The sequence below is a fragment of the Lemur catta genome, chromosome 22, assembly GCF_020740605.2.
Source record: "Lemur catta isolate mLemCat1 chromosome 22, mLemCat1.pri, whole genome shotgun sequence".
Classification (NCBI taxonomy): Eukaryota; Metazoa; Chordata; class Mammalia; order Primates; family Lemuridae; genus Lemur; species Lemur catta.
This window is the reverse complement of record NC_059149.1, coordinates 22580056-23150420: the sequence shown is the minus strand read 5'-3', so window position 1 is coordinate 23150420 and position 570365 is coordinate 22580056. Positions and strand designations below refer to the sequence as shown.

Genomic DNA, 570365 nt, shown 5'->3' with positions numbered 1-570365 from the left:
CAGATCTAATTTCAGACACTATCCAAATCAAACCATAGGACCTGAAAGGGGAAACCAAGGGAATTCTGCAATGATGTTCAGTCCTGCCTGGGAGATTTTAGCTTAAGTGTTCCCATGACTCCACAGAGACACGCCTAAGGTCTACGTTGGATGAGAACCTGTGACATTGAGACATCATAAGAAATATATATTTGGTCTCTGCCCCCTGGTTTCTAACACAGATCTCTGAAAACCTTTGGAATTTCCTGAGAGATGGGGAGAAAGGAGTATCTTGTGTGATTCATCATAAGCCCCTTTCAACCATACCTGAGTTTATGCTAATGAGGTGATTCCTGGAGGATGCGGGCTAGACGCCAAAGGAGCCAATCATGTGATTACAGGGTCTAAACTTTCACCCCCACCCTGGACCCCTGGAGAGGGGAGAAGGTGGGAGTTCAAGTTCAATCACCAGTGGCCAGAAATTTAATCAATAATGCTTACATAATGTAGCCTCCATAAAACCCTAAACTATGGGATTCGGGGAGCTTCCGGGTTGGTGAACACATGGAGGTGAAACCAGAGCGAGCACAGAAGCCCCGCGCCCCTTCCCCACTCCTGCCTCTCTTCCATTTGGCCTCTCTGAGTCATAGCTTTTATAATAAACTAGTAATAGTAACCAAAATGTTTCCCTGAGTTCTCTGAGCCATTATTGAACCTAAGGAGGGATTGTGGGCATTCTAGATTTATACCAACTCAGAGAGAAGTACAGGCATTAGCCTGGGACTTGCGATTGGCATCTGCAGTGGGGGCAGTCGTGTTGGAACAAGCCTGTGACCTGTGGGGTCTGCAGTAACTCCAGATAGATGTGTCAGAATTGAATTGAATTACTGGACACCCAGTTTGTGTCCTGAGAGACTCAGAGAATTTCTTGGTGTGGGAAAACCCATATACTTGGTTTCAAAAGTGCTCTGTGTGCGTGTAAAATAGTTTTTCTTTTTTTAGAGCCCACGAGGACTCAGATTTGGGAATCTTTTGGATAGAAGTAAAGGGGAACTGGAAAAACAAACGTCTTGGAGGCTTATAGTCTGTTTGCTGAAAACACAAGTATTGCAATAACTCTCACTTTTCCTGCGGAGAAGCTGCCGACACAGGAAAGCCCTCAGATCTAGAACAAGAAAATTGCAAAGCCTCAGACTCTTGGAGGAGAGGGTTCCACCTCCGCTCCTTATCAGCTTCTTGGGAAGGTCAGCACAGAGATAAATAATCTCTAAAGTCACTAGCCAGAAAACTGGTCTTCAAAACCACTCTCTATTAGCGTCAGTTGTTATTTATAATCCTCCCTCAAGACTTTACGTGCGGCAGCCAAAGTAATGTTGCCAGTGTGAGTGTTTTGTGGAGATGGTGTCTCTTTAGTGCATTGCCACATATTGGGAGTGAAGAATACATAATCCAAATTTCAGAGATGAACTCTACCCTGGAATGGAGTTTGGGGTCTTGTATCCACTCTATGTGACATTCTTACCCTTAAGCTCTTCATCTAACACCTGCGCAACTGGCTTAGTTCAGTTTCAAGTCCAACCCAAGTTAACTACTGAACTTTCCATCTACACCAACAGACAAAATCCCTGAGCTCTGTTTTTCTGAACTTTTAAGGAACTAACATAAATATTGAGTGCCTACTCTTTTTAAGGCATTAATTCTTATTACTTGAGCTACAAATAATACCAAAGTAGTCTGATGATAATAATTGGAATTTATAAAATAATGCTACATATATATATATATGTGTATATATATATATATATTTTTTTTTTTTTTTTTTTTTTTTTGAGACAGAGTCTCACTCTGCTGCCCGGGCTAGAGTGCCGTGGCGTCAGCCTAGCTCACAGAAACCTCAAACTCCTGGGCTCAAGCGATCCTCCTGCCTCAGCCTCCTGGGTAGCTGGGACTACAGGCATGCGCCACCGTGCCCAGCTAATTTTGTATATTTTTAGTTGTTTGGCTAATTTCTTTCTATTTTTAGTAGAGATGGGGTCTTGCTCTTGCTCAGGCTGGTCTCGAACTCCTGAGCTCAAGCAATCCTCCCGCCTCAGCCTCCCACAGTGCCAGGATTACAGGCGTGAGCCACCGCACCCAGCCTTATATTTTTAATTATCTTTATATAAACTATCTATGTGAGCTTTTCAATATCTGTGAAGACGCTAGGACAGATAATATCAATAAGCTATCATTATTATTATTGCCATTTAACACAGAAGGTCACTGGGGCTAGAAATTGGCCATGTTTACATGGCTGGCAAATCAGGATTAAAACTCTGGGTTCTTCACCCTTAGTCTAACAAATAACTAAAAACAGAAAATCTAGTCTGTGTCTCTGTGAAAAATGATACAGAAACTTTACAAGTGTCCCTGCTCCTTTTCTGAAAGGCCTGCTTTAATTCCCAAGAGTGAATTCCAAGTTCATGACCACCTATTGTGGATACCGTGGAGGGGGTTCCTGCATCGGGCAGAAGACTAGAACCTTAAACAATTAAGCCTCGTCTACTGCTAGGATTCTATAACACCATGGAAACTGACATAAGAGGCCATTTCACAGAGTAAAGCAGTGAGCACTGCATGTTATGCAGGCGGCAAGTTGCTAGACCAATGGTTCTGAACTTGAGGTGTCCAGTATCATTTCAGAATAATCAAGAATCCCATTACAAATCAAGCAATCTGAATAATGAATGAATAATATTTCTTGAGCATGCAGGTGTCATTGTATTAATAATTAATAACACAATTTTCTTAAAGTGAATGAAAAACAAAAATTATATAATCAGCTCAGTAAGTGCAGAAAAAGCATTTGAGAAAAGTCTACACTCTTTCATGATTAAAAAAAAAACACTAAATAAATAGGAACAGAAGGAAATTCTTGACCCAATAAAAGGCATCTATGAAAAATCCACAGCTAACACCATACTTAATGGTGAAGAATTAATGGATAAGGAAGAAGATAAGATGAGGAGGAAGACAAGTGTGTCTGTTCTAGACAGGGTAATTATAATAGACAAGAAAAAGCAATAAAAGGCATCAGATTGGAAAGGAAGTACAACTACCTCTATTTGCAGATGACATGATCCTATACATAGACAATCCGAAAGAATCCACTAAAAAAAAGAAATGATTAGAGCTAATAAACAAGGTCAGCATGTTTGGAGGATACAAGATCAATGTACAAAAATCAACTGTATTTCCATATACTTGCAATGAACAGCCTGAAAATGAAATTAATAACAATTCCATTTCTGATAGCATCAAAAAGAATAAAATGCTTATGAATAATTAACAAAAGACGTGCAAAATTATGCTCCAAAAACTATAAAACATTGTTGAAAAAAATTAAAGACAACATAAATAAATGAATAAACATCCCATGTTCACGAAGTGGAAGACTTAACGTGTTAAGATGTCAATACTTCCTAAATTGATCTACAGATTCAACACAATCCCTATTAAAATCCCAGCTGAGTTCTTTGTAAAAAGTCACAGGCTGATTGTAAAATTCATATGGAGGCTAGAGGTGGGGGCAGGATTGATTGGGAAGAAACATGACGGGGCTTTATGGGGTGATAGAAATGTCCTATATCTTGTTTGTGGAGGTGGTTACATGACTAGATGATTGTTAATACTTACTGAACTGCACATTTAAAATGGGTACATTGTATACAAAGTACACCTCAATGCAGTTGACTTTTACAGTGTTTCTCTTACTCAGAAATACTGACTTCCATTACCTTAGACCAGAGTTCAACAAACTGTGGACCCCAGGGCAAACCCAGCCCGCCACCTGCATGTGTATGGTCTGCGAGCGAAGAATGGTTTTGACATTTTTAAATGGCAGAAAAATATCAAAAGAAGAATACTATTTTCATGACACATGTAATGGACGTGAAGTTCAAATAATAAAGTTTTATTGGAACACAGTCACACTCACAGCTTCAGGCTCTAACAGCATGAGCCTAGATGGCCTTCAAAGCCTAAAATATTTACGACCTGGCCCTTTCCAAAAAATGTCTCCCTATCCCTGCTCCATAATCTCTTCTCCATGACACCATCCCTTTGCAGGCTACAAGGAAGAAAGGAGTGTTCATGTTTATACTTTTGAAACAAAAAAGAGGAAACATTTAGTGAGAAAAGCAACCAAGGCAAACCAACAGGGAATTTTTTTTGCCAAGGGCTTGGCTATTGGAAATTATGGGTGTTCCCTGGAGTTCTTTCGCCTTTGTGAGAAAGCGTGGACAGGCTTTGAGCTGAGTTTCACAGACGACACATTCCTCTGGCCCCTAGGCGACATCAGCCTGATGACGCAGCCAGCTGCTGGCCTGAGGGAATGAAGACTATGGAAGTTTTTACGGCTCCTCTCCAGGCCCAAAAGTTTCCCTGACACATTTTTTTTTTTTAAGAGATGGGATCTTGCTATATTGCCCAGGCTGGTCCCAAACTCCCGGGGGGGGGCGCTCAAGCGATCCTCCTGCCTCAGCCTCCTGAGTAGCTGGGACTACAGGCATGCGCCACCACATTCAGGTAATTTTTTTTTTTTTTTTAGAGATGGGGTCAGTTGGTCAGGCTAGTCTCAAATTTCTGGGCTCAAGGGATCCTCCTGCTTCAGCCTCCCAAGTAACTGGGACTACAAGTATAAGCCACCATGCCCACTCAGCACTTCCCTCTTCCTTTGGACTACTATTCTCATGACTCAAATACTCACTTCAGAAACAACCAGCCACAAGACATCTTAGCATAAGTCTTCTATGTTGGCACCTACCTTCAGAAGAGACTCCACCTTTCCCCATTGGCTCTGATAACCCCAGGGGCAGGGAGCCAGCGCAGGTATCTGCCTGGATATTCGTCCCAAGAGACTCCAAGGTCAGAAATCAATCATGTCCTACTGTCTGATTCTCCATAACATTTTTATTTAAGGGAAACCATGTTCCATGAGCTTGCAGAGAAGTTTCAAGCAGAAAAATAATCAAACAGCTCAAGAGGAGTCTATGGAAATGGGAAAAGACAGACCTTTCACTTTACCTCATTGATACATTTGGTTGGTTACAAGTTCATTATCTACATTGAAGCCTGATATATTTTTTTTTCCTCCTGGTGGTGACTTTGTCGCCTCAGCAGCTACCTGTGTGTGTCAGGGTCAAAGGCATTTTACTCCGCAGGAGCACGTCTGTAAGTTTACCCAGTTTTAGAGTCCAAGAAATGCTGCCTGCTCTGGTTGACAAGGTTAAAACCAGAAGCCCCAGCCTAGAAATGTTCTTGTTAAGCAAACGCCACATCTTCTCCTGCTTACAACGTTCTGCCTCCCACAAATCCACATGAGGAACAACTCGGTGGAGTGAGTGGGTCATTTCCTTTGGCAAAGGAGGAGAAATGACAAAAGGCTGAACATCTTTGCATTTATTCTGATGAAAAGGTGACTTATTGCTTTATTTACCTAATAAAATCTTTCTCCAGGTGAACACACTGCGATGGAGTGTCTTATTTGCACAGCAGTCCCAGGGCATTGAAAGCACAGCCACTGTGCATATAAACCCCTTTTCAAAGGAACACAGGAGAGGAGGACTTTAAGTAGAATGAAAACAAACCCAAACTGAGAGATAATAATGAATAGTATGTTATTGGCTGGAACCGTGACTTGGAACCCATACACTGCAATAAAAACTGCTCTTTTATTATTTCTTAAGGGGCACACCTTCCCCTGAGCACTTCATTGTCCGTAAGAGGATGAGAATGGTACCTATCTCTGGGTCTTGGAAGACCTACCCGAGCAGACTAATCATCTGAAGGGAGTCCCCGCTCCATCTGGAAACTCAATCTGTCTAGCTCGCGCGAAGATGACAATGGAAGATCAGATGTGCGTGAATCACTGTCATCTTCCTGACTTTCTTCCAACACGCTGAAGTACAGGGGTACAAGCAGGCCACGCACATATCAACATACGAATTTGCTCACTTAGGAGGCTGCCTACAACAAACGTTTGAGGTTGTGATCCCCTTAGAATCAAAATCAGCTCAGGGCATTATGGCTTAGTCCCTCCATTGGTTGGGACTGCCTCATACTGATTTAAAGAAAATCAGTGTGGCCAGGTGGGATGTGCCTTAGCCCAGGAGTCAGACGACCCACCCCACGGGAGCTCTATTCCCTCACTGTGCAGTGTCCTACCCTTCTCTCTGGGGCCTGGGAGGACCAGTCGAAAAAGAGGACAAAAACATTTCATAGATGATCAAGGCAGAATTAATCTGTTCAAGCTTATGAGGACACAGATCCAAAATTGAGAAGGGAAGCAAATCCAGCTTTGGGCTCCTACCATATTAGCGGCAAGAATTAGCCCTCACTACAGATTATACAAGGGATTTGAGTAAATGAATGATACATTAGTTTTCTATTACTGCTGTAACTTAGCAGCTTTAAAAAATATTCAGACTTATTATCCTACAGTTCTAGAGATCAGATATCCAAAATCAGTCTCTCTGGGCTAAAGTTAATTTGTCAGAGGTGGCTCCTTCTGGAGGCTGGAGAGGAGGATCTATTTCCTCGCCTTTCTACCTCCCAGGGGCAGTCCCCGTTCCTTGGTCCTTCCTCCATCTTCAAAGCCAGCTGTGTAGCATCTTTAGATGAGTCTTCTCTGAGTCTCTCTCTACTGTTTCCCTCTTAAAAGGACCCCTTGTGATCACAGTGGGCCCATCGAGACACATCCCCATCTCGAGATCACATCTGAAAAGTCCCTTTTGCCATGTAAGGAACATATTCACAGGTTCCAGGGATTAGGATGCAGACTTTTTTGAGGGGGCATTATTCAGCCTATCACAAGGCATATAACTGAATTTTTTTATAAGGGATTTTTGTGAGGGTAGAAGTAAGAAAAGCAATTAGGGAGCTATTCTAACCATTCAGTTGCGTTTATGGTGACTCACACCAGGCCCGTAGCAGTGGGGTGGTAAGAAGGGTAAGACATTGGATATATTTCTTAGATGGTGCCAATATCTCATTACGGGTAGGATGTGGACCATGAGGGAAAGAGAGAAGTCAAGGATAAATCTAAGGCTTTTCCCCTGAACAACCAGAAAGCTCAAATTCCCATCAATTCAGATGGGGAAGACCATAGACTGAGCATATTTTTAGGGGGAAAGTTAGCAGTTAAGTTTTGTACATTGAGGAAGATCTCAGAAAAAATAAAGGTCACATTTTTTCTCCCCATCCCTGTAGCCGTGCCTCTTTGCAGTGTGACTTTGCTGCTCAGGCCATCAAGAGGTGAAGGCTATTTCTCCATCTTTTAAATCTGGAAAAGCCTCGTGACTTGCTTTAACCGACAGAATGCAGCACAGCAGACACTCTGCAACTTTCAAGGCTAAGTCTCCAGAGACCTTCAGCTTCTAATCCCACCCCCTTGGAACAGGTGCCATACGAAGAATCTAGTCTGACCCACTCAAGGATGAGAGACCACATGGAGCAGAGATGAGTCTTCCCAGGGAGACCCTCCAGACCAACCAGCCAACAGCCAGCAACGACCACCAGATACATGAATGATCCATCTTAAACCAGCCAGCCCCAGCTGGGTTTCCAGTGGGATCACAGTGTCCGTCCCCTTTTGCAATCTCTCTTTCCCTCATTCGAAACTATGTTTTTAAGATATATCTGTAAATAACAGGATCTACTTTGGTGATTTTAACTACCCTATAGAATCCCACTATGTTGCATATTCACTCTGCCAAAGGGATGACCATCCTCACATATGTGCACATTTGTGAGTTTCTTAGAGATTCCAAGAGACGTCATTGCTGAGTCAGAGGAAATGCTCATTAGTCAGCTATATCAGGTGTTGCCAAATTGTTCTCCAAGATGGTTCTTTCCGTTTACCCACTCACCAGCAAGGAATAAAAGCTCCTTTTTCCATACACCCTCCTTTAATGCTTTATCAGACTTTCAAAATCTTCACATCTTACAGCTATAGAATAGATCTCGCTGTTATTTTAATTTTCTCTTTCCAGATTATTATAAAGTTGAGAATAATTTTATAAGTTTATTAGCCATTAGAGTTTCCTCTTCTGAGAACTGCCTCTCAGTATCATTTGTCCATTTTTCTATTCAATTTTTTTTTTTTTTGCTATGCCTTGTTGAGTTTTAGAAGGTCTCTTTATATCCTAGTGATATGGATTACAAATTTCTTCTCCTGATCTATGGATTTTCTTTGTACTTTATTTATGCTGTCTTTTGTTGAATAGACATTTTAAATTTTAATATAGCCTAATTTATTAATTTCATCATTATAATTGTTTTTATTTATTCAATATTTGCCTATCTGAAGTTAAAGATATTCTTCTCTATTTTCTTCTACATAGTTCACAGTTTTGCTTTTCACATTTAAATATTTAATCCATACAGAGTTGTCTTTTGTGTGTGATTTAAGGATCTAATTTTATAGACCCATTTATAACCAATGTTTCAGCACCATTGACTAATTCATCATTTTCTGTTAATTTTAACGCCTCCTCTGTCATATTTCAAGGCTCTACATATTCGTAAGTCTGTTTTCTAAGTCATTCATCCTAGAAACCATGTCAACACCAATATCCCTGTATCAACATCAAAACTGCTTCAATAACCATAGCTTTACAGCAAGTCTTGACATTCAGTAGAGCAAACACTCCTCCTCTTCCTCCCTCTTGTTTATTTTTGGTCTTTTATTCCTCAATAGGATTTTATGATCAGCTTGTCAAGCTTGCAGAAAACAGAGTTGGAACCTATGTTAGTTCCCTAGGACTGCCGTAACAAAAGTATTACAAACTGGGTGACTTAAAACTACAGAAATTTGTTCTCTCACATTTCAGGAGGCTGCAGCCAGCTCTTGGCAACCCAGTAGAGAGGGGGCCAGGGAAAGTAATACCCCAACCTTCTGTCCCTCTGTCCCTCTGCACTTCAAACTCTCAAGAGTCACAATTATGCCAGAAAGAGTTCTTTGAATCATAACCCTCCTTCCTCCCCAAGTCCCCATTGAGAGGTCAGAAAATACATTTTTGAAAGACCAACACAATGACAGTGCTGGAAAAATTTTTAAATGGGATCATATAGGTCAGAGAAAGCAGAGCAGGAAAGTCATGGAACAAAATGCCAGAAGCAAGTGCAATCCTTTCCCAGAGAGTATCAGAGAAGCTCCAAGCTTGGGGCAAACAGGAAGAGACATTGTGAGCCATTGGGCAGTTACTGGGGTCCGTAATGAAAGAGAATTAACTGTTTTTTTATTTCAATTGACCCAGAAAGCTCACAGTTTCCTTGTAATTTATTTCCCCTTATTTCCATCAATGATATATATTTTTCTTGCTAAATCTCTGCTCTCTTTTGAATAGCAAATCTAGCTCTGGAATTCTTTCTGGAATAACTGTGTCAGTTAAGCTCTTCCCACCCACAGCCCCACGTCCATCACCTCTGGGCATCCTCTGTGTCTAGGATGTAATTGTCCTCTAAAAGCAATGGAGGGAGAGACTAAGGGAGTAGCAGGGTGGCATTTCAAGGGGTTCTAGTCTATACCACCCATCACGGCAGATGTGGAGGAAAAATGAAAGGTCTCCTTTGAAGATGGAAATGTACAAATGTCCATCACACCAGAGAACAGCCTTCCTCATTTTGCCTGCATTGCACCTACACTGGGAAAAAAACACTGGCAGATGACATGTGCCACTCTCAGCAAGAAGCCCAAAGAGAAGACAGATGTATGTAACTGAAGGGAAAAAACCCATGCCAAGTATTTATATTAATACAAACCAAACAACGATGTGCTATACACACCATTCTGTACCTTGCTTTTTTACGCTATATTTTACCCTAGTTCTAAAAATTTTTTCATCTTGGTACATAGAAAAACATTTGTATTCTTCAGGTGTTTTTTGGTTTCTTTTTGTTTTTTGTTTATATCTATATATTATTTCATTTTATTGATGTGCCATAATTTTAAACAATTCCTATTGATAGATAATTTAGGTTGTATTATCAAACCTGCTGATCCTTGCTAACCTTATAGGTGATAAATGGTGATTCAGGATAGTTTTATTTTGCACTTAGCTTATAAGTGAAATCAAACATCTCATGTGTTCAAGAACCATTTGTATGTTTATTTCTGCGAGCAGTGTGTTTACATCCTATTTCTATTGGGTTCCTGGTCTTTTTATTATAGGAATGCAACATCTAAATTTGGGGACTAACTGGCAACAGAATTAAGACTTGTTAAAGTCCCAAACTCATTGTTTCTGAACTAAAATACAATGTAATTAACTTTTACAAAGATGCCCTGTGTTAAATAAATTAGATTACAAAGTTCACTGTTTTAACATGAAGGGTTTTTTTTTTTTCATTTAACTCCATAAACTTGGCTTAATGGAAAAGAAAATACATTGTTAAAGCCACCAAATTTCAGAGTCCTACAATTTTAAAGCTGGAAGGAGTTTTCCAAATTATTTAATTCTATTGCTTCATTTTATAGCTATAAGTGAGAGCAATCAAGGCAGATAGCCTTAGTTAATAGACCCTAAATATTCAGATTACTAGCACAGCAATCTGCCTATGATACTTTGTTGTTCCTTTTAATCTGCTACTTAGAGAAACCAGAATTTTCTGTCCTTGGCCGAAGGTTTCTTTTCAGGAGATATGCGAACAGCCAGCACCAAACCCTTCGAAGAAAGCCCAGGATAGCTGACCTCAAAGTTTTGCTGTGGGTGCTTGTCCTAACTGGGTCCATTGTTCTCCAAACCTTGACCTTAAGCTCCTATAAAGGAAAGAATTCACCAACACTGGGTAGACAAACAAATATTTTGGATTTCTCCCCAGTGATAGGACAGAACAGGGCAGCCCGGAGAAGAGGTGTGGCTAAGAAAACTTTTCAGAGTCGGACACTGTGCTGAACGCTGCCATCCAAAGTAAACACACAGCTTAGCGAAATTTCAGGCACTTGGCTATTTTGCCTTTGTGTCTGATCTCCCATAAAGGAGGAGTCATATTTGATTAGAAGCAAAAGATTTGAGAAAACTACATAATAATCACGTACTGAGACTGGATATAGGAGCCTAATTGTTTAGATCCTGGATTAATAAATGTGAGGTATAAAACTCCAAAGCAAGGACTCTAGGAAAAGAGCAGAGAGGAAAAGCCAGGCAGCCCCTTCACAGAGCTCAAGGCTGAGAAGGGGGATGTTGGAGGGTGAGGAACCCGGGGCCAAGCTCTCTTCTTTAAGTAAAGAAGAAATGAGCTCACACCTACATGTCATTCTGGCAGTTTCAGAAAAATAAATTAATAAACAAATAAAATGGGGAAAAAAAAACCCAGGTATGCCTATGGAAGAAGGAAAGCTAGAAAGAATGCCTTCATGGGCTTGGTTGAGTAGTGCAGTGAAGGAGGGAGAGTAGCAGAACATCTCTGATGGAGACAGCTGCCTATGTGATCAAGACTGTCCCGTACAGTTGGGCAGCTTGTGCACTGCTCAGAGGCACTGTCTGAAGGTGTGCAGGGGCCAAGATTCATCCTGCACATCACTAGCCAAACTGTGTGGGGAATGTATTTCTTTTACAACGGCTCCTGCAGGGCTGCACCTGGGGGTAGGGGTAGGGAGCCTTTTTCTAATTCAGGCAAACGTGTTATGTAGGCAACTGGCAGCCTAGGATCTTATTACAAATGTAGGTTCTCAAGGCCCATCCCAGGATACCGAATCAGAATCTCCCCATTTACAACATCCCAGATGACTTGTATGCCCATTACAGTTTGAGAAGCTCTGGCCAAAAGCACAGGAGAATATTTTGCACTTTGCAGAAGGGGAAACTGACACATGAACGTGCTTTGCTTAGAGGAGAGGCGGGGGTTGCACTTAGGCCTCCTGAGGTCCAGCCCTTTACTGGCTTTTCCAGACAAATAACCTTTTATTACCACTAATCTATTTGATCATAGCAGCACAAGGACACATGCCTTGACTCTTGTGTTGCTTTTGGAGTCCTAAGCCTCCTGGAATCCTCAAGATTTGTGATGTATTTTTTCAAGACCTCCTGTTCACTTTTGAGTGGGGATCCTTGGATTATATCTGACCCAGAGCAGTGGAGTTGCCCCTGCCCTGAGTTCTAGTCCTTAGATTCTAGCTGAACCCCAGGTCTAGGGCTCTTAGAGAAGCCTGGAGAGAGAGAGAGAGAGAGAGAGAGAGAGAGAGAGAGAGAGAGAGAGAGAGAGAGTGTGTGTGTGTGTGTGTGTGTGTGTGTCACAGGGACTGCACACACATGAGGAGAGGCCATATGTAGGACAGATAGAAATACACCACATCCAAGTCTCATGTTTCTTCTACCTGTCTTTTCACTTAGGGTTTTAGCACTCTTCTTAGCCCAGACCACCAGCTTAGCTTGTCATAAAGTCCCAAAGAATCTGCCCCCAAATTTTCCTTGCACTCCTCATTTATGCAAACAGATTGTACTTCTAGACTTGGAGTGCTTTTCAACTTAAGTTGTTCCACTAATATCAATACCAGCTCTCTCTCTCAAATCATTCAGTCACCTTAATAGTCACTGCTAGGTAACGCTCAGCCTGTAGGAATAGAGAGAAAGTCTAGAGACTCTCAAGGAGAGAATTCAGAGTCCGAGAGCCTGGTTACAATGCATCCATCTGCAGTAGCAGGTGTTGCCTCACACTGTAACTGTCAGCTTATCACTGTTCACACAAAACTAGTAAGTTTTCCTCCTTAGTATTATCTCTCTTTCATTCTGTGCATTCTCTCTCTCTCCACCCCCCAGTCTCAATCTCCCTCTCTCCCCTCCCTCTTCCACCAGGGAGGGCGTCTTTTATCTTCTCCAAACTAATTATGATATTCCAAGCTCTTCTTTATGAATCTCAGGAAAGAAAGAAAGATAGTGAAAACAAACCGTACAAAAGCAATTCATGTAACCAAAACATTTGTAGCCCTGTAATATTCTGAAATTTAAAAAATAAGAATGTCGTTCAACAATTTTTAAAAAACATAGTGGAAAGAGGTGTTCACAGCACGTCGCAGTATGAGAGCCCCTTCTCAAACCAGGGCTCCTCCTCCTGCCACCTTTCTGCTCAAAGCAGGCTGCCTCTGTCCCCTCCTGGGGCTGGGGACCTTCAGTGCTTGTGCGTGACGAGGCTGCACAATCTCTCCAGCTGATGCAGCCCTGGTCAGGAAGCCACTGAATTCTCTCCCTGCTCACACTCATCCCTTTCCCCTCCCCGCCTTCTGTCAGGTAGGTAGAAGGGTGCTGAAAGACTCTCTTCCAGATACTTTTCATGGAAACAAAAAGCAAACTAGGAGCAGCCATCTTCTTAGACCGAGGGAGTAGGTGATGGGGCTGGAAGCTTAAGAAAAGTCAAGGTTTTCCATTGTTCTACTGGAGGAACTGACCAAGGGAAAGGGAGGGCTGGGAGGTTTTGTGACTTTCTTCCTGCCTGCTCGTGCTCCTAGGAAAGGCAGACTTTGCACTCATACCCATTTTCCTCTCTGCCCTCCCATTCACTTTGCCTTGAGAGTAAGAAAGGTTTTTTGTTTTCTTTTCCCAGAAGGACTCTTGGCTCATTAATAATCAAGTTATAAGGAACGAGGGGAGGAAGGAGAAATTTTTCAATCAAAGGCAGTGGGACGAGCCCAAGCCACCTGTCTCAGTATTTTGGCATGTCACTTCACCCCTCTGAATCTTAATTCCCTTTGCTGTAAAATTAGATGATGCCAGCAATCCAATTTACCACACGGGGATATGGAAAGAAGCACGTCAGATAATGCACGTGAAAGAATTTTAAAAAGTACAAAACTGCTCTGAAAATAGATTGATATCAAATCACGGTTTCATGAGAAATAAGCTTGAATTCTTTACCAATCAAAGAGTTTATAATAAAATTAGGGAGGCCAGACATAGAGCACACAATAATAGATGATGAGACGACATATGGTGTGGGCCACATGAGTGGTCCAGGCACAGAGGCTTGGCTAGAGACCTACAGACTATACAAACGTAGACCAAAGAGTAATTTGGGAAGGTTGCCCCGAAGAGACAGCAGCTGTTATAGGTTGGATTGTGTCTCCCAAAAAGTTATGTTAGAGACCTAACCCCCAGTTCTGCAGAATGTGACCTTATTTGGAAATAGGGCCCTTGCAAATGTCGTTAGTTAAGATAAGGCCATACTAGATGAAGGTAGGTGTTTAGTCCAATGTAACTGGTGTAGGGTAGAGAGAAACACAGGGAAGAGAATGCCACGTGAAGACATGCCCACAGAGAACACCATGTGATGGCGGAGGCAGAGATTCCAATGCTACAGCTGCAAGCTGAGGAAAGCCAAGGATTGCCAGCAAACCACCAGAAGTTAGAGGAGTTAGGGAAGGATGCTTCACTCCAGGTTTCAGAGGGAGCATGGATGGCCCTGTGACACCTTGATTCCAGACTCCTGGCTTCCAGAACTGTAAGAGGATAAATTTCTGTTGTTTTAAGCCACCTGGTTTGTGACACTTTGTTATAGCAGCCCCAGGAATCTAACACGGGAGGTGAAAGGTGTGCTGCGGGAATATCCCCCGGGCACAGCAGAGGAGAGGTGACTCTTCAGGTGATGTTCTGTCCTCGTGAGAGGTAAGCTTCGCCAGTCAAGTTAATCATTTCTCAATATGCCATAATCTATTGGAATAATATCTGTGTTCTCTCCCGATAAGATCAGTGATTTCTACTTTACTATATAGTCGACCAATATCATCATAGCTTTGCTGCCTGGCATATTTGGTTTGGCTGCACAAACTCTTCTTAAATTACTTCTCCTTGCCTATTATCTGTTTATTGCCCATGAAGAATCATGCTGACCCCGTTCTCATTTTTAAAACATCAATGTTTGGCTTTCACGTTTATGGACATTCATATCTTAGTGGTACCCGAATGTCCTAGTAATTTTTGACTTGGAGTTCTGAGTAGTTTGAAATGATCTCATAAGCAGCTCCTAAAGCACTGTGAGCCCTGTTGGATACTCCACAGATTCAGCTACAAGGAAATCCTGTTCTCTGAAGAAGCGGTTATGGTCTATTGGACCAGTATCATACTTTAAGAAAGATCTAAGAGCCATATTTACACGTACAGCTGTCAAAGATCCAAAGCAGCCATTAGTGATGATTAGGTAAATAGAACAATTTCAAATGTTCTTAAATACATATTTGCAGGATAATAGGCAATTGGGTGAGGTGTTTCTCTTTTAAATAGGCCCAGCTTTTAAAAATGAAACTCTAGTTAGGTTATAAGCCCCCTAAATAGCTCTGCCCCAGTTTCTGTGTTGCCAATTAACATATCGCAGTTGTATCAGATAAAGTATTAGCATTCTTTGGGCTCTCTAATGAGTATGTGACATTTGTTTGATACAAGGCTCAGGATACTCATCAGTATTCTAGTTTTAGAGCAGAGCCTTCTGCTTAGGTGGCCCCAAAGGTAGTACTAAGGTCTGTGTGCTATTTTCTTTGTTTCAGAAAGTATAACAGAAATCATTCATTTTTGCACTCGGGTAACCACACGGTCTAATTCAAGTGTCAGTTATGCATTATTAAGGTTTAGAGTTTAGAGTCTGGAGCCAGGCTGTCTGAATTTCAATTTGGCATCACAGCTCACTAGTTGTGAAACCTTGTCCAGTTTACTCAACCTCTCTGAACCTCGGTTTCCTCATCGGTAAAATAGGGATGATAATAGTACCTGTCTCATAGGATGGTTGTGAGGCTTACCTGATTCAATGCAGGGAAGGCACTTGGGGCAGTGCCTGGCAGACTGAGTTTTAGCTACATTGTATTCTTGGGTGCTGTCCTTTTTCTCCAAACAATTTACTAATCTTTCTCTCTACATAAATGGAATAATCTCTCAAATCTCGCAAACTCCCAAAGATTTTTGTGATTGTCCTGAAAAGGTCTGATGGCTTCTCCTCAATCCCACAAAGGGCAGATTGCAAACTCCCGCAGCCTTTGTCCCCACTCTCCTCTCAAAATGCCCTTGTTCCTCACTCACAAAACTTCTCTGAGCTCTGACTCATGTTTGACATGAATCATTCACAGATTGGGAATAATATTTACATTTTCTCTTTTCTTCTTCTATGTTCCCATCCATATGGTTGTCTTAAACTATATATTTTTAGTGTCTTGGTAGAACATGTCTTTGTAATTTTTTTCTTTATTTTTAGTTTCCTATAGGCAATTAGGTGCTTAAAAATATGTTAAGAAATGTGAATTAGGATTCAAGGATTCAAATGCTTCCAAAGGAATGTTTTCATTGGGTGCTTTCCAACAACAAAACATGTCAAAGTGGGAAAAGGAGAGTATTAATTCGTGGTTAATTCCTCCTGAATATTGTGGAAAAGGCCAAGAAGTCCGTTGGGTACCTCTTATGCAGCTAACATGGGGCCATGTGAGCGAGGGGTGCCAGAGTGACAGATTCAATAGCACAACAAAAGCATTGCATATACTTAGTTTGTCTTAGTATAAATATAATAATATAACACATTTTTAATCTTGGAAAATAAATAAGAAAAAATTACCCATATTTCCACCACCCTGACAAGACCATTTGTGTATACTTTAGAAGTGCTAACTGGGTACCATGCCTGGGTAGAAAACACAGTCTGTGTCCTGAAGGTTTTTTAAATCCCGGTGGGAGGAGGCAAGAGCCACACACTCGATGCCCTTAGAAAACCAGGTGAGACGATGTGTAACCAAGTGCTAAGCAGAGCATTTACAATGAAAATAGAGCCCACAGAATGTTTGCCTTCAAAAGGGCCTCAAGATATTATCCCCAAAGTATGAGAAAATGACCAAAAAACAAAACCCTCTCTTCCAGTGACCTGCTGGTTGAATGACAAGCATTGAGGAAATGTTCCTGGTCCCAGTCACAGTCACTGACCAGGTGGGAGACAAGGATTCTTAGCCCATCAACAGTGATGCAACTTAACCTTCAAGCAAGCTAGGTTATGGGGGGTTTTTGTGCAGCTTTAATCCCATTACGCCCCTGCTTAGATACCGCCCGACACTGGTGCAAAGTCATGGCCAGAACAAACTCGATGTCGGATCTGAACACGTGGGCAGAGACCAACACACTCCAGCCAGTCAAGTCCTCATCGTTCTCCCAGAACAAGCGATGGGCTGAGAAAAGCAAGCAGTCATGCATTATTTGTGCTGGGAAATTCTGCAAATATGCATTTTATTTGTACAGCACAAATCTCCACCGTGAATGAAAACTGTTCCCACCCAGATGCTATGCTGCATTCTCTCTTTGTGAAATGGTGTGGGGACTGCTTTTTGTTCCAGGCACAAGAATTTGTCATGGTCGAGATCTTTCCATATACACCTGTGGTCTCCAGTTCTGGGAAAATCAAATTCCATGCAATTTAAATATTATTTTAATCATTCAAAATTAAGTTAAAAATTAATAAACAAGTTAACAAATTTCCACTCTAATGTTGCTAATTTACTAGCCTATTCATAAATCTAAGATTCTTTCCAAATCACACATATGACTTACCCTGGAATTCTAGAAAATTCAGTAAAAAGTGGTTTTCTCTATACCTACAGTAGGATAGAGTCATAGAATTTCAGAGTTGTACACAAGTCTTGGAGATTATTCAGTCCCGTTTCTTCATTTCACAGTTGAGATTCTGAGAGATTAAGGGATTATCAAGACAACATAATTAGCGGAAAAATCCCTACAGCACACCTCCACCTTAATGGGCATTCAACTAACATTTGTTGAGTGTATTGGCTATATAGAAACTTGCGTGTTCTTGCCTCTGGATTTACCAAAATGGAAAACCTAGCAAGGAGCTTAAGTTCAATCGGGTACAGATCACTAATAGTTAGATCTTAGAAAAATATTAAATATTTAGCATTCAATACGTTTTTGACTTTGAAAAAAACAAAAATAAGATTTGCTCTCCATACAACTCCCACTTTGTCTTAACCAACTCAATTTAACACATTGACTGCCACAGCAGAAAAAAAAATTTTTTTCTCTGGGGCCATGGCGTTTTATTAAAACAAACGATCCTTTCTAATTTGTTATTTTTTATTGTTTTCTGTGAGTTATATGTAACACAATCCATGTTTTTAGAGTTAAATTGTCAATATTAATTGTAACAATGAGAACATCAACCAGTTGGATTTTCACGAACCAACTGCAGGGTTTTGCTTCACGAGACCACGAGGTCAACACTAGCCTGAGTTAAATACAACTCAGGTGGCAGCCGATGCGTTAATAAAGAGTATGGCTGTGATGTGCTTCAAATCCTAAGACCTAGAATGGAAGAACTAGAAAGCACTGCAGGTTTTCTTCAGTCCACCCGCTAAAAAAGATCCTCATTATCCAGGCATCCAAGCTATGAGGCTATGTAAAGAAGCCAAAGTGCTTTCAATAAGAAAATGTTCACTAAGTGAATTTTAAAATTAGTGCCCTCTCAAATACCCCGCCTCACTCAGATCTGGTGTTTAGCTTCACCCTTTGGGTCAACAGCGTCGTTGGTCAGTCCTTCCCTGATTATTAGACGCATCAATACAAAGCCAACTGGTTTCAAAGTAAAATTGAAAATTTTACTATAAGAATTCATAAGGTCAATCACATTGACTTTGAAGCACCATTCAATGACAGGCAAAGCTGGTCATAGATGAAGAGCTAGAATTAAAATAATCAATGGAAGAAGAGTAAGTTGCAAGGATTGTGGCATAAGCTGCTTCAAAAAAGAATTGTCTGATATCCTAGAAATAAAAGAGGCCTTTGAGAAAATCAATAAAGTTCTTGAATATTTTTCTAAAAATGATTATCTTTGCTGTATGAAACTCAAACAAGAAGTGGAGGCCATTGTACAATGCTAGCATATACTTTTGCCAGAAAAATCACACCCCCCCCCCAAAAGAATGAATATTTATGCCATTCTTTGTTCATTCTAAGACTAAAACAGAGTTTTAGTTTAAATGCATACATTTTATATTTAAAATAAGAAAAATTTATTTTAAGATTCTTCAAGGTATAGTCTCCATTGCTTTTTAATTTGGACATGTGTTCCCAAATTCAAGTAGATTTTTTTTTTGTACTCAACAGTGAAGATCACCTGTAATTGCAGAGCTGCAGGCCTGAGACCCAGAGAGGACAGCAACTTTTCTAATAGCTGTGGCAGAGCTCAGTCGCTTAATACTCTCATCAGCCAGAGATTGTTAATCTCTGTGCAAAGAGGTAAAGAATTTGCCTTGCACTTAACATGGCTTTTCGGTCAAGGTAAGAATTTGATGGCAGGAGAAGAACTAAGACACTGAGGAAAGATCTTACGAAGATCAAATGAAATTTGTTTTCCCTTCACTTTAGCCAGAGAAATGACATGTCTAAAACTGATCCTAATCCAAAACGTACATTCCACGGATAAGACTTGCCCATTTTAAAGTGCGTTCTGGTACCATTAAGAGGCACGCTTAAGATGGGGATTAATTTTAATTATTCTGTTTAGGGTTCTTTTTAAAAGAGGAGGGAGCACACAGGGAAAACCACAACACTCCCAGAAACATCACCCCTGCTGCCTGGCTCCCTCCAGCAAGTGACGCTGTAAGGCTAAAAGGAGTTCCAAGGTGTTACGGACTGAATCTCTGTGTCCCCCTTAAAATTCATATGTTGAAGGCTTACCCCCTAGTGTGATGGTGTTAGGAAGTGGGGCCTTTGGGAAGGGATTAGGTTTAGATGAGGTTATGAGGATGGGGCCCTGTGTTCCTCTGAAAAATACCTGAGACTGGGTAATTTATAAAGAACAGAAATTCATTGCTCACAGTTCTGGGGGCTGGGAAGTCCAAGATCAAGGTGTTAGTAGGTTTGTTGTCTGGTGAGGGCCTAGTCTCTCCTTCCAAGATGGTGCCTTGAATGGCCTGTCCTCCAAAGAGAAGGAACGCCGTGTCCTCACATGGCAGAAGGTGGAAGGGCAAAAGGGAAGAACACGCTGTCAAGCCCTTTTATAAGAGCTCCTAATCCCATTCATAAGGAATAAGCCCTCATGGCCTAATTATCTCTTAAAGGCCCCACCTCTTAATACTATCACATTGGCAATACCTAATTTTGGAGAACACAGACCATAGCAGGCCCCATGAAAGGATTACTGATTAGTGTCCTTAGAAGAAGAGGAAGAGAGACTACAATTTCTCTCTCTCTCGCTCTCTCTCTCGCTCTACCCCACATGTTAGAACACAGTGAGAAGCAGCTCTCTACAAGCCAGAGGAAGGAACAAAATCTGCCAGCACCTCTGTCTTGAATTTCCTAGCCTCCAGAACTTTAAGAATTAAATGTCTGTGGTTTAAGCCACCTGGCCTATGGTATTTTGCTATGGCAGACTGAGCTAAGACAAAAGATCTCTGTGTTAGCGTTCTCCAGAGAAACAGAACCAATAGGCTATATAGACATATACAGAAAGAGATGTATTATGAGGACTGGGCTCACATAATCATGGAGACCAAGAAGTCCCATGATCTGTCATCTGTAAGCTGGAGGCCCAGGAAAGTGGTTGGTGGAGTTTCAATCCAAGGTCAAAGGCCTGGAACCCTGGGGAGCCAATAATGTGAGTCCCAGGTCAAACCCCAAGGCCTGAGAAGTGGGTGGGGGAGGGGGCAATGGATGAAGTAAGTCCTGGTCAGAGTCCAAAGGCCTGAGAGTCAGGAGCACTGATGTCTGAGAGCAGGAGAGGATGGATGTCCCAGCTCAAGAAGAGAGAGCAAATTCAAACTTCCTCCACTTTTTGTTCTATTCAGCCAGTACATGCTCAGTATTATTTGATTAAAGTGAAGTTTAGTTGTACCTCAAAAAATTAGTATGATATAAATAGGCAGAGAATCGAGACAATAACAGAAATGATTATAGTGATATTAGGGATCAGACATTCCACTGCAGAAGATACTAGGTAATTCCAACATCCCAGACTTGACAAGTGGATTTCCTGGATCCGCTGAGCACAGAGCCCATAGGAGGCTTCCAAATGTGGATTCAAGGCTGCGGCTGCAGCTGTTCCCCAGATGGAAGGCTGATTGATATGCACGAGTCACCCAAAGCCATGCCTGATAAGGCTGAGTAGACTCAGGGTGACTTGGAGGCTATGAGGCAGCACTTTCAGACCACTCTTACCGCAGACTGAATCCATCAAGCAGTGAGCCTCATTGGACTGGATTTCCTTTCGGCATGAATGCTTGAAAAGTTGCACGGGAAATAATGCCCCTAAACCAGCTGTCCTCAACTGAGGATGGCTCTGGAGGGCCACCCTAGCTCAGAACTCCCCACGGGCCTGGTGACTGCTTCTGTTGGAACTACGTCACAGCTCAGTGTTTCCCCCTGCCCCATCGTGTTTCCTTCTCCCTTCTGTTGACACTCAAACCTCCACACATTAACCATTGCAGCATTGCTTCCAGGGAACTCAACCTGCAACCCTGCCCAAAGGAACAAAAGATGAGAGCTATGATTTCAAGGCTGAATTTGGGTAGAAAGATCAAATGTACTCACAGAAATAACTGCAATATAACACACATTATAGATTATAAACCTCTTGAAGGTAGATGTGCTGCCTCCTTTATTTGAGTGTCTTCAGAGCCCAGCAGCAATCCTGGTTCTTGGAGCTGTCCGTGCAATGGATAGACAGGTGGAAAATGGACTACAGAGTTATCACCTATGAGGAGGGCAGAGGAGTTCAGAGCAAGACAAGGTCACCGTGGCTCTGGATTCCCAGGAAAGTCATCCGTTACCAAGGAAGTTGCACTTTAGTAAGGTTGTGATGCACAGCATGGAGAGGGAAACACATGTGCCACGTAGGAGAGTCATCCCAAAGAACCAAGACCAGATTAAGAGGAAGGAAATATGGCCAGCTGCCTAGACTGGCCATCTATAAGATCCACTAAGTATCAACAGAAATATAACCATGCGAGTAACTGTGTGATTGTGTGTGCCCATAATTCTCTCAAGGATGGTATTAGTTGTGATTGGAAGTAAAACTCTGACAAGCCTATTGGGGTGAGGGGGAACCCCCAAAGGCATGTGCTCAAATATTAATAACAACACATGGCCACTAGGCTTTCTTCTGAAGAGGCAGGGCTGGGGAAATGCAGGTTTGGGGTGAGAGCTGGATTGTTGAGGCTATTAAGCAGGCTGGGGAGCTACCCCTGCCATTGCTATCCTTCTTTTTGGATTCTCTGAGTTTTCCCCCAACTATGCAACTATCAGCCACTCCCCTAAATAAACGTTGAAAAACCATTTACAGAATATTAGTTTCAATGGATGTCAATTCATTAGTCCACTCTGGGTGCCTACATGTTTCAAATCAGTGCTAAATCTAGAGATAAACAATAAGGAAGAAAAAATAAGAAAGATATTCTAGATGTCAGGGATGTATCACCCCATTAGTGCAACTAAAACTGTCCAAAAATGTTTGCATTTTTCCAAGTTCTGTTAAGTGTACAACTGTTGCATGCTTGTGTGTGCGTGCGTGCGTGTGCTTGTGTGTGTGTGTGTACTGCAACATCAGAAAGAAGGCCTATGTCATGTTCTCACTATAAATCCAGTGGTGTCCACACACCCCAGGAAGCTGCTCAATGTCTCCTCCAGTCTTAATCCCAGCTCCTAGGACCAAAACTCTTAACCCTTCTATAACAAGAACCTCCCCTTTGCTCACCTGAAAGGCAAATGGATAAAAAAGGAACTTATGGGGGCAGGGGCGAGGTGAAACTGAGATCACAGCGCTGTCTGGGGAAATGGCTGGGATGGGGCTGAGGTCATTTCAAATACAGCAAGGCGTGCATTTGGTTGTTCTCTCCCAGTCTCCAGTGATTCCTGCTGGAGGCCTAGGGTGGCTCAGAGTGTTAGTGCTCACTTGGCATGCAAAGCTTTGTAGTCTTGCTGCAACTGAAGGTTGCAAAGGTAGAAGGCAGTTTCCATACTTTTGCATTCCCCTGGCAGAGCACAGAATGGAGGTATAATGAGGCCACCAGACTGCAGAGACCATCAGCAACACTTCACGACCGGGGGACCAAGCATCCTTGCAGGGCCCTGGAGGGAGGATTACTGCGGAGACCAGGAAAGCTGCTTGCTGAGGTCAGGACCACAGAGGAGCAGTACAACATGGGCAAATCTGGATGGCCACTCTTGAGCCCGTATGAGCCCAGGAAGTCCAAAGGAACAGAGGAAAGAGCAAGGGGTTGGAATGCCCCTTGCTCTAAAGGAGAAGATTAAGTCAAAGAAACACTGTTTTGTTGGAAATATTATGACTCTGCTGTATATCCCAACACCAGATGGTTATTCTTGGGAAATGAGGGTGTGTGTGCGGATGACTGGATTGACTGAGTTCACCAAGAGGACATAGCCACATCTGGACAGCTGGAAACCCCACTGCTCACTACTTATATTGTGGGTGGTTTCCTAGGCAGTGGAGAGAGAAGTAGCCAATTGGCTCATCCCGGGAGCAACACTTAGAGAGGAATTTCACTGATTTTCCCATCCTGGGGTTTTCAGTCTTAATGGCATCTGGAATAACCAGCCTGATCCAGAAGGGAAAACCAGAGCTCTCAGGAAGGCTGAGTAAACGGGCGTTGACATGATCAGGGGTTCTGAGTGCAAGGGAAAGTCTCAGGACTTAAAATAATGTCTCCCACGCATGCCCCCGACAGATAGATGCCTGCAATCCTGCCACGTGGGCTCACTCTGCTGGCCCGTGACGCTGTTCGTGGCATCTTGGAGTATTTATTCTGCTGGGTGGACGGTTGTTTCTAGATACATTTGACTTTAATTTTCAATCTGATGATTGAAATAGACACTGTATTCACAGGGTTCAAAAGTCATAGACCTAACCTCATAGTTCGGTTATAGACACGCAAAGTCTCCCTTCCACGCCCAACCTCCACTCCCCCGGTCACTGCCTGTACCCCCAAGGCCATCGCTGTGCACACTCTGTGTGTCCTTCGAGAGTTTCTTTTTGCACAGACGAGCAATATTAACAAGTGCTCTCATCCTCCTTTACCCAAAGGTAACATATAATGAATGACACTTCATTTATTGTTTTTTGTTTGTTTCATTTTTGTGTGGGCTTTTTTTAATTTAATTTTTTTACTTAAAAAAAACAGGTGTCTTTGGCACCCTTCCCTATCAGAAGCTTTCCTACTATTTAAACTAGCTGGATGGTTTTCCATTATATGAATATACCATAATTTTTTAAATCAGTCCTTTATAATTGTCATTTGCATTGTATACAGTGTTTGCTGTTACAAATAACCAGGCAAGGGTGGAGCCTGGAGAAGCTGCCACATGCTCATTTTGCACATGTGGAAGTGTATCTGGAAGATGATACATTTTGTAATTTTTGTAGGTATTGTGTGTGTGTGTGTGTGTGTGTGTGTGTGTACACATGTGTGTATGACTTTGTTTTGGAATAGTTTAGATTTACAGAAAAGTTGCAAATATAATGTAGAGTTCCTACATACCCATTTTGATAGTGTATGCTTTTTGATATACAGACATCAAAAATTTTTATGTAGTCAACACTATACATTTTTGCTTTGCAGTTTCTACCTTTGCAGAAAAAGTCCATTATTTTTGTTTAGTTATTGTTTTGGTTTTATGTTTTACATTTAGTTATTTAATTCATTTGAATTGACTTGGATACATGGTGTGAGGTGTGAAGTAAGGATATAATTTAATTTAAAAATTTTTTAATGAAAATTTCCAATTATTCTAGTGTCTGTCATTAAATAATTCTTCCCTTCTCTCCTGGTATGCCTTTACTATACACTGAATTTATATTCATACTGGGGTCTCTTTGTGGGCTCACTATTCTGTTAAATTGATCTGGCTTCGAGCTATTGGTGTTTGGGGGACAATTTAATAATTTAATGAACTCATTATATGTCTGCAGCTTTTTCAGCTGATTCTCTTGGATTTCTAGGTAAATCATTACATTTGCATTATGTTTTCTAACAAGGGTAATTTTGTTTCCTCTTAAAATATTTGTTGCTCTTGTTTTAGGTCCTTACTTTGTTGCATTGGCTAAAACTGAGGAGGTGGGTGAAGAGGGGCCTCACTCTAGAAAGGGAAAGCAACTCCTCTTTCCACTGGTGCAAGAAGGAAGGGCCAAGGTTGGCGCAGAGAAGCAGGATGTGGGGTTGTAGGAAGCAGAAGGCATCCCCGTGTGATGCCTCATGGGAGTAGGGGAGATGAATGAATGAGCAGCCTCTTCTTCGGAGGACTGTAGATGAATAAGTGCCCTCCGGATTAAGAACCAGGTTTTAATTAAGCGAAGGAGGTAAAAGGCACATTGTAAGAAGAGGCCAGAGACATAGAGGCTAGAGATGTTCTAAGAGGGCACAACGGGACTGCAAATGATTAGAGCAGCTTTGTTTATAATCACCAAAAACTAGAAACAATTCAAATGCCCTTTGATTGCTGAATGGAGAAACAGCTGTGGTATATCCATATAATAAACAATAGTCTACAACTTCTATGGCATCCTGGAAAAGGCAAAATCTGTAGAGATGGAGAGCAATTTGTCAAAGGGTAGGGAGAGGGAGGAGTTACAAAAGGGCAGCAAAAGGAAATTTGCATGGTGATGGAAGCATTCTGTATCTTGACTGTTCTAGTGATTACTTGACTCTATGCATTTCTCAAGACTGAACCCCCCCCCAAATTGAGTTGTTCTTCATGTAAGTTTATAAATTCTTAAAACTTTAGCCGTCTGTTAAATTTTCAATTTCATGCGTCCCTCCCTTAAGTCAATATATACAATACCTAAAAGCTGAAGGTACATTGAACTCTTACGAATTTAAATATTTGAAAATTCACCAAGGGAGCTTGATTTCAAAAAGAATCTTCGTGTGAACTCTTTTGCAAAGTAAACTCGGTTAGTGCATCTGATACTTGCTATTACCTATGGGAGCTGGCGTTTGGGATTTCATCATTTGTTTAAAATGAGATGCCACGACTGGAAGAAAAAGAACTGGAGCACCGCAGGGCACTTCAAGTCCCCCAGAACCTGCCACTGGAGAAACCCAACATCTTCTGACTTAGGGGAAAGGATACCGGGAGATGGGGCTTGGAAGCCCAGGTATGCTGCGACTTGTCCTTTTTCAGACTGTGCTCACAAGTGAAGTGAGCCCCAGCGAGCCGGATCCTAGCCACATCCCTCTCTCACCCTGCTGGCCACAGAATGCCCCCATGTCAAGTGCAAACAGCAACACCATGAGAAGGAGGAAGTCGCCTTTGTCTCAGCTTCGTGCTTAGTGATGTATGTCAGAGATGACACCTGTTCAATAAGCCAGGTAAACTTTACGCTCCTTGTTCTTGGCTTCTTTCGAGCCCCACAGTTAGCTCAGGTGCTCCCTTCGGCTAGTTTGCACATCCTGGTCACATTTCCTTAGGCCTCACTTTCCCAAGCTGTGTTTCAGGTTCAGTAGTCTTTCAAAAAATCACAGACAACTCTGCCTGTGCCCCTCCTAGGAAAGTGTTCCTCACTTTGCTCAGTAACTTCCTGAAAAAACAATGGATGCAGATCTCATTGTTATCAATCACAGGACCATAATGAATGCCTAAGGAAGTTCCTTCTAAAGCAAGACCAGTGTGGCTCCTTTTACAAATTGAAGTCTCCTTTTGTAAAGGAGTGAAGCCCACCCCTCTCCTGAGCCACACGTATATGCGCCCCCCCCCCCCCCCACACACACACACTTGCTGATTTCTCTAGCTACTAAATCCACATAGGCATACAGCAGTTGTTTTGTCTGGTGGGCATTATAGCAGTCACTCTCCTGGGTCCCTTAAAATTACCCATGCTTTAATACCGTGATTCTAAGAGATATAAGTTTGAACTTAATTGCTGCATATCAAAACCACTTTTGGGAGCCCCAAGCTCTTGACATAAGCATTTCCTCTTTCTTCTATACCCGGGGGTGCTGTGGTTTCTTTCCTACCTGGCTCCATCCACACTCCCCACACACAGGTTGCACCTTTCACAGAAGGAGAAGGTGATGCTGTGACTCAACACAAGAGGATGATATACTTCAATAAAGTATGATTTAGTAAATAAGAAAGATTAAGTGATAATACGGACGTCCTCTCATATTGCCAAACTACCACTAGAGTTCATTTTCTAGAGCTCTCACTGCAATTGGAAAAGATCAGTGAATACTGCTACATTTTAAAAATAAAGTTAAGCATAAGTCAGATTGAAATCATTAATTGCCTTACTATTGAGAAGCCGAGGAGTTTCCACCAACACGTGCCCTACCCTCGGTGCTTACCTTACCAAACACCACAGGTGCAAACACAGATGCCTGTACACAATGAAGGCACTTTGCCAAACTCTTTTCTTAAAGCCCCACGTTGTCAAGGTGAAGAAATCATCAGGGTAGGATGAGCTAAGGCACAGTAAAAACTTCTGGAGGAAGCTGAGGCTGGGAAGAGACCGAGAGGGAAGGAGGCTCCAAGCTCAGGAGGAAGGGGCAGGAGGGAAACATCAATGCTTCCACTAGTGAATCTGGGTTGGACAATTCACTGGGAAAATGTCTGCTAGGGAAATGGAATTCCTCCCACAGCTTGGCTCGAAATAGAAACAAAGCCACCACCTATAACAGAACCCCAAGCAAGAGAGACACCTGAGCTCTCAAGACCCAAATCCAAACCCTACTCCCCATCCCCTAAGAGAACACTCACTCTGGCCAGCAGGCCTCTTCATTCTCTCAGCTCTTTCCAACCCCTGCCCCCCGCCACACACACACATAACATCCTTTGCACACAACAGTTCACTTTCCGGGAATGGCCTCCCTTGGACTGCCCGTTCAAAGCCAGTGTGTCTGCACTTGACCGTTGCGCCAGTCTCTCCTCCCGCACAAAGCCTGCTCCGCCCGCCCCGGCACCCTGGAATGCCCCACTTCTCTGCGATCACAGAGGGGCTGACGCATGCATCGCTTGTAGAGCGAGCTTTTCTAGAAGCACGAGTGAGCAAATGTGTGCGTGTTTTCAGTTTGAGTTTCCCCCAGGAACAGAGCCTGAGTCAAGGACTCGAGTGCAGGTAGTCTGCTTGGAAGACGATGGCAGAAAGCACACGATGTGAGACAGGAAGGAAGGAGAGCTGGTCAGGGATGCAGTGCACACTGGTTATACCTTGAGCATCTGGGCCTCAACCCCACTGGGCTCCTCCGAGGAACCATGTAGACTGTGCGGGGGATCATCCTAACTGAAGACCAAAGGCTGGGACATACGGCCATGGAGCCCTGCCCTATGGTTAGGGTCACCTGACACACTGAGTGTGTCACCTCTTCAGTGTGACACACCTTCAGCTTCAGAGAAAGCCCCTTGGCAGCAAACCTGAGGGGACTGGCTTGATGCCACTGAAAGCCACCCCAAGATCTGCTACAGCGAGCACACATATGCTTTCTCTTTGCAACCAGACCATAAGCTCCTGGAGTGCAAAGACCATAAAAGGAGAAAGAAAACGAGCCTGTAGATTATTAACATGAGTTGGGCTAAAACCTTGAGATAGTTTGCTTTTTGTTGTTTTAACTTGATGGTGTTTTATCAATCCTTTACATTTATGCTCTCATTAAAAAATAAGACCGTCACATTATTATATGGCAAAAACATCATATGAGGAAATAATACAAGAAAAACTGCCTGGGGTTCACTGTAGTAGCGGCTGTGTCTATCTGTCTTTGGGCTGTAATAATATGCAGAAAGACAAGACAGGAAACTCCTATTTGCCTATCACATCCTTTGCCAAGCCCCGTTGCGCCTGTCCTTTAAGAAGCAGGGTCAGACGAGAATGGCCAGACTGCCCTTGGTCTAGCCAAGTCATTTAACCTCTCTGAGCCTCAACTTGCCATCTGCAAAGCAGAGATAGGAGCTGTGCTGACACCATAAGGATATTGCGAGCCTTAAATAAGCTAGTGTTTGAAAAGGCTTCGTAAACTGCCAAAGGCCACTCAAATATCCGCCATTATTACAGCAGGCCTGGTCAGGGGCCACCTCGCCCTGCAGCAAGCCCTGGTGGGCCATGCCAGATGGATGGCTTCCTTCTCTGAAAGACCCGGATCAAGTTTTATGCCACCTAAGGGCACATGTCCCAAAATTCCTCCAACTGGTATTTCCGTAGGCACCTTGTGTGTTTTTTTGGTGTCTCCTGACCACCGGCCTCCCACTTTGTGTTTTTACAGTCCCTAAGAATGGTTCTCAGCTTCTCCCTGGAGACAGTGCACCTGAGCATGACCCCAGGGCCCTGCACAGGTGGAGACCTGGCTACGCAGCACAGGCCTGGCTGCTCTCCTCTCCTGTGCTCTGCCCTCCTCACACTGCTCCTCATCTCTCCAAGTCGCAACACCTCCCCGCTTGACTTTTTCCATCCAATTCGCACCCATCGTTTTAGAGTCAGCTTCGCCCCAATCTCCCCTGAAACCTCTTCACCCATGCATTCCGTAAGTATTTTTTTGAGCACCTACTGTGTGCCAGTACTGTGCAAGGTGCTGGGGAGCACAATGGTAAGCCCTCATGGATCTAGAGACCTTACTGATAATACTTCTGGGACTTAGACAATATGCCTTGTGAGTTTTTCCTTTATGGCTATTTTATGCATGTAGCTTGTGTATTCCCAGCTTGAAAGCTAGATCTTTGATAAGGCTCCTTTGTACCTTCCCACTCATAAGTAAAGCAATGTGGGGCATATGATAGGCACAAGTAAAAATAGTACCTTCCTGTACTCATTTTTAAAAAAGAATTATATATATGAAGAGGGGTATGAGGAGGAATTTCAATTTCCTTGGTTTTTGTTTGTTTGTTTGTTTGTTTGTTTTTGAGACAAAGTCTCACTCTGTCACCCTGGGTGGAGTGCAGTGGTGTCATCATAGTTCACTGCAACCTCAAACTCCAGGGCTCAAGCAATTCCCCTGCCTCAGCCTCCTGAGCCAGCTGGGCCTAACAGGTGGGCATGCCACAATGCCCAGCTAATTTTTCTATTTTTAGTAGAGACGGGGGTCTCACTCTTGCTCAGGCTGGTCTCGAACTCCTGACCTCAAGCAATCCTCTCACCTCAGCCTCCCAGAGTGCTAGGATAACAGCCACCATGCCTGGCGTATGTCTCCACTCTTGGCTATGTGACAAAGAAATACATGGGAGGAGTTGACTATGATAGGTGTTCAACACAATGATGATTCAAAAACATTAAAAATGTATGAGCATGTCTTGACACAAATATTAACCAGATACAAGAAAGTTTAGTTCAAGGATCCCACGCAAATATAATTGAATGCAATTTCCTTTACAATGCTGCCATTAGGGGAAAAAAATCTGAGACAGCTTGAGAGATTAAGTTGTGTGACTTCTGTATTAATGAAAATCAGATGCCACCGTGTGGCCAGAAATAGAAATTCAGGGGTTTAGATGGGCAAAAGAATTGATTGCTGTGAGAATCAAATATAATATTACATTACACAAGTAACACATTCCATCCCAGTGAGGACAGCATATTCCCACATTAACCCTCAAAACACTTCTTCGCTCTACTCTATGACCTCCTTACAACCATAATCCTTCATTTGCACACATAGGACATTTACAAGCCTCCTAAAGCCCTGCTCTAATCTGTAGGACTTGTCACCTCAGTTTAAATCTAGTGTTTATTTACCTCTGACAAACTCTCAGGGAAATTTTGATCTATGAAGAGCACAGATGACATTGCAGATATTTTCAAGAAAACTAGATGAAACACAATTTGATTTCATGAGCAAATAAAATCTCAGTGGCAAGGGAATTAGTATTTTCCAAAAGGTTGACTATACAAAGTAATTTTTAACCAATATTTTATTTTATTTTAATCTTATTATTTATGCATGTATTTATTTATTTATTTATTTTTGAGACAGGGTCTTTCTCTGTAGCCCAGGCTAGAATGCAGTGGCACTAATGTAGCTCACTGCAACTTCAACCTTCCAGACCCCAGCAATCCTCCTGCCTCAGCCTCCCAAGTAGCCGGGACTCTAGGAAAATGCCACCACACCTGGCTAATTTTTAAATTATTTTTTGTAGAGATGGGGTCTCACTATGTTGCCCAGGCTGGCCTCAAACTCCTGGGTTCAAGCCATCCTCCTGCCTCGACCTCGCAAAGTTCTGGGATTACATGTGTTGGGCATGGTGTCCAGTCACAAATATCTTATAGTCACATGTAAATGACCAATTTTGACAGTACTGAAAAGTTCAGGATTTCTCTCAAACTAAGAGTTATTCAATAGAAAAGGCCAATATAAACATAATCATGCCTTACTGCAGATATTATTTAGATGGATGCTTTTTTTAAAAGTTTAGGTATGCACCAACTCAAAGATAAAGATTGTCAGAGTAAAACAAAACACAGGACCCAATTATGTTTGCTACAAGAAACCTACTTTCAATACATATACACATATACATAAATAGTAAAGGGGTGGAGAAAGATATACCATGCTAACAATAATCAAAAGAAAGAAGCAGCAATATTAATCTCAGAGCAGACTTCAGAACAAGGTGGAAAGTATACACCTCTTTATCAGAAATGGACCAATCCAACAGGCAGAAAATCAATAAGGACATAGTTGAACTCAACGCCACCACTGCTCAACTAGCTATAATAGACATCTATAGACTACTTCACTGAACAACAGCAGAATACACATTTTTATCAAGCCCACAAGAAATATTCACCAAGAAAGGTCACAACCAAGTGGATTTATTCCAGGTATGCAAGGCTGGTTCAACTTTCAAAAATCAATTAATATACTCGATCTTATCGGGGTCTGAAGAAGAAAAAGCACATGACCGTAGCACAGAAACTATCTGACAAAATTACAACCATTCATGATAAAAATTCTCGGTGAACTAGGAATGGAGGAAAACGTTCTCAACTTGATGAAGAAAACCATCAGCTAACACCATATTTTTTCGGGGTTCGTGGGTGTATTCCGTGCCCCCACGGGATGGCCTTTGGAGAGCTCCAAGCCAAGAGAGCTCTTCCAAGGCTCCCAGCCCGCCCCGCCCCTCCCGGCTCCCCAAGGAGATGAGACTGTCACTCACTCGTTTCTGGGCCAACTGTCACCTTCAGGGTTCCGCAGTAACCGGTCGCCAGATGGGAAAGGCCGCGGCCTCGCTGGCCACTGGGGGCGCTGTAGTGGTGCGGTGGCGCCGCAGGTCGTCCAGGATTCAGCGCGTGGCTCTGGCCTTGCTGTCGGGGCCTCGTGCGGCACCGGGGCAGCAGCGGGGGTGGGACGCGGTGGTGGCGGTCCCGGCTGCCGCCGTCGCCCGCGTCCCCGCCGGCGGCCCGCTCGGGGTGGCCTGGCTATGCGTGGAGCTGCCCGCCCGCGCCGCGCGCCCCTCGCCCCGCGGCGGCACCAGCTCCTGAAGCGCCACGTTGCGGCGCAGCAAGGCCTCCTGGCGCGCCCCGGGTTCGCGAAGCTTCCGCTGCGTGCGGGCCACCTCGTGCCGCGCGGCCCGCGCCAAGCGCTGCCACTCGGGCGCCAGCTCTCGGTCCTTCCGCCCGTCGTGGTTGTCGTCGTCGCTCAGGAAGCAGCAGGGCTCGCTCAGCTCCTAGTTGTCGTCCCGCAGCCGCTGGGTCAAGTCCTCTTCTCCGGCAGGCGCATCAGGCCTCTGTGCGACAGCGGGAGGCCCACCTCGTCGCCCTCGCCCGGCCCGTGCGCGGTGGGGGGCGGGGGGCGCGCGGAGAAGCCGCCAGGGCTGCCTGGAGCCCCCGCGGCCCCGGGCTCAGCGAGCTGGGGCGGCCTCAGGGCTGGGGACAGGCTCGGGCCTAGCTGCATATTTAAAGGTAACAAACTAGCAGCTTTCCCAATAAGATCAGGACCGAGGCGAGAATGCCCCCTCTCGGAGGGGGGATGGGTATACACACACCTAATGGGTGCGGTGCGCACCGTCTGGGGGATGGACACGCTTGGAGCTCTGACTCGGGTGGGGCAAAGGCAATATATGCAACCTAAACATTTGTACCCCCGTAAGATGCTGAAATTTAAAAAATTTAAAAAAAGAAAAGAAAAAAAGAATGCCCCCTCTCACCACGCCTTTTCAACAGTATACTGGAAGTCCTACCTAATGCAATAAGACAAGAAAAGAAAACAAAAGCTATATTGATTTGGAAGGAAGACATACAGATCACATAATTGCTGATGTAAAAAATCCAAAAGAATTGACCAAAAACTGGAACAAATAAGTGATCATAGCAAGTTTGCAAGACAGAAGGCTAATATACAAAAGTAAAGCATATTCCTATATACTGGCAATAAACAAGTGGAATTTGAAACTAAAAACACAATACCATTTACATTAGCCCACGTACACACACACACACACACACATGCCCAAAATGAAACACATTGGTATAAATCTAATAAAATACACACAAGGTCTATCTGAGGAGAACTATAAAACTGTGATAAAAGAAATCAAAAAAGAATTAAATAAATGGAGAGAGAGTCCATGTTCACAGATAGGAAGATTTAATATTATCAGGATGTCAGTTCTTCACAAATTGATCTATAGAGTCAATGCAACTCCAGGCAAAATCTCAGAAAGTTGTTTTGTGGATATTAGCAAACTGATTCTAAAGTTTATACGGAGAGGCAAAAGATCCAGGATAGCCAACTCAATATTAAAGAAAACGCCAGAGTCAAAGGACTAATACTACCTGAATTCAAGACTTACTATAAAGCCACAGTAATCAAGACAGTGTGGTATTGGTGAAAGAATAAACAAATAGATCAATGGGACAGAATAGAGAGCCCAAAGGAGAGCCCCATAGATACGGGAATACCTCATGTTATTGCACTGCACTTTATTACACCTCACAGATGTTGTGGGGTTTTTTTTAATAAATTGAAGGTTTGTAGCAACCCTGCATCAAGCAAGTCTATTGGTGCCATTTTTCCAACAGCATGTGCACCTTTCGTGCTCTAACATGAAACCCACATGCCCCAGCTGCCCTCATCCTTGTCCTCACCCAGCCTGTGCTCCCTGTGCGGGGATTATTATGCTGGGGGTATGTATGCCTGTATAGTCAACTAATCGTGGACAAAGGAGCAAAGGCAATACAATGGAAAAAAATAGTCTTCTCAACAAATGGTGCTGGAACAACTGGACATCCACATGCAAAAAACTAAATCGAGACACTGACTTTACTCCCTTCACAAAAATTAATTCAGAATGGATTACAGTCTTAAATGTAATGTGAAAAACTATAAAATGCCTATAAGATAACATAGAAAAAAATCTAGATGACCTTGGATACAAACCAAAGGCATGATTCAAGAAAGAAAGAAATGATAAGCTGAACTTCATTAAAATTAAGATTTTTCTGCCTGGGCATGGTGGCTCACACCTGTAATCCTAGCACTCTGGGAGGCCGAGGCAGGAGAATCACTTGAAGTCAGGAGACCAGCCTGAGCAAGAGTGAGACCCTGTCTCTACTAAAAATAGAAAAATTAGCCAGGTATGGTGTCGCAGGCCTGTAGCCCCAGCTACTTGGGAGGCTGAGGCAGGAGGATTGCTTGAGCTCAGGAGTTTGAGATTGCTGTGAGCTAGGCTGATGCCACGGCACTCTAGCACGGGTGACACAGTGAGACTCTGTCTCAAAAAAAATAAAAATATCAAAATAAAAAAATAAAAATAGAATTTTCTTTTCTGCAAAAGACACTGTCAAGAGAATGAAAAGCCACAGACTAGGAGAAAATACTTGCAAAAACATACCTGATAAAGGACTGTTATCCAAAATATACAAAGAACCTTTAAAATTCAGCAATAAGAAAACAAACAACCCAATTAAAAAACTGGCCAAAGATCTTAATAGACACCTCAGCAAGAAGATACAAATAAGCATATGAAAAGATGCTCCACATCAAATTAAACAGCAATGAGATACCTCTCCATACCTATTAGAATGGCCACCGTCCAGAACACTGGTGACATCAGATGCTGATGAGGATGTGAAGCAACCGGAACTCTCATTCGTTGTTGATGAGGATGCAAAATGGTACAGCCATTTTGGAAAACAGACTTTCTCACCAAACTAAACACACTCTTAATGATATGATCCAACAGTTGTACTCCTTGATATTTCCCAAAGAAGCTGAAAACGTATGACCTACACACAGATGTTTATAGCAGCTTTATTTATAATTGCAAAACTTGGAAGCAACCAAGGTATTCTTCAGTAGGTGAATGGATAAATGAACTATAGTATATCCAGACCACACAATATTATTCAGCACTAAAAAGAAATGAGCTATCAAGACATAAAGAAGCGTGGAGAAATTTTAAATGCTTATTGCTAAGTGAAAGAAGCCAATCTGAGAAGGCTACATCCTGTATGATTCCAACTATATGACGATGGAAAAGGCAAAATTATAGAGTCATTAAAATGATCAGTGATTGATGGGGCTTAGCAGAGAGGGAGGGAGGAACAGGCAGAGCACAGAGGATCTTTAGGACAGTGAAACTACTCTATGTGACACTATAATGGTGGATACATGTCATTGTACTTTTGTCCAGACCCATAAAATGTAAAGCACCAAGATTGGACCCTAGTGTAAATCATGGACTTTGAGTGACAATGATGTGTCAATGTAGGTTCATTGATTGCAACAAATGCACCACTCTGGTGGGGATGTTGATATGGCTGCACATATGTGGGACAGGGGATAAATAGAAAAAAAAAAATCTCTGTACCTTTGCCTCAATTTTGCTGTGAACCTAAAGCTGCTCTAAAAAATAAAGTCTATTTAAAAAAAACAGTTTAGACATATAGACTCTATAATAAAAAATGACATGGGAAAACCAACTTGTGTCTTCCTATAGTAATGGGCTATATGCAAATGAGGGTATCACATCCCCCGAGTGGCAGGCCCTCCACATGTCCTATTTTGTTTCAGGCGCTGTGCTAGAGGGTTTGGAGTTCACCAGAGATCAACAGTCCTCACTCAGAGTTTAGAAAGGCAAGTAAATTATTTAATCACAATTGCACAGAAATGTCGCAGTTAAAAACATATTTAAGAAAAGGGTATGCAATTTTAAAAACTGAGGCAAAATTGTTTATAATGAATGTATTTTAATAAACTATATCTGGTTGTTTCCAAAAAAAAAAAAGAAAGAGAGAAAAGGATATGAAATACATCCATTGTTCTCCAAGTTCCTGGATTTTTATGATATTTGTCAAGTAGTTTAGGCAGGGCGAAGTAAGAAGTAAAGCAAAATGATAATGAATGATTCCTCATGGTAGGTAGGCTAAAAGGCCTGTGAGATTTTCCTTGTAATCTCGTATGGAAAATATGTAATCATATTTTAATTACAAACTTAGAGACTGGACAGAGCCTGTTTTTATGGCATTATCACAGGCTAGAGCCACCGGAGGAGCTATTACATGTCATCTGGCCAGATCCTTTCATTTTGCAGTTGAGGAAACTGTGGACCAGAGAGATTAAGTGATAAACCCAAAGTCACCCAAGATGGCCCAACCAGTTTAGTGACCTACCAGACTAGCGTCTGGGCCTCTGGACACACTGCCCCATCTGGTACATGCTCAATGGTTAAAATGGACCAGAACAAATAAATTACTTCATTGTATCAACAAACAATTATCCTCACGTTAGAATTCACTCTAAGGTAATTGTATGCTTTTCAAATGTGGCTTTCAGAAACTTGCTGATCTTAAAAAACAAAAGAGTTGTAGAGGCCAAGGTGGAAATTCAAGATGGCATCAATAAACAAAGATTGTGATCCAAGTCAAAAGGAGCCAAAATTATCTCTTCAGAATAGGAAGCTGGGTCAGATGAAGCGTGGCGGTGGGAATCTAAGAACATTTGTTGAATGAGCACTCCTGGCAACCTGCGCTCACCGGAACACCGGGAGGCTGAGCTTGTTCTCGTCCATGCGAAGTAAGTTCTTCTACCATGATAAATAACAGGCTCAGGGTTTGGTTCACTCTTTCCGTCTAGAACATTCTTTTCTCCTAGCCGCCCTTCCCAGTGTGACTGTCTCTCAGTCCCATTAATCATGACCCCCTTAGTGTGTAATTTATCCAGATTCCACTCATATCATGAGCTTGAGGGGAAATGGGAGAGGGAGGCCTGCCTGACAATTTACCCTAAGACGCTGGACCCTGCCTAAAGATTGTGAAATGACCCTAGAGGTTCATTGTTACGGACACATACGCTAAACCCTGGACAGATCACGGTAAGTGCCAGAGAATGAGCAAGAACCAAAGGAACTTCCTAGACTTGTGTATTACCCGTTTCCAGGCTGCTAATGTTCTTTTAGTCTTAGATCAAGGCAGCTGAAGCTTGGGCATTGGCCTTGAGCACTCAGGCTATTTCTGTTGTTGTCAAAAACTCTCCATGTCAAAAGTGCTTATAGAAGCAGCACCTGCTAAAAACCTCATGAAGCCCAGAGCCACAGACAGAAGGCATCACGGCCATCCATAATCATTTACATTAAAATCTGCACCCGATTTTATTCCAAACTTCACACAGATGCAGTCTGGGAAGGGGAGAGGAGACGCTGCAATCTTGCATGAGCTCGAGGCAGGCCAAGTACTAAGAGGGACAGCACGAAAGGGGCCCCCCAGGTTGAAGATCAGCTCTACCTACCGTATCTCTTCCTCTCAGTAAAACTTCACTGAACACCAAGCATTCCCAGCCCTGTGCTACGTGCCAGCGATGGTGTGCTGGTAAGCCGGCTCTTGCAAAAGCAAAAGCCCTGATTTGTAGCCCTTTTGCCTATTGCTGTGGTGTAAATGTTCCCACCGTTGCCAATTTCAAGCTACCAACATGGTATTAGTAAGCTGGGAAGAAATGTGCGCCGTACCCCCCAGAGAGCTGGGGGAGGGCCAGCCCCACACACCATTGGCTGGGGGTAAAGCAGGGACAGAGACGGGCAAGGCCACTATCTCATGCTTGGTTGAAGGAGCATGATGTGACTCTTTTGCTTCCATGGCAGCCTTCACTACCATCCCAGTGGATCACCATTTAATTGTCTTAAGGAGACCATGTCTCCCTGTATTGTTCTAGTAGGTGGTAAGGCCTGCGAGGGCAGGGACCATATCTCACCCTTTACTCTGCCCCAACCTCCAGCACCCGCATGAGGCTCCGTCCACAGGAACCACTGCAGGTGTGTGCGGATTGATTTCACGGGGCAGGGAGAGGGGGAAAAACAGGCCATCCCTGCCACCCACCCCCCAGGGGAGTGGAAGCAACTACAAGCCACAGGCGAATTTTGAGTAGTACAGGGTTGGCCACTGGTAAAACTACAAAGCAGGAAGTTTATCGCAATCCCTCTAACCAGCACCCCCATCCCACCTCCTGGCACCCTGGCTGCTGGCTGGGTCTCAGGCCTGACCTCAATTCTGACCCTGCACATTGCTAAGGGCTTCAGTGGTCATGCAGAAAGCCGGTGCTCCGACCTTCAAAACTGTGGGAAGAGTCAAGAGTTGCCCCTAGCTTCTCAAAGGGGTCCAACACCTCCCCTCCACCCCACTATCTCCAGAGAAAATTACGGTCTCTGACTTAAGCTGTGGCCTTTAGGGAGTGTGGACTCTGGTCACCCACGGGGCTGACCCTCTGTAAAGGGACGGGCATGAGAGAAAAGAGGCGTGTTCCAAGGAACAACTTGCAGCCTGCCACACTCACGATCCCACGCTAACAAAGAAAAGCTGCCACTGTCCCCAGCGTGGTGAGCCAACCCGGCAGGATTCCAGTTCCTGCCCTGGCTGGACAATGCAAATGCTACAATCTGCTTCCATTTGGGGGATAGGGCTTCGGGGACAGTTCCTATCACAGCCGTAGACCCTGGTCCTTAACACCCGAGACTAGAACAGGTACGGCCCCATGAAGGAGCTCCCTCCAGCCATCCACTCTCCTCTTGGTTCAGTATTTCCAGCACAGAGCCCACACCACCACTTCAAAGATCAATGCTTTATTTTCTCTGGCTCCAGTGTTACAACTGTAGCAGCATATCAGAAACATCCCCACGCGTAAACACACATTTCTCCCCTTCTTCAAAGAGCTGGCAACAATTGAGAGGCAGAAACAATATTGACTACAAGCATTTGAGAAATTGAAGAAATAACACTTGCTCACCCATATACCATACATTGTGCATCTTGTAGGTAGGAAGAAGCAGTACATTTGCAGTTCACAGACACAATCATCCTTAAATAAAATTAAATAAAACCTTATTGGCATAACAATGGGTTGGAGATGCAGCCTTAGGGGCACTTTGGAGAATGTTGCTTGGAATAAGACATCAGCATTTTAAAAAAAAAAGAAAAAAACCACACACAGAATATAGGCAAGTAAATAGCTAGATTCAATTGAAAGTTAAGAAGAAAGTCATAGGGTGCAGGGGTGCACACCTGTAATCCCAGGTACTTGGGAGGCTGAGGTGGGAGGATCACTTGAGCCTTGGAGTTGGAGACCAGCCTGGGCAACATAGTGAGACCCCACCACTTAAAAAAAATTAATAAATAAGTAAACAAAAGTTAAAAAAATAGTCATGGATTGAAGATTTCACTCATTTGGAAAAAATCAACTTTTTAATCTAAATGAAAGGTAAAACTCTGATCTACAAGTGGTTGAACATCAAATCATGATTTGAGCAGAAGAGCTAACTCGCACCAACACCCCATATGAAAGTACGAGTATTGTATTCCAGTGGCATTGCCTAGCCACGGATGTCACCCCAAAGACACCAATGACCCAGTATGTGCCATGATTAAGAAGGTCACTAGGCCAGGCGCGGTGGCTCACGCCTGTAATCCTAGCACTCTGGGAGGCCGAGGCAGGTGGATCGCTCGAGGTCAGGAGTTTGAGACCAACCTGAGCGAGACCCCATCTCTACTAAAAATAGAAATAAATTATCTGGACAACTAAAAATATATATAGAAAAAATTAGCCGGGCATGGTGGCGCATGCCTGTAGTCCCAGCTACTCGGGAGGCTGAGGCAGTAGGATCAGCTTAAGCCCAGCAGTTTGAGGTTGCTGTGAGCTAGGCTGACGCCACGGCACTCACTCTAGCCTGGGCCACAAAGCAAGACTCTGTCTCAAAAAAGAAAAAAAAGAGCGTCACTAGAGTAGGGGTGAAGGGTGGGGAGACATTTTCCTATTTAGCACTTTGCAGTGTCAAAGTCACAATCGAAAACCGATTGCAGTCCGCAAAGGATAACAATACCAACCTTGGAGATAAAGGCCAAAAGAGAAAATTAATTCCTACAAAATTAACAAACATTCTCATTTGTTCAGTGCTTCATGACTCTCAATGCTTTACTCGACCTCTTGACGACCAGGTTGGGCAGGCAGGACGGTGGCTGCCCCCAGCCCATCTGTCCCTCATCACACCCACGGGGCTCTCAGATCCGGTCCCCACCTCTCCTTCTGGCATCCCCCTCACCAAAGGAGCGTTCCCAGAGAAGCCAACAGTTTCTTTTCTAAAGACCCCCAAAAGCAAATCCTACAGGAAGTAAGAAATATCTTGCAGCTGTGTGGCCTATCTTAAGTGGACAAAAAGGGGTGGGTAGGCTAAGTCATTTTAGAATTTGATTTCAATTCTACTTTGGAATTTGATTTTTTTTCCTCCATTCGCAGAACTGAACACTTTAACACGAACCCAAGGCCGGTTTAGAGAGCAGGTGTAAACATTCTCCGCAGCAGCACAGCCTCCGTGGCTCTCCGCATCTCCGCGAGGGACGGAAGCTGGCTGCAACCAGTGCTGTGGGTGGGGCAGGGAGAGACACCCCCAGCACCCCAGCCCTGCCAAGGTGGGACGGCTGGCAGCAGGGGGCTTCTCAAGGGGCACACGTGGGGGGGCACCCGACGTGGCTCTTTCCTACCCTCATCTGAAGAAAGAAGTCAATGGACTGGTTTATTATAAAACATCTTATAGCTATTAAGACAAAAACGGTTCCCAGAGGCACCGTGTGCGTGATCCCAAGATGAAAATGCTCCACGTGCAGCTCGAGTCCTTCCCAGGCAGCAACCCCGTCCAGAGGGGCCGGGGCCTACGCCTCCCCAGTGGGATGCGCCGCGGTGGCCACTGTGTGCGGCAGGAAGAGGCCAGGACCGGGTGCACCAAAACGAGCGCACACACTCGCTTCCTGCTCTCTGGCAGAGACGGGCTCAGGAAAGGAAACTGGGAACCCCGTCGGTCTTCCTCGGCACATCGCATGGCGCAGCTAGTGGACCCAGGCTTGTGTTTTCTCCCAGCCACGCTCTGACTCAGTAATGCACCATTTCCAAAAACAAGGCTTCGAGGCCTTGTGTTCTCAGGTGACACAGACCCAACAAGGGTGCAGAATGGCTCCGGAGAAGCGGCTCCTGACTCGGGGGAAGAGGGGCGGAGGTAAATGGTTGGGACAGGGCAGCGGGGACAGACAAATGCCGCAGGCATGCTTGCTGGGTTTTCAAGAATCCCTACGCTGCACCAGGAAACACAGGAGGAGATCAGGAGATTCAGTCAAAACACACATAGACCAAGTTACCAGAAGTGCCTGAGTTAAAAGGTTGATTCGGAAAAAAATCCTAGGACAAAGGCAGGATTTACCCCAGTGACCGGCCCCACAAGTAGCCAAGGGTTGGCGTATCCAGGGCTGCTAAGTGCTCGCCTGGGGAGGCACAGTCACGCCACGACAGGGGAGGAAACGGTCTCAGTAGGTTAAGACAAGTCACCCTAGTTCTACTGGCCTCCACCATCCTATGGGGCGAGACCTCCGGCCACACAGCATGTGTGCGTGTGTGTACACAGCAGGAGAAAGCGTGCCAGGGCCGGACTTTGGTCCTGGAACTTTCAGGAAAGACAATGGGAAAAAAGGCACATGAAGGTGACTGATTGAATTGAATTTAAAAAAAAAAAAAAAGCAGCTGCAAGTAATATATCATTATTCTGATTTTTCAGCGTACCTTTCTTCCCCCATAAAAAGAGAAATTCAAAATATAAACTTAATATTTATTATTTTACATTCAAGTGAGACTTCCATCCGGAGGGGGCTAAACGGGTGTAGGCCACGTTCGGCCGAGCTTTAGTACTTTGGTGCCTTTTTAGCTCACCTGATGGAAGAATTCAAACCCTCTCATTTTTTTAAAAACAGCCTGAGAGTCCCAGCTGTAATACTATATGTAGACACGAACAACTACACACACAAATTCAAAAACTTCTCCATAGAAAAATAAAGGATAAACATTATCCATCTATTTTATACTGTGTAATGGAACTTTTATATACATAAAATGTTTTGTTTTGTTTTGTTTTTCTTTCACGGTTTCAGTCACTGTATATTTTCTTCCCTCCTGTGTGATCTAAGGATCTAGGGAGGAGATTGCCACAGTGAAGCAGAAAAGCTACATTCCGCCCGGGGAGGAAGAGAAACAGCAATTTCTCGCTCCCCTTCCCAAGTCCTGCCCGTCCACCGCCACCTGGGATGTCCCTGCGGACGGCCTCCCGGTGGGCGGCCATCCCGCCCGCTCCTCTCTCTAAGGCAGCAGGGGGCACCGGGCCCGCAGGCGGCACCCTGCAAAAAATGACCTAAGTGTGGGGGCGAGAGAGCAGAAGCAGGCACAGAAAGCCTGTTAAGAATAAAAGATTTCGGAATTGCTTCCCATAGCCTGTTCCTTTAGTATGGAGTTCGATTCTCCAGCTGGTGCTTCGTGAGGAAATACTTGAAGAACTCATAGACAGACCAGGAGATGGCCGTGGAGGGCATCTGGTAGATGACGCGGGCCTGGATGCCCTTGAAGTAGCCGGCCAGGCCGTTGAGTTGGTACACCGTCCGGAAAGCATTGGCCATGCCCGACAGCCGGCCGCTGACGTTGGCCAGGGACAGGGCCATGTTCTCCTGAGTGTTGAGCAGGGTCTTGCAGACGTCCAGTGGGGTCGTGGCGGCCGCGGCGAGGGCCCCGGCCAGCCCGCCTGAGATGATGTGGGACTGCGGGTTGTAGCCCCGGTGCGGGTTGACCTGCTCCTGCAGGAACTCGTAGGTGATGAAGTGGATGGACTGGAAGGGAACGTTCATGGTCAGCTGTGTGGTGTAACTCCGGTAGAAGGCCCCCAAACCCTCGGTCCTCCACACCGTGCGGATGCAGCTGAGGGCTGACCGGTGCTGCGAGTTGTACATCTGCAATCGCTGCTTCACAACTGTTGTCGGGGCCGCGGGGCAGGCCGGGTGGGCAGCGGGCAGTGGGTTGGGTTTGGCCCCACCCCAGGTCGGAGTGAGGTGGGAAGCCGAGCCGTAAAGGAAAACAAGCAAGTTAGACATGCTGGTCACAGGCCACAAGGAACGAGCACACACAGCCCCAGCCCGAGAAGCCACGGGGGGCCAGCTCCAGCCAGTCCCATGTTAAAATTCCATTTTATCTCCGGGACCCAGTGCCAGGAAGGTGGCTATTTCCTTAAGTTTCTCCTGCCTGAATCTCGCAGACGGGCCCCCAAGCCAGGCAGCCACTTTGAGCTAGATTAGCTGATCTGATCTCCCGGCTCCTGGCTGCCCCTGGCAGGAAGCTTCGACACCCACCACAAATCTGAACCCTGTCCCCTGCCCTGCTGCCCCCAGCACATCTACTGGAAGCCAGTCTCCTCTCTGTGCTCAGGGTCTATGCCTCTGACAGTGATTCTAGCTCCTGTGTCACGGTACAACTGGAACAGACACTAGAATTACGTCTGCCCAAGTTCAACAACAATCTCCCATGCAGACCCTGGCTCTGTTAATGCCAAAGTAACTGGGGTTCACAGGAAAAGAGGCAAGTGAGGCTCACTGTGGTTCCCAAGGCCCAGAGCTTTAATGGCCCCCACATATCGTCAAATGAAGACACACAATGTGCGTTACTTTTAGAGAAACGAGGGCCTTAAATCAACAGTAACGAACAGGAGAGAGAGGGGAGTTAAGCCTCATGTTTCTCTCTTTGAAAATTATAAACAAAACCTTGCTTGGTTAACAGGGTTAATGAACTAGTCACTGACCAGGTCCCTGTATGAACTGCCAAAAAAAATTTTAAGAAAAATAAAAAAAGAAGCCCAAGATATGTAATATTATGTAAGTGAATATTTATTTAGGGATTTCAAGTTTTTCACTGAACCACTTCCTAGAAGTGTTTCTCTCCCCTCTCCCTGACCACCTAAGAACCTCTCTTCCCTGCCCCAAAGCACTCTGTCCAGGACACATACAGTGTCCTTGTTCACGACAGAACAAGCCATGAAGACAGGTAAGTTTACTTAGGACATCACATCTCTTGAGAAGGATAATGTGTGTAAAATAAAACAGGACATAGGTTGTCTTTCTGAGCTCTCTGCTTTCTAAATAAAAAGTAGAAAAGGTGCAAGTCCCCCAGTGTGTCCCCGCTACACACAATAAGGGAACCCAAATGGGTGGGGCCGAGTGCCTGGCTCCACCTGTCCATCTGGGAGACCTCAGCACCCAGGTGACAGACACTCCCTCCCCACCTCCCATGGGACCCATCAGGGCCCTGAAGGCCAGAACAGGTCCCCTGTCTGCTAGGACAGGGGAGGTAGCTGAGAGCAAACAAGAGGGTTTAGCCTTCAAAGGCAAAAATAGACAAACTTACATAACACAAGACTTAAAATGTTGAAACTTTTCTCTCCAATTCCTCCTTCTGGCAAGGGACCATTTTTAGACAGGGGAAAGAGGCACACAGAGATCCACACCTCACCGAAGGCCCCTGCCAGGTATCGAAGAGCCCATCTGAAGGCATGCCTGGCATCAGGCCCAAAAGGGCTCACTAGTTACCTCCAAGTTGGCTAAGGATGCTGGGATATACAGAAAGCTAACAGAACTCGTCTGCACAGCCGAGGTTTGCTTTCTAATACTCCCAAAATTCAAAAGAAAAAAAAAGATAACGTGGGGAGAGACAGCTAAAACAAAATGGCCCAATGTTAATTTCTGAAGCACAATGATGGATACACAAGGGTTCATAATACTACTCTCTCTACCTCTGCAAATGTTTGGAGTTTTCCATGATCTTCCAAATATTTTTTTAAAAAGCAAATTGAACACAAGCCCTAGCCTTGGATGGGTTCCCCCAAAATTTGTCTAGAGTTGTTAAAGGTTAACAAGAGCCAGGGTGTGTGTGTGTGTGTGTGTGTGTGTGTGTGTGTGTGTGTGTGTACATGCGTGTGTGTGTGTGTGTGTGTGTGTGTGTGTGTGTACATGCCCACGTGCACACACAGGTTTTAGAGTAGTGCAAAAGCATGCAAAAGAATCCCCAGGAAAGCTTGTTAAAACAGATTCCTGGTCCCTACCCCCAGGATTCTGACCCAGCAGGCCTGCGGTGGGGCCTGAGAATTAGCATTTCTAACACCTCCCAGGAGATGCCGCTGCTGGTCTGTGGACCACACTTCCCAAAGCTCTGTTTACGAGAACAGAAATACCATAAAGCTCAGAGGTTCATGTCCCTTCTTGAGGCCTTACATAACATAGTAAAGAATTCAATACTCCTGTTTGCTCTGATGAGGGGCCAGCAGTCGCCCTGTCCCCCCACTGTGTTTCTGCCCCTCTGCCCATCCCCTACTGCCCCTCCCTGGGACCATGAAACGTTACCTTCTGCTGGATTCATTACTGCATCGTGGAGCAGGGTGGCCATACTCCCAGCTATCCCTGCAAAACAAACTCCAGAAAATTACCCTCTGAAACCAGGTGTTCTCAGGAAGTTCCTGGAACCTAAAATCAGATGGGATCTAGGACTTAGCTTTCTAAGAAGCAAAATGTACTACCAGCTCCACCCAGCTGAACGTGGACTCAAAACCCTAAAGCGATCAGGGAACTACAGGGTAAAAATGGGGAATATGAACAAAGGCACTGTCATCCACATCTTAATCTTGCAGAAACCTCCTTTCCTTTCTTGTAGTCCACCCCGGGGAAAAGCTAGACTTGCGAACCCTGGGTGGTTCCCAGAAACCACACTTCGTGGCTTTTTCCACTGTCTAGATTTTTTACTCTCTCCTCCTTTGCCATTGTCTACACATTAACTCACTCTGACCTTAAGCTGGGGCAACCGAAGGAGATAATAGCATATATACAGCTGGGATGGGGGAAGAAAGAAATCTTTAAGAAAATTCCTTGGTTCAAATCCAGGCATTTTTAAGAAAATGGGCAAGAGAAGAGGCAGTCAGGAAGATCTGAATCTGGTAGATTTCCAGGGTCAGTTTGCAAAGCTATGACTCGACTGGGGGATGACTGACCCCGTCTGGGGGTCTCGTCAGGCCTGGCTTCAAGAACCAGGAACTTCAAAAGCCAGAATTGGGCCTGGAATCTTGCTTTTGGCTTTGGCATTCCTCCCTCTGCGGTGACACTGCCCAGTAATTAAAAATGCCACTGGGAGGTGGGAACACCAGGGTAACTCTTCGGAAATGCATACACTATCCCCCTCCCCCTGCACAGACACATATAATTATTCCCAGAAAGATCAAAACGGAACCACAGTATATACCGCAACGCTGCTGAAACGGCGCTGGGCAGAGCTTGGCATAAAATGGGCTCCAGCAACCCCCCTTCGAGGGGCTAAACCGTTACATGAGACAGTTTCAGCAAAAGGAGAGCCCTAGCGCGGAGGACTCAGGGGCAGCATCGGGGTGTGGCTCTTACTGTCTCCATAAATGCCACTCATGGACAATTTTTAAAAAGCAAAACAAATGTCTGCACGCCAGCTGGGCGCACTTATTTACCGAGATTTGCTGATGGGAAGGATGCTTTTTGAGTAGAACCAAAAGAGAAGGGAAAAAGTTATAGATGATCACATCTAACCTCTCCAATGCTGAAAACTGAATTTTGCCAAAATAAGTACGCTTTCCCACTCCGTACCCAAACAAAAAGCAACAAAAGCCAACCCCACCCGAGAGGACAGAAGCGCTCGGCCCTGGCTCAGTAGAACATGCCTTACGTAAGAGCTGTTGGCCAACTTGCACCCCCCACCCGCCTCTCTCCCTCAAAACAACCAAACAAAACATGATTCCAGCCCTTGCTCGCAGAGAGATGCAACTCAGACAAACGCAAGACAGCAGGGGTAAAACTCCCAAATCCCCCGAAGCTTAAGGTGGGAAGGGCCTTCTGCGCTGGTGCGAGTCCTTTGTCAGCCATAAAACTTCTTGACCTTTTAAAGCTTAGTTAGATCTTGGCGTTGCAGAGACCTGTTGTACCAGTTTTTAAATAGTCTCAAAGAAGCTGTCCAGATAACTTTTTTTTTTTTTTTTGCAATCCAACATTCAAAAGTTGTCTTTCTATTCAGGGTTTTTCCTATGTCTGATCGTTAATTGCTTTTGAAAGTCTAAAAACGAAAAAGCAAAAGAAAACCCAACCAAAACACCTCTGTCACCGGATGTGTCCCCAGGCTTCGGAAAGCGTAGGGGGAACGGAAAAAAAAGCAAGCATGTGTGTGAGCCCGTGTGCGTGTCTGGGTGTGTGTGTGCACACACGACTCTAGAGTCCTTTATTCGTGAGCGTGTCGAAGACGAGGCGTAAGGCCGCTGGGTCACAGGGGGGAACACCCCGGGGAAAGACGTGTTGAAGAAGAGAACTTTCTAACTGCAGACAAACGCTTTCGAAATACCGTTGGCTAGGTGGCTGTTTCCCTGGTGGTTGAAAACGTCATTTAAAGTCCTTTTCATGTTTTCGTAGCAGGCAAAATACATGGCGTGGGCCGGGCCCGCCCCCATCATCATCACGTTGAGGCCCCGCAGAGGCCTCCAGGCGCCTTCGGTCCGCATGATCTTTCTGAGCGCTCCGTAGATGCTGGTGTACTGGGCTTTGGGGTCGGGGTTCAAGCTCTGCATCCGCGTCTGCGGGCAGGTGAGAAGAGAAAACAAAACATGGCAGTTAATGGGGAAAGTAAAGAGGGAAGAGATCCAGAAAGGGAGAGAGAGAGTGAGAGAAAATGGTCGATTTTCACAATTTCACACCATCTCCTGGTAAAAAAAAAACAAAAACATATTTCTTCTCTTCTTCCTGGAGTAAAGCCCCAGCCCCTCACTGTCCCCTCCCACCCAGGCACACACGTTCACATATTCATCATCATGCCCAGGAAAGGGAGAAAGGGGGTAGGAAGCCCCTGCCCTGCCACCGGCAAGCTGTGTGGCCCCTGACAAATCCCTTAACCTCTCTGGGCCTCGGGACCTTCAGCTCAGAAACAAACGAGGTTGTTGCAAGCAGCAAACAAAACGATCCAGGTGAATGAAACCCTTTATAAACTCAGAGTCCTGGATAAATAGACACAGAATTATCCTGCGGTTCCCACTCAGGTTCTGGAGCCTTCTGTGTCCTCACTTACCTGAAACCTGTGTGTTCTGAAAGCGCCCGTTCAGTCCCTACCATGAAATCTCCCCAAATCCTCCAGCCCTCACCCGCCCTATCACCGCTAAATGTTTTACGTTTTGTTTTTGTAAGTTGGTGCTTAAATATAAACAGTCTCGCTCCCGATTTCTTCCCCTGCGCAGTCTGGTCTCCTGGAGGCAGAGGCCCGGCTGCCCCTGCGGTGACTCCAGGTGCAACAGGCACTGGAGCAGCGAGACGGTTGTTTTTATGAGTCCATCTGGCTGGTCCACAGTCCTGGTAGTTGATCAAAAACCAGTCTGGATGGTTCTATGAAGGTATTTTTTTTTAGATGAGATGAACATTTAAATCAGCAGACTTTGAGGAAAGCACATTGTTCCAATAAACATTGAGTGGGTGGGACGGGCGTCTCATCAGTTGAAGACCACAGAAGAAAAAAACCCTGAGGTCCCCCAGGGAAGGAATTGTTTCCAGACTGCCTTGGACTGGAACTGCGACACCAGCTCTTCCCCAGGTCTCCAGCCTGCCCGCCTGGCCTTGACCCCCACGATCATGTGGGCCGACTCCTCAAAGTCTCTCACTCTCTCGAAAGACGCATAGACTTAGATATAGCCATCTCTTTAATTAGAGCTTGAGATTTCTCTCTCTCCCTCTCTCTCTCTCCACACACACATCACCCTACTGGCTCTAATTCTCTGGAGAACCCTGAGTAGTACAGCACACAAGAAATACTTGCCCAGTAGAAAACCCACATTGGCTCAGTCCTACCAAAGCAGCAGCCAGCCTGCCTGTCTTCCTCCCTCCCTCTCCTTCCTCCCTCCCTTCCTTCCTCCCCCCTTCCTTCCTCCCTCTTCTTCCTCCCTCCCTTCCTGCCTTTCTCCCTGCCTCCCGTGGTCATTTCTCCCTCCCTTCCTCCCTCTTCTTCCTCCCTCCCTTCCTCCCTCTTCTTCCTCCCTCCCTTCCTCCCCCCTTCCTTCCTCCCTCCCTTCCTCCCCCTTTCCTTCCTCCCTCTTCTTCCTCCCTCCCTTCCTCCCCCTTTCCTTCCTCCCTCCCTTTCTCCCTCCCTTCCTCCCTCTTCTTCCTCCCTCGCCCCCTCCCTCCCTTCCTTCTACTCCCCTGCCCCCCCACACACAGTATGGAGGACAGGCTCTCTCCAACTTCTGGCAAGGAAATCCTTTCATCTCCAAACAAAATCATACGGAAAACCTAACACTGTGACTAAAAAGGGCGAAGGGCTTCTCTGATTGAAAATGGATGAAGAGGCCTCCTCCCCCGACCCACGGGGCTCCCCCTCACTCCCCAGGGCAGAGACCCCCAGGCACCCAGGGCTCGGAGGAACAGTGTGAGACCAATGACCTGAATTTGTGGTCATTTTCAGATTTCAGATTTCACCAGCTCTTAAAACCACACAGAAAATGGGCACACTGTTGCCAACTTTTTATTTTGCCAAGAAAGGACACAAAAACAATAACAGTACAAGCAATAATCACCACCGCCCTCTCTTACAATCATTTCCTAAAAGAAAGGGCATTTTTAATGTTTAAAATAAAAGACTACCTCTGATTACAGAACTGTTCTTTAAGTTAGATTTAGCTTCCTTAATAAACTCACCACTTTCCCCCCTTTTTCCTACCCAGGCTGGTGACAACATCCTCTGGCCTAATCCAAGGCAGCCGCCGGACACCTAGGTTCCAGGGTCCTGGGAGGGGGTGACCTCTGGGAATGGACAGGGTCAGTGTCCCTGCACCTTTTTGTCTTTTTCATTGATTGCTATTCTAACACTTTTCAAAAGGGATTTGATGCAATTTAATGAGAGGATACATTATAAGCAAACAAGACCAAGGACAAAGAAGCAAGTGAATACACCAACCAAGAGGGCACCTGAATCAAGAGGGCACCTGAATCGTGGTCACGACACCACCACTTAGCTCCCGAGTGGCCCGCTGGCCAGGCCAAATGAAGAAGGGTACACAACACACGGTGCTCATGGTGGGGAGGAGGCGGCGAAACGGCTCTTTCAGGATATTTGAAATCACTTAAGTTTTAGAGCAAATACAGTTTCGTGTTTCACCCGGCTTTTTTCTTATCACTGCCCCTGACACAAAGCAAGGGCGTGATGCAGCTGGTGGTACGACCTGGTGGTCAAAATCCCAGGCCCGGGAATCCGAGAGAGCCGGGACTGAATTCAGACTCCATCACTCACAGGGGGACACTGGGCAAGTGAGTTATTCATCTAAGCTTGAGTTTCCTCATTTGAGAGATGGCTGAGAACATTAAATGAGACAATTTGTGTCTAAAACCATCATTATTGAGTGAACGCTTCACCGAGGAGCTACAGGAAGGTGACTCATTGAGAGGCCAAGTAGCACGGTTCTAGTATCTGAACTTCCAGGGTCTAAGCCCCGCGGAGGCGGGTCATGTCTCTTACTCACGGCAGATCTCCAATGCCGCGCACGATGCACTCATCCTGGGGCCCAGGGCGTATCTGTTGAAGGAATGAATGGATTGAACACACGCAACTTAGGATACCAACTGAGTGACGGGGCAGAGTGTCTCTCAGCCCACCTCCCCTAAATGTGGACTTTCTCAGACTTCGCTGTCCTTGCCATCCCCCTGATGTAGATCTTCCCTGTCAGTAAGAAGTCAAGTTCAAGTCCACGTGTCACTCCCTTTCTCAAGCCTGGGTGTGATCTGCTGGGCAGAGCCGGGCAGGCCCTAGGTGTGAATTCCTTAACCTTGGGGTGTAGCCATCCTCAGCTGCAACAGCCCCCAGGGAGCTATTGGGAAGCACCTGGCAGGGCTGGTGTCAACAAGGACTGTCCCCACCCCACCCCCTTTCTATATGTGATGTCATCAGGTGGGTCTCTCCTTTACGTACCTGCTCACGTGAGCCACCTGGAAACTGGCATCACACCAAGACTGAAAGTGAAATGTGGGATTGATTTCTCACCCACCACCATTTTAATTAGGGATGGGGCAGCTGGAATACAAATTACTGAACCAAGTGCACCACCCTCTATGGAAATGACAAGGACAACTGGGCACTTTCACACCCTCAGTGGATTCCCTGTCCTCCAGGCCCATTTAATGATGCACACCTGGGACAGGGAAGCCAGAGAGGCCAAGTTTTGGGCCCGGGCCTCAGTTGTCCTGCGGTGCCTTCACTTCCTCTACCTGCCTGCGCGGAGCACCCACTTGAGGTGGGCACCAGCACACAGGGGGGGAAAGACAATGGGGAAACAGGAAAGTGTGCGGTGAGAGGAGGGTGGCATGGACCACCCAGGGCACCAAAACAGAGTGCAGAGAAGAGACCAGGAGGGATCGGCCGGCAGCAGCCTCGGAGGAGAAGCAACAGAGCAGAAGGTACACAGCTAAGAAGCGAGGCAGAAGTGGCCAGAGCCGGAGCGTCCAGAATCAATTTAGTCTCTTTTTTTAAATTTTTGGTGACTCTTCCGGTAACATGTAAAAATGAGGGCTGGGCATTTTCTGTCCACCTGGTGGATCAGTGGGGCTGGGGGGGGGAGTCGGGGTGAGTGGAAGCAACCCGAGTGTCCATCACCAAGTGACGACATACACACAATGTGGTCTATCCGCACAGGGGACTATTATGCAGCCTTTAAAAAGGAAGGGAAATTCTGACACAGGCTACAGCACGGATGAACCTTGGGGACCCTGTGCCAAGAGAAATGAGCCAGCCACAAAAGACAAATGCTGTGTGATCCCACTGCCGTGGGGCCCCTGGGGGGACGCAGGGTGGGATGAGCGTTGTCAGGGGCTGGGCAAGGAGGGAACGGATGGAGGGTTAGCGTTTAATGGGAATGGGAGTTTGGGTTTTGTGAAAGGCGTTCTGTGGACGGATGGTGGTCACAGCTGCAGTAACAGTAAGAATGTACTTCATGACCCTGAACTGTACACTTAAAAATGTTTAAGACGGCAAATTTTGTTACGTATACTTTACTACAATTTGTAACATACCAAAAAAAGGAAGTGAGGGTGGGAAGGTAGAAAAACGAAATGAATAAATCAGGATGCACAGAGTGGGGACAAAGATTAAAAATAAACACACACACACACACACACACACACACACACATGCACACACGGAAGAAAACAGAGACAGAATTTCACAAATCACTTTTCCTGTCTGGGTTTCAGTTCCTGCCCAGGGCTGAGCTGTACCACTCTCCCCGTTTCCTTACAATCAGTTTCCCTGTTTGCATTTCACCTGGAAATTCATAACACACATTAGCATATTAAAGGCTCTGGGAAGTCCTTCAGGAAAGAAACCTCTTTAACATGGTTTTACAGGGCACTTCTTCGACCTCTGCAGTTTGTGTTGGATGCGAGCCTTTTTTCACTTTAACCATCAGTTACACCTTGCAGGACACACTTGTGAAAACACAGCTGTAGTCAGTGGGCACCTGGGCCCTTGAAGCAGGAAGTGCAGAGAACATCCCGGTGTCAGGGAGACCCCTCCAGCTCCACGCAGAGACCTGTCAGCAGGGAGCAGCTCGAGGCAAGCCAGGAGCAGACAGGTGTCCTCCGTGCCTACCTACAGGTGGTAGAAAGTGTTCTCTCCCAGAACCCGGGAGACTTGGGTCTCTGGACTGGCCATGCCACTTGCTTCGGGACCTGGGCACATTCCCTCCAGCTCTAGAGCTACCACTCTGTAGGGGGACTCCGGGGCAGGGACGCTCCACAAACTCCCAGCAAGGCCAGATGGAGCGAGGGCTCAGCCCCTTACTCAGATTCTCCATGAAGATGACAGAACAGGGAAGGCCTGCCTTGCTGGCCAGTTCTCTCAGGGCGGGGAGGAGGGAGGAGGGACAGTGGAAAATGTGTGCTCTGTCCCAGGTGAGCTGGCCCAGGATCATGTAACGGCTACCAGGCCCCGGGGAGAGAGTGCGCCCAGCCCAGCCCCTGCCTTTTCACATGGGGAACTGAGGCCCCGGCAGGAGCCTGGGACCCAGGCCTCGGGCCAGAAAAGCAGAGAGAAGGGGGCAGGCGGGCCTAGTGGGGAGCCTGCAGGGGACATGCCAGCAGCCCTGTAGCACCTGTCACTCGGCCACCAACCCCCTGCCTGATGTGGGGGCCGCTGGCGATTTGTCAACCATCCTTTGTTGATTTCTTGAAAACAAAAAACTTCCCATGTTCAAAGTACATGTGGCAGTTTTAGGAATCAGAAGATCATGCGGATTCTACTCCTTTGTTCATTCCAAAGCGTTTGCTGTACGTCCCCTCTGCACCTGGTGCATCGGGGACCCAGGCAGCAGACAAACAGCACAGGGGACCAGGGCTGAGCTCCAGAGGCTGCCCAGCAATCTCCGTTCCAGACTTTCTCCCAGACAAAGGAATATGGTTCAGGCACCTAGAAGGTGCTAGAAAAATGCCAAATGATGTTAGCTTCTGCTACCAGTGTCTGCCTCACAACTAGAAACCAAATTGGTAAGTTTTTTTTACCAATTGTCTGCCAATTGTGCCCAAGCTAAATCGAACCACAGTAGAATGCCTCGGCCAGACTGTGGGGCCAAGCCCAGCACCCCGCTGCCCATTTTCCAAGCCTCATCCTACAACCATCTCTCTGGCCGGCAGCTCTCCCACTGCCCCATCCGCCACTGCAGCCCTTTGCTGGTGACCCTCTCGAGACACAAGGCCAACTGCCGTCCACAGCCAGGAGCTCGTTCCTACAGAGTCCTTCCCCACTGAAACGCCACGGCAAGGAGACCAGGAGGAAGAGGCTTTTTGGCACAGTGCTTTGTGGAAAGAATTGTCTTCCAGAGTAAAGCCACAAACCCCATCCAGGCCTTGGAAAGCCCTGTCTCACCTTCCAGAATCCTCGGAGGCACACGCCACAAGTGCAGAAACCCAGACCACATCAAGGAGCACCACGCACAGTAAAACTTTCCCCACTCCCAGCGTTCCTGACTCGGAACCTGCTCCCTGCCTGTGCTCCTCTGCGGAAGACGGACTCATAATCAGGCTTGCGATGATCACACCCTGGGCCTCTAAAAACCTGTGTGAAGACATCGCCCAGCAATATTCCCACTCACCATGAGCCAAGAGTGGAGCAGGGCCAATAGTCCTACAGGGCAACCGCGACATTCGCAGGGCTCTGAAGCATGAGAAGTTGATTCACAAGTTCAAAATCCCACATCATCTCTTTTTTTTTACATCTCCCAACTGGCAAAAATATATACACAGAGAATATATATACATCTACACAAATTCATATATATGTATATTTTATCAAAAGGAAAATTTTGTCCTCTGAAAGTTCAGAAACCAGCAAGAGAAAAATGATTCCTCCGAAAGTGGTCATTGCCCGCCCTTAAAATACAGGGGGGTAGGACGGGAGCATGATCACATATCCGAGTCCAACAGAGGAGTGGTGCAAGGGAGCTCCAGGCATATATGTACATTCTGAGAAAAGCTCCGCAGCTTATTCTAAAAAGCCCCCACTTAAGAACCCCTATTTTGAAGCAAGCGAGGGGCTGGCTCACTGGGAAATCAGTCAGAAAAGGCGCACCAAGTCAAAACAGAGAGCTGAAACCTGGCAGGAAACACTCGTCCAGCTAGAGCAAGTCTACACGGACTTCCCTGCCTCACCTAGAGGAAGGCCAGGCTTCCTGCAGCACTCTGGGCACCTTGATGGGGGGAGTGGATTCACACATGTGAGAACAACCACAAAAGTTCTTCTGCCCTTTCACTTACATCCCACGGGGGTCCCAATTTTTGAAGGTCACATTTGTCCTGAACAGACCAGTCAATCTCCTGGTTAACTGCCAACTCTGAAGTGCAGAGCCTGGACCACAAAGGATTCCTGCCACCTGTCACTCATGCTCTCCAGACATATCCTGGAACCTTCAGGATCCACTGAGGCATGCATCAGGGGGCACGGCTATTTCTAGGGACAAAAGACTCTGTGAAGAGTTTCCATCATGCATTGGGTGGAAAATACCAATTCCACCAAGACAGAGATAACCAAGTCCCTCAGCCTCCACGGGAAGAAGCCACGGCACCAAACCCAGCTTCCCCTTGGGACAGGCCGCAGGAGGGCATGCTGCAGCGTGAAGGTCCAGACCCCAGATCACATCCAGCCTGAAGAGGGGCCAACTGAGTGGCACCTAGAAAGAGGGATCAGATGTCAAGCTGCAAGAAATAGAGCTGTCACTACGATCCCTTCTGTACTATTTGATTTTGTGACTATGCGCATATGTTACTTTGACTGGAAAAGAAAAAGACAATAGCAAGATATGGGCGGAGAGACAGCTCCGGCCTTAGGAGAGCAGCTGCAACATTAGATGATCCTCAAATGTTTGCTGGAAGAAAGGCAGGTCGGGGCTACAGAAGGCTCTTAGCACCTTGCTAAAGAGTTTGCAATTTACTTTATACTCAGGTGTCCTGCACACACCAGTGATTGAACAGGAGCTCTGCAAAGCCTCACAGTAAGCAAGACAGATGGGCTCCCCCAGATGCAGAAGGCAGCAGGCCTCTGCAACAGAAGCCCTCCCCACTGGGCACCTGGACAGGCTGGCTGCTCTCTCCGAAGCTGCGGTCACTTGCAAGGCCACCATAACATTACACACCACTTCGGTTTCCCTCTCTGTCCCCGGGCAGCAGCTCACCACCTTACCAGTGGCTCGAAGGATGCCAGTCCCACATTGCTTGACCCTAGGAGCCAAACCTGGCCTTCTCCCCTTCTTCTAGACAGTCATACACCAGAAGGAGGGAGGGCTGAAAGGATCCATGCCTGGACAGGCGAGATGTACCCAGCACGCACTCAGAACATCCACTTTGTGGCCCGCCCAAAAGGATTAAATTCTCTCTGCCATACAGGTGGGGCAAATTCCCAAGATGCCAGGTAACAGGGCTGGGATTTCATGGGTATAATGAGTGACCTCGCTGGGAGACAGACAGGGAGGGGAGAGCGCTGGGCTGGAGGGGCAGAGGCTGAGTCACACTTCTTTCTAGTCCCACATCCCGCACTAATCAACTGTGTGGGCCTCGGGTAAATCACCTTGCTTCTCTGAGCCCCCAGTGCCTCTATCTACAAAATAATAATAATAATAATAATAATAAAAACAGTAATAGTTGCAGCTATTAAGCCTCATTTTACAAGCAGGGAAACTGAGGCACAGAGGGCACAGCAACTTTCCTCAAGGTCTCAAAGTCAAAAGCAGGATTGGAAGCCAGGTAGTCGGGCTCCACAAGCTCTCCCGTAGTGTAGGTACGCTAAGGGCTCACGGGTGAGCTCCAACTTCCCTTCTGTCCCCGGTACCTCTGCTTCCACGACCACACTAAGTCGCATGTATGCCACCTCCTATGTGCCCGTCCTTGGGGAAAAAGGAGCAGCCTTGACTATGTCGAAGGCACCTAAATCCTCCCTTGTTAATTAACGTGCACACAGCCGCAGGGGGCTCTGTCTGTGCCAGGCTGCCAGCAGCACACTTGCCGGCACAGTCAACAGCCCAGCCCCACAGAGGGACACGACTTCACTCTGGTCCACAACCCCGGCCATCGGCTCGGCCACTGGCCCCATCAGGACTGGGCAATAGTGGCTGGCTCCATACAAACCCATTCTCTGTCCTGGAACAGAGCTTGAAGCACCCACCAGCTGAGGTCACAGGCAGGGAGGCATCTTGACAGACAACAGCCTGGCGCTTGTCAGTATTCAGAGGGTCACGCTGAAATATTCCAATAGTCAGGCTGCTTTCAGGAGGGAGTTTAACCACTGCTAGTCCGCTGGTCTACCCAGGGCCTCCCGCGACCCAGCCAGCCCCATCCATATGGGGTGGCTTAGAAACACCCCACTGAGAATTAAGGGCAGGACATCAGAGGTAGACTCAAGAAACGCCTCTTCCTCAAAGGGTTTTCTTTTCCTGGCATATATGTAAAGTAGCTGAAGCATCAAAAGGCCACATGGGAGAACGAATTTAACATCTGAGTCCACATCGAGGTGCTGCAGAAGCACATCAACCCACCCCAGAACAGGACAGGCACTGTGTGCGGGGAGAGGGAGGGACAGAATCCAGGCACCTGTCTCGTGCTCACAAATTACCCTCCCCCCGACTTTCCACTGCAGCCTGGCAGCACCAGGGTCCCAGCCTCAGTGAGCTTTCCCTTGATTTCAGAGCTCTGCCACCCCTCCAGCGCCCCCCCACTTTGTTTTGCTAATGAGGAAACAGTTAAAACTCACCCAGGCTCCAGCCCCCAATTCCCACACTCTGCCCCTCTGACCAGCCTTCCACCGCATTTTGCAAAATATCCCAATCACAGAATCTCAAGGAAACCTAGTTCAACACTCCCCACCAAATGCTCACTTACATTCTGGTTGAGGAAACTAGACTAATGAGAGGGCCAAGGGCCACCACAGGGAGGGCAGGGTTTGGGTTGGGCTGGGGGAGGTCAAACCAGGAGAGACCTCCCAGCAAGGGGGGGCAGCCACCCTTCTGGGCACGTGCCCTGGGGCAGCAGGGAAGCCAGCAGGATCCCTCTGAAGTTTATGCATCCACTCACACACCTGATGACACAAAGATGGCCCTGTCCTTACCCACCTCCCCATCGAAAGCCTATTGTATTTTATTTACCACTGCATGAACCTGGATGAGTCACTTCACTTCCCTAAACTTTAGTCCCCTCATCCGTAAAATCCTCCTCCTCACCTGCTTCCTGAGGTGAATAAAGGAGCAAGCTTAAGTGCATCAATCACCTAGTGCAGCACAGTAAGTAGGTGCTCAACAGATGTTTATCTTCACTGTAAATATTTTTAGAAAGGCTGCAGTGTGTTCCCTACCTGGCAGGAAGAAAACCACCACCTACGTTAATGCAAACGGCTTGCCTTCTCATTAAGAACTACTGTAGCCAAAAAGCTTAGTCTTGCTGGAAGGTATGGGTGGTTTTTTCTGCTTGCTGATAAATGGCTGTTTGGCACAAAGGACTTCATTGCAGGTTTGAATTGAATCCCATTAGACCAGCAGTCTCCAATCTTTTTGGCACTAGGGACCTGTTTCATGGAAGAGAATTTTTCCACCGATGGGGGAGGGGCCTGGGGGGGTCATGGGGGTGGGCAGAGCTCAGGTCATGATGCGACACCTGCTTCCTAGCAGGCCACGGACTGGCCTGGTACAAGCCTGTGGCCTGGGGATTGGGGACCGCAGCATTAGACTACAGAATAAAATGATCATAAACCACACAATAGACCCAGGGTCCCTGAAGGGAACTACCAGCCACAGAGCACTGGTGTTGGGAACCCCCGGCCACAGTCCCTGCACCCTCCCAGTGAAGGGACAGAAATGAAACCCTACCTGATCCCTTCTGACCAGCACAGCTTGACAAACGTGAGGCAGCCTCTGGAATGAATACACAGCCCCAGGAAGGCCCAAGGCCGGCAGAACAGGCTCTGCCCACCCCCCCCCCCCATCTAAATCCCCCCTCTGCATGCAGCCTCCTCCCAGACGCCTGTGTCTTTGGGCAAGTTACTGCTTCTAGGAGCCTGGTTCCCTGTCTGCCAGTAGGGCTCGTGATGGCCCCAACCTCCTCAAGTCTCCGTGAGCATTACAGCAAACAATGAAAAGCCCTTGGCATGCGGTCTGGAGTGCATCTGCCTGGTGTTTTTATTTCTGTCTTTTTGGATAAACAGCAAATTCCTAGAAAGACGTCATTTTTGCTGATGCCGTCAGAAGATTCCGGTTGCGTAGGAGGAGGATGCCCTCCAGGATCAGCCCTGGTGGGGCAGACTCACCCGTAATCACCACACTCGGACACCAGAGTGCGGCATGACCACTCGAGCGGCCCTTCCCTCCCCAGGCCCCTCTTAACAGAAGGGAAACCAAGGCCCGGCAGGGCAAGGGGACTTATCCATGGCAGCCCTGTAAGGGGCTCTGAGCCCCACAAGTGCACGTTTCTTCACTAACCATTTCTAAATGAACAGACCAGCCTGCTTAAATGAATCCCGATTACGTAGCAAAGAAGACTTGGATAGCTGGCTGGGGAGGGGGCAGGGAGAATCACTAGTATCAGTTTGCACAGGCCTAGCGAGTCCCAAACAAAAGTGCTCACTCACCTAGCCTGGCTGCTCAGAGCCAAGGGCAAGGTCTAGGGGCCTTTGACCAGTGCTAAAGTCTGGGGCCAGGGCTGGGCGGGGCAAAGGCCCTCCCCCTGCTCAAGTTTCGCTACCCTCTGAACTGTGGGTGACTAGCTCCAGGGCAATGCCCAGATGCCAGCCAAGTTCAGCTGCTGGACTGGGTGCAGGGAAGCCCTTGGTGGGTTCTGCCCCCTCTCCCATGCTACACGGTTGCCCCAGGGGACTCGGGCCTCCCCAGCCCATGGGTGAGGGCAGGCTCTCTGGTCCCTCCGATTCTGGGTGCCACAGGGCACCGATGTTCACACCGAGTGGTGTGTCTCACCTTACCAAACAGGGGCGATCCTCCAAACTGTGCAACTAAGTGTGAGCATGATAAAACGGACAGAGCCCTGCTCGAAGAGTTAGAAGACCTAAATTCCTGTCCAGCTCTGCCACCAAATCCCTAAGGACCTCTGCGCAGTCATTTCACCTATCTGGACATCAACTATCCAGGCTGGACAGTTCAGGGAGCTGAGCACCCGAGAAGCCCCATGTTCCTCTCCCAAGTCGGATGTGGCCCTGCCAGCTCCTACAAGTCCAGCTTCCACGCCCTTCATGGCGACCGCACCCTCCAAAGCACGCCCCACAATTAGCCTATCATGCACAGAAGAAAGGATTTTTATAGCAGCCCTGTCGCCAGCCTTCTCTTGCTCATTCCTCCACTTACAATGACATCAGGTGGTGCATCTGTGTGTCCGACTCCCAGGAAAGCTGGAGAGAAGCGTAAAGAAAGGGCAGTGCCGTTCACGGATGTCATCTCGGCACCCAGCACCGTACTCACCAAAACCCATGCTCAGTAAACAACCGCCAACGATTCAGAGCTGAACTAAATTTCACCCACAGCCAGGTACAAAGCATGTTTTTGAAGCCCCAAATTCTTCTCTTTGCTGTGGATCTGGGTCCCCCAGTGCAATGCACCTGGCCTGGGGTCTGGGGCCCACTGCGCAGGGTACCAGCTGAGGGTATGAGACCCACCAGGGCTGGCTGCAGCACCCAGAGATGCTACAGACCAAAGCAGGGGTGCAGGGTAAATTCCCCAGATGTTACGCAAACACTATCAAATTATCTCTGTGACACGGGATGATTTACATGCAGTTGGCACCAGGCTGGTGCCAAGTCACAGCTGGAGGGGATGTTCTCCTTTCTTCACACACCTTTCACCTCTCATAGGAGGAAGATGGCAGGATGCACGAAACACCAGGCTTGCTGCTCCAAGGGTCTCGGGGAAAGACCCCAGAGGAAAGAACTCACAGACGCAACTTTCAGCCTCTGGGACCCACCGGCTAACTCTAAGCTAGACAATACGTACAAATTATTTCCTAAGCTTTTGGAAGTTTTATTGGATGCTGAAGGGAACGGCAGAAACCCTCAATCACGGATGAGATTTTATGCTGACTGAAACCCTCCCTGGAAACAAGGAGCTCAGGTGTATAATTTAAACCAGCATCATCTGATGAGCCGGGATTCCAGAAGTGAGAGGAGGACATTGCCACCACGGATGAGTGAGACCCCAGACTGCAGAAGTCTTAGCCGGTAAAACCCCAGGATCATCCTACCAGAAAGTTCTACCCACCACCTAAATGGCCGCCATTTAGGGGCTGCTGGATGAGGAAGTAGGCGTCTCCTGGCCTTCGAGGAGTTTACAGTCTAGTTGGGGAAGGAAAAAGTAAACTAAAAAGCCTACAGCTAAAAAATTCCAAGCTCTGAATGTCATGCAGCAAAAGCAGAAGGTGCCATGAGGACAAATGCAGGGGAGCTGATTTCGATTTGGGGAGGGGTCCTGGGAGTGACTACTAAAGGCTTGAGGGGGGTCAGATAGGTGAAGCTCAGGCAAGAGGGACTTCAGGCACAGGTAGGGCCGGTGGGATGGGGACAGAGGCCCTGAGGAGGCTGGTGTCACCTGAAGCCTGCTGCACCCCAGGAAGCAAGGCATAGGGACACAGAGCCCCTGCTGAGCCCTGAACACCGGTGTAAAGAGGGCATTTTACCCGTCTGTTCAGTCCTGATCTCCTGCCTTGGACTCAGGAAGGAAAGAGAAGAACAGGAGGGAAGAAATGAAGTGAAGGAAACAAGACCAGGTTTTTCACTGTGACACCTACAGGGAGTGCGAACCCCCGTGCCGGGGCAATGCAGGGAGACTCCCCAGCTCCCGGACCCTGCTGGTCCCGCAGACGCTCCCCCGGAATGAACAGTCTGGGCTCACCCCGTCTGTGCCTCTGGCAGTGCCGGGCGACCTTGGCCAGGCCAGCTGACCCCTGGATGACTCAGCTTCCTGGTAGTGAACTTGTGAAAGGTCCCGGCAGGAAGAAGTCAGAGAGCTATAAACAGGGCCTTCCAGAAGCATCTGCCACACTTCTCTCCTTGAACCCCGGGCGGGGCTGTGGCCATTCAGCATTTCTGGAATTGCCTGGGTGAACAGTTTGCAGTCTTGAAGTGTTGTCACTGGAGGTTTCAAGTAGATTAAATCAACTATCATCTCTAGGCGGGCACACTGGAATGTGGAGAAGAGCAGGGCCCTGAAATGGTACGTGGGCAGCTGGCTCCTCACCGCCCCTCGGTCCTCTGGCCGAATTCCAACACAGGGTCTTCCCGGATTCCTCTTCAAAGCAACAGTGCTTGTGACTCTACATTTTACAAGCAAAGCCAAAATAGGGAGCCACAAGTTGTACTGCCCCATGTAAATAAGGAGTGGAAATTTTAGAACTGGAAACTGCCCAAGAGACCATTTAGTTTTAGCTCAATCTTGCCATTTCACGGACGAAGAAACCGAGACTCAGATGAGTTAGATGTTTTTCCCAGGGTTGCTTGGTTGGTGGGAGGCTGGTCATTTCAAGCTAAGCACAATTCACTCTAAAGCGCAAATGTTAATATAAACATTCTATGTGTGTCGATACGGGAAGATGTGCCTTTGCCTTCCTTCTCTTATCCCCGTTTTCCACGTCAGCCAAACCAACCGCGAATGGCCAGTTCCAGTAGGACAAACGCCCCTGGGGTTCTCCCTGCCCCTTAAACTTTGGCTGCTCAGAGATCAGAAATCTGTTTCCAATTTAAAGCAGCTTCTAGTAGAAGCCCAGTTTTGGAGTAACATTTGGTTTTTAGGGTCTGAAAGAGAATTTCAGAAACTTTCTTATGATTGGATGATCAGAAAATGCAAAAGATCCTTGGAAGAGACAGACACTCAACGGAAGCTGAAAAAAAATTCTTACCCAAGGTCAGGCAAAGCGTCACCAGCCGGCCCACTCTCAGAAGCCGGTGGGGAGAAAAGCACTAATTCCAAGGGTAAACGGAGCCTGCTGCCACCCACGGTTGTGCTAACATGCATCCCATAATGGCAAACTGCTGTTTCAACTCCTTCTCCACCTCCTTCTGAAACTTGACTTTGGGGGGAAGAAAATAAGTAGCCGAGAGTTCAACTTGTAAATATATTCTTTATTGTTACATTGTTTTTACAATTTATAAGTTTCTGAGCTGATATTTTTGAAGCTCTAAGTACTAAATGTAAATCTTCAGTAATTTTCTAAGTAAGTGAATTTAACACTACACTCTTCTTGGCCTACATAAATACACGTACGTTAAAATTCAGTTATTGCCTGAAAAGCCAGATTCAGGGGGAAAAACCCCATTAACAGAGACACATCCAGTCTCACACCCACTTTAGGGTTTTAACCCTTCTGCAGACAACCCTTCTCCCCCACAGGGCGTTTTCTAAGGCTCCACAGCAACCCCATCCAATCTTTGAGATCCTTTCTTCTGGGTGACAGGTCTGCATTGTCTAAGGACACGGAAAACGGCCCCCACACGTCCTCCTTCAAAACACCCGGCAAACGATCTAGCAACAAAGACTTCCTATGTCGAGGCATCCGCGGACACAGAAACAGAGGTGGCCCTGGGTTAGCAGGTTGGTGCCTGTGGGCCTCTTAGAGAAACAGGACTCGGCTTCCAGAAGCTGCGAGATCCGAGAACTTCTGTCTACACCCTGGACTATTATAAACAGTAGGAGAAAAGTCCTCCAGCTGTGTCCCAGGCCCTTTATCAAACCCAGCTAACTGAGCACTTGGCATTTTATATGAGGATCCACCTCTAAGAGAGGACTGCTAAAAGGGAAGAGAGAGGACAGGAAAAAATCTCCAGCTATCCAGTTACATTCATTCATTTATTTATTTTAGAGACAGGGTCTCCCTCTGTCGCCTGAGCTGGAGTGGCTTGATCACAGCTCGCTGCAACCTCTGACTCCTGGGCTCAAGCGATTCTCCTGCCTCAGCCTCCCGAGCGCCTGGGACTACAGGCAGATGCCACCACACCCGGCCTCCAGTTACCTTTAAAAAGTGAAAAGGAATGACACACAAACCTGAGTCTCTAGAGCAAGCCCCAGGGCTGCGAGGCTCCTTGTCACCTACACTGACAAGTCTCTCTTCACCTTACAAGTTGTGACCTGGCCGGGAAAGGCCACCCAGGCAAACCCTAAACCTTCACAGAACACATGACTGTATTTAACCTTTAGCCACTTATCTGGTTGCCGCTCCACTGGCCCCGACTGCCACCCATTAATTATGAACCAATTTTGAGCAGAAATGCCTTTGATAGGACCGCTCGTCCTCCCTTCCTCCTCCTGCTTCCGCCCTTCTCGGGCCTTTAGCTCGGCAGTGAAACTTCCCACCCAGGGAGGAGGCTGGGCTGCCCTTGGGGGAACCAAAATTTCAGAACAGGGAGGAAAAGAGGAGCCGCCGAAACTGTTCCTGCCTGGCAGCTCCCCGGCCTGGCGACCCCACACCTTGGACACTTTCTCAGCTGATTCTGTGGTCGCAAGGCCCAAATCGGAGTGTCAGTGGGGTGCAGGCGTCCTGGAGATGGCCAGGCACCTTGGGAACAGGCTGTGACGTTCTAGGGGACAGAGTGAATAGCTTTGTTGTAACATCCAGGTCTAGATATAGGTAGTGAGCTATGACATCTTCAGGGGGCCGTTCCTGACGCCTCTCCATGAGGTTCAGGATCGCTGAGGACAGTTCGCCACCCCTTAGAGGAATGAGTCACTGGACCTCTGTCCTCCCTGCCAGATGGGGACTCAGGTGGGGAGAGACCTGGGCTGCCTCGAGCCTCCTGCCTCCCGCCCACACACGGTTTTACCCCACAGGCACCCTTAATTATAGCCCTACGTTGCTTAACGACAGGGAAGCATTCTGAGGAACACGTCATTAGGCGATTATGTCATTGTCGTGTGAACACAGAGTGCACTTACACAAGCCTAGATGGTGCAGCTTACTGCACACCTAAGCTCCGTGGCAGAGCACATCGCTCCTAGGCTGCACACCTGCACAGCACGCTACTGTAGGCAACTACAGTGCAACGGCATTTGTGCACCTAGAGGAATCTAAGTATAGAAAAAGCACAATGGAAATACTGTATAAAAGACAACATTTTTAAATGGCACACGTGTCTAGGGCACTGACTATGAATGCAGCTTGCAGGACTGGAAGTTGCTCTGGGTGAGTCAGTGAGTGGTGAGTGAACGTGAAGGCCTAGGACGTTGCTGTGCACCACTGTAGACTTTATAAACAAAGTACACTTGCTACTCTAAATTTACAAAACAATTTCTTTCTTCAATATTAAATTATCCTTAGGTTACAGTAACTTTTTCACTTTGTAAGCTTTTTATTTTTTTTTTAACTTTTTGACTCTTTTGTAATAACACGGAGCTTAAAACACACACACATTATACAGCTATACAAAAATATTTTCTTTCTTTATATCCTTATTCTAATAAGCTTTCTTCCATTTAAAAAAAATTTTTTTTTTATTTTTAAACTTTTTTGTTAAAAATCAAGACACAAACACATGCATTAGCCTAGGCCTTACACACGGTCAGGATCATCGATGTCACTGTCTGCCACCTCCACATCTTATCCCACTGGAAAGTCTATTGGGGGCAGTAACGTGCACGGAGCTGTCATCCCCATGCCTTCTGGATTCTTCTGTAATACCTCCTGAAGGACCTGCCTGAGTCTGTTTCACAGTTAACTGTTTTTTAAGAAGCAGAAGGAGTACACTCTAAACTAATGATAAAAGGTATAGAGTAGTAAATGCATAAAACAGTATCACAGTGATTTATTATCATTTTCAAGTATTATATACTGTGCATAATTGCATGTGTTAGACTTTTATACGACTGGCAGCGCAGTAGGTTTGTTTACATCAGCATCACCACAAACATGAGAGTAATGTGTGGCTGTGACATTACACACTGCTAGGACACCACTAGGCAACAGGAATTTTTCGGCTCCATTATGATCTTATAGGGCCACTGTCATATATCGGGCCCATTGTTGAGCAAAACATCATTATGCAGCGCTTACTGTAATCTAGCAGGGGATGAAGTTACACTTTCACAAATGCCTTTTCAATCTTCCGAGGTAGCAACATGAATAGGAATCAGCCTAAGGCAAGCCAACATTTAGCAAACCAACCACAGAGTCAGTGACTAAGGAAAGGAACTTTCTTGATTCTTCAGTTCAAGACACACCCTCAGTTCACCCCTTCCACTCTCATACGCGTATACACACACCGGCCACATCTTCTTTCCTTTGAGGGCTTCCCTGCCTCTCTGGTCTGACCCCTCGGATCTAATTATCCACCAGCCACCCAGGACCTTTAACCCAGGCTCCTGACAGCCCTGGGACACCGTGATCCACATTAGGGCAGAGAAGGCAGGGGAGGGGAGGACGAAGCATGAGTCAGAGGCAGTGCCCGGCGGGTCCCGCTGCCCGGCAAGCCTGGCTGGCCAGCTTCCCACAGGCTGCAACCCTCCACGTTCCGCTTCTAAAGCCAGGCCCTGCACAAGGGAAGGCAAGGCGCCTGCAGAACCCTCAACGTGGGCTCCGTGGGGACCCTGAGACAAAGGCACCTGTGTGTTCCCTCCTTTTCCTCTTGAGCAAGCAAGGAAAACAGAGACGGGAAGGACCAAGGTGGGAAAGAACCCAGGCATCGGCAAACACACACAGCCGTGCTTCAGGGTGATTAGTCACCTTCCCGCCCCTCCCCACCATGTCCCCAGACTCTTCTGCCTGGTGCTCAGAGAGACAGACTCCCCTGAAAAACAAGAGTGGGCATATGAAGTGAGAATCCCTACGCCCTGGGCATGCCACTGCCCTCCCTGAAGGTGGCCTCGTCCTTCTCTAGCCTGCTGGTTACTGCTGCTATCATTGCCCATCCTGCATTACCAATTTAAAACGTACGTCTGAGCACACTGGGTAGGACTTGGCTCTTCCTCGCTAAGCCAGCCAAAGAGGCGGCAGCAGACGGCCTCCCCATCTTTGCTCAACAGATGGGAGACACCGTGTAAGGAGAGAGGTTAAGTGCCCAAGGCCACGCAGCTGCAGTGAATCCTCGGTCGTGCTGGAATGAGAGCCTGGATTTTCCATTCCAACGAGCTAACTCTACCCCTCTAACAGGATCCCAGTTTGATAATAAATACCATGACCTGGCACCTGCAGAGAGCTTTATACTTTCTAAACTGTGTTCCCTGCAAACCTAGCTATATGTTCTTACTAGATGCAGTAAGTGGGCCTAAAAGGGAGGCAGGGCAATCACTGTTACTCTTCCCTTTGTCAGAAAAGAAAACTGCAGCCCTAGTGGACCAAGGAACTATGATGTACTGCTCTTCCCACTAGGTCACTTTCACACAGTGATCTGGAAAGGAAATGCTCAGACCAGTCTGCATTCAAATCACTATGCTGAGTGCACCTCCAACTCCCTGCCGAAAGGAGAAGGTGCCAGAGCAGCTGCAATTTGTTCCAGAGAGGGAAACCAGACAGAGCCGAAAATATCCTGTGGCAATAACCATTTGTCATCATCTCCTCCTTACTGACGTATGTGCTTGAAGAACTCCTAACTATACGCTAGCACCCTGCATTCTGTGCCATATTTTCAGGGTGCCGCAATTTCCTGCTGGTGCTCCCTGGACTCCAGTTCCTCCCTCCCAAGAGTGCAGCTGGGCCTCACCCCCAATCCCAGCCCTTTCTCTTCCATCTCCCAGAACCTGGCTCAAGCACTCAGCTGCCACGAACAACCACTTACTTGCTCCTACCTCGTTCCCTCCCTCACTTCTCCCACCCCAGCTCTGTAGCAGAAGAAGGCCTGAGTCCCGGGGCATGATATTTCTCTGAAGCTCAGTGTTCTCAAATATGAAATGAGAAGCAACACGTGCCTTTTCTCGCCTTCAAAGGAAAGCTAGGAGGATCAAATGACCAAATAAAAGTTAAAATAATACAAAAATACCGCAATACACAATTGCAATGGCAATATACAAACATATCCAGGCATTCAAGTAATAACACTTTTACAAATAATAATAGAAACTAATATTAACTGAGTGCTTACCAAGTGCCTGGCACTATTCTTAACGCTCTAGGTGTATCATCTCAATTAATTCTCATAGTAACACTCTGAGGTGGATACTGTTATTATCCCCATTTTACAGATGAGAAAAATAAGGTACAGAAAGCTTTCAGTAACTTGACCAGGTGCCACTCCAGGCAGGCTGGTCCCAGGGCCTGTGCTATTAACCTGAACAGCCCTAATCAGTAAGCATATTGCCTCTGATACAAGCTGTCATTAGCTTAGCATGTTAAGGTTTACAAAAGCCATTTGCAAATGTGATCTCACCTAAGCTTCCCAACAGCCCTGTCAAAAAGGTAAAGTAGATGATATTAGTCTAGTTTCATGAGGAGAAAACCAGCCCAGAGAAATGATTTGCCCAAGATTTCCGAGCTGGTTACTGGCAGGGACCAGGACTTAAATTCATAGGGCCTGCCCCCTAGTTTGGTGGCCTCTCCAGGGGCTTCAACACCGGCATAATTCTGACACGCACACACTCCTCCCAAGCCCCCACCCACAGCAGCATCTCAAATGCACCTTTCTGGCCATGCCAGGGAACAAAAGCTGTCGGTACAAGAAGAGACAGGCGGGGTTAGGGGCTTTCACCAGCAGAAGGTACCATAGACCACGCGGCCAGCCAGACCTGAGGGTCCTAGAGCTTTCTGAGTCTCTCACTGGATCCATGTGATGGATCCAGAGGCTCAGTGGACCCAGAGGAAGTCCTCCTGGTGACACAAAGCTGCAGCCACTCAACTTGATCCACAACGGCCGGACATTTCCTAAACCTGTTATGCAACTCTTGCTTTAACCACACTGCTGCTGGGATTTCTCCCTATTTCAACATGTGTTGTTTTCTCTTCAGAGAGAAAGCATGAATGTGAAACCTTAACACCTCTTAGTGACCACACAACGGCCCCTCTGGACTGTCCGGGCTTACGAGCAGGGTGGGGGATGTTTCCAAAGGTACCTTGCATGAGCCAACTTGAGTTTCCAGAATGACTAACAGCCACAGGAGTGAGGAAGAGGACGGGAGGGGGGTAGTACAACTGAGGACCACTGTCTCCTACAGCAGAAGGAACCAATTCAAGAGTGCCCGCCAAAGAAACTGGAAGGATGCACTCCTGCAGGCTTTAGACCTTCAAGATGGCAGCAGCTGAAGCAGCCCAGAGCCCAGACAACCCAGACCGTGTTTTTAGCCCATTTGAAAGTACACATCAAGACAGTGATCCTTCTCTCCAAAGGGAGTCGGTTCTGTCACCTAGGCTCAGGCCTAATTATAGAGAGCATGCTTGCTGCAGGAGCAGGAGCCAGGCATTCTTATGTTTGTAGCCCAGTGTCTACCACAGTGCCTGGCAAAGAGGATACCCAGGAAATGCAGAATGAAACAAGTGGCCAAAGGCACAGCCTCATGGGGTGTAGCTGCTGCTTGCCGGGTTCTACTGCAGAAAAAGAGGACAAGACAAAACAAAAACGGGTGTTTATTTAATAGCAGGTTTTAAAGCTTTCTTCTTTTTTTTTGGCATCTCTTTAAAACAGCCACACCTTCCTTGATTCAACCAATATTCACAGAATACCTCTACTTGTTATGCTCTGGTGGGCCAGTAGGAGGAAGATTGCAGGGGAAAGAGTATCAGTCTCCGTGCATGTTATTTGCAAGGCAACCGGGACAGCTGAAGGACTACAAGGTGGGGAGAGACGCCAGATGGGAACTGCACAGAGATGTGGCTGCTCCTTAGCCCCTGGCAGGCTCTGCTGCACCATGGAGCATGGGCTGGATTTTCCACTCCCACCAGCTCACCCTGCCTTACACAGAATCCCAGACTGAGAATGCATACCATGACCTAGCACTGCAGACAGCTCTATCCTTCTCAAACTGTGTTCCCTGCACACCTAGCTGTATTTTCTAACTAAACGCAGTATGCGGACCTGCAAGGGAGGCAGGACAGGCCCATCACTCTTTCCTACTTCAGATGAGAAAACTGCAGCCCAGCAGGAAGCTGGAGTGAGCAGGACCAGCTATGCCTCATCTGCACAATGAACGCAGCAACTCATCCACCAAGCGCTTACTGCGCACCTACTGTGTGCCAGGTGCTGCTGCTGGCAATGAGAACACACCAGAGAAAAAAGCAAAAATCCCTGCCCATCTGGAGCTGACATTCTAGTGAGGGGAGAGAGATCATAAACATTATAAATAATATGATAAATAAAACATGTTCACAATATAAATAAGTAAACAATAGGATGTGTTAGAAGGTGAGAAATGCCATGGAGAAGAACAAGGCAGGGTTGGGCAGTCGGGAAGTGTGGGGATCCTCAAAGGAGGGGAGGCCACCGAGTCCCCTGAACCAAAGCAGTGAGGAGCAGAGGGGAGGAGAAGGAAACAAATTCCAGGGGTATTACGGACGAATACAAGCAGGTCTCCCATGCACATGGGGCAGCAGCTGGAGAGAAGCCAGAGATGGTCCCCAGGAGACCGAGGGAGGGACGCAGGTGGAAGGGCCAGCCCAAGGGGAGGCCAGGACGTACAGTTTGGACACGCTGAGGCTGAAGAGGCCGCAAGGCAACTGGAGATTCAACTCCCAAGAGCCTGGGCCCGAGATAGTGATCTGGGAGCTATCAGGGCCCAGGCAGAAACTGAGCCACATGTGCTGGGGGCAGATGAGGGTGGAGGGCAGGAGCCAGACCCAAGGAGGGAAACGAGGGCTGCAAGGTGCACTGGGGTCATGGCAGAGCCCCTCTCGGGGTGCCCGGGAACAGCAGGCGGGCCAGGGAGATGACGACTGACCAGCAGTCTCCGTGGGGCTTAGGCCAAGTGGAGGACATAAAGGCCAGGGGGCAGGGTGAGAGGTGAGTACACAGAGACCAACTGTCAACAGTCCTTTCATAACATTTGTTATTTTAAGGAGAAAAAAGGGCAACAGAGTTTGTTTATGGGAAGAAAGTGTTAGGGTGGTACTCGGCACGTGGGGTCAAGGCGAGAAGTCTGGGTTCGTCTGTTTTGGATGGGCCGGGCTTGCACCTGTAGAACGCTCCTGGGAAGGACTCAACAGAGAGGGCAGACTGGGGGTCCTGTTCACTCAAGAGCCAAGGGACAAAAATGACTACCACCATCACCATTTCCTGTGGCGACAGCCTCACATAAACTGCCCCATTTCACACCTTCCACAACCCTATGAAACAGATCTTGGTATTAATATCCCCATTTTGCAGAGGAGGAACTCTGAGCTTACAGAGGTCAGGTGATGTGCCCAGGTAGAGAGCCAGGATACAAACCCAGGTGTGTCTGTGTGGGCCGTACACATCACCCTTCCCTGCCGCTGTGGATTCAACCTAGAGGAGCGAAGGACACCTCTTACCTTGTGGGGGGTGGGCGGGCAGATGGCAAGAGCATTTGGAGGGGCAGGGACAGGAAGACACGTTTGACTGGGGCCCTGGTTTCTCTATGATGTAGGATGTGAGAGGCCACGCTGAGGCCGAAAGTGGTGGAGCAGGAGGACACAGGCAGTTGCCCAGAACACGTGGAAGGCCGGACTGCGGCACTGAGGGCCCGGGAGGTCGGGGAGCACACATACACACACGCAGGACACCACGGAGGTGGGAGGGTTCGGCCACACAACGGACAAACGGGCTGTTAGGACCAGGGTGGGGCAGGCCAGGGCTGGAAGAACCACAGGCAGAGAAACTGAGGGCCCAAGAGCAGCTGCAGCGATGAAGCTTGGGGTCCAGGCTATGAGTCATCTGGATTTAAGACTGCAGCAGCAGGGAGTTCTAAGCTAGGTCAAGGCCCAATGGAGGCAAAGGCCATTGACCTCAGAGGCACAGAGAATGGAGAGACTTGGAGGTGAGTCGGGCGGTGACTGAGGGGCTGTCCTCAGGTTGATGACGTGGTCTGGAGTGGAGGAGCAGTCTGCGCGTCAGAGGCCACAGTCCTCAGAGAACGAGGGACCGTCACTGCAGTCGTGTTGGTAATGATGACAATGAAGATGGGCGCTAACACCAAGAGAGCGTCCGCCATGCTGTCTGTATCGGGCACTGCGCAAAGTGCCTTAGGGCTTAACCCTCACAACCCCCCCACCAGGAGATTAGAGTCATCCTTCCCCTTTTTACAGAGAGATTAAGAAACGGGCCCAAGGTCACACCTAAGTGGGAACTGGAACCCAGTCCCAGGCAGTCTGGCTCAAGGGTCCACTTCCTAAGGGTTAGGAAGAGGAGCTGGTTTCCACAAGAACTGGGAGGTGGAAGGAAGTACGGTGAAGAGGGGAAAGTGTAAGGGCGCTTGTTAACAAGGAACGTCCCCAGGGCCCAGTGGAAAAATAAGGGGAGAAAGAAGGAAAGCAGTAAGGGGAAGTTGAGCCCAGAAAGAGAAAGCAAGAAGAAAATTAGCATCTTCATGTCAGGAAACAAAACTCAGAGATGCTAAGTGTCCTGCCCAACCAGTAAGTCAAAGCCAGTGCTCTGAGGGTGAGAAACCCAGCTCAGTAGGAGCTTGAGGGAAGGTTTACAGCTCCAAAAAGAGAAAGTGAGTGGATACATCCATCCTGTGAAAAATGTCAGCAGCGAACACTCCAGGTGGGTGGGGCAGCAGGCCCTGGGCAGAGCATGTTTTCTGGGATGGCCCAGCCACCATGTCCTGCAGGGTGTGTCTGCAGCCAACACTAAAGGGGCTCAAAAGCTTCAGATTGAAAACAAACAAAAACAAAAACAGGAATTCTTTGAGAAGGCAAGGTTCAGTACTAGCACAGACAGGAAAGAGCCAGAAGCTCTGGGGTTCAAGAGAGAATGACAAAGGCTTTGACACGAGCAAATGAGTTCCCCCAATGAGTCAGGGAAGGGCAACCCCCGAAGTCAGAAGAGATCACGAGCCCAAGACTGTAAAACAAGGAAAGCAAGACAGAAGCCCTGAGATCGGTCACCGCCCCAAAAAGCAGATGGGACAAAAGCCCTCTTTGATGAGACGGCCACAGGGAGCAGAAACGTGTCCTCATGGAAGCCAGGAAAAGGTTTGGGAAGCACACCCTTCCCTTCCAGGGGGCACACGTGTCCCCAACCCACATATGCACCATCCTGTGTGGTTTCAGCAGACACTAAATCCTGCCATTCGACCCCAAATGCCTCTCCCCACTAAAAAGCCAAGGCCCCCTTTGCTGCCCACCATACTCCCGGGCACCCGTGCAACCCACGCCCCAGCCTGCCCCTCCCCCATTCCGGGGCAGAGGAAAGTGGCTGTGTGGGAGCCCCAGGGCCACTTGCCCCTTCCTCTGCGGCAGGCCTGAGGGGTGCAGATCTGGGCTGCAGGTGTCAGCACGCAGCCTGGGAGCTCCGGAAACAAGGAACAGGACCTCGGCTCAAGAGTACCCCTCTTCTGACTCGCCCCTCCAAACTCACCTTTTACAAAAGCACCTCTCCTTGAGGAAGGACAGAAAAGATGCAGGGGGAGGTGGATGTGAAGGACAGAAAATGGGAAGGGAGAGAGAAAAATCACTATAATTTTGTTCCAGGAACTAGAGCAATTTGGGATTTCACGCCCTTTTGAAGCTCAGTGGCATCTACTGCACGACACTTTGTTTCCAACGCACTGGAGTGGGTGGGAGGAGACTCTGGCAGCTGCCTGCTCCCCCTCCCCACCCACCAGCACCCTCCCCACCAACCCAGCCAGCCTGCACGGAGGAGGCCACGAGGAGCAAACTCAGAAGTCGAGGGGCACTGGACCGCCCCAGCCGGGCACCTGGCTCACTCAGTGCTGTGCCAGGCGGGGCAGGGCTGGCTGTGGACGTCCCTGAGGCCAGGCCGAGGACAGCACCAACCGGCTCCTACAGCACATGCCTCACTGCGCTCACTGGGAAGGAGGGTTCACCCCAACAGAGTCAAAGGCAGGGCTTCCCTGACAAGCAAAGCAAAAGAAGGGCCGTGAAAGGGTCAGCGGAAGTCCCACGGCTTCAAATCTTTCCTGTTTCCTTTTGCCCCTGCTTTCACCATGGCGGGACCCAGCGTGGTCTCCAAGCGGTGTGCCTAATCTACTTGGAATTTCCTCCTCCACCCACCTGGCATGCTCCCCACAGTCTTCAGCACTCCTGACCAGACCAGGGGTTCTCACAGCCACCCCAAGTGCCACTTGTCACTTCGGGACTCCAGGAAGAGGTTCATGGGAAACCTGCTGCCAAACCCCAAATGGAAAGAAGCAAGTTGTTGCTACCATTTGGCGAGAGCCGTGCGGAGACCCTGTGCTCCCTGCCTTTGTACACCTTCGCTGGCCACTCTAAGCCTGGGGACAGCCAGAGGTTCCAGTGGTCTGGCCCTTTACAGATGAAGGAGCACCCATCCCACAGTGGGACTAAGCGAAAGAGAAAGATGCAGGAAGGAGCAGGAAAATTGCCAAAGATCTTCCAAATAACCATTTAATAATCTCAGGCCTTTGCCTGCCAGAGCTCCAGAGACACTGGGGAGCCTCAGGTGCAGTGGTTTTTCATACTTTTTTGACCATAACCTCCAGCCAGTGCACGTCACACTGCCAGCTGGGGTACACACGTATAACTCAGAGTTTCAATCAGCAACAGTTCTCCTGCTGCATGCTGGGCACACTCATATTTTGTACTCTCACCAATACTTTTTAAAATGCTGACTCTACTAAATGGGTCATGACCCACAGTTTAAAAAACACCAGTCATTAAAGTGACACTGGGGGGATGGAACTTCATGAACACGCAAATTTAATATTATTATATAATTGTAAGCATTAGTGAGGCTGGCTTTCTGCACTTAGTACCACAAAACAAGCAGCACCAGGCTCAGAGTGGAAAGTGACCGGCCCTGATAGAAAAACTGGGGGAAAACTAGCCAACTTGACACTCTCACTTAACATTTCAAGAAAGATAAAAATACATGTCTTTCAAAATTCAAAGAAAACTTTTTTTCTTTCAAGATATAACTTACATGGATTTGGTTTCAGTGGTAATAATAATTTTGAAATTTCGAGGAGCATAAAAGAGGGCAGTGAGTATCCTGTGTTCAGAGACATGGGACATGAAATGTGGAGAAACACTGAACAGCCCCCATTTTATGGCCCCCATGTTACAAGGGACGAAAGTAAGGCACAGAACAGTGCCTGGGGAGTGAAGCAAGTTAGGGGTAGGGCTTGAAACCCAACCCAGGTCTCCTGATTCAATTATTCATGGGTTCCTCGTCACTCAAAATATTTAAGAGGAACACAGCTGTGGTCTCCCCAAGTGAAGCATTTCCATGACTGAGGCACAGATGCATCCCGACCCTCTGCTGGGCACACACAACTGTGCTGGTCTTGGCAGATCTCAGCACTCTGTGACAGTCTCCCCAGGTCATGCAACCTGGGCTGGAGCTACTCCACTCTGCGCTTTTCATCTCAGCTGAAAATTGAACAGACTAATCCTTGCTACCCCTTCCAAGAAAGTTGTAGGAAAAACGAAAGATGCTTTAAAACTAATCCTGCACACTTAAGAACAGAAGAGCCCCTAAGGGTCATCATTTGGGGTCAGAATTTCAATCCTATAACCTAGAAGACCTCACTGATTCGCCACCCCAAGCCTCATTTTACAGACAAGCCAAGGAAAGCCAGACCGTACACACCATGTTAACCTGTCCACCGGTGAAAACTGCTACAGAAAGTAATACTAAGTACACAGGTGACGTCTCAGTCAAAACATACCAAGACCGCAGGAGGAACAGGGAACTAAACACAGATCACACACTTGGAACGGCTGAGACAAATGCTTCTTCAGAGTGTCAAAGGGAGCTCAAAAGACATGACTAATTATCTCTAATCCTAAAAATAAGCTAAAATGATTTCCTGAACCAAACTCACAGCAAAGAGGCCCAGGGCCTCAGAAGTCCTGGGGTTCCTTGAGGGGACATTCATCTGGAGACACCAGTGGCTCTGGAGCCTGCTGCTCACAGAACATCTCCCTGCTCCCAACTTTTCCACACTCTGCCCAGAGCACTTGAGACAACAGCTTCAACTATGAGGAATTTTCTTACATTTGAGGGTTTCTCTCTTATACACATGCTGCCTGGTATCTGTCAAGGGTCTTTCCTGGAGGAGCTTTGAAAACCTAAGAGACAGGATCTCCCTGATCCCGGCAGGAACAGTGGCAGGCAAGGACCATTCCTCTGATTCCCCACTGGGACTCTGGAGGGACAGCCGAGTGATGGCTCAGACCCAGGGGCACACTGGAAGCCCAGGCCTTTTCTCACTGGACTTGTGCCTGTCCAGCCGCTGACTGCCAGCTCCAAGAGAGCTGCCCAGAGCCGGGAAAACCCTCTGAGTTAGACATTCTGGCCTGCACACCTGCTCACGTGGGGCCAGCACCAGCAACAAGAGACAGCTGCTGGTGGGTGGCTCTGTGGGCCCGGCCCTGGGAGACAACTGCCACCTAGGGAGGCCTCAGAATTCCCCAAAGCACACTGGAGCTGCAGCCAGAGGATTCAGGTGGCTAGGAGCCTGCTCAGGTTAATCATTTCACCTGTCTGTGCCTCAGTTTCTTCATCTGTTAACCCCCGGGGTTGCTACATGAATTAGATGAGTTATACCTATCAAAGCGAAGCGTGTAACACTCTATACTAGTATCACTTCCTGTACCACTCTGTCCCCCTGGCCATCGGTGTCCTGGGCAGGCTGACAGAGGGCAGCTCTCTACCAGGCAAAACCCGCCTGCTAAAGCTGCCTCTTTACAGAAATGCATTTAAAACTACCTGGGCAAGAAAGGGACAGGACCAGGTTTAAAGAACAAACTGAGTGCCCATTGCACAACCCATAGTAAGGGCTCCATAGGACAAGCTCTCCCTGGCTGCCCACCGGCCTGCCTCCCCGAAAGCAAAAGGAGAAGACAAACGTCACTGTGGGTCTCACTGTCTCCCAGCGGCTCGGCTGCCCGAACTCCGGGGAAGAGGTGCAGGAACCCTGAGAAAAGGGGATCACACAGGACGTCGCCGAACCGGTACCACGGAAAGAGCTGCCAAGAGCCGAAAGCTCTCCAGACAACCTGGGGGGCCGCAGCCACACGCCAGGGCCGGAGGGCGCGCGGCCGGGCCGGGGCCACGTTTCCCAGCGCCAGCGTGTGAGCGCTTCCCCGCGGGGAGCGCCGCGGAAACCGCGCACGTGAGGGCAGCCCGCACGCCCGGCGCGGAGGGACTGTGCAAAGCCGCAGCGATCGCCTCCCGGGGAGCCCCGCCGCCGCCCCCGGGGCCAGCAGCGCTGGCCCCTTCGCCTCCCCCGCCGCAGCGCCGCCAGCACCCGGGGTCCGGCACCCTCGCGGGGTCGGCGGAAGGAGCGGCGCGGCGCGCTCCCCGGAGCCCGGGCTGCGCGCGCCTGCTCCCGGGGAGACCCCGGCCGGCCGCGGCCCCGGGGACAGCGTGGTTTCGGGGCGCTGACGCGCGCGGGATGCAAACGCGCGCGCGCGCCCCTGCTCGGCTCGCTCGGATCCCGGCGTCTCCCCGCGCCTCACCTTCACCGAGTCCACCGGGTACATGACCGAGTGCTCCAGGATCCCGGCCATCGCTCCGGCTGTCATGTGGGTGGATACGGAGGCGCTGGTCGGCAGGTTCTCATAGTCCTCCGGCCCGGCGGCGTCCTTGCCGCCGCCGCCATCTCGGCCGTCCCCATCCATCCTGCGCCCCACAGCCTGGCTCCCCACGCCGCCGCTGCGGAGCTCCATCCGCCGGCTCCGCGGGGCGCGGGAGGCTGCAGGAGGTGGGCAGGGAGGGGGAGGGGGCGAAAAACTTCACTTCTTAAAGTGGGAACCACCTCCCCGGGGCTGCGGCGCCTGACGCCATGGCGGGCTGGGGTGGAGCGGAGCGGCCCGCGCCTCCAATCGCTGGAAAAGAAGCGGCCCGCCGCCGCCGCGCCATTGGTGTGCGGGACGCGGGGGCCCGCCTCCCTGTGTGACGTCACTGTCCAGTGCACATTTCCCAGCAACCGGACGGGGGCGAGGGGAGACGTTGGGGTGTCCGGGGAAGTTGTCCTACCTTGAGGATGGTGCGGGTCCGCGAGGGGCAGGCGCGGGAGGTCACCGGGGAGGTTCGGCCTGGCCGCAGGGGGATGTGCCCAGAGCTGGAGGAGAGCTGTGGCTCAGGGCCGGTGGCTTTGCAAACCGTTTTGCTCAGCAAGCTTTGGCATTCCTAAGGCCTGCAGTTAAAATTCAACGTCCCGTTCTAGACTGCTTTGTTCAAAATTTATTCTTTTACTGAAAACACATAATACATAGCTAAATTTGTTCCTCCTCTTGTTCTCACAAAGAGGCCAAATCCACTCTGCCTAGGTTGAACGAGACTGGGAGTAGTAACCAGGATGCAGCCCCGCTAAGTAGGCACTTCCAGCAAATTGTCTTGGGGTTTGAGATGCCCGGGTCTTTAGAGGCCTGGTCTCACAGTAGGAGTACCAAGTGGCTGAGAGTAAAGTCTTACAGCCTTGCCTCTGCCTGTCTTATAATTTCTGCTCTACTAGTTCTTAACGTCATCCTTATCTGGCTTCTTCAATAAATTGTAATCCAGGCTGTTTCATTTTAACTTAACATTGTCTTGCTCCATCTGGGGGAAGGGGATAGAAGTCAAAAAATAGAGTAAGGACCTGTCTGCTTATGGAATGTCTGCCACCGAAATGTGCGTGTTCCAAGGCTCAAGATGACTGGGGTTGATCCATCTGCTTCTTTGGCAGCAGGGCCTCCCTGCCTCATTTGGACGAGGCTTCTGGTCAGGGAGGCTGGGCCTTGAGATACGAAAGAATGGAGGGGACCCTAAAGATCCCACACCTGCTCTCTGCCTTCATGCTGGTCCCAAGGTTCAGGTCACAGAATGCCAGGCAGCTTTTAGGGATGTGAGTGTCGGTAGAGGCGTGAGGACCAAGGGCAATGTTTCCTCATATTTGGTAGCTTCAGATAGTAGCTCCCAAAATGGGTCCTAAGAATATATGACAGGTAGAGACAGGTTCTGTTTAGTAATAGCTAGAGAAAAACTTCTCTACTTTTGTCAAAGGTGGTTTTTTAAAGAAATGTTGATTAAAAGCTGCTGATACTCATTTAAAAAATGGATGCCCTTTAACCAGTATGTAAGAACCCACTGTCCCACTTCTGAGTATGTGACACGAAAACCTGAATGTGCATGAAGCTCTTTTTCAAACCATTGTTTATAGTAGTAAACAATTGGAAACAACCTACATGTTCAACCAGAAGGGAATGGCTAAGGAAATTATGACGCATGCATTAGTGAAATATTATGCAGCCATTAAAAATCGTGGCTATATTATGCAACAACATGGGAAGTGATTATAATGTAATGTTAGATGAAAAAGCAAAACAAAATTCTATGACCATTACTCTCACAAAGATGTAAATATTCACAGGAAAAGAGTGAAGTGGTTATTATAGTGATAGAGGATTGATTATAGGCAACTATTTCGCTATTTTTCAGAACTTAAATAATACTTATAGTATGTCTATAGTTTAAAAATTAAAAGAATGAATCATTTTTAGAATATATATCCCATATATACTATATATATGGCATATAGTATATATATACCATACACTATATATATACTATATATCCTACATAGATGTGCATGTGTTATATACACCTCCTAATGGATTACAATGGCGACACTGGTGGAAAGAAATGACATTTTGGATATTTTAGAGGATTCTTGGAAAATATGAATATGTTGTAATCTTCAGAGACATGATTTTTTAAAATTTTATTACATAAATGTAAAATCAGAATCAATTAAAATTATTTGGAATATTTATTATAAGTATTCAATATTTTTTCCCCATATCTGGCAAACACAGTGGTTTGGCACTGAGCATCCATCTTATGTTCCTTTTTGGACTGCAGTGGCCAGAACATTTAAAGCCACATTTCCCAGACTCCCTTGCAGCCAGGGATCTAGCTGTGAATTATATTCTGCCAACAGATGAACTATCAAGATCTGGAAGGTGGAAGGGACATGAGGCTCCCTTCCTTCTGCTTTGATGTTTTCTGCTGCCTAGCAAGGTCAGAGGCACTTGAGGTAGGAACATTTGGGGTGGGCAGTGGCTTCCCTGCTGCATCAGCATTGCAGTGTCTGGTCACCAGATTCGTGGGTGTTGAGAGTCATCTGTGGCAGTGGGGTGACAGTAATGATGGCGGCCTCCTGGTCCCCATGCCATGGCTTCAGTTGGTGGCCTTCTGATTCCTAACCTTTGAGGCCATGGCAGAGGTAGCCACTCCCTCGGGAAGCCAGTGTGGCAGTGTGGATCTGCTCCTCCACCCCTCCCCACAATATTGTGTGTAGCGGGCAAAGGGCATAGTGATGAAGGCGCCAGATGTCAGGGATGTCAGAATGCAATGGCCAACTCTGCTCCTAGCCCTCTGGGGAAGCCCTGCTGGGAGAGGGCAGCATTCCAAACACCATACCCCAGTGCTTGGGCCCCACCCCCAGCAAAAAGGGAGCAGCTCTGTCTTTGAAAGGCAAGAACATGAGGACCCAGGAGCAGAGGAGTGGCAGCTAACTTGATTCTCTCCCATGGGGCAGGCCAGGAGACTCAAGATGACTTACTGCTTCTACCAGGGTCTTATGTAAAGTTTCCGAACGTTGAAATTCTGAAGATGTCATCATGCTGCCCTCGCCCAACTGGGAGCCGAGCTCAACTTAGAAAGGGGAAATTACAGAGCGTGTTGGGTGCAGAACACCTGGCTTGGAGTCACAGACCTGTGCAAGCCCTGGTCCCACCACTGACTAGCTGCGCTGGGGTATGGTGTCTGGGATGCTGCTCTCTCCCAGCAGGTCTTCCCCTATATAGTTGGCACGCTTCCTCCTCTGCAGACTGTGGTCATTGCTACTTACCCCACGGCAAACAAAATATAGAAAAATAGAATGAAAGCTCATGGTGAAGGAGACATAATTTGGGGGTGTTGGAAGGAAAGAGGACAGAAAGTCGGGGGTGCAGAGGGAAGAGCCCCAGGCTTTCTCCAAAATCCTGCTTCTTTCATAATAATTACTGTAACCCTGACATCTGCCTGCCCACCCATGGGACACACAGATACAATACCACCCTACCCAGAATTTAACCAATGCTGGGTCTGCCCCTGGGGTCCCAGCACTCCTCTGCCATGCACCAGAGAGAAGGCCCCTTGCCACTGCAAAGCAACTGCAGGCACCAGGTCGCGTGGTACCAGGGTGATCCGCTCTACCTCCCGACAGCCTGCCTGTGCACTGGCGTCCTCTGACGCTCCTACTTGAGTCCATTAGTAATCGTGCCGTGTGACGTGGCTGGGCCACCACAAGAGCTCATATCTGTCCTTCCCTCTGTCTCCTCACCTATTTCCACAAATATACTCAGCGCCTCCATCGCCTAATTAAAACCTCCCTTCCCCGCCCCACACCTTAAGCTCCTGCCCTAGGTCCCTCCTCCATCCTAAAGCCCGCGGAAGAGTAATCTCCGCCGCCCTCTCTCCTTGCAGTGCACTCAGTCGTTAACCCTTTGCGTGATGGTTTCTAGCTCCGGCGATTTTCTACAGGAACTCTGCACAGGTCACCAGTGACCTCAATGCCCAATCACTGCTCCTCCCAGCGAACCTCTCCACCTCCGCCTCCTCTGGAATTCCTTTCTCACTTCCGCTCTCTTTCTTCCTGCCCTTCTGCCTCCGCTCCCTCTCCTTCCTCTCTTCCCATTGGTCATCTCCCCATTCCCATGCCCCAGTTACCAAGCCGGCGCCGTGTGCATGTGCCTCCCAGACAGCTCTACCCCATTGTTCTGCAGACCTGAAGCTCAGGAAGTGTACGGTACCCATGTCCTGGGGCTGCTGTAACAAAGTACTAATACCACAAACTGCGTGGCTTAACACAACAGAAATGTATTGTCTCACAGTTCTGGGGTGGACATGAATTTGGGGGGCACACTGTTCAGCTCAGTACAGTGAGATAGAGGCAAGAGCTCTAAGAGGCCTGGGTTCCAGTCCCAATATTTCTTGCCCTCATTCCTTTATCTGTGAAATGATGGTCTGGTTTGGACTCCGCGGTATGCAGAGCTCCCTCCAGCTTTGTCTTTCTTTTTTTTTTTTTTTTTGAGACAGAGTCTCACTTTGTTGCCCTGGCTAGAGTGAGTGCCGTGGCATCAGCCTAGCTCACAGCAACCTCAAACTCCTGGGCTTAAGCGATCCTACTGCCTCAGCCTCCCAGGGAGCTGGGACTACAGGCACATGCCACCACGCTATTTTTTTCTATTTTTGTTAGAGACGGGGTCTCACTCTTGCTCAGGCTGGTCTTGAACTCCTGAGCTTAAGTGATCCTCCCACCTCGGCCTCCCAGAGTGCTAGTACCCATAATAATTAAAAATAAAAATACATTCATAATCTTTCCTTGCAATTACCAACTCTTTCTAATGTCATTTCCCACCCCCTTGCATTGTACCTTCTTTTTAGCACCCAACCCGCTGGCAAGCTTACAGTCATTTCTGACTCTCTTTTTCTACCTCTTGGATCCTATTAGCCACGTGTAGATTTGGCCTCTGGCACAGCATCACTTATACCTACAGTGACTAAATAACATATCTTTCAAACTGGGACACTTTTTGAGAGTGAAAAGGGTCACTGTTAATAATTACACCAGGGCAGAATATATAAACTGAGACAGTTCTGGGAAACCAGGACATATAGTCACCCTAATTATAGCCAGCTCCTATTTGTCATCCCTAAAACCATGTCCCTAAATCTATGGCCCTTTTCTCTCCTTACATCCTCTTAAAGAGAAGACCCTCCATGTCTCCACTGTTGAAATGGGGCTCAACATCCACTTCTCAGGTCAGATGTGTCACTGTCCATGAACCCTTCTCTGACCCCTAAAAAGTGAGATGGACCCTGGAGCTCTCATGACCTTTCCCTTGACATTACAGTTCCAGAAACCATGGTTTACCACCCCCATTACATCCAAGTTCCTTGAGGACATACATTGAGTAGACACTCAGTACGTATTATTAAATGAGTAAGAGTTTCTTTGGAAAAGAGCGCTATATTCTTATATATGCTATTGAAGTATTGCAGATATGTATGATTTCTAGGGAATTAAAAAATATGTTGCACCTCAGATCCAGATGTTCTGAACATAGTTCGTGGAAAAGAGAGGAAAAAAGTGCCATTTTCTTTTCTTCCAAAGTATATATCCCAAATTAGGGTACTTTCTTAGCATAACATGGAGTTCCAAAGCTGGGGACCTGGAAGAGACCTACAATATGATATAGTCTATAAGTCCTTTCTCACAGGTGAGCAAAAGAGATCCACGGTAAAGTAACTTGCCCAACTACGTTTGAGCAGTTAGAACCACATTCTAACTGTCCATGTCACATCCAGAAAGGTTATTTCAAGGACATCAGCAGTCTCTTGAAACTGATCAGTTTGGTGGAAGTAAACCAAATTTCTCTTAAAAGACTTGTGCACTTTTCCAGGAACAAGAACATTACAAACGTAGTTGGTGGCACAGCTAGGCTAAAATTGCAGGTGTGTCATTCGGTACTCTTTCACTCACCCACCTTTGAAATAAACTCTGAGGCTGATAAGACTCCTTCTTTGCTGTCATTAGTCATATCTCAGATACCTGCTCTGTAAAAATCAATAGTCATCAATTCTCCATTCTGGCCAGGTTCACCTGACACAGCATATTACAGGCAGCCACATTTGCCAGGTTCCCAGGGTGAGTTCTGCACCAAGCTCTCAGCGTGGTAAATAAGACAGTTCATTGATCACCATCCTCCAGGCAGCAGAGTTGCTGCATTTCCAGTGCTTCCATAGACTACTAAGCAGAGAAGAGGCATTCTGAAGGAGAATGGAGGTGATATAGCACAAAAACAAAGAGCATATGCTTTGTAGACAGACTAGGATTAAATAAATAAATACCCACTGCTTCTAAGAATTGCCTTTGTGAGCAGTATTAATAGCTCGTTTGCAATTTGAAGCACCAACCATTGTGATTTTCCATTTGAGTTTCATGTTTGTTTTCTCTTTCCACAGCATCCAGTTATTCATGGCATGTCTCTCCTGACTTTAGTCACCTGTGTCTTTCAAGTGTGGACCTACTTGCTGTTGGGAGCCCATTGCAGAGCAATTGTGAATTTGCAGGTGGAAGACACACGAAGGTGACTGGGTTACCACCTAACAAAGCCGGGGCCAAGTTAGCAGCAGGAGTGTCCCAAATGAGAGAAAAGTGTTAACCAAAGATAAGCACTTGACTAACCATGTCCACTGTCTCCTTCAGAAATGTAGGGTTGGCCAGGTGCAATAGCTCATGCCATAATTCCAGAACTTTGAGAGGCTGAGGTGGGAGGATCACTTGAGCCCAGGAGTTTAAGACCAGCCTGGGCAACATAGTGAGACCCCATCTCTAACACACACACACAAAAAAAAGTTGTAATTAAGTGGGCATGGTGGTGCATGCCTGTAGTCCCAGTTGCTTGGGAGGCTGAGTTAGGAGAATTGGTTGAGCCCAGGACTTCAAGGCTGCAGTGAGCCATGATCACACCATTGCAACAAAACAAGACCCTGAATCAAGAAAAAAAGAAAAGAAAAAAGGAAGGAAGGAAGGAGAGAGAGAGAGAGAGAGAAAGAAAGAAACAAACAAACATATATTAGGGTAGCAGGGCTGTAAGTGGCCACAGAGAACAGCCCGCCAGAACTTCCTTCTCTCCGGCTCCCAGATCAAACCTCTCAGCTAATGTGTTGGTAGATGGGGCACCAGTATCTGAGGCTCCCAACCTGGCTGTGCTAGAATGAGCAGAATGGTACATTTTGCCTACATATAAGCTCCAGGCTACAGGGAAATCCAGCCACACACAAAATGTGAAGTTCTTAATTTTGCTTTGTAATTACGAGAGTCCCACTTGATATAATAAATACATCCTTCCCAGTTGAGCCCAAATATGGTCATTCACAAAATCTGTCTATGTATCTATGCTGTGTAGCAGTTTTTCCCAAGAAATCTGCCTACCCAGAACAGATTACCAATAATCATGGCATTTGGTGAACATGAGGAGTATTTTTAGTCTGGTTTTTAAAACTAACCCATGATGATACAACCAATTTGGAAAACTATGTGGTAGTATCTACTAAAGCTGAACATACACATGACCTATGACTCAGCAATTCTACTTCTAATTATACCCAGCAAAAATGCATACCTTGTGTGCCAAGAGACATGGACAAAAATGCTCATAACAGCACAATTCACAATAGCCCTAAGCTGGAAACAACCCAATGTCCATCAGTAGCTGAATGGATAAATGAACCCTAGTATGTTCACACAATGAGATGATATACAGCAATAAAAATGAATGATGCTCACCTTTGGACAGCATGGATCAACATCACAAACACAAGGTTGAGCAAAAGAAGCCAGACACAAAATAGTAGACAACATGATTCTCTTTATGGAAAGTTCACAACCACAGAGAACTAACTGATGGTGTTAGACATCAGGATAGTAATGACCTTTGTAGCTGCAAGGAACCTCCTGGAATTCTGGTTGTATTCTGTTTCTTTACCTGAGTACTGCTTACACAGGGTGTTCACTTGGAGGAAATTCATTGACATTTATGATTTCTACACTTTTTACAATATATAACTATACATGTAGAAAATATATATTTTGGAGGGAAAATTAATAAACATTTGTTTTATCAATTGAGGATGAAGCAGAGAATAGTAGAAAACTCTGAAGTCAGAACTTCTGACTTACTACCTACTACCTAGCTGTATGTCCTTAGAAAAATTACTTTTCATCCCTGAGTCTATTATCTCAATTATAAAATGGGCACAGGGATTCCTACACTGCAGAATTAAAAGAGAAGTTACATAAAGCACCTGGTATATATTAGTGCTATTATACATACCTTATATATATTATATATATAGATGCTACATGTATTAAACATAATACATATATTAGCAATACGTTTGACAAATATTTTTCAGTCCTTACTTTAGCCATAGTCATTTTTCATAGGATGCTCATGTTTATCAAAGATCTATCTCTTAATCGGCAGTTAATTATGCTTTTTAAGTGTCCTAGTTTTTTCCCAAAAATTAAGATGTTTTTGATAAATGCAAGTATGTAAAATCAAGGCGTGAACATGAATTGCTAAATTTAATAGACTTAATTTTAATATGTAGACCAATTCAGCTTCTAACCATCTGTGTCACATCCAGAAAAGTTACTTCAAGGACATCAGCAGTCTCTCAAAACTGATCAGTTTGGTGCAAGTAAACCAAATTTCTCTTTAAAGACTTGTGCACTTTTCCAGGAACAAGGACGTTACAATCTAGCGCGTGTATACAGGTGGAGATACAGAGTGCCTTCTTGCAGGGTCGCTGTATTTCCCTCTGTCCTTTAGTCATCTGTCCTAGGACAGCAGTGAACTCAGTCCCCATGTCTCTCTGTTCCCAGAAGCTGGTGGCCAAGTCACACTAAATAATGGCAACTTGATAACTTTCAAGCACTTTCACTTATCTTATCTCATTTGCTCCTTAGAGCTGGTATTAAGGAGTATGCTGGAGAAATCCAGGCCGTGTAATTTTATATGATGGTTGGGTCCATTTGTAGCTGCACCCTAAGAGGGTTGATTAATGGTGACAATATCAGCAGGAAGGAGGTGTGACACAGGACTCTGTCCTTGACCAGGTTCAGTTCAACTATTTTTTTATAAGCTACTAGAAAAAGTCATGGAATGCAGATGTATCAACCTCTTAGATGACACGTGCTAGGAAAAGTGGTTTCTTGGAATGTTAAAAATCAAGTTTTTTAAATCTTTAAAACTGTAAAATTTTACCCTTAAATCCCAAACATTAGGGATACAGTAGGCAGAAGAGAGAATTCCAGAAATAGTAAGATTTCACATGACACCCTCCTTGCCCGAGAGCTTCATACAAGCTCCAGCTCCTAGAATGTTTTTCCCGGCTCTCTTCACCTGGATAGCTGCTAATTTCCCTACCAGTCCCCATTCTGATGCATGTCACCTTCTCTGCGAAGCTGTCCTGACCTCACAGGTTGGCTTCTAGCTGCTCAAGCCAAAAACCCTGGAATCACCCTAAATCTTCATTGTCATTCACAACAGAATGACAAGCTTCATCTATTATCTATCAAGAATCATGCCAGCTCTACCTCCAAAGTATTGCTTTCCAAATACAATATATTCTTTCTTAATGTGTAATTTGATTATAGTTTTATTTATTGTGCTCGTTTATGTCTATTGTTCATTGTCTCTCTTGCCCCAATTAAATGTAAGCTTCTCAGGAGAGAGAAATTTGATTTGTTCACTGATACTTCACAGAATCTGCGATAGTATCTATCACATGATAGGAACCTCATAAGTATTTATTTTTAATAAACCAATAAGTGAATAAATCAGAGTAAGTTTGGTGCCCCACTTTTGTGCTCCTACATTACCCTGTAATTCTCTCATCGTAAGATCTTATACATTGTGCTGTAATTGACTGAGGTTTGTTTCTACATAAAAACCTAGCTTTTAATTATACGTTTGCCCATGAATAAATTCTAGTTGTCATGTAATGGTTTACTGGTCTGACCATTTCACTAGACTGCAAACCACAAAGAGCCCATAGCTGGTCAGCCCAGCCAACTGCTGTGCCCCCAGCACCTTGGGGCAGTGCCCTGCACAGAGAAAGAGTACATTTATTGAGTAGTACCAGGCACTCTTCTATGTTTTATACACACCAATTCATTTAATCCTCACCAAAACCCAATAAGGTGGATACTATTATTATCCCCATTTTACAGATAAGGAAACTGAGGCCCTGGAAAGTTAGGAAATGTGCACAATGGCACATAGCAAGGGGTGCATCTTGGATTCTGACATAGGAAGTCTGGCCCCAGAGCTCAAGTTCTAAACTACTGCACTGAATTGCCTCACCTTCACGAGACACTCAATAAAAAGTGTTCAATGAATGAATCAATGAGATATGGATGCTAAAAAAAAAAAAAGGAAATGCATTTTTAAGCTGTATTGATTAGTGAAGTGTCAAGATAAGAGAGGTTGCAGGCCCAGAGTGGGGTGTAGGTCAGCTCAGTTTAGGACAATTCCTTTTCAAAAAGAGACGTCAGTGGAAGTGGGTTTAAACCTAAACCACAATGGCAATGGGTCTAGAATTTAGGAAATGGTTAATGAAACTTCTCAGCCTTTGAAGGGTTTGTGTGGCAATTCAGGACAGCTCTTTAAACCCAGGGATTCCTGTGAGAAGAAAACTTGTCTGATGCTGTAGGGCCCGGAGGGCAGAGCTAAAGGGTGGCGGTAAAGTCACAGGAAGGCAGATTTCAATTCACTATGGGAAGGAACTAGTGGTGAGAAATACTTAAAAACGAAGAGTCCATCAACAGATGAATGGATAAGCAGAATGTGGTCTGCACATACAATAGAATGTTATTCAGCCTTAAAAAGGAAGGAAATTCTGGCCCATGCCACAGCATGGATGACCTTTGAGGCCATTATGCTAAGTGAAATGAGGCAGTCACAAAAGAACAAATATTGTGTGATTGCACTTATGCGGGGTACCTAGAGAAGTCTGATTCACAGAGACAGAAAATAGAATGGAGGTTGCCAGGGGCTGGAGGGAGGGGGAAATGGGGAGTTAGTGTTTAAGGGATACAGAGTTTCAGTTGGAAAAGATGAAAATTTCTGGAGATGGATGGTGGTGATGGTTGGGGCTGCCTGGGGACCCCCAGTGACTCCGGGCTGCCTCCCACTCTTTCCTCCTCCCCCCTGGGCATCCACTGCTCCATGTGGACATTCCTGCTCAGTCACAGCTCTCATCTGTCCTCAGGAGGGCACAGACCCAGCTTCCGAGGACATTACTATGGCCAGGATGTCTTAGGAGAGACATAAAGCCTGAGCCAACATTGGCAGCATCTTACTGTCCTTTCCGGGTCAATTTTCCTAGTTAACAAGCAAGTTACCTTGTTATTTCCATCAAGATATCCATGTCAAAATCTCCATATTCCCTCATTTAAAAAGCAGCAATGCTCATTTTAATCTTACGAGCACTATACTTTGTATGTCTGTAAGTACTTTGAAGCGGAGTCTAGACAACAGAAATAGCGTGCAAGCCACATGTGCCATTTTAAAGTTTCCAGTAGCCACATTAAAAAGGTGCAAGGCAACAGGCGAAATGAATGTTAATAATATATTTTTTATTTATCCCAATGCATCCAAAATAATAATCAGTGAGATGCTTTGCATTTTTTCATACTGTCTTTGAAAGCGGTGCTCTCAGTTCAGCCCAGCCACTTTTCCAGTGCTCAGTAGCCACAGGGAGCCAGTGACTACCGTGTGGAACAATGCAGGTCTAGACTGTTTTTCTAAAGGAGTCTGATGGTGACACATCAAAGAGAAAATAAGATTGCGTTTTGCAGGGAGCTAGATCTAGTGAAAGATTTACTTAGTATGAGATGCTGATCATACATGTGGACTAAGGGGCTAAAGACAGAAAAGGAAGGAAATAAATAAAACGGCGCCTCCGCCAGGAAGAAGCTTGAGGGGGTGTGGGGGCAGAAAGCGTGCAGGGCCTGCTATCAAGGACCAAGACAAGGGCAAGCTCCGGGGCTGGTTAGGTTCTTCTTCTCTAACCACTTAACAATCATATTACTCTTTTATGACTCGTAGTGTTCACCTATTCCTTTCTCTCCACCTGCCCTCCTCCATATATCCAGTTGCCATCATGGTGAAATCACACCAAAGAGCCGGGACTCAAGTCACCTACAAGCCCATCCCAGGTGCCACTGTGCGACCGTGGGATTCGGGGCAGATCAAGTTCCCCCTATGGCTCCAGCTTCCTTTTTGTAAAATGAGGTGGTCAGACTATTCGGGCATTCATTCGTTCATTCCATCATTCCTTCATTCCATCATTCCTTCAGTCGGTCATTCTATAAATATTAAGTGCTTAATATGCACAACACACTGTTCTAGGTGCTATCTGATTGTCACTTCCTTCTTATTCTAATGTTTTGTGTTCCTCGTGACTTCCAGGTGACACTTTCTCTGCTGCCATAGGCTGGATCTCACAGGCTGAAATTTTCCGTTCCCAAATGAAACCAGAGGCTGCTCAGGCAGGCCAAAGAGTCCCTGCTAGTGACAGAGAAAGGGAGGAGAGGGAATGATCATTAACAGGATGGGCCAAAGCTGTGCCCGAGACACTTTTCTGCTCAGCAATGTGCTCGGTACAGTGGCGTCCTCGGCTCACGTTTGGGGGTCCTGGCCAACATCCGTCTGAGCCCTGTGTACCGTACACCACAACACTGAGGGTGCAGGGGCGAAAAAGGTAAACACGACAAAGACCCCTAAACCAGCCTTCATCCCTGGAAGCCTGATTTGTGGGTGCACCTCACAACTTTGGCAAGGAGGGAAAGGTGGCTCTCCTCTGAGCGTCGAAGTGGACGGTCTACACACAGCACATCAGAGCTGCGCAGCCACCTGGAAGAGAGGGCAGGATGTCCGGGCCCGTAAAGTCCAACTGATAATGGATCGCAAGTAGCAATCTTTCAATCAGTCAGAGAAAAAAGAATGAGTTAGCGGGGAAGGGTTCTGAAGTCTGGGAGTAAAAGGAGAGTCACACCTAGAGGCCTCGGCAGTGCTGTCCACGCAGGGACAGGGAAAGAGGCAGCCTCCGCAAGGCCTTGACGTCCCATCTTCTGACAGCCTCCCCAGGGCCGAGACACACGGGATTCATGAGTGCCGGTGGCACATCAGTGTTGCTGAGGGCCTTTGGCTGGACGGTATATGACGTCCTGCTGTGTATCCCTCTGCCCTGGAACGTTTGATTCATCTAGTTCCCCTCGTTCTGGCTTTAGGCTCACCAGTAACCATCCAGGTCACCCTTTGGTTTCTACGAGGACTGCCCTACAGAAAGGGAATACGTCAAGGCTCTGGACTTTGGTCATTCATTTCTCACTGTAAATTCACGGATAGTTTAGCATTCTCATTCCACATATTAATCTTGTGAATTTGATAAACATGAACCAGCCCCTGGGAAATCAGAGTACTCTCAGGCCACCAAAAAGAGCAGGTTTCTGAGTCTGGAAGTCTTGAGCTCACACCCTGGACTGTCCTGTGCAGCCACTAACGGTGTTCACGGATGCTGCCCAGCAGGAAGCAGCCAGGCCCCCAGGGGCTACACCCACCGAGCAGCTGATGCATTTGACAAATGATATTTTGGCACCTTTTAAGTGGTAGACACTGGGCCGGGTATGGGGGTCACTCCTTTGTGTCTCTGGTTTTGTTTTCTACTGCAACTTTCAGAGAAATTGGAATAGCCCTCCCCTACCCCTTCTCAAGCTTGAGGATTTGCTGGCAGGAAGGTTGTCTTTAAATGACTGGTTTCTCCAATAGGGCCCTTCTTAAAATCCTCCCTGTCTTTGCTGCGAGCTACCTGGACACAGGAGCAAGACAGAGTGTCAAAAGCTCTAACTCAGAGGGACCCTCCCGAGTCACGTGAGGACAGGCTGGGAGGCAGGTGGGAGCTGTCAGGTGCATGGGCACCCAAGAGACAAATCCTCCCACAGGGTCTGGCCATTACAGAGTAGCAGGAATGCATCTGGGTTCAGAGGGTTTATTTGTCAGTTCAGTTCTGTCTGGGAGTGTCCAGCACAATTGCACACTAACCCAGTTGTGCAAATGGCCTTCAAGGGGCATTAGGAGGAAGGTGCTGACCTGTCACTTGTTCACATGCCATATTTAACCTCCCTAGAGGCTCCTCTGGGGAGAACTCAGCTATGTTTATCTCCCAAAGACTCGCTGAGTCCTTTTTGGTTGATTAGGGAAAGGGTGGGTTCAGTCCTGTATCAGAAGCCATCTGCTCTCAGGCCAGAGACACATGTACAGAGCGAGATGTCTCAGAGAGGTGGCGGGCACAGTAGGATAAGCTGGGAGTGACTCATCCCAGGAGCACGCCCTTGCTAGAACCCAGGGGAAGAGAGGCTCTTAAAGGAGCAACATTGGCATGGTTGTTTCTCAAGCTTGCTTTGGTTGTTCAGGACATTCGACTGTACGATTTTGGCTTAAAGGACATTAAGCTAATTGTCATACACTATAGCTGATTGAGAGCATGGTGTTGGAACTACTAATATCATATGTTCTTCCCATGTTCTGCAGTAGACATGTTCTCCATGGTAGCTACTCTACATAGATCATTTGTAAGCAAACACTTCCAGGTGCTGTTAAAATAAAGCAGAAGTGCATAAGACCTATTCTATGCTAAAATACAGATCCACGGGGACCACTCCCAAAGATTCTGATTCAGTAGGTCCGGGGTAGGACTCAGGAATCTAAATGTTAGCAACTCTCCTCACCACTACCACCGTCTCCCCCTCACCCTCACACACACACTGGCTGATTCCAAAGTGAATATCAGAGGACTCCACTTTGAGAAAGTCGGTGGAGGGGGCGCTGGGCTTTTGGTCTGAAGGCCTGGATTTGGGAGTAGCTGTGTGACCTTGGATCTGTCCCTCCACCTCTCTGGGCCTCCATTTCTCTGTCTATAAAATGAGGACATTGATCCTTAAGGCCCTTCCCAGAACCAACATCACAGGAGTTCAGGCACATTCACGATGCCCTCTCAAAGCTGAGGGTGTTCCTCATTTCCTGCTGTGGCAGCCAACCCCAGATTGGACCAAAGAGGGTGAGTCAGGCTGACCTGACTCCCTTATTCAGAATTAGGCCTTTCAGGAGAGACAATGCATCCTCCAATCTAACACAATTCCCTTCCTCCCCAAGTAACTCCACATACTTCCGCAGACGTAGTAATTTATTTTTGCCTTCAGGCAGAGCTAAGGGTCAAGCTCCCCATTTGTTGAAGGGACACTGAGGCACAGAGAGACAGAAAAGCTCAGCGACACAGGCAGCCCATCTCCCTGACTCCCGCCCTTTGTCCCGAAATCTCCTTCCTCGCCGTATTTTCACAACAAAAACGCTGAGTCACTGCGAGCTGTCATCTGCCAGAGACAAATGGCAGAGCCCCTGGCTTACTATAAACAGGGCAACCATCTTTCCCTTAGCATTTTGCGCTGAGTTTTTGTTGCATGTACACATTGTGGGGGCAATTTGCACAGGCCCTGCGCTCTTTAGGATGAGAGCTCTCCTTCTAAAAGGATTCGGGCTTTCATCCTATGTTTTTTCATTAGATCTTGTCACCACCACTCCAACTTACTGGTAATATCTACTGAGCAGTAACTTCCTGGACTCAGAGGCTTGGAATTCAGTTGTGAATCACCACCCCTTGGAGTCACTGCCTGGCTGCTGTAATATGAAGAACAGCAAAGAACAGGGCACACAAAGGAGAAAAGTCTTTATTTGTCAGTCTTGAGCTTTGCTGCCAATTTCATACTATCCCTTCCCTCCCCACTTCTGATTTCGAAAACAGTAGTCCTACAACTACCAGCCCTAGCTCTGCCCACACCTCCCTGGGCTCCTACTGTCTAGGGTCACCACGGGCAGAGGCTATTAATAATCACTTGCTCTATCTTGGGAAATTCTTGTATAAAACCACAAAATCTTGTAGCAGAGACGTCATGACTCCAGTTTCTGTCTCAATATGGGGATATTCACACATTTCATCTATTGGCAACTCATTTCTGTGGCAAGAGCCCTGTGCCTGTGGCAAAGCCCTTGACCTTACACAGTTCACAGTCAGCAAGCAGTGAAGCTCTACCTTGTACCACCTCCCAGACTTGTAGCCAGCACTGAAAACCAGAAAGCAATAAAACAAACACGCAAACAAAAAAGGCTGTGAAACAGTCAAGATAGGTTCCATAAAGTTTGTGTGTCCTTTTATCTTAGGGAATCCTCTCAGCCTAATCCGTCACAGTGAGTATTGTACTAACAATTTCAAAAAGTTAACTTCTAAACCTAGGTGGATTCGAAGGGCACTACAGGCAGGTACTGATGGTGTGAACACCCGACAGCCTTTAGAAATGGCAAAGCTGGGAAAGCTAGAACATCTGTAGATCCTCTGTGTGCTGTTTAAGATGGCAGGAAAGCAGGCAAAATATTCTAGAAATATTTCTGCTCCAAATCATTATAATGTAAAAATGTTTTAAGAGGTTAAAAGGATAAACCCTCAGCTATCCAGAAGACTCGTTCCCAGAAAGTAGCTGAGTTTAACCTGAGTTAAATATTTACTGTAAGTCGGTAAGTCAAATCCCTACAATGTGCTGGTTAGTAGGACGTTTGTGACTAGAGTGGAAGAGCCACTTACCTAGAACCTCCCAACCAGCCTTGGGACTAAGTGAATCTTGGGACTTTTTTTTATACTCCCAAACTTTGGGGAGTTATCTAATTTTTCAGTAAAATCTGCCACCCCTCCCAAACACAGTTCTGTCTAATCTAGGTGGTGGGTGAGGGAGTGGTAGTACATTTAAGGTGGCCTAAAACTCACTTTTTGAGAATTTTTGAAACTTTTTGCAATCCTTTAAAAATAACTTTTCGTATTACGAATGTGGTAGACCAACCTTGTAATTTGAAATTTTAGAAAATTGAAATTTTAGAAAATACAGATAAGAAAAAAGAATAAACTAAAAATCACTGATCATTTCATTCCCCATAAATAGGACTGTGAACATGCAAGGCATCCTTCCAATCTTTTATAGTTTAACTTATTTTTAATTGAGCAAGAGATACACAAATGCACGTACCTTTTAAACAAAATTAGACATCGTATATACAACTAAATTACCCACTGACTACTTCCAATAATCCCAAACCCTTGCTCCTATCCAAGTGACTAACCATTTTTGTGAGTTTGGTGTATTTCTTTCCAGAATTTTATTTATATGTATAGTATACAATTTCACATACGAATAATTACATATATGTATTTTGCGTGTTGACTAGCATTCCACTGTGTGGATACACCATATGTTACTTCACCTTGCCCCTTTCAATGGACACTTGGGATCACTAACAATTTTTCACCACCACAATTAATGCTGCAATAAACATCTTATATGTGTTTTCCCATGTCTCTCTATTCTAAATTCCTACCAGAGGAAACTGTGGGTCAGAGGTATGGCCAAATTGTCCTCATCATTTTAAATGTGAAAGCAGAGTATGAAGGTATGACAACTCTTCACCTGCCAGACCTTTCAATGTGGCCGATGCAGTAAGTGTAAAACAGTATCTCATCATTGGTTTAATTAGTATTTGCCTGATAAAAATGTGCTTGAGCATCTTCTTATATGTTTGTGGCCATTTGTATTTTCCCTTTTGTGAATTGCCTATTCATATCCTTAGCTTATTTTTATTTTCTAGAGACAGGGTCTTGCTATGTTGCCCAGGCTAGAGTGCAGTGGCTATTCACAGGCATGAATATAGCACACTACAGCCTCAAACCCCTGGGCTCCAGTGATCCTCCCACCTCAGCCTCCCGAGTAGTGGAGTAGCCAGGACTGCAGGCCCTAACCACCTCTCCTGGCCTTAGCTCATTTTTCTAAAAAGCATTTGTTTTTTTCTTATATATCTGTTATGCTCATTCTTTGTTACATATGTTGCAACATTTCCTCCCAGTCTTCAGCTTGTCTTTAACATTGTGGCATCTTGTCATACAGTTCCTTTTTTGCAATTTAAATGACATTTAGTCAATGACTTAATTAAACTTTTCAGCCTTTCACTGTATAAGTTTTACTTTCTGTGATTTATGTAAGTTCTCCACTTCCCTGGGAGCCTAATAATATTTTCTTATACTGTTTTTTATCTAATAATTTAAAATCTTTATGTTGAGGGGCTAGATTTTTTTATTCATCTAGAGCATAATTTTGTGCATCACATAAGGTAGAAACTTAGTTTTATTTATTTTGTCTACATATAGCTGATTCCCTCAATACCATTTATTAAACAGTCCATTTTCCCCACTGATTTGAAATGTTGCCTACATCATATTCCAATGTACTAGTAACGTTTCTGCATTTTTTAAAAATCATGTTTTATTGACCTAGTTCCTATTCTGGTCTTACAATAAAATGAGACTAATTTAACTGCTCTGCAGTAGGGTGCGTGTGTATGTTTACAACCTACTGTTGTTTTACAACCTGCTGTTTTTATTGAAGACTGCAACAGGAGAATAGATAAATCCTGGCAGTCACACAATGGAATACTATATAGCGATTAAAAGAAACTAAATCTACATCTGTCAACATGGATAAATTTCCCAAATAAAATGTTGAATGAAAAAAACAAGTTGCGTAAAAATGTCATGGAGAGTACCATTTATCTAGAGCTTAAAAATATGTTAAATAATATTTAATATAGTTTGGGAACATATATGTAAAAAAAAAAAACTAAAAGGAAAGTCATGCAAATGATGGAAACCAAATTCAGGATTAAAGGTAGATTTACTGCAAAGCGTTATGAAGCTTAAACTCAGACCCCCTCACTTACATGACCCCTTTCCCAGTCCTGTACTTAAACTTGACTTCTTAAATTTTTTTTTCTTAAAAGAGGCTTTCCTCTCAAAAATTGTGTAAGGTTCAGGCCTATATGTAGGTGGGGAGGAGAGGGGAGGGGAGGAAAACAAGGAGGGGGAGAAGAGAAGAAAATAAAGCGTCTGTTCCAAAAGACTGCTAGCCTCTTCTCAACGCCTGCATGGCATCACTGGCCAGCTCCTGGGCACTTGTGCCTGGAACGTATGTTCACTGTGAACTCAAGGGTGGGACAGCAATCGTACTTGACTTGATTGCAGTTCAGTACCTTGCACAGCGCCAGACCTGCAGGAGATGGAACAGAAGCCACCTGCCAGTGACCAGTTCCCAGGAGTGCCACTGCCACACTGCACACACCTCAGCCAACCCTTCCAGGCCTGGTGGGACATTAACGCACAGTCTGCAAAGCCCAGAGCTTGTCCAGGAGAAGTTCCCCAGGCCAAAGGCTGCGTGCTTTGGGGCTAAGTCAAGAAGTCCCAAAGTACACCAGAGCCCCAATTTTGCTCCCGTTCTTTAACCTTCCAGACTAAGTCTCACTTCTTTTACTCAAAGCTTACACCATTTTTTTAAAAAAACAAGCCAACCAGGACAAAATAAATAAATGACAGTTATTCCAATAACAACAACAGAAATACATACCATGGACACCTTTGTATGTGATGAAATATTTTTCCACACCATTTTTAATGGCTACAGAGTACTACATTGTATGGACATGCCAAAATTGATTGAAGCCACCACTGTTGTTAGACATTTAGATTGGTTCCAGTTTCTACTCATTATAAGCAACGCTGTAGCAAACATTGTTATGGCTAAACCTGACACACAGCCCTAATTATTCATTTCTTTGGGAAAAATTTTCCCATAAGTGGACTTCCCCTGTCAAAGAGTCTGAATGTTTTCAAGGTTTCTGAGATATATTGCCAAATGTGCCTCCAAATAGGTTGCATCAATTTACACATACACATCAGCCCATGAGAGTGTCTGCTTCCTCAAACTGACGCCAATACTAAATGTTTACATTAAACAAAAATATGCTGCTCATTGTACAGACCAAAGACAGTATCTTGTAACTGTAATTTTCCATCAATCATAAGGCTAAATTGCTATATGCTAATTGAGCACTTGTATTTCTTCTTGGTTGATTTACTATTTATGTGCTTTGGTCTGTCTTCTATGAGGCATTCCCCTGTCTGTTATGAGTACTAACAGCTTCTTATATATTATATTAACTCTTCTTTCATGTACATTGTTAAATTTTTTTTTGGTTTTGCTCGTTGAGTTTACATTTATTGTGGTTTTGACATAGACACTTTTTAAGTTAAATATATCAATGTTTTTCATTTCAGATTCTGTTTTCAGGGTTTTTTTAAAAGTCTTTCCCCCAAAGATTACATAAATGTTCACCTATACTTTGCCCCAATACTTCCATGGTTTTGTTTTTGAAATTTATTCTAGTCTGGAGGCTTAGGTGGGCTTCTAACCCTTTTTTTTTGACAAAAAGTTCACTATTTCATGAATAGTCATCTTTTTTCTTACTGATTTTAAGTGGGACTTTAATTATGTACTGAATTACATCTGTTTCTGGGCTTTCTTCTTTTTAATTGATATATATTCTTTTGCCAGCATCATGTTAATTATGATAATTATGATATATGTCATTTCTAGCATCATGGAAAGTTCTCATTATTTCTTTTCTTCCCTTTTTTTAAAATTTGGTTTCAACATTAGTTTGATTGTACTTGCACGTTCATTCCTCTAGAATCATTCTGGAAAATCTACTTTTTTTTTTTTAACTTTTAATATTATGAGAATTTTCCATATCATTAACATTTTTTCTTAAATGCAAACGTGGTCAAGCCAAACTTGACCAGAAGGTGATGGTTGGAGAAGAGAGAAGAGTATAAATAAATACATACCCGACTAGATAAGATATTATAGATTTTTTGACTCTACCCATTTTACAAATATCTCCTCCACTGTGTTCCAAAGCCCTACCACCCAAGGCGCAAATGAAAACCCCCTGTGCGAAAGTAGGGGCAGTGGGCAGGTAGGATATAATGACGTATTCTTAGAAGTAAAAGAACGAACACAGGGTCTGAAATTAAGAGGAACACGAAGACACATAAAATTAAAATGGCTGAAGTAGGGCGGAGGGGTGGGATAGGAAAAAAAAAAAAGGAATAAAATGCCTGAAGTAACCTAGAAAACCAACCATGGTTCTCATTCATTTTTTATTTTCATTCATTTTTATAAACGTATGTTTCTAAGAAGCCACTGGAAATGTTTAGTATATCCCCTTGTCTAATTTATGCTATGTAGAGCTTGCATTTCCGAGATTTGCGGAATAACAGAATTTTAGAGTTCATCTCTTGCCCAATGCAGGAATCCCCCTGCAGCAGTTCTCCTTGGGGTGGCTCTGCTTGGCACTGCCTGAGAAGGCCTGACTCACCACCTCATTGCATTCTTTTCATGTTCAAAGACGCTCTTACAAAGTTCTTGCTACTATAAAGTCAAAATCTTCCTCCCGGTATCTGTCCCCCTGGCCCTTAGCCCTGGTTCTACCTTTCAGAACCATTATAGGCCTTCACTGATTTGAAGGTGACTCTTACCACCCCATTCACTTTCATCTTTAACAGGTTTATTGCTCCTGAATCCTTTTAAGACATAGCTCTAGACTTCTCAACATCCTGGTCTCTTTTCTGGAAATTGTGCAAAATAAGCCAATATTTCTTTTAAAGGTGAAACCCAGAAGGTAACATAATTCTCCAGGTTCTATCTGACCTGTGCAGTAAATTGGAAAAATCTCATTCCTTCTTTTTTTTTTAATGAATAATGCATCTAAGGTTACATTTGCTTTTGAGATAACAGATGTAGGCTTTAGCTACTATTTAGCTTTGTCATAAACAAAATAGCTTAGGCCCTTTTCACATGAACAGAGGATGAATTTCACAGGTGAAAATGAACTCCTAACTTGCTTTGGTGAAGAAACCATTTGGGAGAAGTCTTCAAAGCCAAGGCTAGGAAAGCAAAAGCTCTTCTTCCATGTAAAACTGAAGAATCCAGGTTATGGATTTACGGGCGCTGTGAAAGTTTCCTGTGCCCAGGGAAGGCGGGTGCCTGCCCGTCAGTGAAGAAACGTGTGGATGTGTCCCTCTGAGGGTGCCCTGCTGCAGTTCCTGGTCTCTGCATGGGCAGAGGCATTTGATATAAACACCTCTGCCCTTTTCAGTCTTGCTTCCTCTTTCGCAGGATTAGTTGGGAGCAGTGAGAGCTTAAACTGCTTAAATTTCTGTCTTGCCTGTGCAAGTGTGTGTGCCCAACCATGCAAACTGGAAATTAACACTCAGAACCCCGATTGCTCTTATCCTCGGGTTCTCTCTGGCAGCTTCTCTCTAATCCACAGAACAGAGAGCCTAACTCCTCCCCCACGGAGCAAATGCCACATGCACCCAGGCCAGGCTACGCATGTGCAAGCAGATCAAGAAATTGGCAGCCTTGGGCCTCTCCTGCTGCCTCCAGGCCAGAAAGATCGGGAATATTAGCAAATAGGCCCTACTTGAAATCCAGAAGAAGGCCTACTTACAGAGCTATCTCAGTTTTTTTTTACCCTACGTCCAGACATAGGGGGCTAAGACATCACAGGGGGCTGAGTCAGGAACTAAACACTGGTTTTAACAGGAGGGAGGAGGCAGGGTGGGAGGGGAAGGGTGGAAGCTCATGGAGCCTCTATTGGTAGGAGAGGAGCACGTGATCCTCACAGTGCCAGGCTATTCCACAGGAACATACAAGTTTCTTCAACTAGCTCATTGTCATCGGGCTCAGCACACTGCCCCCACAACCTTTTCTGGTGGAGGGACTTGCTTTCTCTTAACCTCTCTCTTAGAATGTAAAAACCATTTTGGAGTAGATTGCCTACCTCTCCTTACACTGTTGTTCTTCCTGGCAAAATCAGTCCCGGAAGAAATACAAAATGCCCTGGTTTGTCTTAACTTTTGCTACCAAATAAAGCAGAGAGAGGGTTGGAAAGGTGCTTTCTCTCCCTTTGGTTCAGCAGGGGAAAATGGCAGCACGCTGTGTCCAGCTTGCCACTCAGGCTGGGCGGTAGTGAGCCCAGATGCAAAGCATGTGGCTGGGGGGAAGAGACCCGCTCTGGGTACCCTGCTCCCTCCTTCCTCCCTTTGGAACTAACTCTGCGGAACTCTGGAGAGGGGGCAGAGTGGGAACCAGACACAGCCCAACCCCTCTGTCCCCCCTTAGCTTCTGCTAAGGTTTGGGACAGCTGTGAACTACTACCTTATTGTTAGTTCGCTTTTCACCTGTTTATCTTCCCTCCCAAAACTCAGCTGTGTCTCTCACGGCTCATCCCTAGGCTCAAGATGAAAAATACACAATCCCTCATGTTCTTTTTTTCCAACTTGGGCTGGCAACACAGCTCCTGCAAAAAGAATGGTGCCGAGAAGAAGGGGTGTTCTGCCATCCACAGGTGGTGACCCCAGCATACACCACCCAGCATTGACAAGCATAACCATGGAGTGGGCTTCAAGAAGTGTGCCCCTCCAGCACTCAAAGAGCTCGGGAAATTTGCCATGAAGGACTTGGGGACTCCAGATATGCCTGTTGACACCGGGCTCAGTGATGCCATTTCGGCAAACAGAATAAGGCACTTCCCGTGCCGTATCCGCATTCGGTTAAAACGTAATGTGGGTGAAGATTCACCAAACAAACTCCATACTTTGGTTACCTATGTACCTGTCACCACTTTCAAAAATCCACAGACAGGCCAGGCACGGTGGCTCATGCCTGTAATCCTAGCACTCTGGGAGGCCGAGGCAGGAGGATGGCTTGAGCCCAGGAGTTTGAAGTTGCTGTGAGCTACAGTGATGTGACTGCACTCTACCCAGGGCCACAGAGTGAGACTCTGTCTCAAAAAAAACTACAGTCAATGTGAATGACAACTAACCCCAAATCATCAAATAAAGTTATAAAACCACAAAAAAAGGGGAGGGGAATAATCATTCTTGAATGAATGAGCAAACCTATACCAATCTCTCTACAGCTTCCTTAGGAGGAGCTAACTGAAACTAGCAAAGCTTTGTAGAAAGCTGCAATAGAGTTTCATTTGTCTTTCTGACCTACACTCTGGGTTGGAATAGCCCCACAAAGGGTGTTCATAAACTATCCAATGATTTAAGATGTCTTGTCCCACTTTTCTTTTCTTTCTTTTTTTTTTTTTTTAACATTTTAGCATGGAAAATTTCAGACGAATACAAGAGAAGAGAAAGCCTCCATCCATCCACCACCCAGCTTCAACAAATGCAACTGGTGGCTGATTTTGTATCAGTTTTACTCCATTCATTACTGCTCCCCCACCAATGATTATGTGGAAGCAAACAAAACACATCGTGGCATTTTATCCCTAAATATACAGTGTGTATCTTTAAAATATTACAACTTTTGCTTTAAATAATCACCTCCATGCCATTATCAGAGTACTCTGGCCTTTGACGCAGAGCCTCAAGGCAGAGATGCCTTCTAGAGATGCCTACAGAAGTCTTGTGGGGTGGGGTGGGGGTCCAGCCACGGAATCATGTTTAAGTGTAAAACTCAAAGGGGGAAATTACACAGATCAATAATGGTCCTTTGTTGGCCAGCTGCAGTCTTTGCATGAAGAAGCAGTTAGAGGAAAAGGTGAGATAGATTTTCGAGTTACTGGGATTGGTTATTTTGCAACACTAGGGATCAGTAGAAAAAGAATTATTTACCATAATGAGGGAGACTATTACTGGCCATTCCACACTGACTCAGTATGTGACCTGGGGTCATTTCTTACCTATCTAGTCTGGGGATTTCTCACCTGCACAAAATGTACACCTGTTGGGCAGAAACCACAGAAACCTGAGTTCCTTTCTTTCCATGTCTTGTGAAATAAATTCTTCTTTTCATTCTTTTCAGAAAAAGGTGATACAGTAGTAGCAATATAAACATATATTTTTAAAAACATGTAACCATCATAACTAACAAAACTTCTTTATTTTTGCTTGCAACCTCCCAACATGCATGGTTCAAATATAGTTGCACTTATAGTGTATGTGAGTTTTGTGCAGAAATATTTAATGCAAATAAATCCACCCATTTGAACAACAACAAAAATGATATGCCTGTCAGCCCTCTGTCACTACGTTCACTTCCCGGACACTGGAAACCTTGCTTCACACCCTACTGCTCCCTGCCTCCTAATGTCCCAGTACCCTGCCCTCAGGGCCACTGGCTTCTTAATAGAGGCATAAACTCTGAAGACAGACTGGTTTAGAATCCGAGCTCCACCACTTCCTGGTTCTGTGACCTTGAGCGAGACGCTTAGCCTCTCCATGCTCTAGTTTCCTCATCTAAATGCTAAGTCAATTCATAGTACTTACTCACTGGGTTGTTACAGGATTAAAATACATTACTATGAAGCAGTAGAACATCCAGGCATGAGCTAAAAAGAAATGAGCTACCAAGCCATGAAAAAAATATGAAGGAAACTTAAGTGCATGTTACTAAGTGAAAGAAGCCAACCCCAAAAGGCTACAGACTGTATGATTCCAACTATATGGCATTCTGGAAAAGACCAAACATTAGAGACAGTAAAAAGATCAGGGGTTGCCAGGGGTTGGGGGAGGGAGGGATGACTGGGTGGAGCACAGAGGATTTTTAGGGCAGTGGAGCTACTCTGTATGAGCCTACACTAGTGGATACAAGTCATTACACATTTGTCCAAACCCACAGAATGTACAACACCGAGAGTGAACCTTAATGTAAACTACAGATTTGGGGTGATAACGATGTGTTGATGTAGGTTCATCAATTTTAACAAATGGACCACTGCGGGGGGATGGGGGGGATGTTGATAGTGGGAGAAGCTGTGCCTGTGGGGGGGGCAGAGGTAGATGGGAACTTTCTCTACCTTCTGCTCAATTTTGCTGTGAACCTAAAACTGTCTAATAAAAAATAAAGTCTATTAAAAATAATAATAATAATATGAAGCAGTTAGAACACTACCAGGCACATAAGAAGTACCATGTAGTGTTTGTTTTTATTATTATTATTAGCTTAATATTAATACATACTTCATTTCTACCGATACCACCAAGTCCCTGAATTAGCTGACAAACAAGCATAACCCCTCATATATGCACAGCAATGTGCATGTATTTCTCAAAGCACTTTCATGCACAGTCTCTGGCACAATCTGGCCATAATCTATGAGGGGTTAGCCCCAGGGCATTCACAAGCAGAACAAGAGAAATGCAAAGATTTAACTGCAATTAGCCCTGCTAGGATGGGGAGAAATTAGAATCAAAGGTCTAGTGATAGGAGATTGGTTGAATAATATATAGCACATCTATCTTGTTGCTGTCATCATAATTGAGGCAAAAGAACACTTAATGACATAAAAATTGTTCATGCTGAGTCCTGTGAAAAAGGAAAGTTGCAAGAAAGTAAGTGAAGTAGGAATCTACCGTGCTTTTTCTTTGTTTTGGTATATTATGCTTGTTAAAAAGACTAGCAAAATATGCATCAAAATGTTAATGTTTGTTATGTCTTAACGGAGCAATATGAAGTCATTTTTCTTTACTTCCTTATGTTTGAATTTTCTTGATGTTGCATAGTGGACATGTATTACTTTAAAATAAGGAAAGGTTATTGTTTAAAAATAGGATACACAATTGTATATGCAGTGTGATTCAGTTACACAAAAAATACGAAAACAGCAAAATGTTAACAGTAGAAATGTGAGTAATTTTTTTCTTTGTATTTTTCAGGTGTTTCCAGATTTCCTACTCTGAGAGCCGTAAGTTGTTTTTATAAAGATGGTTCAGATGGGGAAACTGAGGCACAGTAGGTGGGCAGGAAGGCTCTCTGGCTGCAGACACACACCTCTGCCTACCCTGTCTTGAAAGAACCAGGACATCATCCCCAGAGACACCCCACCTTCGGGTTCATCCCTGATGTGACTTAAGGCCCAGGACTGTGACTGGCACATAACAACATAATCTGCCTCTGCAGACTGTGGCGCACCAGCCATCTCCCGGCTCCAGAGGCCAGCTGTTAGGGAGGACACCTGGAGGCAGATGTGTCCGTAAGTGATAGCAGCCCACCCAGTCCACACCTCTTGGGCCTCCCTGATCTACTTCCCTGGCAAGGGTGTCTGGAACAAAATAAATAGAAACAAAAACAGAAGTGAGGGAAGAAAAGGAAAAAAAAGGAGAATAAAAGTATTTTCTAGGTAAGGCAGTTGGATTTGATGGGTAACCCAGGAGACAGGCACAGGGAGGGTGGGTGGTCCAATGCACAAAGCTATGGCTTAGACGTCATGGGTCAAGGGTCCCTGTTGCATCCACGGTCCATGACTTTATGACCCAAGGCGTGACCTCTTCCTGGGGCAATGCCCCTCTGTGAGAGGCAAATGTGATGAGAAGTGTAAGGAGGGCTCCTTGCTCCTGGGAGGGGAGCTACCAGCACCCCTGCCCAATGACCACAGGAAAGAGTCATTGGTCAGGCCTTCCTTCCCATTTGGATCTGATGGCAGGGCAGACTGGTGCTGTCGTCAGACTCACTGCATCCAGATCTGTAGGTGAGGAAAGAGCCTCCAGCCCAGCAATGTCACACAGCAAGGCTCCAGGCTGGGTCAGCTGCCCCTGTCCTGTCCCCTGTGCATGGGAATAGACCAGGCCTGGACTTGGATGCAGTTGGCTCTGAGTGGCTCAGTCACTCATAACTAGCCCTTCCACAGGCCCCCACCACCAGGGGGACATTCATAGACCTTGGAGTAAAAGCGACTTTGGGGCTCTTTTTTTCCTTAGGTGGGATGGAACCAAAAAAAAAGTAACAGTGGCTTATTGCAATTAAAATTTTACATATAGCCCTGGAAGCTCTAAAACTTTCCAGAGTCTGTTTGAAGGTAATTACCTGTCTATGGATAAGAGTAGTCTCTAGTAGTGATTTCAAGGCAAGAATATGGAATGAGAACAGTACTGAAAATTTTGACAGTAGGAAAGACTAATTCGCCCTTATTCACTGTCTTCTACAGTTTTCCTTTGTAGGTCACTATTAAAATCCCACCAAGCCCTTCCACTGGCATTCATTGGGCTTTGTGGGTTGATTCAGATTTAGGGTGCACCCCTCTGGGCCTAGCTCTGGAGAAGGAAACAACAGAAAAATAAGACATGGTCTTGTTCCCGAATCCAGAGGGGGTGACAGAACAAGTCAGGCAACAGATTCTGAACTAAATTACGTGACACAGTCCATTAGTACATTTATTTCAAATTAACACCAACCCCAAACCATATAAACTGAATCCTAAAATGCACTCGTGTCTGTTCTTACCAGCTGGGCTGATAATAAACGTGTTGCAGGAGTGGCCCTTGGCTAAGAATGCAGGACCTATAGGGTGACCACCTTGTACCACGCCTGGGCACTCTGAGAGTGCATTAATATTGACCTATAAGCAACAGCACATAAACCTTTTAAAAATGTATCTGGCAGTGTCTGTATGTGTCCTACTCAGAGGATAATAAAGAGGAGAGAAGATATTTACTAGGACTCAAACTTAACATCAATGGCATCCAAGCTGCATCTGGCAGGGCCCAACAGCAGCCTCAGATTGACCTGTGGGTCCACCCCTCATTTTGGGAGTGTTATCTTAATTGACTTAAGGTTTCTTTCTCTCTTTTAAATGTCCAGTTCAAGCCTCACAGTTTCTACTTCCCCATTACTGATGTCGCTAATAGCTCCTCCAACTCAAGCAAGTGTTATTAAATGAAAGCTCATTAATGATTTATATTCTATGTTTTATGTTTATATTTCCATGCCGTATATGTCGTAGTTGCAGGGGGTGTGGCAGCCCATGCTTCTTTAAGTCCCACCACGGAGCGTGACAAAGCTTGACAACCCTGTCACCAGCAAACTAATGGTAAACAGCATTCTTACTATCTGGGGATTGCGATCCATTGCTTAACCCACTTTTATTAATTATTAATAAGTGAACTCCAGTGAACAGTTTTATAGCTGCTTTGGAAAGCAGGTGGATCAATACCTAATGATAGCCATGACTTGTACCTTAGTCTGTGCCAATTAGATTTTTGGAGTATGTTCATCATCAAAAGGATTATAATCAAAACAATCATTACAAATAATAACTTGTATAGTCAGTGGTCATTTCAATAAGATAATGTGTAATAAACATCATCTTTGTGAATAAAAATTACACAAAAAGCACAAATATATCCAAGAAATATTTCAGGTCTGAAATCCACATGCTAGTTCCTTCTGGGAAAAGAATAATAAGCAAAGCATAAATTTTCTTCCCATTTACATACCCTGTCATAAAGCTAACAGTTGATATGTTTGCCTTATTACAAAATTTAGAATTATAAGCTATATCATATGTATGAAGTTGATAAATTATATTATGTGCCAAAAAGATATATATTTCTACATAGACATCTCCATCCAAGACAGAAATATATCACCAAGTAAATAATTCTTCATCAAAAGGGAAGTGAACACGAAGGTAATACCAATTAATTTACAAATTCTTTCCACCTTGCTAAAAATATTAGTCTTTGTTGTATGGACTAAATATATAATACTTCCTTCATAATATGTTGAGTATTAGAAGTCTGATATACAGATTTGCAAATGTACTTTCAAATACTATACATGAACAAAAGTTCCATATCTCCAAGACAAAATTAGGCTTGCGAAGCTTTGCAAAGCAAAATTAGGTCTAGCATAGTTTTGGTTTTAATGAGTAACTTAAAATGGTTTTTAATTCAGATATCCAAGAGCCAGCCTGAGCAATCACGATCTCTGTTTACAGTGAATTGCTGGAGATTATTTACACATAAAAGGGTATCTTTAAATGCTTTAAATAGTTTATTCTCTTAAGTAGGTAAACAGTACTTATATTAGTTTCCTGTGGCTGCTCTAACAAATTGCCGCAAATTGGTGGCTTAAAACAACACAAATTGTTTGGCTGCAGTTCTGGAGGCCAGACGTTTGAAGTCAGTTTCACTGGGCTAAAGTCAAGGTGTCGGTCAGGTGATGGCTTCTGAAGGGTGTGGGGACAGTCATTTCCTCTCCTGCCTCACCTCACTCCAGCCTCTTGCTTCTGTTCTCACATCTCTTATTTCCTCCTTCATCTTCTTCTTATAAGGACCCTCGTGATTACCTTTCTGGCTCATCCAGATCATCCAGGGTAGCCCCCCTATCTCAAGATGTTTTAATTTAATCATACCCGTGGGTCTCAATTGCCATATAAAGTAACATTCACAGGTTCCAGGGATTCGGACGAGCACATCTTTGGGAGGAGGCATTATTCAGCCTACCCCAGTACTCATCGGGTCTTATTTACCCTGCCCGTTGACAAGGGCCTTCTTTTAGAGATGGCGCAAAGGTAAACTTCAGACTGGGGGCCCGAGGGTAGAAGAAGGTGTTGGATGGACGACAAGGAGGTGTGAGTTCGAGCCCTGCTCTGCTGCCACGGCAGCAAGGTGTAGTGGTTAGGAGTAAATGGACCTGTCCTGAAATCCTAGTTCTGACATATTAACTGAGCGACCTTAGGGAAGTTGCTTAACTCATCTAGAGAGTAATAACACCTGCCAGGGTTACTTTATGGAAAGTGTCTGGCAGTGTAGGTGGCCACCCCCCACCCACGCACCCCTCCATACTCTGTTTTCCCTTCCTACCCCACCTCCTAGGGATGAAATGACGCTTGTGACGTTTTTCAACTTTCTAGGAAAGACGTGCTAAAGCCCTCAAAAACCAGTCCCTTGCTGCAGCCCCTGAGATTGTGGAGCACTGCGGGACTGCAGTAAGTTGGAGTGGTTCTGGAGAAGGAGGGTGGAGGAGGGGAAATGACGCAACAGAGACCTCAGGCTCATACACCTGTAGTTAGCTTGTGAGCCCCACCCCGCCACCCAGGTGAAATGGGTGGGGCTGCCTCTCCTTGTTTCCACAGGCATCCTCCGGCAGCACGTCACCCTTTCAGACAACTCCAAGGTAGTACTCAGTGTTCATGTTGACCTGGCTTCACTTGTGTCCCTCTATATGCACCTTCCTGAGCCACATACCCCTCCTAGAAACATGCTCTCTGGCACCAGCCCCTCCAGCATGCCCAGCCTGTGCCTCCCCACCAGCCCCAGCACGAGGCACGCCAGGGTTCAGCTGGGCCACGGAGATAAGAAGGGCCATGTGAACAGCTGGGAGGGTGGACTCCAAGCCGAACGGACGTTGACAAGCTATGGGGGCAGAATTCCCCTCTCACCATTGGAAAAAAATAATGGCAGGGAGATAGATTGGTTGCAAGGTACTTTTAGGAAATCTCTTCCCAGGGGTCAAAAACGGAAACACTAAACTCTAAGTTAGGTTGGAAAGTTTCTGGCCCTGTGGCCCTGGCTGCCAGGGGAGGTTTGGCAGGTGGTCTTCCAACTCCTGAAGCAGCTGCCAGACATCGCTTCCCCGAAGGAAGCTGGGTCCGGGTCTGACCAAGTTTTGCAGGGTCTTGAAGCTCAACTCGGAGCACTGGCCTCGGGGGAGTGGAGTTGCTGGCTGGTTTCCCCTGCTCTGTGGCTCCCCGAGGGGCTGGCCTGGGATTGCCCAAGGACAGGGAATACTGCCAACCCTCAGCAGGGTCCACTTGCCTGTGGACTTTGCACATGGGACTCTGCAACAAGGTGGCACATAATATAATCCATTTCACCAATTTAATGCCAAAATGTCCTTCTCTGAGAAATGTGTAGGGAATGTTCTAGGCCTTGCTTCTCCCATTCTCAGACCTCTCCTGGGAGTTTAGGGGTATTCACTTTCACCAGCTGGCCTTGAGTGAGTATATCCTACCTACCAAGCAATGTTCTAGGTGCTAGGACTGCGACAATAAACAGTGCAATTCCCCCTCTTAAGGAGAATATAATCATATCTATTTTACAGAGGAAGAAACCAAAGCTTTAAGGTTGTGATATCATTAAAACATTCATTTGTCTTTTATTTTATTCATTTATTCCAAAAATGTTTGAGTCCACAGGATGGGCCAGGCACTGTGCCACTGTATGAGGTGCCTTAAGCTGGCATGGGGAAAGTCAGGCACAATCCGCCCCACCATGGAACACCTACATAGACAACACCAAACCCATGGAACACTTTGAGAGTTTGTATTTTATGTACTGGACCTTGTGACTTTTATCTACGTAGCTTCGGTTTCATCATGTAAATGCCATTCAGTGGGTAATGGGAAGCTATGGTTCGTGTGTGTACGTGTGTGTGTATGTATGGTATGTATGTATGGTATGTATGGGTGTACATGCACACATGGCACTGAAACTGCTGCCCCAGATTTCAGGGGATGGAGAGAGAAGGGTGGCTGGGGAATGACATAAGAAAGCCATGGCCAGTTGAAATAATGGACTGGAAACTGCAGGAGGAGGAGAAAGCATTACAGCCTGGAGCGTGGGCTGAGCATTCAACCTACATCAAGACCATGGTTAAGTGTGAGGACTCGGGGCTAGTCAGTTGGATGTGCCATTAACTAGCTCTGTGATCTTGACGAAATCACTGAATCTCTAAATCTCAGCTTCCTCCTCTATAGAATGAGGATAACCACAGAGATCTTCTAAGGTGTGTACCGACCTCCTGTTGTGAAGTTTCATGGAAATGCTCTCTGTAGTGTGACTGGCCTGTCATAGGAGCTCAGTAGGCCATTATCATCCATCATCATCATCATCACTGTCGGAAGTGCTGCTGACAAAGGCACCCATGGGGGAGGAGTGGAAGAAGTCAGCAATGAATGTAACAAGGGAGTTTCGTGCTCAGGGCAGGCTGGGGAGAACGTGCTGATAGAAGCCCCTCCCTGTTTCTCTGGAGAGCTCCAGCACCCCTGGGAGAGACCTGCGTGCTGAGCTGCATCTGGCTGGAAGGGCGTGTGTTCTCCCTGACAAGGCGGGTGGGAGCCCCTGCTCTGGGGGTGGGGCCCTGAGGCCCTGGAATAAGGACAGCAGTTTATCAGTTTTGTCTCCACTCAACCCCAGAAAGGTCTCCAGAAAGAGATAAGTTCAACTCATCAGTCTCTCTCCCATAGAGCAGGTACTTGTTATTTTAAAATAATTATACATGTTTTTCCTATTTATGCACATAAATGATTATATTGACAAAATGTAGAAAAGTCAAAATAACATCTTATCATTACCTTAAGTCTCACTACCCAAAACAATCAACTTTTTGTATTCCAGATTATTTTTAATGTATTCTTTTTTGCCTGTTTAAAATAATATACTTGTAATCAGAATGTAATTTTATTCTATGTTTCTCACTTAACATTACTTCATGAGCTTTCTTTGTTGTTACAGACTTTATATACACAATTTTAAAAGTCTGCCTTTGATTTTAATTAGATGATGTATTCTTCTGTAATCATTCTCTTCTCTAATTATTTCTACTTTGTTAGACTGTTTCCAATTTTACCCTATCATATATAACATCACATTAACATCTTTGTGTTACAGCATGTTCTATAACTTGAATGATTTCCTTAAAGTAAATCCCCAAAATGGAATTCATATAGTTAAAGGGCTTGAACATTCATAAAGCATATAATTTATAATACATATATCAGGCATCTCAAAATGTTTTCCAGTTTTTTTATATATGTACATATATATGTAACATAACATTGTAAAATGTTAAAACATAGAGACAAGTAAAAGGAATGGAAAAAATGATTAAAAATCTTACCAGCCCCAAATAATCACTTTGATACTGTCATATATTCCCTTTCTTCCATACTGTTCTGGCATCATTGTTTATATAAAAATTATAATTTTCACTTATTTTAACTTATTTTTCTACATCATTAAGAATCCTGGAACATTTTTAATTACTGAAAAATGACCCACTGTGTGTGCATATCATCATTTTTCTCTAATTGATGGTTATTGGGATTTTTTCCCAATTTTTCACTATTATAAATAATGCTAAAGCAGATGCTAAAAAGCCACTACATTTATGACAAGGACCTGTCTTAATGGGAGTCACAGAATTATAGATCTTGAGCACTCGTGTACCTCAAGAGATTCACTCATCCAGCACCCTGCAACTAACTTCAAGGGTGATTATATACTCATTTTACAGATGAGGTATCATGCACATAAGAGAATTTGAGTGGCTTATGCAAGTTCATAGGTCTGGAAGTATCAAAGTTAAGAACTGAAATGTGTTGGGTCCAATCCTCCTTCCCCACATGATTCAATGAGATCATTTTTATTCTGAAACATGCCTGGGTTTTTTGAGTATTTTGAGAGCTAGGAGTGCAGGAGATGATAATATGGTAAGGGCAGCTACAGAGGATGGATCCTTTATTGAGTATCAGGCTGAGGGAAGGGAAGGTCTTTATTGGTGTGTCCTAGGTCTCTAGCCTTGACTCTGTCCTGTCCAGCATTTTGATGACAATGGATAAGGCAGGAAAGCCATGGACTTCGACTCTGGCTAAATTAAACAACAAATCTTTTGGAAGAATGGAGAGTGGTTCACGTGGTCACAGAAAAAGCTGAAGGAGCAGAGATCTCAGCAGCAGGAACTCATGGACAGCAGGCAGAGACTGCAGCTAGTGGGATGAATGAGTTCCATCCCTCCACACGCAGATTCCAAGGAGAGAGCATCTTCTTGGCCAGATCGAGCCAAATGAGGATAATGATTTGATGGAAAGTCTCACCGAGACTGTGTTCAGTGAGGTATGGACACTTCATCCCCATCAGCAAAATTGCGATGCTATTACTCAAAGGAGAGGAAAAATATTCTGGAAAGACAAAATCAGATGACTACCATGTAGTCATGAATTAAAGTGTAATCAGTGAGTAGGGTTGTGTTTTCCCCCGCAATATTAAGCCTCTCCTGGGCAAGCTTAAAGAAAGTGTATCACTAAGATTGAACTAGGTGAGTACCGTGTAATAAGGAGCTTTTTCTAGTAAGTAGACCTTACATAATCGTAGCAGGAGCTGGGGAGGTAAAAGTCCAAACGTGGAGAGGAAGGATCAGAGAAAAGCCACCAACCAGCCCCACACCAGAGAACGAATGGGCATCTGTTGTACTTTGCCTCCCAAATCTTGCACAACTTCTGCTTTTGGCCAAGGCTAACCCTGAACCATTCAGACAAATGGATCTGGGAAGCGTAGTTCCCAGGGTAAATAAGTCATCAATAGGAAAACATGGCATGGTGAGTATTATATAATGGAGGAAAAGACAGACAAAAGGAATTTAGGGTATTTTCAGGGGAGTGATTTTAATGAGGGGCCATAGGATGCAGAATGTAGAGATCACATACATTGGCAATCTCAAGGTCAAAGAACTACTGCTCTTGGGGTAGTAGAGCAGGCAAGCCACCAGGATAAAGATGATGGTCAGAAAGTGGGATGCCTGCACTCGAGATCTTGCATGTGATGCAGTGACCCATGATAAGGAGGAGTGAAAGCAGCTGAGGTGATGGAAACCAGGGCATTGGAGGAATTATCCCTGTGGATGTTGAAGCAGCTGAGAACAGTGGCTAGGACTGGGCACAGAGCAAGTCAATGAGCCTTGTGCTGAAGATGTCCATATCAGGCACACACAGAACAGGGCAGGGATGAGGGTCTGAGGGGTTCTGAATAGCTCCAGAGGCTGGATTTGGACTTCTGGTGGTCACTAAGGAAAACAGGGATATGAGGCATGATGAGGGTGGCACTGACAGCTTCTGATGGGCCATGGGGGGATCGTCAAGTTAGTGCCGAGTACCTGGAGCACCAGAATGGGGCCGTGGCCACAGCGCCATCTAGCGCCGAGTCATGACACAGCCGGGAGGCGGAGGCACAGGGCACCTGCCCTGATACTCACTCCTTTGGCTCCAGCCTGGTTGGTGGCCTAAGAGAGGCAAGGAGTCATTTGGCAAATGTTTGAAGGTAGTGGGGCAGTTTGGGGAGAAAAAGTTAAGGAAGATATGAAATCAGCTCTTGGAAATTTGAAGAACTGAGCTCTGAAAAGAGGATCAAACTCACAGAACCAACTCCAACGTGTAGAAGGTAGAAGAAACTTCTGGGTTAATAATTACAATTAGAACAGTCTCATGTAGAAGTGGGCTTTCTTCCAAGGTAGTGTGTTCCTGTCCCTAAAAGTCTTTAAAAGCTGTGATTTGGACACCTCCAATTGGAGATATTTTATAAAGATTCCCATGTTGGGTGTGAGGTCACGCGAGAACACGTTTAAGGTAGTTTTAAATTCTGTGTCTTTATTCACACCCTGGAGGAGGAATAAATCATCAGCCAATTGGTGCAGTAGCTAAATGTCATCTGCGATGTCCTCTCACTTCCCTTTTTGACTTCTTTTTTTTGTTCCAGGTGCTTCCATCCTATCCCTGGGAGCTCAATGCTTCATGACGCCTACTGGGTCCCAGGTCTACCTTCCAGACATAATATCCCTGCTGCAAAATTAGTCCTCTTCTTCCCCATGAAGGGGAAGATCTGACAAACAGGATCTGACAAACAGCCTACTATCAACAAACAATCCAGATGTAAACTCACACCTTGAATGTCAGAATTTGAGAAGCTGATCCTTCTTTGAGGAACTATACACTTAATTATAGTCTGTATCATACATTTTTAATCATTCTTTATTAGTTTCTATGTTCACTCTTTTTTTTTTGACAGAGTCTTGCTGTTGGCCTGGCTAGAGTGCAGTGGCATCATCATAGCTCGCTGCAACCTCACGCTCCTGGGCTCAAGTGATCCTCCAGCCTTAGCCTTCCAAGTAGCACCACCACACCTGGCTAACATGTTTGCTATTACTTGTAGAGACAGGGTTTGTTCTTGCTCAGACTGGCTATGTTCACTCTTAAATGTATTTTAATTAAACTCATCTCCTTCAATCAGACTGTTAAAATCCCCGGCCGGAGTTTTAGGATATATTTTTTTGTTTCCTTTACAAAACTAGTATTTCCGTAATAGGAGAATAGTTGATTAAGATCAATGTGCACAATGCTACTTGAGAGCTACTTTGTTCCATGTAGAAAGGATGTCTGCGTGCCAGGTGCTATGACAGCCGACAGGGCACGAAAGTGAATAAACAGAGCCCCGATCCATGTGGAGTAGAAGTGAGACAGAAAGTGCCTACTAAGGGCCAGAAACTGTGCTACACATGTTACATCATTATTGCATTTTACTTTCAGACAATCCTATAAGGTAGGGATTACTAGTTTCATTTTATAAGAAAACTTAGGCCCAGAGAGGACTTTGCCTAGAAAATAAAAGCCAAGACTCAAACCCAAGTCTTTCTGCCTCCATTTTGCCTATAAACAAGTAAACAAAATACAATTACAAAACAAATCAGTTTTCATTGGAGAAGATACACTTTTCCTTTTGGGAGTCCCCAGGAACAGAAGGACGACGTTTTCCCTTATGATTAATCCAGAGAATAGAGCAAAAACTCTCTAGTTTAGTCCTGATGGATACCACAATGTAATTAGGCAAAACCGAGGCAGGAATGGCTGTGTCTTATCAGGTAGAACTCTGTCTAAGTCACATTCCTGCCCAGATGTGAGATAGGACCAACCCCACAGAGGGGACTCTAGCTTGTGGCCCACTTTGCTGTGCCTCGGTGGAGAGCCACAAGCTTGGACGCCACCTAGTGGCGTGTCCCAAGCTTCACAGCAGGATTCAGAAAGGATCTGGTGGCAGCATGCCCTCACGATCCACAGAGCACCAGGATTCAGAGTCAGATGCAGTGCGTCCTGAATCCCAGGCCAGAACCATCATAGCATCCCAAAAGATGTTCACTCGCTGCCCATGTTGCCCTCAGCTCCCTATCCCTGGGCTCAGTGGCCTCTCAGCCCATGTCCTCACCTTCCGGATTTCCAAGAGAGATACTTGAATGCCCCTCCTCACTCTCCTTTGTGTTTCCATTCATGTTATTCATCTTACTAACAAGTGGGGGAAAAAAACTCAGCGAATCAAGTCTTGCAGCTCCAAAACACACACACACACACACACACACACACACACACACACACACACATCTATTGGTAGGGCCATTCATCACAGAGCCTCTCCAGGGAAACTTTTCCTAAATACAAGATCTCGGTGGGCAAAATCCAACATCCTAGGAAGGCAAGTGGTGAGGACCACCAAGGAGGAAAATGCTGTCCTTGCAAAAGGAAGTCCTACAAACGGAGCCTAGGACACGGGGGCGTCCTCAGCAGTCTCAGGGGGTTCAAGGTCCACCTTTAGGGCCTCCCTTTGGTTCTCTGCCCTCTTTCTTTGCCTGGTGCCATGGCTTGTCACACCTCTGCCCTGTCCCTACCTTCCAACAGCAGCAGGCAGTTGTGCAGAGCTGGAAGAAGGGAAGCAGGTGGCTTCCATGGTCCAGAGATGCAGGCTGGGCCTTGGGGTCAGAGGTGACGGAAAGCCTACATGGCATCCCAGAGAACCTTCTCTGAATACACCTGCAGGCTGAAGAGTTCTCTGAGCTCATACTGACTTTTTGTACCTGACTCACCCAATTAAGTCATTCATTATATAAGTCATTCATTATCTATTCTGTGGATGCACATATTTTTAATTTAAAAATGTATTTCCATTTTAGGGTTTGTTGTAGCCAGAATAATCCTTCTCTCCACCCCCAAAGATGTCCATGTCCTTATCCCTGGAACCTGTGAATATGTTACCTTACATAGCAAAAGGGATTTTACAGATGGGATTAAGGTTAAGGACCCTGAGATGGGCAGATTAGCTTGGATTATCCAGGTGGGCCCGATGTAATCACATTAGTCCTTTAACATCAGACTCTGGTCAGAGAGAGATTTGACATTGCTGGCTTTGAGGAGGGGGGCTATGCATGAACCAAGGAATGTGGGTAGACTCTGAAAGCTAAAAGTGGCAAGGAAACAGATACCCCCACCCCCAGAGCTTTTAGAAAAAAATGCAGCCCTATTTCTGGTGAGACCAAGGTAGGCCCATGTCTACAGAACTGGAAGATAACAGACTTGCATTGCTTTCAGGCACTAAGTCTGTGACAGTTCGTTAGAGATGCAATAAAAGCTATTAATAGAGGTCTCCCTTAGGCTTTGAGATCACAAAGTCTTATTTAACATCAAAACAAGAACTGCCTAGAGTTATACTGCCCTTCAGAGACTGCGTTCTGATAGGGGTCATGTTTTTGTATTTTGTTTCAGGACCTGGGGGAAAGGCATCATTTCTGTTAACAATTTATTTTATTTGTTTTTTCCAAAAAATGTAGGGGGTGCAAGTATTTTTTGTTAGTGCATAAATTGTGTCGTACTGAAGTCAGGGCTTTCAGTGTGCTGATCACCAGAATAGGGGACATCAGAAACCAAGAGACCTGCTCTGTTGATCTAATGGGGTTAATTGCTAGTGCTCTGGCCACCAATGCGTGTCTTTAGGCTGTTCAAAGAGTTCTGAGTTAAGGGCTTTTGGAGACAGCCACTGTGCCCCTCATGGTTAATGTGGACACACTGAAGAGAGCTATGCATGAATATGTTGTGCAGAGAGGACACACCCCAAAGAAATACACACTGAACCATGAAGTTATCCACACCTCCTTAATGCAGTAATTCCATTCCTGGGAAGTTATTCTAAGAAACTAATTGCAAAGGAGCTAAATGACATATGCATGAACATTTTTATGATAATATTATCTACAACAATAAAAACAACAAAGGAACAGTCAAAATCCAACTAAAGGAAACTTTTAACAAACTATGATTCCATGATTTTATGGAAACATTAAAAATTACAGTTGTTTACCCTATAGAAACATAGAGAAATGTTCCCATTATGCTAAAAGAAAACAGCAAATTATAAACTAGCACTCACTTGATAATCATTTATTGACCATGTGCTACACATCAGGTATTGTGCTGAGCACCAAGTGATGGAAGTATGCCAAAATAGATAGACGCGCTGTGTGTGATTGCAAAAATGTAAAGCGATCTATTCATGACGTAGGTGATGTACCAGAAAAAGAAGCAAGTTGTTTTGTTCGGGCATGGTGAATATTCCACTTAACCTTCTTACGTTTTCACTTAGAAAGTACAGAGCAGGAAGAAACATAAACCTCCTGATCCAAGTCATGTTACAAAACAGGTGGCAGCAGACTCCTTGCTAAGGAAGCAGGGACTGCATGTATGGTTTAGAAACACAACAAGCAACAGCCACTTCCCCAGCAGGGAGCAGGAAGCCAGCTGTATGCACAGGTCACTCCCGGGTAGGGTCAGCTTTCAGAGGCCACTTTTGAGCCTAAACTGACACCCTCTGTGTATTTGGGAAACTTTCACCAGGCTAAACATGGCCCTGAGGGACAACACCTGTCTCTACCTGTCCCCCCAGCCACTGAGAGGTTAACTGTGAAAGTTGATGCACTTTGCTCATTGTTTTGATGCCAATGCCTGTGTGCGGCAAGCCACATACACTGGGCCTCCATTTTCCTGTGTGAACAAGGAAAGTCTGAGTTTGCTAGTTCCTGAAGTGTTCTGTCCTTAAGCCACGCTCTCCACCACCACCACCTCACCTCTAGCCTTTTCTACTGAGCACTAGGGCCAGCCCACACCCTTGGGCAACAGCAGAGGCTTCCACAGGTCAAGGCCTGCATTCCTGCAGCAGCTACACAGCTGCTTCAAGGGCACGGGACCTGCGTAGTCCGTCACAGAGGGCTGGCATTTAGGAAAGCTCCGTGCTTGGTTTAGTGCTCTGCTGTTATTGCCTTGAAATTCTTAATAGTTTTTGAACTTGAGCCTCAAGTTTTCATTTTGCACTGAGCCGGCAAGTTGTGTAGCTGGTCCTAGGTAGCCACGTACTCTTGGGAGAGGTGTGAGTCTCAGGCTGGAGGTGGGGGGCAGGGTGGGGTTGGGGGATGCTCTCCTGGTCCTCAGTCCCTTCAGGTTCCTTCTCCCCAACCCTGGGGTAGTAGCTGCTTTTCTGCACCTGTTTCTTCTAAACCCGTTAGTGAAACCCCTTCTTTTACTGCTGTTACTTCCACTTGTTAACAAGTCTTCATATTAAATTTTTCCCTGTTCAAATAACCTATAGGCTTTTTGCCTCCCAACTGATGTGTCAATGCACACAGGCATGAAAATAATGCACAGTCTTGGAACAAACAGTAAACTAACTAAATAAGCAAAATACACAGTATGTCAGATGGTGATGTGCGATACAGAGAAAAAAACAAAGCATAGAACTGGGCCCAGACCCAGACAATGTGCCTATGGTTTGGGATCGAAGGGGGACAGCTTGCAATTTTAAACAATTGGGGATCAGAGAAGATATCACAGAGACAGAGGTTGTGTTGAGAAGCCATGTTGCACTCCCCTTCCCCAATTCTAACTGAAATGATGAGAAAATGCAAAAATAAGGTTCAATCTGCAGTATCCAAGTGGAAAACATGCCAGCCAAGTTGGAAAACTGTAAAGAATTTCCTGCTCGGCACACAGTCCCTTGGGATCAGAATATTGTGAGGAAAGATAAAGCTTACCTCTGGATCTCCCACTGCCTTCTCTCCCTTTTTGGTCCCAAATTTTCAGTGTCTTTGAAGGGTGGTAAGCCAGGAAATGACTTCTCTCACCAAGCTCCATCAACCTTCATAGAAATCTTCCTTGATCCAAAAAGAAAGTAATATCATTCATTCATTCATTCACCAATCACTTAACAAACATGCTCTGAGTACCTCCTACATGCCAACTTCTGTGCTAAGCACTGTGGAGGGTACAGAGTTGAAGACACAGTCCCTGTTTCAAAGAGAGAACTTAGAGTCTAAAGGGAGAGATAATAAGGGAGGTAAGATGTATGACAATAACTCTTATTCAAAGCTAAGAAGGATAATGAGTTTGCTGGATGATGAAATATAAATTCCAAAGACTCTGACAGATGAGGCTGTTAGCCTGACTTGAACAAGATGAAATATAATTCAATTCAGTTCAAGTAGACATTATTGAGCCTCTACGCTAAAAAATACAACATGGATTTCAAGCAGGGGAGAGTTTGGAGACAGGGCAAAAGCAGTAGGATCTCTGCAGGAGAAGGGTGAAACCTATTCCTGCCTGTGCAGGGTGAGGGAGCTAGAGTCTTCTGCGTTCTGCAGGGCATGGAAGCAACACGGCCTGGGCCCACAAAACATGTTTGTTGAACTCATGTTTGCTCCAGGTTAGAGGTAGTGATAGAGACAGACTTTCTTGCCTGCGGAGGTTAGGGACAACTGCAGATAGTGCAGCTTCTAAGGGGCAATTGAAGGATGAGGAGGAGTTTTCTAGACAGCCAGAGGAGGGAAATTTATTCCAGTCATGGGAAACATGTGTAAATGCACAGAGTCACGAAAGTAATGCACAATCTGGGAACAAGCGTGACATTAGGCATGTTAGAACACAGGCAATGAACATGGGGCTTGAAAGTGGCTTGGTCATGGCCTTGGGGTGTCATGCTAAGGAGGTGAGTGTGAGCCTATCCTGTTGTAATAGAGAAAATGGCCTAAAAAGGGTGAAAAAGATTTTTTGTCTCTTTAAAACCCACTCACTGTTTTTGAGAACTAAAACCTATATCCTTCCTTTAGGCCAGTGGTCGGAAAGGGTGGGGGAGTGTCCTTTGTTCTCGGTGCCAGAGGAGATGGGCCAAGGGAATTGGCCAGGTGGAGGTCATGAGATTGTCTTAGCCCAAGATGGAATTAGTCAGAATCTTCCCCTTTAAAAGCTCTGCACTTCTGCTCAGAAGCAGAACATCCACCTAGGGACATAAAATTCTGTTACCAAAAGTTCGGCACTTGTCCCTCTGGCCACATTAGGAGAACAAGGACAAATGGTTTGAGGAGAAGGAAAGAGGAGTTTATTAATTTGCTGGCAAATGAGGAGGTTGGCAGACTCCTGTCTCAAAGTACCAACATCCTGCCTCTGAGCAGAAATACATAGCTTTTAAAGGTTCTGATTAATCGCATAAGAATGTTTAATGTTAATAATTCATGTTTCATGTGATTCCTTTATGGGTCAGCTTGATCACTTTGCTCTGATGAGAAAAGGTTGAAGAAAACCCTGGATTTTCATGTCGCTTTGAACAAGTCACTTTCTCTTTTTGGATCTCAAAGTACTTTCTTTCCACAACAAAACAGCATAAAATAAGAAAAATTCTCTTGGCCATTCCCTGCCTTAGGAATGCTGGGCTCATAAATGAGATCACATCCATAAAATGCTATGATCTCCCTAAAGACAAATGCTGTATAAATATATAGGATTATGAGCCAAGCCACTCAAAACTAGAGGCTTCCTTAAGACATACTACCATCATCCAAACCAGTATCTCAAATGGTGAGAATTTTGAAGGACACATAATTTTGAGGGAGCCTGGTCCCCAAATCACAGCATGTCAATGGCCAATTATGCTTCTCAATGCTGGCCTTGGGTCACAGGGTTTTTTAATGTGTAAATTATCCAAACTGGTAGTTTTTTGTAGCAATCGATTTCCAAAACAGAGTGCTGATGTACAAGTCAGAAACTTTGGTTCTGCTTCTCCCTCTGTCTCCAGAGGGTCTTGAGCAGGTCACTCAGCCTCGCCTGGTTCCAGGCTCCCTAACTGTAAAAGCGGGTTACTGGGACGAGACAGTTTCTACCATCTCTTTGGCTCTAACCTTCCGTGGCTTCATGATTTCTTGCATGACCCGTGGCTGAATCCAGGGATGAAGCAGTACCAGGAGGAGGAGGTGAAGTTGGTGCCGGACCAAGAAGGATTCTGCCTTAAAATGTAGAACTGCCAGTTCTATCCGAGCTTGATTCACTTGGCAGATGGAACGGAGTAGATGTTTCTAGGGCTCTTGTTTTAAGAAGGAGCTGGTCACTTCCTATCTCTGGGCCACAATGTACTCACCTATACAAAAGAGAGAAGGATGGAATGTGTGATTCCCAAGGTCTCTTCCAGCTGTCTGGCGTACAAAGCTGTGACTACAAGGCTGTTCATTGCCAAGCTAGAGAGAGGGGCCTGGAGCTCAGCACAGGTCATGGGGCAATCTGGGGACCTGGGCTCCTCACGTTATTTCTTCTCATAACTGTCGCGTGTGTGTCTGGGGGCAGGGATGATGCTGTTTTCCTCAGAATAGTCTCTAATACATGCAATTTGGAGGCAAGAAGGAAATCCTGTCTTTCTCTCGCGAATTATGTTGACCTCAACAGAGTCACTGTATAAGTTTGAGCCTCCCTTTCCTCATCTGTGAAATAGGGACAGTTGCAACTTTGCAACCTGTCAAGAGCTGAGCAACAATGCCTAGTCCTCGCCAGGTCTTCAGGTGTTATTCTCTATACCCTTAGGCGCACTACGGAAGATAAACTGAGGTAGCGTACGCACGCTGAGGCTCGCTACCAGCCAGACGGGCTGGGGCCGGCGGGAAGCACGCCACGGTGCGGGGGACTCTGGCGACACCCCTCGCACAGTTCGCGCCCCTGCAGCAGAGCGCCGCTCTTGCGGGCCGGAGGAGGAGCCCACCCGTCGGACGCCAATCACTCCGGCGAGGCCCCGCCCCTCGCCGTGCGCGCTCCCGACACCAGCGTGCGCGCTCCCGGCGGAGACGCGAGGCCGGCGGGGGCCGGGTGGGGGTGCGGCTCCCGGAAAGGAGCGGAACCTCCAGGAAGCCGGGGGGCACCCCTCGCCGCCGTGGCCGCAATGCCGCCCGCTCGCGGCGCCCCGCTCCCGGGAGCCCCGGTCTGCCGCGCAGGTGAGGCCGCCTTCCGTCGCGGGCGAGGGGTGGCGGGCGGCCGGGGCGCCGGCGGGGACGGTTGGAGCGTGGGGGTCCGGGGGGCGGCAAGCGGGCCGCAGATCGGCGCCTCTGCCCCGGCGCCCGCGGCCTGGCCCGGGGACTCTCCCCGCGACCCGGTCTCCGCCGCTGCCCGCTCGGCCCCGCGCGCGGACGTCCCTGCCGCCCGGGCCTCGCGGCGACATCCGGACGCCCCGTGGGCGGCCCCTGTGACCCGGGGTGGCAGGTGCTCGCCCCTGTGACCCGGGGTGGCAAGTGCTTGCCCCCGGCAGGAGAAACCTGACTGTCCTGCTGTCGCGCCTCATGCGGTGACCGCGCTGGGTTTTTCCCAGCCGCGCGTGGTGTGGGCGGAACCGGGCGGCGGAGCAGGGCTGCTGCACCAGGACCCCGCTGGGCCTGCTGCCGCTTTAAATTATGACACTTACACGTTCAGCATCATCTTTGCATCGCTCTGCTTCCCCCAAGTTTCATGGTAGGTTTCTCCTTGGAAAAATGGAGCTAATTGGGCGATAAAGTGATGATCCCAGCAGTGTTTCTCAACTTGAGTAATGCACGGTGTCCTTCTAAAGGGACAGTTCTCTTATTTTTTAGAATATGCCCCAGAATGTGCAAGGGTCCCCAGACCCCATTTAGATGAACATTGGTGCAGAACATTTTGAATGAACATTTGTCATGAAGGAGGCAGAAGAGATGCTTTATAACTCGGCCACTTTCATGCCAGAAGGTAAACTAGAGGTTACCAAAGACTTCTAAATTAGAGACTCAAATCCCAGTTTAATTTCACACTGCAGTTTTTATTGTCTTCTGCTTTGTGTGATAAAAATACCTAACTGTCCAGCGTTGGAGAGACCTAGAATTTAGAATCATATTCTTTGTATTATCTTACATTTGATGTTATCCTGTCTTTGTATTGGATTTGTTATTAATAACTGTGTTTGACACTAGCAGAATTGTAAAGTGGAATACTAATTTGTACAAGTAGTTTAATTATTTCTCTACTTACCTTAACATCGATTTGTCACTTGTATTTGTTGCCTATTGAATTACATTTTTCTAGCCTTAATGGGAAATGTATGATCTCACCCCTTGAGTGTACAATCTAGGAAGGAGAGACAAAATGACAAAATGAAAGTTGACCTTAGGATTTATATTCTCTACATTATTTATTCAGCATGTTTATTTTAATAAAGACTACCCATGAAACAATGGAAGGTTCCAACATTAGGTTGTACAACAGGTTAAACTTGACAAAAAAATATTGAAAAATACTGACCAGTGCCTTGAAAGAAGTGTACTATTGAGAGCAGGATGTCCTAGTTAGGAGGAGGTGACATTGGTAAAGGGATGAGGACAGCTTGCGTGGGAGAGAAGAAGGAGACCCACTGCACTAGAGTGGAAAGATGTTATCTGGGACTGACGAGAGAACAGGTTGTTGAGATCAGGTGGCACCAGTTGGTGGATGTAAGGTTTCAGATGCCACACAGGAAAGTTGGTTTTGAGCTGTAGGCGTCCAGAAGGCTCTTCAGCTGGTCGTATTTTAAAGGCAGTGTTTTACAAAGAGGTGTTTGCAAAGAGTGATGTGCACAGGGAAGGCAGGAGGTGGGTGAGCCATCAAGAGATCTGTTTTGAGCTGGTTAATGTCTGCTGTGGTCATCTTAGATGCATGGGATATTTGGGGAAGCATTGACAGGACTTGATGAGTGAGAGAATATGTCAGCACACGAGGAAGTGGGAATCAAAGCTGAGAACCCAGTAATTCTCATCAATGGTGATTGGTGACACCCCTCTGAGACCTGGAGAATTTGGAAGGTGCTGTTAGTTTACATCAAAAGATTGTGACCCCAGACTTGCATTAACTGAGTGTGTGGTAACAGGGGTTTGATAAGCTCAGAATGTGGAACTGGAACTTGAGGAAAGTCAGAGTTGTAGATTTGGGAGACTACATAGGTGATGCAGAAAAAAACTATTTAAAATGGGGACCAGAATTTTGCAAATGAATAGTGAGAGGTAGGAAAAAGATTGATTTCAAAAATTAAATCAAAAATTTTAAAATAAATAGTAAAGAAAATGTAGATCATAAATGCAACTATATGCATCCTTCTTAAAACAAAGAAAGGATCAAGTTATTTTGATGTGTCTTGCCACAGCTGAATGAGAGACGGTGCCACGTAGCAGCCTTCACCTTCGCCTTTCCCTCTCAGAACAGTTATTTCTTACAAAACTCTGCCAGAGTGGTTGAGGGCATCTTTAATTTTTTCAGATCCTCTTGTAGTCCTTTGAAATTCAAATCATTCTTTTCTGAAGCGTCCTTTAGGTCATTTTACTTTTTCTTATTCAGAGGCCTCATTTGTCTGTGATTTTTGTCTGCATGTGATTCTCCAGTTCACTAATGTCTGTTTGCTTGAATCCTGCGTTTTTCGCCAGAGGAACCATTTCCCTTTGTGGTTGATTTGCATGGTTTTCACTGTTGTCCTTAGGACTGTCAGTGAGAGACTGACAAAGGCATTGACCCATGACCACATGGGCTTTTACTCCACTAAAGAATGTTCTGCCAAGGGGGGCCCTGCTAGCTGAAATCAGCAGAGTTAATGCATCTCTCTGGTGATAGATCTAATACAATTTAGGCCTTTTAAAAACATGGCAGTTTTATATAGTACTGAATTTGCCTCCCAGAGCTCTGGTGCCAAGAGTCTTAGCTGCAAAGACAATTGGAGTTTACATTTTAAGATCAAATTACCATATCGTTGACTGCTGGGCAGTAATTGGCCATACTTTCATCTTAAGTAAAAATAATTACAATGCTTCAGCGATTTATATGCTCTCCTATTTTTCTCTCTGCTTTTAAACACAAGTTTTTTCACTTATAATAATATTTATTTATCTTTTTGTTCAAAATCCTCACAGATCTCAAAAAACAGTCCTGAAACAAACACCAGATGAAGTAAAGTTTACCAAGTGTGCTGTGATGATTCTCACCTTCTTTCTCACCCCTGTCCTGAAGTCCACCTCCCACTTCTAGGAATCTTTTCCTGTTAATGCCAGCCCTCACTGTGCTCTTCTCTGAGCTCTTACAGCACTGAGTCCGTGTAATTTAACATTGTCTTTATTCTCTTGATTATTTCCTGGGTGTTAGTATTAATATTTTCTCTCTAGCAATTGGAAAACTCTGTGACATTTGGAGTTGGGCTTGTTATTCCTTCTGTCATCTTCGTAGTACTGATCATTGAATCATTCTAAAAGCCTTTCTTCCCCAAGGACCAGTTTGCCTTTAACAATGACTTTAAGCGGTTAACTAAAACTGTCCTTTTCTTTGGTGATAGTTCAACTATAACTTAACTATCATTGATTCTTTTAGATGTTCAGATTGGAATTCCTGGGTCATAAGTTTTTAAGTTAGGCTTTCTCAATGTGTCTATCTAGAAAAGGATTTGATGCTGGAAACTGAAGATATCATCAATCAAAGGTAGCTTGTTAAAAATAGTTCTGATTCTTTCTTCTGACAATAAAATTAATAAATGCCCTTGGAAAAATATAGGCATGTCTAGGCAAGAAAGTAAAGATGATCCATGACCTCATTACTCAGAAATAACGAATCACTGTTAACATTTTGATTTCTCTCCTTCTGTTTTTCCCCTATGTATGGTGACATTTTTTCACTTAGTATATCATAGACATAGTGCCATGTCAGTACGTATAGATCTGTATCATCATCAATAATAGTCACATTGTTTTCCATTGCATAAATGTGCCCTGTTTAATTTTACCCATCCCCATAGTGGGCATTAGTGTTTTGCTATTATACACAATACTATGATGAACATCCTATAGATATTTATTTCCTAAGGATGAGTTTCCGGAAGTATGATGGGTAAAGCAGAGGGTAAGCATGTATAAAATGTTCATGTGTGTTGCCCAAATGCCCCTGAAAGGTTAGTAGTATACCTGTTTAGATTCTCACCAACACGACTCGTAGACCTTGTTAGCAAAGTATCGTCAGACTTTAATTTCTGCCAATCTGAGAGCTCTTTTTATTTCTATTTATCTGAATACTGATAATAAACTTATATTAGCCATTTGTATTTCTTACTTGGCTAATTTCCAATTATCTTTGCCCATTTTCCTGTTCCAGTGTTTCTTTCATTTCTTTATAAGAACTTTTTGTACATAAAGGATATTTATCCTTTATCATGCGTGGTATAAGTACTTTTCCCAAGCTGTGTGTACTTAGGGATTTTTTTTTAAGCACACAGAAGTTTTAGACTCATGTGTAGACAGATTTTCTTTCATTTATGATTTGAGACATTGATGTCATTTATAGAAAGACCTTACCCATTGTAATATTGTGTAAATATTTACATAATCTTACATTTTCATCCTACTTTTTTATGGATTTTTTAATATTTAAATCTTTAAGCCATTGGAATCTTAATAAAAGGTGTGATGTAATCTTGCCATATTCAGATGTAAAAGGCAGCTATTTTAGAGAAACACATTAAGATTCATTTAAACATCTAGGTAATAAACTTTTTTTACTTTTTGTGTATACTTTTAAATCACAAATATTATTTGTCCTAAATTTTGGGTACGTGGTACAATATGGACACCATATTAAAACTTGAACTAATTAAAGTGATTTTCCCCCTTTTTCAGGTAGACATTATCATTAATAATACTTTTTACAATGTAGTATCTTTGTGTGTGTGTTTTATTCCCTCTACTGGATTATCAATTCTTTAAGGGCTGGGTCCATATCTGGCTCATCTTCATATCACCCATTTCCAGCCATCTGAGAAACAAACAATGGTTGCTCATCACTTTTGTGGCAGGCACTGGTCGCTAGGGAGACAGAAGGATAAGAGGCTGTCCCTGCCCTTGTGAGGCTGGCCATGTAATGGAAAAGTGAACCATAGTTATATCCTGCAGCCCACTGCTGTGATAAGCAAATGCTCTGGGGATGTGAGGATTGGGGAAGCTCTCACTGAGGACTCATGCTTCGTCTTCGTCATGAGGGATACTTGGGAATGTAACCAGTGGACCCCTCAGAGGGAGGTTCATTCTGCAAATGCTGAGGAATGCAAGGCATTTCAGTAATCTGCCTTTTGTGTTTAGTATGTCTGGAGCTTAGGGTACATATATGGCTCTGTCATGGGATGAGACTAGAAGAATAGGCACTAGATCAGTGCTGTCCAAAGAACTTTCTGTGATGATGTTGGTGTTATATGTCTGCACTGGTTAATGCAGAAGCTACATTTGGTAGTTGAATACTTGAAATGTGGCTAGTGCAACCAAGGAATTCAGTGTTTAATTTGATTGATTTGTTTATTTTTTGAGACAGGGTCTCTTTCTGTTGCCCAGGCTGGAGTGCAGTGGTGTGATCACAGCTCACTGCAGCCTCAAACTCCTGGGCTCAAGCAATCCTCCTCCCTCAGTCTCCTGAGTAGCTGGGACTACAGGTGCACACCACCACACCTGGAAAATTTTTTATTTTTGATAGAGATAGGGTCTCACTGTGTTGTCCAGGCTGGTCTCGAACTCCTGGCTGCAAGCAATCCTCCTGCCTTGACCTCCCAAAGTGCCAGGATTACAGGTGTGAGCCACTGTGCCCAGCCTAATTGTATTTAATTTTAACTACTTTAAATAGCCACATGTGGCAGATGGCTGCCACACTGGACAGCTCAGGACTGGATCACAGGGACCTCTTTTACATCCTAAGGAGTTAGAGCTTTTTCCTGAGTGAAAGGGGAAGGTTGGGGGTGGAGAGTTGCCATGACTCCTGTATGTTTTGGGCAGATCACTCTAGGGTCGAGGTTCTTAACCTTTGGGGTCCCAGAACTCTGAAACTTGACTCTTTGCCAGCCCCTTTCCTGGGTCTGCAATGCCCAGTGGCCCTCTTGAAGCTCATGTTCTGGAGGAGACACACTAGTGAAATGCAAACACACCTAGTATGTTAGAAGACAAGGATAAGACTGTGGATTCTCGTGTTTGAATCCCACCTTTACGCTTTATTCGCTGTGTGACCTTAGATGAGTTGCTTAGCCTCTCTGCCTCATCTGTAAAGTGTTATGATAATATTAATAGTACCTACATAGTAGGTTGTTAGGAGAACTAAATATTTGTAAAGCATTTAGGGGCCTGGCATATAATGAGCACTCTGTAAGTATTTAATTTAAAAAAGTAAATGCCAAGGAGAAAAAATAAATTAGGGAAGGATGTTATAGGAGGGAGATCTTTGCAATTGACTGGGTGGCCAGAGAAGGTGACATTTGAGTAAAGACCTGAAGGGAATGAAAAAGCGAGCCATCCAGATTACTTCCAGGCAGAGGGAGCAGCAAGCTCAGAGACCCTGAGACCAGAGAGTACCTGGCATGTTTGAGGACCACGAGGGATGGCAGTGTGGCTGGGTGGAGTGACAGTGGAGGGTAGCCGGTGAGGTTGGAGCCTTAACAGGTGCCAGATCCTGTAGGACTGCGTAGGTCAGAGTGGAGCCTTTGAAGGGTTTTACTTGCAGGAGTAATGCAGTCAGGGTCCTGAGCAGGGAGGTGGTGGATGGCAACTTCCCAGGAAGAGTCTGTGCCTGTGGGTGTCGGAGGGAGCATTGGGTTGAGACTGCAGGAAGAAGACTGGTTAGGCTGCTGTTTGGATAGAGCAGGCAGGAGATAAGAACCTGACCTTAGGCAAAGATGAGAAAGAAAGGGACAGATTTTAGATAAGTAAGCTGAGGTTTAACAAATGGAAGAAATCATAAGAAATCGGCTGTGGAAGATGAAAGGAGGGATCAGGCATGACTCTCTAGTTTCTGATCTGAGCAGCTTTGTGGAATCCAGACTGGGACTGCAGGGGAGCAGGCTGGGAGGAGAGCGGGTGAGGATTGCAGCTGAGGAGTTCGGTTTTAGAAATGTTTCTCATGGTCCTACGCAACATTCAGATGGAGAAGATCTCACAGGCGGCTGAAGATACATATGGTGGCTCAGAAGCCTGGGGTGGGGAAAGAATTTTTTGAATCATCTGTTAATGGACACAGTAATGAGGCTGACCAGAAACAGCAGTTGCACTTAGAAGAGAATGAGCCTCGACAGAGAGAACGTAAGAGCAATCGGGGTTGGCAGAGAGCGAGGCGTCTCAAAGGATTCTGAGAGGAGTCATTCCAGAGCGAAAAAGCAGTCTTGAGGGGTAAAGCAGTTCCCGAGACCTGGGAAAGAGAGAGACCATTCATCCTTTGACTCTGGCAGGTCAGAAGCAGTTCCAGGCTGTAGAGCCTCTGTCTTCTCCAAGATTTGAGGTCTGGGGACTGGAAGAGGAGCGATAATGGTGAAGGGTACAGAGAACTAACTAGAGACATAGTGCTTTGCATGGCATTTTATACTTAAAAGGGAATTCTAATAGGCTTTTGTCAGATAGATAGATATTTAAAATTCCCAATCAGCTAATCCTTCGGTCTGCCTCTTACCTCTGCCCTAAATCTTCCCTGTACCATAATGTATTTAAGGCCTGTTCGACATCCTGATATTTTGGGGTCACTGAGATGCCTTTGAGTAGAGAGCACTAACTAGTGCCAGACTATTGTCATCTCTTTGGATTTAGGTCTATATCTCTGACAGCATGAAGTTAACTTACAAGTGTGTTGCTCAAAATAAACTCTTCAACAGTTTCAGCTCAAGGATTATGTACCAGATTATGTGTGGGTGGGTTTAAGCACACATTTGATAACATTGGCCAGGCACGGTGGCGGTGGCTCATGCATATAATCCTAGCACTTTGGGAGGCTGAGACAGGAGGATTGCTTGAGGCCAGGAGTTTGAGACAAACCTGGGAACACAGACCCCATCTGTACAAAAGATACAACAATTGGCCAGGTGCAGTGGCTCACGCCTGTAATACCAGCACTGTGGGAGGCCGAGGCAGGAGGATTGCTTGAGCTCAGGAGTTCGAGACCAGCCTGAGCAAGAGTGAGGCCCCATCTCTACTGAAAATAGAAAAATTAGCTGGGCTTCATGGCACACACCTGTAGTCCCAGCTACTCCGGAGGCTGAGGTAGGAGGATTGCTTGAACCCAGGAGTTGGAGGTTGCAGTGAGCTATGATGACACCACTGCACTCCATCCTGGGTAAAATCCTGTCTCACCAAAAAAAAAAAAAAGAAGGTAGACATTTTCTTTGATTGTGCTATCTTTGTGATTTTTCTCACCGAAACAGGAGGGCTCTAACTCCTTGAGGACCCCAGCATTGTTCCTGTAATTGTGTGTGAGAAGGACTGACTCCCGGAACGTTGCTTGGTTGCTGATCTTTCAGTATGGGGAGGTAAGTGAAGGGCCCAGTCACTGGCATGGTAAAACCTGAGATTTTGGTGCTGCAAAAACAGATCTTGGGGGGAAAAAATATCTGACTCCCAAGGGAAAAGTGTTTGAAGTTGTTCTGCACTTCTGTTTAACACCTTTATTCTGCCAGGGCCCAGGGGGTTCTTCAGGGGTTAGTGTAGTTTATAGTCAAGGCATGCGTGCTGGGATGTGCAGGGTGGTCATATTAAGCACAGAATAATGGTAGCCTCTGAGGTGTGGGGAGGAGGAGGATAAATGCCTAAATGCCATGTGGAGTGGTTTAAGAACCCCTATGGAGACTAGAAACTACAAGTGGAACTTTCCATTGAGTCAGCAAGATGCCTCCACCTTTGGTGAGGTATTTTAGTCCAGGAAGCCCAGTTCAAGGCAAAGAGTAGAAGTTAACTGTAAAACAATAAAATTCATCCCAAAGGCATTAAGGTTTTTTTTAAAGCCTAATCATAGTTCTAGAATGAGCCTCCCATTCCTGACATAAACAGAGGAGAAACATTTCTGTTATTTGCAAAAATATCTCATAGGAATAGTTCTAAAAACAGAACATACTAATACTAAATGCATTTATTGACTTTGTTATGGGGATGTTGTTAAAGATACGATTTTCTCCTGTTAGTCGTCTTGGAGAAATTTGCCTTGGAATTCAGTGTTAGGAAGATTTACTCATCCTGAGCTCTTCATAGGTTTCTAATGTGACGGACAGTATTTTGGCCTCTGAGGTGCTCAGTGATATTTGCAAGCCTACCTCTCAGCATGCATTTCCACATACCAAGTTTTCCTTCGGTTTTGTCATTCTTAAACCTGATTTTATTATCAATTTATGTATTTATCTTACTGAACTTATAAGTTGTCTCTAATTCTTTTTGGAACAAAGCAGGGTAAAATAAAAATCTACATAATGCTCTCAAGAAAACCGGAAAACACAGGAGTGTCATAGCCGTCAGAGCCTAATTCTCATTCATATAACTTTATAATAATGGGTTCTGTAGCAAAATAAGTAGTGTAATATGAAAGATGCTGGTGTACAGATACTTACGGGGGGGAATAGGTGTAGCTCAAGCTGAGTATCTTATTATAGGATCAGTTTAGGTGAGGGGAGACCTCTTTGGAACAGATTGTTTTAAAAATCTGTTTTTTTGGAATTTCAGGATCAGCATCTCGTGTCTTATTCCTGCTTCTTGGCATTTTAGCATCTCGCCAGTGGGGTGTCCTCGAATTCTGAATACCAATTTACGCCAAATTATTGTCATTAGTGTCCTGGCTGCTGCTGTTTCACTGTTATACTTTTCTGTTGTCATAATCCGAAATAAGTATGGGCGGCTATCCAGAGACAAGAAATTTCAAAGGTAAGAAATAAAAACATTTCTTTTCTAGATAGGATGCCATACCTTCTGTTTCATCTGATTCAGGCTGCTATAACAGAATACCATAGACTGAGTGGCTTATAAACAGCAGAAATTTATTTCTCACAGTTCTGGAGGTTGGGAAGTCAAGTGCTGGCAAGATTTTGTGTCTGGCGAGGACCTGTTTCCTGGTTCGTAGATGGCATCTTCTAACTGTGTCCTCACATGATGGAAAGGGGCAAGGAAGCTCTCTGAAGTCTCTGTCCTCATGATCTAATCACCCCCAGAGTCCTTACCTCCTAATAGCATCACATTGGTGATTACGTCTTCAACAATGAATTTTAGAGGGACACAAACTTTCAAACCATAGCACCTTCATTTGATGGCTTTAAAACGTGTGGGGCCAAGTTGGAATTTAAGGAGCATGTGACTGTAGGAACTGGATTCTGTGCTATGTGCAACATGGCATGAAAAATTTAACTGTTTGAAACTGGTTAACTGCTGACCACCAAATTCATATCCTAAGGGGCTCTGGAATAATTATTTACACATAAGCTTCTCCTGTAATGTTTTAAGCTGATTTTTGAGTTAATGTTGGTAGTTTGGAAATAGAGGTTTGGTTTTTGGAACTTGTCTGAACTTATGTAAATGAATAATGAGTGTGTATCTGAAGATGATCTTTATCCCATCATCCGTTTTGTGTTCTTTTGCCTCTTTATTCATTTGCCAGTTATAAAAATGTTATAGTGGTGCTACTACACAGCTTAGAAATCACTGACTTGTTATTTGTTTATTGAATTTTCTCTGTTAGGTTTAATAAATTTATTTATCTAAATAAAAGCATATATGTTTTTCCACACCAGGTACTTGGCACGAGTTACTGACATCGAAGCTACAGACACCAATAACCCCAATGTGAACTACGGTATCGTGGTGGACTGTGGTAGCAGTGGGTCTCGAATATTTGTGTACTGCTGGCCGAGGCATAACGGCAACCCACACGATCTGCTGGACATCCGGCAAATGAGGGATAAAAACCGAAAGCCAGTGGTCATGAAAATAAAACCCGGTATGTAAACGAGAACATCTGCCTGTGGCCAGGCTCTGTCCTGCCACTCTCTGTGGTGCCCTACATACCCTTCCCTTATCACTGTCATCGCTGTCCTTCAGGCTCAGGCCAGGACCTGTCAGGGTCTCCTTGTGTCACTTTCTTTTCCCTTTTCTGCCTATGTGGCATGGGATGACTAACACCTTGATAAAACATCCAAAAACCTTGTCTTTTTGTCTCCCGTAGCATTTGTCATAGTGCCTTACTCAAGTACACTCACAGTGTTTGCCGGGTGACCCTCAGCAGGGAGAGATTTTCCTGTTTAGTAGCCACTGGTCTCTATCCTTAATGCCGAGGTAATGTCAGATAACTCCCGAAAATCTGTCCTTTAGTATATTGGGATATATTTGTCATTTTTAAAAATTGCTGCCCAAATATATTTCTAATCATATAGATTATTTAATAAGGGTGATTGTAGAGCTTATAGCTAATATAATTATTCCAGTTTATAAAGCTGTTACAATTTCTAAGTCAGTGTGTAATGTACAAATTGAGATTTGGCTTCCCCATGAGATAATTTAAAGTAGTGGTTCTCAGCCTCTCTCTGTGTCATCACCGTTGGCGCAGGCAGCACCCCTGTCAGGAGCATTGGGAATAGAAGATACCAGGAACACCTTGACAAGCTTCGTACATCTTGATAGCTGGTAATCGCTGATTTTGATCAGTGTACCATAGACCATAATAGAGATATAGCACTTTAATTTCATTTTACTCATGTATTAAATATTGAAGTATTAAATCTAAATAATGTAAGAAATTTATCTTTTAAAATATTAAATAATATTGATAAATAATAATTCTCATAGCTTATTACCCCCATTTCAGAAACATGAGAGAAAAGGATATTCAGTTTAACATGATCAAATAAATGTCCTCATAAAACAACACAGACTGGGACTCCTTGAGCCTACTCATTCTTCCCTGAATAGTTCGGACCCAGCCTCCTTCTTCAGGCAACTCTCAACAAGTTGATTGATTGTTCTTTGATGTTTGCAGCTGAGTACTAGCATATCTCTAAAAAAACTCAAAATCTGCACCTTATTTTTCAGTTTAAAGAGAGAGAACCTAATCTGAGTCTATGTTACTAGCATTATTTTGTTATCAGAGTACATTTCCATACATGAAGGTTAATTTTTCTTTAAATCCTAGTGAATGCCTTTTAAATTTTAGTTTTCTATTTTCCTACTTGTTAAATTTTTATGTATCCCTAATTTTAGAAACATTTTCATGGTTAAAGTAATATTGATCAAATAAAAAATTCACAAGAAGGCTACAAAATAAAAGAATAAAGCACTTTACATTTTGTCTGGCTTAACATATACCAGGTTCTGTCAGTGATTAAGCAGGTCTCTTGGAATAACATGAAAACTGTCATACCTTAGAGTTGTCCTTTGAGAATGAAGAGACAGCTACAACATCATCCCACGGTATATACCAGAATCTTATTAAAATCAGGTTTAACATGTTTCTCTCTCACTCTGTACTGTTTGAAATGGAAATCAAAATACCTTTTTGTAGCACTTCTCTTAAAGCATGGTCTCCCATGTGTAGCATACAGGAAGGCTCTAGAAATTTCTTTAATAGATTATGGCTAGTTTGGGGCTTGGTGACCATTGAAATAGCATTGCATATGGAGTTCAAAACACCTGTAGATGAGTCTGCTTTCTGCTGATTGCTTTGATAAATCACTTAATCTTTCTAGGTTCACAATTTCCTAATCTTGTGAAATAAGGAATTTTTGGACTTTGAAAGTTCCCCTCATTTTTAATGTTGTAGGCTAAATGACAGCTGTAAACCATTCATTCATTTATGTACTCATTCAATAAATATTTGTTGGGCATCCACTATTTGCTAGGCACTGTATTAGACGCTGGGAATATAAATTTGAACAAGATGTATTTTGTGCCCTGAGGAGCTTCCAGTTGCAATGAGACAGGCAAGTGAATGGGAAGTTTTGCTAAGGCGTAATGAGTGTACAGCTAGCAGTGGGGAAAGCACAGAATGTAATGAGAGCTCATCTTCAGGGTTCTGCTAGGGGAGATTTCCACGGAGGAAGGAGCTGGGTGGTTGTGCAGGAGTTAGCCAGGTGGAAAGGGAAGGGGAGTGGGTAGGGAGGCAGACAGAGAGGGCTCTTCCGGTGGAGGTGCACAGGCCCTATGATCACAGTATGGTGCATCGTTGACATGTTAGCCCAGCGTAGCCGAAGGCTAGTGGAAGGAACACAGGAAGAGGAGCGTGGGTGAGTATGCAGAGCAGGGCCTGCTGTTCTAGAGTGGAGCTTTGTTCGGAGGCCATTGAGGAGCCACAAAAGGATTTGAAGTTAGGAAGAGGCATTCTTGGGGGCATGAGGGCGGTGTCCAGGCCAGAGGTGGGATGTCTTACAGCAGAATGGCAAAGGGTGGTGGTATCCGAAGAGACAAAAAGTAAAGTAACGTGATAGTAATCAAGGAGAGGTGATCTTTGAAACCAGGATGCACGAAACCAGCGTGAGGGAAAGGGATTTAATCCAGGATACTGGCTTGGGCCGCTGGCTGTCCAGTGCCGATGGTCACCAAGGGAGGTAACAGGCATTAGGGACAGGCTGGTAGTGACAGTGGAGTTCAGATTTGGACCTCTGCTGCATTTGGGGTGGCCAAAGACAAGCAAGGGCAGTGTCCAGGTGACAGTCACCACACGCTGACCTGGAGGCTGGGGCAAGCTGGGGTGGCTGCTGATACGATGTGGGGCTCCGTGATGTGTTGATGGTGATGGCAGCTGTGGGAGTACGTGAGCTGGCCTGAGCAAGGGGGGCCGCGTTTCTCGAGGGCAGGGATGAGCCCGTGTGTGTGGCGCTGGCACACAGCAGATGCTCCGCAGGTCTGTGTGCTTTGATTGTGGAGAAGAGGGCACAGAACTGAATATTTAGTGCCACCAACATGTAAGGAAGAGAGACAGGAGTAGTTACTAGAGGGGTAGGGAAGACTAAACAGTATAGTTTGTAGCTTGGATTTCTCTAAAATTAGCTACATGAAGGAAACATGTTACCTAAAGTATCCACTTGTTAACTGGAGTGTCCTGTTTCTCTAGGCATTTCAGAATTTGCTACCTCTCCAGAGAAAGTCAGTGATTATATTTCTCCGCTTTTGAACTTTGCTGCAGAGCATGTGCCACGGGCAAAACACAAAGAGACACCGCTCTACATTCTCTGCACAGCCGGAATGAGAATCCTTCCGGAAAGGTGGTCCTCCCCTGGGCGGGTGGAGGGGGTTCGTGGAGGGGGGTGGTTCTCCTTCCTCCCTGCTTCCTCCTCCTCCATCATCATCGTCATCAAAAGGAAGACATTCAAAATTCTTCAAATCTGGAATAATATCAGAACTATTCCCTTAGCCAGAACCCACCAAGTATCTTTTAATTTACTTGTTTATGACTATAAATAGTAAACTATAAAACTGTCATTTTAAAAAAAAAACTAATCTATTTAATTTAGTTTGTTCACAATGGTGGTTTTACATCTAGGAATCACATAATTCACGTAACTTGTTCATTTTGAGAAAACTTTCCTAAAATAAACAGTCTTTTCAACAAATTGCTTTGGTTTTAAAATTGTTTCATATAGGATATGCCAGAGCCATAGGGTTTTTTGGGTTGTTTTTTTGTTTCAAAACAGAAAAATTCAGGCTGTAATATTTTGATAATGTAAATGTTTGGGTTACCTTATAGCCAGCAGAAGGCCATTCTGGAAGATCTTCTGACCGACATCCCCGTGCACTTTGACTTCCTGTTTTCTGACTCTCATGCAGAAGTAATTTCGGGGAAACAAGAAGGTTAGTACATTGGTCTTCAACTTAAAATTTCAAAGCTGTTCATTTAAGTCCTCCCCATTTTGCCCAGTGTATTAAATTACTCCTAATTACTTTATTAAATTACTCCTAATATCTTCAAATTTGGGAAATCATAGCCTTGAAATATTATAATTTTTAAATGACTAAATTTAAGTTTCCTACATGACTGGTCTTTATTACCCAAACATGAAGCCATTAAAAAATATCTCAGTTTCTCTTCACCACATTTAGGAAACATATTTGGAATTCATTTTCATAGAAAAGGTTTGTGTTCCTTGCCTGGGATTACGGGAATTATTGAGCTGTTGGCACCTCCTAATTTACTTGCTAGGAAGGGGAAATTCTTCTTGACTTTGATACACTTAAGAAAGTATTAGTTATATTTTCAAAGAAATGATTCTAGTTGAGAATGAAATGACAAGTCAGTGAAACAATTTGGGGAATAGCTGGTGAGAAACAGAGACCAAAAAAAGTTATTTATTTCAAAGTCACCTATCATTTCAGCTTATACTTGCTTATGTGAAAGGCGCTGTAGAGTACAAAACGGGGTGAAACTCACATGTTGCCACTGAGCTGCTTATGGACAAGTGAGATGCACAGTTTGCTGCTATATGAGGTAGTTTGGGATGCCAGAGAAAGACAAGGAAAAAATGTCACAGGCGTTCAAAAGAAGGAGGCACTTTTTTTTCCAGCTAGGGCTATCATGGGGCAAGTAACGTTCGTACTGTGCCTCAAATGATAGTTCTAAATAGAACACGCTGGAGCACGGTAAGGGGAGTGCTCCGAGGCAGGGATACGAAGCACATTCCAGCCAGAAGAAAGGATTTGAGTCAAGACGGGTTGGAAAGGACGCACTGTGGACAGAACAAAAATGTTTTAATTTGGTTGCATTATGGCTCATTTGAAAGGTGGTAGTAACGTTAAAAGTTGGATGGGTCTTGAGTTGTCGGTCCAAGGGTGTGGACTGTGTTCTGTAATTGAGAGCAGTAGCAGAGGATAGAGCAGGTTGCAGGGGAGGAGCAGGGGCAGGAAGATGGGGTGGATGGGCCGTCACCACCACCCTCTGTAGTGGCTTAAATTTAAGTGGCGATGAAACTGGGTAAAGATAGGGGTGGGAAATGATTAGAAAAATAGACTCAGTCTTGGCAACTGAGTGAATGAGGGGAATAAATGAAAAAGAAGAGTAGAAGATGCCTTGAATTTTTAAAACCTTACGGTCAATAGGTTTAACTTTATAAAAAGTTAACTCTAGTATTTTGAAATAACCCATAAATTTCGAAGGAAAACTAGCACCTGGGGAATTATATTTTCAACCTATATAAATAATATAAAACTATGTCAAAAGTTGAGAGTTTTTGGTAAAACATTAAGAAAAGATAAAAAACATCAATAGAAATGTGTTAAGATGTTTCATAGAGGAGTAAAATAAATGAGATGTTTGCACACAGTGCATTAATAAGAGTTATACAAAATATCTTAAAACTTTATTCTCCTTCTCTTCACCCTGTGAAATGCCTGTAGGTGTCTATGCTTGGATTGGCATTAATTTTGTACTTGGACGATTTGAGCATATTGAAGATGGTAAGTGTCATGTTTCCAACTAATGTGTCTAACTGGAAATTAGGGCTTTTCTGTTTAACCCCAGGGCTGAAAAAGGAGCTAAGTTTTGTGCCATTGCTAAGCATGTGGGAGTAGAATGAGAGATGCTGCAGTTCAACACAGTTAAACTTGGTTTCAGTTGGGAGGAACAGGCTGGGTTTGCATAAAAATGCCTGAAATGTACCATGAAAACACGGTGACTCTTCAGAAGATCCCAGTTCTCTGGCTTTGTTCTATCCCAGTGAACATTCTCTGTTCTTTCCAGATGATGAGGCAGTTGTGGAAGTTAACATTCCTGGTAGCGAAAGCAGCGAAGCCATTGTCCGTAAAAGAACAGCAGGCATTCTTGACATGGGAGGCGTGTCAACTCAGATAGCATATGAAGTCCCCAAAACTGTAAGCTTTGCCTCCTCACAGCAGGTCATTATCTGTACAAATTTCCTTCTGTTTGGTTTGGTTTTCGTTTAACATGTCTCCATCCGTTTTTGTTTTGTTTTCTGAGTCCGAACACACCTTTCCTGTGCTTGCTGAGGCTCCACCTTCTCAGCCCAGGAGAAAGACAGGAGGAACAAGGCAGACCTCAGCTGAGCTGTTGTATTTGTTCATTGAGATCAGCTGGTTTGTTTGCTGTACTTAGAGGTTTCCTTTGGTATATATTCAGTCGCATGCTTGGGTTTCTGTTTATATTTTCCTTTGAATCACTTCTTTTCTCAACAGGTTTAATAAAACGTAATATAATAGCATCAGATTTCTGAAGTTATAATTGGGGACAATCCTTTATTTAAAGGCTCAGACGGCTTTTGAACTTTCCTGGGGAGGACTAAGTTTTTGTATCCACTCCCTCCACGTTTCTGAACTTGTGGTTCACTCGATCTTTTCTCCACCCCTTCACTGCTCTCTCAGTCGCTGCCTGGAAGTTTCTCAGTAGGTTGGGCGGCCCTGTCCAGAGATCCACAGCACAGTGTCCAGATGGGTTCCTGCACTGCCACGTGTCTGTATTACTCTGTTTCTGTTCAGCCGTAAATTAACACCAATGCCTGGCTCCCTGCATTTTCCCCGGAAGTTGGGGAGGCAGTGTGGTGTGATGGTTACAAGTGAGGCCCTAGACCCGGACAAGCCTAGGTTGCCTCATTATCCTGTCCTTGCTAGTTGTGGGGCCTTATGCAAGTCACGGAACTTCTGTGAGCCAGTTGCTTCATCTGTAAATGTGAATGAATATACCTACAACATGGGGTTATTATAAGGTTTAAGTGAGGTGATGCATATGCTATATCTAATGTGCTGGTAGGCATCTAGTCTGTGCTCAGTAAATGTTATTGATGCCTTTATTAAGCTTCTTGGAAAAATGCTTTGTAAATTCAAGTATTACAGTTCGTGTTTCCTACTTCCCGTTCCAGACATGCCTCTAGAAACTGTTATACTCTTTGTAAAACATTATGTTTTCCCCTTCAATATAAAATAAAAATAAATATATAAAAGACGTTTGGGAAAGATACCAAAATAGCCAAATTAAAAATCTCCCATAGACTCATCATCCATAAAAACCATTGTTAGCATTTTGGTGAATTTCTTTTTGTTCTTTTTTTTTAATTATAGTTTTTTAAAATATAGTTATAATTTTACTGTTTATATGATTTTGTGTCCTTTATTTAATAGTGCATGAGCATGTTCCTTAATGATTACCATAATTAACTTAACCTTCCTTTGGTATTGTATATTTACATGACATCCAGGTTTTTATGTCATAGAATTACAAAGGACATCTTTGTGTACAGAGCCTTTTCTGTGTTTAGGTTTGTGTCCATAGCATAAGAGTCCGTAAATAGATTTACTGGGTCAAATGTTATGAACTATATTGCTGAATTCCTTTTCAAAAAGTCATAGCAGTGTTACAAATGTGCAGGACATCCAAAATTTCCTAAGTCTGAATTGTCATATTGTTATAAAAGTTGCTTAGAAGGATCCTTGGAAAATGCAGAAGTAGAAATTTTTGCCCCTCTTAGATGAGACTCTTTTTAGACCCCTCTTTATAACAAGACGTTTAAAGTTGCTTAAAATATTAAAGTTTGTTATCCATATGTCTGCAGGAGGAAGTAGCTAAGAACTTGCTAGCTGAATTTAACTTGGGATGTGATGTTCACCAAACCGAGCATGTGTACCGAGTCTATGTGGCCACATTCCTTGGGTTTGGTGGCAATGCTGCTCGACAGAGATACGAAGACAGAATATTTGCCAACACAGTTCAAAAGAACAGGTAAAGCACCTTGCACTGCTCGACAGTCACTTGCAAACCTAGATCTCTCCTCATAAAAACAGATCCAGGCACAGCAGGGAGAACTCAATCTTCAAACAGGCATTGGCACAGTTAGCTTTTTATTCCCCACTGGCTGAGCAGGGAGAAGGAATGAGAGCACACCAGGGTCCTGCCTCCAATGCTCCGTCCTGCCATGCTCCAGAGGCGGCTTGCTCTCTCTGGCTCTTTCTCTCAGACGTGCATCTTACCTGATGAATTAGGAATTTCACCATCAGGCTATAGAATAGTTTTGAGCCCTGGGTAATGCTGTTCGTGATTGCAGAGTCCTTGGGAGACTCAGCACGTGGGGCACTCCTGGTGTCATGCAGCTAGTGTGTGCCCTTGTCATTGCTGAGAAGACTGAAATATGTCATGTTCTGGAGACTCCACAGATAACCAGCCCGTGCAGCTATATAGCAGATAAGAACCATTGTAAGGGAGTTACAAGAGCAAGAAGTCAGATTTAGTGGTTTTTAAATATTTTTAGAAGTGAAACTTTAAGAAACAAGCATATACAGAATTCTGGGATAAAAAATATGTAAAACAAGAGCAACACTATCATTTTAAATTTATTTTATACATTTAAGTATATAGCAATTATTTATTTGTGATTAGTCCATAAGAATAGAAAAGCTATTTGGATGAATAAAAGAATCTGAATCTAGGGTTGTGTAAGATAATCCTATGCATTACTGTGTTTTATGTGTTTTGATGAAACAATTTTGAGGAGAAAAGTCCTAATTCATAGAGTTAAATGATAGTATATTTCCTTGATCAGTATAATCTTAATAAACCCATGAAGGCCTGAACTTTAAAAAAGACCAAGTTGGAGCTATTCAGTACCATACTTACCAGAAATTCATGCATTTAGATAGGAAAATCAATAAAAACCTTTTCCTATGTCTGTTCCAAAAGTTAATTGAAGAGTGTTAATTATGAGATTGATAGTCCCATGTTTTTTTTTAAATTAGTATCTAGCACGTTTTGGTGTAATTATTTTTTATAATAGTCATAAAATAGAGATATTTTATAAATGACATTTTAATCATTTTTTCAGATTCATGGAACACCTTCTTTTGAACCCCTAATTTTTACTGATTGGTTTTAATGTCAAAAAGCTTTGTATAGGCCGGGTGCAGTGGCTCACGCCTGTAATCCTAGCACTCTGGGAGGCTGAGGTGGGTGGATTGTTTGAGCTCAGGAGTTCAAGACCAGCCTGAGCAAGAGCGAGACCCCATCTCTACTAAAAATAGAAAGAAATTATCTGGCCAACTAAATATATATATATATAGAAAAAATTAGCTGGGCATGGTGGCGCATGCCTGTAGTCCCAGCTACTCGGGAGGCTGAGGCAGTAGGATCGCTGAAGCCCAGGAGTTTGAGGTTGCTGTGAGCTAGGCTGACACCACGGCACTCACTCTAGCCCGGGCAACAAAGCGAGACTCTGTCTCAAAAAAAAAAAAAAAAAAAGGCTTTGTATAATGAATAGTTCAGTGGTACTTCTTAATTTAGATGTAAGATAACTAAAAATAGTCGCATGAGGTATATATTTGACTACTCTTGGACTTTTATAATAATTATAAATATTTCATATGTCACGAATCAACCCTTGAAATCCACATTTATTTCTTTGCCATTCATAGTGATGATTGATTTTTTTTTTAAGTTAACTAAACGTTTTTATGGTAAAGACCTTAATTTATTACATCAAAGTGCATTATGAGTAACCCTGAGGAATATACAACTTGTCAGTTGAGTGGAAAGTAAAAACTTGACTTACTGTCGATGATGCATCTTGAATTCTGGCAATATTTAACTCTGGCAGTTAAACACCTGTTAGGCCCATGTAATTTCATGGTGTCCAACACCAACATCATTTCAGTTTTTGTAAGCTCTTTTCTGTTTCTCAGTTGCTTGAAGGTATGTACACACAGTTGGATGACAGATGTTAATTCCCAGAAATTTCACTGGGAAGTAATAAACCCAGTGAATTTCGGTGAACAAGGTTAATGTTTCTTTTCTACATGACTTCTTGGAGCCACTAGTACATGCAGTAGCATGTACTACAATGGAAACTTCTGTCTGCTGGAGTTAGGACCAATAGTCGATCAATTAAAAAAAAAAGTTGAAACAGAGGATCATAAAAATAGACTGAGGCCCTGAGCATTCTAACTTCTGTCTTCATCTGCTGGCTTTCTGCTCTGAACTGAGGTCTTTTCTTAGCCTCCACCCATCATTTGTTGGGAACACACTGTACCCATTGTCCAGATGTCAGTTTGACTTGCTTCGAAGAATACCAGGACTTATATTTGTGAAGCAATTTGATACTAAATCCTTCTAGATTTTTACAAATTTTTCCCCGTTTTTCAAATCTTTCCCACACCTAGTTTGACAGCAGTTTTCTAGCAGCTTGTCCTTATCTTGTTTTTCTAAAGCCTCTAACCTGGTTTTCGCAGGACCAGCCACTTCTTTTCACAGTCGCATTTCACCCACCTATGTACAGTTAAAATCACAAGCACTAGCAGCAAAAATGGAGATGAGAGCAACACGGTCACTAGACACTCCAGCAGCGTGAGCATCAGTCTGTGTTGCCAGGAGTCGTCCGGGAACAGGGCGGTTGTCTAACCGGACTCTGTTAACCTGTCTGCTGCATGCACATGTGTATCATGAGTCTCCAGGAAGGGCTCAAGTGTGTATTTTCCTAACTTAATTACCCTGGAATGCTCGTGTGTTCCCTGCAGGACTTGTGATCCGCAGAACAAACTTTGAGAAACACTGGCTTGCAGCCACTTCTTTGGAACAGTTTCCTGTAGGATTCATGATGAAGTGTCTCTTTGTGCCATAGGCTCCTGGGTAAACAGACCGGTCTGACGCCTGATGCTCCCTACCTGGACCCCTGCCTACCCCTAGACATTAAAGATGAAATCCAGCAAAATGGACAGACCATATACCTACGAGGGACTGGAGACTTTGACCTTTGTCGAGAGACCGTCCAGCCGTTCATGAATAAAACAAATGAGACACAGACTTCCCTCAATGGGGTCTACCAGCCCCCAATTCACTTCCAGAACAGTGAATTCTATGGCTTCTCTGAATTCTACTACTGCACTGAGGACGTGCTACGCATGGGGGGAGACTACAATGCTGCTAAATTTACTAAAGCTGCAAAGGTAACCTTCAAAGAAACCATCTGCTACTGCATGCTTTTGAGGTACCAGTGTGGGCGGTGACAGCTATGTCCTCCGCATTCAGAGCATGTTCCCTTTGGTTGAGGGGAGGCTAAATAGTCTTAGCAGAAGTGAAAAATGTATTGTCAGCTGTCTTGCGCCCACCACTGCCTTAGTTACCCTGGTCACCGGTGACCTCCAGATTACAGTCTTTTCTGTTGGCGTTCTGCTTTGCTGCATCTGACAGCACCTGCACACCCTGAGCTGCAGGGACACTCCTATTCTCTTATTCTCTCTGCCTTCCTGATACCCCTTAAACCTTGCGGATGCCAGACTCCCACCTTTGGCCCCTGATCTTCGGGTTCTTGGGTGGTGTTACCCATGCTCGTGCTTTGCCACTGCCTCTCAAGAAGCAGCTCCAGGCCTCACCCTGCCCAGTTGTCTGCTGGATTTCATGCTCCAAGCAAACCCCCCGTCTCTCCCCATTCTGTTCCCATTGTGCTGTCTTGGTTAATGGCATCACCAACCATTCAGTCCCCCTGCCTGAAACCTAGGAGTTATGTATGCGCTTCTCCCTGTCTCTTACTCTTCCCTCCCTACACACCCCCATATAATCCATCCTCCAGTGTGATATTTTATCTCACAAGTATGTCTCAAACCCACCTCAGAGTTTGGAGCACTTTATACTCCAATCATATCAAGCAGCTGTTAGTTTCCTTCACACTCTTTGCTACGTCTCATCTGTGCCTTGGTTCATGGTGTCTCCTCTTCCTGAAATGCCTGTGCTGACCCCTAACCCCAGCTGAGCCATGTTCCCTTGTGTCCTTGTCACACACCCACACACCTGGGCGAGTTTCACTACTCTTTGAGCCTTAGTTTCTTCATCCTTTAACTAGAGGTCAGGACGGTAGCCATGCCGAGGAGTTTGGTATTACATTCAGAAGCACTTACACAGTGCTCAGTAAATGGTAGCTATTAATATTATTGCAGATACCTTCAGGAAAAGGTGGTACATCTTCCCCTTCTCTTAAAGACAAAGCCTTTCGTAATCATCATTGTCTTCCCAGTACCTTGCACCGTGTCCTCCACAGACATAGGTACTTAGCTTCAACTAGCTAAAATACTGCTTCGCTTTTCCAAAAGTTCATGCCTGTACCATGCAATCACGGAGGGAGAAACTAAACAGTTTCCGAGAGGTTGGTTGTGGGCAGTGAAGTGCTCTTTAACAATACTAAGGTAAAGAACAGCATTGTATTTGCTAATCAGTAAGTATTCACTGAGAGTATCTCTTTGTCTTGCATTCATTATATAAGTTAAGCCTATGTGCTTCTGAATTGTAAGGATGTGCTTGTTATGAATATGAATTTGGTAAACTGTTTTTAATAAGCCTTTACTAATGATGTATTTTGGGTTTGGAAATTCTTTCAGGATTATTGTGCAACAAAGTGGTCAATCTTGCGGGAACGCTTTGACCGAGGACTGTATGCCTCTCACGCTGACCTCCATAGGCTTAAGTAAGTACTAGAAGGCCATGCCCAGGGTGTTCCTAAGAAAACATTAATTCACTGTTGGCTTGCCACGCCCTGGCCTCAGTCTACCTGCTCATCCTCCTCTGTCACTGTTCCATCTCATGTACCTTTGCTCCTTTCCAGTGGGACAAATACTTATGCCCAGACACAATCTTTTTTTTTTTCCTCACTTTTGCTGTTCCTTCCCCCTGGAATTGATGAGTTGATACCTTTGCTTTTTCAAGTCCTGCCCAGACACCCCGACATGAGTCGGATCAGCCTGGCCCTTTCCAGTCTTCCTCTGCCCAGGCAACCAGACTCCATCCCTCTCTCTCTGAGTCTCTAGAACACCCATACCCCTCTCTCCTGCATTGATCATGTTCTGCTTTTTAAAAATCCCTGTCATTGTAAGTCACTTAAGTGCAGAGACTATATCGTGTAAATTATTGTATTTATTATTCGCTTAGCACAATGCTTTGTAAAAAATAAGCCCCTAATAAATATTTAGAATCATAGAAGATCAGAGCTGAAAAGGACCTCCGTACCTTCTCATTTTATATAATAAAGAAACTGCAGTGCAAAGAGGTTGGGACTTGCTTAGTATTTATTCAGTGAATGAATGATGGAATGCCTGAGGGGAAAAGTCCATCATGGTAACATATTAAATTATACCGAGACCAAGTTTCGTGAGCTAACTGGTTTAGACAGGTGCACTGTTTGGTGCGGTGGGATGGAGTGAAGCACACACGGTTGGTGCGGCTGCCCGTGAAGCTGGCCTGAGGAAGCTTGTGCTCCAGCGCCGGCCACAGGGGGAAGAGCCGTCTCCGTGGTGCCTTTTGGACACGTGACACCCTGACGTGTGTCTGTGCTTGCTGTCCGCAGGTATCAGTGCTTCAAATCCGCCTGGATGTTCGAGGTGTTCCATAGGGGCTTTTCGTTTCCTGTTAACTATAAAAACTTAAAGACCGCCTTGCAAGTTTACGACAAGGAGGTTCAGTGGACCCTGGGAGCAATCCTTTACAGGACCCGCTTTTTACCCTTAAGGTAGGGCTGTGACTTTGGTAATGGGAATCAAAAAGCTGCTTTTCTGCAGTGACATCTGCCTCACGGTAACAGGGGCTTGCGGGTGTTCGGGGCCTTGCTGTGAGAGCTGCCTCAGCAGAATGGAGGCGTCAGCAGAGCTTGCCTGTGGTCTCCGCATTTTCCCACGAGCACTTCCTTCCTCCCCACCCTGCCCATCCCATAATACGTAGCACTTTTGTGCTGCTGTCCTGTGTTTGATTATTCTCAACGGTCTGCTTCCCAATCCTGCATAAGGGTTAATTCAGGGGTCCTTAACCTTTGTGCCTTTGGACCCCTTCTCAAAATACTGTTTTTAAATGCGTAAGAGGAGTACGTAGGATTACAGAAGAAACATTGTGTCGAGATGCATTTATCAAAGTACTACAGAAAACTAATGTGTGGTACGGTCATATATGTTCTTCTTTATTAACACATTAAGTAGCAAGATCTGGCAGCAGAACTAGCACTCTTGGTGAGTTCAGTGTAGTAACAAGTGTCAGTGACACATGGAGGTTTTGACGACACCATGTGTGATGTGAACGATCTGTGGTTTTCATTAGGAACTGAGTCACATGTCCTGCCAGTACTTCAGTGCCTACGTTCACTATCAAATAAAATGCTGGATTTCAGTCATATATTGGTTAAATAAAGACCATTCAAGTTTGCAGACCTGGCTGTCAGTTGACCCTGTGCCAAAGACCCTGGTTAACTGATAAATGCAATATTAGCTCTTCTCCAGCCGGGCTAACTGTAAAAATTGTGAGAGTGGGTATTACAGATCACAGATCTGTGGTCTGATTCTGCATTGACTTCTGTGTGTTAGAAACCCGCACAGTGCTTCTAGATTTCTCTGGGTTTTGCTAACCAGATTATAATGATGGCACCTGCTGTGGACTTCTGAGTACAGTTCACGTGTGATCGCGTTAATAGTTATGGGCACCCGCCATCGGGCCGTACTGTCCTCCACTTCACAAGTGAGGAAACTGAGTCTCAGCTGCCAGGGTCAGGTTTCGGGCCCCAGAGCCAGGGCCCACACACCAGGCCCTCCCACCCCATCCCCTGCACACTGTTTCCGCCACCCCCTCACTCACCTGTCCCGTTTGTTTCTGTTGTTTGGTCTCCACGTGGGCAGAGACATCCAGCAGGAGGTTTTCCGGGCCAGTCACGCTCACTGGCGGGGCGTCTCCTTTGTCTACAATCACTACCTGTTCTCTGGCTGCTTCCTGGTGGTCCTGCTGGCCATCCTGCTCTACTTGCTGCGGCTCCGGCGCATCCACAGGCGCACTCTGCGCCCCGGCTCGGCCAAGGCTGCAGCGCTCTGGATGGAGGAAGGGCTCCCCTCCCAGAAGGCCGCGGGCGCCTTGTGAACCACAGCTAGACGCTCCAGGAAGACTCTCAAGGAAAAGCCATTTTTGCCTCAGGGTTTCTCCTCTTTATTTTCCTATGGTTTTGTTTTTCCTTTCCCTTTTTGTTCCTTACAACAAAAGCAAAATCCAATGTTTGTAAGCCTTGCTGTCCATTTAGCTGTTTGATTACAGCTTTAAATTGAGGAACAGGGAAAAGAGAAATTCACTTGATTTTTGCTGCGTGGGACATCTGCCAAAAACTAACATGATTTTTAAGGTATGTTAAATTTTAAGTAATGCACTTTGATATTGGAGGGACGTGGAAATGGTGTGTTCTGTCTGTGGCAACAGGACAGAAGAGTGATTCTTTTAAGAGAACCAAAAAACATATTGACTGAAATTACTATCTTTTTCCTCTATCTTGTAAGCTCTAAACTAAAGAGGGTGATGTTTAATTTTTATTTATTGTTCATGTCTATCACTGTACATGTTTTCTTTGCAGTTTTAAAATTTTAAAACCATTTATTTCCAAAATAAAGAAATACAGACACCCAGAGGTAACCATTTTTAAAATGTATAGTGAAGAGATGTGAAAAATGTGAACTATTGACTAGAGCTTTGTGTGTGTGCGAAAAATGCTAACGAACTGGAACTAGGGAACACAGTGCTGGTTCCTTTAAAAACACGCTTCAGAATTTACTGTTTCATTGCATTTAGAAAAATCCTCGTTACTGTCATCTTTTCCCGACCGCAGGTAATTACTTTTTTATCCCATATTTCAGTGGCCTTAGAATACTTTGTTTTTGAAAGAATTGGAAAATTCATCAAGTCTCACTGGTTTTAATTTTATTAGAACTAGAGCTAGTTGGTACTCACTTGCAGTCACTTCACTGTTTCTTAGAAGTACATTCTTGGGTGTTTAATTGTGCTCCAATCTCTCCCAACTTCCAGTTGGTATTCCCGTCTCCCCCAGCCTCTTAATTAACAGTTGTGTCAACAGTTTCTTTTGGGAGACCCCATGCGTAGCTTGGCAAGTTCTCTTTATTGCTGCTATAGCTGAGGCGTGGCTGGCAATGCCAGTCTTAATCCAGACTAAGGGAAGAGTCTAAATCTAATACAAGAAATAAATTCACATTTTGAAGAAAACAAATCTGACATTTTCATCAAAAAACTAAAAAGGACAACTGTATTGGCATATGTGAGATTGGTTGTTTTTCGCCTGTTCATTTAGTTTAGAAGTTTTGGTGATTCTTGTACATAGTTTTTTTTAGATGAAGTTCTTTTTGTGTGTATATGCACATGTGTGTACACATGTGCTATTTCTTAACTCCAGAACAGTTAAATTCACATATTTAGTCGCAAATTGGTACCCAGAAGTGGGGTCACTGCTATAACAGATACCTGGAAACTGTGGAAGCAGCTTTGAAACTGGGTAACGGGCAGATACTTAGTGGAAGAGTGTGGACGAGCAGGCTGGGAAAACCTGTGTTGCTGTGAACTGATCGTTAAGGGTGATTCCGGTGAGGGCTCAGAAGGAAAGACGAGGGAAAGTCTGCCCCAGGTGCGGCTTGACCTGCCACTCCAGAAGGTACAAGTCCTAAAGCTTGGTGGTGTCCAGGGCTTCTGCTTCTGCAGACGAGCTGTAGGGGCATGGCTCCCTCCACCTAGGCTTCAGAGGACGTTGTGAACAGCCACGGGGCTCAGGCAGAGACTTGTCACAGGCAAAGTAGTCCAGCCAGAGCCAGTTCTTCTCAAGTAGTGCCTCAAGGAGCCACAGGACCTTGTGGTCCTACAGGTTATCAGTCTCCTTGAGGGGTTCTGCCTGTCTGACTGATCTCATTTGCATTGTATTTGCACCTCATGGTTGAAGTCCTAAGAAAGAGAGTGAGCTTCTGGCTCTGTAACAAGTTGATCTTGGCCTCCCAACTCCCCCTTCCCAGCTGGAGCCATGGCTCTTTGGTGGAGACTGCAGGGAGCTGGGGACCAAACCACGAGCGGCCAGCAGCAGGGTAGGAGGAGGGAAAGGAAGAGGCTGCAAAGGGGCAGAGAGGGCGGATGGGGACCCAAAGGAATTGGGGGGCAACCCCTCTTCTGGGTCTGGGCATAAAGAAGTCTCAAGGCACGTACATTAGGGTCCCAAAACAAGGGCTGAGAAAAACCTCACTGCTTCAGCTGAGAGGGAGTGGTAGATGTTCCATTTTTAAAGAAAAGTTGAAGAATTTGCAAGAAACACCATATATGGCCTGTAAAGCCTAAAATATTTACAGAAAAAGTTCACTGTCCCCTGCAAGAACGATCCAGTTCAAGAAAGGATATAGACAATAGCATCCTCTTAATTCAAGAACTCAGTTACCATTTGTGGACATAAAAACATGGGCAAGAAAAGTAACCAAACTTCAACCTTAAAATATTTTTTTATACAGCAGAATTTCACTTCTTATTTTTGATTCTAGATTATCTTCAAGATGAGTTTTCTAACAAACCAGGAGACCTGGCCTCCCCAAAATAAAATTTTAAAAGTGCTATCGAAGGGAGCTCATTATGCTGTGTTGAGATGTCTGCAGTCACACACATCACGTTCCAGAGAAGATCTCAGGTAGTTTCTCAGAGCTCTGTACGTGCCACACGGGGGAAGGCGGCCAGGTGCTGTCTCTGAGTGATGCAGGGGTGGGTGAGAGGCAGGCAGGGAGGAGCTTAATTCAAGAGGAGAAGGATTCATCTCTAGAGCTGACCAGAGAGGCAGTAAACTCTGTGTGCTTATAATAAAAAGCAAGCGAAATTGGACTGGGAACTTGCTAAAAGCTTTGTTGAAGAAAAACATTCTTTGTTAAATCTCAGTAGAAATAATCTAATAGTACATTCTTATGTTCCATAGGCATGTCATGTATGTCTCTCTCTCTCTCTTTTTTTTTTTTTTTGGAGATAGAGTCTCATTCTGTTGCCCGGGCTAGAGTGCCGTGGCATCAGCCTAGCTCACAGCAACCTCAAACTCCTGGGCTTAAGCAATCCTCCTGCCTCAGCCTCCCGAGTAGCTGGGACTACAGGCATGCGCCACCATGCCCGGCTAACTTTTTTTTTATATATATTTTTAGCTGTTCAAATCATTTCTTTCTATTTTTAGTAGAGATGGGGTCTCGCTCTTGCTCAGGCTGGTCTCGAACTCCTGATCTTGAGCGATCCTCCCACCTCAGCCTCCCAGAGTGCTAGGATTACAGGCGTGAGCCGCCACACCCGGCCGTATATCTCCTTTTTAAACCTCCAAGAAATGTTCTCAAAGATATCACAGTTCCTTTATGGACATCACAGGGAAGGACAGACACCTACATTTGTACCAGTGGCTTTTGCCTGTTTTCACCCCTACACTGCTCGTGTTTAGGCAGTGCTTCCCGGCCTGGGGGTAGAGTGAGGATGCTGTGGTGGCCACGGCCAGTGACTTGGGGCTCTGCCTGGCCAACCTGAAGGCCAGCACTCTTTCACCACACCTGTGCACTCTAGAGTGACAAACTCTCAATGCACAGATATTTACATCTTAAACTCAGGCCGACATGGAACAGTTGTCCTTATGAGGAGCATGTGTCACTTAGCACGAAACTAGAAAAGGCAGATGGGTTTTCCAAGCTTTAAAAAACCATCAGCTTTAGAATTCTGTGCAGTAATGTGCAATGCAGCAAAATTAACCTTGAAGTAAATTATTTATTTATTTCAGTGTTTTGCTTCTTATGACATTAAGTTTCCCTTTGAATAATGAATGATGTGAACAACCAAGGAGAATTCTTCATTCTGTTGCTAAAATTGTATTTTACAGTTAGGAATGACAACTAAGGGAACATTGAAAAATTTTTTTTGTTTGTTTAAGTGATGTTTCCCATTCGAAGTAAGAATGATTCTCTTGGAAGGTCATTGTGGTGTCCTGTCACTTGCTGTATGTGGCAGCCTTACATTGCTACAGGTGCCCACAGATGGGTGTTGAAAATCAATAAAATGAAAGTTCATCTGATGGCCTGTGGACGTGTGAGCTTGCTTGCTTGTGATTTAGATAGATTTCTCTCTGGTGTTTGGATCTTCTTACTCATTAGAATGATTAGTTGAACTTGAGTCTAAATTCAGTAAAATAAATTGAGTCTGACCACCCACTCTGTTTGCATTTGTTGCACTGGGTGTGCACACCCTGAAGCACAGCTGTGCGGGCTGTCGAGGGAGGAGTCTGTGCACTCTGCAGCACAGGAACCAAATATTTCACAAGGAGAAATACCGGTCAGCCTGTGACATTCACCAACAATTGCCAAACCGAGACAGCTGTTTATAGGGTCATTTTAAAGTACGTATTTATGTGCAGACAAGAATAAGAAAATTAGCCAACTTTTGTGTATTTACTCTTATAGTTAATAACAGCAAATGCTGACTTTACACCACTTTTGGTTCAATCTAAGGTTAAAGCCTTTGACTTATTTCCAGAGAATTACGAATCTCCTTACGAATGTTACTAGAAACGGATGGAGAAGACTGAATTAGAAGCGAGGCATCTTTTCTGCTGTTCGAGACTGTATATAGCGGTTGTCCTGGAGAGGAAGGTAGGCCTGAGCCATACCTAAAAGTAGATGACAGATGGAAATGGAAGGGGACAAGCTGTTAGGAACAACAAAAATAAGCCCAAAAGTGGGGTACTTAAGCCATTGCCCGCCAGAAGAACAGGTTAATAATTTTAACCTAGAACTTTCTTAAATGATTCTTGAGGCAGTCCAATAAATACAGGTCTTTTTGCCTGAGGACAAGTACATTAAGATATCTAAGATGGCACAAGACATCTAAATGTTTATTCCACTTGGTGGAAGAGAAGTGCGTCCCTGTTTCCAACAGCAGATCTGAAAGGCCTGGTTCTGGTTTTGTGTTTGTTTTAGTTTGTTTCCATTTGTCTCACGAATTTGGAATGCACTCTGGGTGTTTTTTCTTTTTTCCCTTTGAGATCCTGAAATGCTAATGGATTACACAGAGGGGGTTGTTGTACGCTACCCCACACTGGCCTGGGGGCAGAGAAGTGCAGGTCACCTCTGTTAGCATCAGACTGTCTTCTTTTGGAAAGGTCGTCAAGACACAAAGGGGTGCCTGCTAACCCCAAACACATCTTGGCAGACTGGGCCCCGCCTCGTCTGGGAGCCTGTTGACCTCAGCCCCTGACCCCAGCTCCTCTTAACAGGAGAAGAGTTTATCTGTTGATGTGTTTTCTTTTGCTTTTAGCAAGGTTAGTTCTCCTCCCCTGTGCAGTCGTGCCTCTTTCTATTAATGCATCCATTAAGGTTGAGAAAGACCCGCCGCAGGGGAAACCAGTGGGCACTTTGGCCTTCGATCTTTGCCCTTCACCCTTGATCCTGTTTGGCATATGAATGACGTTTGGCATATGAATGACGTCTTCACAGCCACTTAAACGTTTCTGTCGACAGCCTGAGTCTGTTGTGTGTACGAGACCCAGACCAGAAGACCAGGCCTTAGGATGTCTGCCCTGAGAAGAGTGCTGACAGCTCCTCACAGGACAAAACGGGGATAGGCACATAGACAGGCTTCTGTTTACACATAACCTCAGTGAATGGAGGCAAAAGGAGATTTTTTTTTTCCTGCTGTTCGATCATCAAATAAACATCTCAGGCATCTTGTGTTTTGTCTGGGGTGAGGAGCGGGGGGACTGGGATTTCAGTGGCCCCCGTTTGACTGGAAGGGGAGAAGTCAGTCTGTGGCAAGGTCCCCAGAGACAAAGGAGCACCTTTCTCCTTCCAGCCTGAGACTAATTTTGATTGTGTCGTTTCCAGAAAGTACCTGTGTGGGCTCTTGCTGTCCTCTCAGGTTCATTACTGGTAGTGTGAATACCACCTCTCACCCTTTGTGGCCTTCATGCTAACCACCGTTCCAAGTGGGCAGTTCTGGAAAGAGTGACCATCCTGTTCTTGCCTGTGATGACACAGGACTGAAACTCCAGGAACCACACACAGCATTTGGTCCTCTCGAGATTTCACCTTCTCCATCTGGCACAGGCTCTGCTGCCGAGATTGTAGATTTCAAAACGTTGAGACACTCAAACGTTTTAGCAGATTCTGCTCAGCCTTGTAAAGTACTTTTATTCTGGTCATGGCAGCACAAGAGAATTTTCTGGAACTTCCTGGTTCTCCATAGGGTTTTAATTACTTTAAAAAATTCTCTTCAGCCTTCCATGATGCCGTTGTTCATCAGTGCATTCATTTCATCCTTCAACTTCCTCAAACAAGGGTCATGATGGGTCCTGTGTCTACTTTCTTCATTTCTGTATTTATAACTAAATAAAACAACTTGTACATAGTGTTTCATAAATATTTGTAATCTAATCAAAATCTGGTTTCTCAGCCTGGCCGCGGTGAGTTATGCTTGTAATCCTAGCTAGCACTGTGGGAGGCCAGGGTCGGGGATCGCTTGAGGTCAGGAGTTCGAGACCACCCTCAGCAAGAGCAAGACCCTGTCTCTACTAAAAATAGAAAGAAATTAGCTGGACAACTAAAAATATATAGAAAAAATTAGCCGGGCATGGTGGCACATGCCTGTAGTCCCAGCTACTCGGGAGGTTGAGGCAAAAGGATCGCTTGAGCCCAGGAGTTTGAGGTTGCTGTGAGCTAGGCTGATGCCACGGCACTGTAGCCTGGGCAACAGAATGAGACTCTGTCTCAAAAAAAAAAAAAATCTGGTTTCTTGGTCAAATCACCCCTTTAGGTTTCTAGAGTCTGTGAAACAAATCTTTTAAAGATCTTTTATTTTCCATCTTTGCTGTTTTTTCCAGATTGCAGAGTTTGGTATGGTTTTAAAACCATGTGCAACGTGCTGTGGAGGGTGAGATGGAACCGCGGGCTTTCTTAGCCATCTGTTCCTGTCTTCCCTCCACCACAAAGTTTGTTAAGGGAGTGTGGCATTGTAAAGCTGTATTTAGAAAAACTTAGGCGAACCAGATTTACTTCAAGTGATTTCCTTTCTTCTTACCTGTCTGGGCTTGCAAAAAGGAAAAAGAAACCCCAGAATTAGGTAGTGTTAATTTAAATAGTAAGTGACTAAAAAAAAAAAAAAAAAAAAACGAGAGTCACACTCAATTGAAGTTTATGAAGCCAAGATTTGAGGACAGGCCCGGAAAAAGCACAGCCCACAAAGAGACTGTTGTGGCCTGGGATCTCTGCAGAAGGGTTTAAGGATTTCACATTTAAAGGAAAAAAAGAATACAGAAAAAAAGTGGGATGGATGAAGGAGGCAAGCAGTGAGGCAGCTGGTGGCAATCTTGTGAAGTTCAATTCCGTGCTCAGTAGATCTACACAGAAGAACAAGCAGAAAGGGGTAGAGGAAATGGTCAATGTTGTGATCTCTCAGGGTGGGTGGAAGAGTGATTGATCTTATCCTGTCCTTGGTTTGCATCTGTGGAGATAAACTCCTAATTGACATTTAAGAGTTTATTTGGGCCACAGTCCTACAGTTATGATTGACATGTACTTGTTTTATAGGGGCTGTATATCTTGAAGGGGTTTTTTTTAAGGCTGAAAGAAATCAGAAATATTTTACCCCAAAATACATTTCTTTGACATATTTAGAGATGGCTGTGGGCAAACAGGAATAATCCTACATTATTTTGGGGTTTAGGGTGGGGGGTGCTGTTTAAATGCAGCAAGGCCATGCCTGTTAGATCTGGGAAAGATTTGCTAAGAGTCTGACACCCATAAAGGTCTGAATAAAAACACTGACCACCTGCTCTCCCCGAGGACTGTTACCGTGACACTCACCTGCATAACAAGAACACCTTGCCAAGCCAGCTTCCTTTCTCCAAGCCCTTCCATTTCTTAAAAGAGAGCCCCTGCACCTCACTGGGGACAGGATGGCAGTGCTTGCATGACTTAGTTCTCAGGCTCAGTTCTCGCTTTTGGCATAATGATTTTGGGGCGGGGGAGGGGGTGGTCCTGAGATTTTTTTTTTTTTTTTTTTGATACAGGGTCTCTCTCTGTTGCCCAGGCTAGAGTGCTATGGCAGCCTAGCTCACAGCAACCTCAAACTCCTGGGCTCCACCAATCCTTCTGCCTTAGCCTCCCGAGTAGCTGGGATTATAGGCACGTGCCACCACGCCCAGCTAATTTTTTTCTATTTTTTAGTAGAGATTGGGTCTCGCTCTCTTGCTGAGGCTGGTCTCGAACTCCTGACCTCAAGCGATCCTCCTGCCTCTGCCTCCCAGAGTGCTAGGATTACAGGCATGAGCCACCAAGCCTGACCTGAGATTTTTTATTTTTCCTTGACAGTCACAATAATAGAGGCATAGTAAGATTGATGTTTTCTGAAGCCCAGCTTAGAGGAAATAATTCCTGTATATTTATCTTATTCTAAGCATAGCTCCAGATTTTTTGCGTTCTAAATTGTCCTTAAAAGTTAGTCACTTTTTAAATCCCACCAAAAGCCCCAAATATAAGGGGGAAAGGATAGATTTGACTACTATCTAAGGATTTCTGTTCAACAGACATCATTGTCAAAGCCAACAGATGGCAGACTGAGAAGATATTTGCAGTGACTAAAAGTGAATGGGATTAAACTACATTATACAAAGTTTCTTGCAAATCAACAAGAAAAAGGAAAACCAGCCGTGGATATTAATGAGTGACTCACAGAAGGGGAAGCCCAAATGGTTAACAAGAGATACTCTAAGAGAACTGGAGAAATGCAGATGGAAATCTAGAGCCACTACCTTCTGCCCCTCGGAATCGCCAAACTCAGTGCTGGTAGTGACGTGGGGACGGTACTTGTGCAGTGCTGATGGGGGTGTAAACCCTAGTAACCGTTCCACAAAGCAAGCCGGCAGCACTTTAAAGTTAGCTCCTGTCCATGTGCCCTCTGATTCAGGGAGCCATTCATGCGTAATTCCCCAGAGAAATTTCTACTTGGGTCCATAAATGGACTTACAGAAGGATGCTCTGGGCAGTGTTTTTGAGTTACTGTGGTGTTGGAGGCAAGCAAGGTCTGAGACACGTAGGTGGCAGATGTGTACCGTGGAATACCGTGTGGCCATTAGAAACAGAGAACTAGGGGTATGAACTGCAGAATGCATGGGTGGCTCTTAAAAATAGTGTTCACCACTTAAAGCAAGACAGGGGATTTGTAGCATAATGCCATTGTGTAAATGTAGGGCAGACCACACTCATGTCTTATATGAGGTTGTGTATATCTCGCTCAGACACACCCAAATGGATGTTATGGGGGACGCAGATTGGTTAGCCCTCCTGTCTGGACACTTCCCCTCAGAGTCTGGCCAGGGCCCGAGCCTGGCTGGAGGGCAGCCTGCCGCCCGCCACAGAGAGACATGTCGCCACCTGGTGGCCCCTCCCCGCCTCCCTGCCTCCCTGAGACCGTGAACTGCCCATGCATCCTTTGCGCCGTAGTCACAAGCTAAAGGTACGCATTTTGTAGCTGGAAGTCTAGATATGTTGGGTGAACTGTACAAAGTGATGGAAACTATAAATGTGAAGCTTCCTGCCACCTCTCACTTCACCTCACCTCTTTGAGAGTAGCTGCAGGGAGGTGGTGATACGACCAGTCATTCCTCTGGCAACCCCTGTGCCTGCCCTGCAGGGCTCCGCCTCTGGTCAGTTTCAAAATACCCATGAGAAAATAAACTCAACTAGACAAACCACCGTGGTCAGCAGCCCTGGGCTTTGTTCTAGGTTTTGATTCATAGACTTAGTATGTCTAAACTAGAAGGACCTTAGATCTATCCAACCTCCTTGGTTCCTCAACCTGATGAGGAAATGGAAGTGCAGGGTCACAAGAAGGATGCCACGTCACCCAAGGAATGCATGAACTGGATGAATCACTCAAGGTGCTTGCAGCAGTGCCAGGCAGGGTGCCCTTTTGGCTTGTCCTTCACATCTTCCCATTCCCCTTCTTCTGGGCCACAGGTTGGGCATATGTTGAGTCTGGCCAATCAGAGAATCCTGTTTCTTGGCCGCAATGGCTAGCTCAGGGATAGGGCTGCAACTCAAGCCAGGCCAATTCTAATCAGCCCTGGAGTTGACGAGGATGCTGGGGAAAGAGGTGCTGTTTCAGTTGGATTCGCTGAGCTGGGATCACGTCATGGAACTTCCAAGAGCTATCTTCCCTAGACTCATGCAGAGGTCTCTTGCTGGAAGAGAAACGAAGCCAACCCAGAGGAAGCAGAGTTGATAAGGTATTCTATGTCAGTAGCACCCCCAAGGCTGTGCAGCGGGCAGCCCTGCCTGGCCACGTCATTTGAGTCCCTAGATCCATCCATTCTTCAAGTCAGTCTACCCCGGGCCTCCCCCATTTCATGAGCCAGGATGCTCTCTTTTGCACCTGAGGTAGCTCAAGTTGGTGAGCTTGTAATTTCCACTTTCAGTTGAAAGAACGCTGATGACTGCAGAGGTCCCCCCTCACACCCCTCCTGCAATGCAATTCTGGCACCAATTCCCTAGAGTTAGGCCACACTTTGTAGGTGAAGGGCACAGTGTCCCCTCCCAACCTCATGACTGCCCTACTTTAGACACCAGCTGCAAGCTCAGGGTTTCCCAGGCCACCAGAAGAGTGACATGATCCAACAGCTATTTTAAAAGAATTACTCAGTTGCGGTCCTGAAAATGACTGTTGGGGCCGAGGAAGAAGCAACATGGTCAGTTGGGCTATTTCAATCATCCAGGTGAGAGAGGATGAGCCAGGAGGTGAGGAGCAGTGGGATTCTGATTCCGGAGATCCTATGAAGGCAGAGCCAACAGGATGTGGAGTGGATCTGAGGGGTTAAAAGTCAAGAAATCAAACAGCAGGAAGGATGCCTTCGCCTTCCCCCACAGGGAGAGTGCGGTGAGGCAGATTGGGGCAGAGGATCTGGTGTGTAGTTTCAGACATAACACAACCAAGGTGATTTAAGCCTCGAGTTGGATACAGGAGTCTGAAGGCTTTTGGAGAGGCCCAGGCTGGAGATATACATTTGGGAATTGGCAGCATTTAGGAAGTATTTAGAGCCAGGAGCCAGGATGAGATCACCCAGTCCTGAGCCCTGGAGCCCCAGACATTAAGAGGTCAGGGAGAGAAAAAGCAAGAAATTCATTACCATTAAAAAAAAAAAAAGTAGAGTGTTTACCTTCAGGGCAGGGAGGCAATTTTCGGTAGGAGAATGTGGTTGTGAGGGTGTCTCTGGCATGCCTGTAATATTCTAGTTCTTGAGCTGGTTGGTAATTATGTGGGTATTTGATATTAGTCCATGATGCTCATATTTATGTTTTATTTGCTTTTTGTGTATGTAGGTTATATTTCCTAATTTTGAAGGGAGGCAACTAGGAGAATGAGACTGAATGGCCAGAAACTATTTATGTTGGGCCATAGGAAGCTGCATTGTAATTGCTTTACTTTTATATTAATATATTTTTTAACTACAGCTCAGGGCCCTTCAGGGGTTCTTTAAGGGAAAATGATCCCAATTCCCAACATGGAAGGTGCATGGAAGAGGGGGACCGTGTTCAAAGACTGATGCTTCATTGGATCGAGGATCCCTTAATGGTCTCCTAGCAACAGAGGGAGGAGTAGCGAGGGACGGTCCCTGACTAGACTCGGTGCCAACTGCTGATTTTTCCTTTCTTAACAATCATACGTTGTCATAACCAAGGAGCAGTTTCCCCTCTTTAGAACACATTGACGTTTAATTCATTTTGACATTCTTATAATAGCTCTGTGAGGTATGTCAGGGAGAGAAAATGATTTTTCAATCTACAGAAAAGAAAACCAGGATTCAGAGAAAATAGAACAATGCCATTTCCATAGCTAGGGGAAACTTTGTTATCAAAATCAACTCCTTGTTTCCTCAGGGGAAACCCTGGGACTGGAATCCAAGTTGCCTAATATCCCTGGAGCCCTTCCCAGGGAGGACACCGTCCGTCCGGTCCATCAGTCTGGAGGAAGTGGCTCTGGCTGCTCCTGACACGTGGCCATCTCCAGAGAAGGAGAATAAAAAGGCATATAAGATCTTAGTTTTATTATGAAAATAGTTTGACCCAGTGGACCCCCCTGAAAGGGTCTTGGTGACTCCCGGTGGTCCTGGACCACACGTTGGGATCACCCATTAGCACAAAAGCAGGGAGGCAAGGTAAACTGTCGAGGGTGGTGGGCAAAGAAGCAAAGTTCCTAGGGCCACAATATTGTCCACAGCCATCTGTGGCTAGAGGTTGGGAAGGGAGCATCACTCATGTGTCTGTGTCAGCTCAGCTGTGTAGCAAAACACTCCACACTGAGTGGCTCAAACAGCAGACATTGATTTCTCATGGTTCTGGAGGCTGGGAAGTAAGACCAAGGTCAAGGTGCTGGCTGATTCGTTTCCTGGTGAGGACCCACATCTTTGTTCATAGACGGCAGTATTTTCACTGTGTCCCTCTCCTTGTGATGAAGCCCCTAATCCCATTACAAGGACCCCCTCCTCATGACCCGTCTAACCCTAATCACCTCCTTGAAGCCCCATCACCAAATAGCGTCACATTGCCATTTAGTCCATAGCAGTGTTCCTACTATTTTGGTGACCAATGCTGTTGATATTTGGGGGCCTTTCCCCTTCCTTTGAACCTCCCATCCTTTCCAGCTGAGAGTGCATTTCTAGAGCCTTCTTCCCCATCCCCAGCAGGAAGCTGGAGGGCAGAGCAGGCTCTGCCCCGCCCCTACCTATTGTGCAGACCTGGGCTCCCGGGAGCCTCATAAATACCAGTGGCTGGAATGGAAGAGAGTCAGGCTGTGTCCTCAGCCAACCCTGAGCGACCTGGGCAGGCAGCTGGGATGCTTTCTCCAAGACCTGTGAGGTTTTTGGTGGACTGCAGCCCAGAGCATGGGCCTCGCCAAGTACCAGCCTATCTCTCTGCAGCAAGGCCGCTGTTTGTGTCTGGCCCTCACCCTCCCCTGTTTCAGCTGCATCTTCAAGACAAGGTGGTCAGAGTTGGCAGAAGCCAGGTGTCTGGGAGTGAGCCTTTTTTTTTTTTTTTTCACTTTTTTCCCTCTCAATGACTGTGCTAGGTGACAGTCTCCCTCTTCTCCTAGCAGGAAACTTTCTTCATAGAGGGGGCAAGTGGTAAGTTAGGTGGAGGAGAGAAATTATGATGTTGGCCACACTTGTCTTCAGAACCCGTCACCCCATGTTCTCTGCCTTTTCCAAAGAGAGTGCCATAATTTAAAGAGGTTTATTCTGAGCCAAAGCAGTTCAACAATGGCCTGGAGAGGGCCACGCCCAAGAAGCCTAGAGCAAGTGGTCTCACCATAGTTGGGTGACAGTTTGGTTTTATACATTTTAGGGAGACAAGAATTATACGCAAAGTCATAAATCAGTACATGGAAGGCGTACCTTTGTTTGGCCCAAAACGGCAGGACATCTAGACTCGGGGCCTTACAGGTTATAGGTGGTTTTAAAGATTCTTTGATTTGCAATTGGTTAAAGAAATAAAGCTTTGTCTAAAGGCTTGGAATGTTTTAAGTTAAGGTAAGGAAGTCTGTTAATCAGAGACAAGCCACCGAGACTCAAGTGATCTGTTAAGTAAATTGATAAGCTGCTGGTGTGGATTAACCTTTGTCTTACATGACCTCAAGCCTGTTAATGATTTTGTATCTTATTGTTACAAAGAATAACTCTAAATGGCACAGGGCACAACTAGGCATGTCTGACATCCCTTCTCCTCATGGCCGGCAACTCAGCTTTAAAAGGTTTCTTTTTAAAGTCCCCTTGGCCAAGAGGGGGCCCATTCAGTCTGCTGGGGGGCTTAAGATTTTATTTTAGTTTACAGGACTCTGGCTACTGTGCCCTTAACTACACTTTACCATGTTGCTCTTCCCCAGACTTTTCATTTTAAAAAAAAATATACAGCGGGGGTTGGGGGGGAACAGCATGCAAAGAGACTAATTCTTTAAAAATCAACTTTACTATGGAATAATTTACCTAAAATAAAATCACCCATTTTGAGTGTTCAGTTCCATGAGTTTTGGACAAACACATCTACTAATATAAACACCACCACAGTCAAGAAACAGATATTTCTGTCACCCCAGATAGTTCCCTCCTGCTCCTTCCCAAGCCACCCCCCTTCCATCCCCAGGTCAGGCCACCACAGATCTGCTTTAACTCACTACAGTTTAGTTTTGGCTTTTCTAGAGCTTCTTATGAATGGAATCATATAATAGGTCACTGTTTTGTGGCTGGCCTTTTTTGGAGGGGCAGAAGGGCTCAGCCTAATGTTTTTGAGATTCATCCATCCTATTTGCTATGTGTCCTGGTTTGAATGTGTCCCTCAAAGTTCATGAGTTGGAACCTTAATCCCCAGTGCAGCGGTGTTGGGAGATGAGGCCCAACAGGAGGAGACTGGTCATGAGGGATTTGCCCTCATGAATGGATTAATGTCATTATCCTGGGAGTGGGTTAGTTAGTTATCCTGGGAGTGACAAAGGCCCTCATCAGATGCCATCGCCATGCTCCTGGACTTCCCAGCCTCCAAAACCACAGCCAAATACATTTCTAGACATGGTAAATTACGCAGTGGTTGGTATTCTCTTATAGCAACACAAAATGGACTAAGACACTGTCGCATGTATCAGTTCACTCAAAGGAACTAATTTCTGATTGGCAGGATTTCAGATGTGATGATCCCCAGGAGAGGAAGACACACCTTTATTTAGGAGTGGGACCTTCCCAGGCCGATTGAATTGTACTTACCCTGGTCTATCTTCAGAGCAGGGGAGGCACTGGGCCACATCAGACTGAACTGGACCCCAGATGGGCTCCAAGCACAGGGAGTTATCGGAGGGGCTGAGTTCCTGCCAGCCCAAGCTCGGGATGGAAGGGGCAGGCTAGTCATGGAACTTGAACTCATGGAAGCCTTCTCTTTCCCTGACTTAATTGTTTTCCTTGCTAAATATGAAGGATTGGCCTGCCCTGCTTTCTTCATTAGAGAAGGCTTTGCAAAGCTTGGAGCCCTCGAAGTCAACTCTTTCATACTCTCAAACATGCTGTGAATGATGATGGTTCATAATCAACTAAGCAAAGGAAAGAGATGGAGGAAGTTTGGTCTACAGTGTGTGACAAAGAATGATCTCACATCCTAGAAAACAGGATTATTATATACATGAAATTACACTTTTCAATGTAAAAACATCGTATTTCCTGGAGAAAAGGTGGATACATCATAGCCACTCGTGAGTACACACACGGTGCAGTTTACAATTGTGCTTTTTGAGATTTGGGACTCCCTGGGGCTTAGCTGACCTGGGTCTGGCTCTGGTCTCAGTGCTGCTGCTAAAATAAACTCTCCCCTGGGACCATGCTCGGGTTGACAGCGCTCTGGGCCTCTGGCTTCATGTCTGTACACAAGATCCTTTAACCATAAGTTCTCTTAAGTTTCCTGGTGGCGCTAAAACCCTGTAGTTTTATAACTTGGCCCTGAAGAGAGCAGGCACTCCTTGCTGTGTGAGATGTAGTAACACTCAGGGAGCTGTCATGTCCTGTGATGACAATGCCTTCTTCTGGAAGACCTCCTGAAGGAACTGCCTGAGGCTGTTTTACAGTTAAAAAAAGTAGAAGGAATACACTCTAAAGTAACAATAAAAAGCATAGTAAAGACATAAACCAGTAATATAGTTGTGTACTACCGTTATCAATTATTATGTGCTGTACATAATTGGATGTGCTATTCTTTTAAGTGACTGGCGGCACAGTAGGTTTGTTTATACCAGTGTCACCACAAATATGAGTAATTCCCCTCACTAAGACATCACAACGGCTATGACATCAATATGCGATAGCAATTTTTCAGCTCCATTATAATCTCATGAGACCACGTCATATATGCGGCCAGTCATTCACCCAAACTGTCATTATATAGCACGAGACCGTATGTCTAAATCGTTTTCCCAAATGGCTGGACCAGTGTTTGGTTGGTTGGTTGATTGGTTCCTCTTTTAATTTAACAGGTAGACCATATGAAGTCTCTTCTTCAGTTCTATACATTTAAACTACTGGTTAGTCTGAGTAATCACTAATAATACCAACCTAAATTATTTCTGCACTCCCACCTCATCAGACTGGTCACCCCAAATGGACTAACACCTCCAGCTTCCCTCACCTTCTGTTCCCTTCCTTTAGCTTTAGTTTTCTCCCTAGCACTTTATGTCTGTTTGTTTGTGGCTTGTCAGTCCCCTGCTGTGTTGTATAAGTGTCCCTAGAGCAAAGGCTGGCTGCAACATTCTCTGGGGCCTCCACCAAAGCTGTGTTGACTGGAACATGCCAAGCGTCTTGCAATCTAAGTCGATCCAGGCTGTTAGGAAAGCGATTTGACATTAGAGTTCAAAAACCAGGAGAAAATAGTCCACAGCCTTTGACTCAGAAATCTCATCCTGGGAATGGGTAAAGCAGTAATTCACATGGCCCATACTGGAGTAGGTCATGCTGCCTTTCCTCTCCCTGTGTGGGGTCTGAAGCCCTAAGGGACATGGAGGGACAGGGAGTTAGCAGCAGTACTGTTCCCTTCTCCCTAACTCCCCTCTTCCCTGCATCCTTGCAGCACCTCAGGAGCAGATGTGATGACAGCAAGTGTTTATTGTGCAAGTACCACATGCCAAGTCCTGTACTAAGCTCCTATGTGCTCCTCTAGGAGGATTTTTAGCGAGGTGCTTCTTACAGATGGAGCAAGTGAGGAAAAAGAGAGTCACTTGTTCATACCAGTGAATGTGGTTCTGCCACATTGTTGTTATAGACGTGAAAGCCCAGGCTTCACACGGTAAATGATGGAGCCAGGATTTGAACCCACGTCCTCTGACTGCACAAACATGCCCCGAATCCATTGTATAGCTCTGCCTCTGCAGCCCTACAGGACCTGTGGGTTGTGGGTGCGGGCAGGGTGGTACACCCAGACTGACAGACAGAAGGCATTGGTCATCATTTTGTTACACTGAGAACAAGGGTCTACTGCCGCCCGGAAGCGGTCTCCAAGGTCTTGATTTTGATTCAACAGAAGTGCATCAATGAACTACTCTGTGAGTGCTTCAAATACTCATTTTCTCTTGGGCATGGCAGCATGGCAAGGTAGAGATGGACTTACTGCCCCCAGCGTGGGCCACTTAGTACTCACAGGAAGGGTCAGGCACCCTGTAATTCTCCTAGCTCACTGGCTGCGTGCCTGTGGGAAAGTAACTTTCTGAGTCTGGGCATTCACATCTGTGACAATTAGCAGGAACCACATTGCAGCTGCTCAATAAATACAACTTTCATAAAGATAATTTCATAGGATCATTTATACCAGCGCAAAGCTGTAAACAACTTAATGTCCGATAATGGAGAAATGGCTCCACAACATGATAGTTTTAGACACAGGAATTGTCTAAAGCCATTAAAAATTACCTTGAAAAATTAACACAAAATAATATAGTAAAAAAAAAAAATCAGGATACAAAAACTGAATCTACAATGTGGTTGAAAAAATATCCTGAAGGAAATACTCCAAAATATTAAATGTTTATCTATGGGTGTTAGGACACCAGGGTGACAATTTCTTCATTATACTTTTTCATACTTTCTGAATGTTCAAGAATTTTGCTTTTCTTCATAACCAAAGAAAACATTGTTTTCAAAGTTGGTTTCCTTTTATTTTATACCTTATTGCTAATGCTGTAGCAAGAGTGGCTGGGACTAGAAGCAGGGAAACAGGAGGGGGAGGGGAGAGAAGGAAGAGGAGGGCTCAGTTTCCCCCCCGAGTTTATTGAACATCTATGTCCAGGCACCGTATAGGGTGCTGACTGTGACGGCTGAGATCTCAAAGAACTAGGTATTACAGGGCAGATAAGGCAAAGGAATAGCTTGTTCAAAGATTCTGGGCATGTAGGAAAAGGGCAAGGGAGGCCTACAGAGGAGAGGAGAATGAGCAGCTGGGAGATGGGCAGGCTGGATGCCCCTGCGGGGCCCTGTCAGCTACATCAAGGGGTTCAGAGTACATTCTGAGGGCCCTGGGGCCACTTCAGGATTTTTCAATTGAATTTTTTGGGAGTGTCTTAAGTTCTACACAATTCTGTCACCTGTGTAGTTTCTTGTACCCACCACCACACTCAGGATATGGAATGGTTCCAACACCACAAGGATCTCTCCCCTTGGCCTTTTATCACCACACCCACCTCCCCTTTTCCCTTTGGCACCACTGCCCACCAGAGCCAGTAATTGATCCAGTGGGGAGGGTTGGGGCAGGGCTGAGAAGACCCTATTTCTGCCTGGGCGAGCTCACAGGGGTTCGGGGTGGGCTGTGAGATGGGTTCTTAAATTTGGGGCTTGCTAGGTTAGCTGCAGCCATGGGACTGTCCAGAGGCCAAGGAGGAAGTGTCCTGGAGGCCAATGGACTGACTAAGGAGAAAAGTCTGAGCTGGAGGTGAGATTTGGGGGTTCCCACCTATCCCTGCTGGTGGGGAGAGTGTGCTGGGGGGTGGAGCAGAGTAAGAGGAAAGGCCTGAGGAAGGAGCCCCAGGAGCATCCCTGCCCTTCTTGTGATGGTGTCTGCCCAAGAGGAGTTGACAGTCCGCTTCTGCAGAGGGCTCTCCCACCTCGCCCTGCCGGGCCACTTCGTTTTACACACACACACACACACACACACACACACACACACACACACACACACACACACACACACACACACACACACAAACACACACGCACGAACCTCAGAGCCAGATCAGAGCCAGACAGGGGAAGTCCTGCACAGTGCCTACGCCTTTGCAGGGATTCAGGGCTTGTTAATCCCAGAGGGACCCCAGAGGTCATGGAATGCAAAGCATTTAATTTACAAAGGAGATAACTGGTCCTCACGGCGGGGTGGGGCGGTGCCAGGGAGGCTTGGCCAAGGGGAAAGAGGGCTGTGTTTGTTCTCCGGTTCGAGATCTGCTTGGCCCCCACAGGAGAAGGGAGGCGAAACCCAGGCGACATGGATGCATGTTTCTGAACTCTTTCGTTTGTCAATTTTTATTGAGCGTCTACTATGCGCCAGTCAGGGCTAGGGTTTTCGGGATACGGAGATGGACTTGGCATGGGCCCTAGGGCTGGTGGCTAAGGACACCGAAGGGTTAAATTCTGGGAGCGCTGCGGGGAGCGGGTAGAGGAGTCTCCGGGAAGCAAAGTCCCCTCCCCTGCTTCGCCGGCCTCCAGCGGTTTCCGGAGCCCGGGAGGGGCTGCCCCGCCGGCCGCCTCCCCGCGGAGCCCCTCTGCCCGGCGAGGGAGCGGCAGCTCTCCAATTACAACAAAAGGGGGCCGGAGGCTCAGGGAAGGGGTGGGTCTGGGGAGGAGTTTGCCGTCCGACTCTCTTAAAAGTAAGGAGAAAAGAGTGAACCGGCCACTCCGGTGCGCGACTTCCTAAACTTGGGGCTGGCTTTCTCGAACGATCGGAAAACTCGGCCGCCCCTTCTGCTCCGGAAAGGAGCGGCGACAGGCGTGGAGAGGGGCGACCTCGGAGAGCCGGGTCCCAGCCCAGACACTGCGGACCCCTGCTGCCAAGTAAGAGCGCCATCTCCCCGCAGCGGGTCGCGGGAAAGCGGGAGAGTGCCCTTGGGGGCTGCAGGCTTCGCCCTCGGCGGGGCGGCCTCGGGGCGGTGCTGGAGGTTTCCCGAGGCTTCCCGCCGGGCGCGGGGCAGGGACGTGCAGGCTGACGGGTCCCCCTGCAGCCGCGGGCGGCCCAGCTCAGCTCCACCTCGTCCCGGCCGGGCGAGGCGCTGCAGCTGGCGCACGCGGGGAGTCCCTTGGTCCCTTACTCGCTCGGAGCGCCCGTGGCCAGGCGGGACAGAGCCAGTGGAGCCTCAGTGCGCGCTGTGTCCTGGAGGGTGCAGCGAGGCACCGAGGACATGCGGGCTGTGCCTGCGGCCGGAGTTCTGGCTTTTAAGGAGTGGGGCGCGCGGACACAAGGGAGTGCCCTCGGAACTGTGGCTTGGGGATGTGGAGCGCACGGGGCTGGGGACCACTGGGGCTGCGCCCAGACCTCCAGCGCCCACTGCGTGGAATTGGGTTCTCTTCCGAGCCTGCCAGAAAGGCTCGGGGGAGCGCGGGAGCGCCCTGAGCCCACTTGGAGGAGAGGTGCGGTCCCACGCCAGGTATTCACTCCCAAGTCACCGTGGTTCTCCGGGACCGGGAGCCTCTCCCCCCGTTATCAACGAGAGACCCTGGAGTAGGAAAGACCCGGCACCGCCAACCCGCGGGTAGAGCTGATCCCAATCTTGCGCGTTTAGGCCCGCGCAGTCCTCGGTGCCTACAACTTTTAGCAGGCGCTTTGCCCGCGGCGCTCCCCACTTCCCCCAGCCGAAATCTGGGAGCCCTACGGGTGTAGCTGCCTGCCCGAGATGTCGCTGTAGTCAGCGCCAGAATAGAAGTGATCGGAAGAAACAAGCGAGGTTCCTTCCTCTCCATCACTCCCACCTCGCCCAGGGAAAGACCGCCAAAAAACAGCAGGAGTTCGGGTGGGGCACGCAGCGGGGGAGGGGACTCCAAGTCCTGATGAGAGGAAAGATCTGCGTGACAGTCAGAAACATGCCCGCATTAGTTCCGTCCCCTAAAATCTTGGAACTGTGGAGACCTTAAAAACGGTACAATCGTTCCTATTTTCAAAAGAGGAGACGTGCTGAACTCAAGGCCACTGGGTTAGTCAGTTTGGGGACTGAAACCCATGCCCCTTACTCCAGGCCCCTCCCCTACACCGCCGCTGGCCTGTCTGCCCTGGAAACCCAAAAGCCCATTTGTCCTCTTTGGTGGAATTACTTAGTTATTTATAGTGTATTGTGTACTCAGTGGGCAGGGATGGGGCTCGGCATGGAAGAGGAAAGAGTTAATTTTCCTGGTCAGTTTCCAGATAAATGACTGACTCGCTGGAACGGTCCCCAACGTTTTTGGCACCAGGGACCGGTTTCATGGAAGACAATTTTTCCAAGGATGGGAGTGGGGGTCTGGTGGGGGAGGGGGGAGGTGGAACTGGAGGGGGGAGGTGGAGGGGAGGCGGAGCTCTGCGGCCTGTTGGGGACCGCAGCACCGGACCCTGCCTTGTCTAAATTAATAATCTCCCTCTTCACCTTTGTCCTGCTCCTCTTCCTGGTCCCTAGTATCTGCCCCTTAAATGACCATCAAACCGTGGCTTTCAGGGCTCCCCCTAAGGGAACTGGGTCTCAGTGATCTGCGTATGGGAGTGTGTGTGCATCTGTTTGTTTCCCCTGGACTTTGTGTTAAAAAGTGACTTGGTTTAAGGTCACTTGGCCATTGAGTAGCAAAGCTGAGTATGAAACTCCAGTCTGAAGACAAAACTTGCAGTTGACATTACACATTGGCTGGCTGACATTTTGGCATCAGACAGATTCTGCAGAGATACTTCTTATGACCTCATTTCCAGCTGCTCTCCTTGCCTGGCCTCCCTTGGCCTCTTCCCAAGTCCTTGTCCTCTGACCTCTGGATGTGGAAGGGCCTTGTAAAGGAAGCAGATTTTCTGTGTTCTGAACATAACCATCAGCGAAGCTGTCGAATGTCCCAGAAAATTCTGCATTGTTTATTTAAAATGTTTTTATTCTAAGAAGTATGCACAAAAGTAGAGAGAAGGGTATATTGAAGACTCATATGCTTCTCACTGAGCTCTGACAGTTGCCAACATCTTGCCACACATACTTCCTCTGTCCCTTTCTCCTTTTTTTATTGAAGTATTTTAAAGCACATCCCAGACATTATGCCATTTTATCCTTCCATATTTCAGTGTGATCTCTAAAGATATTAAATAACTATGATGCCATCGTTAACACCTAACAAAACTAACAAAAATTCTTTGGCATCATCTAATACCCAGTCTATCTTAAAGCATTTCCCAATTTTCCCCAGAATGTTTTTTTTTTATAGTTGATCTGAGTTCTGTTGATTTGTATAACTTGTTACATTCCTGTTGTATGTTATTCCTTTCAAACCACTTTTCTATCCACCATGTCATTTGATTCTTACAAAGTCCCTCTAAAGAGTGGGGTGGGTATTTTACGATTCATTTTGTGGCTGAGGAAACTGGCAAACAGATGAGCTGTCCAGATGGCACAACTGGAAGTGGGTGGAGCCAGGGTCTAACCCAGGCTCGTCATTGCTGGGCCCCATGGTCCTGGTTCCCCCCTGCTGCTCGTGGCATATCAGCTGCTCTCTGAGGGGGTCATGATGGCTCAGGCTTCATCCTGGACCGATCACTTCCTATACACCTGCTGTATATATTTAGTAATTGGCCACTTGGTGCTTGACTGAGATGAATGAAGTTCAGAGTCAGGAAGCCTGCGTTTGTTTCCTAGCTTATTGTAAAACTGTCAGAAAGCAACTTACCTCGCAAGGGCTCAGGGCTGCCCTCGCTGATCTAAAGAGCATTACACTTCCTCATTCAGTGGTTACTAGGTCTAAAAGTAGAATGAGTGAAATGAATGTAGCTGGAATTCCTGAAAGAAACAGTGCCCAGAAGGAAATCTGGTAGGGAACAGCCACCTGTCTTTGATTATCACCTGAGTAATTGGCAGCTGGCACCTTCACGCTGGACCCCTAAATCTTCTAGCAGAGAAGAGGAGCAGGGGTACGTACATAGGCTTCCCACTGAAGTCCTTCGTTACGGACGCTTTCTTTTATTCTGCCTTTATCTGATGAGGATCTACAATAGCAGAGATTTTTGGCTATTAGCATTTTCATTACTTTTAATTATTTGCTTTTGAAATGGGGTGATGAAGAAATGTTCACACCTTATTAATGAGACTCACGCATTCTCCTTCCTAGGTAGGTCATGGGGGGAAAAGGAATCTCTTGTTGCTGGACTCCGAGGTTTTCTGCTGTTGTGTTCATCGCTGTGACATAGACAGGGAATAAACAGACCTTCCATAAAACAGCCAGTTAGGGGCAGAGAAACCGGTCGACCCAATCCCATTATTGAACTGGGGGAACTCAAAAGGGGCAAAACATTAAGCTTAAACTACACAGTCTTCTGGCAGCCACAAATTCTTCCTCTTTAGCTAATAGGCTATCTCCACGGGGCTAGCATTTCTAGGTGATTCCTCGGCAGCAGATGCAGTTGCAAGGCATGATTACTTCCTTCATTTACAGTTTGGGGAGACTTAGGAGCTACCTTAGTCCATTTTCTGTTACTTATAACACCATCTCTGAAACTGGGTAATTTATAAAGAAAAGGAATTTATTTCTTACAGTTGTGAAGGCTGAGAAGTCCACGGTTGAGGGGCTACGCATCTGGTGAAAGCCTTCTTGCTAGTGGGGACTCTCTGCAGAGTCCCCAGGTAGCACAGGGCATGACATGGCAAGAGGGCTGATTGTGCTAGCTCAGGTCTCTGTTCCTCTTCTTATAAACCCAGGAGTTCCCCTCCCATGAATGGATTAATCCACTTATGAGGGCAGGGCCCCCAAGGCTTAATCACCTCTTAAAGGCCCCACCTCTCAATACTGCCTTTACCGTGGGGATTAAATTTCAGCATGAGTTTTGGAGGGGACATATACTCATGCCGCAGCAAGTGACATCATTCCCCATTCCCCATTCCCAGGGGCTGCCTGGCTTTAGAAGAGCAGCTTGAGGTTACCATTGTTCATTTCCCTCTGGAGAAAGGCCTTCGTGGTCAGTCTGCCTGGCAGTCACACCCTGGGTGGGCCATGAGGCCTCAGATGAAGTGGCCGGAGCCTACCCTGCTCCAGGCCCACAGAACCAGCAAAACTAGCAGTCATGGGCTAGAAAAGGAAGAGCCACGCAGCCAGCCATGGAGATGCAGGGGCTGCAATACACAGCTGGATCTTCTAAGTCTTCAGCCTTGTCCGGGCAGACTCATCCAAGTACTTCCACTGATGCTGTGGAAGTACAGCACGTGTTCTGCAGGGACTATGACCTGGCCAAGCGTGTGGGCTGCCCTTTTCCCGAGACCTGTGTCAGAGAAGCCTCTAGGCAGCAGGACCCCTTTTTCAGCATAGCCACTTGTGTGAGAGTGTTAGAGCATGATAGGGCCAGGTTAGGTAAGATTTCCATCCAGAGGTTTAAAAAATCTGTTGCACTTTCCTTGGCAGAAAAAGTATTACCAGGCAAGTGGTGTGTGTAGGAGATGAGGACGTTAGAGCAAGAACTTGGCAGATAATGAGGATGTGATCAGTAAATGCTTCTTGTTCAGGTCCTTTTGATCCCATCACTTGGGATACTTTTAGTATTAGATTTAATTATTATATGCAAGTGGCAATAGCTTCTTTTTCTTCTTCTTTGTAGAGATGGGGGCGGATCTCACTATGTTGCCCAGGCTGGTCTTGAACTCCTGGCCTCAAGTGATCTTCCCACCTCTTCAGCCTTCCAAAGTACTGGGATTATAGGCATGAGCCACTGCACCCGGCTGATGTTTTCTTTTTAGTTTTTTCGTTGCTATAGTCTGTGTCAGACAAGCAGACTCAGCAGGCCCTGTGGATGTCCTGTGGCAACGGTTCTCATATGTCCCCTTGAAGTCAACATAATGCTAAGAGGATTTCCTGCAAAAATAATGCTGCTAGCCAATAAAATATACACTTTGTGGCAAGATAACTTACGTTGATGACTCGTGAACAGCTTCATTTGCAAGTTCTTCGTAATATTCTTCTTGAACTTGGATCCACGAACTTCTTCCACCCCTAGCCTTGTCCTGATATACCGTTGGTGTACCAGGATAAACACAGCACAGGTTTTCAGAGTTCTTGCATGACGCAAAGATCTAGTAAGAAAGATATTTTTCTAAATATCTTTCTAAAACAAATGTAAACTTGAGTAAAGCACATTTTTAAAGTAAGCTTTTTTCTCAAGAGTAGCATACATAGGGATGGGTGTGGTGCCTGTAATCACAGGAGGATTTTGGGAGGATTTGGTGGCATGTACCTGTAGTCCTGTCTACTTGGGAGGCTAAGGTGGGAGGATCACTTGAGCCCAGGCGTTTGAGGTTATAGCAAGCTTTGATCATGCCACTGTTCTCCAGCCTGGGGGACAAAGCGAGACCCTGTCTCAAAAAAAAAAAAAGCATACATAAGTAAAATGACACCAATCCTAAGCATATACCTGGATGAACTTCTTCTTGTCTTTGTGTTTACTGTAAAATATACATAATATAAATTCACTATTTTAACCATTTTTGAGTGTGCAATTCAGTGGCATTAAGTATATTTACAATGTTGTGCTACCATCACCACCATCCATCTCCAGAACATTTTCAATGTCGAAAATGGAAATCCTGTACCCATTAAACACCAGCTGCCTGTTTCCCCCTCTCACCACTCCCTAGCAACTGCCATTCTACTTTCTCTCTCTGTGAATATGACTACTCTTGGGTACCTCATATAAGTGGAATTATACAGTACTTGTTCATTTGTTTCTGACTTAATTGACTTAGCATAATGTCCTCAAAGTTCATCCATGTTGTAGCATGTATCTGAATTTCATTCATGTTTTAAGGCTGAATAATATTCCATTGTATGGATAGACCATATGTTGTTTATCCATTCATCCATCAATGGACAATGGTTTCCACCTTTTGGTTATTGAGAATAATGCTGCTGTGAACAGAAGTGTACAAATACCTGTTATGAATGAACTTTTACAAAGTGAGCATGTCCTTGTAACTATCACCAAGATCAAAAATAGGACTTTACCAAGAGTGCATGAATTTAAAGGCAAAGCAAGAGATTTCACATCGTTTCATGCTCTAATACAGCTGCTTCAACTAAACCTCAAGATCTTGGTATTGTATGTTAATTTTCTCTACCATGAGGGGATTTGCAAGAGATGTTTGAAAAACAGTTTTTAATCTAGAAGGCCACCAGATTAGTTATGAGATTTAAGCAGCTTCTTTCCTTGGAACGTCTAGGAAAGGGAGTTCACCCTGTTTGAGGGATGCGGTTTTAGCTGTGTCAGGGCATCACCACTGGGCATCATTCTAGACTGCTCCTCGGCCAGAGGGGTTTGAATCCACCTGGAGAACTCCTGAGTTTCTGGCAGCTTCTGCAAGAACATGAGTCTTACTCCCTGAGGGAAATATTCCTTGGCCATGTCCTGTCTTCTTACCTCATTCCTTTCCTTCCTTCTCCCCTTCCCGCCTGGTCTTCTCTCTCTCTCTTTGTAACTAAAATGATTTATTAGTGACTTTCTATGTGCTAGACACCCTGCCAGTCCCTGTGGGAGACACAAGAATGAATAAGACATGATATTTCATGTTTACTTCAAAATAAATCTCCGGTCAAGAGTAATATTCTGATGCCTGGAAACCAACCCCATGGTGCCTGCCTGGTGCCAACAGCAGCCGTAGAGTGCAGCCCAAGACTGTGTGCAGTCTGGGCCTGTTGCCACACAGATGAGGCGAGGAAGACCATCCGTAAGCTTACCTGGAATTGGTGTGCTGCAGCACGCCCATGCCGAATCGTAAGATTGGTTCTTTAAAACTGCAGTCCCCAACCTCCGGGCTGAGACATGATACCGGTCTGCAGCCTGTTAGGAACCAGGCTGTGCATAACCAGGTGTCCGCAAGGTGGATATGTGGTGTTCTAGAATAGGGAGTGGCAAGTCCAAAGGCAGGGAGGTGTGAAAGCAGTGGAACCACGTGCACACAGTCAGTGTGGCTAGAACTCAGGGTAGCAGGTTGAAGCTAGTTTGTGTCGTGCTAAAGAGAATGGCGGCCTCTCGTAGTGGGAGCCGCATCTGCAGGTGCAGTGAGAATATTAGAATCATTCTTAGGAGGAGGCCCAGAAGAGGCTTGTGATCAGCACCAATAGCACTGATCAGCTCCAAAGATAGCTAAGAAAGTCTGTGCCCCTCAGTAAGAGCAAGAACTTGCAGGTCTCTGTGTATATGGCACTACGCTGTGGATGCCGTTACCTTGATGCATGCTCACTGGTGACCCAGGGCCAGCTGGCACTGTGCAGCCGAGCCTGGCCAGCCTCCAAGATGTGGCAGTTGGTGCCTAGGGCTATGCTCACTGGGCTCCTGGATGGGAGCCAGTGCCGGACGGGCCGAGAAGTCCCAGATCACGAGCTCTTAATGAACTTTAGAACGGCACTCCCACCTGACTCCCCTGAGTTGCCAGGCATTTACAGACAACCTGAAGATGTGGCTGTGGTCTCTGCACCGGCTGCTGCCTCCATCACTGGGCTCCCTGGGCTTGGTTCTCATGGGACAGGCACAGGCCTGGAGCATTGACTGTTGGCCCAGGTTGCATTGCTTGGATGAGCTTGGCCTGGCAGCTTCTGGAAATACACAAGGTGCACAAAGCCAAGGGCGAGGGCTGCCTCGAGGAGCCCCACCTGAGGAGCCCACAGCCAGCTAAACAGGGAGGGTTTGGGGAGGAGGTCACTTAGGGACTGAGCTCAGGAAGCGCCTCCCAGACCACTTTTGATGGGTCATCTCTGAGAAAAACTGGTTTGCGCACTCCCTCCAGCCCGGGGCTCCCAACATCTTTCATCCAGAACACTCATCTTATCCCCAACAGTCTGGGCCCCTCCTGATCTCAGCGCCTGTGCCTGGACCAACCCTCCGCACTCCCCCCTGGGAATGTGCATACAGTGGACTCCATCCCTGGAAACCCCCGGACTCGTTTGCGGGATTGGATTGCTTACCAAGGTCGCCTGCCATTCTGGATCTGCTTTCTGTTCTCCTCCCCTGCCTGCCTTCTGTGGACTTTAATATCTTCCTCAAAGTGGCAGGGAAATGACCAATTTGGCTACAGACCAATTTGGCTATAGATCGTTAGCTCTGGTGTCTGAGAGTGTGAGGGTGAGGGGAGGATGGTGACAGCCTGTTACCCAAGAGGCATTTTAAGAGTGGGTGATGGGTACGGTGATACCCCTCTTGGATTTTGTCCAGATTGTTGCTAATTTTATGGTTGTAATCACTGAGCATTGACTATGAACCAGTCACTGCACTGGGCACTTTTTACTTCTTATGTGTCCCATCAAGATCCTAAGACTTTTCTCCATTGGCAGAAGCCACGTTTGAATCCAGGACCACTCGGGTACTGGCACCATGTTCTTCCAATTATTACGTGTATCCTGTAGTCAAACCATGTCTGCATTTTTTTTAGCAGGTAGAAGTTGGATCATTTGAACCCAATGGGTACCCCTATCTCAATCACTTTCCGAATTGCCTTTAATCAGAATCACTAATTTCGCATTTTCCCTGCTCCTTTTTTACTGGCTACGTGCTATAGAGATGACATGTGCCTCATATAGATACCATATATTTGCCTTTTACTGTCCGATCCAATCTGAGAGTCTCCAGTAGGCACATTTGAAAGTGTTTGAAATTGTGCCTTCAACCTCCCCAGGAAACAGCCTAGTCAAAATGAATTCCACCTGGAGCCAGTGGTGAACTGTGGGGGACCCCGATTGGTCACAACAAATTATGCCGACAAAGGCTTCTTTTGGGAGGCTGGAAAAAATTCAGTTTTGTATGCTTACCTTCTCCCCATCTCGCTGTGCCCTCAACATTCCTGCTCCATAGCCAGAAATAGCATCTTTGGCCAAGAGCCAAATGGACCAGCCAGCCCTGGCCAAGCCTGGTGTCAAAGTCTCCTTTCTTTTCTGAGGTGGTTCAAAAGGGCTTCCTGGTCCCCCACCCGCTTCCCTCATTCTTCAAGCACACCCCATTCCCAAGATAGCCTCTTTGCACAAAGGAATGTGTTCCATGTGGGGCCAGAAGCAGCACCCCGACCACAGCTGGGACCGCAGCTGGGATCACCACCCTGCAGGCGCTCTGGGCCATGAATGAGGACCATTCATCACTCCTGTTGGTCCCAGCGGGAATCCCAGGCTGGAAAGGCAGGGAGGGGGAGTCCAATGGAGGAGAGAGCCCCTACCCCACTCCCTGACCCCAATGCAGACATCTGGCAAAGATGTTGAGCGGAGCATTCTGTCTGGGCTGTCTGGGCGAAAGAATTCAGCCAAGTGCTGGGCTGCACTGCCGGAAGCAAGTGCCCTTGGCAATGTGGGCCACTGCTTGTGGCTGGGAAGGGTATGGTTGTTTGTGTGATGCTTCACATTTGGGGCAGGCACGGCTGTTGCTGGGAGCTCCAGGGCATAAGATGTGGAGCAAGTGCCGGGAGGGGATGAATCATTTCCCCCCCTACCAGGGGCCTTGGCAGCAGCTGGGCCAGTCATGCAAAGTGGGCCCCATGGAAGCCCGACGGAGAGTCCTCTGCCCCAGATGTTCATGCTGGGGGAGGGAACAGTTATGAGGATCCCGTTGTGTAGGGCAGTTTGAAGAACTAAGAGCACGATGTCCAAATGCAGTGTATAATTCTCCCAGTGTGTTTCGCCCCTTAGCTGTGTGTGACTAGGAATTATTATTGCTATTGACTAGGAATCATTTGTTCACATGGGGCATTATTGGACTGAGTGGCACAGTGTCAGGTGTCAGTGGTCAGAGGCCATGGTTCGGGTTTGTCCTGTTGTTTAGGAATGCGCTAGGGAAGCCCATGGCCACTTCAGAAAGTGTCAGTGGGCAGGTGCGTTCTACAGCACAGAATGCCTTGTTCAGGGAGTTAATGAAGCGATTCAGAAGGGACTGCTTTTGGAGGAAGAAAGAAATTTGAGTTGCCTCCAGGAAGACCTTGATACTCAGAGCATTGTATGGAGTAGGACTTTCACGTTCCTTCCTGGGCACACTGACTGACACCCTGTCGAGATGGTGGCCTAAGGAAAGGACCCTGGAAATTCCAGTTTTGTATTTTATCCTCTTCCTCCTGTAGCTCTGTTGGGGCAAAATTAAGTAATCATCATAAAATATTTTCAAATACTTATCCACTATCAGTACAAGCCTCTCCTAGAATCATAAAAATCAGGGATTCTGGAATGTGCTGGAAAGTTTCTAGGGTGACAGATGGTTCAGGGCTTAAAGAGGTCCTCCAACGAGTGATGTGTGTCAGACAACAGAAACAGCACTGTTCATGATCAACTAAGAACCTTGAGCAAGATCAAGGTTTAGAACCTCTTCCTGTCCCTGTGACCAGACCCTGCTCCCCAGCTCCTAGCAAAGACCAGCAAGCGTTGGTTGACGTGAGCCCTACTTGAAAGTCTTATTTACAGACTTAGCACAATTTTGTACCTACCTAGTTTATGCAGCACATGTGAAAATATCTTTTTATTTAGATAGTTAAGTTTTTTGCCGATACTGTGTATTCTTTGGAGCAAATGTACATTTCTAGTTTTTAAGTACGTTGTTGCAAGGAGAAGAATCCAGAAAGAACTACCTAGGCTGAGCCTAGGTAGCGCCCAGTTCCCCAAATAACAGTTGGGGAGGTTGAAGATCAAAATTGAATCCAACCAACTGCAGTATGCAGCTTAGTATCAATTGAAACTGTAGTTGGTGCTTGAATAACTTGATCCAAATCTAGCAGGCAGCGTCTATTTGAACAAAGATACATTAGCTGATATTTTTTTGACCACCTGCGATGGGCCAGGAACTTAAGAAACATGATCTTTGAGTTTTATAACAGTCCTGAAAAGTAGATGTTCCCTGTTTTTCCTTAAAAGCATTGTTTTTAAAGTTTTCTATTTTATAGATGAAATACTGAGGCTTAGAAAATCTCAATGGGCCTGAGATCACAGAGATACTAAGTGGTAGAAATGAGACTGAATCCAGTTCTGCGTGACTTGAAGCCACTAGTCCATGCTGCTTACTTCAGTGGCAAGATGGCAGAGCATTGAGCCTGTTCTTGGACGAAGGGTGTGTGGCGGTCTGCCTGGGTCACTGCTCAAGGCCCTGGGCAAGGTGAGCTGATCCCAGCTGGTGTTTGTCAGGAATACCTTGGACCCTGAGTCCCAGTGATGCCAAGTTTCTTTCCTCATATGTCTCAGACACCCGGGGCTACAGTACCTCTTGTTAGCAAAGCTTATACTAGTATCAACCGTGTGAACATTGTATCCTTAAATGGATTGAATTGAATGTAAGAATGTCCTCAGCCACTTAGTCAAGAGCCCAGTGAGAAAATATTGGGAAAATAATTTCCGTCTTTGTGATGAGCCAGTCACAGCCAACTTCTTTCTGGCACTCACTGGCTCTCCTTTGTGTCAGTCAAATAGGCATCTTGCCCTGAGTTATAACCCACTCCTGGGCTCAACTGCGTGAATAATTAAGACCATCTGCTACAACAGTTCCCAGACTTCACTCGGATGAGATTTGAACAGAATACTCTCCAAGGTGAGCCTTCCTCTTGCAGACCATACCCCTAGTGCCTGTGAAACCTGAGCCTGGTTTGGTATGTGTGACATGGGCTGTTGAAATTCTCGGCATATGTCTCCTTTGTTCCCGCTGATCTAGCTAGCAGACTGCTTTCTGCCTGGATTCAGCGTAGAGGATGTTCCCGAAATTTCCATGTGTGCTGATGCAACCTTGCTGGTTTAGACTCTTCTTGGGCTGTCGATGTTGTGACACCCTTGAAGGTCTTCCAAGGTGAATGCCAAGAATAGATCTTCCTGTCATCATCTAAAAACTCTCCCAACTATGGGATCAGAGAGGTGTCTTACCGGCCTTTTTGATTCCTTTTCTGAAATAAAGATCTCTGACTGAGCGTAGATAGAGCAGGTGTGAAAAAGAGAAATGTGTCTTCCATCACTCTAAATGTCTTCAAATGTCTAGAAGGGTAGATAGAGAACTTATCTCTAACATTGGTTGCTGGGCAATGCCGGATGCACCAGAGTGTGCTTGTCTCAGGGACAGGGATAATAATGATTAGTGAATAAAGGTGTCTGCTCTGTTGGCTGGCTGGCCTGGGTGCACACTTTGTAGCAGTGTGACCATTGGAAAATCATGTAGCCCTTCTGTCCCTGGCTTTTTCCTCAGGGAATTAGGGATGCTGATGGTTCTGTGCTCAGAGGGCTGTCTGAAGCTGTGTTGTGCAACATGGCAGCCACCACCACGTGGGGCTACCGGGCACTTGCAATGTGCTAGTCAAAGACTTTGTACAAAAAAATGCAGAATTTCTCATTAGTAATTTTTATATTGATTGCATATTGAAACGATAATATTGGGGATATACTGCATCAAATAACATGTATCATTAACATCAATTTCATCCATTTTATTCTACTTTTCATATGTGGCTATTAGAAAATTAAAAATCACACATGTGCTTCCCACCATGTTTCTATCGGGCAGCGCTCGTCTTGACTGGAGGAGGAAATGAATTAATACCTGTCAAACACTTTTCACATGGGGATTGATACTGACCAAACACAGATTGATATTGATGGGTAATCAGTAAATATTGGTTTTGTTTTCTTGTTAGAAATCCAACTTTCTTTTTAAGAGAATCCCACCTTCAACACCAGCCCATGTGGTGTCCAGGTTGCTGTATAGAAGTAGATGTCATCTTTTTAGAATAGCGGGCAGTAAATAAATACACAAAACAGGCAGAGAATAAGAAAGTCTTTATGTTTATAGCTGGGGGAAACTACTGTGGGAGTGCTCCGTCCAATCTTTGCCTGATAAAATTACCAGACCTCTAAAGGTTAAATGTAACACATTGCCTCTCAGCACCTTCTAATATACTGTTCATCATGAAAACTGGAGCCTGTTCTGTTACTCCTTCCTGAGACCCCTGTTTGGGAATGGAGTATGCTTGAGGTGCCTGCTACTCTTGAAGCAGGAGATAATGCCTGACCCCCTAAAGCTTCCTGAGCCCAGCCACAGGCCTTGTTGGAGGTAACCCTAGCGGGCTTCTTGGAGGAGGTGGCACTTAAGGAATTGCTGTTCTCCATGGGCCCTGCAGAAGCAATCACAGGCTCCCAGTTCTCTCCTCAATGTCAGCAGCGCTCACTGTCTCTGGCCTTGACAGCCTCTTTAGAGATGTCAGTGCCCAGCACGTGTTTAAGGGCGGGTTCCCTTCAGGGTCAACAGGTGTGTGCAGCCGAGTTGGCACGTTTCCTTGGAAATCAGCGGTGCTTTGCTCTGCCTCTATGATTCTTGTCCGGAGACAAACCTAGATTATCTGCTGGGGAGAGATTCTCTGATCCAGGAGATCTTGGTTTCCCACAAATTACGCCAACATCCCCTTACCACCTTTGCTACTTAGAGTGATTTTCCGAGGCAAGCAGACACCTAGGCGAGCTGCCTTGGAAAGTTCTGCCTACTCAGGAAAAATCCCGTCATCCTTACTCCTGGCATTTCACAGTAGTTCCAATTCTACCAGTAGAAATTCCTATCTGGGAGTTCCTTGTTAAAAAATGTAAAAGTCCCCTCTCCTTAAAAATAACTAATTTATTCCTTAATGCCTTAAATTTCTTAATAAATTCACTTGGAATGGATTTATCAGCTTGCTTTCCAATTAGGTCAGAGTAAAAAGGCAGTTTTAATAGGATGTGAAGATTTGAATAGAAATTTATATTTCTCCACTGAGTAAATATTTACAGGGTACAAAGCACAGAGCTCCCCCCAGTCAGAGGTTCTGGGTTCCAAGGAAGGAAAGAAGGAAACTATTAATAACGTGAATGAGTCTGTGCAGTATGCTGCGGATTTTCATGTTATCTCATTTAATCATCACACACACCCCAGTAAGGAAGGTTATTTCCATATTCAGAGGATGAAATCAAGGCTCTCACAGGAAATTGCCCCCAGATGAATAGAGCTAAAAAGTGGGGAAGGCGGGATTCAGACGCCGTGTTCTGTTTCTGAGACACCCAACATCACCTGTCCATGGAAGCAGGGGTGCCAATAATTACCAAGAGGGTCTCGGGAGGCAGGAGGGTCCACACAGTGGAAGATGAGGGAGCCGAAGGTCCCTCTCCACTGGCTTTCCTGGGAGGCTAAATCCACAGAGGGAGCTTTTATCGTAGGGGCGACCAAAATCTGGTCAACAACCCTGCAATTGTTCAATGAAAAAAATGCCATCTTTCACTCTCTTTAGATCATCTTATCCTGGAAAAAGCAGTGTATAAAACAACGCGTTATTTATTGTTATGGCAAAAGCAGAGGGAGTTTCTCTCTTGTTTGAGCTCTGGCGACAGATCATCGCTCCTTCTCCTTTCTGAATTCTCACAACTGAGAGTTGACACAAGGCCCCCACCGCAGGTCCAGGTGATCGCTCTCTGTGATGAAGCTGGGATTGGAGAAGTCAGCACGGGCCAAGGTGGGACTCCCCATAGGGTCATAAAGTTTCTCCCCGGCTTTGTTTTCATTCGCTGATTACATTTAACACAGGTCAGAATGGAGGTGTCTATTTCATGAGACAAAAACCAAAGAAGGGGAAAATGATTTTCTGGGTGTGATAGAGCCCACTCATTGTGCCAGCCGAACTATAACCTCAGAACTTCTGCCTGGTGCTCCATTCTGGTGCCTCTGTGAGCTCTCAGTTGTTTATAAATGATACTGTGGCTCTACCCACCATCAATGGGGCCTCTCCCAGGAATGAGGAGTCTTCTCTGACCCTGTTATTATCCTACCTGTTTTAAATAAGTGCCTAACATGTGCCAGGCACTGTGCTAGACTTGGGAGCCCAGTTGGGTGCCCATTCACCAACAGCATCCCTCTCTGTGTCAGCAACGTGAGCAGGGCAGAGAGGGGACTTCAGCTGCCGTGGAGCCTGGCACAGCCTCTCCAGCCCCTTCCTGACCTTCGGGCTGGGGCCAGGCAGGGAAACGAGGGCCAACAAGGCAGTGGTGTCCCTGGTCACCCGGAATGCCTGGCAGTTTTTCCCTCCTGAGGTTGAGTGGATACCAATGTGAACAATGCATCTTCCAAAGCAATATGGAAAAACCTTAATAGAAAAAGGGGTAAAAGGCAGGAAGTCATAATCTCCAAAAAAAGTAATACCGTGGCCAGTAAGCATGGGGGAGGGAAGGAGCTTGACGTCTCTCGTAGCAAAAGGACTGTTCATTCAAACAAAATACGCTTTTTTGCTTATCAGTTGGAGGAAAGCTTAAAAACATGGTCACAGCCAGAGTTTTTGAGGTTTGGGGGAAACCTACATACTGCTGGCAGAGGTACAAATTGGTTCCGTCTTTCTAGAAGGCAGTTAATACAGTTTTGCAAAAGTGTTGACTTTTTATATAGCCTTTGGCCCAGCAATTTCACAATTATCCCAACATTGTGCAAAATCTCAGCTGCAAGAGGATTCATTTTAACAGTGTTTATAGCAGTCAAAAATTCAGAAATGTGATTATTGTTTATCTATAAGATTGAATACTAAGTAGTAAAAATCTTATAAAAGAATATTCAATGAGGCATAATGTTTGCAATATACTGTTCAATGTGAAAAGCAGTTTATAAAACAATATGTAGAAAACGATTTTATTTTTTAAAAGAAAATACGTGCAGAGAAAAGATGGCAGGGATATACAACACGATTTTGATAATGGTTACCCGGGATGATGGTATTGCAAGTTATTTTCTTCCTTTTATTTGTTTGCATTTTCCAGACTTTTGTCATCTGCTTGCATAGCTTTCACTATAAGGGACATAAAAACCTTAAAAGTTATTTTTAAAAAAAGAGAGAAGCAGCTGAGTTTGATATGTTACAATCCCCCAGAGGAGAGAGTAGAAGGCCCCACAAAAGAAGCAAAAAAATTCGGGAGCTCTTCTCTAAGAAAGATTTAAGAGTTGAACGCTGGCCATTCCCACAGTTTGGAGAATCCAGGAAGATGGGTGGAATAGTTTATAGATATACAAATCCAGAGATTAAGATTTCTTTTAAAAAATATTTCAAGACTGCATTTTTTTTTCTTTCTTTCTGGGACAAGATTAGAAGCTCTAGAAGACTCTGAAGCCCTTGTTTGGGGGGGTTGGGGAGGGACGGAAGGGCAGGCAAGTGCCGGGCTGGAGCAGGACAGCATTGTGGTGGGGGACACAGCAGAGCATCAGGTGCCACCCACAGCCAGATCCTGGCTTGCACGTACCATCCGTGCAACCTTAGGCAACTTACCGAACCTCTCTGTGCCTCAGTTTCCTCCTGAGGATAGTAACAGTGTCTACCGCATCAAGGGAATTAAAACACTAGAGCACCATATTGGGAACAGTGCCCGCACACGGGGGGTGCTTTATAATGTTAGCAGTTTGTGAATCACTGTGTGTGACCTTTGGCAAGTCATTGACTTTCTTTCTGTCTTTAATTTCTGTAAGATGAGCACAAAGAGGTGGCGTAGAAGAGGAACACCTTCCTGAATCCAAAGCCAGGTCACCCAGACGCAGGTAGTTCCATCCATGACGTCCAGTAGGCGAACCCCAGCTAGACTGTCAGGTTCACGTCAGTGCGAGGGAAAGAACACTCCTGTTCCACTCACAGCAGGGCCTGATGGGTAGTAGCATCTCAACGAACGCTTGTTGAATGAGTAAATCAGTTTGGTACTGTGAGCTGGATGAAGATTAACCGTATCATTTCCAAATATTTGCAGATGTTCTAGCCGTTCTTTTATTGTTGGTTTGCAGCTCTTAGTGCTACTGTGGACAGACAACACGTTCTGTATGATGTCACTGAATATGTTGAGACTAGATTTATAACCCAATTTAGGGTCCATGTGTCCTCGAAGCAAACCTGTCTTCTACAGTAGTTGAGGATAGTTTATGGAAACTTGTGAATTGGGTCAAGTTTGTTAATCATGTCATTGACATCTTCGGGGCCGGGATTTTTTTGTTTCTTTCTTCTGTTAGTTACTGCCAGAGGCATATAAAATCTCCCACTATGGTTATGGATTTGTGTATTTTTTTCCTTGTAGTTCTGTCAGTATTTTATTTTATACATTGAGGCTCTGCGTACAAATTTAGAAGAGTTACATCTTCCTGGTGGGTTGACACTTTCATTATCATAAACAGTCCCTTTCTGTCTCTAGTAATGTTTCTTGTCCTAGGTCAACATTATCTGACTTTGTACCAGTTTTCTTGTAATGAGTGTACAGTGTATCTTTTCCCATCCTTTTACATTAAACCTTTGCATCTCTTGTAAGAAACGTAAAGCTGGATGGTTTTGTTAAATCCATTCTGATGATGTCTGCCTTTCTATTAGAGTATTTATTTCCTATAATGTAATTACTGATAGAATTTAAATCCACCCTCTTTCTGCTATTTCTATTTGTGACAAATTGTTCCATGTTGCTTTATTGCTTTAGTTTTGGATGAATCACATATTTTTATAACTCTATCATTTCCCCCCTTTATTAACCTGTTGGTTGTACTATTTTTCATTATTTATTGTTTGAATAGTGATTACTGTAAATTAAGCGACAACATGCATCTATGAGACTTTCTAAAGTCTAACAGAAGATAGTATATGATACTCTCACCACTTCCCGGACAACACAAGATCCATAAAACACTTTAACTCCATTTAATTCCCTCTTGCCCTCTGTGCCTTTGTGCCTTGCATTTTAATAATACATGTATTTGAAAGCCCACAAGACACTCTTACTGTTTTACACAGTTGGTCTTCATTTAGATTTACCTACAGCTTCCTGTTCTATGCCCTCATTCCTTCCTAAACCTCCACGCTCACATCTGGGATTATTTTTCCTTTAGCCTGAAGAACTCCCTTTAGTATTTCCATCCTGTGGATCTTCTGGGGACAAACTCTCTCCGTTTTTGTTTGTGTGAATTGTCCCCATTTCACCTTCACTGTGTTCAGTGGGTACAGATTCTAGGCTGACTGTTGTTTTTTTCAGCCCTCTGAAATGTTACGCCTGTTGCATCCTCCCCTCTCCTTATGGTTGTTGCAAAGCCAGCTGTTCGTCTTTCTGGTGCTTTCGAAGGCAATGCACTTTTTATGTTTTGGCTGCATTTGAGATTTTCTCTTTTTCTTGGATTCTCCGCAGTTGGATTTCGATGTGCCCAGATGTGGTTTTCTTTGTAAACTACACTGCTTGGGCTTGCTATCTTTTTCAATTCTGGAAAATTCTTGGCCATTATTTCTTCAAATATTCCTTCTGCACATCCTCTCTTGGGATTCCAGTTATGTGGATGTCAGACCTTTCTAACAACTCCCTGCCCTGACTTCTGGACTGTAGCCCTTCGGGGACCCACCGTTAGCGCTCAGCCTGCCGGCCGCTGACTGCCGTGGAATCGGCACATGCCTTCCAGGGAGCAGCAGAGACAAGTGTGAGCCCTCCCCCTACCCATGCCCTGTGGGTCTCTCCAGAGTCTTGGCTCCCTGAGTCCCTGCTGCCTCAGACGTTCCCTACGTGTTCAAACATGTTTCTAGTATTTTATCTACCTTTCCTAGTTGTTCTTGGCAGGAAGCTTACGTAATACAAACTAGTCGGCCATACCCAGAAACAGATGTGTTGCTGTGCAGAAATGACAAAGAGATGATTTCTGTCCCTTGGGGCTGGGGGTCTGGTGGCAGAGCCAGACATGACAACAGTGTGAAGCACAAGCAGAATGCAATTTGAAAGGGAATCACAAAGACATTCGATCTGATTTGGAGGACCTGGGAAGGACTGTGACAAACGCCGTTTGGAGGGAGGAACTGCGCTGTAGGTGGCGAAACTGGAGCCCAACAAAGGCTGATAGGATTGGACGTGTGCCATGGGAGGGCTGGGGTGAGGGAAGAGAGACACCGTCATTGGGACTGAAGCCAACGATGTAGGGGTGTGTGTGACATATTGCAAAGGCTTGTGTATCCCAGACTGAACATGCACAGTTTTCACACGTGATAGTTGTTGGGAGTGACCCGTTCTGGCGCCGCCTGCACTAACTGTGCAACTCTAGCAAAGTCCCTAATCCTCTCTGGGTCGTGATTTTCTCCCTTGTAAATTAAGAATCCTAATCATACCTGCCTCCTCTACCCGCCAGGGCTCCCGTGAGACATAGCTGAGTTTGTGGATGCGTGTGTGCTTTGATGGGAGTGAATGTGGCCGGGACACTGTTTCCTGCAGAGCCATGTTGCTAGTTGGTCAGGCTGTGGTCTGCAGGGGGCTACGGCTGGACTCCCCCCTGCTTTCTGGCCTTGCTGGTGAGTCACAGGGTGAGGATGGCCGGCTCTCCGGTGATGGGCCTTCCAAAGTCCTGGGTTCCCAGTGTCCCCCGAGCACTGGCATCTCCACCCCAGCATCCACCTTGGGGCACTGGGCGCTGCTGACCACCCGCAGACATGGGACTGCCCTCGTCCGAGGCAGATCATCCCTCCACGGGCAGCCCAGGACAGCTCTGACTATGGGAAAGTTAGCCAGTCTCCCTCCACGGTAGCATGCCGTGAGCGAGGAACGTGATGAGCCGACCCCGCCACACGATGTGAAAATACCTTTTGCCCCGTCAGCTTCCACCTGCTCATCCTGGTTTAGCCCTTTGGGGCCCCACATCCCAACCTACTTCCTCTTCCACGAGACACACCTGCAACCCTGTTAAGACAGTCTCTCTCTCTCTCTCTCTCTCTCTCTGAATGACAGAGGACCAAGGTACACAAGGTCTCTTGCTATGTGACCTCACTCTGGAATTCTTAGAGGTAGGCCCCACTGAGTATGGTGAGCAAAACCTTGAGGATTTTAAAGTTCAGTTAGCAAATACTCCTTTAGAATTTTCTAGGTGCTGTTCATTTAATCTTCATAACAATTCTGTGAGCTAAATAGGATTATTATCCCCATTTTATACACGAGGAATCACAAGCACAGAGATATTACGTAGTTGCCCAGAGGTGCACAGCTAGTGCACAGAATGAGGAACCAAACTCAGACTGTCCTGGCCCACCCTCCATGGCTGCTTGGCCCCTCTCGTGTTGGCCTCAAAGAGCTTAATGCCTCTGCTTTGAGCTAACAGCAGGCTGGTCGCAGCCCCTGGCACCCCTCAGGGACAGACACCACGAGAAGGAAGAGAATTGTCGCCAGGGCATCCTTGGCTTCTCTGAGGGTGAGACATGGCTGGCTCTCCGAGGCTGCCGGCTGCAGAAACACAGTTCCACTAAAGACGAGCCCTGTCCGAGAGCCGTATAAGAAGGGGTCTCTGCCGCTGACCTGAGCCCCTTGTCCTGTGCCCACCCCTTCAGACCTGCTGCCCTCCCCCGCCGGCCCCTGTGCCCCAGGAGGCTGGCCCACGTGGGTCCCTCAGCTTGGGTCCTCTCACCTGTGGCTTCAGGCTGGGTGTGGTTGGGTTTGCCCAGTAGGAGGCACCAGGAAGAAATTCAAGGCCAGGAGGAGAGTGAGTCAGGCACTTACTCTGCCTCCCTTTCCCCGAGGTTGCTGTGGGTTGGTGCTGAGACCCTCAGGTGAAGGCCACAGCCCCTAAGAGGTGGCCCCGGAAGCTGGTTCGGGTACCCACTCCCTCCCCTGGGGGGCCCTTCAAGCCTAGGGAGGCACCAGGTCCCCTGTGTTGCCAGCCCTGGGGTGTGACACTGGCCTTTGTTAGATGCCCTGAACTCTGCTTGCATCTCCGTGGTCTTTCTAAAACCTCTTCTAGTTGAGGGTGAGCGTGCCCGGCTCCCTGCCAGGAGCCCCACTGAGCGCGGCATTCCAGAGAGACGGGAAGGCGGGTGGGCAAGGCGGGTGGGAGGTGCTGGACGTGCACGGTGGAAACATGAGGTGGGAGCCGAGCTGGGCTGGCGTCCAGAACGGAAGAGCTTTTGGTATTAAGCCAAGGACTGGGAGATGACGGGGTGTTTCACAGGTCCCCGTAGCCCTACGTCTGATCCTCCCGCTTCTCTCCTCTCTTCCAGGACGCTCCTGCCACCTCCGCCTCGCCTGGCCTTCCTCACTGCCCCGGTGGCATCCTCGGCTGAGACAGGATGGAGAAGCTTCTGGGCTCCAGCCTGTGCCTGTGCGTGGCTGTGCTGGCCCTCCTGCCCTCCCCGAGCCTGGCACAGTATGACAGCTGGCCCTACTACCCCGAGTACTTCCAGCAGCCGGCCCCCGAGTACCACCAGCCTCAGGTGCCCGCCGACGTGGTGAAGATCCAGCTGCGCCTGGCGGGGCAGAAGAGGAAGCACAACGAGGGCCGCGTGGAGGTGTACTACGACGGCCAGTGGGGCACCGTGTGCGACGACGACTTCTCCATCCACGCCGCCCACGTCGTGTGCCGGGAGCTGGGCTACGTGGAGGCCAAGTCCTGGACCGCCAGCTCCTCCTATGGCAAGGGGGAAGGTGAGCCGCTCTGTGCTTTGGAACCGAGTGCTGTGTCACCCGGCACGGCCCGGGAACCGGCTTCGGTGAGGTCAGCCTGGTGAAGGGGCCGTGAGCACCAGGAAGCATAAATGCCACCTGGGGTGCCATCCTCCTGTGCCCACACAGCTGTGCCCTGCGGGAAGGTGGAGGGTGTGGGGACAGGTGGAGTGACCATCCTGATTGGCCTGGGACTGTCCTGGTTTGAGCATGGAAAGTCTCACATCTTAACCTCTCTGTCCCAGGCAAACCAGGATGATGGGTGGCCCGAGACAGGGGGTGAAACCAGCCTGTGCTTCTCTCTCCAAGGCACAGGCCCTGCCGGGAGAGGTTGTGTCTCACTCCAAGGAGTAAAATGAAATTCGGCCTCTGATTGAAATGGCCTCTGTGTCCAAAGTTCGAGTCTCACCTTGCGTCTCAAGGACTGCTTTCTTGGTAGCTCTGAGGTGGCATCTATTGGACTGTGTCTAGAAGCACCCTGCATTCCAGCTGGCAGACCCAGAAGCTGGTTGCACTGGAATCAGGGCAGTCTAGTCAGTGGGCGCTAAGCATAAAGGGGTCAGAAACCAAAACATTGTCATGAAATCAGACTAAATGAGTAGACCATGCATGGTGATGCTCTCCTGGGCTAAGTGCAGATTTACTTATCTGCCATGTAAGAAAAAAATCCTTGACCAAGCACGTGCAGAGGGTAGAGTATTGGGGGTCCACTGAAGGTGCATAAGAGAGCAGCTGTTTGGGGCAGGCCCCGTGGTATCTCTAACTGTGTGCCGGCCGCTTCCTGGCGCTTAGCGAGGGGGATCTCTCACTGCAGAGGGAGCAGGGTACCGCTGTCTCTCACCGTCTCTGTGGCTTCAGGAACTTAACTGCAGAATGTTCCAAGGAAGAGGCCCTGCTTAAAAATGCAGAGGGTCTTTTCCGTTGCTAGTACTTAGCAAAACAAACATTGGTTTGTTGTTGAGACAGCAATCGATTAGGGAGCATATGTTTCAGTGGAGCCTGACGGCGTGGAAACCCGGCCAAACTGAGAAACCAGTTGGAAAACCTCAGCCCAGATGTTTTCAATCAGCTCTTTGTTCCTCACAAAGCGTCCGAGGAGTTCTCGTTTGAGCCCCGACCGGCAGCCGTCAGAGTAGACACGTTTCAGCAGGACCTGGCTGTCAGGATAGTGGACGTGTGTCCTCCCTGACCTCGAAGAGCCTCGGCTTCTCTCCTTGGTTTTCTAATCTCTGCAATGGGAGTGTTTTTATCTGCTTTTTCCTTATGCCCTGGAAGCAGAATTCATTGCTTTTCTGGAAAAAGGAAGGGGACAGGGAGGTTGAAGGTGTGCTGGGCACATACATTACTTCACTGAGTCTCCATGGCAACCTGTTTGTTGGCCATCATGGTTGGAAATGGGAAGCACCCTTGGTTAAGCAGATGGAATCTGAGCCCAGGTCTGTTGGATTCTGCTAGTCTGTAGACTCCTAACAGGAGCTGCGAAAAGAATGAGAGGTTTGGTTTTGTTTTCTTTCATTTTGGAATGGCACTTATAACGAAATCATGACTTGAAAACCCTCTAGCACTTTATAAAATTTTTATTTTTAATTGTTGTAAAATACACATAACAACATTTACCACCTTAAGCATTTTCAAGTGCACAGTTGAACAGGGTTAAGTACACTTACACTTACATTGTTGTACAGCCGTCACCACCATCCATCTCCAGAACTTTTCCATCTTGCAAAACTGAAACTCTGGTCCCCATTAAGCAACCCCTCCCCATTTCCCTCTCACCCCAGGCCCTGGCGGCACCATTCTAACTTTTGCCTCTGTGATTTGATTAATACAGTATTTACCTTTTGTGACTGGCTTATTTCACTTAGCATAATGTCTTTACACTTCATCCCTGCTGTAGTATGTGTCAGAGTTTTTCTTCCTTTTTAAGGCTGAATAATATTCCATTGCATGCGTAGAACAGTTTGTCCACGGATACTTGAGTTGCTTCCACCTCTTGGCTATTGTGAATAATGCTGCTATGAACATGGGTGTGCAAATATCTCTCAGAGACCCTGTTTTCAATTCTTTTGGGTATGTATATCCAGAAGTGGAATTTCCGGATCATGTGGTGATTTGAGTTTTAATTTTTTTGAGGAAGCACCATACTGTTTTCCATAGCAGCTGTGCCATTTTACATTCCCACCAGCAGTGCACAAGGGTTCTAGTTTCTCCACATCTTTGCCAGCACTGTTATTTTCTGTTTTCTTGATATAGCCATCCTAAGGGTATGAGTTGGTATCTCATTGTGGTTAATCCTCTGGTCTTTGCACACTGAATTCCCTGCTTCGTGCAAGTGAGTAAAAGAACAGGAAGTGAGTAGAGTTGCATGGTGGCCTCTGGGAACATGAAGCAGTGGCTATGTGGGTCAGTCCAGCTAGGCTGTCTCTGAATCAGGGCTGGGAAACGTCAGGCAGTGAGAAGAGCACTGGATGGGGAGCCAAGGTCCAGCTTCTGGGCTCGGTGGGGAGATGGGAATAATCACGCCACCTTGTCCTCTTCCCTGACAGATGGGAAGATCAAGGAGGCAGCACGTGAAAATGCCTTCGTAACTTCCAACTCTGAATTGCAAGATAGCTTAACTTTTTCCTGAGGGGTCAGAGTTTGGCCTCTGCTGCAGGTGGGAGGTGAGGCTGGCTTGTGCCATAGTCAGCATCACTAAGTCATCATCATCATCATCATCATCATCGTCGTTACCATGTTTGAGTAATTATGGCCAGCAATAAGCTAGACACGTGGTATGTATCATCTGTAACCTGCACACACCTCTGCTGTTCAAGTGTCTTTGTGAACCCCGCTTTGCTGAGGAGAAAAAGGGCTTTGACCAAGGCCATACAGCTGAGTGGTAGAACCAGAATTCAAACCAAGCTTAGTACCCAAAGCCAAAGCTCTTTCCACTGTGCTGTGTGACTTCCAGGCTTAAGTCTGATTCCTGTCCTAATCGTGTTCAATCTACCACATCCTCAAATCACATCAGCTGCCTACTCTGGCAGGGGAATCCAGATGGTCTAGAACTATATGCGATATCTTAACATAATAAAAATCAGTTGAAGGCCACACATAGCTGCCTAAATTAGAAAAGAATTCTCTTTCCACGTAAGAACCTGGTGCCCCCAAAGACTCAAACCTGCACTGATGTGACGCTTGGTTCTCTCTTCTCTGCTTCCTTCAGGGCCCATCTGGTTGGACAACATCTACTGCACTGGCAAAGAGGCGACCCTCGCGGCCTGCTCGTCCAACGGCTGGGGCGTCACCGACTGCAAGCACACGGAGGATGTCGGTGTGGTGTGCAGTGAGAAAAGGATTCCTGGGTTCAAATTTGACAATTCGTTGATCAACCAGATAGAGGCAAGTCATATTCTCTTGATGACTTCTTCATATGAGCATTTTTCTTCTTCCGTGGAATGCACTTCTTGCCTCCTGATTGCAAGAAGTGTGTGTGAGCACTAAGGAGGGGGACCGAATTCAACGGGATTTGGTGGAAGGGCAGTTCAGGGAAGGGTTTCTGGAGAATGCGATGCCATTGGTAGGGAAAGGGCGTTCCAGGCATGGAGAACAGCTTGGGCAAAGGCACACAGATGCCAGGGTGCAGACCAGGGTTAAGCAGACAGTAGCACGCAAGAGTACCATGTGCATCTGGGAGCAGTGGGAACTGAAGCTAGAAAGATGGGCATGAAACACCTTCTGTTCCATGTGCAGGAGCTTGCCCTTTGGGTTGGGAAAATGTAGCAGTTATCAATTGCTGCGTAACAAATCTCCCCCCCAGATTTTGTAGCTTAAAACAGTGAGCATTTATAATGGCACATAGTTTCTGAAGATCGGGAACCAAGGAGCAGCTGAGCTACTTGATTCTGCTCAGAGTCTCTCATGCAGTTGCAGTCAGGTCATCGTGAGGGCTTGAGGCATCTCTCCCACGCCGATTCATCAGGTTTTAGTTTTGCTGGTTGTAGACTGGAGCCCCCTGCCCCTGTCTGTGTGGCCCCTCTCTAGGCTGCCTGAGTGGCCTCAGGTCACTGCAGTTGTCTTCCCCCAGAGCGAGTGGTCCAAAGGAGAATGAGAGAAAGAACATGAGACAGAAGCCACAGTGTTTCGTAACCTAAGCTTGGAAGCGATACACCCTCGTTTCTGCCGTATTCTGCTGATCACACAGACAAGCCCTGCTATGAGGTGGGAGGAGATTACTCAAGGGTGTGAATATAGAACATGGAGTCCCTGGAGGTCATCTTGGAAGCTAGCTACAACTGGACCATTTCCAAATCTAGCTGGGGATCAGAATCACTTTAAAAATGCAGGTTCTGGGGGCTCACCCTTGACCTGCTGACTCAGAATTTTCCGTTATGGGACCAGATTATTTTTCTTAAACTTTCCCAGATGATCCCAATCTGATGACCCTCCTTCTACATTTATGGCTAAATCTGAGGTTGAGCTTTTCTTTGCCCAAACAACTACATTAATAAGCACTTCTTGCACTACTCGTATGTGCAAAACATGTGGGGCTTAGGACTGGAGGACTTGGCAGACAAGACTCCTATCCCCAAGGAGCATGCTGGGTGTCACCCCAAGGGACTATGGGATTTGCCAAGAAGCCAGGCCCAGGAGCTATCACTGTGCTTTGGCCTCCAGCTGACCCCAGCTCTGAGGGAGGAAAGGTGACTTGAAATTGCCCTACTTGGGCTGCAGAGGAGGTTCTGCCCAGACTGTGGGCTTCACTCTCGTGACTCACGCTGTCCTGCTCTTTTCTCATATGTTCCCAGAGCATATCGAGCACACTGGGAACTCGTCCACGCCTGCATTATAGCACGGAAAGGCTTTCCAGCCTTAGCTCAGCTGGAAGGATGAGACCACTTCTAGCTGAAATGTTCAAATCTGCTATTTTATTGGTGATCACTATAGAGATTGTTATAGAGTCAATGGACTTCATTTAGTGTTCCAATCACTGATGACAACTTTGCTTGACCACAAAATTTATGATTTAGAGGGTGGGCTCGTCCAACCCAGTTTCACAAAACTTTCTATCTCCGCTCTTTTTAACCTCATATAATAGAATAATTAGTACCCTCTTATATGTTTCTGTTCTCTCCCACGAGATTGGAAACTCCTGGAGAGTGGTCAGGGACTATACCTTATTCATCATTGTATCCAATAGATAAACTGTAGGCACCTAGTAGGAACAACCAGCTCTAAGATTTTCTTCTCCCCAGAAATGCAAACCAGAGGTCATTAACCCCTTAGGTGGAGAATCTCCCAGGATAAAATATTAAACTAAATAGCAGTGCAGAGCACATAGGAGCAAATCATTCCTTCATAGCATTGCCCTGCGTCGTAGGACAATGAGCTTAATTACAACATCTTTCGTGGGCCTCTGTTCAACCTAGAACCTCAGGGTAATCCACGTGGAGTATCAAGTAAAGACCCCGGCTTCTTGGCACAAGAGAGTCATTGATGGCTTGAGTAAAAGGAAGGAGGGCCAAAATGCCACTGGGTTTTAGGCTGAGAAAGCAAGTAGACTCATTTGCCACTAGAAAAAAAAAAGATTTTGGAAAAAGGACTCTGGGAGCGGGACTTCACTGGATAAATGTTTATTGAGGACCTACTATGCGCCAGTTCCAACGCTTCACATTTGAAGGGGATATAAAACAGGTCATATCAAGAGCAGGACCTTAAGCGGGTGAAATAAGCATAGAAAAGGCTGAAAAAACTATGTTGGAGAGAACTGTCTTACCTAGAAAGGCTGGGATTCCGTGATAGGAAAGCTTAGCATCTACCTTTACTCTGGACGTTTGTTGAGGACCTGCTGCTCATGCACTGTGGCCTGGGACATCAGGAGAGAAAGCAAACATGGCCCTTGTTCTCCAGACCTTAGAACCCGCAAAGACAAGATGTTTGCCTTGGGGAAAGTGGGGGTGAGGGGGAGATCAGGCCGAGGCAAGGAGCATGGACCCTGGAGAATTTACAGAAACCCAAAGAGGGCAGCGTGGGGGACGTCTGGTTTAAAGGCCCTTCCATGCTCCGCATTTTCCTAGAAGGCCTCCCTCTTGCTGCCCCACAGATCAACTGGCTCCCACAAGCCAGGGTGGAGCCTTCTTCCCCAACCACAGACATTGAGGGAACTTTCATTGATGATTGGTGCCCTGTCACTTCTTCCCTTTGGTAGCTGCTGAAAGTAGGTCATGAAAGGGCCTAGACCTCAGAATGTCTGAGGAGAACCTTTGTGAGTTGCCAGAAGGTTCTTGCATTCAGGGCTCTGTGGCTAAGACTCATGCTTCCTGGCAGTGCTGGGCTGATGGGCAGGGAGCTGCCCAGACCACCTACAAGGGCTGTTTGTGGGATATGGAGACATTTCTCCGAAATACCTCATGGTGTCAGTAGCTGAAGTCATGGAATCATTCCTCTCAGCTCGAGAAATGCTGCCTATTAAATTTTTGTGGACAAGAGGAAGAGACGCAGCTTTGGTGGACGTGCAGTTAGGTGGAGTCATAGCATGCTGAGTAGTGACACCACAGGGCAAACTGGTGACTCATAAGTGTGAACACAGTGGATGGCCCCTGACAGTGGGCCCTGGGGCCCTGCTCCTGATTCCCCATGTATCGGGAATTTTCATGGAGATTAAAATGCGTGCTGATAAAATATATAGGAGATACAAAACCAGGAGGAATTGCTGGAATAAAAAATCATAGAATGAAGATTTGGAAAAACTACAGTAGGCTGAAATAATAGGCCCAAGCTGTAACATATTAGGGATGAATATAAGGTCCTAGATCAATGTTCATGGAAAAAAAAAATCAGCCACAGAGTCCAGGCTTTATGGAAAGTGACTAAAAAAATCATTGATTATTGAAAAAGAAAAACAAAAACAAATCTCTGAGTGGGCAATGACTGACTAAAAGCTCAGTATAAGCCAAGAGTATGGTATGGCTGCTAAGAAAGTGAATACAACTGCTTTCGTGGTAGAATTCGTTCCCTACACTCTGCTTTTTGGACTAATACCTGAGACCGAGTGCAGGAGTCAGTTCTGGGTCCAGCTTTTAACCACGTCACCCAGAGGAGGGGCCGGCGAGATGGAGGCATGTCTGGAAACCACATCATATGAGGAACTAAAGACTTTTTGTCAAGAAAAGAGATACGGGGGGAGACATGGTGGTTCTCTTCAACTATTTGAAGTACTATTGTGCAGAAGAGTGTTTATAATTTATTCCAACTCCCGGAGCTAAGATGGAGGGGAAGGTAACAGGAGGTAGATCTCAGCTCAGTGGAAGCCCACAGGGGGTGGTGAGCTCCTCATCACTGGAGGAGTTCAAGAAGGAACTGGACAACCTCCTGCCAGGAATATTGTGGTCTGGTGCCTACAAGGGAAAGGAAGTGGGATTAAAGTGATTGCCAAATTCCAAGATCCCTTGTGCCTATGAAAATGCATCATCCCTGTAGCGGGTGAGCCTTGTTTGGATATTGGCAGCGTGCACCACTTAGTAAAGTGGTGTCACACATGTGTTGCACGTGTGCACACACACACAGAGAAGGGGTGACTGCTGGCGTGTGTGTTGTGTGCTCAGGCTCTCTCCCTGCCTCTTCTCTGGCCCCTCACGACCTTGGCCTTGAAACCAGGTGCAGGCTTTGCGCCCTCCACTCTTCCACACCAAAGCGTGAGAGTTAAAGCCCTCCCTCGACTTCCCCCAGTCTAGGTCCTCGAGTTCAAAAGGAGCCAGAAATGAAGTGTCAGTGAATGCTTTCTCCGTGCCCTGTGACCCCAGCTGTAAACCACCGTGCTGATAAATGGGATGAAGACATTGCCGCCCCTTCCCATGCCTGCTCTGCAGGGCAGTGGCTGGGCTGTATAACATTCACCCTTGTTGACTCCTGGAGATTAGGGACAGATCACAGACCACTGCAGATGGCCCTCCCAGGCTTGTGCCTCCTCCAGAGCACACTGGAATTCTCCAAGCAGAGAGGGGAAGAAAATGGCATCGATCTAGACCAAGTTCATCCTACTCTGGGATGCCAGAGGCGTGAGTCACTAAGCCCTGGAGCCTGGCTGATGGAATTTCACTTAATGAGCTAACTGTGCTCCCTGGATGCCTTCTACATCTGCTCAGGGCATCCTTGGGGGGCTCCTTGGCACTTTGTAAATTCCCCTCTAGAGGAGGGAAAAATCACACCTTCTTCACAAAAACCAAGGGAAGTTCGCAGGGTTGGACCCTAAGCTCCCTATAGAGCAGCAGCCAGAATACTGGGCAAGTGTTGAATTCAACTGGGCAAGAGCTGAGCGGGTTGAATTCAATCCTTTCCAGCTGTGATGGTCTGTAATCCGATGTAGCGATGGTTTCTCCATCAGAATGACACAACCTGCACTCGTCATTTATAAGGTCGTCTTATAAATTCTGTAGGGGGAAAAACAGATGATTTCTATAAAAGTGCTTTAAAAAAATCAGATGATTCCTGTAAAAGTCTTCACATACTATAAAGCGTTGTGCTAGGTTGGCCCTAGCACTGATTCACCAACCCTGGTTCATTTCACCCGGCAGGGTCTCAGCTCTCCCCTTTTCCGTACACGGGCTGTCCCGGACATCTTGCTGTGTATTCTCAGTTTTGGACCCCAGAGTTGAAGGCAGGGCCCCTGTGTTCTAGTCCTACCGGACACTGGAACTTGCAGCTATGTGTGTGCAGTGACTGACCCTTCTTGGGTTGCTGGACACTGTGCTGTAAAACAGAAGTTTGGCTGCATAGAAAGCAAATGAGGTCAGTCCTCAAAACTTTCTTAAAAGGAGGTAAGGAGGAGCAAATAATGAAATATGAAATATCGTTGGTTCCAAATGAACAAATAAATCTCTTTTAAACCCAGAAAACAGAGCCCCAAACAAACCTCCCGGGATTTCAGAGGCTCTTAAATCGAGAGGCTGTGTTTCCTGTCTGTGCCGGTGGACAAGTTGGAAAAAGCATTCGATAAGACTAGATGACAAACCCAGATGCCCTGCTTGGCAAAGCTCTGCTCCCGGCAGCTCCGCACGTTGCTCTGTCACGCGCTCGTAGGAGGCTCGTGGCCGGGGCCACGTGTTGTTAGATCAGGGAACATTCGGGTCTCTTTTCTTCACCCACCCTCAGCCTCATCTTCTTCCCTACTCGTTTTTAAACGCTCTTTTGCAAAAAGCAGTTGAGCTACCAGACTTGATTAGAAATCCCCAGGCTGTGAGATTTCGGTGCTATCTGTCCCCTGGGGGACCTCGGAGGGACCAACAGAGGATGACAAGGACAGAGCCAGGAGGCAGCCATTCATTTTCAGCAGAGGGTAGAGTCTGGTCCCCTGCCCTCGGCTGGCTCATTTTCCTGCCAGGACACTGAGACCTGAAAAAGCCCTTTTTTCTCCTCTTAACCAACGGGGACTGTGGCTGCTGTGAATTTTTTAAATTCCAGGAGTCCAGGTTTTTTTTTATTAGTGACGGTCAGCTGCCAAATGTTTCAGCCGTTGCCTCCTAGCAACAGCTTTATCTGTGTCATCTGGGGGCTCCAGGGGTGGAAGCCTGGAGCCCAAAAGGGAAAGGTCTCTAGAAAGACTTCCAGAAAAGTCTGAGCACTTCCTAGCCAGGAGTCTTGTGCCTCCCCCCACCACGCTCCCCCTCAGTAGAGAGTAGATGGGACAGGTCGCACTGGGTGGCTTAGGAAAGAAAGGGAGTCTGTTTTCATCTCTGTGTAGCTTAGAAGGTAGGTGATGGTCCCTCCAAGCCTAAATATAGACCCCATTTCTCTGGAAAAGGGCCTCCCTCTGTGGTAGGAAGTGAAATGGTAGCAGGCGGGCAGTTTGTACCAGACTTTTCAGCAAGGGAGGGAAGAGGCAGCCTGCAACCTCTGATCCCGGTCCTGCTGAACTGTCTAGCTGGGCAGGCAGATGTAGCCCTCTTGGATTTTGTCTCTCCCCCGGAGGATGTGTAAGATGCTGTCAGTGTTCACATTCCGCGATTCTGTTTACTGAGAGCCTGTGCGTGACCAGGGCTTGCCAGCCACCACGAGGGACACAAGAGAAGTAGCTCTAAGATGACCTATTTTTCCCAACTAAAAATAGGTCATCTGAAATGCAAAAGAGCGCTTTATGTGGATAACAGAACAAAATATTAGAACTTGTGCACATTCCGGCAAATCTAGGAACCTGGTTTCTAGCCAGAGTGTTACACTCACAACCCTTTGAAAAATATAAATACTGCTGTAATTATTAGTGAGATGCAATAAACAAGTAACATTATGCTTATTTGTTAGATTATACAAATGAATGAGGAGCCTTATAATTTGTTTTAGATGAAATAAATGGATGAACAGTGTGTACTCAAACTTGGGACAGTGTGGATTGGATGGGAAATTGTGTGGCAGTTTGGAGAAGAGAAAGATGAATGAGGAGAGACCAGTGCAAGAATTGCTGCATGGAGGAGTTGGACGCTCGAGCCGGGCGAGAGGAAGCCTCTCCCTGCCCGGGTTGATCCACTGTGCAGGGCAGTCTGGTGACATGACTAGGGCGGGGTGGGCAGTGTCCAGCCTGGCTCTGCAATGGGCTCATTTGAGTCAGCTCAGCCAGGCTGGGTGGTCCACACCAAGGAATCCTCCACCCCATCCCCGGGAGGCTGGTGCCAAGGATGTGTCTGATCATTCACTCGATAAACACTTTAATTCAGCACCAGACCCTGCACTGAGCATGAGAATAAAGGGGTTGATGAAATGGACAGTCTTGCCTGCTCTGAGCTTACCGTCTAGCAGTGGAGAAAGGCAATGTCGAGCATCACTACTGTGTTACCATGGTGGTGGTGCTGAGAGGAGAACCACCAGGTTCAGGTGTGAGGTGGATGGTGGTCTGGCACGGCCCGGGATTGCCTGGTTTGTGGCCTGTCAGCCCCCCTCCCCTCTCCAGCTGGCGCCAAAGGAACTGCGCGGGCCGAGGGGCTGGCTGCTGGGGCAGACATCCCGCAGGAAGCTGGGCAGCAGCGCTTGCCCGTTCTCCAAAAAAGCAGCCTCTGTTACTCACCCAAGTGCTTCCAGCTTGGAAAATGAAGCCGAGAACGTTCAATTTTCCAGCAGCGTTGATTTATAGGAGGACGGCCCTAACAGACTTCAGGCTTTTTGCTCTGCTGGCGTCAGCATGACCTCAGCTCTCCTCGCCGCCCCCACCCTGTCCCCTGCCCCACCCCCACCGGCCTCCAGCGCCCAGAGCTGAGGAACAGAAATCGCTGAGATGCCTTCCCTCCAGTCGGAAGTCACCAGCTAGAGAATGTTTTGGCAGCTCCTTAAACTAAGAATTCCTGATTGGATCATCAAAGGGGATAATTACAGTGTAGCCAGACTCCGCTAATACAGCATGGCTCATGCCGTGTACATGAGCTAAGCCTGCTAACCGTGTGCCGAGGATTAGATATGCTTTTAGTTCAGTTCGATAACTATTTGTGGTGTCAGACCTCGAGGGAGAAGAACTCAGGTGACAAGAGAGAGCCCGGACAAAATGCAGATGTTCTCCACGTCTATCCATGAGTCACACCAGTACTGTTTACATAAGAGAGGCAAGGACAGACTAGCTATTTATTTTGCATTAAACAAGGGATAAAGGAGTCTTTAATAAAATTTTTTGGCTTGAGCACCAAGCATGTCTAGCTAAGCTGAACTCCTGTTGTTGGATTTTTTGAAAGTTATTATTGGCTCATTCCAAAAATGTTTGAGGACCCACTATGTGTCTGGCACTGGGAGCCGTGGGTGATACAGAAATGAACATGGCACAATTTTGCTCTTGGCAGGTGGGAAAGGATTCACAGTCCAATTGGGTGGCAGAAATGTCCAGAAAGAAATACTAGTAGGAGCCAAGAACTAAATTAGTCACTCAGAAAGCAAATGTTAAAGGAATAAAGAAGAAATCAAATGTATGTGGATGAGATATTTAGGGGCAGGAGTGAGGGCTTCATGGAGACAGTAGTGCTGTCTCTTCCCCTCTGGAGTAGGGACCTCGTGACAGCAAGGAACTGGCCTATCTGGTGGACCTGTGTGTCCTAGGGTCTCACGCAGTGCTCTGCAGGGACATACTAGCACTTGACAATTTTTTTTTTTTTTTTTTGAGACAGAGTCTCGCTCTGTTGCCCGGGCTAGAGTGCCATGGCGTCAGCCTAGCTCACAGCAACCTCCAACTCCTGGGCTCAAGGGATCCCACTGCCTCAGCCTCCCGAGTAGCTGGGACTACAGGCATGCGCCACCATGCCCAGCTAATTTTTTCTATATATTTTTAGTTTTCCAGCTAATTTCTCTCTATTTTTAGTAGAGACGGGGTCCCGCTCTTGCTCAGGCTAGTCTCGAACTCCTGACCTCAAACAGTCCTCCCGCCTTAGCCTCCCAGAGTGCTAGGATTACAGGTATGAGCCACCGCACCCCACCTAATATTTCTGAATGAATGAATGAATAACATTGTCCCTGAGGGTTGGCAGGAATCTGACCGGTAGAGGGAAAGGACAGAGAGTGGCCGGGAGTGGCTCCAGCCTACGGCGATGAAACCAGAGCTGAGGACAGTGCACAGTGCCTGAGTGAGATGACAGAATTATAAAGCCCTTCTTTTGTTTGCACGATTCTCATTGCACACCTGACTGGGAAATAGAGGTAGAAATGGAAGGCAGAAAAGGTATTGCTGCAGCCCAGTGGGCTTCGAGAGCGAGGAAGAGAGGGGGTGATGAAGGCTTTCAGTCTGCAAAGCTGGAGGGCAGGAGCCCCCTCAATGGCTCCATGAAAGGTGGAAGAGTTGAGGGCATCTTGGGCATGTTTGGTTTTGTGTGCTGAGGAAGGTGCCAAGCTGGCAGTTGAAAACTGGGTCTGTTATCTGGAGGGCCATTTTTTTGTTTGTTTGTTTGTTTGTTTGTTTGTTTTTAAATAGCCAAATAAAGAAAGCTGAGGGCCGTGAGAGCAAGATGCAGGAGCTGGTTAGTGGGAGCGGGAGGCAGCATGCTCGGAGAGCAGAGCTTGCGTAGAGCTGACCAGTTGTGCATTCTAGTTGGGATGTTGGCATGATTGTGTGTCTCCCCAACATGGCGCTCCTGCCCAACGCCACCCCAGAGATGACTGCTCAGGTGGGAAGGCCTGGGCTAATATTAAACTACGACTTCTAGAAGAGAGGGGAGGAAGGAGCTAATTGGGCTAAGATCTGGCCTTGCCACCGTGCCTCCCGGGGGGCAGTAGGCCTAGTGCAGCTGGTGAGAGAGTGGGAGGCAGATTCCTGCAGGCTCGCCTGCCTCGTGTGTCTTTGCATCCTTCCTGATGCAATCTCCAGCTGGACTTTCCAAACGGGTGGTTTTTTTCCTCATTGGCCACAGCCCCAGACTATCACATTCTGGGATTTACAAGTCATTGGTAGATGCTGCAGATATTAAATGTCATTCAGGCAAAAGCCTGGGAGTCCGAGCACCGTGCTCTGTCCCCTAGCAACCTATGGGCTGAAGTGGGCAAGCCCTTGCCTGGCTGGGCCCTTTTGTTTTCCCTTGTAGAAGCGGGTGGCAGTCACTCCCACGACCTCAGGCCCTCCCTGAGGGTGTGATGAGTTCTGAGGGGACCACACGTCCAGGAGTCTCTATGACTCCCTTGGAGGGAAGCCCTTTGAAGGCTTGGGTGCACTGTTGTCTCCGGCGAGAGGGACAACATTCAGGTTTGAGTGTGAATTTTAAAATGTACAGGATGCTTGGCCAGCTTCTGGGATATTGGGCTTCATCTTAAACTAGCAAGCCTAGAGAGCCCTTTGTTAAAAAAGAAGAACGTGTATATTTTAGTGAGAACGTGTATATTTTAGTGTTTCGAACCTTCTCTTTCTGGACTAAACTCCTGGGAAAAAATTCCTAACCCTTGTGGTTGTGGAAGGGATTCCACAGCAGTGAAGTAAGGGAGGAGTTATGCCTGCATGCATGTGTTCTCTGAGAGGTCTCCGGGCAGCCTCTGGGCTGGTTAGCTAGCGTGAGCGCTGGACGAGTGCCACAGAAGGCTTCCCTGCCTGCGCCAGCTGGCCCGAGGACAAGAGCGCTGGGAGCCCGGCTCCCCCTCACGTACACAGTCCATCTGACTCACGGCTGCTTGGGGTGGGGCCCTGGACGTCCAGTGTGCACAGCACCAGGCGGGCCCCAAAGGGGCCGCCCAAGTCTGAGCCCTGGCCCGTGTGGGTCACCCTCAGTACCAGGCAACGTATGGGGCACAGTGTGAGGGCAAGAGCTGCTTGCAGGCCAGTGACCACTGTGAGCCTGGAGCACAGGCTGGGAGTCGGAACCCAGTTTTCATCCTTCCTTAGCTACTCATTGGCTGTGTGAATAAGTTGCAAAAGCTCGCCAAGCTGTCTCGTGCTTTCACCATAAATGGTATAGCATTTGCCGTCGTGAAGGTTGTCGTGGAAATCGAGTGAGGGAATGGATGTGGTGCTCTGTGCACGGAACCAAGCGTGCAGTGAATTGGTATTTGGTGAGTGACACCCATCGTGGTTGTTATTCAGAGGAGACAAGCGCTGTGGTTGGGGTGTGGGGAGGAAGCCAGCAGGGTCCACGGAAGCTGTATTTTGTTGAATGAATGAATGCATGAGGTGGATTCAAGCCTTACAGACTGGAAAGGAGCTGGTTCCTTGGAGCGAGAAGAGGAGACGTTCCAGTTTGACGGAACAAGAGCAAAGCCCTTCCTGACAGCTTTCTTAAGGCGTTGGAGGAAACAAGACCCTTTTGATGTTTCCTCCACCACACAGACACACACTGTCACAGACACTCCACTCATACCCACAGGACGTAGAGACACACTCAGACACACATGCCACCATGCACAAACATACAGACACATACACAGAGACCCACATGACACACATGCACGCACACACAGCCCTGCCATGTGCACATCGTCATGCACACAAGTACATGCAAGACACACAATCCCAGAGACACACAAACGGAGGTTCATATGACACATGGACACAAACACACACCGTCATGCACACATTACCATGCACACATCCAGAAACAGAGATGCACGTACACACGCCATCACACACACACACACACGCACACACACACACACACACACACACGCACACACACACACACACACACACACACACACACACAGTCAATCGGTGGAGGAATGCAGACAATGGCACCTGGCTCTAGCCCTTTCTCTTTTCCTGGCTGCATTGCTCCCACCCTGGAGCCCCCCTGGCTGTCCCTCCAGTCATATTTCTGCTGAGGGGCCTGTCCCGCATCAGGGCAGGAGCAAGCGCAGGCTTCTTTGGCCATCGGGTTGGTGCGTGCTGGCCTCAGGCCCTGTGGTCAGCGTGGCCCTTCTCTGCAGGGTCTGCTGAGCCTCCCTAGCTGGGCCTTCCCACTTCTGTGGCCCCAGGAGCTGAGGGCCACCTCTCCTCTTCAGCGAGCCTGCACTGCCGCCCCACAGCAGGGGAAGGGTCCACAAATGAACAAGGTCGGCAAACCTGCTCACCCGCAAAGCCGCGTGGCTGGTGCTGTGGTGGCGACATTCCTCTGGCGTTACAGTCTCCGGCTGGAACCCAGCCCGGCTCCCGAGGTGGAGAGGGGCAGAAGGGGGCTGGCCGTGGGCCGGGTTGCGGCCTCAGGCCCTTTCTTGGCTCGTCCCTGTCCACGTGTCTTGGTGGCACGAGTCCTGCGGCCTGAATGAGGGCTGTCAAGGCTCCAGGATCCAGGCTGGAGGACATAATCCTGCCATTGGCAGCTTTCCTTTCACCCTGCGTGGAAAGGAAGTGGAGCCAGATGCCAGCCCTCCAGGCCCACATAGTTTCCACCGCCCGGCAGGGCTTCTGAGGCGGCACCTGGCTTGGGACCCTGAAGCCGGTGGCGAGGAGGTGTGAATCCCTGGGCTCCCAAAGAATGGCTCTGTTCAACATAGGGATTTATTTGCATCCTGGCTGGACAGGGACAGCCACTCGGGTCGCTGGGCTCCTCCCTCCAGCCCTGCTGGGACGGGCTCAGAGTGCGTGTCTCCCACTGCACCGCACAGTGGTCCCCGGGAGGACACCAGAGTCAACTGGTTTTCTCATCTGTAAAATGGGGATGACAGTAGCCATAAACCACCGCAGCAGAGAGTTTGAAGATTGAGTAAGAGATGCACAGAAAGCACTTTGCACAGCCTCAGCGCCTGGTGAGCGCTCCGCGGTAGCTGTCACTGTCATACTCTGCAGCGCGTGGTATCAGAGGGTCCACTTGAAGCTGGGACAGCGAGGGGGTGGGGGCACAGGTGGAATCAGTCCTGCAGGGTGGCAGCATCTCGCTAAGTATCGGCTGTTACACAGGCAGCAAGGAAGCAGTCAAGGGACAGGTTAGAAATGTGTTGTAGAAAGAGCTCTCTGGTGGCTGGCCCTGTGGCTGACAGCTGGAGGCAGGGACTCAGTCTGGGACTGTTGCAAGAGCTGGTAATGGCCCCACTCGGGCAGGGACAGGGGTAGAAAGAGGAAGGGCTGGCATGAGAGATTCCGGAGGGAGAATCCAGAGTATTTGGAGACTGCTGTGGCGTTCCCTAGGAAAGCACAGAAGGTGTCACTGTAACTCCAGGGAACCCCCCCATCGCCTGTTCCTCTTACCCAGCTTGGCCTCTTGAGGCCCCCTCTCCTGCCAAACCCCTGGGACTCAGGGGCATTCCAGCCCCTGCAGAGGGAGGAGGAGCGCCCACATGGCAGGGGGGCAGGCGCCTTCCTCCCTTCCACCAGCGCCCCCAGCCTTCCTGCACCTCCTCCCGAGGGTCCCGCCGGTGAGTCCTTCCAACACTCACACCTCCTTCCCTCACTGCCACAGAAAGAGGGGTGGGGTGGGCGTGAGAAGGGGGCTGTGCAAGAGGCTCAAGGTGTTTGGAAACTTTTCTTTCCTTGCCCCAGCCACATACTTGTCCCCCTCCCTCTCTCCCTGGTCCCCAAGCCACCGTCAACTGCTAGGCAGGCACGTGTCCCTGCACACATGCTCGACACTGGGGGCCTCCGCCTCCTTTCTCTCCAAGCCCTGCCCCTTCTCTCGGGCCTCTCTGGGGACTTTTGAGTGGACGAATGCCAACTCCTCGGGTATGAACTAGTATGCAAGGTGGCACTGCCTGCTTCAGAATATCTGGGGCCCATCTGCCTGAAACTCCAGTTTTACTGAACAATTAGTGGGGGAGACACAGAGACACACTCAGGCACGCACACACATGCTCGGAAGTCAGATGCAAACTCTGAATTCAAAGAACACTTTCTCTCTCATGCTTTTGTTTTGAGCCCTGTGTGGGAGGAGGCTGCTGCCCCCTGTTCTCTGGGCCCTTCTGCAGGCTGTGGGAGGGGCTCCCAGGGCCCTCCAAGTTTTCTCTGACTCCTCTAGGTCACCCTGCTCCCACCTCGGGCCACTGCAGCCTCACTTCCTCCCACGCATAGCGCTTTGTAACTGTGGCCGGGCCCTGAGCTCCCAGGGAGCACCCTTAGCCCGTGGCAGGGCCTGGGGCGGAGGCGGGACAGCAGGGTGCCTGGCCTGCAGTCCCCCAAGGAGGACTGGTTGCCCTGCGCCTCCCCAAGGCCAGCCCAGGAAGGTAACCCTCTCCTTCCGTGCCTCCCCCTCCCCAGAACCTGAACATCCAGGTGGAGGACATCCGCATCCGAGCCATCCTCTCGGCCTACCGCAACCGCGCCCCGGTGACGGAGGGCTACGTGGAGGTGAAGGACGGCAAGCACTGGAAGCAGCTCTGTGACAAGCACTGGACAGCGAAGAACTCCCGCGTGGTCTGCGGCATGTTTGGCTTCCCCGCCGAGAAGACATACAACGCCAAAGTGTACAAGTAAGGGCACCGCGCCACGCGGGTGGCTTCCCGGGCACCTGCCCTCACTGCCTTGTCAAAAGAGTCAGCCCTGGCGGTGGCCTTTCTGCGTGCGGCCGGTTAGCAAGCCCACGCGGAGCCCCTGTGCTGGGCCAGGCCTGAGTTCAAGGCCCCATGTGCCATCCTCACCTTTGAGGAGACAGACCCTAAACCCTGGGGCACGCCCTGGGGTGGGTGCAGCAGAAATGAGGTGTGAAGTGCTCCCTGCCCAGGAAACCCCACCTCAAGTGCTGACACCCAGCTCAGGGACCGCATGGGCTGAACAAGGGTGGGCAACACCCAGGCCGGGCAGGGCAGAGACAGCACCAACTCAAGAAGACGTGTTTACTTGCCCTCAGCAAATGATTAGTCTGAGAAATCTGCAAACTGCAGCAACTGTTAGATAATTGAGAAACTGATTCATTCAGTTAACTTCATCCAATCCCAGTTAAATCTGATGATGCTTTTATGGTCTCCAAGGTTAATATCTCCCGGGGAAAAGAAGGAGACAGTGAGGGGGGGACTTCAAGACATCTGGCCTGAGGGGTGTCCAGTGAAAGGATTCCGGCACCCTGAAAGCTGGTGGCTGGGGTGTGCTTGGCAGTGGGGTCTTCCTGTGTCCCCTTCATCATGGTGGGAACACCAGCTTCTGTTTCCTGAGTGCTTGCTGTCTGCCGGACACTGTTCTCGGTCATTTAATCTTCGCAACACCACTGGGAAGTCGAGGTCTGTTTTTGAGTTGAGGACGCTCTTGAAGAAAGGTGATAAACTGGGAAGGAGCAGGTCCAGGCCTCCAGCACAGTGTCTAGCCACACGGTCCACACTCCTGCAGAGTGTAGACGCATGCACTGCCTTGTTCCTTCCAAATCAGAGAAAGGAGAGAGGGGGCTTCTGAGTCAGGAGGCTGGCTGCAAGCCCCAGCCCTGTGTCCTCCCTGGGCCTGGCCTGGCCACGGTGGGCCATACTTAGGTCCAAGCCTTCAGCCCACCCGGGGCGGGGAGTGAGTATGGCCACAGAGCTGCCCAGCTGGTGGGCTCACAACACCTCTGGGGTGACCTCGATGATAAGTGTCACCCCACCGCCCCTAGACATGGCACAGACTTGACCTCTCTGCTGGCACCAGGAGTCCCTGCCCACTGAATCCCACCAACTAACTCCGTCCCTGGTGACACCTTGTTAGCTTTTCCTACCAGTTAGAGCCAAGAGAAACAAAGCCCTCCCCTGTCAGCCTTCCCAGCGGGCTGGCGCCATCAGTGTCCCCTACCTGGCTGCAGGCCTGAGCCAGGCACCACACGCCATATTCAGATGGCATTTGAAAGCCATCGTGGCTTCCAGTAGCATTGGCCCATCCAGAGTCCTTCTCTGCTTTTAGGAGGGTGGTCTCAGGCCAGTTTTGGCAGCTGGGCCCTGGCTAATCCTCTCTCCCACTGGATTTGAAACTCCCTCCCTGCTCCCCCCACCCCCGCATCTGTGGTTTTGCCTGTTGACACGGGGGAGGAAAAGGCTCCCATGGATGGGAGGCAGCCACAGTGCTGGATGTGGGTGGGGCTCTCTACAAGATGGGAGAGGATCGGCAGAAGCTGCTAGAAACCAGCCCCTCCTGCAGACCTCTAGCTGGAGACGAAGGGCTACCTGCCCGGCGCAGGGGCAAGAGGTGCGAAGCCTCCTTGCCTTGTCCCTGTTGTTTTGGGGTAGTCTCTGCGACCCCGTTGACAATTGGGCCTACGTGTGTCCCAAAGAGAAAGGTGCTGGGAAGAGATTCTTGCCTTGGTGGTGCTGCCAGGAGCTGAGGTGGCAGCGAGCTGGAGGGATCTGCCAGCAAAGAGCCAGGACTCCCAGGGTGTGACCGGGCCCAGAGGCCACCAGCCCAGGCCCTGGGGCTGCACAGGAGGAGATGAGACCTGGAGGGCTGTGGGCTCAGGGATGGCACAGCCCACGCGTGTCAGGGCCTGCATGACAGCCAGGCCTGCTCCAGGGAGGGCTCCCCACTGCTGTCCCCACCCGAGGGCCCCACTGCAGCTCTGATCCTCCTCAGACAGCACTGGCCAGTCCGGGGGCTGGGGCTGGGCTGGGCTGGCCTGGGGACTGAGCTATCTGTGGGCCCTGCTCAAGGGCTGGGGACCAGTTTACAGATCCGCAATCTCTTGACTAGAGGGAACGCTGGGTCAGCTCGAGGAAAAACCTTGGTGCACAGCCAAAACTTGATCCTGTTGCTCTTCCTCCCAGCTTTCTCCAAAGGGACATTTTGCCAAGTTGACTGTGCTCTGGGGAAAAGGAAATGATCAGATCTTCAGAGACACTGGACACTGGTTCTGAACTGACACTAATTCCAGGAGACGCAAAACATCACTGTAGCCCACCGTCAGGGCAGGGACGTGTGGAGTTTTAGCTCACATCCATCTCACAGTGGGCCCAGTGGGGCCCCAGACCCATCCCGTGGTGATTTTCCCAGTTGGGGAAAGCGTCATCGGAATAGACGTACTCAGCAGCTGGCAGCATCCCGCAAAATCTGGCCTTGGCTGGGGGAGAGCCAGCAGGACTTTGCATTCTCCGTTGAATCAGTCCAGCCCAGCGTTCTTGCTGCTGCCCAGCCGCAGGCCCTGACACCTCTAGCAAGCAGGCGTCTCGCTCGGCAGAAGGCCACCCCCCAGCTCGGGTCATCCTGCTGATGTCCGGGTCTGGAGTGGGCGGTAGACAGCCCTGGATCGGGCCTCAGTCTGCAGCCCTGGGTCTCTCTGGGATGGGGGTGGGTGGGCTGCGGCACATTCCTGGGGACTGATGTAAGGGAGGTCCCGGCTGCCTGGGGACCTGGGGACGGCAGGCCCAGAGCCTGTGTTTGCTGTGTTTGTTTGCTGTGGGCGCTGCGCTTTCTATTCAGAGTGCAGTGCGTCTGTTCCTGGAGAGGGTGGCATTCATTGACAGCTGGAAGCAGAAGGGTTTTCCTGAGCCAAGGCAGGCGCGGAGGTCTGACCAATCCTGGTGCAGCCGATGTTCCCCCAGTGTGTTCTCCCGATCAATGTGGGGACATCCCGGGGAACAAGCTGTAGGCTTCCGAGTTCAGGGGCCTTGCAAGAAGTGGGGAGGGCTGGCAGCGGTTCCTGGAGTTGTCAATAGTCCTCCTGTGCAGTTCTCTGCTCCAGGCCACCGCTACTGCGGGGAACATGCACCGCCTGCAATCACAGTACACAAGAATGCTTATCAGTCTCCAATTTTGGCTAAGGAAAGGTGATGATGGCGTCTGTAGGATTTCTCTCTTCTCTGTGTTCACATCCCATCGGCTCTGAGACAAGGCGGGTGTTCGCAGGGCTGCCCGAGCAGCAGGGATGCAACACTGCGCCTGCCCGTCTGGGGTCGGGGTCACCTCACCAAGGAGACACTGTTACTGCCTCTGATTTGCACACGAGGAAACTGAGGCACAGTAACCTTTCCGTTAACCGATGTATTACTTATTGGTTGGTTATTGTTTTAGAAAAATACTTTGCATTACCTTGATCTATATTCTGCCTTGAGAAAAAAAAAAACATCAAAAGCAATGCTTTGCAAGTGTCAGAAATGCAGGCTACGAGCTTCCCTAGGATGTGCTGTGGCGACAACCCCAACCTCATTGATTTCCCAGGTGCCAGGGTCTGTGGCAGAGTTTCGTTACTGTGATAGTTCCCTTCACTCAGCAAACTGTACTTTGATTCAGCAGATGGAGTCATTTCCGACTGTTCTCATGGCTTCTTGTTGGATTTGCACCTTTAATCTTGTGTATATCTCACTGGGAGAGCTTAGACATCAGCTTATCCTGCTCATGGACAAAGGAAATGGAGCTACGGGATGACAGCAACCCGTGTTGAAATTATCTGAAGGTCGGGGTGACCAACCGTTCTGGTTTGCCTGGGACTGACAGGTTTTCTGGGACCAGAGATCCCTTTTTGCATTTTGTATTTATAGGCGTCATTGTGATGATTGTCATTATTTCGCGACACTGAGGTCGTCTTTCCTCTTCTGGAATGGAAGCTGCCTGAAGGCAGGAGGCCATGGCCACGCTGAGGGTCCTTCTGCAGTGCCCGGCGTGGTGCCCAGAAGGGGCCTCGCCTGTGAGGCAGGGCTGAGCTCCAGGAGCAGGGACAGTCCGTCCTGCTCTGCCTCGCTGCAGAAGGAATCAGGGGTGGGTGCCAGGATGCCCTGGTCAGCTGTCCCCTCCCGCCCTCTGCAGGATGTATGCCTCGCGGAAGAAGCAGCGCTACTGGCGCTACTCCATGGACTGCACAGGCACGGAGGCCCACATCTCCAGCTGCAAGCTGGGCCCCCCAGTGTCGCTGGGCCCCAGGAAGAACGGCACCTGTGTGAATGGGCTGCCAGCTGTGGTGAGTTGTGTGCCTGGCCAGGTCTTCAGCCAGGATGGACCATCGAGATTCCGGAAAGCCTACAAGCCAGAGGTGAGGACGGGGCAGGAGGTATGGCCACTTGGCATCTGTTGGGGGCGACGGGGTATTGAGTGAGCAGGCAGGGACCCCCCCGGAGAGAGTGAAGAGAGCCAGCCCCAGCTGAGGCCACCATCACTGCTTCACTCTGACACCGAGTCCCCTCTGTGGAGGAGGAACGCCTGGGGGAGAGGGGCACCCCGTTATCGGTCATCACGGGGTCTTCATGCACTGTCTGCTGACCCTGTACAAACAGACGAGTTGGGGGTGGTGGGACAGGGCCCTTGTGCCCCTGCACAATTCCCAAAGGACACTTGGAAATACAATGTAACAGTCAAAAGCGCAGGACATCAGCTACAAAAGTCTTCAAATACGTTTGGGTTTGTTTTGCAACAGAAGGACAATTTTAAAAACCTTTCACCGATGTAGAAAACCTACCATTATCATGTCTAAGTCTTTGGTACATTAGTCACATTATACTTACGTAAACCAGCACCCCTGTGTGTGTGCGGGTGTGGGTGTGGGTGTGAGAGTGTGTGTGTGCAGAGATGTAGATGTACATTTCAACCGACTGATTTCTTAGGACAAGTGAATTATCCCAACCAGAGCAGGCTTGGCCCACCCTCTGAAGAAGAGAAAGTGCCCTATTCTGTCCTCCCTCACTTAGCTTTTCTTTTTCTATATACTCCTCTTTTTTCACATAGCCTCCAAAGGGTCTCTGGGATCTCTATGTTCTGGAAACTGCTAACATCCGGCCCGTGGGTGGGAACAGCTTGTGGGAAGAGGAGGGGGTTAGGAGAGGTAGCCCACCATTATGCAGGGGCTGCTGCCCGGTGCCAGATAAAACCGTGGTACTTAGTAACCGGCACCTTGGCAGGGGAGCGTTCCAAGTTGGGTCTGACCAAGTCAGGGGCGAGGGAGCGGAGGAGGGAGAACGGCAGGTGGTGTGCCAGCCAGGTGTGCCGGCCAGGTGTGCCGGCCAGGTCCAGGCAGTGGGGCAGAAGTAGCAGGGGCTGAGCTGACCGTCCCCCCCAGCCACCCCTTGTGTCCCCCTCCCTTCCTCCCCTCCCATCTTAACCCTCTGCCCTCTCCAATCTCCCCTCCCACCAACCTGCAGACCTGCTCTTGGGCAGGGTGTCATCACAGTCCTCCCACGGGGAAATGGAGCTAGGGCAAGAACCAGACAAGCCACACTGCGTGCCCCTTCCGAGGCTGGGGGTGTATTTGTACTAAAGTCGGAGCCTTGAGGGAGTGAAATGGATGCCTGGAGCCCAGCCCTCCTCAACCAGAGGGGGAGGGAACTATTTGGAGTGGCTTCCTGGCAAGGCCGACCCCTGCTCAGTCCCCTCAGGGAACCACACTGTCATACCTGTGCACACAGGGCGTGCCTGGCCAGCGCCACTTCCCAGCCCTCTGTTAACCAGCCCCCTGCCCAGCCAGCACACCCTCACTTGCCCCCTGCCACGTGATCCGATGGCCACATCCTCTGTGCAGCCTAGCCTGGGCCTCTGAGCTTCCCTCGTGTGTCATCCAGAATACCAGACCCTACTGTTTTGGAATTCCTCTACTGTGCGGTTTAAAGCAGAGGAATCAAGTTCATACCAAACCAGTTAGAAAAGAGTGAGCCGGCCTTACGTCACATTTTCCTTTGGTTTCTGTCTTCCCTCCGGGGCCAGCTGACTCTGCCTGGCCACTACCGGGCTGGGGCGGGGTGATTTGACACTCCGCCTACGTTAAGCTTGGGTCAGGGATGGTCACCTCCATGGGAAGGGGCCCCTGGTATCAGCTAGACAGCTTGGGGAGGGAGGTCACAGTTCGACAAAAATAGAGGTTGGAGCCAACAGTTTTACTCATTTTGTTTTTAAGCTAGAATAAAAGTTCCTGCAGCCACTGAGTGTTTTGCTCCCACTGCTCTTCCTAGCGCCAGGGTCGGAGCAGTCCCTGGGATCTGTGCATCTGGGTGCTGTCCCAGCACCTCGCCCTGCCATGGCCTTCCCAGAGTGCAGGTGGGGGGGGGAGAGAGATGTGACTGAGGGTGGAGAGACAGGCTCTCGTTTGATGCCTTGTGTGGCCAGTGGACATGAGTGCTTGAAAACACCGCCTTGTCCTGGCCGTCATTGCTGGGGTGAAGGGAGCCACAGGCTAAGGGCAGCAAGGCCAGGGGAGGCAGTGACTCTGACACACGTAGAACAGCTGCACCGTCGCCCTCACTCCTCGGTGTGGAGTTGAATGAGGGTCGGCAACAACTCAAAGCCTTGCAAGCTTCTGGACCTCCACCAACACACACACACACACACACACACACACACAGATGCATGCATGCAGCCTGCACACACACGTACACACACGTGCACACATGCATGCAGACATACACGGAAAATGATGCAAACCTGGGAATGTGGAAGGTGGAGTCAAGTGATCCAGCTCCCATCTTGCAAGACACGATCCACTGGGGTCTTAACTCCTGTGGACTTCAGTGCACCCCATAAGGAGATTAAGGGTTCCAGGCTGTGCGTGAGCATTAGGGGTATCGAAACTGTAATCCTCCACCCTCTCTGCACATCTGGTGGGGCTGCATCTTCTGAAGAGTCAGCCCATTTGGACTTGGAGTAGAATCCGAGGGTGGCTAGGCGTGCACCTACCTCTGGGACAGACCAGAGTGAGGCTCCCCTCCCTACGGCGTCTGTCCTCTGAGTCACGGCCGCGTTAGGGCTGGCTATCCAGCTCCCCGGCCTCCCGTTCTCCTGTCCGCTCGCTGCTCCTCTCTTTGCTGTGTCCCGCAGAACCACCGCAGTGTGGTCTGCTTAGCACTGTGGGGTCTCCCTGCAGCGCTAGACTGCAGCACTCTGCGTACACAAGGGAGAGTTATGAGCCATTTGGAATCTGCAGGCTTTTGGGGGAAGGAGCTTCTTTCTACAGCTCTAACGCTGGAAGCTCTGGAGTGAGGGGTGGAGGGAAGCGCTGTGGTGGGATCCTTGAGCCAAGCATGGGTTGGGGTGACGAGTGATGAGGGTCCCTGATGGGCTCCCCAGTGGTCGAGGACAGAATCTCCACGTGGGGGCTGCAAAGGGAGCTTGCACCAGAGCTGACTCAGGAGAGCCCTCCTCCCCGACCCCACAAACATGTGCCAGTCAAGCACAGCTCAGCTCCCAGACCGAGTGCCTGGCCTGCGGTGGGGCGGTGAGGAGGGGACGGGGGCACAGTGACAATGCCAGCTGAATGTGCATCAGCTTCTGCACTCAGCAGGACCGTGTGTCTCTTCAGCAACCCCTGGTGCGACTGCGAGGTGGCGCCAGCATCGGGGAGGGCCGCGTGGAGGTGCTCAAGAACGGAGAATGGGGAACCGTCTGCGACGACAAGTGGGACCTGGTGACAGCCAGTGTGGTCTGCAGAGAGCTGGGCTTTGGGAGCGCCAAAGAGGCCATCACTGGCTCCCGGCTGGGGCAAGGTAAGGAGCAGGGAGGCTGTTGGGGGCCTCTCTTCACGGGGAGCTCAGCCCCACGAGCCCAGGCCTGGTGGGCGGCCATGAGCACTCAGGGCCTCCTCCCTTCAGCAGCTGCTGCCTGGGCGAGAATCCCAGGCCTCTCGCCAATCGGAGCTGGAAGGGGCCTTAGAAAACACTGAATCCTCATTTTATGGATTTGGAAGCTGAGGCCCAGAGAAGGGAGAAAATGGCCAAGGTGGGCCGACATAGCAGCAGCCAATGAATAGGCCAACATAGGTGTCCCAGCTCCCAACCCCGTGCCGTCTGCTGCCCCAGGGAAAGCCAGGAGTCTCAGGCCCTTTCTCCAGGGGAGGAGCTCAGAGTCCATGAGGCTGAACCACCCTGGACACAGAACCAAATACCATCTTACTTTTCCATCCTGGTGCAACCCCGCAAACATCCGGGAACAGGATGTCATCAGACACTAATTGAGAAAGGGCCTGGTTTTCATCAAGTGTCCCGAACAAATCTCTCATGTGCACAAAGAGCAGAAGCACAGGGAGCTTTCAAGTGGGTCACTTTGTTGAAAGCAGGGTTGTAGCCATGAGACACAGGACAGATTGCTTCCCTTCCCCATAAGCCCGGCGAAGACCACTCCCGCTTGCAAGCCCTGCAGGAGGAGGAGTCTCCGCCCCAGACAGACTCTGCAACACAGTGAGAGAGCCCAGCCCTCCCTGGAGAACTGTGGTTTGGGCAAGGGAAGCCAAGTCATTTCCTGGAATCTTTTCAGCACAGACCAGCAGGGAGGCCACTGCGGACATGGGAGCGTGGGCTGTGGCTGGGAGCGGGTGGGGAGGAAAATGGGCTGCGGACAGGGTGGGTGTGTATCCTGTGAGGAGGGGAGGTTTCCACACTGTCAGACATGGGGCCATCACCCCACGGAAAGGAATTTGTGGTGAGGTCACCGATCACGGCCTGGAGGAGGTAATAGTCCTCAATCGCCCAGGGCCTGATACCCCGTGCAGTGGTTTCCTTGTGCGAGACTCCAGGATCCTGTGTTGAACTGAACCCCCAGCTCGACTGAAGAGCACAGAGCTCTCACGCATCTAGAAGTGGAGCTCGTCTGTGTAGTGCCATTGGTTGGCTCTTTCTCTCACATGCCCATGCCGCAGCCCGCAGCAGGGCAGCTCTTAAATGGCTCTCACGATTGGAAGGAGGGCAGCTTTCCAGTGGCCTGGAGAGAGTTCTGGAATCCTAGATGGTACTCCCAGGGAGGACTTCAGGTTCTTAGTCCAACAGATGAAGAATTTGAGGTTCAGGAGAACAAGTCTGAGGTCACCCCCATAGTTGGTGGCAGTGTAAGACTGAAACCTGTCTTCCAACTCTTAGATTTGGGCTTCTTCCTTGAACCCACTTTGGCCCTGTTCTGTTGACACCAGAATATCTCTCTGCCTCTGTTCTCTAATCCGTGAAAGCTTCCTGGGTGTGCACTGATGTGTGGGGGTCCGCAGTGGACAATAGCGTCACATAGTGCCATCTGGCAGCCTCCATTGTGCCACATGACAGTCTTCCTCCCCTAGTCACCAAGCTCCTCAGGGTCCCCAAATCCATTTTACTGATCAACCGACGTGTCAGTGTGTTCTCTCAAGGCCTGCAGGACAAAGACCACTCACTCTGAGGGATAAACAAGCCCTCGATGACATAGACATTCCATGTATCATGGGTGTGTGCTGTGTGACCTAATTATTTCACTGCCCACAGTAGCCAAAGGTTTCCAAGGGCCCGCAGAATGCTGGGAGAAAATGCATTTGGCATTTTTGATGCTGTCCTTGAAAGAACCGTGGATGATTTATCACCTTCTGCCATACTGGGCAGGACCAACTCCAGTGGGCAGGAAGGGAAAAGTACCACATTCACTGTCGGGTCACAGAGCAGGCAGGGTCAGGCCTTCCGTCCAGGCTCCTGCTGACAGACCAAGTGACCACGCTCACAGCCAGGGAGAGGGAAGGGCAAGGGCTGGGCGGCGAGCAATCTGAGTCCTTGGCCCGATGGGGCCACCTACTTGCCTGGTGACCTTGAACAACCTTCTGGGCCTCAGTTCTTCACTGTGAAATGAGGTGGCTGGATTAACGGTGCCCGAGGCTCTGTCTGGCTGCAGCCTCACCAGGACTGAGCTGCCTGTTGGCACATCGCTTGCCCCCAAGACTGAAAGCCATCGTGTCTTTTAGCTCTGTGTCCTCAGTGCCGAGTCTGTGCCCAGCACGTGGTGCTCCAGAGATGTTCATATTGTAAAGAAGGAAGAAATGAATGAATGAATGAATGGATGGATGCATCCCAGTGGAATAGGCAGGGTCAGCTGAATGAGCACTTGGTGAAGAAGTTCAGTGCTAGACCAGCGCTGTCCAATAGAAAGATTGCATGAGCCACATGTGTCATTTTGCATTTTCTAGTAGCCGCATTAAAAAAAAGACACAGGTGAAATTAATTTTAATAATACATTTTCCCAGTATATCCAAAATATTATGATTTCAACATGTAATCAATACAAATGCTATTAATGGGAATGTTTGCATTTGTGTGTGTGTGTGCTCAATCTTTGAAATCCAGCGTGTATTTTACACTTGCAGACATCTCGGTTTGGACTGGCTGCATTTCGAGGCTCGCTAGACACATGTGGCCGGTGGCTATTGTATTGGACAGAGCAGCTCCTTTAAAACCCTTTTGCACGAGATCTGCAGTCGGAAATACACGTGCAAGGTTATGCCACACACGTAAACTGAAGCACAGATTCCTTGAAGCAAGGCTTACCTTTACGACACGTGAAGCCCGTGATGTGTCCTATTCTGTTCTCTTGCGCTTTCTAAAATCTGATTGTGACCAGCTTAGTTGCCCGTTCAGCCCACTCAGAGGCCATGACGCTGCTCCTCGAGGTTACACGTGGCTCTTCCACAGCGCCCTGGTTCTGCTCTACGCCCCGTGGTCACCCGGGCCAGGGTTTGTGCGTGGGGGAGCAGAGCCGAGGTGGGGTGGGGAAGGCACGGTGAGGAAGAGGGATTCGGGAGGCCGTCCAGAACCCAGGAGCAGGTAACAGCTGGAGGTCAAGGGTGCAAAATGTGAAACCCAGTCTGCAGAAGGAACTGGGAGCCCACGGACATCATGGGCAGGCCACAGGTGGCATCTGGTCCAGCGTCCTTCAGCGGCCCTCTCACCCTGCCCTACAGACCCCGGAACTGGGTGAGGCAGGGAAGTGATGAAACACTGGGTCTCCCCTCTCTGTGCCCTGCTCTGATTCACCATGGGAGCGCCTGCTTCCAGGGAGTGGCCCGAACACCCCAGGGCCTCGTGCCCGGGTAGCCTAGAGAGCCACACAGGTTTATACAGAAGTCGGGCTGGAAGGAGACTGACTGATTGTGGAGTCTAGAGCACGTTAGGTGCTTGAATTAGCCTGTCCTGTCCTGCCCTGCGCTGTGATCTCACAATCCACAAACACTGATTGAGTGCTTTTGGGGGATCCGAGAATGGAAGAATTCATTGATTTTGCAAGCGTGGATACTTCTGGTTTCTGCACTGCAGGAGCTCACTTCGAGTGGGAGAAACAAGCAGTACCCTGGATCGGGGGTAACGTACACGAACACGTAGGTGACGAGGGATAGGAAATAATGCTGATAAAAATACCTGCCCCTTACTGGGTCTGTGGTCACCTGACACTCAGTGTGTATTCCTCATAATCCCAGCCCTGCAAAACAGATATTACAGTTTCCCTCTGGATGAGGAAAGCGGATTTCAGAAAGGTGTCATCACTTCCTAAGGACGCATCACCCGCAGTCTCCAGCCCTGAGGCCGACTCCAATCTCAGGCTGACTGCCCGGCTCGGTGCCCGCTGAGCGAGAGGTGTGAAAAGTAAATGCCGGGGAGGTTTGGACAGGAGTGAGGTCATTCAGACCGCACCTCGGAGGACAGGTTTGAGGTTTTCCTTGAAGCCAAGCTTCTTAGACAGGAGGCGGGAGACAGGAAGAGCTTCCCCAGAGGAGGGGGAGAGCACGGGCGTTTGGACCAGGTCAGCCCAGCTCTTTCCCAAGCAAAACCTTCTTTTCCAACATGCAGTTTTCTCTCCTGAATGAGCTTCAGAAACTTAGCAAGGTCACGTGCTGGGTCAGACTGCCTGGTTTCAATCCTGGCTCCCCCATTGGGCCACTTAATCCTTGGTGCCTCAATTTTGGGGGGTTGCTATGAGGATTAAATGAAGTTAATATAAGCAAGTGCTTAGGATAGAATCCAGCACATAGTAAGTGCTCAATTAAATGAGACTTACTACCATCCTCCTCCTCACAGTCACCAGACAAGCTCCTGATCTGGCTGGGTCCCAGGTTGCTGCCTGGCTCTGTGACCCAAGAGTGGTGGCACTGGCTGGCTTCCAGGGCCCTGTTTAGGATCTGGACTTTGTCACAGCCTTTCCACTCTTAGTCCTTGGTTTTTTTCAGCCATCGTCACCGATGTGTTTTTATCATTTTACAAAATCCCAAGGAATTGGAAGCTTCAGCATTTATGAATTTCCAAGGAAATAGAAACTTGGCTCTTAACCTACTCGTATGGGTTGATCTAGAGGTTAGTTTTTGGTCCTCAGTAAGCTGACATATTGGCTGTCTCCAGAACCCTCAACAGGACTGAGGGCCCCTCCTCTGGGCTCCAGAGCACCTGCTGTGACCATCACCTTTATTAGTGACAAGTCTTTGTGTAAGTTCTGCCTCCCCAGGGCCTGGGAGCTCTTCAGGGCAGGGCCTGCCTTGCCCATGCTGGGTCCCCAGCACCTAGCACAGAGGCTGACAGGCAACAGGTGCTCGGGGAAGTTGACAGCATCACTGTAGGCCCCACACGGGCATTTCCTGTCTGCCACGTGCTGGCTGGGAAAATATAAAGGGAAACAGACAGGGTCCCTGCCCTCGTGGGTCCTCCACCTAGTGGGGGAGACAGACATTCCACAAATAGCTCCCTCCATGAGGGAGCCCAACATAGACTGGGGAGGGGTCCCTGCAGGGTGCACGGGGAGCAGGGAGGGAGAGAGTCCAGGCAGAGGGGCCGGTGTGGCTCAATGGAGGAGCCAAAGGAGCCCTGTGTGGCTGAGGGGAGGAGTGGGCAGGGCCGGACAGAGACAGGGGCCCTAGGGCCCTGGGGCCATCTGGCAACAGTGGATCCCGTGCACTTTTCCCGGCGTGCAGTGAGAAGCCCCCAGAGGGTTTTCAGACAGGCAGTGACGTGATTCAACAGGCATTACAGATCTCCTGGGCTGTTGTGGGGTGAATAGATTGGCACACACACAAGGGCTGATAGGGTAGTGTTGTGGAGGCAGAAATTGGGGGAAAGCACCCAGATTTCGGGGGAGTGAGCAGAACGTGGGAAAAGGCTGGTTGTCGGGGGGTAGGGGAGGTGGTCCCAGGGATGACCTCTGGATTTGAGTAAAAACAAGGGGCGGGGGTCAGAGGTGCCCTTTCCCCAGACAGGGTGGGCTGGCGGAGAACAGACTGGGGAGATCCTAATGCCAGCCCTGGAAGGAACGAGAACAAAAACAGGTGCTCCTTCCAACAAGCTCACCCTGAAAGGGAAAGGGGGGTGGTCAAGTGTGGGACACGGTAAAGGTGGGAGGTTTTGGAGCGTGTTGGGGTGTGGAGGGTCAGGACCCAGCAGGAGAAGGACAGGGGGAAGAGGCTTGGGTCGCTGAGCTGATTACAAGAGGCAGTTGGGAGAGTTTTGTTATTGGGAGAGGTATGTTCTTATTGTCCGGGACTTTCTTTCCAATTCAAGAAAAAACCTTCAGAAGCTTTCATAGCACGTGTCTGTGTTCCCTCTCCAGGGATTGGACCCATCCACCTGAATGAGATCGAGTGCACGGGGAACGAGAAGTCCCTCATAGACTGCAAGTTCAACGCTGAGTCCCAGGGCTGCAACCACGAGGAAGATGCCGGCGTGAGATGTAACATCCCTGCCATGGGCTTTCAGAAAAAGGTGAGTCCAGACGCCTGGAGGGGACTGACGCTGAGGGCCCAGGAAGTGTGCACCAGCCGGCCTCACTCCCAAGGAGTCTAGAGGGGGTATTAGGGTGCTCTGAGATGGACTCAGAGAGTGTGCGGGTGCTGTCACCAATGATAGCATTTGCAAATGTGCCCAGTGAGGACACATCCATGTAAGTGCCACCCTCCTCAGTGGCAGATGTTGGGCACCTGCTGTGTGCTATGCCCTGCTCTGGGACTGGACATACGGTGTGATGGCAACTCGGTCATTTCTGCGGGGGATGCTAAGTCCATAGCTCCTGTGACATGAGGGACCCCAACTCAGACGGGGTCGGGCATGTGCGGACCCTTTCCCAGAGGAACGCAGATGTAAGCACAATACAGGAGTGCTGGGTAACCAGAGGGAAGGAGAAGGAAATCTTAGCAGCATTCAGACCAGAGACACACCCCTCCCTTCCTGCGACAGGGCCCCTAAAAACCCACACCATGTGCCCTGGCTGGAGTGACCTTGCCCACAGGGGGAGCCAACAAGATGAAGTCTTCCTTGCCGTGCATGAGGTCTGTCCAGTCCTACACACGGGCCCAATAAATGCTTAAAGCTCCTACTGAATGCTCTTCCCTGTGCCATGAATCTGGTCAAATCTGTGCGACACCCAGCACAGGGCTGACATGCTGTGTGCTTGTTTTTAAAATGAGCAAATGAGGACACAACCAGGTTCAGGGTGGTTCCCCAGCCGGGCCCCTGCCCTGACAGCAGTTCTTGAACATGGCAGCGGCAAGCCGAAGGCACCACTGAACCACCTGGCCACACTATGTGTCGTGCGATTCGCCCCCCAGCAGAGCTCGGCTAAGCCGTGCGTTCGCTGGTGGGTGAACAGGTGACGCCACGAGCCCTGGTATGCTGGGGACTCTTCACTTCAGACAGATTGAAGTTGGACAGAATGAAGTACCTCGGCCAAAGGAAGTGACGTTTCCCCGAACTGTTTAATGGTCAGTAGAGCTGAGCCAGGCCAGGCACCTGGTCGTGCCGCAGAAGTTCCCCCCTCCCAACACAAACCGCCTTCCCCGGGGCCCCAGGCTCCAGGAGGTGTTCCAGGCGCTCAAGCATAGGGTGGAGAGTTTTACACCTGGACTTGTGGACTCTATTCCCTGGGAAGGAAACGGGGAAAGTGACCCATGAAAGACACTCCTGAGGGGCTGCCCCAGCCGTCCTGCCGCGGTGGTGGCCAGCTGCTGTGTGGTGCACGGGGCTGCAGAGGGTGTTGGCAGCAGCACCAAGACTTGGTGCCTTAGCTACGTACCACAGCCTGGGCGGCTTCCGCAGCAGAAATTTGTCTCCTCGAGGTTCCAGAGGCTGGAAGTCCAAGATGAAGGTGTCGGCAGGGTTGGTTTCTCCCGAGGCGTCTCTCCCAGGCTTGCGGCAGCCACTGCTTCCTGCTGTGTCCTCACATGGCCTTTCCTCTGTCCACGCGTGTCCCTGGTGTCCTCTATTCAGAGGACACCAAGATCAGACTGGATTAGGGCCCCCCCATCTGATCTCGTCTGACCTGGATCACCTCCTTGAGGCCTTAGCTCCAAATACAGTGGCATCGGGGTTGGGCTTCAACTTACGAATTGGGGAGGGGGACACAGTCAGTCCATGACAGTCACTCGCTAGTTGATTACCTAACCAATCTCCCGAAGGAGTCTTCAGTCTCCGCTGAAACAGGTGAGGGTCGCCCCTGCCCTGGTCATTAGGAGCCGGGCTTTGCTCCTGAGCGGCCCGTAAAGGCGGCAGGCTTGGAACTGAGTAGTCTCGCTCTCCCAGCAGCGGCCAAGCCGCCTTTCCTTCCTCGCCGGGAGAGGTGCCGAGGCGGGAGGCCCGGGAGTGGCAGGTGGGTTTGCGGTGAGCTAATCCCTCCAGGGCCGCACCCTCGATGGCCTCCAGTCCACCTCTGAACCTCGGCCCGCGGCAGGCCCGAGCCCTGTGTGGAATGTGAGTCGGAAAGGCCCCTGCCCCCTTCCGTGCCAACATCTGGGTCGTGTTACCTCCCCTCTGCCCCTCCCGCTCCAGAAATAGGTGCGGGCAGCCAGCCACAGCATTATCACAACACCCGCACCCTCGCCGCCCTGCCCTGGCTGGAGGTGCTGTTTTGTCTGTTTGTCTGTTCGTGCTCAGAAAAATTGAGCTGCCTGCACACTTCCCTCACCTCTTTAAACCCCCACACTGCTGCCACCGAGGACCAAAGAAACAGGAAAAGGGAAACGCCAGGCTATTTTAAGAGACTTTAATTATTGACCTTCCTGGGAACCCTCATTGGGTGGCGCGGTCGGAGGGTGAGGCCAGAGGCTCCCGGCTGACCCCAGGCCTCTCGGGATTCCATTGTCGCTGGCGAGGTCAGACCACCTTCGTCAGCAAGCTGGGTGACTTCCAAGATGCCGGTGGCTGGGTTGGGCATCTGGGAATGGTGAGACGTGTCTTGGGCCAAGTTTGAACCTCACGGCCAGCCACTCTGTACACTCCGGTCTTCTCTGGAAAAGGAGAAAAGCCCCCACCCCACCCCGCCATGCACGGAATGCCCAGATTCCTTCTAGAACAATTGAAGCCTGCTCCCTGTCACACAGGCCTCTCCAGGCCTGGTCAACCCTGGAGAACCACGGCAACATCTTGGAGCCTTGGGAAGTGCCCTTGGTGACCATGTTTTCCTGGCCCCAGAGTCAGTGTGGCAGCCAGCCACGTTCTGCACACAGCCAGAGCATCTGGGACTCGCCTTGGCTTCAGGACCCCGGACAAGGACACTGCTCCCCGGCCAGCCACCTGGGGGTAGGACCACACAGGTGGCAGCGGGCTGCAACATGAAATGTGTCGCTTACCGTGTGACGCAGCCGGGAAAGTCAGGCAGCCACGGGACGGAAAGGCTGGAGGGCCTGGAGGTCAGAGCGTACGGCGAGGGCGACATGCACTAAGGCTGGAGAGGGGAGCGGCACCGCAAGGGGAAGCCACGCGCGGGTCTAAGCGGGAGGATGGCATGAGCAGGTGTCTCCAAACATGACTCTGGCCTCTGAGTCGAGAATGGATCTGTGACAGCAAGAGGTCCAGGAAAGAGGCGAGGGAGCGTGGGGAGGACTGGAGGGAAGAGGACAGGGTGTCAGGGGTCGTTCCTCCATTTCTGGCTTGAATAACAGGATAGATTCAGGACCCCAGCAAGCCACAGCCTACAGGCCAAGCCTGTCCCTTAGGCCTGTTTTTGTAAATAAAGTTTTATTGGAACAAACACGCCCAGTCATTTATGGGGAGAGGGAAAAGATGACAAGTTCGGATTTGGGATCTCCTCCGAGACGCCAAGTAGAATTGTCAAACAGGCTGGGAGGGTCTCAGCAGGGATCCGCAGGACAAGCTGAGAGCAGGAGCTGGACCAGGCCAGGCAGGCGCTGTGGTGAGGAGAAAGGGCGCGGGGAAGGGTCTCAGAGAACTGTGACACTTCAAGGCTACTTGGGCACATCCTTCCAGCTGCCTGGTTGGAAGAGCAGCCCCCACTAATAGGCTCCTGGGAGCAGCATTAGTGTCTGCCGTGGTGCTCCATGGGGGTCAGTGGGCCCCCCAGCTGCTGAGGCCTCTAGGGCCCCGGGAAGCCTGGGATGGGGACCTCGCTGAAGACCAAGCTGGCCCCGCCGCCGCCACACAGGGGACTCTCGAGGACGCTGCTAAGTCTGAGCATGTCCTGGGCAGGACCGCCTGGCTTCAGGGTTGGGAAAACTGGGGCTGATGGCACTATGGTGGGGGAGCTCCCCTCTGTCCCCATTGGTGACCGTGCCTTGTCTCCACAGGTGCGCCTGAGTGGAGGCCGCAATCCCTACGAGGGCCGGGTGGAGGTGCTGGTGGAGAGGAACGGGTCCCTCGTCTGGGGGACGGTGTGCGGCGAGAACTGGGGCATCGTGGAGGCCATGGTGGTGTGCCGGCAGCTGGGCCTGGGCTTCGCCAGCAACGCCTTCCAGGTGAGAAGCCCTGGCTGCAGACCCGCACCTGCCCTCCCTGCAGTCAGCACCCCTCTGCCTCGAACCTTCCCCACCAGTGTGGGAGGGACGGGGCACAGGGCCGTGGACCCGGAGGCAGGAAACCACGCCCTGCCCCTTACAGCCCTAAGTCCTTGGGCAGGTCACCCTCCACCCCTGGCCCCTGTCTCCCGGCTGCAGAACGAGGGCTGGACTCTGTTTCTCTGGTCGGCTCTCGCTCTGCAGGCTGCGGTTCACCCTGGGCTGACAGCTGGTCCTGGGGAGGGTCCTGATGTGTGTTTCACAGAAGGAGACAACTCAGTCCCTCAGGGCGGTGACAACCCTCTCAGCCCAAGGCCCAACCTCCCAATTCCCCTCGATTGCTCTCTTGAAAGCCCACTCTGGCCGAAACATTTCCCAGCTGGTGTCTGAGCCTCCCACATTCTCGCAGCGATACGAATGGTCTGTGGCAAAGCGGCCCCCCTTCCATGCCCCAGTGTCCTGCCTGTGGCGTGGAATGACTAATCCCAAGTCCTCAGCAGCCTGGCTCTAAACATTTTCATGAAGCAGTTTACACGACAGGAAAACGCTTTGAGATCCTCATCCTGTTTTGCTAACTGTGACTCCAGCTCTTCTTCCCAAGTGGCCCTTCTTGGGGCCTAAGAAAGGGGTTTCTTAGGGAGGGAAGAGGAGGACGCCGGCGTCCTGGCTGAGCCTGTCCCCCAGGGGCTGGCCGGGGCCCAGGTGGCTCTGACAGGAGGTGCTGAGTCCTGAGTAGCTGCCCCGGTCCCTGCTCTGGGGGCTCGGCTTCCCGGGGCAACGCCGTGTTTCTGCTGATAATATTTCCGACAAGCCAGGGCACGGAAACTGGCAGTTCTCCAGGGAGAGTGGAAAAACAGCCACGTTTCAACAGAGCCGCTGTCCAGCTACCGTTGTTTCCTGTCAGCTCATTCCTCAGATACCTAGGCCTCAGCTGGGGTCGTGACACAGGCCTGGGCCTGACCTCAGTCCCAAATCCGCCACCCATTCCAAGCCCTGTCTCTTGTCAAGGACCCAGTTTTCTCATCTGGAGAATGAAGGGGTTATTGGTTAGGTTCTCTGGAGAAACAGAACCAATAGAACGTATGAGCGTGTGTGTGCGTGTATGTGTGTGTAGAGAGAGAGAGAGAGGGAGGCTTCTTTTAAGGAATTGGTTCACATGGTTATGGAGTCCGGCAAGTCTGAAATCTGTAGAGCAGACCAGCAGGCCGGAGACCCAGGGAAGCGCTAGTGTGTAACTCGCATCTGAGGCCGTCTGCAGTCAGAATTCCCTCTTCCTTGGGGGCCTCAGCCTTTTGACCTCTGAAGATCTTTGGCTGACTGGATGAGGCCCACCCACATCATAGAGGGTAATCTGCTTTGCTCAAATTTAAATGTTAATCTCATCTAAAACTATTTCACAGAAATATCTAGAATAGTATTTGACCAAACATCCGGGTACCGTGGCCAAGCCAGGTGGACATATAAAATTAGCCATCACAGGAGGGTTCGGACGCGGTACTTCCAAGGCCCTTCCTGTCTTGGTGGTCTCTCTCTCTCTCTCTGAGGATCCGGGGAAGACTGCCCTGAACCCTAACCCTGCTTCAGACCTCAAGCCCAAGAGACCTCAGGAACACAGGTCCCTGTGTCCCCATCCCAGCTCTGCGCCTGACTGTCCCCTTCGGTTCCTCATTTTTCTCTGCTGGGAACTTGTCTGAAATGTGAGAATAGATCCTAACAGTGCTTTAAAGCCCCAGAGAGCAATGGGGCCCAGTAAATCTCAGCGTCGTGAACCTGGGGTCTCCTCAGCCTCTTTGCAGAACTACTCCATTAATTGTTCTTTCAGCCAGGGAAAATTCTAAATCCAGAAGTTAGTCTTTATGACATATCTAACTAATTATTGACATTTGCCGATTCCCATCAATTGGTCTTGTCTTCTGAGATCACATTCCAGCTTAGAGGAGAGAGTGCTGTGACTGATTAGCAATGTCTGCCCTGGCTCGAGGAGGGAGTGGGCACCGGGCGTTGCAGGCACCTGCCATTCCTGACGTGCATCACTGCACAAATGTTTTACTGCAACCTTAGCTCTACTCTCCCGAGGGGGAGAGTGACAGAACCCAAGTGCTAGGATCAGGACACCTGGACCCTCACTCGCTCTGCCACCAACTAACTGCGTGGCTTGGGTAAGTGGCTCTCTGTGCCTCCGCTGTCTCCCTGTGAAAAATGAGATTGTAAAACCCTGGGGCTGTTGTGAGGCTGCAAGTCAGTAGAATATGAGAAAGTGAAATTCGAGGTGACGCACTGGCCGTTTCTTTTGTCGATTCATCCAGGAGACCTGGTATTGGCACGGAAATGTCTTCGACAACAAAGTGGTCATGAGTGGAGTAAAGTGCTCGGGAACGGAGCTGTCCCTGGCACACTGCCACCACGATGACGAGGAGTACGTGACCTGCCCCCAGGGCGGGGTGCAGTACGGGGCAGGAGTCGCCTGCTCAGAAAGTGAGAGCTCCTGGGGGTTGCACCCCAACTGCATATCCCTGCCCATGACGTAGAGGAAAGGAACGCTGGAGGGAGGGACTTGGGAGTCTGGTGGCCGTGGGTTCAAGTCGCAGGGCCACTGCCGACTATTTCAGTGACCTCGGGCAGATCACTGACTGGGGGCTCCCGTTCGTTAGGGTTAAATGAGGACAATAACATCTTCCCTCCTTCCGCCTCCTCCGTAGGTCATTTCATGTTTCAGACCCTGGAGGTAACTTAGCTGCCTGGTGACTCCCTGGGAGTCCTAGAGAGATTAGGCCGTGTGTCCACAACCATCTTGCACACCGCATCACTGCAAAGGCTGCTTACTGGGGTCGCCACAGGGACATGTGCCCCCACAATGGCTTCCCTTCCCCAGGCCAGAGCCAAAGCCACCTCCCACTCCCACCTCTGCTGCTCAAATCCCGCCCAAGACTCCCACCGCACTCTCAAGAACCAAGGGGCTGGCTCAGGGCTTGCGTTGTCCAGCCTCCTTTCAGGCCACCCCCGCCCATCCACAGGGTCTCTGGATGGGCTGCTTATTTTGGCTGAAGGCTCTGCCCACCCTTGGCCTTAGAGCTATTTCCTCAAATCTCTGCTTATCCTTCAGAGAACTGCTAAATGGTAACTTCTGCCAAAGAAGTCTTTCCTGGCCATCCACCCTTCAGGCTCCCTGTATTACAATTCCCATTGCACCTCATATTTCTCCAGCAAGCTCATCGCAGTTGTCATTAAGTAATTAATATGTCTGTCTCCTGCTAGAGTATAAGGTGTCTCTACCTGTCCCCTGCTCGGCTCTGCCCAGAGAGCCTAGCACAGGGTTCATTGTAGCATCCCAGAGATGGGTGGGCAGAGGAAGGCCTCAGTTGAGCTCTGAGGGCTGATGGACAGTGGTCAAGTCCCCATCCCATGACAGGGCCATGGCAGGAGAGCGCAGGTCTCAGGCTGCCAGCCAGGCACGAGCCACAGTACCTAACCAGATCCCACTCCTCACTCCCACGCTGGAAGGAGGCCAGCCTCCCTCAGCAACAGCACAGCTCGAGATCAGCTCACAGGGCTGCAGAGGGGCTGTCCATTGGGTGCCAACAACTAGTAAGAGACTCATGCAACACCATTATAAAAGTAAGTGTGCCCAGAACACTCAGGGCTGAGGAATGCTGCATCCCGGCATGCCCTCCAAGAGGAAACACTCATCAGGGAACGGGAGCCTCCTGATTTCTGCCTTCCATCCTCTACCCACCCCCATCCCATCTTCCTGCACCTTTTGCCGCCCTTCAGTTCCACACCCAATGCTTGTGGGCGGATCTGCTCTCTAGAGGGCGCCAGTGAGTTCCGTGTTTACTGAGAACCTGCAGCCTTAGCCTGGGGGCAGTGCAGGGAGAGGGAGAAACAAGACACAGCCCCTCCCCCCACCCCAGGTGTAGGTGAACTTGAGGGACACAAGGCTCACAGACTACACTCGCTTGAGAAATTTACAAGCAACTTGTCAAAATAAAAGATAGCAGGTTCTCATAAATAATTTATATGTGACATTTTTCTGAATTGAAGTGTACTTAGAAATGCCGCCGGAAAGCTCACTTTTAAGGGGAAGCCGACAGTGAATCCCTTTGCAAAGAAGCTAGGCTTCCTAATACAATTGTTTAGCTAACTAGATTGTGGCCATCGGTCATTCTTTTAACACTTGCTATGTGCAGTGCACTAATTTGAGTAAATTAAGCTTTTTTTAGAAGATAGGCACCTGGGGACAACAGTGTAGATGGCTGGGAACTGGAAGGGCCTGTTGAGAAGGCAGTTTGGTGATACACATGATGTTTAGCACAGCTTTTTAGCTAAAAAACTCAAAACTAAAAATATGGGATAGATAGGATTATGACTTAAATATTGTGTGGCCATGAAATGAATGTTGCAATGGATATATATTAACATGGAAATATGTCAAGATGTATTTTAAAGGGAAGAGTATTAGCAGACTATAAATCTACACATAATATTATACACGTTGGAAAATACGTCATTCCCAAAAGAATCAAACCAAGCGATTAGCAGCTTTTGCTCTCACTGGGTAGCACAATCACATCGTTATTGTTTTTTGCTTTTTATTATGGAAAATTTAAAGCCACTTGGAAGTAGAATAATATATAATGAACCCTCATGTGCCCATCACCCAGATTCAACACTCGTCAACATCTTGCCTGTGTGCCCTGATAACCAAAGGGGTGTCAAAGAGATCTCTTAGCAAAGGGCAGGAATAATCTGGGGTCTTAAGCAAGGCAGGTAACCTTGGGGAGTCCTTGTGCCCATTCCAGAAGGCGGTGGCAGGTGGGGGTAGGGGTTTGTCCCAGCTTGGGAGTCAGAAGTGGAACCCTCGGGGAGGGGTCTCTTGCCTTGGTGACCACCGTGTCCTCCTCCCCAGCCGCGCCCGACCTGGTCCTCAGTGCTGAGATAGTGCAGCAGACCACCTACCTGGAGGACCGGCCCATGTTCATGCTCCAGTGCGCCATGGAGGAGAACTGCCTCTCGGCCTCGGCCGCCAAGACCGACCCCACCACGGGCTACCGCCGGCTCCTGCGCTTCTCCTCCCAGATCCACAACAACGGCCAGGCCGACTTCCGGCCCAAGAAGGGCCGCCACGCGTGGATCTGGCACGACTGCCACAGGTGGGCTCCCCGCTCCGCCCCTGCCAAGCTGCTCGGCTGACATCTGCGGGATGCAGATGTGTGGGCACCCCCATCCTTGGCCGTCAGTCCGGGGTTTCCACGTGTGCCCACGGCAGGCCTGTGCGCTGCAGGGTACTCTGGGGCTCTGCGTTGTTGGACTCTGAGCTCATCTAGAAATGTATTTCACATACCGGTGGATATTTTTACTATCTTAGGAAGACAGTGGGTGTGGAGGCGAGAGTTCTAGGCCCGGGAGTCACTAGACCTGGTCTCTAAACCCAGCCAAGCCTCCGACCGGCTGCAGGATGTCGGGCCACCTGGGCCATATTGCCTGAGATGTCCCTTCCAGCTCTGTTCATCTGCAGTGCTATAAACCCCGGGCGAGACAGAAGGATGGGGTGAAAGCCTACAGCCAGCCCTAGCCGGAGCCCACAGCAGCCACCTGTTCTTCCTCCTGCCTTGCCTTTGTTTCTTTCCTTCTTTTTTCACGTTGACTCTCCATCTACTTCAGAACCTGCTCGTCCAGGGATTTCCCTGCTCAGATAGGAGCTGGGCAGGTAGAGGGAACAGGAGCAAGCGCACTACTGACAAGGGAGGGAGGGAGGCCTCTGCCACCCAACACAGCAGGAAGCCCTTGAGGGCTTCAGACTTTGGCTTTGTCATTGCGCTTCTCGATGCCCAGACATCTCGCCTACAAAACGAAGCCTTTGCACTAGAGCCCTGCTTCTCAAGGGGAGGTCCCTGGACCACTGGTATCTGCCGCCACCTGAGGGCCTGGGAAGTACTGAGTCCCAGGGCCCACTGCAGACCCATGTGTCAGAGTCTGCATTTAACGCGACTCCCAGGTGACTGCGCACATCAGGGAACGGGAAGGCCTCGTCTACGTGATGCCGAGGCACCTCCTAGCTCTGTGTGGTGATCAATGATGGGGGACAAGGACTAGCATGTACGATCCCCTTCTAAGGGCAAGGCCCCCCCCCATTCCTCATTTTCATAGGTAAGAAAACAGAGGCTTGGAGTTATGTCTCTTGCCCAAGACGATCCAGAGAGCAGGGGTCCCAGCCCGGGCTGTCTGACTCCAAAGCGTGCACTCTTTCTCCTACCCCCGCTGAATCTTCAATAGAAATCTATCTTTGGCATCTCTTTCATGTCACAACTGATGGCCTAGTCACACTCAAATCAGTTTTGGGATAGAGCTGTTCAACCCGTTTCCAAAGAAAAGACTGTGATAGAATTTAGGGGTGTTGATTTTCTTTTAACATGATTATCTGAATGTTCTGAACTTCTTAATTAGCCAAAGAATTTCTGGTCTCTGTACAGAAGCACGTCAGTCTTCTCCAGGGTGGAAGTGAAAAGGGAGAGCTAAAGTCATGACGGTCTCGGGGCCTGGTCTCCAGGGAGCATGTGGGTGGGAGGCCTGGGCAGCGGGGGTCTGTAAGCAGAGGGTGATTGCATCCCAGCCCTGCATATGGCGGCCCACCCAGAGATCACACGGCAGGAGCCTCTGTGTGCCACATACTTACTCTCCAAGGAATCGGTCTCTAAGAATAGTCCCATGGTGACATCCTGGAAGTGTTCTTCTGATCTGGTGCCCTGGGAACTCAGACTGCCCCCATTTGCCTGTGGTCTGTTTTATGTCTTGGCTTGCAGATGTTCCAGCCAATGGCTTGGGAGGGCAGAAGAGGGAAGGACGTGCTGGCTATGTTCCTCCAGCACATCCACCAGCCCTCCGAGTGACGGGTGGCTTTGCTGCAAAGGGGACACTTCTGTTCACTGCGCCCGGCCTCCCCCACAGGGAGAACAGCCCCCACGGAGGGTCAAAACCCTCAGAGGTGATGTGGCCTCTGGGAGCGAGTCTCAGGCCCCCATCACACCTGTGGGGCTACGTGGCACGTGGGGATGGCAGGGCAGGGCGAGCAGGAGGGCCCTGCCTTTGTGGCAGCAGCCCTGGGGACTGGGACGCACCCTCCACGTTCTGTGAGAGGACAGGAGCACTGCCCCAGCCGTGGGAGGGAACCACCAGGACCATCCATTCCGGAGGTGCCAAGGGCACGTGGCTGGCCTGGGAAGAGACGCCGAGTGCGAACATCTGCACCGAGGCTCTGATAGAGTTTTCCCGGGGCCACCAACGACCTAGAATGGCAAAGGACAGAGCCAAACCTCCCGTCTTTCTCTGAACCAGCTTCACCTGTCATCCATGTATTCATCCAACACCTCCTGCCCCAACTGGTTCCACGTCTTACAACACTGAGCTCTGGAGTGCCACGGGGAAGGCTGCCCTTCCTTTTGCCCAGATTGCGGTCACCTCCACCAAGCACCGGGCTGTTCTGTCACCTGGAGTTCTGGAATTTCCTTCCAAGTTTGCGTTTCCCTATCTCCACCGGAGGGATCAGGCCCCGCCTAGATGTCCAAGGGTCTTGACAGCTTGGCCTGGAGAGAGGAAGGGAGCCTTCCTCGCCCCGCACCTGCCCCGCATCCCGCTCTGTGTTTCCTGGGAGCAGGGCGGAATAGTGGGGAGTGTTCTAGACTGTACCTCCGGGCAGCTGGCAGGGTGACGTGGCCCTGGGGGTCACCCACGGACGCCGACAGGTAAAGCACGGAGCCAGCCCACACCGGGAGGCTCTGGAACCAGTGCTCCCTGCCCGGCATCTGCAGGGGAAGAACTGCGGCTGGGGAAGCCTCTTAAATCAAGTCTGCAGGAAGCCGCGGAGCGGGACGGCGGGGTCAGCCTCACAAGAGTCCGTCTGTGGACTCTGTCTGAATTCTGTTTAGACGACGGAACATAAACTCCTTCTCTTCAGTCTTTCCAGCCCGGTAAACACGGGCACATAAGCCCCTCTCTGAGCGACGCAGACATTTTTTAGGCAGTGAGTCAGACCTCATGTCTCATCCTGCCCCTGCAGGAAGCCAAAATAGAGTCAAAGTCATCGCTCCAGCCGCCACAGAATGCGTCCTTGTGCATGTTCTCCGCGGGCCCCCGGCTCAGCATCGCCTTGCCCGGGAGCGTGAGTGACCAGGGAAGACCGACTTAGCAACTCCGGCATTATTTTTAGCACAAGCAAACACAGGAGGAAGGGAAAAAGAGCCTCTCATTTCCTCTCAGAAAACCCACCCTTTTCATTCCCCTCTGCCCTCCTCTGTCCCTGCACGGCAGAGGGAACCTGAGGCCAGCCACGGTTGGCCTGCAGTGACAGGAGTGACGGAGTAACGGGGTGGTAATGGCGACGCGGCCACAGCAGGAGGAACCGAGAAGCTGACAGGTGCTGAGCGCTCACCTGTTACCGGCCTCGTGTTGGGTATTTTACGACATTTACCTCATTCAGTCCCGATGCCAGCCCTGAGGGCGGGTAAGGTCATCCTCCCTCGGGTCATGCACAGATGAAACGGGGGACTCTGCTCCCCGTGCCTTGGCCCCTTGTTCCTTAGTTTCCCCATTTTCCAAATGTCCCTGTAATGGCAGAGACAAGCGTATAGGCATAGTTGCAGGTGCTTGTGACGACGACGCACCAGTGTGTGTTGGGATCGGGATGGTGACAGCCGGGCAGCGAGAGCCTCCTTCAGCCCCGGCCTGGGCAGCACGCGGCAGCCACGTTCCCCTTGTTTCTTCTGAACCAAGCGCATCAGTTTCCGACACGCCGCATCTGTTCTCGATCCCTCCCAAGTGGAGAGAGGGAAGTCGTCATGTAAACTGGCGGCCCAGGGGACAAGCTCTGTCCCTGCCCCCTTCCCACGGGGCCCCCACAGCTGTCTTCCTTCCCCTCCTCGTTCCATTTGCTCGACTCGAGGAGCACAGGTCGCTGCAGCTCGCCTCCCCGGGGCCCCAGGCACAGCCGCAGGCCCTCCCACTCCTGGCCTGACGCACACACGTCCCTGGCACGAGCGTGTCCCACGCAGGACACACGCCCGACTTCTTAGCGCCTGTTCTTTGCCGCCTCTCCTCTGGCTCACTACCCTCCCCACTTTTGTTCTTTCCCTCCCTATCGTATTCCCACTTTTAAAGTTTTCAAAACACATCAAAGTGGGATGTTTTTCTCAGTCTAGGGAAAGCGCACCGAAAAGGAATGGGCTGTGAGGGCCAGTTGAGCGCTCAGGAGGGTCCCTGCTTGTTAAAACCAATAGTGTGTGTGACGGAGCGCAAGCCACACACTGCGACCCCCCTTAGTGACCAGAGGACCGAGGCTCTGCAAGGCCAGTGGGTTGTCGGCTCCAGAGCCTGAGGCCCTCCCTGAAGCACCACAATTCCTGGCTCACTCTTCTGTCTTCCTTCCTGTGGACCGTGCTGCGGGGCTGTTCCCAGAGCCCGGTCGCCAGCTGGGCCTCTGCTTGCAGGCAGCGGCTGCCCCAGAAACTGACCTCTGGCCCTCTCTCGCGCTCGCAGGCACTACCACAGCATGGAGGTGTTCACCCACTATGACCTGCTGAACCTCAATGGCACCAAGGTGGCGGAGGGCCACAAGGCCAGCTTCTGCTTGGAGGACACAGAATGCGAAGGAGGTACCTTTGTGTTGGGGGAGCTGAGGGTTTCTGGGGGACTTGAATGCTCCCATCCCCACAGCCACCCGGCTAGAGCCCAGGCCGGACGCTGGACCCTGTGTCACCCTCAGCCCTGCTGCCTTTCTCCACCCTGGGCCTTTGGCTTAAGATTTCCCCGAGGAACATGCAGTCCATTGCCAGGCTGAGGGTTTCACAGAAAGGCCAGAGTGAACCAGAGTGGCCAGGGAGGGCTTCGTGGAGGAGGGGATCTTGAGCCCGGCCTGAAGGGAGGGTTGGGGTGTGGGGAGGGAATTGAGTGGGAGGTTCCGCTGAAATGAGAACAGATCAGAAACCTATAGAGTGGGGTGGGGACGCTGAGCCCAGATGGTGGGGGACAGGGGCAGGAAGAGAGATGCGGCCACAGGCCATGTGTGCCTGGTGACGGTTCCCCTCCGTCCGGCGCCCAGACATCCAGAAGAGCTACGAGTGTGCCAACTTTGGCGAGCAGGGCATCACCATGGGCTGCTGGGACATGTACCGCCACGACATCGACTGCCAGTGGATCGACATTACCGACGTACCCCCTGGAGATTACCTGTTCCAGGTGAGGAAGGGAGGCTGCGTGGAGGCCAGGCTGTCTAAAGTGCAGGGTGCTACACCCAGAGGCCGCCATAGTCCTTGGGTAACCCAAGCATGTGAAGCCCGAGGGCTTGGGAAAGAGGGCGCGTGCAGGGCCTGGGGGAACAGAGATGCCGAGACATTCACAGCAGATGTCGTCAACACCTGGTGCCAATCAAAACGCGTCTGCAGGCCGGGATCTGTCCCTACTCTAACCCTCACCTCCTGCTGAGATACCCTCCCCTCCATCCCAGTGCCTTACCCTGCCACGGCCCATGCTGTCCAGGCTGAAAGCAATCTCTCATATGACTTCCCTCTCCCAGAAACATCTGCCTCATAAAAGATCTGCAGAGGGGGCCATTTTCAATGCAAAGAAATGAATCTATAATGGTACATTGTCAAACACTGGAGAGAGCCCAGCCAGGGCACTGTTTTTTGGGGACTCTGCCCAGGTGGAAGGCCAGCCCTGAGGAGGAACCAGGGGGCCTTGGCCCCCCACTTCCCTGCAAATAGCTGCATGCTCTGACCAGGCCCCTCGCTGGTGGGGGAGACGGGGTACCTTCTGGTGCGGGCCGCCTGCAGAAGCTTCCTTCCACCCTCTCATTCCCTCCCACGACTCCTCCCGTCTCGCGTTCCAGCCGGCCCTGTGGGGCGGCAAAGCGGATGACCAGAAATGTGTCATTCTGCCTTGAAAGCGTTCCCGAGGGGGCATTCAGCCAGCCCAGGGCCGGGCCTGCAGCCCCGCCGACAGACGGCCCTCTGCAGAAACAACACCTGCAGAGAGGTGACCACAGAGGACTTTGAGAGATTTCCAGGCAGTTTCAGAGGCTGGAAATCAGACAGCCAAGCACTTTCCGCCCACGAGCCCAGAGCCGCAGGCGTGGAGAGGCCCGGCCAAAGAGCAGAGTGCTGTTTACTTAAAATATGAATATTCGTGGCTACGTGCACGTACCCAGTGCGGTGCCTGTCGGTTTGGCTTTGAGTTTTGCTGTCACTCTGCCGGGTGGGTGTGCACCGTCATGTATTCTGACAAATGCCATCTTTTTGCTAACTACTATTCATTGCCCGAACCTGGCGCATGACTTGCCTCATTTCATCACCAAGGAGGGGGCATCGCCACTGTGCTCATTTCACAGCCAGGCAAACCCGGGTCACGTCAACTCTGTGTTTAGTGTTGTCAATCCCCAAACTATGCACTTAGCAAATGGACTCGTTAGGGGCATGGTAATACTGATTCATCAAAAAGAATACGTCCCTTGGGACCGACACGGAGCATGAGGCATGGAAAGCCCTGGCCTGGGGAGCAGCTGGACGGAGGATGGAGCGGGCGAGGAGGGGACCCCCAGAAAGGCCCCTGCACTGGGTCAGGACACGGGCGGGCGCTGTGCTGGCCTTGGTTTCCACCACATCTCTTTGGGCAGGCCCAGCGGCCTCCTAAGGGTCGAGCCCTGGCCCTTCTGGGGCCCCAAACCTAGAGAATGTTCCTTAGTGAGCAGCCTACCTGCCGGTGTCTCAGCCCCCCAATGTGGCAGGACTCTCGAGGTCCTGTGCACCTTCATCCACCGTGCCAGGCACGGCTGTTGTCCCGTTACCCTCCACCTCCCTCCTCTTTCTCTTTTCCCCTCAGTTCCTCATCCCAAATCTCCCCTTTTCTGGCCTGTCACAGCCCCCTCTTGGAATAACAGCCCTTCCTATTCCTGCTCCCTAGGCGACGTCCGCTGAGCTGGGGAGACAAGGAGGGAAGGGGGGCCAGTCTCCACCAGCAGCCCCGGCACAGGCCCTGGATCTGCAGAGCAGGCAGGGGCTCGATGGCCCTGTCCAGCCCACTGCTCTACAGAGCCGGCCAAGGCCCAGAGAGAGGAAGGGACGTGTCTGCAGTCACACAGCTGGGACGAGTCCCATCTTCCTGCTCCCCACCCATCTGGGCACCTGCATCCTTCTCACCTCTCCAGCGTCTTGCTCTGGGGACTCTCCCAGAGCTCCAGGAGCGGGTGACCCCTTTCTGAAGGCCTATCCTTGGCAGAGGGGTGTGTGTGTGACTCAACACTGAGGACAGAGGGACGCAAGGTCTCTCCTCCAGGCCACACTCCCTCTGCCTCCCCGAGCTCATCTCTGCCCCATGGGCTCTGCCGGAACCCACAAGACCCCTCTGGGGAGTCTCGCCCTCGGCCCTTGGATCCCAGCACCTGCCCTTCCCTGGGGTCACCGGCTACGGCAGCCGGGCTGGTCTCACGGAGTCCCAGGCCTGGGGTGGAGGTGGCCAAGGGGGGACCAACGGCTTCCTCTGCCTTGCTTCTCCCCCAGGTTGTCATTAACCCCAACTTCGAGGTTGCAGAGTCCGATTACTCCAACAACATCATGAAGTGCAGGAGCCGATACGACGGCCACCGCATCTGGATGTACAACTGCCACATAGGTAAGGCCCCGGGCTGTCCCCTCCCTGCCCGGGGCTGTCGGCCCACCCTCCGGGAAACAGGCCAGCGCTGCCCTACTTTCTCGAGGAACCAGCGGCAGCTTCCTAATTTGGGCAAAGAGCTTGGGGAGCGGAGCCAGTGTCGCATCGCCACGCTCAGGAAGGAAGCCGCACACACACAAGGCCGGGTGGAGACTGGGCTTTTACAGCCAGCTCCGGCCACAGAGGGAGGGTGGTACCGAACCGGGCCGGCCCGGGACAGACCCCAAGGCTATTTAAGGGCTAGAGCCGAGGCCACTAACTCGTTATGCACGTGGCCTCAAAAATGTGGGTGTAGCAATTTGTGGGCTCTGCGTATCAGGTTTCCCTGTCACAAACTAGAAGCCAGTAAACCACTGTCACTTCTGGTCTCCAGTAAAGACAGTTTCCCTGGATCATGAGCCTTGGGGAACAAGAGGGAAAGAGCTTTCTCCTCTGCAGGAAAAGTGACAGCCCTCACTCTTGTGAAGGGAAAAATTAAAGACACTATGTACATTCACTCAGCCTGACACAGCACCCGCTACGTGCCTGTTCCTGGAGATGGCCAGCACCTAGTCCCTGCCCCCGTGGGGTCACAGAGGTGGCCCCAGCAGAGCCCCAGGGCCAACCCCCTGCTCAGGAGAGGGCCGAGCTTCTGATTTGCCCAACTCTTTCTCCAATTCCTACTCTGCAGGCGGCTCCTTCAGCGAAGAGACAGAAAAAAAGTTTGAGCACTTCAGCGGACTCATAAATAACCAGCTCTCCCCGCAGTAAAGACGCCTCCGTGGGCTGGGTGCTGGCTCACGCCCATAATCCCAGCACTTTGGGAGGTCGAGACGGGAGGATCACTTGAGGCCAAGAGTTCAAGACCAGCCTGGGCAACAGTGAGACCTCGTCTCTACAAAAATCTTTTTTTAAAAAACTAGCAGGGTGTGGTCTCAGCTGCTTAGGAGGCTGAGGCAGGAGGATCACTTGACCCCCAAGCCAGACCCTGTCCCAAAAAAAAAAAGAGAGAGAGAGAGAAGAAAAGCAGCCTCCGTGGTCACCTCCTGTCTTCGGGCCACGCCACATCTTCCCTGGGACTTCCCCCAACAACTAAGTCTGACCAGTCACCCCAGCCAGACCCCGCGGTGGCTGTGTCCAAGCTCAGGAAGAAGAGGACGGTCCCATCATCCACCGGGGCTGCTGCCTGACCTTTAAGGCCTGGGGAGGCTGCTGGGGGGTGGGGCTCGTCCACAGGCTGTGGGAGCAGCACCAAGAGCCAGCCTTGCCTGGGACCCCAGGCCCGCACACAGACGGTCACCAGCCTGTCCCAGCACAGCCACCCAGCTCACCACAGGTAACCCGGGGCCGTTCTCAAGTAACCTGTGGGAAGGTGTGAGCTTATCGACCCCAGAGGTGAACAGGCTGAACTCCTTGTCTCCTAAGTTATTTCCAGCAAACTTGAATATCTGGACCTCTCTTCCAACTAAACCAATTGCCTCTACTTAGCCTGTTACTATATACACACATATATACGTGACGCTGCCACACTTGCTGATTGACACCTTGACTGCCGTACTAGAAAAAAATTTTTTTCCCCTGGAGCCACGGTGTTTTATTAAAACAAAACAATCCTTTCTGGTTTGTTATTTTTTATTGTTTTCTGTGCATGAGTTATTATGCAATGCAATCCATGTTTTTAGAATTAAAATTACAATATTATTTGTAACATTCATTGTTACAATATTATTTGTAACATAGTAATTGTAATGTACCGTTATAATATTATTTGCAACATATTAATTGTTACAATGTTAATTGTAACAATAACATCAATAAGTAAGGTTTTCAAGAACCAGCTGTAGGGTTTTGTTTCATGGGCCCCAGTGAAAACTAGCCTGAGTTAAATACAACTCACATGGCAGTCAATGTGTTAAATGAGCTCGGAGCTGGTGCTTTCCTCGCCTTGTCACATATATAAACCGTGCTGCCATGCTTTCTGATTACATGAGCTCGTTGTTGATGCTTTTCTCTCCACCACCTTATATTTTTCAAGGTACCATTATTATATTTTCACAGACTCTGAAACACAAAGAAATTTAGTGGCATTTAATAGTAGGCATCTGGACTTTCGGAAATATAGCTGAGAAGAAAATCCAGCCCACCTGTGTAAGTGACTCCTGTTCCAGTTCTGTTGGTTGTGGATTCAACGGTGCTATCCCCAGGGTGCTGGGTGACAGGGATGCTCACCAGACACCATCCGTCATCAAAGACGCTTACACATACTTGAAAATTGCAATAAAAAATATATGATAGATAGGCTGTGTGTGGTGGCTCATGCCTATAATCCTAGCACTCTGGGAGGCCGAGGTGGGTGGATCGCTTGAGGTTAGGAGTTTGAGACCAGCCTGAGCAAGAGTGAGACCCCGTCTCTACTAAAAATAGAAAAATTAGCCAGGCATGGTGGTGTATGCATATAGCCCTAGCTACTCGGGAGGCTGAGGCAGGAGGATCACTTGAGCCCAGGAGTTTGATTACGCCACGGCACTCTAGCCCGGGGGACAGAGTGAGACTCTGTCTCCAAAAAGAAAAAGATGTATATTTTATTTGAACCACTGCACCGGGGCCCTGATTAGCAGAATTTCTGTGTTCGCTCTCCCAAAACGGAGCTTCGGATACACTTCCTGTGTCCCTCCTGTGGAGATGGGCTCCCATGTGCCCTGCGGTCCCGTGTGGCTGCCAGGCCTCCTTCGGTAGATAAGGTGCAGCCTCTGGGAGCAGCAGTCTAAGGCGATCACAGAAATCAATAAGAACACGAGTCCTAACCTTTCTTGAACTCTGCTGTTTGTACTGGAAATTGCCGGGAGGTCCAGTAGTGTCAGCAGCAGACGGGACACGGAAACTGCAGCATCACAGGACAGCGTCCCAGAGGAGGGTGCACGTCAGCACGGCAGGGGCTCCAAGATCTTCCCGGCCGGCCCTCTCACCCGGATGCCAGGCTCCCGCTTGTGTCGCAAGCACGCTGGGGCCCAGCGAGTCAGAGCATCCACAGTGACCTCAGAGCTCCAGGTAGGGGCACCCTGGCACCAACTCCACCCAAACCGGAAGAAGTGAGGGCGCCACCCCCACAAAGATGCCTCACACCTGTTCCCAGTAGGGAAGCAAACTCAGCATGCGTACATCTCGGCTCTTGGCTTAGTGTTTATTTCTGCAAGCACCTGGTGTAACCCACAGCGACAGGCACCACTGGGACCAGCCCGAGTGTCCTAGAGCTGCCCTGCAGCACACGCCAGCAGGCTGGGACACATGAATCGCTGGAGGATCTGGGCAGGTATCACAGAGCAGGTACAAGCCACCCCGTAAACAGGCCAACCGGCACAATGGCCCTCGAGGCCAGCTGGGATCCTCGGGGCCAAGTTCCTGAGTGGCCTCTTCTTTTAGCAGCCACGGCCTGCAGTGGGAAGTGGGACAGCACCCCCTAGTGTCACACCGCGGACCATTACATTTGGAAGCAACTGCGTTAGAACAACTTAAGTTTTTATTTTTTCTCAATTTCTGGGACTAGACCAAGCTAAAGCCCACCACGCCCCACGGGGAGGCCCCACGGTGGCGCTGGGCTGCTCTGGTGTCTGTAAAGGCTTGTGGTGTTGGGGCAGAATCCAGGCCGGCTGGGCCTCGGGGGCTCAGGGCGACAGGAGAGTCTGCGCAGCAGGCCGCTCCCTCTTCCTGTGTTGGAGCCCCAGGGCCCGGGCCACCAGCCTCCGGGCCACGGCGGTGTTGGTCTGCGGCCTCTCCTTCGCCAGACGCAGGAGCTCTAGAAGGGAAGCCCCACGGTGGGGATTCAAACTCAAGGCGACAGCAGCCTGAGGCCGTCTGAGCCAACCTCTAATGTCCCATGGCTGGGGCCTGGGGCCCAGCTGTGCCCACGGTGTGTCCAGATGCTCACACAAGGGGCCTGCTTAGGGCTCCCTGAGGGGTCCTGACCCAACCTGTCACCTCCACACCCTGTTTCTCTGTGTCTGCAGTAGGGTGGGAGGGTTAATCCTGCCACCTCCTTGCTTTACAGGGTCCTTTGCAGGGAAAGCAAGTCCAGATGGGACAGCTGGAGCTCTTGGACTCACAGATGGGATATTGGTTGTTCCAAGAAGCCGGGGACAAAGGCCACGTAACCAGCCCAGAGAGCAGGGACGGCCTCAGCAGGCCTCTCCCCGGCCTGTTTATTACTTCGCAGTCGGAAAACTGGCCTCTGAACACCCCCATGCTTTCCGGGAGAAGAGGAAAGGGGAGGAACTAACATCTATTTGGCACCTTCTGTGTGCCTTTAGGGCTCCAGGCATGATCTGCTTCCTTTACAGAGAAGAAACCAACTCACACACTAAGTGACTTGCTCAAGGTCAACTAAAATAAGTGACAGAGCCGGGATCACACCCAGGGCTGACCCAGGGGAAGGAACAGAGGGGAGACCCCGCCCCGCCCCGACCCGACCGCGCACTCACACTCCCCCAGCCTCCCCGCCAGGGACGGCCGCTTCCTTACTTGGCCTCTGCAGGGCTTTGAGTTTGGACTGCTTGGTTCCCTGCGTGAGGGGCCGGATCTTGAGCACTGAGAACTCCCTGGTCAGGGCTTCGGCCGCTGTGGAGGGAAAGCACATCTGGAGCCACCGCTTCCTCCTCCCGCGAGGCCCCCAGGACCCAGCAGCACTCGGAGCGGGTGCGGAAGGACCGTGCGCCCATCCAGAGCTCGGGGCAGGGCTGCTCTGACACCACCCTGGCTGGGCAGGAGACGACTGCCACCTGCTTGTCTCGTCCCTCAGACTCCGCCTTCTAAAGCCTGGCGCTTAAAACAAACACCCCTTTTCACCACGAAGACCCCCCCTGGGAACTGCACTCACTGCCCTGAGTCAGGCCTGGCCGTGGAGCACCCCGGCTATTTACAGAGCACAGCGGGGCAGGGCTGGGAGAGCTCCAGGTCCGAGCTGCCCACTATTTTATAGATGAGGAAACTGAGGCCAGGGCATGACCTGCTTACACCACACAGTTTGTGGCAGGACCCAGGAGGAGGCCACAGCCATCCCCAGCCAGAGCGCATTCTTCCATGGCACTGGTGGCCTCTCGGCGGCTCCCTCCTTGCAGCTGGAGTCCTCAGCCCACTCTGTTCCCTCTCTGAACACCGCCCCTCCCTGAGTCTCTCCCGAGGATGGGCCCCACCAGTGACAGCCCTGCTGTTCAGAAGACCTTGATCTGGGACGCCCAGCCCGGGGTGCGGGGTGTTGGAGACTTATAAATCACACCCAGAGTGAGCAGTGGCCGGCAGGGCAGTGCAGGAAAGTGGCTGAGAGGGACAGGCGCACTGGAGCCACAGCCAGGAGGCTGCGTGGCGTCCCCAGCTTTAACGTGGAGACTCTGTAACCTGGGGTGGGCCCTGATGCTCTGAGACCCTCAGTCTCTCCCTCTGGAAATTGGAAGTAAACCCGACCTACACCTTGAGGCTGAAGTGAAAACTGAATGAGAATGCACCTTCGTGAACCATATGAAACTGCCAGTATTTGAATACTTCTGACCTACACAAGCAGTACTTTTCTGTGGTTTCATCTAATATGGGAATGGCCATAGGACTTGGCCCATGACACTGGCACAGTAAATGTCACCTGAGTCTGAAGACTTTGCATTGAAAGCACTAACACAACAGGAAGGCTTGTTACTTAAGACGTCACTACGAGGCGTCTGGGCCAGGGCCCCCTCAGCTCCCCAGGACTTTGCGTTGGGCCGGCTGGGAGCAGTGCCTGGGAGTCCACTAGCTCAGGCGAGCTTGCACCTGTGAGACGGGTAACCTCCACCGGGGAACCAGGGGTCCTTCCCCTCCCAAGGGGGATCAGCGAAAGGGCCGAGCCACCGTGAGCTGTGTTACCTGAGGCCAGGCAGGGAAAGATGCCGAGAGCGTGCGTGTCATCCACCCACTGAATCTTGAACCCCTTCTCTCTGTGTGGGGAGGCGACAGAGCACTCAGGAGAGCAGGTGGTCAAACCCTTTCCCCTCCAAATCCTATAGGCAAGTTCCCTCCCACCTCCCATCCTCAAACACCGCGGGCCCAAGGCCAGGTCCCGTCTCCCCGGGGAAGGAGACAACCATTTGCAGCAAACTTTCTCTGAAGCCCATGTGTTCAGCCTCAGAAAGACAAATGTCACCCCTGTTAATATGTTAGGTGGGTCCCCCCAGGGCTCAAAGAGCTCGTATACACAGTGCCAAGGGTGAAGAGGGCTCCTCACAGGCCCGGTCACAGCCAGGGCAAGGGCGTGGGGTCTGAGGCTGGGCATGCAGGAGTCTCTGTGGTCAGGGATGGGGACAGGACCTCAAATAAGCACGTCGAAGACCCCAAGGCCTGTGAGAAGCTAAAGACAGCATGGGCCCACCCAGCTGCTCTGGTGGCACTGGCCACCATGGCTGAGGAAGTCACCGGGGACACAGAACAGCTGGCCGTGCCCCACCCAGCTGTCCCCCGGGCTTCCCTCCAGCTCAGGGGGAAAGGTTTTGGGAAGCAGGGGCAGCAAGGAGGGCCGTGCAGAACGGGATTTTAAAAAGGCGAAGCAGGAAAAGAGAGGGCAAGTGGAGAAAGGAAATTGAGAATTTAAAAAAAAGGAAAAGAAAAAAGGAGAAAAGATAGGAAGGCAGGGCCAAAGGAATCTGGGGACACTGAGGACAAAGGAAGTCTGGTCTCAACGTGGCCCTTCTGGCCTCTATCCCGACCTCCACACTGCCCCGCTGAGTGGCTCAGGTCACCCCAGACCCAGTGCCCGCACCGAGCTGACCCACAGCCTGCTGGGAGGGTGGAGCAAGCGGAGGCGGGTGGGCTGCCCTGTCCCTTGAGCCTGACGGAGGGTCTCACGGGGTCCTGGCAGGTATATGGCTGTGCAGGGGGACCAGCCCAGATCTAGGGCCTCCACAATGTGTCTATAACCAAAAATTCAGCTCTCCCCTCCTGCAGTCACAGCCAGCAGGCTAAGCTGCCCAGGATTTCGGCGCCCAGGGAACACACCCCCTTTCTGCTCCCCTCCAGAAGGCAAGCACCCCGCCTCCCTGGCCACCACTCACTGGAACTCAGAAAATGTTGCCAGCAGGTCCTCAGTCTTGAGCGCTGGCTCAAAGTCATAGATCTCCACCACGTGGGCCAAGTCCTTCTCTGCAGGCAGGTCCTCCATGAAGGAGGACAAGTCCACTCGGATCTTCTCTATCTGAATCTCCTTCTCAGTCAGGTTGTCCATGATCTGCAGAGATCAGACCCCTTAGCAAGGGACGCTGACACACAGGGCTCCAAGCCACTAAACCACACTCTGAGCTCCGCAGGGAGGAGGGGCCCTGCCTGGCAGGAGTCTGGGCTGGAAGGTCAAGCGTGGGTTTCAGGGGAGGCCACTTCCTCGTATGGGGTCCCCACTGGGTGACTGGCACTTACACACATTATGTTTCATATAACCCTGAGAACTATATTCTATATCCCTGCTTTACAGATGGGGAAACTAAGGGCCAAAGAGTTAAGTAATTTTGGCCAAAGTTGCAGTCAGTAAGAGACAGAGCTGGGCAAGTCCGGGACGTCCCTTGTGAACGATGTGATATTGAGCAAGTCTTTCTGTCTGCGTTCTTCACATATAAAATGACAATAAAAGATGCCCACCCTCCCAACCAAATCCACAGCCAGTCTCGGGGGCAGACACGTGGTTCCAAGGAAACGAGGTTCGTAAGACAAGGCTTCCAGCAGAAGAGTAATTTCCATGACCGATATCTGCAGCACGTGACCCAGCACTTGCACATACATTCTATCTATGTTACCAAAGCAGGTATCATGTTTGTTTCCAGATAAGGAAACTGAGACTAAGAAAAGCAAAATGACTTGCCCAGGGTCAACCAGCTCCTAAATGGTTGAGCTGAGACCCAAATCCACATCCCCATGTTTCCTTAGGGACCCTATCACTCAACACCCAGCCCTGCACCCTAGCCCCACCCTCCCTTGGTGCCCGTCCGCCCACGGCCACACCCACCTCACTTCCGCCCTCCCTTTTCTGGGCTCAAGAGACCCATCACCTCCTGCAGCAGCTCACTGTGATCGTCCTCCGAACAGCTGCCAGGCCCTTCCTCTTCCACCTCTTCTTCCTCTCCCTCCTCTGCCACCATGGTCTTCTCCAGCTGACTCTCCTGTCCCACTTCCAGGCCCAGCTGCAGGCTGGACACAAGCTGTGTGGCCATCTCCACCGTGTCTCCCTTCCCTGAGGGAATCTGGGATCCTGGGGGCTCAGGACCAACGGGGTCCAGCCATGGCTCATTCTTGCAACTTTGGCCGGGGCCCTTTAGATCCGTTCCCTGAGTCACCAACACAGGGAGTCCCTGTTCAGAGTTGGGGTCCCCAGCACCGACTTCTCTAGGCTCTTCCAGGAGCCCGCCAGCTGGGGGCTCTCCCTTGAGCCCCAGGGTAGAACTCGGCGCCCAATCTTCTTGTCTGCGCAGCACACGGGGCACATACAAAGGCTGGTCCGGCCTGCGTCCATGCCACCGGCCAGCCCGTGCACCTCGGGCACCAGCAGTCACTCCCTGGTTTGGGGTGGGCCGAGGACCACGGTACTTCACAGGGTGGGAAGCAGGAGGGCGGCAGGGGCCAGAGGGGCCATCTGAACTGGGTACCCTGGAGCACGAACAGAAAGAGGAGGTCAGAGTGTGTGGGAGCCCAAAGGAAAATGGTTTGCTGGAGCCACCTGTCACTCAGGTGTGACACTCAAGTCAGCATTAGGCAGAAACCAAAGCCCAAAGGACCCTCAAAAATCCCTTAGGCAGGGGTCATGATGGAGACTGAACGCCATCTCGGTAACCCGAATTAGAGATGGCTGGATCTCCGGTTACGCACCAGGTGAGGTAAATACTTGCATTTAGGAGCTGTGCTATTAGAAAAACAAGTAACTTTAAGCACTAAGGTCAAAGTCATTGCCATAAGATGCTCATCCTGAGAGACACACATGGGAACAGAGATGACTGAATGCCCACCAGGGGCTTCTCCGCTGCCCTGGTCTCTCTGGATTGCTGGGTAGACCCCCCTCCAACCCCCCAACATACGCACCACTGAAACTGCTCTCTCTCTCTCTTGGCCCAATATGTGTAGCTGAATTTGCCAAGTGAATACCACAATGTCTGTCTACTCCATTGCCGCAGCAAATGGCAGCACTGACTTTAGGCAGCTGGGGCTGGGGACAGAGACAGCAGCCTCGGGGTCCCAGCCCTGGTTCCCACCAAGCTCTGCCCTCCCAGGGGCTGACCAGCTGGCCCGACCAGCCACATGCAACTGCTGAGGACCATCCGAGGCGGTAGGCTACACACCTGATGTCCAGGTGACAGATGACCGTCCTCCTCTTCCAGCCCTCCCCAACCGAAAAGCTGCTCAGGAGATCAAAATTCTCTGCTGTTCTGTGGATCAGGTACCGGAGACGACTGGAGAGTGGGGGGAAAAGAAGAACCCTGGGAAGGGACGGGAAGGAGCGCTGAGCCGGGGTCCGGGTCCAGCCCCTGAAGCCGCACTTCCACCAGGTCCGCTCCCAGGTTAAGTGTGGCTTAACGGCAGGCTCCTTCTGCCCACTGGGTCCCGGGTGGACTGCAGAGGGGCTGGGCTAGAATGATCGATCACAGGGGGCTGCTGGCTCATCCCCATCCCCAAGTCGGGCCCCTTCATCTGGGGCGGGGTGGGGGGGTGCTGGGAATTACAAAGGAAAGACGCAGCTGGAAGAGGCTGACAGCAGACCCTACGAAGACTAAAGGCCAAGGTCAGAGCCGGCTGCCAGCCAGTTCCCTGGGATGCACCCCCCGGGGGAGGGGCACAGGAGGCTCCGGAGACCCTGCCCGTCCGAGCGGGGCGGGCGCCCTCGCTCCGCACACCAGCCTACTTCGACAGCTGCTTCTGCCGCAGGAAGCGGTCCAACTCCTCCTGGATCCGGTGGACAAAGTCATTCTCGGCCGAGGAGAGGAAGACACCGTCCAGGCAGAGAAGGGCCAGGGTGACAGGCGGGAGAGCCTGCGGGGCAGACGGGCAGGGCCGCAGGTCAGAGCACAGACCCCGGACCCACCATGACCCCGCAAAGCCGGTGCCAAACGGGCCCTGGAGACCTCTTGGTCCAAGGTGTCTCCTTTGGCAAGTGAGGCGACAGGCTCCGCGGCGGGGAAGTGACGTGCCACGGTCCCCTCCGCCAGTCGATGGCCCGGGAAGGGTCTCCCGGCTCCTACTCAGCGACCCACCCGGGATCTGCCGCCGGAGGTGGCCTCGCACCCCGCGCTGCGCTCCGCCCCGGCGCCACAGGCTCTCGGGGACCTGCCCTGCGCCGCCTAGCCGCCTCCGCCCACCCGGGAGCCAGGGGCCCAGGCGATCGCCTCCAGGCCCGGGGCGCTCACCGCGGCCGCCTGCGTGTCGCAGCCGCCCGCAGGGTCCCCGGGGGCCAGCGCGCCCGAGAGAGGCCCGGGGCTCTGCAGAGGCGCAGCGCCACCGCGCGGCCTGGGGGAGTTATCGCAGAAACGGGAGAGCGGCGCGTGCTTGTCATCTATGGGGTGGAGGGGGTTGGGTGCACCTGCCACTAACACAAACATCACCGCTTCTCCCACAGCGACACGACTAGGTATTACATTCACTGCAAAACCGAGCCCCAGAAAGGTGAGATAACTTGTCCAAAGTTGCATAGATGCTAAATGCTAGAGTCTTGCTTTGCGCAAAGGTGCATCTGATTCCAAGGTCAGCTCTGCGTCCCCCCTCCCCGCCGTGACAGCACACTGTCTTCTAGGATCATTTAAATTCAGCAAACACTTCCGAGCGGCCATTAAATACTATATGCTAGGCAGTGGCAGTGCTAGATTTTCCCACTCACCTCCCCAGGGACTTAGAGGAATGAGGAGGAAGGAAGTTTCTGAACACCAAGTATTCAGCACCCTCTTCCCATCACTGCTCTTCCTCTCCCTCGTTGATGGAAACTGTAAAGACGTCTAGTTCACACGGCAAGGTCGCTGACAAGGTGTGCTGGCCTGTGGGTAACTGGGTCGGGCAGGCACCCTCATGGTGATAATGCCAGCAATCCACCTTAAATGGAGCCTAAAATTCTTGCCATCGGACAGTCTGTTGGGTGGGATATTATATATAATCTAGGAGACCAAGGTTGAAATTCTCCTCTTCCCTGAAAATTTTCAAAAACGTAAGCCCTTGGCCATCCTAAATCCAGAAGCCCAGAGCAGCCCAGAGCAAAGCCGGGCCCTGAGCTAAGGGTACTTAAGACACAGGTTTTGGTACAGGGGCAGGACAGTCTGAGGGGGTCCTGCAGTAAGACACTGGGAGGATGAGGAAAGGAGGACTGTCCCTCAAAAAGTTGACTGGGAAAAGGGACCTGGGGACAGAGAAATGGAGAAAAAAATAAGATGCAGTTTGCTAGCCCCACCCCCTCCCCATGCTGGCTTAATGGAAGTGGGGGCTGGCACACAATGGCATCGTTTTATCTGATCAGGCTCCCTCGCCCGGGAGGTAGGAGGCTGAGAGGCAAGTCCGCTTAGCAGCTATGGACCAGAGATGACCAGATATGACCTGGGAGGAAAACATGCTGGCCCAGAAAACAAGGGCCCAGCTTTCCTAACAAAGTGTCTGTCTCTCTCCGAAATGGAGGAACAAACCCAAAACCCAGGAGGAAAACCCAAGCCCTCGCCTCTTGTGAGCTGGTTCACCATACAGGTGTTCCACAAATTCAGAGATGAGCTTTCAAAGGCTGCCCAGGAATCTAGTTTCTGCCACCCCATCTTTAGGTAACTCAGAGGCCAAACAGGAAAGAAAGGTTTCGGCACCCAGGCCTGCACCGTGGGTGGAGGTTATCTAGGGATACCAGGTAAATGGAGGAAGGAAATAGAAGCACATCTGTCTGCATTATTTGGGGCCAAATAGCAGGTGGGGGTAGAATGGTCCCAATTCAAAGGCGGGTAGACACAACAAAAGCAAGATAAAGGACAGGCAGAATTTCTACAGAAAAGAAGAAGAAGAAAGAGTACATCAGGAAAAAGACACAGGATAAGAATATCCTGGAAGACTGTTGAGAAAACAGAAGAAAATTTCAGTTAACAAGTGCTTCATACTTCACAGAAGTCAAAGAAAGCCTGATTTCCATGTTCAATGGATAGACAATGGTTTGAGATGAAAGGGAACCGTCAGAGCTATGGAAAGTCATGAAAGAGGCAATCATGTTCTTCGTGGGAACAGCAAAAGCTAGTGCCAACAATGCTGAGAACACATCAGTGTTGCGGAGTAAAGGCTTCCGAAAACCAGGATAATTACTATTTGCATAAAGCTTGCCAAACACACTGCATTTTCATCTTCGCAGCAGCCCTTTCAGATGAAAATTGTTACCCATGTTGTAGGGGGATAAAACGAGGTTTGGCCCAGGGCCCCCTAGCCACAAAGTGTAGAGTTGGGACCCTAATCCCACTGCCAGGCAGGCCTTGCTCTGAAACGAGATTAAGACTCTCCATCTTTGCAATGTCATTAGAATTGTCTTAATCCCGTGGCCCATAGCCAGACACAGAAGTCAGGAATTAAATAAATGAGATGGATCCAATCAGGGGAAAAGCAGCCCAGGTGTGTGCCATAGAATATCAGCCAGAATGGGAGGTGTGATTGAAAGACAATGAAAGCACTGAATCCCGGGCACCTGGGGTTGCAAACAGTCCTAGCTGAGGGGATAGACCTGGAGTTCCCCGCTGCCACAACGACCCTAAATAATGACCCAGTGCAAGTCTCTTTGCCACGCGCAAGATCACTGTGGGCAACGGCATCCCTAGAGTCCGTGTCCTAGTCTCACAGCTCACTGTAAGTAGCCGCAGCTCTGCTGAGAAGGTAACATAGGATTGCATTGTCTACCCAGTAACCTCAGCTTGCTTGAGATGACAAACTGTTCTCTTCATGTTTAAGCGTCTTTCCATCCCAGGAAGGTAAAGTTTAAGAATGTCCTGTTTATATTTGTTATTTAAAGTCGTTGTAATGTTCACGTGGTTTTGGCACAGTACAGAATCTAACGCATTAGGTGGTGATTCTAATTTAAAAGTTAAAATGGATATCAGACGTACAATTTTAAATGGGCAGATGTACGAGAACTTGACTAAGTTGGTAAACAGTGTTGTACTATTAACGAGAACTGGCTTTACGATATTTTAGATCGCTGAGGGTTGTTTAAGTACAGCACATTGGAAGGTTTTGCTTCGAAGCCTGCTGGGTGATTCATTTGTGTGTTTAAATAGAAAATCGGGACTTCTGGGAAGATAAAGTAGACATGCTTTTTCCTATGCTTTCCACTAAATACAGCTAAAACTCCTGGACATTATATATAAAACAAACACAGGAAGATTCTGAAAGAAAGCAGGCCGGCTAGGGACCTCAGTGTCCAAGGAACAACAAAATGCTAAGTCCCCTAGGTTTTCTTTACGCCTCAAATCCCCAGACTTGGAGCTTAAAGAAGCCAGAAACTCATCAACAACAATGGATATGGACTAAAAAAAAACCCACAAAACCACAAAAAAGCAAAACTCCAACAAAATCTTTTTTCTCTAAGCAAAGAACCAGGAAAGGGGCAGCCTAGCAGGACAAAAAACACTGCAACAATGACTGCGGTACCCCGAACACACACCCTCCCCACCCACACAGGCAAAGGCCAAGAGGGACGCCTAGACTGTCACCCTCATGAGTTTGTAACGAGCACCGCAACCTTTCTGCCAAGGTGATGTCAGAGAAGCCCAAGTGGGAAGCCCAGAGTTTCATCCCTCTAGGCAGTAATGAGCCCCCTTCCTTGTGATGCCAGTAGAGACTCCTGGGGAACCTGGACTTCCACCTGTACCTGGCGGTAAAAAGGCACCTGTCCCCTTCCCTACGGGGTGGTATCAGAGGAGGCCTCGTGGACAGACAGCAGGGCTTTCACCCCACCTAGAAATGAAGAGGCCACCCCATCCTCGTGGTGTCAGTGAGGCTGCATGAGGAGCAGCAACAGGGCACTTCTTCCCCTCCCAGCCAAGACAGCGTCTGCGGAGGTCTAGTGGGGACCCAGAGCTCTTCCCCGACCCTACAGAAAGGAGCTCCCACCTGAAGTCGAAGGAGGGAAGGGAGGGTGACTAAAAGAGTTGGGAGAGATCCTTGTGTTCTATATCTTAACAATGGTGGTCGATACATGAACCTACATGTGATAAAATTCTATTGAACTAAATACACACACACACACACACACACACACACACACACACACGAGTGTAAGTAAAACTGGAAAAATTTGATTAAGATTAGTAGATTGTACTGATGTACTATAGCTTGCAAGATGTTACCACTGGGGGAAACCAGGTCAGTTGTACACGGGATCTCTCTATACTATTTCTCACAAATGCATGGGACTCTACAATGTTCTCAATAAAAATTCCAATTAAAAAAAGGAATATCAAATATATGAAATTTATAAGTACAGCTGAAATGTTTAAAAACTTACTAAATATAAGTAAAACTGGGACCAAATGTTTAAGTAAAATTTGTTCTGTCATCTTGAGTTTACCAAAGTTGTACTCATTTTATATAGAATATATATCTAATATATATAATTTATATATCTAATACATAATATATAGATAATATAATATATAATATATATTAGATATATAAACAAAAGTATAATATTTATACATTAAAATTTAAAACCTAATGAAAACTAAGTATTTAAATTTACTATTTTTATAAACTAATATAACAAAATCTAAATAACTATAAGAAGTCATTTGTGAATAAAAGCTACTCTCAGACATGAACAACTCCACATAGAAAACTACTTGGAATTTTTTTAAAAAGCCAGAGAGATTAAAGCAGTTAAAGAAAAATATAAATACAGAAACCTGCATTGGAAATCCAATATACGGATAATCGGTATACCTGAGGTGGAAAACAAAATTACTGGAACAGGAAAAAATAAAATGCAATAAAAGAAAATGTGAACCTACAGGTTAAAATGGCTTAGCAAATTAAAATGGTGTTCTAGAAAATCAATCAATCAATAAAAGGCTGATATAGATTATGGTAAAATTATTTTCCCTGGGGATTAAAAAAAGACTACTATCATGATTTAGGCAGATACAAAGGAAAAAATTATGTGGCTTGCAGAATTTCCTAGCAACTCAATGCCAGGGGACAATGGAACAATATCTGTAGAATTCTAAAGGGCAAATGTTAAGCCCAGAAAATTCTATTAACTGTGACAGCAATGGGAAGTATTCACAAACCAGCAGTGACAGTGGAAGTCTCTCTCTCATGGAAATTCTGCCAAGAGAAATGGGTGATCCTGGTCTGGCTCTGGGAAGACGCCAGGGTGTACTGACAGACACTGTTTGTAGCCAGCCTGTCACGTGTCCTGCACAGCTTAACTCTCAAGACTGTAATGTCCATATATAACTGAATTTTTCCCCCTCTAAGGATCTAGTCAACCTATTCCAGAATAGATTACCCAGACTGGCCTCTCAGACAGCCTCCAACTAATCACCTTAACTAGAAAACCAACATTCACTCTTCCTAGTCTGGCACACTCTTTCTTTTGTAAATCCTCTCATCCCTTTTTTTTTTTTTTTTTTTTTTTTTTTTTTTGCCTCTTTCCTTGATAAGAATTGAATGGCTCCCTGCTTAGTGAACTTGTGAGTTAGTTACCCAATGAACTAACTGCTTCTGGGTTATGCTTTGACATTCATGGTCAAAGAAGAGGTCTCACATTAAATTCAGGACAAGACAAGGCTATCTCCCAGCGCCTCTACTAGGTGCCATTTTTCTAGCGGTTCTAGGAAAAGCCAATTGACCAAAAGACATAAAAACTGGAAAACTTAGAAATTTGATAAGATCAAATTATCATGGTTTGCAGAATATTTTATTTCTTTTTAACCTACAAAGTCAAGGAAATCAACTAAGAAACCCTTATAAGCAAGAACTGTGTCCATAAGTGGAGCCAAGGTGGCGGGAGGGGCAGAGAGCAGGGGGGGTGGGGGCAAGAGAAAAGGGAGGGGAGAGAAGTGGCCAGGCTGTCAAGAGAGGGGACTGCACCGCCATCCACCCCAGCCTCCGCTCTACCTGATTGGCCTTCGTCCTGTGTGCCACCCCAGCTGAGAAGTGTCCCCTCCACACTCCTAAATCTCTGCTGCTTCTGTTGTCCCTCAGTTCCCAGGAGACCAGGACCTCAGCCCCTCCGGAGTTCTAGCCCTTCTTAAAGGGCCAGAGCATTGGGAACCCAGATGGGGTGAGCAGGGTCTCCCCAGTGGGCTTCGGGGCTCAGGCCTGTCCTCATCTCAGCTCCCACACTTCTGCCAATGTCCCCTTACGGTGACATGACTTTGCAGATGTTTGGACACTACCTCCAAACCCAGATTTCATTTCCCCAGTTCAAGTGCCAACCGCAAAGGACAGCCTGTGGCCCCAGTGGGGTCTAAGGGGCCAGGGGGAAATGATTAGAAATGAATATTAAGCCTTGTCTCTTCTTTATGGTGTTTGTTAGAGGTTTATATTAGATACACTTTATCAGGTTGAGAAAATTCTCTTCTAGACCTAGTTTATTAATTTGTTTTATTGAATCATATGGGTGTTGAATTTTGTCAGTGTTCTTCTGCACTGATTGAGGACTTTGTAAGATATTTACTCTTTCATCTGTTGATATGAACAGGGCCGTCGGCAGCCCACACGGTACCTTTGTGTGAAATTAGACAAAAGTGTTCCTTCCTCCAGGCAGAAGCAGCCCCGTGCCAGGGTCCGCAGCCTGGCAGCAAAACTGCAATTGGATTTCAGCCCCATGCAACCCGTCAGCAAGATGCCCATATGCAGGTTAGAATCTGTGAAATTAGAATGTGTTAGAATTTGCGAGGAGTCTGGCTCCAGGCCAAAACCCTATATGCGGATTTTCCAGGCCTGGCCAGAGGCAATTACAAAGGCTTTGCCTGGCAGCCCTGGCGGTGGAGGCTGCTGTCCCTGCAGGAGTCTGGACACACAGCCAGCCGCTGCGGTCTGGGGGAGTTGCAGGCTGGCAAGGGCTCAGCCCAGGCTCAGCCCAGGCCCCGCCTGGCCATGCTCTCCCGCGTACCCGCAGCACCCGCATTCCTGGCCAGGGCTCCTCTAGTCAGAAGGCTTCTTATGGGGGAGGAACGTTCTGCTGAGATCCCTTATGGGTGGCGGTGGGAGTGGGACTTGAAAGCACTTCTCTCCAATCCCACTTAGTACTTTACCACTTCTAAGCCGCTTCAGCAGCCGTCCCCCCGCCCGGCCCCCACCCACCCCCAGGTCCACATCCAGAGCCCACAAGAGTCTTTTGTTCAGGACTCCTCGTCCCTTGGCTGGCTCATCTGCCCCTCGCTAAGTAGTTCCACCGGGGAGAATGGGACAGTGGGGAGCTGGCATCCTTTCTAGTGCAGTCTCTTGCCTACTACTGCAGTGTGAAAGTGGAGACTTGACTGCTCCTCCCAGCCTGGCTCCTTGTCTTACAGACGACCTTGACACCTGGCGGCTCAGCTGACAACCCCCATGGCCGCAGCTGGTGGCTTGGTGGTCAATGACGTGAGGGGATTTTCTGATATTAGACCATCCTGGAAAAACAAGGATAAACCAAACTTGATAATGCATAAATTTTTTAAAAAAGATACTTTGCTAATAGATTTCCTGAAATTTTTAGTAGCGTGTTAATTTTCAATCTATTTGTCCCTCTTTTTTCATAGCAGCATGTAAGGATATAAGTTTCCCCTTAAGTATCTCTTGAGCTCCATTGCATGAATTTTAATACGCAGAACAAGCAGCATAAAGACACTGATATGGGAGCATCCCTGGTGGGTCCAGAATTCTCAAGGAGGCTGGTGGTGCTACAAATTTTCCAATTTCCAATATAATTTATTCTCTGACCCCTGAGTAATTTAGAATTGTTTTATAATTTCCAAACATGTTTTCAATTACCCCATTGCTGTAGTTTCTAGCTTAATTGCATGATGACCAAAGAATATGGATAACACAATACTAACCTTTTAGTATTTGTTGAGACTTGCTTTGTGTCGTAGTATTATACGTGGCAAACTTCTGTAAATATTCTATATGTACTTGAAAAACGAATAGTCTCTGTTAGATACAGAGTTGAAGATATTTCAGTGAGAATCAAGTTTGTGAATTGTGTGGTTCAATCTTCCATATCCTTCTAATTTTTGGTCTACTTGATCTATGAGTTGAAATCACACTATTAGAATACAATGTATTGGGCCGGGCGCGGTGGCTCACGCCTGTAATCCTAGCCCTCTGGGAGGCCGAGGCGAGTGAATCGCTCGAGGTCAGGAGTTCGAGACCAGCCTGAGCGAGACCCCGTCTTTACTAAAAACAGAAATAAAAAATTATCTGGACAACTAAAAACATATATAGAAAAAATTAGCCGGGCATGGTGGCGCATGCCTGTAGTCCCAGCTACTCGGGAGGCTGAGGCAGGAGGATCGCTTGAGCCCAGGAGTTTGAGGTTGCTGTGAGCTAGGCTGACGCCACGGCACTCACTCTAGCCCGGGCAACAAAGTGAGACTCTGCTCAAAAAAAAAAAAAAAAAAATGTATTAAAATTCCCCACGGCCACTGTGATTTGGCAATTTCTCTTTGTATTCCATCTCTAATTTATATACTGTGAAACTATATTGTGGGTTGTATGTAAATGTAGAAAAGATATGGAGATATTTTCTCCATTCTCCTGTGGCCTTAAGAGAAAGAACCAAAGTGTTTATGAGCTGGGGTTGAGGTAGAGGGAGGCAAGAAGGAACAAGAAACTAATTTTAACCTAAAGAAGAGACAAGGACAAGTGCTCGGGTTTTTTTTCATTTAATTATTTACCAGGTAAAAAAGAAAAAATAGTGATTGTTTCTCTTCACCCCCAACATTTCCGTTTCCCAAGGTCCAGTGGGAGGGAGATTCATTGATCAGAACAGTGATTTGTGCTCCTGCCCTGGAGCAAATTCTCCTCTGCTCTACCCACCTGGGGTAGGAGCGAGGGACAGGGTGAAGGGTTCCAGGCAGATATCCTTGCTCCTGGGCAGCAGAGTGGCAGTGTGGCTGTCATCTTTCCTTCCCCCTGTTGCCAGAGCATTCAGAGCCTCTCCTGCCTGTCCTCCCACCCCACCCTCCCCAGTTCCTCCAGTGAAGCGGGAAGATGGGGCTGCAGGCGGCAGGGGAGGTGCAGAGCCGCCGAGGAAGCACAGGGCAGACCCTGCAGAAGGGCAAGACCTCATGCGTCTATTGCACATCCTGGCTCAGACCCCCTGCCCTGAACAGTGGGTTAAAAGCAAAATGCTTTCCAGATTCAAACAAAGAGCCTGTTGTTGTGTGCCAGGCTCGAGAAGGGGAGGTGTATTGTTGTGTGGCTCATTCTGGAAAATAAATATATACTTTTAAATTTAAGTTACTCATGATGGGGCCAAGGCAAAAATTTCACCTCTGTAAAAAAGCATACATGATTTGGACATCTTGGGGGCCCTAGAGTCACCTGGGCCTCTCCCTGCCCAAGTGCAAAAGACCCAGAATAACCCCTTCCCCGTCGGCAGATCTCCTTCTGCGTAAGATGGAAGGGGCGGTGTCCACCAACCACATGAGCCCCCTCCCAGCTGTCACAACTCTGAGCCACTCAGGGGTGACCTCTTCTTCTGAACACTTGGAGATTTTGACAAATAACCCTAGAGAAAAATCTTTTACACTGCATGTTTCTCCATAAAATAGCAGCTATTAAGTCCCCTCATATAAAACTTTTAAGTATTTGAGTCTCATTGTTCTCATTACCAGTGGAAATTGGGTGGGACAGGAATGAGTTATTTAACTGACATTGCGGACAGAATAAACCCCTCTAAAAGACCGTGGGGTTGGCTGGTCGGGGGGACAGATTTTGATTTGGCAAAGCTGCAAATCTTTCACCTTCATGGGCTGGAACGAAGCTGGTGGGTGAAGACAAACCTAACTGAGCCAATGACAAGAACTGCAGGCTATGAGAGACGACAGGTCAAACACACAACTGTATAAAGTGTGGCACTAGAAAGATGAGAAGGCAGGTCCATGACACCAGCTGGGAGCACGCCTGCAGGGCAACGCTTCCAGAGATCCGATCTGTCCTGTAGTAGGTGGCAGTAGCATCCAGATACATCAGAGTGCTTCTCCTTCCTCCTCTTCCCCACGAACTGTGAAGAGCTTCTCATTTAAATGACTATATACACACACAAGCCTGGTCTTTCTTTTACATGAGGGTCCTTCACTTGAGGGTCCTACAATGGCTTTAGACAGTCGGTTCCAATTGCCTTTTCGGAGATTTACTGCTTGGGATGGAACCTGCAAAGAGAAGAAATGACTGAACTCTGCAACAGGAAAATCTTCAAGGTGAAAGCATCCCAGTGTTTAAGGGACTGAGACTTAATATAAGTAACAAACCCCCAACTCCCTTACAGGGCTTTGGTACCCCAGCAAATTGAGTCATTAGGCTGGGACCCACTGACTCTGCTAGCCAGAAGGCCACATGCCCACCCGCAACCCTGGAGAGCAGCTCCGTACCTCCTTCTGATAAGGACAGCTTCTCAAGTTCAGCTTCAAGTTCAGCATCTGAGATCCTAGGGTTAGGCACACTGTTGGTATAAAACGTCTCAGGGGGGTTGTCAGGCAGATCCAAAGGTTCTTTGGTGGTGTCCTGAAGGAGGATGTCCAACTCCTTCTCCAGTTCCTCACTGTCAAAATCTGGACAGAAGAGACGACATCAGAACATACAAACTCCAGGAGGAAACGCATTCACGAGTCCAGGACTGCGGTTACCAAACCACTGAGCTTTATGAAAGATGCCCAGGCCTCCGTGCAGGTTAAGAATATCATGTGAGTCAGGAGACGGAGGGTGCCTTCAAGCAGATACTCCTTTTCCATACAGAGCTAAGGCATCAAGGAGGTGTACTCTGCTAACCCCATGGAATGGACACTGCTTCCCCTCGCCCTTCAAGAAGGATCTTCTGGTCAGAGTAAGGAACGCTGGAGTGCAGATGCGTCACTAGCGCAGCCTCTCCAGGAGGAAATGGCAATTTCCTGTTACTGCTCCTGCAGAAAAGCCCAGGTCGGGTCTGCTAGGAGAAGCCTCCCCGCACCAGGAGAAGCAAATCCAGGATGAAACCCCAGCACAGGGAAGCGAAGTCCTCTTAGAAAGAAAGGAAGAAAGAGAGAAAGCATCATCTCGTCAACTCACTCACCTAAGCCATTGGTTACCCCACCAGCCAGAGTCTGAGAAACTTCATCCTGGGTGTCACAGAGCTGTAAGAGACAAGTGCAAACCCTGGGACTGGGAACGGTGGCTCTGAGCATCTTGGTCTTTGGGGAACAATGTGTAGGGTGACAAAGCAAGACCGCCCCATCTGAGAATCAAGGAAAGCTTCCTTCAGTTCACAAGGTAACAAGTCAAGTTTGGGAAAAGAGGACACGTAACAAAGTCAAATCTGTCCCCTGTAACTTCCCTCTGTGTGTGCCCCTCCCTGGCCCCTTCCTGTACCTCTTGGATCTGATCCACGAGGCTCTCTGCCTTCTCCACTGTGACGTCCTTCATGGAGAGTTTTAGTGCTCCTACCCCAGCCTGGTAGGCATTAAATACCTAAAGAGAAAGCAAAGTTGTTAGTACAAATGACAAACATTTGGCAAAATATATATATGATATTGTTTCGGTTCCAAAAGATAGCTCTGGGGTTTTTCTGTGACCCAAGCTCAAGTCACCCCACGAGCACTGGGGCCAAACTTCCCAACAGGAAAGGCAAAGGCAACCCCACCACATCCTAAAAGAACCCAGGCGTCCTCCGAGCAGCCAAGCCACGGCTGTGGGGCTGAGCGGTGCGTGCCGGAGAGACCAGCCGGCGCTGGAGCGGAGGGAGCAGCTACCATCTGATCTGTCTGGGAGGCACAGATCCGGTCCAGAATGCCCTGAACAGTGTCCAGCTTGGCATGCAGGGCCTCGATGCGCTTCTCCGTCCGTTGCTTGGCCTTGAGAGACCTCAGCGCCTGGGGGGCGTGGAGACTTAGTCAGGACTGGATTGGACAAGCCAGAGAGCAAGAGGAAGACAGCCCTTCCCAGACAGTAAGTCCACCCCACGCCTCCTTCCCTCTCGTTTGTAAAATCAGCTGTGGTGCCTGGGCCACCTGCAGACTGTCCCCTCCAGCCCCTCAAGCAGCTGCTGGGCACCTCCCCTGTGGCCCAGGACACTGCTACGTGGTGGAAGGAGAGAACTCACCAGTTGCTTCTTTCCTTCCCGGCATGCCCGGCGGGCTTCTTCTTTACACCTGTGATACAAAGGGACAGATTGAAAGGGACAGATAGAGATGACAGTGCCACAGGATGGGCGTGGCAGGGTCCTCAAGGGTCCCTGAGAACAGCACTTAGGTAAGGTGGTCTGAAATCTGAAGACCAAATCCACTCTACCCAACGGCAAGCAAAATCATGCCACCAGCCCACTGCCAAGCTCTTGCAGCAAGTCAGGTGTGCAGGAAGGCAAAGTGACTAAGGATAAGCCGTTTCAATCCACAGGGAGAGAACATACAAACAGGGCACCTCACACACACTTTCGCATTTTGGGAGACAGGAAATCAATTCCTAACACCAACAATGACCTTAGACATATCCCTTCACTTTCCAACAAGGCTGGATCTCTCCCATTTTAAGATGGCGTGAACACTTTCTAACCCAGTGTCTATGTGTTCCTTTCCAAGTGTTCGTGTGCTTTGACAGGGATCTCTGGTACAGTCACCCAAGGGGAGGAGAAGTCCCCAGAAAGACCTCTGCGAAGGCAGAGACCTGTCTTGTTCACTGTTGTACCCCGAGTCCCAGAGACAATACCTGGCTAATGGTCCAATGAATATTGGCACGGAAGACCATAAACATAACACACAGTCGTACAGTGGGAGGGATTAAGACTCATTTTTTTTTCCTTTATGATATTATGTTTTCCATGATTTCTGCATTGAACAGTTAGTACTTTTAGTAATAATAGTAACCTTTTTTTTTTTTTCTAAAGAGTCCATAGATAACCGATGTTTTGCTGGCTCTGAGGGCCAGGGAAGGTGGGGGGTGGGGGGCTGAGCACAGGGGTAAAAGTTACCTCTCTGCTTCCTGGGATAAGGACTCCACTTTGCGCGAGAGAAGCTGCTCACTCTGCATCAGCTGGTACACCCCGACATCCACGTCGTTGACAGGAGACACCTTGGCATGTGGCCCCCGGGCAAACTTCACAATCTGAGGGATAGGGACAAATTATTGCTGTCCCTACCATAAAAGCTGAGCAATTTCCAAGCAAGAGTGCCGGAGGGCAAGTGGGTACAACGGTCTCCGCTTATCTGTGGGGGACACATCCCAAGACTCCTAGAAGATGCCTGAAACCTCAGACAGTACTGAACTCTATATACACATACTACGCACGAGTTTTTTTTTCCTTCCTCACAGTTTTTCCAGTAGAAGATTCACTCTTACCATAGATTTTAGCAAGCTCAGCATGTGATTCTTTTTCTTTTGCTATTAGGTGGAGAACTTTCACATTTTCATTTACAGGAAGCACTTTCTGACTTCTCTTTGCGCATCCAAACTGCCAGCATCACCACTCTTGGGCCTTGGGGCCATTACTCGTATAATAAGGGTTATTTAAACATAAGCACTGTGATTCCACGACAGTCGATCTGATAACCAAGAAAGCCACTAAGTGACTCACGGGCAGAGAGTGTCTACAGCAGGGATACAAGGGACAAAGGGACGATTCATGTCCTGGGCAAGATAGGGCAGGATGGTGTGAGATTTCATCGTGTTACTCAGAATGACATGCAATTGAAAACTTATGTTTATGTCTGGAATTTACCATTTAATATTTTTGGACTGTGGCTGACCACAGATAACTGAAACCTCGGAAAGCAAAACCTTGGCCGAGGGGGGACTACTGTATGCACTTAGTAAGTCATTGCTGAGTCAGTGAGTGAACAGATGGACTTCCGTACCTTCTCCCCATTCTGCTCGAGGACTGTGACTCTCTTCTCCTTCTGCAGCTGCAGCAACACCAAGTAGAAGGTCCTCTCATCTGGGCAGGAGTTGGCACAGAGGGCGCTCAGCTCCGAAAGGGCCACCACAGGGTGGGAGGAGAGAGGGGAGTTCTGATACAGACGATACACCTCCTCGGCCTTTTCCTGCAGGGAAGGCAAAATGGGCTTACAGGCCCTGGTCACCGCCATGGGGCACAGTGAGCCCTGACCCTAAGCTTCAACACTGTGATCACACAAGGCAAGAGCAGGGACACACTGACCCCAACCTCCCTAAAGTAGTAGCTTTTTTAAAAGGAAAAAGGACTTATTTTTTTGAAACCTTGGAGGAAAGCTGAGTGACTGTATGAAGTGAGGCACATGACACGTGGGGAGCTAGCCGGCTCTGTACTTGCACTTCCATCTGGACTTCATGTTTCTGCCTCTCCCTGGCCTTGGCTCCCCAAGGGAAGACTGAGGCAGCGGGTGTAGTGGAAGGAGCTGTGAACTGGGCTGCGGCCTGATTTCTAGCCTGGTCAATGCGACCCTGGACCAGTCGCCGTCTCACTGTCTTCAGTAACCCTCTCACAAACCAAAGAGGGTGGACGAGATGGCACTGAATTCCCTTCTAATTCTGGCTGCTCCGTTTTTCCGCCCATCGGCAACACTGCAAACGCTGCAAAAGGACTGCAAAAGAGGACCTGAGCTTGGCCCAGAATCACCCAAACCACCCTGCAGTCTCTGCAGGGACCCTGACTGAGCCCTGGAGCTCTGGGCACCGGGTGGGGGGAATAAGCACATGGGTGGGGAGAGGAAGTGTAGATGGGAAGAAGGGGGTCCCCCCAAAGAAAATGTGGGCTGTTCAAACATCCTGGGGAACAGAGAGAGACTGGTAGCTTTTGGAGACCTCCTCAATCTGAGCCAGAGTGTGTTGGGGTCTGTCGAGGTGAGGAGAAATGGGTGCTTCCATTGGGGTCAGGTGGGGATCCTGAACTGGTCCAGCCGTGTGGAAGCTTCCAGGGCTGTGCAAGGGCCCTGAGGTCAGGCTCAGTCTGTGAGTTTCAAAAATAACTACTGTCTGCAATGTACTTCTGCCACTCACTGTTCAGTCTGTGTTGTAAACACACACACACACAAAGGTTCCCACAACCCCATCCATAGCAGTTTTGGTGGAGTGGTGGCTGAAGCAGGTCCGCACCAGGTGACAGAGTGAATGGGAGGTGAGGAAGTGGTGACACTAAAGCTTGATCAAGAAGGAGACAGCAGTCATCAGGCAGGGCCTAGGTACCGCAGGAGACAACGTGTGACGGGAAAGGCTTGGGTGGGTTTGGAGGCTGAAGAAGGAGAGTATCAAGAGAGGGAGACGGGACGGACAGGGCAGAGACGAGCTGATGGGACAAAGGGACAAGCATCCTGAGTGTGGGGGAGGGGGACGGAGATGGGCTCCGAGGAGGGTAGGCTGGGTGAGAGGACAGCAAAGTGCAGGCCTGACTCAGGAGAGTCTACCTTCTCTGTGAAGTGCCCGCAGAGAGTGAAGAGGACAGAGAATGGAACAAGTGTGTGAGGGAACAGGAGAAGACAAGAAAGCTGGGCTGCTGAGTGGTTCTGGGGGCCACCAAGAGGGCCTCAGTCTGGGTGACAAGGTGATTTTCTCCAGTAGGGATGGCAGACTGAGTGGCTGATCTAAGGCTGTGGATCTGCCGGGCATCTCCTGGCATGGACCAAGGGACATGCAAAGGAGTGGAGGACACAGACAGGAAAGTCAGCCAAGCAATGGGCCAAGTGATCTGGGTGGGGCAGGAAGGGCAGGCCAGGCCAGGAGGAAGCTGACTGACCAGGACAGTATGAAGGGACCAAGGCCCTGGTGGCCTCTTCGAGGCAGAAGAGCATGGACAGGGCAGGCAGGCCATCAGTAAGCTGGAAGGGGAAAGTGCATAGTCAGAAAATAGAAAGCTGGGCCTAGTTTGCTGATTTAGGGGCAGGCAAAGCTGAAAGACACAAGGTCCTCAAAAATCCTGGTAAATTCTCATCAGTAAACCACAGAAGGCAACGCACTTCCTCAACTATAGCTTATCGTTAATCCCTACAAATACTAGCAAATAATCAATGGTTGGTTCCTGACAATTCCCAGACAAAGGATCACCCTTGGAATGTCAAAGTCTAACTAACAAATAAATACTGCTACAAAGCATAGTAGAAGAGAGGTCAGATAAACTCAGTTATCAACTACATCACCATGTAAAAGAGACAGTCTTTTTCTAAGAACGTACACAGGAATGCGGAGGGCCCTGCTATCACACCAGATGACACCCCAACATCCCCTTCTGAGCACCCACCTTGAGCAGCTCCACAGCCACAAGCACCTCCTCGGCTGGGACCTTATTCTCCCCCAGCACATTAGAAAGCGTCCACTTGAGAGGCTTCAGCAGGAAGACCCCAACCCCCCAGGAGATCCAGCTGCTGTCTACACTGGCCATGAAGTCTGACTCCCGCTGCAGCTCCCCTCGGCTGCGGGGAAAGAAAGAAAAGGGCATGTAGTAGCACTTAATGCAATGTCCCATTCCAGTTCCCTCCTCCACTCCTCCTCCGGACCCCAAGAGAGGAATTTTACCATCATCCTCATCACTACCATTTATGAGGCACCTACTCTGTGCCAGCTGTACGATACACAGCATGGTTTATACTACAGCCTTAAGCCTCACAACAATTCTGCAGGATAGGTGGTGTTATCAGCATTTTAACTAATGAGAAAACTGAGGGACTGAGAAGGTAAGGAGAGAGGCCAAATCTAAACCAGGATTTGCCAGGCTGCAAACCACAAGCGCTCCACTAAGACTACAGAGGCACAGCAGGCTACCAGACCCACGTTGAGATTTCCTTTGAAAAATGGAGCTCAAAACAATAAAGAGAAAATAATGGATCATTGTCAAGTGTAAAACATAAAAATACAAAGACGTACAGAGGAAGGACTCTCTGCTACTCCTAAGCTAGGGTGGGGATGGGATGTAAGTGTGTCATAGTAATAACAACAGCAGCTACGTTTACTAACTGCTTACCACGGGCCGGTCACCATGCTAAGGCTATATAAGGAATATCTCTTCAAATCCTCACAAGAAACCTAGGTACAATTATCACCATTTTATAATTAGTCAAACTGAGGCTTAAAGACAGCATAAAATTTGTCCAGGCCCACATAATTTAGCAAATGGCAGAGCCAGGATTTGGTTCTAGGCTGGTTGGCTGTCAAAAAAGCTCTTAACTATTATGCTCTGCTGCTTCCATGGAGAAATATCTCCCTCATAAATCCTTCAGGTGCCAGACCCAGTCCAGCACCAGGAAGCCTCAATAGCATGCCAGCAGTCAGGAGAGGATATACGGAGGTGTTGCAGGTCTCTAGATTGGGAGTGGAGGACAATCTCCTTCTGCAATAAGGGGTCCCACTCTGGTCTCCTCCCTTACTGACTTCTTCAGCTACTGTTTCCCCTGTCCCCCACTGCAGGCATGAATTAAAACTTTTTCCACAGTACACGATCTCAAAAAGGAGAATTCCTGAAAGGCTTGTCACGTCCATGTCAAACAATGAAAAGGTACCAGGAACAAAAGTACAGAAGGTAGATCTCTTAATCAGCAAGAGCAGCAAGCTAAAAACAACAACAAAAACCACATCAGAGTCGATTTCCTCCTTCCTTCACTGAGGGAGGTAGTACCAGGCTAAGCTGATCTCAGTGATATGTACAGTGTGAAGTGCAAATGATTTAGAATCTGAAGACCAGGGGTCCTTACCTCTAACTAGCTCTGTAACCCTGAGTAAGTCACTCGATCTCTCTGAGACTCAGTTTCCTCTTCTGTCTGCTGAGGATAACTCTATAACCTTGCCATAAGGCTGTTGAGAGGGTCAGATGAAATGGTGTATGCAAAGTATCTACATACTGTGAAGTGTGTACAAATATTAAATATCAACGTTACCTCCTTAGGTACCTCCAAAACACTGCACCTGTAGCACACGTTACCACCTACAGACCTTTTTAGGGCACCAAGATACTCAGTAAAGCTCTCCTCCTCCTTCATGTCCTCTGTGCTCCAAACACTCTGTGCCAAGGACAAGCCAGACGCATGACCTGTGCCATGGGTTGATGCAAGATGCCCACAAGCCTCTTCCCTACGATTGCCCTCTTCCTAGCTCTGACCTTCCTTAGCTTAATAGATCCTATCTCGTAGACCTTCTGCTCCAAGAGTAATTCAAATTTGGAGGCCCTTACGAAGTAACTACATGACGGGATTCTAGTCCAGACAAACCATTCTCACCTCTGCCAGGCTGGCTTCTCGTTTTACTGTCCGGAACACATCTAATCGGACTATCCTGGTCTCCAATCTCCTCCCAGGTCCCCCCTCTCTCCCCCAGCCTCTTTCTTATCTTCTTCCTTTTTCGTCCACTGAACGCACACCGGACGCCTACTCTGACCCAGACCCTGGGCTGGGCGCAGCGCACAGTCAAAGAACAGGACCGGGTCCCGCCCCGCCCGGCCCCGGCCCCGGCCCGCCCCTCACCGCAGCAGGTCCTGCAGCACGGTGGCCAGCCCCAGCGGGACGCTACCCTTGCGCTGAAAGGCCTCCTGCAAGTCCCGCAGACGCAGGCGCACCACCCCCTGGCGGCGGCTGTGGCTCAGCACCAACGGCGCCCAGAAGCCCATCTTGCTGTCCCAGTCGGTGCTGTTCACCTCGCGACTCCTCTTGAAGGCGGAGAACAGGAAGGACATGCGCTCCTCATCCTCCTCCCACTCGGGGGGCAGTAGGCCTGCTGGGTCTGCCCCGGCCAGGGCCTCGGCCTCCCGCTCCGGGGACCACATCGGAACCCCAGCCCCGGCAAGGACCCGAACACAACCCCGGCCCTGGTCTTCTTCCGCCCTAGTTCCCTCCCGGCTTCCGTTCCCGGACCACCTCCTTCTCTGTCATCACGTCACCGCCACCCTCAGCGTGAAATAAATCCTGGAAGTCCTCAAAGCGCATGCGTCAAGCTGCATTTGTTGCACCAGGAGGCGAAATGATGACGTTTTTTCGGAGCGACCCCTCCTCCTACGGTCTTTGTGAGGAAAGAAGAGCTTCGCGCGTGCTCAGCAGGTAGATGCACATTGCACCCCGTTAGGAATCATAGAGTCCGGCAAAGCATTGTAGAGAGGCAAACGGTTACGCCTCTAATTTGTGGTTTGAGGCCGTGGGACGCGAGAGTCCCCGCTAAGGGGCGCGAGCGGCTCCGGTACCTCCCGGATGGGTCTTTCTGTCACAGTTTACCGCTCCTAGACCAGACGTCCTTACTTCAGACATTTAAACTTCCAAGATATCTTCCTTTTAAGATAATGTCAGCCGATAAAAAGAACTGTCCGTCGCTCAAGCTCTGTGACAATGCACACACTTGTTTTTAGAGATATATAAGCTTCTACTACTCTTTCTCCGCACCTTGTACCCTGGCGTGTTTCCTTCTTAGTCTCAATATCTTACTGATCCTTTAAGGCCCGGCACGATTCTAAATAACTTTTGCCTGAAACCTTCTTCGACTGTCCTGACTCATTGTTGATCTCTCTCCTGGACTACACAGTTTAGCATTTACTATTGTGTCTCCTGTTCCTTCCCTAGTTCCTTAAGGGCAGGTAAAATGAGCTCATATATATGAGATTCTCAGAAAAAAAAGAATTTTAGGAGCAATGAGGCTGTCCAGTGTGTTGGGAGTAGATTGATTTTCTTCTTAACTGACCCATTTATGAAGTGAAAGGAGTTCCCTGTTTGATGAAACAGAGTAACAATTGCCACTGTTAAATGTTAATCTTGCCTCTGCTACTCACTGACTGTGGCCTTGGGCAAGTACCTCACCTTTCTGAGCCTGTTTCGTCTTATGTAAAATAATATTTCCGAATAGGGTTGTTTGAAGGAAATGTTGATTGTGTGTAAAGTACCTAGCACATAGTCTGCTGGGCATTATTACTGAGTTTCCCGGTGTATAGTAGTTGGAACTCAGGGTAAGAAAGAATTCCAATAAGCATTTTGAGGGAGGAAAAGAGATATATGATTGGGTATACAAATGTGCATATTAACTGATATCTATGTATTCTGTCAGATTTCTCCAAGCACTTTCACAACCAATACTCTAATACTCATAACAACTCTATGAGGTGTTGATTCTTTATCCATTTTACAGAAGAGAAAGTTGAACCACAACTCATTCCTTTGAGTTCCTCTCCCCTGAGTCCCCTGGGAGCAGTTTCGTTCCAGTCACTTGCTTATCAACAGGTTCAGGGCTGTATATAAATGAATCCCCAGAGGGACTGCGCTGTCCTGCCCGGCACCAGCTTGGCCCAACTTCCTGAGCTGTAGTATAAACTGCAGACAGTATTCCAAAGACTTAATTCAAAAGAGAATGCAAAATTGTCTCATTAATAATTTTTTGTATATTGATTACATGATAGGATGGTAATATTTTGTATATACTAACTTAGGTAATGTATATTATTAAAATGAATGTTATTTGTTTCTTTTCATTTTCTTTAAATGAGACAGTTAGGAAACGCAGTCTCATATTCCTGGCTGCTCTCTGTCCCTAAGGACAGCTCTGTGCAGCATGTTGCACACACATCTCATTTAATCCGTTCACATTCTTGTGGGCTGGGTGCGGTTGCTCCGTTTTAAGTCTGACTTTTTGCTAGAGTCTGTTGCCCCATCTGGTCCTCGAAGTGAGGCTGAGCCGGGTGTGAAGCAGAGACCCTCCCAGCCCAGGCTCTGGGCTTTCCACAGGTGCAGGCATGGCCACCCTGGGACCTGCTCCCATGACAAGCGCAGCCAAGCAGCTTCCCTCCTCTGAGTCCCTGCTGCACCCACTCTCTGCCCCACCCTCTGGCTCGTACCCCACATTGCTTTCTGCCTCCACAGCTCCCTCCATCCTCCCCAGGGGGCTGCAGCCCTGCCCGAGGGCAGGATTCTCTGGGGACCTTGACTTCCGCTCCCACCCGGCACCTTGGGTGCAGGTGGGGCCCCAGCAGTGTGTGCTGGTTCTCTGTGGACGGGGAGCAGGTCGGGACGCTGGAGCCGCAGGTCTCCCTGCAGAGGAGCTCACTAGGTTCTAGGGTTCTAGGCCTGATGCAGGATCCTCTGCCCTTCCTGGACTGAGTCCCCACTCACCTGACTGTCTCTGTGGCTCTTCTCCACCTAGCTCTGAGGCTGTTCTTTGACTACTTCCTAAATGTCTTGCCCTTTAATTTCTAGAACGCACTGATGACGCTGATGGGCCAGAAGGCCAGTGACATCCCCATGGCCAGACCCTGTGCCGAGGACCCAGAGGACACCTTGTACGAAATGCTGTTGTGATGTGTCACCAGGACGGGACAGGAGGCCTCCGGTGCACACCCTGCTGGAGGCCTTGGACAGGCTGGGACAAAGATACACAAAGGAGACCATCGAGGCCCACCTGGTGGGCTTCGGAACATTCATCTATCTAGATGGTGGGGCAGGCTCTACTGTGTCATTGGTGTGAAAGATATAGGTCCTTCTATGTCTTTTTTATATGTCTTTTTAATATCATTTTATAGATCATTTTTGATCTGATTTTTGTACTGTAAGTTACAGTTAATATTTAATTTTTGGTAACTTAAAATCTTTAAGTTATATTAAGTTAAATAATAGATACTTGTCTCAGTCTATTTTTGTTGCTTTAACTGAATATCTGAGACTGGGTCATCGATAAAAAGAAGAAATGTATTTGTACTGTTCTGTAGACTGGGAAGTCCAAGGCCTTAAGGATCCATCTGGTGAGGGCCTTCTTGCTGATGGGGACTGTGTGCACATCCTGAGGTGGCACAGGGGGTCCTCTGGTGGAGAGGGCACACTGAGTGCCCAACAGGCTGTCCGAACACACTTACTCTTGTGATGAGGAACCCACTCCCACGGTGACCCCTTAATCCATGAGTGGTTCGTCGTTCTCGCGGGATGAGCCCTTAGGACCCAATCCTGTCTTAATGGTCCCACTGCTTACTACTGTGACTTTGGCAATTAAGGTTCAAAATGAGTTTCAGAAGGGACACATATTCAAACCATGGCAATATTTTTTGAGTGTCTAGATTATTTCTGAATAAAATATAATACAGAATCATTAATTGCTAAACCTAAGTTTAGGCTCATCTACTTTTGGCTTCTTATTCCAGAGCAACAAAAAGTATTTAGGTCTATCAATAAATGTGATTTGTGCCACGCTGGAAAATTGTGCTATGAGGAAGAATGAATATATTTCTAGAAGTTATGAAATAATGTACTCATAAATTTATAAAAAATAGCTCATGATTTCTTACTTTCCAGTGTTTGTCAGGACCAGGGCGCAGGGATCCAGCCTCCCCAGAGCCATGGTCCTGCCTTGGTGATGCTCACATGATGAATGTCGGGGAATAGGCAGGAGGGAAGGGAACCCCGGGGTGCGTCCAGTCACGGCCCCGGTACCATTTTGCCTGGCCGGGGCACAGGGGCTCTGGGGCTGACCTCGTGGGTGCTGGTATTGAGGCCCAGTGGAGGGAGGGAGGAGCCCAAGAGCGGCTTTCACTGCTGAGCCCAACTCTGGGGGCCAGCCTGGACCACTTGTCTAACCTTAGGCAAGTGGCCTCCCTGTGGCGGGTAACCACAGCTTCTGCCATGCCTGGAGGGGCGCCAGCTAGTGACCACATGCAGTAAGGTTCCATGAAAGCGCTTACAGACTGGCAAGGTCAGCTGGTGTCTGAATGATACAAAGGCCTCCTGCCTGGTTATGGGCTCAACCACCTGTGCTTACGAGTGGGCCCCACTCTCCCGTCCTCACCCGGCCAGGATGACACAGGAGTGTGACACTGAAAACAGACAGTTAAAACAATGAAACGTGACAGTCAGTCCCGCTATGCAAGAGCAGGGCCCCTGCTCCCACTGCAGCCCAACCCCACCCCCTCTTCCATTTCCCTGCCCCCTCTGTCCTCTGGGATGTGGCAGAATCCACCCTCAGTTCCAAGTCTCTAACCCAGTTCTTCCAAGTACTTACTTTGTTCTTTTCTAGAAATGGGAGAAGAAACAAAAAAAGAGGGTCCATTGCCCAGTTTGCTTTCTGTGCACTGAGGCTTCTGGGGAATGCAGTACTTTTTTTCAAGTGCTTGGCTTTTAGCAATTTCATACACACTCAGGAATCCCCTGCTTCTGACAGGTCCACAGGATCTAGCAGAACATTTACATTGTACTACTGATTGACACTTGAAAATAAAATCAGGTGCTTTTAACTAAAGCAAGTTTCCTAAACTTTGTAACCTTGTCCTGTGAATGGCATGAGCACCCTGGGGCTCTGCAGGGCCCCCCCTTCCCACACCCATCTGCACAGAATAGCCCAGGCCCCAGTGGCAGAGCTGAGCCAGTCTGCATTTCTGTCCAAAATGCTACGAAATGGATGATTATGCAATATTTTTAAAATAAAAAAAAGGAAAACTCAGAACATTATTGTTCTTTTTTTTTTTTAATGCTGAGCAAGACAAGTTCAGGGCATGGTAAAAATGGCAATGGTTTCATCATAATTACCTCTAAGCTATGATATGAGGATTAAAATTATGTATTTGAGAATGTTTAGTACATGATAACGTTGAATAAATTCATTCCTTTCTTGTTGGATAATAATTGCTCTAAATGTCAGTTAAGTGATTGCTTCTTCAGCAATCCACATAGATTTCATTTTTAGAGGATGCGTGTGTTCCACGATTTTCCTGTCATTTACATATATCACCCTCAGTATATTCGTGCATTTGATTAGACAGACAGATGACTACAGCAAAGGGAGTCTCCATGTAATTCATCATTTGGTACATTTCTTTTAATTTTAATCCCTAAAATTAATTGGCAAAGGAATGTACCAATGTTTCCTTATTCAGAATCTTATTGGAGACATTTTATTTCTTTTGATGTTTTTGGTATCTTAAATAATGCTCCCAGTAACATTATTATACATAAATATGTGCATAATCTGATTATAGAAACAGACAGTTAAGAAGGTAAAACAGGATTTGAGTTATTTATGTTTAAGATAAATTATTTGCACTACATGATCATAGCCTGGCCACATTGATTTCCCTGGATCCTGCTATGTTTGGGCAGTGGGGGGAAGCTGCTTGCCCGGACATATGGATGACACTCAGGAGTTCAAGAGCTCGGTGGAGGAAGTAACTGCAGATGTGGGGAAATCACAGGAGAGCCAGAACTAGAAGTAGAGCCTGAACATATGATTAAATTGCTACAATCTCATGGTAAAACTGGAACAATGAGGAATGGCTTCTTATGGATGAGCAAGGAACTTGATTTCTAGAGATGGAGTCTTCTCCTGGTTAAGATGCTACTAACATCAAGGAAATGACAACAAAGGATTTAAAATATTACAGAAACTTAATGGATAAAGCAGTGGCAGGGTTGGAGATGATTCAGTCCAGTTTTGAAAGAGATTCTACTGTGGGTAAAATGCTATCAAACAGCAACACATGCTAGAGAGAAACCTTTTGTGAAAGGAAGAGTCCATTGATGTGGGAAAATTCACTGTAGTATTTTCAGAAATTGCCACAACCACCCCAACCTTCAGCAACCACCGCACTGAGTCAGCAGCCACCAACATCGAGGCAGGTCCCTCCACCAGCAAAAAGATTATGACTCTCTGAAGGCTCAGATGATCGTTAACATTTTATAGCAATAAAGTATTTTTAAAGTATGTACACTTTTTAGACATAATACTATCGCATTCCAGAGAGACTACAGTATAGTGTACCCTTAACTTTTATATGCACTGGGAAACCCAAAAATCTGTGTGATTCACTTAATTGTAATATTTACTAGATTGTGGTAGTCTGGAACTGAATCTGCAGTATCTTCCAGGTCTGCCTGCATTTCGGAAATGAACCCCTTATCTGATGTATGGTTCAAAAATATTTTCTCCCATCCTGTAAATTGTCTCTTCCCTCTGGTTATTGTGTCGTTTGTCTTTCATAAGCTTTTTAGTTCGATGTAATCCCCTTGTTTTGCTTTTGTTGCCTGTGCTTTTCTGTGTGTGTGTGGGCGGTGGGGGGTTATATCTAAAAAATCTTTGCCTTTCCTGGGCCAGCTCTGCCATGAAGAACAGAGCCAGGGAAAGGGGGCCCCACATGACACAGCCTCCCGCCAGTTAGAACAGCAGCTCTCCCTTTCTGAATCTCTCCCTAAACCTCCCATTGCAGGCTTTTCTCAGCCCATCCCAGCAGGAAGAAAATCTGTGCAACTGTTAACAAGAGTTACAGAGAATTCCAAGGAGAAACAGGAAAAATTATTCAAGGTATTTTGTGAAATACAGAAAACTAAGAATTTGAAGCACAAAGTTAATGACTGTGGATCCATCCTTTTTATGTCTTTTAGGCATTTGTAGTATATGCTGAGAGATCATTCTGGAAGAACTTAAATTATCAGGGGCAGGATAAACTATGGGACATTCATGTTGTAAATTTCAGAGCTTTCGGTTTTAGAATATATTTAAAAAACATATGCACTTTGTCTGCAGAAGAAGACTGTAGGCTTAGAACAAATATACTCAACTTGAACCCTGGCCTGGCGATTCTTCAGAGCTTGCTTGCCAGGGCTAAAGGGGCGTTCCTGACCAGGGCAGGTGACTAGAGAATTCACTTCATACAACGTGCCCTGGGCACTGTCTCTGTAACAGACCAGGTTGCAGGTGCTCTACAAAACATTCTCCATGTCAGGCCAGGCATGGGGGCTCACACCTGTAATCCTAGCACTCTGGGAGGCTGAGGCAGGAGGATCGCTTAAGTTCAAGAGTTCGAGGCCAGCCTGAGCAAAGGCAAGACCCCATCTCTACTAAAAATAGAAAACAGTATCCAGGCATTGTAGTGCCTGCCTGTAGTCCCAGCTACCCTGGAGGCTGAGGCAGGAGGATCGCTTGAGCCCAGGAGTCTGAGGTTGCTGAGAGCTAGGCTGACGCCACGGCACTCTAGCCCAGGCAACAGAGCGAGACTCTGTCTCAAATAAATAAATGAATAAATAATAAAAAAGTAAACTGGGGGAGAAAACATGAGCTGCTGGGGCCCAGCCCCTGCCAGGACGCTTGGCTGTAAAGGAACAGGATGCAGGGACGTCCTTGCACCGCTGATGAGGGGGTTGGGGGGAAGAAGCTCAGGTTTGGGCAGATGTCCTGAGCGAGGAGGGGAAGTAGTTCGGGGTTGAAGAACAGGAGGGACAGGCGCGGCGTGAACACGGTGAGATCGGGCAGCTGCTGAAATCCCGTCTCTGAATCACGTTCACAGCGCAGGACGCAATCGCGGGGCGCGTCCCCTCCGCTCGGCCCCCGCTCCCCGCCCCCGCTCACTGGCCCGCAGAGTCCCGGCGCGGATAGGGCGCAGGAACCGCGCACGCGCCCTGCGGCTCCGCCCCGCGGTGCCCGCCCCGCCCCGCCCCGCCCCTGGCCCTATTTGATTGGCTCTCTCGCTCGCTCTCGCTCTCTCGCTCGCTTTTTTTTTGGTCATCCAAGTGCCGGGGAATTTCCACACTCGCTGCGTCCCGGCGGCGCCCGGCACCCGGAGCGTGCACGTACGTACACCGCGACCACTTAAATAAGCGGAGCGCCACAGCGGACGGCTCGCATCCAATTCGGAGTTTGTCCTCGCAGCGCGGGCGACAACAGCGCTCCCTCACGCCACGGCGGGGCGCGTCCTAGGACCCGGGTCACTGCTCCGGAACCTCAAGACCGCTATGTTCGCCGCCGCCGTTGTCCTCGTCGTCCTGTCGGTGAGTCCCCGCCGCGGTCCGTTGCCGGAGCAGAGCGCGCCCGGTGCTGGAAGGTGGCCGGGGATTAGGGTTCCTGGCGGGGCACCTGTGGCCGGGCAAGTCCGGGAGGGACGAACCTGTCGGCAGAGTCGGGGGAAGAGCGGGATTCCCGCGCGGGGCCGCCGGGGAGAAGCGCGCTGTGGGCGGGACCTGCACCCAATTCCAGGACCGAGGGTCCCGCGGCCGCAGCCGGAACTGCCGAGCGCGTCACCTGGACCCGCGGCCTGGCCGTCTGGCCCCCTCTTTCCTTTTTTCCTCCCCCTGCCCCTTCGCCTCTCCGTCCCTCTCTTCCTCCCTCCCTCCCCCCTGGGAATTTTACTTTCTTGGGTAGTGACTTTAGTTGTGCTTTTGTTTTGTTTTGTTTTGTTTTTGAGACAAACTATCACTGTATCCGGCCCCCCCCCCCCCGCCACCCCGCCGGGCTGGACTACAGTGACTGCATCCTAGCTCACCGCAACCTCACACTCGAGGGCACAAGGGATCCTCCCGAGTAGCTGGGATTATAGGCAAGGCCCACCAGGCCCCGCTAATTTTTCTATTTTTAGTGGAGACGGGGGCGGGGGGGGGTCTCACTCTTACTCAGGCTGGTCTCAAACTCCTGAGCTCAAGGGATCCTCCCCCTCTGTCTCCCAGAGTGCTAGGATTACAAGTGTGAGCCACCACACCTGACCCTAGTTGTGTTCTTTTAAAATACTCTGGTTTCTCTTTAAACCGTATAGATCTTTCTCCTTTTAAAGTGTATTTAAAAGTGTTAAAGTGTATTGCCTACTGGGATCGGTTTGATCATCGGATACTTTTAACTTTCTGTCTTATCTTCATTGCCTTATTCAGGGACTAATTTAGGAAACCAGTAAGGGTGCAGTGGTTCCCTTCTGAGGATAACTAGGCAGCACCCCTGTCCTCAGTGTGTCCACCATGGGAAAGGGAACTTGAGCAATTCCCAGCCCCGGGTGGGCCTCGATGCTGGCCCATCCCCTAATGTCTGACGTGCCCCCTCGCCTGGTGGCTTCCTCGCAGGCACACAGCAGTCTCAGCAGACACTGGCTGTGCCCTCTGCAGGGCTCCGGAGTCCTCTGTGCGGCTGCTTCTCTGGTCTCTGCCCTGCACTCGGCCTCTGGGAGCTCTGTCTGTGGTCCCCTCCCTGGGCTGCAGCCTGGAGCCTGTCCTTAGACGGTGAGCTGAGGCCACCACTGGGCTCACCTCCTGTGTCCTGGGGGGCAGTTGTTCACCCATGAAGTAGACGATGAGCCCTTGACTCTGGGAGAGTCTGTGCCTGGGGTGGGGGGAGGACAAATGAGCCCTGTGGGAATTCTGCTTCCTGGGGGCCCACGGTCTGGTGGAGGAGGTGACACCAGGGACCTAAATGAAATCAGGAGGCAGGAGATCCCACCACCCTGCCTCCCTGCTCCTCTAGAGAGGTTGTGATGACTCCAGGGACGTCTGTCCTCCATATTTGACTCTGGCAGAGGGCAGCCTGCGCACTTGCAAGGCGCCAGGTTGTGTAACTGTTGCCTGGAGGATGTGGCTGATGGAAACAGCATTGGGGACCATGATCGTGCTGAATCAGTGCAGGTACTTCTCCTGCCGTGTTCTCAGCACTTCACACACATATTAACACATTTAATTCTCACAACAACCTAACTAGGTAGGAACTTTGATTATCCAGGGCAGCTCTCAAGAGTGTGTCGGTCGTCTAGAGAAGAAAAAAGAGATTGCTTTGGTTTTTTGTTTTTTTGGTTTGTTTTGGTTTGGTTTCTTGAGACGCAGTCTTGCTCTGTCGCCCGGCTAGAGCACAGCAGCATCATCATAGCTCACCGCAACCTCAAACTCCTGGGCTCACGCGATCCTCTTGCTTCAGCCTCCCGAGTAGCTGGGACTACAGGTGCGTGCCGCCACGCATGGCTAAGTTTTCTATTTGTGTAGAGACAGGGTCTCCATCTTGCTCAGGCGTTCTTGACCAGCCATGCATGAATCATAAGTGGGTGAGTCACCAAAGAAGGATAGACCAATGGAATAGAACAGCGGGGGCCCAAATAAGGGAGTCGTACCCAACAGTCGTATTCAACAAGGAAACGTACCTGTTAATGACTCATCGGGGTGGGGGATAGGTTTTCTAGAGTCCAGGCAGGACAAGAATTGGAATAAGCCTCTGTCCTCCCCCTCCGTCCCTCCCCTTCTCATTTTCCTTATCTCTTAACCATACCGAAACCCCACCCCGCCGTGAGCCAGGTCTGTGGACTGACACGACCTCACCTCTCGGGCTGCACCCTCAGTCTCCGTTGATCAGAGACGCCCACAGACTACAGAGTCTCGTCCAACCTCCCTTGCGTTTACACCCCTGTCCCATGAGTCCGACTTCACCTCTCTCTGGGGTCCCTTCTGTGTGGACTTTTCCCTCTACGTCCACCAGTCTCCTCCCATCAGTGGCATTTGTCGCCACTTCCTGGGCAGCCCCTCTGGATGATTTGCACCTTCATGGACTTTGAGGTTATTTTGGGCCTCAACTCCCTTGAACTGGAACGGCCCTAAGGAAAGGCAAGGCCAAGTCTTGTCCCTGATCCTCCATGATTCTTTGCACAGTGTGGTCACCAGATGTCAGATGTGCCCTTCCTGAGTGAATGATTAACTTGGATTCTAGGAGGCCTGCACTAATGCAGATGTTACTCACTGCAGTCACAGAGTGTGTCTAATGGAAGAGGTGGAAAGTAGGCCAGGCGGGTTGAGGAGAGAACAGAGGATCTGAATAGAAGGCTGAGGGCAGTCCAGGCCCAGAGTCACCAGGGACATCCCTGATCCAATCAGTACTTCAAAGATAATTGGTTGCCCAGTGGGTAGTGGATTAGATGGGTGACCTCAGAAGTGGCCCGGGCAGCATGAGGGATGTGTGTTAGTGGTTAGGTTGTGTGGTCAGTTTACATCATCTTGAAGGAGGAAGCAGCAGCCAATATGAGACTGAGGGCAACGATTATGGTAAAACAGACAGGTGATGCAATGGATTTGGTAAGCAGAGGAAAACCGATTCAGGCTGGATTCTAGTTTTCCTAATCTGAGAATTGTCTGAGGTCATTAACAAAAAAGGAGTCAATGGGCACAAAATGGCTTTAAGAATTAAAAATCTGGGCCATGTGCAGTAGCTTATGCCTGTAATCCTAGCACTCTGGGAGGCCAAGGAGGGAGGATCTCTTGAGCTCAGGAGTTGCTGACCAGCCTGAGCAAGAGTGAGACCCCTTCTCTACAAAAATTAGAAAAATTAGATGGGCGAAGTGGCATGCATCTGTAGTCCCAGCTATGTGGGAGGCTGAGGCAAGAGGATCACATCACCCCAGGAGTTTGAGGCTGCAGTGAGCTATGATGACGCCACTGCACTCTAGCTGGGGCAACAGAGCAAGACCCTATCTCAAAAAAAAAAAAAAAAAAGAATTAGGAATTTGAATGTGATTTCGGAGATAGTATGGACTTTTCATTGCCAGCAGACCTGCAGTACACAAAAGACTAAATGATGACTTCAGTCTGAATAGAGATGACACAAAATGGAAACATGAATCTTACGGAAGGGAGGAATATTGTTAGAAATAGAAAATATGAAAGCACAGATAAAGAACTATTATTTCCTCTTTATTTCTTGAAAAGATACATTATCAAATAATATAACAGTGCTTGTGGGTTTTGTAACACATGCACATGGCTAAGACAAGTATAGCAGAAGAATGGGTGGTGGTAATAAACGGATATATATTATCTCAAGTCTCTTACATTTTACATTAATATTATAATATTAATTCCACAATACAGCTCAGTAATAAAAAGGGATGCATGTGATAATATGAGTGAATGTAGGGTTTCATTGCAGTTGTCTTTTAAAACTTGTTTTGCTGCATCCCATAAGTTTTGGTATGCTGTGTTTCCATTTTCATTTTCTTAAGATCTTTTAGATTTTCCCATTTAATTTTCTTCATTGACTCACTGGTCATTTAGAAGCTTGTCTATTCAAGTCCTTTGCCCATTTTTTAATCAGAATGTTTGATTTTTGTTGTTGTGATTGATGAGATGAAATCCATTATACATTCTAGATAATAAACTGTTATCAGATATATAATGTGCAAATGTTTTTCCCATTCTGTGGGTTGCCCTCTCACTCTGATTATCATTTGATGCACAGAATTTTTACATTTTTACATAGTCCAATTTATCTATTTTTTCTTATGTTGCCTATGTTTTTGATATCATATTCAAGAAATCATTGCCAAATCCAAGGTCATGAAGAATTGCTTCTATGTTTTCTTCTAAGAGTTTTATAGTTTTCACTGTTATGTTAGATTTTTGATCCATTTTGAGTTAATTTTGAGTTAATTGTATACATATGAGGCAAGGATACAAGTTTACTGTTTTCTTATGAGTCAATATCCGGATTTCCCAAAATGATTATTTGAAAAGATTGTCCTTTCCCCATTAAATGGCTTTTGTACCTTTGTCAAAAAGATGCTACAAAGGTATCATTTGGCCTTATAGGTTTGTAATGCCATAATTTTACTCTACCTTTTCTATGTTTAGATACTCATATGCAGGCTGGGCACGGTGGCTCACGCCTGTAATCCTAGCACTCTGGGAGGCCGAGGCGGGAGGATTACTCGAGGTCAGGAGTTCGAAACCAGCCTGAGCAAGAGTGAGACCCCGTCTCTATTAAAAATAGAAAGAAATTAGCTGTGCAACTAAAAATATATAGAAAAAACATTAGCCGGGCATGGTGGCACATGCCTGTAGTCCCAGCTACTCGGGAGGCTGAGACAGAAGGATTGCTTGAGCCCAGGAGTTTGAGGTTGCAGTGAGCTAGGCTGACGCCATGGCACTCTAGCCCGGGCAACAGCGAGACTCTGTCTCAAAAAATAAAATAAAATAAAATAATATAATAAAAAATAGATACCCATATACTTACCATTATAATTGTCTACAGTCTTCAGGACAGTAATGTGTTGCACCACTTTGTAGCCTAGGGGCAATAGGCAATACCATATAGCCCTGGTGTGCCGCAGGCGACACCCTCTAGGTTTGTGTAAGTGCACTCTGTGATGTTTGCACAAGGACAGAATTGCCTAAGGATTCATTTCACATAGCATGTGCCTGTCAGTGAGCAATATCGGACTGCATATGAGCATTCATTTCTGGGCTCCTAGGTTCTATTCCACTGGTCTGTATGTCAGGCAGCTTTTTTAAAATCAGAAGTTCATTATTTGATATTTGATCCTAGATCCCAATTTTTTTAAAGTTCGCATACAGTGAACCCCAACTTTTAAAAATGTATGTGTCTGTGTGTATATGTTGGAGAGAGAGAGAGAGAGAGAGAGGGAGGCTATTCATATAGACGGTCAAACAGTGGAACTACATGAGACAAAATATTGATGGATGCTATTAATATCTCCAGTTGAGAATATCACATGTGGTTATTGTTCTAAAAACTTGCACATTTTCTGGAATAAACATGTTTTCTTTTATAATAAGAGATAAGGATAAAGAAGAGCTTTGCAAGTGTAGGTTACGTGGCGAGCCCTGAGATGTGAAGGGACAAACATAAACACCAAAGAATGGTGGAGAGTTCAGAGCTCAAGAAAGACAGAGGTTCTGTTTAGTTTGGGCACCTGGGGTGAAGGGAAGGTGAGATGGATCCCGGGAGGGGTGAGAGTCTGGAAGCCACTCATGTCTGTCCCTGCTTTGACCCCACAGGTCCTAGCCGACTCTGCCACCACCAAGCTGGACAGGGTTCCCCAGCAGACGGCTGCCCCCCAGCGATGGAGGCACAGCCCCGAGGATGGTTTATGTCCACCAGGTACATTCTCTGATCCTTTCTCCACTTCTCCTGTCTCCATGAGCTTCCAGCCTCTGCCTCCTCAACTCCTGGTTCGTTACTGCACAGGGATTTCTGGGACGCTTTCTGTGGGTCAGGTGCTGTGCTAGTGCAGGCCAGGAGGCCCCGTGCTCTGGGGCCTTCCTTCTGGGATGGGTCGAACGTGAGGATCAGACAGGCCTGGCAGGAACCTTGAGGATTCATTGAGTGGGGCAGAGACAGGGTTGGTGAGGCCTCCCAGGGATGGTGACACTGGGCTGGCATCTCAAAGTTGGCAGGACCAGCAGCACAGAGAGCTTGGAAGAGCACTCCTGAGAGGGCCCCACAGCAGTGAGTGCTCAGGGGGCAGGGGCTGGGGTGAGTGGAGGGAGGAGGGGTCAGGGGACAAGTTGCGGCAGATCACACATGGAGGGAGTTGGGTTTTATTTTGTGAGTGATTCATGTTGCTGGAAAGTGTTCAGCAAAGGGCTGCCAGGATCCAATTCATATTTTTAGTGCTCACTTCTGGATGGAAGGGAGCAGGCAAGACAGGACACAGGTGGAGGGCCTCGTGGGGGCGCGCCCTGGGCATGCTCCACGGCAGGTGTCTCAGCTCCATGGGGTCCTCTGAGCTCCGGGAGCAGCAGCCATGCCTGTCGGGGCTGCTTGACTGTTGTGTTTGTCTCACACTTGTTTCCGCACACATGTGAGATGGAAATACATAGTCTGCTGCACAGGGGCTTCTGCGGGTGGCAAGAGTGGCATGCAGTGGTTTTTAGAAACCATTTACAAATTTGCATTTCATTACGGGGCACCACAGGAAAGGCTGCCCCTCCCGTCCAGGAGGGCAAAGCCTCATTGCAGGAGGGCTTGTCTAGGGGTAGAACATGAAGGTGGAAGAGCCCAGGCCAAAGTTCACACACATGAACTGTCAACGTGCCTGTTGCTGCAGTCCAGGCTTGAGCTGAAGGAGTAGGGAAGACTTCGGATTATTTGGGATGGATTCTATGCAGGGATTGAGGACAAGTGAGGCACCAAACCGAACTGCTCAGGGGGAATTGAGTCTCCGAGGGAGACTGCCACAGTGTGTGGCAGGGCCAGCAGTACACATTTGGGGACCCCAGCACTTAGGTGATTCATGAAGCCTCAGTCTTGTGAGAAGGAAACTGTAGATACTGAAGGGGAGGGGGCACAAGGACCTGGACATGGAGACGCCAGGCCAGGCGACAGGTCAGAGAAAGGGCTGGGAAGGAACTGTCCGTGGACTTGCATCCTGGAAGGGGAGATGCTTCCTTCCGCAGAGAGGGGGCACCACAGCCCATGCCAAGGCCCCAAACACGGAATCGCCTCTGGATTTGCATTTCTCTTAGGTGAATGAGGTCGAGAATCTGTTCATGAGGCAGATGTCATTTGTATGTTATTTCTGTTAGATTTTCTTCTTTGTCTTTTTTTTTTTTTTTGAGACAAAGTCTTGCTCTGTCCCCCAGGTAGAGTGCAGTGGCATCATCATAGCTCACTGCAACCTCTAACTCCTGGACTCAAGCCATCCTCCTGCCTCAGCCTCCCACATAGCTGGGACTACCGGTGTGCACCACCACACCCAGCTGACTTTTCTATTTTTAGTAGAGACGGGATCTCGCTCTTACTCAAGCTGGTCTTGAACCCCTGAGCTCAAGCAATCCTCCTGCCTCAGCCTCCCAGAGTGCTAGGATTACAGGCATGAGCCACCACACCCTGCCAATTGTAGAGTTTAAACCATTTTTTTTTCTTAATATAATTACTGGGAAGGAAAGACTCATTTCTGCTCTTTAGTTAGTTGTTTTCTTTATGTCTTGATATGTATCATGTTCCTCAATTCTTCCATTAGTGCCTATATATAAAAATATATATATTTAGTTGTTTTTTTGGTGTGTACCATTTTGATTTCCCTCTTCTTTGTACCTTGTGTGACCATTAACATAGATCTTAAGGACATGTGTATGATATGGGGTTGATAAGGATAGACTTGTGATGGTTAATTGTATGTGTCAACTTGGTTAGGCCACGGTACCCAGATACTTGGTCAAACATTATTCTAGACGTTTCTGTGCAGGTACTATTTAGAAAGGACTAACATTTAAATCAGTAGGCTTTGAATAAAGCAGATTATCCCCATAATGTAGGTAGACTTCATTGGTTGAAAGATATGTTTTTCAACACTTTAAATATATCACTCACTGTGCCATGGCCGTATGGTTTCTGATGAGAAATCAGTTGATAACCTCATGGAGGTTCCCTTGTACGTCCTGAGTGGGCTGCTGGCTGCTTTCAAGATTTTCTGTTTGTGTTTGGCCTTTGTTCATTTGAGTACAATGTGTCTTGTTATGGTTCTCTTCGAATTTAGCCTGCTTAAAGATCGTTTAGCTTCTTGGATGTGTAGACAAGTCTTTTTCAAAAGTCTTGTGCCTCCTTGTTAAATCTATTCCTAAATGTTCTATTCTTTTTGAGCCACTGTGAATGAAATTGTTTTCTTAATTTCAATTTTGGATTGTTCTTTGCTACCGAAAGACTTTTACACTGAAAACTACAAAACATTGCTGAAAGAAATGAAAAAAAACAAAAAATCTAAATAAACGGGGAGACATTCTGTGTTTCTGGACTGGAAGACTTAAGAGTGTGACGATGACAAATTAACCAGAGCGATATACAGATGCGATCTTTACCAAAATCCCAATAGTGTTATTTCTAAAATGGAAAAACCCATCCCCAAAGTCTTACGAAATTTAAAATGAACTAGATCAACCAAAACAACCTTGTAAAAGAAAACCAACATTGGGGGACCCTCACTTTCTGATTTCAAAATGCCTCTCCCTTCCAGGGTAGCTTTGGCTCCCATTTCTTTGGGTCATTCTTGGACTTTCTAGAAGTAGGGCCCATTTTTCCTTCCATTTTCCTTCCACGGCTGATGACATGAGCTTTAATTTTGAAGGCTTTCCCCATTATTGTATTACTCTGCTGCTCTTTCTTATATCTTCCACTAACTGGGAGCTCACTAAGGACCAGTATTGGGACTTCCTTGTGAGAGTTTCCAGGGTGTACGGTGGTGCTGTCCAATGTTGGTAGTCAGTAGACCCATGTGACTGTCCATCACTTGAAATATGCAAGTGCACACTGAGACATGCCATGAGTGAGAAATGCACACTGTGATTTGAAACATTCTATAAAAAATGTAAACTATCTCCATGTTTTACATTGATTATGTATTTAAGTGATATTAGTTTGGGTACATGAAGTTAAAATGCATTATTAAAATTAATTCACCTCTTTCACTTTTTTAATGTGGTATGAATTCAAATTTAATTTGTGGCTTGTATTATATTTCTGGGGTAGTACTGCTGGTATATGGTATGAAATAAATGCAGAACTGATGAGCTGACCAAGCCAGGTACAGTGGATTTCCCTGTTTGGGTTCCACTGATGGCTGAAAAGCTACCCCAGCCTCTAATAATCCTGTGAAGATTCATTCACTAGCTTTTTCTCTCCCCTCCCAGGAACCCATATGTCGGAAGATGGTAGAGATTGTCCCTCCTGCAGTTATGGAGTGGACTACACCGCTCACTGGAATGGCCTCCCTTCCTGCCGACCCTGTTCAGTTTGTAATTCAGGTACATGTGAACCCTGAGCCTAAAGGTGGAACGCAGCGTGATGATATGAAATTTGTAGCATTAATGAAACCAGGAGCCTGGATTCCAGTCCCACTTGGTCTTCATACCCCGTTGTTCCATGATTATATTTTTGGGTCATTAAATACATAAAACAGAAATTATTTTTATAATGCATGCCACCTGGGAGGGAAATGTTTTGTACCACCAGTGGCAAGGGGTTGAGGGGTAACTTACAGCATGGGGAAGGCGTGGCCGAAGGCAAAGGGCTGGGTTTCAGCCATGACCCAGTTCTGGCCCTGGGCCGGGCCCCACCCAGCTCCTGACTCCTGGCAGCTGCTCCATCTCTCTCAGCCTCATGTCCTCAGGCCCCTCCCTCCTTGCCAGCAGGGCCAGGTTTTGGGGCAGTCACCCAAGGGCTCCTCTCCTGCCAGGGTCTCTCAGCTTCTACCCCTGTACCTCCCTTACTACCTACCGACCATGTTATCTAAACGATTCTTTCCCCTAGTCTGATGTAAGAAATAATGAATGTTGGTCCTTTCTGTATGATTCTGACTATTGGTGACAGCTGAAGGGTGGCTGTCCTCTGTGCCCCGAGTGGGTTGGTGCAGAAAATGGCCCTCAGAGCTCCTTGGTGACCTGAGCTGAGCTGAGTGGGCAGGGGTCAGGGTGGTGAGGAAGGGTTGAGGGACACGCCAAGGAAACACATCCCGAAAGACTTTTCCTTTGTCTGCAGATGAAGAGGAGAGAAGTCCCTGCACCACGACCGCAAACAGAGCGTGTTGGTGCAAAGCAGGCAGTTTCCGGGGAGAAGATTCCCCTGAGTTCTGCCAGAAGTGCCGCACTAGGTGAGACAGGAGAGGCAGGCTTGAGCCCCAGAAGACCTGAGTTTCCTTGTAGCCTCTTCTCTCCCCTGAACTCCATGGGGCCTCAACCCCCCTTGAGGCATCCCTGACCCTGTGGAGTGTCCTGAGCCTGTGGTGGCCCCTCCTGGTCCCTCTGCCTGTCCCCACCCAGCCCCCTGCAGCAGCCCCTTCCCACACCTCCCCAGCACGTGTCCCACTGGACACAAGAGGCCACGACTTAGGTCCCATGATATCCTTAGGGACCCATGAAATATTTTATTTTGAAATCGTAACTGCAAAGAATACACCTGGGATGTACTAATATTTATCCTTAAACCAATTCAGTCCTAAAATGTAATTTTTAATAATTATTTTATCCAAGCAGGGACCATGCAGACAAAAGTGCCCGTGGCCCACAGAGTTCATAATGAGGCCATGGGTGTAGCTCCTTCTAGATTCCCATTACAGCCTGAGCCTATGCCCTCCTCACCTGGCCCCTGGTCCCTCAAGACCTGTCTTGAGCCTATTTGGGGTTTCAGGGGCCAACAGTGATGACTCTCCTCTGACCCCCAGTGTTCGCTGTGACGAGTAGGGACGGGCAGACAGGTGGGGACGGGAGCTCAGTGGTATCGGGGTTGGCTGGAGGATGTGGCTCAGCTCGGGGCCACGCGGGCCTCCCTCCTGCCCTGGAGGGAGGTTCCTGCTAACTCGGGGCCTCCCCTGCAGCCCAGGGAAGCCCCGAGTGTGCCGAGCAGAGAAGGTTCCTGGAGGCCGCAGCCCTGAGCACGGAGCCCAAGGGGCTGAAGTTCACGTGCTCAGATCCTTCCCCGACTCAGCAAGGGAGAGTGGGGCCCCCAGAGACACGAGAAGCCCATCCTTCCTCTGTCACCTGCTCAGGGGCAGTGGGTGGGAGAGTGGCTCCTCTTTTGTCCCATCTGGCCAGCTTTCCCTCACGGAATCCCACTTCTCCTCCCTGTGTGTACCCAGGTGCCCGAATGGGATGGTCAAGGACAGGCCTTGTACCCCCCGGAGTGACCTTGTGTGTGTCCCCCAAGGATCAGGTCCTAAGGCGTCAGGGGAAGCCCTGGCTCCTGCAGGGCCTGTGACCGCCAGCGTGGGGAATTCCGCCTCTCCCCTCCCTTCCTCAGGCAGTTGGTTCCTGGAGATGACGATGATTGTCCTTGGGGTTTTGGTGGCATTCCTAGTGGTAGCATTGTGTTGCTGGAAGTACAGCCGCACAGGTAGGTGTTGACTGAGGGAGGGGCCTCTGGGCACTCTTTCCCCCCGCCCGCCCTGCTCCACAGGCAGAAGCTCCCTCCCCCGTCTCCCAAGTCCTTGTCACCCTCTGGTGGTCGCTCTGTCTGCCACCTCACTTTCACCCCCACGCCACCCAGGACCAGGATGTCATCAGTCCCCTCCTGGGGCTGGCGGTGCCCTCCTCTCCCAAGTGTGGAGGGCGGGGCCGGCTCCCCTCCCCCTTCCATCTTCAGGGCCAGCCAGGACAGAGAGGGAGTGGGTTCCTCCACTAGGGGACCAGGGTCAGGACCAGACGTGCTCAGGGGGTTTATACGGCTTTGGTCAGAGTGGAACCAAACAGAGATTTCACATGTGTTTATTTTTACTCTGTTTTCTCCTTCTCCCCCTTCCTGAGGGTGTCCCAGAGTTGGAAAGGCCCCATCCCTGTCCCCAGGCCGGGGCTGCTTGTCCAGTGTCTCAGCCCCCAGCCCAGCCCTGCCGTGCCCGGGCACTGCCCTCGGGGAGGGGGAGCTGCATGGGCCCCTCCCCGCTTGCTAAGGGGACCCCCTTCTCTTCCAGGTTGCCACAAAGACCCCAAGACCATGGACAGGGTGAGTTGGTTTCTCCAGGACCCGGGGGTACCGGGTGCTCAGGAACTGCTTCCTGCCCACTCAGAGCCCTGGGTGGGGTGTCCCCATTGTCCTGTAGGGCTGCTGCGCTGGCTCTCTGCAGTGGCCTGGGTGCTCTGGCTGACCGTGAGGGGCACATGGCTGCTTTGAGCACCCCACAGGCCAGTGGGCCGTGCTGCAGCCCTGCCCTTCCTGCAGCATAGGTGACACCCCCACCCCGCAGCTCTGCACGCTGGGGATGGGTGTGACCAGGAGCGTGGTACCAGCAGCAGGTCCTGGATGTGCTCAGCCTCTGCCCACCTGGGGGGACCCCATTGGGAGGGGTGGGGGTAGCAGGAGCAGCAGTGCCCCGGGGGAGCTGTGGGAGGCCCTGAATGGACTCCTGAGTCTGCTCTTTGCCTCCCCAAGGTCTTTTCCTGGTGCCAGAGGTCCCCACGAGGGCCTGGGGCTGAGGACAATGCCCGCAATGAGATCCTGAGCAACAGAGACTCTTGTTCCACCCTGGACTCTCAGCAGAAAATGGAAAGCCAGGAGCCAGCAGTGTTGACAGGTGTCACTGTAACGTCCCCAAGGGAGTCACAGCATCTGCTGGTGAGTGGGGTCAGCCGTGCTGTGTCGTGGTCCTGCTGCTGGCCCAAGACTTTGTAGGTACAGGGCAAGGACGGTGCCTCGGCTGTCCTGGCCCAGAGTAAAGCGGAGTCTCAGGGACGGAGGGACTCTAGGCGATGGGGAGTATGGGCCAGAGCATCCACCCCAACATGGTGACCACCCCACTCTGTGGGGCCTTCTTCTAAGTCCCTGTCCTGTTCTGGCTGTGTCCCCAGAGCCTAGAGCTGTGCAGGCAGAGTGGGGGTTTGTCGATGACTGAATAAGGGCAGATTGATCTCCACCGTGTGCTCCTAGCAGAACTCAGGGAGTACTTGCTCCTAACAGCAGGAGTGTTAAATTTCCTCCAAGAGGATTATTACATTGAACATATTTCGAAGTAAATCCTTGTCCAGATTTCTGATCATGTTTGTAGGGAGGCTTCCAAGAAGTAGAATTTCTGAGTCAGTGTGTGGAAGTGGCTTTTTCTTTCTTTTTTGTTTTTGTTTTCTTTTTGAGGCATGATCTTGCTCTGTCACCCTGGGCTAGAGTGCGGTGGTGTCATCATAGCTCTCTGCAACCTCAAACTCCTGGGCTCAAGGGATTCTCCTGCCTCACCCTACTGAGTAGCTGGGACTATAGACTGTTAGCCACCACACCCAGCTAATTTTTCTGTTTTTCTAGAGAAGGTGTCTCACTCTTGCTCAGGCTGGTCTCAAACTCCCAGGCTCAAGCGATCCTCCTGCCTCAGCCTCCCAAAGTGCTAGGATTACAGGTGTGAGCCCCTGTGCCCAGCCTGGAGGTGCTTTATTATTGTACACACACATGCACACACATCCGATTATTGTTCAAATCAATTCATCACTTTTGATGTGATATTGAGTAGTCGTTAAAACAATGTATACATTTAAGTTTTCATTTTTCTTAAGTTTAAAAAGTCTTTCCGTCCAACATAAAATGAGATTATCTAGTTTCTTACAGTTTTATTTTTTAATGATTTGATTTTTGGCACGGAGCAATAGAAATGGAATTTGGGTTTTGATCCGATGTGAAGTGAGGAATTGTTCTGCATGTCTGTCTCCTTGCTCCAAGCCCACTGAGCGACTGACTCTTCCATTTCCCTCTGCCTTTGGAGCCTCCCTTGCTGCATGGCAAATGTGTCCATGGACCATGATCTCTTCCACCCAGGCAGTTTCTTTCTGTTCCTTCCTTGGGTCTGTACTGCATTCTTTTTAAATAAAGAGAAGGTATCACTTTTCTATGCAAGTCCATCGAAAAGAAAATATATATGTATAGAGGCAGTCCCTTGGGTAGAGACAGGCTGACTTACAGCGTTCCTTACTTACGAACTTAATTAAAATAATTAAATTAATAATTCAAGAACTAGTTTCTTCCTCACATGTCAAACCCACATGGCATAAGCGGCCCATTGGTGCAGCTCTTTGCAATAGCAGCTGGTCTTATGTACACGGTCACGTACACACAGTGTCTCTTTCGTCTTAAGTTTTTAATTTGATTTTGTGAGTCTTTTTTTACCCTGATGACCATGACTCCAAAGCAAAAGTTCACTGCAAGTCCAGGGGAGCCTGCAAGGAAGAGAAAGATGATGACAACGGAAATGAAAGTAGAGATAATTAAGAGTTCGGAGAAAGGCCAAGACACCATCATTCATCGGGAAAGCATTAGGTTTCCGTCGCTAGACTATCGGGACAATTACAAAGGATAAAGGGAGAATAATGGGACATGTGAAAGTCCGGGCTCCAATGAAAGCATCAGTTATTGCTAAGCAGCATAGTGGAATAATTACTGAAGTGGGAAGGTTATTATTGATTTGGCGAGAAGAGCAAAATAAGAGTAAAATTCCTACTAGCCTAGGAATTGAAAGAGCACAATAGTTTCTGTAACTTATTATGAATATTACCATACAGGGATATTATTAATATTACTACAACATTACACTGCACTATTACTACCACATATGAGCCATTATAGTAATGTTATTAGTATTATTACCGAGTATGTGTTGTTATTCGGGGATCCGTCTTACATACAATTCCAACCTAGAGACATTCTCAGGAACATATCTCATCCATAACCTGAGGATTACTTGTTCATAAAAGAGAAGATATAAAAAAGGAAACAAGGCCGGGCGTGGTGGTTCACACCTGTAATCCTAGCACTCTGGGAGGCCGAGACGGGCGGATTGTTTGAGCTCAGGAGTTCGAGACCAGCCTGAGCAAGAGCCAGACCCTGTCTCTACTAAAAATAGAAAGAAATTATATGGACAGCTAAAAATATATATAGAAAAATTAGCCGGGCACAGTGGCGCATGCCTGTAGTCCCAGCTACTCGGGAGGCTGAGGCAGGAGGATTGCTTGAGCCCAGGAGTTTGAGGTTGCTGTGAGCTAGGCTGATGCCATGGCACTCTAGCCCAGGCAACAGAGCGAGACTCTGTCTCAAAAAAATAATAATAATAAAAAAGGAAACAAACAAAAATTGCAACTAATTCTTCCATGATGATTAATTACTTTGAACATTTTTTTAAAGTGGGTAAAGCATAGCCACACTTCCACCACAGGACAGAAAGGTACTTGTCATAGCGAGAGCCCCCCAAACTCCTCCTGCAGCCCCTGGCCTTTTTTATTTCAGGTAACTCCAATAGACAATTTCCTGTGATTCTTGGGTAAACTTTTTATATAAATACCATCTATATACATACATGAATATGTATATCCATGTGTTTTATTGACATAAAAAGGGTTTATCACATACAATACCAAATAAAACTTTCTAATATGGTTTACTATCTAACAGAGGAAAGACCCTTTTCTTACTATTTCAGAATTAATTATTTTGACACAGATAAAATTTAGAATTATTTTATAAGGTTTTCTCCAACACTTCCAAAAATAAAAACTCACTGGACTTTTTAAATACTACCTTAAGAAATTAATATAGGAAGGATTGAGAGCTTTTCAATATTTAATAGTTCTCTTATCAAAGAAGATAGTATTTGAGGTCAAGTGTTGTATTATAATTTAGTCAAGATTTTTGATTTTTTTTTTCAGATAAACATTCCTATTCCTTATCAAAGTTTCTTTGTATTGTGGGTCTTTTTGTAATTCTATTTTCTAATTTGTTGTGTCTATGTGTTTTATTGTTCATCTGGACATATTGATTTTTAAGTATTGCTGTTTAAACCTTGGGGCTTTTTAAAATATATACAATCTCATCTTAATAAGGATTATTGTGTTGGGCTCTTCTAAGAGTCTTGCCACTTTATTTTCTTTCCCATCTTGATGCCAGAACTTTCAGAACGATGCTTGCTCTGAAAGTGACGTGTCGCAGGTGTCACAGCCGGCTGGCTGTCAGGCCGCACTGGAATCCGGGATTCCTGACTCTGACCCGGGGCGTCCCCACTGTGTGTTCCAGGGACAGGCAGAAGCTGAAGGGTCTCATAGGAGGAGGCTGCTGGTTCCAGCAAACGGCGCTGACCCCACTGACAGTAAGTCTTTTGTTCCTGGGGATGCAGCAGGAGGACAGGGAAAAGGGACAGTGTCCTAACTGCCATCCCCATAGCTGATAGGGCTCTTCCAGGGCATTCAATGCTCAAAGCAGGGGATTCTATGCTATTGTCACTGGACCCTAAATGCCCCTCTCCCACCTCTTCTAACCCCCACTCTACCCCACCCTCTCTGCTCCCTAATGAGGACCCTAACAACTCTGTCCATGCCCTCGCCCACCTCCTCCCTTGTTCAAGGCCTGGTTCAGCCCCCCAAGGGCTGCCCTGCACAGCACCGACTGGCCCCAGGTGACTGAGCACTCGACCTGTGTCCAGGCCCAATTTGCTGAGCTGCAGTGTAAATTGCAGACACGATTTCAAAGATTTGATGCAAGAAAAAAAAAAGGAAAATATCTCACTGATAATTTTTTATATATTAATTACATATTAAAATTATATTTTATATATATTGAGTCAGTACCTTACACTAAATCAATATCACTTATTTCTTTTCATTTTCTTTAAATGAGACTGTTAGACGACGCAGCCTCATATTCCTGGCTGTCTTCTGTCCCGAAGGACAGCGGTGGGCAGCGCCTCTGCACACTCACTTAATCCCCACACAGGCTTGGGCTGGGTGGGGTTGCTGTGTTTTAAGGTTCACTTTGTGCTCACAGTCTGTCGCCCCACCTGGTCCTCGGAGTGAGGCTGAGCCGGGTGTGAAGCAGAGACCCTCCCAGCCCAGGCCCTGGGCTTTCCGCAGGTGCAGGCGTGGTCACCCTGGGACCTGCTCCCGTGACAAGCGCAGCCAAGCAGCTTCCCTCCTCTGAGTCCCTGCTGCACCCACTCTCTGCCCCACCCTCCGGCTCACACCCCACATTGCCTTCTGCCTCCACAGCTCCCTCCATCCTCCCCAGGGGGCTGCAGCCCTGCCCGAGGGCAGGATTCTCTGGGGACCTTGACTTCTGCTCCCACCCGGCACATTGGGTGCAGGTGGGGTCCCGGCAGTGTGTGCTGGTTCTCTGTGGACGGGGAGCAGGTCGGGACGCTGGAGCCGCAGTCGCCCCGCAGGGGAGCTCACTAGGTTCTAGGGTTCTAGGCCTGATGCAGGATCCTCTGCCCTTCCTGGACTGAGTCCCCACTCACCTGACTGTCTCTGTGGCTTTTCTCCACCTAGCTCTGAGGCTGTTCTTTGACTACTTCTCACATGTTGTGCCCTTTAACTCCTGGAACCCACTCATGAGGCTGATGGGACTGACGGACAATGACATCCAAATGGCCAGAGCCTCTGCAGCCTGCACGGAGGACACCTTGTACGAAATGCTCAATCGATGGGTCAAGAAGATGGGGCGGAAGGCCTCGGTGCACAGCCTGCTGGAGGCCTTGGAGAGGCTGGGAGAAAGATATGCAAAGGAGACCATCGAGGCCCACCTGGTGGGCTCTGGGATGTTCATCTATCTAGAAGATGAGGCAGGCTCTGCTGTGTCCGAATTGTGAAAGAATCTCCGTGGAAGCGCTCCAGAGCTTCCCTAGTTTACCTTTTTTTCTTGGGAAAAAGGCACCATTGGACAACAAGCATACAGCAAACAGAAATTTCACATGATTGGTGCTTGAAAAAACTCATCCAGTATACAGAATGTCCTAGAACTTTTTCAGCAATTCTTTGTTTCGTATAGTTCTAGGTTTGTGTATGTGTTGTATATTGTTTAAGGATGTCATTCTTGTTCTGCTTATGGTAGTTTTTCTTTTCTTTTCTTTTGTTTTTTTTTGAGACAGAGTCTCGCTCTGTTGCCTGGGCTGGAGTGCCATGGTGTCAGCCTAGCTCACGGCAATCTCAAACTCCTGGGCTCAAGCGATCCTCCTGCCTCAGCCTCCCGAGTAGCTGTGACTACAGGCATGCGCCACCATGCCCGGCTAATTTTTTCTATATATTTTTAGTTGTCCAGATAATTTCTTTCTATTTGCTTATGGTACTTTTTCATCCCAAGAAAAATTGCACTTTTTACTTGTATTTTAAGAGCCATACTATTATTAATAGTATGCAGGTATTTACTTATGTTCAAATAGTGTTTTATATGATAGTGAATATTTATTTATTTATGGGTGATATATGCAAGTAGGTGAGCACTCAAGGAGAACTAGATCCGTGTGAAGCCCTATGTGCAGTTGGCCCATGTCCTGGGAAGTCATACTTGGATCCCTCTTATGGGAAGGATGGCATATGGGTTAGATCAGAGGTGGCAAATAGGTTCTATGTCATGTCCCATTACCAGGGAATGGCAGTGACCTTGAGCTTGACTTGGGCTCAGGAGAGAGAGGACTGGGATCTGTCCTCAATGTCTGCCACGGTCTTAGGCAGGAAGAGTGGACAGTGCTCAGGAATGGTGTGAAATGTTTACCAACTCAGGACTCCATGGTCCCTCTGACTTCTGGTGATCTGTGACACTGAGCCCCGGAGCTGCATTTAGAGGTGCAGATTCCCTATTTGAGGAGCTCAGCCCCTCTGTAAGCATCTGACTTCTGTATAAGATACTTAGCACAGAAATGCCAATCCTTAACTACTGTGGCAACAGGGCCTAGAATAGCTGACACACCCAGGCTGTCTCCTTGTGTCACCTTCTCTTTTTTATAAAAAACCTCAGTAACCATTTCAGTCCTCTTCCCAGCAGACTCTTCTCCCTAGTATTGCAGCCATGGAAGGATCATTTGTGGAGGCTGTAGTTCTCAGGGGTTTTGGTCTTTTGCATCTCAAGGCCTTGTGTGTTTCTTTGTGCCAGGGCTGGGGTGGCAGGGCACAAGCTGGAATTGCCTGAAGCTGTAGTCACACTCAGGGTGGGAGCCTGTGGAGTTTTAGGAAGGGGCGGCCCCACTGGCTTCCCATTCACAACCCTCTCCGACTTCCGCCCAGGGTTCCATGTGCTGCCCCCTCCACCTCCTGGAAGGCACAGGATAGTCCCACCTTCTGGTCTTTGGCTCTGTGGGTCCTTCTGTGCAGGATGCTCTGCCCTCATATCTCAGGAAGCTACCCAGTTTTGAGCCCCTGTCCCTTTCTCATAGGACTTCTTTATTACCCTTATCAGTGTTTATCATAGTCATTCTTTTTTTTTTTTTTTTTGAGACAGAGTCTCACTCTGTTGCCTGGGCTAGAGTGACATGGCATCAGCCTAGCTCACAGCAACCTCAAACTCCTGGATTTAAGCAATCATTCTGCCTCAGCCTCCCAAGTAGCTGGGACTACAGGCATGTGCCACCATGCCCGGCTAATTTTTTCTATATATTTTTAGTCCAGATAATTTCTTTCTATTTTCTTAGTGGAGACCGGGGTCTCACTCTTGCTCAGGCTGGTCTCGAACTCCTGAGCTCCAACGATCCGCCCGCCTCGGCCTCCCGGAGTGCCAGGATTACAGGCGTGAGCCACCACGCCTGGCCATACTCATTCTTTACAAATAAACTGTGACGGGAGGGGGGGGGCATGCACAATATATATAACCTAAACTTTTGTACCTTCATAATATGCTGAAATAAAACAAACAAAAAAAAAAACTGTGACAACATGAAGTTGTTTAGGGTCTTTTGTTGGCTGGTTTGGTTTCGTTTAATACCCAGGCCAAACAGCACATGACACAGGAGAGGCACTTCAGTGTTTCCTCGTGGTTGGGTGTCGTTTGCTGCTACTGCTCAGCGGAAGGTCCCCATTGGAATCCGTGCTGGTGGTATTAAGCAATGCGAAGGAGCCAATTAGATACAAAATATTAATGTATTTATGAATTCATGACCAAATTAAATATGAAACCTTATATAAAAAGAGGTGTGGTTTTTGTTGTTCGTTTGGGTTTTTTGCCCCCATCCTCCCATTCTCTGAACCGGCTCCTGGGGACACGGGTCCAGGGTGCATTCTTGCTGTGTCTTGCTACTTTCCTCCCCTCTGTGCCTTCAGGCTTTGCCCTTCACAGGGGTGTTTCCTGCTTCTGACTCCCTGGACTTTAAAGTGCCAGGTTCATGGGGACTGGAACTCAGCCCTTCCTTCCCCTCTGTCTCCCGCCTGCCCTCCCCTCTGGGTGCAGGGACAGCCCCCCCCCCCGGGGTGGTTCTCTGGGCTGCACCTGGGGCTGCTGAGTACCTGGCTCTGAGAGAGCTGTTGGGAAGGGAGGTGGGTCCCTGAGGGGCGAGCTGGCCCTGGTTGCAGGGGACGTCCTGTGGCCACTCTCCTGTGGGCTCCCCCAACCCTCGGCCGACATCCTCATCCGTGGACCCAGGTTGCTCAGTCTTGCAAACGCCTGGGAGAAACATTCCCCTTTCCCTTGCACTCAGGGACCCAACAGTCCCTACAGTTCCTGGAGGCCCAGGCATGCCCACACTGTCCCCCTCCCTCAGAGGAAAGGCGCAGGGTGCTGCACTGGGCTCTCCCCCTAAAGCTTCCCTCCTGCCCCTGCCCCTGGGCTCCAAACCTGGCTTGAAGCCCTGGACAGAGCTCAGCTGCAAGGAGGCCGACCAGCCTGTAGAGGGCAGCCCACGACTGGCTTCCCAGCCAGCCACCCTGGAGGACCCCCGCAGCCACAGCCTGGGAGCCTCCCTGGCTTAGACAACATGGATTCACCCCATGGTTAGACCCGCATGTCTTTCCACTGCCTGTTCTTCCTCTTGGTGAGGATTTAGCCTCAGATCTCCAGGTGTTGGCACCACCCACCCGCTGCAGAGGTTGCCTTTGCTCTATCCCAGACCTAACCAGCATTTTGCTGGGGAGTCCAAGCCGGTCCCTGGGACCTCGTCAGTCCCTCTCAGCTGAGCATCTTTCCTGGGTGAGTGGACTCCTGAGCTCTGAGCCCCTAAGCCCAGGGCCTCCTGGCTCTGCCCCTCATCAGCGGGACCCGATCTTTTAAATCTAAAAAGGGTGTGGGGTGATGAAATACGGGTCAGGATTAGAAAACGGGAAAGGGTCAGTCATGGCCCAGCTTTTGCCCCATGGGGGCTGCGAGCTACTGTTTTAACCCCAACAATCCTCACTGCTGTCCTCCTCTCTACACTAACTGTACATCTGCTGTTCAATTCTCTTTTTTGCCTTCCCTATGTCCCAAACCAGCACTAAGGCTCTATGTCCTGTGACCCTTCATTACAGGGGACTCCTGCTCTCCTTCCCTGCTCACCCAAAACACAGCAAACCCTGCAGGAGGCGGGGGCGGGGAGGGTGCTTAAAAGGTGAGGGCGGAGTGCTTGCATCTCCAGATGAGCAAAGGCAAGAGCCCAGTGCTGTCTGGGCCCTGAGACCAAACCCCTCCCCGCCACCAGCCCCGACATCGAGGGCGAGGACCTTGTGCTGTCCTGAGAGCCAGCCAGCAGCATCTGGGCATCCTCAGTCTGAGAAGGTGACAAATCCTTTCCTGAAAGGCATTGGAGTTGATTGTACACCCTAAACCTTCATCTCATCATCACAGGGGCCTCTGTTTGGTTTTATAAAAATGTAAGCTATACAGGGTCTTTTTCAGTTCTCATTCTTTGAAGGGATAGAGGACAGAGTGTTCTTGTTGGTGGTGATTTTGTTTTGTTTCCTTTTCGGTTTGGGTTTTGTTTTTTGCTAATTTTGCCCCACCCCGTGGAAAGCAGTGCTACCCAGAGGCAGGGGGAGGGGACGGAGGGGCACGGGATGGCTGCGCACAGACCCTGCCCTTCTCCGCCTACCCCAGCTGTTGCCAGTGGTTCCCATCTCCAAACCTGAGGGATGAAGGAGGGGCGGGGGAGAAGTTTCTCAATGCACCAAGAGGCACTGCTCCGGGCCCGGGGCGCCAACCTCTGGCCCTGTCGTCAGCCTGCACTGCTGCAGCCATGGGAGGGAGGGACGCTGGCAGGACACAGGCCTTTCCACTGGTGGCCTCTTGCAGCTGCACCCCAGGATGTACAGCCCTGAGTCAGGCTCCGAAGGCTTCGTTTCTACCCTGACTTCTCCAGTGAGGATTTGAGTAGGCTCCATGTGGAAATGGCCACAAAACACGTGCAACCTCTCAAGTCCATTGGTGGCAAAGACATGGCCAAGAGAGGCAGGACCCTCGCGGCTCAGTTCTGCTCAAGAGGAGGGCAGCTGCCTCCCTGGCCAGAGCAGAGACCCAGACATCCAGCAAAGCCCTCAACGTTGGGAGGCTTTTCCCTTTGACTCCAAGGTGCTGGGACCCAGATAACACGCCAGAGCTTGCAGCTCCTCCCCTGCCCCACCCCCAGCAGTCGTCTCCGTCCTGCTTCCGACCTGGGGACCTCCGCAGGTGGTTCCTGTTCTGATCCCCAGGGCCAGGCTATTCTCTGGCTGGTGAGGACAGCGCCGCCCTTAGTGTCCTGGTCCCGCCGATCCCCTTGTCCCCGTAAGGTGGAGGGGGGATGCAGAAGGACGGAGGGGCTGGGCGGTGGGGACAACAGCAGCAGGGTCAGAGGAGGGTAGCAGCATCTCAGACCACGGCCGAGGAGGAGGATGGAGACGCCGAGGAGGCCGCTGAGGAGGAGGGGGAGGAGGGACTGTTCCAGAACAGCCACCGCCGCTTGGGCTGCCGTTTCAGGTGCAGGTAGTCCTCCTTCTCTCGCTCCTTCCGCGCCCGCTGGTAGTGATCCTCCTCCTTCAGGTACCAGACGGGCGGCCACCGGTGCTTCTCGAAATACTCCTGGTTCTCTGGAGCGGAGCGCAGTGGGGCTCGGTTAGAAGGGCAGCAGAGGGACACCGGGAGCCCAGGACCTGCGGGGTGCCCAGAGGGTGCCAGCCCCGCCCCGCCCCGCGGCCCCGCCCCCACGCCCGCCCCGGGGCCCGCGGGCACCCACGAGAAATGCCCAGGGAGCAGAGGCGACAGTGAGCACCGGGGAAGGCCCTTCCAGCGTGTTTTCCCCAAAGACGGAGGAGAGACCTAGAGGGGAGCCCACAGGAGGCTTCCTGTGTGCTGGGAAGAAAACAGGCCGAGACAAAGAACGAGGGGGGACAGGTAAGCAGCGCTGCTGCGGCCGAAGGTGCTCGGCCCAGGTAGGGGATGAGCATGGAAGGTTCCGAGGGGACTCGGGAGGCCGGCCTCATTCTGGAGGGTGTGGGAAGCCACAGAAGGCTTGGAACCAGGGCGGTGACGCAGTTGGACCTGTGCTTTAGAAAGAAAATGCTAGAAGGGTTGTAACAACGTGAAAGGGAGGAGAGAACCGGGTGGCAGGAGCGGTGGGGTGCTGCAGCCGCGGGGAGCCCAGTGAAGGCCCCTCGGGGCTGCCAGCGACGCCCCTCCCCGGAGCCCGCGCAGTTCCACTGGCTGTAAGACCTGAGAAATTAATTAGGAAGAGGCCCAGCCGCGGGAGCCCTCTGAGCGCGTCCGGCTGGGTGGTCCGTGCTGTGGACTGCGCCCATCCCTGAGCCGCGAGAGCAATTCAGTGGGTCATGGACAGCATTTTGAAAAAAGTATATACTTTTCCACGTGTTTCTGTGTGTGTCCTGAGTCACAGTATAAAATGTATCTCTTATTGTGGTGTCCTGTCCAGAAATCCTGAAAACTACCAACTCTACTCCAACATCCTCTCTGTAGCCCTGAGAAGTGGAAGCCTAGAGAGGCAGAGCGAGCCGCCCTCCAGGCCAGCGCTTTTCCTGGCGCTCCCTCTGCTGGGCTGGAGGCTCTTCTGCAGGCTACCCCCACCCCCAAGGTCAAAGTGGGGCTAAATCCAAGCTGCGGACCCAAGTTGAGGCCCATTCAGCACGAGGGGGAGAGCAGCAGGAGCTGCCAGGGCTGGCCCCAGACGCTCACCTGGGGACATGGCCTTCATGTCTCGGGGGAACTTGCGGCACACGTTGTTGTAGTTGGTGCAGATGTGATGGAGACACCAGTCAGCCAGCTGGTATGCACAGTGGAACTGCGGGCGGAATGGAAGGGCGTCTGTCCTGGGACCCGGGGGTGGGGGTCTGCATGGACACCTGCAGCTTTCCCCCGTGCCCCCAGCTGCAGACATCCAGAGCCCTATGTGGTGGCTTCCTCCTGCATCTGCCCTCCTCAGATCCTACCCGCAGGCGCAGGGAGCTGACTTTCCCAGGTGTATCTGCAAGCCTTGAATCAGCTATGCTTTAACTCTGCAGACTAATCTTTGGTTGGTTGTATTTCTGGCACTGCGAGGGCCAGTGTAGGCGAGTTTGCTTGTCTGTTTGGGATGAGGGGCCGGACACTTAATTTCAGATCGAGAGTCCTCATTGCCCCCTACATGACTTCAGGCAGGCAGCAATGTCTAGGCCTGAGACTGGAGTTCCCTCCCCAGCCCTGTGGTTGCCTGAAGTCTCAGCCTTTTCCTCCCTGGGCCAGCTCTCCTCTGGGCATGTCAGGGAGTTCTCTAGCTGCTTCCTGGCATGGAGGGTGAGATAGGCTCTGCCCAGTCAGGGATCTGCGTCTTACAACAGGTTCTCTTCCTACCCACCGACCTCCCAGCCCTCCCCATTTGCCGCCAATGGGCAGACAGAGCCTCAAGTTGAGACTGCTATAGATTCCTTCCCCTGCTGTGATACCTGAGCCAGTTCCAGGAACACAAGGACGTCCCCATCGATGTCCACCATCATCTGGGTTGCTTCCATCAGCCCGGTCACTGTGTACTGCTCTGTGACACACACAGCCAGCAATCAGCTGAAGAATCACATGAACGGACCTGCACTCACACCCCAGCAGGGGCTCCTTGCAGGGCAAAGAAATCAGGGCCAGAGGCAAGTCCCGACAGGCCAGGGAAAGGCCACAGGTGATTTAAATCTGTTCCCACCAGAGGGAGACCAGGAGGAGAGCAAGACTTTCTCAGAGGGGCGTGGGTGGGAAGTGAAGGAGGACATTAGAATCATCTAAGATTTTCCAAACTACATGTGTGCCATCATATAGTCTGATATACCCAGGATGGAAGTCCCCAGTGGAGTCAGCCACTGACACAGACGGGAGAGGGTGATTAAGCCTCACATTTTTTAAAAAGAAAAAAGGCTAAGAACTGTGAGTTTAACTATGGGTTAAACCTGGTTGTTTGTTTTAATTTAAATTTTGCAACAAATTGTGTACTAACCTTGCATTTTATGTTACAACATTTATATTGAAGAATACCATTGGTTCTGAATTTCAATTAGAGATATCAGTATAAACTCACGAGGTGTTTTATCTTTAAAAAGATAAATATGTTTCCCAGCTCTGTCCACAGAAGAGACCTAGAAACAATAATCATTCCAGTGGCAATGAGCATTTTCCTACTGCACAGAAATACCATTTCCATTTCAAGCTATGAGAAACCAGGACTTCTTGGGAAAATAGCTGATTCCAGGTCTGGGGCATGAAATAAACAAGAGGAATCTAGAACATCTCATCATCCCAGAGAGCAAGGAAGCCCAAAGACTCTGGAGCGACTCGCAGAGACTCCTACTGGCTAAGAGTACAGTATTTAAGCTTCAGTAAGGATAATTGCAATTAGTTGAAACCAGTCAAGTGTGTTCAATTCTAAGAGTTCATAATACTACTTAAAAAAAAAAAATCCAACGTAATGGGTCACCTTCAAAGGATGATAGGAAACAAATTTATCTTGAAAACTGGTTAAAAAAAAAAAAAAGGAACGAATCAAGCATTCATCTGCCTGCCTTTCCTACGTGAACTATGCCACTGGGTAGCCTAACAGGAGATGCGCGGAAGGTTCTCTCTTTTTGGAAGTATTCCAATAGATAAACAAATAAGGAATGAACGAATTGGAATATTATCATTTCATAATACCTAATAAATTGATGGATCCAGGCAATGCCACTCAATGATTGCTAATATCACAAAAGAAAGAAAAATAGACAATCTATGCCTTTTGATGAAGAAGGGAAACAACCTATGAAGTTGTCTTGCCAAAAGGAAACTGAATGTGCACCTGATGTAGCTTCTAGATCCAACTACCGGTTTACAGGAAATAGGGCAGACAGAGGGATACGTTGAACAACACTATAGAAATGAAATCAGCAAATATCTAGATCGTGGAAAAACTCTACAGGAACAAAAGATCAGTGTTTGGCTTTTTATCCACAAATGAATTGCAAGAGAAAAAATGGTTTCAATGGACAAGAAAAAGAAACTTAAAAGATATATAAAAAATAAAACCATGCTGTAGTGTTTAAGGATGTACACTTGGATGATAAAACGATTAAGTTTTATAGTAACAGTAAGGAAGTAAGTCCATTAAAAGTACCATTAAAAAGGAGTACTGGGCAGAGCGGTTCCTCCTCGGGAGCAGGGAGAGGTGGATGACTTCTAGTGGCTGGCAAGGTTCCAGCTCCTGACATGAGTCATGATTAGAAAGGGCATTTTGCTTTATAATAACTCATTAAACTGAACATATGTTTCATGCACTTTTATGTATTTGTGTTATAGTCAACAATAAAAAGTTTTAAGTTTGAAAAGCTTCATAGGAAGCATATCTCACAAAACATAAGGCATCACCAATTATACAAAACTTGGCATCTTCCACTGATCCTTATCAAGGTAGATATATACAATTTTATATATGTTTTCTGGTGTGCATGGACCATTTCATGGGAAATATTATCCATCGTAATTTTCTGTAAGCCTTTTCATGCAGCAGTGCAGTTTAACATTTTTAGCGACTACCGTGTGAAAATTACCTACGTGTGCTTAACCAGTGGTACTTCTTTGAGTTGTTTCCAGTCGCCTTCCATGATGAAATGAATTTATGGAAATACCTTTACATATTTTTTCCCCTTTGGGTCACTTCTTTGGAGATAATCATTTAAAAGTGGAATTATTCCATCTAAGAACTTGAAGTGTTATGTGCTCTGGGAAGACCCCACCATTTTCCATGGACGGCAAAGGATGACGTCCTGTGATAGCTGTCATCTCCAGAACCCTCTCGTTCTCCCTGCCCAAAGTCCCCTTTGCCCCCAGCTGGGGTCTGGACTCCCTATTTGGGCTCAGCTCTTAATATTCCAGTTCTGATCAACGATTTCCACCTTCTTCCCGTGACCAAGCTCCCCCACTTATAATTCATTTGTCTTCATGAGATTGTTTTCCCTCATATCTGAGCCCCAGTCTTGATCGTCCACCCAGGGCCCCAGCAGCTCTGACACTGGGTTCTTCTCTGAACCTTAACTCAATATCTGAAGATCTGCTCTCTGCCCCTCTGGCCTGCCCAAGAATATTAACCTGGACATCAACACCCGCATGGGTACCAGTGCCAACACCACCACCAACATAAACGCCAACTCCAGTGTGAACAGGAGCCAACTGCCCGCCGGGGTCTCTGACCCCAGACTCCCCTGACCCCAGCAGCACCATTTCTGTCCCCCAGGCCCTTGGACTGCTGCCCCGGTTCTTGCCCAACCCAGAGGGCTTCTGAGATTGGGGAATTAGGAGTAGCAGGTTAATATTTGCTTTCTGTTTTTTAGAAGAAGGCAGAGGAGAAATCAAAAGTAGAAAAAGACAGCCCCCCACTGCTAAATTTGGCTTTAAAAAAATAATAAAAAATAAAAATAAATTTTTTTTAAAGTAGAAGAAGAGAAGGAGAAGGAAAAAAAAAAGGAAGGAGGCAGAGGAGAGAGAAATGTGGAATTGTGTTCTATTCTTTCTTGACTTCTTAAGCTTGTCCAAGTAAAGCCACGCTAAGAACACAAAGGGTTATCATCTGCTGGGGACCACGTTGTTGGGCCTTTGGAGAGAGCCTCTCGGGCGACCCCACCGGACGCCTCTCACACACACTTTTTCACATCTGTATCCTCATCCAGAACTCAGTACGTGTTGACAGACTTCGTTTGATGTGAGCTTATTTCCCTGGTGCTGCAGCAGGTCCCCCAGGAGGAGGGAGATGCGAGAAGAACACATAATCACTCCTAGGGGCGTCCCTGACTCCTTCCCCAGGGAGGTCCCCGAGCGCCGTGGCTGGTTACCTGTGAGGGCGACCAGGTGCGGCAGGCAGAGGCGGTTTGCCAGGATGATGAGCTTCATGTCGTCCAGGTCAGGACTGGAGGTGAACATGCCAGTGTAGAGGTATTCCAGCACCGCCCTCATGCAGCTCTTGCTTGTGTAAGGAAACACCACCTGGGGGTGGGAAGGAGTGAGCGATGATGTCCAGCCGCAGAAAAGAGGAACTCGGCCCCGAGAAACCGAAAAGGCCCTGGCCCACACGGCTGGTCTCCCCAAGGCCTGCAGCCCTCCCTGTGCTGTGCCCGCGTCTGCTGAGAAGACACCAAGGCCTGGCCCCCAGAGCCACAACCTGCACTCAGCCCCAGACTGCCAGCAGCACCAGGGAATAGCTCTAAGAACTTTTAAAGGGACCTGGATACTCACTGGCATCCTTTGGAAGCCACTCTGGCTTAGAGGATGCTAGAAGGAGTCTTTTTGGTCCCTCAACCTACACCCCAGCCCCTCCTGTCCCTGCAGGGAGCAGCAGAAGTGGGATCTAGAAGGAGCCAAGCAAACACCAGCTGGCCTCTCTCTGGCTGCTCAAGCCACTGCTTTGGGCCTCCGGGATCTGTTCAGAGCAGCGCTGCCACAAAAACTGCTTTCTCATCAGGCGGGAGGCTCTCCAGGCTGCACTGGGGATCAGCTCGTGCTTCAGAGCTGGCATCTCTGGTACCGAGAAGTGCTCGGGGCTGGTAGGCCCCTGGGGCTTCCGAGAGTTCCTGATCTTACGCTTTGTATATCCAAATCCTGCTCCCACTTCAGAGACCAGCTCAAATCCCAGCCCTTCCACTTAGCCTTCCAGAACTACTTCCTTCCCAGAAGCCTTATGAAAGTCACTCTACATCGCAGGGCGTGATGCAGCGTTATTCCTGGTTGGGTTTTGCATTCAGTTGTTTGGTGAGCACTTACTAAGAGACGGGCACGGAGGGGAATACTTGGCAGAAGTCAAAGACCTAGTAGTCCCTGCACTCAGAAGCAATGACAGAACAGTCAGGAAAACCACACGTGGACACTCAGAACTTTAAGCATCTGCAAAAAGGAGTGCCTCGTTAACTGCAAGGCTGGGCGGTGGGCAAATAAGGTACCAGGCATTCGGAGAAGATGGAGAACAGTGAGGACCATTTGCCTGGGCTACTTTGCTTGGCTAGGGGAATGGGAAAGAGAGAACAAACTTAAGAGAATATTTCTAAGGACACTTCGATACGCCCCTTTCAGCCCCAAGTTTCCGGTCTGGGTGCCTGAGAAAGTGGTGGTATCAGTGAGGGAACAGGTGAGTGGGAGGAGGGCTGATTAGAGGGAGAGGTGACTGTATTAAGCATACCTTTTCATTTTCTGTATTTTGATGCTTTGACATCTAGAGGCTTGCTGGCCCTAGAGGGACTGCCTCTGCCAGGGCTAGCCAGTTCCTAGGGACAGTAAAGGAGTTGCCTGCAACATGCCTTTCCTATGCAACCCGCCGTCAGCACCTCGCTGTCCAGCTCTCACACTCCAGGCCAGTGTTCCCCTGGCTTCATCCTCCCAGGGCCCGCTGAAATTATTCACACCAGCCAATCCTAAGCCTGCTCACCCTGCCTCTCCCATTCCTTCCCACAGAAACCCTCTGCCTCCTGACCAGCCCTGGTGCTTCTCCATGAGGCCCCTCGTGGTGGTGTGCATGGCGGCCCCTCTTCCTGGGATCTGTGAGTAACAAACCGTCTTCTCAATGGTAGTTGTGTCCTGACCTGTTGGCCTCACCATATCTCAATAACAGTGGAGCCTACCTTTTGAAACAGTGACAGATTCAGCCTGGGACACACTGAAATTTCTCTAGTTGTTTCAAGTCAGGGAGGCAGCAAGGTATAGTGAAAAGAGCTAAGGAATCTAAGTCCTGAGTTCAAGTCCTAACCTCTCCTACTTACACAAGTTTGTACAAGTCACTTAACTTCTCAGGGCCTCCCTTCCCTAGGAGTACCATGCGAGTGCCACACTGGGTGTCGCGGTCACGTGTGAATTCAATGGGATAATGTATTCAAAGTGATTCTAAACTCTCAAGATCTTCCTACAATTCCTTCTCCTAACATACTGTGAAAGCGCTAGGAACCATCTCATAAACGTCTCTTGGGCCCAGCACGTAGTCAGTGCTGAAGAAATACCATTCAACGGTGGGTGCCTGAGATGCAAAGGGTGTGCGTGTCTCTTCTCCCCGCCCCCTTTCCATCCTCATCCTCACCTCCCGGGTGGAACTCTCCACAAACGGCCCCCCAAACATGGCAGCCATCCAGTCACAGCTGGAAATCAGCAGGGGCTTGTGGGCGCTGATGGCGCCATCATCCAGGATGAAGGTCACATCTGTCCGGGAGGAGAAGAGGCATCACAGGAGGATGTGGTGAAGGGACACGGGCTAACCCGCCCCAAGGGGAGTCAGGGGGCCCAGACAGCCCCGCTTCCTTCTGGCGCTACAACAGGCCAAGCACTGAGCAGGCGGCTCTCAGCCTGGGGGGACCAGGCTTCAGGAGCAGGGCAGCCGTATTCTAGGACGTCAGGGCTGAGAGCGACTCGGAACACTAATGGGACCCACCCAGACTCCTCAGAAAGCTGCTCTGAGCATGCTCCGTACCTGAGAACGTGCCTTTGGCCAAGCACTCCTTAACCCGGTTGGTCCGGCGGACGTGGAAGGCCTTGGTGATCTCCTGGTTCATGAAGGCCTCGTTGTTGAGAATGTTGGCCACCATCATGCGCAGATCGAAGACCTCCAGCAGCTCGGCGATGTGGGCGATGTGCATGAGGTCCCGCTCATTCTCGTCCAGCTCCCCCGTGTACAGGTACTTGAGAACAGCCCGGAAGGGCCCTGGCTGGATGGAGTTGTCCATCTTTACCACCACCATCAGCCGGGATTTGTAGGTCAGGGGGTCTTCTGCCATCTCTTCCTGAATGCTCACAAAAGCTCGGCTCCAGGAAGACAGCACACGACCCCTGCCTGGCAGGTACCCTGTTCCGTTGCCCCGTAAGATCCCGTCGCTGGTTGAGGCACGGAGGCCAGCGGGACCAGAGCCCCCCACCTCGTCCACGCTCTCGCACACGTCAAAGCTGGCTGCCCGAAGCAGGAAGTCCCGCCCGTGGTGGTGGTGGTGATGGTGGCTGTGTTGATCGGGGTGGCCCTGGTGGTCCTCTGGGCGGGTGCCCCCTGGCCCCGAGGGGCCCCCCAGCTCCCCCTCACTCAGGTCCATGAGGAACAGGTCGTAGAACTTGGAGGAGGAGGTGGAGAGGTAGATCTTGTGGGCAAAGATGCGCACCCGCTCCTGCAGCACCAAGATGACGTCCGCGCAGAGCGGGTCCTCCAGGAGGTGGGCGGGGCACTCCTCGCTGCTGGAGGGGGGGTCGGGCACCACGATGATGGGGGGCGGTGGCTTAGGGGGCAGAAAGGGCGCCTGCAGCAGAGGCCGCTGCACGTTGCGGAGGTGGGACTTCCAGAACTGCAGGTGGCGGCGGGAGATGAGTGCGGCCCGGATGGCGTTGTCAAAGACGTCCTTGATGCCAAACTGGGCCACCACGCTCGTCTCATAGTAGGGGATGCCCAGCTCCTTAGCCACCTCTCGACCCTTCTCTGGGGGAAGGATCTCGTTGGGCTTGATGGGCCTGGGGGGTTCAAGAAGGGAAACCAAGCTTGCGTTGGTGGCGGAGGGAGCGCGCTATTCTGCCGCTGGCTAGAGGGACTCCGCTAGGGATCTGCATCCTCGGCTCCACCCCTGCCCTGCTGTTTCTGCTCTGTCTGGTCAAATCGTGCCAAGCTCCTTCAAGATCCACCTCCAACCCCCTCTTCTTCCAGGAAGGCTTGTCTTTGTATGCCAAGCCCCAAGTGACCTCCCCAGTTCAAAGCAGTGACAGCACTAACTACCTCTCTGGCAATTACCATGGAATGTTTCACATTGGTATTTAACCTGCTCACATGTTTAGTTCATCTCTCGGCAAAATTACAAGACCTTTTCGTGCAAACACTGTTTCCTCCTCCCTGTCTTTCCTCATGATGCTTAGCACAGTACTGCCCGCATAGTAAGTGTGCAGCAGATAACTGAATGAAGGAATGAATGAATGAGCATTCTGTTGGCTCTCGACGTGAGCTTGCTCCAGATGGGGGGAGCCCCTCCCTCGGCACCAGCACCCCCTACCTAGCCAAGGGTCGCCTGGCCCTATTGACGGCCTCCAGGTCAGCATAGCGCAGGTCCAGCTGGCAGCCCACCAGGATGACAGGTGCTCGGGGGCAGAAGTGCTTGATTTCTGGGTACCACATGGTCTTGACATGGTGGAGGGAATTGGGGTTGGCAATGGAGAAGCACAGAACCACCACATCGGATCTGGGGTTGGAGAGGAAGGTTAAGGGCAGAGAAGGCTAGCAGTAGGTCACCTGTCCCTGGAACAAGGGACAGCATGCATGCACACCCCCAACCTCCACTACAGTCCCACACCTGGCTTGGGAATCTCCTCATGTGCTCTTACACAAAACTTCTAATAATATTACCTCCAATTTATGTAGCATTTTAGAGCTCAAAGGCTCCTTTTGGCCTCACAGCTAACTTGTGAGTTAGAAATTACCATTTTTACCATCTCACAGCTGAGAAAAGTCATATCAGAGCTACTAGGCGGCAGAGCTGGGACTCGACCCAGGCCTCCTGGCACGGAGCCCTGGCTCCTTTCACCGCCCCAGACTGCCCCAGCCCCCCGCAAGTGTCGGCCAGAGCTGTTTTCTCCACTCCTTCCTCCCCGCTGAAATTTCACAAGGCTGCTCCATTCTTGGGAAGGCAGGGAAAACCCACCCACATGGTTCCCTGCAGGGAGACCTTCCCTACCTCCCATAAGCAAAGCGACGATCTTTATGGTGGTCTCCAAAGGTGTCCCAGAGGCGCAGGGAGACGCTGACATCATCTACCACGTCTCGGGAGCGTTCCAGCACCTGGAGAATGAAGGGCAACAGTTCCTGGGGCCCCTGCATGGCAGCCCACCGTGTGCCTCGCACAACATCTCATCCACGGGAAATCTCTGTAGCATCAACAAGGGCTGCCTCCAAGCTGACCGGAAGTGGAAGAGACCCTAAGAGAGCAGACGGTTACGGGGTGCAGGGGACCTCTTCTGAAGCCTACCCTTGTTCCCAGCTTTCCCTGCAAATTGGATGTTTACGAGCCTCCGGTCTTTTAGTATTAGCTGCCAGCTTCCTTCCCCGCTCTGCTCTCATCTCTCCCAAGCCTCAGCCCTGTGCACCCACTGCTCCCTCTCACTTGGGGCTGGGATCGCACAAGGTGTAGTACCCAAGACACAGCTGGGGTCCCAGGCACCAGCTCAGCCAGTGACAACAAAAAAAAAATGGTCAGAGGCGCCTCCCCTGGGATGGGCTGGCCTTGGATCTCTCTCTGGAGGCTCCTTCCTCTTCAGCTGTCCCCACCCCACCCCAGGGGCCACTGGAGACCCCAAGCTGTGGCTTGGGAAGAAGCCCCCAAGTCCAGACACACAGCTGGACCCCCAGCCTTACCTCCTGGCACACGCGGTACTGGTCGATGGCCCACACCGTGGGCACATGGGTAGCCAGCAGCTGGTACTGGGTGAGGGTGGCATTGCAGGCACGGGCACAGATGAGCCTGGTCTTGCCCACGGCGTTGTCCCCCACCACAACGCACTTGATGGTCTCTACGTTTGGCCTTTCATAATCCATGTCAGAATCCATTAAATGGGACCTGCGGGAGAGGAGGGAAGCGCTCAGGACGACCTGGCATGCCAGCTCCCTGCGGGCCAGGGCCAGCACCCGCAGCTCTCCTCGGCGGGGCTGCCCCCGCTTCAAGCGCCGGAGCAGACAGGAGGAGCAGGGAGTGGGCAACGTTCTGGCTGAGAACTCCGCAAGGGCCGGAGGAGTCAGGAGCCCAGTCAGGCTGAGAAGAGCGGTGCCACCAGATGGGCCATCCAACTGGGCGTGTGGATGGAGGAGACCTTCGAGAGATCCCAGGCAGAGCCCGCCCAGGACCTGCCTTGTTCCCACTCTCCAGAGAGAAAAGAGTCTGCCTGGGCAGCTCACTCATCATCACTCTCCTCCTCCCTCCCCAGCAGGGCAGTGGCAGCAGAACAACAAACAGCTGAGAGAAGCAGAGTCGGCCAGGTCCCCACCCCTTCCCAGCAGGCCTGAGGGCAGGGCCACTTTAAAATTTAATAGACCTGTCAGGGCTAGGCGGCAGCTCCCCTGGCCTCCGCCCTTTCCCCTGGCCCTCTCTGGTGGTGCATTTCCAAGCCCCAGCCCACCAGAGTCTATCCTTCAACCCCAGACCCCAACTCCTTTATACAGATGCCAGAGTTTTTCCTCCCAGCCTCTCTGGGACAGGGAGGCTTCTGGGTGCACCTGACAGCCCATGGGCCTCCCCACCTCTACTCTGTCTCGCTCAGCCGCGGGCCCAGCTTTGAGGGTGGGTAACCACGGGCCTGCAACTGTACTGTCCTCCCAGCATCCTGCAGCCAGCCTCACAGAGAGTGAGATCCGCCCTCTTCTGCCCTTCCCATTCCTAGGGAGGATCCTCAGGTTAGAAGCTCCCAGACAGCTGGCACTCCTGGGAGATGCTCGCTACACGGGCTATACGGGTGATGGGTTGCTGCAGTTAACAAAGGGTCAGAAACCTGGATCTGAATTTCTGTGCAAATGCTTGCCTCAGTTGCCCTGAGTGTTGGGCAGAGAGAAGTAGCAAACCCACCCACAGAGAGGGATGGCTCGAATGAACAAACAGAAGGCCCTTCTGTAGTTAAAATGTCATGTCAATGTTTAAAAAGCTGTCACCAGGAGGCCCTGGGCTAGAGGGGGCTTTCAACAGCAGCCTCCAGTTGGCATCCGCCCTCCTGGAGGGGCAGAGAGATGGGCAGGGAGTAGGGGTGGGGCACGTGTCATTGGGAAGCTTGGTTTCTCCAGGATCATCAGCCTGCCCTGCTCACATTCCCTGTGTGCATGCAAAGTTGTCCGAGGGTTCGAGCAAACTACAGCCATCCTTCCTGGGCCAGGAAGGCTGAGCTCAGAGGAGTCCTGGAGGCTGCCCAGGCAACCTGGCTGCTGAGCCATCCAGCCCAAGAGTCATGCCACCAGCAGCAACAGAGAGGCTCCATTCCGGCTGCGCTGTAACTGGATGCCAGCATGCAGGAATGCAGAACCGAAATATCCAAGTAACGATGGCAACTGGGATTTGCGCAAGTGGATGCATCTCAGCAAGCTAAGCAAAAAGTGCAGCAAGGACTTTTCAATGAGACAACCTCCTCCATCTCTTTGGAATTTTACAGGATCTGGACCCTTCAACAACAAGGGGTCTCCACGCAGTTCCCTCCCTGGTCTCCAGGGCAACTGTCTGCATCATTCCTTCTCTCTCCCCGCCCTGCCCCAGCCAGCAGGGAACTGTTATTCTAACCACCAGCTTCCTCCTCCCTCTTCTCTCTCCTGAGCTGAGGACTGGGAACCCCACTTTGACAGATCCTGGCCTCCAGCTGCGGGATGTGTTGGCCCTGGGAGGAGTCATCTGGGTTGTGGTTTCTGCTTTATTGACTGAATAACAAAACAGATAGAATCCCAAATACAAAACATGTGCAGCTGCAGGATAAAGATCAAACCCCACTAGCCAACAGAACTTCTTTGTCAAGTTTCAATTCTAGCAGGATGTGGCCCTGTAGGTGCAAGCGTGGAATGAGGCATGGTCGAGGGGTGTCAGCTCTGAAATCCAGGAACATCTCCAAAGTGGGGATTAATGTCTGGATACCAGCAGAGCAGTGCTGGTCCAGGTTCAGCTACTTTATGATTCAAACAGTCATGCACACCTTGTGTTATGTCACCTCTAGGGTTAAGTATGGGACAGCCAACCAACAAGTAGCAGAGCGACAAACTGTGTGGTGAGTTTAGACACCAGACCTGCTGGATTGCTGCCCAAGCTGAACACCCCTCCCCCTCCTTCCCCTGCCCCTTCCACTTCCCCTGCTTGTCCTTCACATGCCTCATTTTTATCATTCTCACCCTTCCACCCTGTCCCAGTTGCCTGACTGGCAACCTTCATTGTCCTATCTAGGAAGGGGCAAATTGCTTCACTTTTCTGGGCATCAGTCTCCCCCTCTGGAAAATGGGTATGAAGGCGTTGGAAGAAAGTCTCCTGAATCTTGGTTAATCTGTGCCAAGGCAGCCTGGGCTAAAAGGAGGTATTTGTCTTCTTATGTAATGTGGTATTATATAATGCCAGATTGCATATCTATATGTGTAATTATATCTCTCTTTAAGATACAGACTGGCCCAATTAAGCCAGCAGAACTTTTAGTCTAATGAGGCTGTCTCAAATGAGGATCTTGTCTTGGAGAGAGCAGGCCAACAGTAATACAATTTTTGCCCTAGAATATTGCTATTTTACTGTATCACTGCTGATGTATGATGATACAACCCACTCAGTGAGCTTCTCAACTTCCCCTCTCCCTCTGGCACTCTCTCCTTCAATGACTCTAGACTTTTCTTCACAATTGCCTCATTCCCTTTCCAACTAACCTCCATAAACTATGGCTTCCTTGCCACCCAGCCCTGGGTATCACAATCCCCAATTCGCTCCTCTCCTACAATAACCCCAAAGTCACTGATATGTGTTCCCTGCACCCCTGTCCCACGATCCCTGTCCCCGTCTCCCAAAACAGCCTCCTGCCCACTGCTCTCCCAGCTCTGTGTTACAAAGTCCAGGCCAAAACCCAAGGTGTGCTCAGATTAGCTACAAACCTCTCACACACCCGTTCCCACCCCCACACCCCTACACACTCTTTGCAGAGCTCAGAAAGGCCCCCTTTCCCTCCCACAGCTGATAGGAGGCTTGCTCATCTGTGGCTGCCCTAGTCTGGTTGTCAAGGAAACAACAGAATCTCCCTGGGAGCCTGGCTTGTCTCCTAGCAACCAATATCCCACATCCTGCATCTTACAAAACGCGAAAGGGAGAAAAATCCTGAAAATGAAGGTAAAAAGCAAAGACAATAGATAGGAAAGGAGAATCCGGAGGAAAAGAACAAAGAAAGGGTGGACTCAGATTGAAGGAGGCTCCCGCCGGGGTAGCTGACACTGTAATATGCGGGATCAGTCCCCGGAGACCCGACGGAAAGCCAGGCCCAAAGGGATCCTGACTGGTCATATTAACAAAAATGCCAGCCTAAACACAGGATAAGCCTTCTCCACCCCAAAATGTGGAAACATCAGCAAACACCGCTAAGGATTTCCCCAAGTACTTTGCCAGAACTCAGGTGCCCAGACTGCAACAGAGTTGAGTTCAAAGAAACATCCCCTGAACCGCGAGCAAAACACCCGAATTCCTCTGCTTTTTTTTTTTTTTTTTTTAAAGCGGAAACACTTTCACCACTCTGGACCGTTTTTTCCTGATACGCTGCTCTGCACACGCACAAAATAGAAATAAAAAATCAAAGTAGGCAAGGGGAAGAGCCCATCCCTCCGCGGTGCCCCACGGCCGACGCTCGCGGCTAAATGTGTTAAAAAAAAAAGCCCGTCTGTGCCACCCAGGAAAAAAATAAAATAGGGACGGGGGAGGGGCGCGACACGCCAAGGCATTCAAGTCATCTTCCTTTCCCTGGAAAAACCCGGAAAAGGTTAGTCCCCCGCCCCTCGGAAGGCAGCAGCCCGAGCAGGAGCCGAGGGCAGAGCGCAGCCGAGGGGACGCTGGCTGGGGCGCGACAGGGCCTGGGAGGGCGCAGTGGCGCGTGTGCAGAGGACCCGGCCATCCCCGAAATCGGTCGTTTACTTACACCACCACATGTGACGGGGTGATTTCTAGCGTAAGGAGCACATCTCTTCCTGCTGAGCACGCTCATTTTAGTGCAATGTCTGGGGTCCCTCCGCGCCTGCAAGTTGGGGCGACACCCGCGCCGCCGCGCTACTGCCGGGGCTCCGGGCCTCCGCGCCGGATCAGAAACTCGGGCGGAGCAGCCCAGGCCTGACGGCGGGCCGGGAGCGGCAGCGCGCGCGACACTGCAGCCGCTGGCTCTTCCGGATCAGCATCGCCCCGCGCCCCGGGCGCCCAATGTCACGGAGGCGCGCCGGGGCCGGGCTGCGCGCGGCCGCCCCGACCGGGCGCCTGGGCCGCGGGGCTCGGGCTGCGGAGGCTGCGGGCGGCGCGTGGGGCGAGGGGCGAGGCCGCAGCCGCGACGCGCCCGGCCCGCGGCGAAGGCGCCTGGCGCTGCAGTCCCCGGCGCCGCTCGCGACCTCCTTTTTTCATTCACAAAAAAAGGAAAGGGAAAAAAAAAAAAAAGAAAGAAAGGGAGAAAAAAATTGCACCCAGGACAGCTGCCGTGACGGGCCCCGCCCACCGCGGCCCCCCGTTGGTGGACGGCGGCCGGGGGGCGGGGGAGGAAGGGGATTGGGCGCCCCGAGGCCCCGCCCCGCAGCGCCGCTCCCGCCCGCCCCCTATACGCCCCGCCCCTCGACTCAGCTCCGCCCCCTTCGCTCCGCCCCTCTGCCCCGGCGGGAGGGAAGTCGAGGGGAGGGTCGGGAGCCAGCGACCCGCTCTGGTCCCTGCACTTGGGAAGGGGCAAAACCTCCCTGGACTCCCACGGGCTTTGCCCCTTTCCTTCGGGAGGCTGGGAAGGAACTCTGAGAGGCATCTTTGGGCGCCCTAGAAGGGATGCGCTAAGTTAGAGGAGGACGCCAGGTCTTTTCCTCGTCTTTCCCCTTAAACCCAGACCTCCACCACTGGGGGAGAACTGCATTTCCAAACTAGCCCTGTGCCCCCTTGGGAGTTTTCCGGGCACTTGAGGGCCTTCCTCCCTCCAGATCACCCCTGCAGCGACGTCCTGTGCCTCCGACTGCCACGGCCCCCAGTGAGCTTATGTGTCGTCCCCTTACCTGTCCCACCTAGGCCTTGTTCAGCAGTCAGTCCCGCCTCCATCCCACCCTCATCCTATTGCCACCTGGAGCTCACCAATTAATATCTTCTGACTCTCAGAGAAATCCCATGAAGACACTAGCCACAGAAGCAGTCCCTAAGGCCTCTTTGGGCTCTCTGTCTCAACTTACCCTTCTGTAAAATAGGGAGATTGTAGGGGATAGCATCTATACTGTGAGTGGTCCTCAGAAGGAAGTTTCCATATTCAAGGCTGGTTCTATCGTGATGCTCTTGCCTGCTAGTATAATAATTATGGCTCAGTCTGGTTCGATCCGTCTTGTTAGTTACCTCTGGACATTTTTTTTTTTTTTTTTGAGACAAGGTCTTGCTCTGTCACCCAGCCTGTAGTGCAGTGGCGTGATCACAGCTCACTGCAACCTCAAACTGATGGACTCAAGCCATCCTCCTGCCTCAGTCTCTTGAGTAGGTGAGACTATGGGCATGTTCCACCACACCTGGCTATTTTTTTTGTTATATTTTTTGTGGAGACAGGGTCTCGAAATGTTGCTCAGGTTGACCTTGAACTCCTGGCCTCAGACAATCCTCCCACCTTGGCTTCCCAAAGTGCTGGGATCATAGGCATGAGCCATCATGTTCACCCTCTGGACAGTTTTTAAAGCCCAGACTCACATGCCCCCACCTAACCCTCCAACCTGTGCTCTGAGAATGAAAATCCACTCTATTATTAGTTTATGCAAAATATGATTAGGAAGAGAAATTTACTGCCAAACAATAGCCAAATACAAAATAGTTTTTTTTTCTAAAGCATGCTTCTCATCTATTAATGCATATAATTGCAAGTTGCCCATGGAGGTATTTGTGGTAACCATGCTTTCTGGCCTGGTGGATGCACAGTAAGCGCTTGGTTGGGGGATGCTTTCCCCAACCTCCTGAATCTGCCCAGAGCTGGGAAAGGCATTAACAGTGACTGAGGTGCTACTTACTTCACACTTCTGGTTAGAATTCACTCTCCATAAAACAAAGTACCAGTTTGAACACATATTTAGGAAAGAAACTAAACAGGTGTATTCTTCCCCACATGTTTGGCATTGAAAAGCCTCACCCCATCCTCTGTGTACCCAAATCACTGCACCAGAGAAGGCACAACACGAGATCTCTGCATGCCTCTCCACCAACACCCTGTTCCCTCCACCCACCTGTAGAGAGCCACCTGCGTGCCAGATGCCTGTCGGCATTGCCTTTAACATGTCCTAGCCTCAGGCACAGCCCCAGTGCAGCATGGAGTAGGAAAACAGAACCCCCCTGCACCCAAAGTCAGGGTAGGTGGTGGCTACTAGACCTATAACTATGGAGCCAATGCCTTTTGTCCTTTTGGAGAAAAAGCCGGCTCAGCCTGGAAACCTCAACCAGCCAGGCTGGACTGTGGGAATTCCAAGGTGTAGGGTTGGGGGGTCTCTTGGACCGATGCAGGTGTGGAGTGAAGTTGCACAACAGCTCCCACTCAGGAAACCGTTTCAGGCAGAGCCAGGTGCTTTGCCAGCCCTGCTTTCTGCACACACAGTTCCCTCTTTCAGCTTTTCTTCAAACCAAAGCCCTTCCTGATCACCTCTCAGGCTTTCCCAGTCAGCCCCGCTCAGTCCTCTCAGGACAGCAGAGTGCCTCTAAGTCCCTACCTCCTCAGAAACCAGTGCCTTCACCCGGCCCTCCTTAGGCCCTTTGTCACTGTCAAGCCACCCTAGGCTTGTACCCTAGGCTGTCTGGGGACCTCCGCAGACCTCTCCCTCGGGCCAGGCAGCCCTGCACTCCCCAGCAGCAGCTCCTAGCTTTCCCCCCACACCACTACGCTCCAGCCCGTTGTGGCTGATGCCAGGCTTCTCCCCCGCCAGCCCTGGCCAGAACTGTCCCTGGGCCCTCCACTCCACCCTCCCTGCCACTCAGGACAGCCCCAAGCCCCTGGCTTCTGGGCCAAGGACTTGTTACCCCCATTTGCCTCAGCTTTGCCCAGCCCTCCAATGCCAGATCCTGACAAACAGGGCCATTCCCCAAGGCTGGGTTCCCCCACCAGCAAGCAAGGAGTTGGCGGCAGCCTGCCCCACACCCATCCCTGTCCCCAGCTCTCAACCCTCAGCAGCAGCATCTCACAGCACAGGGAGCCTCCCACTCCCCCTCACTGCGCCCTCCCACGCCAGCCCTGGAGGAGTCGGTTTCCTTGCTTTAGGTGACTTCTCAAGGTGCACCCACCCTCTGCCCCTGTGCTGCAGCTTGGAACCCCTGGTGTGATTCTGAGGAGCAGTTCAGAACCAGCCACCGAGCCCCTCATTGCTGGCTAGCTGGGCTTCCACACCGCCCTTCCGCTGGTGCACGTGGGCGATGCCCTGCCACGTGCCCTGCCGCGTGCACAGACTGAGGACCTCCTGGCACCATGGAGGCAGGTTCCATTCCAGAATGCCCTGGAACCTGTGCCCAAAAGGCAGCCCCTCCATCCATCCCCACAACCACCGTCCTCCAGGCCAACACGCGGCTGCTGTTTTCCCAAAGCCGGGCAGATGCCTGGCCTGTGAGCAGGAGGCTCAGTCTGGGGAAAGAGAAACCTCCATCCTGGTTCTTAGGAAAGCCACACACAGCAGGCTCCCCGGCCAGTCTCACCAGCCCTCCTCTTGCCGCAGCCCTGAATGCCCCTCCCCAGTGCCTGTCCAGCCTGTGCAGACCCCTCTCAGCCCCTCCTCCAACCCGCATATTCCCTTCCCTTCCCAGGCAGCTCTGCCCTTCACCTCTTTGCCGGCTACTAATGGCTCTGTCACTGCACCCCTCTCCTGGAACACGAGTGCCTCTGCGGAGCCCATGCCATGAGCAACGTGACAATAGCTCCACCACCCCGCCCCTAGCAGTGTGCAGTCTGGGGCACGTGGCATCCCCACCCTGCACTTGGGGCAAAGTTCAGAACCACCCATGAGCAAAAGCAGAGGCATTTTGAGATGCAGAGCCCTGGCAAGGTGCAGGAGCCAAATCTGGGACGGCTAGAGTCTCTTGGCCTCCCTGCCTATGGGTTAGGGGGACCACTAAGTCCCCAGAAGGAGATGGGAAACTTCTGGTACTTTGCACAGGTAGTTCCTTCAGCCTGAAACACTCTGCCTCTTTAAACCCTCTTCACCAGGAAAATGGATATTCATCCTTCAACTGGTAGCCTAGATACCACTTTCTCCAGGAAGCCTTCCATGAACACCCCTGTCAGGTGTGGGTTTTCTGTTCTTCCTCTGTGCTCCCCTAATAATACCTATCACAGTGTTCCACAATTAGATCTGTCTCTCTCCCAGGCCATACCGAGAACCCCCTTAGGGAAGGGACGATGCTTATTCAAAAGAGTATTGTTCATGCTGGTCTAGTGCCTGTAGTCTAGTGCACCCACAGGCACTCAGTAGATGCTCAATAAATGCTGGATGATGAATGAATGTTTGAGGGGATGTAGAGGAGGAGGGAGATGACACCGCACAGTGGCTACTCACATGCTGTTCAGAGGGATCGTCCATGGGCTGTACAGGCCTTTTCTTCAGGCTTCCATTGCTGTGTCCCTCTTGGCTCCTGGCTGGGAGGGACGGGAGTAAGGAGGCAGTGGGGAGACAGGGAGTGAGCACACTTTGAGTTACCCAAAAATCGGTCAGCCTCAACGAAGGGCCTTACTCAGGGCAAGGGAGTGGCCCTGCTGTCCAGGCCCAGTGGGCTGAGACCCCAACCTGGGGTCAAGACAGAGGCGACCCCGGGGAGTCAAGGGACTAGACGAGAGGCAGAAACTGGGGTCCTGGTCCATCGCATCCTGCAGGCATTTGCACCTTCTGAACCGGTTTGGCAATTTGGAAAGAAGCGATCAGTCGTCCATCAGGAGGCCTGGATTCTGTCCTCACGAAGCTGTGTGACATGGCACAATTCCCTCTCCGCCCTGGGCATCACTTTCTCGTGGACAAGGGCCAGGTCAGGTGACCTCCAAGCCTCATTCCAGCACCGATATTCTACGTGGGTGCCTAGCGCAGAAGGGATGTATTTTATCGGTTGTCCTTTTCTTTGGAGCAGCTCCCGACCCAAATTGGGACTCGGCAGAGGATCAGCTGATGGCCACCATGGCTGAGAAAGGAAGGAGGAGGTATTTTTTGGAGAGAGAGTGAGGATTAGACACATGGTAAGAGACAGAAAGAGAATCTAATTTTGCAATCATCTCCACCTTCAGCTTCCTTAAATGGTCAGTCACAATCTCGGCACCAATTTAGCCAAAGAAAATTCTAGAATTTCAGGAGAGATTGGAAGTGATCAAGGAAGAGTTGATCACCGGACAGCTCTGGAAGCAGTTGGCACTGTGTTGTTAAGGGAGAATGGAGGGGCATCTCTGTGGCAACCCCCCGGGGCAGGGGAGCCACAAGGCAGGAAAAGGCCAAGAGAAGGGGAAGCTCCCAAGAGCGAAGAGAAACCAAAGTAGAGGAGCAGCCACAGTGCCAATCATGGAACTGGCTGTGTGACTTTGGGCAAGAAGCTTAACCTCTCTGGTCTCCCATTGGGGATGACATTATCACTTGCCTGAAGACAGAGGATGGCTAGATGACCTTCTCATTGTCCCTTCCAGCGCTGAGGTCCCTTTGACTCCCTCACTTCTGCCATCTCCCCCTCATAGACCTATGCCCTATGACCCCAAGTAAAGGGGAACCCAACTCCCTCTGCCATCTGGGCCACGTATGGAGAGCAGACAGCCCAGAGGACAGGGGGGTGAGTTCTGACAATCTCATCCACCAGAGTCAGAAAATCCCTTGCCTACCTTGGCTGGGGTGTCCTGAGAAAATGAAGAGTAGGTCAGGGGAGACAGGAAATGGAACACGAGTGAGAGATTTCTCAGGATCTGCAAGGCCAGCCAGCCCCTTTCAGCCATCCTACAACCCTTGTGTGCAGCTGGCACGGCTGCTCAAAGCGTGACCTGAAGAATCCACTCCCAGTCTGGCCTGGCCAGGCTACGGCCGGTCCCCACTGGCGGAGGTCTGAGGACCTCTTTGCCCACTTTTCCAATCCTCTATTCTGGCCATACCTCTCGGGAAGCCACGGCTGGCCAAGGCCTCCAAAAAACACTTACTGTGCCTCTAAAGCAGCTCTTTGTTCAGCAGAGAAATTTGGGCTCTTGGCCAGGCGCAGTGGCTCACGCCTATAATCCTAACACTCTGGGAGGACGAGGCGGGAGGGTGGCTCGAGCTCAGGAGTTTGAGACCAGCCTGAGCAAGAGGGAGACCCCATCTCTACTAAAAATAGAAAAAATTAGCCAGGCATGGTGAGGCATACCTATAGTCTCAGCTACTCTGAAAGGCTAAGGCAGGAGGATTGCTTGAGCCCAGGAGTTTGAGGTTGCAGTGAGATAGGCTGATGCCATGACACTGTAGCCTGGGCAACAGAGGGAGACTCTGTCTCTAAAAAAGAAAAAGAAAACTGGGCCCTTGTTGGTTTTGAAGAGCTGCAAGTACCACCACCAACACCATGATACGCAGCATGCAAAGGGAATGTGTGACACATAGCGACGGTTGTGGGTCCACCCCAAGTCTCCTGGGATGTTGATTTCTCAGGATAGTGTCCCAAAGCCACCATGAGGCTGGCCTGCAGCAGAAAGCAGCTAGATGGTGTTACTTCTGCCCTGTTTTATAGGCAGAGAAGGTACAAGACAAAAGGGCACAAACATGCAAACTGCAGCCAGTGCTTCCAGGCCCAAGAATCCTTCGCCCTGAGCAAGCCGCAGACCCCCTGAGAGAGGGCAGGCCCTGTTCCTTGAGCCCTGCAGAGCTGGGAGTGAGAAGCTCTGAGGAGGCTGATCACCCCAAAATAGACTTGTTTTTTTTCACAACTTTTTCATGAGGCATTGGCATCTCTTGCAGCATGGAAAAAAAATAGCCTGAACTGTTAACAAATAAAGATTATAAAAAGCCCCAACTGTTCCCCACAGGTTTCCACGTGGCTGCCGTGTCTAGAAGGGGGCAGGGCAGGTGTGTGTCCAGTACCCGGGTCTCTTCTCCTCCGACCCACTTTTCTCCTTCAGTGGTTGGTTCTGCTAGAGCTCACAGGGACCATGATCGATGTCAGGGATGGGAAAGTTTTTGGCTGACTTTCGGAAGTGGTCCACTATGAGTGTGTGTTCTTGTTTATTGCTCCCGGATAAAGGAATGCATGGCAGAGCGGAGGGCATCTTAACACACGATCACATTGCAAGGAGGCTGGTTTCAAACAGGCTGCCCTGCTGGGAGGACAGGATTTGTGCAGTAAACACTTGGAAGACTCAGTGTTCTTGCCAAGGTCAGCTTATGCTGAACTTGGACCCCCTCGGGCATTGCTGGATGTCAGTAACCAGACATGAGTTTGACATTATAGCTGCTGCTGACCCAGGGGATTAAAGGATTGTCGGGGGCTACCCAGGAAGAGATCAGATCCTCACCTGTGCCCTGAGTTCCCCTGGGAGAGCTCCATGCTGCACCGCACAGAGCCATCCCTGCACCCTTTGCCCAGCCCTGGGAGCCTGCTTGGTACCTGGACCTGGAACAATGCAAGTAGGAGAATGGTGTAAAATGCCCTGGAGCGGAGTCAGGAACTGGGTTCCCGTCCCCAGGGGTCGTTGGTGGTTAACCTGGATGATACCTGACCTTTTTCATTTATTTGGGTGTTTTGGGGGCAGTGCGGACAGAGTCTTGCTCTGTCACTCTGCGTAGACTGCAGTGGTGTCATCATAGCTTAAGGTTGAGGTCACTGCAACCTCAAACTCCTGGGCTCAAGGGACCCTCCTGCCTTAGCCTCCCGAGTAGCTGGGACTACAGGCACGTGCTAATTTTTCTATTTTTAGTAGAGACGGGGTCTCACTTTTGCCCAGGCTGGTCTCAAACTCCTGACCTCAAGCGATCCTCCCACCTCGGCCTCCCAGAGTGCTAGGATTCACCGTACCAGGCCAAATTTTTTCATTTCATTTATTTTTTAAAGGCTAGTCGAGTGTGAAGCAGTGGGAGCGGAGAAGGAACAAAGAAATCTGTAACTGGTTGTGATCGATTTGTTGTAAAGACCACTGCACTCGGACCAGACTGGCCCTGACTTTCTATAGTCTGCAAACCCCACCCCACCCCCCAGCTCTCCAGAGCTCCCTGTTCTCCACCAGGTCTGGGATCCATGGAAGACCCACTGCCCACCCCCCCACCCCCACCCCCGCCAACAGGCTCCCCTGCATTTCCCCTCCTTCCCTCTCCTGCCTCTTGTTTGTCTGCCCTATCCTTCCCTGCCTTCCTGAGCAGAGATTTCTATAAAAATAAGCGCACATGGCCCCCTGGCTTGGACGGCTTACAAGATGAGCAGGCTGGGGAACAGCAGGGACGCCAGGGACCCTGATGGGCAGTGATCAACCCCAGGTGGTCCTCGGGTGGATGGGGGCAGGGAACACTGTCCAGAAGTTCCCGAGCTGGTGGCAGCGATGAGGGACCACGGGGCGCTGCTTTGTCTCTGGCCTTCTCTGGACCCGCTAGCCCTCTCTCAGGCCCCAGCCGGCCAGAGTTAGCAGCCGTCTCTGTGGTCACCCAGGGAGGCCCCACCCCTCCCAGGGTGAAGGTTCCCAAGCTATGGGGAGGGGAAGGGCTGGGCAGAGAATGCCGAGAGTCCGCTGTGACTGGTCACAGCCAAAGCATTGCTCTGTGGGGCGTGGCCATTCCCAGCACCCCGAGATGGAGCAGGGACCCCACCGGGCGAGCAGACCCCAGTTTGCTTCGGTAACACCCCCACCTCCTGCAAGGCATGCAGTGAGGTGGGAAGAAGGCAGGCAGGTCAGACAGATGACAGGGGGGCTGACGCAGGGGCCAGAGGGGAAAGGAGCTGGTGCTGATTGGAAGCTGTCCACGGGACAGGCCGGGCACGTTCCCAGGTGGCCTGTGATGCAGGTGCCTGGGCACAGTGGCCAGGGCCACAGGCTGCTGTGAGCTGCCCGCGGGACACACAGTTCAGGCTGCTCCAAAGGCCACCAAACACATGCCTCAACTTTGTCTGGTGGCCTGGGCATCACCACTCACTCTGCAAAGCTCACTCTGGGTCACGCAGCCTTCCTCCCAACCTACCCTCTTCCTCCTCCTTCTGGGGGGGCGCCAGCAGAGAGCCCTGGGGAGCCAGAACCATCAGTGGAAGCCAAGGGCCTCTGTCATCGCCACACCCGGGTGCTGGGCTGAGGATGGTGGGCGTGGAAAGCTAGAAGGTGTCAGAGCCCAAGGTGCAGCCCAGCTGTCCTGTCAGGAGCAGAGGTGGCATGGGGTCACTAACAGCCCGCCAGACCGAAGGCACCTGACCTGCCCAGGCAACTTAAGTCACCTTGCTTAGACGGGCTCTCGCTTTCCTCTCAAAAAAATGGGGCTTGTTTGGTCATTCCTTCTTCCTTCATTTATTCTTTCTTTCTTCCATCAAATGCATATTAAGTTCCTACTAGTGCCGACACTGTGCTAGAGATGGTGAGGATTATAAAGTGATGATGATGCTGCCCATGTCATCAAGTAGCTTAAGTTTAATGACAATAATAATAATAAGTTAAGTGTTTATTACATGCCTGGGATTGTGCCGTGCGTGCTAGTTCATTTAAATTTGAAAACAATCTTGTGAAGAGGAACTATTGTTTTTTCCCCATTTGGCAGAGGAGGGAACTGAAGCTTCCAGAGGGGTCGCAACCTGCCAGGGTCACAAAGCAGACCCCTGGGTGAGGATTCCCACCAGGCAGCAGGCTCAGAGCCTCCAGGGGAGACGCACAGCCTCCGGCCCATCCAGCCTCATGCCCTAGCATGGGTTTGGTTTGGTTTGGTTTGGTTTGGTTTAGAGACAAGGTCTAGCTCTGTAACCCAGGCTGGAGTGCAGTGGTGTGACCATAACTCACTGTAACCTCGAACTCCTGGGCTCATGCAATCCTCCCACCTCAGCCTCCCAAGTAGCTGGGATTGCAAGCGTGCAAACCTGTCTAATTTTTTATTTTTTATTTTTTCAGAAATGGGGTGTTACTACGTTGCCCAGGCTGGTCTCAAACTCCTGGCCTCAAAAAATCCCTCCCACCTTGGCCTCTCAAAGCGCTGGGATTACAGGCATGAGCCACCAAAACTGGCCCCCATGAGTTCTTTTTTTTTTTTTTTTTTTTTAATTGAGACAAAGTCTCACTCTGTTGCTCAGGCTAGAGTGCAGTGGCATCAACCTAGCTCACAGCAACCTCAGAGTCCCGGGCTCAAGGGATCCTCCTGCCTCAGCCTCCTGAGTAGCAGGGACTACAGGCTCACACCACCACACGTGGCTAATTTTTTCTATTTTTTGTAGAGATGGGGCCTCGCTCTTGCTCAGGCTGGTCTCAAACTCATGAGCTCAGGCCATCCTCCCTTCTGCCTTGGCCTCCCAGAGTGCTAGGATTACAAGTGAGTTCTTAATTCAAGTCAAAATAACCCTCTTTATCTTACAGATGAGAAAATTGAGGCTTATGCAAATCACATAGCTAGTTTGTGGCCTTGTCATACCCAGCGCTGTGGTCCCGATTTAAGATTGTATCTCTGGCCTTCAGTTTCCGTGCATGAATCTACGCAGGTTTGTTGGAATCCTGACTGTATGATGTTATCATATGACGTTATTTTCTGCCATCAGGGAGGATCCATAGGAGCTCCGTAGCCATAGGGAGACAGAAAACGGGACAGAAAGCAGAGAAGCAGGAGTGGCCCAGCCAAGGCTAGCCTCAGAGCCCTCCCCAACCTACAACCACCGGGGTGGGCGAGGTTGCAATCCTGGCCCTACAGGGAGTCAAGAATGTGGAAGTGTTTTCCTACGTGGGGCACAAGGCTTTTAACTCCATTTAAGGAATGTATATATGTATTTATATAGATGGCCAGCGGAGGAACTGACGGGTCTTAACAGTTGCAGATGAGGAAATAAGCCCTCGAGGTGGGGGAAGAGGCAGAAGATATAAAATTCTTTAACTTAGAGCCTGGGGCAAAGGTTAACTAAACAAGGGGAGCAAATGTTCACATCCTAAGATCCTTAAATGTTTGCATCCTAGAGCCTACCTCTGCCCACCCCAACCTGGCCACACTTTTGCAAGGCCTGTACCCATCTCTCAGCTTCAGCCCCTTGTCCCTTCCTGGAAGCCAAAGAGCCCCCCACCATTCAGATTTGCCAGGAAGTGACAGCAGCCTGGGGGGCGGTGTGGGGTCAGAGGCTCTGGCTGCCCTAGAAGGAGTTTCTACAGCAAGTCTGAACGCCCCTGGCCAGGCACGACTAGAGAAAGGAGCAAAATGTGGGAGTTGAGGGCAAGAGAGGGAGAGAATTAGGATTAGGGATCTGTTGCTCAATTTCTTTTTTGATAGATCCTACAGCCTGAAGGATCAGGGAGCTCCCGGCATGGGGAGGGGCTAAGGAAGGACCACCCAGGGCCAGCCAAGGTCTGGCGGTGAGTGCTAAGGGAAGGCGGAGTTCAGGATGACAGAGACGCAGGAGAGCAGAGCATCCCTGGTAGAAGTCAGGTGCTGGCAGGGGCCCTCCAGACTCGGGGGCAGGAGATGGGGTGGGCAGGGGACAGCAGGCACGAGGGCCCAGCACCCGAGGCTGTTGCTGTGCTTCCTCCCAGCCAGTGGCCCTTTTGATGGATAAGGATTCAATGGGCTGGTTGGGGTGGGAGGCGGTGATATGTCATCTGCTCTGGGCCCTGATGGGTGAGACACCTGATTCCTTAACGCCCCCGCTCCTCGTCCTCCCTTCAGAAGAGACCTCATTCTGAGACCTGCACATTGTACAGAGTGCTGGGAGTGGCCAGGTGGAGACAGGTAGAGCAGCCAGGGCTTGGAGATTCCTCTTTTCCCTGGGCACACAGCAAGGGCCAGGGACTGTAGACTTACCTGCTGCCTCTTCTCTGGGGCCCAGCTGGCCTGTCACCATTCCCTGTCCTGAAGCTGCATCCTGGGCCAGGTCAGTGGGAGGAAACAACGCAAGAATTTTAAGGACTGGGGGCCAGGTGAGGGTTGTGGTTACTGTACCCAGGGGTGTGACCAGGAGGCCGGCCTCCAGGTCAATTCCCTCCTCCTCCAGGGCTGTGCAGGGCCCAGAGATAAGCCACGGGGACAGGAGGCCCTGTCCCATCTCTGGACAGGTCAGCATTCTTGGTTGCTGACCCAGCCCCTGGCCCTTGGGCCGTGCTTTGGTCTGCCTCAGGTCAGGCTTTAATTCTGACTTAGGTCCCAGCCTGTCCTCCTCCTGAGCTGCTGGTGACTCAGGCTGCTTTGGAATTTCACTCAGGGGTTTTCTGACGCACATCCTGACACCCTGGCCCGGAGCCAGGGAATAGCATTGTGGCTTCAACCCCACCGGTGATTAATTCTGGCTACCTGAGCTAGAGGCCATAGAGGCCGGGGGAGAGGGAGGGCAGTGGAGGGGCAAGGTGGGGTGGCTGCTGGTTGAAGATGGGAAGAGGCTTTGTTCCTGCTTCTGCTTACCTGCACACAGGTAGAAAACAAACGGCAGGAAAGCTATCAGCTTGTAGTGGCCAGACGGCCCCGGCTGGCCGGCCGGAAACACAAGGAGATAGACCGACTGAGTGTAAAACCTAGACTGGCCACTCTGCTTCTTGAAATGGCTTTCTGGACCTCAGTTTATCCTTTTGTGAGTCTTAAAGGGTTGGTAGCCCCTGATTTTGCATGCGAAGAATGTCTCTCCTAGCACTCCAATTGGCTGGAACTGTTACTTTCCCGTTTAGAATACTCTGAGCGGTGGCCTGGCCCTGGGTGGGGTTCTGGAGAAGGAAAGAGGGAAGGAGAATTGTCATAACAGTGCGCCGGGCTGGGAATAAAGACCTGGATTCGGTTCTAGCTTGGCGCCCGCAGCTTCACTCACAGGCACCGCATCAAATGAGAGGACCCCACACCCCTAGCAGCAGCGCCTCCGGTGGGTCTCTGATGTTCCCTGCAGGAGCTGGCAGAGGCCCCCTGGTTCTGTGTCTGCCTCACCCTCACTCTTCCAGAAGGCCACTGCCTCCTTCACCCCTCTCCTACCTGTCTTGCCCTCTTCCCTCCTCCTGGCATCCCAGGGTGCGGGGCTCCCACTCTCCCCCTGCCCCTGCCGGCCCCTGTGTTGAGAAGTGAAGGGCTGTGTGCCGGCCTGGTCGGAAGGCCAGGGGAGATCCTGAGTGGATTCTAGAAACACAGCCCTCACCCCGTAAGTCCAGCCCCAAGAGTGATTCCAGTGAGAGGGACTGCTGGCCAGGTCAGGGGACTTGGCACATCTGTGAAGATACTCCCTGAGGTCTACGTCATCCTAACCCTAACCCTGCTTTCTGATTCAGCAGATCTGGCTGGGAGGGTGTGGCTTCAGCACTCCCTGTCACCTCTCCTCCCTCCCAGCCGCACTCAGGGGACCGTGATCATTTGGGACGATGCAAAGGTGTAAGGCTTGGGGGTAAGGAAATGAGTCTGGGGGTCTACACCCAACTGATGACTATACCGGGGAGTTTTTTCAAATTGACATCTCTGCAGCATGATGTGGTTTAGGAGTCTGGAATCCTAAGTCAGACTGGGTGCAAACTGAAGGTGTTCCACTTACAGGTTTTATTTATTTTTATTTTTTTTAGATTTTTAAATATTGAGACAGGGTCTCGATCTCACTCAGGCTGGTCTCGAGCTCCTGAGCTCAAAGGATCCACCTGCCTCGGTCTCCCAGAGTGCTAGGATTACAGGCGTGAGCCACCGCGCCTGGCCCACTTATAGGTTTTAGATATGCCTCATGTTTCCTTCTGTAGTCATTAACATTTTTAAATGATATAATACATGGTACATAAAATATTACATATATCCAAGTTATAAAATATAATTAAGACCTAGATGACTATGAAACTTTGAAAGCATAACACAAAACGTTTACTGCGTGGTTGAAGTTACACCTGTGTAATGTCCCACTCCTACCTCCAACCTCCCCGACAGAGGCAACCCCTATTCTGTATTCTGTGCTTGTCAATTTTTGATGATATAAAATATTTTGCATCACATATGTGGACACCCTGAAATAATATACTGTTTAGGTCTGCCTGTTTTTAAGTTTCAAGAAATTGTGTCATACGATATGTACAACATCTTTTTGGACTAGCTTGTTTCACTCAGCCTTATGTTACCAACATCTGGTCACACTGATGTGTAATTGTAGTTGCTTTATTTTCACTGCAGGGAAAAAGTCCACTGCTACAGCATGGTATTCTCCTGTCCAGTTTTTTGCTATTATGAAAACTGATTCTTTGAACATTCTTCTGCTTGTCTTCAAGTACACACGCTCCAGCACTTCTCGCTGGGTAAATACCTAGAATTGTAACTGCAGGATCACAGGGTATGCGCCTGCTCAGCTGCACAGAAGAATGCCCAGGTGTTTTGCAAAGTAGCTAAAACACCAGCAGTTTATAAAAGCACATCTCGTCTCCACTTGGTTTTTCAGATGTAAACTTTGTGTCTGTGAGACGCCAGTTCATGTCCTTGGCCCATTTTTTTTTTTGGATATTTTATCATTTTCTTAATCATCAGTGATATGAATTTGTTTACATAGCCTGGAACTACTGTTTTGTGACAACTATTTTCTCCAGAAATGTGGCTTGTTACATGACTTTATAGTGTCTTTTGATGGACATAAACTCTTAATTACATTGAATTACATTGAATTTTTTTATCAAGGTTTTTCTTTCATGGCTAGTATATTTTACATCTTGATTAAGAAAGCTTTCTCTAGGCCAGGCGTGGTGGCTCACGCCTGTAATCCTAGCACTCTGGGAGGTGGAGGCGGGAAGATCCCTTGAGCTCAGGAGTTCGAGACCAGCCTGAGCAAGAGGAGACCTGGTCTCTATTTAAAAAAAGAAAAAAGGAAGACTTGAGAATGAGGAGTGGCCAGAGGGTACAGTGGGTGATTGGAAGGGGATAATAGAGCAGCAGCCCCCCAGCAATAAGTGGAAAGGCCAGGAGCCTGGGGGAGAGGTTCCCAAACAGACACCGCTATCTTGCCCAGAGCCATCCTTGGCCTGCCTAATGGCATAGGGACGGTGGCACTGGGCGGGTAGCCCCTGAGTCTTCCTGCTCTCAGGTTAGATGCCACGGTGGGAGGACAGAGCTGGAGAGCATCAGAGCAACAGAGGCTTCTCTCTTCTAGTCTACTGCAGAAAACCTGGGCAGGTCCCAGTGCTCAGCCTCCCGGTGACAGTCACCACCCTTTATACATTGGAGGCTTTGAGATCCCAGCGGGGAAGTCTGGGGACGAGGGGGTGGTGGGCAGAGGGGCCAGCTGCACCTGCGTGTAAAGTGGTCCAGACATGGGGCTGCCTGGGCTGCAGCAACGAGGCGCCACGGCAGCTGTGCTCAGCTGACTGGGCTCAGGGCCAAGCCGAGGCCCTACACTCCGGAGAACGCGGCACTTTGCTGCAAGAGCATGCCAGCTGGGAGAGGGCCTACGGCTCCTGCTGCAACCCCGGGAGAGCAGACTGAGTTGCTTCAGGGGCAGGTAGGAGGAGGAAGGGGCAGCCCACGATGCCCACTTCTGTCCCCTTTCTGCCTCCCGCCTCCCATCCCCTACCCTGCCCTCCTCCACTGCAGAAGGCGCTTGCACTAGCCTAGCTGCAAATTCCTGAATTCCAGAGTAAGCAGGGACCTAGTGGCTTATTCACATGAATCTGGTTGGCAAAAGACTCAGCTCTCAAAACCAGCCTACTTGGGAAAGTCTCGAGGGGCCTGCCCTAGTGAGGGAATGTCTGTCCCGTGGCTTCATCAAAACAGAGTAGGGGCCAGGCTGGGGTGAGGGTGGGGGTGTCCCATGCCAAGAATGAGCTGAGGCTAGCTCCCCCAAACTCACAGAGGTCTCTTTCTTTCAATCAGTGATAAAATTCAGCCTAGGTTTAAAAATGATTGCCACGACAGAATTAAGGAGACATTTCACTTTTATCGGTCGTGGTTGAATCAACTCCAGCCAGTAAGCGTTTATGGACTGAGTTCTGGCAGGCCCCTGTGCCAGGCACTGATAATTCGCTTTACAACAGGAAATGAGATCATAAGAAAAGAATATGTAATCTGACAAGCAGAACTTTTATATATATACTGAAGTAGAATTCTGAAATATGCATGTATAAATCTCAGAGACAAATCAGTTGGTGGTTTAAAAGTGGAAAAGTTGTGAGCAAATTTTTTTGCTTTCATCTGTACAGATAACGTATCACACTTGGAAGAAGAAACAGCACTCAGCAATTTAGTATTTTCTTTTGATTAGCTATGGCTGAAAGAGAAAGTAAGATATAGGAGATCTGAGCACATTAAAAAATATTATTTTGAGGTCACAGCTATGGGGTGAGTTGCACTTAATGTAATCAAGTTAAAACACAAAGTTGTAAATTGGGATTTCTAAAGTATTTGGGACATCACAAAAAGCTGTTAGAAGATTAGATTCCTTGGAATTTAGGGCTCTAATTTTAAATATCCAGACTTTGTTTTTTAAAAAAACTTGGTATTGGACATTAGTTCAAAATTTCACTTTGAAGATTGCTAGCATAACAATCAAAATTGTCCTGATTAAAGGAAAAGGAACTGACCCTTTTGTTTTTCAAAATTATTAAGGAATTTGGTGATTAAATGAATTCTTATTTCTCTTCACACTGTTAAGATAAATACATAAGTTTTTCACTGTTTATCCTCGTAAATATTCTAATGTAGCAATTGAGCATTTAAAATCTGAAGGATTTTAATATCCTAGTAAATTACTTTTAGCAAATAAAAAAGACAAAGAACATGCAGATACAATTCATTAAAAAGGAAATAAATATGGAAACAAACATTTTTAAAAGATTTTACTTAGTAATAAAACAGGTGAAAATAGATTAATTTTTAATCTATCAAATCGGTAAGGATTTTTTAAAATGATAACACTCCTGCTTGGTGAGAGTAGAAATAAATATATTTATTTATAAACATGTTTATTAAACATATCTGGAAAATAACCACATGATATATGTGGGGACCCAGTCAGAACCCCAGAGTTGGTATAAAGATTATATAAGCTTTTAACTTTAACCACTTAATGAGCCAGCTACTTTTGTTGACTCACATGTGCACACAAATAAATCTTTTTTTCCTCCTGCTAACTTCTTATCAGTTTAATTCACAGGCCTCAGGTACTAACGTAAAGGAAAAATTCTCTTTTTTGCTCCTCTACATGTATGTTAGGAGGCTTAAAAGAATTTCCATACTTTAATCCAAGAAAATTCTAATGACAAAATCAAAGGAAATAATCACAAATCAGGAAAAGATCCATGTATAGAATATTCACAACACTAGTAATAGTGAAGGAAAAATGAAGACAAAAATAAATTGGCCGACAATAGGGGAAGGTTTAAATCAATGATGGCATATCCATAAGATGGAATATGTACCGCATATGCACGTGCACACATGCACGCACATTGCACACACACGGGGTACACGAGTATCAGTATGATCTCAATATTAAAGAAAAATTTACATATGAGAAAAAGGATAGAAATGTTGCAAAATATAAACAGTGGTTATCTCTAGATGGTGAGATTATGGGTCTTAGAATTTTCTTCTTTCTGTATATTTTTTATATATTCCAGATTTTTACAATAAGTATGCAATACCTTTAGATCAGAGGAAGCACACATTTATTTATTTATCAAAATAATAAACACATTCATTATTTTGAAAGAAAAGAAAGAAGGAAGAAAAATATTCTGCCAGGTCTTTTCTTCAGTTGTAAAATGTCATTAAAGTGACAAATGTGGATGGATTATTTTTCTTATGGTGCAAACTTTTTTTTTTTTTTTGAGACAGAGTCTTGCTCTGTCACCCTGGCTAGAGTGCAGGGGTGTCATCATAGCTCACTGCAACCTCAAGGTCCTGGGTCCAAGTGATCCTTCTGCCTCAGCCTCCCTGGTAGCTAGGACCACAGGTACACGCTATCTTGCCCGGCTAATTTTTCTATTTTTTGTTGAAATGGGGTCTCATTCTTGCTCAGGGTGGTTGCCAACTCGTAGCCTCAGGCAATCCCCCACCTGTCCTCCCAGAGTGCTGGGATTATAGGAGTGAGCCACCAAGCCTACAAACAGTATTTTAATTGTTTTATTGCATCCCATAGGTCAGTGATAAAAGAAACCAAGTTAAAAACAAAGCTCCAACTTTATGTGTTAAATAAGTTGGTTTACAAAAGACTCTAATAAAGATATACATACATGTATTATATGTATATATCATGGCAATATATAGGATAAAGGAAGTTAGGCAGTGAATTGCTTTTTGTAAATAACTTTTAAACATACTTTTCAAAGATAAGAAAACCTAAGAGGAAGTTAAGTAAAAAAATATTTTCCATGATTTTGGGAGGAGGGGGATAAGTGAATTCACATCTAACGGGTACAATGCACGGTCTCCGGGTGATGGGCACACATAACTTTGACTCAGACTGTACAAAAGCCATTTATGTAACCAAAATGTTTGTACACCCATAATACTCTGAAATAAAATAAAATAAAAATATTTTCCATGATTTCAACATGTGAATGCCAATTATTTTCAGTTCTTCTATTTGTGTATTTTACATCTTCTATACATTTTTTACTTTTTAATTTATAATCTTAAAAGAGATTACATTTTTCTTTTCTTTCTTCCAGGCTCTTGTTTCATGGAACACATTATATTTTCTAGATTTTTATTGTAGATATTTGCAAAACATACAGAAAAACTTTAAAAAAATAGTATAATGAATACCCATATTTCCATTACCTAGACTTAAAAATTGATAATTGTTAAGTTTTTCTTATATGCTTTTTTTTGTTGGCCTAAAGTTTTCAAAATAACTTATAGAAGTCATGATAACTTTACTCCTAAATACTTTAACATGCATTCTCCTACATAACCACAAAACCATCACATTTAAGAGTAATAATTAATAAAAATTAATAAAAATGCCCCAATATTATCTACTACTCAGTTGATAGTCATATTTCCCAAATTGTCCCCAAATATCTATTTTCTTATTCATACCTTTTAACAGTTGCCTAATATTACCATCAATGGATATACCATGATGGAATTAACCAATTCTCCCAGATTGTACCATTTAACGTGTTTGCCATGGTCAAGGAGTTTCTTTGCAAATTTGTTCATTCAACAAATCTTTGTTGAGCTTTCACCATGTTCCAGCAAAGTGCTGGGTGCTGAGAAGTATGGGATGAAAGTCATTGTCCCTGTCTTTGTGCAGCATGTGGTCCGTGGACAAGGAGCCTTTTTTTCATTGAAACATTTCTAAATTAGCTGAAATGGGAAACCGAGTTAAGTAGTGGGAGCTTGCTTCTTGATTTGTATATTATCATTTAAAAAATTTTTCTGTGGGTTATGTTATGTAAACAGAAACAATGCTCTGACATTTACCCCAACTGAAAATGGCAATATTCCCTATATTAGGATTGCTTCATTCATTTTCCTTGTTGGCACTCCACTGGGGAGAAAAACGATACTGCCTTTTCTTTATTCCTTGACCACCAAAGAGGACTTTTCTTCCCACATCTGTCAAGTACTTTGCTTGGCTCTACTTCCAGGGTTCTTTTGTCTGGGCTTCCCCGCCTCCCAAGAGAAACGTAGGAAGTTCTGGGAGACAGCTGTTCTTTGACTATGAGACCCTCTGGGCTGTTCTCAGCCCTATGCCTGAGTCGGTCTCCTAATCTCAGCCTAAAGAAAGGATTTTACAGTCTTGACCCTTGCCCTCCTCCCCCAGGAGTCCCCTGCAGTCTCGGTCTTTAGTGACCAATAGGAGAAGAGACAGGTGGGAAGGGGCCACCCAGCTGGAAAGACAGGTTTGAGTTCAATCCTCCTGGAGCTGTTTCCACCTTTCTCTCCTAACCCACCTTTTGCTCCTACAAGACTGTTGCACTCCCGAGCACCCCACAGACCCCATGTGGCATGTTCCCCCGCCACACCCTACAGACCCCACGTGGCATGCTTCCCCCACCCCAGACCCCATGTGGCATGCTTTTCCCTGATCTTACCTGGGGGCTTTGTCTCTGCCTAGAAGGCGCTGCCCACCCTCTCTTCCAAGGTCATTTACCACCTTGAAGATCAAGCCTAGCTCCAATGCTTTCTAGTGCTTTTTATCTCTTCTCACTTCTGCATTTAGTTCCCATTACCTTGTCCCCTCAGCCACCTCAGGCCACCAGCACTTGCATCATATAAAACCCGCCCCAAGCACCAACTCCCAGGGGAGTCACCTCTCAAGCGGTTTGAGGAAAAGGAAAGAGAAGTTTATTAATGTGCTGGCAAATGAGGAGGATGGAGAATACTATCTAAAAATGTCATCGTCTTAATAATAAGCAGAATGTAGAGCTTTTAAAGGGAGACCATTCCGTTTCAGACAATTGCTGTTCAACTACAGTTGATGGTTCTGATGGTCCCACCTGGTCCCATCTCTGCCTAAGACAATCCTCTGACCTCTGCCCACCTGGGAGGCCCACCTGGATTTCCAGGACCGCCTGGTCCACGTTGGAGGGTAGTTGCCCTGAGCCTGTCCGGTAGCACAAAGAACAAAAGACATCACTCTGCCCCCTCCCAACCACTGGCCTGAGGCAGGGATGCAGGTTTTAGTTGTCAAAAAGGAATGGAAGATATTTTAACGAGACATAAAATATTTTTGTCATTTTTTTCAGGCCATTCCCTCCGTATCACACTTCCCTGGGTGCTTGCAGCCAACTCTGGTGGGAGTCAGGGGACGGTGGTGCATGACAAACTCAACAGCGCCATCCACCAAAGTGTATCCCCTCCACCTGCAGTCTTTTCTGGAAGTTCTAAGAGAATGCGACTTCTGGATTTCCCCAGCTGATAAGAAAAGTCCCCATTTTGCCATTCTAAGGTAGAAATAGGGTGGGGAAGAGGAAATGGCCCAGCCACCAGCAGCATCCCAGGGCAGGGGGCTGATTGAGGTGTGGAGGAAGCACGCGGTTCAGTTTTGAGATCTTTGAATGTGAGGCATCAGAGGGACAACTGTTTGGAGATTTGGGCTTGACTCTGAGGAAGGAGGACAGAAGAGGTGCCAGAGGTGTAGGTTTGGGGTCAGCAGCATGAGTGGGACAGACGTTTAGACCCTGGAAAGGGATGTCAATGTCTAGAGGATGACAGAACGAGACTCAAGGGACAAAGTGGTGATCCAGGAGACACCCCAAAGAGGGGCAAATGGGGCATGTAGTGAGTCAATTCCATTATCATTTTATCCGCGGCCCTGACAGTGTGCATGGTGGGAACTCTGCCCCTCCTCTGGCTTGGGCACGGTACCCGTGCCACGTGGCTCCGGGTAGCCCTTGCTCGCCCCCTGCTGGTCGTGTGATTTAATTATTAGCTCAGGTAAGGGAGTGCCCGGTGGAGGGGCTGGGCGGCGGATCACAACTGTTTCTACTAACTGCATTTTGCTGGCCCAGGACTCAAGCTGGCCTGGCCTTCTAGCTTCTAGGCCTTCAAGGAACCTAAATTTCTCCCTGATCAATGCTGCAGCGACTAAGGTATGATCTTTAGCAGGGCCTTAGGGAGAGGAAAATCGGAATGGTGAAATGGGGCCGAGTCCCGGGCCTGCATGGCTACAGGTAGGCCGCCCAAGTCAGCTCCCAGGCCGAGGGCCCCAGCGTGTCTGGTTTTCTCACCCGAGACACTAAAAAAGGCACAAAGAGCCAGCAGGCCACCCTGTACCCCGCACCTTGCCTCTGCCTTGTGACTGTGCTTAATATAGGTCAAATGAAAACAGCTCCCAAAATAGACCTTCTCTGAGAAGCAGCTGCAGTTGTGAAATGCTCCACAGAAAGGGAAAAGGTGTGGGTGACAGGAGCCTAGTTCTCAGGTGTTACGTAACCGGGGCTTGACAATTGGGGCCAGATATCTGCAAAGAATAAGCCAGTCTCCACCTGCCCCTGTCCCCGCTGCCCTTCCCACTCCGTCCCCCCACCCAGAGCCAGGAATCAGCCCAACCACACATCAGCGAACTGGGAAGGAAGGAGCTGGGTCCGGCAAGGTCACCGCTCAAAGCCTCCCTCTGGGGAGCTGGTCATGCATACCTAAGTGATCACATGACTCCCACCAGAGCTGGCTGGGAGCCCCGGAAGTGGTCAGGTGACTTTCTGGAAGGGCTGGTGCCTGGGGTGGGTTTCCTCTGACCCGAGTGGTGGGGCGTGGGGGGTGGAGAGGGCGGTGGGCTGGGGTGGCTGGGGTGGCCGAGGAGGTGCTGGGGCTAGAGGAGGCCTGGGGGGGAGGGTACCTCTGTGCTGTCCCTCCTCCTGCAGACATTGCCTCTTCCCACTTGTCCCCCCACTAGGGTCCTGTGACCTCCCCACTACGGCCTCTGCAGGGAGGGGGATTTATAAGGAGAGAGAATGGCCTCCCTCCCTACTCATTTCTCCATGCACTTAGCAGTCACTTCATCAGGGCTGCCCAGGGAGCGCCAGGCCCTGAGCTGGGCACTGCAGATGCAGCTGGGAGTGAGACCCACTGCGTGCCCTCCAGGGTCACATGGTTTAGTAAGGGGGAGAGCAAAGTGAGCAGGGAGTCAGAGATCAGGGTAATGAAGGCCCTGAGAGGCAGCACTGGTGGGGTGGAAGCCCCTGGCAGGGGCACTGTCTTGGGGGCAGGTGGAGAATCTCAAAGCCTTTCCTGAGGAAGTGACTTCTGAGAACAGACAGGAAGGTCAAGAGAGCCAGTGAGGTCATGGGAAGGAAGTGAGAGCTGTAGAGTTTTCAGACAGAGAAAACATTGCTTGTGCAAAGGCCCAGGGGCCAGGTGGAGGGCATGCCTCCTTGGGAAACCACAACTGTCACAGAACAGCTGTGTGACAGACTCAGAAAGGCAGGATGAGGGTGGGGCTGGGAAGGTAAACAGAAGCCACGTGGGGAGGGACCTTGCAAGGCAGTGTGGACTTCATCCCGACAGAACTGCTGGAGCAGGGGGTTCTCAAAGCAGGTCAGCGGGCAGCAGAGGAGAAGAGCACATTGTGGAACCCCACCCCACATCTGCTGACTCAGAAACACTGAGGGGGGTGTCCAGCCAGCTGTGTCTTCAGAAGCTCCTCCAAACGACTCTGAGGCACGCTAACATTTGAGATCCACTGCGCAAAAGGCTTTTATGCCAGAGAAGCGCATGAGCAGCTTAGCAAGCTCTCTCTGGTTGCCGGCCGAAATGGTTTGCAGGTGGGCGATGCTGCCAGCCGAGCAGGAAGAGTGTGTAGCAGCACCCAGCGCCCTGGGGAGGGCTCATGGTGGTGGCAGTGGGGAAGGAGCAAAGTACCAGCTTTGAGAAATGTTTGCAGGGCCTAGAGATGACTTGGGTGGGCTCTGGGCACTTTTGACTTTGTAGGCCACTTCCTCCATAAAAAAATATAAAAACTTACATACGATAACTGCATCGCTATAAAGATAAATATACTCCAGGCTGGATTATGATAATTTTTTTCTTCTGATTTTAAAAGAAATGAACACATTTTTTGTGGGCCCTTCAATGTACCATGAACCCTTAGTTCTGTGCCTAGTGGATGAGTCGGCTCTGAACGTCCAGGCTACAGGCTCAACAGGACGTGGCCCGTGATTGAACGGGGGAGGAAGGAGGGAGGGCGTTGTGGCTGATGGCCAGCAGCTGGGCTTGGGTGGAGGTTGGTCTGCCAGCACTGAGAACACAGAGGAGGAGCAGATTCACAGGACACGAGACCATTTATTCTGTGGTGCTCGAGGAGCATCCAAGTGGAGGTGTGCAGGAGGCAGCTGGATAACGGGGTTCGCAGCTTAGATCCAGATGTGCAAGTCGTTGCCATAACGACGGGTAGCTGAACCAACTGAAGAGCTGAGGTCATCCTGGTGGGAAGTAAGAAGATGAGAATCCAGTGGGTGAAATCTGAGTGACAATGACATGTCAAGAACGGAATAGCCAGGGAAGTGGAAGGAAAACCCCCAAAGTGTAGGGTAGCCAAAGGGGCTGCATATTTTGAGGGGGGAGCAGTCAGCAGTGTCAAATTCTGCAGAGGAGCCCAGGGCATGGGCAGTGGAATGTGTCCTTTGGCTTGGGTTGCCAATGAGCAGGGTGGTGTGGGCGCCTTCAGAGCGGGTGGGGTATAGAAGTCCATCTGTACGAGAAGAGGAGGCGGTGAGTGTAGGTTGCTCTTCTAAGAGGTTTGGCTGCGAAGGAAAGGAGAGGGATGGGTGGTGGTTAGTGGGGTCGTGGGGACGAGAGGCATGTCTTATGTCAGTTCCAGGGGAACAGATGCTGAGATGGACATTTGCAGGCAGGGAGCTTCTTGGGGTGCACTCCAGAGGGAGGAGGTACACGGGGTCATGGGAGGAGCCGGGCTGTGATGTGGTGATAAGGAAGGTCTCAGCAGAGCCCCCTGGGAGCTGTGGAGCTAGCATGGCCCTCCAAAGTTGTCCCAGGATCAGGGCAAGGGGGGCTGGACTTTCACCCCCATGTATTCATCATGATGTTTTGACACCTGGGGCGCCATGGATTCTGGAGACACTGCCCGTTCCAGGGCCAGCTAATTCCTAGAGACAGCAAATGACTGCCCCGTGAGCACACCTCTCACACCTCTCACATCCAAAGCAGCCAATCCAGAGCCCATACCCTCCAATTACCTCCTTTTCTGGGCTTGGGCCTCTATCCACCTGCCCTAATCGCCCCAGGGTCGGGTACCAGGCAATGAGGGACAGCCCCTATGCCCCAGAGCCCTCTGAGTTTATTTAAACTACCCAACCCTAAGCTACCTACCTTGCTTTGCCTTGTATTTCCAATAAAGGCTCTCGCCCAGGTTTCTCCTCCCGACCAACCCCGGTACTTCCTGGCGTGGCCCTGCATGGCAGGCGGCACCTCCTGTTTGTAGGGACCCGTGGGGATAAAACCTTCTTCCTTCATGGCAGTCATTTCTGTGTCTGTGTGTTTTACCATACCTAATAAAATAATAACATTATTTATTAAAATAAATCCCAGGGACCCTTAAAACACCCCAGCACCAACCAGTCCTTGGACGTGGCCTGCCCTGGACAGTGAGTGTCACCTTGGGCAAAGCAGCTCCCTTTGAGAATTCCCTAAGGGGACTGAGCCCTGAGCTGCCCGCAGCCAACACTCCTGGCAGCGGGAGGACGAATGCCTCAGTGCAGAGCGGGCATCTGGGTGACGCCTCCTAGCGTCCACTACAGAAAGGTCTTGAACAATGGAAGAAATAGCATATTTAAGTGCTGGTAGGAAGAAGCAAGTCGAAAGGGGAGGGATTAAAGATACAGAAAAGGGAAAGAAAGAAATAACGGGCTGAGCGAAGGTGGGAGGGAGAAGGCTGAGCACAGGAGGACTTGGTCTTTCCATTATGTTGGGGGGCAGGAATTCAGGGGGTTCTTGTCTCATAGCTTCTATTTTTATTCTATAACATATGAAGGACTAGGAAACAGAGACAGGGAAGTTTATCGAGGATGGGGAAGATTTGTCATTATTACTGTGGAGGATGGAGAGTAAGAAGGCACTAGAAAATTATAAATCAAACTGGACATCATTGAGGACCCAGTTGAAGGTGGAGACTGTCCCATTTTAGCGGCAACCATCTGTGGAGTTGTGTGTTTTCTCTTGCGGAGCTCAACAGCCCTGCTGCAGAGACAGACGGGGCTAGAAGTTGGATTTCTTCCGGGCTGGAGTTCTCTCGGGCACGGCCTGAAGGAAGACACCTGGGCAAAGGTGAAAGGCAGTGCTAAGCTGGTGGATGACATGATGGAGTGAGGAGAGGAGAACACGGTCAGAGTACAGGACTGATGGGTTTGATGAGGTCGAGGCAGGGTGGTGGTGGGAAGAAGCGAATGACCGAGAGGGCTGGAGGGGTGGGGCTGAGAAGGGGTGTGGGATTTCAGAGTGCCGCAGTGGAGCGGTTCTGGGAGATGGTCCGAGTTAGGCTGTGCCCTGCTGAGCAGATGGCAAAGACAGAAGGGACATAAAGCTCTTAGCAGGTGAGTTAGTCAAAGAACCAAGAAGCCACGGTGTTGGGTAGCTCAGACCGGTTGGCTGCTGAGTCCATCTAGGATGTTAAGACCTGAAAGGAGAAGACAGTGAGTCAGGTTCAAGGGCATCAGGGAATGAAGAGGTAGGACCAAGAGGCCAACAGATGGCAGTGACAAGGAGACAGAGAGGGCAGCGTGTCCTGAGGCTGGAAGAGGAAACTTAGACGTCAGTTGCCAATGATGGTGCCTGCAGGAAAGTGACCTTCCCAACTGCACTGCCATGTGTTTGTACTTTGCGTGTTTAAGTCATGTGTTTGTCTACCTCGTCTCACAACTATTGCCAAATATTATAAGATCTGAAAGATAAGAATTGTGTTTCTTCCTTAAAAGGAATTTTGGAGCAAAAGGAGCTTGAGAAACCATAATATAATTTGACACACTTAAATAGAACCTGAAAATAAATATACATATGTGGGCTGGGAACATCAGCTCCCGTGAAGGACATTGTGGCCGTGTGGGAAGATTCTTATCTTTTCTCCGTCTTCTCTGCATTTTATACCCATCGACTCCCCCTTCTCTCAATCTATTTATTTAATATCTTCTGATTTATGATAATAAGACATGTTTATTTTAGAACCTTTTGAAAGGAAGAAAAGAATTAAGAGGCAAACACAAAAACAAAACTATAACCCCTGCTCCCCCAAAATAACCACTCACAGCTTCACCACCCAAAAGCAACCCCTGTAAATATTGTGACTTTTTTTTTCATCCAGGCTTTTTATTTCAACTTCTTAAAGCTATAACCTATATATGTATAGAGAGAGGGAGGATTTTTTTAAAACTTAAACAACAGAAATTTATTTCACAGTTCTAGAGGCTAGAAGTCCAAGATCAAGATGTTGGCAGGTTTGATTTCTCTTGAGGTCTCTCTCCTTGGCTTGCAGACGGCCACCTCCTCATTCTGTCTCCCATGGTCTTTCTTCTGTGCACCCATCCCTGGTATCTCCTAATTTTCTGGAATTCTTATTTTATTTTTTACTGATATGTATTCTATGAAATTTAACAAATACATGAAAGCAAACACTATATAAAAATCAACCATACTGTAATATTACAACCCAGGTATACCCTATATAATGTTCATATAAGAAATAAGCATCACATTATAGCTATTGTTTTGTAAACTGCTTACATTGTTTAACTTTGTATCATTCTGCCAGATGTCTTCTATGTGCCCTACACCATACCTTCTCTGCCCTGCTGTCTGCCCCAGAAGGCCTACTGTGTATCTAGTGTCAATTTGCATTCTTTGAGTGCTAGTGAGATGGAACATTGTTTTAGTCATATTTTTTTTTCTTCTTTTGTGGATTGCTTGTTCATGATCTTTACCCATTTTTCTAGTGGAAAGATACTTTTCTCTTATTGGTTTACAATGGCTGTCTTTATATATTATTATTAATAATCTTTTGTTACCTGTTTTTAATATTATTTCCTAGTTCATTGCTTGACTTTTTTTTTTTTTTTTTTTGAGACAGAGTCTCACTCTGTTGCCCAGGCTAGAGTGCTGTGGCATCAGCCCAGCTCACAGCAACCTCAAACTCCTGGGCTCAAGCAATCCTTCTGCCTCAGCCTCCTGAGTACCTGGGACTACAGGCATGCACCACCATGCCCGGCTAATTTTTTCTATATATATTTTTAGCTGTCCAAATCATTTCTTTCTATTTTTAGTAGAGACAGGGTCTCGCTCTTGCTCAGGGTGGTCTCGAACTCCTGGCCTCGAGCGATCTTCCCACCTCGGCCTCCCAGAGTGCTAGGATTACAGGCCTGAGCCACTGTGCCCAGCCTTGTCTAGACTTTTAAACTGAGTTCCTTCAAACTTCAAGCTCTCCTTACCCCATGCTGTGCCCCAGTTTACCAGCATTTAAGGAAGCAAACAAGTTCATCTTTACCCTATCATACCCAACCCCGGCTTAACCAGGTTGCAGAAGACTAATTATTTAGCTGGCTTCATATTTAAAGTTCTTTCTAGCTCTAGGTCATCCAGGCTCCATCCTTTGGAGCATCCTCAGGTCTTTGGTGAGGGGCGGGCACCTGTATGATGCCTACGGTGGGAACAGTGTGGCTTCTTTGTGCCTGTGGGCAGTGGACAGGAGGAAAGGGCAGCGAGTGCACTTTCTCAGCTGGGCAGCCAGGCAGGGCTGGCTATCAGAGGTAATCAGACTTAGGGAGCCCAATGTAGGGATGTGTTTCAAAAACAAGCCACAGCAAAACTTCAGCAGAAACAAGATATTAGCATAATCTCAGAGTATTTCTTCCCAAATATTAATAATTACAGAGAGAAAAATAGTGAGTTTACAGTAGAAAATCCTGGCACACACCACCTTAAACAAGTGATCAAGGTCGACATCCCCAAGAATACATGTGGAAGTCAGACACCCCCAATCTAATGCACTAAGAAGGTGCATCACCTTGGTGGTACCTTCTCCAATAATGCAGACCCTCAACTGAATCATGAAAAAGCATTCTCCAAAATGTCTGGCCAGTGCTCTTCACCAGTGTCAAGGGCATGAAAGACAAGGGAAGGCTGAGGAGCTCTTACAGCTCTTCATGATGATGAATACAATGTGGATCCCAGTTGGACCCAAGAACAGAAAGGGACATTAGTGGAAAACTTTATGAAATACGAATGAATTCTGTGGTTTCATTGATAGTATAGTACCGAGGCTAATTTCCTAGTTTTGATAGTTGTGTGATTATGTAAGATGTTAGTTATTACATCTTGCATAGCATACAGGATATATAGGAAATTCTCTGTACTACAATTTTTGTAACTTCTCTGTAAATATGAAATTCCCCCCCCCCAAAAAAAACCTCACAGTCCTCTGAGGTGGGGAGGGTCAGGAGTGTGGTGGGGGAGAGCAGAGATGCAGAGTCAGCTTCAAACCCAGCTGTGGGCCTTGGCCGAGGTCCTCACACCCTCGTGTGCCCTTTTCCTCAATTGGAAATGGGGACAGTCACTCTATACCTGGTGAGCTATTGTGAGGATAAAAAGGGATAACATGGGTCGAGAACATAAAAGAGCAGATGGCACAGGTGCAATAGAGCTAAGTTAATATCAGTTCACTGAGTGAGTTCTTGACTATGTTACCAGCAGAATTATTTTTAAAAATATACCCTAATATAGAAAACGGACCCATGTTCTACCCAGTCAGCTTTCCCTCCCCCTCCCTTGCATTCCCAATGGTTCCTAAAGCATCTTCATAGAGTGAGAGTTGAAAAAACCACTGCTCCAAATCCATCCTTGCCAGAAAGTGGAAGAATCCCTTCTGCAATGTCCCTGGCAGGACATCATGGGGCCTCAGGAGCCCTCAGGTGGCCCCCGAGGGACTGGGCATCCCATCAGTGGTTGCTGGCCTTATGCTGGGTGGAAACCTGCCCCTGGGTAGCTCGATCTTTCTCTAGTCCAGAGCTGCAGGGGACAAGGCTTCCCCCAAACCTTCCACCTGCACCCACCTCGTGTGGCCTTGGGAAATAAATACTGCATATAAAAAGAAGGCAGTCCAACTGAGTTCCCGAAAGATCCATCCTGAGCTTAGCAGGTACCTTCCTAACAAAGCGCCCTCCCCAGGTAAGCACCACAGGCAAGGCCAGGGAGAAGAGGAAGGCCACCCTTTGTCTTTCCTCTGAGGTCTCAAATGACTTTCCTGGTGAAGAGCAAGAACCTGGCCTCCTCCCAGGCCTGATCTTTATTCCCTGGCTGGTATCAGAATGCTCTGATACAGGGGCCGGGCCCCTCGTGGCTCGGGTGCACACACTTGCTGTCGGTGGCTGCAGTCACTCTACCAGGCGATGTTACGGCAGTCAGCCCTCACACCAGACACTGCCCTGAAGGGACTGGTGCGAGGACTCACTGCAGAGCCAGGGGCTGTGTGAGGGGAAGCAGGTGACCCTAACAAGACTGGCAGCTATATCTAATCTGATGTCAGAGCATAGGGCTCTAGCGGGCCCTGAAGGATTTGAGTTCTAGTCCCCCTCAAGGCAAAAAGGATGAGCTCAGAGAAAACAGCCTCCAAGACCCATTGTAAAACATGCCTCCTTTGTGAAGTCGCCCTCAATTCCATTCTCACAAATTTCCCGACTGTTCAGTTCACTCCTGTACTACAGCTCTTATCACAGGCTGCCTTGTTTTGCTGCTGGGTAAGTAAAGGCTGCCTTTCCCATGAAACTGTGGAAGCAGAGGCTGTGTTGCATTTATTGTGTTGATGTCCCCAGGGCTTAGCACACTGATTTGCCTATGGTTGGGCCCAGTGGATGTTTAAATGGAATTGGCAGCTACTCTACTCCCCTCTCCCAGAAGGGGCCAGCTAATGTCCATTCCAGACCCAGCTGAGACCACTTTTGTTTCTCTAACTGCAAACCGATACAGTGGCAAGGAGCCTTCCTGCTGCAGAAGTCCACGGCGCCTGGCCTGGAGAGGACGCCCGGGAAAAACCTATAAAACGATTGCATGAACGAATGAACGGGATGAGACAGGGGAGACGTGTCAAAGAGGGGGCACTGAGCCCGGGAAATGCAAGTGGGTAGTAAGAACACACGCTTTGGATTCAGACAGGTCCGGGCTGGGATCCCGCTCTTCTGTTCACCAGCTCTGTGACCCTGGATAAAGTTTTCAACCACAGCAAGCTTCAGCTGTCAAGTGGGGACAAGAGTCCCCACATCATGGGGCTGTGGGGAGGACGAAATGGGGTAGAGCGGGTTGCATGTGCCCACACGCTGCCTGGCACACGCTGAGTGCTCAGTAAATGGAAGCTGCGGTTGGCATCGGAATGGCCCTAGAGGCACAAGGCATCCAAGTGGCACAGAGCACCTGGCGGCAGAGAGCAGCGGTGGAAAGGACTTGTCCATCCCCCGCCTCTTCTCTCTGCAAAGAGCCTCAGGAAACTTGCATACGAACTCCTGTGGCCTGTCGCAACATCTGTTTGTCCTGCGGCTTGCTCTGGAGGCTCTCCAGGAAAGTGACAAGGCCTTGATTTAGCACAGCAAGATGACAGGAGCTGACACCAGCTAGCCAAGCAGATCTCCTGGCAGCCCCAAGGACCCCCTCGTGGCAGGGATTGTCTGGAATTCTTACCCCCTGGCCCCCCATGATCTGCCATCTTGCAGTTTCAATGGAATGTGTCGGGTTTTTTTTTTTTTTCCTGTTCTCATCAGATGTAGAATTTTTCCTGATTTAAGGGGGGAAAGACAGAATCAAACATACTATGTGACAATACATGAGCTCGTGTGCCCACTGTAAAGATGAGGAAACGGGCTGAGAGAGTAAGAAGCATGACCAAGGTCACAGGCTTGAAGCAGTAGGTCCATGGTTCAGAACCATAGCATGTGTCCTGCCTCAGGAAAAGGTGCCCTCTGTGCCTGGCTTGCCCCTCTAATTTCTCTTCCCATAGTCTCCCCTGGCCGGGAATGTTGGTACCAGCCTGAGGGATCTCCGTGATGACCTTGTTAACCTCACAGAAGCCCATGCTGAGAAGTGGATTAGTTAGTAAGACTTGCTGGAGAGAAGACAAGTGCATAAGTCAGCTTTTATTTAAAGAAGACTCAACTCCCCCCATGCTTTGGTTTCCCCACCAGTGGAATAATCTCTTACCTTCTGTCCAGCTCTTGGCCATGTCATAAGCCTGAGTGACAATGTCATGCTGCCCTGAGATTCCCTGACCCAGCCCAAGGCCTGCGTGCCGTCCCCACCCCATCTCTCTTGGTCCCTGTGCTCAGTGCTCCAGCAATTGCACCCTGCTCCTCGTCCACCAGCCCTGCACCCTCTGGCCTTGGTGCCTTTGCATGTAGGACACTCTTCTGCTGTCCCTCTCTCAAACCCTTCCTGGATGGTCACTCTGTAAGATAACCACACCCCCCGTCTCTGTTGTACTTGTGGATTGTAATTGATAGAGATGACTGAGTGACAGAGAAGCCAAGACTATTGAAAGAAGGATTTATTACTTATAGTTCCCCAGAGAGGGGAGCACACCACACCATGCCATGCCACGTAGGGCCACATGGGGAAGCCCAGAGCCCTTACTGTGATCTTGGTGAGATGAAAGGGGCCAGGCAGGGTGAGTTACTGAGCTGGTTGGGATTGGCGAGTTTGCATAATGTTGGTGGGCTCTGGACTATAGGGGTGGTCCCTACTCTCTGGTCCCTGGCCCTGGGGTGATTTAGGGTAGGGGGAATATGGGCTCAATGTCTGATAAAGGAAGTGGCTGAAAGATGGGCTCTGGATTGGTTGATTTGCATATGGAAGGTGTGCTCGGGAGACATGTTGTTTACTATCTCCAGGAATTGGTTAGCCTGGGAGGGACAGGCCCTCCCAGGTCAGTAAGGCCCCCAAGATGTCAAACCATCATAAAATACAGAAAAGAAAAAACATGATGAACACACCCTCCTCTTTCCTCCTGGGCTGCTTCTATGATGAACGTGGCACTGGCCAGATGGCAATTTCACTGTGGTTGTTTGGTTTGATACTTATCTCTCTTGCGCTAAGCTGTGAGCTCATCGAGGCCTGGTTCGTATTTGTACCTTCAGCCCCTGCCAGGTGCCTGCCACTCGTCTACATTTAATACAGGGACTCTCTAGCCTGGCAGCCCATTAGAGTCACCTGGGAAGCATTTAAAAATACCCACGTCTAGGTCTCAACCTCAGAGATTCTGGTGCAGTTCATCTGGGTTGGGGCCAAGCATTGATATTTTTCAGAAACTTCTCAGGTTGTCTGCAGCACAGAACCATTGGTTTAGTGTACGTATCTCCATTGATTCTACAACAGAGTAGTCGCCCCTCCTCCCGTATATGGAAGCATGAAATTGAGAGTGGGGAATATGTAATGGAGGAAAAAAACACAACAATATTTTCTGAGTGCTTAAAACTTCCCCCACTCTTTTTGGGAATTGCAGCCTAGCTTGCATCCCTACCTCAGGCAGGCAGAATGTCTTATGTTCTTTGTGTTACAGGAGACAATTCAGGCATCCCAGGCCAGAGCCAGCCTCCCAGGTGGGCCCAGGTGGGCGGAGGTCACAGGCTTTGTCTTTGGCAGAGATGGCACGATCAGAATCATTAACACAGTAGCCTGGAACGGAGGGCCCTCCCTTTAAAAGCTCTGTATTTCTGCTTATGTTCAGGAAAATTTGGATTTTGAGATGAGAGTCTACCATTTTTCCTCCTTTGCTGGCAAAAGAATAAAATTCTCTTTCCCTCCTCAACTGCTTGTCCTGGTTCTTCTGATGCAGCCTTGTGGACAAGTGCTGAGCTTTTGGTAACAATTCCTTGATTTTTCTGGAAGGAACTGTCTAGAAGGAAAGCAAGGTTGTGGTTCCAGGTATGGTTATTTAAAACAGCAGGAAGTCCAGGTCCTGAAAACCAGGGACTTGCTCTGGGCTTAGTCACCTGTTTGATAGAACCTTACCTGTGGAAACCTAAGTCTGAGCCAGCCTGGAAGACTTGGCCTTGAAGACGAGGGGGGTGTTCTTCTCCATTCTTCTGCAGGCTCCAGGCTGCACTTGTTGGGGAAGGGGAAGGTTCCAAATCCCCCCCAGATTGGGAACTCTGCGGGAGGGTGCCAATCCCACCTCTCTGCTATCTGTGGCTCCACGCCTTTTGCTTCACGTGATCAAGTGCTAGGCATCTTTCTCTGGACTCTGGTCTCAGTGGTTTCTCTCTCTACTCCTCTGCAGCTTTCTCTTTCCAGCTCTGGTGTCCCTTCTGCCTGCCTCACAGCATATATTGAAAGTTAGGAGAAATAGTAAGAGAATTGTCTCTGCGGTTTCTACTCTTTTTCTGAGAATCTTTGGAGACAGAAATGCGGGAAAACCCACCCACCCTTCTTTTCCTCTTCTCTTCGTTTCCTCTTCTCCTACCCTGCGTGTCAGCTCCTCCCTGGAATTTCCCTGGAACTTCCCCAACTGCCTCCCCAACGGCCAACTGCTGCCTCCCCCCCTGCCACTTCAGGAACCTTCCTGAATACTCCCAAACTCTCAACACCAGCAGACCCTGACTGCCTTAAGGGCCCAAACTGTGGGGCATCCTGGAGGGAACTTTCTCCCCACCTTGTCCAGCCCAGAAACCTGCCAAGATTTCTGGCCTTCCCACAGCCACCACCCAACAGCTCCCACACTGCTCTGGGTAAGTGACAAGGGCTCTTCTCCCCTGTTGGTGTGAGGTAGGGACTTTCCATAAGCCACAGAGAGAAAGAGAAGGAGAGACAGACAGACAGGCAGAGAGTCTTAGAGAAAGGAACTTGGTCTAGGAAGCTAACAGAAATTAGTATCAAGGGTGATATTTCCAATTGCTTTACTCTAACATGATTTGAGGCAATCATTCAAGGCATTATTCATGGCATTTCTAGGTACCTGTATCTGAGCATCAAACGTTTCTCTAACTCTTCCCCGAAAGGGCACTTTGGCACCTTTCTCACTGCTGGAGTTCTGGGCTGGCATGAGCATTTCTGATTTCAGGCAGGCCCTACTTCTGATGGACTTAGCGAGTTCCTTTTGTCGCGCCCCGCCTCGCCAGCAAGGATGACGCGGCAACAGGAGTTCTTCTAACAGTGCTTTATTGGGGATCCCTCTAAGCTTCAAGATGCGGAAGACCCTGAGCACAAGCTCTCACACAGTAATATACCCTCAGGGAAACAGGAAGTAACAGAGATAGGTCAAAGTCAATCACAAGCGGTCACCAATAGGCCAAGCCAGAAAACCTCATATGCATACTTATATAACAGATCTACAGACGTACTACGCATGCGCCACACTTGTTTACCTCAGCCAGGCCACCGGAAATCGGCGCCATCTTGTAATGGCGTCCGCGCTCCCCACACCTTTTCCTTGTGGGGTCCTCATTTCCCGTTCATGAAATAGGAAGGAGTCCCTGTCTCCTCCCATCCTTAGAAATGTTGGGAGAACCAGAGATTGGATCTTTCCCCGAAAAGAGCGAGAGGTAAACAAGTACACAGCTCTGGTGGGCTCTAAGTTCAATTCTCCCCTCCACAAGAACAGGCAGAGCGTTCAACCTTTCAAGGCTGACATGGCGGCAAACGAATGTGTGAAGCACCATTATTTCTTAGCGCCCCGGGAGCTTTCCATTCCGTGAGCAAAGTGATTCGTTAATATTTACAATATATGACTGAAGAAGTAGACTTATTATTAAGTCAGCGAGCTGGGGCTACCTAAAAGGAGAGTTTGTGTCCCTGGAGTGAAGGGGGCCCTCTAGCTGGAGGTGTAGCAGGACCTCTGGAAGAATGGAGGGATGGGGCAGGGGCCAGGGCTGGACTTACCCCACAGACACGCCCTTGACCCCTGGAGTGTGTAACTGCTTGGAAAATACGTCTCTGGAGCCCTCTTTGCCCGTGACATCACTGGCACCACCAATTCCTCTATCTTTTCCTTCGTAGAAGGAAAACGAGCTTTTTTTTTTTTTTTTTTTTTTTTTGAGATGGGCTCACTTTGTCACCCTAGTTAGAATGCAGTGGCCTCATTACAGCTCACTGCAACCTCAAACTCCTGGGCTCAAGCGATCCTCCCGCCTTGGCCTCCCAGAGTGCTAGGATTACAGGCATGAGCCACCGCACCCGGCCCAGCAAGCATTTCTTAAAACAACAACAGAGCCAGCGCAGATACCTACAACAGAGGATTCTCCATTCTTTCCTCCCAATCCTTTTAATACTGCTAGCACCCATTCCACTTAATATGAGCTACAATCACTCAGTACATCCTTGTTCTTATGTTAAACAAACAATTATTTATTAGGTCAATTAAGAGTAAGAAAAATAAAATATTTTCTTTTACCTTCATTTATTCCATCTGAGATGCTCTTCCTTTCTTGATGTACATCCAAGGTTTTGACTTTTATCATTTTCCTTCTCACTGGAGGGCTTCTTTTAACATTTCTTGCAAGGTGGGTCTACGGGCAAAATGTTCCTTTGGTTTTTCTTTGTCTATATCCCCTCCACTTTTGCAGGATAATTACACTGGATACAGAATTCTAGGTTGATCGGTGGCTTTCTTTCAATGCTTTTAATATTTCACTTCGTTCTCTTATTTTATTTATTTATTCATTTATTTCTTTTTATTATTTCTTCATAGCCTTGTCCCCATTACCACTCCAGTTTCTTCTTGCTTGCATGCTTTCTGATGAGATGTTTGACATAATTCTTATCATTGTTCATTTGTGGGCAAGCCCATGCCAATGAAAAAAGAAATTACATTTTAATACTTTTACATTCCAAGGCCATTTCCAAATAGGTCATCTGAAATGAAAGGCACACAAAAAGCAACAAATAGTTGGTAATAAAAGGTGACCCAAGTGCATTTGGGACAGAGTCTCACTCTGTCATCCAGCTAGAGTGCTGTCATCATAGGTCACTGCAATCTCAAACTCCTGGGCTCAAGTGATCCTTCTGCCTCAGCCTCCTGAGTAGCTGGGACTACAGGCACATACTACCACACCTGTCTAATATTTTCTATTTTTAGTAGAGATGGGCTCTCACTCTTGCTCAGGCTGGTCTTGAACTCTTGAGCTCAAGCAATCCTCCCGCCCTGGCCTCCCAGAGTGCTAGGAGCCACCGTGCCTGGCCTCTTTCCCATTCTTTAAATATGAAGGACAACCAAAGGTCAGAGTAGTCTGTTAACAACATATGGTTTTTAAATGTGTGTGCTTATTTATCTATTTACTAAGCATCTGCTATGTTCAAAGTGCTGTGGGGACTGCAGAGATAAATGGGGCCGTTAGAGGATGAACTATGTGCACAGAAAGCTAGAGCAGAAGGGGCAAAGCCATGGATGCTATGGAGGGAGGAACAAGGCAGGTCCTGGAGCTCAAGTGAGACCCTTCAGTAATAGAGGGAAAAGCATGGTCTTTAGGAGGTTAGTATCTGCCCGCCTCCCTCATTGTCTCTCTTCCTCACTTGGTAACTGAGCACCTGCTGTTCCCAGGCACTGTGCTGGTGGCAGATGCAGCAATTCATAGGCTGCATAGAGTCCTGCCCCCACAAAGGTGACAGTCCAGTGGCAGAGAAGTACAATTAAATAGGAACAAATGGCCAGATAGTAATATCCTGGTGGCCGTAGTACAGATGCTGTCTGTGGATATAAGAGGATGTCCAAGAAGGTTCCCTGAAGGAAGTGATGTTTAAATAGCACCTGAAGGGTGAGCGAAAGTTAGCCAGGTGGCTCATGGGGCGGGAGAGAAAGGTGCCCCTTATGGAGAGAACGGCTGTGCAGAGGTGGGTTTAGGGATTCTTTAGTTAACAGTTGTCTGATAGAGTTAGGCATTGTCTAAAAGACCAGGAATCAGCAGAAAGGAAATGCTGGAGTTAAGAGAAGGAAGTCTGTTAATCAGAGACAAGCCACGGGACGCATACCCAGACTCAAATGATTTGTCCCTATGAGGAGGACCTGCAGGTTTGTCTTGCTGAGCCTTAGGCCTGTTAATGAGTCACAGGGGATATCTACAAGGGAAGGGGGCATGATCAGGCATGTCTGACCTCCCTTCTCATGGCTGGCAACTTAGTTTTAGGGTATCTCCTTGGCCAAGAGGGGGTCCATTCAGTCAGCCGGTGGGGGGAGAGGGAGTCGTAAGATTTTATTTTCGTTCACGCAAGTATGAAGCGAAGTCTGGTGAATCCCCAAGAGAATGACAGGGTTTGGAAACACCGAGAACCACTGCATTCTGCCAGATCTCTCTGTACGAAAACAAGCCGGAGGAGGTTAGATAAATAAGCAAGAGGGACCCAGGGCTGGGGGCCAACGTGAGTGGGTAGTATGAATACCGATGTTTACAGGGAGTTAGGAACTGTTAAGCGAAAATCAGGAGGATCAGAAACAGATGTGGCGAGTTTTTCCTGCATTTAAACAAGCATTTTATTAAGCGCCTATACGGGCCGGGTGGCGCGCTTGGAACGCAGGACACAGACTCAGGGCTGCCTCTCGGGAGCTTAGAGGCTGCGGCGGGGGACACTGCCACTAAGCAAATAACTACAAAATAACTTATTGCAAATATATAATAAGGAGGAAGGAAGTAAGGTGCTCTGGCTGTGTAGAGCAGGAAGCTAATTGAGCCTGGGGGGGGTCAGAGCACTGTCCCCTGAGGAAAGACCCTTTCACCCACTCACCCAAAGGGGTGGGGCGGGGGGCGGGGCCAACGGGGCCGAGGCGGAGCTAACATGTGAGACGCAACGGCGGCTAGAGAGGCCGGAAGAGCCGGATCTCGCAGGGCATCATGGGCTATGTGGAATATTCTGGGCTCTCCTCCCAAGAGCAAAGGGACTATGGAGGGAGTTGGGGGGTGGGGGTGGGGGTGGGCTGCGCCAGTAGGGGGCAGTGGAGCAGAGTGGTTAAGAGCACCGACCCCGAAGCCAGATTGCCTGGGTTCGAATCCCACACTTAGGAGCCGTGGGACCAAAATCAGGTCAGCTGACCTCTCCGTGCCCGCTGCTGTGTAAGATGGGCTGATAATGGTGCCTATTTCAGAGGAATGGCGTGAAGACTCGGTGATAGAAGTGCTTGGCACGTAGAGTGAGGAAGGATGGCTGTCGTGAGTGGGGCCAACGACACTCCCCCGCCTCCGGGCCTTTTGGCTTCTCTAGTGGCTGCCCCTTGGAAGACAAGAGTCTCTTGGCCCTGGGCAGCCCTTCTGGCAGCGACACCCTCTGGCTCTGGCCGCTCTGTGAGCGCGTGACAGGGACCCTGCTCAAACTACGTACCCCAGGGTCCCACATGGGCAGGCACGTGGGAGGTGCCCAATACCCATAGGTGAAATGGATTGCAAATGAGTGAATGAATACATGAATGAACTTGCATCTGTGGAAGAATGCCTGCACTGCGCATAAATTATTGAGCGTTTTCTATGTGCCAGGCAGCTTCACTTCATTCTCACAATGATCCTGTGAGGAGGCTACTATTAGACACTTTCCAGCAGGGGAGACCTTGGGAATCAATTCTCTGTGGGGGAGCCCTGGTCGTACTTCAGGGTGCTAATGACTGAAAACTGTGTTTAATTTGTAGCCCCAAAGGGGGACTTTTTGCTAGAGGTTGGGGTCCTGGAAGCAGGAATTGAACCAGAAAGCAGGTTATGCTGAAAACAGTTTCCTAAAAACCCAAGTGCAGATACTTTGTAGCTCTGAGTTCATCTTATTTAGCAAGGCACGGGGGTGACAGGAGTTATTTTACTTGTTTTTGAGGAGGAAAGTTGTGCATTCTAGGGAGGCACAGTGGCCTCCGCAGAGCCCAGGCAGAGCTCGGAGCACAAGCCGGAAGTCCTCAGTTGCTGGCTGGGGGAGCAGCCTCCCATCTCGCCTCTGAGAGGACGGAAAGCAGAGCCTGGGAAAGGCTGTGGGGAGCTGCCTTTGATCTTCCCTTGCCTGCTGGGGCTGTAATCAGAGTCCCACACACTGGCGGCAGGACTGTTCCCCGAGGGAATGCAGGCCGCTCTGCGGCTCGCCCCTTCCTCCCAGCGCAGTGGAGGAGCAGCGCTGGGGCAGGCCGCCCCCTTCTGAGCCCCCAGCAGCTCCGCAGGCCTCCTTCTCCTGAGGCTGTTATTTTGGGAGAGTGCTGAGTTCAGCACAGCTGCAAGGTGCAGCCAGATGTACCCTCCTGTCCTCAGCTGCCCCTTCAGAGCTGGCCTCCGGCCGGGATACCTCTACCCCAACTCATGCTGCAGCCCTCCTACACACAGGGTGGCTGTCTCCAGCCACCTCCACCTTGGGACAGGCGCTGGAGGTACTGGGGCCAGGAGAGGCAGAGCCGGTCTGAGGAGGAGCACAGCGCAGCCCAACCCCCAACCCACACCCCCAGCCCAGAGCCTGAGGTCCCCAGCGTCCTAGGGCTGGCCTCAGAGTTAAGGAGCAAGCTGTCCCTGGCCAGCTGACCACACCCGGTGTGAGTGCAGGGGCAGGACAAGGAGCTGCACTGAGAGGCTTACATAAGCACATCTACTTTGCAGCCTGCTCTCTGCCCTGGCAGCCAGGACAAGAGTGACAACAAAGCCGAGGCCTGCCAGAGGAGGGGCCTCCGCCAGGGCTGCAAGTTGAGTCCAGCTTGGAGGAGGCCCAGGTCCTCCCAAGGTACTCGTGTCCGGGTGGCGGATCAGCTGCTGGAGCCCAGACAGCTGCTCGGCCCTCTCGCTGCACTTACCGGAGGTCTCTGCCCCACCGGGTGGGCCCCTGGGAGGGGCACTGGCAGTGGGCAGGGAGCCCTCTGCAGGGGGTCCGGCTACTCTAAAGCTCCTTTTCTGTTCCAGGTGCCCATGGGTTGGAAAATGAGGCTGCCGACAGCAGCCCTGTTGCTGGGTCTTGTGCTGGTGGTCACTGGAGAAGAGGAAAACAACCCGTGTGCCCATGACCCCCTGCCGGAGGAAGACACTGTCCTGTGCAAGTAAGGCAGGGCAGGCTGGGCGGGCAGATCGCAGGGAGGGGTGTTTCCAGAACCGAGGAGCACCATCTCCTGAGCCCACTTTCTTGGGAAAGGCCAAACAGATGTTGGATCTGGAGACCACCCTGACGGAGGATGGCACTGAGAAAGGGTCTTTGAAACAGGGTCCTCACTTCTCCGACCAAGAGGGCTGTGGATGTGGGTTGGCTCCCCTCTGGTCCTCCAAATGTGAGGGGCCTTGGTGGGGGTTGGCCTTACCCAGAGAGAGGCCCTCCCCCCTCCCTACAGCCCAGACTGCCCCTCCCCAGCACCCCCAACAAAGCAGCATTTTAAGGAGAAGTGGCAGTTGCAAGAATGTCTGTGACTGGACCCTTCCTGTGTGAGAGACTTTGTTCGATAATGGGCCCCGGGAGTGTTGGGACAGGGGGCCCCGTAGGGAGTGTGTCACTGGACAGAGCCCAGTGATGAGGCTGGCGAAGGCCAGCTCCTTCCCTTCCAAGGGGACAAGCCTCCCCCACTCTGGGTCGATGAAACTGGACAGAGCCCAGTGATGAGGCTGGCGAAGGCCAGCTCCTTCCCTTCCAAGGGGACAAGCCTCCCCCACTCTGGGTCGAATGAAAAGTTCAGCTGTCTCCTCACTGTCTCTGCTGGCTAGAAAAGCAAGTCTTCATTTCTCTGGACCCCTGGGTCATCCCGAGGGCTCCCCAGGCCTGTTTGCTGCCCATCTACTGAGCCCGTCTCTGAGACATGGAAGAGAGAGAAAAAAAACTCTCACTTCTTACTCCTTCTTCTTCTATACATTTGAATTTTCACAAACACTACAATAAATAAGTGCCTTCTCTTTAAAAGTTATGTAGTTGAATCCTTAAAAAAAAAAAGTAACAAATTTTATTCATATCAGTACATTTCAAAAAATCTTGTCAAACAGTTCGGGTGAAGTTTTTGTGTGGGAGAAAGAAGGGAAACATGGCTGCTTCTCGCATGCAGGCCCTAATTTTCTAGGTGCTCCGGTGAGCAGACCCAGGGGCAGGCAGGCTTCTCATGCCTAGAGGTGCAAGGTCGAACCTCCTGTAAGCTGGAGAGGTCAGCTGGGCCAGCGCCAGGCAGGACCAGGCCACAGTGATGGCCCCATTAGGGATTGTCCCAGCACTTGCCCACGTCCGCCACACTGTGGAATACCTAGGAAATGAGCATGTCCGTGCGGGCGCTGGAGTGGCCAGCCTGGGACCCTGGATGCCCTAGGCTCTGCCCTGCAGAGATCCACCTCTTGGTGCCCTGGTGACTCATGCACACGTGGGAAGCTCCAGGACACCTGCCATGGGCCAGGTGCTCTGCTGGGGCTTAGTCTGCTTGATTCACTTCACTGTTACAAAGAACCTATGGAGTAGGTATTATGGTCCCCATTTTGCAGATGAAGCATCCCCAGAGATTAAGGAACCTGCACATGGTGCCTACACGGCTCAGAAGTGGCAGAACCAGGGTCTACCCCCTTGTCTGACTCCACACTTGTTCTTCTTCCCCAACCCCCACGTCCTCTGACAACCCTCATCCCGGGCCCAGCGCCTCTCAGACTCCAGCCAGGGGGGCCATTCTCAGGGCTCCTGGAATACACCAGCACAGACATGGATTTATGACCCTAAGGCTGAATGCTAAGATGTCTTTTGATTGTAAGCCATCATTGCAAAAGGGAAGCTTTGTCATTATTACTGCTGAAGATTTTTATTTATGAGAGATAGTCACTGGAACGAAAGCACATCATGGGCATATCGACCCCCCGAGGAGAGAGCGGTACCTCCTGCCCTGATCCCTGCTCAGCTTGGGCTTCTGACCTCACCAGGAGGCCTCCCGGAGAAGCCACTCCTCTCCTGGGTGTTTGGAGTCTAACGGAATTCTCGAAGATAGGACGCAGCACCTAAAGGTAGTAATTTATAAAGGAGGAATTGTATGTACCGTGACAAGCAGTGTGACAACATTGTTAAGGGAGGAGCTCCTCGGGAATCAGACCTTGCCTACCTCTGAGATACGCCGGACCAGACACAAAACCACAGGACCCCAGGCTCAGTCTCAGCACCGTGGTCACCCAGCCCTGCGCCCAGTGGATGAATCCACCCAGCGTCCCATGCAGGCAGCCCTAGGGACTCTCTGTGATGGGAGCTGCCACCCAAAGCCCTCCCTTTTGTGTTGAAAAGCTCCACCTTTCAGAAAGTCCGTCCTTATCCCAAGGCACTGGCTGCTCGTCTGTAACTTCAGTCCCTTCTCACTAGTGTGGGACCAGGAGCTGCACAGAACTAGTCTAGTTTCTTCTCTTCTTAACAGTCCTTTACGTGTTTGGAGACAGATACCATGCCCCCAGCCCTTCAGCCCCTCCTCGGGGGCCTTGGTTACTGCTCTTTTAAGGTGTGGTGCCCCACTCTTTCACAGTGAGCACCGTGCAACGAAGGTGGGATGCCACCAGATGCCCCTCTGTGAAGGCAGCCTCATATCCCATGAGAGCTGTCACCCTTTTTTGTTTTAGTCCATTCGGCTGCTATAACAAAAATCCTTAGACTGAGTCAATTTTAAACAACAGAAATGTATTGCTCACAATTCTGGAGCTGGGAAGTCCAAGGTCAAGGCACCAGCAGATTCAGCGTCTGGTGAGGGCCTGCTCTCTGCTTCAAAGACTGCCTTCTTGCTGCGTCCTCACGTGGCAGAAGGAAAGGGCAGGTCCCTTCAACCTCTCTTATAAAGGCACTAATCCCTCTTTTACATGGATGCCTTTTATAAGGATGACTTAATCGCCTCCTAAAGGTCCCACCTCTTAATGCGATCACTTTGGGGATTAAGTTCCAGCATAGGAATTGGAGCAGACACCGACACTCAGACCACAGCACTCACTTTGGGGCAGCTGAAATTCTGAGCCCTTTTCCACAAGTTCAGCTGGGGAGCTGTGTTTCTCTGATCCAATTCTTACCATGACAAAGAGACTCAAGAGACCATCTGGCTCAAACTGAAGCCTGGAGAAAGCGGATGACTCACTGGGGAGGCTGAGTGGTACAGGGGACGTACGGACAAACCCATTGTCTTAGCTGTCTGTTGCTGCACAACAAATTACCCCAACACTTAGCAGCTGCAAACATTTATTGTCCTACAGTTTCTCAGTTTAGTCATCTGGGAGACGAGAATAATGATAATAGCTGCTCTGAGGCATCACTGCATTAAATGAAATAATACGTGGTACAACTGACTTATTGGGGTGGCCCAATAAATGCCATTCCCTTCGCCTCCAGTCCCTGTGCAGTGCTGGTTGATGGCCAGGCTGGGACCAGGGCCACTGCTTTGTTCACTCCACTATCTAGGGTGCCTCCAAGTCTGGTCAAAGAGATCAGGAGGACCCCCAAGTCTCAGGGTGGGAATGAGAATGTGTCCCGTGTCAGGTGAACCACAGCAGCAAGGGAACACAGCGAAGGAGTCTGTGCTGACTTGCTAAACCTTTCTTTCCGTAATAGGAGCCTTCCTGAAAAGCAATATGTAAATATTGTTCTTATAAACCCAGTCCTGTTTTAAAGATGCTGACCGAGTTTGCCTAAGGGTGTATATGCTTCTTGGGAAGTAAGCGCTGATGAGGTTTAACACTTTCTGACCACTCCCGGCATGCCAGGTTCTGTCCTAGACGTTGGCCACCACTTTGCTCCTCACACCAACTCTGTGAGAGAAGGATTGGTGTCCCCATTTTACAGATGAAGAAACTGAGGCACCAAGAAGTCAAGTAACTCTTGGGGCACACAACTAGTTAGTGGCAAGTTTAGGATTTAATCCTATTAGACTTTATGTTCTCAACAGTGCTAGACTGAAAATTTGTGAACCCCAGGCTGCTCTAAAACTCTGACACGGGGCAACCTCCTCCCTCTCTCCACAGGGGCCTTGAAGTTTTCTACCCAGAGTTGGGGAACATTGGCTGCACGTATGTTCCTGACTGCAACAACTACAGAGAGAAGATCACCTACTGGTCTGAGCCCGTAGTCAAGTTCCCGGGGGCCTTGGACGTGAGTAAGCAGGGCTGGCCCGAAAGGGCAGAGATGGGAGGTCTTGATGCCCCTCTGAGCTTGCTCATCCGGGGACGTGAAGCTGTGTGCAGAGTCATCTAAGTTGGGTCTGGTGGCACCAGATGGCTGTTGCCATAAGGATGTGCCTTCTCTAGAGTGGTCCCATGGCCTTGGGGAGGAGGCTGGGGGCCTAGGGAAGGGTTGCCGGCCGGGATCTTTGGTGATTGTCGGAGACCACTCTACCCAGGCCTCTTCCTGCTCCCCTGAAGCCCCCAAACCCCAAAGTCTGGCTCTGCAGAGGCAGCGTGGAGGCCTGATGGTGTGTGCTTTGGAGTTGGCAGAGAAAAGGAAGAGGTGGGGGTGAAAGAGGAGCCCTTTCTCAGGGCGCACAGGCTGGGCTTTCGGAAAGATCCGAGCCGGAGAGAAGCTCCAGGACGGAGCTTCCCAAGTAGGCTAAGCAGGCAGAGGTCAGCGCGTCTTGGTGCTTGGCTGTTGCAATATGAGACGCACTCTTCTTTCACCCAAAATTGTCTAAAATAGAAGAACAAAGCATTTTAGGAATTGGAGGTAACTGTTTCTTTTACTGGGAAGTGATTAGTATGATCCTGTTCTGGAAGCCTCCCTTGGTTTGGGCATCTGGGAAGCCCGGGAAAGCGTCATGGACGTGGGAAATGGGGCTGCCACCACCCCCAGCAGCCAGAGCATGTCCTCGGGGGGCTGCTCCAGTCTTCTGGTCACTACTTCTTCCTTCCTTGACCCTTGGGCCAGACCGAGCCCCCAAAGTGTCAGGGGCGGTTGTCCTCTTGCTTTCTGCTGTGTTAAGGCAGGAGGTGCTGGCGTCACCCTAGGCACAAGGACTGGGATGTGACTCAGGTCACAAATGTGTGGAGATGGAAAAGTTGTGGTCAAGATGTGACCAAGCACACACACCAAAGTGGACCTTGTGGATCCTTCTCTGGGTGGCAGGGAGAGGCCACCAGGGGTTCTTCCTCCCTCTCATGCTGCCCTGGGCAGGCCTGACAGCGGTCAGCATAAACACAGCATGGCCACGAGCTTGGAGGGAGGGGCGCACGGATTCCTTGGATGTAGCGGGCAGGGCTTTCCTTTCTTTCTTGAAGTGTTTTTTACTATCAGAGACCAGATAGACTGTGATATGTCTCACAATTTTTTGTTGTTGTTGTTGTTTTGAGACAGGGTCTCACTCTGTTGCTCAGGCTAGAGTGCAGTGGCATCATCATAGCTCATCGCAACCTCCAACTCCCAGGCTTAAGTGATCCTCCTGCCTCAGCCTCCTGAGTAGCTAGGACTATAGGTGTGCATGCCCAGCTAATGTTTCTATTTTTTGTAGAGATGGGGTCTTGCTCTTGCTCAGGTTAGTCTCGAACTCCTGGCCTCAAGCAGTCCTCCCACCTCAGCCTCCCGGAGTGCTAGGATTACAGGCGTGAACCACCACGCCTGGCCATGTCTCACAATTCATGAGGCTGTTATCATGAAGCTTCGATAGGTTGTCCTGTTTGCAAACATGATAAACATCATTTCCCTTGGGAGGCCCAGCAAGTTAGCAACGAGCAGGCCTTCTGGGTGTCTTCTCCTGCCACACACACACATGTGAGCACACATGCACACCCATGCGTACATACATCGGCCCTCCTACCTGGGGACAGGCAAAAGGAGCGGAGAAAGGGAGGCTACTGTGATTCTAACCCTTGGGACAGGAGGTGAAGGGTCCCAGACTCAGGGCAGGAACCCAGTCTCTCAGGGAAGAGTATGTGCTACCCCGTGGGGACGGACTCTCGACTTCACTATTAATTCACTTGTCCCCTGGTTTTTCCCTGTGGGGAGAGGCCCAGATGCTTTCCCAGGCGGGTGACTGTCTCCAGGGGCTTCTCTGCAAAGGGCTCCTTTCCACATGCTGATGTTACTGCAGACGTCCACTAGGTGGCAGTGCAGACTTTCTGAGCGCCGGTGTCGCTCGTGAAGGGCTTTGACGCCAGTTGGGAAAGCCTTTGCCTGGATTTGGTTCAGTTGATGCTGACTGTCCTGGGCTATGGGCCCATAACACAGAGAGAGTGTCGCCCCTGCCGTGTTCTGGAATCTCCCACTGATAACAAACTTGTCTGGTCTCAGCCCAGAGGTGGGGTGGGGGAGAAGCGGGTCTGAACACGGAGACTCAGGAAGGACACTGAGCTGTGATCAGGAAAGCCAGGGAGGGAAAGATTTCACAAAGGAACTTGTGGTCGAAGCTGAGGGAAAAATGAAAAAGTAATATTATGTTAATACTACTATATAACTATAGTTTATGGAAACGTAACAGGCCTGTGAGAAGGCACATTCAGTTGAGTTATTGAAAGCTACCATCCGTTGAGTGCCACTTTATTCCAGGTACTATTCATGCTCATTTCATTTAATTCTCTCATCGAGTCTGCAAGTTAAGTATGTGTTTAGTCAAGACTGTTAGTGGCCAGGGACAAAAAGCCAACTCAAACTGGATTCACCCCAAAAAGAGGGGGGAGCTTAGTGGTTCACAAAATCCAGGTGTGGCTCTATCCAGGTGCTCAGTGTCACTAGAAATCTGTCTCTTGACTGCTATTTTCTGTGCTGTTTCTGTTTGTAAATAGACTCTTTCCTTATGGTGGCAAACACAGCCCCAGCAGCCTCAGGTTTATGTCTCACCAGTTTATCAATCCCAGTGGAAATACACTGACCCTTTCCAACCATTAAAAGTCACGGGACTTGTCCTGCGTGGGTCACATGCCCACCCCTGAACCAAACAGCGGCTCTGGGCAGCCGCACTTAATCCACAGGGAGCAAGAGCAGAGAAGGCAGGTTGCCCTGGAGGAGAGTCAAGGTGGCGTTTAGCAGGCAGGGAAGGATGCTGGGTAGGAAACACAGGAGCGTTCCTGGACGTAAGGAATCTGGCCAAGTGCAGAGGCGGACAGTGGCAGAGCCAGAGTTCAGACCCAGGTCTGCCCAGTGCCAGAGCCCGCGGGCGTGGCCAGTGGACCCCTGGTGGGGCTCTAAGGGAGACACCAGGGAGCTGGCCCAGCTGGTGGGGTCAGGGTCAGGGGCGGACAAAGGGACACTTTCCCTAGGTAGAGTGGAAAGGGAAGGCAGACACGACAGTGCTGGCTGAGGGAAGTGGTGGTTGGAGCTTCTCCTATGGGACTGAGGGAACAAAGCCTGCAGAGAGAGAGTGACTGGTGAGCTTGGGGAGAGGATGTTGTCTGGGACGAGGGGATCCTGAGTACTTAGGACAGAGAAGAGGATGAAGACGTTTCCTCTGGGCCTGGGCCCTGATGGAGAAGGGCAAGAGTTGGTGACTGGCTATGTGGGGAGGGTGCCTTGCTTCCAAGGTGACTGACACACCACCACCAAGGCAGCAGCTGCCAGTGGACATACCCAGGGAGCCCCTAGAACAAGCCCTGAGGCCCCTGGAAGGAGAGGTACAGCAGACATGGGACAGGCCACTTTCCTACCCTTGGCATCTTTGGACCCTGTGCCCATCAGAATGCTTCCTCCTCTAGGAAGCCTTCCCTGACTGCCTCCCTCTGGGCTCCACCCACATCCCTGGCTGATCTCTTCTTTCTCTGAGCTTTTCAAATGTCCCCTACCCTCTAAACTGGTGTTTATTCTTGTACTGCAGTTGCTCGTTCGTATCTCTCATAGCTTCAACCACTCTATAAGCCAGGAGAGCAAGACTCTGTGTTGTGTTTCTGTAAACCACTCACAGTCCCTACCAGCATTATAGATCCCTTGTTGGCTGACTGGGTGACCATGTGAGTGAGTGAATTAGTGAAGGCATGAATGAATGAATGGCAGGTGGAAGAGCGTCTCCTGGAGGTGATCTGTGAGCTGTGTCAGCCCAATGGTTGGCCCTTTAAGCTGCAGGGTGTCCTGGGGTATTTGAAGAAAAGTTGCTGAGCCTAGTGGACCCCAGAGCTACAGCGAAACTGATTCTTCCCCGCAGCCTGGGTGTGAGCTGGAGGGCGGGAGGGAAGCAGGCAAGAGCAGGAGGAAGTCAGGCAGGTTCACAGGAAGGCAAAGTAGCGCAGGGGAACGTGGATGGATCCTGTGTCAGCCATCGCTGGGAGCGAGAGAGGTGTAAGTAAGAGGAGCTTTCTCCCCTGGCGCTCAGACAAACATTAGGAGGCAAACATTTTTAAATCCATCCAGTTCCCGAGCGGATGAAAACTGAAAGGCCCCTGTGAAGCATCTTGACTGGGAGCTTATTCTTCACCTTAAATTTAACCAGCTGGAATCCTTTTGAAGTGAAGAAATTGCCTTTAAATGGGGAATGTGCATGGCATTAGAGGAAAGGAACAAAAGGTTCTGTCCTGCTGTCCCTCCAGTTTCCAATCAGGCTTGGCTCTGGCCCTGTTTCTCTCCTGGGAAAGCAGGTGACCCTGAGTGTCCCACCTGGCAGGGCCAGTGCATCCCCGTGCCAGCCCAGGCCTGCGCCGCATTCTCCTAGGGACCCCTCCTCTCCCTCATCAGCCCGTGGTAGAAATACAAGTTTCAACCCAGATTTTGTGAAGGCCTGGAAATCTGGAGACCTACACAGGTGGTGGGAGTCACAGACTCTTCTCTCTGCAGGAGACCTCAGAGCTCGCCGGCCCACCCCGACCCTCCTCTGTACGCAGGGGATCGGGGCTCATGTCCGAGGAGAAGGACAGTGAGTGTGGGGGTCAAAGACGAGTTTCCAAGAGTGTCCCAGACACCTCAGAAGTGACAGACTGGCTGCTGTCTGGAGGTCAGGGGTGGGCGGTGCAGGAGATGTCCCAGGCAGGGGAGGCTGGAGAGAACAAGGAAGAGGAGGGGGATGGTGAAAAGGGGCACGAGTTCAGGTGTATTCCCAGGGGGCTAGGAACTGCTGGGGTGAGGGGTCTCCCAGGCCCGGCCCTGTGAGCTGGAGCCCTGGAGCAGCCAGCCCAGCCCCTCCTGCAGGGGGAGGAGGCCACGCAGCAGGATGTCGTGAAGCTGCAGACTGGAAGGGCTTTGGGGACAGAGCATGGGGAGCTTTCACGTTGTGGGCATTGCTGGAGAGGTTAGAGGGGAGAGCAGAGAGGAGTGATTTGAGACCCCAAGAGGCGAGAGCTAAAGTTGTAAAAGAAGGAAGGAGGGAGGCTGGCAGGTGGAGCCAGGCCTGGGGAGGCAGGTCAGGAGAGCACCCAGTACCCGGATGAGGACACATCCAGTAGAACCTGCTCACATGTCATTTCATCCTTTGTCCCTGGCTCCTAAGCTCACTGGGTCAGAGTCTGCTAAAATCACCTAGCTGTTACCAGGGGCTTCTCTGGGCACCAGGGGCCAAGTGAAAGGGGAATGATTATCAGCATTTCCAACCTTTGCAGATAGATTTCCAGTTGCACAGAAACTCCCCATGCAGGATTTCAACAAGATCGTCCTAGTGACGTTGGGAAAAGCACAGAGTAGGGATTGTCCCCATGACTACAGATGAGGGACACTGCCCAAGGTCATGCCTGCCAACGCTGGGAGGTGGAAGAACCAGCCCTGGATGGCAGGCTTCTTGCCTTGCAGCCCGCTGCCCTTTCACCTACGTAATTTTGCCTCTTGGATCCACCCTGATGGCTGGAAAACAGCCCCTGATGTGGATGCTGGACTCATGGAGTCATGAGGTGTCATTCGTTCATTCATTCATTCATTCATTCATGGGAGCAGGTCTGAGGGAGCTCCACTCTCGGCCCCTCTGCCAGATACTGGTGCAGGAGCCAGGAATACAAACGACACAAATCCCTTCCCTGCTCACGTGGGTCCCTTGTTACTCCATGTCCATTAAACACTTGATAGCTGAGGGGAAGCCATAAAAGAATGAACCCATGTTTAGGTGTTCAGGTGACGTCTTACTCCAGGGCGGCCCCATTAGGAACCATCAGTCTTATCTTCACTCCCAGCCCTCTTTAATGCCAGCCGCCTTTGCTGTCCTTATACTTGTGGCTTCAGGGCGTACAGAACTTCCGGTCAGACTGAGCCTGAGCTTTTCATTAAGCAAGGCCCTGCCCAGTCTGGGGGGACCCTGCTGGGGACGCAGGCAGGCGGGGTGCACGCTCAGACACCGAACATCTGACCTTGGCTGAAAGCTCCCAGCCAAGCGCCGGGGGAACAGGGTCCAGATGTTTTTCAGATCAAATAACGTCTCTTTGAAAAAACTGTGTGGGCTGCTCCACCAAGGGGGCATCTGGGACCTGAAAGGAGAGTTCAGTGGGTTTGCATCCTGGGTTTTTTTTGTTGTTTTGTTTTTTTTTTTAAAGGCATTTAGCAAGTGTCTGTGTGGGGCTCTTCACATGTTTGGGCTCTGTTCACAGCGGTCTGTTGGGAGTGTCAGCAAAGGCTTCTTGGATTTTAAAATAGCTGCCGGCCTTTGTTGGAGCCATTTAGGGGATGAACACGTGCATTCTGAATGCGAAGTGACTAGGTGCCTGCTCTCCTTGGAGAAAGAGGGTGGTGGCCTAAGGAGGAATTTTGAGAACGGTTTTGTGGATTTTTAGAAGAGTAATAGTGTCGCTTATTATTTGTTAAAACTTGCAGGCTTGGAGGTGGGGGGAGGCGAGAGGGAAGTTGGGTAGATCCAGATCCTCTGCTGGGTGAAGCACCTGCTGGAATGCGGTGCCCCTCCGATCTGACAGCCCACCCGGTGGGGAATTACGTGAGAACAGGGGTGTGGCGGCTGCTGGGGGCTGTGGCTATCACAGGACCCCGACTCTGAGGGCATCTCTCACTCTTCCACGGGCCACCGCACCCCGACGCTTTGGAAAAGACCCTAACCACAGCCGTGCGGGTGTGATGGGCAGGCAGAGCAGGCCTGAGCGTCTCTGTTTTACAGATGAGGAAACAGCTCGTGGGAAAATGATTTATTTTTAGTCAACTTTACTTTTTAGAGCAGTTTTAGGGTCAGAGCAAAATTGAGTGGAAAGTACAGAGAGTGCCCATCCACCCCCTGTCCCCGCCACACACAGCCGCCCCCACTGTCAACAGCCCCACCGGAGCGGCGCATTTGGTACAACCGAGGAACCGACATTGACACATCGTTATCACCCAAAGTCCATGGTTTACATTGGGGTTTACTCTTGGTGTTGGACACTCTGAGGGTTTGTGCAACTGTGTAAGGACCTGTACCCACCGTCACAGATCCCACAGAGTAGTTTCACTGCCCTGAAGATCCTCTGTGTTCCACCTGGTCGTCCCTCCCTCATCCCTCCCCTGACCCCTGGCAACCTCTAACCTTTCCACTGTCTCCATAGTTTTGCTTTCTCCAGAATGTTGTGGAGTTGGAACAGTAGGTAGATGACTTACTTCAGGTTAATAGAGAGCCTAGAGTACCACCAGGGCCTCCTGACTCCTGTTCTGGCACCTTCCTCACCATACAAGGGTTCTATGACGTTGCCCATCTTGGCCAAGCCCAGGGGCAGGTGCGCTGTGGCTCAGCCTCCCTTCTGAGGTTGCTCTTCCCTTAACTGGGTGTTTCTAAGGCCTAAGAGTGGACAGAGAATCACCTGCCTGTACCTGGTGTGGACTTCTGTATTATTCTCACTGTACATTTTCTTATCTGTCTCTCTGATAAGAATGTAAATTCCTCGAGGGCAAAGGCCTCTCTATGCTTGGAAGACCGGCAATAAAATAGGCGGTTCCCGTGCAAGGAGATTCGTGCCACAGTGTGAGCTAAGTGCAGGGTGCCGGGGGTTTGTCTCTTGGTAATAACAGGGTAAGCTTTACGGTGTTCAAAGCACTTTCCCTGTCATCGTGGTCCTTTCTGTTCGCACCACGTCTGCGCTGTAATTCCACATTCCTCCCCGGTGTTCAGTCCTGCAAGGGGACAGGCAGGTGCTGGCGTCCGTCCATGATGGGGGCTCTGAGGCCCACGGGGACAAAGCGACTCCCCCAAAAGCAGCGGGAGAGCGCAGGTGTGCTGGCTCCAGCCTGGTGCCCACTGACTTGCTGCGGAACCTCACCTGCGTATCGTCACAGCCCGATGGACGTCAGTTTGTTCTAACGTGCAGTTAGACTACGTGGCGTGATGCGACTAGAGCCGATCCCTGGCTCCTAAACATGCTCTTTGCCTCACTCATTCCATCCCTGTTGTCCCCAAGTGTTTACCACATGGTGACATTGACTGGCCATTCTCCACGTGGCTGGGCTCTGTGTGAAGTGCTTTGCAAACATTATCACACTCAAGCCTTGCAGCCACCTAGCACCGGAGGCATGATTATCTTCATTGTACAGATGAGGAAACTGAGGCACAGAAAGATTCCCACGACTCACAAGTGGCAGAGTCAGGATTTGAAACCAGGTCTGTGTGGACGCCAGAGCTCATGCCCCTAACCGCCCCACAGTGCTGCTTCCTGACAGGGGAACAGCAGCTTGCAGTGTACCCCAAACGGCCTGCGGTGTTTCCTGACTGGCACCTCGGCCACCAAAGCCAATGCAGGGAAGGGGTGGGTCGTGGGGTTCCTCTTGTTCTGTCACCTCCCTTTACAAATGGGCTAACGGTGGCCAGGCAGTATAAAGGGACTTGGGCAAAGGGAGTGCACAAGTCAGGGACCTGCTGTGTCTTCACTGCTGGTTGGATCTGCACCGCTGACCCGAGGTGGAGTAAGGAGAAGCCATTGGCCGTTGGAGCCCCCCAGCCTGTGTTCTTCCCACCGCGGGGGGAATGCGGACGGCCTGTGGCGGCCCCTGGGGTACGGCCAGAGAGCGGGTGAGGGAGGAGGAGCGGTTGCTGCTCCTTAGGCGTGGCTCCCCAGGCCTCGCCGGTGGGTAGGCGGAGATCGCCTTCTGCTAGTTCCTGAGGCTGCAATTGGAAGAGCCAACACCAGGGGGAGACAGGCGACTGTCATCCTGCCCCGGGAACTGGGAGCTGGCTGGGTGGCTAGGGCCACTGAGGCAGGAAGGCATTGCCCAGGGCAGGTTGGGGCCCCTGATTTGGGTCAGGTATCACACCTCTGCACCCCCTGCCCCGTCTCTCCCTTTGCCAGTTGTTGGTGGAAATGCCCTTCTGCTATTAAAATGCAAACATCCCTGGAGTGCATGGCTTTAAACTTGGGGCTACTAACTCAAAGTGCCTTCAAGGAGCAGGCCCCTAATGAGCTGGGTGGAACAGCCAGTTGTAAGCACAGGAAGCCCACTGGCACCAAGAATGCCTCTTACACCCTACCCTGGATTTAAAAGGTTTTTAAAAAATTGTGCTGTCCGTTGCCTCTTCATCCCTCATTCCCTCTCCCATCCATAGACGCCTGGTATGGGTACTCCAGCAGGAATGCAAATTGTTGACCATTGGAACTGCCTTCGTTGGGGTGTGGGGCACTTGGTGCTCGAGGGCTGAGTTTGAGAAGCTCCCAGGGCCCTGGCTTCGCACAGGCCTGGGTGTCAATCCTAGTGCTGTTGCCTGTAGCTGTGACCTTGGGCAAGCTGCTTCCTCACTCCAAGATTGCTTTTCCTCACCTTACAATGGGCAGAACATCCATTTCAAGAGGGAGAGTGAGCGGTCCATCCTCAATCCTGATCTTCCCTGACCCGTCAGCAGCGTTTCGCCTGGTGGTCACTTCCTCGTCCTGAACGGGTTTTTTCCTCTTGGCTTCCGTGACCCTCACTCTCTGGACTGGCCACCACACCTGTGGTTCCTCATGTCTCCAGCGCCTTTGCTGGCTGCTCCTCTTCTCCCAACCTCTTCTCTTTGGGAGGCCTCACCCAATGTCAGGACTTTAAATATCATCGTCATAACTACAGTTTCCTGTTCACATGCCCCTGGGTGCCTGATAGTCCCCTCAAATGAAATATGTCCAGCTCCAAGCGCCCAGTCACTGCCCCACCACTCCAGACCTGCTCCATCTGCAGTCCTTCCCCATCTCAGTGAAGTGAGGCCCCAGCTTCCCAGCTGTGCACATGAGCATCCGGGGGCAGGGCAACTCCTCTTTCTCTCCCCCATGTAGCCAGCGCACCAGGAGATAGATCCAGAAGCTGACCGCCTCTCCCCTCCACTGTCAGCACCCGGCCAGGCCACTGACCTCTCCACCTGGGTTACTGCAGTAGCCCCGCACTGGGTCTCCCCACTACCATCCCTGCCTGCCCTGAGCACCCAGCGTATTCTCAACCCAGCAGTCCTAGTGAGCCTTTAAATCTGCAGGTTGGATCAGCCTCTGTTCAAAATCCTGAGATTCCTCCCCAATTCACCAGAGCAAGAGCAAAGTGCTGACAGTGCCTTCCCAGGCCTGATGTGACCTGGTCCCTCTGGGACCTCCACTCCCTGCTTCTCTGCACCTCCCTTGCTCCCCTGGCTCCAGCCTCCTGGCCTCCTTTCTGCTTCTCGACCACAGGATGTGTGCTCTAGGGCCCTGGCACTTGGTGGCCTCTACCTGGACCCCTCGGCCCCCTCATAGCTTCAGAGCTCACGTTCTCACCTCCTTCATGTCTTGCTTTGTCACCTTCCCAAGGAGACCTTCCAGGTCCCCCTCCCTGAGCCCCAGATCGCTCTCAACTTCCTTTCATCCTATTTACCCCCTTCCAACCTAAGGGTAATTTTTCCATCTGTTGTGGCTGTTGCTTGCTTGTTTGCTTTGTCTATACCCATTCCCACCCCGCAGCTAGAATGCAAGCTCCCTGAGGGCAGGAGTCTTTGTCTGGTTTATTCACTGGTGTATCCCAAGCACTAGAATAGTCTCTGCCACTTAGTAAGCACTTAATACATATTTGTTGAATAAAGATTAGATGAAGATTACAAGAGGTCATGTATGTAAAGCCCGTCCTTGTCTGGCACCGGAAGCATTCAGTAGATGATGATGGTCATGGGGGTGGACAGTCTTCTTGGCCATCCCTTACCTTGTCAGTACATGCAGAACTGACTTTGGCAAACTGGCCAAGCATCCTTGGTGAAAAGTTCAGAGGGCTGGATTGAAAATGGAGCGATGGAAGCCAGTACTCCCCTGAGGCCGGACAGAGGGGGCACCTGCAGTGTCCTCTTCCCAGGTGGCGTCCCAAGGTAACTTCCTTCTGTTCAGCATCACACTGTCCCACCCGGTACTTTTTTAGTCTAAGGCCCTTCGGCAGGTTCGACTGAAGAGAAGACCCACATCTCTGGGGACCCCCAGGTTCCTTCTGCCCCCAGCACCTCTCCTTCATGAAAACCTGGTACCCCATGATATGCAATGTCAGCAAAATTGCCTCCAGCTCTTCATCTTGCACATAGAGTGATGGTTAATTTCAGGTTTGGAATCAGATCCCTTAAATTCTAACGTGCTGAGACTGAAGCTGCTTGCCAGCTCTCCATACATCTGGCGTTCCCCATCCTCCACCACCCCCACCTCAGATGGGAAGCAGGGCCACGTGAGGTATACCTTTTTCAGTGTGTAATCGCAGAACAGCGACTTCCTCCTCCCGTGCATCTCTTCCATTCACTAGCAACGTCGGGGCCCTGGGGAAAGGTGCCTGCGAGGCTGAGACCTGGGAGACAGGAACAGCGGCCAGGTTGGGCTCTCCCCGCATCTCCTTGGCCACCACCTCTGACCTGGCTAGGTAGGCTCCTGCCTCGGGAGCGCTACAGAAGTGAAGGCCAAACCCCACCTCTGCCTGAAACCCAGGTGGCTTAGAGCAGTTGGCAGAAAACCAAACCCACACAGCCATAAAATGACTAGCAGAGCAATATCCAGTTGACTGTGTCTGAGCTCAGGGCAGAAAAGGTCTGCCCAGGCATAAAATCAAAGGACAAAGTCACAAAGAAAAAAGAAGGGCGAAGGTGAGTTACAACAATATTCTAAACTTCTGCACTTAGGAATGTCATGAACAGAATAAAAACCCAACAACGGAGAGAACATATGTGCCACAGATATGCAAAGGATTATTATCTTTATGCATAAAGCGCTTATAAGTCAATAAGAAAAAGATGAATACTCCATAGAAAAAGAAAACAAAGGATGTTAATAGGGGATTATAGAAAGAAGAAAGTTCATTAGAAATGTGCAGGGAAGTTCAATTGCATTTATAATACAAAAAAATGTAATTTTAAAAAATGGTATATAACTTTATCTGAAAACCCAACCAAATGGTAGTTTGTGTTCTTTTTTTAAAGGAAAGTATACATTACAGGTAGAAGTACAAATTGCTTCAACCTTTCTGGAGGTTGATTTGATAATATGTATCAGAATCATTAGCATGTTCATTGTGTTTGAACAGTTATTTTAGTTCTAGGAATTTATTCTAATCTTATTACTTAATCAGAGACATACACAAAAATTTATGCAAAAGGATGTTCATTGTAGTGTTATTTAAAATAGCAGGCAAAAAAAAGAAAACCATTTTAAATGTTCAACAATAGATTGGTTAAATAAAATATTCTCTATCCATATGAAAAAGTACCATATAGCCATTAAAAATCATGTTCTCAAAGAATATTTAAGGCTACTAGAAAGTCTCACAATATATTTTTAAATGAAAGAAGCCAAATGATAAAACAGTAATTTCACAATAGTCCCAATTTTCAAAAATTATATATTTTATGCATGCGAAAATGAAAAACCAGATGAATGGAGAATACATCAAAATGTTAAACATTGGATCTCTCCTTGAGGGTTAGGATTAGGGTGATTTTTATTTTCTTCTTTACACTTGTCTGTAATTTCCATATGTTCTCCAATGAATGTGTATTACTTTAATAAGAAGAAAAAAATGCAATTTAGGGGAAAAAAATGAACGCTAAGAGGAAAAGGCTTCAGCTACCCAAATGGTCTGAGTGCTGGTTGCTGTGGCAACTGGAACTTTGTATTGCCCAACTTTTCGTGAATTACTTTCCTGCTCTGCGGGCTTAGTGCTTGTGCTGGATTCAGCATTATCCAGGCATGGGCACGTGTCTAGGGGGAGGTAAAAACCAAAGGGCCCTGCCCTAGGGCCAGGGTCCACAAGGGAACCCTCTGGGTGTCATCCTGGCTCCTTCTCCTCTTCTGGGTAAGGAGGGCCCTGGGGTCCTGCATCAGATACTGGGGCACAAGCTGCCCCAAGTGCAGGTCAGCCAGGGAGCCAAGAAGCCGCTCACTGCTTCTCTGAGCAGGGTTCCCCCAGCCTCCGCAGAGTATTTGATGGTTCTCATTAATCAGCCTTGTTCTCCTCCCAGCTTGGTGTCTAAAGATAGGGTCCCAGTCTTGGTGTCAGAGGGCAGGGCAAGAGGCTTTAGTTTTCTTTCTGTGTTGATGAACAAAGATGGGAACTCATGTGAGTCCCAGGGACAGTTTACTGAAGTTGGGCATCTACATGCAAATCCTGCTCCCTGCTGAAACTTGCCCATTGGTTCTGTCTTGCCTTCCTCCTCTTCGCCATGGGAGAGCAATGCCTGTCTTGAAGGAGGAGGGGGCGGGGTGGACAAAGATGAAATGCCTGGAAGCAGGGAGGCTGGATACCAGGTAACCCTGGACGAGTTGGTTGCAAAGGCACTTTTATATCCCTATTCTCAGAATACGAATGTCTTGCTGCCATTTGTGAATCCTGCTCAGAGCTCTAGGGTGTGGAGAACTGGTTGATTTATAGATCGAGGCAGCCACAAGTTGGAATTTTAAAAAGCAATGTGTCCTTTGAGCAGGAGCCCGGGCTGGGGGCTCTGCAGGCTGTCGCTTTGTCCCAGGGACCAGATGGAACTTGTTTTTCTGTGCACTTGGGGGTTTAACCCTTCATGCACTCCCTCCTCTGCAGCCCCATTCAGGAAGTGCTGCCACCGGGGTGAGGAGAGAGAATCCACGCATTTGAGCCTCAACAACATTTCTTGGAAATGCTTCATCTTTTCAATCTCTTGCCTTTGCCTGATTATTTTGTTTTATGTAGCACACACCGACACATGCCAGACACTGTTTTAAGTGCTTTAGAAATATTAGCTCATTTGCTATTCACAACCATTTATTCCCATTTTACAGATGAAGAAACCAAGGCACAGATAGGTTAAGCAGCTTGTCAGAGGTCACGTAGCTGGTGAGTGATGAAGCCAGGATTTGAACACCAGCTGTCTGGTTCCCAGATTTGTGTATTTAATTACAACATCTCGACTGGCTCCCAAATTGTGGGTAAATAACTCTTGCTCTCAGAGTTTCTGGGGTGATTCTTCTCTCTTAAGCTATGGGGACAGAAGGCACCACCAGAGTGAGATGCCATCCAAGTCCCAGGTGTTTGTGCCCGAGATGTCACTGTCACCCTTTCAGGCCCGCCAGGCTGTGGGGCGCCCGCACTTGGAAGGTCTGCGGAGAGTCATGAGAAAGGTTCGGAGCTCAGCGTCCAGCCCCACCCCAGCCCCAGCACGTGCGACCCAGGGCTGCCCCTGCAGGGTCTGTGATCCCCGAGTGTGGAGCTTCTGTCCTCCTGGGACAGCTTTGTGTCCAGGGCAGTTTCTCTCCCGCACAGGTCCTGGGGTCTGCCCTCTGACACACTGGCCAGCTTAGTTTCGCTCTTTGATCCTTTGTGAAATGTTGGAACCGTCACTCTTCCCAGGCAGCAGGGGCTGTTCCTTGCCCTGGGGAAGTCTGCAGAGACAGGAGCTGGACGGAAACCAGAGCTTAGAGCTCAGCACTCACTGGGACCTGGGGCCGGTGACAGAGCTGTGGCTAGAGTCCAGGTGTCCAGACTAGCCAGGTGCTGCGGGCGGAGGCTGTCGCCGGGCAGAGGCTAACAAGGCGTCAGGTCCCAAAGGAAGCAACATGGGATTGTCACATCCTCACCGAAGTCACACGTATGTGTGGCAGATCTCTGCCTCGTGAGATGAGGTTAAATGGAATCCGGGGATCTTGGTGTGGTCTATTACAGAAATCATGCAGGGCTTGGAGTCAGAAGGTAGGTTTTTAATTTTAAAATGGCAATACAATAATAGCACACTTGGGAGTGAGCCGTTCTTCCTAAGCTCGTCGTCTGGATAGCTGAACCTTGCTCACTTTTGTACTCAGACTTCTTATTTTAATCATCTCTAATGGCAGTCTTTCACAAATGTATGACATATGACCTTGTCTTCTTAAAAAGAGTCTAATGAACATGATTTAACCTTTGTTAAATGACTCCATGGCATCATTATAAATATCTATCACAAAACGGTGCTCTCACTCTGTGCAAGTTTTCCTTTTCTATGGCAGCAGGAGTTGTTGACTTGTGTTCCAATAGGGTTCTGTCAGTGGGCTCCTACACAGCCTGCAACGCCCCCAGCCCGGGATGCTATAGCTATAGCAAGTCTGGCCTTGCCCTGATCGGGCGGTTGCCCTTAGTTGTCAATCATTTAGGACAGGGACTTAGAACTCTGGAGTTTGCCTTGGTCGTGCTGAACAGTGTAGAGGGTAGGCTGGCCATATTAAAGATGACTTCAGCTACACAAACGCAGGCTGTCCCAGGAGGGGATATTTCCCTCCCCAGGGGTCAGAAGTTGAAGATTAACATGACAAACTCCCTACAAGAGCATAGGTGGCTCCCAGAGGGCAGAGAGAGAGTTAGTCAACTTTACAGCTGAATCCCGCGGGCCTAGGACTGTGCTGGCACATGGCAGGTCCCTGATCCCTATCCACCGATTGTGTAAATGACAAGCCAGGGGCAACTTTGCACGAGATTATCTGGTTTCATATCATTCTCTTCAGCTGCTTCCCTTTCGCTCTCTCCAAGTCTTCAGGGAATACGTGCTGCATCTCCTGTTTCCCGAGCTGCCCCGTCCAACGAGGAGATTCTTTTTCTGGAGCCAGGCCTGCCCAGGGAATGTAGGTTTTATTTTATATTCGTAAAGGAAGGCAGAACTTTTCTTAAATCACTCACAGTGATGTCTATGATCAAGGAAATGTGTAGGGCTATTTGCTTCTTCACAAAACCACCCAAAACTACTCAAATATATATTTTTTAATTTTATTTTCCTCTTGTCATCTGTCACTTCCTGCTGCCATCAAAGATGATTAGTGTCCTTATGGTCCTTCTAATTTGTGGCTGGATGAGAGACCTGACAAACAAGCATGTCAGAATTACGTCTAAACTAAGAGTAAATAGGCTCAAAATGAGCACGTGAGTCAAGCGCCTGAGTTTTAGCCCATGAGCCCTGTGACATATGTAAGATGCCTTTGTGTGTATTGTTGAGAGGTGGGGACGGGAAAGCAGCATGGGATGGTCAGACATGAGCCATGGAGGCTTAAAAAGGCAGATCTGAGTTCAGATCCCAGTTCTTTACCTAACTAGCTTGCATAAATTTCTCAACCTCTTAGCCTCGGTTCCCTCATCTGTAGAAGTGGATAATAATATCCACTTTATGGGGTACCGAGAGAATCAAAGGAGAAAATGTACTCAAAGGACCCAGTTAGAGTGCACAGAGCTTTTCCCATGCTAGGTGCTTGCTAAACACCCTCTCGCATCTCCCCACCCCTTCTGATGCTCAGCTGTGTTGTGGGAAACGTGACCCCGGGTAAGTCATTTTTATTGTGTCTTACATAGCCTGTCACGTGTTTCATATGCCTTAGCTTCGTCTCAGGGCCGTCCTGTGGGGTTGGTGCCGCAGGTCTCACGCTCCTCAGTTCGCAGACGAGAAAGCTGTAGCGTAGAGAAGTCAAGGGTCTTGCCCAGGGTCACGCAGGCAGGGGCGATGGAGCCCAAGCTGGAAGCCAGGTTTCCTGATCCTTTTCCTCGCACTCCCTCTGTGCCGTGCTCCTGTTACTCACCTGGTGACCACGGGTGAGGAGGTTAACTTATCCACGGTCTTGATCTCCTCATGCGTAACACAGGCTCATAAAACTTTTCTGGCCATCCCTGGTGTCCCCAGATTGTTGGTGGCTCAAGTGACATAATGCCCGTGAAAGCCCTTTGAAAAGTGAAAAGCAGTGCACACACGAACTCTGATTTTTCTGCAATATTTCGATTCCTTTCTAGCATCGAGCAGATGAGATGCCTGACACCCCTTCTCTCTCCATCCCCACCCCGGCTAGGAGTGCCGGCCGCTTCTCCCAGATGAAAGGCACCACCCCCAGGTGCTGCTCGGCAGACACCACGGTAACAGTAACGGGGTGAGTCGCAGGTGCTGGGAGCCCAGCGTCAGGCTTAAGAAGCTTACGCTTAAGAAGCAGGGTGCACCAAAGAGCCTCCCAGAACAGAACACTAAGAACACACTTTTTTGCCCCTTGCTGAAGCAGGTTCCTTACCACACTTGGGCTTTTCAGAATTAATGGTTTTGAAGCCTCTGCTCCCTCATACAAGTACCTTGGGACCCTCAGACAGGGAAACAGGAGCCACTGCCTCTTCCCTTCCGCGGGCCAAGGCTCCCCAGAGAGGAGCTGGCACTTGCCCAGAGGGCCTCGGGTTGGGGAAGGGGCAGTGGTGGCTGAGTGCCCCCAGCAGCCCTTGGCTCCCTAGGTCTGTGTGCATCTGCTCAGGGCAGCTTTTCTACCTCCAGAGGGCAGGACCCAGGAGCTAACTCTACATGTCAGGTACTGTCCTCGCTTGCTTATATATTGTCATCCATTAATCTTCCTAACAATGCCAGGTGGGTACTGTTATTATTCATACTTTCCTTACGAAGAAGCAAGTGTGTAGCTTGCCTCAGGTCATAGCTAGTGAGCTCCAGAGATGGTAAATTAGCCCCCACGCTATACTGCCTGCTAGGACAATGGACTTTAATTAACTCAGCCACACTTCCTTGGAAACATCCACAGTAGAGACTAAGAAAGGGACACTTGGGCTCAGTTTCCTTGTCAGATCTAGTTTCCATGGTGAACCCGGTCCCTCTCTGCCTTCCTGAACTCCTCCCTTCTGAGCGGTGAGGGATCCTCCCCAGGGCTCAGCCCCTCCAAATTCACCCCTTTATTATCCCACAGGGCTCTCCAGCCTGCCCTGCCCTTCAACCTGGATTTCAACCACAGATTTCCTCTAAGGAGCAGTGTCTCATCTACCCCAGACCCTTGAGAAGGACTTAATAAGTCTAGAGGGGAAAGAAAGTAGGCAAAGAAGAACTAACAGATATCTAAGGGGTTGCCTCTAGCTTCTACCTGGGAGGGCAGGGCATGAAGGGAACATCCCCTTGTGCAAGAACATCTGTGATTGTCCTTCTAAACTTATCCCAAACCAGAGCTTAGAGCATTTTGATTGAGAGTCTGCACATTATATTGAGTCATTGGCGACTGGGAGAATAGAGTTACTATTTTCTGAGACGGTGTCTTAGTCAGCTCGGGCTGCCATAACAAAATATCATAGACTGAGTGGCTTAAACAACAGACATTTATTTTCTTATAGTTCTGGAAGCTAGAAGTGCAAGATCAAAGTGCTGGCAGATTCAGTTCCTGGTGAGGGCTCCCTTCCTGGCTTGCTGATGGCTACCTTGTCACTGTGTCCTCACATGGTGGAGGCAGAGAGCAAGCTCTCTGGGGTCTCTTATAAGGGCACTAATCCCATCACGAGGGCCCCACCGTCATGACCTAATCACCTCCAAAGACCCCCACCTCCAAATCCCATCACTTTGGGAGTTAGGGCTTCAACATAGGAATTTTGGGAGACACAGTTCAGTTCCTAGCACATGGGAAAGGCTGAGGGAAGAGCAAGCTTAGGAGATGGGACAAAGAGCTCAGGGGTTCTGATCTGGACATGGCTAGTGAGAGGCATTATCAAACATCCAGGGAGAGATGTTAAGTATGCTTCTATATAAGTTTGATGTTCAAAAGAGACGTTAGGGTTGGAGATAGAAATGCATTTGAGGCCGGGCGCGGTGGCTCACGCCTGTAATCCTAGCTCTGGGAGGCCGAGGCGGGTGGATCGCTTGAGGTCAGGAGTTCGAGACCAGCCTGAGCAAGAGTGAGACCCCGTCTCTACTAAAAATAGAAAGAAATTATCTGGCCAACTAAAAATATATATACAAAAAAATTAGCTGGGCATGGTGGCTCATGCCTGTAGTCCCAGCTACTCTGGAGGCTGAGGCAGTAGGATCGCTTAAGCCCAGGAGTTTGAGGTTGCTGTGAGCTAGGCTGATGCCACGGCACTCACTCTAGCCCGGGCAACAAAGTGAGACTCTGTCTCAAAAAAAAAAAAAAAAAAGAAATGCATTTGAAACTTACCTCTCCAAGCCAGTTTTCTCAATTATAAAGTGGGATTAATAATGCCTATCTCATAGGATTCTTGCAAGATTCAAATAAGAAAAGCAGAATACTTTGTGATCTTTTTTTGCACACTGAAAACCAGAGAGCTAATTCTTGAGAGTCAAATGGTGGAGATAAGCCTGGGTGAGATCATGGAAGAGTTTGTCTTTAGTGCCTCGATCCTCCTCATCTCTTCTCTCCTTGGACATGGCAGCGTCCCCGCTCTCCTTCGCCTCCCCTCCCCCATCTGTGTCTGTGCTTCTGAACACATCACATCACATCGCATGTGCTAACTGATAGCTTAAAATGTTTGCTGTCCCCAGGGACTTTGCGTGGTGAGAGGCTGAACAGTCTTAAATTTAAAGGAGAAGGAGGAGGAGGAGAAAAGGGGCTATATATTTTCTTAACTAGCATGAAAACAATATATAGATTTTACTCACTTTTGAGTGTTTCTCCCATACTTTAAAAAATCTTTTCCATATCTCAATGTCTCTATCCTAAGCCTTAGTATATTTGGATATTTTGTGTGTATATATACACACACACATATATAGATAGGTACAGATATAGATATATTATCTATTTTATATATTTGATTTAGCAATGTATGTATGTAAATACACTATATATTAAAATATCCAAATATGCTACATATATTATATATAAGAGAGAGAGTGAGAAACCATCATGTACTATACCTTAATATAAGTTGAGACCCAGTGAGCTAAAGAAAAGAGGCACTAATTGTGGATTTTGAAGCATCTGTATGTCAGAAGGTGAGGCAGTTGAGGCATCTAACACTTTGAGATTCTGCCCCATCATAAACTGTCGCCTCCCGACCACTGTGTGATGCTGGTTCCACCAATGGCCATTGAGGCATCGGGAGAGTTTGTGTAACTGCCGAGCCTTGGCTTCAAAAGTAATAGAGACCAAGGACAGATGTGGAAATGAGAAATGAAATAGGTGACGTGGTTCTCTAGGTATCCAGAACCAGGAAAAGCTGCCTGGACAAAGAGTCAGGAAAGTGAGGTTAGGAGTGCACCTGAGTCAGCCCCATGAAACCCGTGAGGGGAGGTGGAATGAAACTGATCACTGGGGTGATGAGGGGAGACCAGGGGAGGCTCCACTTAGCCTGAGAGTTACTCTTGGCAAGCAGCATGGAGCCCTGACGCTGTCCCCACTGAACACTGCAGCCATCAGGTGAATAAGCCACTAGGGTAAGGATCGACAGGGCGTCAAGGGCAGAGCTTAGTGGTTCCTGGTTATCAATGGGTGTTAGCCCTGACCCGTGCATCGCTCTAGTGCACACCTTCATTATATCACACTCGAGCTATGATTGGGATTGCCCAAGCTCCACTCCTTGTCTGTCCTCCAAGATTAGCACATCTTCCTCCTCTGGGCTCCCACATCACTGTATATTTCCAAAGACACTTGTCTCACCCTATGCCAGGACGTGGGGTTTGGGGACATGGCTCATGTCCCCAGCTATGTTACTAGCAACTTTAAGGCAGCTGTCTTATGCCACACATTAGACCCATCCCAGGGTAGAAGGGGCACTGTGTAGGCAGTGATTGGGAACTCAGACAGGCTGGATGGCATGAAAAAATCTGCCCGTGGGAAGCAGGGCACATGCCACCAAGGCTGGGCTCAGGGATAGGTCTCATCTTCTTGGAGGTAATCTGGGAAAAAAGGCAGAACCTCCATCAAACCTAGATAACTAGACAGGTTACTGAAATAGGAACTTAAGATTAGCTTCTCAGCAAATTAGCAATAACAGATGAAAGAATCAGTGAACTTGAGGCTAGAGCAATAGCAATGATCTAAATAGGCTGTATGTGGTGGTTCATGACTGTAATCCCAGCACTTTGGAAGGCTGAGGAGGGAGGATCACTTGAGGCCAGGAGTTCCAGACCAGCCTGGGTAACAAGGGGAGACTTTGTCTCTACAAAAACAAACAAACAAAAAAGATTGAAATAAACATAAAGAGAAAAGAAGGGAAGAAGGGTAGGGGTTATGCAAGCATTGTGGGACAACATAAAATGGCCTAACATACATATAGCTGGAGTCCCATTAAAAAAAGAGAGAGCAGGGTAGAAGAAATATTTGGGAGATAAAGGCCAAGAACTTTTCAAAAGTGATGAAAGACAACAAACCACATATCCAAGAAGCTCCAAGAATTTTAATCAGGATTTTTTTTTTAAACCACCTACCTGTCATGGTCAAACTGCTGAAAACCAAAGATAAACTCTGAAGACAACCAAGGAAAAACTAATGTTGGCATTTTCTTCACCAAAGTACTTATAAATGCTCATGAAGGAGATACGTTCTCAGGGGACAGCATTCAGGAGTACATGAGGGGGCCACATGTGCAAGCCCACTCTAACATTTCTGTAACTTGTTAGGTATGTAGATTCCTTACATCTTATATTAAGGAATTTCTGCCATCTCAGCTTTATTTAGTAGACGATACCATTGAGTTCAGCAGTTATCAGATAACCCACTGAGCAAACAGAACCATACCCAGAGGATCCAGCTAGGACTTTGGATCCAGAATCCATATTGATCAATACGGCCCAATCAAAAATGATCTTCTTTCCTCTCTGAGGTAGCACTTTACTATATACTTCTCAGATTTATACCAATGAATATAACGAAAGAATGGCAGCCATTTTGGTGTGGAAGCCTACCGTTACAGAATCTGACTTTTTATCAGTCTCCCTAGGACATGCTGAAATCTTACCGGAGGTCAGGATCAATGAGGGACATCAAGGAGAACAGGGATTCTCTTGCAAGGCAGGATCCAGGGAGGACGGGCAGCTCCTTCTGGAAAGGGAGGCTCACTGGGGTCTGAGGTTCAGTTATCCGATTCCACCATCCCAATTCACAGGGTCTCATCTTTCCCAACCAGTGCCCTCTCCCACAAGAGACCTGATGAGACTGTGAACTTAACTCAGGTTCTGATTCTGATTCTTAAACCCCAGATTGCATTTTTTTTTTCTTTAGTCTTTCCACTCCTGGCAGAAGAAGCCATCTTATTCTACTGTTTGTATTCATCATTCTAACATAATCATCTGTAGTGCAACTCTGCCAGTGAAACTCTTCTCCTCAATGGGCACTTCATTCTTGGGAACCACACTTGATAATTAAGAATCTTTTGGTACTGCATGCCGTGGGCTACCAATGTCACATTTGCTAATAGTAACCTGTTCTCTCATCTTCATCACTGGTTTTAGGCAATTTGATTATGATGGGCTTTGGTAGTTTTCTTGTTTCTTTTGCTTGGCATTTCTTTTGTTACGCCTCTTGGATCTGTGGGTTTATAGTTTTTTTAATTAAATTTGGAAATTTTGCAGCCATGATTTTTTCTAATATTTTTTCTTATTTTCCCTTTCTGGGACTACAATTACATGTATATTTGGATATTTGAAGATGTCCCACAGCTCACTGATGTGCTTGTCTGGGTTTTGTCCAGTATTTTTTTCTCTGTGTTTTATTTTGAATAGTTTTTATTGCTATGTCTTCAAGTTCATTAACATTTTATTCTGTGTAATCTTCTGTTAAATCTCATCTAGTGTATTTTTCGTAGACAATGAAATTTTTATCTCTTCAAATTTGGTTTGGGTCTTTTAAAAATATTTTCCATGTCTCTGGGAATGTTTAAACATTCCCCTATCTCCTTGAACATATGAAATATACTTATAATAACTGTTTTAATGTATTTGTGTGATATTTCCATTATCTGTGTCATTTCAGTGTCCATTTATATTGATTGATTTTTGTCTTTATATGGTTACTATTTTCCTGCTTCTTTGCATGTCTAGTAATTTTTTTTAGTACCAGACATGGTGAGTTTTTACTTTGTTAGGTGTGAAATATTATTATATTCTTGTATATATTTTTGAGCTTTGTTCTGGCATGTAGTTAGGTTCATTGAAAACAGTTTGATCCTTTTCAGGCTTTTAAGCTTTGGTAGATGGGACCAGAACAGCCTTTTTCTAGGGCTAATTTTGCCCCATTGCTGAGTATTCTATCTGCTACTCCAGGAATTATGAAGTTTGTTCACTCTGACCAGTAGGAATACAAACTATTCTCAGCCCTGTGTGAGCCCTGAAGATTTTTTCCTCTGTTTTTTTTTGAGGAGTTCTTCTCCTGGACTCAAATAGTTTTCTTGCATGCATATACTAGTCTGTACTCAACTGAAGCCTCAAGGAGGACCTTCTAAATTTCCAGAGTGCTCGCTCTGCACAGCTGTCTCTGCCCTGTGAATTCTGGGCACCTTAATCTCCCTGGACTTCCAGCTCTGTCTACTTAACTTCAGGGTGACTGTCAGGCTCCCTGGTTCTGCCTCCCTGCACTGCTGCCTAGAAACTGTATCCAGGTGGTGACTATAAAATTCACCTCATTTGTTTCCCCTATTTCAGTGATTATTGTCTAGCACTGCCTGAAATTTAAAGTCTGAAGTCCATTGTTTTACATATTTTGTTCAGTATTTTCATTGTTTTAGATGGTAAGGTAAGTCTGATTCCTGATAATACTCCATCTTGGCTGGAACCAGAAGACCTTTACCTGTCTTCAAATCCAACTGGGCAGATAACCAACCTCAAATATGAAGATCTCTTACTTGCAGCCTCTTCTAGTTCTAAAACACCATGCCAGTCAGTGTTTACTTGCAGAAGACTGAAACCACACTCTAGCTATTTTAAACAGAAAAGTAGTTAATATAGGAAATCAAGTGCTTACAAAATTGTTAGATGAGCTGAGAAGTAGGCTGTAGTTTAGGCCTCCAGGAATGACTCCACCAGGAATAAAACCACCAAACTGGCCCACCAGAGGAGCTGCTTTTTCTGCCCCAGTGAGGAAGCTGGGGAATCAGGAAGGTGCTATTAACTTCAAAAGCACAGAGTCACTACAATGCTAGGAAGCCACCACTACCTATGCCTCAAGAGCATCTCAGCTCCAACCACGTCAGTAACTAGACCTGAGAACATTTCTGCTGCTGTATGTCTCTGCCAACATCCATGAAACTGATGCCAACACTGGAAAACTGCTGCAGAGGAACCCCAAAGTCTGTGCAACTGCACCAGCCCAGGAAGTAGGAGATGGCCTCCTTTGTTGTATGAGTACATCCCGTTGGTGAAATTGAACTTGCACCCGGAACCCTAACTGCAAGGGAGTGTGGAAAATGCAGCTTTTAGCTTCCAGTCTCTGCAGCTCAGGAGGGTGCACTTGCAGGAAGAGTGCCAGTCCCCGTAACCACCACGTGGAAAAGAAGAGCCTGAGTCAGGGACGGAGTGAATGTGGGAAGTTGGATGGAAATGCACAGACCCATGACTTATCTAAACAAATCTAGATTCCTTTTTTACTCTGTGTCCTATTAATAGTTCCTTGTGTGGGGTTTATAATCTGATGTGTTCTCATGTGGTGATGAGGAAGTCTCCAGGCTGGAGAGGGTGGGGCTCTTGATGACTGTGAGGAGGTGTCCTGGAGATGGAGAAGGGTCCTGGGCTCCTGGCCTCCATCATGGGGTAGTCCCCACGTCCTCAGCTGGTGATAGCAAAAGCAGGGGCCACCGTGTACAGTCACATCCTTCAGCAAAAGGAATTAATATGACATTTTTATTGGTCATACCCTAGTCTCACCTCTGCTAAGCAGTTGATATTGGGAGTCAGCTACCTGTTGTAAGTATAATACCAAGCTTTAGTGGACAGAGACTTGAAAGAAAGAAAAGCAAACCATGAGGCAGGAGTGACACACAGCACATGTTTTATTGCTGTTATCCTCAGCAGTACAGAACAGAGCCCTTGTCCTGGGCTTCATCAATAGTCTGGAGACCCTGACAGTCTTTGGGGAATCTGCAAACTCTCAAAATTATTTGCAAATTTACTTTTGCAAAGTGTATTCTGGAGTTCACACATTTTTCCCCCCAGCTTCTCTTTAGAGCTCTGAGATCTAAAAAGTTAAGAATCCCTCATGTTATCCCTATTTTAAATTATTTTGTTTTATTTTTTTAGCCTTTACAAAGTAAATCATCTCAAACGTTTCAAACTATCATTTCATTAATGTCACAAGGATGTATTATGATGCCTGTTTTCAAGCTATGAAAACAGAAGCCCAAGAAATTTGAATTTGTTCTAATTCCAAATTAAATTGGCACTTAACCTATCACTTAGCAGCCTGGAATCTTCTGGGCCCCTCAGCGTTCACTTAACCCATTGAACCATGCTACCTGCCAGCATCAAATCCCTAATTTCCTCACCCACTCTCTCCCACAATTACGGTTGGAAGCAGGACACAGTCCTCCTGTCCTAGTTTTGCTTACTGTAAGTCAGGGAGAACTAAGAGATAACCTTATGTACCAAGGACATGCACAGAAAGGGAAGAAGAAAATGAGTAGCTTGAGTCAGGGAAGCCGCCTTGGAAGAGATGAGCCTTGAAGCCACTTGATGTTTACTCAGTACTGTCATGAAGAGGAAAGGGTAGACTGTTCAAGGTGAAGGTGTGGAGCCAGAGCTCACAGACTAAAGGAAGCTAATATTTCTTGAACACATACTCTATGCCTGAATCTCATCTAATCATCACAGTCCTAGGAGGCTGAGATGTTTTTATCTCATTTGTTTATCAGGAAACTAAGGCTCAGAGAGTAAGTAGCTTGTCTAAGGTAACATATTTGTGAGTCATGATAAAAACAAATCAACAAAAACTCTGCCTGAATGGAGGAAAAAAGCATATATAAAATTTCAGATGTTCAATCTATGACATGTAGACTTATTTACATGTACCTATTTTATTTTTGTTACTGTTTCTGCCACTCCTTTGGCAAAAATGTTATCTCCTAAATTGTGGAATTTTAAATTGGTATTTTGTTGCTAGAGTCATAGTGATGGTAAAAATAATATGGAAAAATTTATGTTAAAACATAACCTATGGCCCTTATCTTAGACAATACACAAAAATTAACTCAAAACGGATCAGAGACCTAAATATGAAGCTAAAACTATAAAATTCTTAGAAGAAAACGTACAGGAAAAACTTCATGACATTGGATTTGGGAATGATTTCTTGGATATGACATGAAAAGCACAGGCAATTAGAAAAAGCAGATTAGTTGGACTATATCAAAATTAAAAACTTATGGCCAGGCATGGTGGCTCACCCCTATAATCCTAGCATTTTGGGAGACCAAGGCAGGAGGATTGCTTGAGGCCAGGAGTTCAAGACCAGCCTGGGCAACAGAGTGAGACCCTGTCTCTACAAAAAATAGAAAAATTAGTTCGGCATGGTGGTGCACATGTGTAGTCCCAGCTACTTGGGAGGCTGAGGCAGGAGGATCACTTGAACCCAGAAGTTTGAGGTTCCAATGGGCTATGATAATGCCACTGTATTCTAGCCCGGGCAGTAGAGCCAGACTCTGTTTCAAAAAGAAAACAATTAAAAACTGTGCATCAAAGAACACAATCAACAGAGTGACAAGATAACCTATGGAATAGGGAAAAATATTTGCAAATCATATATCTGATAAGGGCATATATAGAGCATATAGAGCATATATTAATATAAAGAACTATAACAACAACAAAATAAACCAGTCTACAGACCTGAATAGATATTTCTCCAAATATAATATCCAAATGGCCAAAAAAGCACATGAAAAGATGTTCAACATCAGTAATCATTAGGGAAGTGCAAATCAATACCACAATGAGATACCACCTCACATCCATTAGGATGGCCATTAGAAAATAAATTTTGACAAATAAACAGAAAATAATGTATTGGCAAGGACGTGGAGAAATTGGAACCCTTGTGCACTGCTGGTAGGAATGTAAAATGGTGCAGCCCTATGGAAATCAGTATGGTAGTTCCTCAAAAAATTAAAAATAGAGTCACCATATGACCTAGCAATTCCACTTCTGGGTATGTACCCTGAAGAATTAAGAGCAGGCTCTTAAAGAGAGATTTTCAGAACAGCATTATTCACAATAGCCGAAAGGTGGAAGTGACCCAGGTATCCATCCGTGGATGAATGGATAAATAAGACGTGGTATATAACTCAGCCCGTAAAAAGGAAGGAAAATCTGACACATGCTGCACCACAGATGAACCTTGGGGACCTTATGCTAAGTAACATAAGCCAATCACAAAAAGACAAATACTGTACTGTACGATTCCACTTAAATGAGGTCTCTAGAGTAGTCAGATTCATAGAGACAGAAAGTAGCATGGTAGTTGCCAGAGCTGGGGGCTGGGGCAATGGGGAGTTGTTTAATAGGTGTGGAGTTTTAGTGTTGCAAGATGGAAAGAGTTGTGGAGATGGCTGGTGGTGATGGTTCTACAACAGTGTGAATGCACTTCACACTACTGAATTGTACACTTAGAAATGATTAAGGCGGGGGATTTTATGCTATTTGTATTTTGCTACAGTTTTAAAAAAAATACCCCTTACATGTCATTTAAAAATAATTCAGAAAAGATATTGCTTATTTCAGATATTTTAGCATTAAATAGGCTGACTACTAAAGTTTAGCATTAAATAGGCTGACTACTAGGGTTTCATTTCTTATAATTTGGTTTAATTAAGCATGACTTAGTCCCTCTACTTTCTCCGTTCTTGGTTTCTTCAGCTGTGAAGGAGGCTGTGGTCTATGGTGGGACAAGGGTACAGAAGGCTCAGCTGGCCCGGTTATAACCCCAGCTCCGCCCCTCCTCAGCTGTCAGCAGCAGGCCCGCCTGAGTGCACTTCACTAAGCCCTTCGCTACTCCCTGGGACTGCTTTCTAAATCACTCGAACACTCGCCTCCATAACCCTGAATTCTACAGCAGGAACACCAGGAACTCACAGTGCACTAGGGACAATACCGTGCCTAACCATGTTGTCATCCTACACTCACACTCCTGGTTCCCAGACAGCTTTACTCTCTGGGTGGCATGAGTGACACCAGCCCAAGAGGCCGAAATGAGCATTTCATGCATTTGTCACTTGGATTTCATCGGAGGCTGTGGGAGAAAGCAGGTGGGATCGGGCTAAGAGGAGGAGCCAGGTCCGTCCTTCCCACCCTGCCCTCTGCCCTGGCTTCTTCCTACTCTGTCATCTAGTGTGAGCCACTTACGCTTCCTTTCTCTCGGCTGCCACATAAGTATTCATTCATTTGGCAAGTGTATACTGGAGAAATACATGAGGCAGCTACCCTTACTGCACATCTGGTATTGTGTCAAGGGCAGTGTACTGTAGATATTATTTTTTTCTTTGGTAGAGATGGCGTCTTGCTGTGTTGCTCAGGCTGGTCTCAAACTCCTGGGCTCAAATGATCCTCTTGCCTTGGCCTCCCAAAGTGCTGGGATTACAGGCATGAGCCACTCTGCCCAGCCTGTATATGTTATGCTTATAAGGCGGGTAGGTTTTAAAGAAAGAACTTTATTCTCAAGTTACTAGTGAGGAAGCTGAGGCTCAGAGAGGTAATGAAACTTGCCTAAGATGGAGCATGCTGGCCAGTAAGTGGTGGAGTCAGGATTTAAACCCATATTGTCTAATTCTAAACTCTTTCCACCGCACTGCACTGCTACCTGACGCCCGCCAGGCTGTCTCTGAACACCAGTGATCTCCCAACACTCACTGTCCAGTGCACAACACAGTGCGATATGGCAGGTGGAACAACACAGGTGTGCCCAACAGTGCCACCAGGGCATAGGGCAGGGAAGCAGGGAGTCTGAGAAATAGAGCTAATAATATCTTCCCAGTGAAGACTGGAGAATGCACCAGATTTCTTACTGGGGTCTTTCAGCTCTGAGATTTGTTAAGTCTATGACTTCAGGATGCTTATTGACAAAAACCTCCTAAAATTCTAGAAAATTGCTACCCAAACTGTGGTCCGCGGACTAGCAGCACTGGCATTGCCTGGCCACTTGCTAGACCTATGCAACCAGCGTCTGCATCCTAGTGAAATTTCCAGACTCTTGGGTGCTTGTGGCTGCAGTTTCTCTCTTGGGTGTTCTATTACCCTTCACCCTTCACACCCCAGAGCACAATTGTTGCTGGGCCCCAGGGCAGGAAGCTGCCTCTTCTCCATCACTCACCCACGTCCAGGGCCTTCCATCTCTCTGCCTGCGGAGGGTGGTAAGTGCTGGCTTCCATTCTCCTTACTCCTATCAAGTAGCGTGAGGTCTTCCAGGTAACATCTGGTAGTGCTCAGCGGCTTGCTCGGAGACCTCAATATTGCTTGGCTCAACCAAAAATAAATTGGAAAAGAAAATTGAACATTGCATCAATTTGGAGCAAGTTTATAAATTCTGCAGCTAAGCAATACCAATAGAAAATGATAGATCGCCACCGAGCAGGGCGTCCCTGCAGTGATGTATAGTCACATTAGCTGAAATACCGTATTACATGATTCTGCTTTATTACCAGTGTTGGTGGCAGACAGAAAAACAGATTACACTTGAGTTCAAATCGATAGGAACTTTATTTACTGGCCTTTTAAAAACATATTTCTGCACTTTATAAAAACATACGGTAGATGCTATTGATAGAGCTTGTCTGCTTGTTAAAAAGCAATTTGCCCAAAACGAGGCTTTTAAGCTGTAATTTACGGCATTACCTTTTACCTCCTTTTTCCAGGGTTCTGTTCGCCTGGCTGTGCTTTGACGACTTCCTTAGACTTTTCTTGCCTTTAATTTTCTCTCCCACTTACCATCTCCCCAGAGCCTTAGAGCAGAAAGGAGAATGCAGTAGCATCTTCCCCCGATAGAGGCTGGGGTCCCTCCCCAGAGCCCACCTTCCTATTCTCAGCCCCTTCGTTGTTCTGGATTTTAAGAGGCGTCCTGTGGGTTCAGATGGCCCAGCCTCTGCCTCCTGCTGTTTCTCCCTCCCAGAGACCCTCCTTTCCTCTCCTTCCCCTCCATCATGGCGGGTGCTGCTCTCCCCTGAGCCCCGATTTCAATACGTCCCGTGTGATAGGAATATCTTCCCCATTTTATAGCTGTGCAAACTCAGTCTCCAAGAGGTCACACCCAGGTCTTCTGACTCCATATCATATCAAGTGGTTTCAAGGTTTGAAGATGTGCAGTGAGCCTGGTGTTGTGGGGTGCAGAGGTGGCTGGAACATGAGCCGGGCTATCCAGGAGCTTCTGATCTAGTCGGGGAGGCAAAACAAACGTATTTTTGAATAAACTACGGGAGGCACTTCTCAGTGATTAAATCCCATCGTGGCTGAAGCCCTTGGGAGTTTGAAGAAGATCAGAGCAGGTTTTCAGAAGCCTGGGAGGATTCCTGGAGGAGGGAGCTCTTGGATGAGACTGGTCCAGGGTTAGCCAGGAAAGGAGAGAAGAACTCCCAGCAGTTGGAGTCAGGCGAAAGAATCCTGAGCCCAGCACTTCCTGGCGTGGAGAAGACAAGGCCTGGCTGTACGCTGGACAGAAGTGAGGACAGCCAGCCGGCTGGGCACGAGGGCCTGGTGGCAAAGGCCTCTGACACCCAGGAGGGAGCTGAGATTCGATGGGGACAGAAGGGAGGCACACACATAAGAATAGCATAAAGATAATGGCTTAGGAAGATTTATTACATGACAATGTGTGAGATCCTCCTTGGAATACGGGGCCTCAGAGCCAGTGTCCCTGCCCCTGAGCAAGCCTATGTGGCCCAGCTGAGAAGCGATCCAGGGGGCCAGCTGGAGGCCAGCAGGACCTCATTTATAAACCCCATCCTTGGAGCAGCCGCCAAGACTGTGGGTTCTCCTGTGGGGCTGGTCTTGTACCCAAGGGGCTTATGTCCTAGAGCAGATGCGAGGAGTCCTTTGCAGGTCACCACAGGGGAAAGACAATTAACTGGAAAAAAGTAGAAAGCAATTACACTTAGAGCACTAACTCCCTTTTTATTGTTGTTGTTATTAAATTTTTTTGAGTCAGCAGGTGTGTAAATAAGGGTCATAGTGAAAAGCTAGTCTCCCTCCCTCCTGGTTCTCTGCCTCCAAGGCAGCTACTGTTCCCAGCATGTGTCTGTGTGTGTGTTCAGTCTCCAGAGATATTTCAGAGGGTTTTTTTTTTTTAAGTGAATAAGATATAAAGTGCTAGAGAACATCATAAAACTTCACTTGGTAAATATAAAAATACACTAGGAGTTTCTGCAGGGCCCAGCAACTTGGGAGGATTAAAAAATAAAGGAATACAAGTCACAAGGAGTAAAATAAGCAGAGATGAGTCACGATTAGACTAACAACCTGGCATCTTTACTCTCTGATTTGAGCAGCGCCCCGCCCTGGGTGATCCCTGGCCCTCCTTCAGCCTCTCTGGCCTCTCCCGCAAGACGCCTGCCGCAGTGGACAGCACTGCTAACCGCGCCCTCCACCACCCCCCTCTGCCCCTGCCTCACAGCCCCCCACCCTCTGGCTCGCAGACAGCTGGACTGCCCTGTCTCAGATACTTGTCATCATCGCAGCTACTGCTGGGTGAGGAGCAAGGGCTTGGACAACTAGGCCAGGCACAGCAGAGTGGTCAGGCACCCCCCCCCAGGCCGCTGCTCTGGGTCAGGCAGGCTGCACTGGCCCTGGAAGGGAGGCCAAGTGGCAGGGTCCTGCATGGCTCTGCATAGAAAGGGGTCACACCTCTCCCTGCCCCTGTGTCTTGGCCTTGACCTGAGATTACGGACTTCACATGTGCTGAGTGCTTTATACATGTGCTCCCATTTAACCCTTACAACTCCATGAGGTGGGCATTGTTTCCAGCTGCATTTTAAAAATCAGAAAGTCTAGGCTTGGGGAATTGAAGAAGCCCTCAAGGTCCCCCAGCCACTAACCGATAGCCAGGGCGATAGGATGCTGTCAAACTGGGCCAGATCCAAATGGCTGTGAGCTGCGTCGAATTTCCTCTTGAGGAGCAGCCTGGATTGTGCACCTGCCTTTCGCCTCTTCCCAAAATGTGCCAGGTGAGAACCGACGGTTGGTGGCTGATTCTGATCGCTCTGCCTTGTCTCTCTGTACAGTGCAGAGATAGACCCTGCGCGCCCTGTGGGAAGAGATGCTTACTCACTCACAGTCCAAGCCCCCGGCAGAGCTGATCTGGAGTAGAGTCAGTATTTGTCTAGTAAGGGTTTCATTGTTGAAGAAATGATTGATGAATGAGCAAGTGAGTGAATGAATGAATCAACAAATGAGTACAACTTCCTCTTTAACCTGTAATTCCGCGTTAATCACAGAAGAGAAGGGAGCCCGTCTCCCATGGGGGTGGGTAAATCAAGTCTTCAGGCAGTTTGCGGCCGTGAAGCAATGAAGTGGGTTCTCGGAGTGCCCTATAAACTGGCCCAAAGGCACTTCCCACACTCCGGGTTCCCACACTCTTGCATGCAGACGGTGTGCCTGGGACACGGGGAGGCTTCCCTAGGGGCCCCCGTGTGGACACCAGTGAGGAGCGTTCATTTGGGTGTGTGAGTGCTGACTTCATCCCCAGCGTCACTGGGGACCTCTGCCAGAAAGCGGAGATGATGGGTGTCTAGAGACTGTCGTGTGTGCTTGTCCACTGGGCATCCTCGGGGTCTTTGGGACTAGAGGGTACAGCTCCTTTGCTTCAGGTGGAGGGCAAGTGTCAGCTGCCTCGCAGACTCCGAGGGCTCACACTGTGTCACATGCTTGGTGCCGGGGAGGTGGGTGAACAGGACTAGCTCAGCACCTGTGTCCGGGAAAGGGCAGCGCCAGCCTACTCTGTGCTTGTGTGGAGAAAAAGGGAGGATGCTGGAGCCAGCCAGACCTGGCCTTGATTTCTGGTTCAAGAAATGAGTCTTCCAGAAATGTGCCAGGTGAGCACATCACCTAAACCTCTAAGCCTCAGTTTCCTCATCTGTAAAAGGGGGAAATAAGAGAAATCATTTCATGGGATCATTGGAAAAATTGGATGAGATGATTCATGTAAAGTCCTTAGCACTCAGAAGCTCTTGGTAAATAAGAGCTCTTTATTAACTAGCATCAAGCAAGGATGGTGTACATCTCCTGGGGCAGCTAGAACCTGTTTTCAGTGTTACACAGTCTTCACTTGCAGTGCCAAATGCACCACTGTGTGCAAAGAGATATAATATTCTTTTCTGATATCCAACAAGTATACTCTTCATTTGGGGAGAGTACAGTGAACTCTTGTTAGATGTAATGTGATAAGTATCTAACAGTCAGTGCCACTGTGCTGTGGTTCAGGATGGAGATGGCACTGCAGGGTGGGGCTTTCTGGAAGAGGTGAGCCTGGCCATACCTTGAAGGATGGGCAGGACTTGAATGAGCCGAGAGAAAAGAAGGAATTCTTTTCAGGCAGGGCAAAGGGAATAGGATGAGCGCAGGCATGGAAGCAAAAATTCACACTGGAGATTAGAGACAAGTAGGAAAACGCTCAAAGGAGAAGGAAGGATGTCAGGAAGCACCTGGGCTTGAGGGGTGGCCAAGTCTAGGGGACAGATGCTGACCCTTGGAAGAGGTTCTTCCGTCTCCCTTTTCCCTTCCTGGTATTCTTAGCAGTCGGGAACCGAGTGAGTCTTGTCAAGTGGCTCTTCCTTGATTAACTGTGCTCCTGCAGCCTTAGTCGTGATCTGCATTTGCTTCCACCTAATAGCCATCCTCACCATCCCACGGGGAGAAGAGAACGCACGCCCTGACATTATAATAGGCTCAGCAGAGAAGGCAATGCTACCGTCGTGGTGGTGACAGCGGGCTCCAAGCCCTGCCAGGTAGTTTTAGCAACTTTCTAGTCTTCCTTGTCTTATTAATTAGGAGAGTCTATCTCACAGATTTGGGCTATGAATCTCAGATAACAGCTTTTCAACCTTCATAACTGCTTCTAACTAGGTGGTAGAACTGGGCGCATTTCGTCTTCATTGTAAAGCGGCCCCTGTGTTTGAGATCTGTGTGGGAGCCCTCTCAGCAGTATGGGAGCAAGAAGAACTGCCAGTGATGGCAGACAGAGGGACATTTTCCATGTGGCTCTTCACTCACTTGCCTGCAAACCTGCAAACTCTTCAGCCCTTAAGTCAAGCTGTGTCTACACCATCCCCTTCCCCCAGCTGCCTTCTCAGATCCAAGTGTCCAGGTGTCGGGAAGCCTTTGCACTCCAACATAAATATTTGTGAACCCTGGAGCTGAGAACTGATGAGATCAACTGATGGTGGAGTTGTCCCCCCTCTTTTTGTATCCCCCGTAAATAGTATACAGTAATCAAAGTTTAAGCCGCCCCAGATGAAATAATTGCTTAACAATCATATAAGACAAAATGATTCAACAAATGACAATGAGGCCCCGTGATATACAGAACAGATGCATTCAGTGTACCATATTATAATGTGCTAATCCAAGATTGACAGCACAATAATAGGAGTGAGCGGCAATTCAGCCTATAATTCCAAACCAAATGTGAGGCTGTCCACAGAACTCAAATCCTAGCAGGCTGCAAAATTAGAGGTAACACCACGCAAGGTTCAAGACGACTCATTAGCAGGTTGGCAGAGTGTTTCAGGAGCAAATTTGTCTGTCGAAGGAACTAATTTTATGCCATCTTTGGCTCAACTTTTTTTTTTTTTAGCGTGCAGATACAACTTTCCCTGGAGAGGAATGCAGGGCTAGGAGTTTAAGATCTGGTCGTACCCCCTTGGGGCATGGTGAGGTCACTGGTGTTGGTTTTTGAGTGGCCAGTATCAGGCAAGTAATCTGGGTGTGTTAAGGGTGACAAGAAACATGGTGACACACACTATTCAGGCCTATCTCATCGTGAGAGAGTGATAGGACTCCCTGCTAGCTCTTTGGGATTGTTCCCACATCAGAAAGGGTTTGGATCAAGGGTATAATTAAGGGTAACAGTAATAGGATACTCCCAGGTCCTAAATTGCCGAACCTCTAAACAAGCAGCATAATCCCTGCTTTGTACAGAGGCCCCTCTTGTTTTGCAGGTATCTGGGATTTGTTTTAACCAGGTGTGGAAAAATACACAGACACAGAAATGACTGTCACGAAGGAAGAAGGTTTTATACTCACAGGGCCCTAGAAACAGGAGGTAGGACATGGAGAGCCACACGGGGAAGCCCTGGGGTCGGCTGGGAGGCAGAGGGAGTGAGGGAAAACGTGAGTAGGAGTCTTTACCATGGTTTCCCTGGGAAGGAGCAGGTGAGGCAGGTGAGCAGGTGTAGGACTGGCTAGTGTGGATAATTCCAGCGGGCTCTGGGACACAGGGGCTGTGCCTCTTGTCTGGTACCTGGCCCTGGAGTGTGAGGGTCCGATAGAGGAGTCTTTGCAGGTGTGGGCACTGAATCGGTTGGTTTACACGTGAAAGGTGCACCCACACGGGAGTTTACTATCCCCGGGGATTAGCTAGCCATGGGAGGGGCAGGCCCTCAAGGATGGGTAAGGCCCCAAGATGTCAAAGCACCAGAAATACAGAGTAAAAAGACAGGATTAATACACCCTCACAGTCCCACACCTGCAGCTGCCCTCTCTCCTGGGGCGATGTTCCCTTTTCTGCCAGCTGAGGCCTCTCTCTGTCCTTTGGCCCAGACCCCTGATCAAAACAGGGCGTGGCAAGATCACCATGCACATGTGACAAAGAGCTGTGGTGGATTCCCCATACCACCCCAGTCCTGGATCTCTGCGGTCAGGAAGACGCCCACCTCCCTTCAACTGGGGGGCCCTTGGCCGGCACCTCCCTTCTCTCCTCTCCCGAGGCTGCCTGGGTGTGGACGGGCCGTCTGGGTCCCTGGTGTTGAGGACGTGCAGGCTTCCTCAGATTGTGACTCAGAAGCCCTGCGCCCTCCATCGCACTAGTGACAGGCTGCGTGCCCTCGGCAAGGCTGCTTTGCCTTTCTAGAACTCAGTTTCCTTCTTGAAAAGAGACAGGATGGATCCTACTTCTAAATGCTGCTTTTCTCTGGAAAATCGGGGAAAAGATGAGGTGAAGCCACAGAAATGCTAATGAGACTGGGAAAGGCGATTCTCTAATCCTCACAGAAAACTGGGGACAGTCTCACAACTAGGGAAGCTTCCCATGTCCCCTCAGCACCTGTCTTCATCCCTGTTGAGTGAGACTCCCATGGAGGTGACGATGTTCGTAATAGTTATTCAGCAGCTATGGGGTGGCCAGGCTTTTGATCACCTTGTTTGATTCTTACAACAACCCTAGGATGGAGTAGCCACTCTCAGCAGCCTTTTACAGCCAGAGAAACTGAGGTCTAGAGAGGTTAAGTCACTTGTCCCCAGTTGGTCTCCGTCACACCAGTGGCCAGGGATGGAGCCAGGGCTCCAGCTCCATAGCCCCGTCCCTTTTGGCTGCACTTTGCTGCCTCCCTGTCATGGACAAGGCCAGCAGGACCCGACTGGGTGTGTTCCAGGCAGCAATAGATCTTACTCCAAGGGGGGTTACCCCAAAGAGGGGCATTGCCCCATGGGGAGAGCGCTGTTTGGAACTTAAGGGGTTTTGCTAATTTCTTCTCTCAGCAAGTATTTTGCTTCTGTTAGATGTTAATCTCGGCTCTAGGCACTGGGGACACATAATCGTAAATGAGATGGCCCAAGTCCCTGCCCTCAGGAGGCTTTCAGCCTAGTGGAGGGGGACAGATGAGAGGACAGGGAACAGATAAATACAATTGCTGTAAGAAGCACGAGTCTGACAGACTCTGGTCCTCCCCGAGTTAAGGCCTGCAGGTAGCAGACCCTGGACACCAGCAAAGGCACGTCCTCGTCTGAGGCTGGGGGCTGTATTAACAACAGAGGGGATTTAATGAAAGGAATTGCTTGCGCAGGTGATGGGAGGTCTCATAAGCCAAACAGAGGATGAGAGGCCATCCAGAACCAGCACCTGCTGCCCTCAGGGTGGGGACAAAGGAGGATGCAGAGTTAGGAGGGTCCAGGGACTGGGCTGTCTTTCCCTGGGGACACTGGAACCCCGTGGGTCTCAGTAGACACAGTGAGGACAGAGGCACTGTTGGACTCCAAGAGGAAGTAGAAATACCCTGGCTTCTCCCTCCCTCTTGCTCTTTAATCTCCTGCCAGTGCCTCTCGATGACCCAACCCAGACTAAATCCACATGAGATGGGAAGTCCGGGAAATGCAGCCCACGGGCTTGGTCCCCACATCCCTCCCCCTGCCCTGCTCATGCAGGACAGAGCACGAAGGGTGAGGGGGGACCTGGTGAGAGCAAGCAGGCCCAGGCCCAGGCCCAGGGAGGAGGGCCCAGGCCACCTGGAGATGTCCCCTACAACCACGTGGGCCTGCCACACGGCAGGCACCTACTCAGAGCAGGGATCGAGCCTCGACCGGGAAGGGCCTCAGTTAGCATCAGGCATAGAACACGTACACCGACAGCCACCGTGCGAGAGAAGCCAACCCGAGCGTAAAGCAGATGACAGCTGCCTTAGTTAGCAGCAGGTTTCGAACAATTTTTTCCTTTAAAACTCCAGGGTGGCCATCGACAGCCATTGTCTGCATCTTTATGGAACAACAATACCTCACATGTATAGAGCTGATTCAGTGTCTGTAAAGAAATAATTTATAAATTTGTAGATATCTTAAAAATAGTTTTTAAATACATTTTAATTTTTTTAATTTTAAAAAGATTTTTAAAACTATAAATGTATAAATAATTTATCAATGTATAAAAAAATTAATTTATAGAGCCATTTGAGACTCTGGAAAGTTCATGTGCAATTTGACCCACAGAGTCCTGTGAAGCAGATGACAAGGACAGTGGGGAAAGGGGCAGAGGTCACGGTGCCACCCCGCTATGGCAGTGGGGCTCCTAGGGGCTTCTGTCTACTCACCTGCCTCTCTCAGCAGGCGGAGTGCCTGCGCTGCTGGCTTTGTCTCCCCCGCCCCTACACGTGCTGTCTTGGGCCCAGGCCCTGCTCTCCACTTCAGGCCTGAGTTGGGGTGCAGCTATTCCGTTTTGAAGCCCAGCTTGGGCATATGCGGCAATCTGCTTTTCAGTCTGAAAGATCAGAAGGAACAATATTTTCAGCTGCAGAAACAACCACCACCACAAAAATGGTGTTTAGCACCCCCTTTTTGCAAATGTAGCACACCCCTGTGTGACGTAGAATTTTATGGTATCTTGTCATGAAGTAAACATGCCAGAAAATTTTTTTTTTCTTTTCTTCTGTGGGGGAGGATGAAGAGATTTTGGTAATTAAAACTCCCATCGATCAATGCTTAGATCTCAGAGATAATTGCACTGCTGCTGCAGATGTGTGTTGAATCATGTGGTTTTGTTTTCAAGCGGGTGTGTACCCCAAGGCCTGGAATCATACCTCCCCCAGCGTGAAGCACCCTGTGCCAGCTCCCCGACCTCCCTGCCCAGCGTGGAGTAGTGTGGTGGAAACACCTGGGTGGTAGTCCTGGCCCTGCCTTGAATTTGCTGTGTGGGATTGAGTCTGTAGCCTAACCTCTCTGGACCTCCGTTCTGTCTTCTGTAGATTGAAGAGGTGGGACTTAATCTCAAGATTCTGTCTGCTTCTTTTGATGGTTCTTGAAGTCAACATTCCTCTTGAGAGACGCTCATCCCTCCCCACTGGCCTGAAATCTCACCTCTGCTGCTAACTGATTCATGCAGTCTGGTGGGACAGGCCGTCCAGAGCAGACACATCACAGTAAAATACGTTGAGGGCCGTCCCAGAGGTGTGTGCGCTCATCATGTGGCCTTACCCAAGTCACTTAAATCTGTGTCTGGCTCTTCACTTGTCACCTGGAGATCTCTGCCTGCCTGCCCAGTGTGTGGTGCGAGTGAGTGGGCTGAGAGAGTAAGATGATGATAGAGCAATGTCATAGAAAAGCATTTCCCACAGGTAAGGGCCTGTCTTCTCTTTCTGCCACAGAAGACATAGAGGGACCCAGAGGCAATGCCCCTGACCTTACTACAGCCACACTGGGTTGGGAACAAGAACCACAATTTTTAGCTCTTGCTCCCACCCATTGTTCTGTGATAAGAAACAGCTGACATCACTCTGAATGTCCCTTCCAGCCTCTGGGGTCTGCCCATGGTGGCTTAAATATGATGGCTACAGTGAAAGAGCAAGAATACATTGAAAAGTGGGGACAGTTTCCCCTCGACTTCCAGCTTGGCCTAGACATCCAGTTTGCTCTCCGTTCCCTGAGCTACGAGCCTCCGTTTTGATGAAGCCAGGGATGCACCTCTGTTGGGAAACCTTTTGCTCTGCTCACCCTCCCGGGCTGGCCAGGAATGAAGAGCCGGGGGACCTGAGTCCAGAAGTGCCAGGTGATCTCCCTAACTTGGCGTGTCAGGTAAACTGACAAGCAGAAAAGTGAGAAAGTGTGACCCAGAGACCGGAGCCTTCTGTGTACAGCCTGTCCTGCCACCTCTCAGAGCCCCCTCCCTGGGCATGCACTGACCCTCCAGTCTCTCCCCGCAGAGGCCCCTAAACACCATTTTACCAGGCCAATCCCCTACTGTGCTCTCTAACCTTAAATCCCAGGGATTCCTCGCCCCGCTCCAGCTCACCCAGGAGCCGTTCTTGTAACTGTGGTGGATTCACACAGCCGGCCTGCAGTAGTAGTGCAGCACACTCGGGCTTTCCTCTCCCAGCCGTTATGTTTGGAGGCAGCTGTGGGAGGAGATGAGGCTGGCTGGGGACAAAGGTCAAGTCTGGTAAAGAGAGAGGACCACTTGGTTGTATTGCCTCCTTCCCTGCCTCCCAGTCCCAGCTGAGAAGTGACTAATCTCATACGTTAGTGTGCGTGTTTGTATGAATGTGTGTTCACGTGTATGTGCATGTGTGTGCATGTGTGCGTGTACATGTACATGTGTGCATATGTGTGTGAATGTGTGCATGTGTGTGTGTGTGTGTGTGATGTACGGATGCACAGGTGGCCCCTCTAAGTGGGGTGCAAAGCCATGCTCTCACCCTGTATCTTTCTGCCTCTCCCTCCACCCTCCCCTGACTCCGACTCCCTGGGTCCCACACTGCGGGTGTCTCTGAGGCAATGTTTTTGTAAGCAGCTCATGCTCCACCCAGCTACAGCAAGAAACTGCTGTCAATTCGAGGAGAGCCCCCAGCTACCCACATGTGTGGTTGTCCCTGGGGCAGGTTTTGTAACGGGGCAGGGATGCTGAGTGGTGGGCTCCAGGAGTGTGTGTGCTCACAAGCTGCTGGCCCTGGCCTCGGGGCTTCCTACCACTCCCGGTCTGGTTTCCCACTCTGCGTCTCCTGGCTCTGGTGGGCCCTGCACAGGGGAGTATAGTCTTTGGGTGTGGTGGGCTGCTTAAGGGCAAAGAAACTGACAGCTTGAAGGCATGAACATACCAAGGACCTACCAATTGACCCAGCCACCCCGTGGGCTGAGATGACCTCCCTATCGCCCCTCTGTTTTGGCTCATGATAAGGAAGAATAGCTCTTTAGTTATGCACCAATAGTGTATATTCCAGAGTTGGCTATTCTCATCCATACAACCAAGGATAGGGAGAAAGTGAACAAAGAGGGGTTTGAGCCACCAAAACAGTTGAAATGGCTGGGACACCTTATCCCAGAGGCTGAGGGGCTCAGTTGAAGGACTCCCAGCAGCGCAGAGGCATCAGAGGGTCTTATCACTGCTTAGCTGTGTTCTGATGTATCAGCTCTCTCATTAGGAGAGCTTGGTTTGGAGAGGAGAGAAAAGACCAAAACACGATGTCCGCTGGATATATTTATAAGGGCAAAACAAAATCCTTGAAACCCAAACATAATTAAAATAGCTAATATTTATGGAGTGCTTCTCTGTTTGAGGCATCATGCTATGTAATTTATATTTAGATACCTGCAAGGACCTAATGAAGGAGGCACTGTTATCATTTCCCATTTTAAAGATAAGGGGCCAAGGCCCAGAGAGGTTAAAAACTAGCCCCGGATCACACAGCAGTTAAGGGAGAGGTTCCCATCAAAACTTGGAGGCTTCCTTTCTACCCTTAACATCAACAAAAATTTGTTTACATTTTGTTGCTAACCAAGCCAGGTTTTGGCTTTCATTTGAGGAAATAAGTAGCTCTGCTGAAATAGCAGACTATTCCTAACTCGTTTATTTACCTCTAATCTTATACTTCAAGTGCTGTTTATTTACAGAACCCAAGCATCACAAACATACAGTGTCATTTACAAAGCATGTTTGCGAAGTGCCCCTGGGCTGTGAGCCAAGGTTGAGATTGGACATGTCACCACTGGTGGGATCTTTATCATTGGATAGTGACCTCTCTCCTAAGTCACTTTTCAATTGCTCCCAAGTATTCTCCTGCCATCCCTCTCCTAGGATGGGGCTGCAAGGAAAATCCTGAAAACTGGAAGAATAAGCTAGATACTGTCTCTTCTGGGTAGTTCATTCATTGAACCCCTCAACAAACACTGGGCACTTGGACTTGCACCATGGACACTGAGTACTGGTGAGGCAGAAGGTGCTAAGCCCTGATGTCTGCCCTGGAGGAAGCTGGCAGAGAGAGCCAGTAGACACATCACTATGGGATGGATAGGATGCGTAAGGAGCTGCAGAACAGGTGACATCTGAGCTGAATCTTGGAGGCTGAGAATCCCAAATCTAGAAAGGCTGGAAAGAGCGTTACACATAGAGGGAAGAGTCAGTGCAATGACAGGAAGACCTGGAAAGCCCAAGAGGCATGTGGAAGGATGGCGTGAGACTTCACTGGGTTTTTGGACAGTGCAGACGGGTGAAATGCTAGGAGACAAGCAGGAAAGGTAGGCTGGGGCTGGCCTGCAAGAGCCCTGGGGGCTGGAAGCAAACAATCTGGTCCCTAATGTTAATAATTCCCAGCTTCAGCCTTCCACAAACCACAGAGGGCAAGTCAGGACTGTCAGCAGAGTCCCAAGTATTTGGCTACAAAGTGCCAGAGTTTGTAAGCAATGTCCTCTTTTAAAAAAATTGGCTCATATAGAAGATTATTACTGAAATACTATCCTATATGATTTCGATACTAGGGGGAGAAAGGGGTGAAGTTTCCTTTTTGTGGGCAGGGAATTAGGAGTAGTGGCCAGCGCCCTCGCGCACGGGAGCCCGTCCAGCTTGCAGTCATCTGGGGCCTGCGAGTATCAGTGGTGAAAGGCTGCGAACAGCTGGCTCCGAAGGATAAATACTTTGTTTCACTTACTTGGGAGTTTGACTCCCAGGCGGTGAAGGGAAAGGATTTAGAGGTCGTGAATATATGGCCTGAATGAGGGAGCAGGGAAGCAGCCACAGACCCTACCCAGAAAACAGAATGGGGAGACAGACCACCAGAACCTCTACTTCTTAAAGCCGGGATGAACAGCTGGAAATTAGTTGCCCTTGAAAAAAAAATACTAAATTCCACATTATCATTTCAATGGCTGCTCACATAAATACCAAAGAATCAGAAAAGCTGGTGCCTCATGTTGCCCCTGGAATCTAGGAAATGGTATCTTTCAGTTATCGGATTTTATTTCTTTGCAGCGTTACATTTTATACATATTTATTCATGCAGAACAGAAGCTCCGAGTTATTGAGGCTGCCATAGGAGGGAAGGAAAAGCTGTTATACATAAGAATGCACCGCATTTACATTGTCGCACTTTGCAACAATTGAACTATATGCAACTGGTTTTTTTTAAATAATAAAAAAAACTCTGGTTTGCATTTAATTTGCAGATTTTTTTTTCCTTTCTTACTCCTGAATTTTCATATGCCATAGAAATGTGAAGGGGAGGTCAAAATCCTTAAAGCTCTGCAGGGTTGGGGGTTGGCAAGAGGCAGCTTTAGTGGGGAGGGGTTAGGGATCCACAGCAAGTTTATAGCTGTTTCTTTTTTAACAGACGCAGTTTAACTGAACTGCAAAACATTCATCTTCCGATTTAATAAGTCATTCTCCCTGCATGGAGACAGGGGTATTATAGTGCTGGATATTGCTTTTCGGGCTTTTGAGTGTCAATGATGAATCCCCATCTTCTAATAAAATACATTTTCATAGTAATTGAAATAATAATTTTTTGCCTCTTCATTTTCCCGGGTACTTAAAAAAGGGCTTTTGACTTCTTTCCCTTTCCCCTGCTCTGACCTTATTTTCTGTTCATTGAAATTCCTTCAGCTCCTGAGCTGCACAATTCCAGCCTTCTGGCATCTGTGTTCCGGTGGCCCACATGCTTTCTCTGCAGTCACAGCTGCGGGGTGGGCTCCAAACAGAGCTAGTTCGGGGCACTGAGATGTCAAGACCTGAAATTCTTTGCTGGGGTTGGCTACTCACCTTCCTTTGCTTAGCTGTCTGAGCTGGCCCTGGAGAGGGACAAATTTGTAACCAGGCTGCTGGGGGAAACCAAGAGAGGAGCAGGGAGGGGCCCCAACCCTGCAAATCCTGAAGTTCACACACTAGGCCAACCCCTAAATCGCCCCTAATATTCCCAAAGTCAAGGCCCAGGGCTGCCCCTCCCCACTCCACATGCACCCATCAGGCTACAAGCGATCTCCTCCCCAGGAATTAAAATGAATATCAATATGTTAAGGACAGCATTAATTTCTCAAGTGGGCAATGATGGTGTTACCCGGAGTGTAATATATTTAATCTGCAGCTGTGTTGGCAGGATTACTTTAAATGCCATCTTGGTGAACTTAACTTGAATGGAAAAACATAACAGTCGTCTCCTAAGACATCTTTTCCTCTCATCCTTTCCTCTATGATAATAAAGAGCTGATAATGAAGAGCAAGAATTAAAATACAACCAGGAACTATCTGGGTTTAAGAAGAACAATCTGAGTACAACCTCTCCTGTCCCTGTAGCGGCTTCAGAAGATTATCCTGGCCCTTTCTCTTTAAACCCAGCCAGGGAAGAATGATTTTGGTGAGAACTTGCTCTGTTTAAGCTGTAATTTAACTTTGCCCATAGGAATTCTCCCCGTTCTATGTCTAATCTTCCCTAATCTAGTAAAAAGACCTTGGAAATCAGAAAACAGGATTTGGAACCTGTTCTAGCCAGGAAATCAAAGCACCCACAGAGTAAATGGTCAGGAAAACTGGAAACCATTGAAGGCAATGCCTTCATTCTTAGGAATGGAAACAATACTTTTCCACCGCTTCCTTTTCCCAGGTGCTTAACGAAAGACTCTTGTCTTCTTTTCCTTTCCCTTGTCCTAACAGAAAACTTGCTTATGGCCCTGGCAAGTCCCAGAGAGCAGGCTTCACTGTGCAGGCTGTAGCCAGTATACTCAGCACCTTTGCACAAACTGCAAAAAGGAGTCCTGTCTTTGGGCCTGATTCGTGCCTGGGCCAGGAGGCATGTACGGCACCAAGAGTGAAGCCTAATATAAACTCTGGCCTCTGGGTGATAATGACATGTCAATGCAGGTTCATTGATTGTAACAAATGCACCACTCTAATGGGAGGTGTCCATAGTGAGTGGTAGGAAATGGGGGATAGGAAGAGTCGAGCGGATATGGGAACTTTCTGTATGTTCTGCTTGATTTTGCTGTGAACCCAAAACTGTTCTAAAACATAAAGTCTATTGAAAAAAAGTTGAATGGACCATAGGTCTTTTCACGCAGTAGATTTGCAGACTCAGAATGGCTACTTCTCACCTATCCAGAGAAGCTCCCGGGGCCTCTACCAGAGAAGGGGCTTTGTTCTGGAACAACCCTCATTTCACAATCCTCAGGGTCAAAGATGGCCCTAGATGAGGGCCCTAGATGAAGAGAACCTCCTGGAGGATCCTCTGCAGATGCCCTGGACATGTTCCTTTTTCACTCAACTCAAGAATGAGGGCAAGAAGATAAAAGAAAGACTTCCTGTTGCTGCTCCTATGCCCCATTCCCAAAGTCTGGGGTGGAGCAGGATCCTTTAATCCACAGAAATGCCACTGGGCCCTGGGGGTGAGGGGTTGGGGAGAAACAGAGAAGCAGGAACAGCTGGGATAGATGACCCCAGAAAGCAGGAGCAGGATTTCAGCCACTGTCTAGAAGCCAAGGTCAAACAAGCTACTGGTTTTCTCTCCTATAGCAATTCTGTCCTAAGGACAATCTATATCCAGACCTGGGCCCACATTTTATCATCGCCATTGCTGCTGTAGGAAATGTAGTTGCATTCCTGCCAATGCACACTAAAGGACTTAAAATCCTCTGTTCTCTTCCTATTCATCCCTCCCCCCACCCCTGGCAATCACTGATCTTTTTCACTGTCTCCATAGTTTTGCCTTTTTCAGAATGCCACATAATTGGAATGATGCAGTCTGTAGCTTTTTCAGAGTGGCTTCTTTCACTTACTAATGTGGATTTAAGATTCCTTCGTGTCTTTTCGTGGCTTGGTAGCTCATTTCTTTATATTATTTCTGCTAAATAATATTTCATTACATGGATGTACCACAGTGTGTTTATCTATTCATCTACCGAAGGAAATCTTGGTTGCTTCCAAGTTTTAGCAATTATGAATAAACATCTGTGTGCAGGTTTTTGTATGGACATGAGTTTTTGATTCTTTAGGTTAAATATCAAGGTGCATGATTGCTGGATCGTATGGTAAGAGTGTGTTTAGTTTTGTGAGAAATTGCCAAATTGTGTTGTAAGGTGGATATCTCATTTTTCAGTCCCACCAGCACTGAATGAGAGTTCCTGTTGCTCTACATCCTCACCAACATTTGATGTTGTCAGTGTTCTGGGTTTTGGCAATTCCAACAAATGTGTAATGATATCTCATTGTTTGAATTTGCTATTCCCTAATGATATATGATATTGAGCTTCTTTTCATATGCTCATTTGCTACCTGTATATCATCTTTGGTAAGGTGTCTGTTCACATCTTTTCTTATTTTTTAATTGGGTTGTTCATTGTCCTATGGTTGAGTTTTTGGTTTGGTTTGGTTTGGTTTTTGAGACAGGGTCTTGCTCTGTTGACCTGGCTAGAGTGCAGTGATGTCATCATAACTCAATGCAACCTCAAACTCCTGGGCTCAAGTGATCCTCCTGCCTCAGCCTCCAGAGTAGTTGAGACTACTGGCGCGTACCACCACACCTGGCTAATTTTTCTATTTTCAGTAGAGATGGGGTCTTCCCCTTGCTCTTGCTCAGGCTGGTCTCAAACTCCTCACCTCAAGCAATCCTCCTGCCTTAGCCTCTCAGAGTGCTGGGATTATAGGCATGAGCCACTATGCCCAGCCCCTATGGTTGAGTTTTAAGAGTTCTTTATATATGTTGGATGTCAGTCTTTTACCAGGTATTTCTTTTGTGGATATTTTCTCCTAATCTATGGCCTGTCTCCTCATTTTCTTCACTCCGTTCAATTTTGTTCCCTCTTTCTGTGTGTCCAGCAGATGCACAGCTCCTTAGCTCCCTGAAAGAGATGCAAAGACGCCAGAGTAGCTGTGGAGGAGCATGGCTTCCTGGGGAAAGTGTGTGAGCCTGTGACCACCATTCACTTTGAACCCACACATTTATTCATTCTTTAAAAGCACTGTGCCAGGCACTAAGTCCTGGGGATGCATCTCTGAACAAAACAAACAAAACTCTGAGTGTGGTGGAGCTCACTTTCTGGTAGGGGAGACATATACTAAAAATAAACTTAGAGACATATACTGAAAAACATATGTTAATATGAGTACATAGGCCGGGCGCGGTGGCTCACGCCTGTAATCCTAGCACTCTGGGAGGCCGAGGTGGGTGCATCACTCGAGGTCAGGAGTTCGAGACCAGCCTGAGCAAGAGCGAGACCTTGTCTCTACTAAAAGTAGAAACAAATTAGCTGGCCAACTAAAATATACATAGAAAAAATTAGCCGGGCATGGTGGTGCATGCCTATAGTCCCAGCTACTCGGGAGGCTGAGGCAGTAGGATTGCTTAAGCCCAGGAGTTTGAGGTTGCTGTGAGCTAGGCTGACGCCACGGCACTCACTCTAGCCAGGGCAACAAAGCGACACTCTGTCTCAAAAAAAAAAATAAAAAATAAAATTAAAAAAAAAATGAGTACATTATATAGCATTCTGGAACTGAGTCCAATGTGAGAGCAGAACAAGGGAGAATGAAGGTGTTGGCACAGGGACATTTGTGGAAGGGTGGGCTTCATCGAGAAAGGGACATTTAACCAAAGAGGATGAAGGCCAAGCCAAGAGGGCAGAGAAATCAGGCAGAGGGACCGGCCAGTGCAAAGGCCATGACGCAGGAGTGTGCCTGGTGTGCTTGAGGAACCACAAGGAGGCCAGTGTGACTGGAGTGGAGAGAGGAGAAAGACATAGGATGGTTTAGGGGGTGGTATATGCAGATCATGTAGGGTCTCATCATCCTTGCATAGTCTGTGGCTTTTGCTCAGAGAGAAATGAGGAGCCACTGGAGGGATATGAGTAGGTTTGAATACTACTCTGGCTACCATGTTGAAAACAGGCTCAGGAGACCCAGATAGAAGCTGGGAGGCCAGTGCAATAACCCAGATAGGAGATGACGGAGGAGGTGAAGTTAGTGAGACATGGTCAGATTCCAGATCTATCTGAAGATAGAGCCAACAGGATTTCCTGCTGGATTAGATGTGGGGGTGAGAAAGAGAAGAATCATAAATGGCACCCACATTTTTGTGTCATTGACTGAGATGGGGAAGACCAGGTGGGCGGGGGTGGGGGATGTTACATTTATGCTATTAGACATCCTGCTGGAGACGTCAGGCAGATGTTGGACAGATGGGTTTGGAGTTCAGGGCTGTTTGTGTATCAGACACTGTGCTGAGTGCTGTGGGGAATAAAAAGGAAGAACAAAATCCAATTCCTCCCACCCCTACCTCTGCATAGAACTTACTGAGGAGTTGGAACGAGGCATAAAACAGGCACACCCAGCGGAAGGCAGCTCCTTTGAGACTCCCTTGAGGCTTGAAGGCAGGCAAATAAATCCAAGCTACCAAAAATTACACTAGGAGACATCAGATACAAGAGAAACCCCCAAAACATCTTGACTGCTCACTACTAAAAAGGAGGTGGGAAGGGGAAAGCAGGGGGTGTTTTCCCTTCTCCAGTAGCAGGAACATAGACACTTCCGACTTCTAAAGATGATCACAGCGGCCTCTCGTAGTCTGTCTGCCTTCCCTTGCCACCTACAAAGCAGGCACAAAGCGGGGGACTCACCCCGCTGTCCGGGCCAGTCTCTTCAGCTCTGCCCCCAGCCACTTGTCAAGCAGCCAGATCAACCTTGAATGCCCAGTGGGCTCTCTGGGTCCTGCTGCCTGCAGTCTGACATGCACAGAGGTGGCTGTTTAAAGGGAGGAGATCTGTGACTATGGGTTGGTTCATCACTTATTAGACCAATATTAGGCCAAATCCCGAATACCAGTAACTCAGGTCCCAGGATTAACATGCCAGCTGTGGTCCTCATCCTGAAATACAGTCAGCTGCCCAAAGCAAGAGCCGAGTTTTCACATTAAACATCCCTGAGTCTCTCTTGTTCAAGTGGCAGATGGTGAATTTCATGCAATGACGTGAGCAAAGGCCCCTCTATTTCCAGCTTGGAACTTGAATCTGCGGAGAAGCTGCTAGTCTGCATTCTGGGCACTGAACGCTGCGACTCTCGGCTGGGGTTGGGAGGGGTCAGGGTTGTTTCCGAGAGGGCTAGAGCCAGGAGCCGGAAGAGCAGTTACTGGTCTTTGTCCCAGGTTCCCCAGCAGAGACAGGGGAAGCAGGGCACTTTGGGAAGCCTGGGCTGGGTGTGGAGGACAAGACAGGCCAGCCACAACCTGAAAATCTAGTGCTTTAATAAGCTGAGGTTGATACTATGGGTGGGGGGGAGGGGCAAGGAGACTCCCGAGAGATGGGCAGAATGGCGAAAGGCAGGGGTTATTGATGGGATGTCTGTGCAGGCTCGGATCTGAGCGAGAGTAAGCCTGAGTTATGAAGCCAGGCCAGATTAATGAAAACATGCCCAGGAACAGCCCACTCTGATGACTTCTACCCAGCACCCTGGCACCTTCTGACCTAAATATGCTGATGGAGTCTAATGTCCTACACTAGCTTTTTCACCTCCAAAGATAGAAAAAAGATTTGTAACACAATAATAACCTTCAGGAATCTCAGACCACTCCTGGACAGCTCTCTTAGGTCCCCAGTGGACATCTCCCCTCAGGGCAGATTTTAGGATAATATTGGGATTTGGAATTCTCTATTTGAGGGGCTTCCCTAGATTTGAGGCCTTGTCTCCCACGCGCTCTCCCCTCCTCATTCCTAGCACAGGGACTTACTTGCAGTTTCTTCAGCTAGACTGTGTTCTGCCATTCCTTTGCACCCCTGGGGTACAAATTTCTCTCCCCTGGGTGCCCTTCCCCATCTCCCAACTTGACTGGCTCCTCTGCTTCTGTTAGGGCAAACTCACCACCACCATCTTTTGGAAGCTTTGCATTCAGGCTGCACTTTAATAACATTTATTGCTTTTTTCTTGTTACAAAATTCATGTGCAGAAAATATGGAGCTTATTAAAAAAAAAAAAGGAAGAAAACAAAAATCACCCATCATTTTGACATATATTCTTCCGGTCTTTTTCTTTTCCCCCTTGTGTGTTTATATGTATTTTAATTGGGAGCATACTGTACATACTGTTTGGTGATTTGTCCTTTTTTTTTTTTTACTTAAGGCTATATAGTTAAGCACAAAAGAGGCAGTTAAGTATAGTGGTTATGTGTGGGTGGCCTTGGAGTCAGACTGTCTGGGTTCAAGTTCTGGCGGCACCACTACAATACTGAAACCTGGGCAAGTTACTGAATCTGCTTCCGTGTTTAGAACAGTGTGGTTTACACCGTATTTTAATCTATAATTTTGTCTTCTTTCTCTTTCTCATTGGACTGTGAGTTCCTTGAGGTCAGAGAGTGGCTCTTGTTCATCTTTCTGCCCCAAGCATCTTGCTGGGTACATAACAGACATCCCCAAAATATTAAATGCGAGACTCGAAAGAATGATGCCCAGTGCTAGGGATCAGATAAAAGTTCCTGAATCACAGGACCCACGATTTGCGTCCGTGGCCTCGTTTCTTATAAGTATCAGCTAAATCGGGCTAGTAAGTTTTCTGAGCTCCCATTTCTTCATTTGTCAAACGGAGTCGCCAGGGTGACAGTGAGACAAGCAACATGATTCCATGGACCTGCTCTGCAAACTGTAGAACTTGGCGAGTGAAGTTATTTACTCATTTTTCGGGGCCCCTCTCTGGCTCTGAAAGGGGACAGGCAGGGAGCAGGGGATGCCCTCAGTTCGGGCGAGAACAGAAGTCCAAGCGGGCTTGGCGCTGGTGTGGTCGGGCCACCATCGGGCGCTCGTGCGGAGTTGCAGGTGCGGGCGTTAGGGCGCCCGCGCCGGGAGAGCCGGGGTGCGCCGGCCACTCTGCAGGGTGCGCCCCCCGCTGCGTCCCGGCCCGGTCCGAGCCCGGGAGGCCCCACAGGGCGCCGCCGCCGTTCCCTTCCCCAGGCCCATCCTCCCGCCCACCAGATCCGGTGGGGAGAATCCTCTCCCCGTTTCTGGGATCCGGGCGGCGGGGGGTGGCTGGAACTGAGTCTTCCACGCCTCCTCCTCCCGGGCACAATCCGAGGCTTTTCTGGGCAGGACGGGGCGGGGGCGGGGGGCTGCGCGCGCCGGGCGGAGGGAATTCCTTCCCCGGCGGCGGGTGGGCGCGGCGGCGGCCCCGGCCCCGGCCCCGCGCCTTGCCTGTTTTAGCTCTTCCCCGAGGCTCCTTCTCGCCGCGCGGCCGCGGCCGGGGGTTGGCGGCGCACTCCGCCTCGCGCTGGGGAAAGCGTCGCCCCCCGCCCGGCGTCCCGGGAGGGGAAGGCGGGGAGCGCAGCGAGGCCGGGGTCCCGCCGCCCGTGGGTGGGCACGGGAGTCTTGCTGCAGGGGGACCCGGGTGATTCCCATCCGCCCGCGGCTCTTCCCCGGCTGCCCTCAGCAAGGAGTTGTTTTGCCATTTTGCAAAAACACCTTCCCCCCGCCCCCCAGACTGTTTCAGAAATGGCATTGACTCAGACCTGAGTCACAGGAGAACGTGGGCCCCCCCGTCCCCTCCTCCTCCTCCCCCCTCCTTCTCCCCCCCCTCCTTCTCCTCTCCCTCCTCCTTCCCCCCTGTAGCTCTTCCCCCGCCTGCCCCCAGCCCCTCTCTCTACCCCTCCCTGCGCAAGGGGCCGCGTCTGGCTCCGCAGGGCGGGTCTCCGCCTGGCTACCCTCCCCGCCGCCCCCCTCCTGCCTCCCTTTCTCGCAGCCACACCTGCCCCCGACCCGCACTGCCCGTCCGCCCTGGTGGCTGTGCAGTCGGCTCATCTGTGTCGCCGCACAGCAGCCCCGCCCTCTGTCCCCTGCCCCTGATTCCCCCAAACAGATGGAGTGTGCCGGGGGTCAGTTCCCTAGCCGGGCGCTCGGCGGTGCACAGGTCTCCCGCGGTAGTTTACTCTGGTGCGCACCGTCGGTAGGACTTGGTCACCTTCTTCCACCTCTGGCTACCTATTTTCTCACCCCTTCCACCCTTTCCACCCTTTCCCGAGCTCTCTGCCGGGAAGGTGCTACACAACGCTATTTTTAGTCCTAACAAGCTGCCTGTGCGGAGCAGCTTCCATCTGCAGCACTCAGAGCCCTTTACAAATGCTAATGAATGGAAGCTGCTTCCTCCGGAGTAACTTAGATTCCCAGTGCTCCCTCTTCACCCCCCCCCCCCTTTCCCGAAGTGGAAATTGAGGCATGGGGTTAGGGTGCGGGGACGTGATCCAGCACCGGACAGAACTCCTGGTTCCCATGGCCTGTGGGTGGCTCTGCCTTTTTCAGTGCCTTCTGACTCCTCTTGACGGAGCCACGTCCTGGGTTAAGTTCAGAGGTCAGACAGTCCGTTTCCTCAGTGAGCTGAGTCCAGTGGGATCGGTGAGCTCAGAAACAGATCAATATAATACAAACACGTGGCCCCACAGAGCTGTTTCTCCAGAAAGTGTTATATGGGCACGGAGGTCTCACCCAGGTAGGGAGGGAGGGAGGGGGTTAGTGCTATTCATGTCCTATTTAAAATCAAGTAAGTCTTCCTGGAGGAGGTGATACCTGAGCTGGGACTATAATTGAGAATTGGAATTAAGCAAAAAGCAGGGGACAAGAGCACTTTTTGTGAACAAAAGCACAGGGTCCAGAAAAAAGCAGTTTGAAGTTGTCAGAGTTGAAAATGTTTTGTGTGCCTGGAAAGGACTCAGTGAGAGCCACCTCCGGCTGAACTTTTAAGTAGATTGTTCTGGTAGCTGGGAGGAGGGTCTTTGATGGGTCAGGAAGCCTTTGCAGTAGTTGAGGCAAGAGAAGATAAAAGTCTGGACCAGGTGCCATGGAGGGGAGGTGTCTGGAGAGGACAGGGTGCATTTGAGAAACATTTGACAGTTACTTAACTGGAGATCCAGGGTGACATATCCCTCTTTTTTCCTGTAGCCCACTGTTTGGCAGCCAAAGCAAACATCTCCCTAGGATTTCAGCCAGGTATCATCACATAGGTGGAGCCCTGCCCATTTGTGCTGGACGCCTAGTACTCCTGGAGGGCAGGGACCTACCCCCTGTCTCTGCCATGGCAACTAGCAACGATGCATACAGCCTGTGCATGTTCAAGCTTGTTGAATGAATGTGCGCTGGATCAGATCAGAGCAATGAAAAGGGGCGGGCAATTCTCTACCCAGCTGGAGGTAGAAGGATGCAGGGATGCAGGGCCTTAACCATCCTCATTGAAGTTAAAGCCTGGTGCACACTTCAACTGGAAGCTAACCCTCCTCCCTGCATGGTCTTCACCATGAATCAGAGGATGCTGCCAACTGCGAAGACTGCAGCTTTAGAAGCTGTAGGAAACCTCCTTACCAGTTTCAGCGCCCTGCTTTCCAACCAAAATATTATAGAGTCATTCTTTGAACACCTGAAATGTGCTCCAATTGGAGCCAGCTGTGCAGAAGATGGGCTTGGATAATGGCCCGTAGGACACACAGAGAGTGGGGTGGCACAGAGGGACTCGCCTGCATTCAGCTTTTGTCTATTGGGGTGGCTGAAATTCAGGGAGATAGGCCTTGCTCTCCATGCTGGCAGTGGTGCGCCTGGAGATTTCCACAGCTGCCTTTCACTTTAAATATTAATAGCTTCCTGTGGTCTTCGTTCCGACATTAAATCCCAGTCTGTTGCAGCAACAAAAGAGGAGGTCAGTACACTGGTTTAGAAGGTGGGCTCTGATCTAGGCACAAACCCTGGCCTCTCCACTCCTACTAGCTATGTGACCTTAGAGAATTTGTGATTCATTCAGCCTTTTGAAACCTCAGTTTCCTCACCTGTAGATTGGGTATATATTAAAGTTCTTGGGAAGCTTAATTAATGCCTGTTTAAGCATTTAAAACAGTGTCTGGTACATAGTAAGCACCCAATAAGTACTAATTATTCTTAATATTGCCAGAGTCCTGTGTGCTCTGTTTGGGTGGCTGTGCTTCTAGCTCCTCTTCCAGCTGATCTACGCAAGCTGCTGTTTGGGGATCCTGTGAGATCTTCACTTGGTCACTTCAAGTCTTGGATACTTGGATACTTAGGAAGAGAACCACTGACCCTGTACTCACTGAATTACTCTTCTGGGGCAAGAAAATATACTTCATTTGGGAGAAAAGTCCCATTTTTTGGTTGAAGATGAGATACTCTTGTAGAGAATTGACTAGGCTATAAAATTATAGAATGTTATAGCTAGAAGACATCCTGGGGGTACTAATTCAAGCTTGCATTTTTCCAAGACCCAGAGATTGAGTTACTTGTGTGATTAGGGGAAGATCAAGGGCAGATCCCAAGCCTCCTCCTCCTGTGGCCTCCTGAACATCACTGCCCAGCTGTCCCTGGGCCCTGCTTGCACCCCATACCTTCCGTCTAGCCTGTGTCCTTTTGGTCTTTTCCTTCTCCTCTCGCCGTCAATACTGGTCAGGCGCCCTCCCGTGCGTCTCCACCACTCGCCCAGTGCTTAGCTAAACCTGCAGGAGAGATTAATTCAGGTTCCGAATTGGCAGGGAGCGGGAGAGAATGACAGTTAGCTCTCCTGCCCCTCCCAAAACCAACCAGGATGCCAGTCAAACCCTCCTAACAAATTGCTCCTAAGATCTTATCACCAGAGTGAAAGATTGAGTCTAGGTTATTATATGAATGGCAACTGAAACCATTTTCTCTCTGTTTCTTTTCATTTCCCACTGTCCACCACCCCCACCCCACACCTTTCTGTCAAGAGAAGTTCTTAGTTCTTGATATTTCTCTTTAATCATGTTGACATCCTCTGGACCTAAGGAAATTCAGACTCCAGATGGGCTGCAAGACCCTGAACGAGAGCCAAAACAGAAAATAGATCCCTGACATCAGAGAGCCCCTGGTCAAGCCCCTTTTTAATGTTTTAAAGAGATTCTCCAATGAGTTCTGCCAAATGTAATCTGTGTCAAATCTTCCCAAAGCAAGTACATGAGAGTGGCATAGGATTAAGAGTTTGCCCTCCTGGATTTGCACACTGGTGGTATGACTTAATTTCCTATGTAGACCTGGGGTAAGGTGGATAGCCCCTCTGTCCCACAGTTTCATCATTTGTGAAATGGGCATAGTAGTAGATCTTTATTTATCCTAGGTAAAAACCTATCTCTAGGTTTGCTGTGAGGATTCTATGGAAAGCACTTAGAAAGCCTGGCATGTGGAAAGAGCACAATACACCTTTGCTATGATTGTTAGCTATTACAGGGCAAATGGAGCCTCCACTCCCCTCTCTGCACATGCTGGCATCAAAAGCTAAAGTGAAATACTTTTATCCAGTTCCCCCACTCCCATGTTCAGAGGTCGGAATCTAGACCTGTGGCCCTGGACCTGGATCAGGTAACCACTCTGGCAATGAAGTGGGGGCTTTGACTGCTACCTTATCTTGTCACCTGGTCAGTCACTTAGAAGTCAAGAAACCCTACATTCCAAGAGGTGTGAATTTAATTCTGTTTTAACAAATATTTATTGATCACTTTGTATATTCAATATATTGTGCTGGATACTGGGGACGCTGAGGTCAGAGGTGGCCCAGGTCCTCAAGCACTTACAAATGAGACAACTAATGTGGAAACCACTGAGTAGACTTTGCAGCAGCACGGTGTGTCGTAACTGTCAGGGCTATCATCCAGTCACCTGCAGTGTGCTCAGGAAGCCGGGATGGACCCTGCAAGAGAGACGGTGGCTGTTCATCCTCCTGTCTTCTGTTGCGTAGCAGGGCGCCTGGCACAGGACAGATGTTCAAAAGATCTCTGCGTGTGACTAGCTGTAACCGAGGGTCTTGAGGAAGCTTCATGAAGTACACACCCTGGGTTTTAAGCTTTGGAGACGGAGTCGGATTTTAAGAGGGTGATAAAGATGGGACTGCATCAGCAAAACATGGTCTATCCACACAGTGGAGATTATTCAGCCTTAAAAAGGAAGGAAGTTCTGCCCCATGCTGTCACACGGATGAACCTTGGGGACATCATACCAAGTGAAATAAGCCAGTCACAAAAAGACAAATACTGTGTCATTCCACTTATATGAGGCACCTGGAGGAGACAAATTCATAGACAGAAAGTAGAATGGGGGTTGCCAGGGCCTGGAGGGAGAGGGAAGTGGGAGTTGTTTAATAAGTACAGAGTTTCAGTTTTGCAAGATGAAAAGAGTTCTGGGGATTGGTTGCACATTGGTGTGAATGTGCTTCAGGGTACTGAACAGTACACTTAAAAATAGTTAAGATGGCAAAATATATAATATGTATATTCTAGAACAATTGTTTAAAAAAAGAACAAAGGTGTAAGGCAAGGTAGGGAGGCACGAGAGTGTAGGCTGTATTCAAGGAAAGGCGGGTTGACTGATGGGACCAAAACTTAAAGTACAAGGAGGGACATAGTGTGAGATGAGGCCAGATGGAGGCCAGATGGGCTTTGGGTGCCATGCCAAGGAGTGTGGAGTGTGGAAGTTGGGCTTTGGGATTTTGTATATCACTGAGGTGAGTCTTCTAATATTCTGCTCAACCTGTAGGTGCTCTGGGGGCCAGTGTGCCAAGCTGTTATCCCAGTTCGACCTCAACCCATCTTCTCTGCTAAGCAGGCCTCAAGGCTCATCTCACCTGGGTCAGGGAGGGCCCACTGCACCTGGGCACCTCTGGCTACTGCTTCTGCTGGCTTTGGTTTGAACTGATCCTCTGCCCCCACCAAATGTTCAAGCTCCAGCTGCATTAATGGAAACTAATGAGATTCCAGCCTGATTAGCCTGACTTCTTTCCCACTGAATAGTCGTAGGCAACCTCAGTGCTGCAAGCTTAACACTTGGCAAATTACTGGCTCTGCATTAGAAGCTACTTGGATTTCCATTGTCTGACTTTCTCCCAGGGTGCAGGCTCTGTGGGGAAGTCTGCTGGCCAGATGATAGGGTTCCCTGGTTGGTAGCTGCTGCCTTAGTTTGCTTAACAGGCTGGGCTTTTATCAGCTAAGACAAAGGACTGGGCCCTATCTGTCGCTTCCTGTTCATCTCCATGGCTCACTCAGTGCTCCCGGACTCAACATGCTGCCTTGAAACATGTACACAATGAGACAGACAGAGAGAAAAGCTTATTAGGAATACTTTGGTATTTGATATTGGTTTCTGGCTTTTCGGTTCAGTAACCCACTTCCACCTCTCTCTTTGGTTCTGGACTCTGCATCCCACTAGCACCAACCCCATAAGCTCCCCCAACTTAGGGTTCTCCTTTGACTTCAGATGAAAGATTCATCGCATCACATCAGTCCTGGGTTCAAGGACCCTACTAACCAGGCCTGCTTCTGGACTACCACCACCTTAGCTTCCAGGCCTGGTTCTGCTGTTTCTTTGCCATGCGTCTCACTCACTGCCTCAAACAAATACACTGAGCATCTGCTCTTCCCCTCATGGTGGTCCTTTGTGAACTTGGCTCTGGCTGTGAGTGTTTCTGAAATGAGTGATTGGGAGCAAGAGGCTGCTGAGAGAAGGGTGTAGTCTTTGGTAGGTGCTGTAAGCCCCACGTGGTATGGAGACTTTGTCTATAAATTGGGAATTTTCTCTGACTGCCTCAGGGCATTAAACCAAAATGTGTGGCCAGATACAGTGGCATGAGCCCCAGCTACTGGGGAGGTCGAGGCGGGAGGATCACTTGAGCTCAGGAGTTAGAGGTTGCAATGAGCTGTGATCATACCACAGCATACCACCAGCCTGGGCGACAGAGCAAGACTCTGTCTCTAAGAAAAATAACCTCTCGCCCTGGCTTTCGTGAGGCAAAGTCATTACTTGTAACCAAAATATTTGTACCCCCTTAATATCTTGAAATAAAAAAATAGTAATAATAGTAAAATAAAATAAACCAAAATGTATGAGTGTATGTGTGTGTGTGTGTATGCATGGATACCATTTTTTAAGGTAGCCCAGATGTTCACTATAAAAACTTGGACTATCCAGATTTAAAGAAAGGAAGAAAAAACAAGTGTCTCAACTTCCACACTAAAAGATGACTAGTAGTAATATCTTGGTGTAAATTCCACCACACTTTTTGGAGACAAGGTCTTTTGCTCTGTTGCCCTGGCTAGAGTGCAGTGGTATGATCATAGCTCACTGCAACCTCAAAGTCCTGGGCTCAAGCAATCCTCCTGCCTCAGCCTCCGAAGTAGCTGGGACTATAGGGGTCACACCACTGCACCCAGTTAATATTTTAATTTTTTGTTGAAATGAGTTCTTGCTATGTTGCTCAGGCTGGTCTTGAACTCCTAGCCTCAAGCTATCCTTCCACCTCAGCCTCCCCAAGTGCTAGGATGACAGGTGTGAGACAATGTGCCCAGCCTCTTCCACACTTTTATACCTATAAATTGTTATCTTTATACATAAAGATATATAAATCTGTAATTTAATTTTTTTCACTTAATAGTGCAACAATTTATGTCATTAAACACCAACCATTTTTAATGGCTGAAGAGTATTCCATGGGGTTCTATTCTATCGCACTTCATTTAGCCAATTCCCCTTTGTTGGGCACTGGGTTGTTTCTGGGGAATTTTTTTCCTTCACTATTATAAATAATTTAAGTGTCAGGGAAGCTTAGAACTGAATCTTTGACTTTGCTTTTAATTCCTTAGGATAAGATCCTAGAAGAGGAATTAATAGGTCAAAGGATGTGCACCTTTTCAAGGTTTTTGATATTCATCACCAAACTGATCCCAAGAAAGTGAATCCAGTTTCTAGCCCCACACTGTCCACCTTTCACTAACACTCTGTATTATAAGTTGTTAAAATAATTACCAATTTGATAGCTAAAAATATATCTTTCACATTGATTATAAGATAGGTGGTTGGTTTTTTTATATGCTTTTTGGTCATGTGTATTTATTCTGTGATTTTTCTATCCATTGTTTCCCATTTTTTCTATTTAGACTTTTTTTAATGGTTGGTCAGAGCTTTTCAATACATTAAGGATATTATCCCCCTTGTCATATATGTTGCAATTTTTTTTTTTGGTGTTTTGTTTGCTTTTTCTTATATTTATGGTATTTTTTTTGATGTAGAGAGACTGTGTATTTTTGCATGGTCTAATCTGTCAGTCTTTTTCCTTTCTGACTTCTATAATATTTTGATAATCAGTATTGGGAAGGCCTTCCTTGCTCATTAAAGCATTCTTTTTCATCTGATTTAACTCTGAGTTCTAGGAACATGACACTTTAAGTGATTTTATCTCCAGAATCCTTGACCTCAGCCTCCAAAAGACCTAGGGTCAAAGGAGGGAATATGAAAATGTATAATAGATGTTGACACAGACCCCATATCTAATAGACATTCTGAAGGCTGGAGAAGGACTTTAAATCTGCTCTAGTCTGGGTGACAGTCTGACCAATCCAGTTTCTGCTTCAACACCCCTAGTGATCTTACCCAGGGGATTTTACTTCTTGTTCAAAGCTTTACAAAAGTTTTCTGGGTTCAGAATAATGTCAGCATCTTCCCAACCATCTCTCTCCCAGGAACTCTCAGTGTCACCAAACCGTGTGGCCTGTGCACCAACACATTCACCCCATGCAGGGCATAGGTCGCCCCAGGCAATTACAGGTGGAGATGTGCAGAGAGAAAGCAGAAGGGATTGAACCTGGGTCACAGAATTCTTCACCCTCGCCATGGAAACACTGACTGCAAGGCTGGTGTGCTGTTCACACCTGGACTATGTCACCTCTTCCAGAGTTTGAAAATGTCTTTCTGTCCTGGGAGTGTGTGTGTGTGTGTGTGTGTGTGTGTGTGTGTGTGGTGTGTGTGTGTGTGTGCATGCACGTGCATTCATGTTCATGCTCACTCACACAAGCTTGCACACACATGCACACACTTTCTAACCTCACTCTTCTGCTAGCACATTCTAAATGGGAGAAACTGTCTCTGTAAATTGAAGAGGGGGAGGGGAAGGAAGGAAATAAAACCTTCAGTAGAAACAGTAAGAAAACGTGCATTGAGCATGTGCAGAGTAATTTTTCTTCTGCATGCTTTATTAAAGAATTATATGACATAATTATACGTTATAATGTCTTTACACATATTTATGGTAATTACGTCAATGCACATTTGATGTTCTGTAATTACAGTAAATACACAACAATCCTGACAAATCGCTTGATCAAGAATTCAAATTCCCTAAGTGAAGACCCGGAGAAAAGACATTAACTTGTCTTCTTCCTGAGTGCCCAGCCCCTGCGTATACCTCTGCCTTTTAGTGGCAGTGTTGGAGGTAGTTTATGTCCTGGCTGTTATCAAGGCACAGTTACATTCATTTCCACCAGGGATGTCCCTGAGACCGGTCCCTACAGCGAGACTTTGGTCATTTCCTCTGTGCTGCTGTTGTGTATGCTGGTTGTGTAGGAGGACAGGCCCTGACAGTGCCCCAGGAGCAAACAAGTGGTGAATGTTTGTATTTGGTGAGTCCTCTGTGAAAAGAATTGTCCTGGAGGTGTGGTGAAATAAAAGAAAGTTGTTTGAAAGGTTCCATCTCCAGTGGAAATTGGAGTGAAAAGAAGAACACAGAAGCACCTGCCTTGCTGGCGGTCTCAAAGCCACTTTATGACTCAGTCAGTTCCTAAGGGTGGGGCCGTGTCCAGTTCTCCAGCCCCTGAGAAGAATGCACTGGGACTGTTTCACAGTGAGGCTGTGATCCCACCTATCTGTGTGTGGCATTGCGTGCATGGAATACACTGGATAATTTTCTTCTCTTACATGAATATATTTTATTGTCTCATGGTCTCTGGATTCTGGTGTTGGGGGGTTTTGTGGTTCTCGCTAACTAGGACCTGTGGCCAGTTTATCAAGAACAATCAGCAATTGGTGTAATTGTTGTCCCAACCAAGATGCATCTTCTGTACTGTGCTTCTATGTCGGTCCCAATCCGTCCTAAGGCCTGGAGGAAGTGTTTTTTTCCTTTTGTCCTGATAAGTTCCTGGTCAGAACCATCCATGGACTCAGCCCAAAGAAGGAGCCATGGGCTTCCAGGAGGCAAAACTAGAAACTGAGTCCAGGATTTGGGCTCTGAATCCCCATAGGGACGTAACAATGGCTTATCTTCCTGGATTTCCTCCCGTGAAAGGAGTTTGCTATGAGGCAAGTTGTAGAATTGAAGGAACCCAGGGCCAGAGGCGGGAAGCCCTGGTTCCCTTTATTGCTGTCTAACCCTGACCCTCTCTCTGGGGAAAAGGTACCTTGTTACCTACTTCACTGCGTCCTGAGCTACTAGATGGTAAGGAGTTTGAAAAGTTAAAGCTTTAAATAAATGTAAGGTCTTTGCAACAAACTGCTTCCCGTGCCCAGGCGACTTCCTTTAGCATGAAAGCAGGAACAACCCTCCCCGTTTGCATCCACCGATTTCATCCCACCTCTGTGACCTGGAGAAACCAATTATCCCTGGAACAGGTGGTCTTGCAGGGTGATTTCTCGGGGGAGGGGATCTGTTAATGCTGGTTCAGATGGGAACCAGAGTAAAGGAGGAAAATGAGGGCTAATAAGTAGCAAACTTATTGACTAATGTCATTCTTAGTCATGAAGTCTCCGTGTTCCATACGTACCGAAATCAAAGCAATTATGGATTTAAATGAAGCTGGATCCCATGGTGTGGGAAAATGCTTGTTTTAGCCCAAGATGGGGGCTCGAGGTGAGTGACCCCTCACTCCCCTGGTAATGAAAGCGCCTGGAAGCTGGCTTCACAGGATGGTAATTGCTGCAGGCTGAGAAGGGGTCTGGCCGCGCTAATGATGCCCTGTTCCTTTTTAGGGGCCTCACTCCAGTTTTCCTGGAGCGCCAGGATTGCGAAGGCATGTAGCACGGTAGAAATGAACACACAAACACGCGCATCTTAACATTTTGCATTTTCCAAACATTGCCATCATCTTTTAGTCTTTTTTTTTTAATTGTTAATTACTCAGGACCTGGTAAATTTAGATGGATGCCTCATCCATGTATTTAAACATGTGAGCAATTGAAATGGAAACAGATGTAGCGTTTTCTTCCTTTCTTATTTTTTTTTCTTTTTAGTGAGGACTTTGCACGGCCAGGAACCATAATTCATATTTTCTTCACACTCACAAAAGACTGCTGGAACCAAGTTTGTGTTGGGAAACAGATTTTTCTAGGCTTTTTCTGGTTGGGTGCTGTTGGGGTATGTTTTTAACTGCTGTTCATTTACCAACTACTAGAAAGGTGGGCCTACAGGGAAAGTAGACCCACGCTTGTTCCTTTTTACATGGATTCAGGAAAGAAAATGGGAAGTTTATGCTCCTTGGACGGTCTTTGAAGATGGGAAGGTACAAGAACCCAAAAGATTTGTTAGTGAAATCAGAGCAAGGCCATTTCGCCGAAACAATTTCTTGCCTCAGGAAAAAAACAAGAACAAAGAAAGAAACTCAGTTCTTCTACTTTCTGAAGGTTGATGCTTTGGAGGTGGAGGGCAGGAGTTTGAAATTAAATATTCGGGAGAGAAATCAGCAAGAGACAAAATCTCCAGCAAGAGAATGTCCATTAAATCGCAGTGATGGGATTGCCAGTAAAGACAGTTTCCACCCCGCTCTCCCTCTTTTCCTCGCCTCTTCCCCACCAGCAGTGCTGGGGAGTTCAATAACTCCCCCACTGGGATGTTGCTCTGTTCTCTCCAGCTCTGGATAATGCCTCGGCTGCTGAACTACCAACTGCGGTCCCGGGGGATTGAAAATTAATTTCTTTCCCTGCCCCACGAGGCTGATCCCAGCTGGCCGGGCCTCAACTGGGCACTGGGGTCAGATGCTCGTGACGACCAGATGCTTGGAGTAAATGATCAGGGCTTCGGGCCGAGAAGGCTCCTAACAATTTGGAAATGCCATTTTCCGCTTAACTCAATTGCAGCTCATCCAGCTGTCCCTGCGCAAGATTCAATTATCAGGCCGATGCATGTTCCCACTTCCCCCCCAGTTCTTGCCTGTGCTTTCTGGGGAGCTGTGTAGTGTCCACTTTTTCTGGCAGCTCCAGGCAATGGGATTCCAATAACTAAAAGAGACAGGATTTTTCTGCCCCTTGTCAGCTTCGGGTTACCTGAGCAACTCTGATGTGCAATGGGTGCTCCCGTGGAAGAGCACTGGACTGACTGTGAGTTGGAAGATGCTGGTTCTAGCTGTGTGGCCTTGGGCAAGTTGCTTAGCCTTCCTGAGCCTCGGTTTCTTCCTCTGTACTATAATAAAGTTATAGCAGATGATCTCTGGGTTTCATCATCATCTAGTTCTAAAATCCCAAGGAATTAGTGCACTTTACTGAGGATCCCAAAGCACTTCCTTGACAGGAGTGTATTCATTCTCAAAAATTGATTCCAAAGACACTGAAGTCACAGAGGAACTGATGCAGCTGGAACTCAAATCAGATGTTCAAGCTTCTGACCCAAGGTCTTTTGCATCCACTTCTTCCAGAAGCCCAGGGGTCTTCCTGGAGTCCTGAATGTTCCTACAGGCACCTTGCCGGCCAGACGTGGATGGGAGGGAGGGAGTAGAGACTGTCACCTGAGGCAAATTCCAGTTGGATGTTGTCCTGGAGACGCTGCCTTTCCAGGTCCCCCGCCTCTCGATCTTCAGTTTGTGAGGCTGTCAATGGAAACTGGATCCAAGTGTTTCTGATTCAATGATGTTTGCCCAAATGCTGTTTCCTAAGAACTGTTGGATGCCCAAGATGCTTTCTGAGTCTGTTTTCTTTTTCCAACAAGCCCGTTTCTTTTCCTGGAAGTGGGACATGGCATGAAGCCGGTGGAGTCTGAACCCAAGTCTATTCCAACTCCTTTCTAAACTTGGATCCCATTGCAATGAGAAGCCCTTCCTCCTACCCCTCCCGGAGGTCCTGGGTGGCTGTGGCTGTTAGTAACATCGACTGAATGCAGCCGTCTTCCTGCTGAAGAGCTTAGACATAGCTCCCACACATCCGTGTTTCATTTCGTCTTCAAACCATGTTGGGAGGAAGGGTTAGTGTCTCCATCATACAAATGAAGAACGAAGACCAGAAGCCATAAATTGCAGATTCCACAGTCAGAGCTGGGCCCGCAGCCCTTGCTCTTCTTAGCATCACTCACACACACAGACACACACACACCATGAGGACATGCTCTGTTTCAGACCGAGAACAACCGCTCCTAGTGGTGCTGCCCCGGCCCTATCACAGCTCCTCCTTGTCCCCACTATCACAGCTCCTCCTTGTCCCCTTTTTGGCTATTTGGACATGACTTTCTTCTCTGGCTTCCCAGTTCTTCCAGCAGCCCAGCTTGCTCCTGGAAGTCCCCAGCTTTGTTCCTTTCCAGTTCCTCTCTATTCCTTCCCACTAGTAGGCAGTCCCTGTTGTCTGGCTGTTGTCATTCCAGATGCTGGCCAGTGAGGACTAGCCCCGCTCACTCTTGCCTGTCTGCCTCCTCCATTGTTTTTGGGAGGGTCCCGTCAACCCTGACCCTGAACCAGGGGTGGCTTTGCAGTAGGAAGAACAGTAATCCCAGCCCTATCACTTGCTGGCCCAGGTCCTGGAGCCCACCACTTATCCTTTCTAAGCCATGGGTCGTTTTGTTTTGTTGCTTAAAAGGGTATGATAATAGTACCTTCTTCTCGCACAGTGTTCCTGGGGGATCCAATGAGTCCATATGTGTGGATGTACTTGGTGAGCTGCAAAATACCAGGCAGACACAAGCCCCTCTCTGCCCTCTGCCCCCACCCTAATTCGCTCTCCATTTCTTCCCACCCAGCATTTACCAAATGCCCACATGTGCTACCTCCTTCTCAGAGTATGCCCAGGTTCTCTGTCCCAGCCCTGCTCACAAACCAGTTGCATTCCACAGCAACAGATGACAGATTAAAGCCACGGACACTTGAACATCTCGGGTTGGCTCCATGTGAAAGAAATCAGAAGCATCAGATTTTGACATCTTTAAATTTTTTTTTTTTTTTGCATAAAAAGTAGATGTGAAGAGTGAAGAGTTGTACTAACACCCCAGGCCAAGTAGCACATTCAAGACAGCATGGCAGGTGACACCCAGGATGTCAGAGAACGTGACAGCAGCACTGGGGACGTGAATCGCATAATGCCACACATCAGCGTTGCCAGCAGAGCCAGGATAACTTGGCAGTGGGCACAGAAACACCGTCTGGGTCAGAAGATGCCAAGAAGAGCTGGTGTGTTATCATTAGCACAAGCAACACACAGATTCAACCAAAGCTGCTAATTCCAAGTTGCCATGTCTTCCACCCCATCTCTCTGCCCTCTAACTGACCTCGGCTTGCTAGCTTTTCTTTCCCCTGCCCATGCGGTGGGATTTACACCTTCTCATCCACACTGTAAGCACCTTGAGGGCAAGAACCAGGTCTTAAATGCTAAAAACACGTCTTGCAGAGAAGGCATTTAATGTCTATTAACTCATTGACACCCATAATCTATTTTTGCTCAGGGCCTCAGCTTTTCCCATTTGTAAAATGGGAGAATAATTCCAAATCTTCTAAAGGGTGGAAAAGAACAAATTTCGTATCCATGGGGAATGTTGAAGCTGTCTAGTAGAACTGCTTTGTGTTCATCTTCATTTCTGATTGTGACCTTAGCTATCCATTCTTGCTGAATTCTTTATGGTTCCAAGCACTGAACTGGGAATTGAGGTACTTGCTGCTTTCCAGATCTCTGCCGCTGGACTATTCTAGAGGGAAGGGAGTGAGGATCTCTGACTCTCTGAGTGACAGTGGTTAGTTCTTCTAAAAAGAGGTCAGAGACTAGACACCTATAATTCTAACACTCTGGGGGGCCAAGGCAGGAGGATCGCTTGAAGTCAGGAGTTCAAGACCAGAGACTAGGCAGTATACTTCTGTCTTTAATGGGTATTTCTCCAAAGGGAAACAATTCTGCTCCCTAAGTAGTCCCACCTTCTTGCCAAAACCCCCTTTTTCTTGATGACACTTATCTTCTCTTCCCTGAAAACATAGCAGAGGAAAGGAAATTTCTCCTTCCTTCCTACTTGCCACGGCTGCTACCAAACATCCAGTGTCTCCTCCTTTCCACTTGCCTCTTTTTCTCTGGCTACCAGGCAGTCAGACTTGATCTGTTTCTCATGGCTCCAAGTGGAATTTGACTCCGTGCACGGAAACAGCCAGGCAGAGCTGACAGCACTGTCAGACAGTGAGCACGGCTCCTGACACGTGCCCGGGGAGCGAGTGCACACTCGCACACGCAGCCGTGCACACACACTTCCTTTTCTCTGTGCCCACACAGGATTCCCTCTCCCGTGTCCCTGTTGGCTTGTCCCAAATGCCCATCCTCCCTGGTGTACTGTACCCCACACCCAGCAGGCAGACAGCCCTCTCTTGCCTTCCCTACTCCCCACAAATCCAGGGCGGGAGGCAGGAAGAGCCGCACTCTGTTGGATAATGAGTTGAGAACTTACAGCCTCTCGCGTCTCTCTCTGGCTGGTGACTGACACAAATGGAATTCATCTTTAATCATCTGTTAACTCATTGTCTATTATAGCTCTTTAATAGCTCCATAGATATTCTTAATGAAGCATGATTTAAGGTATTTACAGCACATGGACCGACAGACATCACTCACAGTGTGCAGGTAATGAGGCATAAAACGGCTTTTGAATTCCCCCCAAAAGAGAAAGCGACAGAGAGAGAGGAAGAGCTTTAGCACTGGGGCAAAAAAAAAAAAAAGGAAAAAAAAAACAAAACACAAAACTAAAAGCCTTGTGTTGTAGGGTTTGTTTTAAAATGTTTAGGCATTTAAAGTCATTTTAGCTCTTTCGAGGTGTTTGGCTCACAGAATTCAGCAATTACCCCTACTGAGAGTGGCAGGCTCCGGTTCCAAGGGTTCCCACAGCTGCCTCAGGCCCAGCCGTCTCTCCTGGCATGTTTTGAGGGCTGGGAGTGCTGTCAAACAGGGCTGCTCAAGGGGGCACATGGAACTCAGACTGGCATTGGGTTCCTCCGCCCACCTAGTCTTCCCTGATGGTGTTCCCAAGGACAGTATCCTACAGTGAAAGGGGTGGTGACCATCCTTGCAGGGAAGGACGCAGGGGCTAGGGTTGCCCTCCCAGCCGGTAGACATGCTGCCTGGGGCTGGCTGGTGCCTCTGCTCTCGCTTCAGAAAACCCAGGCAGCCTTATTCAAAATAAATGGCCAGGCGAGGCAGCTCACACCTGTGATGATCCTAGCACTTTGGAAGGCCACAGTGGGAGGATCGCTTGAGGCCAGGAGTTCAAGACCAGCCTGGGCAATATGGTGAGATGCCTTCCCCACTGCCCTACCCCCGTCTGTACAAAAAATTCAAAAATTAGCCGGGCATGGTGGTGCACACTAATAGTCCCAGCTACTCGGGAAGCTGAGGCAGGAGGATCTCTTGAGCCCAGGAGTTTGAGGCTGCAGTGAGCTGTATGATTGCACCACTGCACTCCTGCCTTTCTAATAAAATAAAATAAAGTCTGTGAGGAGCAGAGGGGACATAGCCTATCATCTTACCAATGAGGAGACCTGAAGTTACCTGGCTAATCAGGGACAAAACCAGAACTGAAACCAGGGTCTCCTGTCCTTCGGGGGATCCTCCTCTCACCCCGTGGTAGTGCTCTGGGTTCCAACTAGACAGACTCCATAAACTCTCCAAGAAAATGAGGATTTAAACGGAGCCCCAAATGTTCTTTAGGGGAAAAAGAGAATATAAAATAAAGGAAGCAGAGAAAGAGATGGGGGTGGGAGGGGGTCGCTCTCCAAGGATATGCTTTAAATAAGCAGAAGCGACACCTTAAATGGCTGTGTGCCTGGGCAGATCTGAACTCCAGCTCTGACCCCTGCCGCCCTGGGACGGGCCTTGAAACAGACTTGCTGACATTCCCCACTTCCTTTCCCTGCCTCAGAGGGACGGGCCCAGCCAACCAGCCTTCCCCATACCCAGGGCACGTTGTGAAGAAATATGACTGTGCAGGGAGTGGACATTAATGTCACCCCCAGGGATGGAAGCGGCGCCACTTTTATCTTGAGGCCCAGGTCACCAGGATCCCCTTCTTTCTGTCTCCACAGCTTTCCATTGTCCCCCTACCAGGCTGTCTCCACGGGGCCTGAGCCCATTTGCATCAAGTCCCCTACCTGCAGCTCAGCAGTGCTGGCCGCTCTTAGGCCGTGGTAGATGTGGGCAGGTACGGGGGCCCCCAGGCCTGGCAGGGTCCCCTCACAAGGGAGTGGAGTCGGGTGCTTTGGGATCAGCACCACGACCTGGCTTGGTGGGTGCAGGCCGAGGCTCCCTGCCGCTCTCGCCTTCTCCTCTCCGAGAGGAGGAAGAGCTGTGAGATCACAGCGGGGGCACTTCCGGTACCACCAGCCCAGCAGCCAAATGAGAAGGTGGGTCTGGGGTGGGCGAGGGAACTGGCTGGGAGTCCACAGAATGGGGTGATGAGGACCCCCACTTTGGCTCAATTAAGGTCACCGGATTCTCTCCCAGTCCAAGTTCAGCGCCTTTTAAAGCAGTAGCCCCTCACTTCTAAGAGTCACCCCCCACCGTTCCACTCTGGAGAAGAGGGCCATGCAGGGGAAGGGACCGGCCTGGGTCCCTCAGGATCAGAACTCTGGTCCCGGCACTTCCCAGGTCGCTTCTGCTTATTTAAAGCATATCCTTGGAAAGCGACCCCCTCCCACCCCCATCTCTTTCTCTGCTTCCTTTATTTTATATTCTCTTTTTCCCCTAAAGAACATTTGGGGCTCCGTTTAAATCCTCATTTTCTTGGAGAGTTTATGGAGTCTGTCTAGTTGGAACCCAGAGCACTACCACGGGGTGAGAGGAGGATCCCCCGAAGGACAGGAGACCCTGGTTTCAGTTCTGGTTTTGTCCCTGATTAGCCAGGTAACTTCTCCCAAGCTGCCTCTTCCCACGCCTGTGAGAGGCCGGTGACTGCGGGAGGCAGCCGGATGCCCTGTGCGTGCGAGTGTGCGTGGGGGACTGGGGGGGGCATTGTGAGGACACAGGCTGGAGAAGGAGCCCTCCCAGGCCAGCTCAGCGGTGGAGGGCAGCATAGGAGAGGGACATTGAGCCCCACTCACAGGGTGTTTCTCCTGGCGTCTGTGCCCCATCCCTATCCCAGCCTCCGCCTTCCGAGTCATCCCCCAGGCAAGCCCAGCCCAAGCAAGACAGTACGAGCGCAGGAACGTCCCAGGGCATTGCCGACCATGTCATTCGTTTGTTTGTTGATTGGTGCATCAGTTCTGTGCCTGGCCAGGCATCCTGCTAAGTCCAGAGAGTAGCAGAGCAGCTTGCCCAGAGGGGCCTGTGGTCTGGTCGGAGGACAGGTTTCTAAAGAAATAGCATCTAACAGTGGCTTAAGGAGGTGAGACATGCCTTACGGGGCATGAGGGCAGAATGAATCTGGGTGGAATAATTGTGATATTTAGGATGGATTTCTGCACCTTAAGGGTGGCGAGGCATTTCCCCCAACAGGCCACAGAGCTGCATATAGAGCTGGCCTGCCTTCCGAAGTACACAGACTCATGGAACAGCGAGATTGGAGGAGGCCTTACAGCTTCCCCTACAACATCCCTACCATGCAATGGTGAATTTATTTCCCTCCCAACCCCATCTCACTCCCAAGCAGTCCCTTTCACGACTACTCGGTGCTGCCTCTTAGAAAGTCCTCCTTGAAACCCATCCCTCCTCACCATCCACTGCGGAGCCTGCTTCTACCCCTCCAAGAAGAGAGGCTGATGTGGGGGAGTGGGGGGAGGTGAGGACCAGACAGGGAATGGCAGGCTGGCAGCCCCCTGGTGGTCCTGGGAACTGAATCCCCTCTATGCTGGGTCACTGTGGCTCCTTGTGATCTTACTCATACAGGGCTTTGGCTTGCTGTGACTCTGACCTCTACCACCCCCACCTAACAGAGCCTGGTTCGGCCTGCTGAAGGTGGGATAGGATGGGCCCACCTGGCTTCTCTTGTGCCAGGGCATACCTGGCTGGTTAATGGGTTGGCTGGCCCAGGTGAAGTGCCCCCCATGGTCCAATCAACTCAAGACCACAGGTTGAGAGCAGGGGAATGGGTCAGAGTCAGTCTGGATATGCCGACCTCCTGCTGAGGGCAAAGTAGCAACCCTGCCAGGGAGTCAGGGCACACCTCTGAAAGCCCTAGGCTAGGAATGGGTAAGCTCTCTGAATACCTGGAGCCAATATATCCCCATCAGACCAATTTTCCAAATAGAGAAGAGAAAGGAGAACACAGTTAAGTGAAAGGGGAGAAAATCTCATGGGAAACTATCCGGATACTTGACATGTTCTAGCCAGGCAAGGCCTTGCAAGCTGGGATTTCCTTGTGGCACAGTCTCATCATAATTTATAGTAAGTCCTTTCTCTGTCAGCTGAAAAATGCCGGTTTGTAGCTGCACGAGTGTCTGTGGAGAATTGCTGGAGCCCCATCTTGGTGCTTGTTCTATAGTTATTAATATATCTGCGACAATATGAGCATGCAGGTTAATTATCTCAGCGTTTTCTTCCTTCCACAACCAAATCAGCACCTTTGTGCTATTTGAGGAGGATTTGAGTTAACTTGCTCTGAAGATGGAAAAGCCAAGCCCCCCAAGAGTGAAGTGCCTGTTAGAAATGTCACTTCAGAGTGCTGATTCGAGAGTTTGAGGAGCTAAGGGCATAGCCTGGCCTCGGGCTCCTGTGAGCATCTCTTTTTCCACCTCTCACAGTGTCATCTTCACCCTTGATTCAGAATCCATGCTTGTCAAGCTTCCCAGAGAACTCGGGAATGGGTCCTTGTTATCAGCTAAAGTCGTTACTTAAGAATATTTCTGAAAAACACACATGTCTAGGGTAAGGCCACCATTCAACCCCAAAACATCCACTGGAGACCAGGCCCATCTTTCCTAGATGATTTTGGAATTTTCTAGATGGCTCCATTCATGGATTGGCCATGCAACAGGTCACTGAGCACCATCAGGTGTGCCCCAGGTTCCCTTGGGCCTGGTTTCTCTTATTTTATTCCCTGACATTAGGAAATGTTTTTAGCAAAGCGTGCATGTGACACTTAGATGGAGCAACCAGTTTCCTAGGAAACTGTTCTATACACGTTCCCCTTCTTGGTGTCATTTGGATCCGGCTGCCTCGCTTGGCCTTCTCCCTTGGCCCCTCCATTATCATATCAGCTGAGCAGCTCCTAACTGGGACTGGCTACATGATTTGCAAAGCCCAATACAAAATGGAAATGCAGGGCCCCTAGTTCAAAGATTATCAAGGATTTCAAGATGGCAACAATAGAGCATTAAACCAAGCACCAGCCCTTCTAAATGCAGGGCCCTGAGTAGCTGCACGGGCTGCCCACCCTAAGGCCAGCCCTGTTTCTAATGGCAGTAACAACAGTCCTGCACACACTTCTGTGGCCTATAGCTCTACGGGGATCCTGGTCTAGTGACCGAGGCACGCTCTTCCCATTTCCCTGCCATAGCATTCCAAAGTTCCATGGACTCAGATTTTTAAGCCTCTCCCTAATGCACCTGAAGGCAGGGCTCATATATTTGTAGGGACTGAATTACTTTTTGTAAACCATATTCACTCTACTCAAAATATACACACATAATATTTCCTACCTCTTTCAGCCCAACAAGAGCATCAGAGCTGGCACCCTGGGTCCAAATGAACCACGGTCTGGTGCCTCCAGCCGTGAATGCTGCCCCTGTCCATTGCACCCAGAGACTTCTGATTACCACAACTCTCCAAGTCTCCTTTCTGCTCTCAGTCCTTAAAGATCAGCTCTTAAAAGTCACATCTACCCAAGAATCCATTATGAATCAATCACCCACAAGTTTCTCCAGACATTTTAAAGAGCGATTTGTATTTTCAACCTGTCTCACCTCTGGGGGTAATGAATTAGACGAATTGACTACCCACTGTGTGAGTTAGCAGTTCCTTTTATCTAGACTAACTGCTTCCCTTTCAAGTGTCAGAGTTTGCTCTAGTTCTGCCTTCCAGGATTTGATGACCAAGGCTGTGTCTGAACATTTGTGCTCTTAGTAATTTGAAATACTTTGATCATGCCTCATCTCCTTCTCCTGTCCTCATGTGGCCTCTCCTCCCTCGCCCATTCTTTATATGTGACCACTTGAGTGGCCCCTTTCTGCAGTGCTGGAAACAAAGGCCACAGGCTGGCCTGCGACGGTTCTGCTCCACAAAGGGCAGCGCAGAGGCCTTTCCTTCCTAGTTAAGCCCGATCTTCCGTTGTTTTTCCGGGTTGCGGTGGCCCTTTGGGAACAGTCTTAGGGACTCTTACCCTTTTCTGAATTGTCCTCCCAAAAGTACATGCAGGATTCTTCCTGCCAGGGCCCGCCTGGCCTGGGATGGGCCTGCCCCGTTTCTGTGTTCTCATGTAGCCTCTCCCAGTCAGCCTGGATTTATCCCCACCAGGTGGCATTTCGACACTCCTGATCATCTGATTGCCTGGGGAGTCTCACTGCACACCTCTTCTTCCGTAAAAGTGTAGAATAAAAGGCCTAGAATTGAACCAAAAAAAAATGCAATCTAGAAGTAAGTAGAGAAAAAGATGTTTGTTGCTTTATTAGTTGCTATCTCTAAGCTGTTTCCTCTCCATGACAAAATATTTGGCACCAAAGGTTCTTAATTTTGAAAGTAACCTTGTCAAAAGCTTTTGAAAGACTAAATACAATTTCCCTTCCCACTAAGTCATTTACCCCCTATAGAACTCTGACGGATTAAAGAGGCACGATTGCACTTTGCAGAAATCCTACTTCCTCCCCCTCAAAGGGCAGCAGGAAGAGTGGCTAAGAGCCCCCGCTTCACAGTCAGACAGAACCGGGCTTGATTTTTTGCCTTTGCCACTTACTAATGATGTGCCCTTGGGCAACTTACTCAGTCTTCCGGAGCCTCAGTTTTCTCAGCTTTAAAATGGGAATGACAGTGCTCCGCTGATATGTTGGCAGTGCAATTAAATGAAGCGAGGGATGTGAAGAGTTTGGCATATAGTATAAAAGATCTCGATTAATGGTAGCTATTATTTGTTTGATAGTCTTTTATTACTGATTTCGTCAATTTATACATCCCGGGTTTGCTTTGGAAGGAAAGGCTTTTATTTGGCGGTAATCATCTTGGCTATTATTAGTACCATTAGTTATACATTTCATGTATTTCATTCATGCATTGACACACACATTTACTATGCATGTCCCATGCGTCAGGCAATGTGCAGAAGTACTCAGCAGAGGACACTAAAGGCCAGCTGGCAGTCAGTCCCTGGCAGAGGTCAGTCACAAAGTGATGGGGAAAGCCAACACACCAAAAACTAATATGGTGTAACTAATCTCCAACACAGACATTCTCTCAGGGAACCGATTCATGTTCTTTGCAATCAAGGCGTTGGCCCAAGGAGAACATGTGGATATTCACAAGATAATTCCAAAAATTTGTCAACAGGCAGCTGTTATTCACAACTCGCTGCCTCCCAATTCCTTAATAAGAGAACCAGGTTCTTTTGGGAGCCCCCAGCCAACAGGACCACATTATCACCCACACCTGTGTATTTTAAAAATTCTTTGATAAAGGCCTGCCAGTCCCACCAAACCTAGTTTCAGGGAAGATCTAGAACATGCTGATCAGTTTAGAGGGTAATTGGAAGTGAAGAAGACAGCAAAAATCTATCTGATACCTGGAAAATGGTTTGCACTGTAATCATCATCATATATGATTCCTCTGATTCTCTGAGCCTTTCCAGAATTCTAAAAAATCCTTTGATGGATATGGAGAATAGTATAGTGTCCCACCAAAAAAAAAATTTCCCCAACAAATGTCTTATTTACAACAGACCAGTCACATTCTGTGGGTTTCTTTCAAGTGAAAACACTTCCTGAAAATTGGAAGAAGACTTAGAAATCACATGGCTGTCTTCCCTTAATTCATCTCTTTTTTTCCTCATCAATTTCACTCCTAAAAAGCTCAATAGAGTCTTCCTCCTCCCCATTCTGAAGGGGGTTTGGGCGAGGGGGTGAGACCACCATATTCGGCTTCATAAGATGAGATGTGAGACTTGTTGGGCCCCTCACGTGGGCAAGCCAGGCAGTGGGAGGGAAGGTGCCAGAAGAAATCACAAGGGCCCGTCAGGTTGTGGTTCTCACAGTTATGCCTTGTTTAGCACCCATGGGAAGACAGAAGCCCCCACACGCTATGCTCACAAATCGGAGCACTTCAAACCCGCACGTATTTGTTTTGTGCTTTTAGTAGCTATTGTATTTCACACAGCAAGTCTTAATCATCCTTTGTAGTTCTCCTAACCCTCCATCAGAAGAATTCTTAATATTTTGTAGTAACCCACTTACTCTCCTAAGAGCCCTTTAAGAAAGGGGGTCATTGAGATGAACCCCTCCCATTTGGTTTATGGAACATCAGAGGCCCAACCAGAGCCTCCCACCTCCCCACCAGCCCTTCCTGATCCACCAGCGTTTCCTCCAGGCCTTGATCCCAGCTTGAGCCACGGAGCAGGCCACACCATGCCACACCTGAAAAGCCTCTACGTCGTCTTGAGGGCCCCACCCCTCCCCAGCACCTCCTCACTGGGTAGCCGACCAAGGACCCAGTCCTATGGCGACCACCACCACCTCTAAAAGGCTGAACCACCAGCCCGGCCTCTCACTCCCATCTAGCTGGGTCTGGTCATCCCCTATAAGTGTGAAAAACGCCACCTTTGCAGGCCGGAATCCGAAAGAAATTGGAAACCTGCTGCTAGCTCCATTCCCACTCTCTTCTCATGTTTGCTGTTATTTTTTAACACTTTTTTTTTTCTCATAAAAGCACTATCCTCTTCCCCAGAGCTTGCCTGTAGCGAAGGCATGGTCTGTACAACTGCAATTATTTCAGAGAACAGATGGAGTGAGGAGCAGAAAGTCTGTTAATAGTAATAGAAATGCTACATGTTAACCTGGACAGCACATGATGACAGTCCCATGACTACCCGTTCTGTTCCCACCAGCTGGGCAACCAAAGTAGGAATGAGATATTCACAAACACAACCATCAGCCATGTAGCCACCTAAAGTTAGAACTCAAATTCCTTCACACTAGGGGCCCTGGCAACTGCGGTGGCTTAGGCCGGGAGCAGAAGAGGCCACGCCACAGCTCAGCGCCAGGCCGAGCAGAATTGCCCTGGCTTTGGCTCAACCGCCAAGGGTTTCTGGGTCAGCTGAGGCCCAGACCCAGCTTTTAGGCAAATGCCAAATTTGCTGGCCCCAGCCAGGAGCCAATCCAACCAGTGTTTTCCATGGACGCTCGTAGGAGGGGGGCGTTTAGGTCTGCTGAGCTGAGCTTGACTCCCTGGGAGGCGGTGGAGCCTGTGAGTGAGAATCTCGAGGCTTCAGCTCCCCCTGGCCGAGACAGGCTCCATAGCAAGTGACGCTGTGTCAGGGCCAGCAGCCCAAGGGGCTTGTCCAGCTCTGGGGCCAGAAACCTCTTCCCCTTTCCTAGAACGTAAAAACAACAATGTCTTAGCCTAATAGAGGAAATGGGTAAATTCATTTCAACAAATATTTCTTAAGCACCTACTTGTGCAAGAAAATACGCAAGGCACTTCGGGAGCAACAAAGAAATAATAGTCCCCGCCTTTAAGAAAACGATAATCTAATAAGGGAGACCAAAGGAAGCCCACATATAACCAAATACATAGCAAAGTTTGGCAAGTGCAAGCAAATGCTATTGGGGTTCAAAGAATAAGGACGTTGTCTCTGGTTCAAGGGGCTCAGAAGATGTCTTCATAGATGAGCTGTCTTGAATAATGAGACGGATTTTCTGGTGGGTAGAGAGACCCTGCAAAGCAGGAATCACACTGGAGATCAGAACCGTCCCCAGTCTGTGTGGGCACATGTAAGAGTTTGACAGGGTCAGCTGGGCAAGCCGGCTGTGGAGGTCCTCAAACCAGGTCATAAAGTTTATATTTATGTCGTAAGTCTGTGGCAAGCTGGTCTTTAGGAAGATTATGGGGCAGTAATAGGCTTGCAGGAGCCAATTCTGCGCATCTTCCCAACTCTGCATCCAGTGACTTCACGTTGGTAGCCTGGATCAAACATGGTATGAATATTTACCCGCAGAAACGAGCAAACGCTACAAATCAGGGCCTGATTTTTTTTTTTTTTCCAGAGAGTTGGTTTACTAAGACACCACTAGTTACTCTGATTGTAGAAAGGCCCCAGATGAGTAGGAAGGCAGGGACAGAGATTGGAAGGCCAGTTAGGACACCACTGAAATAGTAGAGGCAAGAGCTGGCACAGACCTCGCCCAGGGGTGGCGGAGAGAATGGGGAATGCAGAGAATGGGTCCTAGAGAGACCCTGAACTTGTAAATCAATAAGAATTGGGTGTGAATGGAGAGAGGAGAGTCGAAAGATGATTCATACGTTGAATTTGATGGCTGACAAAATGGCAATGCCATTCACAGAAATAGGTTAAGTCAGAGGAGGAACTGGTTAGGGTGGTAGACACGAAAGTAGCTTTGGAGATAGAGACGTTCATCCCATTACTATTTCAGTTAAAGAAATGATCCACACCCTTTGTTGCTTAGGAGCTCTTTTTTCCCTTTCTCTTCTGTCACTTTCATCTTCTCTCTCCCTCCCATGCAGTATGGATCTCTTAATTCATCATTCGACATGTAGCGATGTCTGCTGCCTGCTTGGCTGCGGATGACACTTTGAAATTTAAATAAATCCCTCAGCTTTATTAAGACAGAAAAGTCGCAGCAGCCCCAGGAAACAGTGTAGCGGCATTGAGGAGGGGACAGAGTACAGTGAGCTCACCAGGATTTGAATTCGCCACTCGGCCGGCCTGCATCCCCTTGGCATGCAGCCAGGGCCCGTTGAGCCCCACGAGAGCGTTCCTTCTCCCAGCCATCTTGAGCAGGCAGATGCTAGAGGGACAGCTGTCCCCAGAGGACTGGGCAGCGCAGTGGCAGAAGGCACTCGATTCAGAGATGCTGGCAGAACATGTTGCCAACAAGTCCGTCTTTGTAGGATGGATGTTTTAAATTTCACAAGTGTCCAGAGACCTAAGTGTGCAGGAATTTGCAGCACACAAACAAATACCATATTGATGTGAATAAAAGTCACCACTGAATCTGTCCCTCTGCCCCCTGGGCTGTGCCTGCCCTTCTGTGCAGGGGGAACAGGGTGGAATTGGAGACAAGGGACATGATTTTTCAATCTCAGAGAAGCCATTTGCTTGTTCTCTGTGACTGTCATTTATTGATCACATGTGCCAGTCACTATTCTGAGCGATGTACTAATTCATTTAAAGCACTATGATTATTATTATCTCCATCCTATAGATGATGAGCCAAAGGCCCAGATAGCTTAGGCAACGTGCCCAAGGCCACACGGCAACTGTGTAGGAGTCACATCACTCAAGGATATTGCCTCAGGCAGATCCCCAGTTCCTCTGAGCCCCGATGTTTCCATCTGTAGACTCAGACTCTCTGTTTGGAGGATTTTCCCTGCAGTGGCCCCCTGTTCCCAGAAATGTGACTCTAGTCACACCAAATTATGGCCTTGATTGATGCGGACCCATATCATGTGCAGCCATAGACCCCAACATTCAACCCTGCAAAATCATCCTTTATTCCTCATCAAACACTGCCTTCTCTTACATACTTACCTCCCTCTCTCCACCTCCCCTGGGCTCCCGCAGCCCTTTGTGTGTGTCTCCATCCTGGGTCCTAGTGCGACGCGTCATCCTACCATAGCTGTTTACACGTCTGTCTCCTTCAGTAAATCGTGAACCACTCAAGGCAGGGTGTAGGACGTCGCCTCAGGTAGCTGAACTAGCTGAAGAAACTGGGACCTTTCTCCTGAAGGGAAGGTCACTGGAGCATGTGATAACTGCCTTCGAGTGTCTGAGGGGCTGTCACGTGCAAGAAGGACAGAGCTGGTTCCAATGTCATTCTTGAAGGAAGTGTCAGCTTTAAGGAGGCATTTTTTTGGCTCCATGAGGCACAGTGCTTTCTAACAGTATAAGCCATAATACCAGAACGAGTGGCGTTCCCAGGAGAGTGGGGGACACCCATTGCTAGGAGGCCGTGGAAGATGCTAGATGATTCTTGCCAACTTTGCCATAAAGAAAACATAGCTCCTATTCCTTCTAGGGTTCCAGGATTCTGTAATCAGTCCCATTCCAAGGCAAGCTCTGTCCCCCTGGGGACACGGAGAGAGTTAGAGGGACTCAAGGGCTGCAATTTCTCTGTGGCCGCCTCTTCCTAGGCCCACAAGAGATGCTGAGGAACTCAGTCTCTGTGGCTCTAGGCAGCTGGAGACACACCATTTGGAGGAAGTCTTCCAGCTGTCAAGGTAACTGCTGCTCCAGGGACCATTGGAAACAAATGCTGGTGCCGTTTGTTCACAATAACAAAACCTGACCCATAGACGCTGCTTCACAGTCTTAAAAATACTTTCACACTTTCAACTCATTTTATTTTTAGAATAACCATGTTGTGTGAGACAGGTATTCTTGCCATTTTGCAGATCAGTAAACTACACCTTTGCGAGAGTAAATAACTCCCTAAATGCACAGCCTGTATGTAGAACAACTGGGACTAGCATCGAGGTCCTCTGTCATTTACTCAAGAACCTTGGCACGACATTGGGCTGCCCTTCTGAGGACTAGACTCTGGCACCCACTTGCCAAAACTGACATATGTGTCTATAGGAATGTGTTTGGGTGTGAGGAGAAAAATCCCTATTGCGGGAGCCTAAGGAGTTGGTTCCTTTCATGCAACAACAGATCTAAGGGCTGGCCAAGCTGGGCTGGTTCAGCAGCTCAGGCCCCAGGCTCTTTCCATCTTTCCAGGCTTCATCCTCCTTAGCACACAGGCCTTCAGCCTCACACTTGTCTCCTCTTGGTCACAGGATGGCTGCTATATATCCAGCATCACATCTATCTTCTAGGCAGGAAGAAGGAAAATGGATGAAGGGACAAAAGACACCAAGGATTTTGTCCAAGTGAGATTTCGCGTTTTATTCAGGACGAGATCGCTCTTCAGAGACTTCTACATCTTCTTGACCAGAACTTGGCCTCAGGGCAGTAGAGGCTGGGAAGCCAGTATTTTATCTTCCCAGCTTCTAGAGTAGAGGCAGGCAAGGGAGGAGGACAGCTGATCCACGGCAACTACACAACACCTCTTTCCAAAGGTGCCAGAGTGTGACGTAAGCCCGGCTCCTGGGTGGAGGTGCCTCTGTCCACACAGCCCAGGACGCATCTCTGTCAGCAGCTATGGAGAGAAAGTCTGGCCTGCTGGACACCGGCCTGAAATGCGAGCCCGTCCTTGGGGATGAAAGGCTTTGGGCCCCAGGGGCAGCACCCAGCCTGCATCCTGGTGGGCCCGCAGCCCTGGCGAGGAGCAGCTGTTACACTCAGCCTCCCCCAGGAAGAAGGCTCTTAACTAGATTTCCCATACAGAACTTTGTGGGGGAGGCTCAAACACAACCAGCCCACTCTGGGCTAAATTTGTATTCCAACCAACATGATCATGAATAGTGGGAGCTCAGGGCGACTTGTGTTTGTGACTTGAGCTTCTCGATCTCCAGGGCCCAAGGCACAAGGGGCCCTAGCTGAGGTCGGGGGAAGCCTGCCCTCTTTATGTAGAGGACACATGGTCTTCCCTGAGCTAAGTGCACCAAGGAGGAAGAAAGAAACCTAGGTTGTAGCAGTGGTGGATTTGGCCGGGGACTTTGGGGAGCCAGATTCCAGGATTGTAGTTCTTGCCCCTAACACTGCATAGAGTCACCTGGGGAATTTCCAAACCAACAGCAACACCTGGACTGCACTGCAGACCCCCCTCCCCCTTAAATCAAAACCACTCCCAGTGGGGCCCAGCTTTGGTAGCTTTGAGAAGCTCCCCTGGTGATTCTAATATTGAGGCGAGACCACTGCCTTAGAGAAAATGGCTCTCCACCCAACTTGACCGTGAACACGAACCTGGTCAGGTTAGCTCTGTCTCCCATTCAAGGACAAGTGAGTGCTGAAGGCAACAGGCCACTCCCACAGTCCTATCAGAAATCCTATCAGAATCCTAACAGGGTGTGCTACACTCTTCCCAGGTTCCTGTAGGCTCAGATGGGCCTGATGGACATCCGAGCATTAAGGAGTCAGGGCCCTGTTTTCAAATGTGCCCAGGATTTACAGATGGAAATGACGGTGATGAAGGAAGAAGGTTATACTCACAGATCTCTGCAAACAAGAGGCAGGGCACACTACGCAGGGCCACTTGGGAAGCCCCCAGGTTTGGTGGGGAGGTAGAGGGGGCGAATGGGAGCATGGGCGAGCACATTCTTTGCAGTTTTCATGGGAAGGAATGGGCGAGACAGGGAAGGAGATGGGCTTAGGATTGGTCAGGCTGAATAATTCTGGAGAGGACAAGGAGAGGACAGGGCAGGTGCACAGGGGGTTATAGGCCTTGAAGCAGATCTCAAAGAACTTATATGAGGCTTCCATTTTCTCTGAGAAGTTATTGTTGAGAAAGTTATCTGCCAAGAGAGGGTTGGGGGCAGTTAGGGGAGGTTGGAGATTTAAGGGTATCAGAGGTTTGAGATCTTGGAAAGTGTTACTAAGAGTGGGAGAGCAGGTTGACTAGAGAAATTCAGAGCAGTACTGAGGGCCCATAATGAAACTGGTGACCAAAAATACGGGGCAGAGCCAATCTCCCAGTGACGTGACTTCCTCCTGCAGTGGCCACTGCTCAGGTCACACACACACAAGGAAAGGAAATTGGGTTTACCCAGCTTTGGGGTTTTGTCAAGGAAATGTTTCAATGACAGAGGAACAAAAGCCTTTAGGTTCTGGCCATTTAAGCTGATTAAGACACAAGCGAAGAAAAGAGGGAGTTGATGGGCTCTGAGAAAGGAGTCACCAGTGGTGAGGAGGTCCCCCCGAGGTTGAAGATTAGTCCCAGTAGGCATAGCTGAAGAAGCAAGGTGGACAGAGAGGAGGTTGTGGCCAGAATTAGTGATTTTTGGAGGTGGAACAGTTTAGGGGGATGACAAGTTTTAGGGCGTGACTCCGGAAATTGATGCTTGAGACAGAGAGGAAAAGATTGTGGAGATGCAAAGACCCAGGAACAAGGGAGGCCATGGTTTTGGGTGGTGTTCCACGTGCTTGCCGAAGTCACCAGGGTAGGAGCAGGACTTGGGAACAAGAAGACGACTGTGAGCCAGCGCCATTGTCTTTGACGAGTGAGCAGTAGCAACCAAGCCGTCCCAGGTGACAGCAACAAAGACAGAAGGAAGATGTAGAGTTGAATGGCCTGTGCCACAGAGATGGACATGGCAACAGGGAGCAATGACACCTGCCCAACCTCTTGACCCTGGGATTTCTGGGGCGTGAGCGAACACACACCAGCTGCGAGTGCTGGGGGAGGGGTTCCTGAGGGGGAGCCGGACAGAGGCAGGGAGGTAGAGCACTTGACAGAGAGAGAGGGAGGAGGGAAGGTGGCTTGTTACGCAGTGACAGCTCCAGAGGGAAGAATGGAAGGGTATGGAGGTGGGGGAGGACTAGAGGACTGGCTCAGTGGCAAAGAAGAAGAGAACATTTCAGGCATAGCAGTGTGGTAGAGGACCAATGTCTGGGAATTTTGGGGGTCGGGGAGGGTTTAACTGAAGAAGACCGGCTGGGAGGCAGACTGTGGGGCTCCACCATGTCTCTGAAGGTGGCCTGTGGGGCAGGGGCCTGGGGGAGTCTACATCAGGGGTGCTGCTGCTCACCTGGGTTGCAGTGGCAGCTTGGGGTGCAGGCTGTCCTTGAGGTGGACATTTCCAGGTGGGGTGGGACTAATCCATGTCATGGTAAGCGGTAATAAGTAGACAACCCCACACACAGATGGTGAATGAGGCCAGAAGTTCAAGGATGTAGTGAATCCAGCGCTGACAGCTGATCAGAGTAGAGTTCCCGGCCACCAACCCCTCCTCTCCACCTGTGGGAGTATTCACCATCTCCTTGTTTTCCACTCACCCTGCTGCCCCATTTGCCCTGACTTCCAGTGTGACACAGCTATTAAAATTCCTTCTGGGATAATAAGAAAATAAATAATCCAATTTTAAAATGGGAAAAAAATTGATACAGATATTTCACCAAAGATGTATGAATAGTAAATAAGGACATAAAAAGAAGTTCAGCGTCACTAGGAAATGCAAATTAAAAACACGAGATGCCACTTCACACACACTAGGATGGCTATAACCAAAAGACAGATGCTAACAAGTCTTGATAAGGATGTAGAAAGATTGGAACCTTCATACCCTGCTGGGGGGATTGTAAAATGGTGCAACCACTTTGGAAAACAGTTTGGCAGTTTCTTAAAACGTTCAACAGAAATGTACCACATGACCCAGCGATTCCACACTAGGTGTCTCCCCAAGAGAACTGAAAACAAATGTCCACACACAGACTTGTAGCAAATGTTCATAGCAGCATTACTCATAACAGCCCAAAGGTGGAAATAGCCCAAACGCCCATCAATTGGACAAACAAATGTGGTCTCTGCATACAATGGAATGTTGTTCCACAATAAAAAGGAATGAAGAACTGATACGTGCTATAACATGAATGAACTGAAAAAGCATTCTGCTAAATGACAAATGCCAGTATAAAAACACCACATATTACATGGTTCCATGTATGCGAAATGTCCGGGAAATGCAGTAAGGAGATTATAGAAAGTAGTGGTTAGTGGTTACCTGGGGGAGGGCACAGAGAATGACTGCACATGGGCACAAGGTTTTTTTGGGGGGAGAGTGATGTAAATGTTCTAAATTTAGATTAGGATGATGGTTGCACAACTCTAATTGTCAAAAAAATATTATTGAAATGTACACTTAAAAATGGAATGAGAATTCCCTGAGCTCTCCTTGCCCCAAAAGGACAAGACCCTTCCACGTTTCCTCTCAGCGTCACTGAGAGAGACTGGAGACTGACATCTCCAAGATAACACCGTGATTGTCATACGTTCCACTTTATTTTATAATCTTAGTTTATTTTTAGCAGGTAGAATATTCACAAGGCTCAAAAATCAATATGATAGAACATGCATATGGATGTCTCCATCCCACCTCTATCCCACCTAGCATATCACTGCCACCACCCACAGCCTCTATTAGTTTTTTTTAAGTAGCCTTCAGAGTTTGTTTATGCAACTACAAGCAAATGTGAAGAAATATCTTAATTTTCTATCTCTTATATAAAAGTAAGACAATAGATAACGCTGTTCTGCTCCTTGCTTTTTTCACTTAATTTATCCTGGAGAGCTTTTCATAGCAGATCTTAGAGGTCGTCATTGTTTTTTACAGTTATAAAGTATCACTTTTTATTAACAATCCCCAGCTGATGGACACTTGAGTTATTTCCAACTATTTCCAATTATTTCCTCCAATTACATACAGGGCTGAAATGAATAGGCTTATATACAAGTCATTTCATATGTGTGCAGATATCTTTAGAGGGAAAAATCGCAGAAAAGGGATTGCTGAGTCAAGAGGCATGTTGCCCCTACTGTGCGTTCTACAGCAATGCATGAAGCCTCATTTCCCACAGCCTCACCAACAGAGCCTGCTGCCGAGCTTTTGGGATGTGCAGTATATTTGGAAAGAACTTGGATTTCATCCCGCTTTCTTCAAGCAGGATTACTTTCTTTTTATTTTATTGTGGTAAGAACACTTAACATGAGATCTACCGTCAACAGTGCTTTGTTTTGTTTTTTAAAGAGAGACAGGGTCTGGCTCTGTCACCCAGGCTGGAGTGCAGTGGCACAATCATAGCTCACTGTAACCTCAAACTCCTGGGCTCAAACCATGCTCCTACCTCAGGCTCCTGAGTAGCTAAAACTACAGGTGCACACCACTACACCTGGCTAATTTTTATTTTTTGTAGAGATAAGGTCTCGCTATATTGCCCAGACTAGTCTCAAACTTCCCCTCAAGCGATCCTCCCACCTTGGCCTCCCAAAGCACTGGGATTACAGACATGAGCCACCACACCACGCCTACCCTCAACAGATTTTTAAGTGTACAATACAATGTTGTTAACTATGGGCACAATGTTGTACAATAGCTCTCTAGAACAGACCTTGCTTCACTAAAAGTTTATACTCATTGATTAGCAACTCCCCATGTACCCTTACCCCTGTTCTTGGCAACCGACATTCTGTTCTCTGCTTCGGTGGGTTTGACTATTTTAAATACATCATGTAAGTTGAATCACACAATATTTGTCCTTCTGTGACTGGCTTATTTCATTTAGCATAATATGCTCAAAGTTCATCCGTGTTGTTTCATATTGCAGTATTTCCTTCCTTTTTAAGGCTGAATAGTATTCCATTATGTGTATATACCATATTTTCTTTACCCATTCATCCAATGGTGAACATTTAGATTGTTTCCACATCTTGCCTATTGTAAATAGTGCTGCAATGACACCGTGATTTTAATTCTTTCGGACAAATCCCCAGAAGTGGAATTGCTGGGTCATATAAGCAGGCTTACTTTCACAGTATGTTAGACATCTCAGAATCCACCAAAAGGAGGTTAGAGCCTGAGGAAAAGTAGATTATGCAGCTCAGCTCCCTCATTTTTTAGGGATAAACCAAAAAGGAGAAGGATCTAGCTAAGATCTGCCAGCCCTCAGTGCAACAAGCATTCATGGGTACCTATGACATGCATGGTGCCCTAGAGAAGTGTAAATGATCTCTGTCCCAGGCGGGTAGACATGTGGCAAATACAGAAATCCCTAGAGATGGTTCCCATGTTGGAAGTGTTGATGCACATCTTTCTCTCTTGGCCATGCTTAAAGGATGGGCTGCTTTGGTCAGAAATGAGTTTTTCACCAGCCAGAAGGAATCTGGCTGATTTCCTCCTCCCAGGGGAGAGGTAGGGGTGGGGAAGGAAGAACAGCCTGCCATTGAGAATTCCCCTGGCTATTGTTTGAACAGAAGAATGAGGGTTCTGGGACTTCTTACAGTGACTTTTTTTTTTTTAAGTACAATTTTTTTTTTTCTAAGAGTAAAAGCAATGCATTTTATTGAAGAAACTTTGGAAAATGCAGAAAAGCACGAAGAAGAAAATAAGGTTTATAATTATCCCATCACTTAGAGATCATTAGTCAGCATTTAACTTCCTATTTTTCTAGTCGTCTTTCCATGGGTGGGGGGAGTATACATGCATATGATATATGTTTTCGTTCTTCCTTTCTTTTAAAAAGACAGTGAGATCATAGGGTACATAGAATTTTGTACTCTACCCACTGTTTCTACATACCTTAAAAACTCTAAGGTTAAACATAAAAAATGTGTCAGTTTTATAGGCAAAGATTGGATTGTATTTTTTGCATGTCCTTTATTACTAGGAAATTGAATATTTGTTCATGTGTTTATTGATCATTTGTATTTCTTATTTTATGAATTACCTATTCATGTTGGTTGTGTATTTTTCCATTGGGTTATTAGTCTTTTTCTTATTGATTTTAAAAAGTACTTTATATATTAAGGATATTAGCCCTTTTTCACAGATCTTGCAAATATTTACCCTTAATTTATTGTCTTTGAATTTTACTTTGCATATTTTTTGCCATATAAAAGATGCAAAATTATACCTAGTTAAATATATCAATCTTCCTTTCATGCCATTTACTGTTAACAGTTTGGTATGTATTTTTTCAGACATTTTCTATGCATATGCAAATATATCTATAAATATATATATAGATATATAAAGTTTTCCTGCACATTTGAGATGATATCATGAAAACTATTCTGTAACTTGGTTATTTCACATATTAATGTATTATAGATATCTTCTCATACAAGTATATAAGATCTATAGAGAACTTCATTGCATAAATTTAATATTATGTTATTAATCAGCTTTAAAATCTTGTTTTTCATTTTTATATTTAAATATGGGAGTTTTCTGGTATCTGAAAGAAACGGAGACCTAGGTTTATTTATTCCACATAGTGAGCCAATTTTCCCAATAACATTTATAAAATATATTCTTTCCCCACTGATCTGAAATAACTTCCTCATATAGTAAATATCATTAATATACGATATTAATATCGTATATTAAACACACATATATTGAAAACTTGAGTTTCTTTCTGGCTTTTCTACTTTGCTTCCTTTACTTATTTTTTCCTAAATCAACTACATATTGTTCTAGTTATTGTAGCTTTATAATGTATTTTAATATCTACAAAATTGATTCCATATCTATTTTATCTTTACCAATATTGCCTTGGCTAAAACTTTTTCATTTATTTACCTATTTTTTGCATTTATTGAGCTTTAGAACAATGCTGTGAAGTTTCTAAAACATTTATTTAGGATTTTGATTGGAATTATGTGAGGTTAACAAATTACTTGAAGGTTTATTGACATCTTTGCAAAATGATTTTTTTGATTTAAAAGCATTGTATGTCTCTCTCTGTCCAGGTTTCCTTCTTATATACATCAATAATGTTTTTGTTTTCTTTTTATAATTTTGCATTTCATTCCAAGCTTATTCTTGGATATTTTACATGTTTTGTTACAATTGTGAATGGGATCTTAAAAGTATATTTTATGACTACTATTAGTATGTAGAAAAGGACTAGTTTTGAGTATAATTTGTAACTGCTTACATTACTAAATATTAGTGTATTTGTTTCCAGTTGATTCTTTTTTGGATTCTCATGTAGATGATCATGTTATTTGCAAAAAAAGGAAAAGAAAGAGGGTAGATGGTTTTATTTCTTCTTTTACTGTATTTACATTTGGTTTCTTTTTATTTCCTATTACTTTAGTTAGAACCAATGCTTGGATGTATCAAATGCTATATACATTTTTCTCCTGGGATTCTATTGGAATTATTCATTCTCTCTCTCTCTCTCTCTCATATGTTCCTTCTTTTCCCCTAATATTTTCATCTCTTTATCATTTCCTTCTGAGTCCTTGGAGATTTTCTTGGGCTTATCTTCACATTCTCTGATTTAATTTCCTATAGCATCTAATATGTGGTTCATTGCTTCTTTTGGATCTTCTAATGCAGCAATCAGTATTTATATCTTTAAATTACTCACTTATGGAAAGTTACTGTGTTCCCCATTGTCACAACCAGTGGTCTCTGTGGTCCTCATCTCCCTTGATGGCTGTGACATTGACAACACCTCCACCGCTTCTTGTGTCTCTGACGCCAGGGTTCCCTGGCTATCCTCCTAACTCTCTTCTCCTCACTCTCTGGCCTTCCGGCAACCATTGATTTTCTACCCAGCAGCCCAAACAATCTCCTAAAAAACATAAATCAGAGCATATCACTGACCTGCTTAAATTCCTGCAATGGTTTTGTGCTGCACTTTGAATCAATTCCCACTCCTCACCCAGGCCTAGGAAGCCTTCTGTGGCCTGGCCCTGGCCACCTCTCCCACCTGCCCCATCCACTCTCGCCCTTGCGTGTCCCTGGCCACAGGGGTCCTCTTTCTGTTCCTCAAAGCCGACCTCTTGCCCATCTGAAGGCCTCTGTGGCAGCTGCTTCCTTTTCCTGGGATGCTTACCACCTCTCATCCCACCCCGTTTTATTTTTGTCATAGCACTAATCACAACTTGATGTTTCCTTGCTTATTTATTTATTTTTATCATCTGTGTCTCTTACCTAGAATAAAAGCTTCCTGAAAGTATGGCTCTTACTGTCTTGTGCTCTGTTGGCTTCCTAGCACCTGGAACAGCTGCTGGCAATAGTAGGTGTTCAGTAAATGGCTTGTTGAAGGCACGAATGAACCCTGGTGTCCCTTGCAGTTGGTATCGTTCCTGACACAGAGTGAGTTCTCACATGTTTGCTGAATTAACAGATAAGTCAGTCCAACTATTCTGGAAGCTTCTTGAGAGCAGAAGCCCTGTTTCAGGTTTCTTTATCTCCTCCATATCTCCCAACATGGTGCTAGGGACTCCCAGGTGCTTAATAAATATGCCTGTTGGATTTATTCTTCCTCACAAAGGGAAAGCCAAGAATCCTACTGTCTACTTCTCTGAATAAACATGTGACACAAGAGAAATGAAAACGAAGAACTGGGTCAGAGCCCCTGTGGTCGTCAGACATTCTTGGTTGGGATGGTGGTAAATGGAGAGTCTGTCCCCTTGGTATTGCCCTACCAAACTTCTAGCCAGGGTGCTACATTACTGTTTGGTATGTGTGTTACAGGGCGCAAGCTATATCCTGGTGATGGTGGACCCAGATGCCCCTAGCAGGTCGCAACCCAAAAGGAGATTCTGGAGACATTGGCTGGTAACAGACATCAAGGTAAGCAGGCCACGAGGCGCTTTCTGACTCTTGTGGGGTGGCTGGAAGGTTCTCGTTCCATGCGGTTCTCGGCTCTCCTTCAGGAGGGTTGGAGACTAGGATGAGCGAGGACTGCTGTGTCAGGTTGCCCCCAGCACTCAGATGTCACAGCCCTCCTAAGTTTCCTAACAATTTCAAAATATGTCCCAGGCCTAGGGGTACACTGGCAAGCCAGCTCTCGGGACAAGGGGACAAGGGAAAAACCTTGGTTTCTAGTGTTTGCTGATTTTTGTGGTAGAAATAAATTCTCCCACCGTGGTCTATTTGACACTCCCAATGATGTAACAACTGACTCACACAGATTCGGAAAGTTCAGCGATTGGTTGCAGCACACTGCTGGATTTGGGGGCACCGAGGTGCTTCTGTGTGGTCCTGTCCTGATGGGGCCAGGGGCAGGGAAGAGGTGTGGCGATTTCCTTTTCTTTGTGCAGGAACAAGTGACTGCCTCTCATCTTTGTGTCTTTGTCGTCACCATAGTTTCGAAGGAGCCTGGCTCACCCTTTGCAGAGTAGGTTCGTCAGATTCAGTGGATTCTTGGTGGGTGTTATGTGGGGGGAAAGGAGAAGGCTCTATTGCCAGACGAGTTTTGGATACTCTGGGTTGAACTGGGTTGATCTGATTTCTCACGGAAGTGCTTTTTGGAGCTTTTACTATCCTGATATGCCATATATCATATGCATTTATTCCCCAGTCTCACTTGATTGTGGAATCTTTTGTTCATGAGCGCCTGGCAGTGCACTTTGGGGAAGTGCACACTAGCCCCAAATATTCACAAATCCATGCCTGGAAAACCCGCGGACGGTCTTTGCAAAGAGCATGCAAAGGCATCAACCCTGCCTGCAAGACGGTGGGAACCCAGAACTAGAAAAGCTAAGTTCGGGTCTGCTTTGGATCTTGGCCGGTTACGAACTCAGTGACCTCTGGCAGGGATTTCATCTGTGTCCATACTATCGGAATCATTCTACTGACTTTGTGTGGTTGTCTTGATGAGCCAATGAGGTAACACGTTGAGAGCACTTTGGAAAACAGAATTCCACAAATATAAGGAGTTTGTGTTTTTCCTTTAGAGCTATGGGCAGAGGAAGGGGTGTCAGTGTGAAGTAGCTATTGACTCTGCTGTGCAAGGCAGGGACTCTCACAGCCACTGAGTAGGGTGAGGGGAGTTACCCTGGCAACAATCCCGTGGCCCCGTGACCCGGGCCCTTCCCAGCAAGCTCAGGTGCACAGCCCTCCTTAGCCCTCCTTAGCGGCTATGGCCCTGGAAGGGGCTTCCCCAGGGGAGACTCGAGCAGCAGCTTCCTGGGCGGCACCAGAGCCGGTCTCTTACTGCACGCACCTCCCCAGCCGAGCACCCAGCCTGGCGAAGAGCTCTGGAAACACCACAAACACGCAGAGGGGCAGGGAGGGGAGCAGAGGGCACAACAGGGGAAGATACCACATCTCTCCCTGCAACCCCCGTCTAGGGCATTGGCATTTTCTGGGCTTGGGCCTCCCTGGAAGTCACAGGGGGTGAAACGCTCAAGAGAGGAGTGTTGCTCTGAAGGTCATGTTCCCCGTCCGCCCCCCACACCCAGGGCTTCCTGCCACAGGGCTCTACTGGGCATTTCAGAGGCCAGAGTGCAAGAGCAGTCATGGATGGGATGATTTCAGAGTCGAGGGGCCTTGGGACCATGAGGCTGCTCTCTGCGAACCCTGAAGGCCCCTCACCCCTACACTCAGGACGGACCTTTCCCGGGAGCTCTGTGCTGCAAACATGGGTTTGGCCTCAGCAGCCCAGCTTAGAAGCGGAGCGGGTGGCAAGTGGCAGCTGTCAGGCAAGGCTGCTAAGCCACAGAGCTTACAAGGGCCACCTGCCCGGGTGCGGCCCTCGGCCTTCCCTCTCAGGCCGGAGGAGGCTTGGGCTTCAGTCGCATTTTCACCCCCTTCCCCTGGTCTGAGTGTCCGGCAGGAAGTGGCGGCTACAGCCACTGGCCCTGCCCACCTGCCTCCAGATTCCGCCAGCCACCGAGACCGTGTCCCCCCAGTTCATTTAGATCTCAGGTTCTGGACCTCGACCAGAGGAAGCAAGGGCTCGAATCAAACCCAGGGCACTTCCTTTGTGTTGCTGTTTGTGGTTGCTGAGTGGGTCTCAGTAGAAGGCATTCAGATCAGTAGGCGAGCTTGTTAAAATGGAGATTCCTGGGCACCACTGTGCCCGCTGAACTTACACTTCAGTTGGTCTAAGAGAACCATCCACATTTAACAAGCATCCAGGAGTCAGCAGCTTGAAGGAAGACCCAGAGTCCAGTGTGGGGAGGCCTTGGTCATTGTTCACATCACCCCTTTGTGGAATGATTTTTGAGTGAAAAGCACTTTCAAAACTTTTGAAGCTTGCAGTCACTTTGTGAACTAGGCGCTATCCCCATTTCATGGGTGGGGAAGGCAATGTAGAGGGGTGAACGATGCAGCCTCTCGGCTGGCGAGTTATAGAAGTGAGTCTTCAATCCACACCCCTGTCTCCAAACCACACGCCCTTCCCGCTGTGCCCTGTGATCTCTTCCATCTCTCTCATCAACTCCACTGTGACAAGGAGCCACCACGCCCCCTCTGTAAGATGGGAAACATCATCTCTGCGGTTCCCCCAGCACCCCCGCCAGCTTACTCCCAGGGCTCTGGCAACCGTTTATAGGTAGATGTTTCCAGGGAACCCTCCTCAGGGAACACTATCTTGCTAAATAAAACACACGTGGTAAGTGTTTTGAACCTCATAAAACTACACCCTACATACCATCATTATCCAAGCAGCCTCAGCAATAAAGCATCCCATAAAGTCACTGCAGATGTAGCATGGTGATGGCCCCATGAGTCACAATGACCACAGAAGCAACCTTGGTGGAACCTAGGCTGGCCTTGACGTTAGGGGTGCAGGTCTGATTGGATGGTGGACCAGGCCATGGCCAGCAGAACCTCTCAGGAGGGATAATTTTTTGACAGGCTATCCAGGTTGAAATAGGACAGCAACCGTTCTTAGGAATACAGGAAACATCTGTATCCTCTCCATCCCCTTCCCGAGAGGCTGGCAGTGTCTGGCATAAAGTAGGATAAAGGTCTAGACCTGTAGACAACTTAAATAAAAACTAGGAGTTAGCCAGGCACGGTGGCTCACGCATGTAATCCTAGCACTCTGGGAGGCTGAGGCAGAAGGATTACCTAAGCTCAGGAGTTCCAGACCAGCCTGAGCAAGAGCGAGACCCCGTCTCTACTAAAAATACAAAAGTTAACCAGGTGTTGTGGTGCACACCTATAGTCCCAGCCACTGGGGAGGCTGAGGCCGGAGGATCACTTGAGCCCAGGAGTTTGAGACCCCCCAGGGTGATATAGCAAGACCCTATTTAAAAAAAAAAAAAAAGAGCAAGGATTATGTAGCCAGACTGCTGTGGTTCAAATCCCTAATCCACCATTAATAGCTGTGTGATCTTGGGCTAGTTGCTCAACCTCTCTGTGTCTCAATATACTCACTTATAAAGTGCAGATACTAATAGTCCCTACCTCACACTGCTGTTATGAAGCTTACCTGAGTTATTTTAAGTAAAGTGCTCAGAACAGTACCCAGAACACATAGTAAGACCTATATAATTGCTTGCTATTATTATTATCACTGTAAGTTGAGTATCTAGCTACACTGTAGTTACAAATGCAAACAAAATAGAGGCAGGTTCTGCCTGCACAGGGCTTCTATTCTAGAGAGACCAAGGAAGGAGTCTGCAGCACAGTGGTGATATTACGAGGGCCGAGGGGGCTTCCTCTGGGTAGAACTTCCTACACCTATGGGTTCCCATTAGCTCAGGAACAGGACTAGGCTTCAGTCCCCAAACGTGGCCAGACTAGAGCAGGCAGGAGGGACTCAGACATAAGGCATGCTGTCCTTCTTGGCCCCCTCTTTGAAACTTGCTTATCGAGCAAAAGAGGTTTATAACAGAACAGTGACAGATAACATCTTTCTCCCCCACCAATGTCCTCAGCTTTTCCTTAAAGATATTCTTCAGTTCTGATTCAATCTAACTAATAATCTTTATGCTGAAGGCTTATTAAGATATCAATTAATTTGCATCATTCATTTCAGAAGAAACACTTATTGGTTCATCTTTTATTTGTCTCTGAAATTAGTGCTCAGGGCTTTTCATGCAGACATTTTCATTAGACATTTTATTGTTAATGGGAATATTGAACATAGGAAGATGGTATATTAATACTTTCCACAAAGAATATCATGATTGGTGACAAAGAACGCTAAGAACAATTAAGGAGACAAGAGTACCTTTTTTCTTCCAAAAAAGAAAATCTTCCTAGAAACCGTCAATGATTCTAAAATTTGCCCTGAATATCTTTTTTGTTTTAAGAAAGAAAAGGAAACCAGCAAGTTCATGTTTCTCTTTCATTCAGTGCCCTCAACCTTTGGCAGCTGTAAATGCAACCAATTCTGGGTTGAATTAAAAGGGCCTCTAAGGGGTCATTATTCTGTCTACTTTTGTATAGGGTTAAATTTTTCCATAATTAGAGATATTTTTAAGGACCTCTAAGTGTGTTAGGTGAATAAGACAAATGGGAAACCCCGTAAACAGGGCAGGGCTGCAGCTCCCCGCTTTCTAGCGTGTGGTTAGCGCGTGCCAGGACGCTTGTGCTGGAGTGAACGGCCCGTTACTGAGCAAGTCGCCTGACCTCCCTGAGCCGGCAACTTCTCCTCCCTAAAACTGACAGAAATCCTCACCCTTCAGGGTTGAGACAAGGAAAAAGGAAAGTGCATATGCAAAGAGGAGAAGCCTCCCTGGAGAGAGGCGCTATAGAAAGTGAAGTCTATCCTTGCTCTTAATCAATGGAGCAGCGGATCCTGTCGACATTTAAATATACATATAGGAATAACTACATAATGTGATTTTCTGCCTACCCAGAACCCAGCTAGTGATACACAGAATAAACAATCTTTATCTGGACCACAAGTTCAGGTGAAGAGGTCAACCCAAGGAAATGGGATTAATATTTACTTATTTATTTAGAGCTGTATTTTCCATTTTACCGCCGACACCGTGCCGTTGCCTGCACATGCAGTGGACCCCTGTATGGTGAGGGTCCATTTTATATAATAAACAGCTGGAACGCATGACTTACACTCCCTAAGAGCACGTAGGTTCAGATGGATGGCCATCAAGGGCATTTGCTGGTGGGGACAATGTAGAGGTGGCCCTGGTTATAAACTGGACTTGTACAAAGCCACTGTGAAGGGAAAGGAGTCTGGACTTTAGGGTCAGATGAGCCAGAGGGGGTTCCAGGCTCAGTTTCTTCGCCATTAAAATGGGCATGATAATGAAATCTGTTTCCCAGGGTCCAATGGGATTAAAGCTCCTGACATAGACTTGTAGGACCTCAATAAATGTGCTTCTCTCCCTGATCCCCCCTCACTTTGACATCCCTTAGACTATTGCACTCACGTTTTGCAAAGTAAAGATTCCAGGCAGTGCCCAGCACAGCTCACCCCTCTGCCTTCCGAGTCCAGATGGATTCAGGCCCAGCCTGGAGGCAACGCCTGACCCAGGCTTGCTTTGGTGGAGGCGGCAGTCAGGGGCGAGACGGGGAGCCAGTCCCATCTTCTCGCCTTTGGGGATTGCCCTGTGACCCCCTGGACCAGAGCAGGCCCCCTGGAGTCATCCCAGACCACAGCCATGGCATGGGCTGGGCTGCAAGTGGTGGTCAGGCCCACCGTGTGTGCCCCATGTTCAAGGGCAGTAGCCCTTTTCTCCCTAACACTTCCCACTTCTATTTTTAACACAAGCCAGCACCCCTCGCCAGCTCCTTATCACTCAGTCCCACTCTCCTGTCATTGTCCCACCCCAGAGATGCCTTCACTCCCATTCAAAATAATTTAAATAAAATGTTGCTACAAAGTGGAATATTATCTTTTGATGAATGTTTTTAAAGCCCTTTAGGTTTTCATGGTAATTTGCGATGTGAAATTATTTGGAGATAAGAGCCAAATTAGCTCTCGTATGCTGAGGTCGCTGTGTCCTGTTATCCATGTGAGCAGTGTTTAAATATAATCAGCCCTTAGACTAATGCAGCATAATTGTTCATTTGAAATAGCTTTTTTTACTCCATTCAATGAGTCATTAAAATATTCAAGGGATAATGCAGTGAATTGGAAATGAATTTATCATATTATCCCATACATACTGTAGTGCTTCAGGTAACTAAGGAGAAAGAGAGCGAGAGAGAGAGAGAGAAAGAGAGAGAAAATATGAATGCAAGGTATCCAGGCAGGAAGGGAGCCAGTGTGTACAGGAACATGGTAAACAAAGCTCTTTAGTTGGTTTATGGCAAGCATGTATAGAAAGGCTGACTAGGAGGAGTGAAAAAGAAAGAAAATGCTGTTCTTCGAGGAGGTCTCTCTCTCTCTCTCTCTCTCTCTCTCTCTCTCTCTCTCTCTCTCCCTCAGCACTCAGATTCTGTGCTCCAACTCAGCTCCGCTGTTAACTTATTTTTATCAAATATGTTTATATCAGAAAGTCGTTATGGAAACCAATTCTGCCATCCAGGAGAATTCCTGGATCAGGCAGAAAACTCTCTCTCTTCCTCTCTCTCTCTCTCTCTCTTTCACATACACACACACACACACACACACACACACACACGCCCATAAGATACCCCAAAGGGAGCAGCATAGTCTGCCGCCCAACTCTGCACTGGTCTCTGAGGGGCAGAGGGTGGTGCCCGGCTCCTGTCCTGAGCAAAGCTGTAAGATGAATAAGGCCGAGACCAACAGCCCACATCCACCCTTGCTCTGACATGAAGAACTAGGCATGTCACTGTCCACTGAGCCTTGGTTGCCCACCCCTAAGCAGATGCTCTTAGGAGGAGGTAGAGGGGGCAGGGCTGTGGCTGGCAGCATCTTTGAGCACAGTGATCCTTTCTTGATCTTAGAAAATTCTAACCATTTGCATTGTTTTCACGATATCCAGAATAATGTCCCCTGGCCACGCTAGTTTAAGAGGGCTAGTGACCAGTGTGAGGAAAGCAACCAACATGGTGAGGTTCTGTAGAAACTGGGTCAGGCCAGCAACAACCAGAAGTAGTGAAGGTTAGCCTACCGGAACAACCCGAAAGCGTGGACTGAGCTGCCTTCACGGAGTCAAGGAAATCTCATTGGAAAACAGACAGGTCCTGCTCTACTCTACCAACAGAATCAGAACCAATGGGTGAAGTTTTACAAGGAAACAAATTTGGGCCCCACGTGAAAAAGAACTTTCTAAGAATTTGAACCACCTAGGAACTGAGCACATACCCCACAGACGAGCACATTCCTCATCCCTGAAAGTAATTATTCACGGTTGCCCCAGGGGTTTCCTCACTGGGTGGAGGCTGGTGCAGAGGACCTGTAAGATGTGCCCCTTGGCACCTGCAAACAATGTCTCCACCTGCCATATTTCCTCCCTGGCCAGAGAGATGCTCTTATAGTTATAGCCATATAACATATTAAAAACAACAAGAACAATTAAAGGAGAAAGAATAAAAAGGAGGGAGGGAAGAGGAAGAAGAAAAATAAGAAAAAACATTTGCGAACTTGATAAGCCAAGCCCCGCACTTCCCACAAACATCTCACGTCGTCCTCATGAAAGCCCTAAGAGGGGCGCAATAGAGAGAGGAAAACTGAGGCCCAGCGTGAGTGAGCAATTTGCCCGAGATGTCGCAGCTACCCAGTGGCTGCCTGAGATTTGAGCCCAAAGTCTACACATACATTCCCGTGGCCGTATTGCCCCTCTAGATTCTAGGTAGTTTCCATACCCACTACCTAGGCCCAGCCCGTGTGACAGCTTATATTAGGGCCAGGTGTGGGTGCTGGTGTAAGTGCTGTGGTTTGAGGCTGGTGACCCCTCTACCTTTAGCCCTGCCCACCTCAACCATGGGACAGTCCCAGACCTCAGCCTATGCAGTGTGGACCCAGGAGGTCGAGCCTCCTGCTCGCTGTGAGCACAGCGTTTACCTCCCTGAGTGTGTCTCCTCTGCTGTACGAGGAGACTAGCGTTGACCTCGCAGGATTGCTGAGGATTCAGTGAGGGACAATTTGTAAAATGCCCAGCACGTAGCGCCTGGCACTTAGAGTTGCTATGTATATACTGGTTCTCTACTCCTTCCTCGTCTGTCACTCTAAATCCTCCATAGGAAGCTTAGATACGGAACATATGTCACCCTCGAGAGGTAGGACAGGGCCTGGCCAGGAGAACGAGCTGCCCATGTGGTTAGCACTTAAAAGACTTCGAGGGAGAAAAGCCACCAGCGGGCATCAGACCGAACAGGGAGGTGTCAGGACCGGCTGTTTGACCGGCACTGCTCTAGCACTGTGGCTATTTAATAGAATAAAATAAAAATAAATAAATACTTGATGAATGTATGTTAGTAATTAAAAATGTGGTTTTTCTGCTGCCCAGTTGGAAGACAGTGCCAACATACAGGAAATAATTAGAGCTCAATACTCAGTGGTTTAGAATCAACTCTAAGTGGGCCCTTTAGGCTCAGAGAGCTGGGGAGTTGTGAGCAGCCTCCTCTTATTGGTGAGGCAACTCCTCCTCCTTCAAGGCTCAGCTCAGATGTCGCCTCCACTGCAAGGCTTGCTCTGACGCCCCCAGACTGAGTTAGTCAGTCCTGCCTATGCTCCTGCCACACTCAGGCAAACCTCAATTAGCGACCTCATTATTATTTATGCATCTCTTTTCCCTCTTAGACCATGAGTTCCTGGAGAGCAGAAATCTATCTTACTCTTATTATATCCCCAGCACCTAGCACAGTGCCCAGAACATAGAAGGCCCTCAGTAAATGCTGAATGAATGTATGAATAAAGGCCCGAAGGAAAGAGTGAATAGAAGAATGAAGGAAGGGATGGATGGATGGATGGAGGTTGGGTAGGTGGAGAATGGAAGGTAGAGGTGGTGTCACTGTGTGATGACTTCACAGTGGAGAGAGAAGTTGACCTTGGCCTTGAATTATGAGCATGCCTGGAAAAGTCAGAGGATATAAGAGAGTGCATGTCAGGAAGGGTATAGCATAACTAAAATCTCGACATTTGAATGGGGTAGACAAAAGAATCATGAACATAAAATTAAAAGCCAAGATGGCTGAGTCAATGGAAGCCCTTATCACTTGTCTCTAGATTGTTATTGCAAAAATCTACTAACTCGTTCCCTTCCTATAACCTCACTCCCTACACAAGCATCAGCCTTTCCTTCATGGGATGATTTTTCTAATATCTAGACAAGATCATGTTACTTTCCTATTTGCAGCCCTGCAATGACTCCCCAGTATCTCAAGACAGAGTCCCATCTCCCCAGAGTGTCGTTCAAGGCCTTTGAGTCTCTGGTCCCTGCCTCCTCCCCCAGGCCCTGTGGTCTCCTGCTGATCTGCTTATGGGGTCTCAAACCTTCCCAGCTGTCACACCTCTGTGGACTTGCTCTCTCCCCTCTTCCTCAAAGCCCTTCTGCAGTTTGCAAACACATGGTTGCTTTAAACAAGTTAAGATCTCTAGATGACTTACACCTTCCAGGTCCAGAAAGAGCTTAGATTTGCAATCACAAAATCATTTCCAGAAATACGAAAGGAAAATGTGGATTCCTGAATTGAGGCTGGTGAGTGTAATATCAATCCTTATCAAAATTCAAAAACAGTTTAATAAGCAGATGGTCTGAGACAACGTACAAAAAAAGACCCAGTGAACATTAGGAGTCAGCATAGGTTCACCAAAAACAAGTCACACGTGACCACTCAGGTGTCTTTGTTGGTAAATGCTCTGATCCTTTGGACCAGGAAAAAGCTGTCAGTAGGCACAGCACAACTTGACACAAAGCATTAGACCAAGTTAATCATAGTAGCCATGTGGGCAAGGGGGAGAGATGTGGCTTCAACGACTGTTGTGTTAGGTGAGTTTATTCCTGAAGAGTGTTGACAAATGAATTAGGATCAATCCTAAAGTTTGTCCCTGGTGACAGGCCTCAGGCTTCTGGCATGAGCCTCACCTTGTTCAGTATTTTTATTGATAGCATGCTCACCAAATTTGCAGGTCACACGAAGTTTCAAGGAATAGTTAACATGATGGGTAACACACAACAGTTAATTTTGGCAAATCAGAAGATGTGCTTGCACTGAAAAAATTAAATTTAATAGGGATTAATCTAAAGTGCTATATTTAGGTTCCAAACCCATTGCACACATACAGAATGGGGAAGATCTGGCATGCCAGAGGTTCATGAGGGGAAAAGATCAAGAGGAGTTTCAGTTAGTTTATAAGCTAATTTTAATCTAAATGTTAAGCTAGTAATAGAGTGTCAAACCATAATGCAGGAGTTAAGACGGCTAATATACTCTTAGGTCACAGCAGTACAAGTAGAGGCTTTAGATCATTGAGGAGTTGTGACTCCCCTTCTGTGCGTTGGTCAGACCACTTCATTCATTCTTTCATTCATTGACTCAGCACGTGCTCAGCACATCTTAGGTGACAGGTTTCATTTCACACTGCAGATCAAAAGGTCGTAGATCAAATCCCTTCTGTCAAGGATCACTGACAGTCTGGTGAGGGCAACAGAGGAGAAAACCAATGACTCCAGCAGAGTGGAGAGTGCTGGGTGGAGTTAAGTCCGGAGAACCATGGAGAGGAGAAGGTGGGGAGGCTCCCTGGAGGAGGCCACCTGTGAACAGAGTACGGACTCACCAGGGACCGGTGAGGAGAGGGCATCTGGGCAGAGAGAGTGGCAGGGATGAGCTGGGTGTGTTCCAGAAACAGAAAGGGGCCCGTCTGGCTGGAGCAGAGTGGCCAAGCGGAAGCGTTTAGGAGACGAGGTCGTGAGGGCACCCAGGGAGGCCAGGAGGAGGGGAGGGTCTAACCCTGGCCTGTTAGAATCACCGAGAGCCACACAGCAGACCAGTTAAATCGGAACCTCTGGGGGTGGAGCCCAGGGTTCCCGGTTGTTAAGGCTCCTCAGAGGACGTGAGTGTGTGTCTGGGTGGAGGGAGGGGAAATGGGAATTGCCGTTCCAGGGGTATAACGTTTCAGTTCTAGAAGGTGATGGAGCTAGAGACCTGCTGTGCAGTGTCCCGCCTGTCATTAGCAACACTGTACTTACTGTACACTTACAAACTGGTAAAGAGGGTAGATCTCATATTATGTGTCCTTACCACAGTAAAAAAAAAAAATTTAAAAATGTGTACCTGAGTTTGAGAACCGCCGGTGTAGGGCCTTGATCCAGGCTTTAGCAAGGAGTTTGGTGCATGGACTACAGGAGGACTTTAAGCAAAGAGTAAAAACTACCTTGTGTTTCTAAAAAATCACTCTGCTGTGGGAGTTGGGGCAGCAGGTGATCAGAAGAGGCCATTTTGCTCCTTGGGGACAGATGACACGGCTTATCCATGCTGAGGACAGCCTCAGGACCTGTGGCAAGGTTGGGAGCCAACAGGAAGTGCTGGTGGATTGGACGTGGGGGGTGAAGCATGGCTGGAGGATGGCCCCTAGGTGGGGCCTGAGCCCTTTTCTGAGATGGGATGCTAGAGGGCAGGCAGGTTAGGAGACAGGGCATTGTTTGAAGCTCTGCTTAGCTATGTTCATTCTGAGACTGCTTTTAGGCCTCTGGGTGGAGATTTCAAGTAAGAGATTGAATGAGTCTTGAACTCCCGGGAGAGGCCAAGACAGGAGGCCTGGCTTTGGGATGTGCACGTGGTATTTAAGGCCAAGGGGCCGCTGCCTCTCGGGAGGGTGAGTGAGTTGTCTCTGGAGATGTTCGAGGAGGAGCTGTCTGCCAGGGGTTGGGCAAAAGGTTGGACTAGATTGGTCCTCAGATACTGGGACTTCATAAATGAGCCTGACCCCAGCCCACCCAGAGCAGAAGGGAGTCAGGGAGGCCAGGCCGTGCAGGGCCTTGGGTCGGCTCTGTTTAGCAGAGGACCGGGTGATAGTTGGGAAAGAGTTTGGGACCAGGAATCAGAAGGCCACTTGTCAGCGGGGTGATGCTGGTCCTGTCTCTGCCCCTCTGTGAGTCCCTATCATCCCACCTGCACACTGAGCCAGGCAGGTAGATTTTGGTGAGAGCGCCAAGCTCTGACAGTTTATGATTCCATACTCCATCCTCCACTAAGCAGCCCCCAACTTTCCTTCTGCCAAAATGGCGTTCATGTGCACAACACACTCCCCTGGGCCTCCGAACTCATAAAATGAGCTCCAAGTTCCACCTAATTCCCTGGGCACTTGCTCTCCCAGTCAACAAAGCGTTTCAGAACGCCAGCGAGAGTGGCATTATTAGAGGGAGACGGTGGAAGTCACTCTCATTTATTTTAAAAGGTAAATCGCTCACTAGAGCTTTATTATTAGTAACAGCTGCCTGGGAACCCACTTCCCTAGTAATTTGCAACTGTCGGCTGGGACTGGTGTCAGGTGGGCCTCGCAAACCTCAGCTACAGACCACAGAAGACCAGAGTGGGCCGTTGAGTGGGGCGAGGGCTGAACAGCTCTCCTTCCAGGAGAGGCAGCCAGCAGCCTTCTGCAGGAACCGGAGGAGGACAAGCCCCGGGGCAGGAGGCGTGTTAGGGGGCAGCTGCAGGAACACAGGTGTGCCAGGGTGAGAGACAGGCTTAGCGTGGGGGCAGCAGGGACGGGGAGGAAGGCCCAGGGGCTTCCTGGGGCTCTCGTGCCAGCCTTCACCCAGAAAGACCACAGTGGAGCTGGTGTGGAGAGATCAGAGGCTGAGGACCACATAGCCGGTGGCCCCTAGTCAGGAGCGAGCAACACCGTCCGCCCACGGTGGGCTCTGTTGCTTCCCAGAGAGGGGAGGAGGAGGAAACCACAGTCCAGCGCACTCAGGAAGAATCTGGAGACTGCCTGGGAGCGGAGGGAGGGGCAGTGGGGAAGGACTTAGGGGGGAAGGACAGATGCCCAGAGCTCTCTGAGCCGCTGGCCTGTTAAGCCCTTGGCTAAGAATTGGCTTTTTCCTTTCAAAGAGGGTGGAAGTCACTGTTTTCTTGTCTCAGTTGATGAACAGATTCTGGGTGGCAGGAGTCACCATAGAAACAGGTGCTATCTTAAGCAAATGAGCCTTATTAACCTTAAGAGTGGTGGAGTTTTCACAAGATTGCACATATAGGGTAGGAGGGAGAGCGGGGTTTGGTGGGGGGAGGGCCGCAGGGGCTGGGAGCTGCGTTGCCGTGGCTCTAGGTGTGGATTCATGTGTGTGCATGTATGTATGTGTGTGTGTGTGTGTGTGCATGGATGCATGCATTGGATGTGTGTGGATGCCCATCTACACGTCCTTTTGCAAAACCACTCCCCAGGGGATGAGCTCAGGTTCTGCCTTTTCCCTGAGAAATACGCATTTCCCCCAGAGAAACCTCCATCTCCCTGGGAACTGGCCTCAAGGTAGCAGAGGCCAGAAGCCCTGCTGCTACCCTGAACTCTTTCTCCCACTGCTGTTTGCAGTCCCTGCATGTGTCCTCCTGTCTACTGCACCTTGGGAATAGGCACCTCCCTGAGGACCTGGCAGCCAGGAAGCAGGGACCCGTTTGCTCCCAGAGGCAGTGCAGTGCAGTGGTGGGTGCAGGGACGCTGAGGCCAGGTAGACCTGCATCCATGTGGCCGCTCCGTGACTCTGAACAGTGACCTGCCTCTGTGAGCCCCAACCTGTAAAGGCAAAAACACCGTGCACCTCCCAGGGCTGATGTGAGACACCAATGAGATCATGCATGTCGACATGGAGTGTCTTTCTACCCTCTCCCCTGGGACCGGCCTCCTCCTTGCAGTGAGGAGGGGACTCTCAGTGGCAGCTGTGGCTGCTTAAAGGTTGTTGCGAGGCCACAGGGTTCATCTTTCCCCAGTATGATCTCGTTGGTCAACAGTTTCCACTGCTGCGTGAGCTCTGCTCTGCTAGGTCCTGGGGGAGGCACAGAGGAAGGTTAGGGCCAAGAGCCTGCCCTCAGGGAGGCTGGATGGGCAGGAGGGGGGTGGGAGAGGCGCAGTTGGGTGGGGCCTCCAAGGTGGGTAGGCTTGGGGTGGGCAGGGAGGAGAGTGTCCAAGCAAAGGGGCCTATATTTGTGTCTAGAGGCAAAGGCAGCCAAATTCTGGACTGTTCCTAGGTTATGAAAGGTAATTAAGGAAAGAAATTGGCACAGGCCCCGGGAGTTGTGCATATTGGCTCAGGAAATACGTCTACAGGCCACTCAGCGCTGGTTATCACAGCGCCTGCCCCAGGCTGGCTCCAACTCCAGGGAGTAAACCTGAACTCCCATCCCCGGGGCTCTGAGGAACAGTCCTGGGGGGTGGGGGGCCTGTTGTGTCCACCCTGCAGCCTGAGGTGCAGTTTGCTCAGGGAGACTAGACGGAGCCAGCCTGCCTGGAGACTATACCCCCGAGAGCACCTGGAGGGGGCGGCTTCTGTTTTCCCTTGCCATGAAGAGTGAAGAGTCACAACACATGCCCGAGGCTGGCACAGCGGTGACAGCACAGTTGAGGGGCTGTTCCCTGCATCATAGATTTCTAGATCTTAGAGTTGGAATGACCCTCAAATTCATCTGGTCCTACCCCTCCATTTTACAGATGAAAAAACTGAGGCCCAAGGCATACAAGCGTGTCAGTGCAGAGTGTGAGCCAGAATTGAGGTGTCCTGACGTTTAGTCCTACTGCTCTTTCTGTTCCCTGCCCCAACCTTGCTGAACAGGAGAAGCCACCAGCCAGCCTGCGGACCCAGGGCGGTTCCTGGGTGATTTGCCAAGTCTCTAGGTCCTCCGAGGCACAGGAGCATCTTTTGTGTCAGACTAGAATGAAGAAAGGGAAAGTTTCCCATGGACAGCTCAGCTCTCACCTCCTGTCTCTTCTAAAATCAGAATTTGGCATTTTGTGAGCCTCACCTGGCCCGGGCCAAGGACTGCAGTTTTAGAGGTTCTGGGAAAGTTCTCCCAATCCACCCAGCCCTGCTCCCAAATTACCTTCTCCATTGGCTTTAGAGATGCCTAAAATTTAGGCACTTACTAGCAGGGAAAGCATCATAACACAACTGAGGGTAAAGCTGAAAGGGCTACTCACTGGGGCAAGAGTCTGGCTTAAGCCCCAAACTAGAAGCAACAGGAAACAATATTGGATTTTGGCTGGGCCACTCGGTGGAAAACAGAGCCAGAGGCCAGCTGGGCACTGAAGGAAGGTGAGAGAGGTGGAGGGGAGGACAGCAGGTGGGAGGGGAGAGTCAGAGGAAAAGAGAGACCCTCACCCTCGCTGTGTCTCCCTGCAAAGTCCACATGCTTTCCTCTGTGCCACGGGCCTTCAAAACACGAGGCTGTTCCCCATCCTAGTATTTTAATTGTACCCAGGCTTGTGTCTAGACATGACTGAGTAACGACACGGAGAGATCCATGCCATTGAAAGAAGCTCTGTTACTCACAGTTCCCAAGAGGAGGAGGCACGCTGGGCCATGCCAGGCAGGAAGCAGGAAGCAGAGGGGAGGATGCCCCGCAGCCTGCATTGTCTTTATCATGGTTTCCACGGAAGGAATGCGGGGACAGGGCGAGCAAATTTGCACAGGTTTAGGACTGGCTGGTTTGCATAATGCTGGCAGGGCTCTGGGCTATAGGGATGGTTTCTAGTCATCTGGAACCTGGTCCTGGGGTGCTTTAGGGAAGGGGGAATATTGGTTTGGTGTGTGAGAGTTAGATAAAGGATGTGGTTGGGGGAATGGGTTCTAGATTGGTTGGTTTGTAGGGAAGGTGTTTACTATCTCTGGGAATCAGCTAGCCCTGGGAGGGGCAGGCTCACCAGAATTAGCAAGGCTCCAGGATGTAAGCATCATAAAATACAGAATATGAAAAACATGATGAATATACCCAGAACTCCCTTCTATCTGAATGCTGCTCTTTTTGGAAAGTTCCGCTCCAAATCCCCCTCATGCAAGGACACTGTCCTTATGACTCCGGGCCTGCTCCCTTTCTCTGCCCGCCCCCCCCAGCACTCAGCCTGTGCTGCACAATTTAGCACCCGCTTCCCCACTGCCTTGTTGCCTGGCTGTCCCAGGGCACCTGCCCTAATTTCCCAGCCCCTTGGGAAGACTCTGCTCGCCTCCTTCCTGCACTGGTGCACATCCAGCCCTGTGCTCAGAGCCCACCGTGCTTGCCGGCATCAGCCAGCATCACCTGTTCCCTGCCACCGTCCCAGCCAGGGTATGTGACCCCCTCACCTTTGATACTTTCATCTCCTGACCAGGCTGTCACCATACACTGTGTCATCGTCCTTTTATTGCACAATAGCAAGACTCTCCCCTCTACGCCCCCCTCCTTCTGATCACATGGACCTCACAGTAGTCTGCCAGTGCCTCCTCCAATAAACACACCCCCCCCCGACTGACCACCCACTTCTGCTCACCACCACCAACTCACTCCTACCTCCAGACCTCTTCTCTTGCCATCCCCTTCCCCAAATACGCTTTCCCTTCTTCTGTCTCCAAAGTTCTTCCCAATTTTCAGCCTCCACTTAAAGGCTGCCACATCACCTTCAGAATGACACTGAATGCTTCTGCCCAGGAGTTCACTGAGTCCCATTATTCCTATCCCCAGGCCTGTGTCCTCCCAGGTAGAAAGCAGAGCTGGCCAGCATGGTAACCTAGGCCACGTTTGGCTCCAACCACCTGGAATGCTGACATTCCCTACATAGCTGATGCTTGGATGTGGCAAGTATTTCTTCTTAGGCAGCATGTAGGCAAAGAATAGGGTTTTTGTGCCTGGCATATCTTCTCCCCAGATCAGCACAGAGGCCTGCCTAGAGGAAGCCGTGCCATTGACCATACTATTGGCAGTCACAATAGCAAGAGACGATTCCACTCAACTCAACTGTGATTTACTGAGCACACCCTCTGACTTCAACTCTCTGCTGGGCATTGTGGGGGGCTCCAGAGGGATAGGATTAAATTCTTGCCCTCAAGAAACTCACAGCTTAATGGGGAAATGAATTACACACACACATATGAATACAAATACACACACACACACCCCCACCCCATTTGAGAATTACCCAGGGGATCAGGGTCAATCTGTAGGTTAAAGAGCCTGGTGTTCACACCAACGTGAGTCACTGCTTTTACTCCCTATTTTGGATTTGCCAACATTCTGCTCTAAGTGTCTGACAATACAACAGCGTGAAGCCATCCATAAATATTGAGTGTCCAGCATGGTGCAGGACATTGCCCTGGACACTTTAGGCTTGGAGATGATACCTTTGGGATTCGTTCAATACTATTCCAATTTTAAACATTCCTTCCTCGTTCTCTTAACCATAGAAAGGCTCAGAAATTCCCACACTTCAGCACACAAACGACACCTCTGAAAATGTCTTTTGACACTTAAAAGTACAAAAAACACTTATCTTTTGGTTCAGAAAATATGGTAAATTCATTTATATTTTATACTAATAAATGATATAAAATATTGGTAAAAATATTACCCAATAAATGTGAAGAATTTCGATAAAGAAACCTTTCATGGAAAATATGAAAGACTTGAATATTTGGAGAGATACATCGTAAGTTCATAAATCGATATTCCCCAAATTTTCACATGTGCTCCTTGTCCATAAACAAAGGGATTTTTATTGCAACTTGACAAAGTGATTTTTATTGAAAATTAAGGTGATTCTGACGTGTACCCTGGAAGGGGGAAACCCATAAATAATATTCAAGAAAATTTTCTAAAAGAGACTAATAAGGGCAGGATGGGGTACCTGTCTTTCTAGATATTAATAGATGTTATAAAACTACACTAATTTAAAAGTATTGCACTGGTGAGAGAATACACAGACATATCACTGCAACAGAATAGAAAGATCTGACACAGGTTAAAATATATACTCAGAGTATGATAAAGAGACATTTCAAAACAGAAAAGGACTGATTATTCCATAAATGGTTTGGGGATGATTGGCTGTCCACTTGGGAAAAAAAATAAATGTTGAAGCTCCTTCTTATATCATAATAAAAATAAATTCTAAATGTACTAGATAGTTAAATGTTAATTTTTTAATGTTAAAAATTAAACCATAAGAGAATCAAGAGAAAATAGACATGAATATTTCACTGATCTCAATATAGGAAAAGACCTCCTCACATATATATGCAAAGGCAGAAGTGAAATAATTGGCTAATCTGACCTCATCAAATCTTCAAACTTCTATAAATGAAAACCTCCAAAAATAAAATTAAAAAGCAATCAACACATTGAAAAAAATGTGATATATATGACAAAGGGTTACTGTCCTTCACATACAAGGTACTAACAAATCAGGAAGGTAGTAATTGTGCATACCTCATGAGATTTCTGGAAGGAGAAAAGGAAATAAAGTAGTTTATATAGTGCTTAGGGCAGTGCCTGGCATACATAGTAGGCACTCAATAAATGTTAGCTGTTATTATTTTTAATCAGTAGAAAAATAATAAATAGAAAATTGGGCAAAAGACATGAACATGAAATTCTTTAAAAAGAAGTATGAGCATATGAAAAAAGAAAATCTACACTGGCAGTTAGAAATGCAAACAAAAACAAGAAATCATTGCTACCTCTCCCTACCCCATCCTGACTGTGGGCATTAAATTGGCAATATTTGGGTTTTGTTTTATTTTATAAAAAAAAAAAAAACTACACAAAATAACATCTAGTGTCCTCTCACATAGCGCTGGTAGGAGTGTAAATTGTAAAAAACCCTTTTGCAGGGTTATTTGGCTGTATGTATCAAACATCAAATGCCTTAAAAATGTGTATAGCCTTTGGCCTAACAATCTCCTTCCTGAAATTTATACTAAATTTATACAAAAAGTGATACCTATCAAAATAACACAGGACACATGTTATGTGTTGGATAATTACTAAGGAGATTATAATGGATGTGAGCAACAATTTATCCCCAACACTATTCATCACTGTGTTGCTTATAATAGTGAAACATCAGAAATGACCTATTTGTCCAACAATGGAGGACTAGCAAACAAATTATGGTATGTGGAATATTATACAGCTGTTAAAATGATTGAAGATGACTATATAAGGATGTCAGTAAAATAACTGTGCCATATTGTTACTTGAAAAGAAAAAGCAAATGAAAAATAATTAAATAGAGCACAACCCATTTTGTTGCATGGGAAAAACAAAATGTTCATAATAGTTAAGTGTGGGTAGTAGGATTATGAGTGGGTTTTATACTCTTTGGGGCTTAGCTATTTTTCCAAATTTTCTATAATATGTATTATTATAATATTTTTAAATGCTACTTAAAAATTAAATTACAGGGCAAGAGAATATATTCATCACAACTATTGGTGGGAGGAGATATAAAGAGAATCAGATAAGGTCCCTGCTCCAGGGAGTCTGTGGTTTCTTTTGGGAGTGTTTGAGCATCACCTCCACTGACGAGCCCTGAGAGCCACCCTGCCCCACCACCCACCCACTGCCATGCCCCTGCAACACGCTGTGCACACCTTGGTCGCACACCTGGCGCTCCACTGGGCGATTACAGGTTTGCTTGCCTACCGGGCTGAGAGCTCCTCACGGGCAGAGCCAGGGGCCTTATCTGCACATCTGTAGAAATTCCCTGAGTGTTCTTTGAAACAGCAACATACGCTTAGAAGAAAAAATGATACCTATCAAAATAAGGTAGCACATGTTAGGTGCTGGATGAATCACACAGACAGCAGGATGAGCTCACGAGAAAGAATCTTTGGTCATGGCTGGGATGAGCAGGGAAGCCATGGAGGAGGAAGGTACTGAAAATCACCTGGAGGCACAGAGAGGACATGACCAAGAATGTGACCAGGTATCACTGTGGGCTGTGGGGTAAAGACATAAGAAGGTCACAGAGGAGAGGTCCCACCAAGCCCCAACCCCAGCTCTTACATCTCCACCTTAGAAGCAGCAGGAAGTAAGTATTCTACTGGGGCAAGGCCCTGTACCCCTACGACAGGGAACCCTAATGTCACCCTTGCTTATAATGTTGCACCCAAATGGGTGTCTCTCCTGCATTAAGGGAACACTGATCCCTTGGCACAGCTAGCTCTCTCCACAGCTGTCAGTACAGACTTCCTCACATTTGTCGGAAACCTCGTGTTAAGAATCCAGTGGATTTAAACCTTAGCTCCCTAAGGCAAGAGCTTTGTCTAACTTGTTTATTACTGCTTTATGCCCAGGGCCTAGGACGGTGTTTAATGAATTGTAAGTGCTTATTAAATGTTTGTTGAATATATTAAATATGATAACTTAAATATTGGCTTACAGGAGTCTACTCTGTATTACACATATATGATGAATATATATACACTTCTGTAGCTGCCTTGTGAATATGCATTATGTGTTTGTACGTAAGCTATGTAGAGGACCCTAAAATGAATGTGCACGCAGGCGCACACACACACATGCACGCACAAACACACACAGTTTGGGAAAATATCAAAAGGAGAAGCCCACAGCTTTCTCAGGAGTCAATCGTATCCTTGGAGAATAGGATCCAATAAAATAGAATTTGGATGGTGTCACAAATAAATTTGCCTTTCTAAAAGCTCCCAAATTAAAATTTGAGAGAGGGTTGAGCACGAGGACAAGATGGCAATGAGTAGATAGAATTTGCTTTATTTGTGCGGCTCAGAACTCCTCTCTGTACCGTTTGGGAGCAAGGAAAGAAAGTTGCAGGTGAGGGAAGGAAATATGAGATGTGCCAGGCTCACTCCCGCTTGGCTACCTCCTGCCCCTGCTCTGCTTGCTGCTCGGTTCAGCTCTCCAGCAGCCACTGGACAAGGCAGCCCCTCCTCTCCCACCCCATAAGCCCATGGCATCCGGCGTTCTCGGTGTGTATGGTGTGGGGAGGTCGGTTGCTGAAGGCAGCACTCAGGTTAATGGTGCCTGTGACATACCCCCACTTAGCCATCTATTCTCCCAGCCCTCTGGCCAATCAAAGGGTGCTGGCCACCCCCATAGAAAAGGTCACTGCTGTCATATTGTTCCAGCATCTTAAGCCCTGGGGGGGTCATTGCGTGTCTCAGTAACTCACAGATCCCAGTGCCGCTCGCTAAAGACTGTATTTAAGGGTAATATAAACAGTTTGATCTTTAAAGTACCCTGGATGCATAATATCTATACATAGTTTCTGAATTTTTCTTCTAAAAACAATTAGCCAAAAAGCCCTTTTTATATGATATTTGCAACTACACTGACAGTAACAGCAATTAAACCCCGTCTGTTTGCTGAGAAGGGAGCCAACTCTCCGTTTCTCCAGAAGCCTGTAAAATGTACAAATTCGGAACTAGAACACTAAGCCTTCAAAGGTAGCCACGAGACCCTTCAAGGTCAGGCTCTAACCCAGCTTTTATTTCCTCCTCAACCCCACGTGATCCCACCCTTCCAACCAGCCTCAGCAACCCCGAAATATCCCTAGTGTTTTCTTCCACCGTGAAGCCTTTGCCAGGCTTGGGGGCCTTGCCTAGGATGTCTTCCTTCCCCAGCCGTATTTCAAGGCATGGTTCAAATCCTCCGATATACACAGGCTTCCTGGCCTACCTCTGCTATAAGTGGGTGGGTCCCTGACTTCCTGTATCTGGCTCTCAGGAGGGGCTGCCACACGGCCTGGGGGATAGTCAGTTCTACAGGTCTCTGCTCCCCTGCCAGACTGTGACCTCCTTGAGGGCAGAACTGCACTGCGTCTAGCTCTTGCTGACTGTGCAATGAATAAATGGATAAGTGAGTGAGTGAAGGAAGGAGGGAATTACCACACAGCCTGTGCAATGGTCAAGGGCTGGCAAAAGGAGGCTAACCAGGTCTATGGACTGAAGACTGGCTCTGGGGCTGAGAGTTAGAGATAGGGTGAGGAGTACGAGCTGGGAGATTTGCTAGGAGGCTCTTGCAATAGTCTAGGCGAGGGATGGTAGAGGGGCCATGGTGGTCAGCAGGCCCTGGGGCCAGAGAAGAGGCAGGGAATTCCCTGTCCTGGAAGGCCAGGCCTGACACCCTCTGCTTGGGTTAGAAAGAAGGCTACAGCACGACCACACCAACGTGGACAGCAGGGCATCTGCAGTGGCACCTGTCCCCCGACAATTGAGCTCAGTGAAAGTACAGTGCTGCCTTTGCATTGGGGAGTTAGCAGACTGGGAGGAGAGGAACGTTATTTTGAGGAGGGAGAATCATGTCTGTCACAACACGCCCAGAAAGGTGAGGATACAGTCTTAGGGAAGACAGTGAGGCCCAGCTCTGGGTCCCTGCAGCCCCAGCTCAGGGGCCTCAGGAACGGAGTCACTTTGGAAGTATCAGTGGGGTCTGTCTGAAGGACAGCAACACGTTGGCATAAACTGGAGATTGGGAGACTCTGCTTCTTGGCCTGGCACCCCCTGCCCCAGTCCCTGACCAGTCATTGTCCGAGACGACCCACTAAGCTTGAATTTCTTCCTCTGAAAATTGAGGAGGTTGGGCCCAATGATCTCTAGGGCGATTTCACTTCTAAAATCCTACAGTCTCAGAATTTCTCCACTTCCTTGACTCCTGGCAGCCTACTCTCCATCCTAATGACTGAAAAATTCACATGAACGCTCAGTGCATAACTTCGTCTTTCTGTTTCATTTTTTAGTTACATTATTCCAGATAATACTCTTCTTGCTTGCCAAGAAAAGAAAAAAAAATGACATTAATTAAAGATTTGGTCTGTGTCCTAATCAAAAATTTTGAAAATGAATGTATCATACTGTACATTCTGTAATGTAGCCGGCTTTTTCACTTAGCAATATATCATTAACATTTTCCCATGTCAACACATAATCTTCCAAACCATGATTTTTAGTGCAGAAGTAGTTTACCATATGGATGTACTATAATTTACTCAGCCAATCCTTTACTATTGGACATTAGGTTGAGTCTTTTTTTTTTATATTATCACCAATGCTACAATGAACAAAGTTGTGAATACACAGCTCTTCATTCACCTCTGTGGTGACTTTCTTAGAATAAATTCTCAGAGGTCAAAGACTTTGCATATTCAAAGTCTTTTTGGTACATGTTACTAAAATGCCATCCAGAATTCAGAATTTCCATCAATTTAGAATCCTGCAATAGCATATGAATAACCATCGAAACAACTATGTTTTAGAGTCACAAGGAGACGTAGCAAGGCTGTGGTCCAGCTCCTCCATTTTATAGGTAAGGAAACTGAGGCCCAGGGATAAGGGGACTAGGTATGTGTCCTGGGCACCCCCCACAAACAAGGGAACTCCACTTGTGCCCCCACCTGGCCTGCCAACCTCAGTCCCCACTGCTGTGACTCAGGGCTCTGGAACCTAACCTTCCCTTCCCTTCCCTTCCCTTCCCTTCCCTTCCCTTCCCTTCCCTTCCCTTCCCTTCCCTTCCCTTCCCTTCCCTTCCCTTCTCTTCCCTTCCCTTGTGGCGCCCCCCACCTCTCGCCCTGCTTCACAGCCACGTGCTTCCTTCCAAGAGCCCCTGCACATGCGATTTCTCCTCCTTCCCTTCCCATGTGTCTTTTCCCTGCTGTAACTGCTTCTCCTCTGACCCTCTTGTGGCCACCTCTGATGGAAACGAGCAGGTTCCCATCCCAGGAGCGTCTCTGTGAGAGTTAGATGTCATCTCCCACTCTGAAGCCCTCTCCTCCCTCAGCTGCTGGCAGCCCCCACACACGGTGTGGCCAGGTCCCCTCGGTCTCCTTCACAGGTCGCCTCCCTCTACCTGACCTCGCTTCTGTGGCTTCCGGTTCTCCGGCATTCGTTTTCCCAGGATACTTTCCCAGGGTGCTCTCGTCCATTCCCAAAGGCTTCAGCCTGAGCCCCGGGCCTGTTACAGCCTCTCCCAGGACGCCCTGCGGGCACATTCCCAGTGCTCATTGAAAACCAAACCAGCTCAGCACTCCCCTCTCCCAGCCCTCAACCCGACCCCCTCTCCTGCCTAGAGCAGCTTTAAAGGCTGAGCTTAAACATTTCACCCTTCACAAGGCCTCTCTGTGACCCTCATCCTTTGGGGCAGCAGGAGGCCCCTTGCGTCGAGAAAACTGCCATCGCTCCTGCCTTCTTCCGTCATGGCACTTGGCACAGTAGTGCAGTTAGTCTTAGTCGTGGGAGTTTATTTCTCTGACTCCCTAACTAGACCCAAGTACTTGAGAGTAGAGGCCGTGTTTAATGGGCCTCATCCCCCACGTGTGTTTGTTGACTGCACAGCAGTGATGGGGATGGGCAAGGAGAGGGTAGGGGTGCCGTGAAAACAAAACTCGCCTGTCAAAATGCGGGTGTCCCCCCTTCTCCGTCATCTGCCAGTTCCCAGACCTGAAGAATGTCCCTGGGGCAAGATCAGTTTGAGATTGTAAGACCCTGTGTAATTCTTGCCGTCTGACCACTTCTCCATGACAGACTTTTCATGCTAACCTGACTGATGTATCTAAAAACAGACCCCAATTCTTCAGCTCCACTCACTGTATTCCATTCTTTGAGAAAAATATCTTCCCTCTCCCGGACCTGTGCAAATCTACTCACCCTCCAAGACAGGCATCTGGGGAGTGTTCCTGGAGGAACCCAGCCCTGAAGACCTCTCCCCCGCCTGGACATCAGAATCTCTGTTAGGAGGGACCAGCCTCTTTCCTTCGTAGGACTCCCTGGGCATCTCTGCCTGACACGCAGCCCGTGCTCTGATGAACGACCTTTGATCGCTCAGTCGGTTGAAGATTTAACTGTTAGGAGCACAGAGGAGAGAGATCATTTCCTTTCTGCACCCTCAAGCTGCCCTGGCAACTTTTAAAAAGCCACTAATAGATAGGTTTTCAAAGTCTGGAAATACCTAGCCTCTTACCAAAGGTCTCATCCTAACCCTGAGGAAAACATGCCGAGAATATAATCATGTATCAGCACACTCTTTCCCCCTGCTATCACCAATCCGGAACCCTCCAGAATGGACGGTTTGGTGCTTCTCTTGCTGGCAGACAGAAAGCTGGATGAAGTGGGTAAGAGGCAGGAAACGAGAGCCAGATATATTCGGTTTCCACTCCACTCAGGGCACTGTCTAAACACGCATCATCTCGTTTCATTCTCACTGCAATGCTGCTCAACAAGCACCGACCTACACGACGTTGGAGGAAACTGTGGGTCAGAGGAAGCTAATTCACTGATCCAGGCTAGCGTAGCCAGTAAGAAGCAGAGCTGGGATTCAAACTCAGCTCTGCTTGTCTCCAGCACCCACATGCTTTCACGTACCCCTGTTGTCTCCAGGATGGACGCTGGGCAGCAGTGAAGCTCAGGGAACTCCGCTCCACCTTTGCCTGTCAGTCTGGTCTCTTCGCCCTGTATTCATCCTCATTGGTGGCTTCTTCGATGCCAGACTGAATTTGCTCCTCCCAGGCCCCTGCTTGTAGCTGTGGGTCCCACTTCCAGGGAGGAAGCAGCAGGCGCAGAGAGGTTCTGTAGCTTTCCCAGGCCACACGGCTAGCAAGTGGCAGAGCCAGGCTGGCTTTTGTCTCAGTTGCCTCCTCCTAAAGAACAGGAGTAGGATCCATGGCTGGGCAGAGCATGGATCCCTCTTGTCCCAAACCAGAGGGTACCGTGACACACCTTTTAGAGTCTTACCCATCCCAGAGAGGAGACCATGTTGCAGGATGCTCAGGATCTTGGCACGGCCATGGTGCTGTCCTGGGCGCTGGGCAGGAGGTGCTAAGGAGAGCCCAGGCCAGAGTCCCTCAGGAGCCCCAGAAGGACAGGAAACAGAAGGTCAGGAAACAGAAGGTGAGGACGTGGCAGCTCCCAGTGCCATTTCCTAAGGCCTGGTATCCTTGGTTGGGGACAGTTGAGGGCTAATGGCTTCTTTTCCAAAAACGAACTGTCAGTGCACCCTGAATTTAGCCCTTGCTCCTGTCTCCCATCGTTTGAAGACAGTACAGACAGCAGTTCCTTAAGGAAAGGCACCGCTGTCGTGAGGTCACCCCATGGGCCTGTCTGAGCTGTTCTGTTGTCCCACTGGGAAAAGCGAAGCCACTCTGGGTAGCAACGTGCTCTGGAACTCTGGGGTCCTGAGGAAGCAGCCTGGCAGCTGCTTGCACACACACGCTGTACACGCACGGCCCGCGCTGGCCCCTTTGCCCAGGCCATGTCCCCAGCACCCCTGAAAGGTGGCACCCAGATGGAGCCCAGCACGGCTCTGACGGTCCCCTGGGCCCGCTGCCTCCCTCCTGGTGTCGTAGCTGTTGACAGAGGGTTATGTAACCTCGAAGGAAGGGAGGCCTGGAGTTCTCCCCAAAGCGGCGAGTGAATCAGTTTTTGCTGCCGTCATTTTCTCAGCAGGAATCTGCTTTATGCAGATTGGATTTAGGGGTTTTTCCTGGATGCTTCTGTTTCATTTAACATGCAAGGGCTAATAACTTGTCACAATTCAATAAGGCGGTGGTTACAAACACCCGGGTGGCTGCTTATTTAAATGCAGGTTTGTTAATTAGCTTCTCCTAACAAGGCGTGCGCTAAATCAGGCTCCCGGCTGGCAGCACCCAAGCCTGGCACGTCTCCCGGGACAGGAGGTCGGGAGGTTGGCTATAGGGTCACATGTAGTAACTGGCAGCAGGGCCAGAATTCAAGGCTAGGAGGCCTGTCCTGGCCACCCCACTGCCTCAGTTTCCTTAAAATCAAGGCATCAATAACAGTCTTTTAAAATAATGGCAAGATAACTACACTCTGTCCCTTCCTGCCTTGTTCTGGCTGGTTCTTTTTCCTGCCTTTGATTCCTGAACCCATCCTCCCCTCCAAGCATGTTGCTTGTGTTTATTATTGTTGCTATTCTACCCCAACCCCACCTCTTCCACTAAACCCTCACGTGTTCCTTCAGCCCTCTCCCACACCCTTCTCCACTTATGTATCATAACCGACTCAGTTTTGGTAGCAGGGGTGCTAGTGACAAGGACAGAAGAAAACCAACATGCCAGAGGCCTTCTCTGTAATGTCCACAACAGCCTGAGCCAGGAGTCATCCACCTCCGTCTATGGATGTAGACGTTGAGGCCCAGAGGGATTACGTGACCTTCCCAAGCTCCCTGGGCCAGTGAGAGTCACTCTGGGCATCGACCTCCAGCTCTAACTCCAAAGCCTGTGTTCTCTCCACTCCTGAGCAGGAGGGACTTGCAAACAAACATGGGCTAAACGAGCATTATTCACTACTGTCATCATGACATCTCTGCTGTGAGATCTCCCTGAGATCAATGACCCCAGCAGAATCCTCGTTGAATCCTGGAGTGGCAGGAGTAGCTGGGTGGCCACTCTTGGGGGCCCTCACCCCTTGACCTCAACAGGGCAGCCCTGGGTACTGGCATCCAGCATAGAAGCTGAGCCTTGAGCCGAAGGCAGGCGGGAGCTTGACCCAGGAGGTGTGCGCCCAGGAGGTGTGGGGACCCGGGAGTGGCTGTCCCCACTGGATAGCCACGCCTATAGAAAGCACAAAGAAAATTGCCAAGCATTGCTCGCTTATTCTCAAGAAAGGGCTGAGAAAGGACCTAAACACAGAAGGGAAATAAAAGTGAGGCCGGAATGGGGCAGACAGAGCCCTGTGAAGTCCCAGGTTTCCCCAGTGAAGGGGAAGACCTGGACCACGTGCCCTCCACCCAAACCTCCCCCTACTCAGAGGAGAAGCCAGCTGTGCATCTTCTGAATGAAACAGATGCCTGTCCAGTACCCTCTGGCTGAGGCTGGACCTGGGGCTACTGATGGAACCTCCAAATTGCTGGTCCAGGCAGGAAGGCTGAGGCCCCGGGGGCCTTCCCTAGGACCCTGACAGAAACAAACACCAAGAGTCCTGGGAGGGTGGTTACTAGGTTACCACTGGGGACACTAACCCCTATGATTGTGTAGCGTGATCATATACAGGCTGTCACTCTCAGGATACTCTGAAACATGCTGCTTCCAAAGCTGGGCCAGCCTCTAATAACAGGGTCCTTCACCTCCCGGAGGATCAGAGACCCCAATCAGATGAAAGTGGCCAGCCTCTTCCTAGGGAAATATACGTGCAAACGTATATAAAGATGTGTACTTTTGCAAATTGTGGTCATTCACAGACCCTTGAAGCCCATTCATGAGTCCGAGGTTAAGAACTACAGCTTGAAGAAGCTACTCTAAGAGCCTTTTCTAATTAGCACCCCTCTGTGCCCAGATGAGATTTTCTGTATGTGGTCCATGGACCCTTCAGAGAAATTGCGGTTCTCTGAAGCTGTCTGATGGATGGTTTGGGCACTTTCACGCCCCCGGAACAGAGGTCTGGATCCAGTGGTCTTTCAAGGACTTGCACAATGCCCAGCACATAGTAGATGTGCCACCAATGTATGTTGAATGAATGAAGGCAAGATTCCCATGTGCTGTGATTTTTGTACTACTCTATTTTTATAGCTCACATGATTCCCCTTAATTCATAGTATCAAGCCCATGTAAAGTGCCTTGTATCATTAAGATTAACATTGTGGCCTTTTAAAGGAGAGCATATGAGGGCCCACAGGGTCTGGCCTTCTGGGGCCTCTGCCCAGTGTTTCTGGCAGCCACCCTGAGAGACCTCCTCCCCCCACCCCTACTTCCATCCCAGCTGTTTCCCAAGCAACTGGGCACCTCTGTCCAGTCAGGGCTGACACAGGCAGTAGCTAGGGAGCTATTCTTCTGAAGGAAGAAGACCTCACCCCAAATCCTCTCCCCTACCATAGACGCTGCAAGTAAGGAGAGGACGCTGAGGCCAGCAGGCCCCGTTCCTAGAGGTGGTGGCAGTGTGGGTTACCTGGGCCTTCCTGAGAGTGGCCCAGCTCTGTCACCTCCCAAAGATGCCTGGCCTGCTCCCCCTCTCCCCAGAGAGGAAGGAGAGCACCTGCCATGTCTGAAGTCCAACATGGGCACCTCCAGACATGAGCTGGGGCTCTGAGCCTGAGCCAAACTCAAGGACCGAAACTGTGAGGGTCTAGAACAGGGGCTGAGGTCAGGCAGGGAGTTCGGTCTCCCCAGATATCTCTGGTGGCTGGGCCTCATGACTTAGCCCACTGAAGCAGGAGTGGCTGCGTAGGAGGCCCGGGTACAGGGGGAGGGAACTCCTACCCCCGCCCAGGCCTTGGATCATTTGAAAGGCAAATGTGCTGGGTTGCCTAGGGAACGGGAGAAAAGGGACTTCCCTAGCACCGGTGACTAGTAAGGGATGGAGACGGGAGCTGTGATGCTGAGAAAATTGTTTCCAAAAAAAAAGTAAAAAGCGGTGACTAAGCAGCCCTGGTTATGTAAAACGATCCCTGAGGAAGTGTGGGGAAAAGCCTGGAACCCACCCCCGTGTCCCTCCTCCCCACTCCCAGCCCCGGCGCCTGCTGCCTCGGGGAGTTTCCACCAGCCCCTTCCCCCTCCTGTTCTCCCGGAACTCCCTACTCCTCCACAGGGCTGCCGGGAGGAGCCAGCCCCCAGAGGGGCTCCGCTGCCAAGGGCGAGCGAAGGAACAGGGTGGGCAGGGCAGGGCACCCACAAGGAGATCCTGGTCCCTCTGCTCCGAACAGGGCGCCCGGGGTCAGCCCACCAGGAGGCAAAGGGTCATTTGTCATCCCAGAATCAGGGACTGCCCACTCCGAAGACAGAGAGATCCAGATTTGAACCCTGACACTGCTGTTGGCCAACTGGGCAACGCTGGCCAAGTTACAGAACCTCATTGAGCCAGTGTCCTCAGCTGGAGATGGGAGGTGGTGTCTACCCCACAAGATTGTTGGGGTAATTCCCTGAGACAACCTGTGTGTGACTCTGGGCACAGGGCAATGCATGGGAGGCACCCGGCACATGTTAGTTTCCTTTCCCCTTAGCCAGAAGGAACCCAGAGACCCTCTCGCCCTTTCATGGAAGGGAACATCTGAGACTGAACGTGAGACTCCCTCAGGATCCAAGGAGTCTAACCATCACCTCAGGGCTCTCTGTCCACGTTCCTCCAGCTATTGGAGTCCCCTGATCCAGGACCTTTATCTCTAAGGTGGGCACGTGGCAGGGTGAGCCGGTGTCCTCAGGCCTCATAATTCCTACTACAGGTATTCTCCTAGTTTTCCCAGGGGGCATCCTCTCGAGAGAGGCCAGAAGAACCCTGGAACGTCAAAGGATTGATGAGATGTTGTAGCCCCTAAAACCCTCGTCTGTGGTTCGCAAATGCCTCCAGCTCTTCCATTCTCCCCTCTGGATGTCCCGTCATCCTTAGGGAGGGGAAAGGACCTGCCAGGTTGCTCTGGACAAATGAATTTCAAGCCACAGGTTACTCTGGGCCTCAACGAGCTATTGAAAAGGTCTGGGAAACAAGAGCCTCCGGCACCAGTGAAACTGACCAGGCCTGAGTGAGGAAGGAAACCGTGATCCATCCCCTACCTCAAGATGAAAAAGGCCACATACCTGGGAATCTATCCTACTTCTAACCATCCCCAACTACTGAGCAGTCCTCCCTCTCAAGAACGTTTGCATGTCCAATCTAAATCACCCATGCGATGCTTTAAGCCCTGTTTCCTCTCATCCGTTCTTGGAAAATAAAAATAGCTACTTACCTTCCATATGCTTATACTGCAAGCTTCAGCTGCGTGTCTCTTCTTCGAGACCCGGCTTTCCTCGCCCTTCCCGGTACTAAGCACACTGCCAGGGACACAGTATAAGCAATGGATAGATATTTGCCAAGTGAATGAATGTTCCCACTGGAAACACACTGCTCAGTCTTCCAAAGAACTCTTCCTGTTGGTGGGAGGCAGAGTTGGGGGAACCAGGGCCCCGGCCCAGCTCTCTCCCTGGGCTTGTCAGTCTTTTCAAATAATGGTGGGGCCGGGGGTGGGGGGGGTGGGGGGCAGCAGGGACACTTATGACCTGGGACCCACATGCTCTGCTAAGACCCTTAGAACTCTTTGCGTGGCAGCCTCCACAACACCGTAAGAAACCCAGTGATCGTAGAGTTGGAGCCATATATTCGTCTAGCCTGAGTACCTTTTAGCCGGGTGACCTTTGACAAGTGCCTTATTCCTCTGTGCCTCCCATTCTTTGTCTCTGTGAATTGAGGCCAAAATCAGCTGCCTCAGGGTTGTGGGGAGAACCGTGCCTGGTACATCAGAGGTCCTCGGGAAGCGTTAGGCGAGTCCAAACGGGGCACCTTGAGCCTTCGAGGGCTGGGCTCCTTCTGCAGGGAGCCGGGCCCGGTGGCTTTCCTTTCTTGGGGTCTCACACTGTCCTCTGGACACCACCGCGCACGCACAGGGAGCCGCAAGCAGCTGACTTGGTGAGGAAACCCCGTCCCCCGCCTCCCCCGCCCACCTTCCCACCGCCTACTCCCCAGAGGCTCGTAAGCGTGTTGTGAGGATGAGTCACTGCGCCGCCCCCACAGCCCGTGCCCCCCACACAGGCAGACTGGCTGAATGCTTAATTGGAGTTCCTCACACCTCCGAGGACAGCCCCCGACAATATGACAGAGGAGTCTGCCCCGGCAGCAGGCCCTGACTATTGAGGGGCGCTAAAGATGCGGAGAGGACTTTGCTTTCCCTAAAAACAGTCCCCTTCAGATGGCCTGAGCAGAACGGGGAGAAGGGCAGGGCAGGGCAAGGCGGAGACTGTGTCGGTGCCCGGCACATCCAGAACCTTCTCCTAAGACGCTAGCTGGGAAGAGCTGCACTTGGGCTTGCTTGTCTCTGCAGGGAGGGTGGCCCTGGGCCCAGCTCCATCAGGAGCACAGGACAGGGGAACAGGGACAACAGGGTGACATGACTCGGCAGAGCAGCAGCTACTATGAGCGGGCGCTGTTGGTGAGGGCCTCAGGAGTTGTGTGTCCCCCATAACTGCCTCTGAAGAGGACCGAGTGGAGTGTCTTAGAGGCCACAGGATCCAGCCTCATGTGGAAGCTCAGTGATTGGCCCACTGGGGGCAGGTAGGGACCCTAGGTCCAGGAGGAGTGAGGTCACTCATCCTTTTATCCACGTGGAGCCCTAGCAGAGCGGGGTGGACACAGGCCCACTGCAGAGCTCAGATAAGCTCAGGACAAGCACGAGAGACGGGCGTGGATGGGCACCCAGTTCCCGGGTGCAGGAGGCAGCCTCCCTCCCATTATGGGGCAACCGGAGAGAGGATGGGAATGGCGGTGGAGCTGCCTGGGAGTGCTGCTGTCTCGGGGGTCTTGTCGCCGTGGGACTCTGCATCCCCCTCTATGGGACTGTCCCACCCTGAGTAAGAAGGCGCTAGGTGGTGCGGGAATCGGAGTGTGACGGGGGCCCTGGGAAAGGAGGTTGGGGGACGCTGAGGGAGCCAGGCTGTAATTTCTCATCGCAGGCCGGGGAAGCCAGAAAGGGAAAAGCATCCTTCTCCCACACACCCTCGGCTCCCCAGCCTCGCTTGTCTAATTGGATTCCCTCTGCCTCCTACGAGGTTATCCTTAGCGCCAGGAAAATACCTCATGGTCGGATCCTCCTCCTGCTAAGAGGGGGGCTGTAGGGGCCCTGAGCAGCGCTGCCATTCCCGGCACCTCCACAGCCCAGCTCTGGGGTGACAGGAGTGCCCTGCAGGGCGAGTGAGGAGTCGAGCCTGTAGGGACTGGGCTAGGGCAGGCTGGGATGGGAGCCAGGGTAGCGCTTCCCCACCACCTTCTGGCTACTTCCGGGAGATCCTGTCAATGTAGCCCCACCAAAGCCTGCTCATCTGCTTTAGGGTCTGACTCTCCCTGAGGATCTCAGCGCTGTGTTCCTGCCCTTCCCCCTGCCCAGCTTATACTCCAGGCCCAGCCCACCCTGGGCTCTGGCTCAGCAGCCCTGACAGCCTACGCCTTGAGGCTTACTCCCTCCGTGAATCCATGAGTGCATGGCCACCACTGTCCTAACACAGTTCCCTGCAGTTGTCCTCTAGCTGCTCCATACTGGCTCTCCCACTAGAGAGTTCCTCCTGGGGACAGGGCCACATCCTGCACCTCTCTCCTGTCTCTCATCAGGTTGGGCTTAGGGAAACACTTCAGTGATTGATTACTCACATTCTAGACCCAAAGCCTGGACTTCTGTCCAAAGGGCCTGTTCAACCCACGTGTTAGGCTGCAGAAAGACAAAGAGGCAGTTCCTCCTACGGAGAGATGTTCTTCTCTGGTTTGCAGGTTCCTAGAGGGCAATGGTGGTGTCATCGGTGGGATCCACCCAGCACCTAACATCACATATCAAGGTGTTCAACAAAGGGAAGTGGGAAGCAGGCTAAGAAGGTGTAAAGTGGTACCGTCCCTTCACCTCATGGTCTGTGCAGTGTCATTGACATCATTGAGGACAACCGCAGCCAAGTCCAAGGCAAGGGACTCTTGCCTGTGTCTGAATATACTCCACCAACCCCATATTACCTAAGAGCCCCAGTGGGAGCAGATCCAAATGTTTTCCAAAAACGTTACCTGATCTGCCAGAGGGTTGCCTCCTCAAAAAAAAACTTACAAATGACCTGATGTTAGCATTTTAATATTCCCAAAGCAGATAGACCCTCCCTTGCCATACCCTCTGCTCTCTTCCTCCTCCTTTGATCCCCTGCGCCTCCCTGCCTCCGTCCCTCCACCTCTAGCCCTCCCCTCTAAGCCACTCTCTGTTTGATTTTTCCACTGAGAGAAGTAAAGCAGAGGAAGGAAGAGATGAGGGGATGCAGGAGCTAGCACAGGGACCCACCTGTCCTCCTGTGCAACCCAGGGTTCTTGTGGCTTTGCTGTTGAACGTGGGACTCTGAAAGAGCATCTTTGGGGCCAAGGCAACAGCCTGCCCACGTGGTCCTGTCTTCTCCATCCCAGGGAGGCCGAACCCTCTTTTTCCACTCTGTAGATGTGAGATGATACAGGTGGGGGAGTGGGGCAGATGCAGGAGGACAGAAGGGGTGGCCCCCAGGGGAAGCAGAAGCAATGAGGAAGATCAGGGAGAATGAGGAAGAGGAAGGAGACACCCGCCCTCCTCCTTGGGCAGATCAGTGCTGAGCCTCCTCCCCATCTTTTCTTTGGTTTCCTCTGGCCAACAGCTTGTCTGCACCATTGCCTCCTTTGTAGCACCCACCTTCCAGCCCCCAAATGCCTGGTGCCTTCCCCTCTGTCCACCAAGCCTGCCCTCCCTAGGGCCCGGCACAAGCTGGCCCTGGCTGTGTCCCCGTGCCATCCTTCAGGCAGGCCTGGCTGACAGCATGAGGCCCCGTGCCGATCACCTCCCAGCTCAGCTGGCCCCTTCCAGGCTGCTCTGAGGGGGAATAACTGGCATGGGATCGTTTGACCAACACCTTGGATGCCTTGATCAGAAAAATGGCCGACCAGTGGCTCTCCCCCTCCCATTCCACATCCAGCCACTTAGCGCAGGTCAACAGGTGATTGTCCTTTAATCGGCTAGGAAATGGGCAGTGGAATTAGAGATAGGGAGGAATCAAAGTTTGCAGGTAGAGAGAGAAATGGCATCAGGAAAAGATAAGCAAACACGACTGATGGAGAAGCCGGTGGGTGAGGTGCCACAGGGCGGAATGGCAGCCTGCAGGACAGACCCGCTGTCTGAGGGCTAAGAGCAGGGCCGATGGCGTCACCAGGGACAGGCAGACCCTGCGGCCATCCTCACTGCTGTTCAGAGGGTCTCACACTCCAGGCACACATGGAAAGTTCCCCAAACCACATGATTGTACTGTTGAAAGACTGAATCTACCAGGTTCAACATACATTGGCCTTTGTGTCCTGGAGGAGTTTCATGTTTTCTATGAAACCCCATGTATGAGTAGAGAGATGAAGGGAGAGCAAAATGAAGGGTTTGCAACGGGTGCTGGAGGCCCGTGTACCCCTAAAATGCCTTGGCATGACCCTTCCTCCAACACACAAGCCCCAGCAGCAGTGTTCCAGGATTCTGTGCTTCAGAGCAACCCCTGCCCCTCACTGAGGCTCTCTAAGTGTTACTTTGGCACAGAAATGCAGGAGGGGAGGGTCCCGGGGTCCCCCAGGGCTCCACAGAGGTAATGGTGTCTGTCCTAAGCAGCCCTGGCCACAGACACCCCTGCCTCTCTGGTTGGAGACACCCCTCTGCGTGCATCAACAATCCTCGTCATTCCAGGGGTGAGCCCAGACCACCCTGGCCATCCCTGGTGGGGACAGATGGCCCAAGGAGCTCACTGCCGGCGCCTCCAGAACGGGAAACCCCCCCAAGAGCCAAGGAGTCGGGCAATCCTTCCTGCCCACTCAGAGATTCCGGAAGCCCTTCCAGCCTGGAGAACCCGCCTCCCCAACCTCTCTCTTGCTTCCTCTGTCTGTCTCCTTCTCGCGACTCCTGTGAGTGCACAGGAGGGCTGAGGGAAGCCCCGTGTGCCTGTGATGAACGGAGCTAATTTCTGGTTTGCTGGTATGCCGCAGAGACACTGCCTCCGTCCCCCTCCTTCCCAGCAAACCCTCTCCCACACACAGACAAATAGGCTGCATATTTAATTGGAATTCCTCACACCTACAGGGTAAAGCCTTGTCAGTAGAAATAGAGCCCACAGCCAGCTGGCTTCCCCCATTCCACCCACCTTGTCTCTTAAAAAGAAATCCCCCCCCCATACGTGAACGCCACCCACGGGCCCCTGCACATCCCTCCCAGCACGGTTGTAAAGGAAGGATTGGTTGGCAGTGCCGCTCCTCGCCTGGGCCGCTACAGCCGGGCCCACCCGGCAGGGACCACCCAGAGGCTTCTCCCTGGCAGACGGGCCCTGGCGGCCCTCCTGTTGCCCACCCCGGTAGTCCCCTTGTCCAAACTCCTGGGGCTCCGGGGTCCCCGGAGGACGCTTCTGAGAGAGGCAGGCTGCTTGGGTGTGAAGGACCAGTTGATACAGAGAAGGAAGACAGGGAGCCCTAAAAGCTGGAACATTACCTTCCAAGAGAACTTGGGGCCCATCTCTCATAGTACAGGTGGGGAAACTGAGGTCGGGGAGGCGAAGGAAAATGCATCACACAGCTAACGATGCAGAGTTGGGCTGAACCTGGGTCTCGGCTCCAAGGATGCCACTTTGTCCCTTTCCCTGTGGCATCTCTCCCCATAGGGGGAAAGGAGGTGGCACCCGGAGGCTGGCAGGACCAAGCCAGGAGGGGCTCCTGAGGAAGAGCAGGGGAGAGACTTCAGGGCACAGAAGGGCGAGGACTCAGAAGGGATGAAACGGACCTAGGAGACCATTGGAAGCAGCCGGATGGGTCTATGTCCCATATGGCAACAGGAAAGGAGGCCTGGGAGAACGAGCTAGAACAATAAACGGCAAAGACGTTGACAGGCAGGGGAGGCTGAGCTCCTTAGAACACCCTCAGGGACACCCGGCCCAGGACACACAGCTGCCCCTCCTCCCCCAGGGGCCAGCGAGGCCAGAGCAGCTCCCTGCCCGCGCCTCCAGAACAGGAGCCCCCTGAGCCTCCTGCCGTGACCTCAGCGTTCAGGGTCAGCAGCCTCAGCTGGGTTTGGCGGGGCCTCAGCCCTGCCAGCAATTCTTCTGCTGCCTCCTCCCGGCAGAGCCTCCTTCCCCCTCTGGCTAAAATTGAGCCTGGCACAAGCCTGCGCCAAACCTGTGTGTCAGTGAGTAGACAGCTGCCTTTGGGGCTCTGCAGAGCGCTGTGACATCCTCACTCTCCCCCACAAAATATCATCTCAGTTTGCCTGAAAGTTCACCATTAGTGACTCATTTCTTTGGGTTAAACATAGCCCTCCCTTCTTAAACGCAGCTGCTCTAGGAAAGGGTAACTCATTGAGTTCTTAACATCCTAGTGTGAATGGGGAGACGTAAGAGATCCAGGAGCCCGAGAGGAAGTGAAGTGGAGATAGAGACAGGAGGAGGGAGGGAAGTTACGGAAAGGGAAGAAGAATTCAAAGAAGGAGCAGCAAGAGGCGATCCAGCTCAGGTCCCCGCCATGCCACAGTGAATAAGTGACCCCCTCTGTTCAGGTGCCGCATGCTGTGATTTACAAAGCGCCTCCACACCTGCGCTCATTCGTTCCTCACAGCTCTGTGAAGCCAGCAGGAGGGAGGTGGTTGTGCCCATTTCACAGGTGAAGAGACCAAGGCTGTTGGAGGTTGGAGGACTTGCCGCCCAGCCAGTAAGCAGGAGAGCTCTGCTTTCCTCTCCTCTGTACAGACCCCGCTATGGGGACCTCACTTTCCCCCACTCTCCCACCCTCTGCTGTCAGAACAGGGAGGTCCCAGGCAGAGGCACAAGATTGAAAAGGGTGCCAGGAAACGTGCAGGGGTGGAGGAGGTAAAGCAAGACCCCCCACAGTGGGAGCAGCCAACAGCTCTGGGTCTTCAAGCCCCTGCCAGGGAGCGGTGTGGCTGGAGGGCAGAGACCCCACTCTTCAGGAGCATCCCCTGGGTCCTTGTGGAGGCTGCCTCCCCTGTGACCATCCCCTCGGGGGCCAGGACGGCCTGTGGAGGGCTTTGCTGGCTTGGGGTGTGCTCAAAGGGGGCTGGCTCTGGGTGAGTGGGGTAGGCTGGGCCCAGGGGAGTCCCCCAGGAGACAGGGGAGCAGGAAGAGACCCCAGGAGCCTGCTGAGAAATCCCGCAGGCGTTCAGGCCCACCTTCCCCACTGCCCTCCTCACCCTCCCTCCCTTTCCTGCCTCAGGTCGCAGGCCTCCCCCAAGCTTCCCACCCTGCAGGAAGTGGCCCGTCCGCCATATTGAAACTGTCCCCTGTGTCTGCCTCTTAACGAGCCAGGTTAAATATGCTGTAATCAGAGTAATAATACACCTGGGCTGGTTCTCGAGAGAACTGCCTTTTGTGCTGCGATAGGACATTAATAGCAATTATTCTGCTTTGTAATTGGAGCTTTAAATACTAATTCAAACAGCCAGAGGAAAACCAATTAGTGCTAATTTATCTCTATGTGTTTTCCAGAGCTGGTGTCTGTCACACTGTGAAGAAATAGGTTGGTAATTAGTACAGTTGGGTGGTAGATAGAAGTAATTATCAGATTCTTTCATTTTTCTTTGGGGGGGGGGATATGGGTAGGGGGTAGGGAAGGCCAAGATGGGTTCTGTAAGTCTTTGTTCCCTTGAGGTTTAAAGGGAGGGCCCATGTTCGTGCTGAGAGCCCAGCCCGCAGCATCCAGACCGCATAGGTATTTCTGAGACAGGTGGGCTTGGTGGCAGCTGCCTTGAAGGCCTTAGCCAAGGACCTTCCAGCTAATAGGCTCGCAGAAGTACCGCCAGCAACGCCATGGGAAGCGGAGTCTTCCCTGTTTGAGGAACAGTTTGTGACCCCCAAACAGCTGACCCTCGGGCAAGGGGGTCCCTGGCCAGCCTCTAAGTCCCTGCACAGCCTGGGAAGAGGTGCTGATCTCTCCGATCGCTGTTTTGCTTATTAGGAAAATAGACATAAGCATACCTGCCCCACAGGGTTGTTGCGAGGCCTGAATTGAATACAATGAGGTGTATAACTGCCTGGCACCCAGTATTAATAGGTGTGGTTATTGAGTTCTTACAGCTTGCCTGGGACTCTTCTAGATGCCTTTGTGTATACAGCATTATCTCCAACGCTCCAAAGCCATGGGCTGACACTGTGTCGGTTGACTTCCCTGTCCCCTCTCCTGTCCAGACCTCTCGCCAGCGAGACAACCCTGCAGAAGTTATTGGATCACACTGAGCCTCGGTTTCCTCATCTATGTAATGGGGGTGACAACAGGACCTTCCTTAGAGATTTATTGTGAAGATTAAATGAGACAATGATTATAAAAGCTCTTAGCACAGTGGAGCATGGAGTAGGAGCTCTGGGGGGGTTATTTATCATTCTCACTATTATGTTATTGTTTCACTGTGTATGGTTGTGTTGTAATCTGTGCAAATCCTCCATTGAAGGAGGTAGATATGGTACTATAAAGACATTTTATTAACTCATCCGCAAGTACGGATACGCACTCAGCACTGGGGGCCCTCAGCTCACACTGTTTAGAAACATGGGACTAGCTCACTCTGAACAACGGAAGATGGGATGATAATGGCATGTCACGGAGCTTCCCAGTTTACAAAATGCCCTCACATATCTGATTCCAATGCCTTCTCACAAGTGAGAGTGTTGAGAATTACTGTAATCCCCATTTTATTTATTTACTTATTTATTGAGACGGAGTCTCTCTCTGTTGCCCGGGCTAGAGTGTCAGCCTAGCTCACAGCAACCTCAAACTCCCGGGCTCAAACAATCCTCCCAAGTAGTTGGGACTACAGGCATGTGCCACCATGCCCAGCTAATTTTTTTCTGTGTATATTTTTAGCTGTCCAGATCATTTCTTTCTATTTTTAGTAGAGATGGGGTCTCGCTCTTGCTCAGGCTAGTCTCAAACTCTTGACCTCAAACGATCCTCCCACCTCGGCCTCCCAGAGTGCTAGGATTATAGGCATGAGCCACCTCACCTGGCCTAATCCCCATTTTAAAGGTGGGAAAATGAGGCTCAGAGAATTGAATTGACTTGCTCAAGAAAGTGGTAGAATCAGAAGCTGAACCTAGATTTTTTGACTATGAAACCTGTGAAAGGCACTCGATAAATACGTGTTGAACGGATGAATAGAAAAATGTGCTTTCCACTAAACCATGCAGCCTAAACTGCCAACGTGTGTGTCCTATTTCCGTGTGAGGAGCCGGGTTGACCAAGAAGAGGTCGGATGGAGGTGCAGAAATCTTTGGAGGTGCTGTGGGCTGGCAGAGGGTCGGACAGCTTCCCTCAGCCCAGGCAAGGTCTCTGCAAGTGTTGAGTTAACAGGCGACACTGAACAGCCCTGAGGTTGCATTTAATGATCTGGAGAAAGATCTGGCAAGTCCAGGCTCTCTCCTGTGCACCACAGACCCCGCCCGACCCCCTGATTCAACCTGGACCCGCCTGGACCCTGCAGACACGTGAGCTGTGACCCCTGAGCCAGGCCTCAGAGGATGGGCAGCGAGAGCGCAGGAAAGGGAGGAGGGTGGAGAGGGCGCAGCCTCGGCAAAGACCCAAGGAGGGATCAAAGACAGCGTTTGAGAAGCAGGGACCAGACTGGCCAGGCAGCACGAGAAGGTAAGTGTTGCGAGAGCCAGGGCCGCAGTTGATGAGATAGGCTTTGGCAACCACACGGAGGCAGAGGGCAGGTTTGACCAGGGCCACCTCCAGTGGCTGTGACAGCTCCCCACTGAAGGGGCAGGTAGGGGCTGTGAGCCAGCCCGCCTCCACCCACCAAGCTGCTGACCTTGTCCCAGGGCTTCCTCCGCCCTGGGAAGGAGGAGCCGCTTCCTAAATTCACACAAAGGCACCGCCACAGGCCTGCCAAGCTGTGGGCTTCCACCCAGCGGGGAGCCTGCTTCCTGGGGGCCGTGGCTGCCCTGGATCCCATGTGTAGCAAACTGAAGCCTTTCAAAGGCAGAGTTTGAGAAGGTTGGACCCGCAAAGGTGGCAGCGTGAACGACAGCAGAGTCAGGAGACCCTGCAGGGAGGAGAATGTCAGCAACCGGGAGAAACAGAAGGAACAGAAGGTTCAGGTCCCTGTGCATGGGCAAGGGACTGGCTGGCATGTCCCAAAATATTGAAAATATCGATGGCGGGAGGGAGGATCAATAACTTTCTCTGTTTTCTTTTTGGTTATCAGTATCTTCTAAATTTTCTACACTGAGCATATTTCTCTTTTATAAGAAGAAAAACAATGGAACTTATTTTTAAAAAAGGAAGGGACATATGCTGGAGACATTTTGAAGGAAGAGCTGACAGAATTTGATAAGTGACTAGAGAAGGGTGATAAAGGAGAAAGATGAACCAGAAATAGCTGCGAGGTTCTGAGATGGGTGATAGGAAGATGGCAGGGAACAGGCATTGGGTTGGGTTCCCCATGCAGCGAGCGGGGAAGGGCGCCCTTCTGTTTGCGGCTTCCAAGCCTGAGCTGCCGGCGAGACACGGGAAGGTGTCCCCGCAGCCGGAGAGGAAGGGTCCCTCAGGAAGGGAAACCGAGGCACAGAGCAGGGAGGGTCTTTGACCACAGCCTGGAGTCAAGAACAGAACTCGGACCATCCTTAGCAAAAGGCTCAGTCCACTCAGTCCAGAGCTGCTGACACGGGACTCAAGTAATAACGAGGCCGGGCCCCTGAGGACCAGCCCGTCCTCCCCAGCTGTCCACAGACGCACCCCGTGCACAGAAACCCACCCTGCCCAGCTGCTGCCTCGACTGCGGTCTGCAGAGGCTTTGGCCCTGGCGGAGCCTCAGACACTGACTGTCCCAGGCCACACAAACACCAGGATGGGAAGAGGATATTCCCTCGGCCCTCTAGGACCATCTGCCTTGTGTCTGCTGGTGACACAGCGTCCCGCAGCTGCTAGTGGCTGTCGCATCCTGACTAGGGCCGTCCCCTGGGCCAGCAACAAGCCCACCCCCCTCCCCATCCCCCACTTCTACACCACCCTCCCCAGCACCACACTGGCCTCACTGACCCAGAGCCTCAAAAGACTCTGTATTGACTGGGCCCGAGGCCCCACCCGAGGCTGCGTCACTGTGTCCTTGGCAACGGAAGGGCTGGGTGAAAAGTAACACACAAAGCAAACAGAATGAGCTCCACATGGGTGGCCCGGGAGCCGTCACCGTCACCTCAGCATCTCGGGGCCTTCGATTCACGGCGGGTGGGAGGGCCTGCCAGCTCTCTTCACTGCTCTGGTGGGGGCTTCCATGAGCACCCCAAACCCCAGGCAGGGAACACCTCACAACTCACCATGGTAGTGTGCGTGCTCTCACTGTGCTGTGGACCTGCGGCTAGAAGAAATGAGACAGCTGATGAGGGTCCTGCCTCTGTAAGCACCGGTGCTTTGAGGCTAGTGGGGCTGAGCCCCCAAAAAGTCATCTGCCAGGAAGGAGCTCTGAGGAGCCACAGAGTGGAGTGGGCAGAGGGACACAAGGAGTGCTCGGGGGCAGTCGCTGCAGGGGACCCCAGTGTTCCCAGGCTCCTACATTAACATCATCGCCCCATCGTCTTTGCCCAAGGCCCTAGAGCATTTGGGGAACTTCTAACGGGTGCCATGCCGTAGGAAAATACCTCATAGGCATATGCCTGGAATTCCAAGGTGCTTTTCAAAAAAATTTTTTGTAAAGTTACATATGTCAAATACGCAGATCTTAAGTATGCAACTTCATGGTTTTTTACCTGCATAACCACCACCAAGGTCAAGATAGAGAATATTTCCAGCTGGCTGTGGTGGCTTATGCCTGTAATCCCAGCACTTGGGGAGGCCAGGGTGGGAGGATCACTTGAGGCCTTGACAACATAGTGAGACCCCGTATCTACAAAAACTGAAAAAAAATCCTAGCATGGTGGTGCCCGCCTGTAGTCCCAGCTACTCAGGAGACTGAGGCAGGAGGATCACTTTGCCTGAGCCCAGGAGTTAGAGGTTACGGTGAGCTAAGATTGGGCCACTGCACTTCAGCCTGGGCAACAGAGCGAGACTGTATCTCTAAAAAAAAAAAAAAAAATTCTAAAGAATATTTCCAACACCCCAAGAGGCTCCTACACACTTCCTCCCAGTCCGTATGCCCCTGTTAGGTGAGATTGTTTAGACTGCTGTCACTGTTGATCAAGCATATTCTTGAGTGTCATGTAAATGGAATCACGGCATTCTGTCGTGGGAGTGGCCCGTGTCATTGCAGAAAGCAGTGGTTCCTTCTCTTCTCCCGCTGGGCTGCATATCTTGGGCATCTCAATCTCTGAAAGGCCTGCACGGCTATGTTCTTCTCCCACTCAGTGGCTTGCAACTGCTGCTTCCTCCAGGCCACCCGGGACTGGGGACATCCACACCTCAGCTGAGCTCAACCCCAGGGCGCTCCCTTCTCTGTCCCACTCGAGAAATCACAGTGGAGAGAGGGTGGGTGTGATGGCATCAGAGGGATAACCTTGAATTCCCTCTAATTTACAGAAACAGGGGGGATTATTGGAAAACTGTGGCACTTTATTATTAGTAACATTTGTTTGTGATACATCTCACAACTGTCGGTCCCACACCCGTGTGTCACAGCTTTGGGGCTGCGAACTGCTAGTCTAAGTGGTGTGATTTCAGAAGTAAAGGAAGGCCATTTCCTGCCCCCAAAATATCTCTTTCCTCTACCCTGCTGTTTCAGTCGATTTATTGTGCTGGAGAAAGCAGCCCCAGGCTCCTCTTTTAAAATGCAAGTACTCTTGAGGGGGGAGAATCCATGAAATCCGCAGTGCCCCTGCGTGTGACTTACAGCGGAATTGGAAACCCACGTCACACTCAGGCACCTGGGCGGCTCACTCTCCGTCCCGACTGTGAGGCAAGGAGGATGCTGGTGCTGTCCCCACTTTGCACATGAGGAAACTGAGGCACGGGGAGGCCACACAACCTGGAGGTTGCAGAGGCAGTCATTCAAACCTAGCTTAATCTCCTTCCTCCAGAGCCCGCACTGTGACCCACCTGGGTGGGCAGGAGGTGCCAGGCACTTGTGAACAAGGAGATGTGCTGAAGAGAAAAGTGACGCCCTAGGGCATAAAGCAGAGTGTTGGAGAGAAAAAGAGAACATCTTCATGTTGGATTCCACCTTCCCCCGGGCACTGCTACTCCCCACCTGCCCCCCACCCCAAGATGCTGCTGAGCCCTCCATCAGCCCCCACACCTGCTCTACTCTTGGTTGCCACCACGGCCACATGGAGGAATGTGTCACAGGCACCAGGTCACCTACCTGGAGAGATGTTCCTGTCCCTGAAGGGCCAGTTTCTTCATGCATTTCTTGGGCTGCAGAAGAATGCACGCTCAGAAACTTTCTGGAGCATTTACTCCGCACCACACACCTTGTATGTGTTATTTCAGTCTCTCCTGCAACCCTGTGAAATGGGTGGTCTGAGGCTCCCTTTGAGGACGAGAAGGCCGATGCGAAGAGAGCCAAGTAAGTCACCAGTGGGCTGCAAGCTCCATGAAGGCAGACACCATCTACCGACAGGTCATCACCTACTATCAGCTTCTTCCACCGTGCTTGGCACTTTCTGGGTGCTCATTACCTGTCGGTGGGTTGTCACTGCCCAAAGTCACCCAGACACGTATGGCCAGGTCTGGCTGACCCTGAAGAGCACGCCCTCATCGCCAGATGGTCTCACCCGACAGGGCTGGCCAGAGATGCAGCGTGAGGGTGGGAAGGTCTCATCTCGAGGAGGGAGGCAAAGGCTTGGCAGGGCAGAGGGCGTGTTTAGGGAGTCCATCAAGTTAGGCCAGGAAGCTGGCTGCCTGTATCTGTTGGCGTGAGACCAGAGCTTTACTGCCCATAATTCCACCATGATAATGTTTACTCCCTCGGGTCTTAAATGTTGGGTGGTCACGCTTGCACCATTTGCCACACTTGTATCAGAGACCTACTCTGTGCCAGGTGCTGTGTTAAGCTGCAAGTTAATAAAATGAATAAAACACAGTCATGTCTTCAGGGTCTAGGAAAGGAGAGGTGCAAAGCCCCCAAAATTGTGGCAATCCATAGATGTGGGGAGAGCCCCCCCAGAGCATGGGGTGAATATTTGCAAGGCACGTAGACCATATGCACGCACTCACACACACCGGTGTATCCACCGAGGGGTTTGTACGTTGCCCTAGAGCAGACGGGGAGTCTTGTGGAGAGGGTTCAGCAGGAGGAGGACAGAGTCAAGTTTGTTTTCTACTATGCCAGCTTTAGCAGCTTCAGTGATGGGGTGGGGAGCAAAGGCAGGGGGCACCTCCAGGGCGGCGAAGGAACTGAGAACCGAGTGGACAGGAAGGGGCGTGAGAGAGGGAGTGCACAGTAGGTTCCTGGCAAGGCCAAGATTTACAGGACCCAGTGCGACTTAGAAATGTGGGGCCCTGCCTGGGACAGGGGAGGTCCGTCCCCTCTTCCCACTGGCCCTCATGCATCCCACGAGGGTTGCAGGGGTGGGAGAGAGGCTCCTGTTGAGTCACCCACTCAATGCTGCCAGCTGGGGACAGGAATAGCCACTGTTTGTCCCCACAAGACTGTGAGGTGTATGCCCGACCGCTCTGCACCCGTGCCCAGACTCCCACAGAGAGCAGCGGGTGGGCGGCAGGCGGCAGGAAGTGGGACCGCAGGTCAGCCGGTGCATGCTCCGGTGTCCCACTGGCCTTCACTCACAAAACACAAATTCCAAGGTAAGATTAGTAGGAACTTGACGACAACCACAGAGCATTAAATTCCAAACATGAGGCCCTTCAAAGCTCAGAGTCGTCTTGTTCCACCACACTGGTCACATGCCCACAAAGCCAGCCCCGCTCCCTGGGCTTCTGCTGACATAGGGGATGGGCAGTGGGACTGGCACCTGACAGGGTGCACTCTAGAGGACACACGTATCAGCGGCTGGCCCCCTGGCATATCGAGTAGAGCTCAGCAGAGGATGCTGGGCAGAGGAGAGACCTGGTAGAAGGTGGAGGAGAAGCACGCATCCCAGAGACATGAGCAGATACGGAGACAGCCTTCCCACTTCCCAGGCTGTGCTGCCTGTGTGCGTCTGTATTAGATTCAAGTGTGCAGAGCTTTTTAAAAAAACACCATCCCCAGGCCCCCTCCAGCCCGATAGAATCCCAGTCTCTTGAGTAACAAGTGCGATGGGGTGTGTTTGGGTAACGGAAGCTCAGATTTGCTGCCATTTTTCTTCCTCCCTGGTATATTTCTTTGGATGATTTCACATGAGGAAAATGGGCCAGGAACGGATTGATATCACGTTAAGTGAGGAATATGCAAAGAAGCCGATGAGCATTTCCCCTGGGGAAGAGAAGCTCCAAAAACAAATTGTAAGTTCTTCTCGAGTGTGAACGGCTCTCGAGCAGGGACCAGGTCTTTTGCATGCCTCTACCCACACCTGGCACTGTTGTACCTGGCACGCAGGGCCAGCAAGTGAGAGCTGTACAATGTATGAATGAAACTGTTGAAAGCAATCGTATAGGAGGAAAATTAGTCTGGTTCCGTGGGGCCCCAGGCAGAACCACAGCCATGGTATTAATAGTTCTTATGGGGAGATAGTTCTTTCATGGCAGTTGTGTTGGGGAGACAGAGCTCAGCTGGGAGGATGAACATTCCGACAATAATAGCTAACTATAGCTAGCCTAGTAGGCTGAGCATCGCTTGACATAGATTACTTCCTCTCATCCTCACAAAACCCTGGGAGGCAGACATTCGTATCATTCCCATTTTACAGGCAAGGAGGAAACAGGAGCAAAGAAATGCTAAGTCACTTATCCAAGGTCAGCGGCAGTGTAAGATTTGAAGCCATGAACTCTAGCACCAGCACTCGCTGCTCTTAAACACTTACTTTCCAACCATAAGAGCTATACAGTGATGATCTGACCACTGTGGGCCGGGGACCCAGAGCCAAGAACAAACAAGTCCTTGGCTGGGGACATTGTGGAGGGGATTCAAGCAGCAACCAGAGGGGTTTAAGAGTTATTCCAGCTCTCAGAGAAGATGACTCTGTCATTTTATTCCTTTGCCCTTGGTCATTCTCGGGAAGGAAGAGTTGCTTGGAGGTCTGTGACATTAGATGACACGCATAGCCCCTCTTGGCCAAGCTTCCTCAGCTGTAAAACAAAGAGCAAAGGAAATCTCTAATGCCTTCAACTCCAGGATTGTACAGTTCTCTGATTTGGAGTGAGAGAGGAAAAGGGAGATTGTAGCAGGGGAACAGGGCTCCACTTTGCTTCTTATGCAGAAATAATTCTGCCTCTTGGAGACCTGCAATCTCTTCCCTTCTGGGTGGCATGGAAGCCTGACCAAGAAGGAACCAGGTGGGCCCCTACCAGGCCATTCATCCCTGTGGAACTTGGCCTTTTCTCGTCTTCAGGACTGAGAATCCAAGAATCTAGGACATCTCAAAATCGACCTTGCTTCTTCTCAACCATGGGCAAAAGCTAATGTCAGAAAGACCCAGAAAAACTGACGGAGCAGAATGAGGGCTACATCTGTAGATAGGCATTCTGAAGGAATGTTCCCCGCCACATGGTTTTCCACCCCTGTGTTGCTTTTATAGATATATATTTATATACATATAAATATCTCTTTCCCTGAGGGACAATGAAACTCAGCCAAGTGGGAATTCAGTGTGATCCAGTAGAATTTGTTGCAAAGGAAATGCAGCGGGGTGGGGAGTAGAGACTGTGCATTCAGGACATCACCTGGTTAATAAAAAATTGCGCAGTGCCCCAGAACACATGAGATTTCCTTACATTTTTTTTTTCTTTAAATTAACAAAGGGTGTGTTGTTTCCCCCATTTGTGCCAATTTCAATTGTGATTTTTTTCTTAGACAATAAGCAAACTAACAGTAGGGGTTAAATAATTTGTTAAAGGGTGAGGGCTAGAGAGGAGTCGGGGTTTGGAAAGAGGGGGTGGGGAACTAAAATCTGCCAGTAGCAGCAGTAAATGCAGAGTTATGCCTTAGGCATAATATATCAAAGAAAATATAATGCATCCAGCTTAAAACTAATGATTGCCATATAATTAGATGAGAAGCATTGTGCTATAAATGTGTATTCTTTAGCATGCTGTGATTTTACTGTAAAAAAAGAGAGAGAGAGAGAGAGAGAGCGCACGCGAGAAAGAAGGAGACAGAAAAACACAGAGCCCAGCAACATACTATAAAAAGAACCCTCTGTTGACTTCTCTACTGTTTAGTATTCCTTGGCTGTTCTCCCTTGGGAGTGTGTAATTAGTACTTTATGAAGAGTACATTTAAAGCAGTTTAATATTCACCTCATTCAATCTGAAACAATGTGATCCGTGCTTAGACAAATCAGTGCTCCTTGCTGACATAATCTGTCAGAACATTACCTCTGAAAAGACCTTTCAAGAGGTTTGGATGTTAATTAGTTGTCTATCATGTATAAACAGAGCAGTGAGCAGAAGGGGCTCCGACAGGCCAGAGGGATACGTTGGGAAATGCATTTTGTATGAACATGGCTTGCAGGGGGGTCTTCTCGCTCTCCCCGCCTCCCCCACCCTCGCCTCGCCATGTCAGCAGCAACACAGGCTTTGGACCTCTTCCGGGCAACAAAAGTGCTTTCTAGTTGGCTTCAACGGGCACCCCTGGCCCGCAGAGAGGACTGTGGATAATGCTAGAGGTGTTCCCACACACACACTGCCCCGCGGCTCCCTGGGCTCTCACCTGCAAGGTGTGACTGCTGTCTCCTCTGAGGCTCAGGAAGCATGACCTCACAGGCCCACCTGTGCTCTCTGGGGAGGCTTTGGGGCCTGGCAGGGTCCTACCTCCCAGGAGCGGAGAGGCCAGGAGGATTTGGAGATGTGGTGCACACCTCCCCAACTCGCCTTAAAGCTCGGCTCCTCTGGAAAGCCCGGCTACTGTGACAGAGTCGCACGGTGCAAGAAAGGACTGATGCACATGGGAATTTATGCACACGAAACCTCCTGGACCACCCTGGCCCCAAGAATTCCAGCAAGGTTCAGAGTCATGTTCAAGGTCACCTAGTCTAGGCCTTGCCTTCAAGGGGAACCTTTGCCAAGGACTGGGGTCTGGGCTCTTCCTACGTGAGTTGAACAAGCTCTCCTTTACTCTGGACTTAGAATCCTCGTGTATGAAGCACTCCCTAGCATACTGAAGGTGCTGCTAAAATGTCAGGACATAATTCTGCTGCTCTTGCTAGGCTGGTGACTTCAAGATGGCAGGGCACAGGCCCCACAGGAACCGCCTTCCCCAGGGCTCCAAGGCCCTCCCCCTGCCCCACTCGGCTGCCTACCCTGGGTCTTCCTTTCCCTGTCCTCAGGGACCCCACTGCCCTTCAGTGGCCCCAGCCTCATAGCTTCTTTATTCACCATTCATTTCATAAGCATCCACTAAGCACCTACTGTATTCATCAAACTGTATGCTCCATTCTAGGGCAGCAAAAATGAGTAAGTCACAATTTCTGCTCGTGAGCCATTTACAGACCCATAAACTTATAATTATGGTTTGGGGCAATTATAAGTAATGTAAGGCAGGCAGTATAATTTAGTGGTTAAGAGAAAGGGCACTGGAGTCAAACTGCATGAATTCAGATCCCAGCCTGACCACTCAACAGCTAGGTGACCTTGGGCAGGTTAGTTAGCTGCCCTGAGCCCCGGTTTCCCTGTCTGCAAAATGGGGGTAAGAATACCTCTCTCATGGGTTTGTGAGTGTTGAATGAGACAATGCAGTAAAGTGCCTAGCACAAGGCTTAGGGCATAATAAGTGCTCAACTAATGTTTGTCCCCCCCAAATAGTGCCACAATAGGAGCATAATCAGAATGCCAGAATATATAGGAGAGAAATACTAATGCCTGGGTAGTCTTGGAAGGCTTCCCAGAAGAGGTGGCATTTGACTAAGTAGAAGTTTAGCAGGAAAGAAGTGACAGAAGGGCTTTCTAGATAGAGGAACACACACACAGATGCAAGGGGGTGCAGGAGTGAAATGACCAGGGTGTTTGGGAACCACCCAGACGTTGCCCTTGTGCTCCGTGTCATGCTGCTGGGTTACAGCCAGGGAGGCTGGTCCCAGCTGTGCCCTTCAGAATGAGCCATGAGACGGCACAGGTATGCAGAGGGGGCACTCCAGGTCTCCATGGCTGGGTGATGATGGGGGCTTCTGACAGCTCAAGGAACCAGTCGCTTCTCCCTGTATTTCTCAAAACAAGGAGTCAAAGTCATAAAACAACCTTGGGCCAGCCCTGGGTCCTGCATTCCTTCGCTCCCTGAACAGTAGCGATGACATCAGCTCCCCTCTGTGGGGCACTTGCTCCTGGGTAGGCACTTTGTACCTCTGACTCTCACGATAGCCTCTGCGGTGGGCAGCATTAGAGCCATCAGCCAGACCATCACACTAGGTCCGGGGCAGGCCACATGAGTGGTCTAGAGGCATACAGTAGGCAAGTGCAAAGCTGGGGTGCTTGGCCTTTCTGTGGGTTTCCAAACTCCCACCCACCGCTTCACACCAGGTAAACTAGCCTCCAGCAAACTCCAGCCTGCAGGCCAAGCAGCCTGCTTGTGTGGGGCCTGTGAGCCGAGAACGGGTTTTGCATTTTTAAAGGGTTGTAAGAAAAGAAGCAAACAAACAAGAACATGTGACCAAAACCATATGTGCCCACCAAGCCTCAAATATTTACTACCTGGGCCTTTCCAGAAAGTTTGCCACCCCACGGGGCTCCCTAGGGAACATTCAGTACCAGGCATGGGGTACCACAGATACCAAGTGCGAAGGCCACAGTGAGAAAGACAGATGGACAGCCCCGCCATCCAATGCGACCTGCTAGCTTCAAAACCGTGTTTTAAAAGGTGTCTAGTAGAGATGAAATCGGGCTAAAGGGAACACCAGAACTTTCTCTCTGTGCAGGCTTTTACGGTGAACTGTTTCACACACAATGTCTCTTTCATGGAGTTAGAATCCCCAATTTTTGAATGAAAAATGGAAAAGCTGAGAGGCAAAATGACTAACTGAGGGGCCCCTGGTGAATATCCTCCCCAGGTCCCATGACCTCAGGCCAGTGTTCTTTCCATCTGACACAGCTGCCTCTGGCCCCGGGCACAGAGAGACCATGGCAGCCCTGTAGGGGCAGGAGGGGGGCAACCCAGGCCACACCCCTCTTTTCACACGGATTGAATTTATGTGCATCTCAGATTCCCTTTTTCAGCACAAGCCCTGCTCTCTTGGAGCTGTTTCAGCCTCTGAGTCACCCCCCAAGAGGAGCACCCCAATTTGCTAGATCTAAAGAGTGATTCTAGCTCACATCCATCATGCTAAATAACTGCCCCAGAGGGCGGGGAAGTCTGATTTCTGGTTGCAGCTCTCCCGCCAGCTGGCAGGGTGACCCGGTGTGGGCCACTGTCCCTCTCTGTGCCTCCCTTTCCTCCTGGGAAGCTGCGTTAACTATCCCCGCCCCCTGCTCAGCCCATATGGGACTCTGTGAGAGGGAATGAGGTCACGTCTGTGAGCCGCCTGGCGGAAGGAAGCAGCAGGAGGAGGACAAGGTAGTATTATCTTCTGGGTCAAGTTGGGCCGTTGCCATGCAGTTGCTGAGATGTGTAAGCATTGCAAGGGCCTCGGGAGCCAGTCCCGGGAAGGCCATGGGAAGGCAGTGTGTTAGAAACAGCTTGGGCGGCCGAGTCACTGCAGTGTGGGCGCACATCCCAGCTCAGCTACTTCCCAGCTTCAGCAAACCGCCAATTGCTTTCAGCCTCAGTTTCCTCACCTATGCAATGGGCATAATCCAACCACAGAGGGTTGTTTGGTTAAGGATTAAATGAAATTATTTCTGGCACCCCTCGAGTGCTTGTTATGATGAATGCTGTGGGCCTGTCGTCTTGTCAGGACACCTCTTTGTGTTTCTCCATGAACTATCTCCAAATAAACGCAAACGCCTCCACCGTGTCGCTCTGGGGACAGCCTTCTGCAGTAGGGATGGGCCGGGCTTTCTGCAGACCTCCTTTTGAAAAAAATAAATGTAGGAGTTGAGGCAGTGAGCACAGGCCTTTCCCCCAGCGTCACTCAGGGGACCTTCAACCCACAGGGCCAGGGGTCCAAGGTCAAGGGACTGGGAGGAGGCCAGGTATTCCCTGGAGGCCTTTTCCCTTGGGAAACGGTAGAGATTGGCCACTGAGTTCTGAACCCGGCCGTGCCAGCCTCTGCAAGCCAAAACTCCCAGCTTGCGGGCCACCGCTTTCTTCTCCCTCACCCGGGTGCAAAAGAGAGTCTCAGCGAGCCCACAGGCAAACGGGTCTTAGAACAGGCATAAATGAACCATCTGCTCCTGGCCTGTTTTTGCCAGGCAGGAAGGGACTCGAAAGTGGGGGAGCAGAGCCCATGGAAGGGGCTTCCTGGCCTAAGTGGGGAGGAGTGGGCACAGGACGGTGTGTGAGGGGGCGGGGACCAGTGAGGAAGCCAAGAGATCCATCCAGCAGAGGGTGTGAGAGTCAGCCACAAACTGACCCCGGCTAACAGCAAAGCTGCCGAGCCAATCTGGCCGAGACTGTCTGAATTAGTCACCAGTCTTGACAAGGAGTTAAATCAGTTACATAACAGCCTCCTCACTCTCCGTTGGCTCTGCTGAGCTGGGGCTCTCCGGGGGTGAAGGGTCTCAGGCTGAGAGGGTCACATTCTGTGAGCCCAGGGGCCAAGGTTCTCGCACAAGCCCGGCCGCCCTCCCCAGGCCTGCTCCAGCCCTGCAGGGCCAGAAGGAGGCGCCAGCTGTTCACCTCCTGTCGGAGTCTCACCACTGCCTCCAAACAATCCCACGCTAGTCTTGCAGCCCTAGGGCTCTAGCGTTAGCAGGAAAGATGCCCCAGACAAGGAGTTAAACATGTTTCCCAGCTCATGGCAGCTTGCTAGCACTCTGGCCAGGATTATAATACATCATGATAATAATTATTATCAGCAAGCATTTAGTGAATACCTTTTGTAGTGGCTGTGTTGGAGGCATTGTAGACGCTACAAAGATGAAAAGACACAGATGTTCGGCAGCAGTAGCAGCTTGGAATTACAACGCTTTCCTTCAGGGAGGAGAGCACTTTCAGATAGAGGCGCTCCATGCCCTGCTAGGGGTCAGATCCAAACTCCACATGAAGGTTGGGGTAACTAACCAGCCTCAACCCGAGAGATGCCCAGGACATGGTGAGCTTGTGGCCAGATCTACTTGTGACTGATCTACTTACCAGCTGCACTCAGCTGAATAAAGAACAATAAATGTTTAACAATATTTATAATGGAGGATGATGATGGTGGTGACGATGATGACAAAAATGATGTTAGAAAAGAGTATACACAGGTCATATTTGAGCCCCAAGCCCAGGGGACTTCAGTTCTTCCTTCCAGTCTATTGGCACGTCTGCTACACTCAACTAGACAATAGAAAACCAGGAGTAGAAGCTCGAGAACATGTGAGAATCACTCAAGCAGACCTTCTGACTCCAGGCAGGACTCGACCAAATCATCCAGGAAGAGTCATCGTTATAGCAGTGGGTGAACCCAGGAGTCAGTGAGCGGAGTGGGGGGCTGCTGGGCCCTTCGTCCCTTTCCCAACCCCGGGTTAAGGGCAAGTCCCCAGCCCAGGCTCTCAGGAGATAGTGATGACCACCAAGAATCACATTCCCTACTCATCATTCCACCAGATCCATGATAGTTCAGAGCTCTTAGAAGGGGTCTCAGGAGTCAGCTAGTCCAGACTTCCCATTATGCAGATGAGAACACCAAGGCCCAGAGAGGAGAGAGGACTCACCCAGGGCCACGCAGCAGAGCTGGGACACAAATTCCCATCTCCTTTCATTACGCTGTGAAAGGCAGGGAGGTGCGAGAGGGGATGGACGCGGGGCTGGCCGAGGGCTGTGTGACCCATACTTCTGCGTGTTTGGCTCGACATCAGGCAGATGACAGCTTCCACTGAGGGAGGAACAACAGCCCCAAGTCAGTGTGGACAGTTTCTGAAACAATGAGCCTTTCCTTTCTGCTTTACTCCCTAGAAAAGAGCAAAAAGGCTAACTTACCCCCAGGCCTTCCGGCAAATTCCTGATGAGAAATCTGCTCCAGTTTCTATCTCTCAAAGATCTCTCCCAGGCGTCTGCTTGGGATGAGCCTTCCCAGCAATATTTAAAGCCAATTAGAGAAAATTAAGGAATTAAATGGGAAAACTTGGGTTGGTTTAGGCCATAAAATCATTCAATCATTCAACAAACTTCTATGAAGAGAGAATTCAGTGATGAAGGAGACAAGGACTCTGATTGTAGTACACCCAAAGTCTAGTAGATAAGACCGAAAAATGATTAATTACCTTGGGGACTTTAGTAGCTACAATGTAAGACACAGGGAGCACCAGGAGGGAGGATCATGGGAGTGGATGCCAGGAGTCCAGGGCAGCTTCCTAGAGGAGAAGATATCAGACCTTGGCACTTCAGGAGCCACTGAAGGCTCAGCACCCGTCCTGAGCAGATACAATTTGATCAGTTGCTTCCACTTGTCACTTTGCCCTTTGTCCCTCCTCTCTCTCCAGAGCTCAGAGACATTCTTTTTTTCCATTTGAACATACCCCTTCAGCAAGCCCTAGCTCCAGCCTTATCTTCAGACTTTCCTTTCACATCTTTTTCCCCATTTGGGACCCAAACTCAGCCCACACGCCATGGATGAACGTGGAGACTCAGCACAGAGGTTGTAGGGAGGGGCCCTACGAGACTCACGCCCGGACAGATGTGCTCTGTTCCCCACACAGCTGTCCGGGCAGCCCATCTGTGCTCACTTCCTGCCTCCAGGCTCCAGCCCCTCACACCTCCCACACAGGGGCGGGGAAGTCTGGTCCAGAGATTCGTCTCTGTCCAAAAGCCAGTATTGAGGCAGCCACCAGCACAGCAAAGCCCCGGACCCTGGCTCCCACTGGCCCCACTCCCCCGCAGGGAGCGGTGGCCCGGGAAGGACTTCAGAAAGGTGGAGCCTTGGCTTGGGCCCCTCCGGAGGGCTCTGCCTTGGAGTTCAGCCTCGGTCTCTTGGCAGCCGCGGGAGCTGCCCAGCTCTGAAGTTCGCCCAGTGTCGTGTGTCCACATGAAACACACCAACATCGCTGATCTGATTTCATTATTTTGTCAAGACTAAAAGAGGTCTGCTTCACTCGAGCCAGGTGTACCTAGGGGGAAAAAATTATTTTTGAAAAGAGTTTCATGCAAAAAGATGTCCTACCTCGATCGTTGTTTCGTTATGGAAGTTCATGTGGCTCCCCCAGTTTTGATGCTGGGAGGTGGTGTCTGCGTCGCTCAGAGGAAGTGACATCTCTGGAAACCTGCTCTTTTCTGGGATGCTCACAGCTCCCTCCTGTCTCCTGAGCAGGGAGCGCCCATTCTGTGGGACTGCAGGAAGGTGCAGGCAGCTGTGAGCTTCCCAAGGGCTTCTGGACACAGTAGACACTCAGTAAAGTGGTGCTGAGCTGGGTGCAGGCTTCGACCCTGGGCACACAGCTGGGTCACACAGGCAAGGGGACAATCTGACTAACCTCTCAGTTTACCCTTAGGAAACTCAGCTTGGGCAATCGGGGGAGGAGAGAGAGCAGCAATGTGTGTCCCTGACGGAGAGGGTATGGGAAACTGCAGTGTAAGATTAACAGGTGTCCCTGACTCAACCCACAGTCTTTTCTGTAATATCGTGTCCTAAGGCATGGAGAGTTAGGCAGAAAGATGATAGATTGTTCCCTCTTCCTAGAAACAGAAATGCCTTAGGACTGTGTGCAAACCCCCGAATCCTACATGTCCTGAATACCGGCATTGCCCGGGTGGGAACTGGCCTCTCCAGGCAGAAATGAGCCCCCAGAACAAGGGCTGGTGCCAAGAACAGGAGCAAAGAGCTAACCCAGACTCCAGTTGCAAGAGGGTTTCCCTTCTGTGACCACCATTGTAAATGAGGGAAATTCCGACGCACCCCACTCTCCCCAGCACATTTGCAGACATGCGTGGCCAGGGTGTCTGACTTTAGGTGAGGGGCAGAGCTGGTCCTTCTCCCAAACCCATTAGCCAAGGCTGTGGGTTCGGGCGTATAGATCGCTCCCTTAGGATGAGCTGCTTCAGGGTCTACAGCCAAGCTAAGCATAGACTTAGCTTCCTTTATTTTCAAAGTGTTTGGTTAAGTATCTAAGAAAGAAAAGTTCCTTTGCAAAGGCATTCGTGTCACCGTGTTTTCCGGTTTACAAATCTGACCACCACGATTGTGACAGAGTCGCTGAGATTCAGGTCCCAGCCTGAAAACTCTGATGTCCTGATGAGCCTGGGCCTAGTGTCACAGCAAGAGAGCACGGACGAGTGGACGGCTCATGCCGAGAGGGGCGGCTGCCGGGCGGCAGGGCGGCAGGTGGAGAAGCTGGCAGTAGGCGAGGAGACCAAGCCCCGTCCTCATCCCGGGCCTCCGAGGCAGGCTGCTTGGCAAAGAAGACGCCTCTTTGTCTTAGGAACAGTAATTTATGTTTCTGTGGTTTCAACCAAGAGCAGCCCAAAGTGTTCTGTAAATACAGATGTAAAGACACAACACACACACCCGTCCTCCTCCAAGGCAAGGCCGCCTGTTCCACCAGCCCAGCAGTGATCTGGGCCTGTCCCCCACCTGCAGATTTAAGAGAAAGGGAAAATCCATATTCTCATATTCACCTCGAGTCCCCCCTAGGTCATGAAGATAGGGAAGCCCTAGGATCGCACAGATGTTCCTGGGCATCAGACCCAAGTTCCCCCAAGGCATCTGGGGCTTGGAAGGAAGGGACAGAGCTTCCTTCTGACACCCTCGAGAGTGGCAGGCTGTCTTGGGAGCCCTCGAAGCTCCCTGATCTCACAGCCGTGACAGCATCTCTGGTCTGCTGAGTGGAGGACCTGACCCCTGCGCTCCTGCTCGTGGGATCTTAGTTCAGGGTGGCCACCCTCGCCCACCCCGACCCTCCCTAGAATCAGGGGGCTTGACCTCGGAACCCCTGCAGCATGGGTTTTCTGGGACAGATTTCACAACCCAGCGCTGAGTTTTACTACAAGTTTCAGACAAAGGTGTGTCGGAGCCGAGAGCATGCTTCTGCCCGCTCCGTGGGCGTCAAGTTCAATGCCTTCTTGTCAACACTTGACTGTGTTGAACATCACTCACAAGGGCATTCTTTAAGAAACCTATTAAGTTAATTACCCAGGCATCTTTTTTCCTCTCTCTCTCTCTCTCTCTTTCTCCCCCTATCCATGCATCTCATATAAAAAAAAATTTGGCTTTCTTCCTTTCTGAGATACTTTTGATGTAACCCCTCTCCCCTCGGCACAACAACATCTTGTTTATTTCTCTAACAGTCAGTCGGGGTAGCTGCATAGCATGGACCAACTCCTTCACGTCGGTCTTAGTAAGGAGGGGAGCTAAGTGACAGCCAAGTGCGACCGTAGGGATGGGGGAATAGGTCTTCTGGCATCTTCCTTTTCTAACTAACTGCCCAGCAGGAGTGGCAATAGCAAGGATAAGAGTGAGGGAATAACCAGACTCCCACGGGCTGTCCCTTTCTTTCCCATAGATGGTGAGACAGGTGTCCCAGAGGAGCAGATCGATCAACAAATATCTATTAAACACCAGCCATGTGCCCAGAACCAGCCACCTGGATTTTAGAAGAAGAAAAAATTCTACCCATATAAATTTTTCCCAGTTCCAGCCCGGTGTACATCCAAGTCCCTAGGAAAATGAAAGTATTAATTCATTATAAAGAATTACTGCAAACTGGGAGTCAGGAGAAGTAGGTTCTAGACCCGCGCTGCTGTCTATAACTGGTCCCGTGGACGCCGTGGCCCTGAATTTGCTCCTCTGTGAAAAGCACGGGTGGACCTGGCTCAAGGATTGCTGGCCTCCCTGGTGGCTTCAGCATCCGTGGCTCACCTGTGCCTCCATGGCTGTCTGCAGCTACACACCTGGAGGGGGAACCTGCTCAAAGGACGGGAAGGAGAGGCAATGTCCTGTTCAGACAGAGAGCAAACAGGGCCCATCTCAGAGAGTTGATCCACGTGCTATGTCTGGTGGCCGTGCCCTAGGTGGTGACCCTGCCCAGGGAGGGAGGAGAGGCGTAGAGGCAGGGCCTGGGGCAGGCATGGGTCTCCAGCGCCAGCAGGGCAGGTGGAGGCCATGATCCCAGAAGGCAGTTGTGCACCTAGGGCTGACCTTACACCAAGGGGACCTCTTGCTCACAGAGCTGCAGGGAGAAGAGCTACAGAGAGGTCCACACAGACAGGTGGGGGGGGGGGTGTTCCAAGCAGCCAGGCCTCAGCCTCCTGGTCCCTGTATCATGGGAAGCCAGGGCTGCCAGCTATGAGAAAGGAGAACACATCCCACGGCTTCCTTGCCAGGACCTCGCAGAACCAAACAGCAACTTTCAGCCCTTTCCAGCCATCCCCATTCTCCTTCCTACTTCCAGGGACACAAGAACTCTGGAGCAAATGCAGAGACTCCATGAAAACTGTGAGGGCTGCCCTCTCCTGTACCCGTATCCCCACACCCGTCTCAGTCCCATGATCCCAGTCCCAACAGTGGGACCACCCAAACTCTCAGTGGAGCCATCTGGGCCCACAGGGCAAAGAAGGTCAAGGTGGTGAGGCCTCTGGCTGGAATCCTGGAGTTCAGAGGGGACCCATGGGATCATCTGGGCCAACTCCCTGCCCCCAGGCAGGTCTGTTCCTGAATCATCCAAGACTTGCAGTGGCCTCTCCTGTTCTCCTGGGGTGCTAGTGATGGCCGAGAAAAGGCCTGGCCCGCAGGTCAGGAGCTTCACAGCTTTCGGGAGGGCTCTCTTTTCCCAGGGTGCTCTTGCTTGCGGGGAACCCCAGGACTGCCTGAAGTGGCTCCCACCCACCTTCCCACCCTCCCTCTGACTCAGAGCTGATGAAAGCCTGGTGACCTCTGACTCGCACCTCCACTCTCCACTCACCCCGAGACCACCCCCACCACGTTCAGTCTGGTGCGGGAGAATGTTGGAGAAGGGAGAGAAGAGGGTGGAGCCCAAGGATTTGACCCTGAGCACCCGGAGGTTGGAAACTTAGGATCACAAGCCCTCAGTGCCCTCTCCCCAGGGAAGTAGCATGCAGTTTCGCTCTGATGCAACTCTCTGCCGGGCGGGTTCTGTGACCCAGGCTCCCCGAGGCCTGGGCACCTTCTGGAACAGGAAGAGAAAGCATCCTCTTCTGTCCATGACGTGGCTCCGTTCCATCAAACACTGGCTGTGGGGGCGTCTTCAATGGCCCATCTGACCTCAGCCATGGGCTTGGACCCCTCTCTCGGGGGATCCCCCTCCTCCCTCCAGGCCCCGAGAGCTGTTCTGCGGGCAGAGGCTTGGCAGGAGGGCAGAGCAGCAATGGCTAAGTTGTCTGCCTTCCTCACATCTCCCTATACCAGGTGTGCACATACGTGTGTGTGTGCGTGTGTGCATGTGTGTGCGTGCGTGTGCCCAGTTGCTCAAGTTGACTACAGGTCTGAGCACCCCATAAGCCCGAGTCCAGGCAAAGACCAGCCTTTCCTCCTGCCTTCACCCGAGCGGGGCCAGACCTCTCCCCCAGTGCCAGGGCTCCTGCTCCACGGTGCCTGTGCACACACACTCGCACATTCCCTGAGAAAGCCCCTGGGGCCTCCGTGGGAAGGATTTCCGGGAGACTTTTATGGCCAAAGAGGAAGTCTGGGCATCGTTGAAACAGTCCGGGCCAGGCAGCCGGCAAACGCCTGCCAGGACTGGAGTCAGGCCGCAACCTTCCCACTAACTGTGGAGCTTTTAACCCTTTTCCCAGTCTCGGGCTGCTCAGGATGGCAGGGCCAGGCTGATAAGCAGGATCCCCTAGGGCCCCGCTGCTGCCTCCCATGGCCCCACCACGCGTGTGCACACCCACGACACACACGGACACGCTTATGCATGCATGCCCGCCTGCCCTGCTGTCCACACCGGCTCACTCAGATCCATCACAGCAGGCTGTTGGCCAAGGGAACGTCGACCTGAGCAGACAGAAACCTTGAGGCTCACGAGAAATGGTCCTCATTATTTTAGAGAAGAGGCCACTAAGGCCACAGATCAAGTGACCTGCACAAGGTCACCCAGGTCCTATTTAGAACCCAGGCCTCCGTGTCCCCTCACGGGTGCCTGATAGGGATGGGGGCTGGACCCACACAAAGGCGTTTGGGGGAGGTGGCAGGGCCTCAAGAAGGGTGTAGGGGCCCCCAGGGACCTCCTGGGAGTCTAACACTTGGTATCTCCTGGAGCTCTGCTGTCCAGTACAGGAGCCACAGCCACGTATGACTATTTCAATTTAAATTAATTAGAATTAGATAATTTTTTTACAACTCCATTCCTCAGTGGCGCTAGCTACCTCTGTCTGAAGTGTTTGATGGCCGCAGGTGGCTGGTGGCTGCTCCACAGGACAGTGCAGAGAGAGAACATTTCTACCATCGCACAATGTCGTACTGGACTGCGCCGACCTAGGGGGAGACAGATTGGGGATGACATGGCCTGAAGACATCTGTTCCCGGACAGAGGGCTGAGGTCCCCTTGAAGGACAGAGAAGAAGGGCAGAACAGCGGAGGGAAGGGGGAGAGGCTGGAGAGAGAACAGGGAAGAACAGGCTGGAGTAAGAGTTGGGGAGAAGCCCCAGCCTCTGGTAAAAATCTGACCCGCTGCCCCCACCCAGGCAGACTGACACTGTCCCCCGCCCTACTGCAGAAGAGCCAGAGCCCAGAATCACAGACCCCACGGCCAGCCAGGGGCCAAAGAGACAGCATCCGGCGGTTTCCACACCTACAGGTTCCAGGTTGCTTCCGAGTTGATCAGCCCTGTGCCCTGGGCTCTCTGCACCCCCATGTGGCTTCCACACCTGAGCACCGGGGGTGGCAGAGAGACACCCCTGGCTCCTTTCCACTCAGGGGGCACATCTAACAGGGAGGACCCTGATGTCCTTCTCACAGCTCCCTTCAGCAAAAAATGTCTCTTGGAAGAAAAAGAAAGAAAGCTGAATCTAGTCATGTGAAAAGGCTTCCCCTGTCGTGAGTTGGGTGCATTTTTCAAACCAAGGGACAACACTTTGATTCGATTCCATGGACACATGAGCAATCCACTTTGTCACTTTCTCCCACATTCTTCCAAGCAAACATTCAAGAGACATCATCAAGCCTGGCAAGGAGCATCACCTGCGGAATCAGAAATACCTGGGTTACATTCCAGCTCTGCCGCCTAATGACGTGGACGGGGCGCTGCCTTCCCTGAGCCTCAGTTTCCTGCCTTGCAGGGCTGTTGTGGTTATTAAGGGCACCGAGGGATATAGAACTCCTGGGCAAGGCAGCTTCTCGGTGTGCGTGTGTTCCTCCCCTCGTACCCCAAACGCCGTGTGTCTTCCTCCTGAGTTATGGGCAGGAGACCAAGGACAGGGACAAGGTCCTCTCAGATTGCTCACAGTCGGGGGAGAGGAAGAAGGACAAACAGCTGCGGTTCTAGGCAGAATGGAGCGCACATCACAGAGAGACAAGCACAGAGGGGAGGAAGCGCTGGGAGAAGGGCCATTGAGGGGGGTGCTTTATGGAGGAAGAGAAGTGTGAACTGGGCTGGAAAGATAAAGAGAATCAGAGCAGGGCACTTGAGACTGAGAAAGTCCTTAGCCAAGCTCATAAGGAACTTCATCAACTCTTATTGGTGAAGCTAGACAAAGTCCCTGAAGATGGGTCCCAGCCTTGGATGGGTGAAACCTCTAGCCACTGGGCCCCAGGGCTCCCTCCCTCCAGCTCTCACTCCCCCATCAGGTCGCCAATGCCTCTGTGGGGTCCAAGGCTGGGTGACTCATCACAGCCCACTCCCCTCTCAGCCCTCCCCACCGTGGCCCTGGGCTCCCCCAAGTCAAGAGGGGGCTGGAGAATGTGGCTTGCCCCGTCTCAAAAAATCATTCCACCCCCAGGCCTGGGCATAATCCAGGAGAGACTTAGGAAGATCTAGACTGGTCCTTCCACCCAACTTGAGCAAGTCCAGGGTCGCCAGAGAAATTCCACCAAAGGGGAAAGAAATCATCTCTTCCCTTCGGAGCTGATTCCCTAACACAGCCCCTTTGTTCTGAGGCGCGGGCAGAGGTACACTGACTGAACCAGGACTCAGATCACAGGCCAGGACACCTGGATTCCAGTCGCAGATCTGCAGCAGATTGGAGCTCTGACCTCGGGCGAGTCGCTTAACCTCTCAAAGGCTTGCACCCCCCAGCTGCAAACTGGGGCGATGTCTCTGCCCTCTCTGCCTCCTCACGAAAGAGGGTTAAATGGGACGGTGGCGCACAAGTGTCTGAGACACCCGGAGTGGAGAGTGCCGGCTGCAGGTCTAGGACGTTGTTGTTACTGTCTAACTACCATGACACAACCTCTGAGTGACTCACCTGGCCTGTTTACTCTCCACTCTCCCCAACCAAGGATTTAGGAGCTGTGCCTCTCTAAATGTTCCTTTCCTACCATCGTGCCCCTATAGGGGGCCACATGTACCCCATGCTTTGTCTGTCCTGCATTTTACGAGGGTGATCGTCCCCAAGGAGGGAGCACAGGAGAAGGGAGGTTGGTTAGGGCACAAGGAGCCCTCATCCTTGGGATCCTCTGCCCTCCGCTCACCCCAGCTGTCTGCAGAGTGCCTGGAGGCAGGGGTGGCCAGCGCGGGATGGGAACAGCGAGGCTGCAGGCTGACTCATGGGGAGACTCTTGCCATTGGCAGACCCTGTCTTGGTGGCTCTGGCTCCTGTCCAGGTTCTGACCAGAAGACCACAGTTAGGGCAGTTCCAGATCTCTGGAGAAAGCAAATGACCCTGTCTCTTCATCTTTAGGGGACTTAGGGGGTCTGATTCTGCCCATCCCACCTCCCTCAGGTGCTATTAGTCACCAAGTCCCCCTGGCCACCTCCCAGGGGCTTGTCTATGGCAAGTGGATTGGATTGTTGATTCCCAGTACACATTGTGTCCCAAGTGATTTTATGTTCCCCTGACCAATTTCTACAATTAAATTGAGGGGGACGGGCAGAATTCAAAGAACAACTTGAGTCTCCCATGGAGCTAGTCCTGGGAACACAGGGACAAGTATCTCTTTAAAAATACTCCCTGCATAGCAGGTCACACTGGCCTGCAGCCACAACCCCCGGGGCTGTGATCTCACCAAGCTCCAAGAAGCCAAACAGGGTCAGGCTTGGCTGGTCCCTGAGCGGGAGACCTCCCAAGCAAAACACAGGTGTTGCTGGTGAATCAGCGAGCCAGCCCCGCCCTCCTCAGAGTCAAGTTCTTCTCAGGTGTTGGAGTGGAGGCTGGGATGATTCAGGGAGCTCCTATCAGTACCTGGGCAGGGGAAGGGGGCGTGGTGCGGCCGCAGTGCTGAATGAATGCTCCTTCTCTGCCTCCACGTGTCGCAAGTGTCGACACTGTTCTTAGGAATCAGGGTGTATGTTCACTCCCTCCTCGGCCCCTGCCCAGTTCCTAAGGCCGGTTGCTGTCAGCCCTCGACCTAAATTCCTCGCGCTGTCTCAACCCGATAAGGGCCGAGGAGGAAAAGGCAGCCTCCTGAGGAGCCTGGGCTCAGGACCCAGTGGGCTCCCACCCCAAACAGCTGTGGTCTGTGGCTGCCACCAGGCTCCAGGCCTCAGCCCCCAGGACAGTCCCTTCTGGTTTGGGAAAGGCGGGGATGAAAGGGGTCCCTGAAACGAGGGCTGTCATTAGCCTGTTTTATGAGCACACGGATGTTCATTACACCCCAACCCCGTCATTAGAGGCTCCGCGAGAGCTCGGTCCCCTTGTTTATTGCAGTAGAAACGGAGGGAGTTTCTCCCCCAAAGGGAGCTCTGCTTCCACTTCCGGGCAGGGGGTCCCACCCAGGAGAAGGTCAATGGCCTCCACTCCCAGGCCTGACTCTCACTGCCCCACCCCCCAAGGGGAGGGTCCACTAGCTCAAGGAGGATGTGATAGGGGCCTGGGGCTTCTTGGGGACAGGGAGGCCCTGTTCAGAGCCCAGGCCTGGTAGCCAGAGTCTGGCATATGGGGGCTGTGCCATCCCAGCATACAGTTCTTCCCAAGCCCCACTAGCTGGTGGAGAGCCCGTGCAGCCGCCTCCAGGAAGTCCTCCCCCCTCCTCTTCTTGGTGCTCACCACACTGTGCTTATCTCCTGACTCTTCTGTCCCTTCAGACATCAAGCCACCCTCACAGGGACACAGCGTGCCACCTGGCAGGAGCTCAAGAGATATGGCTGAGTTAACATCAGCCAGGACCGGGGCAGGACATGTGAAGTAGGATAGAAAGAGGGGGCTCTCATAGCCCCAACCCTCTCTCCCTGCCTTTTCCCACGAGGCAAATGAGCTGATGACCCAGCTGCTTTCTCACGGCCAGTCAGGGGGAGACTGGGAAATAAATCATCTGCCACTGTCTAGGCAGTGCCCCCGCTTGTCCCCTAAATTCAATCCCTTCACACACATCCCGTTGAGCAGCTAGTTGGGTCTCCCCTTGCAATCTGCCCCCTTCTTGTCCCCACAGAGGTGACCATATCACTGTAGGGAACACCCCGTGACAAAGTCCACCGGGGGCAGGCCCACTGTCCCAGGCCAGCCCTGGGAGCACCTCATGTGTGACAGGACTGAGGAGGGGCAGGGGCTTGCCCTCGTCCCCATTAGGGCCAGCAGCGCCCGCGGTGATAGGTTGGCGCCCACCCCGCTGGTGCAGGCCTTCGAGGCTGAATGGAGCGTGGCCAGACCCCACAGAGAGGAGCAGGGGCTCCGGAGCTGGCAGATTAATCAGCTGTCGTTTGCATTCATTAAAGGCCCCTTGCTTGTGTGCTCCGCAGCCTCAGATGCCAGGGCAATTAACTGCTCACAACAAAAAGTTCTGGGGACAAGTTTGTCCCGGCTCCCTGCCGCACAGCCTAGGGATGGGCCTGGCGTTCCAGACTCCTCGGGTGGAAGGAAGGCCTCTGAGGCCCAGCCACATGGGGGCCCTGCCTGGACTGGAGCACGGTGGGCTTTGATCAGGAGGCAGGGGGAGCCCTACGCTGGGAGGCCTGCAGCCGTTCCTTAACCCCTTCTGGGCTTCTGCTTGCTGTCACCCTGTCCCCTTTCCCCCTATCTCCTCATGCCCCTGGGCACTGTCACCTGAGCCCTGCTCAGCGTTGTGCAAAGACCCATTTCAACATACTCTGAGACTGACGATGTTCCCCGCAGGGGCTGGAAGCCAAGCACTGCAGCCTGCCCCCAGCCCAGCTCTCCCGCTGCACACAAACCTTCCTGCCGCCTGGGGGGCTCAGCTGAGCCGCCCTCAATAGCCATGCTTCGGCTAAAGGGGCAGCTCAGTGACCCAGAGCCAGCTGGCCCTGCCAGAGCGGGCCAGGACCTCCCTTCCTCTCCCTGGGGTTATGTCAGTCCCCGAAGCACTCCAGGCATCGGAGCAACTGGGAGCTCAGGGTGGAGTTTACTGAGCTCAGTCTCGGTTGTTTTTCATTGTAATTGACAAGCTCTCCAGATTGGCATTTGCCTGCTGGGCACTGTAAAAAGTGACACAACAGGGTGAGAACAAGCTCTGGTCCCTGCCCCCGGAAGGCCCTGGTGGGCCACGTTTGCTCTTCCTTTGGTGCAGATAAAGGTACCTGGTTTTGACACAGGCAGGCAGAGACACGAAGGCCACCACACCGGCCCTGGCACTGCCAAGGCCCATGAGGATGGCAGCTTGTCAGAGATGCCAGCGTGCTTGGGCATCTCTGAGGAGAGAATGCAGAGGAAGTCACCTGGCTGCAGGCCTCCCACTGGGACCAGGGCCCTGGCACCCACAAACCCCGGCCGCCCCACAAGCCCTCCTCTGGTCCGCAGGCTACAGGGGAGAACCACAGTTCCCTGTCTCCTCGTCCCATCTCTTCCCCGAGTCCCTGAGAGCCAGGGCCACGGGGGAAGGGTGATCCCACGGGTGCTCCAGGGTCTGGAAGAGACAGGGAAGGGGACACTGCCAGGAATAAGAGCTCGGATGGTTTCCACCATTGCTGCCACCACAGGTCTGATGAGCAGTCCCCTTCCCTGGCCCAGACACCTCAGGGGAATCGGGTAGGAAGGTCAGGATGGTCCTGAGAGCAGACTATAGTGTGCGTATGAATCACCTCCCGTTCTTGTTAAAAGGAACACTCTGATTCACTGGGTCAGGGTGGAGATTCTGCATTTCTAATGAGCCCCCAGGTGCTGCTGCTCTGAGGCCCCGACTCCGGGAGCAGGGCCCGGGCACTGGGGCCAGGCTCACTGTCGGTGCCTCTGGAAAGAGCAGGACATGGTTTGAGTGGGACTTAGACTGTTCCTGCTATTGTCACACTTCCTAACGAGCACAGGGGTTCACGGAGCCGCCAGATCTTGCCAGCATCTTTTCTTGTTCAACGTTCCTGACCTTTCTTCCAGAGAGTCCCTTCTTCTCCTTCCTTCTTTTGCACAGGGCAGCCCCAGGCCTGGGCCCGTTGTGGGAGGGCTAGAAGAGGCACAAAAGCGTGGATTATACTTTGTCTCCCCACCAGAGCTGAGCATGGAAACCTAACACAGGCCGAAGGATAGAGACAAAGCAGAGAACAGACCCCGGGAATCTGACCCCCACCTGCTGCTCCCCACTTCTTCCAACGGCCCCCTCCTTCCCCCTCCCCCTCCTGCCCCATCCCAGTCCTGGCCTCATCTCACAGATGGCACTGGGTGGGGGAGGGCAGAATAGCCCCTTTCCTGGTTGGCAGCAGAGAGCAGGATGGGTAGTGGGCGGGGGCTAAGGGGCACCTCTTAGCCAGATAGAGGGGACAAGGAAGGATTGCTAGAGCCAGGGGCAAGAGGAGATGGCTGATCCAGATGCTCGGCAAAACTGGGGGAGCCCCCCTGCAAGCATAGCTACCCCGGGAGTCCAGGGGTGTGGGATTCTGGTCACCGGCGCCCCCTGCTCATCCGGCAGCCAGGGTCTGGTGGGGTTGCCTCTGCCAGCGCCCTGGCCTCCCAGTTCCGCCCTTTCACCCCTCCTGGGGGTGCAGCCACCCAGCCAGAAAGACTGGGTGCTGGAGATGAGAGATGTGCAGAGATAGGGCCTGGGCTGAGGAGTTAGCCCTGCAGCTCCCTCCTCCCGGCTTGGGGTGCAGTTTCCCAAGCCCTGTTTGTTTTAGGGATTAACTGCACCTTCTCCTGACTGTTGTGTCTTGCCTCCTACATACCCGCCAGCCTCCTGGTGGACTGTCTCCTCTCCCCTCCCCTCCAGCACAGCCCCCCAGGTCTCAGACCTTATTCACAGCCCTTGGCCCTAACCAGTCATCTGTTTGTCCTGGTCCCCTGCCAGGGGCCTGGAGAGTCCCACACCCGCTTTGCCTAATCCCATGGCCCCAGCTTCAGCCTCGCCACCGACCTCCTTCCCACCTGCCCCTTCCCCGGTGCTCCCCACCACGCTCAGCCCCTGACACGCGCAGTGAAAGGCTGCCCGGGAGAGGAGTGTGTGGATGTGTGTGGGTGCGTGATGTGTGTGACTCGGGCTCCCCCGGCCCCGGCCCTCTCAGATGCAGCCCCAGCCTCTCCTGTCTGACCCTCCGCCACTCCCATTCCCACCGGTTCTGGAAAAGTCCTGCCACTGTTGTGCTCACTTGCTCCCATCACCAAGCACTTTCTGGCCAAGTTTCCACCTGACAGCAGCACCAGCGGCGTCCTCCTTGCTCCCCACCCGGGATGCCCTGTCTGATCGCTGAGGCGAGACCCCCATTCCAGGCCCCTGCTCCTGGGGCAACAGCTCTTGCTCCTGGGCCACCTCTGTGTGCCCCGGGACTGTTAGAGTGTGTGTCTCCATGGGATGGAGGGAGAGAGAAAGGGAGCGAGAGAAGGAAGGAGGCTGGGCTCAGATGGTGTCATTAAGAGATATTAATGCCCCTCATCAAGGCATATTAATAAACATGATGTGCCACTCGCTCCTCGCACCCTGGGTGAGTGCAGGCCCAGCGGGACAGGCCCCACGTTCACAGCTGAGTAACCTCCAAGCCCACGGCACAGCCATTAGCCTCATGAGGCTGGCCCTGCCAGGGGACTTCGCAGGATGGGTCCCCGGGCTCTGAGACTGGACGGAGGCAGCGTCCCCATCCCCACCCCCCACCCTGGCAGCCACCGGGCCTTTCACTCCAGAGTTCAGCTGGGAGCTCGGCTCAGTGATGACCCTTACACTGGGACAGCGCTGTGGGCCTTTAGAACATTCCATTTCCTAATTGCGTCTTCACAGCAACTCTGTGAGGAAACCAGGACAGGTATCCTTATCGCCACTTTATAGGTATGGAAACCGAGACGCTGTGAAATTAAGTGTCTTGCTCAAAGTCATGCAGCTAATTGGTAATGACATTGGACTGAAGCCCAGGCTGCCCTGTAGGAGAACGGCTGTGTCAGACGCGAGTCGCTCCTCAAGTGGGGCTGCTCCAGTTGGACGGCTGCCTTTCCCCAGTTCCCGTGGCTGCCAGAAACCAGCCCCTGGAGCACAGCTCCTCCAGCGGGGCAGCGGGCTCTGCCCTCCAAGTTGGGGGGCCCTGCACCTTAGCGGGGGAATCTCCTGGAGGGCAGAGACCAGAGTGAGTGAACTCATGTGAAGACGCTGGCGAGACGCCTAACACACAGCACACGCCCCCCGAGAGGTGCCACCCCTGTCCTTGCGTGGTGACTGCTACATAAACAGTGACTTCTCGGCCCCTAAGGAGGCTGGAGCCGGTGGAAGGCTGCACGGCCCGTTCTCTTTATTTGCTTTTCAGCATTGCAGTCTGGGGCCGCACAGTAAAGCGTCCAATTGGCATTCACTGTGACAGCCACGATGGTGTTGAAAATGACATAAGGTATGCCCCGGTGTAGTATGTTTAAGAAGACAAGAACTAATGTTCTAAGAAGAGGGCTGTCCAAAATAGTTAAGATAAAAGGAATTGGGAAGCTAAAAATATAAGATTCAAGATGTCAGGGAAATGTATTTATGCAGATACCGAACCCCGTACATGGTTCCGATAACTGAGGCATGTAGGTGACCTGATGTTGTTACCAGAAGCTTCAACTTTTGTGCTGAGCATCTAGAAAGAGCAGCCTTTAGTCTAAACTGACACCAGTGCATGGTAATCATATTTAAGTACCAACTTTTGATATTTTCCTTCAATATATCTTACTCTTTCTTGTCTACTTCTAAGTGGAACAGGTTTGATAAAACCATACCTTGTGTCCTTTATCCCTTTCCTTCCTCCCACCCTCCCTCTCCCCCCTCCCCCTGGGCCACATCCAGAGAATGAGTGACCCGTTCTTTGGCACAGGCAAGTGTCAAAGGGAGGTGGTGCCGCAGTTTCCTGTGGCTCAACCCACTCCCTGAGCTCCAGGGACTGAAAGTAACTCAGGAAGTTTCCCCAGGCAAAAGGTCCCCGAGAGCAGACAGACAGGGGTCCCAGACAGTGCAGGTCCCAGAGGGGCCAGGGGCTCCAAGCTGGCACCTGTGTGACAAGAAGCTTTAGAACCCAGATGCAAAGGAAGGAGGTTCTCAGGGCAGTTATCTCTGTGTGGTTGATCCAGGGGATTCTTTTTCTTTCTAGTGCTTTTCTCTGGTTTAGATGTTTTCCATAATATAATGAACAACCTATAGTCCTTTTATGACCTGAAACAAAAGGTTACTGTTTGTAAAAGGGAGGTGCTCAGGGTCAGGGGTCCCAGACTCACTGCTCTGAGTGAGGCTGGTAATGATGAAATTCAGCTGCATCCTGCTCTGACCTGCCACATGGCCAGTGTCCCAAAGCCCGGCCCCACCCACATCCTTTCTGGACTGGAGAGGCAGCTCAGCCAGCCTCCTCCGTTGACCCTCCCGGGACACAGTTCCTGAGCATCTGGAAGACAGAAAAGGCCTTGCTCGGGATCCGTGGACCCTCCGAAATCAGAGGCATTGCCTGCGTTGGAGCCTCACCCCAGCCGGGATTCCAGCCTTATCTTGAGGCTCTTGCAGTCACACGTGCTGCTTCTGGCTGCAGCAGGCTGCCAAGTCATTCGAAACCTCCTCATATCTCCTTTACACGTTGATACGTTGCTTAGGCAGCTTCCTCAACTTAAGCTGCTCCTTCCTTCCCCTGTCTTGTCCACTGGAGAACTGAAAATCTCCTACACATCCTTCAAGGCCCAAAGTATCCCTTCCTTTCAACAGCTTTCTACAATCACCACCCCCAAGCGGTCACATCTTCCTTCACCTGTGCTCCCCAGCAGTGCCCATCAGACCTCACCTAGGCGTGTGATAGTCTTTCTTTGTTAACCCGTCTGCCCCACTAGGCCATGAGCTCCTTGATCCCATGAACTGTGTCTTGTTTACATTTCCATCTCCAACACATTCATTCATCTGCCCCGCTCCCCGGCCATCATTCCTCAGGGCCAACTCCGTGCTAGATCCGTGCTAGGTACCATCAATACGCAGAGGTACAAGACACTGTGACTTACTCAGCAGCCACACATACTTCCACGTTGCCTGGGACAAAGGGCCTGGACAGCCTATACTTTTTAAGCCACAGACAGCCTTGACCTTGGCCTTGGGACATCTTCCCTCTTAACCCAGTGTCGTGGAGGGTGCTGAGGCTCTGGGTGAAGCTCCTGTCATCCTGGGCAACTACCTCCTCCAAGAAGCAAATCATTCTCCCTCAGCCACACCCCACTCCACCCTACCTTGGCATCTGGAGACCTGGGGAAGTGACCAACTCCAGATCTGAAGCCAAACTAGGAATCAAAACCCAGGGGTCCTGTTGCCAATCTGTGCCAGGACACCAGGCTCTGCTGCCCGTCCATTCCGTTGGCATCTCCTAAAGACAGTATTCACCATGCTGCCCCCACTGCCCATAAAGGTGCCAGGAAGAGGCCTATCAGGTCTTTGATGTTGACATTTCTTGAGGGAAACTGGTGCACAAAATAATTGGCCATTCTCTACCCTGGAGTCTAGAAGTGCTTAGCTCCCAGGAGGGCTCAGGTCTGTGTCTCCTTCCTAACACTTCCCACGGACTTCTTTCCACCCACCTCGGTGGCCGTCCCTCTTTTCCCCAGCCCCAGGGCAGAAGAGCAGGCCATGGGGTTAATTGACTGGAAGCCCTCCCCCAGGAGCAGGCCCCAGTCTCCCGGGCTGGGTCCTCTCCAGGCTGGCATTAGGCGGCCTGGCAGCCGCGGCCCCTGGGGATCTCAGAGCCTGGGAGCTGTCAGGCCTTCCACTCACTTACCCTTTGTTAATTGCAGAATACACAGATTGCTGGGTAGCACTTTCCAATCCTGTGCCTTTTCCTGGATCCTTTGCCACTTGGCAGCTTGCAGGCAGCTGTGCAAAACAGCAAGGAGCTTTCTCGTTTGGTGCCAGTGTCAGAGAGCTTGGAACTCTGTTTCTATTTTCCTTTTTTTTTTTTCCCATTTCCCCCATGTGCTCTGTTTTGCTCATTTCTCCCTCCACTCCCCCTTATCTTCTCCACAACACCTTTCTGTGCCTCTCCTTTCCAGTTAGGGACTCTTCTGATGGCCATCCTCCCACCCCACCTCATCCCCGCCCCAAGGGATCCAAAAGTGAAACTTCCCACTCGGACAGGAGTTTGCAGCCAGGCAGAAGTGATTGAATCCTCCTGTCCAAATGGGAAGAGGTGGGGGAAGAGATTAAATCATCTCCCTTGCTCGAGGAAATGGGCTGCTGAGTCCCCCCTGTGCTCTGGGGGACAGCGAGCCTGAGTACCTGGGGCCTTGGCAAACGCCCACGTAGACGGGCATTTGCCTGCAGGTAATTGAAGGAGAATGAGGGGACTACGCCAGCATCCCTACAGAGACCAGCCACGAGCCGGCCCCGTCCCCACCTCCAGCCAAAGAGCCTTTACCTAAGGGACTCCCCAGGGCGAGAGAGTGGTGTCTCTGGACCCTCAAGTCTATGAAAGACCTCAGAAAATGCAGCTCTCTTGGCTGTCCCTATGGTGACACAAAGGATAGACGTTGGAAGTGGGACTGACTGAAGTGGCAAGGGCCAGGGGACAGGCCAGGGTGCCCACAATGTGTACCGCACCCACTGTGTGCCAAGCATCTCACGGGCTGCAAACACAGGCAGGAGGCTGGAGCTTCTCTGGTTTCTTTCCAGTCCGATGGGGCTAACGACCTCTGCCCTTCCCATGCACGGGACGTTGTGACATCAGTCGGTCGGATCGCTGTCCAGCTACATCCATGCTGATTTGTCATTTTTGTAATTGCATTTGACCCTTGAACAACTCAGGAGTTAGGGAGACAGTCAAAAACTCAAGTACATACAAAGAACTCAAATCAGCAGGAAAAAAACAACCCCATTAAAAAGTGGCCAAAAGACACGAACCGAAGTTTGTCAAAAGAAGATAGACAAATGGCCAACAAACATGAAAAAATGCTCAACATTGCTAATCATCAGGGAAATGCAAATTAAAACCACCGTGAGATACCACCTTACCCCAGTCAGAATGGCCATTATTAAAAAGTCAAAAAGCAACAGATGCTGGCACGGATGCAGAGAGAAAGGAAGGCTTACACACTGTTGGTGGGACTGCAAATTAGGGCAGCCTCTATGGAAAACAGTATGGAGATTCCTCAGAAACTACCACCGTGTCCTCTCCTGTGCTTCCCGCCATAAGGACCAGTGCCTGTGCACGGGACCAGCTGGGGATGGGGGCTGAACAGCCTAAGTGCCGTCAGTGCCCAGTCAAGCACAGGGTCAGCAGGGTTGCTGGGGACGGCGGCAGGAGGGCGGGTGGCTCGCCTCGTGAACCCAACCCAGGGGTTTGCGCGGTCTCTGCCAAGCTGGCCCCAGCTGGTGAGAACAAGCTCCCGGGGTGGAGGGCGGGGAGGGACAGCCTTCCCACCCTGACCGGGCCTGCACATCAGACTTTCCAGCCGGCTCCGCTCAGCACAAACCCACTCCCTGACCTGCCGGGCCCCAGCCCCCACCCTCACCCCCTCCCTGGCCTCTCTCTGGGTGGGACCCAAGCCCTGGGGAATTGGGAAGAAACAGCCAGCCTAAGTTGCTATTGTTTTGTTTAAACAAACCGCTGGCTGGGCTGACTTGGAAAGGAAGGAGGGGAGGCTGAGGAGCCCGGAGCAGCTGGGGCTGGGCCGGGCTTCCCTGGGCGCAGCCCCCGGACCGTGTCTTGCTAGGGCGGCCAGAAAAGAGCTGTTTGGGGAGAGCAGGGCTGCTAGGCCTCTGCTGGGTCCTCACCTCCTGTGCTGGAAGAGATGGGCATGGAAAGGAGGGGCTTCCACCCACAAGCCCAAGTCCTTATCCCAGGCCCAGCCTCTCAGCCCCTGGCCACACCTGGGCCTGGACAATGCCAGCCTGGGTAATGCCAGGCCTGAAATGGGGGCGGGGGCAGGGGGCAGGGGACTACACTGAGAGAGGGGCAAGGCAGAGTCGCTGTGCACCGCTGTCAGGGGTGGGGGGACTGAATTCGAAGGCTGCCCGGCTGTTCCCGACCTGACAGCGGGGTTAGGGAGAATGCAAGGATGTTAAAGAAAAGAGATCTCACCCACATCAGGGAAGAAAACAAAGTATGAGGGGCTCTCATGGGGAGGTGTCCACCCTTCCCCAGCCTCCTGCCCCTTCTCCCAGCCAGAGGGGACCTGGACCCGTAGGAACCAGCCCGGGGAAAGGGGACGAAAGTGAGCGCAGTAGCAGACAAGCTGCAGCCCAAAGGGGAGGAGACCAAGTGGGTTCTGGGATGGGCAGGTGGGGCTCCGGTTCTGTAAAAAGGAAGCCCCAATCTATGGGCTGGGCCTGTCCCTCCCCCAGCCTCCCCCCTCCTCCCCCCCCACCCACTGCTCACACTCTCCCCATCCTCCCACCACCCCGAGAGCACCTCTGGGAGGCTTGGGGGAAAGGTGGCCAGGGCACAGTTAGGTGTTGGCAGACTCAGTTAAGAGCCACGCTAATCACCTTCATTAAGGCTATAAAACTCCACACCTAGGGGCCGCAGGGTCCCTGGCATGGCCTGGGGCCCCAAGCCCTGGCACGGACCCAGGGCCCTGGCTCCAGTCCTTTCATCCGAGCATCTCCCGGTCCTGCACAAACAATAATTAGCACCCGCCCCCAGGATCACCTCATTATCCCACAGACACTGAGAGGAGGGGAGGAGGGAGGGGAGGAGTAGAAGGAGGGAAACTGAGGCTGTCCCAGTGGCCAAAGAAACTGCCCCGGGGTTGTGGGCTGAGTCAGCTGGAGGGGGTGGGGGCAGAAGCTCCTCCCGCCACTGGCCTAATGTTCTAAAGCAGGGGTCCCCAACCTTTTTGGCACCAGGGATCAGTTTCATGGAAGACAATTTTTCCATGGACCTGGCACAGGGTGGGCAGGGGATGGTTTCGGGAAGATTTGGCAGCGATGTGAGCGATGGGGAGCGGCTGTACATACAGATGAAGCCTCACTTGCTCACTCACCCACAGCTCACCTCCTGCCCTGCGGCCCGGTTCCTAGCAGGCCGCGGACCAGCACCCGTTCGCAGCCTGGGGATGGGGAACCGCGGTTCTAAAGGCTCCAAAGAGAGCTGAATCCTCCCGCCTGAGAGGATGGGCTGATTAGCAACCGTCAGCGCCTCCCTTAGATCTGACCAGACCCCGCAGGTTGACATTACGTCCTGTGCCGTCTCGGGCGCAGATGGTGATCACAGGGCAGCCCTTTGGGAAGCGTGACATCAGGACTGCCCAGAGGTTGCATGGTCCATCCTCACCTCCAGGCCACCCTCAGCAACATCTCTGTGTGTCCCCTCTCCCTAGACCCCCTGAGGTACCCATCCCAAAACCCCACAGCCCCATCCCCCAGGAGCAGCCATACGTCCTCCCCCTCTTCCATCCCACCCCCTTAGCAAGACTGAAGTGTGCCCAGGAGTAACCCACGGCCCTGTCTGTCTCTTATTTCAGGGCTCTGACATGAAGACAGGGAACATTCAGGGCAAGGAGTTAACAGGTAAGTAAGACCCTCCAGCGCCCCTGCCCCTAGCCAGGGCATCAGTGACGACCCCAAGAATCTTGAATGCAGGCCGGTGCAGTGCTCATGGCTGTAATCCCAGCACTTTGGGAGGCCGAGGCAGGAGGATCGCTTGAGCCCAGGGAGATAGAGACCAACCTGGGCAACACAGCCAGACCCGATCTCTACAAGAAAGTCTAAAAAATAGCTGGGTGTCATGGCACACCTGTAGTCCCTCCCAGCTACTCGGGAGGCTGAGGCAGGTGGATCACTTGAGCCCGTGAGTTTGAGGCTGCAATGAGCTATGATCACACCACTGCACCCCAGCCTTGGTGACAGAACTAGACCCTGTCTCAAAAAAAAAAAAAAAAAAATCTTGACAATGTAACTTCATATTGCTGCTTCACAATGTGCAAACCCAACCCAAGAGTTTTCTTGTACACCCTGATGTCATCTCCACAACTGCCTCTTAAGGTCACTGTCATCAATGTCTCCATTTTAAAGAGAACGAAACTGAGGCATAGATAGACCAACCTGCCCCTGTCACACAGCTTGCTGGTGAGGGGTGGAGCTGGCATCACAATGCAGGGTCTGTCTGCTGGAAAGCTCGCAACCTCTTCCCGCCCCATCCTCCCCCCAGCTCCCCTCCCTCTCAGCTCCCCTCCCCCAAATATGCCCTCAACTCTAAAGGGGATTGTCAGATGCTGAGCTGGCCCCTGGCAAAGGCCTGGGCACCAAACTCGGCCTCACAGTCTGGCGAGGCAGCGTGGGCTTGGGCACAGAGAGGCCTAGGTTCAAATCCCAGCACAAACACTTCCTGTCAGCCTGGCTTAACCCCTCAGAGCCTCAGTTTCCTCATCCAAAAAATGGAGATCACACCCACCTTAGCGAGTTGTGGGGAGGATGAAAAAGACATCGTATGTGGAGGCAGGTAGCCCAGGGCCTGGCCCGGGACGGAGGCTCAGCACGTGGAACCCCTTCCCCTCCTCAGACCTCACGTTTCTACCTTTGGAGGTTTCCAAGCGAGGGTCTTCAGGAGAGCCCCAGCGAGGGGGTCAGTCCCCCTCTCCCCTGAGGACGGATTCCCGATTGCACAGAACCTATGAGTCCTCACGTCAGAAGTGTCCGCACCGAACCGTGGTCACCAGGCTTTGGCAGCATGCAATATGCCCACCCTCAGGTGCACTCGGCAGCCCACACGCCCGGCGGCCTCCCCGAAAGCTGTCCCGTCACGCCGGCCCCCCACACCCAAGCACACGGGGAGACTCCCCAGCACCCACCATGCCAGGACGTCTTTCTCAGCACTGGCAGCGTTTGGGAAGAAACACCGATTTACCAGCGTTTACACACACACCAACAGAGACCCTCCGAAACGTGTCGGGCCGTTTACACAGCAGCTCTTCTCATGTACACATCTACCCTGGGTGTAGACCCTGAACCACGCGAACTCACACGGCTCCCGGCACACCCTGCTCTGTTCTCACTCTGAGTGTGCACACACACACACACACATCTGATCTGCAATCCAAGACTCAGGGAAAGATGAATAGTCAGGAATTCCCCTGGCTGTTGGCACGCTGGGGGCCGCAGTGGCCGGAAGTGCATGATGAGGACACTTCCAACAGCTCCAAGCAGCAAGTCGAGCTTTTGTTTAGTGGTCAGGAGAGGAGAGGAGGGGGAGACAGCCGTAAGGCACCAATACCCGCTCCCGGCAGCATCCTCGTTGCAAACACTGCTTCCCACCCACTGCAGGGAGAGTCTTGCCTGCAGCCTGGCTCTCCTCGGAAAGGGAGGTGGAGGGAGGGAAGGGGGCAAAGCACTATTGGAATGAGGCCCAACCTGCAAGACCCAGGCTGGGCCAGCCGCCCCCCTCTCTTGCATAGACAGGGGGGAAGGATAAGAGGTGTCCCCCACCTCTCCCCCGGCAAAGGCCAGCATCCTGGAGCGGGAGGGAAGGGCGGGACATGGGCCTTCTCCCTGGTGCCCCAAGCGCCCAGCTCCTACAGCTCCCATGATCAAACCTTTGAACCCCATCCCACCCACCCCCGTAACCACTTCCAGATCCTCCAGACGCAGCCAAGAAATTGGCTTCTTTGGGGATTGAGTTCATAAGGAAATGCTGAAAAAATAAATAAGAATCCACTGCCAAACACACTCGCAGAGGAAGATGGGTTTCTCTTGAGGCAGGAAATCCAGCAGGACAGACTAAAGCAAAAACAGGACAATACCAACACCCACGGGCCCAGAAAGGCCTGGGAGCCGTGCCAGCGCCCAGGACCTTCCAGCCAGCCCAGGGCATTTCCCCTTGGACCACCTCCGCCCCCACGCTCACCCCCCAAAATATGTACTTCCTAAATGAAGATGCTGAAGGTATCCAATGGTTTGCATGGGGCAAGCCCACAGCTGGGACCCCAGGAGTGTCAGCAGTGGCCATGGGACAGCACAGAGCTCCACCCTGGGTGGTGTGGGACATGGTGCCCACCTTTCTCCTTTTTCTGCCCACAGGCTACCAGCCTCCCTCCCCACCGGCAAACACTGGCTTCCATCGCTACCAGTTCTTCGCCTTCCTTCAGGAAGGAAGGGTCATCTCACTCCCTCGGAAAGAAAACAAGACCCGAGGTAAGGCCTGTCCGTGCTTCGTGCTGCAGCCAGGGGACTCTGGGGGGATGGGGGGACTGATGCTTCGTGCACTCACGGGAAGCCAGGACCTGGCCCCCACCCATGAGCCTTGGAGATGGGGCTCAAAGTGTGGGGCTTCCTGGGAGCGCTCTGGACTGAGTGCCCTAAGGGAGATGTGCGAGTCAGATGTGGTCTCCCCCAGCAGTCAGCCCCCTAGACCAAAGTGGTGGCTTTAGCCCATCTAGGTATAAGGCAGGGTCCCAAAGGGAGCGAGTGGAGCCAGGGAGAGAAGCACCCCCGAAACCTTGCATGGCATGTGCAGGCAGCTACCCCAGAACACCTCGCAGGTAATCGTACCCTGTAATTGAGGCTGATCTGGGCAAGAGGGCCCTGGAATGCCACCCTGCCAGTCTGGCTTCATTGGTTGCTAATTGCTGGGGCTGCCTGGGCCATCCCAGTGGGGTGCAGACTCCCCCAGCCGCACCCCACCCCCGGGCTTCTGAGCAGCCCTCCTCAGCAGACCCACTCTCCACGGCCTCCTAATGGCAAACCCAGCCTGCGTGGCCTCAGTCCTCCTGCCACTAGGGCCACTGCCACACAACACAGGTGACCCTGTGTGAGCCACACCCCCCACGCCCCAACCCCCGTCGGAGCCTCAGATGTCTCTTCAGGAAAATGGGAACTAAAGTGATCCCTGTGCACTCGGTCACCTCCCCAGTGTTAGGGCAGGGAAGGTAACGTAGAAGGCGCCCATGCCAACATGAGCGAGCAAAGAGCACATCCCGCAGGCTGGCGGGAGGCTGCGTGGGAGGGTGGGTGTCGTCAGCCATTTCCTCTCACCCAGTGACCCACCCCGCCCCCACCCACTGGGGAGCCGGTGCGGGTATGTTACAGCCCTGATGCCCCAGGCCCCAGAGGAGGAGAGCCAGGAGCCCAGAAAGGCACAGGTTGAGCCGAGCAGCCCTGCGATGTGTGCCGAGCAGGGGCCGCCAATCACAGGGCTCTGGGCCACCGTGGGAGCGGGGCCGCTGCCACCTTTCCGCCAGTGACCCCTCCCCAGGTGCCCCCAGCACCTTGCTAATTTGTAGATCTGTTTAAACGGCTTTGCCAAAGACACACTTTTAAGTTCGGATACAAAGAGAAAAGGAAACAAGAAATGTGTCTTGCCCGGGCCAAGAAAAATTTCTCCGGCACGCTGGGTACCAGTCTCACCAAAGATGTCAGGAAGTCGGCTGGTGGTGCCAAAGATGGCAGCATCTCAGTTCCCCCTCCCGTGGGATTCCCAGGCCCACCAGTAGGCTTCAGGGGCACAATGCCAGAGCCCTGGGCAGGAGCTTGCTGAGGGCAGGATGGAGGGGAAGGACAGAGCATCAGGGGACACCGAGCACAGCAAAAGGGCAAGGGAGGGAAGGAGCTGTGTACACCAAAGGCACTTCCACCGCTGCATGCCAGGGCTCCTAAGGCTAGACTGTAGCCGAACCCCCAGAAAACACAGTGGCCCAAGTGACCAGCAAAGGGCTGACTCGCCCTCCCAGGACGCTGGTGGCAAGGCAAGGAAGCTGGAATCCTATTGGGCCTGGAACCCACGGTTTATCCCTTTGGATCTTTGCAAAAACCACAATTCCTGTGCCTTCCCCCGCCCGCTACAACCCACCCTTCATGCTCTGGAAAACAGACACACGGGACCTGCAGCTGGCAGAGTCCCTCTGGCTCCTGTGCGTTGTGTTTGCTGCCAGAAACGAAGGCAGGAAAATGATCCCCCTAGAGGAAGGCTTTGGCCAAGGTACCTGGTCCGCAGTGTGACGCCTTCTGCACGCTAGCACTGTGCTAGGAGCTTCGGAGAGGGCACCGGGGGTTTTCCCTGCCCTCAGGGGGCTTCCAGTCTGCTTCGGAACCGAGTAAAGAGCAGCACAGAGCGGCTTGTCATTACACACGTAGCTGTGTGAGTCTGACCGTAAGAACAACTGGAGATTGTCACATGGACTCAGGGACAGATCTCTTCCGTTGCTAGCATCCCCCTCCCTCCAGGACAGCCACCCTCTTCAGCCCGGGGAGGCGGGGAAGGTGTTTGATTACAGGGCAAGGAAACCTTGACTTCCACTCTCTAGCTAGTGATAGGACTTTGGGGCAAATCAGTTAACCTCTCTGAGCCTCAGTTTCCTCATCTAGAAAATGAGGGGTTGGCTCTAGACGATCCACAGCTCTCTGTGGCCCACAGGGCACGGGCTGGGCCCCGGGGCAGGAGATTTGAATCCTTGAGTGAAGGAGGAGGGAGCTCTGGGTTGGGGAAACCACAGATGAACAGATTTTTTTAAGTCAGCAAATGGGCAGGAGAGGCGAAAACAGGAAGGCTGTGAAAGTTCTGGAAAGCCTGGCATAGAAGTGGCTTTGGTGGGTTGACTGTGAGGAGCCATCAGAGGTTGTTCACCAGAGAAGTAGCACACGAAAGTCACTCTTTAGAGAGGACTAACTGTAGTGTGGGCAGAGCTGACCAGAGCAAGAGGACAGGCGGCCACCAGAGGCACCCAGATGTGGGGCAGCGGGGCCTGGCCTGGTGGGGCCGAACCCAGGGGCGACTGCGAAAGCAGAACTGGCAGCCCCTCGTACAGCGCCATAACACCACGGGCCTGGCGTTCTCTGAAGCACCTGGACGGTGCTTGGGGCCTCGTGGAGCCCCAGGCTGGACTGACGCTCAGGAGGCCGGGGCACCGGGGCTGCCAACGAACACAGGCCCCGGGGCTCGCCTTGGTCCAGTTTTCTCTCCATGGGAAAGGATTCATGGGGGGATGGGGTGTCATGCAGGGGTGTGGTGTAACCTGCGGCTTATGTCCCCGGGGGAAACAGGCAGGAACAGCTTCTAGAGATTGGAGGGGAGAGGTCAGCCTGCAGGAGCCAGGTAGAGGAGCTTCTGTAGCAGACAGGCAGCTGAACAGAAGGGAGCCACAGCACGGTGTCCCTGCTTTCATGGATGCGTGGTGTCACCCTGGTGGAGCTCACAGAGAGAGTCAGGGAAATATTCAGACAGCTCACACATAACCAGGTCCCCGGGGGAAGAGAGGCAGGGGAGACCCCGGAAGCCAAAAGAGCCTGAACTGGTGCCTCTGATAAGAGCTGGCCCAGTGTTACCAACATTTGTCCCAAAGGTCACAGTTTGCCTTCTTAAATTTGGAGCATGCGTTCACTCAGGCCTGTGATACGCTGGACTGCCACCCTCTGATTCCACGTGACACCCCCTCCCCCCCAGCCCCTGCCAGCACCAACCCCCACCCCCACCCCACGCCCAAAGCCCAGGATCTGGCCTCGTGGCTCACCCATGATTTGGGACCAACCCACTGAATGCCACCATGGGGATATGTCTGAAGAGGCCGTCACCAGATTTCATTCGCACCTCATGCTGGGCCTCCCTCTGCCATGAGACTATAGATCCCTCGAGAGAAGCGCTCACCTCCGTCTTCTTCCCCTTTTCTCACCGGTCCCTGCACCAGCCCAGCCCGCTGTGGGCTTTCAATCAGTGAGTGTCTGTGTGGGGGACACACCCACATATGCACAGCCACAAGCCATTCACACACGGGGATCTGCACGTTCTCACACCCCCTCGGTCACAAGCACGTCAGCTCCCCCCAGCACCTGAAAAGGCAGCCTCCCGTGTAGCACTGTGCCGCAGTGACGGTCTCTGCATCCGCGTCCTCCCTGTCCCAGCAGGCAGGTGGAGCATGTCCCCCAGTCTCCCCCGACCCTCACCTTGCTGGCCCTCCCAGGTGGGTGGGACAGCAGCCATCACCACCCCCAGGGCAAATGAGGAACCTGAGGCCCAGAACAGTGAGTGGCACATTTGATCAAGGGTCCATGGTTAATAACCAATTAGCTTTCTTCTGACTTCATGGAAGGGCTCATGGCACCTGTCACCACCTTGCCCACATGTCCTCTCTCCCGACCTGGACCAGGAGACTCTCGGCTGGGGCAGGGACAGACAGGGAGCAGTTGCATCCTGCTGTCCTGGGCCTCCTTGGCCGGCAGCAGCAGCCACCGAGGCAGTCCCCCCCTCCCCCTTCCTGGTGAAGGCTGTGGCTGAGCCTCCTGGAGCCGTGCTCTGCGCCACGCCACACCCCAGCCACCTGGCCCAGACGTGTCACAAGCCGGCCTCACGCTCCTCTTGCGAGCAAGCCAGGGAAGTCCCCTCTCCGCTCCAAGAGAGGACACACGGGCACTTGCTCCAGAAGCCACTCCAAGGCCATGAGCCCAGGATGGTGCCACAGTGCCTGGAACTAACGGGCGAGAGAGGCTCCGGTCACCACTTCACAGGAGCAGCCCGAGGGCCTTCAGAGGGAAAGCTCGCCCGCTTCAAAATGGAAGGAAGGGACACGGGGAAGGGTCCTCCAGGGGGGGCAGGTTCTGGGCCAGGCAGCCATTAGCCACTCCCCGGTACATGGGCAGCCACCCGCCCACAGGGGCCAGAGAGGAGAGACGGGCAGGGACTTGCCACACAGTGGGGCTTGAGTCTCGCCTGTGGCTTCTGAGGCCTGCAGGGCTCCGTGGGCGAGAGACAAAGGGCACAGAGACAGCAGGGCCGCACTGGCAGGAGGCGGCACCGCCACGGAGGCAAGGCTGGAGGGACCTCGAGGAAATCCACCGGGCCTGGTGGCAGTGAGGGGGCGCGCGTGGCCTCAGGAAGTGCGGAGGGAAGAGGCCTGGGAGGAGAGGGGGCCCTGCCTGGAGGCCGCCCCCCGCCCTCAGACTGCCTCCTGCCAGCGAGGCCCAGACAGACACAAACACACAGAGCCCACCCCTGACCTCCCACGGCGGTTCCCCCGGCCCTGTGTGGGCTGGCGGCGCAGGTTCTCTGCCGCCTGGCAGGGTGCCCCCCACCCCCCGGCCCAGCGGGGGAAGCTGGGGACCTGGCGGCCGCCCAGCAGGGGTATCCTGGGTAACTCTCACACGGGCACCTGGGCCCAGGTGAGGAGCTGCCAGGAAACTCCACGGGCTCCGGGCAGACCTGTTCCAGAAGCACGTCCCAGTCCCACCAGACATGAGCCGCCGAGCAATATTGAGATCACAGAGAAACTGCAGATAATCCCCAATTCCGCCCAGAACTCCGGCCCCCCATGCCCACCACCACATATTGGAGTTGATAACTGGGAACTAAGAGGGCAGCTTGGAGTCCCCCCTCCTCTCTCCCCTTTCCTGCCCCCACCCCAGCCGCAGGATGGAGGAAGGGCCCTGGCGGGGGCGGGGGGGGGGGCGGGGGGGGGGGGCTCTGGCTGGGTGATTGGAACCAGCTTCCACTTGCAGTCCTCTGGGCAAACAGGGAACCCTCGCCACCCGGAACTCCCTGACCCCGTGGTCTCTGACTCCCACCGAAGCCAGAGTGGTCCCCACTGCCCCAAAGCCTCTGGAGCCAGCAGGATCAGCCACTCAGCACATATCCTCCAGGCGTAATTGGATGTGATGGAACCAGGGCTTTTCAGCTCCTGAGTGGAAGTCTCTGGATGTCATTTAATGGCACAAAAAATAAAAGGCTAAGGCCTCCCGCCTACCACCACCGGGACATCATTAATCTCGGCAGAAAGGCATCAGCGCTTCTATCAATGCCGCCAGCCCTGCGCAGACCAGACAAATTGCAGGCCTCAGCCGGCCCTCGTGGGGCGGTTATTAGGCCGGAGTGGAATTTTTGTTTTTTTCTTCAGGGCCACCATTCCCTGACAAGAGGCAGCGGTGCCCCTGCCCAAGGGGAGAGTAGAACAAGGCCAGAGAAGAGGGTGGTCGCCCTGGTGAGATGCAGGTCACCTGCCCGGGGGGACAGGGCCGTTCAAGGGGGTGTCCTGTCCTTGCAGGGACTGCCCCAGGGAAGGAGGCCGACCTCAGGGACTCCTGAGTGGGGACCAGAAGGAGAAAGGGGCTGGGCGTCCCCTCGCTCAGCTTCCCTCCGCCACTCCCCAGGCTGAGAGGGAAACACTTCAGGGCCCACTGAGGACCAAGTGACAGGTCAGGTGGGCAATGTCCCGTGGCAGGAGCAGGGTCACCCCGGAAGCGCTGTCCTATCCTGTTGGGAAGTCCTAAGAGTGGGCCTGCCAAAGGGAATTGGGGGTGTCGCTGGGGGCAGGGCGTGTCTTCCAGGGACCCGGACTGCGAAGTCGTGCTGCTGGCCAAGGCCTGTTTGTTATTAGTCCAGTGTTAATTGTGTCATATTAGAAACTCGCTGCGGGCAGGAGACAGAACAAGGCAGCCCCCCCGCCATGCCTGGCAGAGGCCCCAGGAGGTGTTAAGGGGCCTGAACGGGGGTCTGAGCTCAGAGCTTGCACGTTCCAGCGAGGAGCTGTCCACCCCGTCCTCCCGAGTCTTGCAGGGGGCCGGGGACAGCGCGAGGGGAGGCATTCACTCTCGCAGTCTCTTGGCCGCCTGTGTAGCCCTCACAGCCCAGTGGAGCTGTCCAGTCACAAGTGGTAAACCACGCCAGGTGACAGAAAGCCAGCCCCACAGAATTGGGAAGCTAGGGGTGGACAGGGTGACCCTCAAGACCTGCCCGAGGGCCATTCCCAAACATTCCTTCTGTCGTCCATTCCCTGGGACTGAAGATCTGAGGGGATCCCCTTTCCCAGCTGCTGAAGACGGGACATTCATCCCCCCTCGTGTCTAGTAGGAGGTCAGGTACACAGTGTGGCTCAGAACCCCTGACAGCTTCAGATGAGGTCACCTGCCTCTCCCTGGGTCCTGACTGGCACATCCCTGACACCTGACATCTCTCATCTCACCAGTTCCTCATCAGCACTGAGCAGTTAGCAAGAGAATGGCCTGTAGGCAGCGCTGCTCTTCTGGTTGTGCAGGATGGGAATGGCGCCCCCTGGGGTTGTGCAGAGACCAACCCGCACATCATAGGGCCAGCCCCGCCCTTGAGACCAGGCCTCAGAGCCCCAGCCAGGCAGCCAGGGGACACCTCAGACAGCTTCCTCCTCCTCTCCCTGCAGCCGCGCCTCCCACCACAGGCCTCTGAAGTGTGCCTACCGCCCCTGCCCTCGTCCCAGGAAGAGCCCGGCCTGGGTGGGTCCGGGGTACAAACGTAGCAGCTGGAACACAGACAGCAGCACCGCCCTCTTCCTGCATGGCAGCGGGCTCTGCAGCTCGGGGACAGAGCAGTGCCATACAGGAAGGGGCTTTGCTCCAAGCCATGACCACAGAAGCCACAGCCTCCCAGCTCCCCATCTCTCCCCACACACCCCTGAGGGCCTGACTCACCCCTCTTCCTTCTAGAACTTGCACGGGGTCAGTTCCTCCTGCCCTCTGCGGCAGGAAACGGGGTGTAAGGGGTCACTGCCGAGCCAGCAGAGGAGGTGGCGGGAGGCCGGCCGGCACGGTGCTGGGTTTCAGGAGCTGCCTGAGGAGCCCGAGAACCACAGGGCTGTTGGGAATGGCACCAGGAAGGGGCCGTGAGGCCCCCAGGACCCTGTAAACTCAGAGGCTTAGCGCAGGTCTCTCGGGGCATAGGGGATTTCTTTCTGCCAGCTTGCCCTGGTCCCGTGACAGGTTTCAATTCCCTCCTTACCCCCCAGGTTCCTTCCTGCCCTACTCGGTGGGGAAGGCCCCCTTGTCCCCGTGCCTGCCACACACCAGTTCACCCATGAGCCCTTTTCCTGGCATGTGCATGCACGCACACACACACATACACACATGTGCATACTCACGCGCACACACGTTTTCCCAGGCTCCGGATGCCCTAGTTCCTTTCCAGCCAGCCAGGCCCCCAGGGTGCAGAGGCTCCAGCCAGGCACGGTGCCTCAGGGCACAAAGCCTCCTAGTGGGACCCCACTGCCGCCAGTACACCATCCAGCAGGCCACCCTTCCTGCACGAGAACTCCTGGAACTCCATCTCTGCCAGCCCTGCAAGGCACAGTCGGGCCTGCAGTCTCTGAGTCAGACCGGACTTGAAGGAACCCATCCCTGCCCCCTGTGCCTCTGCCATCCAGTCTGTGAGCTGGGGACAGTAACGGTTCCCCGTTGCCGGGAGTGGAGGGAGGATAGAGTGAGTTAACATGTGTAGAGCTCCTACCTAGAACAGCGCCTGGCACGCAGGAGCACTGTCATGGGTGTTGTTATTGCTATCATTAATATTATTATTTTTGCATTATTGTTACTGTGGTTTTGGTTTTTGGATTAAAAATTGTCCTCTCCTTGAGGATGTCTTTGAAATGCCCACAGCCCCTGGGAGGGAGAAACACCCCAGTGGGCTTGCCGTCTTCATTGTCAGGAAAAGGGTGTGGAGTGCAGGAGGAGGATGACAGGTGGGTGGGTGGGTGGTCTGGGAGTCCCCAGGGCAGCACTGAGAGGAACTCTAGGCGACCAGCCCCTTGTCCTTTTCTTTTTTTTTTTTTTTTTTTTTTTGAGACAGAGTCTCTGTTCCCCGGGCTAGAGTGCCATGGCGTCAGCCTAGCTCACAGCAACCTCAAACTCCTGGGCTCAGGTGATCCTTCTGCCTCAGCCTCCCAAATAGCTGGGACTACAGGCATGCACCACCATGCCCGGCTAATTTTTTTTGTATATATTTTAGTTGTTTGGCTAATTTCTTTCTATTTTTAGTAGAGGTGGGGTCTCGCTCTTGCTCAGGCTGGTCTCGAACTCCTGAGCTCAAACGATCCACCCGTCTCGGCCTCCCAGAGTGCTAGGATTACAGGCGTGAGCCGCCGCACCCGGCCTCCTTGCCCTTTTCTGACTGGGTATCAGAGATGACTGGTCTCTGTTGGCGTTCAGGGCACAGTGGCCGCTGCCTGGCTCTGCTCTGGGCAGGCTCTTCCCCAGCACTCTCTGCACTCAGGGAAGGTTGCTGGATTTATCGGAAAAAAAATTAAAAAAAGGAACAACAAAAAAAATGCAGGATGTCTAGTTAAATTTGAATTCCAGGCCAAGAACAGTGGCTCACACCTGTAATCCCAGCACTTTGGGAGGCCGAGGCAGGAGGATCACTCGAGGCCAGGAGTTCAAGACCAACCTAGGCAACACGGCAAGACCCCATCTTTACAAACCAAAATTTAAAAATTAACAAATTAGCTGGGCATGGTTGTGTGCACCTGTAGTCACAGCTGCTCAGGAGGGAGGCTGAGGCAGGAGGATGGCCTGAGCACAGGAATTCAGGGTTACAGTGAGCTACGATCACACCACTGCCCTCTAGCCTGGGTGACAGAGCCAGAGCCTGTCTCAAAACAAGCAAACAAAACAAAAAAATTAAAAAATAAATTTGAATTCCAATAAACAACAACATTTAAATGTAAGTATGCTGTATGCACTATGTGGGACGCACTTACCCAACGAACTCAAATTTAACGGGACCGTCCTGCATTTTCCTGGCAGCCGTCTTCCCAGGGTGCCTGAGGCCCAGGGTTTGGGAAACAGGAGCGTGGGAATATGCCTCTGACCACTTCCCGCAGCCTCTCCTCATGCCCTGGCTGTGCCCTCCTTGCCCTGCCACGAGGCCTGTTCACACTTGCCCCAGAAGATGTGGCCTCCCCCAGCACGCCTGTGCCCTCTCCCCCCGAGGAGGAAGCCCTCCAACCTGGGCACTGACCCCAGCTGCCCGCCAGCACCCAGGGCTGCACCTCCACCTGCACTACAGGGAAGGAGCCCGCTGCACGCGCCCCGAGACTGGGAGGGGGCGGTGGTTGGAGTTGGGGGAGAAGATTGAGAGAACAGCACAGAGAACAGCCAAGCTCGGCCCCAGCAGCAGGGCTGACCAGGCGTGAAGGAAACTAGCATTAAAGCCTCAGTCATGGGGTGGGCGTGGAGGAAGGGGCAGCCCACCTGACTGGGAGCTTCCTTTCTGCATGAGTGAGCAGGCAGAGGCACGCTAAGTGCAGGGCACGGGGAAGGACACACAAGGCATCCTTGGCTGGTCTGGGCTTTTGGTCCCCATTGTCCTCTGGGGAGTGGGCAACTCTGCCGCTGCTCAGGGGCTCTGCTGACATCCAGAGAGCTGCCCCCAGGCACTGTGCCCCTACGGCCGGAGGGCTGAGGGCATCACCTGCTGTCTCCACGCCCACGGAGCCAGCCTCCCTCTCCGGCCCCTGCCCACTCTCAAGTCCATGGCTCTCTCTCACCACTCCCTGTGGTCTGTTCATCCTTCTAGGCTCTTGGAAAATGGATAAATTTCTGACCCGCTTCCATCTGAGCGAACCCGAAGCAAGCACCCAGTTCATGACCCGGAGCTTCGAGGACTCACGGCCCTTCCAAGCTCTGGGAGGCGGGGACAGGGAGTCCAAGAACAAATCCAAACGCAGATAACTGCAAGCTCCACCTTCCAGGCATGTGTCCACTGCCCACCACCGAGGGTCTGGGGACGCAAGCCACACTGGGTATAGAACCCCTTCTCCTGCAAATTAAAAGGAAAACCATCCAGGGCTTGGTATTTTGCTTCCTAACCTGTATTCCCTTGAAAAGCAACAAGAGGAAATGGACCAGTGTCCGGCACTGGGGTCAGGGCTTCCCCGTCAGTGCGAGTGGGCGGGGGAGGGTGGTGGGGCTCCCTCGGCCCGAGCTGTCACTAAGTCGCTGTGTGACCTCACTTCGCTTATCCCCTCTGAAGTTCTGCCTCTTCAGCTGTGACACTAAGGCAGGAAGAAGTGGGAGAGGACGGTTGTTGTATTGTCACAGACCTTTCCAGCTCCGACATTCAATGCCTTTCATTCAACAAATATTGTTGGCACCTGCCGTGTGCCTGGCCTTCTGCCAGGCGCTGGGGTCGCATGGGTGGGTGAGGAGGAGAAGGACAGGACAAACACGGCCTGGTACCTGCCCTGTGGATCTCCCAGTGCAGCAGGGGAGGGAAATGTCTGTCAAAAGCCACAAGCAAATCACAACGAATTGAGATGAGTGCCATGAGGGCAAAGGGGACCCGACTGCTGATGGAGAGGGAGGGATGGAGGCCGGGGCAGGGCCTCCCGGAGGAAGTGGTCTTTACCTTCAGGGCTGAAGAGCGGGGTAGAGGTTAGCTAGTGAGTGGAGACAGGGATACAGAACATTCCACAACTCCTCCAAGCTGCTGTGGCTGGCAGGGCCATGTGTGGCGTCCTCTCGGAAATGAAATCCCAGCAGGGTGGCTGCGGGAAAGTGTGCCAGGGAGGGAACGGGTGGACAGGTGGGCAAAGGCCAGGCCAGTCTTTGTCACCGTAACAAAGGTTTTTGGGTTGTATCCCAAAAGCAGTGGGAAATCATTGGATGATCAATAGATTGGAGGGGCAGGTGACATAATCAGGTGTATACTTTCAGAAAGCTACAGAGAGATTCCTTGGCATCCGAAAGGAAAGGATTTCTGCATGTAACGTCCCAAGGCATCTTGGCTTTCCCACCCAAGGACCCCTTAGAGACCCCTCCCTGCTACAGTCTCATTCACAGACTACACCGTGGCTCCTCAGAGCCCCCCCACGCCCCCTTCATCTCAGTTTCCCTCCAAGAGTTAATAACCCCCTCTACTTGGCGAGGGTGCAGCAACGTTGGTGACTCACGTGTGCAAAGTGCTTTGAGATCCCCAGATGAAAGGAACAGCCGCAGCTGGGCAGGGGCTTATTACCTTCTTAGAGTCATGCCGCACGTGAGCTGAAAGGCAGGGGGCCCTGGCTGACCCCTTGGCACACTTTTAAATAGCTGGACAGTTTTTGTTTGTGGCAGGGATCTGAAGAACGCAATGGGGTGGGAGATTGAGTTTGCAAAGGGGGGGATGGGAAGATGCCCCCATCACTGGGAGATTCAGCCCCCAGCCCAGGTGGTGGGCACCAAATCCTTGTGTTCCAGAAGGGCATTTGCCGCCAGCCCAGGGCAAAAGGAAGCTCAGGCAGGGGGCACTGCTGGGCCTCCCCACTCCCTTCCACCACACCAGCAAGCCTGCAAGCAGCCCTCGAGTGAGAAGCAAAAGGAAGTGTCCGTTTGCAGTGGCACAGAAGGCAGTCTCAGAGGGCCCTCTGGTCCCCTGCTCCCTGGGACCTTCTCCCCACAGTCCCCACCGCACCAGGCCGAAGTGTAATTGGCAGCTCCGGTTAGTGCCCAGGGCCAGGATAAATAGACGGTCAGCTTCCTAGAGCAGCCCCAAATCGGGACACATCCTCCCCTCTTCTGCTTTTAATTCCTTGTGGCGAGCGTGTTTATTTTGGGTGAGGAAAAAAAATCGGATGTTTATCCTTCGAGGAAATTATCGGCTTGCATGCTTTCCTTCCCCCACCACCCTCCTTTCTTTGGACCTGGTGTTTTGGGTTTTCAGTTCAGCTGCCGGAGAGACCCCCACCCTCCTGGCCCCAAAACGTGAAAAAAGAACAAAGCCAGCCCAGGCTCTAGGCAGAAGCCAGCTCTGCCAGACGATCCCTGGAAACCACAGAGAAGGAGGTCCCCGTGGCAGAGAGGGGAAACCTGGAGGCCTAGGGGACCTCGGGGAAAAATCCAGCCTTGACTCAGCTTTCTGCCTGCACAACTCTTTGGGGCTCTCCTCCCTTCCCTTTGCTCTGCCTCATCCAGGGAGAAACAACGTGGACATGGCAATTGCTTTTCGATATCTAATGAAGCAGCCAAGAAAACTATAAGGGAGGATAAAGAGAACTGACATTATGATCAGCATCATCCTATGCAGATGCCATTTACTGAGCACTTCTTGTATGCTAGGCAGTGCGCCAAATGCTTGCCACGTGGTATCTCATTTAATGCACGTCCACGCTGCTTCACGGCCTTCTGGGGCCTCCGTACACGTTCTCTCATTTGATTGTCACAACAACCTACCAGCGTAGGAGCTATTCTCATTGTGTAGATGAGCAAACTGAGATCCCTGCAAGTCAAAGAACCTCCTCCCTGTTCCATAACTAGAGATGGTGGAATCAGGTGTTAACTCCAGCCTTCTCATGCGTAGCAGTTAGAGGTAAACAATACTCTTAATGCTACTCTCTGGAGTATCTAAAGTAAAGGCAGATCTTCTGTGTATTCAGGAGCTGGAGTGGGCCAAAGAGGGAAGGCTGGAAGTTCCAGAAGCATTTAAGAGTAATCGTCCCCAGGTGTCTTCCCTTCCCCTAGATTAAGCCATCCTGGACCAAGTGTGCTTTGTGGGGAGGGCCGGGGCTCCTGAGTAGTCAAGGCAACAGCCTGACACAGCCCAAGGCCATTACCATCCCTTCCCACCTGCCCAAGGCCACTACCCCAACAGTTTGCCACCCTCAATCCATTGAATCACCCCTCCCCACCATGCCTGTGTGATGACTTCTCTTAGGCAAGGAAGAGAGGGAAAACCACTAGGAAGACTAGGTAAGGATGATGATGGTGGTCGTGCAGGTGTTAGGGTTGAGTAGCCATAGGATAGGAAGAAAGCCTAGTATAGGCATTATATGGTATAGTTTTAAAAGCACAAGTTTTCTAGGCTGAGTGTGGTGGCTCATGCCTGTAATCCCAGCACTTTGGGAGGCTGAGGCAGGAGGATCACTTGAGGCCAGGAGTTCAAGACCAGCCTGGCAACATAGTGAGACCCCAGCTCTACAAAAATAAGAAAAATTAGTGGGATATGGTGGCACATGCCTGTAGTCCCAGCTACCCAGGAGGCCAAGGCAGGAGTATCACTTGAGCCCAGGAATTCAAGGCTGCAATGAACTATGATCACACCCCTGCACTCCAGCCTGGGTGACATAGCCAGACCCTGTCTCTTAAAAATTAATGAAAGTACAAGTTTTCTTACCAAGCTGACCTAAATTCACGTAGAATTTCTACCACTGACCTAAATTCACGTAGAATTTCTACCACTTGATAGCCCCGTGACCTCAGCAACTGTTCCGAACTTGTGCTTCAACTGCAAAAACCAGTATAATGGAAGTGAGTGCCTTCCTCCAAAGCTGTGCTGCAGTGGTTAAATGAGATAGCGGGGAGGGCACGCTGCCTGGCGCGCAGGCTGTTCTGCAAATGTGCATCTTCCTCTGCTTCCCTGCCTCCACCTCACCTGTTCGCCCCGCCTTGGCTGAAGCAAGCAGTGAGGCTCAGGGTAATGGGAAGGAACCGGCTCTCCCAGAAGAGAATCCTTCCCAAGAGACCCATCAGAGGCTCGGCAGCCCCAGGGAAAGGACCAACTGCCAAGGGAGCCTCAAGCCTCAGCCCAGCACCCCCCTCCCAAGCTAAGCAAAACATTGGGAGGCTTGGATCAGGAGAGACAACCCAGTTCCTTAGCAACTAACAAGCATTTCCCTGTAAAGACAAAGACCCTTCAGTCAGAACACTCCCTCCCCCAGCCTCCCCAGGTGTCTGATGGGCTGTGCAGGAGTGGGACTGGGGGCTGCCACCCCCCGGACTTCTAGGGGCCTCTCACCCCACCCTCCCAGCTGTCCTGATATTACCTGCAATTATCCCAGAACACCTTTCATCTTGGTGCTAATTAACTTTTCCATTTACCCCCAGGAGCTGCTGAGAGACACGTGAGATGCGTGTACACACACACACACACACACACACACACACACACACACACACAAATATGACCATATTTTCCCTTCTGAGACTTTCTCTCCATTTTAGAGACCAGGAAACTAAGGTTAGAGAAAGCCGATTCCTCGAGGGGTTTCTGCCTGCCTGCCCCTCAGCACTGGGAAGGAGGACAGGCACAGAAGAGGATGGTTCAGGGGGAGGCAGGACAGGTCCTTGGGTGTCGTAGGGGATGAAGGACAGGAAGGGGGAAGGCTTCTGAAAGGACCAAGGAAACCCTGCCAGGACAGGGATCTGCTTCAGCTCCAGGTGCCACCAGATATAAGTCGTCCTGCTTAACACATAAAGAATATTTTAAGGGGGAAAAAAAGGAAATGTTTCAATAGTAAAAGAAAGGTAAGAGTCAGAAAGAGAAGGAAATAGAAAAGTATGACAGTCTCGTCTGAAAAGAACCACGGACTGGGAGTGGAGAGCTGAATCTCATACCAGCTCCAGCTTCCGCTGTGCAAGCCTGGGAAAGTCAGCCACCCTCTCTGGGCCTCAGTTTCCTCATCTATAAAAATAGTGTGGGATGGGTGTTCTCTGAGGCCCCCTCCAGCCGAATGTTCTATGATTCCATATGGGTATCTTGGGAGTGGTAAAGAAAGCTGCCACCACTGTCCCTTGGGCTGGGAGTAAGTGGAAGCCACCAGCACGGGGTAGAATGAGCATTCTCGGAATTAAGAACGAAGAGCCAAGTGCATTCAACTACAGAGCCAGAAAACCCTTCTTAGCGGGAGGCCCCGGTTGAAGAGGAGTTTACAGTCGTGGGAGCTGAAGACGCTGGGATTTCCCCGAAGCAGCAGCCAGCTCAGTCCCAGGTCCAGGCCGGAGGAAGCCCATGCAGGGACCCTCAGCACCTCGTGCAGGGGGGTGGAGGAGCCCACAGGCCCTGTGTCTGCACTCAGGGACAGAGAGCAGGACACGCAAGCACCCCCTTTTCCCCTCATGAGCTGGACTCCACCCTCCTGGCATAGGTCAGCCGGGCAGGGAGTAGAGACTTAGAAGGAAAGAGGCCGAACCTGTCACGGGTGGGAGCAGCAGGGCCCCCAGTTCTAGCTCAGCTCCCCAGTCTCCTGGTAAAATCAGGAGAACAGGCTGGGCGTGCTTCCCTTCGGGCCTGGGCAGGAGGGGCGAGCATGGGCACTGCCCTGGGAGTCCAAACACCCTCCCCCGCCACCACCACCACGGCCCCCCACACCCACCCACATGCCGGCAGAGCTGGACGTGCACGTTCAAGTCGCATAAAGAAGCCAATACGTCACACACATGCTGTGGCCGTGAAGCGAGTCAGGCCTTCTCCAGGACTGTGGAGGCTAAGAATGGAAGGCACCAGAAAAGAAGCCCAGAGTCACGGTCTCTGTCCTCTGGCAGCTCACCCTGTGCGGTGGGAGAGAGCATGGGCGACTGTGAGGAGTCGAGCGCCAGAAGAGAGTGGTGGGAAGACTGGCTAACAAGTGGGGAGGGGGCATCCCAAGCTGGGGGCGGGGGGAAGGGGACTTCAGGCCTGGAATAAAGGTGCATGAGCTGCTGGCCCCAGCTGGTGCCCCTGCAGGTACACAGACTCACCTGCAGGTCACCAACCTGCCCTCAAGCCCATCCACGCATGCAGGGCACCTACAGCCCAGCATTTGCACACGTGGACGCTGGCCGCCACTGTCCAGAGCTCACCTGTTTTCCTTCCCCACCCCCCGAGAGCCAGGCCCTGCCCGCACACACAGTTATACACACCTCTACTGTACGCAGCCTGCACACACATACTGTAAATACAGCAGCCCACGCAGAATCACATGGTGTACGCACCCGCTAGACACTCCAGGGTATTGACTCTGCCAAGCTCTTTCTAGACATCCATGTAAGCTGTGTACACATGCAATGTTCAGCCCCCGCAAACGCAGATATGGAGCTTGCGTGCGACATGCAATCTCCATACATATGCACGCCCGCTGGGTTCATCACCTGCACGCACACCAATGCTCAGAGAGACACATCCCCGTTTGGATTAAACTGAGGGCTAGACAAAGCCTAACCGCAACTCTCACTTTGCAGTCCTCTGATACAGCAAGCGGAGTTTTGGTGGTGGCAGTGGAAGTTTCATGATGGGGTTCGGGGGAGTTTGGGCAGGTGAGGGGGAAGTTCTGGCAGAAGAGGAGAACCAGGCCTTCCCCTGAAGTCCACCGGGAAGGCACCCAGACACGCACCCATCCCCCGGCAGCCCTACCCGCTGCCAGGCCAGGGAAAGGAGAAGCTAAAAGTGGCCGGTCTGAGTTGCTAAATTGGACCCTGGCAGAGAAGGGGAAACGCGTCAGTTCCCTGGGGAAGTGGCCGAGCCCAGGGCGGCCGCAGGGCCCTGGGCTTCTACTCCGATGGAACAAAAGTTGCTCAAATAGATCTGACGCTTTGTTTTCGAACCCGAAATACCCTGTGGCGGCCGCCGGAAGTGTGACCGCGGGAGGGAAGTGGGGCAAGAGGGGAGGATTAGTTCGAGTTTCCATTGTGGCAACTTTTTCTTTCGACTTTTTCTTTCGTTTGGGGTCTAGAAGAAGCTCTCCTGCCGCTCCAGAGAGAGAGAGAGAGAGAGTTTGCCAGAGAGGGGAGTGCGGCTCTGAGATTTGGGGCTGGGGACCCGCAGCTGTAGCACTTCCCCTGACCTGCTGCTGCCTCTCCCCAGAGGTGGCCTCTGAAAACCACCACCCTGTCCTCAAGCACTGTCACAATTTTATCTCTGGGTGGGGGGTGGCAAAATCCCACCCCGGGGAACATGGGCTGATGCCACCAGGGTCAAGGGGCCAAGTTGCAGGTGACTTTGCCTTCAGAGACCTGACTTTCCCTAGTGTACTTGGGTGCAATTTTTTTTTTTTACAAAGACCCTGTTTACACAGAATTTTTCAAAGCACATCCAGTAAATTAGGCTAAACACAGACCCACAAGTTCAGGGTCAGTGCTTTTAACAAGTCAGTGGTACCAATGCTAGCTCCCAAGTGCGAGGACTAGGGACGAATTACGGAGTGGTCATCAAACATACTGCTGCTGGGCATGGTGGTGCCAGCACCTGTAGTCCCAGCTACTCCAGAGGCTGGGGCAGGGGGATCACCAGAGCCCAGGAGTTTGAATCCAGCCTGGGCAACATAGCAAGACCCTGGCTCTAAAAGGTGAAAACAACTGTATTGCCTCATGGGAACCTGTTAATTCAAAACTGCTGCGGCCTGCTATCTGCCAGACACTGGTGCCAGGCTGGGGGCCAGGTGCAGGGAGGCCCAGGTGGGGAGAGTTGGGGTGGGAGGTGCAGTGGGAATACAACACCCAATCAGAAGTAGTTCCTGCCCTTGTGAGCGAACTTTGGGAGGAGAAGCGTGAGAGACAGACATTTGTCAAAGGATTAGACACATGAATGTGAACAAGTGAGTAGGAAGGATTACTGGCACCCTAAAATAGGTAGTTGGGCTGTCCCCTGGAATTGGGTAGCAGAGGGAAGGCTTTTCTGAGTATGTGGTGACTGAACTGAAGGACGCTTAGGGTGTGACTGTGGTAACCGCCAGCCCCTGCCCTCCATGGGTTGTGGGCAGGGGGGTAGAATGTGGTAGCCCGAGGAGAGATAGGGGGATAAGGGAATGTGGAATGTGGCAGCCCAGGGAGCAAAGGGGGACAGCATCCTCCTCTTCTTCCTCCCCCCGCCACACACAGGGGACTGGAACGGGTCACTGGGGAGCCCAGGGCCTGCAGTTCAGAGCAGCCGCGAGGTCCCTGGGTGCTATTTACTAGCCTTTAAAGACGGCAGGGTAATCACCCTAATGAAAAACGCCCTCAGGGCTCAGGGCAGCCAGACTGCGATGAGGAAACCGGAGGCATTTCGGGCTGCCAGTGAGTCACGCTGAGTGGCTGAGTGCCGTGAGCCCGCCTGCCACTGGGCACGAAGGACCCCTGGGTCCCCTTCCCTGCCCTAGCGCCACCCCAGCGCTGCCCCTGGAGCGAGGGGAGCCAGAGGACCGTGGGGTCCAGTCCTGAGGGCACCCCGACTTCTGCCCTGGGAAACCCTGGGCCCCGGGCGGTCTCTCCTCCGGCCAAACCACTGCAAACCTGATTCCCCCCCAACCCCTGATCAGGCCTGCGAGGGTCTCCAGCGCCCCTCTCCCCACTCATGACCTGGGCTCCCCAGCTGAGGACCATGGTCTGGTGTGTTCAAGGCACCCCTGAAGATCCCGAGCTCTGCTGGGCTTCAAATCCACTCTCCTAACCACACTTTCTCCGCCAGTGCCTCAGTTTCCCTGACTGAGTAGCAGTAGCTCAAGCTTCTCTCCACACCACCCCCCTCGCGCCCTGCCCCGGGTGGCGGGAGTATTAATTACAGTTTGTTCCTGGCTTTGAAGATGAAAAATGCCAAGGATCATTACCACTCAATTAACGGGGCTATTACACTTGAGTTTATGTCTGATTAATACGAACCCCACCCCCAACTGGGGATCCGTGTTTCCCCTGATGCCCTTTCTTTGGACTCCCCCAGGCTCCTTCCTCCGGGATTGTACACCCAGAGTTAGCCCCCTTCCCTGGGACAGTATCTGGCACATTCCATCTTCAACAAGCATGCGTGGAGTTCCAGCTTCTGGCTTCTGGGGTACAGCAGTGAAGGTCACAGACCCCAGCCCCTGCCCTCCTGGCGCTCACATTCTGGTAGGTGCCCAAGTGTCTGAATGGGATCTGGTGTCCATCCAGGGCTCCCTCCTGTCTCCCACCTCTCCCTCAGGAGTCCTCATTCCTCGGGACAACAATGATCAGCCCCAGGCCAGGCACCCCTAGGGAAAGTCCTGGAAGAACAATGCTAATAGGTTCTAGCTTCAGAGATGGAAACAGGGAAGTTAAGGAGAAGGGAAAATAATCACAGCTGGTTGCATGGAACGCCCTCTCCCCTCCTCTCCCCTGCCCTCCCCTGCCCTCCCCTGTCCTCCCCTCCTCACTTACAGTCTCAGCCCCTTCCCAGGGCCCTGGTCAATGTCCCCCTCTTCTGTCCCGCCTTCCCTGTGTCCTGAACAGCTCCCTCCTCCAAGCCTGCAGCGGCCCCTCTGAATTCCCTGCTTGTACCTCCTTTGGTACGCTTACCCGTGGTGTCTTGTATGTGATCATTCCTACCAGGCCTCATTCCACATGTCCTTTAAACTGCCTGACAGCAGAATCCGAGCCTCAAGTTTGTTTCCTTCTACCAGGAGTGCACAGGAAATGCTCGGCAGATGCGGGTCTCACTCTCATCGAAATGAGAGAGCTAAGTCCCAGACCCAGGAGCCCCACTCTCACCCCAAAATGGAATCCTGGGAGGCAAGGGGGCCCCCATCCTGTGTGGTGGGGGGTGAGAGGAGGGAGACATGGGATAGAACTAAAAGGGCCCGATAGGAAGCATGAAGCGGATCAGACTCCTCCTCCAACAGACCATATTTCAAAATCACCAACTAGGACGCTCGAATTGGGTCCACACGCTCTTATTGAGCACCTGCTGGGGACAGGCACAGTGCTAAGCACTGGGGAGACAAAGATGAATCAGTCCCTGCCCTCAGGGAGCTTGGATACCACCTCTTGTCTTTCAGTTACTTTCTGGGTAATTCTGAACAACCCAAGTAATTGTGCAGTATCTGAGAGAGAGTGCACACCCCTCTTCTGTTCCTATGGCAAAGCCCATGCCATGAGTCAGGGCACCCTGGCCAATGTGCAGGCCACCAGTGGGTTCCCGCTGGGCCAATATTGTTTCCCAGCCCTCAGAGGTGTTGGAAAGGGCCTGGGGCAGCCTCAGTCCTTTACTGTAAAAACAGTTTCATTTTCTAGGACAACCACAGCAGGACAAAGGTAGGAAGCCCTGCCTAAGCCGTGTCGGGAAGGAGGACGCTAATGCAACCGAGGCAAGCTCTTGAATTTGGGCCCTAGATTTTTGCCTGCATAGAACAGCAAAGATGAAACCCAAAGTCTGCCTGCAGCTCCTCACCGGGACGGACAGGCTGAGGAGCTGTAAGAGACAAAGACCTAGGGGCTGCAGCTCTCTCCAGTTTCCCGGAGGGTGGGGAGGAGAGGAACCTGGCAGGCTTTGCGTTCTACATCTGTCCCATGGGCAGAGGGGACTTTGCTGTCTCAGCTCAGGGGTTCATGGAGGGTAAGTGGAGTCATGTGCTCTGAGGACCTGTCATTTGAAAAGATCACATTTCAGCTTGAAATGGACCCAGCAGGTTACTTGTGTGGCAAGCAGTGGAGGTGAGAACAGGGTCTCTCTTTCCTCCTCTCTCTCTCCCCCCCCTCCTTTTCTCCATCATCCCCTTTTACTCCCCTGGCTGCCCCCCCCCCACACTCACACCTTTTCTGGTTCATTTCAAATCACAAGGTTCCGCTTTTCAAAAAGCCCCATCCCCAGAGAGTCCTTTCTGCAAAGACACCGGTCCCTCCCAGCTGAGAAGGGGCTGTCCCACAGCGGCCCCCAGGGGGAATGGCAGGTCCTCAGAGCACATGACTCCACTTACCCTCCATGAACCCCTGAGCTAAGACAGCAAAGTTCTCATTACAAGCCCTCATCCCCCGACCCATTGTCCTTCTCCCTGGGGACCCCAGCCCAAGCCCCACGGAACCCCTAAATTTGATCAGGAACTCTAACACATGTCTCACCCCAACCCTTTCTGTAACTGAATCAGAAAGTCTTGGATTAAAAGAGCTAGGAGGAACTGAGAGGTAGGTTATCCCAGTCCAACCCCTTCTCGAAGCCCAGGAATGAGAAGGCCTGACCCCGTCATAGATAATTTATGGCAGAATCCAGGACTGCTGACTGCCAGGCCAGGGCTGGCACTTGCCATTCACCCGCAGGCCACACTTTTCTCAAGTCTCTTCTTCAGTCTCTTCTTTGGTGGCCATCCTCCCCTACCAGCCCCAGCTGAGCTGGCTCCAAACTCAGCCTCAGGACCAGCCATGGCAGTTACCTGCTGCCTTAGACTTGTGCCTTGGGAGGGGTCTCAGGACAATCCACACTGGGGGCCTTGCCACCTCCAGCAAATGTTACTTTGTGACAAGACTTCCTCTCTTTGGTCACCAGACTCTCCCAGAAATTGCTTAAAGTGTGATCACAAACACCTGGCTTCAACAGGATTATAATGAGTTAGTTTGAATTTAGACACCAACAGGTGTGTGACTGGCATGCGGAGGATCCTGTGGCCTTTGGAACAGCCTGAGGAAGTGGGACTGGAATTCTGGGTGGCACAGTTGCTGTCACACCTGCTGAGAGGCCCTAGCAGCAAGGTTGCTGCTCCCTGACCTCCCTGGGAAGGGCGAGTGCCTTTACTGTCCCCTGAGCTAGGCTTCTCCCTACCGCCAGACTGGTCCAAGGGGGCCAGGGCTAGGATGCATTCAAGTTTGCATCTCTTCTACTCCACAGCTTCTGTACCTGTCCCCCCTCTTACTCACACCCAGCAGCTCACTTCCTTCCCCCAACACAGACATAAGGGGGACAGAGGAAGGAGTTAAGGGCATTAGCTTTGGAGTCACACAGGGTGAATTTAGATGTCACAGCAGCCACTTAGTGGCCAGGTAACCTCCAGGAAGCCACTCAGACTCTTAAAAACTGTTAAAGGGGCTGCCCGAAAACCCTCCTATCATGGGAGTGTCATGAAGTGTGTCCCCAAGGCCTGGCCAGGCGGCCATCAGACAGCCCCCACCCCATCTGCCCTGGCTACAGCCTGGAAGTTCACTCCTACTCCGCCAGGGCAGCAGCTCAAGCTCCTCAGAAAGCCTGTGGGGCTCCTCTGTTGGGCTGGCGACAGTATTTCCCTTCCAAAGCTTCTAGGCAAAACTCACATAGCCTCTGGGCTGGGTGGCATTACCCGAGAAATGGCAATGACCGCTAGAATGCCAGGGAGGGCGGGCCAGGGGTATTCCACTGTGATCTGTCAGTCTCCTATGAGCCTCCTATGGGGCACCAAAAAAATGGAAAACACCTGAGGAGCCGCGAGAGCACTGCCATTCAGGAGTGATCCCACCAGTAGGCCCTGTACATGGGTGCTCAGTGTCATTTGAGGAACCCAGACACTCTCTGGGTCCCAAGTCTCCCACTCATTGTCCCTGGGCTTAATGTCCCACAACCAGGTCTCATCCCACCAGCAGGAATGAGCACCTCCCATTCTCCAGGCATTATGCTAAGTGCTGGGCTTAATTCCTCTGGGTTATCTATCACCCTCACTAGGCAGTTTCTTTCCAAATGCAAATATCCTCTGAGAAGGGCAGTGCATTAAATTGCTAACACCCCAGGTTGAATTAATTTGGGGGCTTCTTTCTTGTAAGACAGCAGAGAAGAAGTGGATATCTTTAGCAAAAAGGGGCACAAGGTCAGAGGGCAGAAGGGACTATAGAATGAGGGACCAAGACAGAGCTGCAACGTTGCCTTTTTTCTGCAGTGGAGTTTGGGGGCCACGTCTCCTCCTTTCTTTGCCTTCAGGAAGACAGACACACCCCCTGCCCCACTCCCCGCCCCCACAGCAGCAGCAGTCCCCCCAGTGCAGGTGGTGAGGCCAATGGATTCCATGGGAGAGCCCGCAGCCAGCGGCGGGCGGCCTTGGCCTTGGCACTGCCACAGAGGGGCCTGCACCTTTCACCGTCTCAGGGTGGGGACTCCTGAACTGGGGCCTACTCACTCCCCAGCAAGTTCAGGGCTTAGAGTTCAGGTAATTAGGCCCTTGGCATTCTCACCTCAGCCCGCCAATAAAACTGAGACAAAAACCCCCAGCCCCTGTTCAGGAAGGAGAGGGAAGGAGGGAAGCAGAAAAACTTTTTTCTATGCTGAATTCAAAGCTTGGCAACCGGAAGGGAGAATGCTGTTAGTTTACAAAGCAGCCACTCCCAACACCCGAGCCCTGCTCCACACCCAGGGTTGTCCCCTCCTGCCACAAAACCCTGGCATCCATCTGCCACCATCATCCAGGGTGACAGTGGACACCTGAGCAGGCTGCAGCCGGAGCAGGCCCCAGGCAGGGAGGGCCTGAGCTTGCACGGCAGGCTGAGGGGAGACAGGCACCAGGATCCCCCATATCACCCCAGGAGCCACAGCCACACAAACCCCAAATCTGAAAGGGTGCTCTAGACTATTAAAGAACAACAGGGCGACTTCTTTGTACCCTGCTTTGTGTCACCACCAGCTGTTGAGGGCTCAGTTTTTGTCTGGGCTCCTGCAGAACAGGCACCACTCCTTAACCATCCCTAGATTGGCACAGTGCCCAGCAGGTACCAGGCACACAAATAGGAGTTTCCTTTCCCCCCTAAATAATAAGCATCAATATTTCTTGTATCTGATCATACTGGTCTGTGATGGAGTTCTAGACCTGGCCCTATATTATCGAAATTCACTCCTAGGACACATGGTGGGGTGGGGGAGAGTGCAGCGTAACAGTAATTGCTGTTTATCGAGTGCTTGCTAAGGGTCCAGCATTCTAGGATTCTCTAATTTAATTCTTTCTAAGGGGTAGGTTATTATCCCAATTCACAGACCAGGAAACAAACTGAGGCTAAGAAAAAAATTCAGAAGTTTGCCCAAGGTCACACTGAAGCTTTAAGGAATATTTAATTGAATGGAAGTTTCCTATTCTATGCAAAGAACTGGTATAAAGGAGAGGGAAGGCATCTTGCCCCAGAAAACTATTCAGTCTTGCCAATCTGTAGCAGGCCCTGGTGCGGGCCGGTAAACCTTGCTGCGTGCTCCTCTCTTTGGCAGCAACAAGTCCAGCAAGCCTCAAAGTGTGTGGGGGCCACCTCCGGAGTGGCTGCACTCCTCCCCCGTCTCTGGGGCCCTGGAAGCTTTCAAGGATCCCAAATGCTTCCACTGCCTCTGCCTTTCCCGACGCAGGCCCCTACCGAACAGGGGTCTCTAGCCCCTCACTCTGCATCCCCCTCCTAGGGGGAGATCCCTACAGGTGGGAAGTGGCTGTCTCATCGTGGGGTCCTCCGGAGTTGAGCTGGGCGGCCCGGAGGCCTCGCCCTTCCTTGCCACCACCCCCGTTGCCCGAGCTCTGCCTCGAGCGGGGAGGCGTGGGCACTGCAGTCAATCCGGGGCCTGCTGCTCGCCCAGGGCCGCACGGCGCCTCCGGTCCCCCGGCAGGAACCCGCGGAGACCCCCCGCAGCCTCTCGGTGCACGCGCAGCAGGAAGCGCCCCGGAGAGGCCGGGACTGGGACTGGCGCGCCAGCAGCTCGCCGGTGGCCGCCGCTCCCCGCCCCTCCCCTGCTGCCAGGCTCTACGGCCAGAGGCCAGAGCCGCTGGCTAATTTCTCCTGCCACCCAGACCGCCTCCCTGGGTGACGCTACAGCCTGTGCGGTTCCTTTAAAGGCTGCGGGTTCCGTTCTTCTTTCCTTTTCCACTGGATGCCAAAATATGCAAATCCGGGGACCGGAATCGGCAGCCAAATCGAGAAGAAGGGGCGCGGCCGGCGCGTCACCGGATCCGCTCCTTGTATGGCTCTTCCCGGCTTGGCCCGCCGCCCGGCGACCCTCCCTGCAGCCGCCCGGCCCCGCCCGCGCCCAGCCCGGCTCACACCGCCGCCCACGCCCCCGGCCGGCCGCTCGCCCCCCAGGGAAGGACCGGGGGCGGGAGGCGCAGCTTGCCCTGATTCCGGCCGGAGCGCGGGGCCGCTGCAGCGCGCTCCCTGCCCGCGCCGCGCGGGCGGAGGAGAGCCCGGGGGCGCTGTGGCTCCCCGGTGCCCGAGTGGGGAGCCTGGCGCGAGAGGCGGCGGGGTGGGGGAGAGGGGCTCGCGGGCGGCGGGAATCCCTCCTTTCCCAAGAACCGGAGAAGATGGGGGTGGCCGGGCCCTCCCATCCCCGGCTCTCCCCCGAACGAAGTAGAAGGGAGGGGAGCGAGGTTGTCATCCGCCCCCACGACGATGTGCAGCTCGGGAGTTCCTCCCACACGTCCCGGCCCGCGTGGCCCTCCCACGGCGTGAGGCCCGGGGATCCTCTCTTCCTCCTTGTCGACACTCCCACTCCCCCTGAGAAAGGCATGTCCCCCCCACCCCGACTCCGCAGCAGGGGACGCGGGATTCACCGCGCCCACGCGGCCACCAAGGAGGGAATCCTCCCCCGTCAAGCCGGAGTGATTTGGGGTCGCACCTCCATGCTCCATCCCTCTCCTCCCCCTCCCGGGCCGCGCGCCCCGGGAGCAGGCCTGGGGGAACACATCAGCCGCCCCCGGGATCCGCTGCCTCTCGGGGAGGTGACAGCGCTCCGGGTCGGCACTCAGGCTGCCCTTGACTGCAGAGCGCCGGCAGGCAGCAATGGGGACAGCCCTGTGGAAGGCGAGGGGGAGGGCAGGGACTAGGGGAGGCCGCCTTGTGGCTCAGGGACTGTGGGTTCAGCGTCCTCGTGCTGCAACTCAGCGGCGGGCCCTTCGCAGGCAGCAATACACAGCGACAGCACCGGGCCTGCTGGGCCCTCCTGCCATCCTGTGGCCAAAGGGGTTGCTTTGGAACCGTTAGAGAATTTACCAGGGATTCGGTGCACGTGTTTTCTATCCCTTCAACTTTATTCCTTCTTCTTTATCACCAAAACCACACATCCTCGACCCCAGATGTGGCGGGGTCTTGCCTCTGGCTGGGGTGCAGATCTCCGGGCTGCTGCACCGCGCCAGAGTCAGCGCGGGGTCAGGGGCCCAGAGGGGGGCAGGGGTATGGGCGCAGAATCAGAGTGAAGTGGGCACAAAAGTTCTTGGGATATTGGACCCAGGGATCCTGACACGCTGAAGCCCCCCCCCGCCCCCAAAAGTACTCCCTTGCTTCTAATCTCGGGTAGGGTCCCGGACGCGGGGGGCGCTGCGGGAGCAGGGTGGGAACGCACAGCTCCCGGGCTCCCCAGCGGTGCCCAGGCTGCAAAGGGACATCGCCAGATGATTTCCACTCTTTTTTCCTGCTGGGGGTGTTGGAGGCCACTTGCAAACAACCCCACCCCGCCGCCCACCGTCCCCTAAACGCTCTGTCCTAGTGCAGACCTCAAACACACACTTAAGTTCCTCGGTTTTCGACTCCACGCTACGTGCTCTGCGCTCAGCGGATTCCTTCTTTCCTCTCTCCTCTCGCGTTTTTTATCTTTCTTCCCTTCTATTTCTCTTTCTCTCTCTTTTTTAAGAGCGATGAGCGGTGCGGGCGCCGCACGTTGGCTGCGGCCCGCTTCCTGCTTTCTAATGTTCCATTGTGAGGAGCTTCCATTGTGACGTCGCGCCCCTTCGGCTGGGCTTTGTCTGTCCATATATGGGCAGCTACGTCACGGAGCTTTCCCGGGGCTCAGATAAATAGGCTGGTGGAGTTCCCTGGCTGGGAGCTTTTGGGCAGCAGTGAGCTTGCTAGGAAGCGGCGGGGCTGGTGGTGGTGGCAGCGGCGGCGGCGGCGGCGGCAGCGGCGGCGGCGGCAGCGGCGGCGGTGGCGGTGGCAGATCGGGGGGCGGGGGGGCCGCGGGCGCGTGTCTGTTTGTGAGATCAATACTGAGGCCGCGTCCGACCCCCTCGCGCCGAGATCCCCCCCAGCCCAGCCCCCACCCCACCCCCCGCACACGCCCCACCCCCCCCTCCCGACCCAGCCTCATACGGCACCAGCCGAGACACCCAAGAGGATTACCCCCTTTGCCCCCCTCCCACCCACCCTCCCACCCACTCCCCCAAAAAGAGAAGCTCCCCTCTCCTGGCCCATCCCTTCCCTTCTTCCCTCCCCCTCCCCCCGAACTTTCCCTCTCGCATGCTTTTCCCCTGCACCACGGATCGCCTCTCGGATGCCGCTTGCCTGGAAGCTGCGCTAGGAGCGAGCGGCGGCGGTGGCGGCGGTGGCGGCGGCGGCGGCAGCTCGGGAGTGCTATGACCGGCAAACTCGCCGAGAAGCTGCCGGTGACCATGAGCAGTTTGCTAAACCAACTGCCTGACAATCTGTACCCCGAGGAGATCCCCAGCGCGCTCAACCTCTTCTCCGGCAGCAGCGACTCGGTAGCCCATTACAATCAGATGGCTACAGGTAAGGGCGGCGGGGAGGCGGGGAGGCGGCGAGGAAGGACAGGGAGAGGAAGAGGAGGAGGGAACGACCTCGCGATGGATGGATGGATGGATAGATGGATGGATGGATGGATGGATAAATGGATGGAGAGATGAGGGGCGCGCTGGGAATTTTCCGGGGGGCGAGTTGCTTTTCCCACCCACTCCTCCCGCCCTCCCCGATCGGGAAGGCTTGGTTGGCGACGCCACGGTAGAGGCTTCGGTTCTCCCGGGTGGGGGCAGCCGCCGACCGGAGGGAGGTAGGTGCGAGCGGCTGTGGGGTTCTCCCTCCTCGCGCAGGGGGCCCGATCGCCGGGCTGCGCGCAAGGCGTGGTGCTGTCGCCCCCTTCCCGGGAGGAGCCCAGCGTCTTTTTCACCCGCGCTCTCCCCCCTTACTCCCTCAGCCTCCCACCCGGGATGGAGCCATGTGCGGCGTGGAGTCCCCGCGGTGGGAGAGGTACTGCGACGCTGCCTTTCCGGGGCGTTCAGCACAGCCGTGGGGGTGTGGGGACGGCGGGGAGCAGGAGGGGGCCCACTCGCGGGGCGGGGGGCTGCCACGGGGGACGATCCCGGGGCTGGGGAGCTTGGGAAGGGGCGGCCGCTCCCGCCATGGAGACACGGGCCGCTTTTCCGCCGCCCTCCACCCTTCCTAGCTGGAGCTAGGCTTTTCCCCTCCAGCGAGAGCCGAGAGCTCCTTAAGGCCCGGAGGAGGCCGGGGCCCGGGGAGGCGAAGGGAGAGCTCCCTTTGAGGGCGGCACCCTTCTACGCTCCGAGGACAAAGCGTCGGAGCGCTCTAGGTCGGCGACCGGGTCGCAGCGAGCGTGGGGGGCATCTGCGGGGCGGGAAAGGCGCGGCGTCCTGGAGCGGACAGGGCCGGGGGAAGAGGCCGAGTTGTGTGCGCTGGAGAGCGAGAGCCCGGCGCGCTCCGGGTCTGAAACTACCTGTAGCTGCAGCTACCTGCCCGCCCCACCTCGGGAAGAACAACAATGCTTCTCGCGCGCGCGCGCGTGTGTGTGGTACGTGAGTGTGTGCGCGGCTTGTGCGGTGTGTGTGCCGCAGCCACTCCACACCCCGATCCGTAGTATTTTGCTGTATCCAGGTTGCGCCTGGGAGCGCGGCACCGCCCGCTTTGCGCCGGGCTCGGCGTTCCTCTTACCCCATGCGCTGCGCACTCCACCCGGCCGCACCCTCAGCACCTGGGCAAGGACCTGGGCAAGGACCTGGGCGCCGCGGCCCGGAGCCGGCTCGGCTTCACTCACCCCTCCCCTCTCTTCCCCGCTCTCCGCAGAGAATGTGATGGACATCGGTCTGACCAACGAGAAGCCCAACCCGGAACTCTCTTACTCGGGCTCCTTCCAGCCAGCCCCCGGCAACAAGACCGTGACCTACTTGGGAAAGTTCGCCTTCGACTCCCCTTCCAACTGGTGCCAGGACAACATCATTAGCCTCATGAGCGCCGGCATCTTGGGGGTGCCCCCGGCCTCAGGGGCGCTCAGCACGCAGACGTCCACGGCCAGCATGGTGCAGCCGCCGCAGGGCGACGTGGAGGCCATGTATCCGGCGCTGCCCCCCTATTCCAACTGCGGCGATCTCTACTCGGAGCCCGTGTCTTTCCACGACCCCCAGGGCAACCCCGGGCTCGCCTATTCCCCCCAGGATTACCAATCGGCCAAGCCGGCCTTGGACAGCAATCTCTTCCCCATGATTCCTGACTACAACCTGTACCACCACCCCAACGACATGGGCTCCATTCCGGAGCACAAGCCCTTCCAGGGCATGGACCCCATCCGGGTCAACCCACCCCCCATTACCCCTCTGGAGACCATCAAGGCTTTCAAAGACAAGCAGATCCACCCGGGCTTCGGCAGCCTGCCCCAGCCGCCGCTCACGCTCAAGCCCATCCGGCCCCGCAAGTACCCCAACCGGCCCAGCAAGACCCCGCTCCACGAACGGCCCCATGCGTGCCCTGCTGAGGGCTGCGACCGCCGTTTCAGCCGCTCGGACGAGCTGACCCGGCATCTGCGCATCCACACGGGCCACAAGCCCTTCCAGTGCCGGATCTGCATGCGGAGCTTCAGCCGCAGCGACCACCTCACCACTCACATCCGCACGCACACGGGCGAGAAGCCCTTTGCCTGCGAGTTCTGCGGGCGCAAGTTTGCGCGCAGCGACGAGCGCAAGCGCCACGCCAAGATCCACCTCAAGCAAAAGGAGAAGAAGGCGGAGAAGGGGGGCGCGCCCTCGGCATCCTCGGCGCCCCCGGTGTCCCTGGCCCCCGTGGTCACCACCTGCGCCTGAGGCTGTGGCCCCCAGATCCCCACTTTTCCCCTTCAGTGCCTCCGGCTGCTCGCCTGAAAGCAGCGGGAAAGCCAGCCACGGAGGCGCAGGGGCCGCGCCCTGGCCTCTCCATGGACGTGCGGCACCTTGCTCCCCTGCGATGCCCCCGGCTCCCACCCTTTCACACCGGCCAGCGGTCAGGGGCCAGGGCTGGAGGCGCCTTCCCCTCGCTGTCCCCCCCTTAGCCAAGGCGTGGGGGCGGAAAGGTGGCGTCTAGCCCGCTTTGTTCAGTAGGATCGCCTTGATCCAGGGGCCGCCGGGCCGCGCCAAGGACCTGCGGGGGACTGAAGGCGGAGCCCACCCAACCCTCGCCCAACCCAAACACCTCACTGTTTCCCCCGTGTTTCCCTCCGTTCCCCCTCGAAGACTCGAGAGGGGGAGGGGGTAAGAAGCGCACCAAAGCGCAGAGCTTGCCGCCCGCCGCACGCACGCGCGCCTGCGTGCGGGGATGCGCGCGAGAATGTGCGTGCTCGCGTGTGCGTGTGTGGATGAGTGTGTGGATGTGCGCGCGCGCGCGTGCGCGCGTGTGTGAGACTCTTGAGCTGAACTGGGCTGTGTCTACCCCAAACTCTTCCCCACATTGGGTCCCCAGGCCGCTGGGGCATGTCCCAGGCTGGGGGCCTGCACGTGGCCGGAGGAGATGGTCTTCCATCTGCTCTGAAATAATGTTTCTTACAGAAATGCCTCGGATGCCGCCGCCGCGGTGCCGCTGCCGCCGCTTCGGGTTTGGCCCCTCAGAACCCCTCCTTTTCCGAGCGCTTCCCTCTTAGGCCTCAGGGCAGTTTGATCTGCGGGGAGAAAAAGCAGCCATCACTGAGCCTGCCTTTAAATATATATATACACGTATATTTTCTCGGCCCCACTTTTAAAAATGTTCCTGAGTTTGCCCTCTGCCCTTCCTCCCCGCCTTTTCCCTCCCCCCTGTAAGCCTTCTCCCCTTCTCTCCCCAAATCTTTTTCCAGAAAGGCAGGCCTCCCCCATCCACTCAGCTTTCTGTTTTCTCTCTCACCTTCCTTCCCACCATGCGTGAGAGAACTGGCTTTGGTCTTGCCCTTTGTCACCTCCAACACAGCAGATAGAATTGAAATAGATGCACAGGGTGTGTGTGTGTGTATGTGTATGTAGATGCACACACATGCATATATGTAACATGCACACAGTATGTATTCCGAGCAAAATAAAATCTCTAAGGTATTTGGTTATCCAGTGCAATGCCCTGGACTAAAGAGAATTTGTAGGTGTATACAGCTTTAAATGGTTTATTTTTTAGGAAAATGTTAACTGATGAGATTGTATTTACTTGTGTGTGTATGTATGTGTGGATATAGACATACACATATCTGTACGTATATGTGTGTGGATATACATGCATGCATCTCTGTCCAAATTTTCTTCAAAGACACAGGGATTTTTTTCATTAATCCATGTTGATGAATGAGGCGTCTCTTTTCCATACCCCAATCTCACCTTCTCCCCGCCCTACCTCACCTCTTCTCAGGCACCCCCTCGTCCCCAGCTGTCCTGCCCAATGCTTCTCAAACAGGGTGGCTCTTTTGAAGTGGAGTAGTAGGGAAGGTTGCTCTCTGACACAGCTTCCAGCACAGTCTTGACTGAATGTACTGTTCCTATTAGCGTTATTTCTCCTGCGGTCAGTAAAGCTGCCCAGAGAGAAGGAACAAAGGTCTGGAGTTTACAGAATGTCTGTTTTTAAAGTCACTTTATGCGTTTCCCACTTTTTTTTTTATAAAGAAAAAAAAGCACCTTTTTTGGTGGTGGATAAATATACTAAAAGGACTGTAGCGAAATGAGGGGGGGGGAAATCAAAGAGCAGGGGGGTTGTGAATTTCCAGGTACTTGGACTTTTTGTAGAAGGAGAGAGAAGAAGATGAAGTTTGACGGGAGGGCCCATATTTTTTCAGCTGAAGGGTAAAATCTTTCTTTGCAGAGACAGTATTTTGCTGAATACTTTTTATAATGTGATGATTATTAAAAAACAAAAATTTTGGTCACTTCAAAGCTGGAAGGAGAAATCAGATATCCTTTAATATTTTTTCCTTGCTCCTTCTGGTATATGCATGTCACTGCATGATAACTCGGAGTTTTCCTTTGTTTTAATAAAACTGTTCTCAGACATTTAAGCTAAACTAAGAAAAATAACTTTGTTGCCAAAAGGTTGTGCTATCCAGATTTTTTATATGTCTGCATGTTTAAAAAAAAGAAAAAGAACAAAAGAAAATGCACTCTAACTTATGTGAACTGAGAGAAAAAAAATCAGGTTTTAAACAGGAAAACCTATGGGGAATGATATTTTTTGAAAGACTTTTGTATAAAGTTGAGTACTTAGAAAAAAGACAAACCAGATGTAATATATTTTGTGGATGTTTTTATTTCTTGGATTTATAGTACCTTATACTAAGGTTAAAAAAATATGCTTGATATTGTGAAAAAGGTGAAATTCTTCACCAACATTTCATTTGCTCCTCTGTCACGACGTTGTTATGCCAATATAATATAGTTCATGAAAACAGCATTTTTAAAAACCGAAATATTGAAATGGTGTAATGTTGTACCATTTGCACTGTGAGCAAATGCTAATACAGTAAATATATTGTGTTTGCTGACAATCAGCTGGCCTAGAAATCTCCTTATTTTATTTCTTGTTTTCATAGCATGAAGTTTTTGTTTTGGCCTTTTTTTTTTTTTTTTGTCTTGGTTTGTTTTTGGCTGGTGGTTTGTTTGATAGGTTGTTATGCCTGCTTTTGTCGTTTCTTGCTCTGAAAACTCTCAAAGGGGAACCGTGGAACTTGGTGTTATTGGAAGTTGGTCAGAAATTTGTGCAGGTTCTGGTGTTTCAAATACAGTTTTGAGTGTTTACTGTGGTTCTAGAAGAAGATTCTTCTCCACCCTTCTGGCAGCCTTGAACTGCCAGAGAGATTAGGTGAACGAACAGGCTAGATAAACTCATGGAGTCGGGGCTGATGACTGGAATCTTCTAGAACCTTCTCTCTGGTTTCCAATGGGTGTTTGGGGGTAGAAGGGAGGGGATATCCTGGTTTACAAATTATTTCTCTGATGGTCTCAGGGACAACAGGACCCTGGAGGGCCTCTACAGCCACGCAGAATAGTTCTCTTGCTAAAGCTTTTGCAGCCTGAAAAACAGGTGGAGGCTTGACAGAGGTTCTTCAGGGTTGGCAAGATAACCAGAGAGATTGGCCGCTCTTTTGTGGTCAGATAATTGGGGAAAATGGGGTCTGAAAGTTCTACAACTTGAATCCTGCCTGGACAGGACTCACTATTGGTGGCTGCCTGGTAAAAGTGGTCCTGGCTGAAAAATCACTCTTACAAATGACCCAGGGATCTGATGCTTTTAAGGAAAGAAAGGACTTTGGGGATTTGGAGAACACACAGGGAATGTTTATGTAGCGTCAACCCGTCAACCCATTGCATCTTATGATTTCTATCTCCCATCAAAGCAAAGCTTTCCCTACCCTACAATCTATCTCCCCTAGAACATTCCTCTTCCCGTAACTAGTTTATTAGCCAGCTCCAGAGCTTTCTCCATTGCTGGCGAGGAAGTAGGGGTCCTCCACTTCCTTTTTGTGTGTGGATCTCCATCCTTGTGCATGCTCCCCTCACCTTGTTCCCCGTAGTCTTTAGACTCCTTTATCCCTCGAGGTTTGTTCTAGAGCAGTCTTTGGACAAGTCAGTCCTCTCCCCCTCCCTTTCTTCCTGCCTGCCCTCTAAAAAACTCTCCTGGGCTTCTCTGCAGTGCGTGTGGCATATGCTCCGCCTCACCAAAGTTTAGGGGCTTGACACAGAACACTGGGCTGTATAAGTGTCGCACCAGGTTGGGACTGGGGTCCCTGTCTCAGCCCTCAGGGTCCAGACCAGGGGAGTCACAAAGTAACAGAAATATCGTGTCCCTGCTCAGAAACTGCTCTTGCAGCTCCAAAGCAGGCCCATCACAGTAAAAACTATGGGTGGTATTTCGGGTTGGCTGTAGTTACCACGACTTGAGGCCTGGGTGGAGGAGGTAGGCTGTGGCCTTAGAGAAGAATGTTTTTGAAGTGAGAGATGAACAAAGAGAATGCAGGATGGAATCTTAAATTTTGGCACCCACACAATTCTAGGTCACTGGTTGCCATCTTGAATGCCCTTCTCTTACCTCGTGAAAACTTTCAAAATTCCAAACTGCAGCTTTTTATTTAGAGCCACATGGAGGCATCCTTCTTTCTTAACAAAGGGAATCCAAGATGGCCGAAAAGTCCTAATGATTGAGCATAAAATTTATCTCTTAAACGAAATGTTTCCTTCCAGATTTCTATGTGTTTTTCGAGTGCACAGTGTCAGAGGAAGATACCGTCACTGGGTGTCTTCATAGTCAGCATCCAGCCCCACCTACACCTTCTCCAATCACACCAGGCCTTCAGAGTTACACTTTCGTCAACAGTGTACTATGCTGCATGATTAATAAACTCACTTCCCATTGGTGGATATTACTCAACCCAACCTGGTTCAACCACTGGGTTACTTGGCAATATGGCAGCCCGCCTGGCTGGCACCAGCCCTGTGTGGTGTAATCACTAATTCACGATTTGGAGCTAGATAAGGCTGTCCCAGATAGCATCACACCAGCTACCCAACCTGCCTGGGTTTTGTAAATGTGGGGAGAGGAGACTCAACCCTGAAACTTAGGGGTGAAGTGGGGAGAAGGTGGAGAAGGCCTGCATGGGGCTATCGCAAGAAGATATCAGTGGAGGCTTTGCAAAGAGGCCCTGGGGCAAAGCCAGGCCTGGAAGTAAGGCAGACCTCCTTCCAGGCAACCCCTGAGGTGTTTGGGGGTGAATGAAAGGATGCCCCCCCCCCCCCACACACACACCCCTCAGGAGTGGTACACTGAAAGTGATGACTCTGCAAAATTGGACTTGGTGAACTGGGGTTGGGTGTAAATGAAGAGATACTTTAAGAGAACGTGGGGCGAGTGGCGGCATCTGTTTTCGTGCGGTGGTGGTGGAGGTGGCGCGTGCTGGTGAGTGTGCGCCAGTGTGTCTGCACAGGACATTCACAGGCACAGGAGCAAGAGTAGCAAGGGGCGTGCTGGGGAACAAAGGCCATAGCTTGTGATCCTTGTTGCTGGTCCAAAACTTACCTGCTGTAGATGGGGCGGGGGAGGGTCGTGCATTGCCTTGTCCTGGCCCTGGCTGGCTCCCCTGGTGTTCTGGAACAATAAGCCTGGGAAAAGCAGGAGGTCTCCTTGTGTCCCTAAAACTAGAAATCCTACTGGCAAAATCTTAAGGCCTAGGGGGAAGTAAATGACTTTCCAAAAGGTACTATGGGGTTTTAGAAATAGACCATAATCCCAAATCTATCCCAAGGGGTTCTTTTCAGAAAAACCCGTTTGTGAGGAGAACAGAGAAATCTCCAGAGGAAGGGGAAGGAGACCCTTGGTCAGACCAGTCCCTGAGGACACACACTGTCACTCACCTGTCAGTCAGCCACAGAGGCCAGGAGAGTGCCTGTCCCTAGCAGCTTCTCCCAGTGTGCCGGCTCTTGGAGTGTCACCATTCTTTTTGCATGAAGGTTTCCATCTACTCCATCTTTGCTGTTTTTAAAGACTGGTCATTTTCACAGCCCTGTGCGAGAACAGGAGTAGGTCACGGTGGCAGTTAGTGTGACGAGGGCTTCCCCAGTTTATAGTAACATCTCTGATGTGTCCCTGCCCAGGCAGGATAGAACCAGGCCCGGACTCTTCCTGCCCTAGGACTGTCCCCGTCCCCATCACAGCTGGTCTAGAATCTGGGTGGTCCTTGCCACCGCCTCTGCTGGTCACCAGGGGCCCTTGACCCCAGGTAGGAAACACTATAGCCTCCCCTCTAGCAAACACACAGAGGACTAGAAGAGTTTCCTAAGCAATTTTACTAAGGAGCTAATGCAAACAGAACATGGCCACATCGCCGCAAACAAGAGTGTCAACAAAAAATGTTCTCACTTCTAGGCTGGGTGGGCATTAGACCACCATATAGTTTCTGTAATATTGCCTAACCTGCTTCTGGGCCCTGCCTCAGGGAGGTCCCCTAGTGTATTCTTTCAGGGTTGGGACATTGGCTTCCCTGGTCCCAAGGTCCCTGGACGGAGAGGGCCTTTTCTCTGGGCCTCAGAAATGCCTTCCCGGGACCCCGGGCATCTCGTGCAGCTCCTGTCTCCCCTCCTTTGCCCCATTCCTGGGGGCCTCTGGAGCTCCTGTCCTGTCGTTGCTCCAGTGGTGCCCTCTGGGCCCTGCTCATGTCACATGGAGCACGAAGGCTGCTCCTTCGGGCCAGCTCTTCCCACTGGCCTGCCCAGGGCCTGCAGCCAGATGCTCCTTGGGCCTTTCACTGTGGCCTCATGACCCAACCAGAAACGGACCCCTCAGCAACAGACTTGTTCTTTCGGGTTCCCTTCTGGATCACTCACTGAGATCCTAGCTATAGTCTCAGGGGTGCCTCTGCCCCTCAGCTCCCTCGAGAAAAAGAGATATCTGATGCCCAGGAGGCTAGGGACACCCCAAGCCCTCCTCAGGGGAAGGTGCCCTTGTCCTTGGGCCTCTATTCCCAGGGGGTGGTCGTCCACCTGCCCAGAATCCATCAGCAGCCTGTTCCCACCAAAGGAAGTGACCAGAATACAACTGAACCTTCAAGTCCTTTGGCATCTCCTCAACGACAGGCTTTAAGAGCTCTAGGACTTTCTACTTCTTAGCATTTTTGTCCCTACAGAATGTCCAGACACCTGACTGTCACCCACTCCTCCGTGTTCCCTTCTCCCCCGGGTTGGGAACGCCAGGTCGTCCACAGGAGGGACGGAAGAAAAGCTGCAGTGCTCGTGGGATCCCAGAGTGCTAATGAAAGCCTTCTTTGGGCACTTGCTGCTTACTCAGGGTTCAGTCCTGAGAGTTGAAAGGCAGTTTGCTAACCCAGCAGCGACTCCAGCTTTTTTCTCGGGGCCCTTAACATGCTTTGGAAACATCATCTCCCGCCTAGAGCTGAATCTCAATTCTGCCACCTTATTGCACTGTGACTGTCAACAAGTTTAGTCTTTCTGAACCTTGGTTTCCTCTTGTCCTAGCATTGCTGTTGTGCAGCTCAGATGAATACTAGGGCCTGGTTCGTGGTGGGCACCCCAAACGTGCCACTTATCTCCCATGTCCCTGCTCCTGTCCCCAGCCCGCAAACACAGTTGCAAGGAAAAAGGCTTTGTCTCCACCAGGGATCAGAGCAGCTCACAGCCAGAGGAACTCCTGGCCCCGCCACCATGCCCAACTCCTGCCAGCCGCTGATGTCTGGATTCTGCTAATGGGTCCTCTCCACCCCACCCCCATTCCACCCTAAGGGAACACCAGTCCTGCTCTTGGCCACCACTGAGGTTCATTGTTGTCATTTCCTGGCCTAATTCCTGACCTGGTCCCAGGTCCTTTTATCCTATCTCTCTCACTGGGATGGGTGGATGTAACACCTTCCTGATCCAGTATCATCTGCAAAGGTAATTAACTTGTCATTGGGCTGTCACCTGCTTCCTGATCCTTATCAGGGATTTAAATAAAAACTGCAGCAGCCAGGGCTCTGCCCAGTCCATCCCGCTCCCTTGATCCAAGGCTTGTTCTTAGTCATCAGTCCTTGACCTCAGCCTTCTGGCTAGTTCTCAGCTTCCAGCCACAGGGCCGATGGCACTGGCCTTGCCCGGCACTAGTTTAGGAACAGAAGTGGCACCCGGGGCTTTAATGGCAGTGATGTTCTGTGAGAGAATTGTGGACAGCAGGGCCCTCACCTTGTGCCCCCTAACCTTGGGCAAGTCCCCCTAGATCTGTAGAGGCATAAGGGACCTTAAGAGGCCACACCACATTCTGTAGCTGGCAGGGCCCTTGGCAATCCCATGTGCTCCTTTTCAGATAAGGAAACGCATCTAGCAATGGCAGGGCTGAGATTTCAAATCCAGACTATGGGCCACAGAAGGCCCACCGAAAGGTGTTGATGGCTTCGTTTATTTAGTAAATGTTAGTTGAGGGCTCACCATGTGCACCACATTTTTCTAGGCACAGGGATTAGAACCGTGAACAGAAAGGCCTGTGTCCTCCAAGCTTACTTTCTCCAGGGCAAAAACAGATTAAAAAAAAAAAAATGAGCAAATATGTGTTGTGTCCAATTGTGATGTGTATTGTGGAGAAAAATATGGCAGATTAAGAAAAATGGGCAGTGCTGGGTGGTGGTGGGGGGGTTCCAGTTACATGCAGGGGGTCCAGGGCGTCCTTCGGGGAAGGCGTTGGCGCACAGGCCCAGGAAATGTGGGCCCAGCCACGGGGACATCTAAGGAAAGCCGTCCCGGCAGAGGCCACAGCAAGTGCCAGGGTCCTCTGAGGAGGTGGCATTCTTGGACTGCCTGAGGAATAACATGGAGCAGAGTGGCTGGAGAGACGACAGGGAGGGAGTTACCCCAGGAGATGAAGCCAAGCGACAGTGCGGTATCGGATCACCACGCTCCTTAGAGGAAATTAATGCAGCCACAAGAAGCCAGGCAGTGAGGGAAGGCCCCACACCCCCCGGGCAGAGCCCCGACCTGTACCTGGGCTGCCAGGCCAATCCTGCGCTGCAGATGCCCTGCCCTTTCAGCCCTCAAAGCCCCCATCCCTCTGCTTGGCTTCCTACTCCCCCGACTGCGGCCCTTTGAACCTTCCTTTCATGTCTGAGATGCCAAAGGCCACTGATGATGCCTAAACTCCGGCTCGGCCAAGGAGAGACAGAACTGCCTCATTCAGGACCCACAGCCTGAGAGCCGTCTCTCTTCCTATTGACATTTGCCTGGGTGCCAAGTTCCTAATAAGATGAATGACTCTTCCTGCTGTCCAACCTAGCAGCGGGACTCTCCCTTGGCCTCATCTCCCACGTGGCTCCTGCAAAGCCAGCCCCTCCTTTGTCTGGGGCTGGACTGGCCATGTTTCCCACCTTGGCAAAAAGCTGGTGGACAGCCAGGTTCTTCCAATATGGTCACATTCTCACCCATACCCTGAGCCCTGGACACGCAAGACGGGGCGAAAATCACTTGATCCATGATACTCCTTGCCACAAACTCTCTTTTTTCCTGGATTCTTGCAAATCTCCATCTTGTAGGGTCATTTCTAGGGTCATTTCATTCCTGAGAAAAAGAATTTCTTCCTCCCTCTCCCCAGCCTATTGGTCTTCCATCCCTGTCTCTCCAAAAGCTCTCCTTGGTCTCTGTCTTTTCCTACTGACTCGGCATCACCCAGAGCTTCTTCTCATTCCCTTTGTTCATCTACGGATTTAGCAAACCTGGGTTAAGCCAGGCACAGTGCTGGCATGGGGTGGGGGGTCGTGCGGTCCGAGACACGGTCCCTGCCCTTGGGGATCTCACATTCTGTCAAGGAAGGCAGACATAGGAGCAGACAGTTTCAATACATCGGGACTGGTATCTTGTTAATGGTGGTCTCTGATAGGAAGGGACTTAAATCCCAGTCCAGTGAGAGATGGGAGAGGTGGGTATGAAGGTGGGGGAGGGGGATTTCCTGGAGGATCTCAGAAAGCCCCCTTCCGGGTCCCCCAATCATAACAAAACCAGTGCCATGCTGAGTACTTGCTACATGCCAAGTGCTGTGCCAAAAGCTCTCCATGAATGATCCCACTGGACTCTAGGTAGCGTGGAACTACCCCAAGATGCTCACCTGGTGGCCCATGGGGCTGTTCGCTCTTTTGTCCTTTTCCTGGAGGAGGAAGAGAAAATCCCAGTGGCCCACAGCCCCGGGAAACAACATAGCAGCTTGGCATCTCTGGAGTATGCCCAGCTGGCTTGGTGGAAGTTGTCCAACCCAGATGACACGTCCCTGTTTACATTCTGGTTGCTTCTCTTTGCTACAGGGCAGACTTTTCTGGGGCTGGGGGAACGATGGGAGGGGGACTCCATCTTTGGATTCTTTTGGTCCAGGTAGAGCATCCCTCCAGGTGATCTCCACCCGCCCTGCCTGCATAGGAGCCAGCTCCTACATGCAGGACCTGCGGGGCTAAGGTGGGAGGAAAGCCCACCCACATCCTCTCCCTCCTGGGACACTTAGACTCTGCTCCCACAGCTCCAGGCATGGCCAAACCTCCACCTTGCCCTCTCTCAGCCCACCTGCCTGCTTCCCCTTTGGTTCTGTTCAAAGAGCTCCAGCCTCTTGGACAAAACACCAGGGTATCTCTTCCGTTCCAGCATTGCCTTTCCCTGTGTTAGACCATGAGCCAATCTCTTAACTCGGCTGAGCCTCTGTTCTCCCATCCATACAATGGGGATAATACCCTGCACCATAGGATTGTGGACAGGATCCACTGGAATGTCAAATTACAGAAAAAGAGCTGTCCTGTCCAAGAAACCTGAAGAAGACTGTTGGAGGAGGGAGGTGGGGATGCTTTTCTCCTTTGACAGGTGAATATATTCTGGGAAGACGTTTCTAGGTGGAGCTAGAAGCCAGGTCTGAACTCAGTCACTGTTCTTACTAGGTCATGTGAGAAAACCACACAGGATTCAGACGGCTCAGAGGTGACAGGCTCAGGAATAATCCCAGCTTCACTGTTAGAAACTGTATCTTCTGGGTCTTAGGGCACCAAAATCTCCCTGCAGTGAGAACATAGATCGTCAAGCAGATGTGCCCCTCCGGACAGCACTGCAACAGGAGTTAGGAGACCTGGCCTCTGGTCCTGGCTCTGACACTAGGACAAACATGTAGGATGTTCACAAAGTCACAATCCTTCTCTGGGTCTTGAAGTTGCTGCCAGAAAATCAAGTGGTCCCGGTAGAGGACGCATACAACACCTCCAGCCCTGATGTGCAGAACCCCCAGGACCAGCACCCACGCCCGAGACCCACCTCCAAGATCCTGCCTCCTGCTGCTCTGGGCACCGTCTCCCTCCATCCTCCCCATGCAGCCCAGGGCTCCCTGGGCTTCCCTTTCTCTGACTCTGCTTCCTTCTGGCCACAGCCCATGGCGGAATGTTCTATGACTGCGTTTGTTTCTTGGAATATATTTTTAAACCCATTTTCTCTCATACTTGCCTGAATAGCGTATAGAAACTGACATATAATCCAACCCTCTCATTGGGATCTCATTGAACTCAATGCCAGAAATACTAAGCAGTGGCCTGCGGTGCCCGGACCAGCTCGTGCACATGGACTGGAACATCTCAGGGGTGGCCGGCTCCGGGATGGAGCCACCGTCTATCCTGAGAATTCCTACTGCTGGGAATCCTCCATTTTGGGATATTAGCCCCGAGCCCTGAGCCTGCGTCTCTCCTACTGGGGTCTCATCTCGGGAAAGGCCTCTCCGAAGGTCCTGGAACCTCATTCCTTCTTCCCATCCCTGAAGCCCAAGTGTGCTCCTCCCCATCCTCCTCCCCAGCTCTGCCTGGAACCGGGCCCCTCCCTGCCGGCACGCCCTCCCGCCCTTATCTCAGCCATCACCCATTTATTCCGTCCCTCACCCCACTGCAGCGTCTGCCGGTTACCCAACCACCCCTAGGTCAAGCCTGTGTCGGATGAGTTGAGTCACTACCGCCATCTCCTCCCCAACCCTCCCAGGTCTCGGGGCTCGGTCTGGTTTAGCAGGCTGGGAGGGGAGGCTCCATCCCTTCCATGTAGGTAGCCTCCAAAGCCCTGTGGGCCTCCTGGGACCAGGATTTTCCTGGTATTCTGCCTAACTTTGTCTTCCCTGGAACACCCCGCCACCACCTAGACCACCCAACAGCTCACCTGAGCTTGCTCACTGCCCACTCCCAGCCCCTCCTCCTTCTCTGACCAGTCATGGAAACTTGGACATAGCAGTGAACCTCTCTGGGCCTCGGATGACACATCTGTAAAGTAGGGATAATAATATCTCTCCTGCCTCAAGGCAGGACACTGGGCCAGCTCATTTCCCAAGGTCCTTTCCAGTTCTCCTGGGCCTGCTGCTCTCAGCTCGTGCTCTCTGCCTCGCTTTTAGAATAAATACCTCATCTTCAGGCACTTAGGATTCTGAGGTCACTGCGTCCCTAGTCTCTGTGCCACCACCTCTCTTCTTGGCTCCTGATTCTCTCCCATTCACACCTTCCTACCTACCCTTGGGGTCTCAGCAAGAATGACAGCCACCAAATAGGCCTACAGACAAAGCCCCCAGAAGTTCAGGCCACCACTGCCTTCTCTGCTCCACCCCACACACAGTCCAGGGAAACACAGAGATTGGATAGCAAAGCCCAGATTCCCTCTGGGGACAAGAAGCCAGGCTCTGTCCTCTGTCCACACAGCACTCTGGAGCTGGCAGGGCCCCCGGCAGTGCTTCTGTGTACAGCTGGGCTACGCGGCTCCCCTCCCTATGCACGCACGCCCTGCACACGCATGCACAGAGCAGCCCTACTCAACTCTCCCACGAGCACACACGCTCCTGCTTCCCTCTCCCTGCGCTGTGCTCCCAGAACACACCCTCCCAGCCCACCAATCCTGCGCACGCCACTGCACTTCCCAGACAGCAGCTCGAGAACCTCCCGGTTCTCTGCTTGTGCCCCGGCTCCCCTGCTCCTCCACCCTTAAAGGGTGGGTCCCCATCTGCCCACAGCACAGAGATGCCTCGGCTTCTCCAGGCCTGCCTCTGTGGGCAGGGTCTTTGCCAGCTTCTGCCAGCACCTGCCTCCCGCAGCCCCTCACCTCCCCTTGCCTCCGGGGAGAAGCACCCGAGGCCCCCACAGCCAGGCAGCCCTCCCCAGCAGCTGGTGAGAGGACAAGAAGGAGGAGGAACTGTGGGTTCCTTTCCCTGAGACTCCTAGATTTTGTACCAAAATGCAGGGTGTGCTCCTGTTTGCATTTTTTTTTTTGTTTCCTTTCTGAAAATAACCATGAAACTATCATTTCCTCCCACTGCCTTTTCCCTATCTTATTTGGATTAGCTGAGTTGCTGGGAGAGGTGGTTTGGAGCCACTGACAAGCCTCCTGCTCTGACCCGGGGCCAGAGAACTCACAGGTCGTTTTCCAGCAGGTGCTGCCAGAGGGGCGCTGGGTGCCACAGGGTGGAGGGAAGGAGTGTGGACACTGGGCACCGTGAGTCAATGCAACCCCCTCAGTCAGAGACTCTGGGAAACCAGGCTTCTGCCTCGCCTTGTCCCCAAGTTGGCAGACATTGGGAGCAACCTCGGGCTGTAGCTTCTGGGGACGTGGCGAGGGTCTGGCAGCTCAGCCCCCTCCCTTGGCAGGCAGGAGGGAAGCTGCCGAGGATGCAGCTCTCGACGTGGGAGGGGCCGATGCAGAGGAATCTGTACTTATACAAGAGGAAAAATGGGGTGCATGCTGGGAGGGGCTGTTTCTCATCTTCCTTTTTGTTTTCACCCAATGCTCCTCCCATGCGGCTGTTCTGGGCCTTCACACTGCTCGCCAAGAAGTCAGCCTTGAAGGAAGCCAGGTCCAGGGGTGGGGGGACAGCCCACTGAACCCCACCACTGCTTGCCAATCTGAGCTCCTGTCCTCCCCTGGCGCCCGCTGCAGCGGTGCTGGCCTGGGAGGTCTCGAGCCCTCTCTGACATCCTGGGGAAACCGAGGCCCAACGACAAGCACTTTGACAGAGGGGATAGCACTTAGAAATGGAGGGGGTGCCAAGCCAGGCCCCCTGCCCTGAGGACAGTCCTTTCACAAGGTGCCCATCCTAAAGGCTCTGGCCCCCGCTACAGGCCCTCAGCCTCCGAAGCCCCCTGCCACCTGGCTGCCTCTGGTTGAGGAAGACCCCGAGGGAGGGCCCCTCTGCGGGCGCTGCCAGTCCTGGGGCCTGGGCAGTTGCAGCCTCAGGCCAGGCAATGGGTGGCAGAGGCTGGGAGGGGGCCCAGAATGGGAGTGGCTGGGTCTGGCCCTCCCGGGCAGAGGGAGTCAGTGCCCTGGGACCCTGCCCACCCACAGCTGGCCTCCCCGCCCTCCTGCTGTGCCCCTTCTCTGGGGATCCCTCCTGATCAGCTCAGAGGTACAGCAGGCCAGGGCTGGAGGGTGGCAGCCAGCCTGGCCTCATGGCACCCCTGGCTCCTCTGCCCAGCAGTGAGGCCCTCTCTGCATGCCCCCTCATGCTGGGCATCAGATTTAGTGGCATGTGTCCCATCAAATTTCCCTGGGTCAGCCTGCTGCCGTGGGACTCATCCCTTTCTTTGAGGGTCCTGGGCTGCCCAAAAGGCAGAGGCCTTGGCATGAGATCCTTGACGAACTCCATGGCCCTTCCCGACACATCCGCACCACCTGGCCGTCAGCACTGCCCCTTCCTCCTGGCGGGACCCTTCCCCTCCCCCACTCGCTGTACCAGGCTGAGCTGCTGGGCTATTTGGGGCACCACCCTGCCCTGTGGTGTAATCAGTGCCCGGGGATAATTGCCACCTGCCCTGCCGGTGTCTGGGGGCTGTCTCGGCCACAGCAGCAGGGGGTGGACACTGGGCAGCCAGGCCTGGAGCAAGGTCAGACTAGGGCAGCCCTGCCCGCTCCCCAGGCCTGCCGCTCACCACGTGTGGGACCCGCAAGGGTCGCCTAGGAGAGCCATGTGCTCCTGGGAGCTGTGCTCACCTGGGTCACTCTGCGGCTTCAGCGGGGGGTGATGGCTACCCCAGCCAGGGGACAAAAGTCCTGAGGCTACTCTACTCACCCACAACCAACCCAGACCCTGTCTTCTGCTATTGCCCTCTGAGATCAGCGGATACCCCCAGGCTGCCGATCTCTGGGTGGTGCAACGGCCAAAGCAAGAGGGACTTGGGCTTGACCTTCAGCCCTCCAAGCTCATGGCCCTCCTTGAGGGAGTTCACAAGGGCAAAGGACTCATGACAGTGAGTCCTCCATAAATGCTGGCTCCCTCCCCCTCTGCTAGTTTTCTATTCCAAGGCGGTTTAGACAACCTGGGGCTAAACACCGGTCATTCTCACTTGGCCAACTCCATGACCTTGGCCAATCAGTTCAGCCTCGGTTTCCTCATCTGTAAAAAGGGGAAATGTCACAGGAGCTGCCTCACTGAGTTACTGTGGAGAACACATTATCTAATATATGTGACATGCTCTGCCCAGTGCCAAAAGACTGGACAATGGCACTTATTATTATTGGGAGCTGCAAAGGGCAGGAAACGGGAGTGGGGACCGTCCACACGCCAGCTGTAGGATGCTCAGAAAATCCACACGGGGCTGAGGGGACAACCTCAGTGCCTGGACACCCTCTATTGCAGCGATGGCCCTGTGCGCTGGGAGGAGCAGCTCACAGGCCTCCTCCCTCTGGGATAACCTGCCCCCACCTCTTGCAACCTCACCTCCTCTAAGGTGGTGGCATAGAAGCTTTTTGAGGCCAAACCCCAAACACCCATGGGTTATTTCATTTTCAAAAGGGAGTCGGCAGCAGCAAAGTCAAGGTGAAGTCTTCCGATCTTGGGAGACGTAGAAATAAAATTATGTTTCCGTCCCTCTTTCTATACCATTATAGTAAAGAAGTTATTTGTCCTAATGCTTGAAATTCTTCGCACAAATATTCATGGCCCTGCTTCTTGAAGGTCCTCTCAGATAAATGTCTGCTTTCCAGGGTAGAGCAATTTTGAGGGTGAATGAGCTGAAGGGCTGGGCCTTATCTCAGAGCTGTCCCCAGCAAGGCCCAGAGCTGTCACCTCTGGCACCCTGGGCCAATAGGCCGGACCTCAGCGCCTCAGCTCTCCTGCCCTGCGAGCACCAAGGTGAACAAAAAAGGCCACACTGGGCTAGAAGATCAGCCCATAGTACTAGGTCCTGCCCCCCTAGAGATGGAGGAAAAGGGACAATGCCCAAGAGTGGGGAGCGGGATGTGGCGCCTGCCGGGAAGTCCTCAACCCCAGTCAGAGCCCTGGGGCCCCAGCCCAAGGCAGGAGCTCTTAGCTGCACCACAGCCTGGGCATTGGCCCCACATCACAGACAAGGGCCCCACCTCCACAGCCATGTCTTCGGTGACTGCCTCTGACCTTGCCTTCCCGGGGGGACCCTGGACCTACCCGGAGGACCAGGCCGCCTAGGCCCAACTCAGAACCTCAGGAGATGGGCTCACTGGTGCTCTGCCAGGTCTCTGCAGTGCATGCCTCCTACTGTGGGCCTGGGGCCACCTCCGAGCCGGCCCATCAGGGGGCTGCCCAGCTCGGACCTCGCGCCCTCCACACCCCCGGCAGCCCCTGGCCTGACGCCTGGGGAACATGTCGTCCAGGGGACTGTTTTCCCTCCTGGGTGCACTCGCTCTCACTTGCGTCTCCTCCCTGGGCTCTGTGAGCTAATCAGAGAGAAGGAGGGGGAGGAGGGGGTGCTGCTCGCCTTCCCGTTATCTGCAGCAATCCACGGTGACTAATGCTCCCAGTTGGTAAAAAGGCAGTGTAATCAAAACACTTTTTTTTTTTAGTCCTTAAAGTTAGTCATTCTCCCAGAGTGGAGGAAAAAAAAGCCCACAGCAGGTACCATGAGATGCAAGCTGAGAGGGTGAACCAAAGCATTGGCCATGGCAGCTCCCCTCGGGACCGAGGCTCGGGGGCCTCCTCCTTTGGTTCCCTGGCTGTCCTTCCTCCATGCCCTCGTTTGTCCTTGCTTCCCCCAACATCTGGGCTGTCTGAGCCCTGCAGGACTCCCATGCCAAGGCAGGAGCTGCCCTTTCTCGCGCCCTGCCAGGTGCTGCCACCTGCTGGCTCTGACTCCTCGAGGTGGAGGAAACATAAAAGCTCCCAGGACGAGGCCAAGCATGGCGTGGGATCTTGTTAGGTCCTGGTCATGTGCCCGCCCTCCCTTCACTCCCAACCTGGCCGCTCAGTGCTGGTGCTTCTTTCTCCTGGCTCCACCTGCCTGCCAGTGTCTGAGCCCACTGTGCCTCAATGGAACCACAGATTGCCAGGGGTGGCAGGGCCCATCAAGGAGAGGGGGTAAACCACAGTGGTGAAAAGCATGAGCATCAGAGCCAGGTTGCCCAGGTTGGAAAGTCCATTTCACCACTTCGCAGTTGTGCTTCTGCTCCTCCATCTGTAAAATAAATGATCATATTAACAGTACCTACCTCACAGGGGTGTGGTAAGGGTTAATGCAAACTGTTCAGAATAGTGTTTGGCATGTCGTGAGTGCTCGATTATTATTAACTCGTAATAAAAATAATAACAGAATAGCAAAGTGGAACATCTACCATCACACACCATTACTTGTCCAAGGCAGACATTACTAATCAATCACAGAACTTGCCCACAAGTGGCAGATTCCTCAGAAGCCTCAACATGGCACTCGGGGCAGCCAGTGACAAACGATCTGAGTTGGCACACTGGATGACACACACCTGCCATCCCGGATCTAACCTGGACCCTTCAAGTTGCAGTCAAGGAAGATGAGGCCCAGAGGAGGGATGAGACTCCCTCAAGCCATTTGGAGGAAGAAGCAGGGTTCAGACAGGAATTCCTGGCCCTGACTGCAGCTTGACAGTGGGGCTTCTGATGTGTCACTTCACTCTGACCTTTAAGCGATCACTGTGGACTTTCCGCCACTGGAAACTCTCCCCAGTATCCTCCGTCTCCCCACTCCCTTGCTCCTCCTCCCCTGCCCCTGGTCCTCCAACTGCCCAGGGACTGTTGTTCTGAGGCTCCTGCTGAGCAGGTGCAGAGCAGGGAGGAGTGGGGCGGTGAAACCACACAGAAACCTGAGGGCCGGGGATGAATGTGCTGCAGCGGCCTCCTGGGGGCCTTCAGGGGTGCAAGGGAGCTCAGCCCATCGCATTCAGTCCTCCAGCCATAGCCTGGTGCTGGTGGAGCCCCTGATGGCCCAGGCCCAGGGGCTGGGAATCCTTGCTGTTCGAGGGTCAGAGGCTGGCATGGTGAGATCCCTGGACTTCAGCACGGGAAAGGCTGGGAGAGGGTGGATGTGACAAGCCCAGAGATGGGGGTGAGTGTGGGGCATCTGCTTATCAATTTCTGCGTAAAAGCTCCCAGGTCTGCTGCAGCTTTCCTTCTGGTAAACAGCTTTGTCCCCAGAGTGGACCTCTGTCACCTGAACACTTTTAACTTCAAGCTCAGACTTCTGGGGGAGGAATCAGTCTTTACCAGGCTTGGGACCAGGAGCATCTGCCTCTACCCCAGGCAACTCCTCTCTCGGCTCCTACTTGGAAACCCAATTTGCTCCTCTTCCATCCCTCCCCTGCAGGGGCAGGGCCACCCTGTATTGTTCTGCCCTTTGGTCGTAACTAAGAAGGACGTCATTTCTGACCCTGCAGGCTGAGCTTGGCACAACAGTGGCAGGTGTTTGTGTGTCCCCATGTCGGCTCCCTGGGGATCAATGCTACATGGCATGGCAGGCTCATGGAGGGACACAGACGGTGGGATGCCTGACTCTTTATCCTCAGCCTTGTGCCATGCTAACTGAGCAAATGAGCCACAGATGGGGAGACCAAGCTCAGCTCAGAGCAGGCACTTTCCAGACAGACTCCTGGGAGGCCACCATTCTTCCCAGTAACCTCAACGGTCTTGCTGGCAGCTACTATTAAAGATTTGAGGTGAGCTATAGACAGCGCAGCCCCAGTTGCACCTCAGGCTGAATCCTCCCCTCTGAGAAGATTCATATTTAGCTGATCAGATGTCACTGATTCCTCAGACCTGCTCACTTCCCTGGGCTGGCCTCTCTGTTCACCTGCCTCCTCCATTCTCCTATTTCTCAAGAGGCTCTAGCATCAACAAAACAGTTGACTTGGAAACTTGAGATGTTGGAGACTTTGGAGATGTTATCTATGCACTCATCTTATAGATGAGGGGACCAAGGCCAGAGAGGGGATGTGACTTGTCCGAGGCCAGTCACAATGTCAAAGATGGAATTAGACCCCTGGACCCTTCTAGACTCTTAGTCCAGAACTCATCCATTCTAGACCTACAGGATGCATCTGCTACCCCCCAGCCCTAAAACAGACTTCCCCCAGGATGTGGTGGTTGCCTAGGCTATTACTTTTGGAAATATTTATCATTGTGGGGCAATAGCTTAGGGAGGCAGAATTTGGGGAAGGGAGGAAGCTGGTGGAAGAGCCATCCACAGGTGCTAAAATGCCAGGAGGCTCCTAAACACACGGCAGCCCCTTCTAGCTACACAGCCTCTGCAAAGCAGCAGGGACTGTCCCTCCCTTCACCCACACTCTCTGCCCGGGCTGTCCTTTGGTGACTTCTCCTCTTGTCCTTTACTCCTTGAGGCTGCTCTTGTGCTCATTTTTGTCTGTTTCCCGATGAACAATGTATTGATGAAGTTGATCTGTGTGATATGCTTGGGGACACCCCCACCATTGGCAAACCCTATTAAGTCAAACTATAGAAGCTTCAAGAATGGAATCAGAACACACAAATTAGAGACTGCCTCCTGGGGCCTACTCTCT

The 570365-nt window shown here is 49.8% G+C and overlaps 9 protein-coding genes and 4 long non-coding RNA genes across 29 annotated transcripts; 7 read left to right on the top strand and 6 right to left on the bottom strand.

Moving 5' to 3' along the window:
- Positions 1 to 40632: 40632 nt before the first annotated feature.
- SLC25A37 (solute carrier family 25 member 37) lies at positions 40633 to 77656 on the bottom strand. Of its 8 annotated transcripts, none has more exons than XM_045535254.1 (4): positions 77287 to 77656; positions 47603 to 47831; positions 45598 to 45654; positions 40633 to 43181 (listed from the first exon to the last, which is right to left on the bottom strand). In XM_045535254.1, the coding sequence occupies exons 1-4, from the start codon at positions 77494 to 77496 to the stop codon at positions 42661 to 42663; spliced, it is 1017 nt and encodes a 338-aa protein (XP_045391210.1). In that variant the 5' UTR covers positions 77497 to 77656; the 3' UTR covers positions 40633 to 42660. The 8 variants fall into 8 exon arrangements, with proteins under 8 accessions (XP_045391210.1, XP_045391213.1, XP_045391214.1 ...); XM_045535257.1 differs by lacking the exon at positions 77287 to 77656 and adding an exon at positions 58626 to 58644; XM_045535258.1 differs by lacking the exon at positions 77287 to 77656 and adding an exon at positions 57984 to 58003.
- Positions 77657 to 121886: 44230 nt separating this feature from the next.
- On the top strand, positions 121887 to 148205 carry ENTPD4 (ectonucleoside triphosphate diphosphohydrolase 4). Of its 2 annotated transcripts, none has more exons than XM_045535477.1 (13): positions 121887 to 122036; positions 130268 to 130372; positions 131553 to 131750; positions 132611 to 132816; positions 135922 to 136072; positions 136555 to 136658; positions 138198 to 138257; positions 138541 to 138671; positions 140363 to 140529; positions 143414 to 143738; positions 145164 to 145249; positions 146126 to 146287; positions 147438 to 148205. In XM_045535477.1, exons 2-13 carry the CDS (start codon positions 130365 to 130367, stop codon positions 147670 to 147672), a joined length of 1833 nt encoding a protein of 610 aa, XP_045391433.1. In that variant the 5' UTR covers positions 121887 to 122036; positions 130268 to 130364; the 3' UTR covers positions 147673 to 148205. The 2 variants fall into 2 exon arrangements, with proteins under 2 accessions (XP_045391433.1, XP_045391432.1); XM_045535476.1 differs by having other exon boundaries at positions 138541 to 138695.
- Positions 148206 to 166975: 18770 nt separating this feature from the next.
- On the top strand, positions 166976 to 237961 carry LOXL2 (lysyl oxidase like 2). Of its 2 annotated transcripts, none has more exons than XM_045535474.1 (14): positions 166976 to 167182; positions 188287 to 188710; positions 191937 to 192112; positions 206334 to 206545; positions 210765 to 210987; positions 214237 to 214420; positions 220245 to 220396; positions 224209 to 224376; positions 226722 to 226890; positions 229322 to 229565; positions 233944 to 234059; positions 234506 to 234642; positions 236961 to 237072; positions 237782 to 237961. In XM_045535474.1, the coding sequence occupies exons 2-14, from the start codon at positions 188356 to 188358 to the stop codon at positions 237859 to 237861; spliced, it is 2328 nt and encodes a 775-aa protein (XP_045391430.1). In that variant the 5' UTR covers positions 166976 to 167182; positions 188287 to 188355; the 3' UTR covers positions 237862 to 237961. The 2 variants fall into 2 exon arrangements, with proteins under 2 accessions (XP_045391430.1, XP_045391429.1); XM_045535473.1 differs by having other exon boundaries at positions 214219 to 214420.
- Positions 237962 to 238294: 333 nt separating this feature from the next.
- Positions 238295 to 239388, top strand: LOC123626497. Its single transcript, XR_006730881.1, has 2 exons — positions 238295 to 238426; positions 239149 to 239388. It is a non-coding gene; the product is annotated as an uncharacterized LOC123626497 (long non-coding RNA).
- Positions 239389 to 240252: 864 nt separating this feature from the next.
- On the bottom strand, positions 240253 to 247731 carry R3HCC1 (R3H domain and coiled-coil containing 1). The gene is made up of 8 exons (XM_045535472.1): positions 247485 to 247731; positions 246983 to 247110; positions 246423 to 246560; positions 245142 to 245736; positions 244158 to 244330; positions 242977 to 243047; positions 241606 to 241701; positions 240253 to 240883 (listed from the first exon to the last, which is right to left on the bottom strand). Exons 1-8 carry the CDS (start codon positions 247674 to 247676, stop codon positions 240753 to 240755), a joined length of 1524 nt encoding a protein of 507 aa, XP_045391428.1. The 5' UTR covers positions 247677 to 247731; the 3' UTR covers positions 240253 to 240752.
- Positions 247732 to 255931: 8200 nt separating this feature from the next.
- CHMP7 (charged multivesicular body protein 7) lies at positions 255932 to 266049 on the bottom strand. 2 transcript variants are annotated; one of them, XM_045535470.1, is made up of 10 exons: positions 265674 to 266049; positions 263462 to 263633; positions 261108 to 261293; positions 260225 to 260358; positions 259361 to 259409; positions 259011 to 259130; positions 258631 to 258729; positions 258335 to 258395; positions 257658 to 257837; positions 255932 to 257438 (listed from the first exon to the last, which is right to left on the bottom strand). In XM_045535470.1, exons 1-10 carry the CDS (start codon positions 265970 to 265972, stop codon positions 257386 to 257388), a joined length of 1353 nt encoding a protein of 450 aa, XP_045391426.1. In that variant the 5' UTR covers positions 265973 to 266049; the 3' UTR covers positions 255932 to 257385. The 2 variants fall into 2 exon arrangements, with proteins under 2 accessions (XP_045391426.1, XP_045391427.1); XM_045535471.1 differs by having other exon boundaries at positions 265844 to 266047.
- A 98-nt stretch (positions 266050 to 266147) lies between these two features.
- LOC123626490 lies at positions 266148 to 268792 on the top strand. Its single transcript, XR_006730880.1, has 2 exons — positions 266148 to 266243; positions 268377 to 268792. It is a non-coding gene; the product is annotated as an uncharacterized LOC123626490 (long non-coding RNA).
- Positions 268793 to 273698: 4906 nt separating this feature from the next.
- On the top strand, positions 273699 to 292024 carry LOC123626450 (tumor necrosis factor receptor superfamily member 10B-like). 2 transcript variants are annotated; one of them, XM_045535394.1, is made up of 9 exons: positions 273699 to 273920; positions 279678 to 279780; positions 283308 to 283421; positions 284155 to 284266; positions 285251 to 285504; positions 286079 to 286110; positions 286537 to 286719; positions 290146 to 290218; positions 291393 to 292024. In XM_045535394.1, the coding sequence occupies exons 1-9, from the start codon at positions 273885 to 273887 to the stop codon at positions 291710 to 291712; spliced, it is 1227 nt and encodes a 408-aa protein (XP_045391350.1). In that variant the 5' UTR covers positions 273699 to 273884; the 3' UTR covers positions 291713 to 292024. The 2 variants fall into 2 exon arrangements, with proteins under 2 accessions (XP_045391350.1, XP_045391349.1); XM_045535393.1 differs by having other exon boundaries at positions 290020 to 290218.
- Positions 292025 to 293953: 1929 nt separating this feature from the next.
- RHOBTB2 (Rho related BTB domain containing 2) lies at positions 293954 to 316520 on the bottom strand. Of its 2 annotated transcripts, none has more exons than XM_045535296.1 (10): positions 316481 to 316520; positions 307619 to 307820; positions 306942 to 307045; positions 306264 to 306449; positions 304715 to 305733; positions 304328 to 304446; positions 302103 to 302253; positions 298710 to 298798; positions 297964 to 298069; positions 293954 to 296864 (listed from the first exon to the last, which is right to left on the bottom strand). In XM_045535296.1, coding segments are annotated over exons 1-10 (2196 nt in total). In that variant the 5' UTR covers positions 316483 to 316520; the 3' UTR covers positions 293954 to 296646. The 2 variants fall into 2 exon arrangements, with proteins under 2 accessions (XP_045391252.1, XP_045391253.1); XM_045535297.1 differs by lacking the exon at positions 316481 to 316520 and adding an exon at positions 311881 to 311922.
- Positions 316521 to 336146: 19626 nt separating this feature from the next.
- On the bottom strand, positions 336147 to 337137 carry LOC123626578. Its single transcript, XR_006730912.1, has 3 exons — positions 337056 to 337137; positions 336770 to 336948; positions 336147 to 336183 (listed from the first exon to the last, which is right to left on the bottom strand). It is a non-coding gene; the product is annotated as an uncharacterized LOC123626578 (long non-coding RNA).
- Positions 337138 to 346009: 8872 nt separating this feature from the next.
- On the top strand, positions 346010 to 531570 carry PEBP4 (phosphatidylethanolamine binding protein 4). Of its 4 annotated transcripts, none has more exons than XM_045535351.1 (7): positions 346010 to 346149; positions 352261 to 352394; positions 356290 to 356416; positions 444075 to 444173; positions 518529 to 518574; positions 521080 to 521193; positions 531302 to 531570. In XM_045535351.1, the coding sequence occupies exons 2-7, from the start codon at positions 352267 to 352269 to the stop codon at positions 531454 to 531456; spliced, it is 669 nt and encodes a 222-aa protein (XP_045391307.1). In that variant the 5' UTR covers positions 346010 to 346149; positions 352261 to 352266; the 3' UTR covers positions 531457 to 531570. The 4 variants fall into 4 exon arrangements, with proteins under 4 accessions (XP_045391307.1, XP_045391308.1, XP_045391305.1 ...); XM_045535352.1 differs by lacking the exon at positions 346010 to 346149 and adding an exon at positions 351812 to 351899; XM_045535349.1 differs by lacking the exon at positions 346010 to 346149 and adding an exon at positions 351906 to 352084.
- Positions 500197 to 515677, bottom strand: LOC123626411. The gene is made up of 3 exons (XR_006730847.1): positions 515665 to 515677; positions 514847 to 514941; positions 500197 to 500241 (listed from the first exon to the last, which is right to left on the bottom strand). It is a non-coding gene; the product is annotated as an uncharacterized LOC123626411 (long non-coding RNA).
- Positions 531571 to 548219: 16649 nt separating the features above from the next.
- On the top strand, positions 548220 to 553615 carry EGR3 (early growth response 3). Of its 2 annotated transcripts, XM_045535356.1 has the most exons (3): positions 548557 to 548634; positions 549056 to 549108; positions 549940 to 553615. In XM_045535356.1, the coding sequence occupies exons 2-3, from the start codon at positions 549069 to 549071 to the stop codon at positions 550947 to 550949; spliced, it is 1050 nt and encodes a 349-aa protein (XP_045391312.1). In that variant the 5' UTR covers positions 548557 to 548634; positions 549056 to 549068; the 3' UTR covers positions 550950 to 553615. The 2 variants fall into 2 exon arrangements, with proteins under 2 accessions (XP_045391310.1, XP_045391312.1); XM_045535354.1 differs by lacking the exon at positions 549056 to 549108 and having other exon boundaries at positions 548220 to 548634.
- The last annotated feature ends 16750 nt before the right edge of the window (positions 553616 to 570365 follow it).

Bases quoted from the DNA above. Each gene is read 5' to 3' on its own strand.
- SLC25A37 (XM_045535254.1), bottom strand. From the start codon at position 77,496: ATGGAGCTCCGCAGCGGCGGCGTGGGGAGCCAGGCTGTGGGGCGCAGG. The intron at 47,832-77,286 runs GTGAGGCGCGGG...ACCTGCCCGCAG, and splicing joins ACCCGGTGGACTCGGTGAAG to ACGCGGATGCAGAGCTTGAA. The intron at 43,182-45,597 runs GTAACGTTTCAT...CCCCGACAACAG, and splicing joins AGTAATGAATCCAGCAGAAG to TTGTGAAGCAGCGATTGCAG.
- ENTPD4 (XM_045535476.1), top strand. The intron at 136,659-138,197 runs GTTAGTACATTG...AAATGCCTGTAG, and splicing joins AATTTCGGGGAAACAAGAAG to GTGTCTATGCTTGGATTGGC. The intron at 140,530-143,413 runs GTAAAGCACCTT...TTTGTGCCATAG, and splicing joins AACACAGTTCAAAAGAACAG to GCTCCTGGGTAAACAGACCG.
- LOXL2 (XM_045535473.1), top strand. From the start codon at position 188,356: ATGGAGAAGCTTCTGGGCTCCAGCCTGTGCCTGTGCGTGGCTGTGCTG. The intron at 220,397-224,208 runs GTGAGTCCAGAC...TTGTCTCCACAG, and splicing joins CCATGGGCTTTCAGAAAAAG to GTGCGCCTGAGTGGAGGCCG. The intron at 234,060-234,505 runs GTACCTTTGTGT...TCCGGCGCCCAG, and splicing joins GGACACAGAATGCGAAGGAG to ACATCCAGAAGAGCTACGAG.
- R3HCC1 (XM_045535472.1), bottom strand. From the start codon at position 247,676: ATGTTTGTGTTAGTGGCAGGTGCACCCAACCCCCTCCACCCCATAGAT. The intron at 245,737-246,422 runs GTGTGTAGCCTA...TTCGTGCTCCAG, and splicing joins ATCTGTCACCTGGACATCAG to GGTACCCAGTTCAGATGGCC. The intron at 244,331-245,141 runs GTGATGGGTCTC...TGATCTCTGCAG, and splicing joins ACAGTGAGCTGCTGCAGGAG to ATCATGGACAACCTGACTGA.
- CHMP7 (XM_045535470.1), bottom strand. From the start codon at position 265,972: ATGTGGTCCCCGGAGCGGGAGGCCGAGGCCCTGGCCGGGGCAGACCCA. The intron at 261,294-263,461 runs GTGGGTGCTCAG...CCTTCCCTGCAG, and splicing joins TGGCTGTGGAGCTGCTCAAG to GAAAAGGCCGAGGAGGTGTA. The intron at 257,439-257,657 runs GTACGGAGCTGC...TTCTCTTTGCAG, and splicing joins GCTGTCCTTATCAGAAGGAG to GTTCCATCCCAAGCAGTAAA.
- LOC123626450 (XM_045535393.1), top strand. From the start codon at position 273,885: ATGTTCGCCGCCGCCGTTGTCCTCGTCGTCCTGTCG. The intron at 273,921-279,677 runs GTGAGTCCCCGC...TTGACCCCACAG, and splicing joins TTGTCCTCGTCGTCCTGTCG to GTCCTAGCCGACTCTGCCAC. The intron at 285,505-286,078 runs GTAGGTGTTGAC...CTTCTCTTCCAG, and splicing joins CTGGAAGTACAGCCGCACAG to GTTGCCACAAAGACCCCAAG.
- RHOBTB2 (XM_045535296.1), bottom strand. The intron at 305,734-306,263 runs GTAGGGGGTGCT...TGAACCCCCCAG, and splicing joins GCCAGGCGACCCTTGGCTAG to GCCCATCAAGCCCAACGAGA. The intron at 304,447-304,714 runs GTACGGAGCATG...CCTCCCGGACAG, and splicing joins GGCCAAAGGCACGTTCTCAG to ATGTGACCTTCATCCTGGAT.
- PEBP4 (XM_045535351.1), top strand. From the start codon at position 352,267: ATGGGTTGGAAAATGAGGCTGCCGACAGCAGCCCTGTTGCTGGGTCTT. The intron at 444,174-518,528 runs GTAAGCAGGCCA...CTCTTATTTCAG, and splicing joins GGCTGGTAACAGACATCAAG to GGCTCTGACATGAAGACAGG. The intron at 518,575-521,079 runs GTAAGTAAGACC...TTCTGCCCACAG, and splicing joins TCAGGGCAAGGAGTTAACAG to GCTACCAGCCTCCCTCCCCA.
- EGR3 (XM_045535354.1), top strand. From the start codon at position 548,481: ATGACCGGCAAACTCGCCGAGAAGCTGCCGGTGACCATGAGCAGTTTG. The intron at 548,635-549,939 runs GTAAGGGCGGCG...CGCTCTCCGCAG, and splicing joins TTACAATCAGATGGCTACAG to AGAATGTGATGGACATCGGT.